At 38.5% G+C, this 493,575-nt stretch overlaps 7 protein-coding genes, 1 non-coding gene and 2 pseudogenes across 15 annotated transcripts; 4 read left to right on the forward strand and 6 right to left on the reverse strand.

Moving 5' to 3' along the window:
• Positions 1-52,173: 52,173 nt before the first annotated feature.
• LOC116755544 lies at positions 52,174-52,477 on the reverse strand (annotated as a pseudogene).
• Positions 52,478-58,235: 5,758 nt separating this feature from the next.
• Positions 58,236-372,324, forward strand: FOCAD (focadhesin). 8 transcript variants are annotated; one of them, XM_032634650.1, is made up of 44 exons: positions 58,236-58,305; positions 85,587-85,675; positions 88,369-88,443; positions 91,171-91,325; positions 116,793-116,897; positions 136,227-136,328; positions 142,311-142,515; positions 145,732-145,938; positions 153,792-153,879; positions 157,234-157,436; positions 166,780-167,037; positions 203,723-203,827; positions 204,226-204,327; positions 204,836-204,966; positions 206,833-206,959; positions 249,945-250,079; positions 253,569-253,619; positions 254,866-254,949; positions 262,572-262,704; positions 265,913-266,098; positions 271,595-271,716; positions 284,895-284,987; positions 291,099-291,187; positions 294,369-294,413; positions 299,214-299,322; positions 302,224-302,340; positions 304,858-305,096; positions 308,347-308,436; positions 314,427-314,574; positions 316,590-316,709; positions 318,245-318,367; positions 324,577-324,654; positions 325,332-325,403; positions 326,702-326,804; positions 328,670-328,750; positions 351,046-351,174; positions 353,338-353,453; positions 355,994-356,254; positions 357,449-357,538; positions 360,832-361,009; positions 362,567-362,664; positions 364,150-364,401; positions 366,425-366,500; positions 368,871-372,324. In XM_032634650.1, exons 2-44 carry the CDS (start codon positions 85,619-85,621, stop codon positions 368,942-368,944), a joined length of 5,412 nt encoding a protein of 1,803 aa, XP_032490541.1. In that variant the 5' UTR covers positions 58,236-58,305; positions 85,587-85,618; the 3' UTR covers positions 368,945-372,324. The 8 variants fall into 8 exon arrangements, 7 of the variants coding, with proteins under 7 accessions (XP_032490541.1, XP_032490544.1, XP_032490547.1 ...); XM_032634652.1 differs by lacking the exon at positions 58,236-58,305 and adding an exon at positions 58,474-58,656; XM_032634653.1 differs by lacking the exon at positions 364,150-364,401 and having other exon boundaries at positions 58,243-58,305.
• LOC116756187 lies at positions 165,105-165,233 on the forward strand. The gene has a single exon (XR_004350560.1). It is a non-coding gene; the product is annotated as a small nucleolar RNA SNORA30/SNORA37 family (small nucleolar RNA).
• A 13,471-nt stretch (positions 372,325-385,795) lies between the features above and the next one.
• HACD4 (3-hydroxyacyl-CoA dehydratase 4) lies at positions 385,796-408,685 on the reverse strand. The gene is made up of 7 exons (XM_032636297.1): positions 408,338-408,685; positions 406,842-406,945; positions 404,463-404,590; positions 395,089-395,201; positions 390,791-390,897; positions 387,927-388,052; positions 385,796-387,022 (listed from the first exon to the last, which is right to left on the reverse strand). Exons 1-7 carry the CDS (start codon positions 408,373-408,375, stop codon positions 386,940-386,942), a joined length of 699 nt encoding a protein of 232 aa, XP_032492188.1. The 5' UTR covers positions 408,376-408,685; the 3' UTR covers positions 385,796-386,939.
• A 7,282-nt stretch (positions 408,686-415,967) lies between these two features.
• LOC116755011 (heterogeneous nuclear ribonucleoprotein U-like protein 2) lies at positions 415,968-419,700 on the forward strand. Its single transcript, XM_032633884.1, is given in 5 exon segments — positions 415,968-415,977; positions 418,111-418,350; positions 418,353-419,279; positions 419,499-419,570; positions 419,573-419,700. Coding segments are annotated over 5 exon segments (1,377 nt in total).
• A 28,022-nt stretch (positions 419,701-447,722) lies between these two features.
• Positions 447,723-448,280, reverse strand: IFNB1 (interferon beta 1). The gene has a single exon (XM_032635981.1). The coding sequence runs from the start codon at positions 448,278-448,280 to the stop codon at positions 447,723-447,725; it is 558 nt and encodes a 185-aa protein (XP_032491872.1).
• Positions 448,281-462,861: 14,581 nt separating this feature from the next.
• On the reverse strand, positions 462,862-464,036 carry LOC116755466 (interferon alpha-1-like). Its single transcript, XM_032634981.1, has one exon. It carries the CDS (start codon positions 463,483-463,485, stop codon positions 462,916-462,918), a length of 570 nt encoding a protein of 189 aa, XP_032490872.1. The 5' UTR covers positions 463,486-464,036; the 3' UTR covers positions 462,862-462,915.
• Positions 464,037-468,157: 4,121 nt separating this feature from the next.
• Positions 468,158-468,695, reverse strand: LOC116755468 (interferon omega-1-like). Its single transcript, XM_032634983.1, has one exon. It carries the CDS (start codon positions 468,668-468,670, stop codon positions 468,158-468,160), a length of 513 nt encoding a protein of 170 aa, XP_032490874.1. The 5' UTR covers positions 468,671-468,695.
• Positions 468,696-478,625: 9,930 nt separating this feature from the next.
• On the reverse strand, positions 478,626-480,662 carry LOC116755464 (interferon omega-1-like). Its single transcript, XM_032634980.1, has one exon. It carries the CDS (start codon positions 479,307-479,309, stop codon positions 478,626-478,628), a length of 684 nt encoding a protein of 227 aa, XP_032490871.1. The 5' UTR covers positions 479,310-480,662.
• Positions 480,663-482,849: 2,187 nt separating this feature from the next.
• On the forward strand, positions 482,850-486,307 carry LOC116755465 (annotated as a pseudogene).
• Positions 486,308-493,575: the final 7,268 nt, after the last annotated feature.

Genomic DNA, 493,575 nt, shown 5'->3' on the forward strand with positions numbered 1-493,575 from the left:
TCGTATTCCTGCCAAAAGTGTTTGCATCTAACTGTGAGGAAGAAATCAGACAAATCCAGGTCATGTGAGACACTTTACAAGGTAACTAGCCTGGATTCTTCAAAAATCAGTATCATAACTGACTTCTTGCCTTAAAAAAAAAAAGTGAGGAAATATTCCAGACTAAAGGCAACTAAAGAAACGTGACAACTAAATACAATACTTAATAGTTAACTAGATTCTAGATCCCAAAACTAACACAAACAATAAAACAGACAGGATTCCTGGAACAATTGGGGAAATTTGAATATGTGCTATATATATGGTATCAAGGTTAAATTAAGTGGATGTGCTAATGGCTTTGTGGTTATATACAAGACTCTCCTAGTTCTTAGGAAATACATGCTGAAGTGTTTAGGAAAGTGTGTGATGTCTGTAACTTATAACTTACTCTCAAGTAGATCGATCAAAATAATAAGTCCATAAAGTTATACATAGTTATAAATTGAGAGCAAGAGAGAATGCAAATGAATTGAGGTGATCATTGTACTACCTTTCCTGTAGATTTTTTTTTCAAAATATAAGTTTTAGGGGGAAAATGATCCTCAAGATTCAAAACTAATTTCTGAATTCACAGTTCAGTATATGGTTTTTCAATAGCATGTCTTTTTGTTTCCTAAAAAAAAAAAAAAAAAAAAGCTTAACAAGAACAAAAGTAGGGAAAATGAGGAGAGAAAATATTATAATCTAAAGGATTTTGTTTGAAAGAAAAGATAGAAGGTCAGAATTTTTTTTTGGCCCTTTGAGGCTTTATAATCTCCCCTTTCTGCTCATCACCAAATTTGTTTTTGAATTATAAAAGTGTGATGGCTTTTGGTTGACTGATATGTTTGAGGTCAGCATCTTTAGTGGTCTCAGCTTTTCTGGCAATGAAGGGCTCCAAAAGGGAGCAAGACACAGGACATGGGTCTGGCATGCCCTGCTGAATTAGTGACAATATTTTCATGTGAATGTTCTTTCAAAAGTAGATGCTGTATGTGAAAGGTTTCTCTCATGAGATTACAGCAATTTAAAGGTCATTCAATTCTACAGACCGCTTAATTGTGCTCCATTAAGCATTTCTCAAAAAGAAGTGTGTGTGTGTGCGTTTAATAGCATTCAAGGACTGCCAATATCAGCATTGCCTAACTTAGAAAGATTTTTTTTTCATGGCTTTTATCACTGACCCGGTGTTTAATGCACTGACTTTCCTTTTTTATTGCTCAAGGGCAGCTGGATGAGTAGCCTTGGCTCATTTAGAAACCATCTAATGCTTTTGTTCCCAGTTAATATTTTCTTTAAAGGTCACCTACCTCTGACACCTGTCAGGTTAGCACTTCTCAGAATCAGGAATAGGAACTTTTCTTGATCCAGAATAGGCAATGCAATGTCTAAAGACTGGCCAGCAGTTCTGAACGAATAACAGATTAAAAATTACTCTTCAGGCTCTCATTTTTAGGGCCAGGATCCTTATGGGGATTTTTTTTTGCCAACCATGTACCAGAGAGAGGAATGGGGTAAGAGTAGATAAAATAGGAACAAGGTGGAGAGCTGTGTGTTTCCGTTCGAAACTTGCGAGAGAGTGCACAAAGTCACCACTCATTCCCTAAAATGTCAGTCAGGGGCAGAGAAGGTCACTGAGAGAAATAAGTGGAGAAAAAAAAAAAAACCCTCCAAAATAAAGAACACATAAACAAGATAAATCCAAATCACTTTAAGAAAAAAATAATCCAAACTAGACCACAAAACAAAATGTATGGGAATTATAAATATAATAACCTTATTATAGAAAAATTCTTTTTACTCTAAGGGTAAAGATTTTAAAGACAGATTTTGATTTTTATTCAGTAACCCCAACGTGGTAGATATAACTGCATATAACACAGTCCATATAGTTTCTCAGTTAATTAGTTGTTATACTGTGGTTCTTACCCAAACTGTTTACTCTGTAAACAAAAGGTACCAGGGTGTCCTTCAGAGATGTCATACCTCTTAACTTTTCCTTCAGTTAAGACTTTTAATTCTCTTATACAAATCCATACTTAAAACTGTGTACTGATCCTGCCATACCCCTGATATTTGGATTAGAGAGCTAACACACTGATCTACAAGCCAAAACTTCAGTTGAGCATGAAGGCAGAGGTCATTTGCACTTGGCAGGTAAATGATGTAAAGAGAGTTTCCAGGCCACAACACAAAATATCTCAAATCACTTTGTTTTCCTTGACTCACCAACTTGGTACAAATGTTTTCACTGTCAGACACTCAAGGCTTTGATTTTTGTTGTTTTATTTTGGGAAGAATGGAAAGAAATTATGATCCCTCTAATCCTTATTAAAAGTAAAACTGGGGCTTCCCTGTTGGCGCAGTGGTTGAGAGTCCACCTGCCAATGCAGGGGACATGGGTTCGTGCCACGGTCCGGGAAGATCCCACATGCCGCGGAGCGGCTGGGCCCGTGAGCCATGGCCGCTGAGCCTGCGCGTCCGGAGCCTGTGCTCCGCAATGGGAGAGGCCACAACAGTGAGAGGTCCGCGTACCAAAAAAAAAAAAAAAAAAAAAGTAAAACTGGTTACTTTTTACAGTTACCATATAAGTGGATGACACTGCTTCTACTCCTAGATCCACCAATCTGTAAAACTGTTGATGGAATATATTAGAAAAGTGTGGCACAGAAAAGAATAACCAGTTTCCCTAACAGCTTTATTTTTTAACAGATATTTATTGTACACCTATTATATGTAAAGCACACATGGAATTAAACTTTGCAGTTTTATATAGAATTCAATTGGGAAGGCAATTTGGGTGGAGTAATGAAGGCAATTTGGGTGGAGTAATGTTGGGAAGGCAATTTGAGTGGAGTAATGTTGGTTAAAGGAGAGAGAGAAAGAGAGAAGAAAAAAGAGAAGGCACAGGAAAGAAACACTTGGAACTATGTAGAGAAATAAGAAAATCTGCTAAAAGGCAATGCTGAAAAATGTATAAGTATTTAGTTTTTGAGTTCCTCAAGATGATATATTTCCTGGACTAAATCTACTTGTTAAAAAACAAGAAACAGTATGAATAAGATATCATGGGCACAGTTGGAATTTAAAACAACTTGGGAATGGAGAAGCAAGCCATTTATCCCTACACAGGATTCTGTCTTTATGAACAAATGCCATCAAGGTTGAGGTGCACCCAACTTCATTTTTCCAGTTGGGATAAATTAAAACAACCTTGGTCTGGTTTTATTATAGCAGCAGTTTTTAACTTCACTCTCCCCACTCCACCCACAAATTTAATAAAATTGGTCATTTTCAAAACCTACTTTGTGTTTCATTGGTAGAAACCTTGAAAAATTAGGTCTGAAGGTAATTGCAGAGGCTTCATTATTTAATTTTACATGTCTGGAGTCAAGAGTTCACTGAACTCATATGAATATGCATGAAAAATGCTACAAAACAGAATTAAACCAATCTTAGCAGATTTTTTTCCTTTTAAAAGTTTTAACCTAAATATAAGTTGGCTAAACTACTCCTTAATATCAAAGATAAAATGATTTTTTTGGGCTTCCCTGAGGGCGCAGTGGTTGAGAATCCACCTGCCAATGCAGGGGACACAGGTTCGAGCCCTGGGCCAGGAAGATCCCACATGCTATGGAGCAACTAAGCCCCTGCACCACATCTACTGAGCCTGCGCTCTACAGCCTGTGAGCCACAACTACTGAAGCCCGCGTGCCTAGAGCCCATGTTCTGCAACAAGAGAAGCCACTGCAGTGAGAAGCCTGTGCACCGCAATGAAGAGTGGCCCCTCGCTGCAACCAGAGAAAGCCCGTGCGCAGCAACGAAGACCCAACACAGCCAAAAATAAAAAAGTTTATTTTAAAAAAAAAGATAAAATGATTTAACTCTTGGGTATAAGCATGCCCAGTAGGCAAAACTGGGGAGCATAAGTAATTCTAAGCCAAGCACATTTCTCAAAAAGGAAGTTCTCTGACATCAAGAAGTTGTCTCCAAGTGGCAGACTTTCCCCAAATAACAAATTTGGGACATCTTATTCTACTGTGGGAATAGAAAAAAATTTTTTTCAGAATAACTTTTCATTAAGCTAACAGTATAAAATTTATTTAAACTAGAAATAAAGATGGCCCCCAAATAACTGTTAAACCAAAGGTGAAAGCAGTATTTTTTTTTTTTTAATTTTATTTATTTATTTTTGGCTGCGTTGGGTCTTCGTTTCTGTCCGAGGGCTTTCTCTAGTTGTGGCGAGCTGGGGCCACTCTTCATCACGGTGCGCGGGCCTCTCACTATCGCAGCCTCTCTTGTTGCAGAGCACAGGCTCCAGACGCGCAGGCTCAGTAGTTGTGGCTCACGGGCCCAGTTGCTCCGTGGCATGTGGGATCTTCCCAGACCAGGGCTCGAACCCGTGTCCCCTGCATTGGCAGGCAGGTTCTCAACCACTGCGCCACCAGGGAAGCCCTAAAGCAGTATTTTTTAAGTCCCCAACTCAGTTTTCATGTTGGGATTTTTTTTTTTTTTCCTTCAGTCAACACACACAGTTTTCTAAGTACTCATTCTCTGTGAAACAGTCACGGTAAAACTAAAATTAAAATTGGGCCTTGTTTGAGCCATGTCACTTCTCATCGACTAGTCATTTAAAATCCACTTTTCAGGCTTCCCTGGTGGCGCAGTGGTTGAGAGTCCGCCTGCCGATGCAGGGGACGCGGGTTCGTGCCCCGCTCCGGGAGGATCCCACGTGCCGCGGAGCGGCTGGGCCCGTGAGCCATGGCCGCTGAGCCTGCGCGTCTGGAGCCTGTTCTCTGAGGCGGGGGAGGCCACGGCAGTGAGAGGCCCACGTACCGCAAAAAAAAAAAAAAATCCACTTTTCAGGAAAGAATATGTTTTCACAAACAATAAAACCGTGATGGGGGAATTATATACGAAGTTGGGGGGAGGCTTCCGGGAAGATGGCGGAAGAGTAAGACGCGGAGATCACCTTCCTCCCCACAGATACACCAGAAGTACATCTACACGTGGAACAACTCCTACAGAACACCTACTGAACGCTGGCAGAAGACCTCAGAACTCCCAAAAGGCAAGAAACCCCCCCACGTACCTGAGTAGGGCAAAAGAAAAAACAGAGACAAAAGAATAGGGACGGTACCTGCACCGGTGGGAGGGAGCTGCGAAGTAGGACAGGTTTCCATACACTAGGAAGCCCCTTCACGGGCGGAGACGGTGGGTGGCGGTGGGGGGAAGCTTCGGAGCCATGGAGGAGAGCGTAGCCACAGGGGTGCAGAGGGCAAACCGGTGAGATTCCCGCACAGAGGATCAGGGCCGACCGGCACTCACCAGCCCGAGAGGCTTGTCTGCTCACCCGCCGGGGCGGGCGGGGCTGGGAGTTGAGGCTTGGGCTTCGGTTGGAGCACCGGGAGAGGACTGGGGTTGGCTGCGTGAACACAGCCTGCAGGGGGTTAGTGCGCCACAGCTAGCCGGGAGGGAGTCTGGGGAAAAGTCTGGACCTGCCGAAGAGGCAAGAGACTTTTTCTTCCCTCTTTATTTCCTGATGCTCGAGCAGAGGGGATTAAGAGCGCTGCTTAAAGGAGCTCCAGAGACGGGCGCAAGCCGCGGCTAAAAGCGCGGACCCCAGAGACGGGCATGAGACGCTAAGGCTGCTGCTGCCGCCACCAAGAAGCTTGTGTGCGAGCACAGGTCACTCTCCACACCTCCCGTCTGGGAAGCCTGTGCAGCCCGCCACTGCCAGGGTCCCGGGATCCAGGGACAACTTCCCCGGGAGAACGCACTACGCGCCTCAAGCTGGCGCAACGTCACGCCGGCCTCTGCCGCCGCAGGCCCGCCCCACATTCCGTGCCCCTCCCTCCCCTCCGGCCTGAGTGAGCCAGACTCACCGAAGCAGCGGCTCCTTTAACCCCGTCCTGTCTGAGCCAAGTACAGACGCGCTCTGGCGACCTACACGCAGAGGCGGGGCCAAATCCAAAGCTGAGCCCCTGGGAGCTTTGAGAACAAAGAGAAAGGGAAATCTCTCCCAGCAGACTCAGAAGCAGAGGACTAAAGCTCAACAATCAACTTGATGTAAGCTGCATCTGTGGAATACATGAATAGACAACGAATCATCCCAAATTGAGGAGCCGTGTGGACGAAAGGCTCTTGGTGCTGCAGCCAGGAGTCAGTGCTGTGCCTCTGAGGTGGGAGAGCCAACTTAAGGACACTGGTCCACAAGACACCTCCCAGCTCCACGTAATATCAAACGGCGAAAATCTCCCAGAGACCTCCATCTCAACACCAGCACCCAGCTTCACTCAACCACCAGCAAGCTACAGTGCTGGACATCCTATGCCAAACAACTAGCAAGACAGGAACACAACCCCACCCATTAGCAGAGAGGCTGCCTAAAATCATAATAAGTCCACAGACACCCAAAAACACACAACCAGATGTGGACCTGCCCACCAGAGAGACAAGATCCAGCCTCATCCACCAGAACACAGGCAATAGTCCCCTCCACCAGGAAGCCTACACAACCCACTGAACCAATCTTAGCCACTGGGGACAGACCCCAAAAACAATGGGAACTACGAACCTGCAGCCTGCAAAAAGGAGACCCCAAACACAGTAAGATAAGCAAAATGAGAAGACAGAAAAACACACAGCAGATGAAGGAGCAAGATAAAAACCCACCAGACATAACAAATAAAGAGGAAATAGGCAGTCTACCTAAAAAAGAATTCAGAATAATGATAGTAAAGATTATCCAAAATCTTGGAAATAGAATAGACAAAATGCAAGAAACATTTAACAAGGACCTAGAAGAACCAAAGATGAAACAAACAACGATGAACAACACAATAAATGAAATTAAAAATACTCTAGATGGGGTCAATAGCAGAATAACTGAGGCAGAATAATGGATAAGTGACCTGGAAGATAAAATAGTGGAAATAACTACTGCAGAGCAGAATAAAGAAAAAAGAATGAAAAGAACTGAGGACAGTCTCAGAGACCTCTGGGACATTAAACGCACCAACATTCGAATGATAGGGGTTCCAGAAGAAGAAGAGAAAAAGAAAGGGACTGAGAAAATATTTGAAGAGCTTATAGTTGAAAACTTCCCTAATATGGGAAAGGAAATAGTTAATCAAGTCCAGGAAGCACACAGAGTACCATACAGGATAAATCCAAGGAGAAACATGCCGAGACACATATTAATCAAACTGTCAAAAATTAAATACAAAGAAAACATATTAAAAGCAGCAAGGGAAAAACAACAAATAACACACAAGGGAATCCCCATAAGGTTAACAGCTGATCTTTCAGCAGAAACTCTGCAAGCCAGAAGGGAGTGGCAGGACATAGTTAAAGTGATGGAGAAAAACCTGCTACCAAGATTACTCTACCCAGCAAGGATCTCATTCAGATTTGTTGGAGAAATTAAAACCTCTACAGACAAGCAAAAGCTAAGAGAGTTCAGCACCACCAAACCAGCTTTACAACAACTGCTAAAGTAACTTCTCTAGGCAAGAAACACAAGAGAAGGAAAAGACCTACAATAACGAACCCAAAACAATTAAGAAAGTGGGAATAGGAACATACATATCTATAATTACCTTAAATGTAAATGGACTAAATGCTCCCACCAAAAGACACAGATTGGCTGAATGGATACAAAAACAAGAACCATATATTTGCTGTCTACAAGAGACCCACTTCAAACCTAGAGACACATACAGACTGAAAGTTAGGGGATGGAAAAAGATATTTCATGCAAATGGAAGCCAAAAGAAAGCTGGAGTAGCAATTCTCATATCAGACAAAATAGACTTTAAAATAAAGAATATTAGAAGAGACAAAGAAGGACACTACATAATGATCAAGGGATCGATCCAAGAAGATATAACAATTGTAAATATTTATGCACCCAACATAGGAGCACCTCAATACATAAGGCAAATACTAACAGCCATAAAAGGGGAAATCGACAGTAACACATTCATAGTAGGGGACTTTAACACCCCACTTTCACCAATGGACAGATCATCCAAAATGAAAATAAATAAGGAAACACAAGCTTTAAATGATACATTAAACAAGATGGACTTCATGGATATTTATAGGACATTCCATCCAAAAACAACAGAATACACGTTTTTCTCAAGTGCTCATGGAACATTCTCCAGGATAGATCATATCATGGGTCACAAATCAAGCCTTGGTAAATTTAAGAAAATTGAAATTGTATCAACTATCTTTTCTGACCACAACGCTATGAGACTAGATATCAATTACAGGAAAAGATCTGTAAATACAAACACATAGAGGCTAAACAATACACTACTTAATAACGAAGTGATCACCTAAGAAATCAAAGAGGAAATAAAAAAATACCTAGAAACAAATGACAATGGAGACACAACGACCCAAAATCTATGGGATGCAGCAAAAGCAGTTCTAAGAGGGAAGTTTATAGCAATACAATCCTACCTTAAGAAACAGGGGGGGCTTCCCTGGTGGCGCAGTGGTTGAGAGTCCGCCTGCCGATGCAGGGGACGCGGGTTCGTGCCCCGGTCCGGGAAGATCCCACATGCCGCGGAGCGGCTGGGCCCGTGAGCCATGGCTGCTGAGCCTGCGCGTCCAGAGCCTGTGCTCCGCAACGGGAGAGGCCACAACAGTGAGAGGCCCGCGTACCACAAAAAAAAAAAAAAAAAAAAAAAAAAAGAAACAGGGAACATCTCAAATAAACAACCTAACCTTGCACCTAAAGCAATTAGAGAAAGAAGAACAAAAAAACCCCAAAGTTAGCAGAAGGAGAGAAATCATAAAAATCAGATCAGGAATAAATGAAAAAGAAATGAAGGAAACGATTGCAAAGATCAATAAAACTAAAAGCTGGTTCTTTGAAAAGATAAACAAAACTGATAAACCATTAGCCAGACTCATCAAGAAAAAAAGGGAGAAGACTCAAATCAATAGAATTAGAAATAAAAAAGGAGAAGTAACAACTGACACTGCAGAAATACAAAAGATCATGAGAGATTACTACAAGCAACTCTATGACAATAAAATGGACAACCTGAAAGAAATGGACAAATTCTTAGAAATGCACAACCTGCCAAGACTGAATCAGGAAGAAATAGAAAATATGAATAGACCAATCACAAGCACTGAAATTGAAACTGTGATTAAAAATCTTCCAACAAACAAAAGCCCAGGACCAGATGGCTTCACAGGCAAATTCTATCAAACATTTAGAGAAGAGCTAACACCTATCCTTCTCAAACTCTTCCAAAATATAGCAGAGGGAGGAACACTCCCTAACTCCCTAACTGATACCAAAACCAGACAAGGATGTCACAAAGAAAGAAAACTACAGGCCAATATCTCTGATGAACATAGATGCAAAAATCCTCAACAAAATACTAGCAAACAGAATCCAACAGCACATTAAAAGGATCATACACCATGATCAAGTGGGGTTTATTCCAGGAATGCAAGGATTCTTCAATATATGCAAATCAATCAACCTGATATACCATATCAACAAACTGAAGGAGAAAAACCATATGATCATCTCAATAGATGCAGAGAAAGCTTTCGACAAAATTCAACACCCATTTATGATAAAAACCCTCCAGAAAGTAGGCATAGAGGGAACTTTCCTCAACATACTAAAGGCCATATATGACAAACCCACAGCCAACATTGTCCTCAATGGTGAAAAACTGAAAGCATTTCCACTAAGGTCAGGAACAAGACAAGGTTGCCCACTCTCACCACTCTTATTCCACATAGTTTTGGAAGTTTTAGCCACAGCAATCGAGAAGAAAAGGAAATAAAAGGAATCCAAATCGGAAAAGAAGTAAAGCTGTCACTGTTTGCAGATGACATGATACTATACATAGAGAATCCTAAAGATGCTACCAGAAAACTACTAGAGCTAATCAATGAATTTGGTAAAGTAGCAGGATACAAAATTAATGCACAGAAATCTCTGGCATTCCTATACACTAATGATGAAAAATCTGAAAGTGAAATCAAGAAAACACTCCCATTTACCATTGCAACAAAAAGAATAAAATATCTAGGAATGAACCTACCTAAGAAGACAAAAGACCTATATGCAGAAAATTATAAGAGACTGATGAAAGAAATTAAAGATGATACAAGTAGATGGAGAGATATACCATGTTCTTGGATTGGAAGAATCAACATTGTGAAAATGACTCTACTACCCAAAGCAATCTACAGATTCAATGCAATCCCTATCAAACTACCACTGGCATTTTTCACAGAACTAGAACAAAAAATTTCACAATTTGTATGGAAACACAAAAGACTCCGAATAGCCAAAGCAATCTTGAGAACGAAAAATGGAGCTGGAGGAATCAGGCTCCCTGACTTCAGACTATACTACAATTCTACAGTAATCAAGACGGTATGGTACTGGCACAAAAACAGAAAGATAGATCAATGGAACAGGATAGAAAGCCCAGAGTTAAACCCATGCACATATGGTCACCTTCTCTTTGATAAAGGAGTCAGGGATGTACAGTGGAGAAAGGACAGCCTCTTTAATAAGTGGTGCTGGGAAAACTGGACAGCTACATGTAAAAGTATGAGATTAGATCACTCCCTAACACCATACACAGAAATAGACTCAAAATGGATTAAAGACCTAAATGTAAGGCCAGAAACTATCAAACTTTTAGAGGAAAACATAGGCAGAACACTCTATGACATACATCACAGCAAGATCCTTTTTGACCCACCTCCTAGAGAAATGGAAATAAAAACAAAAATAAACAAATGGGACCTAATGAAACATCAAAGCTTTTGCACAGCAAAGGAAACCATAAACAAAACCAAAAGACAACCCTCAGAATGGGAGAAAATATTTGCAAATGAAGCAACTGACAAAGGATTAATCTCCAAAATTTATAAGCAGCTCATGCAGCTCAATAACCAAAAAACAAACAACCCAATCCAAAAATGGGCAGAAGACCTAAATAGACATTTCTCCAAAGAAGATATACAGACTGCCAAGAAACACATGCAAGAATGCTCAACATCATTGATCATTAGAGAAATGCAAATCAAAACTACAATGAGATATCATTTCACACCAGTCAGAATGGCCATCATCAAAAAATCTACAAACAATAAATGCTGGAGAGGGTATGGAGAAAAGGGAACCCTCTTGCACTGTTGGTGGGAATGTAAATTGATACAACCACTGTGGAGAACAGTATGGAGGTTCCTTAAAAAACTAAAAATAGAACTACCATATGACCCAGCAATCCCACTACTGGGCATATACCCTGAGAAAACCATAATTCAAAGAGAGTCATGTACCAAAATGTTCATTGCAGCTCTATTTACAATAGCCCGGAGGTGGAAACAACCTAAGTGTCCATCATCGGATGAATGGATAAAGAAGATGTGGCACACATATACAATGGAATATTACTCAGCCATAAAAGGAAACGAAATTGAGCTATTTTTAATGAGGTGGATAGACCTAGAGTCTGTCATACAGAGTGAAGTAAGTCAGAAAGAGAAAGACAAATACCGTATGTTAACACATATATATGGAATTTAAGAAAAAAAATAATGTCATGAAGAACCTAGGAGTAAGACAGGAATAAAGACACAGACCTACTGGAGAACGGACTTGAGGATATGGGGAGGGGGAAGGGTAAGCTGTGACAAAGCGAGAGAGAGGCATGGACATGTATACACTACCAAATATAAGGTAGGTAGCTAGTGGGAAGTAGCCGCATAGCACAGGGAGATCAGCTTGGTGCTTTGTGACTGCCTGGAGGGATGGGATAGGGAGGGTGGGAGGGAGGAAGACGCAAGAGGGAAGAGATATGGGAACATATGTAAATGTATAACTGATTTACTTTATTATAAAGTAGAAACTAACACACCATTGTAAAGCAACTATACTCCAATATGTAAAAAAAAAAAAAAGAAAGAAAAAAAGAAGTGGGGGGGAAAACTAGTAATTGGAAAATTTTCCATAAAATCTGATTCGCCTGTTTCTCCTGGGAAAAAAAAATCAGAAGATCTGGCCACCCAAGGCTCACATATCTGACCGTCAACTCAGTTGACACTGAGTCCAGGCTGCCCCATTAGACTAGGTTATCCTCCTCTGGTTACCTAGAGTTCTGCCGTCTGAATTTCACCCATTTTTTCAACCAGCCTAGTCCTTGAGGCCTTTTCTGGGGTAGCGAAGATAATCTTATCCCTAGGATCACATTGTTGACATAGAACAGATGTAGTTAATCTATGGTGGGCAAGCTATGGCCAACAGGAGACCAATCAGGTTTCAAACCTTCTGAGCTTAAAAAGAAAAAAGCTTTTATATTGTTAAATAAATAAAAATGTTAAAGAATGTTTCATGACACATGAAAATTGTTTGAAATTCAAATTTCAATGTCTATAAATAAAGTTTTATTGAAACACAGTGGAGCTCTTTAGTTTATGTATTATCTATGGCTGCTTTTATGCTACAAGGGCAGAATGGAGTAGTTGTGACAGAGACCATATGGCCCACAAAGCCTTAAATATTTTCCACCAAGCCCTTTACAGAAAGTTTGCTGACCCCTGATCTGAAACTATACTGTCCAATAGAAATGTAATGTGAGCCACATATGTAATTTTTAATTTTTTAGTGGATACATTTTCAAAAGGAAAAAGAAACATGAAATTAATTTTAATAATGTATTTTATTTAACCCAAAATATTCAAAGTATTATCACTTTAATATGCAGTCAATAGAAAAATTAATGAGATATTTTACATCCTTTTTTCATACTATGTCTTTGAAGTTCGGTGTATATATACTTGCAATATATTTCGAATCGGATTAGCCACGTCTCAAGTGCTCAGAAACCACAATGGTGGTAGCAAATTGGAAGGACAGAACGGATATAGAACATAAGAATATTTTTAGGAGGTGGCAACACTTTAGCCAAGCAACTAAGTCGGTTTGTATAATAAGGAAAAGTGGAGTAGGAACAAATGCCCCTAGATTTGTGAGTGAAAGTAGTGGAATGAAGAACTGGGTACAGGGTTTAGGGAGATCAGGGCTGGGCTGCCTCGCTGAGTAGAACAGTCAGAGAAGAAAGGATTTTAAGAAGTACTGGGTATCTATGAATCCTTTTCAAGGGGTTCAAGTAAAACCTAAAGATCTTGTTATTTTATTTTAAAAAATTTTTTTTTTTTTTTTTTTTTTTTTTTGCGGTACGCGGACCTCTCACTGCTGTGGCCTCTCCCGTTGCGGAGCACAGGCTCCGGACGCGCAGGCTCAGCGGCCATGGCTCACGGGCCCAGCCGCTCTGCGGCATGTGGGATCTTCCCGGACCGGGGCACGAACCCGTGTCCCCTGCATCGGCAGGCGGACTCTCAACCACTGCACCACCAGGGAAGTCCTAAAAAAATTTTTTTAATATGAAAACTCTTACTTATTTATTTTTTATAAATTTATTTATTTATTTATGTCTGTGTCAGGTCTTTGTTGCTGCGTGCGGGCTTTCTCTAGTTGCGGTGAGCAGGGACTACTGTTTGTGGTGCGTGGGCTTCTCATTGCGGTGGCTTCTCTTGTTGCGGAGCACAGGCTGCAACACACGGGCTTAGTAGCTGTGGCACGCGGGCTCAGTAGTTGTGGCTCCTGGGCTCTAGAGCGCAGGCTCGGTAGTTGTGGCACACGGGCTTAGTTGCTCCGCAGCATGTGGGATTTTCTCGGACCAGGCCTCGAACCCGTGTCTCCTGCACTGGCAGGCGGATTTTTAACCACTGCGCCACCAGGGAAGTCCATTAACAAATATTTTAAAGGCGGGGTTTCTTAGTCAAAAGGCTGTGAGCAGCGAGAAAAAATACCTAATCCATCCATCTTTTTCATTTTGGTGGACTCTGGGAGTGAACACTTTCTATTGCCTTCTCTAGAATCTAGAGTAGATTAGCCACTCCCCTCCATTGGAGGAGGTGTGGCTATACTGACGGGTGAGGGTCTGCTGATCACTGGGTCTCTCACTTCCGGTGTTAACAGCCCCCTGACCACGCTGTCTTTTCCTTCCCTTCTGTCAGCTGCAGTGCAGGCACTCCCTTTGTGCTCACGCTACCCCTTGCACATCCTCTCTCCTGTGGTAATAGACATACAATTCTAATACAATACAGTAATTACTATAATGGGGCTTTGTTCAAAATAGCAAGAGAGTAGAAGGGAAAGAGGGTCAGGGGTTTGGAGGACATTCTTCACAATCAGCGGTCCTTCTTTATTATTCACATCACTTTACATAATACCATTTGTCATTCAACATTACTATGAAAATGTTGTTTTTGAGTATGTATTGTTACATGTGAAAATCTGACAGTAAAAAATTGATTAGTCAGAATGTTTCTACGTGTATATGCAAATGCATAGAGAAATGAGAAACTCACTGTTGTGAGTCCCTAAAATAATGGCAGAAAATACAAGCAATACATGGACACTGAGATTTTGCCCAGGGGAAAATTATGTCTTTCTTAATTTTTTAATTTAACGAACACTTATGTATGCCAGAAACTGTTATAAGCACTTTACAAATATTAACTTTTTAACCCAAATAATACTTCCATGATGTTAGGATATTATTATTACCTCCATTCTAGGCCTGAGCAATCTGAGGCCCTGAGAGGTTAAATACTTTGTGGAAGTTAGTTCACACAGCTAGTAAATAGCAAAGGCCTAGGGTGACCCACTGTCTGGTTTGCCCAGAAGTGTCCACTGACAAGTCCTGCATCTCCATGGAACTCTTCAGTCCTAGGAAAACCAGGATGAATGGTCACCCTAAAATTCAAGCCCTGGCGATCTGACCTCCAGACTCCTTGGTACTAACATGCTATGTCCCTCACAATAATGCAGGGATAACCCTAATAAGTCTGGAAACACCATGCATAGAAATGGACTGAACAAAAGCAAACCTGAAATCTGGGCTGTTATAAGATTGTCTGCTGGGAAAATCAGCTCACTTGGTCTCCCAATAAACACTCCAGAATGTGCTGAGGTTAATTTGCATCAATTGCTTGCAGCTGGAGAGCAGACATGACAATTGCCGTCTCCAGAAAATCAGGCAGAGGGAAGATTGGAAATTCCCTGTGAGAATGGAAGAGATGTCTCACTCTTCACAATGGGCACAGTAGGGAACCTGAAAAGTCTGTAAATCCAACTATAAGAGCCCTATGTTGTTTCCTGCTTTGTCTGACTGTTTCTGTAAGTTTCTGTATCCGTGGATGTTAAACAAACCTTCTGTTGTCTGTCTGTTGGCCTTTTCCCTTCAATCATCATAACAGCTTTGTTGTGGCAGCACCACACTAAAAAGGAACCCCTATCAAGGCAGGGTTCCCAGAGGACAGAGAAGATGGGTGGGTTGTCCCCTGGGCAGGTGGGGAAGGATACCCTAAAAGCTGGTGAAGGAGGCAGATAGAAGATGGGAAGCCAGAAAGAAGATAGGAAGTGTATCAGCAGGGCTTGCGTCCAAGCTGCTTCTATTACCTCCCAAATCACACCTGCACCCAGCTGGGTGGATAAATCTTTCAGAAGCCACTCCAAGAGGAGTGATCTCTTCCACTTTGGCTTTCCACGAGGAGCATCCCCATTCTGCACCTGTCTGCTCCTTCTTTGGCCAATACTAAGTACAAAAGGAGCCGACAAAGGAGGAGGATGCCTTTCTCCCCCTGGTACCTCCCTACTCCTACAAAAAAGATATGGGAAGAGGAAAGAATAATAAATGCCATTGAAAGAAACTATGGTGCTTGGTTTATTCCACCGAGATTATGTGTAAAACTGCTTGCTATGAAGAAAAGATTTTTAATTTTTTTTTGTTTTCAGTTTAATTCAGATTATATATGGAGACCAAGACAAAGAAAATGCACCCAATCTGTGAGGGGAGCTCAGGAACGGGGTCCACAAGGAGTTAATGCTTCAGATGAGACTGAAAGGTAAGAGTTTTTCCCCGTGGACAAGGGGCAGGGAAACTGGAGGAAACACTGAACAGATATTCTTCCCTCAGCCTGGAAAGACACTAGGCGGGGAGGCGGTGGGGAGGCACAGACAGGAGGGGGCACGGTGTGGCCAGCAGTCTGAGGGGAGCACAGGCGTGGGAGATGAGGAGTCAGCTCCTGAAGGGCCTTGTATGTCATGCTAAGAAGTATAAATTTTTCTGTGCTGATGGGAAGCCACTGAAATAATCCAAGCAGAGGACTAACATGATTAGATTTGCATGTTAAAAAAGATTGCAGCGGGCTTCCCTGGTGGCGCAGTGGTTGAGAGTCCACCTGCTGATGCAGGGGACACGGGTTTGTGCCCAGGTCCGGGAAGATCCCACATGCTGCGGAGCGGCTGGGCCCGTGAGCCATGGCCGCTGAGCCTGGGCGTCCCTGTGCTCTGCAATGGGAGAGGCCACAACAGTGAGAGGCCCGCGTACCACAAAAAAAAAAAAAAAAAAAAAGATCGCAGCAGGAGAATGTTTGTCACACAGAGTCCTAAGGAATGTACCACGCAAGATCATGGTTAATGGTAAACTAGTTTTTAAATGGACTAGCAATATAAAAAAAGAACTTTGAAGATCTCCTGGAAAGGGATTATAAAACTATAAAAACAATAAAAAGATTTAAACATATCAAAGAAAATAAGTCAGAAAAAATTTTAAGCCACTTGAACCAACAATGTATTTAAGGATGAAGAAGAGAAAGGTTACCCAAGGAGCAAGTTCTTGACCTCAGTACCGATCCAGGAAGGGTTAGGGAGGTTGCAGTCTCCAAGCTGTCCCCAGCGGTAGCCAATCGTGGCCAGCGGTTGGGTATTCTAAATCAATTTGAAAAAATATAAACAAAAATCACGCGGAGGGCTTCCCTGGTGGCGCGGTGGTTGAGAGTCCGCCTGCCGATGCAGGGGACACGGGTTCGTGCCCCGGTCTGGGAAGATCCCACATGCCGCGAAGGGGCTGGGCCCGTGAGCCATGGCCGCTGAGCCTGCGCGTCCGGAGCCTGTGCTCCGCAATGGGAGAGGCCACAGCAGTGAGAGGCCCGCATACTGCAAAAAAATAAAAAATAAAAAAAATAAAAAAAAAAAAAAAATCACGCGGACTGGCTAGAAGTCCTTGATCATCTCCCCAAAGCATGCTTTATCCTTTTTTAAGAGATACTTCTTTCCACATAGTAATCAGACAGCCATTTATTCATGCACAGATTTCTAATTGAGAAGGCAATATTTTGTTTTGTGATCTATTTTAAAAGGTGGAATGAGAAAATTTATTTTAATCCTTAGCATATATGTTTATTAGACTTTTTGTAGGTTATTGACTTTTAAGACGTCCATCTGTTCATTCTTTCCCAATGCTTGCATCACAGTTTATTTTCTAAAACAGATAATCTCTCCATATTTTTATTTAATAATCATTCATAGAAAAATATTTCCCAAATACCTCTTTTTTCCTTTAGGCCACAAGGAATCAATAATTGGCAAGACAGACAAACCTGGCTGCTCCCTCATGAAGATTATAGTCTAGTGGCAAAGCAAACAATTATAATGTGATATATGTAAAGAACATGACAGAAACTCACTTTGCTTACCCAATATCTATTTACCACATCTTTTCTGTTAAGAGAACCCCACTTTGGATGGGGGAAAGTAACATGCCCAGCTGTAACAGATATTTCCCCCAAATGGCCACACCAATATTTTGATCCTACATTCTCTTCCAGAACCTGCCACCCTTACATTACGATGTAGACTCTATTTCCCCTCCCCTTTAGCCTGAGCAGTCTTTTGTGTTTGCCACAATGAATAGAGAACAGCACAAGTGATGCTGTGTGACTTCCAGGCCTAAGTCATAAAAGGCAATATGGTTTCCACCTAAGTCTCTCTTGGGACCCTCACACTTGGGGCTCAGCCATTATGGTGTGGGAAGCCAAGGAGCCACATGAAAAGGTCATGTGTAGGTATTCTAACCACAGTTCCAACTGTGTGAGTCTTCTTGGCCAAAAGCCAGCAACAACTGCTGTTGTATGGATGTCAGGGAGAGTAGAAACAGGCCATTTCTGCTGAGCTTTGCCCAATTGTCATATTTGTGAGAAAAACACGTTTTTGTTTTAAGCCACTAAGTTTTGAGTTGGTTTGTTGCACAGCAGTAGATACCCAGATCACTCACTTTTAAAAGGGAAGGCTTTCCCAGCCTTCCTTGCAGATTGGAGTGACCATGTGACATAATTCTGACCAATGAGATGTAAGCAGAAGCCAGTAAACAGGGCTTCTGGGAAAGACTCAACAGAGGCATGACTTCAGGACCTGGATCCTTTGTTCTTTCTTCAGCCTACAATTCAGAGTGACAGTTAGAGCCCCTGCAGCCATTTTGTAAGAATGAGAATGAAGACCACACCCTAAGGACTCCAGAATAGAAACCTAGAAAAGGTGCTCAACATCCTTAGTCTTCAGGACGACACAGATTAAAACTACAATGAGATACCATTTCATACTTCCAAAATGGCAAACATTAAAAGGACCGACAACATCAGATTTTGGTGTGGATGTGGAGTAACTAGAACTTGCATACATTTCTAGTTAGAGTGTAAAATCTTACCAACACTTTGGAAAACTGTTTAGCAGTTTCCAACAGAGACAAAAATACACCTATTCTATGATCCAGCTATTCAACTTCTAGGTTTTTAATTAAATTTGAAACATGGAAACATATGTTTACAAAAAGAAATCTCAGGGAATGTTTATAATGGCCATAAACAGGAAATCTATAAATCTACCAACATAAGAGTTGATAAAATGGATAAACAAGTTGTATATATGCTACACTGGAAAACTGGTAAGAAAAAAGGATGAACTACTCACATATACAACAACATGGATGAATCTCAAAAAAAGAAGTCAAACATATAAGAGTGTGCTATATGATTCTACTTCCTTGACATTCAAGAACATGTAAGACTAATGGATTGTGATAGAAATCAGAACAGCAGCTGCCTCATGGAGGGATTAACTAAAAAGGCACAAAGGAACTATCTGGGGTAATGGAAAAATTCTATATCCCAATTGGGGTGTCAGTTTCCCAGGTATATACAATTGTCAAACTCATAAACTGTACACTACACTAAGATGTGTGTACTTTACTGCATGTAATTTATTTAAAAATTAGTTAACTAAAAATAAATATGAGCTTATTTATATTTAATCCTGAGAACCACTTAGAGGAGCTAGAGCTTAAATATTACTGATTTGCTGTTATAGCTAACTTAACGGTAACAATATTTAATGTTAGGAATGAAAACAGTTTGTGACCAGGTCTTCCTGACCAGTAAAATATTATCTCTAATTCACTTACCCAAAACAGTATATTCCAAATCAAAACATGTTCAACATGGATTTCCTTTCTCTTTTTTCCCAAGCTAAAATAACCATAACAAAATTTTTTAGCCAAAGCCCCATACCAGCAACTATCAGGGCTTCTTGATTAAAAAGTGATGTCTAAACAGAGATCTGAATCGCAGCAGGATTAGGCAAAAAGCAGGCAAAAGGGAGGGGGGGGAAATATATATATATATATATATATATATATATATATATATATAGAGAGAGAGAGAGTGAGAGAGAGAGATAGAGAGAGAGATAGAGAGAGAGAGAGAGAGAGAGAGAGAGAGAGAGAGAAACCGAAAAACGATCAGTGAGTTTACTGCAATACACTCGATCAGGACACAGGCTAGTCCTGATAAACCAGGAGTGTTATAGGAACCTTAAGGACTAGAACCAGGGGCTTAATGCCACCCACACCTTCCTCCCTCCCCTTTCCCGCTGGCTGTCAGCTTTATGTTTTCACACATATTTATGCTTTTGACGGCAGGAGCTATGATTTGTGCTTTTAATAATTATAGTAGGTTAGGTTCCTAGAAGGAGAATTTGGGAAAAGGACTATGGACCTTTTATAAAATTCTTGATATATGTTGCCAATTATTCCCACCCCCCCAAAAAAAAACAAACCCCAAACCAATTTCATCTCTCAATAGGAGGGTATGACTGTGCTTATTTTGAAACAACCTCATCAGCCTTAAATTTAATATATTTTAGAGTCTTTGTTTTTTTGGTAGAATAAAGTGATATGTCATTGAGTTTTATTTTGTAACTACTAACAGTGAATCATTTCACATATATATCAATCATTTATACTTCTGCATCTGAGATTTGTCTATACATTGTTGTTGCACCTTTTTCCATTGAAGTTTCAGTGTTTTCCTGATTTAAACTGCTAATCACTGTTTGTCAGATATTTTTTACTTTGTTATCTACTTCTCAGTTTTTGATGGTTTCTTTTAAATTTTTCATATAGTCAAATCTTTGATTTTGATTCCTTTGTGATTTAGCCCATTGATTTTATGCTTAGACAATTCTTTGTTCAGCTCAAGAACAAGTAAATAGTTTAAATAGTTCCCTAAATATTCTTTTAGCTTTTAAATCAGACTTTGGCAAATATTGATTATGTTTCAGGTACGTGTTTTAATATTTCTCTGTTTACCTTACATTGAACACTTTTCACATTTAACACCAGGAATTTATTTTAACATATGTTGTAAATAAATTGACGTATTTAACTTACCACAGCTTGTCAATTTATTGAATAATTTTTCTTTTGCACATTACAGTGTGATAACAACTTTGTTATTCACATCATTTTTATAAGTAATGGTATCTATTTACGGCTATTTATTCTGTTCAAAAGGTATGCTATGCACATTTATGCTAGTAGTACCCTGTTTTATGTACTGTTTTAATATACTTTAATACACTGTGGGGAAAATCCATATAATACTTTTTTTTAGCTACAACTAACAAAAATTTATTAAAGTTGCTTTAAGCAAAAGAGAGAGTATCCACGGACCAAACAACTGTGCCCAGAGGCAAAGATCACTTTGAACAGGAGAGACAATTACAGAGGCATCCCTATTGAATTCTTTAAGTCAGGGAGGGCACCCAGTAGGTGTTCACTGTTCCCTTCATCAATTGTCTTTTTTCAAAATTTCTTGGCTCTTCTCTATTTTTTCTAGCTAATCAACTTTAAAATCACCATTTCAAGCTCCAAAAGATATCCTATTTGGATTTTGATTGGAGTTGCATTAAACCTATAAATTAATTTGAGAAGAACTGACATCTTTATAATAGTCATTGTTATCCAGGAATGTGGTAGGACTTCCCATTTATTCAAGTCTTCTTTTATGTTCTTCAGTAAAATTTTGCAGTTTTATTTATATCGTTCCTGTCCATTTCTTATTATGGTTATTCTGAGGTATTTTATATCTTTCATTTTTAAACCAATTACAATCTGACTTCTACCTATTAATCTTAATTCTTTTGTTACTAAAAAATAAAAGAGGGAAGCAGTGGAAATTATTGGAAGGACATTGAGGAAGCTCATAGAATTAAGACAAGAGAATTAAGTTTCAGGAGAAGGAGACAGGGCTGACATCAGGGATGACTGGATCCATTGTATGAAACACAGATGAGTCTTTCACAGAGTCACGTTGCTCATCTCTCGGCTCTACATATCTCTGTATTTTGACTTCATTCTAATATTTTTATTATCCAAAAGAAAAAAGGGTGTTTTCCTCACTAGTTCCAGATAGTAAGATCCCAGGCAAAGGTTCAGATTGGCCCAGTAGGTCAGATGCTTACTATTGAACCTATGCCTACCTCTTACAGCCAGGGAGGGGAGATGCTGTGATCGGCACAGTCCAGGTCATGTGCCTGTCCCTGGGGATAGGCAAGCAGATCTATTGCCAGATGAGGGCAGAAAAGGCTTGCTGGGCACACAACAGACACTACATCCAGTGACATCGGTCCTGCCAAATTCACCTGTGATGGTCTTGTTGCTAATTCCAATGGATACTTTCCAATCTTTATAATTACTTTTCTCTCTGAAGACTTTGATGCTGACAGCCTCTTGAGGGTTCTCAACTCCCTGCGTTTCAAGAACACATTTTTCTTATGGTTTTCCTTTTCACTCTTGCTCTTCCTTTTCATTCTCTTTAGACTTTTCTTCTTCCAACTACCCTTCTAATTGCTTTCACCCAGGCTTTCATCCTTGGTTTATTTCTATTCTCTTTCTAGAGCACGTTTTTTCTGGATTATCTCATCTAATCCTACGTTTTTTATTATCACCTGTTGATTTCCAAATCCGTTCCTCCAGGCCAGAACTCACTTTACATCTCCAGACTCAGCTCTAGAGATAAGAAACTCAATGCGGTAATTATAAGGAAGAATGGTAGGTTAAACTGTTGGCTACATGAGACAGTGAACATAAAGTGTGAATACTCTAGAAAATATCAACTGTGTTCCTTAAGAGAATTTAATTTTTAATCTCTTTCATCCTTGACCTATTTATTGTGTTTCCAAAGTAAAACATTTTCCTGCTCTTTATACTTCATTTATAAGAATAAAATAGAGGACAGAACCTGGCATAATAATTAGAAAAAGTGCTGGAATGGATGTCTGTAGACTTGTGTTCTAAATCTTGCTTTGCAACTGAGTCTCTATGTTCCTAAGAATCGTAATTCAGGATTATGGCGGGGAACTGGTGAGATAAATAATGCATATGAAAACATTTTATAATCCACAAACAACTATATACCTGAAACGTGTTATTACTGTCTTGCCTTGCCCTAGCTATGTCATAGCCTTAATATGAAAATGAATTTTGTTCATTATCAATTTGGACAAAACAGGGTATCATCTCTCTCTAAGAGGTCCTTAATGATGTCATTAAGGGAAGTGCAACACACTCTTTAAAATTTAGTGGTTTAGGGCTTCCCTGGTGGCGCAGTGGTTAAGAATGCCTGACAATGCAGGGGACACGGGTTCAAGTCCTGGTCTGGGAAGATCCCACATGCCGCAGAGCAACTAAGCCTGTGTGCCACAACTACTGAGCCTATGTGCCACAACTACGGAAGCCCGCACGCCTAGAACCCATGCTCCACAGAGAAGCCACCGCAGTGAGAAACCCACACACCACAACAAAGAGTAGCCCCCACTTGCTGCAACTAGAGAAAGCCCGTGCGCAGCAATGAAGACCCAATGCAGCCAAAAATAAATTAATTAAATAAATAATTTTTAAAAAATTTAGTGGTTTAAAATAATGACTGTGGGTTTGCTAGAGGATTTTTGTTTTCTGGTCACGACTGGGCTCATTCATGCAGCAGCATTCAGAGAGTCAGCTGGGATAATTGGACCTCTCTTTCCACGAGGTCTTTGCTCCTCAAGGAGACTCAACCATGCTTCCTCACCTGCTAGAGGCAGTGTTCCAGGCGAGCCCCAATGTGACGTGTCTGACAAACCTCTGTTTGCGTCACATTTGCTGGTGTCCTGTCCCATTCACCAGATCAGCTAGCTAACCAAGCCCAGGCAGTATGGGAAGGAGTAAACAAGGGCATGGATGCCATGAGGCAGATTAGTTGGGGCCATTAGTGTAACAATCTACCACAGTAAGGAAATATATTTAATAATCTGAATGAAATGAATAACTTCATAGGAAACTATAATTTACAAATCTAAGCCCAGAAAAGATTCAAAAAATCCATACAGACAAATTACCATGAAAAAAATTTTGAGAAAATTATCAGTTATTCGAGCCCCTTGCAAATCACAAGGCTGAGATGGTTTTACAAGGGAAATCTACCAAATTCTTGAGGAAAAGACATCTCTATTGCTATACAAAACGTTGCAGAACATAGAAAAACAAAATTTTTATGAAGAGAGGATTATATCAATACCACAGTATAACAAAGGTAGAAAAAAATTACATACCGACCATATTTAATCTCTCCCTCTCTCTCTTTAAATATATATATACATATTTATGTATATATGTATAAATATATATATTCCAGCAGCTCATTAGAAGAATACTACATCATTATGAAGAGGAGTTAATTCCAGGAATGCAAGAATGCAATTAACAATTGGAAAATTGTTACTATACTGATTATATTAATAGATCAAAACATAAAAATCATAGCATCTCTATCTCTATACAGAGGTATTTATAAAATGTAACATAAATTCTTTCTTTAAAAAAACTCCCATTTAGATGGTAATAGATGGACAATCCCTTAACTTGATGAAATTTACCTATTTCAACCCAAAAGCTGGAATCATTAATGGGAAGCATCTGAAGATGTCCCATTAAAATCGGGAGCTAGATGAAAATATCTACTGTCACTGATATTCAGCATTTCTGGAGATGGTAGCCATCACAGCTAGAAAGGAGATAGAATTGAGAAGTATAAAAAATGGAAAGGGAGGGGCTTCCCTGGTGGCGCAGTGGTTGAGAGTCCGCCTGCCGATGCAGGGGACACAGGTTCGTGCCCCGATCCGGGAAGATCCCACGTGCCGTGGAGCGGCTGGGCCCGTGAGCCATGGCCGCTGAGCCTGCGCGTCCGGAGCCTGTGCTCCCCAACGGGAGAGGCCACAGCAGTGAGAGGCCCGCGTACCGCAAAAAAAAAAAAAAAAAAAATGGAAAGGGAGGAGGCAAAATGATAATTACTCATCAGTGTTGCTGTTGCATTCCTGAAATACTTGAGGCAATTGAAAAACTACTCTAGATGATAAGGCAATTCACTAAGTTGGCTGAGCATGAAATTAACATGCAGAAATGAACAGCAAGTTTATTAACATATCAGCTAGCTATTTAAAAGATATAATGGACAAAAAGACTATTTACAAAAACCACAAAAAATATAAAAAATCTTAGAAAAAACTTAACAACAAATGTGCAAAATCTATTTGAAAAAAAACTTTAAACTGCAACTGAAGCCCCCCTAAAACCTTGTACATATGCAAAGACTTACCATGTTCTTTAATAGGAAGACTCTCTGTCAGGCAGAGGTCAATTCAATAAAAAGACAAAGAGGATTTTATGTTAGCCAATCTGATTCAAAAGTTTATTTTTAAAAGAAACAAGCAACAATATCTAAGAAAATGTAGGAGAAGTATAGAATGTGGGATAACCTCACTCTTTTATATATTTAAAAGAAATAATGGATCAAATGAGAAATAGAATTTAGTAAATTATAAAAGCAGCATTTCCAATCAATGGGAAAGATGATTTATGTAATAAACGGTGTGCAGTCTACTAATAGACATCTAGAAAAAAATAAAGAAAAATAAATTTGGATCTGTACCTCATAACTTACATTAAAACAAATCCCAGTTGGATCAAATATTTACATGTAAAAAATGAAACTGTAAGGGAACTAGAAGAAATCATTGAAGACTTATTTTTTTTAAAAATTTGGGGGGTGGGAAAGCTATTTCTATATACATCACAAAACTCAGAAGCCATAAAAGAGAAGATTAATAAACAACTACATAAAAATAAAAATGAAGTTCTGCAAGACAATAAACAAAAAAATTAAAAGACAAATGACAAACTGGGGAAAGTATTTGCTACTCATACCACAGGTAGGTGTTAATTTTTCTAATATAGAGAGAGCTTTTATGAATCAATAAAAAGACCAATAGACTGTTCTTATAAAAGAAAATACAAGTGACCCATTAGCATATAAAAAGATGCTTAATCTTATTTACAGAAACAGAAATACAAATTAAAACAAACTGGAATATCACTTCTAAATTATCATATTAGCAAAGATCTAATGGTTAGATTGGATTTTTTTTTGTGTGGCACGCGGGCCTCTCACTGTTGTGGCCTCTCTCGTTGCGGAGCACAGGCTCCGGACGCGCAGGCTCAACGGCCATGGCTCATGGGCCCAGCTGCTCCATGGCATGTGGGATCTTCCCGGACCGGGGCACGAACCCGTGTCCCCTGCATCGGCAGGTGGGCTCTCAACCACTGTGCCACCAGGGAAGCCCTAGATTGGAATTTTTGCTCTCATACGTTGCTGGTTGAATATAAATTGGCAATTTAGCACTATCTCACAGAATTAACAATGCAATGCAACAGGTCTTCTTCTGGAATTTATCCCAGACTTTATTCTCTCATGTATGAAGTGATATATGAAGTAGATTACTCATTACAGCATTATTTGTAATACCAAAAGATTTCATCAGGAGAGGGTTACATGATGATACATCCCTATATTGGAATATAGCAGCTGTGAAGATGCTCTTTACGTGATATGAATGAGCTCCACAATCTAATATTGTTCAAAAAAAGCAAGTTATAGAGTATATAGTATGCTCTCTTATATGTAAAAATGGGAGAAAAAATAAATGTAAATTAGCTTTACATGTATGAATTATCTCCAGAAAGATACACAAAAGCTCTTTGTATTACATGCCTCTACAAAAGGAAACAGCATAGCTGGAGTACAGAGGTAGAGAAGCATGGGGTGCCTGTATGCATGTGGGAATCGAGTTACTGAGGGGCTGCTCCATGAAGGTCTCCTACTGGGTCTGCAGTCCCTGGCACACATCCCTGGAGCAAGCACCACCTGACCGCCTTCTCCTGGAGGGAGGGACCGGGACTTTGGACAGCATCACATGGCAGAGGAGGAAGTCATTGCTCAGTGACACTAGCCTGAGAGATGAGGGAAGGGAGGTGCCTCCAAAGATGACTGTGATCATCTCTGATTTATGTCAATTTAGAAAAATAAAGAAATTCTCCTGTACCTGAGAAATGTCTTCTATTGAATGGACAAGGCAAGACCCAGTTTCTCCCAGGAGGCAAGGTGTGCTAAGACCAGGCCTACTTACTCCTTCACCTTCACCCTGCCTGGAGTGCTGAAAAGTGAAGTCCTTCACTCTTCCTATGCTGAATGTCTTCTTCTCTTTTCCCAGGTCCTGGGCAAGAGTTTATGTTTTGTGACCACTTCCTTTGTCTATAGGCCCACTAATATGGAGCAAAAAGGATATGCTCCTAGTTCTATCTTTACACTAAAAATGTAATGAAATTCCATCAGACCAACACAATAACATAATAAATCACTTGCTAATATATGGATTTGGAAATTTCAGAAAATTCTCAGCATAAGGTTTGAAGGATAAACAGAAGTTTACCAGTGACAAAGATGGGAGTAGGATGACGGTCTAGTCAAAAGGAATAAGTGACACAGAGGCAGCAAACAGATTGGATGCTTGGGGAACTATGCACAATTTGGCATTCCTGGACTATAAAGTGACAGAGAAGTAGCAAGGGATGAAATTGGAGAGCTGAAAGGGCCAGATTATAAGTGCATTAGCATGTTATAACGACTAAATGCACTGTTAATTGTATTTGATTGATGTAGGGGCTACACTGTGTCCCTCAAAATTAATATATTGAAGGCCTTACCCCCAGTACCTCAGAATGTGACTGTATTTGAAGTTAGGGCCTTTAAAGAGGTGATTAAGTTATAGGGAGAGGAACTTCAGACACACAGAAAGATAGCAGGGATGTGCGTGCATAGGGGAAAGACCATGTTAGGACACAGGGAGAAGGCAGCTGTCTTCAAATCAAGAGAGGCCTCAGAAGAAACCAGACCTGCCAGCACCTGGATCCTAGACTTCTAGCCTCGAGAACCATGAGAAAATAAATTTGTGTTGTTTAAGACACCCAATCTACAGTATTTTGTTACAGCAGCCTTAGCAAACTAATACAGTGATGAAGAGCCATTGAAGGATTTTATGCAAGGAAGCAGTCATTTTGATGGCAGTGTGGAAAAAGAATTGGAAAGCAGTGAGATGGAGTTGGGGAGGTCACTTAGGCTACTGCATCTGTCTAGGCAAGGGTTGGTAAGGATTTGACCAAGGAAGTGACAATGGGAATGGTGAAATAAGATTTGAGAGCTATTTCAGAGGTAAAAATAAATGGAGATGGAACTAAGATGTTGACAAGTCTTTTGTTTGAATGGTGTGTTGAATAATATGCCATCAAATAAAGTTAAGGAATATAGGAAGAAAATTAGGGGTTTTTTTGTTTTGTTATTTTACTTTTTTAACATTTTTATTGGAGTATAATTGCTTTACAATGGTGTGTTAGTTTCTACTGTATAACAAAGTGAATTAGCTATACGTATACATATATCCCCATATCTCCTCCCTCTTGCATCTCCCTCCCTCCTACCCTCTCTATCCCACCCCTCTAGGTGGTCACAAAGCACTGAGCTGATCTCCCTGTGCTATGCGGCTGCTTCCCACTAGCTATCTATTTTGGTAGTATATATAACTCCATGCCACTCTCTCACTTCGTCCCAGCTTACCCTTCCCCCTCCCCATATCCTCAAGTCCATTCTCTAGTAGGTCTGTGTCTTTATTCCTGTCTTGCCCCTAGGTTCTTCATGACCTTATGTCTCTTTTTGAATTATGGTTTTCTCAGGGTATATGCCCAATAGTGGGATTACTGGGACATGTGGCAGTTCTATTTTTAGTTTTTTAAGGAACCTCCATATTGCTCTCCATAGTGGCTGTATCAATTTACATTCCCACCAACAGTGCAGGAGGGTTCCCTTTTTAACCACACCCTTTCCAGCATTTATTGTTTGTAGATTTTTTGATGATGGCCGTTCTGACTGGTGTGGGGTGTTACCTCATTGTAGTTTTTTGTTTTGTTTTGTTTTTTTTCACCGTTGTGGCCTCTCCCATTGCGGAGCACAGGCTCTGGACGCACAGGCTCAGCAGCCATGGCTCACGGGCCTAGCCGCTCCGCGGCACGTGGGATCCTCCCGGACCTGGGCGCGAACCCGTGTCCCCTGCATCAGCAGGTGGACTCTCAACCACTGCGCCACCAGGGAAGCCCCTCATTGTAGTTTTGATTTGCATTTCTCTAATGATTAGTGATGTTGAGCATCCTTTCATGTGTTTCTTGGCAATCCGTATATCTCCTTTGGAGAAATGTCTATTTCAGTCTTCTGCTCATTTTTCAATTGGGTTGTTTGTTTTTCTGATATTGAGCTCCGTGAGCTGCTTGTATATTTTGGAGATTAATCCTTTGTTAGTTGCTTCATTTGCAAGTATTTTCTCCCATTCTGAGGGTTGTCTTTAAATATTGTTTATGGTTTCCTTTGCTGTGCAAAAGCTTTTAAGTTTCATTAGGTCCCATTTATTTATTTTTCTTTTTATTTCCATTTCTCTAGGAGGTGGGTCAAAAAGGATCTTGCTGCGATTTATGTCATAGAGTGTTCTGCCTATGTTTTTCTCTAAGAGTTTTATAGTGTCTGGCTTTACCTTTAGGTCTTTAATCCATTTTGAGTTTATTTTTGTATATGGTGTTAGGGAGTGTTCTAACTTCATTCTTTTACATTCAGCTGTCCATTTTTTCCAGCACCACTTATTGAAGAGGCTGTCTTTTCTCCGTTGTATATTTTTTCTTCCTTTATCAAAGATAAGTTGACCATATGTGTGTTGGTTTATCTCTGGGGTTTCTATCCTGTTCCATTGTTTTGTATTTCTGCTTTTGTGCCAGTACCATACTGCCTTGATTACTGTAGCTTTGGAGTATAGTCTGAAATCAGGGAGTCTGATTTCTCAAGCTCCGTTATTCTTTCTCAAGATTGCTTTGACTATTCAGGGTCTTTTGTATTTACATACAAATTGTGAATTTTTTGGTTCTAGTTCTGTGAAAAATGCCATTGGTGGTTTGATAGGGATTGCATGGAATCTGTAGATTGCTTGGGTAGTATAGTCATTTTCATAATGTTGATTCTTCCAATCCAAGAATATGGTCTATCTCTCCATCTGTTTGTATCATCTTTAATTTCTTTCATCAGTTTCTAATATTTTTCTGCCTATGGGTCTTTTGTCTCCTTAGGTAGGTTTATTCCTAGGTATTTTGTTCTTTTTGTTGCAATGGTTAATGAGAGTGTTTCCTTAATTTCTCTTTCAGATTTTTCATCATTAGTGTATAGGAATGCAAGAGATTTCTGTGCATTAATTTTGTATCCTGCAACTTTACCAAATTCCTTGATTAGCTCTAGTAGTTTTCTGGTAGCATCTTTAGGATTTTCTATGTATAGTATCATGTCATCTGCAAACAATGACAGTTTTACTTCTTCTTTTCCTATTTGGATTCCTTTTATTTCTTTCTCTTCTCTGATTGCTGTGGCTAAAACTTCCAAAACTATGTTGAATAATAGTGGCAAGAGTGGACAACGTTGTCTTGTTTCTGATCTTAGAGGAAATGATTTCAGTTTTTCACCATTGAGAACGATGTTGGCTATGGGTTTATCATATATGGCCTTTATTATGTTGAGGAAGGTTCCCTCTATGCCTACTCTCTGGAGAGCTTTTATCATAAATGGGTGTTGAATTTTGTCAAAAGGTTCTTCTACGTCTGTTGAGATTATTATATGGTTTTTACCCTTCAATTTCTTAATAGGGTGTATCACATTGATTGGTTTGCATATATTGAAGAATCCTTGCATTCCTGGGATAAACCCCACTTGATCATGGTGTATGATCCTTTTAATGTGCTGTTGGATTCTGTTTGCTAGTATTTGGTTGAGGATTTTTGCATCTATGTTCATCAGTGATATTGGCCTATAGTTTTCTTTTTTTGTGACATCTTTGTCTGGTTTTGGTATCAGGGTGATGGTGACCTCGTGGAATGAGTTTGGGAGTGTTGGCATGTCTTAGACAAGTGGTAATAAGAGTGCAACTGGGGAGCCAGATGATGGCAACTGGAAGTTGACAGAGTTAGGCTTGATGTTCTTGGTCTTCTCTGAGAAGTAGGGAAGCAAAGCTATCCAATAACTGTAATGCAGAGGAGAAGGGGGTGAGAGGCAACCAAAGCCCTATAAAGAACACTCTGAAGGGTAGTTTTAGCTCCTGAGCTCCTGGCCAGGTGGACTGGGGGCTTTGTCAGGCCAGCATTAGTGTTCAACTTTTCCTTCTGCTCAATTTGGCTTCCTCCCCGGACCTTTGACAGATGTTTATCCCTTATAAATATCTTGCCACCTGAACTTCTCAGAGTCAGCTCCTGGAGATCTTTTTTATAAATTTATTTATTTATGGCTGCGTTGGGTCTTCATTGCTGCGGGCTTTCTCTAGTTGCGGCGAGTGGGGGCTACTCGTCTCATTGGGTGGCTTCTCTTGTTGCGGAGCACAGGCTCTAGGCACGCAGGTCAGTAGTTGTGGCTTGCGGGCTCTAGAGCACAGGCTCGGTTTTTGTGGCTCATAGGCTCAGCTGCTCCACGGCATGTGGGATCTTCCCGGACCAGGGCTCGAACCCATCCGTGTCCCCTGCATTGGCAGACGGATTCTTAACCACTGAGCCACCAGGGAAGTCCCCTGGAGATCTTAATGACAGAAGCACATGTACTTGGAAACACTCTAAAGATTTGATTTTCAATGGACATTATACTTGATAGCATTTTTTTTTCTAGTTTTACTTTACAGTTGACCCTTGAACAACACAGGTTTGGACTGCATGGATCTACTTATATGAGGATTTTTTCCAACAAATTTGTACTAGAGTACTACACAGTCCATGGTTGGTTGAATTGAAGGATGTGAAACTGTGGATACAGAGGGTTGACTGTAAAGTTATACACGGATTTTTCAACTGAGCAGAGGGTTGGTGCTCCTAACCTCTGCATTGTTCAAGAGTCAACTGTACGTTAGTTTTGGATAGTATAAGGATCACCACAGTAAGCCAGTTAACCTATGTCTTCATACAGTTACAATTTTTTTTCTTGTAATGAGGACTTTTAAGGTCTACTTTCTTAACAACTTTCAAATATGCAATACAGTATTAGTACCTCTAGTCACCATGCTGTCAACATAAATGTTTTTTTTAACGTAGAAAACTAAAGGATAAACCTTTATTTAAATCAATTCAGTGACTTCAAAGAAAATAAGTTTTCCCTATGAAACTATGTGAATAGCATCAGATAACTAGTATCTTGGTTGTTAGTCTGCTCAGGCTGCTACAACACAAAAACGCGGACTAGGTGGCTTAAAAAACACACATTGACCTCTCACAGTTCTGGAGGCTAGAAGTCCAAAACCAGGGCACCAGCACAGCTGGGTTCCACCGAGAATCCTCTGCCTGGTTTACAGATGGCCATGTTTTTGCTGTGTCCTCACAGGTCAGAAGATACAGAGGAAGAAAGCTTTCTAGTGTCTCTTCTTGTAAGGACACTAATCCCGCTGATGAGGGCTCCATCCCCATGACCTAATCACCCCCAAAGGCCACACGTCCTAATACCGTCATACTGAAGGCCAGGACCTCAACACATGGACCTTGGAGGGACACAAACAGTCAGTCTATAATAACCACCCATCGTAAGTAGATTGTAAGTAGATAGAACAACCCTATATATTTTTGTATTACCCGCTTTTCTTGTCTCTTTATTTTTTTGTCAGTCATTTTTTTTAACATCTTTATTGGAATATAATTGCTTTACAGTGTTGTGTTAGTTTCTGCTGTATAACAAAGTGAATTGGCTGTATGTTTACATATATCCTCATATCCCCTCCCTCTTATGTCTCCCAATAACCTTTTAAAAGTAACAATGCTAATAGCAGCACTTATCATGTATCTGTTCTTAGCAAACAGAATAACTATGTAACAGAAATGGAGTGTTTCTTGTTTGGTTTTTTATGTGCTTTTTCTTTTTAAATTCTGACAAAATCAAGGAAGGAACAATGGCAGATTACACATGAAAGTAAATTAAAAGGAATTCTTTTACTTAATGAAATATTCTACCAACAGTCTACCTTACCTATCACATGCACATGTGGGCATGTGCACATACACATACAGAGACACACAGACACACCACACACACACTAAGTTGACCTCTAGGTTTGAAATATCTCATCATCATCTGCCCTTAATCATTTAATAAACATTTATTAAATGCCATGTATCAGAAACTATTCTAAGAAAGTTTCTGTTTCCGAAGGACTCACAATTTAGTTGGTGCTTGAATAATGTTATCAGAACGCTTTTAAAATTTTGGTTTGAGAAGACCAATATGTAATCTCAAACTTGAGGCTGCTTTAGGTATCAGCATTTTCTGAAAAACTTTCCCTTTCAATTTTCTGTATTTTCCATTTTCCTAAAACACATTTTAAGCTAAAAATTATCTCAAATATCCTTGCAAAATATACTTTGTATGGAATTTTCCCCTAACTTTCATACTAGAAAATAAACATATAGGGATTATATATCTTTCTAATTTTCATTAATGTCATAAAGTAAACCAGTAATGGATGATGTTTTTTTAAAAAAAATTTTCTAGTCTGGGGACTTCCCTGGTGGTCCACTGGTTAAGAGTCTGCCTTCCAATGCAGGGGATGCAGGTTCAATCCCTGATTGAGGAAATAAGATCCCACATGCCGAGGGGCAACTAAACCCATGCACCACAACTATAGAGCCCATGTGCTCTGGAGCCCACGTGCCACAACTAGAGAGTCCACACACAGCAACTACTGAGCCTGTGCGTTCTGGAGCCCGTGTGCTCCACAACTAGAGAGAAGCCTGTGCACTGTAATGAAAGATCCCGCATGCTGCAACTAAGACCCGATACAGCCAAAACTAATAAATGAATAAATACTTAATAAGTAAATAATAAACAAAATTAAAAATTTCCTAGTTACCTAATTTGTGTTGTTATTTTGTCTTAATGAGATCAGATGAGACAGTAAATTTCAAAGTACTTTTGAAACAGTGAAGTAAAAATATTATTATTGCTGTTTCTATTATTATTAATTAATAATGAAATAAGATATTAAACCTTGTTTTTCCCTTCAAGATTCTGCAGAAATTGTAATTTAAATACTGCATAAGTATATTTTTTTGTAAAAGTTTTTTAGGCTTTAAATAAAAAGAATTTATAATATTAAATTCATATCTATTTGTTGTATGATATTGACAGAGTGATTTGACATCTAGTATGACCATAGAGATATATCATTTATTAAAGGAGGTTAAGGGTAATATATTTCAATTAGAACTAATTCTCTTTCAAGATACAGAAGATCAGGCCTCAATTAATAAAAACAGCTATTCTTTTTGAGTGCATGTTATGTATTAAACATTTGAGTGTTCCAAAGACAGGTAAGACTTCCTCTGTCTTTCTGAAGAGTTTATAATATATTCAAGAATAATAAGAGCAATAAGCAAGCAGTAAGAGACAAATCCCATAAATAAGAGATTGTCTTGTACAAAACTTCAAATGCCAGGGTGACACCTTAATTCTGGTGATGGATTCAAGAGTATATACATATGCCATAGCTTATTAAATTGTATACTTTAAATATACACAGTTTGTTGTATGTCAAGTCTACCTCAATAAAGCTTTTTTTTTTTTTTTTAATTTATTTTTGGCTGTGTTGGGTCTTCGTTGCTGTGCATGGGCTTTCTCTAGTTGTGAAGAGCGGGGCTACTCTTTGTTGCAGTGCACGGGCTTCTCATTGCAGTGGCTTCTCTTGTTGTAGAGCACAGGCTCTAGGTACGCCGGCTTCAGTGGTTGCAGCATGCGGGCTCAGTAGCTGCGGCTCACAGGCTCTAGAGCGCAGGCTCAGTAGTTGTGGCGCACAGGCTTACTTGCTCCGCGGCATGTGGGATCTTCCCGGACCAGGGATCGAACCCATGTCCCCTGCATTGGCAGGTGGATTCTTAACCACTGCACCACCAGGGAAGTCCCCAATAAAGCTATTTTTTAAAATACCAAGGTAAGAAGATTTTAAATATTATGCATAATAAAAACTAGTTTTTAAAGCAGAGAAATGATAAAATTGGCATTCTGCTTTATGAAGAATAAACTGATGACAGTTAGTTGACCGAATTAAAAAAGAAAAGTGATAAAAACCTAAACGTACCTTGGTATAAGTATTCTGCTAGATTAGGTAAGTATTTTGATTGTGAAATGTTTAATAGACCTAAAGTTACTGGCTTAAAGTACTGTTAAAGAAAAACTTTGCTTGAAGTTTTATTAAGACTAAGAATGATTCCCAAGAGGTCCAAGGGCCTGGGATAATTGCATAGTTTACCTCCCAGTCTTATAGAAGACTATGATAATGATGATAGAGTATGATAGTGAAAACTATAAGCACCTCCTAACTTCCACATTTTTATCTGTGAGGTTATGATTAATATTGGATTGACTTACATTGGCTCAAGTCAGTAAAGCCCAATTCTGTATCTTTTTCTATACAGAATCAAGTCTAAGTCATCTCTTTATCTAATTAGAGAATTAAGGGTGGTTGTACAGTCCAGTCACTTCCTCGTAATTGTGGTCTGTGTTATGTCAGGAGAAGATTAAGCATGTATGTGTTTATGCTACGTATATACAATTAATTTATTCTATAAATATGCAAGTGAAAGGAAGAAAATGAGTAAGTATGTTGGCAAAAATTGTGAAAACAGAAGCCTAACCAGGAGAAAGGAATACAAAGTTGTTCTTGAAGGAAAGAAATCTCTCTGTATGTTTGCTTTTCCCAGGTTTTAATCTCTCATTATCTAGAATATAATTGAAAAATAATATTTAAAAATAGAATATATTTCCCAATAAGATGAAATACTTTCACCCAAATTCTCACTTGGTTATAAAGAATTTCCCTATATTTAAATTTTTATAAAGGTTCTCATATTACATACATAATTTCTCAATCATGTTATTTGAATTACAAAGTTATGTTCTTTGAAGAACCATTGGCTTGAAGTGACCTCAAAAAATGTCAGTTTTGGTTGCCTAAATAAGTCAAGTAATGGAATAAGCTTAAAAAAGAAAGAAAGAAAGAAAGAAAGCAGACCAAAAACATAACCAGATTTACCATAGTCATTTTTCCTGGTTTGGGAGAGAATGACTTCAACCTGAAAGCATTTTTTGTCATTTAAAACAGACTTTTTGGTGAGATCCCCTTAAAAAGAAATACAGGTTTCCAATTAAATTTGCTGGAACAAAGACATGAATTTCTCTCTGCTGCTTCCAGAAAACATTAATGAAAATGGCAGTCAGTGGTTAAATGGTATGAGACCACACAAGGACAAAGACAGGAGAGGCGATGACAACAGATTGTAAATATCGATAACATTTTGAAAACTGGAAAATTGGTGAATAGTATTTGACTTAACAGAACTGAGAAAGCTGACACTTAAGTGGGAAAGCCAAAAAGAAAAAAGGAAGTAAACCATTCCAAAGATAGAAAACTCCAACATTATTTAGGAGGCAGTGGTACATTGGAAGAAACAAATAAAAACAAACAAAAATAACTCTGAGAAAGCAGAGACAATTCAGGGAGAATGATAAAACAAAAACAATTATGGAAAAAGAAACCTTTCAGAGAGATAAAGTATTGCATTCATAAAGCACTAACAGGGTATTATAAAAATATTTAGAGAATAAATAGACTCTTAAAAAGTGAAAATACAAAAGCAGAAATTTCAATGTCTGTATGTTGCCAGGAAGGCTGAACAAATAAAGAGGTTGAACAAAGGGATGGAAAATAGGAGAGAAAAAAATATTTAATTAAAGGGAAATTCACATAACATACACTTACAATTTTCAAGTGTACGATTCAGTGGTTTTAGTGAACTCATGATGTTGTACAATCCTTTCCCTCTAGTTTCCAAAATTGTTCATCACCCCAGAAGAACACACTGTAAAATAAGTTTTAAATGAACGAAACTAGCTAGAAGGTCCGACATCTGACTAACAGAAAAAGAAAACAGAGAAAATGGTGGGAAAGAATTATCAAAGAAATAATTCAAGACAAATTTCCAGAGCTGATGGATTTGCATTTCCTGATTGAAAGGACACACTGTGCCTTTTTCATGCTATGCCCAATGAAGTGTGAGAAAAGACTAACACTAAGATACATCCAAATAAAATATTAGAATATCAGGGATAAAGTGAAAAATCCTAAAACTTTCAAAGACAAAACACAAGTTACATGAAAATAACTGGGTATCACAATAACTTCAGATTTTGCAATAGCACCCTGGAAGATAATGGAGCAATGCATTTAAAACTGTAGGTAAAATTATTTCCACCTAGAATTCTATACCTAGCTAAATTATCAATCAACATCAGGGAAAATGTGATATTTCAAAATGCAAGATTTCAAAACCTTTATCTCCTTTCCTTTCTTAGAAAGCTAGTGAGAATGTACACTGAGAAAGAAGATGTGGGGGGCAGGAGAAAAGGAGATCTACCAGAGGAAAGAAGTGAGGAGTGTTTTGATGATGGTGAGGATGATGATGATGATGATGATGATGACAGGAGGTCCCAAGATGACACAAAAAGACAAAGAGATTCAGGAGGGATTTTTCCCCATAGGAAATGAAACATATATTGCAACAGATTAACTAAAGTGTTTAGACATATTGAACAAAGATTTACAGTTTTCCTTGAAAGTTTGAGGGTGAAGTAGTAACAGGTACATAGAAGACAAAGCAAATGGAAACAAATGAGGCAATGATTAATGCCAGGAAAGAAAAACAAAAATACCGTACAATAATGAAAATGTTATTATAGCAAACAAGGTGGCTCATTTGTTAATCGTAATATAAGCATAATAAAGTAAACACTGAATATTGATTTAACTCCAAATTGTGATACTACATTATAAAGATGGAGAAAGAGAGGGACAGAGAGAGAGAGAAGCTGGCAGAGGGAGACCTATATAAGAGAGATTAAACCCTCATCTTTCAAAGTAGGAAGTCAGTAGATATTATCTAAAACTGTTTTGGAAAAATCAAGAAATTCTAGAATAACCCACTTAGAAATATTAAGGTAAATACTAAGAGAAAAAAGAAAAACAAAAAAAAAACCCCTAACAGACTTGAAAGCAGTGGCCACTAGAAATTTGGAATCAGGGATGAAGAGTATAGATCAGAAAACTGCTGGGTTTTGTTCTTGTTGTTAAAAATCCTATAATACTCTCTGATTGTTTAAATTAGTTACCCGTTCTATTAAGTAGTTATTTGGTGAATATCATGAATATTACATATGGTATGAATAAAAGTAACTGCCTTAACCTTCCTTACATAGATATTTATGACTTAGAATAAAATGTCCAATTATAGCTCACATACAGATTCAATACTTAGTCTTAAGCAACTTAGATGGAAGTGAAAATGGTGTGCTAGAAAATTATGATGATTTTAAATGTGGCTCTCTTGGTGACAAAAATACTGATGATGGAGATGCCTGTGAAGAATTTGAATCAAATTGTTTAATGAATATATATGAGTAGGAAAACATCCTAAAATAATATTAGATAACATGTTATTATAAATATGTATACATGTATGTGTAAATAAATTATTAAATGATTTTTACTATGTTTTCAAAGTTTCTAAAATATTATATATTCTGGTAGGGCAAAAAAAACTAACACCTCACTATTTTTGTATCTTCTCATTAGGAAAATAAGGGATTGATTTAATTTCGAGGTCCCTTTATATTTAGGAAAATTTGGTATTTGCTTCCTGAATTGTTCTCTGAAGCTACTAGTAATTACATGTGAATCAAATTAAGAATCTACCACTAACTAGTTTTTCTATCTTTGTCCATCCTATATAGTCACTGAAAACATGATTGTGTGAAATATGTGTGTTGTGTTATGTCTCATACTGTCATCTTAATTAATTAAAAATTAAATCTTCCATACCACTCAAAATATTCTGGTAAGTAATCTTAGTCTATACACTTTAGGAAAAGCTAAAAATCATTCACTCATTCAAGATTGAAATTATCTGGTATAATTTTCATTGACAGGCTCTTAAAGTTAAAGGAAAGTCTACAGATTTATTAACCCAGGAGGAATGGACGAAATGTATGCTATATAATTTTATAATTGAGAATTTAAACTGTAAAAGAAAAACTATCCAATAAATGTCTCATCTCTTGTGTTTTAACCCTATCCAAAATTAATCCCACGCTTTTGGCCACATCTCTGACAATGGAGTCTTTCATTCTAATTCTGTGATGTTAGCTTGGGGTCTAGGAACATCCCTGAGAAGACAAAAAGGAGGAATCACCAAGGAAACCACTATAGAAATTCCAATTATCTTTTAGGTGCTTTACAACTGATAGCTGAATACCTTTTGCACATGGTCACTCTTGTGATAGGGATGCTTCAGGGTTCATCTGTGGCAAGATTGTGTGTGGAAAACCTTGGACTTCTAAAGAATAAAGAAATCAAAAACCCCTCCAAAACAAAAACAAAACATCAAACCAAAATAAAAACCAGACTATGCATCTTCCTAACAGAGAAGGGATACTTCCTTCACTGTATTTATCAAAGAGATCATTCTGATGTAGCTAACAGCAGTGGAGCCAAATTGTTCATTTTTTTTCAGTTGTTTATAGATGCCACTAGAAAAGGTTTCAGTGCGTTTAGACAGGGAAGAGGGCGTGCACCTTTTTCACCTGTTACTCTTCCTGGGAGAGCCAAGTCTCTCTAATAATTTCTAAGGGAAATATTTAATTGCATAGCTTCCTGTAAATAAATGCATTTTCTTATTTAATATGGTAGTGAAGAAATCCATTTCTTAAAAATAAATTTATTTATGGCTGTGTTGGGTCTTTGTTGCTGTGTGTGGGCTTTCTCTAGTTGTGGTGAGTGGGGGCAACTCTTCATTGCGGTGTGTGGGCTTCTCACTGTGGTGGCTTCTCTTGTTGCGGAGCACGGGCTCTAGGCACGTGGGCTTCAGTTGTTGTGGCACGCAGGCTCAGTAGTTTGGCTCACGGGCTCTAGAGCACAGGCTCAATAGTTGTGGCGCACGGGCTTAGTTGCTCAGCAGCATGTGGGATCTTCCTGGCCCAGGGCTTGAACCCGTGTCCCCTGCGTTGGCAGGCAGATTCTTAACCACTGCGCCACCAGGGAAGTCCCAAGAAATCCATTTTTATCTTCATCTCTTTTTAGTATTTTTTAGAATGAGGTATTAAATGGTAATAACAAAGTTCTCTTTGTTTTCCTTTCTTTGAGAGTTTGTTACTGAATACTTACAACATTTCATCATAAAGGGGAAAATAACCCAAGAATTATCTGATCTTTAATGACTTCATTTTAACAAATGATACAAAAAGAGAAGCAAGATGAAGGACATTCTCTTAACCTATTCAGATGGAAATGTCAATCAAGAGGAAACATTCTATAGATGTGTATTGATATAAGCAAAGTTGCATTATCGGCCAGCATTGTTATGCTGTGCAAGAAAATACGTCCAGTGCTAAGAAGCAATGGCTAACTATTGTTTTCATATTTCTATTTTTTATGTTTTGATATAAAGCAACATCTATATTAAAAAAATGGATAGGGGGAGGAAAAGGAGAGAAATTAGGGTAGGCTATAAAGGTTGTAAAACTCCTAACTGGTGTGGTTACAGGGCATGATGGCCACTGAATAGATCCATTAGTCATAATTGTTGCTGTCAGGAGCCAGTTAAATGGCTGTCTCTGAGGAGGTCACCTTCCACATATGAGCTGCCCTACACTGAGTATTAGACTTGTCAGGAGGCTGAATCCTGACTCATCTGGACAAACCTTAAAAACCTTTTTTTTTTTTTTTTTTTTTTTACTTAATAGAAATGAAATAGCAAAGCTTAAAAGCAATTTAGTGTTTCTAAACTGAACTAAAACACATAGCATACATAATGGTGATAACACTAGAAAAGCTTTATTGTCTGCTGTCCTGTTCCCAACCTGTGCTGGGTAGTCTCCGTTTGCCTCTTTAGAGCCACTCAGCTTCTCCACCAGGCTCTGGGCTGACCTCTATGGTCAGGACCTCTGACTTCCATCTGGACTCAGCCCATAGGAAGTCCTAGTGGGGACTGAAGGATGGAGGAGAGGGAATTTTTAGTTCCCTGCTCTCGGATATTTAATTCCTTGGTGTCTTCTTTCTTGGGCCTTGTGCTCCACCAAGGACCACAGCAGGGCCAGGTGAGGGTGAGGCAAGTGAGGTCTTGGGTGCAAAATTTAAGGGGACACTCACTCTCAGGGCTGTGCAAGGGCAGGGTCAGCTCCTGAGAGTAAGGGCCTCCTTAAATCTGACGACGAATTCCTTACATTTATTCTTCCTTTAATCAAGAGGATTCTGTTCCTTATAATCAAAGCAGTGCAGACCAAAATAGTAAGGCAACAGAAGTCTGAGAAGTAGCTGGAGAATACCTGGTTGTTCTAAATGAATTCTGGATTATAGGACCTAGAAACATTACATCCCAGGCAGGACAGGCTCTATAACTTGTAAGATCTAGTGAAAAAAAAAAAAGTGAAGAAAACGGAAATGTAGGGCCCTTGTTGAAAAACTCTTGAGAACTTCCAGAAAGCAATAGTAGAGCACTAAACCAAACATGGGGACTTTCTGAGTGTGAGCCCCTGTGTGACTACACGGGTCACACAGCCAGGAAGCCAGCTCTTCTGGGATATTTGCAAGTGAAATTGCTGATCTTTGACGAATTGTGGAGAATTGGAGAAGCATGAGAAAATTAAGTTAAAAGTCATTTTAAAATCTTGAAATCCCTGTGACAGCAGCATGGGTTTCTTATGCATCGTTTTGGCCCAGGGTGTTTATTAAACCCATGGTGAGAACTTAGCAGCAACAATAATAACTAATATTCACCGAGCTCTTATTATGGGCCCATAGCCTGCTACATGGTAAGTACTCCTCTTTGTTGAAGGAATGGATGGATAGGGGAAATTCAGAAACTGGCTAAGGGTTTTATATGAATGATCTCATTTAATCCTTAAGCAACCTCATGAAGTAAATATTATTATTATCCCCACTTTATAGATAAGGAAAATGACACTTGGGGAGTTAAGGCAATTTGCCCAAGGTCATATGGTTAATTAACCTCTGGGATTGGCACCTGTACTCCTCTGATTTCAAAGTCTAAACCCTTAACCACTCTGCCCATGGTAGGCACTTAGGAATAATTGATTGGTTTTTGGATTATCTTTTGCTATTAACTGGGTCATATGTCTAACAACTTTACTAACCTGACACCAGCAAATAATAATTATTATTCAAAATCTTAGAAATTCCAACTAGTAAATACTAACTGTACAAGACACTCTGATCATATACAGGACATTCTCTCCTTAGGCAGATATATTCTCAGACATTTTTTTTTTCAAAGCAGTTCCCTTTGTTTTATTTTTAAAAATTAGTTATCTATTTTCTACATATTAGTGTATATATGTCAATCTCAATTTGACATTATTTATTTATTTAAATTTATTTATTTATTTATTTATGGCTGCATTGGGTCTTTGTTGCTGCATGCAGGCTTTTCTCTAGTTGTGGAAAGCAGGGGCTACTCTTCCTTGCAGTGCACGTGCTTCTCATTGTGGTGGCTTCTCTTGCTGCGGAGCATGGGTTCTAGGTGTGTGGGCTTCAGTAGTTGTGGTGCATGGGCTTACTTGCTCCGCGGCATGTGGGATCTTCCTGGACCAGGGCTCAAACCCGTGTCCCCTGCATTGGCAGGTGGATTCTTAACCACTGCGCCACCAGGGAAGTCCCTCAGACATTTTAAAATTACCTTTCTCCTCTTCTGTCATAGGGCAAGGGGAAATTATTATATCCTGGATATAATATATGATATATTGTGTCACGGATACCTACAATCTTACAAATGTGTTAGTGACAAATTTCAAGAAGTAGAAGTCTTAAAGAAGAAAAATCCCTTAAGAATGGAATGTATACGTTAATACTGGTGAAAGCAGATCTACACTTCTCCAATCATTTTATGCAAGGTCCTGTATCCAGTACCAGTCTTGTGAAATCCCCAGGCTGTAGGAGTGTCTCCAAATCTGGGAGCAGCCCAGGACAAGCTTTCTCTCAGTGTGCACAGCAGGAGAGCAAACCTCTGAACCTGAGTGTATGGTGACTACTCGGTTCACCACCTATTGGCCATTCTTGCAAAGGAGGCACCTTTCTCTCACAAAAGTAGATTAGTGTAGCAACACGTAATAAAAATAAAAAGTAGGAGAGATTAAAAGAAAGAAAGCAGAGAGGAGAGAGAAAATATAGTATCAGACAGATGCTGGAGAGAACAGCTGTGTTCCCTACAAGGGTAAAAGGGGGCAAGAACTGCCTGCCCTGCTCCCCAGTACAGTAACTCTTCAAGGTGTGATGTGCCTCAATTGTCCTCCCTTCCCCTCAAAACTCACCTCACATACACAGACATCCGCACCATAGTTGTCACTACGAGCGCTGCACCCAGCTTCTACTGGCTCCTGTGCACTAGTAGTGCACATTTCTTCCTAACTCCATGTTCACTGACATCACTTTCGTCGTTTGAAATCAGCCACAGAGTATTTACACCGAAGAAATCAACAAGCACTACAATTTTTTCCTTAGTGTTTTAGTCTGTTTGGGCTGCTATAATAAAATATCATAGACTAGGTGGCTTTTAAACAACAGAATTTTAATTTTTCTCAGTTCTGGAAGCTGAAAGTCAGAGATCAGCATCATCGGGTTAGGGTAAGGGCCATCTCCAGGTTGCAGACTTATCGTCCTATCCTCAGATGGCAGAAGGGGGCTAGGGAGCTCTCTGGAGTTAAGTAAGTGCCTAAGCGAGGGGTTATGTCTAAATCTGGGGTGAGGTGGGATGGGGACAGGACCATAGCTAAGGAAGCAGCAACAGAACCAATTGCTACTTTTTTTATACAGCAGGTTTTTATTAGTTATCCATTTTATACATATTAGTGTATATATGTCAATCCCAATTTCCCAACCAATTGCTACTTTTGCATACATTCTCCACAAATACAAAAGCCAGGAGCAAGGGCAAATGACTTCTTCCTTGTAATGCCCTCTTTTTCTGGTTAAAGAAAATTCTTTAGAAATCTTATAGTTCTGTAAGTCTCATAGGACAGAACCGAATCACATGGCCACACCTTGCTATAATGGAGTCTGGGAAAGTATCTGGCAAAGGGGAACAAAATAGCCATAATGGGCTTGGGTTAGGGTAAGTAAAATACAGTGTGTGGGTCAAGTCTAGACCTTCACCTGTTTTTGTAGAGCCTGCAAGCTGAGAATAATTTTTACATTAAAAAAATATCAGTACAGGGACTTCCCTCGTGGTGCAGTGGTTAAGAATCTACCTGCCAATGCAGAGGACATGGGTTCGAGCCCTGGTCCGGGAAGATCCCACATGCTGAGGAGCGAGTAAATCTGTGCGCCACAACTGCTGAGCCCACGTTCCACAACTACTGAAGCCTGTGCACCTAGAGCCTGTGCTCCACAACAAGAGAAGCCACCGCAATGAGAATCACGTGCACCACAACGAAGAGTAGACCCTGCTCGTCGCAACTAGAGAAAGCCTGCGCACAGCAACGAAGACCCAACACAGCCCAAAATAAATAAATAAAATAAAATAAAAAGAAACTACTACTCTACAATGTGTTAAAAAAAAAAACAGTACAGATCCATCATGTCAAAATAAGAAAAGTAAGCTTTATATGTCATGCTTTTTTCCCTAGCTTTACTGAGATATATTGACACAAATACATTGACACATAATACATATACAAATATATCTCAAATATATTGAGATATAATTGTGTAAGTTTAAGGTTTGCAATACATTTATTTGATACATTTATATATTGCAAAATGATTACACCACAGACAGCTAATGCCTCTATCACATTAAATAATTACTATTTCTTTTTTGTGGTGAGACTATTTAAGATCTACTGTCTTAGCAACTTCCAATTATATAATATGATTAACTATAATTACCATGCTGTACTTTAGATCCCTAGAACTAATTCATCTTATAACTGGAAATCTGTACCCTGTGACCAATATCTCCCATTTCCCCCACACCCACAATCCCTGGTAACCACCATTTTACTCTCTGTTTCTATGAGTTTGGCTCTTTTAGATTCCACATATAAGTAAGATCATACAGTATTTGTCTTTCTCTGCCTGATTTCTTTCACTTAGCATAATTCCCTCAAGATTCATCCATGTTCTCAGAATTTCCTTCTTTCTCATGGCTAAATAATATTCCATTGTGTTTACATATACCACAACTTCTTTATCCATTCATCCTTTGACAGAAACTTACATTGTTTCCATATCTTGGCTATGGTAAATAATGATTCAATGAACTTGGGAATGCAGATAACTCTTCAATATCCTGTTTTCATTTTCTGTGTATATGTACCCAGAAGTGGGATTGCGGGATCATGTGGTAGTTCTATTTTTAATTTTTTGAGCAACATCCATACTATTTTCCATAGTGGCTGTACTAATTTGCATTCCCACCGACAGTGCACAAATGTTCTCCTTTTTTCCACACCCTCACCAACACTTGTTATCTCTTGTCTTTTTGATAATAGCCATTTGTTTTGCTATTAAGTTATATGAGCTCTTTACATAGTTTGAATATTAACCCCTTATCAGATACGTGATTTGCAAATACATTCTCCCATTGCATAGGTTGCCTTTTCATTTTGTTGAGTGTTTCTTTTGCTCTGCAGAAGCTTTTCAGTTTGATATAATCCCACTTGTTAATTTTTGCTTTTGTTGCTGTGTTTCTGGTGTCATATCCAAAAAATCATTGCCAAGACCACTGTTAAAGAGATTTTCCCATTTTCTTCTTGGAGTTTTACAGTTTCTGTTCTTATGTTTAAGTCTTTAATCCATTTTGAGTTATTCTTTTAAGTGGTATAAGATAGGGGTCCAATTTTATTCTTATGCATGTAGTTACCCAGGTTCCCCAGCTTCATTTATTAAAGAGAATATGTTTACCCATTAAGTTTTCTTGGTTCCCTTGTCAAATATCAGTTGACCATATATTCAAGGGTTTATTTCTAGGCACTTGATTTTGTTGCATTGGTTTATGTGTCCTTTTTTTTCTGCCAGTACCATACTCTTTTGATTACTATAGCTTTGCCATGTAGTTTGAAATCAGAAACTGATGCCTCTAGCTTTGTTCTTCTTTCTCAGGATTGCTTTGGCTATTTGGGATCTTTTGTGGTTTCATACAAATATTAGGATTTTTTTTATTTCTGTGAAAAAAGCAGTTGAAATTTTGATAGGGATTTCATTGAATAAAGATGACTTTGGCCAGTATGGACATTTTAACAATATTAATTCTTCCAATCCACGAGCATGGCATAATTTTCCATTTGTTTGTGTCTTTTTCATATTCTTTCATCAGAGTTTTGTAGTTTTCAGTACAGATCTTTCACCTTTTTGGTTAAATTTATTCCTAAATACTTTATTGTTTTTGATATTATTGTGAATGGGATTATTTTCTTTATTTCTTTTTTGGCTGTTTTGTTGTTAGTGTATAGATGCCCAACTGATTCTGTATGTTGATTTTGTATTGTGCAACTTTACTGAATTCATTGATTAGTTCTAACAATTTTTTTGGTGGTGTCATTAGGATTTTCTACATATCAGATCATATAATCTGCAGAAAAAGATAATTTTGCTGCTTCTTTTTTGAGTTGAATGCCTTTTATTTCTTTTTCTTGCCTGATTGCTCTGGCTAGGACTGCCAGTACTATGTTGAATAAGAGTGAGAGTGAGAATCCCTGGCTTGTTCCTGATTATAGAGGAAAAGCTTTTAATTTTTTGCCATTGAATATAATGTTAGCTGTGGGTTTGTCATACATTGCCTTTATTATGTTGAGGTATGTTTCTTGTATACTCGATTTGTTGAGCTTTTTTTTTTTTTTTTTGCGGTATGCGGGCCCCTCACTGTTGTGGCCTCTCCCGTTGCAGAGCACAGGCTCCCAACGCACAGGCTCAGCGGCCATGGCTCACGGACCCAGCCACTCCGTGGCATGTGGGATCTTCCCAGACCGGGTCACGAACCTGCATCCCCTGCGTCGGCAGGTGGACTCTCAACCACTGCGCCACCAGGGAAGCCCCTGTTGAGCATTTTTTATCATGAAATGTTGTTGTATTTTGTCACTTTTTTCTGCATCTATTGAGATGATCATATGATTTTTATCTTTCATTCTATTAATGTGGTGTATCACATTTATTGATTTATATATGTTGAACTATCCTTGCATCTCAAGGATAAATCCTGATTGATCGTGGTATAAAATCTTTTTATGTGCTGTTGAATTTGTTGCTAACATTTTGTTGAGAATTTTTGTATCTATATTCATTATGGATATTGGTCTGTAGTTTTCTTGTAGTGTCCTTACTTATCTGGTTTTGGTATCAGGGTAATGTTGGCCTCATAAAATGTGTTTATTAGTGTTCCCTCCTTTTATTTTATTTTTTTAGTGTTCCCTCTTTTTAAATATTTTGGAAAAGTTTGAGAAAAATTGTCATTAATTTTTCTTTAAATGTTTGCGAGAATTTACTAGTAAAACCACGTGGTCCTGGGCTTTTTTGTTTCTTGCGAGTTTTTTGATTACTGATTCAATCTCCTTACTCTTTGGTCTATTCAGACTTTCTATTTCTTCATGATTCAGTCTTGGTAGGTAGTGGGTTTCTAGGAATTTTTCCAGTTTGTTGGTGTATAATTGTTCATAGCAGTCTCTTATGATCTTTTGTATTTCTGTGGTATCAGTTGCAATATATCCTCTTTCATTTCTGATTTTATTTATTTAACTCTTTTCTTAATTTTTCTTTGTCTAGCTAAAGGTTTTTCAATTTTGTTTATCTTTAAAAAAACAGTTCTTCATTTTATTAACTTTTTCTATTATTTTTCTGGTCTCTCATTTATTTCCTTCTGCTAACATTGGGTTTAGTTTGTTCTTCTTTTTCTAGTTCCTTAAAAGTGTAAAGTTAGGTTCTTTGATATCTTTCTTTTTTCTTAACGTAGACATTTATTGCTATAAACAGCCCCCTTAGAAATGCTTTTGTAACATCCCATTAGTTTTAGTATGTTTATTTCTAGGGATCAGGGCAGGCAGTGGTGGTGACCAGAGTCAGTGCTGATTACAGAGGGCCAGCTGCAGGTATCTATGTAGTGGTGAGGACCAGTTGCAGATACATATGTAGTGATGGGGGCCAGGGCAGGCAGCAAGGGCTGGGGCCAACTATGGACTCACTGACAGCTGTGGGATGCCAGCTGTTGTTGTGTACTACCATGGCTGCTGGGTCTTGCCATGGGTGCATGGCAGTGAAGGCCAGTGATGGGGGCTGGGCCAGGGGCATGCAGATGCCTAGCTGGAGGGGCTTAGCTGCAGGTGAGAGCAGTGGTACAGGCCAGTGACAGAAGACAGGGTCTAATCTGGTCCCACAAGCACCTGCATGGGCTCTGGTCATTGATGTGCTCTTCTGTGGCTGCACAGTCTCCTCCTGGGTATATGTATTGCAGTGGAGCCCAGTGACAGGCATCAGGCCAGTGGCATGCAAGTGCACAGCTGGAAGGGCTAACCCTGAATGTACGTACAGTGGTGGGGTTCAACTCAGAGGTCTAGACTGCATTCACATAGCTGCAGAGGCCTGGGCTGAGTTAGTGCAATCCCCCGGCTCTGGTAGGGTGAGAGGTGGGGAAGGGAGCAGGGAGGGACTCAGGCGGCTGTTGTCAGTGAAGATGAGTATCTGTGGGGTGAAAGCTGATGACATCTTCAGGGCTCCTCAGGGGCTGTTTGGGCCATTGGTTTCTTCTGTGGCCAAATCTGTCAGGTTTATCTGCAAAGCTGGTCACTTTGAACTGTAATTGCTCTAGCTGTATGGCTGCTACTGGTAGCCCTTGCTTTTCTTCCTTGTTTCTAGCCATCTCTATATGTCTCATCTTTTCAGGTCTGGGTTGGGTGAATCTAAAGTGGGATGTTTGTGCAGTGTCCCAAAAGGCTGGGGAAGCTAGTTACTCACCTTACTCTTCCTTTCCTGCTGAAGGAAACTCTTTCTAGTTGGGAAGTTTCCCCTTGGCATTGAGCCATGCTGGCTTGGGGGATGGGGTGAAGCAGGCAGAGTTAAGCTGTCTTCTCTCTTTTCTTGCAGTTGTTTTCAGGTTTTTGTTCCACTGTGTTGCTGAAGTTGTTTTTTGTTTTTTGTTTTTTCTTTTTTGGTCGTGCTGTGCAGCTTGTGGGATCTTAGTTCCCCCACGAGGGATTGAACCCAGGCCCTCAGCAATAAAAGCACAGAGTCCTAACCACTGGACTGCCAGGGAGTTCCCTGTTGCTGAAGTTTCTTAGGTGGACCCCAGAGCTCTCCCAGAACTGTTTTTGTTTGTGGATAACTGTCTAACTGTTGATCTTTGTGGGAGAAGGGACGCTGAGGTCTCCTATCGCACCATTTTTTTGACATCACTCACCTTTTATGTCATGCTTTTAAAGGCACAATGGATATGGATTATTTTGCTTTCAAAATAGTTGACAAAGTATGTGTTTATTGTACAGTCACTATACCTGTGTGAAAAGATTACATTATATATTGACATTCCCAGATTCATCACAATGTTCCCAACTCACAGGAAATCAATGATCAGAAAAATATGCATATTTAAAATGCAACATATCACAGCAGAATTTCTCCACAAAAATAAAAATGAAAAAATTGCAACCATAGTAAATTTCTGAGTGAATCATGTTAGTCGAGCAAGGAAAGCCGTTTACTGATGGTGAGTTAATTAAGTCATGTTTGATTGCAGCAGCTAAAGACATATTTCTGGAGAAAATAAACTTGTTTAAGACCAGTAGCCTTTCACTGAGAACAGTTCCTTGAAGAGTTGGGGACACTGGGAGCAACATCAACAGTTAATTAAAAAACAAAGTATTAAACGATTTCCACAGGTTTTCCTTGTCTCTTGATGAGTTGACAGATGTTACTAATACCGTTCAGTACATTGTTTATTCAAGGAGTCAATGCTGAGTTTGACTGAAGAATTAGCCTCTATCAATTGTCAGCATGGAACAACTATAGATGAGAATATTTTCAAAGAAGTTGAGAAAGCTTTAATTCAGTACAATCTGAAGTGGAATCTGCTAAGATGAGTTCCAACTGATGGTGATAAAAATATGTGTGGAGCAGAGAAGGCTTACCTGAACAAATTTATAAGGCTTGTGAAATGATAGGTATTTAAAGCCTCTGGTTAATCTTTTTATTCATCAGTGGGTCATTTGCAGAAAGTTTTTCAATTTCTTGTGCTTTTGAACCAGTAGCCTCCATGTTAAACTTCATTTACTCTGGTGGACTTAACAATCATCAGTTCTGTGAACTTTTGTCAAAAATAGAAGCTGAATATTTTGCCTTGCCCTGCTATACAGCAGTTTGATGGCTAAGCAGTGGTAGTTTTAACGCAATTTTTGAACTCAGGCCTGAGACTGAATTTTTTTGAAATGAGAACTTCCCTCGATCACTTTTATTGAACACTGACTGGTTTTGAAAATTCGCTTTTGCTGCAGACTTGGTCAATTTCTCAATATAAAATTACAAGGCAGACAGTGCCCATATGCAAATGTAATGCTGTGGGAAAGTCATTTTAAGAACAACTGATGCTGCTTGAATCACAAGTAATGTCAAGCTGTTTAATATACTTCCTGTGCTGTCAAAGTTTTAAAAAGAAGCAAGATCTTCATTCCCACAAAAATTTGCAGGAGATATATTCTCTATGCTCAAACTACAGTTCCAAAAGCATTTTTGGATCTTAATGCATGTGGAAAGGAAATTTCCATATTTCAAAATCCATGTAACTTTGCAGCTGAGTATCTTCCACCTAACCTTCAATTGGAAGTGATTAATCTGCAATATAATGACATGGTAATTGGCAAATATCAAGAGAAGAACCTAATAGAATTCTGTAAATTACTTCCAAGTGATAAATATGCTCAATTAAAATCATACTCTCGGGGCTTCCCTGGTGGCGCAGTGGTTAAGAATCCGCCTGCCAATGCAGGGGACACGGGTTTGAGCCCTAGTCCGGGAAGATCCCACATGCCGCGGAGCAACTAAGCCCGTGTGCCACAACTACTGAGGCTGCGCTCTAGAGCCCGTGAGCCACAATTACTGAGCCCACGCGCCTAGACCCCGCGCTCCACAAGAGAAGCCACCACAGTGAGAAGCCCGCACACTGCAACGAAGAGTAGCCCCCGCTCACCACAACTAGAGAAAGCCTGCGAGCAGCAACAAAGACCCAACGCAGCCAAAAATAAATAAATTTATAAAAAAAAAAAAAAATCATACTCTCATAGATTGATATCAGTATTTGGCCATATCTATCTGTGTAAAAGGTGTTTTCAAAGATGAAATGCATAAAATCACATTACAGATCAGCATTAACAGATGAATAAGTGGAACTGATTTTGATGACAGGGAATTCAAACTTTGAATCCCAATTAAATGAACTATTATCTTCCAACAAAGAATTCCATTCTTCTCATTAGTAGACCTGAATTACAAATGATTGTGCTCAATTATCATTACACTTTGGATTTCATCAATAAAAGTTTTGTGGAAATTTGTTTTCTCTCTTTTTATTTAAGTTTCTATATAATATCCTCAATTTTGCCTCTTGGTTCACAAACCTAAAATATTTACTTTCTGGCTCATTACAGAAAAAATTTGCTGACCTCTGGTTTTGATCAATCCTGTTCTATCCCCTGGGGCTGGAAACACTGCTGGGTCAAATAAAAATCGGTATTGTTTTAACATGGAAATTCCATCAAAATAATGTATCTTGATATTAGCAAGGATCTGATGGTGTCATATGAGTAAGAAAAGTGATTGGTTACAGTTAATACGGATACATGGCTACATCATCCCTATTGCTCCAGCTGACACTGAGCAAGCCACCAGATATGAGGTGGCTGAGGCTATTTTAGAACAGCCAAGCTGCCAGCTGACTGCAGACACATAAGTAGACTCAGGAGGAACCAGCAAAAGCCAGCCTATATCAGAAGAATTGCCTAAGCAACCCATAGGATCCTGAAAATGAATAAATGTTTCTTTTTTTGTTTGTGTGTTTTTGTTTTTTTAGGTAGCCAGTCTTTTTATCAGCACCATTTGCTTGTGCTCATCTATTGTACCCCTTTTTAGAAGACCTATTTCTTTTGCTTTGTTAAAAAAAAACAAACCCCAATTTCTCAACACCTTAGTGTGACAAAATGTTCCAGGATTAAGTTATGTAATTGCATTGCAAAATAATAATGCATCTACCTTTCAGCAGCCTTATGCAAACCGCTATTTAATTTTACCTACTCAGATTTAACAATTCTGCAATGCACAACAACCCTTCATGTGACTTCACGGGATGCCCTGAAAAGGGCTCTTTTTTTCAATGTTGAGGTATGGCAGATCCTGTACTCTCAGCCACCAAAGCCCTAGAGTACATCCCTGGGGTTTGATCTTGTAGACTACCATGGCTGTGACTGCTTTGGGCTTGGCGTACTCTGTGCAGGTGACTGTATCCTGGATCATGTTCATCAGAAAGACTTGGAGCACCCTGCCGGTCTCCCCTTGGAAGAGGCTAGAGATGGGCCTAATGCCTCCATGCTGGGCCAGACACTGGATGGCAGGCTTCCTGATCCCCAGGTTTTTGCACAGCATTTTTCCATGGTGCTTGGCCCCTCCCTTCCCTGGGCCTTTTCCACCCTTACCATGACTAGACATGGTTGCTTTTGTAATATAAACATTTGTGATTTTAAGCCTCTAAGTTTGTTACACAGCAAAAGCTAACTGTTGTAGGTAATCAAGGTAAGATTGATTGAGAGATATCTTCTTTTTGCCCCTTCACTGTACCCCAGGAGATGGACTTATATGAACAGCATCATTGGGTTCCCTTGTGTCAGAAGATCAGAAAGAGAGAGAAGAATGAGGGAGGTCAAAGTATTAACTCCTGGGCTCTCCTCTCCCTGTTGGGTCACTGTGGACTGGCTGTGTTCCTTGACCAAAGCTCCCAATTCCTGTCAGGTAGCCCCTACGTACACAGCCTTCTCCATGTTTGGTAACTACTCCTTATTCTTGCCCCTTTAGGCTCAGAGGTGATTTTGGGGGCCTCAATGTTCCTGAGTTTCCCTTGTGATCTCTTTATTCCATGCCCACACCTTTGTTTATAGTCCCTTATTAAATGCTTCTCCATTTTCCTAATTTGATTGTGCCATCTGTTTCCTGCTGGGACCCTGACTGAGAGAGTAGGCCTTATCCAGGAGGTAATATCTCAGCAAAGCCTCGAATGATTCAATGGAATGAGTCATGAGAATATGTGGGGGGAAGCGCCAAGATCCTGCAGCAGAGAGTAGGCAGGGTTATTGGAGTGGAGTTGGCTGGGGTGAGTGTAGAAGGCAAGGTCAAAGATTAACAGGCAGTGTGTGTGTGTTGGGGATGGAGGTGCATGGTACAGGGAGACAGATCATGTATAGTTTGTTGACCTTTGTAAGGGCTTTGGCTTCTCCTCTAAAAGAAATGGGGAGCCATTGGAGCCATCTACTCACATCTAATTAAGTCTAATAAGACTACTTTCTGTTATGTGTCGACAGTGGAGCCCTGTGACTCAGGTCTGAATTTCTCCTCCCAGTTTCGTTCCTGCTGATGAATGTGTGGGCGTGTTGAGCTAGCCCAGCATGCTTGGGCCTGAGTTCAAGGCTTTGTGCCTCTCCTGATGCTGTGGGGGACATGACCTTCTCTTACAGTACAGGATTCACACTACAGTGTCTTTTTTTGTTAGCATATTCTTTTCAGTTCAGTTAATGATTTGGGAGTGGACACATTTTTCTTACTCTCTTTCTTTTTTTGTTGTTGTTAAAGTCAATAGGCCCTTCTCTACTGACTTCAAAAAGTGTACCTATCTAAAGGGTCTGGTACAATAGAGAACTAACTGCTTAACAACTTCAGGGGTAATAATACAAGGAGTTTAACAGAGAAATGCTGTCTGCTTGCTTATCTCTGCAAGACGGTGGTTTGTCCTGAATATTTAAAAGGCAAAGAGTTCATTTGCATGTATTGCATGTAGGATCTAAGCCTATCCAGAAAATAATATACAGATTTGAAGTCTGTTTTGATCCTTCAATTGAAATTTCCATCTGAGCTGGGGCTTCTGGTATTAGGTCTAGACCACCCTCTGCAGGTTACATGAATGAAGTTGATTCTTCTCTCATGGCCCCCATCCGGGTCCAGTCTCTCCCTGCTGTTTCTCAAAAATTCTCCCCAGGCTGACTCTCAGGGAATATAGACTCCACATATCTATATCAGATATGGGTGTGCCTTACTCAGTCCGGCTGATTTTTCCTAGTCTTACCCCAATCAAAATGACACTCCAGGGCTTCCCTGGTGGCGCAGTGGTTGAGAGTCTGCCTGCTGATGCAGGGGACACGGGTTCGTGCCCCGGTCCAGGAGAATCCCACATGCCGCGGAGTGGCTGGGCCCGTGAGCCATGGCCACTGAGCCTGCGCGTCCGGAGCCTGTGCTCCGCAACGGGAGACGCCACAACAGTGAAAGGCCCGCGTACCACCACCACCACCACCAACAACAAAAAAATGTCAGTCCAAACAGTAGCTGTACTCCCTCAGGCCCCATTCTTTGCTTTCAGCTCAGAAGGAAACCAAGCTACTTAGCTAATCTGATTAATTAAGCAGGCAGGAGACTTCTCTTCCTGGCTAACAACACAGCTGGCCTATCAGAACCAGTTCTAATCTTTGTTGTCTAACCTTGACCCTGATTTCTTTTTAAATTTGTTATTATTATTTTCAAACATTTCTAGCCCTGCTCATGAAATGGGCTGTTCCAATGGGTATGCAGTAGAAAGAGAACTGGACTTTGTCCCTCTGCAATCTTAATTTCCCTTGCCAGCAATGGACAGTTAAACTAAATCAGAAAAACATCAAAAAATTTTGAGAATCAACACAGGACTTTAAGGTCGTTAAAGTAAACAAAACTCCCAACAACTTAACCTACTAATTATTAGGAGAGAACATTTTTTTTTTACATTTAAAATTTTTTTAAGCATTTAGCTCTCTTTTTATTTACTTTTTTTAAAAATTAATTTTTATTGGAGTATGATTGCTTTACAATGTTGTGTTAGCCTCCAATGCACAACAAAATGAATCAATCAGCCATACACATACAGATATCCCCTGCGTTTTGGACTTCCCTTCCATTTAGGTCACCACAGTGCATTAGGTAGAGTTCCCTGTGCTATACAGTATATTCCCAAAGAGAGAACATTTTTAACAGAAAAAATCAAAGCATAACCTCACAAAGAACAGTCCTTTATACTGAATAAATTTATTTTTATGAAAACTTAATACATTGTCTTTATTTTTCATTTCAGCACTTAGTTAAAACTTTGTCATAGACTGGCAGCTTCTGACATCCTTTCTGGTTCTAAAAGTCTATACCTCTAGTCTTGTACAAATAAATTTCCAGGATGAGCTGGCTCCTTGAGGCCCTGGATTGTGTATTTCATCTTGATATCTCTCATATCTAGCACAGTGCCAGGTATAGCAATAGATTAAATAAATTAAAAGGTAGAAAAATCCTTGCTGAACTACAGTCATGTATGGAAGGAGTATATCCCAGAAGTAGGGTGAGTATATCCCAGAAGAGAGTGAGCCCTTGTGCTTCCAGCCTAGCCCAAGATCTGCAGCAAGTTGTTGTCAGTTTTAGGTTGTTGGTTTAACAGCCTAAATCCCTCAATCCTGCCCCAAATCAGAATCTAGGGGAAGTGTCAAAAGTGAAAAATCACAGACTCACCATCTTTCTTTAAATGGGCGTTTCCCCAAACACTCCTAAAACCAGACTTTCTATAACAAATGCAGTACATTTATTTATTGAGAGCCAGAGTGCCTCTTGATCAAGATGCTTTACTCCTTGTGCCTAATTTTCATTATTTATAAAATGTGTGTAATAACTGTGCCTGCTTCATAAAGTTGGATTAAATGAGTTGACATACATTGAAAGGTGCTGTTCACACAGTTAAATGTTCATTTGTAACTTTGACTAATGTATCTCAAAAAATAAGGAAATAGAAAAAGAATTTTTAGGGGCTTCCCTGGTGGCGCAGTGGTTGAGAATCTGCCTGCTAATTCAGGGGACACGGGTTCGAGCCCTGGTCTGGGAGGATCCCACATGCCACGGAGCAACTGGGCCCGTGAGCCACAACTACTGAGCCTGCACGTCTGGAGCCTGTGCTCCGCAACAAGAGAGGCCACGATAGTGAGAGGCCAGCGCACCGCGATGAAGAGTGGTCCCCGCTTGCCACAACTAGAGAAAGCCCTCGCACAGAAACGAAGACCCAACACAGCAAAAATAAATAAAATAAATTAATAAACTCCTACCCCCAACATCTTCTTAAAAGAGAAAGAATTTTTAAAAAGAATTAAAATAGTCCTAAAAGAAGTGCTGTTGTATTTGGAATTATTAGGGCTGAACAGGGGGGACTTCTCTGATGGTGAAGTGGTTAAGAATCTGCCTGCCAATGCAGGGGACACGGTTTCTATCCCTGGTCTGGGAAGATCCGACATGCCGCAGAGCAACTAAGCCCGTGCGCCACAACTACGGAGCCTGCGCTCTAGAGCCCACGAGCCACAACTACTAAAGTCCGCGCTCTAGGGGCTGCGTGTCACAACTACTGAGCCCACGTGCTGCAAGTACTGACACCCACACGCCTAGAGCCCGTGCTCCGCAACAAGAGAAGCCACTGCAATGAAAAGCCCACGCACCGCAATGAAGAGTAGCCCCCGCTCGCTGCAACTAGAGAAAGTCCACGTGCAGCCAAGACCTGACGCAGCCAAAAAAAAAAAGACTGAAGGGGAGGGCTTCCCTGGTGGCACAGTGGTTGAGAATCCACCTGCCAATGCAGGGGACATGGGTTCGAGCCCTGTTCTGGGAAGATCCCACATGCCACGGAGCAACTAAGCCTGTGCTCCACAACTGAGCCTGCACTCTAGAGCCTGCAAGCCGCAACTGCTGAGCCCGTGCACCACAACTACTGAAGTTCACGTGCCTGGAGCCCATGCTCCGCAACAAGAGAAGCCACCACAATTAGAAGGCCCTGCTCACCGCAACTAGAGAAAGCCCATGCACAGCAATGAAGACCCAGTGCAGCCAAAAATGAAATTAAAGAATAATAATAAAATAAATAAAATATTAAAAAAAAAAAAAAAGACTGAAGGGGAGTATCATCAAAGTCCATAAAATCAAGAAGGCAATTATAAACCTTATAACACTCCTCTCTCTCAAAGGGTAACAGATTGAATATATAAGTAGGTTCAAAATTAATTTAGATAAATTCTTACATAATAAATGCATAATAGATTATTGAGAGAACTGAAGATGGTCTGTGGTCTATTATTACTTTTCTGAAGTGGAGTATAGGAAACCAAATCTTTCTTACAAATGAGAAGTAGGACTTGTCAGCACATTAAAAACACTTTGGAAACTTAGAAAAAGACCAATGCCAAGGCCCCACAGCAAAGCTATTAAAACAGAATCTCTAGAAATGGGGCTCAGCTACTGGTATTTAAAAAAAAACCTCCTCAAATGCTTGTAAAGGTGCACTAGGGTTTAGAAACTGCTGGGTAAGTCAGGTTCTCTAGAGCAACTTGTCTTAACTATTTCATCTTGTACATAATTTTCACTTTTGCCATCCACAATCAGAATTCCATTTTGTCATAACCTCATCTTTTTTTCCTGCTGCCTCTTTTAGCTTCTGTTCCATGGTGCCAGGTGTCTTAGAGTCTTCTTATGAAAATGCGTGTTCATGCATGGGTGGACACTCAATAAGTATTAGACAAAAATAATAACAACAATAAAAGTAACAATTATAGGCGCCAGTTCTCCCCAGATTAAATCAACAGAAATGCCTGGGCCAGGACGACCTGCAGGACTACCCAACAGGTGGATAATGTCACTGTAGCATCAAGAACTGCAATGTTCTGTGCTGGCCAACTGAAGTAAAGACACCAAGCAGCAGCTACGAGGAGAAGAACGAAACCGCAAGTCTGCCGTCTGTATTAAAATTTCTGAATCCTAATGTTATCGGTATTACTTTTTTCCCGGGAAACAAAATCTCCAAATACCAAGAAGCTGCTTTGCACCGCCAAAAGCTGCATAGGGGCAGGCTGCCAACAGGACCATCCGGACACGCTGCAGTGGCATCTCCAGGCGGGTTCCTTTAAACTGCCTTCCCTTGGGCCAACTCCCCACTGCGGCGCAGCCCCACAGCCAGCACTTGCACGCGCCGCCCTACCTGCCCCCAGGCGGCTGCGGAGCTGCGCTTCTCCGCCCACGCTGCCTTCCAGCCGCAGTGCGCGGCCTTGGCCTTCAACGCGCGTGCGCGCGAGCGAGGGTGGGCGGGCCGAAGTTGGAGGAGGGAGGGGCAGGCCCTTGCCGTCTGCAGTCCATTGGCTGTCTCCCCGTAGTCCCCGCCCCCAGGCGTTCGAGACGGCGGGGCGGCCCACGTCAGGCAGCCGGCGTGGGGTTGAGCTTGTGGCAGAAAGAAGGTAAGCTCTGCGGGTGGCAGGCGGCCGGCTGCGGGCAGCTGCCTCCAGCACAGAGGCCGCCGGGTCGCACCCGCCGGTGGCCTGACTCAGCTTGCTGGGAGGGAGGCTGAGGCCCTGTGGGCCTGGAGCTCTGATGGGAGATGGGGCAGTGGGGCATGTGGTGGCAGGGCCGCGTCGCGGTGTGGGCGGCCAGGAAGGGGACAGGTCTTGCCGTTTGCCCTCGTCCTGTCCTGTCTGGGTTCTGAACTCCTGAAGAACTAGGCCTTCTACGTTAGAGAGCTCTCGGATGCCTGGGTGGAGCCGGCTCTGGTGCCTACGGTGGGGCTCAGCGGGATCCCGACTCGGAAACAGGTCGGCGCGATCTTTGCGTACCTTCCTGCAGCAGGTTGTAGTCGTCCCACTCTCCCCCGACCGATTCCCTACTCGAAGGCAGCACAGGGGATTCCAGCCCTGTCCTGCTCGTCCTGGGGTGACTGTCTCCTCCTCATTTCCAGTGACTCACTTAGATCCTGTCCACTTTAATGCAAAGGCTTATGGGTGAGCAGGGCCTGTTTTCAGACCTCCTGGTTCTCTGGCTCTGTACTCATTTGCAGGAATTCCCTGAAGAAACAGTATATATCTGTATCCCTCTCTATATATCACATACGTGTATGAATGTATGTTTTAAAATGTCTGCAACAGCTATACAAAGATTTGCAGAGATTTGCCGCTGTGTTGCCCCTACTCTCCATGAATTTTAATTTCAGCCATGGCATCCTGATCCCTCAGTTTAGTTTCTGAATTTGGAGCTTCTAAAATCAATGAAATCATGCTATCAAGTATCATGCAATCAATCATTCATCTGTTCAACACTTTTTTGATGTGTTCCTTCATGGTCAAGGTCTTATGCCATAAACTAAAATGGGCATTCCCTTTTTTCTTTTTCTTTTTCTTCCAGTTTATCTGCCAGTTTTATTGTCTAGATTTGATGATTCAATTTCAGGTTCTAGATTTAGACACAGAAGCTTATGATCCTGTATCATAAGCTACATACAGCTCTTCTGGGACCTCATTCAGTTTTCCTTACTTTCACCTCTGCTAAGCCTCAGACCATGATGGCCTTGAGGCATAAACCTGCTAAGTATCGCTAAAGACCCTAGGTCTCAGGCACCTATCCATAAAGTGAGGTGATGGAGTTAGAAATATTTAGTAATATTGAGATATTCAAGGACAGGATGGGCAGATTGCATGTTTACTGAACTGTGTTAACAGTTGAGAAGTGACCATTTAAAAAACCCTGGATATATTTTAAGATTATATGTTTTACTCTTCCTGAATCTGTCCATATTGACGTTTTGACTAGCAAGCAAGTGCATGTTTACAATTTTGATTCACATCCAATTCCTGCACTCAAAGCACTATGACTCATCTAAATTTTGAAATGTAATAATCAGGAGCTTTTTAATGTTACATTTAAAGATATGATATAAAAACATTGGATAAGAATGCAATTTTTGAAGCATTTTTACTTGCTTTAGTAGATTAGTGGTAACTAAAACCTCTGCCTTGGTTAGTTGCTTACTTGGTTAATATTAGGTAGTTGTCATCACCTGGCTAATGTCTTTCAGTATCATGTCTTTGTTAACATTTATTTTATCAACCTAAAATTTACTGGATTTTAATTGATTGCTGTCTCCAGTTGAGAATTGATAACCAAAAGGTAAATAAATCATTAGTTTGAGAATAAAAATGCCCATAGAGATGTAACAATAGTTTTTCACTTGTTGATTGATTGATGGTACTTACTAAGCAATTCGTTTAGCCTTCCTGCAGGTGTTAAATTTCTAGAATAGTTTTTCTGAGACATAATATTCATAGCCTTGTGATACTTTTTGACTATTGTTCACAAACCATTAGGTGAATTAAATTAAACCCCTTTATCACTATTAGGGGTTTGGAAAATTTAAGAAAGTTGAACTTTAAAAAATTTTGCTTTTGCTAGATCTTTCTTGTTCTAGAAATGGAGCAGATTAAGATGGGAAGATGAGGAGAAATGCTAGAGCTGAGGGCAAAAATCTAAGTGGAGTCTTCTGGTTTAAAATTTGGGGAGACTCATAGGATTCAGGTGTATATGAAAATATCTGTGTGAAGGAAAAAAATTAAAATTTCGGGAGAAAAGCACAATGAAAAGTGAAATTATAACTATATTTGGAAGAAATGTAAGGAAATAGTTTCAGGGTTATTTAATGGGTCTATAGCAAAACCTGATCTTAATATTTCTTGATTGATGACAATGAGCTCAGTTTATCTTAAAAAAGAAACCTGGGTGATAATTTAAACTTTGATCAGGTGGGCAATATATGTTTCTTTAGGAGATGTGAAATCTATAAGTATTATATTCTTTTAAAAGTACTACAGATCTAGAGATGAGCAATATAATACAATATGATATAGTTATATAAGTATAATATAAATCTTTGATTCACAATTAGTGATAAATTGTTTGGAGGTTGTGTGTACTATTTCCACACGATAGGAAACAAATTTGCTAAGCTAATAGGACAAGGGATGTTTGTCATTTTTCTCCCATTTCAATTATTTGAAACAGATTTTTCAAGCAATGTGGAAGATCCCATCTCTTTTCAAACAATAGATTGAACATTGTTGTTTTTATAAATTGGGTCCACCAAGTACTTCTGGCCTCATAATTTTTTAACCTGTTCCAAGCCACATTGGAAGTAATATAATTGCATTTATGATTTAAAAATTTTGTTAATTTATATTGGCTTTCATTCAGTTAGCCTGAGTTACTTTAGTTTTATGTATTTTGAAGACATTTCAAAAGCTATGACATTAAATACTGTAAAATTTTCCATTGTTCATTTCTTTAGGCCCAAGGAAGTTGAGAATTCGAACTGCATAGATAAGTTTGTTATTATTTATTTAAAGATTCATGATTTCACTTGGGACCAATGACACATTCCATTCAAGCTTTTAACCTGAAGATTTCAGTTCTTTCTGTTGTTTTAGAATATATCCTCTAATCTCTTTTTGGTCAGATACAGTGACTGCTCATTTGGCTGATCAGCATGTTGAACAAATGTTATAATTGTGAATGTTGAACTGTAGTTTTGTTATGAGGTTTTCTGGCTGCCAGGGTGTATCTTTCCCTCCTCTTTTGACAACCTTTTTCTTTGGCCTTGCTGCTCTCAGAATTTACTTTGAGTTTTACTCTGTTTAACAGTCATTGAACTGGTTGATTTATGCAATCAGACCTTCAGGTTTTAGCATATGCTGTTAGGACAAAACATGGAGGGAGTGGAGGAAACTTTTTATTAAAGTTGTTTTGAATTGCTGAAACATGTAAATAAATGGAATTTTTACAGATTCATACGTGTTAAAGATATTGTATTCATTATTTATTTTTTCACTCAGTAAAGACAGAGCATCTACTCTGGTCCCAAGTGCCTAACTTTTCTTCAGGAGTTTATAGTATTGCTTGGAAGCCACAGACAAGGCCAAAATACAATGAGATAAATATTATAATTAGATGTATGCATCGAGTATAGTGGGGAATAGAGGAAAACTGTGTGAGTGTGAGATTTTAAGACATTCAGAAGAGGCTTTCTGGAGGCATTTTCATCTGAACTGAATTTTGAGAGCAAGTAGCGATTGTTTGGTGAGGATGGTGGATAAGGCATTGTAGGCACAAGAAAGAACTAAGGCCAAATGAACAAGTTACAGACAAAACACAGACTTTAATGTGTTAAGGAGAGAATAGAGAGATGAGGTTTAATAAGTAAACAAACACCAAATAATAAAAGGCCCTGTTCCCCACCATGTTAAAGGTTTTGAACATTATCCTTCAGGCTGTGGTGGTCCATGGGGAAGAGATTTTAAGTGAAGGAAAGTTAAGATCAGTTTTATGTGGCAATGTGCAGAATGAATTGTAGTGGAGCAAGGCCCAATTGTGAAGGCAAGATATGATAGAACTCCAAATTATGCAGTGGGGCTCGAGGATAGGATGGATGCAAGGTATATTAAGATGGTGAAGTTGGTGCCCACTTGGATATGTGGGATGAGGAGAAGGTAGAGTCAAGGATGCCTACTAGGTTTATGACTTTCTAAGATAGGAATCACATGAGGATTATCACATGTATGGGAGAATAAGATCGGTCTTGAACATGCCTTTAGGTCACACAATTGGTGCTATTCAGTGGGCAGTTGGCCACGTTCGTCTGGGGATGAGGAAAGGGATTGTAGGTAATGTAGAGATTAAAATGTTATTGACATATAAGTGGTAGTGAAAACAGTGTTGAGAGTGGATGTGATACCTAAGATGGAGTTTGTGGAATAAGAAAGAATAAAACAGAAGAGGAACTCTGGGAAGCACCACCATATAAGGAAGATGATCCAATGAAAAAGACTGAGAAAGACAGTGGAGCTCTAGAAGACAAGGAGGGAGAGAATTTGAGAAGGCGAGAATGGTCAGCTGTCAAATACCATCAGGAATGGGAGAAAGAGCTGACTAGAGATTTTGGGAAAGTTTACCAGTTAGGCAAGGAGCATTCATTTGTAGTGACACTAGTTCATATAATTGTGTGACTTTCTATAGCAAAATTCAGTAGAACTAGAGATTATGAATAGTTGGAATGATCCAGTATTTGGATTTTATAATGTACCTATGGTAGGAATGCAAGGGAATTCAAGGTCTTGACAAGATGGTGGTTGAAGTGATGGAATGTGAGGTTTAGACTGGATAGAGGTGATGACCAGGCCAGGAGCAGGCTGAAAGATTGAGAGAAAATAATTGGTTCAAGGGATTAGAAGTCAGAATGAAGTAAATATACACGTGTAGGTAGGTATAAGGGAGATAGCTGTTAGGATAGAAGTACTCTGTAGTCTGAGTAGAATATTGGAGTTTTAGATTTTTAGAGTGCTGATGGAGTGTAGGGTTTGGCCATGGATGTAGATGGATGAAATGGAGGTTACATGAAGGTGTTCAAGAACAATGAGACTGGTGTGTTGGATGAATCACTCACCTAGACATTGACCCCAGATGATCGTGTACCCAGGGTGGAGAGAGATACTATGAGATAGACCATGGTTTCTTAGGTTTTAGACTGCCAGTGGTAGTGATCAGTATACATGAGAGATGAAGATACCTGGATATGCACCCTCAGAGGTGTGGGGTAGATGGTATGGAAATATTCTTCTGAGCCTTGGAGCTTGGAAGGATGATTAGCCTTCACTGAAGTGGCCAGCAAAGAAGAAAAGTCTAGTTTTTGTAGGCCTAAGAGGTAGGGGAAGCATCTAATGAAGAGGCTGAGCATCTCATAACAAAACTCATTGACCATGGTATCCGAGTCCAAAAGGTTGGGACTGTTTAGTGTTTAGTGAGAAGGAAGGCAGGTTAGAAAAAAGATTTGGGTGTGAGGGTGACAGTTTTTCTGAAGCGCATGGCTGGCTTTGAAGTTAAAAATAGTAGTTTGGATTTCAAGTTTTGGTGAAGCCTCCTGTTATCAACTTTATCCATCAAATAATTACAGTTTTAGTAGTAGGATAGCAGGTATAGGACTAGTTCCAAATTTAAAAATAACATATATCTCCAATGAATATTTATGTTACGAGAAAGGAGAGGGTTTTTGCTTTTTGCACCTCTTTTTGACCTTTGGACTTACAAAATTTTTTGGCAAATACAGTTGACCCTTGAACAACATGGGTTTGAACTGAGAGGATCCACTTATACTTGGATTTTTTTCAATAAATATGTGCTACAGTACTACACGATCCATGGTTGGTTGGATCCATGCATGTGGAACCGTGGGTAGGGAGGGCTGACCGTAAAGCCATATGTGAGTTTTCCACTCCAGGGAGGGTCAGCGCCCCTCAGCGCCACATTGTTCAAGAATCAGCTGTACTTCTCATCACATGTGACAACTCCTGTCTATTAGGATGCCTGGAAGGTTATGTTGAGCATTTTTAGGTTGGTTCTGGTCTCGGAGGTGTGAAAAATGCTTTGATAACTGATGACAGTTGCCATGGATGTGGGAGGTGGGTGTACCTGATTTCCGTCTGATTTCTCTCCATTATTTTAGGACTGAGATTCTTGTGGAGTAGTCTCTGTGTTTCTAAGTCTCTCTTCCTCGCTCATGCACGAAGATTCCTTTCACCTACTCCAGGATTTGGCTCCAGGGTCTCTCCTGCAAGATCACATTTTCCCTCATTACTGGATTATTCCCTTCAGTATCTAAACATGCTGTTATTTCTCCTACCTTAAAATAATTACTCTTCCTTGACTCCATTTCCTCCTTATGCCACCACACAACTTCCCTTTATGGCAAAACTTATGTGTCCAATTACTTCCTCCCATTTGTTATTAAACTCACTTTCATCAGACTTTCTCCCTTCCTACTCTAAAAAAAAAATTGCTTTCCTCAAAGTCACTAATGACTTTCATTTTGCTAAGTCCAAAGATCTGTTTTTAATCCTCATCTTTTACTTGACAGATCATTTTCCCAACTTTATTGACACATAACTTTGTGTAAGTTTAAGGTACAGCATGTTGATTTGATACATTTAGAAGTTGCAAAATGATTTCCACCTTAGTATGAGCCACCACCTGTATCCTGTCACATAGTTACCATTTCCTATCAGCAGTTTTTCCTCCTACCCCTCTGCTCCTTTTCAATTCCTTTACTGGTTCTTATCTCTCTGATCTCTCAACATTGAAGAGCTCCTGGGCTCAGTCCTCATGGTCCTAAATACTAGCTTTAAATACTAATAATACCCTATTAGCCCCCAAATATATATATATATATTTTTAAAAATATATATATTTATATATATACATTTGCCTGGACCTCTTCCTTTGAACTCTAGACTCTGTGTATCCAGATGCCTACTCAGCATTTCTTTTTGGATGACTAATAGAAATCTCAAATTCAGCTCCTGATTTTCTTCCTATACCTGCTTCATCTGTGGTCTTTCCCATCTCAATTCATGGAAACTTGACCTTTTCCCTGACTTGGGTGAAAATCTTGGGTGTCATCCCTGACTCATCTCTCACAAGCCACCTGTAAACTATTAGGAAAGCCTATTGGCTGTCCCTTGAAAATATGTCTAGAATCTGAGTACTTCTTACTACCCACTGCTCTCACTCTAGTCTAAGCCTCCATTGTCTATGTCCTTGATGTTGTGACAGCCTCTGTATCAGTTATCTATTACCACTCACCGTTGGAATTTAGTGGCTTAAAGCAACAATCATTTATTAGTTTATGGTTCTGGGGCTGGCAATTTGGATTAGGCTTGGGGAGGTCGGGGTGGGGGGAGTTCTTTTGCTGGTGGGCTCACTCATGTAGCAAATGGGGACTGGTGGGTTTGGAGGCTTCAGCTGGGATGCTTATCTCTGCTGCACCAGGACCAGTAAGCTGTCCCATGCTTCTTAACACGGTGCTCTAATAGAGCCAAGAGAGCGAGAGGGAGCTGTATGGCCTTTTGAGATGTAGACTAAGAATTCCCACAACTTCACTTCTCCCACTGTTGTTCATAGTTACAAAGACAGCCCAAATCCAAGGGGATGTTGAAATAGACTACTTATGAGAGGAGCAGCAGAGGTACTTTGTAAGGAAATGTGCATACAGGAACAGGGAAGAATCTGGGGCCATTTTTTTGCAATCTGCCATAGTCTCCTAACTGATCTATTCTCTCTTTGTCTCCTACCATATTGTCAGCAGAGTAGCCAAAGTGATTATTTTTAAAACATAAGATTTCTTCTCTCTTCCAAAACCCTCTGATGGCTTCCCATTGCCACCCAAAGTAAAAAGCAAAGTCTTTACTGTGGCCTGTGAGGCTTGCCACCATCTGACCCCTTTGTTGCTTCTCTAGGTTCATTTCCAACTACTCTCCACTCACTCACTAACTCTGCTCAGTTAGCCTCTTTGCTCTTCCTCAAACATCTGATGCATGCTCTCACCATGGCTTTTTTAAAAAATAGATCTTTATTAGAGTATAATTGCTTCACAATAGTGTGTTAGTTTCTGTTGCACAACAAAGTGAATCAGCTATACATATACATATATCCCCATATCTCCTCCCTCTTGCATCTCCCTCCCACCCTCCCTATCCCACCCCCTAGGTCGTCACAAAGCATTGAGTTGATCTCCCTGTGCTATGCAGCAGCTTCCCACTAGCTAGCTATTTTACATTTGGTAGTGTATATATGTCCATGCCACTCTCTCACTTCACCCCAGCTTCCCCCTCCCCCCCCACGTGTCCTCAGGTCCATTCTCTACATTTGCATCTTTATTCCTGTCCTGCCACTAGGTTCATCAGTACCATTTTTTTTTTTTTAAGATTTCATATGTATGTGTTAGCATACGGTATTTGTTTTTCTCTTTCTGACTTAGTTCACTCTGTATGACAGACTCTAGGTCCATCCACCCCACTACAAAAAACTCAATTTCGTTTCATTTTATGGCTGAGTAATATTCCATTGTATATATATGCCACATCTTCTTCATCCATTCATCTGTCGATGGACACTTAGGTTGCTTCCATGTCCTGGCTATTGTATTTTTTTTGTTTTGTTTGTTTGTTTTTTGCGATACGTGGGCCTCTCACTGTTGTGGCCTCTCCCGTTACGGAGCACAGGCTCCGGACGCGCAGGCTCAGCGGCCATGGCTCATGGGCCCAGCCGCTCCGCGGCATGTGGGATCTTCCCAGACCCCGGGGCACGAACCTGTGTCCCCTGCATCGGCAGGCGGACTCTCAACCACTGCGCCACCAGGGAAGCCCCTGGCTATTGTAAATAGTGCTGCAGTGAACATTGTGGTACATGACTCTTTTTGAATTATGGTTTTCTCAGGATATATGACCAGTAGTGGGATTGCTGGGTCGTATGGTACTTCTGTTTTTAGTTTTTTAAGGAACCTCCATACGGTTCTCCATAGTGGCTGTATCAATTTACATTCCCACCAACAGTGCAGGAGGGTTCTCTTTTCACCACACCCTTTCCAGCATTTATTGTTTGTAGATGTTTTGAGGATGGCCATTCTGACCGGTGTGAGGTGATACCTCATTGTAGTTTTGATTTGCATTTCTCTAATAATTAGTGATGTTGAACATCTTTTCATGTGCCTCTTGGCCATCTGTATGTCTTCTTTGGTGAAATGTCTATTTAGGTCTTCTGCCAATTTTTTAATTGGGTTGTTTCTTTTTTTGATATTGAGCTCCATGAGCTGTGTGTATATTTTGGAGATTGTTTGTCCGTTGTTTCATTTGCAAATATTTTTTCCCATTCTGAGGGTTGTCTTTTCGTCTTGTTTATGGTTTCCTTTGATGTACAAAAGCTTTAATTTTAATTAGGTCCCATTTGTTTATTTTTGATTTTATTTTTATTACTCTAGGAGGTGGATCAAAAAAGATCTTGCAGTGGTTTATGTCAAAGAGTGTTTTTCCTATGTTTTCCTCTAAGAGTTTTATAGTGTCTGGTCTTACATTTATATCTTTAATCCATTTGGAGTTTATTTTTGTGTATGGTGTTAGGTAGTGTTCTAATTTCATCCTTTTACATGTAGCTGTCCAGTTTTCCGGCACCACTTATTGAAGAGGCTGTCTTTTCTCCACTGTATGTTCTTGCCTCCTTTGTCATAAATTAGGTGACCATATGTGTGTGGGTTTATCGCTGGGCTTTCTATCCTGTACCATTGATCTATATTTCTGTTTTTGTGCCAGTACCGTACTGTGTTGATTACTGTAGCTTTGTAGTATAGTTTGAAGTCAGGGAGCCTGATTCCTCCAGCTCCGTTCTTCTTTCTCAAGATTGCTTTGGCTATTCAGGGTCTTTTAAAAAAATTATTTATTTATTTATTTATTTATTTATTTTGGCTGCACTGGGTCTTAGTTGTAGCACATGGGCTCTTCATTGCAGCACATGAGATCTTTAGCTGTGGTATGGAGGCTCTTAGTTGCAGATGTGGACTCTTAGTTGCAGCATGCATGTGAGATCTAGTTCCCCAATGAGGGATCACACCTGTGCCCCCTGCAGTGGAAGCACAGTCTTAACCACTGGACGGCTAGGGAAGTCCCCAGTTTGAATTTTTTTAGGCAAGAATATTCTTGGAGGGTTCTGTGTATGTCTTCTTATTCCTTCACATCATAAGGACACAGTGTCTGGTTTCTCACTTTTAATGATGCTAAGATGAATCAATGGGTTCAGGTGGTATCATTCAGAGCCCTCTAATATAAAGTTCCCATCATCCTTTAACTTAATTGTTTTAGCAACAATTGAGTCACTCACAAATCAATTAGATATTAACAAAGTGACCTCATATTTTTAAAGGTTTTTTTTTTAAGAAATGAATACATTTTCATTTTCTTCACATTTCTCTTTACAGTATCAATTCACAACCAATTTTTCCCATCCCCCCTCCCTGAATCCTAAATTTGCTCACAGTCACAGTGCCTTCAGAATGTATTGAACATATAACATAAAGCTTGGAAGGAGTTATGAAATGGAATGGACAATGAAGGCTGAGTGAATAGGGAAGTAAGGATTATCTACCCACCTACATACTGATTTGCCTGTCTCCCCTCCCTCCTTTATATCTCCCTCTTTTTACTTCCTGAGATTTTCCGCTCCGTAGGATAGTTAGGGTTTAGCAGGCCACCGAGGCCTTATGGGGATTAGGAAGTGGGGCATGTGCTGACAGCAGCGTTGGTATTGGGTATGAATTGAATGCAAATCCAGGCTAGAGCTAAGCATACAAAATTTAACATTTGTTTTGTTATAGTGAAGATTAGCTTCAAATAAAATTGAGAAGAAGATGAAGCTTGTACTCTCTGCACTTAGCACCCTTTTGTCATGTAGCCTTTCCTTCCTGACATAGACAAAAGTAAATTGCACCTCATGGATTTAGGAGACTTGCACATTGCTGCACTGTTTCAAAAACAAGACTCCTTTAGTCTTCTGCATGTCAGTATGTGACTGCATCTTTCTTCCACTTGTCTGAACTGAAAACCTTGGGGTCATCCTTCACTCTTCTTACGTTCCACATCCAGTCCATTAGCAAATTCTGTCAAAATATGTGTAAACTCTGACCTCTTCCCATCTCTACTGCTGTTCTCTTTGTCCAAGGCAATATGGTTTCTTTCCTGGATTATTGCCATAATCCCCTAACTGGTCTCCTTCTTCCCATCCTTGCCCACTTATGGCCTGTTCTCCAGAGAAGCTAGAATGAACTTTTTAAAATGACTGTCAAGTATGCCATGCCCTTGTCCCAAAGCATCTAGGACTACCTGTGCCACTCAGGAACATCCAGAGCCCACAGCGTCTACAGGGGCTTCTGTCATCTGGGCCCCTGCTTCACTCTGTCACCTCTTACTGCCCAGCTTGCGCACTGGCACCAACCATACTGGTGTCCTTGGTCTTCCCTGAGTTTGCCACATGTGCTTTTACTTCAGGGTTGTTGCCCTTAGTGTTCCTTCTGTCTGGAATGCTCAGTATTTCCTCCCAGTCTGTGTCCAAATGTCACTATATCAGAAAGACTTTTCTTTATTCTTTGACAGATGCTGAAACATGTAAAGACTGCCGAAAATTTATCTATTGATGACAACAGTTTTGTTGTGTATGCATTTTTGGAATGCGTATATGTTTATGTTGCATATATGCATATATGTTGTATATGCATTTTTGGAAAGTTAAAGGATAAATTAAACTCTTTGTATTGTAATTTAAGCAATTAAAAATAACTATCCTTTATAAAGTCCAGTCATGCTAGATGAATAAGTTTTACAGATCTGCTCTACAACGTAGTGCCAATTGTTAACAGTACGGTATGTGCACGCCAAAAAACGAAAACAAAAGGACGCAAGGGAACTTTGGAAGGTGTTGCATATGTCTGTTATGTTGATTGTGGTGATGGTATCACGGGTGTTTGCACATGTCTAAACTCATCAAATTGCACACATTAAATAAGTGCATTTCTTTGTACATCAATTATACTTCAATAAATCTGTTAAAAAATACCTCTGTCGACTGAGGCCAACATCCTTGATTAAAATGAGATTGGAGGAAGTTGAACACATTGGAGGAACACTTAATTTTTTTCAGGGACAGATGGACTAATCTTCTGGCAAACAATTTAGAATCAAAGGTAATTCTGTTAGCTTAGTTGTTTGGAACTCTGCAGGACCATTATAGCATCTAATAACTCAAAGGTGTGACTTTCTCATTAAATAGCTCTTAATAAGCAGTGTAATTGGATCAAGTGAGGCTTTTTATCTTGGTGTGTGCTGTGGTGAAACTGCCTCTTTAGACAGTGATAAAAGACCGTGGTTTCAAGTGAATAAATAAGATCACAATTTTTTTTTTATTGAGACTAAAAAATTGAACTTACATTTTTATTTGAAGAGAATTAATAATTTCTATTTAATGTAAAAAAGTAATGTATGCCCGTTGTAGGGGGGCAAATTAAATGTAGCAAATATAAGGAGGAGAGGAATAGTATGTAATCAGTCATCAACTTATTAACCAGAAATGAACTTAACATTTTTACATATTCACTTTTTTCCTTAATCTTGTGTCTTTATATCTATAATTTAAACTTGGTTGTGTTCACCATTGTGTATAAAAATTTCTTACAATCTTTTTACTCTGTCATGAGCATTTCTTTATATTATTAAAACTCTTTGTAAATGTTTTTCACATTATTAAGCAAAATTTTACCTGCATATTACTTAGCTTACCTTTTAGATCAGTCAGTGAATAACTTTGCACAAAAGAAGCTTGCTTTTAAGCCTTTTGTATTCTTACACTTTTGAAATGGGAGGTGAATAGAACTTGAAGCATGTATGCCACACTTTGGAATATAGCCAAGAAGTGCCAAACACTAAGGTCAAATGATCAGTAAGTAACCTGACTGCCCACTCCCACAGAGTGGGTTAGTTTTGGACCTACCCCAGACTTTCAGCTTTATTGTGCTAAGTTCTCTGTGGAATTGAGTATGGTGGGTTGGGGCTTGGGAAGATGCTTGTGGTCCTGGGAACCATGCTGATTCTGCCTTACATCTGAGGCTTTGCTCCAGAGCTGATCTGGCCTTTGAGGACCTTTGTATCAGTTTGGAGGTAAGACAGATTGGGAGCAATTTCATAAAGAGAGTTTGAATTTGGACTGAGAGGCAGAATTAGTTTTTGAGACTGAAATGAAGCTCTGAGCACTGGCTTCATTGTGAGTTGCTGGCTCACTGCTGTTCAACTAGTCAGTCATTTACTTCCAGCATAGTGTTGAAAAGTTCCATTGAACCCTGTACATGTGAAAATTGTATGTACTGGTTTTAAAATTTGTGCAATTAAAAATAATTGTCACGAACAGCTAGGTGTTCCTCCTCCTCCCCTTCCCATTCTTCCTCTTCTTCTTCTGCCAACTGGATATTAGCATTTCATTGCAGGATCCTTTTCTTGAACATACAGCTTGGTGTCTCTGTACTAATGTGAAAGGATTTACTAATGATCGTCTGCCCAGTATAGTTGTGAAGGTTAACTAATATCTGATTATTAAGAACCCTACAAGTAAAAACAGGTGTGAATACTGCTAGTTGTGTAACGGAAAATTAGTAAATATTACTTCATTGGGTAATTATGTGTTTAAAATGCCTTTATCCTAGTGGGAAATACACAGAGGTAATACTGTGGGCTTTTAAAGGGTTGTAATACATAGCAGATTAAGAGTATAGCTATGATAAATAATAGCTGTCAACTGAAGCATTCATGTAAAACTTATGATGTATTCAAGTAACAAAGACCCATTTTCCATCTCTATTAGATTCAGCTGCAAACAGTGATGAACCAGTCTTGTGTTTACATGGGTTCTTTGACCTTTTATTTTATTTTTGTAAGAAAATGTACCAAAATGAGTAACAGTGTGATAAAATCTCACCAATTTGGATTCTGCTGATTTGGGATTTGGGCTTGGCTGAAGTTCATCTTTATGCTACCTATACAGAAGTTATTTGCTTAGTTTTAAAAAAGCTGGGAAAAAGGAGTCGGTCTAAAAAGAGCTAATTATTTTCAAACCCTAAATGTGTTGATAACTGAATCTGGTTACTGTTTTAATTTGAAAATAGAGTCATTTACAAATTTATTTATTTTTGACGTCTGGTTCTTATTAATTTATTTTGGTCTGTTTCACAAATCTTAATTAGTGAGAGAGATTTGGATATAGATTCTTCTGTATTTCTCACTTTCTGTTTTGGAAAGTTGATCTGAAAACAAAATAAACAGTAGAATTATGATTCTAACATTTTTTTTTGAGTCTATTGTGTATGAGGTACTGTGCTAAACACAGTGACTCAAAAAACATTAATTAACTGCTTATTACATGCCAGGCCCGGCAGGAGGTGAACAAGGCTCAGCTGTTTCCCCTAAGAAACTCAAACGTGCAGGAGAATAATGCAGCAGGCTTGGTCAGTGAGGAATCCTTCTTGCTTGAGATACTCCTTCAGTAGTGTGCTGTTGCTACACAGATAGAGCTAGCCCCTTCAGAATGAGACGAGAAGATCTACATCTTGAGGATTGGTGACAGTCCTCTCAGAGCTGGAAGGGGCATTAGAAATTGAGCCTAACTCTGCAGTATGGCCCCTGTACACCATATCCTCATATTCTCCTTGCATGGAGTGTGATACCAAGTCGTAGTTCAAGCTCTGTATTCTGAGGCAGCTGCAGGAACTGAGAACGTTCAGTGGCTTCCTCTTGATCTTCCTGGTTCTGAACATTTCTTCCCGAACATTCCATTGTTATTTCAAACACCTGCATGTTTTTAGAAGTAAAAGCATCCCCTGTCTTATTGAGATGTGTCTTGAGCTGTCACATGGTTGGGGCTACACGCCAGCCAAGCGTTCATTTGGCAGCCGTGTAGCCATCTGTGTCTGTGCGGTAGTGTTTGAGCAGTTATTTGGGCAATGATTGCTTTCATCTATTTCAATGAATATTTACTGATTTAAAAAAAATGGAAAATTAAATACGAAAGCCTTGATATCAATGGCAAGAAGCATGGACTTACTACAGATTGATACCAGTCGCCATGATGAAAGTGGCCAATCTTTATCCTTTGTTAGGTACCCATTGGACTTAAAGTGAATGATCAACAACGAAATACAAGTATAAAATCTCAAAACATATATAGGGGAGGGGGAGGGGTGAGATGTGACGGGGTGAGAGAGTGGCATGGACATGTATACACTACCAAACGTAAAATAGATAGCTAGTGGGAAGCAGCCGCATAGCACAAGGAGATCAGCTCGGTGCTTTGTGACCACCTAGAGAGGTGGGATAGGGAGGGTGGGAGGGAGATGCAAGAGGGAGGAGATATGGGGATATATGTCTATGTATAGCTGATTCACTTTGTTATAAAGCAGAAACTAACACACCATTGTAAATCAATTATACTTCAATAAAGATGTAAAAAAAAATAAAAAAACCACAAACATATACAGATGTGGGAGAAGTGTTGCTGGTTGATGGTGCCACAGGATGAGGGTTAAGTTTGGATTGATAATTTTTGTGTTTTGTGCTCGGCATGGAGAAGCCCTTTAATATGTAACTTTCATGCATCAGACTTGGTTACATGTTTTTAGGATTGCAATATATGCAAAGGTGCAGAGCTGTTTGCGGATGCTGATGAGCTGCTTTGGGAACTTGATCTAACACTGTATATCCAAACCTAGGTTTTTGTTTTGGTTTTTAAAGATTTGCTTGATTCCCTGGGATGCAGAAAGATATAATAGATAAAAACAATGTGTTGGATTTAGACCAGGAATCATAATACCTAACATCTAAAAAGTGTTTTGTTATGTGCCTGGTTCTGAGTGAATTGCTTTAATGGATTATTTTAATTTTTCAGGAACTCTGTGTCAACTATACTTTATAGAAGAGTGGTTAAGCATGTGAACTTTTTTTTTTTTTTTTTTTTACGGTACGCGGGCCTCTCACTGTTGTGGCCTCTCCCGTTGCGGAGCACAGGCTCCGGATGTGCAGGCTCAGCGGCCATGGCTCACTGGCCTAGCTGCTCCGCGGCATGTGGGATCTTCCCGGACCGGGGCACGAACCCATGTCCCCTGCATCGGCAGGCAGACTCTTAACCACGGAGCCACCAGGGAAGCCCAAGCATGTGAACTTTGACTCACATTCATAGGCTGCACCGTTCACATCCATGCTCTGCTTCTTACATAATTAGGCAGTTAATTTTGACCTCTCTTTGCCTCACATGGTTTTTCATATGAAAATGAGGATAATAATAATTCTCACGTCATGGGGTTTTGAATATTGGGTAAGAGAACACATGTAAAGAGCTTCAACTATGCCTGCCTGGCACATGGTAAAATTCTCAATAAATCCTGGCTGTTAATACCACTGTATAACCTCAGGCAAGTTACTTCCTCTCTGAGCTCTTATTTTCTCATACTGGAAATGGCGTTAATAATACCTACCTCAGAGTTATTGTGAAGATCCAATGGGATTAGTTACTTATAGTGTTTCGTGGATGTGTGGCACAGAGGAGCTGTTTCATCCAACATGGTGTTCTGAATCTCATGTTGTGCTTTGTGTTCATTCAGTGAATCTTTATTGAGCAGGTACTTGTTATATGCTGGGGTATAGTGGTCAGAAAGAGAGTCCAGGCCCTTGCTCTCAGGAGTTTGCATTTCACCGGGAGGTGGAGAGAGAGGCAGCAGAAATACTATATGATGATCGTTTGAGATTGCGACCAAAGCTATGAGAAGGATACAATAGTGGGTCACTGTGGGTAGGGAGTGGGGAAGCACTTGGGGCTGGGGGGGTAGGGGAGGCTCAAGGGAAGATGTGAACAGTGAGAGGAGTCAGCTGTTTAAACAGCAAGGGCACAAACACTTGAGGCTGAGGGGCCTAAGATTTCCAGACCCGCACATCGAAAGAACTTGGGAGGCTCACGGAGCAAACTGGAGGTCATTGTGGCTAAAGTTCCTTGACTGAGGGACAGGTGTGAGACCAAATCATGTAGGACCTTTTGGCCTTGGTTTGGAGTTTGAATTTTATTACAAAGTGCAGTGGGATGCTGTTGAAAGGTTTTCAGCAGGTGAGTTAGAAGTCAACTATATATTTTGAATGGGAATTTCATGCATTTCCTAACCGTGGGCGCTGGTGTCTTACTTCTCTAGCTGGTGACTTACATACAGGATCCCATCGTAGTCTTTGATTAGAGATGCTCTACTTATTCCTAAAACTTAAATTCTTTTCCATCATTCGCTTCCCTTGACTGTCCTACATGGTATCAAGGGAGGGAGGAAACACACATTTTTAGTGTATATACCTACTGTGTCAAGATCCTCTTGGCTTTCAGGCTTACTTCATATTGTTATTTACGCCACCTTGTGAGGCAAGTGGCCCCAGATTTAACCAGTGAGGAAACAGGCTCCAGATAGTAAGTGATTAACCTAAATTTTAATGCCTAGTGGTGGAGTCAGGTTTTGCAGCCAGTCTGTTTTGCCTACTCCCTGACCCTCCAGCCCCATGCATTTTTCTCCGTGTCAGGTTGCTCTGTCATCATGGTGATAGGGGTATGTAAGACTAAGCATAATCAAATTAAAGACGTTTTCTCATCTTCACTATGGATAGTTGTAGGGTTTGCAAAAGAATATATGACATTGCTTCACAGTGCCCTTTTCATCTTATTCATTTGATCGTTTTTAGAGTGGTTCTTCTAACCGTGTGGTGATGATGTTATTTTTGTGATTGTGCCCATTCAGGCCTGGAATATAGAGATATTTTCCACCTTGGGCCACATTGAGTTAGTTAACAGCAGGGAAATTTACTATCTTCCTATAAAATTCCTTGGCGCATCTGATCTTCAGCTTTCATTAGTACTAAGAGTGTAAGTTAAAATAATTCTATTCCATTCGATATGATTTTAATAATTTAGTTTTCATTGAAAAATAAGAAATGAGTTTGGCCAGTTTGCAGCAATCAAAAAAAATGTTGCCATTTAACTTGTCATCAGTCTACATAATTCTTTTTGAGAGTGAGAGTTTTTATTTTGGTATAAAATTTCCCAGGAGTCTAAAGTAGGAAAATAATAATGGTTATATTTCTCCTTGAAAATGAAGGAAGATTTTTAAATGGTCTAAAGTTAATTGAATCTATCTAGTTAAATTACATTGACCCCTTTTCAATATTACTCTTTCCATAAAGCATTGGTAAAATGGCTAACAAAGTAGTCTTAACATTTCTAAAATTTTTCTAGTTTGTTGCTCACTTAATGACATCTGTTAATGATGGATTTCTATGCTTATAGTGATTTGGGTTTTAGAAAGTCATATCCTCTATTTCTAAAGAATGTGTATTTGAATAAAGATTTTCATAATTTTGGTAACTTTATTCAAATTACAAAAACACATATTCTTGTGAAAAAATTATAAACTAGGAACAAGCAAAATTAAAATTCACCCATAATTTATGTTTTCCAGGCTTTTCTATGTACATATGTACCCAGACTACCTGGATTTGAATTTCAGTTTATTGTATGACCTTGGGAAAGTTATCTGTCTTTTCTGTGCCTCAGTTTCTTCTTCTGTAAAATGAGTGCCTATTTCGTAGGGTGTTGTGAGGATTAAATGTTAATAAATGTGAAGTGCTGAGACTATCGCCTGGCCCCTAGGTGAGAATCACACGTGGGTTTTTTTTTTAACTTTATAATGGAAAATTTCAAACATATATAAACATAGAATAGTATTATGAACTCCAATGTACCCATCTATTATGAACATTTAGATGTTCTTATTTTACTTATCATTTCCTCTTTTTTTTTTTTTTTCTCCTGGAGGGACACTGGTATACTTCAGTTTGTGCCATATTAATATTTGCTAAGAAGTAAATTATTTTAGAGAACGAGTGCGCAAAATTTGAGTCATTTTTTAGGGGAAGAAATACAAATCAAATACCTATAAAACACATTGTGTGGTGTTTTACTAAATTTTAGTTAACTGAATGGCATTACAAGTAATGTGAATATGGAGATTTTAGCTATTCAGATTAGACATTTATTGCTCAGTAAGGTCTTCAAAATGATTGGGCATCAGTTTTATTATAAATATACAGTAAAGATTATTTTGTATCAACATAAAATACTTATTTAAAAATGTACTGAGCAATTTGAGAAATTATTCTTTTGGTGGAGCAAAAATATTTAAAAATTATAACATTAGAAAAAATCTCATAAAGGAGCTAATTAGAGGACTTCTTTGAAGACTTAGATTGGATACTGTAAAAATTCTAGAGATAAATCAGTCTTTAGATTTTAAAAATCACTATTTTTCATCTGCATTCCCTTGTATATTTAACATATAAATACATACACATAAAAGACACTTTAGAAAAGGTAATCTAAGAATAATTGAAGAAAATATTGTAACAAATCAGACATTATTGAAGTTGGTGGTTTTGTTTCTTACTTTCATGCTTGGTTCTCCTGGACAGTAATAAGCTCGAACTTGGTATTTCCTGCCTTTGATCTTATTTTAGACTCCCATTTCAAAATCTATGAGTAAGTAACATGTGATGTAACTGAGAAGAAACTAAATTGTAAAGGCAAGAATATGATAGCAATTTGATGTATTTTAGTAAATTGCAACCAGTGAGATAATCAGAACTTACAGTCACCTAAATTTGCTCAGCACTTGAATTACAGATCTTAAAATTCCTGGGACATGATGCAGGAATGTGGAGTGTGCTGGTCATGCCTCATGTTACCGATAGTCCAGGGAAACACTGGATTGGGAGTCAAGAAACCTCCCTTGTCATGTGAATTGCTAGGGTGAGTACCTTTTTGTTGAGTTGCTTAACCCCTCTGACATTGTTTCTCCAGTGACAAAAGTACAGAAGGGAGATGCTCTCAGGTCCAATATATTATTAAGGAAGTACTAGCTGCTGCAACCAACAGACCTCAAAATGCAGTGGTTCAAACAAAGTAGAAGGTTTTTTTTTTTGGAGTTTCAGGTTTGCAGTTCTGCTCTAAGCTATCATTTAGGGCTCCTTCCATCTTGTTTCTCCAGCTGTGTCCTAGAGAGGCATTGTCTTCATGCACATGGTTGAATCTGAGTTGTTGCCAAGACCTGGTTTCTGTTGGGAATAGAGTGGAGGAAGCAGGTTGTAGCCTGGAATTGGCACATCATGTCTGCTCAGATTCCACTGGGGAGAACTTGATCACATACACAGTCTCTGTGGCCATACTTGAGGCTACTAAATGTAATACAGCTGGTCAGGCTACAGTTTTATTAATATAGAAGAAAAGCACAGATAGTGAAGGATAGTTAGCGGTCTCTGCCACGTCTATGCCGTTCCTGCTTTCTCTGATTGACCAAGTGGTTCTGTCATACCAGTAGGTTGACCTCTACCTCATCTTGATTTTGAAATTAGTGGCGAAAATACAAGTATTTCCTACTCTCAGCTTAATTTAATGATGACTTAGTGAATATAATGATTAAAAATCTATTTTCTTACACTCACTCTTTAGTATTAAAAACTTTCCATTGCAATTTTCCCATGACATTTCCATTTTTATGAATCATGTCGTAAGGAGGACTCCAATTGTCCTGTTAATTTGAGAGTGCAGGAGCCAGTTGGATTTTGAAGCTTTTGAAGCAAGAGCGGAGGTTAAGCTTGAGTTTCTAGCAGGTTTCGGGATATAATGAAGGGTGATGAAACAGATTCCAGCTGCCAGATACTAGAGAGGCTGTGGGACTCTTAGGAACTGAGAAGAGGTAGGTGAGAAGCTAAGTAGGTAGGAGAACAAGGAAGATATAAATATTGGGTGATTGAAAAGTCTTTTTCTTTTTTTCTTTGAGGGGCAGAGTGAAGCAACTAGAAGAGTCTGGAATATACCCCTGAGCCACAGTCTTGATAAACTTATAAGATCAGGTCAAATTTATTGATGGTGCACATCAGCTTTTCTATAAGCCATCAAAAAAAGTAATAAATTGTCAAAATATGTGTTAAAAATCCTCAGTCTGATGGTTCCATAGCTTAACTTGTGGGTGGAGAAGCTAAGTAAATGCATAACTGATAATTGGAAGAGTTGATAAAGTGTTAGAAAGAAAAAAAGTCCTAGTTGTGTCTCTGAAACAGAGTCCTTTTAATGTGAAGGAAGTTTACTTTTTATCAGTCTGATGATGACTTTGCTTTTGTAGACTAGCTTCCAGAATGTACTCTCTGTAGCCCTGACTCCCACCTACATTGCTGCCCTGAGTCCTTCCTATATAGAAATTTGGTAGTCATGAGTGTTCAAAGTCAAGTCTTTCTCTGTGACCATTGGACAGCGGCCCCCGCAAACTACCCTGCATAATCCCTCTGCTAGATTCCCATAGCACTTGTGAATATAATTACAGTTGACCTTAGAACAACATAGGCTTGAACTGCACGGGTCCACTTATACATGGATTTTTTTCAATAAATACTTTATTACAATACTACATGATCAGTGGTAGGTTGAATCAGTGGATGAGAAACCATGGCGGTGGAAGGCTGATCATAACGTTGTGTGCAGATTTTCTATTGTGCGGGGGTCGGCATTAGATAGATTTTTAACCCCTGTGTTGTTTGAGGGTCTACTATAGAGAGATTCTTCTCTTGTTTTTCAGATTGTATCCTTCATTTGACGTTTGACACTAAATACTTTTGTGTGATCTATGGCTGTATATTTTTGTATCCTAGGGAAACTATTGAGAAAATTGAAAACCTAAGGTGCTTTATCTGCTGCTCCTTTATTGCTTCTAGAGTGCAATTGATTTATTTTTGGGGAAGTGTTCTTGTGCGGCTGAAACACCTTGGCAGATAAGATGATAATTGCTTAAGTTAAACGAATATTTTGATTCACTTGGAACTTAAAGACCTCATTGAAAATTCTCTTTCTGATTTAGATTCAGACAGACAAAAAAGGCACTATGACAGGTTGGAGATAAATCTTTTAAAATCAAATACTCCTTTTTTGTAACGTGGTTTATGGAGCATATTGTGACTAAGAATGTCAGGGTAAGAAGTAATATATAAATTGTTTTCTTAAATGTATAAAATGCCCAAGGGACGTTGAGATTAAAAATAGAGTAGGACACATGCTACACTGCCAATGCTAAAGCAAAATATGTACTCTTTTTGAAATTGCCTAAGAGAATATGATGTTTTGATACCTTGAAAGGCGAAGTGGTTGTGATTAACCTTGAAATATGTCTCCAGCAGGTGAAAGACACCTGCAGTTGGTAGCACAAGGATAGCAAATCAAGGATGATATCAAATCATATTGCAGCTGTGGTAGTGGTTTTGAGAATGCCTAAGGAAAGATAGTTACTATAGATTTTAAAACTTACTTATTCTCTAAAGTGTTGTACCAAAATTAGGACTGTCTTTTGTAAGCTGAGGTATTTGTCATCTATACTTAGACAATTTGGGTAAAAACAGTGCTCTTTTACTCCATTGGCCCACCTCCTGGAGACAAAGTCCTCTTTCCGGATGGCTCAGCTTCTTCACTGCCATAATAAGCTATTAGCCTAACCAGCTGTTTGTCTGGTCCCCAGAGCATTTTGGAATGCCATCGTTCAGGCCTGAATCAGAGTATAACCCCACATTTCTTCTATTTAACTCTCCCACTCTTGACATTTGCGTAAGTATATTCTGTGGTAAGTTGATAACCCTCTGCTTCTCTGGATACTCTAAAGTTGACTTTCTATTGAGTTAGGTTAGATCATCAGAAAACTCTGTACTTGGACCCCATTAGCTGAGAGTTTTTTTTCCTGAATTACATGCTATGTTATAACCATGGCTTTCTCCAGGGTTTGTTTAAAAAAGAAGTAACATAAAATTCCGTTTTGCTTATGTTATTGAGATTATTGTTTATTATATCACTCTGTATCCCATATAGAAAGCCTAATGTGAGAAATTTCCTTCAGAGTTTAGGGGCATGAAAAAGTTTGTTTTCTATGATAAAGAGAACTTTTTCATCTTTTAGATAATAAGACATGTATAATTTATCTTATTTATGTATTTACCTGTGCTTGGATGCACAGGGGCAGATTTGAATATCAACTGTAGCAATTTTTGTCAACAAATTTTAGAAATTAATTAAATAGTCATTATGTAAACCAGGAGTCAGTAAACTACAGCCCACCTGCCTCCTGTTTTTGTAAATAGTGTTTTATTGGAGCACAACCCTGGTCATTTGTTTATGTATTGTCTGTGGCCGCTTTCCTGCTACAGTGGCAAATCTGAGTAGTTGCTATCTGACCCTTTACAGAAAAATATGAACAATCCTAATGTAAATAGTCACATAGTAGTATGGGTCAGACCAAATGCAATAGCACTGAAGAAATATAAAGCAAGGCGATTGCTCTAAGATGTGGCTGCTTGGGAAAGGCTTAACAGAGAAGATACGCTATGAAGTGAATTTCATCTTTAAATAGTAGGAACAGACAGAGGACATTTTATATAGGAGACAACAGCATAAATAAAATCCCTTAGGAATGAGCAGATTTTTGAGCACATGGGACTATTCTGAAAATGGTTTTAACCAGATTGGAATTAGACAACAGTGAAAATGAAGTCGAATGTGTGAGACTGCTGTTGGAGACTTAAAACCTGGGAATCAGAATTTGCATTTAATCTGACAGGCTATTGAAAACCCACTATGAATTCTTTACAGGGAAATGATATGATGGAAATAGCATTTTAGGACAGTTACTCTGACAGCAGCGTATGGGATGAACTCAAGCATGGAGAACCCCAAGATTCAGCAGTTACTGAAGGAAGCCTAGCATGAGGAACGAAGATGATGAGTGGAGAAATGGAGAGGAAAGGTAGACTCTGAGATGCTGGAAAGAACAAAGCTGACTTTGTGACTGACTGGATTTAGAGAATGTTGGTGAAGAAAATTGTGAGAGGAGAATTGAGAGAAGATGCGCTGAAATGGAAACAGTTTTTGTGAGAGAAAATATGTGTTTTGTTTTTAACCTCTCCAATTTCTGGTGTTTTAGAGCCTCATGAGAGAGAGTAGGGAAGCGTTTGGAGATAGGGATGAGATGAAGGCTCCAGGAGAGTTTTCATGAAAGAAGCACAAGGCAAAAGGCTCGGGAGCACCTTCAGGAAGATGGTGCTTGAGAAGCAGAGTGGACAGAGGCATTGGAGGAGCCAGTAGAGCAGTGTTTGCCAAGGTGTATCCCAGGGAAGGCTGGTTATGTACACTGTTAACAGGTATTTTTAGAAAAAGGTGGGCCATGACCAGATAAATTCGGGAAACTCTGGGTTAAGCAAAGTTAATCAAACTTCTTGCTTTAGAACCTCTCAGATTCTTTAATAATACACGCCATTATTTGTATCACCAACTAAGATCTGTCTCTCAATTATAAATTCATTTATCCAACTTTCTCCCTGACATTGCCACTTGGATATTCATTAAGCATCTAAAACTTACCTATCCAGTGGAATTCCTGGTCTTCCCTCACAAAACTTATTTCCCTGTCTCAGTTGATGGCAACTCCATCTTTTCCTTTTAGTAAAAAAATGCCATGGTAAGTAATATATACATGGTTTTGTTTAATGTGTAAAATGCCCAAAGGAATTAAAATTAAGAATAAAGTTGCTCAGATCAAAAACCTTGACGTCATCGTTGACCCTTTCTTTCTCCTATACTCTCATCTGATCCATTAGCAACCACATTGGCTCTGCCTTTGAAGATATCCAGAATCTGACCTCTCTTCACCTCAGTGATTCTATTAAAATCTTACCACTTTTTTTTTTTTTTTTCCTGTAGTAGTTAACAGTTTCACTCAGGATAAATACATCTGTCCGTCCAGTGGCCTATAAGGCCCTCTGTGGTCTGGCTTCTCACTGACTCTGATTTACCATTCTCTTCCTCCTTCACTCTGTCCCGGACTCATCTTTTTCCTCTTTCTGGGATGGGTCTTAAGCAGGTTATTAGCTTAGGGCTTTTGCACTCACTGTTTCCTGTGCCTGTGACACTCTTTTCCCAGATTTGTGTGGCTAACTTCCAAATGTCACCCTCTAAGGTGACCACCATATTTAAATAGGAAGTGTGTCCATCCCTCACTTCTCATCCCCCCTCCTTTACTCTGTTGGCTTTACTTTTTAAAAACATTTTTTTCTTCCAGTTTTATTGAGGTACAGTTGACATTTAGCACTGTATAAGTTTAAGGCATAGTGATTCGACTTATATACATAATCAAATGATGACCACAGTAAGTTTAGTGAACACCCATTGTTTCATATGGATACAAAATTAAAGAAGTGGAAGAGAAATATGTTTTCCTTGTGATGAGAAGTCTTAGAATTTACTCCCTTAACATTCATATATAACATCCAGCAGTGATCATTACCTTTATCATGTTGTACACTATGACCCCGGTACTTACTTATCTTATAACTGGAAGTTTGTACGTTTTGACTGCCTTCATCCAGTCGCGTCCCCCCGCCTCTGGTTCCAGTTGCAAAATAAATGAGTCACAGGTATGAAATGTATAGTGTGGGGAATATGTCAATAATTATGTAATACATTTGTATGGTGATGGTAACTAGACTTATCGTGATGATCATTTTGAAATGTTTAGAAATATCAAATCATTATGTTGTATAACAGGAACTAATGTAGCTTGTAGGTCAATTGTACTTCAAAAACAAACTCATAGAGCTTCCCTGGTGGTACAGTGGTTGAGAGTCTGCCTGCCGATGCAGGGGACACGGGTTCGTGCCCCGGTCCGGGAGGATCCCACATGCCGCGGAGCGACTGGGCGCATGAGCCATGGCCGCTGAGCCTGCGCGTCCGGAGCCTGTGCTCCGCAACGGGAGAGGCCACATCAATGAGAGGTCCCGCGTACCGCAAAAAAAACCAAAAACCAACTCATAGAAAAAGAGATCAGATTTATTTTTTTCCATTGTATCACCTTCTAACATATTTCATGTATTATTTGGTTTTTTGTTTACTCTTTGAATCTTCAAGATGGCAATATATGTCCCTACAAAATTCTTTTTTCCTCTCGAGGAGATCTCTATCTTGGGTTTCCCAGGCACACACTTTGGGAAATCCTGTTGTGATGTCTTATGGAACAAAAGAGAAGAACATTTCAAGAAAGGTGAGATTAATACAACGGGGAAGTTGAAGAAATTTTGACCTGCTTAAAAGCTAAGGAGTAAATTAGACAGGGGACGTGGATGGCAGTCTTCGAACATGTTGTTTCAGTGCTGTGAAATGTCCAATTCAAGGGACTTTACCGTAGCAAAGTTTAGATGTTGAGGAAGAAAGGTAGTATAAATTATTTATTCAGGGAGTTGGGCTTTGGAAGAAAGGGAGGAGAATAGTGAGAAAGAGCTGCAGGTTCAACACAAGAAGCTTCCATTTTTGAGATCAGGAAAGCTTGGTTTTGTTGCCTGTTATTTTTATAAGGTGACTTAGAGAACAGTACTGACAAGCTTTTTTTTTAAGTTATACTGTAATAAATAGGTGGCCTAAAGCATCCTATTTTTTGGAGTGGTGTAATTTGCTGGGTTCAGTGCTGCATGGGAATTGGATAAATTGGGATCCTTGGGAAATCTTATTAGTTCTGTGTCTCCACTTTGCCACCTGCCCTTCTCCATGATTTTGTTGTTGTTGTTGTATTTGAGAGCCCAGTAGGAGTCAGAGAGGTGTGATGTAAATATTAAAAGTTGGTGCTAATTGCTTGCTTGTTCCTCTTTTAGAAGACACAGGATCTGTTTTGATGTGTGAGTTTCTAGGTCATTTCTATACTTCCTGAAAAAGCTCACCAATGCTTCACACTTGTCACTAACAGTTGGATTCATGATTAAACGGAAGCTTGTGCCAGAGTGAGGCATAATTTAAACAATTTTGTGAAAGTTTGATTCTTTCTCCCTCAGAAGTTTTGATCCACAGAAGAATTAATTTCTATTTCAAACGTGTGGTTAAACTTTTAAAATCCTCTTATTTAGGCTTGAACTTTTGGATTTTTTTGTTTGTTTCTGTGGAGTGAATTCATCTGTTTCAGGATTTGCTCTAATGGGAAAAACTAAGAGCTGTTGGGCATTTTTAGTTTATTTATCAGTCATGGCATTTGAGGGCTGAAGTGGTTAACAGGGAGGGGTATGCCAAGGGATTGCTCTGCAGAGCCCTGTGCTTTATGCCCATTGTTGTCTTTGGAATGAATTACTTTCGTGTTATTTGACAAATAGTTGGTTTGAACTCCGTTTCCGGACTAACAAATATTCTTTTGTTTTGGTTACAGAATCTGCTTACTTACATGTGAGAGAAGTAAAAATGTCAGATGATATCAGGAAAAGGTTTGAATTTCCAAATTCTCTTATCCAGTCACAGGTAATTTTATTTGTTTGTTTATGCTTCATGGTAACAAACAAACATTTTTGGTGGATTGTTAATTGAATTTTATATTTTTAACATTAAATATTTTTATTCTTCTATGTACTGAAATATATATTAATAAACAACTTTTATATCAGTTAATTTGAAAATTTGTGTATGACATAGGAAAGTAAATATTGAAATTGACCAATCTCTGCTTTCATTTATGTCATACTTTGCTTCTTAGAGATAAAAACATTGATTAACCCTTGAATATATATTTTTTGGTCTGTAATTAATTATTGGGAACAGAATTAAATGGTTATACGTCTACAGAGTATGAGAGATTAATATTGAAAAAGGTATAGTCTACCGCAGTACAACATTAAGAATAAAGATATTTATAATGACATTCAATAGGTAAAATACCCTGGATTAAAAAATTGGATCTACATGCTAACTCAGGTAGAAGATTGTGTTAATTTATTTTAGAAGAGCTTTTCAGTAATTAGGGTTAAAACAACTGATTTTCTGGTTAGCCTTCAGCTAACTAGAAGCATCCCTGTTAATCAAGGTACCATAATAGCTACCATTTTTTCTTGTGAGAGTAAAGCTAAGGGGCCAGCAGAAGCCTGCCTGAAGACTTACCAACGTACAGCGTCTTGGATACTTTCAACAGTTACCTTCGGAGATGCCTGCTGTGGGAATTGACTTAGCTGGGTAGTGGGGAACCCTTCCATGAGGAGTAGAACACTCCTTATGCAAGATTCCCTTCTACCTGACTGGGTTGGAGTCATATCCTGTGCAGCACAGGTGCTTACCATGAAGAAGAAGATGAATGCTTGGAGGATGCTGTCCACAGTTTTTATTTTTCTGTACCTGGAGTCCCTTTAATAGCATAGATAAATCAAGAAATGCCTATTTGTGTTGCTGTTACAATTAAGTGAAAAGTGTATTGTCTAGTGTACGATATCTAAACTATTCTGTTACGGAAAACTTAAGTAGCAGTATAGGCTGATTTATACTTGGATTTTGTATTTTAAAATCAATTTAGGCTATATTCTCTGCTTTGTTAGAGAGATAAATTGGAAGGTAAATTAGAAAAATTGAATTTGGTGGGCAATGGGGGGATGTTTTATCATTAAGCTTTTTTCTTTTAGTCCTTTTTCTAAATATGAACAGTAGGTTTTTTTTGTCCTTGTTGTGTTTCATATTGGTTTCATTAGGTTCTTGCAACTGTGCCCTGTCCTCTGAATACTTCTTATTGTTCTTTTGTAACCACTGCTCAGTGTTAGCACCATATTTCATTGATTCGTGCACATTTTTTCACATTTTAACATCTGTGAAATTGGGTTGTACCTAGTAATTGATGGCAGCGGTCATTATACAGTTGGTATTGCCTGCACATTTATGAAGTTGGCCATGATTTTCTAAAAGAGTCTGAACGAGCTCTTTCATTAATATAAAATAAGAAATTTAAATTATAAGAAGCATTGTATAACACAGATTAGTTGGCAGACTTTTTTTCTTTCTTGATGGTACATAAAATAATGGTGCATCTTGCAGTTGATGGCCAGTTACATTCAATGAAATATGGTATATTTTGTAAACAGGAACTGAAACTATTCACTGGTCCTCAATTCTTTGTTACTATCCCTTTAACAAAGAGGTAAGAGACAGTTCATTGATCTAAACTTAAAATTCATGTGAATGTGTGACTTGTATTGTAAAACTTAGACTGTCAAGCATTGAGGTCTGAATTCAATTCCAATGTGTGAAATACAAAAAGAAACGAAGGAGTAGGTGCTTTGTTTTTATTTGAGCTTTTCGGGAGACTTTGCAACACTGACAGGTATTCATAGTCTTTTCAGACATTGGTCTCAAGGGCAGGCTGAACAGTTGTTGCCGAAGCAAAGTTTCTCCCAACCCATACATAGCATGGCTGTCATTGTTGCTAGCCTGTGGCTCTAAGACAGCAGTGCTGTGTGGTGCTGAAAAACTAGGAGAGTGGAGTTGAAGTGATGGGAAATAATGACATTTACGTATTTATGGAATCAGCTCTCCTATAAGAATCTTAGTTTTAATTACTGGCTTTTTGACCAAAGAAGATATGGAAAAATTTTAGAGATTTATGAGGCTGAAAGCTTATTAAGGGGCTGAAACCTATGAGAAACCAACAAAAAAATTAAATCATAGAGCATAGAGGAAGGAGAATGGTCATGGTGAGGGGAGGACCTATTGGTTCAAATCTGTGTGGGCCATAATCATGAAGATGGGGATGACGATCTTCATTAAGGGCGTGATGAAAAATGATGCGTTTCATTTACCTGCAAAGATGATTTTAAGAATTGTGGAGTTTCTCACTTTTCTCATGGTTTAATGGATTAAGCAATCTCAAATTATCTTCTAATACTAAGTGACAGCAATTTAAACTGAAATTCCAGCAATTTTCTCAACATCTATGAACAATAGTTTGCTTATTGGGATAAAATGTAGGATAAAATGCTTACCTTGAGGGTTGTTAATGAAGATAAGAAATTATGTATGTGGAGTGCCAATACAACAGTGCCTTCTACAAAGCACACACTCTGTGAATGGGAGTGATTGGCATACCATGTCAACTAGTACTGCTATTAGTTACCTTCAAATTCACTATTGAGCGAGAACTTCCAAGGGAATGTATTCATTAATTTTGTTTGTTTTTTTAGGCTGCAGGTCATCTTATTGCTGCAGTTCTAAAGGAAAATGTTTTTTCAGAAAAGATCCACCAGTCCACAAACCAGGTCTGTCTTTAACTTTGTGCTTTAGTTCTATTCAGATATTGCTGCTAGCTGGACTGCATAAGCACTTCTTTTGTTTTCCTCACAGTTCAGGTCACTATAGAAATGATTTTGCCATTTTTTGTTTGTTTGCCATGATTTTCTTTTTTTTAAAAAATTAATCAGTTTATTTATAGCTGTGTTGGGTCTTCGTTTCTGTGCGAGGGCTTTCTCTAGTTGTGGCAAGCGGGGGCCACTCTTCATCGCGGTGCGCGGGCCTCTCACTATCGCGGCCTCTCGTTGCGGAGCACAGGCTCCAGACACGCAGGCTCAGTAATTGTGACTCACTGGCCCAGTTGCTCCGCGGCATGTGGGATCCTCCCAGACCAGGGCTCGAACCCATGTCCCCTGCACTGGCAGGCAGATTCTCAACCACTGCGCCACCAGGGGAGCCCGCCATGATTTTCTTTTAAACTTTAAAATTTGTAACAACACTCCAGGAATGAGATATGGAAGGGGTGAAGGGGATTATTCTTATGACTATTAATGAAAAATAACATGGGTGGAAGGAGGGTAGGCCTGCTTTAGAGAAGGCTGATAGAGTTACTGCTGAGGGAATCTTTTTGTTTAATGGAGAAAGTGAACATAGTGGCTCTGTTTGGGTGTAGGAGATTTCTCATGCTTTAGGTATAGCCCCAAATATGCGTTCTAAGTCGGAAAGGTCATCCCCTGACAGGAAGAGCTGGAGGAAAAATTCTGTGCCATTCATAGAGCAGTTGAATGCTATTAGTTGAAGCAATGCCAGCTTACTGACATATTTACCACTTGGGTTTTGGTTGACCAGTGTTGTGTATTTTGACATGCTGATTGGAAGCTCTGCTTAAGTAGGTCCTCTAAGGTCACTCTGTGGAGAATATAGGTGATGGAAATAAGATTTTTTTTTTTCATAACAGAAATAAATTGATTTCCTTTCTCTCACATTCCTTTTTATTAGCTGCTCCAAGTTACATCTCTTCACAGCTTCTGCTGACATGTTGGAGTCAATGTAGGGGCATACTTCACTAATTGGCATTTATCTGGTGTTTGTATGTAGTCATATAAATTAGGTTTTCTGAGAATTCTGATCTTAATCCTGCCGATAATCTTATCTACTCTGAGAAGATCTAGTGTTTTTACTTAAACTGTCAGGATTTACTGAATGTCAAATCCCTGTAACTAAATCTTTCCTCTTCTAATAAATGAATGCTTACTTCCATGAGGGCACAGTATTACCTGAGGCAACAGTTTTTTAATTCATTTATTTTATTATTCTGGCTTAGTAGTGGAGTGATGACATTTAGAATGCTTTGGTATTGTCCATACAGGTGAATAAAATTTCCTTCTGAATAAAAAAAATGGAGTATAAATATTTCTTCCCTTCAGTGACTGTTAATTGTATTGTTATGTTAGTGGGATTCTAAGACTGAAGAGGCTCTCAGAGCCAGCTACTGTGGGAAAGTTAGCACAATTTAATGTTGATTTTCATTCTTTTAGTTTATTCTATGGGAGCTGGGGAATCTTAATTTTTTTTTCTCCAGATTGTATGTTTCCCTAATAAATTATGTCAGGAGGAAGGAAAAATAGCTTCATTGTGTGTTCTTTAAAAAAAAAAAAAAAAAAAAAGCAAAAAAAAAAATCCCCAAAACAACATGTAAAATCTAAATGGACTTAACCCACAATACATTCAAATAGAGGTTTATCATTAGTAGTGAACCTTTATTTTTGAGGGGAGGCTCATGAGTTCCTGAGAAAGTTATGAAAGCTAGAACTTCTGTTTTTATAGGATTTTTCAAAATAAAGAACTTATATTTATCTGTGTGTCCTTCCGGTGCTTTCCTGTCAAAAGTGACAGGTTCACAGTGTGAGGGGGAGAAGTCACAGTCTTCCTTGGACAAAACACTTTTTCTAGGCTTTTGTTTGTAGTCATGGAACCAGCAGCTTGCTCGTAGCCTGTCCTACTTCTGTCTCCTTCCTCTGGGTCCACATTCAGCTTCAATCACTTGGGGCAGGGACATTGTGGGGGACAGTGGGGTGGCATGTGGGTGATAGAGGTTGGTGGGAGGAGAGCAGGAACATTTTCTGAAAATGTTACTGCCATTTAGGACTTGAAGCATAGGTATGATTTGGAGTCCAACTTAGACTAACTGATATGCTGGTATTGTTCATGTCTGGTTAAATGGCTTAGTTAGAGCACAGTGCTGGAGCCAAGTCATAGTTTCGATCTCCTAGTAGTTGTGTTGCTTGGACTCAGGTCATACTTCTGCAGCCAGCCTCATTTTGCAGCAAAGGCACCAGATGAGAGAGAGTTGCTATATCAGAGCATAGCCATTACCTCTCTTGGAAAACCGACTTTAGTGTATTCTACAAATGGTGTGACATGGTTTTTGTAGAGGAAAGTTAGCCCACTGTGAACGAATTACACTTTTTTTTTTTTTGTGGTACACGGGCCTCTCACTGCTGTGGCCTCTCCCGTTGCGGAGCACAGGTTCCAGACGCGCAGGCTCAGTGGCCATGGCTCATGGGCCCAGCCGCTCCGTGGCATGTGGGATCTTCCCGGACCGGGGCATGAACCTGTGTCCCCTGCATCGACAGGCGGACTCTCAACCACTGCACCACCAGGGAAGCCCCGAATTACACTTTAATGAATGGCTGGGGGTGTATATGCATTTGCTGCTCATCAGATGTGTGTTTTAATCACTTGTTTGATTTCAGACTCCTGCTTTGAACTTGCTGTGGGAGAAGTGTTGCAGTGATAATGTCGTGGTTCGAACAGCCTGCTGTGAGGGTCTGGTAGCCCTTGTCGCTCAGGATCTTGCGGAGTTCAGCTATGTTCTCAATGGGATTCTCAACCTGATTCCATCGACCAGGTGCTCTTTCCTTCATGTTTGATCAGTTAATGATTTAAAGTTTTAGAAAAAAATTCATTCATTTGCCATTAAGGGTCACCATTCATCCTACTTGCCAGTTGTTTTTATTTCCCTAAAAATGTCATGCAGTTGAAATTTCATATGTGGTGAGAACATGCTAATTTAAGCTCTAAAAGTTTGGGGATTTGTGGTCATTTGCTGTACTTAAGTTTTGGGGTTCTGCTTATTTTGTCATTGCTCTTTTTAAGGAATAGCTAAGTAGTTTATAACTCACAGTTTGCAGTACAAATTCCTGACTTATTTTAAGAAAGAAGGTTGCCCATAAGCATCATTCCACAGTGGTAAAGTTTATACACTATTGGCAATACTTGGTCAGCCTTTAGCATCAGTGCATGCGTTAGAAAATAACAGCACTAATTTCTTTAAAAGCATTTTGTGGTTTAGACATGTCTTCCCCTGATTATTCCAAGTAAATAATGTTCTTTGAATTTGTTTGGAATGACCATATTTATTCCATTCACAGACTGAGGTTAATGGAATCCCAGGGGATAAAATGGGCGTTCTGAGGTAGTCAAACAAGACTGTATTTGAACCATCCCATGGAAGTGAGCATCTCTTGTAAAATACTTCCTGAAAAGGAGGTACCACTCTTTGCTTCAAGAAATGGTCTTGATCTATATGCCCTCAGTTTTGCCTGCTTTAAATCATTTAAGCTTCTGTCCTCTTCTCCCAACTCTTACCCAGGCCCCCGCCTCCTTTTCAGTGGGGTTACTTTTTCTCCTGATGTTTCTTACCTTTACTGTAGTATCATCAGAGCTGAATATTTAATCTTTTTTTCTGCCTTCTGTGGAGACGGAGTACAGCTGTAACCATCAATGTATGGACAGTGCCTTCCTAGGCTTGAGGTCTATTAGGTTAAGTAACCTCTGGCCTTTTAACCTTTCTTCACAAATCTTATTTTGTTCCCTTACATCAACTCTTTGAATCTTTTTGGAGCCTTGATTTTTTTCTTTATACTCTGCTATCTACATTTACAAGTCCAAGCCCTTTAGCGTGGTATACGTGCCCTTCCCAAACTAGTTCCCACCTTCTGTTCAACCTGCGTTTTCTGCCATGAACCCTCCTCTAAGCCGTACATACCTGTTCCCTGTTCCCGAGCCTGTGCATGCTGTACCTCTGCATGGAATGTTCCTTCCCCTTCTCTTTCTGATATCATCTTCTTCATCCTTCAAGGCTCAGCTCAGATGTCACCTCTCCTGCCTAGACACTTCCCTCTTCTCAGCTGGGCTACTTGCTCTTTCACAATATATTTCTATTTTTAACCTGTATTTTTGTCTCTAGCACACTCTTCAGCAGTTAGTAGATGACCAAATCTTTCTGAAAAAGTAAGGTTCAAAACTTAACATTTTCTGTCTTTTTCTTTGTGTGCATGCCCACGTGCACATGCACGCACGCGCACATACTCAAACAAATGTTTTTAGAAAGATTAGTTTTAAAAGATTAGTTTTGAGGTGGCTTTTAAAAGGTTAAGTTTTTGTTTGTTTTTTTTTTTTTTTTTTGCGGTACGCGGGGCTCTCACTGCTGTGGTCCCTCCCGCTGTGGAGCACAGGCTCCGGACGCCAGCGGCCATGGCTCACAGGCCCAGCCGCTCCTGCGGCATGTGGGATCTTCCCGCACCGGGGCACGAACCCGGGTCCCCTGCATCAGCAGGCGGACTCTCAACCACTGCGCCACCAGGGAAGCCCAGTTTTTGTTTTTTTAAAAATGTTTTTATTTATTTATTTTTTGGCCGCGTTGGGTCTTCGTTGCACTGCGCGGGCTTCTCATTGCACTGTGTGGGCTTCTTATTGCGGTGGCTTCTCCTGTTGCAGAGCACGGGCTGTAGGCGTGTGGGCTTCAGTAGTTGTGGCATGTGGGCTCAATAGCTGTGGCTCGCAGGCTCTAGAGCACGGTCTCAGTAGTTGTGGCGCACGGGCTTACTTGCTCCATGGCATGTGGGATCTTCCCAGACCAGGGCTCAAACCCGTGTCCCCTGCATTGACAGGTGGATTCTTAACCATTGTACCACCAGGGAAGTCCTAAAAGGTTAAGTTTTAATGTGTCTCTCTTTTTGTAACTTATTGGTTGCCCTTAAGCAAGCCACCTAGATTTTGCCTCACCCTTTTTTTTAAATGCAGGTGTAGTATTAGTTCCTCCCTAAATATTTTCAAATGCCTTAAAATTCACAAACATAGAACCTCCTTGCATTGTCTAGTTGTACTGTTTATATCCAAAAGTAAGAGTACCAGCAGCTAAAGGGGCCAGGGGCCAGCTAATGTCTCTGACTAAGGGATAATTAGAGCAAGTTAGGTTATACCTTTAATTCCAGAATGTCTTATTAGAAAATTATGCTGGTGTGGGATATCCTTCACACATCAGTATAAGTCCATCATCACTATTGTAAACCAAAAAGCATAAGCTTTGCTGAGAGTGGCAAAGCATGTCATCTGTATATGTGAAAATTTGTCAGTAATATTAGATTTTTTAAAATTAAAAAATACATTTTTTGAATTAGCAACATGTTCACGTGGTAAAAAATTCAAAAGGGCGTAGGAGGCAAATCCTCTGTCTTTCCTCTGTATCTCAGTTTTTCTCCTCAGATAAAACTCTTAACAGGTCTTGTTATCCTTCTAAAGATGCTGTATGTACATGTAACTGAAAATTTATATGTACATGTTTTTTCTTAAAAAAAATTAGTAGCCTACTATACATAGTATTCCTTATTTTGCATTTTTCAATGAAACAGATATATCTTGGACATCATTCCTTACCATACATAAAATGCTTTCTGTTTTTTTCTGACTGTATAATATTCCATTGTATGAATATGCCGTAATTTACCAATTTCTTATTGTTTTCAATTATTTGCAATTATAGGCAGTGCTTCAATGAGTAACCTTACACATATAGGTTACCATTAGTTTTCAAGGGTCTTTGGAAATATGGCCAAGATATAGAAGAAAGCCTTGAATTTTATGGTAAGCAAATATAGGAATTTTAACAATTGAAGGATCCTGAAAAAACTTTTTTTAAAGTTTCTTAGAGTATTCCTGTTGTCTAAATTGTTAGCCACAGGAGATGTAGACAGAGTAGGTTCTGAAGCTAACCAATTTAACTTTTGCGTCAGTTTGATTGTGAAATGTGTTATATAAGTGCTAGGTTTTCTTTATTGTTGTCAGTAAAGGTAAGGATAATTTCTGAAGAATTCTCTTTGTTTTATTTCAAGTAGTAGAGCTTTGTGGTTTGTAGTGATTACAAAGACTATACTTTGCATTGTTTATGCCTTAACAAAAGCAAAATGAGAATCAAATTTAAGAAATTAAATTTAATTTAATTAAAAACAGGGATGCAAACAGGCTCCTCCTCCAAATGCTCCTGAGGGAATCTTCTGAGACAGAAAACCATCTTTTATCTTTGGGATCTAAAAACAAAAATGAGTTTGTCATTTCCCTGTGGTTCTTGGCTGAGACATTTTGGATCTTCAGTTTCCAGTGTTTAAATTTCTTCTTGTCTGTGGCTTTCTCTTCTTAAAATAGAGATTTATGGCAGTCTAGAGGCACCTTGGGAACAGAGCCACACAACGATTGCTCAGCTTTGATGCAGAAGAATGAGCCTAAAACTGTATTTTTTCATTTTGCCTACCTAGTATCCTAACATTCTTCAGAGGGAGAGAGAAAGAGGGAGAGGGAGAGGAAGGGAGGGAGAGAGGGAGATGGAGAGAGAGGGAGGGAGAGAGGAAGAGAGAAAGAGGGAAAGAGGAGAGAGAAATGGCATCCTTCTGTGGAATAGATACTTAGAAGATGTAGCTTCCAGAGCTTTCTCAGCATTGCAGTAAATGTTGAAAGCTGCAAGGGAAGATGGAGGAAAAGTCAGTGAGGTTCTCTCTCCTAGCCTTATAACCTGCTCCTTGGATCTTTGCAGGTCTAGTATGTAAATTCCCTTGGAACATGTATGAAAAGCTGCCTCCTCTTAACCACCCCCCACCCCCAATCCAACCCACAATTTGAGAAACATTGGTCTAGAGCCTGCTACATTGTATAGTCTAACTTTGAATAAGACTTGATGTTGGTAAAGCTTTGGTTGTCTAAACTTCAGGGAGTGGCTGGGAAAGTATCTGGCTCTGTTTGAGAGACTGTTCCCTTCAAAGGAATAGTTGGATGTCCAGAGTGTTCTCGGTTCAAAGCTGAGGCAACATGAAACAATTGTAAACTAGTTTTTATAGCTTCTGTAAACAAAGAAGTGGATTTAAGAGGTTGAAAATGTTCTTTTAATCAGTAAGGAAATTTGAAAAAAAAATTATTCCCTAGGGAGGGTGAAGGAAAGAAGGAGGCTACAGAGAAAACACCGTTAGGAAATTATTATCACCAGTTAAATGTAAATTTTGAAATTAAATAAAATTAGGGTGAATGATATACATAGTAGCATGTCCTTTTCTTATCCTTTAAGGAACTGCTTGTTTTCAGTTTAGATTGTTTTTGTTTTTACATTGAGTTTATCCTATAATAAAGATTCCCAAAGCAAGGAATTTCCTCATTTTTCTTTCCTTAGATCCCCGCCCCCTCCCTTAACTGCACTAGCTTCTAGAAAGCTCGTGCAGCCATTGTTACAGTTGCTTAGTAACGGGATTGTGAATAAAAACAGTACTCTCCTGTGGAACCAGGTATTTAGTTTTCGATACTGAGATGTCATGACAGCCTGTAATTTCAGTTCAGCTGCTTCCCCGACCCGCCACCCCTTCTTTCAAAAAATGTGTTTGGTAGGACGGTTATGCTCTAGATAAACTAGCGCTTCATTTGTGTTCCTTTTGTGCTTTCAAACAGGGAATGGACCTGCAATTTATGTATTTGGGGGGAAAAAATGTATTAGGGTGTGAGAGATTAAAGTCTATTTTCTGAGATTCCTAAAGGCTACTTTTTAATAAATCTCAAATAGGATATTAATAAATGCCCATAATGGGTCCCGGCTAAAGCTGCTGGATCCAGTGAGTCTTTGATCATGGATTGATGAGGGTCCAGTTAGATTTAAAATGACTTTGAGAACTATTTGCAGTTAAGATTTAGGGTAATTTCATGAGAAAATTCTTCTCTCTCAGGGTCTTTTCTTTTGTCGATGACCCTGTTCTTTGGAACACTTAATTGCTTTGTTATCATGTAGGAAACGGTTAGCAACAAGGAGACGCTGTATTCATACCTTGTATTATTGAGGCTTTTTTGTACTATTTAGCTTCTTTCTCTTTATTTCATTTGGTAGGAGAAGAAGAACCAAAGAAGGATGCCTTTATGAGGTTTCTCCAAGATTTGAGGAAGACAGTCTTAGTTAGCATGCTTTCATTTGCAGCCAAGGAGTCAGAGAATTTTTCATGAATTTGAGATGGTTTCAGGGTTTATATCTACATTGGTATCATTGCTCATTTAATTTTAACTCTTATCTGACAATGACAGAATTCTTGGACCATGTCTGTCTCCTCATCTTGTCTTTTAAGTATTCCGTAAGCCTTTTAGCTTGTTTTCAGATGTTCTCTTTTCCTTTTTTCGAATTCTTTTTCTTTCTCTAAAATTACAGAATCTCTCTCAACTTGTAGCTCATAACCAGAAAAGTAATTCTAGCCACTTTTCTCATCTAGGACATTCTGCCCTATTTCTTTTTAAGTTAACTGATCTGGTTGAAGGCTTTGTTTGTCACAAAATATTCCATTGTAAGAGTCGTGTATTTATGCTAAGGTGTTTTTAGGTGATTTAAGAAAAGTGACTACTGAAATGCATGTTACTTTTATAATGGAAAAGTGCTTCAGAAGAAATCAGGCTGTTTTCTGGTACTTAGAACTTTCCCAAGCAAAAAGTCAATAGCATTATATCTTTTAGATTTTTTTGAAAGAAACATTATTTTTTGTCATTTATGGGTTAACCATGGGTTCCACAGAACTGTTTTTTTATTTCCTCCCTTTCTTCCTGGCTCCGTCTCTCTTTTCTCATATAATTTTATTATAAATTTAGGAAATGACTTGATCATTAATCTAGTGTTTAACATTCTCTTATTTGCTGGTGACTTACTGTACTTAAAACTGACCACTTACCCTTTCTAGTTAAAAAGAGACTTGGCTACATTTGTACCATTTGCTCCCATGATACCCAGGATGCCCTCTTTTGGGATGTTTGTATAATTCTCTTCAATGCAAACTTTTGTTATTCTCATCCCTGGTCAAAAAATTAGTATGGGGGGCTTCCCTGGTGGCTCAGTGGTTGAGAGTCCGCCTGCCGATGCAGGGGACATGGGTTCGTGCCCCGGTCCGGGAAGATCCCACATGCCGCGGAGCGGCTGGGCCCGTGAGCCATGGCCACTGAGCCTGCGCGTCCGGAGCCTGTGCTCCGCAACTGGAGAGGCCACAACAGTGAGAGGCCCGCGTACTGCAAAAAAAAAAAAGAAAAATTAGTATGGGTACTTCCTTGCATCTCATATTTAGAATATTTCGAAACTAAAGAACCAAGCATTAATTGTAGTCTTTTCAAAAGGAGACCGAGCATACGTGAGCAGTATTTAATGCTGTAATCAAAAAAAAACCCCAAAGGAAACCTGAGATATGGTATTCATATGCACAGTAGTAATTGTGCTGTATTTACCTAATGAAGAGCAATTTTTCTGGGTGGTTTTAATTAGTATAGTTTGTACAGCTTGACCAAAAAGTTTTTTCTTTTCTTTTTCTCTGGAGTGTTCAGCATCATTATTGACCCACACTCGTTATGATGAGATCTGGGTTTGGCTCTTATGCCAGTGAAAATTGAGCTTCCATTTTTAAAAATTAATTAGTTTATTTTTTTGTGGTACGCGGGCCTCTCACTGTTGTGGCCTCCCCGTTGTGGAGCACAGGCTCCAGACGCGCAGGCTCAGCGGCCATGGCTCACGGGCCTAGCCGCTCCGCGGCATGTGGGATCTTCCCGGACCAGAGAACGAACCCGTGTCCCCTGCATCGGCAGGCGGACTCTCAACCACTGCGCCACCAGGGAAGCCCTTTTTAAAACATTTTTATTGAAATACAGTTGATTTACAATGTTGTGTTAGTTTCAGGTGTACAGCAAAGTGATTCAGTTTATATATATACACATATATATATTCTTTTTTAATATTCTCTTCCATTATAGGTTATTACAAGATATTGAGTATAGTTCCCTGTGTTATACAGTAGGCCCTTATGGGTTAGCTGTTTTATATATAGTAGTGTGTATATGTTAATCCCAAGCTCCTCATTTATCCCTCCCCCCTCCTTTGGTAACCATAAGTTTGTTTTCTATGTCTGTGAGTCAATTTCTGTTTTGTAAATAAGTTCATTTGTATCTTTTCTTTAGATTCCACATATAAGCAATATCATATGATATTTGTCTTTCTCTGTCTGGATTACTTCACTTAGTATGATAATCTCCAGGTCCATCCATGTTGCTGCAAGTGGCATTATTTCATTCTTTTTTAATGGCTGAGTAATATTCCATTGTATATATGTACGACATCTTCTTTATCCATTCATCTGTCGATAGACACTTACGTTGCTTCCATGTCTTGGCTATTGTAAATAGTGCTGATATGAACGTTGGTGTGCATGTGTCTTTTCGAATTAAGTTTTTCTCCAGATAAATGCCCAGGAGCGGGATTTCAGGATCATATGGTAGCTCTATTTTTAGTTTTTTAAGGAACCTCCATACTGTTCTCCATAGTGGCTGTATCAGTTTACATTCCGACCTTTTCTTTTTGCATTGTTTCTTGTCACTGCGCTTGTAGCTCAGGTCTGAAGTTTCCTTTGCTCCCTCTTAGAGGGTTCTTGAGTCAGTTCAGTTTGTTTTGGCAGCTACCCAAGAAAGGACTTGTTCCAGCAGGTCTTTACTAAAGGACTTTGGGCAGAAGGTTCTTGAGTGTGACAGGACTCTGTGGGCTACGAGTTACAGAAACCCACTTGAACTCGTTTGAGTATAAAAGGGTGATTTTAACTTTTTTGCTAAATGGGTGTCCCACAGGACTTAAGAACAGGGATGTACCTGGGCCTCAGAAACAAACTGGATACAGGCTGTGTGTCTCTTCTCTCTTGCAGCAAACTGACTTCTCTGCTTCCTAGTCTACAGGGCACACCACCTGCTCCTGGGTTAACATCTCTTATCTGTAAGAGATAGCCAGACTGAGGTTTGAATTTCTTGGCCACAATTACAGATTTCGAAGGACCAGCACGTGTGAGATGTTCACTCTTGGACCAGTCAGTTCTGCTAGGGGTTGTGTATTAGTTTTCTAGGGCTGCTGTAACAAATGACTACAAACTTAAAGCAACAGAAGTTTATTATTCCACAATTCTGAAGGCCAGAAGCCCAAAACCACGGTGTCAGCAGGATTGGTTCCTTCTGGAGGCTGGGAGAGTCAGTTCCATGCCTCTTTCCTAGCTTCTGGTGGCTGCTGGCAACCCTTGATGTTCTTTGGCTTGTGTCTGCGTAATTGAAATCTCCGCCTCTGTCTTTTCATGACCTTCTTCTCTGTGTTTCAAATCTCTTCTGTCCTTTGTCTGATAAGGATACCAGTCATTGGATTTAAGACCCACCCAGGATGATCTCATCTTAAGATCCTTAGTTATATCTTTAAAGACCTTATTTCCAACTAAAGTCACATGCACAGGAACCAGGGATTAGGACTTAGATGTACTTATTTTTTGCAGGGTGGGTGGTGGTGGTGGTGGTGGGTGGTGGGGGGAATGACAATTTAACCCTCTACAGGCTGGGTCTTCATTGTGTGAATATTCGTATGCTGGGATCCTTTCTATAGTAACCATATGAATGGACAAGGAGTGGTAATTCTCAAAACAGAGAGGAGACTGGGACATTATTACTGAAGATTGAACTTGGGGTAAAGCCATGACTCTAGAAATAGGTATCTCTCAGCCTCTCAGCTCAGCTGTAGCTTTGAAACATAATTGTACTTAAGTACAGGTGATGATATTCTATCTGTGTTACTCTGACTGGGATCGAGGGAGGAGTGGGCACTTCCCTAGAGGTCCAGTGGTTAAGATCTGCGCTTCTACTGCAGGGGGCACAGATTTGATCCCTGGTAGGGGAACTAAGATCCCGAATGTCATGCCGCACAGCCAAAAAAAAAAAGAAAGATTAAAATGGGATAGAGGGAGGAGAGATTGAGTGGATGGAGAGTCATTGTCAAAGATAACATGATTGTTTTATTGTGACGGCAAGATGCCACCATGTTTTCCATCATCATCATCATCATCATCATCACCATCCTCTGGAATATTTTTTTGAAAGCATTTATTATCCCTCCAAACAGCAATAATGGTAGCAGCAACCACTGCCTCGGTTGCCAAGGGAAGGGAGGTAAAGGAAGGAAACTAGCTTGGAGTGTGATACAAAAAAATAGCCAAGAAAATTTTGGAAAAAAATAGGTGTTACAAAGAGGAACTCTTTGATTTTTAAAAATTTAAAAGAAAATTTCAGAAGTAAGTAGAATGGTGTTATGAACCCTCATGTTCCTATCACTCAGCCTAACAACCTTTAGCTCATGGCCAGTCCTGTTCATCCATAATCTCATCCGCTTCCATTCTACCATATTCTTTTGGAGCAAATCCCGGACATTGTATAATTTCTTCTGTAGCTATTAAGTATATATCTCTTTTTAAAAAACATAACAGTAATGTGATTATTACACCTGGATATATGTGTGTGCGTTTTGTGTGTGTGTGTAGTTTTTAAATGTCCAGTCAGTATTTAGATTTCTAATAATTTTTTTTTTTTTTTTTTCTGCGGTACGCGGGCCTCTCACTGTTGTGGCCTCTCCCCCTGCGGAGCACAGGCTCCGGATATGCAGGCTCAGCGGCCATGACTCATGGGCCCAGCCGCTCCGCGGCATGTGGGATCTTCCCAGACCGGGGCACGAACCCATGTCCCCTGCATCGGCAGGCGGACTCTCAGCCACTGCGCCACCAGGGAAGCCCGCTAATAATATTCTTTAAACAATTTGTTTGAATAACCATCCAAATAAGAATTAGTTGTTAATTCTTTAATATCTCTTTTAACCTATAGGATCTCCCCTTCACATATATCCATATTTCTCTGTCTCCCTCTCTCTTTCTTACAATTTATTGAAGAAACTTGGTTGTTTGCAGTGATTCCCACAGTGTGGATTTTGCTGGCTGCTTCTCCATGGTGTGCTTTAACTTATTTCTCTGCATTTCCTGTAAATTTTGCTCTAGGAATTTGATGAGATTTAAGTTCAGTTTTTGTCGTTGTTGCAGGGGAGTGTCGGGGGGGAAGACTTCTTCATAGGGGGCAATGTGTTCTTCCATGGGGAGGGACATAATGATGTTAGCAGTTGATGCTTAATGGCTAGATCCATTAATTCATTAGGAGATTCAAAATAGTGACATTTTAATTCTACAATTTTTTTCTTCACTTATTACTTGAAATATTGCTATAAAGAGAACCATCCCTATATCTACTGTTTGGTTAACCAGTAGTACAGTTTGTATAGGAAGGGCAGGATATATACTTGATTTTTTTCTTTATTTTCTAAACTTCAAAACAATCAGTTTTTTTGTTTTTTACACCTTCTTCAGTATTGAACAATTAGATTTTATTTTATAAAGAATTATAGGGGCTTCCCTGGTGGCGCAGTGGTTGAGAGTCCGCCTGCCAATGCAGGGGCCTATGGGTTCGTGCCTCGGTCCGGGAGGATCCCACATGCCGCGGAGCGGCTGGGCCCGTGAGCCATGGCCTCTGGGCCTGCGCGTCCGGAGTCTGTGCTCCGCGTCGGGAGAGGCCACGGCAGTGAGAGGCCCGCATACCGCAAATAAAAATAAAATAAAGTGAAAAAAAAAAAAAAAAAAAAAAAAGAATTATAATGAGCTCATGGATTTAAACATAATTGATATATTTCTATCTTCTTCCTTCTTTTTAAAAAATCATATTTTGAGACTTTATTATCTTTTCACTATTTTGAGTTTATTTTAGACCCACTCTTTTAGAAGCAGCTTGAGAGAGAGAGAGAGAGAGAGAAGGGGGGGGGAAGAAATTTTAGTAGCTTCAAAAGTCGTATTGCTATTTAATGATGTTCATATATAACAAATGAATTAAGAGGGAAGGGAGTGAAAAACAATAGCATCTTCCAAAGGGGTCTTCTTGCAGCTGCTCTGATCTTAAGTCACAGGAACCATCTAATATTCATAAGATTCTCTTAGGTGTTAATTGGTAGTGTGGTGAACTTAGCTGCATGGTGGGCAATATTCAACATAGTAGTTAAATCTCTTTTTACCATACTGAATATTTCTTTTATTTTACTTATTCTGTAAGGAGTCTTAAGTTGGTTTTATGAACCACATTTTTTTTTTTTTTTTTTTTGCGGTACGCGGGCCTCTCACTGTTGTGGCCTCTCCCGTTGCGGAGCACAGGCTCTGGACGCGCAGGCTCAGCAGCCATGGCTCACAGACCCAGCCGCTCTGTGGCATGTGGGATCCTCCTGGACCGGGACACGAACCCGCATCCCCTGCATCGGCAGGCGGACTCTCAACCACTCTGCCACCAGGGAAGCCCTTAAGTTGGTTTTAATGTTGTTTCTACGTGGCTTAAGATGTATTAAAAAGAAAAAACAACACCCAACAGAAAACACTTGCCTCCCTTCCTCCAACAGGATTATTTCATTGCTTGATAATGTAAAGGGTATTTTGTTAACTTTATCTTCCCAGTCTTTACAATTCCCTCATTTGCTAAATGTACAATCTCAGAGAGGACTATAAGCACAACTAGTAATATCATTCATATTAGCTTATTTAGTAATAAACTAAATAACAAACTTTGTAATAATAAATATATGATACTGTAATTTCAGTGTGCATATGTAAAATCACATAATTATAGAACTAGAAATTACCTTCAAAGGTCACCGCTGTATCTAAGCAAGACAGTACCTTAGCTGTCTTCCATCCATCCATCTATCCATCTACTAATTAAATACTTATTGAATATCTCCTGTATACCTCTACTAGGTGCTGTGAGATCACGGTGAGGAAAGCAGACATAGTCATTGCACTCATGATGCTTTTCATTTAAAGAGAGAGATTGCCATAATCACATAGTCACACAATTATATATTAAACTACATTCAAACAAGAACACTGTGCTGAGAGTGCCTTTAATGTGGGAGTTGGACCTTGTCATGGAGGACAGGGAAGGCTTCGCTGATGAAGTGACACTTGACATGAGACTGAGGAATGAATAAAACTTTTCTAGGCAAATAGGAGAGGGTAGAATTTTCCAGTTACAGGAAGTAGCATGTGCCAGGTCCCTGTGGTGGGAGGGAAGATGATTAGTTAGGAAGGCCTGAAAAATTTCAAGAGCAAGAGGAGAGTGGTTTGAGATGAAGCTGGGAAGAGAAGTAGGGGTCAGACAATTCAGCCATCAGACATTCATGATGGCTGATCTACAGGATTTGGGTCTTTATCCGGAGTGCAGAGGAAATCTACTGAAGTGTTTTTATATGGTGATTATCAGTGGTTTCAAAAAGACCACTCTGGCTTCAGTGTGCACATAACATTAAAAGTGCTGGGTTTTGGATAGACAAATAGAGTGGTACAGGGAGATGATTTTAGGTGGCTGTTACTGTAGTTCAGGTGAGGGATGATAGTTGCTTCCTAGAGATGAAGGGAAATAGATGGATTTGTGAGATATTTAGGGAGTGAAGCATTTGAGGTGGATTGAATATGAGGATCACTGAAAGGGATATATCAAAGGTGACTCCTTGATTTCTGGCTTCTCTACCAGGTAGATAGGAAACATTAGAAGACCAGGTATGTGGGAAGAACATGAGTTTGGTTTTGGACATGTTGAATTTGAGGCACAATTGAGATACTGAAAAGGGACTATCCAGTAGACAGTTGGATATGCCTTTTTTTGGTAATGACATCTCTCGAACATATTACACTATGAACGAGTTAGTCATAATATCTAATCAGATCTCCTCCGCCTTGATTAAAAGTCTTCACTTTGATTTGTTAAATAACTTTCTGGGTACCTGTGTACCTCAAACACAGCCAGCCTGCTTGTCTAAGGGCTAATTCCACATCCTGAAAATGTTCTCAGAAGTCTACTTCCTCGAGTTAACATGTTTTTGTGTCTGTGCTAAACTGTGACTGAAGGCAGGTTCTAAATAAAAGACACGGTGGTTATTTCATTATTTACTTAAATTTCTGCTCATACTGTATATCTAGGAGATCAGGTTTAATCTTCTTTTTGTGTTCAGTGGTCCTTCCTCACCTTGAGATTATAAATCTTTTTTCCTCCTTTTTTTCACTAATAAAAAAATAAAAGTAGTGCATACATTTTTGAAAACTCGAACAATGGCACTTGCAGGTAGTGAAAGTAGTAAGTGGTAAAATTTCTCCTTTTTACCATTTTCTCTTTCTTTTCTTCTTTTTAAAAAATTCACTTTCCTGTTGGGCCCTGGTGGAAACTAGGAAGTGACAGTCTGGAAAGGCTCAGGGAGAGTAGAGTGGCTCAGAGATTTCTCCAAATATTGGCCTTGGTTTCCTCTGGAGTATAGGCAAAACTAGGGTGATCTGAAATCAGATCCAGGCACGTGGAATCAGGGACCAGCTAATTCCAGTGAAATTGGAGCCCCATATCTAGATGTATAAAAAAGTATTTATAAGCCTATACATTCCATGTGTTTTAAAATTGGATATCTTATTCATATGTATATTGTTCTAAAACATGCTTTTTTTCCACTTAATATGTGTTGGACATCTTTTCATAGATCTGTTTGCATCTTTATTAATAGCTGCAGACTATTCTATAATATGATTGTGTCATATTTTAAATATTTATTGGCAAACGTAGTTTTCTTCTTCCATTTCTTTACGATAACAAATGCCTTGTAAGATCTTCTTTTGGGCATATGTAAGGGTATTTCTATATGATACGTTCTTACAAATGCAATTTATGGGAAAAAGACTGTTCATTTAAAATTTTTATGGACACTGCTAAATTGCCCTCCATAAAGTCTGAATGAATGTATGCTCAACCTGAAAATGCTTATTCCCCATTCACTCATTAACACTGGATATTATGAATCATCCTCTTCTGTGATCTGCATATCTATATTCTCTGCTCATTTTTCTATCATATGATCTGCCTTATTTTGTTGCTGTTTTTTATTTTATATATATTAACCCTTTGTCATATGTGTTATAAATATTTCATCTCAGGTTATCTCTTATCTTAATTTTATGTTTTCTTTCCCCTGAAAACCCTCCCCACTAAATTTGCTAAAGTGATCTGGAATTTTTATGACAGATTGTCTTTTTTTTCTCTCTTTTTTGTACTTTTCCCCTCCAAAACCTCTCTTAACAATTGCTTTAAACTTTACAGTGACATTTGAAAAATGTTAAAGACTTGATTGTAAATTCTTCTGGTATTCATTCTGAACAAGTTCTTTGTAGGCTATACCTTTCTACCACTTCATTTCTTTCTTATGCTTTATCTTAAAAAAATAATAACTTTATTGAGATATAATTCACATATTTAAACTATTCTTTTAAAGTGTGCAATTCAGTGGTTGTTGGTATATTTACAAAGTTGTGCAATCATCCCGCATTATCTTTTAACTGGAGAATCCTCTTGAAGAAAATTTTTCAGAATACTATGTCTGAAAAATATTTCTTTTGTCTTCTTACATTATTCTTAGTCTTTTTGGGGAGGGGGGTTAGATTTATTAAGTTATATAAACCTTTCTCTCATAATTCCATATACATTGCTTCATTTAGTGTTGCAGATGAGAATTCTGATGCCAAATTAGAAATGATGTCAGTCTAATATTCTTTATTTTATAGATTTTATTTTATAACTTAAAGTTCATAGGATTTTCTCTTTACCTATGGATTTGGGAAATGTCAGAAATTTTTTCAGTCATCTTGCCTAGCACTTGGTAGCCCTTTCAGTTTGAAGACTTAGGTCTAGTGAATTTTTCTTCTATCCTTTCTTTGGTTTTTGCTTCTCTAAAGGTTATGTTTTCTTCTATTTTATAATTTTGATTTTTAGCACTATTCAAACTCTTGTAACCTCTTTCTGCAATTATACAGATTTCATATAAAAATTTTTAATTTTGTAAGAGCAGATCTCGGATTCAGAGTAACAATGGCTTGAAAACAATAAATAGAGGGTTTTGTGAAGAAAGATGGAAAATACTAGGATTTAGGCATTTAGGACTTAACTGTAGTTAGTTTTAGGAACATTCTAGGTTTTAGCATTCATGAACTCTGAAACTTCTGTCTGCATAACCTTACAAAGGGAAAAGCATCGTAATCTTTATCGTACAGTTACCATATTAGATTATCACAATATATTGAAAAAATAACCAGGTACTTTACTGACATAGTATTATTTATTCTTTAAAACAACACAGAGGTGGGCTTATTATTATGATTCTCTTGTACAGGTGAGGATGTTGAGGCTTCTGGACATTAAGTGGCTTGCCCAACATTCCCTAGCTAATTAGAATTAAAGCAGGGATTTAAATACAAATCTGAAACCATCCCTCTCAGCCCACTTGAAATATTTAAATAATTTAAGAAATTATTCTAAAATAATTGAATTTAGGCAATGTGTTACTATTTGAATGGATCTACACATGATTTGATTAACACCATCATCTTTCAAAAATTATAATCTATTCATGTTACACTCTTGCTTAAAATATAGTATGGACCCAATTATCCACACAGTAAAGTCTGGATCCACCAATAAAACAAGATGTAACTTAAAGGTTAAAAAACTGGAGTTAGTTTACCAGCCTCAGTGGTTCTGGGAACTCCCTGGAATTAAATGCACATAGGATGTATGTGCTTTTCTCTGGGATTCTAGTGCTTTCATAAAGGGGTAGGTGACCCAAATTGGTTAAAAATCATAAGTCTGTTATCTGTCTTCTGTAAAACTCTAGTCATATGACAAATCAATCATTAGATAAGGAAAACCAATATAGTTTTACATGCAAAAAGGGATTTTAATGAAACCATATTTATTGGAAGAAATTCAGTCAGAAATTCCATCAAAATTGATCATCTAAAATGAGTACTCTTTAAACTAATCATTAGGTCCAGAGAGTGGCCTTATGAGGTTACTAGGTGATCAACCTAGTAAGTGGTTGACCAACCTCATAAGTGGCCTTATGAGGTTACTAGGTGAGGCTTTTTCCATTTCAACCATACATAAATGGAGTCATTTTAGCTTAAATCAGACTTTAAAGCTGATTACCAGTTGTGTAAACATTGCAAACAAGAAGACAAGGAGACTTCTGAACACGTAGTGACCCTCTCACCAAGGTAAACCAGGGCAGACTCCTCTGATAGGTCTCAGTCGGATACTGGAATATGGAACTGCTCACTGATTCAGTGATGATTAGAATTTATCTACTAAATATAGCTACAGACCTCAGATTTCATGGTCTTGTATAAAAATCTAGGCACAGACCTGGGTCAGAGCCATAGGGTTTTGTGTCATCCTGAAGACTAACTTTCAAAAAGCAAGACAGCAGCACTGAGGCCTGTGACTGAGGTCAGACATTCACACCCAGGAATAGGTTCTTGATAAATTGGTGATAGAGCAGTTACAGTTTCCATGCTGAAGGCTCTCCAGATCTCTGTAAAGGAAAGTGTACAGGGTTGTGAAGAGCTGGGGCATATACTGGAAGGTAGCATTCCTTAAAGTCTGGGATCCTTAGCTACAGAATGGTTCTCATTCTGTAAAAGTGAATGGTGTGAAGAATTGCAATGAAGGAATTTATTCTAAAAGATTGGCTGCTGAGGTATCTTCTTCCTAAGCTTTAGAGGAGGAGGATTCTAGAAGCTCAGGGTGTCAACAGAGAAGGTTCTCAGAAGAATCTGAGCAGTCTCGAAGGAAGAAAATAAGACAGTACCTTGGTTCCCAAGGAGATATCATGCCATCAGACATTCCTAAGACAACAGCACGTCACTCCAATTTTCTAAAAAATTTACTTTTTAATTTCTATTGAGTCACAGTGGAATTAACTAGCCATATATATATATATATATATATATATTTTTTTTTTTTTTTTTTTTTTTTTTTTGCGGTACGCGGGCCTCTCACTGTTGTGGCCTCTCCTGTTGCGGAGCACAGGCTCTGGACGCGCAGGGTCAGCGGCCATGGCTCACGGGCCTAGCTGCTCCGTGGCATGTGGGATCTTCCTGGACCGGGGCACGAACCCGTGTCCCCTGCATCGGCAGGCGGACTCTCAACCACTGCGCCACCAGGGAAGCCCAACTAGCCATATTTTTGATGAAGGCAAAGTAGAATTGACACAATACCAATGTAGAGTATGTGAGAAAAGCTGAACCTCAGTTTGATGTCCAGCAGAGAACACACACAGGAAAGAGAATCTTAGGGAACAGGCTTCATGCAGTGTTGAGGCCTCTGTCTTCACCAGAGGATCCATAGAGGAGAGAAGCCATACACATGTGATATCTGTCACAAAACACTCATTCATTAATCTGCACTTCATGGTCATAAGAGGATCCATGTGAGAAAGAAAACATACTGTTGTATAGATTGTGGGAGATGCTTCAACTGCAAGAGAAACCTCACTGCTCACCAAAGAATCCACTTAGGAAAAAAACCATGAGTGTCTCCAGTAGTGCTGTGAAATAGAAATATATTGTACTATGAGCCACAACTGTGAGCCACATTTATAATTCAAAATTTTCTAGTAGCTGTATTAAAAAGTAAAAAGAAATGGTCGATATTAACTTTAATAATACATTTTATGTAACCCCACATTTCAAATATATTATTTCAATATATAATCAGTATAAAAAATTACACGATATTTTAGTCTTTTTTGTACTTCTAAGTCTTTTAAATTCAGCATGTATTTTACACAACAGCACATCCCAATGTGGATTAGCCACGTTACAAGTGCTCAGTAGCCACATGTGGCCATTGGCTACTGTATGGGACAGTGCGACCAAACCTTTCATAAGTTGTAAAATTTTAAATGCCGTAAAAGAGTACACTAAATAACATCTTACGTAATTGCCCCAAAAGATATCAATTAATTAAGTCCAAGTCTTGTCTTGGCTGGAGATAAAGTTAAAAGTGATTTCTTTTTTGATTTTTTTGAATTTTATTTTATTCATTTTTTCAAACAGCAGGTTCTTATTAGTTATCCATTTTATGCATATCAGTGTATACATGTCAGTCCCAATCTCCCAATTCATCACCACCACCACCACCACCACCCCCCCGCCACTTTACCCCCTTGGTGTCCATATGTTTGTTCTCTGCATCTGTGTCTCAATTTCTGCCCTACAAACCAGTTCACCTGTACCATTTTTCTAGGTTCCACATATATGTGTTAATATACGATATTCGTTTTTCTCTTTCTGACTTACTTCACTCCGTATGACAGTCTCTAGATCCATCCATGTCTCTACAAATGACTCAATTTCATTCCTTTTTATGGCTGAGTAATATTCCATTGTATATATATGTACCACATCTTCTTTATCCATTCGTCTGTCGATGGGCATTTAGGTTGCTTCCATGAGCTGGCTATTGTAAATAGAGCTGCAATGAACATGGTGGTACATGACTCTTTTTGAATTATGGTTTTCTCAGGGTATATGCCCAGTAGTGGAATTGCTGGGTCATATGGTAATTCTGTTTTTAGTTTTTTAAGGAACCTCCATATTGTTCTCCATAGTGGCTGTATCAATTTACATTCCCACCAACAGTGCAAGAGGGTTCCCTTTTCTCTACACCCTCTCCAGCATTTGTTGTATGTAGATTTTCCGATGATGCCCATTCTAACTGGTGTTAGGTGATACCTCATTGTAGTTTTGATTTGCATTTCTCTGATAATTAGTGGTGTTGAACAGCTTTTCATGTGCTTCTTGGCCATCTGTATGTCTTCTTTGGAGAAATGTCTATTTAGGTCTTCTGCCCATTTTTGGATTGGGTTGTTTATTTTTTTAATATTGAGCTGCATGAGCTGTTTATATATTTTGGAGATTAATCTTTTGTCTGTTGATTCGTTTGCAAATATTTTCTTCCATTTTGAGCGTTGTCGTTTCGTTTTGATTGTAGTTTCCTTTGCTTTGCAAAAGCTTTTAAATTTCATTAGGTTCCATTTGTTTATTTTTGTTTTTATTTCCATTGTTCTAGGAGGTGGATAAAAAAAGATCTTGCTGTGATTTATGTCAAGGAGTTTTCTTCCTATGTTTTCCTCTAAGAGGTTTATAGTGTCCGGTCTTACATTTAGGTCTCTAATCCATTTTGAGTTTATTTTTGTGTATGGTGTTAGGGAGTGTTCTAATTTCATTCTTTTACATGTAGCTGTCCAGTTTTCCCAGCACCACTTATTGAAGAGACTGTCTTTTCTCCATTGTATATCCTTGCCTCCTTTGTCATAGATTAGCTGATCATAGGTGTGTGGGTTTATCTCTGGGCTTTCTATCCTGTTCCATTGATCTATATTTATGTTTTTGCGCCAGTACCACATTGTCTTGATGACTGTAGCTTTGTAGGATAGTCTGAAGTCAGGGAGTCTGATTCCTCCAGCTCCATTTTTTTCCCTCAAGACTGCTTTGGCTATTCGGGGTCTTTTGTGTCTCCATAAAAATTTTAAGATTTTTTTGTTCTAGTTCCGTAAAAAATGCCATTGGTAATTTGATAGGGATTGCATTGAATCTGTAGATTGCTTTGGGTAGTATAGTCATTTTCACAATATTAATTCTTCCAATCCAAGAACGTGGTATATCTCTCCATCTGTTTGTATCATATTTAATTTCTTTCGGCCATGTCTTACAGTTTTCTGCATACAGGTCTTTTGTCTCCCTAGGTAGGTTTATTCCTAGGTATTTTTTTTTTTTTTTTTTGCGCTACGCAGGCCTCTCACTGCTGCTGCGGCCTCTCCCGTTGCGGAGCACAGGCTCCGGACGCGCAGGCCCAGCGGCCATGGCTCATGGGCCCAGCTGCTCCACGGCATGTGGGATCCTCCCGGACCGGGCCACGAACCCATGTCCCCTGCAACGGCAGGCGGACGCTCAACCACTGCGCCACCAGGGAAGCTCCAATTCCTAGGTATGTTATTCTTTGTGTTGCAAGGGTAAATGGGAGTGTTTCCTTAATTTCTCTTTAATATTTTTCATCATCAGTGATAGGAATGCCAGAGATTTCTGTGCATTAATTTTGTATCCTGCAACTGTACCAAATTCATTGATTAGCTCTAGTAGTTTTCTGTTGGCATCTTTAGGATTCTCTATGTATAGTATCATGTCATCTGCAAACAGTTACAGTTTTACTTCTTCTTTTCCAATTTGTATTCCTTTAATTTCTTTTTCTTTTCTAATTGCTGTGGCTAAGGCTTCCAAAACTATGTTGAATAATAGTGGAGAGACTGGACATCCTTGTCTCGTTCCTGATCTTAGAGGAAATGTTTTCAGTTTTTCACCATTGAGAATGATGTTTGTTGTGGGTTTGTCATATATGGCCTTTATTATGTTGAGGTAGGTACCCTCTATGCCCACTTTCTGGAGGGTTTTTATCATAAATGGGTGTTGAATTTTGTCAAAAGCTTTTTCTGCATCTATTGAGATGATCATATGGTTTTTATTCTTCAGTGTGTTAATATGGTGAATCACATTGATTGATTTGCATATATTGAAGAATCCTTGCATCCCTGGGATAAATCCCACTTGATCATTGTGTATGATCCTTTTAATGTGTTGTTAGATTCTGTTTGCTAATCTTTTGTTGAGGATTTTTGCATCTATGTTCATTAGTGATATTGGTCTGTAATTTTCTTTTTTTGTAGCATCTTTGTCTGGTTTTGGTATCAGGGTGATGGTGGCCTCATAGAATGAGTTTGGGAGTGTTCCTTCCTCTGCAATTTTTTGGAAGAGTTTGAGAAGGATGAGTGTTAGCTCTTCTCTAAATGTTTGATAGAACTCACCTGTGAAGCCATCTGGTCCTGGACTTTTGTTTGTTGGAAGAGTTTTAATAGTAGTTTCAATTTCATTCCTTGTGAGTGGTCTGTTCATATTTTCTATTTCTTCCTGGTTCAGTTTTGGAAGGTTATACCTTTCTAAGAGTTTGTCCATTTCTTCAGATTATCCATTTTATTGGCATAGAGTTGCTTGTAGTAGTCTCTTAGCATGCTTTGTATTTCTGCGGTGTCTGTTGTAACTTCTCCTTTTTCATTTGTAATTTTATTGATTTGAGTCCTCTCCCTCTTTTTCTTGATGGGTCTGGCTAATGGTTTATCAATTTTGTTTATCTTCTCAAAGAACCAGCTTTTAGTTTTAGTGATTTTTGCTATTGTCTTCTTTGTTTCTACTTCATTTATTTCCGTTCAGTTCTTTATGATTTCTTTCCTTCTACTAACTTTGGGTTTTGTTTGTTCTTCTTTCTCTAGTTCCTTTAGGTGTAAGGTAGGTTGTTTATTTGAGATGTTTTTTGTTTCTTGAGGTAGGATTGTATTGCTATAAACTTCCTTTTTAGAACTGCTTTTGCTGCATCCCATAGGTTTTGGATTGTCGTGTTTTCATTGTCATCTGTCTCTAGGTATTTTTTGATTTCCTCTTTGATTTCTTCAGTGATCCCTTGGTTGTTTAGTAATGTATTGTTTGGCCTCCATGTGTTTGTGTTTTTTTACGTTTTTTTCCCTGTAATTGATTTCTAATCTCATAGCGTTGAGGTCAGAAAAGATGCTTGATATGATTTCAATTTTTAAAAATTTACTGAGGCTTGATTTGTGACCCAAGATGTGATCTATCTTGGAGAATATTCCGTGTGCACTTGAGAAGAAAGTGTAATCTGCTGTTTTGGATGGAATGTCCTATAAATATCAGTTAAATCCATCTGGTCTTTTGTGTCATTTAAAGCTTGTGTTTCCTTATTAATTTTCTGTGTGGATGATCTGTCCATTGGTGTAAGTGAGGTATTAAAATCCCCCACTATTATTGTGTTACTGTTGATTTCCTCTTTTATAGCTGTTAGTAGTTGCCTTATGTATTGAGGTGCTCCTATGTTGGGTGCATATATATTTATAATTGTTACATCTTCTTCTTGGATTGATCCCTGATCATTATGTAGTGTCCTTCCTTGTCTCTTGTAACATTCTTTATTTTAAAGTCTATTTTATCTGATATGAGTATTGCTACTCCAGCTTTCATTTGATTTCCATTTACATGGAATATCTTTTTCCATCCCCTCACTTTCAGTCTGCATGTGTCCCTAGGTCTGAAGTGGGTCTGTTGTAGACAGCATATATATGGGTCCTGTTTTTTGTATGTGTTCAACGAGCCTGTGTCTTTTGGTTGGAGCATTTAATCCATTCACGTTTAAGGTAATTATCGATATGTATGTTCCTATTACCATTTTCTTAATTGTTTTGGGTTTGTTTTTGTAGGTCCTTTTCTTGTCTTGTGTTTCCCACTTAGAGAAGTTCCTTTAGCATTTGTTGTAGATCTGGTTTGGTAGTGCTGAGTTCTCTTAGCTTTTGCTTGTCTGTAAAGCTTTTGATTTCTCAGTAGAAACTGAATGAGATCCTTGCCGGGTAGAGTAATCTTGGTTGTAGGTTCTTCACTTTCATCACTTTAAATATGTCATGCCACTTCCTTCTGGCCTGTAGAGTTTCTGCTGAGAAATCAGCTGTTAACCTTATGGGAGTTCCCTTGTATGTTATTTGTCGTTTTTCCCTTTCTGCTTTCAATAATTTTTTTTTGTCTTTAATTTTTGCCAATTTGATTACTGTGTGTCTCTTCATGTTTCTCCTTGGGTTTATCCTGTTTGGAACTCTCTGCGCTTCCAGCACTTGGGTGGCTATTTCCTTTCCCATGTTAGGGAAGTTTTCGACTATAATCTCTTCACATATTTTCTCGGGTCCTTTCTCTCTCTCTTCTCCTTCTGGGACCCCTATAATGCAAATGTTGTTGCATTTAATGTTGTCCCAGAGGTCTCTTAGGCTGTCTTCATTTCTTTTCATTCTTTTTTCTTTATTCTGTTCCACAGCAGTGAATTCCACCATTCTGTCTTCCAGGTCACTTATCTGTTCTTCTGCCTCAGTTATTCTGCTATTGATTCCTTCTAGTGTATTTTTCATTTCAGTTATTGTACTGTTCATCTCTGTTTGTTTGTTGTTTAATTCTTCTAGGTCTTCGTTAAACATTTCTTGCATCTTCTCGACCTTTGCCTCCATTCTTTTTCTGAGGTCCAGGATCATCTTCACTATCATTATTCTGAATTCTTCTTCTGGAAGATTGCCTATATCCAGTTCATTTAGTTGTTTTTCTGGGGTTTTATCTTGTTCCTTCATCTGGTACATAGCCCTCTGCCTTTTCATCTTGTCTGTCTTTCTGTGAATGTGGTTTTTGTTCCACAGGCTGCAGGGTTGTAATTCTTCTTGCTTTTGCTGTCTGCCCTCTGGTGGATGAGGCTATGTAAGAGGCTTGTGCAAGTTTCCTAGTTGCAGGGTCTGGTAGTGGGTAGAGCTGGCTGTTGCTCTGGTGGGCAGAGCTCAGTAAAACTTTAATCTCCTTGTCTGCTGATGGGTGGGGCTGGGTTCCCTCCCTGTTGATTGTTTGGCCTGAGGCGACCCAACACTGGAGCCTACCTGGGCTCTTTGGTGGGGCTAATGGCCGACTCTGGGAGGGCTTAAGCCAAGGAGTACTTCCCAGAACTTCTGCTGCCTGTGTCCTTGTCCTCATGGTGACACACAGCCAACCCCTGCCTCTGCAGAAGACCCTCCAACACTAGCAGGTAGGTCTGGTTCAGTCTCCCCTGGGGTCACTGCTCCTTCCCCTGGGTCCCGATGCACACACTAATTTGTGTGTGCCCTCCAAGAGTGTAGTCTCTGTTTCCCCCAGTCCTGTTGAAGTCCTGCAATCAAATCCCACTAGGCTTCAAAGTCTGATTCTCTAGAAATTCCTTCTCCCGTTTCCAGACCCTCAGGTTGGGAAGCCTGACGTGGGACTCAGAACGTTCACTCCAGTGGGTGGACTTCTGTGGTATTAGTGTTGTCAGGTTTGTGAGTCACCCACTCAGCAGTTACGGGATTCGATTTTATTGTGATTGCACCCCTCCTACCGTCTCATTTTGTCTTGTCCTTTGTCTTTGGATGTGGGGTATCTTTTTTGGTGAGTTCCAGTGTCTTCCTGTCGATGATTGTTTAAAGTGATTTCTAGATAGCAATGACACAATACACGTTAAGCTCTTAGGAGAGTACTTAGCTTACAATAGATGATCTGTAAATATGAACACCCATGATTTTAAAAATATTACTTTTTAAAAATTTAACAGGTAATCTTTATTTCTAAGATTTCTTTTTTGTTCCCGAGGAGCATCTTATTTAAAAAGGGCAGGGTAATTTGTGACAACATGGATGAACCTGAAGGGTATCGTGCTAAGTGAAATAACCCAGGCAGAGAAAGATAAATACTGGATGGTACCACTTATATGTGGAATCTAATAAAAGAAGTTGAACAGATATTGTTGCCGGGGGCTGGGTGGGAGAAATGGGGAGAGGTTGGTCAAAAGATACAAACTTCCAGTTATAAGATGAATAAGTTCTGAGGATCTAATGTACCACATTGTAACTGTAGTCAACAATACTGTATTGTGTACTTGAAATTTGCTAAGAGTATTTATTGTTTTTACCAAAAAAAAGAAAAAGTAACTATGTGAAGTGATGTGTTAATTAACTTGATTATGGCAGCCATTTTACAATGTACATGTAAATCATGTTGTACACATTATATTACAATTGTATTTGTCAGTTTTACCTCAGTAATGCTGGAGTAAAATCCTGTTTCACAATTTAAAATAATTAATAACAGGCAAAAAAATAAAAAAGGGCAGGCCTTCTTTTTGATTTATTATCCTGCTGCCTCTTACAGAGGATGAGAAAACTTAAATTTCTGTTCCCCACTTCCATTAACTTTGTTTTAATGGGGGTTATTTTCTCTGATTGGTCCCCTGGCCCACTTTTTTGAGTGGCTGTTCCATTTCATATGTCTGGTTATTATTCATGGTCTGCTAATATTTATAAATGAAGGACTTGATTATTCAGTGCGGGTAACTGATGTGGTCACTGCCTGCAGTTATGTGGGTTAGTGTTTCCTTTTTCCTGATTGATTTTCCCCCAAGTGCATGTATGGAGGTGATTGATGGGTTAGTGGTTTGATTCTTTGGCTCCACTGCTCCTCCTTTCAATGTGTTGAATGGGAGCTTGTAGGCCTATTCTTGGCTGTGCTATGCAGTAAGCTGGGTGTGTGTGGCTGGCTCCTGTTCAGTGTGGGTGGCAAGTGTTCAACTATTTAAAAGTGGTAGGATTACGTACCTGATTGGAATATTCACTTTATGACATTTGACATGTTGTTGTATTTCTTTACAGGGATACACATGGCTTGATAAAAGCCATTATGAAATTATTACAAATGCAAGCTCTTAAGGAAGGACATGGTGGAGAGAAGAATATTCAGGATATATATAATATTAGGTATGCCTTTTCTCCTTTCTTTTGAAATATTTTTTGGTGAATTGTTAAATAAGTTATGAATTGAGACATGCTAATCCATTAAGAATTAGTATATTTAACTCAGCAAGGACTGTGAGTCTTGCTCTCTCGGAAGTTAGTATTTCAAAGAGACAGGATTGAGATAGAGTTGACTACTATATGCTGAGTATCACCAACGTGGCTTTCAGGGTTGTTTCCTTGAAATTGGAATCTTTTATCCAAAATTCAGGTTGTTTGTTTTGCTCTGGGATATAGAACCATCTTCCCAATACTATGAAAAGTGAAGAGTTCATTGGACAGATGTACTAAGAGCAGGAGGGGCTTAGTTTAGGCAGGAGGGTAAACTTCCTCACTATAAAAAGTAATAGGAGGACTATTCAAGGGTTATTACCCAGGGCAAGATCAGTACTTAGGAGCATTGATTTGCCTTTTTTTTTTTGTCATCTTCAGAATGTAACATGGTAGAATTATTTTAAAAGAAAATATACACGGCAACAGTTATGTTGAAATATATTGGATTTTATGGGAGAGTTTGGATAAGGGAAAGCGTCATGCTTACTTTTGAAGGTGACCTTAACCATTGCCTTGAAGGTCCTAGAAAGTCATTTTTTAAGAGAGGAGCTCCTTAGTGAGCAGGGGATCCCAGAAGATGCCATGTAACCAGTGTATATTGTCCTGAAAACTCTGTTCAGTGATGCATCTAGAATATGCGTTTCAAAAGAATGAGACCATGAGACCATAAACAAGGGTGCTGGTTCTGGGGGAAAATGACTTACATAGGCTATGGCAATCCAACAGGGAAAGTAAATCATATCTGTGAACTGTCATTGGCTTGAGCATACAAGACCTGCAGTTTTGAGCATTTGAAACCACAGCTATCAGAAGCTGTGCGTGCCTCTCCAAAGTATAATCATACGTGGTACCTATTACTTACATATATTTATAGTACTTTCCTTTTGATAATAAGTAAACAGTGTCTCATATATTACAGTGATCTTTCCTGATTTTTTTAATGTCTTTATTGGAGTATAATTTTCCTGATATTTTAGTGCTATTTATCATCTTTATTTTTATGAGCACATTATCGAGAGTTTCTTAAGTCACTTTTTAAAAACAAGGTCAGATTTGCATTTTATATATTTTTTCTTAATTAAAAAGTTTTTATTTATTTATTTGGCTGTGCCGGGTCTTAGTTGTGGCACACGGGATCTAGTTCCCTGACCGGGATCGAACCCGGGCCCCCTGCATTGGGAGCATGGAGTCTTAACCACTGGACCACCAGGGAAGTCCCTGTTAACATGTTTTTTGAATGTTTTCAAAAACACAGAAAAGATGGAAGAATGTAGGACAATGGATTAGTTAATTCATTGTTAACTTATTCGTTAACTTGGTTTATTTTAAATTGGGGAAGCAAAAGGAAAATTATTTATTTGAAAATACTATGGAAACTTTGGGTGTGCAGGAGAAAGTTTTCAAAATTGATAAATTTGCTTTTCATTTTAAAATATGCATTACCTTAACCAGAAATGAACCTGAGGAGTAGATGAGCAGAACTTAATGTTTCTAGATGAGTCGTATAAGCATGTGTGTTCTCTCTCTTTTTTTTTTTTTTTGGCAGTACGCGGGCCTCTCACTGTTGTGGCCTCTCCCGTTGCGGAGCACAGGCTCCTGACGCGCAGGCTCAGCAGCCATGGCTCATGGACCCAGCCGCTCCGTGGCATGTGGGATCTTCCCGGACCAGGGCACGAACCCGTGTCCCCTGCATCGGCAGGCGGACTCTCAACCACTGCGCCACCTGGGAAGCCCTGTTCTCTTTTTTTGAAAGAAGTTCAACCTCTTGGGCCAGAGTTCCAGAATGGGAAATAATTCCACTTCATTGTTGTTCAGTTGGAGTTATTTACCTATTTTAAAATAGGAAAGCTATTGAAGTTTTACATTTTTATATAACAGTTTTATTGAGAATAATTCATATACCATACAGTTGACTCATCTAAGGTATAATTCAGTGGTTTTTAGTATATTCACAGTCATGTAACCATTGCAATAACCAATTTTAGGATATTTTCATCATTCCCTCAAATTCCTCAGTGATTAGCAGTAGCTCTATTTTTTCCTCCACCCAGTTGGGTATTTTTAATTCAATGGTTTTCAACACTGGCTGCTCAGAACCACCTGGGTATGCCTAAAAACAAACAAAAATAGGAACAATGAAATACCCTAGACCAACTGAATCAGATTCTCTGCCATGAGGCCTAAGCTTTTGTCATTCCAAAAAGGTCCCAGGCAATTCTGATTGACAGTGAGTATAAGATGGTGTGTTAGCGGCTGTCTACTATGCATTCTGATCACCTGAGACCTTGTTGAATGGCAGATTCTCTTTCCTTAGGTCTAAGGTGGACTCAGGATTCTTGTCTAACAAGCTCCCAGGTGATGCTGATGCTGACACTGACGGTGATGCTGCTGTTTCCCCACCTGCTGTAAGTAGCAGAGCTATGAGCAGCATTAGCAGTTCCTGGGAGCTTGTTAGGAATGCAGAATCTTGGACTCCATCTCAGATTATCTGAATTAGAGCCCACATTTTAGTAAGATTTTCCAGGTAGTTCACAGGCACCTTTAAGTTTAAGAAGCACTAGTTTTGATGATGGTAGAAGGAAATTTTCCATCACACAGAAGAATCAGAGTTAGTGTCATTTTCATACTGATTGTCCTCACATTTAGCAAGCACATTTAGCAAGTGCTAAACTTTCAGTTACCTATAATGTTTCACCTGTTTTCCTATTTATAATTAGTTTTCTCCAGTAGTTGGTTCTTTTAACTGCAGTCTTGTTTTCAGAAGACAATAGATGCAAGGTGTGGATAGGGAGCCTAGTTTGAGGAGCTGAAATCATACTGGATATATAAGGTTTGTCTGTAGAGTGGTGGCACATTAAGAGGACCAGAATCAATCACCTGAGTTGGCATAATCCAGTAATGTTTATGGAGGGCCCTTATGTGAATGGCTGTTTGGCACTATAAATCAGTAGAGTGTAATCGAGTGTATAAGAGTCTTAAGTTCCTCCAGGGGGGATTGTGGGCAGAAGCACAGGAGAGGTGAGCCTGGAGAGCAGATTTCCCTCAAGAGAGCTATGATTGCCTGAGTCAAGCATAAAATTGTCATGCTGTTTTAGAATCTTCTTTGCCACATGTTGGTTAGCAATATCATCCAGCCTTGGAGAGGAAGGCTGATGAGCTCGGTATGAAAGCATAAAAAGGATATGAGAAGCTTAGAACTCCACTGAAAGGTGTTCCCTGGTTATGCCGTAGGATTGATTTAAAATGGAAGTAGGATGACAAATAATTATAAGCTTTCTGGGCATGAAACTCATCTGTGTTTTTATGGTATTAAGGACTCTGCTACCATACAGTTGGATTTTAAGTGTTTCTCACTTCTTTTTGTCCTGATAGCTGACTAATTTGAATTATAGTAAAACAGAATATGTGGTCATCTTATTTTTTATTAAAATTTTTTAAAAAATTGAGGTAACAGCGGTTTATATTACTATTTCATGTGTACATTATATTTTGACCTATATACACTACAGCATGTTCACCACGAAAAGTTTAGTTTCCATCTGTCACCGTATAGTTGATCCCATTTATCTGTTTCTCCCTCCCCCTACTTCCTTTCCCCTCTGGTAATCACTAATCTGTTCTCGGTATCTGTTTGTTTGCTTTTGTGTGGTTTATTTTGTTTGTTTATTTATTTTTAATATTCCACATGTGAGTGAAATCATATGGTATCTGTCTTTCTCCGTTGGACTCATTTCACTTAGCATACTACCCTCAATGTCCATCCAGGGGTTGCAAATGGCAAGATTTCATCTTTTTTTTATGGCCAAGTAGTATTTAATTGCACATATGTACCACATCTTCTTTATCCATACATCCATCAATGGGTAACTTAGGTTGCTTCCATATCTTGGCTGTTGTAAATAATGCTGTGATGAACATTGTGGTGCATATATCTTTTTGAATTAGTGTTTTCATATTCTTCTGATAAATACCCAGAAGAAGACATTTGCAAATCATATATCCAATAAGGGGTTAATATCTAAAATATGTAAAGAACTTGTACAACTCAACAGCAAAAAACAAAATAACCTGATTAAAAAATGGGCAGAGGATCTGGGTAGACATTTTTCCAAAGGAGACCTACAGATGGCCAACAGGCACAGGAAATGATGTTCAACATCACTGTATTTATTAGGGAAATGCAAATCAAAACCACAGTGAGATATCACATCATGCCCGTTTGAATGGCTATTATTAAAAAGGCAAGAAATAAGTGTTGGAGAGGATATGGAGAAAAGGGAACCTTTATATATTGTTGGTGGGAAGGTAAATTGGTGCAGCCACTATGGAAAACAGTTTGGAGATTCCTCAAAAAATTAAGAATAGAACTGCCACATGATCCAGCTGTTTCTTTTCTGGGTATTTATGTTGTCATTTTAAATGGGTCTGCCCTGAATTGCTTAAGTCGTTCCAGTTAGGGAGTGAAGAGAGAGGGAGCTGTGAGGACCCAGAATGTTAGCCAGTGGCTTCCCTTGGTTCCTGTGACTTTCCTGAAGGAGCTTTAGAGTGGGTCTTCTCTTTGTTGAACCCAGAGCTCAGTGGCTCTCAAACTTCCTGTGCCTAAGAACTGCCTGGGGAGCTTGTTATGAGTACAGCTTCTCAAGCCCACTTGCCAGAGATTCTCATTCATTCAGTAGGTTTTGCAATGAGACTCAGGAATACAGCGGCTGGGTGATGGATATAGGTCATTTGTGGATCATGCTTGAGCAATATTGCTTGAGCCTCTGGGAACTTAGTGGTACCATATATGAACTTAGTAGTACTTAGCTGCAGGGAGCCCCTTGGGGTAGACTGGGAGGGGTCTTGAGCGGTTAATTGTGTCTCCTGGCCTCTGTTCCTATTAGGAAGGCAAAAGGTTTGTTTGCTCCTAACTTAGGCACTGAGGCACCAAGTTCATCTTATTGCGTCTACCATGGACATTAGAGAGTCCAAGAGCAGAACCAAACAGCAATTCTAATGGAAAAGCAATCCAGTGAGAGCAAGCCAAGTGTGGATGCAAGTGAGATTTAAACCTCACTGCTCTCTGTTCAATGAGTAATTCCATGACCCCAACAAGTTAGTGTTCTGCATGGTCAGACAGTAGACGCTGGTAGGAACAGGAGGGGAAGAGAGCCCTCAGCACCTTTCTACAAACCAAGGATGGTATTTAGTGTTTACAGTGCATAAGGAGCTCTTGCTCAGAGTTTTTCATATATGTGTCTGGAACATGCACTTTAACAAGAGATTTGGATACAGAAGTGATCTACCCACCATGCTTTGAGATACATCAGATTAGAGTGTGTGTAGCCAATAAAGTTCATTTTGTGTCACTGGACCCTTCTATAGTTCAGTGGCTTAAACAAGATTAAATGGGGATATTTAAATGGAGTTTCAATTCCCAGTGCCTTTTAGGATGGGGATAAACTGGAAGAACAGTGAAGCACATTTGACCGCTGTGATTAAACGAAGAGCATATGTCAAGTGTAAAACTCTAGGCCCAGGAGTCTCAATTCTGGTTGCACCGTTAGAGCCCACTGAGGAACTTTTAAATGTATTAGTTCCCTGGGCTCTCCCTAGAATGAGTAGGGGTCAGCCTCAAGCATTGGTAATTTTTCAAAGCTTCCTAGATGGTTTCCAGTGTGCTGGTTCAACTGAGAACTACTGGCCAATTGTTGCAGTGAGGCAGTGGGGCTTCATTGTTGCCAGACCTTCAGATCTTTCAATATTAATAACATTTTATATGAAATATCCTCACTAATAAATGTTGGAAAGCAATTCCAAGTTTTGAAAATACGGGTTAGGCAGACCGAACACGTTTGCTCACAGGATGCAATCCAAGGGCAACAGTTTGTGACCTCTGGTTTAGGCATTTAACTGTTTTCAAAAACTTTAAAAGCCCCTTTTTACCTGTGAACAATTTTTTTAAACATTTTTATTGGAGTATAATTGCTTTACAATGGTGTGTTAGTTTCTGCTTTATAACAAACTGAATCAGCTATACATATACGTATATCCCCATATCTCCTCCCTCTTGCATCTCCCTCCCATCCTCTCTATCCCACCCCTCTAGGTGGTCACAAAGCACCAAGCTGATCTCCCTGTGCTATGAGGCTGCTTCGCACTAGCTATTTATTTTACATTTGGTAGTGTATATAAGTCCACGCCACTCTCTCACTTCGTCCCAGCTTACCGTTTCCCCTCCCCATGTCCTCAAGTCCGTTCTCTATGTCTGCGTCTTTATTCCTGTCCTGCCCCTAGGTTCTTCAGAACCTTTTTTTTTAGATTCCATATATATGTGTTAGCACACAGTATTTGTTTTTCTCTTTCTGACTTACTTCACTCTGTATGACAGACTCTAGGTCCATTCACCTCACTACAAATAACTCAATTTTGTTTCTTTTTATGGCTGAGTAATATTCCATTGTATATACGTGCCACATCTTTATCCATTCATCTGTCAGTGGACACTTAGGTTGCTTCCATGTCCTGGCTATTGTAGATAGAGCTGCAATGAACACTGTGGTATATGACTCTTTGAATTATGGTTTTCTCAGGGTATATGTCCAGTAGTGGGATTGCTGGGTCGTATGGTAGTTCTATTTTTCATTTTTTAAGGAACCTCCATACTGCTCCATAGTGGCTGTATCAATTTACATTCCCACCCTGTGAACAATTTTTATACTAATCAGTTAAAAAAAAAAAGCGACTAGTAAGATATCCTTTACTTCAGGCTTATTTTTCCCCTGCCCTTTTTGTTTGGTCTGAATTTTCTTTTGGTTAGTTTGAAGGGGAGCTCCTTGTTCATGAACCTCTTTTTTTTTTTTTTTTTTTTGTGGTATGCGGGCTTCTCACTGTTGTGGCCTCTCCATTTGCGGAGCGCAGGCTCTGGACGCACAGGCTCCGGACGCACAGGCTCAGCGGCCATGGCTCACGGGCCCAGCCGCTCTGCGGCATGTGGGATCCTCCCAGACCGGGACACGAACCCGTGTCCCCTGTATCAGCAGGCGGACTGTCAACCACTGCGCCACCAGGGAAGCCCCTGAACTCCACTTTTTAATAACACACTATGTTTAAGTTATTTCAACCTTCTCTAACATTGACCATATGGGAAGTGCAGCAGAGAACCAACATTTGCCTGGTATTTTGGTTGCAAACAAGAATGATGAAACTAAATTTTTATGATTCATAAATTATTAGAGGTTCATTTTCTCTGTAATATGCCATTTTTTCCCTTAAAATTTTATCATGTACTTTTGCTTTTAAGTTTTCCTCTGCGTATTCATATTATGGCAATCTTTTTAAGATCTCTCTTGCCTCAGCTGAAGTGAGGAAATAGCTGTGAATTCATGAGCAGTAACTGCTTGTTCCAGAATTTGTGCATCATTCTGATGTGCCAGACAGTGGCTGACATGTACAAATATCAAATGTTGAGAATCTTATTTGTGGAAAGGGTTGGTCTGATCAACATCAAGCTGTACTTTCTGAAATAAGGGAATATTAAATGTTTTTGGCAGATGGTGTGCTCTGAAATGGGTGATAAGGCCAATAGTGATGGACGGTGATACCCTAAGTAGATGAAAATTATGTACTCTATGTGTATTTGTGCATCTCTTTGTGCAGTGTTATGAGTTCATTTAGATGGAGAGTTAGTTTTAAGAACTTAAAGATGTGTGTCCAAAAGACTGAGGTACTTTGTGATTCATACCGTTTTTTTCTCACTTATCTCTTAAGGCAAATACATTCATTCCTTAGGGTCATCAAACAGAAACAAGAGAAAATCCCAAGATAAATACTGACACAAAGTGCACTAAGACCAGTTTATAGTTGTGGATGTCAAAATGTAGCTCCAGTTTTAATTTTGATAACTAGCTTCTTCTCAGCATTAAGCCCTTTTTGCATTTTCTCTTATACCCATTTTGGTGTGTGAGATGGAGTCACCCATGCGAAGAGTGCAGGAAGAGCATTTCTAGATCTAGGGAAAAGCATGTGCCTAGCTGCTGCTGTGTGAGAGAGCCTGGTGCTCCAGGAGATCTAACAGGAGGCTGGGTGCCTGGAGCTTAGTGTTCAAGGGAGGGAGAGGCCAAGACAGAGGCCCAGGGGCGGTGGGCATGGCTTAGAAGATGCAAGACCATGGCAAAGGCTTTGGGCTTTCTTTAAAGAGTAGTGGGGGGACTTCCCTGGTGGCGCAGTGGTTGAGAACCTGCCTGCCAATGCAGGGGACACAGGTTCGATCCCTGGTCTGGGAAGATTCCACATGCCTTGGAGCCCCTAAGCCTGTGCGCCACAGCTACTGAGCCTGTGCGCCACAACTACTGAAGCCCGCGTGCCTATAGCCCATGCTCTGCAACAAGAGAAGCCACTGCAATGAGAAGCCTGTGCACCGCAATGAAGAGTAGTCCCTGCTCGACGCAGCTAGGGAAAACCTGCGCGCAGCAACGAAGACCCCACGCAGCCAAAAATAAATAAATAAATTTATTTAAAAAAAAGAGTAGTGGGAAGTCATTGAAGGTTTTATTTTTAAACTTATTCTGAAAGAATTTTAAAGTTCCAGAAAAGGTGCAAAAATAGTACAAAAAGTTTCCATATGCCATTTACCCAGATTCATCAATTTTTTTACCCTTTGCCACATTTGCGTTATCCTATCCGTCTCTCTATATAATTAAAAAAATATTTGAGAGTAGATTACCTATATTCAGTAGGGTATGCTTTCTAAGAGCAAGGATATTCTCATATATAACCGGAGTACAGTTATCAAATCAAGAAAATTTAACATTGATATAATACTTTTATCTATGGTCCATATTCCAGTTTTGCCATTTGTTTGAATAATGTCCTTTCATACCGTTATCCTTTTTATTTTTAGTGTATGGACTCTAGTTTAGGATCATATATTACATTTAATTGTCATATCTGTTTAGTCTTTTAAAATTTGGAACTATTTGGAAGATTTCTTATCCTTTATCTTTTATAACATTGACATTTTTGAGTACTATAAAAGTGATGCTATATCTTTCTCAGGATATCATATCTGGAGACACTGATGTCCATCTTGCCACTCACTGGTGATTTTAATTTTGATTACTCCATCAAGGTGATGTCTGGTTTCTCTACTGTATAGTTATCATCTTCTTGTAACTAATAAGCAGTCTATGGGGAAGATGCTACGAGACCATGAAAATATCCTGTTCCTTGTTAAACTCACAGCTGCCCCACCCCCATTAATTTTCACTGTGATAATTTCAAAATGGTGATTTCCCAACTCTTCCACTCCCTTCAGATTTACTAGTGGCAGTCGAGATATAGATATGCTTTAGATGTGGACATAGTAGGAATCCCTGGGAATTCACTTAATCTATAGATTCTGAAGCCCCACCTCTATAGATTCTGATTTAGAAAGCTTGGGTGGGAGCCAGTGTGGGTACGTAGAATCCATGTATTTTTAAAAAGTCTCAAGAGATTCTGATGTGGAAATAGGTTTGGAAATCACTGGACAAATGGTTAAAACACTCAACAATGTTATATTATTTCATAGTGACATTAGACAAAGACAGTTAACTTTCTTTCCTCCTACATCTGCATCTTTAAAATGGGCACAATTAAGATATCAACCGTGGATATTGAGGTAATAAATGAGATTCTGATTTGGACTTATTTTCTTTGTAAGGGAAATCCAAGTTATTATGATTATTTATATTGGCAGTATGCTTCACATGATACATATGAATTTTTATAAAATCGAAAGAGGTTAATTAACTTTAAAATAGTATATGACTGAGTTAAGTTTGGAATATTTTTAATGCCTTTTTGATTGAGATATAATTTGTATACCATAAAATTCACCCTTTTAAAATGTACAAGTCAGTGGTTTTTATTATACTCACAAAGTTGTTCAACTATACCACTATCTAATTCCAGAACATTTTTATCACCCCCAAAAGAAGCCCCATACCTATTAGCAGTCTTTCTCTAATACCTCCTACTATAGATATAAAACACTGCTTACTTTTCTATCTCTGGATTTGCCTCTTCTAGACATTTCATATAAATAAAATCATACAATATGTGGCCTTTTATGTCTGGCTTCTTCCACATAGCATAATGTTTTTAAGGTTCATCTACACTGTAGCATGATTTAGTACTTCATTCCTTTTATGGCTGAATAATATTTCACTGCATGGATATATCACATTTTATTATTCTGTAATATTTTTGTATACTTACCAAGTCCAATGAATTTTCAGTGTTATTCCCTTTTACATTTATTTCTGGAGGTAAGCTACTTTTCCTAAGTTCCTGAAAATAAACCTCCTATTCTATAATTAAGAGTAGTTGTTATTGTTTCTCATTTCTATGCAAATTTCCTTATCGCATTTATTGTTTCTTAACGAGGTTGCTTAGAATCCCGTAACACTTGAAAAAAAAATCAAGTGTCTTTTTGATTTTTTTGACCATCAGCTATTGTCGTATGTTTCTGTTGTCAAAATAAGCATTTTGCTTTTTGGGGAGCTGATTATTTCAACAGTTGAATATATGATCTAAAGGGATCTCCTGAGGTGTAGATGTTTGGTTTTATTTAGCATAAAGGAAGCATGACACCATTATTAAATTTTCTGTACTTTACAGTCAAGCTGCCATAGGGTTTGGAACCATTAGAATGCATTCATAATGTTTTATTTTGCTGAAGTTACAAAAACTTCAGTAGTTGGGGAGCCACCATTTCTAGGCACATAATATGTCACTTTTTTGGGGAAACAGAAGCGTACTTTATAGTTTTTTTTGGAAGCAGGAGTTTAACAAGGCTGAATTGCAATAATTACCTTAGGTATACTTAGCTTAATTTACTAGCACTTACCCTTTTTTGGAGGGGAGGTCAGGACCTTCTTTGAGAATCTCATAAAAGTTTTGTACCTTCCCCTAGAAAATGTACACATGTACATGTACTCAAAATTTTGCATATAATTTCAGAGGGCTTGTGAATTCTTGCATTAATGGATAAATGAAATTTTTTACAGAAATTAGGAAAAAGAAGGTGGGAAAGAAAGGGGTATCAGTGTCAGATCTGTCCCTGAGAAAGCTCAGTAGAGTTGAGGATAAGAAAGAAGCTAGGGCAGTAATCGGGAAAGTATAGCCAATAATACGTTCCAAGGGCCATCTGTCTTTTTTATTTTTCGGCATGTGGGACCTTAGTTCCCCAACCAGGGATTGAACCCTAGCCCCCAGAAGTAGAAGTGCAGAGTCTTAACCACTGGACTGCCAGGGAAGTCCCCCATCTATGTTTTTGCAGTTTGATTCTTTCTGTGGCACTGCATGTTTTGCTTGTTTTCATTTCCTCTTTTCTCTCCTCTTTCCCACCCAGGGAAGTCTTTGTTCACAGTTTATGGTTCCAATCACCTGGAGTTTACACTTGGGATTTAAAATCAGACCTAAATAATAATCTATACATATTATACAATCTTCCAGTTAGCAATTGCCACTAGAAAATATTTTATAAGTTCTTCTAAGTGTGCATGCTTAATTTGAAAATTGATATGGTAATTTGCTGATAAATGTCTTGAAGAGCATAAAATGTTGTAATTTTTGCCTTAGCCTATTTATCTTATCTCTAGTTTCCCGCCGCCCCCGCCCCCCCAATCAAGGATGTAACTTAGTAATAGACGTCTTGGACCCCTCCATATCTGTGTGTTTCCCCCCAGCCATCACCTTGTACCTAAAATAGTTCCAGACTTCTGACATTGGCAGACACCTTTGCATTAAAACCCTGCCTCTCAAAATAGGGATCCTGGGAAAGGTTCATTGTGAGGGCAGAACCATTGTGATATGAAGTCTCTTTTCAAAGACATCTTATCTTTTCCCTATCTGCGTTATAGACCTAAAGAAAAAAGAAAATTAGTCAAAAATGTCAAAATTGAAATAATTTTTGCTCCAAGTCATCTTTTTCTGGAAAGGATGAAATGCATTGTCTTAAGACTCTATAGGATAGGTAATGATTCACAATTATTGTTTAATTTTTCTTTTTTATAGTAATATTCATTGTGGAATCTTAACAATTTTTATTATGCTTTTTTTTTTTTTTTTTTTTTTTTGGCTGAGTTCGGTCTTCGTTGCTGCGCACAGGCTTTCTCCAATTGTGGTGAGCGAGGGCCACTCCTCGCTGCAATGAGCGGGCCTCTCACTGCGGTGGCCTCTCCTGTTGTGGAGCACAGGCTCTAGGGGCGCAGGCTTCAGCAGCTGCAGTGCACAGGCCCAGTAGTTGTGGCTCATGGGCTCTAGAGCGCAGGCTCAGTAGTTGTGGCGCATGGGCTTAGTTGCTCCGAGGCATGTGGGATTTTCCCGGACCAGGGATCGAACCCTTGTCCCCTGCATTGGCAGGTGGATTCTTAACCACTGAGCCACCAGGGGAGTCCCTATTATGCATTTTTAATCTTAAAGTCTGCAGAGCTTTTTTTTTTTTTTTAATCCCACTTTGGCTTCTAACCAGCTCTTTCAAATCAAAATTCAGAGCAGGTAGAGAAATGCTTTTAAAATGCATATTTGATGTAGTAAGTGCTATGCTATGCTTCTGAAAGCGCCAGGGTCACAGCTGCATACATGAAAATGCATGGTGACTGTAGGCATTGTTTCCTCACACAGAAAAGGCAATCTGTGTCTATTGCTGAATTTAAGATGTAAATCAAATCATAGCTTTCCTACATTCAGAGATGTAGCAGAAAGGTTGAGGTGACCCAAAGGTTACAAGTAACTTTTGCTTTTTGCCTACTACAAGACTAATTTTTTTTTTTTGCTCCCTCTTTTCTATTAAGATTGATGTATTTATACTTGGAAAGGTGAATCTAGTTACATACCTTATTTTATTGTTGTCTCTGCGCTAGTCTAGTGGAACCACAAATTTATCATTTACTCCCTCCCCCACTCCATTCTGCTAAGATGCATTTACTGCTCTGTGTTGTTGACAATGTTATTAAAGGGCAGGGAGCCCTGAAGTATTAGGTACCAACTCTGCATGCTTCCTCTGTGCTTTTTTCCTCCGAACAATGTGGACTTTGAAACAATGTACTTAGAGGGGTTGGGATGTTGGTTTTTCATGATCCATTCAAAGAGTTTAAAAAGGTGCTTTGGGGAAAGTGTGTGTTTGTTACATTTATTTTAGATGTGCATTTGGCACTGAAAGGGAAACATAAGAGTAAGAAGATAGACACCCAGCTTTCAAGCTGCTTATGCTCTAGTTTAAGATAAAAATTTACCTGCATGATAATCATAATAGTACCCCATTTATGGAATAGTCTGTGTGCTAGTTACTGTATTAAATGCTTTACTTAAAATGGCAGTTAAAACATTTACAAATCATGAAATGGGAAAGTGCCAAAGAACACACAACAAATTGGCTCATCTATGGCAGAAAAATAACAACAACAACAGCAACAATAATAATAACCACACAGTGAAGGAGAAATTACAGGCACTAGAGGCCAATGAAGGGTGACCTGATTGTCTGGTTTGTGTTGATTTCAATTTTAGAAACAATGTTATTCTCTTTTAAGAAGAAAACAGAATCTACTGGATGTCTCAAGAGTTAGGAAATCTTGATTTAAAATTTTCTGTGGGCTTATTCTGGATATAGCACTGCATTTCTCTCTGAAGTAAAAAATATAAGATGCTTTATTTCTTTGAGATAAAAATAGGAGACCTCTGTTTTGAGGCCCTAGATTTTATTAGACGTTGGCCTTAAAGCCGTTTAAGCTTGGCATAGAATTATTAATAGTTGAGAGCCATCTTTATTGGTTTCTGCCTTTACAGGATTTGGTTCCACCTCTGGTCCCGAGCAGGACCAAGATTAGGGCTTTAATGGGTGACCTGGGTTCTATAACTTTAGCACTGGAAGGTACTTAGTCTGATTTCCTCATTTTACAGATGAAGAAACTTTGCCCAAGAGAGGTTATTCTCTTGCTTGAGATTACACAGTTTGTTGCAGAGACAGAATGTGAATTTGGAACTCTTGACTCTTTTAGTTCAGTGTTTTTCCTCCACTATTTCACATCACCTCTCCACTTCTAGTCTTTCTTCTGAGACATGGTTGTGGCAGCATAACAGTAAATGCTTTGGATGATGCTATGTAGGCCCTGCTTATATAAATAATAATAATGATTTCATTGTCCCACATTTGTGTTTGTTTTTCATAATTGTAGAGCTTATTGCCTGTCACTGTTTGCTTTACAAGTGATCAGGTTGATTGTATGTTCAACCCATCTATCACTTTGAATAAAGTGTTTTAGGCAACTCACTCTTTATGCCTTGAATACCAGGTTTGGATATAATTGACATTTTAAGGCATAACCCAGGTTTTGTTTTGGTGTTCTTTTGTACCACGTTATTTCTTTTTTTGATCAACAGTCCTTCTAATGAAGAGCAAAATTTACTTTAAATTGTGGATTCTTCCATTTACCTTGACCTTTCTCAGTTGGAGGTACTTGAAAGAAGTGAGGTACTTGAAAGAAGTGGCTAACAAGCATTGAGTGAGAAGAAAGAAAAGAAAAATCTTGAATAATCCATTAATTTAAGAATCAATCCTTGAATAGTTCAGGAGTGAACTATACTTAGCCTTATGACTTTTTTTTTAACATCTTTATTGGAGTATAATTGCTTTCCTTATGACATTTTAAATGCTCTAGTTATAATATTTTAAATGGAAAATAACTCTATTTTCTATCATACCAAATTAGCATGCATAATATTTAATGCCGTTTGTTTATTTTGGAACATGCTTCTATGTTTTGCAAAGGAATAATTTTACATTTGTTTTCCATTTTAAGTCTTCTAGTTTCTACTCTACCGTTACTCTTGTGCATCTAATGTTAATATTTGATGATTATATTTCCATAAGAATCTTCAAATTTTGAGCATGATCGATTGATTGCTTTTGATTCAGTATAAAGAAGGATGAAGGTGGGATAATAGTCTTTTTGAATAACTCAGGGCTAGTACCGTGTTTTTGTGAGTTTTGTGCCTCATAGTGCTTGCCGTTTTACCTAGTGCAGTGGTTCTTAACCAGGGACAACTGTGGCCCCAGGGGACACTTGGTAATGTCTGGAGACATTTTCGATTGTCGTGTGCCTAGGTTGAATGCTATTAGCGTCTAGTGGGTAGAGGTCAGGAATGCTCTTAAACATCCTATAGTGCATTGAACAATGCCAACAACAAAGAATTATCTGATTCCAAATGTCGATAGTGCCGAGATTGAGAACCCCTCATGTATGGCAGTTGCACGATAAAGTATATTGAATTAAAAACTGTGTCCATTCTATAAAGCATAAGGCTTTACATATTATTTTATATGTGCATTCACATACCAGTTTGATGATTCACAAGGGAGAATTTAGCTCTTTGCTTCAAATTCATTCTTTGCTCAAAGTATTAAAACAAAATTTTGGCAATTATAATTGATTTTAAGTTAGTTGTACTCAGTTGAAATAGTATAATATTGGTAATCAATGTTAATCAGTAGTAATATTCAACGTTTTTAATTTGGACTTCCTTTCTCCCTCGAGGTTTTTAACTTCTTGGAATCAATATTGTATATTATTCCTACAGTATTTCCACTTGGATCTGACATAATCAATTCTCTGGAAAAGTTAATTATCCAGATGTCTAAGTCAGTAATTAATCTGGATAAATTCTTATTTTATATTCTTCTTAATCTCATCTTTAGAGTTTTAAGTCTGAGATACTAAAAAGAATTTGCTGAACCCCAGTGCTAGCAAAGCAGGCCTTCAACTTCATGCAACAAAGCAGAGTGGGTCCCACAATTCCAGTGAGGTAGAAGCTAAATTATAACAGAGTTGTTTGCCATATATGCATCATTCCCAATCCTACTTTAAAATTACTATCTCTTACCTCTGTTGATGTGATTTAATCTGGACAAGACTGTTTTTGAAAGGAGATCGATTCTTAACAGTTTTTAAACAGGAGATAGATTCTTGACAGTTTTTGGGGGTGGGAATTGAGGGGTGGGAGGAGTTAGGGGGTGACTTATAAGGGAAGAGTATTGCAAAGCACTAAAGTGCTTTATGAACACACAAAAACTATGTGGCAACTTGTTGGATTTTCCTCTTAAATAGTCATGAATGCCACCATTAGCTGGAGGATTAATAGATGGTCATATCTGATGCTCCTCATTTCAATATGGTGCTTGTCAGAAGGAAAACCCATAGCTAAAATAATTGCAGTTGCTATTCTTTCCTTTTTATTCATGTTTACTTGAACATGACCTACTGAATTCATAATCTAAGAAGTTTGGCTGATGTGACATACCTGAGAGGCTTTAAGGATTTGTAACATTTGTGTCTTCATATCTGTAGCAACTAGAGCAGAAGCAAATTCTAGATAGGTTTAACTGCCAAAGAGTTTGGAATTTGGAAATGTGATTTTGATAGGATCTTTGAATTTTGGCATAAAAAGTTGCTTGGAGCGATCCCTTAGCAGTGGCAGTAATCTGATCAGTCAGAAATAGCCTGTGCTTTAACAAACAGGAGGCTGCCAGCATGTGAAGTTAGTGTCTAATAGATTAGGTGAGGTTGAGGAGAAAGTAGAGAGATGGTGTTATAATAACCAGAAACTTTGTAGTAGTGTCAGAGAGGTGTTTAACATGAGGGTTTCAGTGTGATGGATATGCCATACTTTTCTGTTTAAGAGAGAGATAAATCAGAAAACTTCCCAACTCCTAACCTCCCTCTTCTGTGGTTTTTCACTTGTACCGGTTTTCAACCTGGCAACACATTGGAATTGCTGGAAGAGTTTTTAAAAATTACTAATGCATGGGCTCCACTCCTAGCAACCCCAGTATAATTGAAGCCTGGGCATTGGTATTTTAAAAAGAGCTCCACAGCTAAATCAAACATGCAGCCAGGGTTGAGCACCACTGCTTTATAGCAGTGCATCAGAATTGTCTGGAGAGCTATTTGTTAGGTCTGGCTGAGGCCTGAGAATTTATTTTCATTTCTAACAAGTTCCCAGGTGATGCTGATATTGCTGGTAAGGCGATCCCATTTTGAGAACCACCAAGAAGGCTGTTGTAAAAAATCATTTGGGTGTAACTGATCTTTTTCTTTTTTTAAACATTGCTAGTGCTATATTATTGGGTTAAAAATTGAGATTAAAGAGGGCTTCCCTGGTGGTGCAGTGGTTGAGCGTCCGCCTGCTGATGCAGGGGACACGGGTTCGTGCCCCGGTCCGGGAAGATCCCACATGCTGCAGAGCGGCTGGGTCTGTGAGCCATGGCCGCTGAGCCTGCGTGTCCGGACCCTGTGCTCTGCAACGGGAGAGGCCACAACAGTGAGAGGCCTGCATACCGAAAAAAAAAAAAAAAAAAAAAAAAAAATTAAGATTAAAGAAAAGTATTATGCATATGATTCTTTTTATGTAAAAAAGATAGATGCATCTATATGCTTTGAATTTTTTTCAAATAACATTTTTAATTTTTAAAAAAGTTTGAAAAATAATAGATACACGTATATGTATAACTGAATCACTTTGCTGTACACCTGAATTAACACAACATTGATAATCGACTACAAAATAAAATTAAAAGTTAAAAAAAATAAAAGAAGAATGAAATAATGCCATTTGCAGCAACATGGGTGGACCTAGAGATGATCATGTAAGTGAAGTAAGTCAGACAGAGAAAGACAAATACTCTATGACATCACTTATATGTGGAATCTAAAAAAACAGTACAGGGACTTCCCATCGGTCCAGTGGTTAAGACTTCGCCTTCCAAAGCAAGAGGTGTGGGTTTGATCCCTGGTTGGGGAGCTAGGATCCCACATGCCTCACAGCCAAAAATCCAAATCATAAAGCAGAAGCAAAACTGTAAAAAATTCAATAAAGACTTTAAAAATAGTCCACATCAAAAAACATCTTAGGGCTTCCCTGGTGGTGCAGTGGTTGAGAGTCCCCCTGCTGATGCAGGGGACACGGGTTCGTGCCCCAGTCCGGGAAGATCCCACATGCCGCGGAGCGGCTGGGCCCGTGAGCTATGGGCGCTGAGCCTGCGCGTCTGGAGCCTGTGCTCCGCAACGGGAGAGGCCACAACAGTGAGAGGCTCGCGTACCGCAAAAAAAAAAAAAAAAAAAAAAAAATCTTAAAAAAAGTAGTACAAATGAACTTATTTACAAAACAGAAACAGACTCACAGACATAGAAAACAAACTTACGGTTATCAAAGGGGGAGGGAGAGGGGAGAGATAAATTGGGAGTATGGGATTAATAGATGCACACTACTATATATAAAATAGGTAAACAACAAGGATTTACTGTATAGCACAGGAAACTATATTCAATTTCTTGTAATAACCTAAAATGGAAAAAAATCGAAAAAAGAATATAGATATATACATATGTATATATGTATAACCGAATCAGTTTGCTGTACACCTGAAACTAGCAATAAAAAAAGCCACATCAAAACTTTGTTTAGTACTTCATAGTTTAAAAAGCTAATGAATTTACAATTTCTAGTAGACTTTTTGAACTATTTAAAATAATTTGTTTGTGCTTTTTTCCTTTTTTTTTAAACCCCATTATATGAGGATCCTCCACATTTCAGATCTTTTATTTTATATAGTCTTTTAGGTACCTTAATCGATGTAGCCCAGATAAAAGATTTGTCCTTGTTCAACAGAAATTTCAAGAATTTATAATTTGCAGAGTTTATTTGATATGGAAGAAATATTTTCTTTTTTCTCACCTTAAGTATACTGGGGAAACACAGAACCATATACTGAGAAAAATGGGGGTAAGTGGGAACAGAGACGGAGAGATAGCGCTTATAGGTTGGGGCAGTGTTAGAGGAAATGGAACCTTCCAGGTTTGGAAAGAGATCAGCAAGAGGAGGAGGTGGCCAGTGATTTCCAAGAATGCAGGAATCAAGGGGATGGATATGAAAGAGCTACTGGATTGAGAAGGTTGGTCAAAGTCATAGAGCTATTAAATAGCAGAGTCTGCTGTCAAATTTGGGTCTCTAAGACCCGGGTTTATTCTCTTTTCTGGAAAAGAATTAGATATAGGAAAAACATAGTTCTAATGAGCCAACTCTGCAACAAATGCAGCAAATGATATTTTTGTGACAATTTTGAATCTAGATGGTAGTGGCTTTTTTGTAGCTATATTTGGATATTAAGAAGGTGTAGTCCTGAAATGACAGCTTCCAATGTGACTTTCTGTTTTTCAGAAACCATCCTCAGCCTTTGATCACTGTGCTTGAACACAGACCTGATTGCTGGCCAGTACTTTTGCAACAGCTGACAACTTTTTTCCAGCAATGCCCTGAAAGGTAATGTAAAATAAAATAAATGAGGGAGATGTATAGTATATGCTAATTTTAGAGTTTTTCTTTTAAGCTGCTTTGATTGTAATGTTTTCTCCTGAAGTAAGGAAATGTCTTAGAGCAGGATATAGTTTTCTATTTTCTTTTTAAGAGTAAGAGAAAAAAATCCTACCAGATTTACTGATTGTTGAAATATTGACTCTGAGAAAAGCTATTATTAAATAAACTAAGCATTGGTTAGTTGGGAAAGTTGATTGGAAATATTTGGTAAACTACTACATGGTACATATGGAAGACAGGTTCTTCCCTCTGGAAATTGATTAGTGAGTTAATCTCTCCATTAGAAACCAGTGCCAGTTGGGATTAAGCAGTCCTGCCAAATGGGACCAGATAGCTGCCATATGTGCAGTTAGTTTAGCTTCACCAAGGCCTTCTGCCTTCTGATGCTCCTCAAAGCTTTCTCACGTCCTTGTTACTATGGCACTGGCTCAGGCGGTCATCTCTTACTGTGGCTATTGCCACCTATTCCTAACTGGCATCTCTGCCTCCGATCTCGTCCTGTTCAAGGCCATTCTCTAAGCATCCATCAGGGTGACGCATCAAGAGAGCAGATCTTATTGCATCACGCCCTTTCTTAAGTCACTGCAGCTGTGATTTTCAAACTGCACTTGCAATGTATAGGCTAAGCATGGAAACACCCTCACACCCCTTCAGCTCTTTTTCTTATAGACTGTTTTTTTACGTGTTGATATCTTATGGAAGCTTTCTATTGGAAAACAATAGTTTGGTCTCTGAAATAGTTGGAAAATCCCTGGGCTACGGGACGAAATCTATTATGTCATGCTAGGCTCTGTGTATGATCTGTTTCACCAATTTTATTTTCTCCTATCTTTATCTCATAATTTATGAATTATGTATTTCAGCAATACACCGACTTGCTTTGGTTCCACACAGGAAACAGTGCTGTTTTCTCGCCTCTGTGCTTTTTCTGACTAATACCCTAGCCCTTTCTTGATTAATTTCTGTATTTTAAATCTCTGTTTAGGGACTTGCCTGGTGGTCCAGAGGTTAAGACTCCACGCTTCCACTGCAAGGGGCACGGGTTTGATTCCTGGTCGGGGAATTAAGATCCCACATGCTGTGTGGTGTGGCCAAAAAACTAAAAAAAAAAAAATCAAGAAAATCTCTGTTTAGGTATTGTCTCTCCTAGGAAGTGTGTACTTACCACAGGCTGAATTAGGTGTCTCTTTTACATGCTCCCTTAGTAACTTCAGTTGTGATTTCTAACATCATTATACTTACTGTATGGTCTTATAATTATTCTCCTCCATTAACTGTGAAACTTTCTTACTTTCTTGAGGGCAGGGACTGTGTCTCAATATTCTTCATATTAATAATGCCTGGCACATTTTTGGGTGCTTTATAAATGTTGAATTTATATATGTATACACATGAGGCCCACAGATTGGTGGGGCCTAGGCAGTGGGTTGTAGAGTGCCTCCTAAAATATTATATCACTGCATACTTAGTATGTCACACAAGGTCATGATGGGATGGTACCATTGTCCCATGTAATCCAGTGCCTGAGTTTACCACACTAGCCACGTTCATGTGTTCTTGCTCTTGAAGGTCTTAGAGTGTCCTATACATACAATGTATTAGAACATTATTTCTGAGTCTATAACTTCAGTTTTAAATGGAATTTCCAGGCAGGATATACTGCTACAGGAAGCTTTAAAGAGATATAGGGAAACTTGTAATCATTTGCCAGTGATAAAAGTCCATGTAACAATTGAATGAATACCTTAAAATAAACATTATTATCATCCTCTCTTCCCTCACCTAGGACTGCATTTTCGAAGGTAAGATATTAATATTTACTAAAAAAGTCTTTGTTCATCCATGTCAGAAAGCAAAAATAACAAATTTATAAACATTTGTTTAATGAAGTTTCTCTTGTTAAATAGATTGGGATACTTTCTAAAAGATGTTGCTGGGCTTCCCTGGTGGCACAGTGGTTGGGAGTCCGCCTGCCGATGCAGGGGACACGGGTTCGTGCCCCGGTCTGGGAGGATCCCACGTGCTGCAGAGCGGCTGGGCCCGTGCGCCATGGCCGCTGAGCCTGCGCATCCGGAGCCTGTGCTCCGCAGCAAAAAAATCATGTTGCTGCTGATGTGCCATATTTGTTGTTAGCTTGTTTTTAGGGTAATCCTTACAAATATCTCTCTTTTCCAATGGTTTAGTTAGTCAGCAAATAATTAACTTACTTTTTGGTTGTTTCATTTCAAAGGATTATTATATTGTAATTTGAAAGTAGTTCTTCTAATGATATATGTCCAGATAGTCATAAGGAGAAGAGATTATTAATTGAGTTTGGTTTACTTATGGATAAGCTTTCATTGACTTATTCCTTTCATTTGAATTCTGGAGTGTTAGAGTATACTATCTAGAGCTTTATAGAAGTTTCAAATTATTTTATATTTATTTGCAAAGAATAATTACAGTTGTCTCATTTCTACTTTTGCACTATGAGACTGTTCTTTGCAGGATGAAATTGATCACTGTGCTTGCACTTTCAGCAGATTGTTAGTTTCTTGAGATTTAATTTTAGAGTAAGTTAACTTAGTAGTTTTTACATTGTCATTTAGAAGGTAATGAAGGAAGTTTGGTAATTTAATAAGAATATAAATAGTGATTCACAACTATAGGAAGGAGGCAAAATGTGACAATAGCTTGTATTCTAGCTCCTTCTGTGTTAGGAATTGTTGATTAGAGTAGCTGGGTTCACTTTTTTTTTTTTTTTGAAAAGTCTACATGCTGTATAATTTCATTTATATAACATTCTGGAAAATGTAAAACTGTAGAGTGACAAACAGATTAGTACTTTCCAGGGGTTTGTTGGGGGGAGGGAGGTAGGGTTAAAAAGGTGAAGTATAGAGGATTTTTAAGGCAGTAAAAGTATTTCATATGACATTGTAATGGTGGATACATGACACTACACATTTATCAATACCCATAGAATTTTACAGCACAAAAAGTGAACTTTAATGTATGCAAATATATGTGTGTGTGTGTGTGTGTGTGTGTGTGTGTGTGTGTATGTGTATGTATGTATATATATATATCCCAGAAATGGAATGAAAGATCCCAGGAATGAAAAAAGGAATGAGCTATCAAGTCACACAAAGAATATAGCTGTATTACAAACTGTATTACAAATGTGGGAAGAAACCTCGCTGGAGGTGGTAGAGTAGAAGGGTGCTAGCCTAAATATATGGGTTCACTTTTAATAGAATGTATCAACAGATGTCTTGAAATAGCAGTGTATCTTCGTGCTACATTTTTGGGGGCATGATTCTCCAGTTAAATTCTGCACTGATTTGTAGAAGGCCTGTGGTGTTAAGACTTCACCATTATAGAACCGAGAATTGGGTAAATTGACAATGATGTCAAGGTCTTTAGGACTGGATACTTCAAGATTATCTAGTCTAACACATAGTTTTTCAGATGAGGGAACTAAGGAGAGCAACATTAAATGACTTGTTCAAGGTCACATGGCTAGTGGCAGAGTTGGTCCCAAAGGCTCAGTGTTTTGATTTTCATTACAAGTCTTTTCCCACTGCTTCTCCATCCTTGGTGAACATATATGAAAGCCTTGTGTGTAGATACATGCACAATTGGTTGCATTTTTAAACATTCTTAATCACTTTGGGATTTCAGGTTATCTGTTTTATTATTTCCCTTTTCTCCTTAAGCCCTGTTAATTGCATACCCCACTGCAGTGATAGTAGATCATCAGATACCACATAGGAAATGCAAAATCTAAAATCAGGACAGATTAAGCCACAGAGATTTTTAAAAAGTATATTGTTCTAGGAAAGCTCAACATTATGCTCCTGATGTCAAATATTAACAGCAACTTGGAAATATATTTCTTTGTATGAACCTTGCATTTCACCTTCAGCATTTCAAAGTAGGAGAAAACTGATAAGCTATTCATGGATGTTTTTGACACCTGGCTGGTATTTATTCTTTGGGGAGTACATTATTAGCGAGAGATGGAGGAACAATGTTTCTTAAATCTCTTTTCGGCTCCATATTCTAACCCATACATACATTGTCTACTTGCTTAATCTATGAAACTTTTTTTAGTTTCCTAAAGCGGGTAGTGTGATGAAGCCATATGTTTCATAATTATGAACTCACAAGTCTTTTTGTTTTTTATGGATTGTGTGTTTGTGCTCATGAAAAAAAAAAAATCCCTCCAGATTGTGAGCATGGATTTCATCAGAGCATGGATTTCATCTGTTTTTGTTTCTTGCTTGGTTTCTAGCACATAGAAGAGTGAATGGTATACTGTAGGAACTCAGAAATTTTGTCAAGCAAATAAATGAATAGATTAAATCAATTTGGTAACTTTTTAATTTTTATTAATGTTAATGGTGTTTTGAAATCACATTGCTATGGGATGTATAGTATTATAAAATTATGTTGTCAGGCATAACCCAAATGCCATTTCCTCCAATAAGTATTGCACTTTATACCTTTCTTTTAACAGTTTTCACTTTCTATTCTCTAGTCCAGAAACAGAGCTGATTGTCCCTGTTAGACTATATGCTTCTTAAGGATAGATAATGCCTGGTTCATCTTTATATCTTATCTAGTAATAACTTGTGTATAATCAATATGAAAAATATTAAAATTGTGATACTTAATCGATGCATGCTAATTGTAAATCCACTCTATAACTTAGTGTAAATGAATCGATTCATTTAATGATTGAGCATCTCTTTGAGGGCCTAGTGTGTACAGTTATTTGGGATACAGCATTAAACAGAAATCCATGGTTCATGCCCTCATTGGCTTATAGTCTGTCAGGGGATGGAGATATTAAATAAATAATGACAATAAAGTCATTATCCTGTGCAAGCACATAATGGGGATCTGACCAAGGCTAGGTATCAGGGAAGGCCCTCAGGAAGTCATTTTAAAGGGAGAACTGAAAGATGAGAGAAATTAGGGAGAAAGGGGAGAGTATTATAGGTAGATGGAACAGCAGGTGAGAAGAAAGCCCAGATGGCTTGATTAGAGATCTGAAAGAAGTTTAGTGTAGTTCAGTGGAGAGTGGAGAAAAGCAAGAAATGAGACTGGAAAGAGGCCAAATTATGAAGGGTTTGTGAATTGGGCTAAGTCCTTTATCTTAAGCATAAGTTTTTTCAAGCTGATTAATGATATGATCAAATTTTTATATCTGAAAGGTCATCCTGGCATGTTAGTGTCTTTGGACTTGGAGTTATTGGGATGTATTGTAATCTAAATAGATCCGAAACATATGTAAAGTCTTCCTCCTCTGAGTGGGAAGAACTTAAGAGGAGGGACTTGACAAATTACCCCTCTCTGCCTCAGTTTCTGTATCTGCATAATGGGATAATAATATTTTTATTTCATAGGGTTGTGGTGAGGATTGACTGAGTTTAAAGGCATAAAGTGCAGTAACTTGCACACTCTGAGTGCTAACAAGTTGACAAGTAAATGTTAACTGTTATCATCATCTTCTTGGGATGTCTGTATGTCTTTGTTTTACATAGGACCTTACCTGTCGAGTTTTTCCAAAAATGCATGCATACTCCTGGAAAAATGGATCCTAATCTACAATTCTAGAAAGGTTCTCAGATGATTCTGATGTTCACCAAAGACTGGTCCTGGAGATGTAGATGCTATTCTAGTGTGCAAGTAGAGGCCGTCTTAGTCCTGGGCATCAGGCTTGTGGGCTCCAGGTGTTGAGTCATTCTCCCCAGTGTACAAAGAACTGTTTGGCATGGGTTTAGGTGGGTCATGGTGGAATAGAAGAGTCATGAAAAAAAGATACACTCAATGGTATCATAGTTTATGATATGTCATGAGCTCTAAGTTGATGTTTGACACTTACTTGCTTGGTACTCTGTTTAACTCAGTTACTGGCTTATGCATTCCATGGCTTACTTGCAGGTCAGAAGTTTCATGTATCCAAATAATGGCACCGTTTCTATGGTATCTGTATTGTGAACCATCCCAGTTACAAGAATATGCTAAACTCCGACTAGCTCTGCTCAAAGTCTTACTTCACCCTCGGCTTCTTTATGACAAAGAACAACCATCAATATTGGAACAACAGATGCTACAACTGTGTTGCGACATGGTTCCATGTTTGCAGGTAAGGCCTTTCCTCCTCCTTCACTAATATAGCACCAGCATTAGTAAGTGGTGATTGTTATTTTTGTACCTAAAATAGAGCCCATGTGATCTGGCAAACAGCTCTAGAAATGCTTGCAGGGTTTTGGAGATGATAACAAATCTAGATTTCACTTTAATATATACAATGTTAACTAAATTCACAGAAATATAAATCAACATAGTCCATTTTAGGAATAGTAGGAATGAAATTATAAGAAAGACTTCTCAGGGAAAATAATTTTGCATTAAGTTTTTCCTTGTGCTGGAGACTGAGAGGGTTATAAGGAAAAAAAAATGTCCTTTTTGTGTAAGTTTGGAAAAAAGGCATCTCTCTGGGCAGATGCAGCCCTAGGGACGCAGGGCTTGACCAGCTGAGTGCTGGCTAGATTCCAGTTTTCACAAGTCCCCTTACAGTATATGTGGTGACCCTGATGGATCCTGCTCTTGGGAAGACCACAGTCTAGTAAGAGAGCTAAAACAAGTATATATATTTGTATAATTCAGAGTAGATGGATGAAGTATTTTATCCATACAGAGGTATGGATAAAATGCTTAGGGAATTCAGGGGAGAGGTAGATTTGAGCTAATGTCTCTATAACTACAGATTTAAAAAAAATTCCAGTTGCCAGCTTGTTGTGATTTGGGTGTAGTGATTCATTTATCCCATCCCACCATCTAGATTTGTTGTTTGCCTAGAATCTGAACACCATGCTGCTTAGCTGATGGAGGGAATCTGTGATTATTTTTCAAGGTGATCACTTGAGGTCACAGATGACCTGTTTTAAGTTTGTGTTAGCAAGGAGTCACTAGAGTGACTCTTTTATGGCTCATAAATAGGCTTTCCTATAATCAAGGCAGAGAAAAGTTAATTCAAGTGAATTCTCCTGTGGCTTTTCCAAAGCTTTTGTTTTGTGTGGGCAACAAAGCAATGTATAGGCGGATGTTTTGAACTAGTGTACAGTTTTTCCATACGATGCTTGCATTACCCTGTTCTGTGCTCTTTGGTAGGTGTTTGCCTTCATCGTCATCAACCTATACTGACAAGCCTAAATACTTCTATAAGTGTGTTCTGTGCAATATTTCTGGAAATCTGTGGCTTGTTAATATAGTCAAGATAGGTGAGGAAAAAAGAGATCCGTCATTTGGAACTAATGGGACTAGTGACATAAATACATTTAATAACTTAACAAATCAGCTTTATTGGAATGAAGAATTTGAGAGTTGGGAGGGGTCTTAGTGGCAATGTCATCCATTTTCCCACGGGTTATAGGCACTTCTTTTCCTCTCCGAGAGACAACCATCCCACGACTAATTAAATATTTTAGTGATAGGAAGCATGCTATTTTGCAAGGCAACCATTTATTATTTTTTTTTTTAGCAAGTACTTCTAAATTGACCTGCATTTTCCTAAGATTACCCATCAGTCCCCCTTCTTCTCAGAACAAAGCAAAATAAGCTTTTTAAAAAGCCCATCTGCATCCTATCTTGTGTTGTTTCTCTCTTCCTTCCTTTTCTTCCCTTTCATCCTTTACTCCCTCCCCTCCCTCCTTTCTTTTCTTCATCAGTTTCTTTACTTCTCCACATGAAATGGTTTTGACTTTTCACTGTTATTTGCAAGGAATTCTCTAGTTTATTGGTGTTGAGGATGTGTCACTATGAAATGTTCTTCTTAGAGCTGAATACGGTAGTATAGATGTGGTCTGATCCATACTGAGCATTTCAATACCATCATGTTAATTAAAAATTTTTTTCCTGAGAAGTAGCTGTCAACCCTATTGACCCATAGGTCAATGAGATGATGGTCAGTGAAACTCCTGTTTCTTTTTCTTCTCACTCCAATTGTTCTTCCATTTTGTATTTATGGAATTGTCTTTTTTTGGATTTAACCTGCTTTGAACTTCACTGTTGACTTTGGTTCCAGTAGTTCTTTTTAATTGTGACTTTTGTCATCTCACATATTATTCATTGCACATGTTCTATTTCTACATAAAGAGAAACCATTACTTACAAAGTATTCTTGTTAAGAATTTTGGTAATGTTAAAGATTAGAGAGCCTTTAATGCTAAGTTGCTGAGGTTGTCTTTCAAAAAATTTTTTTATTACGGAAAATTTCAAGTATGTACAAAAAAATGCACTCAAGGAAATATATTGTCAAATAAACATGGGGCTTTACTTTGTTGTAAATTCCTTTCTTGAAAAAAAAAATTCCTTTCTTGGTGGCCTTTTGCCTTTGCCATTGTATATTTGCAAAAGAATGAAATAATTTAGCTACTGAACTGTTCACATTTATTTTTTTATAACTTAAGTATTCTCTGCTGTCTCCTCCCCTTGATCTTTTAATAGTTCTTTTTCTTCTTGTTTGTTCGGAATTAACTTCTCTCTCTGTGTATAACTTATAGTCATTTTGGGTTATTATGGTGGTAACGACTGGTGAAAGGTACAGCTGGTTAACTGTAGGCTTTCCTCTTGATGAATTTAACAGACACAAGGCTCCTGATTGAAGCAGATGGTTCATTGTTTGTAATCTCTGGGAAATGCCAGTGTGTCTGTGAGCAGGACCATATCCTTAATACTAACTCCAGAATTTTGATCAGAACAGCTGGGTTTGAATTGAATTGGGATTTTCAAGAGCACCCAAGTCCTTCCTATCTAATACATTAGCCAGCTGAGAAGACACTACCATTTGAATGTCGTCTTTCACTGCATCTGCCAAGTGTGGAAATGATGCTCTCAGTTAAGGTTGTCTGAGCAAATTTCGTTCAGATGAAGGGCTTAGCAGTGCATTAGAATAACATGCCAACCCTTTCCTTCCAGGTAGCTATGTTGAAATTATAGAAAGGAGAGTCCATTTGGAGAACTCAGAACCAACTTTAATTAATTTCCTTCAACATGTTGGTATTGTCATGTAATTTGTCTTTAAAAGTCTGCACTCAGAGTAGTTAGAAAAATAAATGAAAAGGATTTGTGCCAGCCAGCAGTAACAAAAACAGTAGCAAATTGTGTTTTGGTTAGTGACAAAAGGAGAAAGCAGAGTTGTATGGTTTAACTCTCTCTGAGTTACATAAATTTCTTTATCCCTTTTAAGTCTTTATAGGTTTAGAGGAAAAAAATTTTATTGGTAAAGCTTCTTATATAAGCTAAAATTATCCTTTGGTTTGTGTATTATTTTAATATCACAAGATTGTTTCTCAAACAGATGAGAGATTTGATACAGACAACAGAAGTGATGCTGTTTATCGAAGAAGTATATTTAAGCCTTTTGCGTCATCCTGTTTTCTGGAAAATTCAGCTTATCCAGATGACCCTTCAGCTGCTGTGTGTCTGTGAAGTCAGCTTAAACATAACTGGGGAATGCTCATCTTTAATTCACCTTTTAGAGCACAGTGTTGAACTTCTGAAGGAGGTAAGGATAGTAAGAAGTTTTAATGTCAGTTATCACTTAAGTAAGTCTTTTAGTAGCAGGGTGGGTGTGCTCTCTTTCTTGCATATTAAAGGTGTTTTGATCTAATACTATTAGATCTTACTAGTAATGCATCAATAGTACTACTATCATTCATTATAAAAATGAGTCATTAAATACTCTTTGGAGCATCAGTTAAGGGTCTGCCACTGTGGTATTTTTTTCATTTATTCATGTAGAAGACAAGTATTGAACACTTATGTGCCACACCCTATAGAAGAATTCAGTTGACCCTTGAACAACTTAGGAATTAGGGGTGCCAATCCTCCACTCAGCGGAAAATACACATATAACTTTACAGTTGGCTCTCCCTATCTGGAGTTCTGCATCTGTTGATTCAACCAACCGCTGATTGTGTAGTACTGTAGTACATATCTGTCGACAAAAATCCATGTACAAGTGGACCTGTGCAGTTCAAACCCATGTGTTATTCAAGGGCCACTTGTACTTAGATGAAAAGGCCATTCTGTGACCTCAAGGAGCTTACAAACATGCAAATAAATAATAGTAGTACAATAAGGTAAATTGCTTGTATGGGGGTATATTTAAAGTACAATGGGAGCACAATTTAAGGGAGGTAGGGCATGAGTTCAGATTTGAGGAAGTCTGAGTAGGAGTTTGCTTGGTACAAACCAGAGGCTGGGAAGGCATTCCAGCTGCTGGAGCAGCATGTGCCCCGGCACAGAAACATGAGCGAGTAGGCAGGCATGGCTTGTTCAGAAAAAAAGTGTTGAGTGTTGCCAAAGGATTAAGGTGTAAGAGATAAGGCTGGGCCTATCATGAAGGGTCTTCTATACCACACAAATGAGCTTACATCTTATCTTCTAGGCAGTGGCATGCTATGGAAGACCTTTCAGCAAAGAGGTGCCCTCATATTTTTGTGTGTGGAAGATCATTCTGGCGGGAGAGTGGAGGAGGGTTTAGAGCAGAGCGACACTAATAGGGCAGGAAGTGAGGAGGGATGTCTTAGATTGCTAGGGCTGCCTTAACAAAATATCAGAGACTGAGTGGCTTAAACAACAGAAATTTATTTCTCACAATTCTGAAGACTAGGAAGTCCAAGATGAGGGTGCTGGCCAATTTGATTCCTAGTAAGGGCTCTTGCTCTTCCTGGCTTGAAAAAGGCTGCTCTCTCACTGTGTCATCACAAAGCAGAGAGAGAGCAAGGATGAGGTCTCTATTGTTTCTTCTTATAAGAACACTAATCCTTTTGTTTTAAGGCCGCACCCTTATGATCTCATTTAACTAATTACTTCCTTACCCCAAGTACAGTCAGTTGGCACTAAGGGCTTCAACGTATATATTTTGGTAGGGAGGGATCTCAGTCCATGGCAGGGGCTAATTAGGGAAATTAGAGCAGGAAAAGAGAAATATAGGACATTAAATCATTAGGGCTTTGTGCTTGATTACATGGTCAAGGAGAAGGTCCTTGGTAGAGTCTCAGCTTTCTATTTTGGGCAACTGGATGGTGCCGTTCACTTGAGAAATGGTAGCCGATGCTGAAGGGAAGATGGTAAATTTAGTTTTAGATATGCTTGGTTTGAGGTATGCATGGGTCATAGATGGATATATGGTTTTAGAATTCAGGATAGAAGCCTAGGCTAAAGGTATAGACTTGTAAATAGATTTCTACTTTGGGGTGGAAGTTTTAACCGTGGACTTCATGACAGGGCTTGGGATACAATTCCAGGGGCTGTAAATATTTGGAGTGTACTGATAAAGAGAAGTCTGAGAAAGTACAGCTAGAAGGATTGTATAACAAGCAGAAGAGACAGATGACCATTCCCCCTTTTGAGATACTCTGTCCCATGTCATCTGTCTCAGACATGAAAATCAAGGGAAGGAATATCTCAAAAAGGGGAATGGTCAACAGTGTCCTGGGGAGAGGATTTAAGTATGGGATAGAAAGTCCCCTTAGGATCCAGCAAGTAGAAATTTATTGTTCATGTTAAAGGAAGCAGGTTCAGCAGAGTGTTGGTGATAGGAACCAGATTGGAATAAGGGAGTGAATGGTAACTGAGGAAACAGAGAAAGTGAGTGTAGATTTTGGTAAGAGGTGGGAGCCGAGGAAGGCTCAAGTAATCTTTTGTCAGTTTTGTGACTAGCATGGTTTCATGGATGCTGGGACTTTATATATAATATTATATAATGATATATTTGTGTTATATTAATATTGTATATATTATCTAGTATAATAGTAATATATATAGTAATATTGAAAATATAATATACATATTATCTATTAGATATAATAGTAATATATAGTAACATGTAATATATGGTAATATATGTTATAAATTATATAATTAATATAATAAAATAATAATGTCATTCCTATTCAGATGTTTATTTATATCAATTATATATAGTTATACCTATTAGATATAGCTCTAATAGATAATATATTGATATATATTATTATACTAATAATACAAAAATATATAGAAAATATGGATATATAATATTTATAGATAAATAATATATAGAAAATATTAGTTAAATTACTTGGAATTGCCTGTCTTAACCATAAATGTAATGTACTTAACAGGTAAGTCCCATAATGTTCCTTTGTGTTTGTGTAGATTTATGTGAGTAGTAGACAGTTTTTTACGGCAAACACTTTGCTATAGCAGTTAGGTGAAACAGACGAGATCTGTGACGTTTATATTCCAGTCAAATTGTTCAGACTAGAGTGCATAAAAATCACTAGGCAGATTTAATTAAAAATGCAGGACTTCCCTGGTGGCGCAGTGGTTTAGAATCCTCCTGCCAGTGCAGGGAACACTGGTTTGAGTCCTGGTCCGGGAAGATCCCATATGCCGCGGAGTAATTAAGCCCGTGCACCATAACTACTGAGGCCCGCGTGGCTAGAGCCCGTGCTCTGCAACAAGAGAAACCACTGCAATGAGAAGTCTGCTCACTGCAATGAAGAGTAGGCCCTGCTTGCTGCAACTAGAAAGTCCGTGCGCAGCAATGAAGACCCAACAAAACCTAAATAGATAAATAAAATTGATTCTAAAAAAAAAAGCCTACTCCTAGAAGTATTGAATTAGCAGGGCTGTGTGGGGCCCAAGCATCTGCATTTTAAACTAGTACCCTCAAATAATTTTCATAATTTTTATTTATTTTTTTGCATGGACGGCAAACATCCTTGTAAGCATCAAACAGAGCAAGAAACAGAACTTTTCTGGCCACCCCAGAAATTTTCCAGGAGCCCGGTCCTAATCACAACCTCCTTTCTGCCCGGACTATCCTGACTTCTATAGTAGTGGCTTCTTTACGTTTCTCTATAGTTTTACTGCCTATGTGTGTATCTGTTCATATCATAATACAGTTTTGGTGTGCGCATGTGTGATCTATCTTTTAGGTATCTTTTACACTAAAGATGGTCTCCTTCCATTCCTTTCCCTACTTCTTTTCTTACTGGCAGTTTGTTTACATATGGAAAAACCTGGCTTATGTGAGCTATGGAGTTTTGTACATCTTGAAATCTGCTGATTGAACCTTGTGGCTCACTTGGACATATTTCCCAGTTAATAGGTAGTTGGCTATAGAGGCTTGATCAGGTTCAGGTTTTTGTTCTGTTTTGTTTTTCATTTCTAAGACTACAGGGAATGGTGTGTTCTTTCATCAAGAAGCACATAATATATGTTGCTCTTCTTTTTATGATGTTGGTTGCTGTTATGCTCAGTGCGTAGCTCCATTAATTCATTAGGCGTTAAAGAAATGATGTTCTAATTCTATCTATTCTTCTTCATTTATTAGCTGGAATACTTCTATTAAAAAAGTATTTGGTTCTATCTTCTATTTCGTTATCCAGTGGTAGAGTTTATATAGAAAAGTTAGGATAAATGCTTGACTCTTTCCCTTTACTTACTAATTTCTAAAAGTATTGTGAACTTATAGATTTAAACATATTTGATGCAATTCAATTTCTTACAGATAATATCCGCATTAAAATTCAAATTGTCCTGTTTTTGGCCAGTAGGAATCTTTTTAAATTGGCTCTTGAGTCCAACTTTAAAAATATTATTTATTTTTATTTTTGGCTGTGTTGGGTCTTTGTCGCTGTGTGAAGGCTTTCTCTAGTTGTGGTGAGCGGGGGCTGCTCTTCGTTGCGGTGTGAGGCCTTCTCATTGCGGTGGCTTCTCTTGCTGGGGAGCACGGGCTCTAGGCGCGTAGACTTCAATAGTTGCGGTGCGCCGGCTCTAGAGCTCAGGCTCAGTAGTTGTGGCGCATGAGCTTAGTTCCTCTGCAGCATGTGAGATCTTCCTGGACCAGGGATTGAACCCATGCCCCCTGCATTGGCAGGCGGATTCTTAACCACTGCACCACCAGGGAAGTCCCAAAAATATTATTGATTTTAATGTAGAATTACAGAATACTTTTATTTTGAGCAATGAAATGGTATCTGTGGGAGAAGTTCATATTTATATTGTGTCTTCCTTCTGCCCAATATTTTAACAATTTTAGAAGTAAAAAATATGTAGAACAGTTAAAATACTTGTGTTATGAAATTTCCTGTCCCCCAACTCTGTCCCAGAGTTTCTGAGTTGTAATAAAAAAGCCTAGGAAAATTAATTTGCAAACATATATCCTTTAGGTCTATATACCCTTTAATTTGAAACAAAATGAAGTAGAATAAATCAATCTTATTTAGAGGCTATACCTGTATTCCTGTATCACTGAGTTTATCAGCTAGATATTCAATTCAAATATTACATTAACTTTTCTTTTCCCCTTTGTTCTTTTTCTACTTTTATATTGGATTTATTTCGTTGTACACTGAAAATGGATGTATTTCTTAGGCTACTTTAGTGTCAGTGTATTTGGTCTTAGTTGAAATATTTTTAGCCTTATTTAAAGGATAACTTAAGGTGCTTTCCATTTCAAGCAAAATATATGTACTATTTTTTCTGTAAATTTATTTATTTATTTACTTTTTATTTTTTGGCTACATTAGGTCTTTGTTGCTGCATGTGGGCTTTCACTAGTTGCAGTGAGCGGGGGCTACACTTCGTTGCAGTGCACTGGCTTCTCATCGCAGTGGCTTCTCTTGTTGCAGAGCATGGGCTCTAGGCGTGCGGGCTTCAGTAGTCGTGGCATGTGGGCTCAATAGTTGTGGCGCACAGGTTTAGTTGCTCCACAGCATGTGGGATCTTTCCGGATCAGGGATGGAACCCGTGTCCCTTGCACTGGCAGGTGGATTCTTAACCACTGTGCCACCAGGGAAGTCCCGAAAAATATGTACTCTTAACAGAAAATGATACTGATTGTAAGGAGACTAGGTAGCTCTCAAAGTGAAGAGCGCTATACATCCCAGCTTTAGTAAGGCTGGGGACCCCTGTTCCCTAACACATTGCTATCAGATGATTCAATCACACCCACCTTCCTTCACTGTGTATCTCAGTTTACGTTGTCGGATTCCTAGGAAAAATGATCTGATTGGCCCAGCTTGGATCAGTCAACTCTGAGCAGAGGACAGTGTAGGTAGAAAAACCATGACATGCAATTGTGTGAGCTGGGCTGCCATCTTTGTTGTGTCTGCTTCACATACCTCTGATGTACCTCTGATGTAGTGTGGACTCCAAGGGCTTGCTGTCATTAAGACTCCTGTGACATCTGTGGTCCAGTATAAAGGCATTTCTTTACTTCTTCAGATAGGCTCTAAGTTAGCCTTGGTTCCCCCAGAAATAGACCTTAAGTTTCCCTAAAGGCAAAAGCAGAGCCTGGGTTTCCACAAATGCAAAGGCTTATGCAATAGGAGTTCATTTGCAGGTGTGATCTCAGGAAGCAGGTGGGAGAGAGACACAAAGAGTGAAATATGAGAGAGACAATGCATGTATTATCAAGTTGGCCACTGCTATAAGCAATCAGTTGCTCGATATCACAGAATGTGCTGAGAAGTATTATGGAATATGTCTCAGAACCTGCCAGAAGGATCCAGAATAAAGGGGGAAGCATTTGTCCCTGGGCTTCTATTGCCAATTTGTCAAGCCTATGGGGCTTTAACTTCCCTGTACTTCTGGATCTCTCAGTGGCCTGGGACAGGAAGCAAGAGTCACTACAGCAATAGCTGTAGTATTTGAAGTAGCACACGAGATGTCCAACACAGGCTTTTATTAAAAGAGCTCATTAAATGATACCATTCTCAGGTGTTCATTAAAAATCAGTCAATCACACAAAAAACTTGTAACCTCTCAGAATTGTAAGCAATTTAAGATCATCTAGTTTAATCATTTACCATTACTTTTCCTTATTTTTGGTGTCTTGATCCTTAGTTCTTTTCCTTTCACCCTCTGTTCTGGACAGGCCAGTCTCACTCTTCCTGGAGGATGTCATTTTCATTTATGCCTTCATACCTTTAAGTTGCATTCCTTTAAAATGCTTCTAGTGCATTTCAGAACCCTGAGAAGCTACTTTGTGGCCCTTCCAGTGATAGCCTGTGTGAAAAAGGCTTTCCAGTGATAGCATTAGTACAAGTAATACTTTGATTTGTCTCTGATCCTCTTGGTAGCTAGTAAATTTGAAATGTAAATGACCTTGCTCAGTTTTGCTTATTTGGTTGTTTTTTTTTTTTTTTAAAATGAGCGTGCAGAGTTTAAATGCAATTGAGCAAAATGGGAAAGAATGGTGTGATGGTGTATACTGGAAATATATTGGTTTCAAAGTGCATTTGTTGTCCTCAAATAGATAACTGTTGCTTCATTATTCTCAACTATATTTCAAAACAGTGAACACATATAGGCCCCAAGACACAAATTGGAATATATTCCATTAAAAAAATCCATACATTTTCTTCTTTTGCTAGTTGTTAAAAGTCCATAAACGAGCACATTAGAAGATTTTGCAGTTTAATTTCACTTTCAGATGGTATAACTAAGATGTAGATATGCATTTATTAATTTGTCCCAGAGTTGATAGCATTTCCAAAATTGTAACTTCTGTGTGTCAGACTAAGTTATTTTCTCTCTAGTGTTTAACACGAGTCTACCTCACATTTTCTTTTTTTAATTTTTGGTTTTTTAAAAAATTTTTATTTTTTGCCGGTCCTCATGATTCATAGGTATTTCTGCTCTGCAGGCACTTCTGTAAATTTCAGAATGAAATAATTTTAGCAAAGTGTGCTGGGCTTTTCTTCTTTAGTTCCGTAATATGTTATAATTTTCTTTATTTAGAAACTTCAAGTACTATCTTATGTCACTTGCATTTTATTTATAAGAACTTAATGTACATATCCTTTTTTTCTTTTTCATTTCATTTTACTTGGTAAAATTAATGACTTTAAGTTTCTATCATTATTACTTTGCTATATTTAAATATACTTAATAAATTACTGTAATTTAAAAATAATCTCTGCTTCTCTGGTACTGTTTCTTTTATTATAATAACAAGATTTATTAAAATTTGTTAAGTATAATTTATTATGTAAGTTGTACAGATGAATCATGTCTGTATTAGGTAAGCAGACAATTGAGCTACTTTCCAGAAATGAAATATTCTTAAGTATTTCAGGTAGTGTTCAGTGGTTTGCAAAGATTGACTGTTTTGAAGACTACAGGTTTTTCCTCTGAATTAATTTGGTTTATAGTTTATTGCTTTTTGGCCAGATATAACATTTTGAATTTATATGTGACTGCTGTGGCCTTCAACAGTTCTTCCTTTAATACAGCAGGCTTACTGTAAATAATTTTGTATGATAGGTTTATAATATTTCATGTTAAATTTACTCTTCCTGAATACATGTTATAAAGCCTTGGCTCTGGAAACTTCTTCAACTCTTTACTTTTTTTTAGGATTTTCCTGTTGAACCAGTCATAATTGGAATAGCTTTACTACTACTACAGACTCCGGCAAGTCAGCAGAAGCCAATCTTAAGTCTAGGTAAATAAAAATACACTCACAAGAGTAAAATGTAAGTAAAACACAAGTATTGGCAGGAGTCACTTGAACTACATTTCTTGCTGTGCTGTAGAAAAAAAGTCCTGTATACTTTGAGTGTCCATTCTGGAATTTTTCTGTTTAGTCATTATCAAATAGAACTTGCTTTTTCTTATCCAAAAGGGTGTTTTGTGCAAGGTTCCATATACCATAATTTACCGAGTATCTCAGCTGTTCGTTAGGAGATTATGATCTAAATCATATAGCAGTGACATTGGTAAATATTTTGAAGGGCATGCCAGCTTATTCACACTTGTATAGCAAACAGAATCAATAGCATAAAACCCTTGAAGGAAAATAAGTGTTTAGCATTTGCATTTGTTTTGAAAACTCTATATACATGTACTATTCAAAACTGGTGCCACATTGAACGAGACTTAATGTATGATTATTCTATTAACCTGCATAGAACAAATGAAAGATAACATTCTTCTGACTATCCAGTACTGACTTAAAGAAAAGTGAGGAATGGGGCTAAAGGGAGGCAAAAGAAGTTCTGTTTACGAATAATGTGGTAAAGAATCAAGGTGCCAGGTCTGGCAGATTGGCAAACAAGTCACATTTTTCAAATGCGGCTTTTACATTAATGTTGCCTTTGCCTTGCTTTAGTTGGGCCACCATAATCCATGTAGTAATGTAGGATCTTGTCTAAATTATGATGTATATGTTATGATGCCATGATATATTGATACACTGCCACTTTCATTTTTAAAAGGTGCTTGAGGTAGATACCGATTGTGTAGCTCATTCTTCTGGGCATTTTAATTCATCATGATTTTGAGGGTGAATTGCTCTTCCATTTACAGTCTGTCTTGGAAATGGCTTTAGCACATGGAGGGGACCCTTGGCTGTTTTAAGGCTTTGATTCCTACCCTGCTTTTGCTTATTGGCCCTATGCTCTTTGTACCCTCCTCCCTAGGCCCTTTCTGAACTGCTTTTGCCTTTTTTTCCCTTACAGCAGTACGCTTGACATCCTCCTATAGGTATAATTTTCCAGTCCAGTTACTTCTGACAGCCATAGTTTTGTTATTATTATTATTTTTTTTTGCGGTACGTGGGCCTCACTGTGGTGGCTTCTCCCGTTGTGGAGCACAGGCTCCGGACGCTCAGGCTCAGCGACCATGGCTCACGGACCCAGCCGCTCCGTGGCATGTGGGATCCTCCCGGACCGGGGCACGAACCCGTGTCCCCTGCATTGGCAGGCGGACTCGCAACCACTGCGCCACCAGGGAAGCCCATAGTTCACCATTTTTAAGTGTACAATAACGTGCTTTTTAAAGTAAATTTAGAGTTGTGCAATCAGCACCACAGTCTAGTTTTAGAACATTTGCATCAACCCCCCTCCTCCAAATTTCTTGTGCCCATTTACAGTTAATCCTCATTCCCACCCTCAGCCCCCCAAAACACTAATGTGCTTTCTGTCTCTAAATATGTCTCTTCTGGATATTTCATTTAAATGGATTTTGTTTTTTGACCAAAAAAAAAAAAAAAAATCAAAGCCACAGAGAAACCACATTCCTAATTCTGAAGCTATAGTCCTTTATTGTGGCTCATGTATGATAGGCTGATACAGGATCAAACACTCCAATACTTTTATTATTTGTTGGGTAGAAGACTTTTTCTTTTGTGAACCAGTGTCTCTGATTTGAAGTTACTTTAGATAGATTGAATAAACCATATTGAAAACTATTGAGCCAGTATGTCATGTTGAAAAGTAATGAAAAACTATTGTTTAGTAGATTGGGAAAGAGTGTTCAAAGAAATACAATAACCAAGAGAATATTTGTTATTTCAAATTTAAAAAATGCACAGCACTGATACAATGTTATGCTTCTTAATTATTAACACTGGCCTTGATTGTAAATAGCAATTTATAAAAATGCCTGGAAGATCCATAGTAAAGAATATAGAAATGTTTGTATTATATGAATTTCATGTTTTGTTAAAGATAATGGATTTTCATAATAACTGACAATTATGGATTAAGACTAACATTTAGGCAAAAAATGTAAATTAGTTGTGTCAGAGCAGCAGGGGTTTGTATTTCATGCCATGTTCAGGTTTGACTTCCAAGAGATTTAAAATATAATATTGGACTTCCCTGGTGGTCCAGTGGTTAAGACTTCATGCTTCTACTGCAGGGAGTGCAGTTTCCACCCCTGGTCAGGGAACTAAGATCCCGTATGCTGCATGGCACTGGCAAAAAATAAAAATCAAAATTTTTTAAATTTTTAAAAATTTTTAAAATTTTTAAAAAGTTTTTGAATTTAATTTTTTTTTGAATTTGAATTTTTTTAGTGTAGTGGGGAAGTTAGTTGATTACTTTAATAATCTCGCTCTGCAGCCTACAAATAACATCTTTCAGTAAATCAGCGTTCATTCAATAACTGAAAAGAAAGTATATTTATTCTTTAATTCATTCTGTTTGTAGTCTAGGGGAGACTATACATGTAAGTAAGTGATTGTACATGTGTGTATGTTTCTGATGTGTAAGTTGAGTTTCCATGTTAAAAACAATACTATAATAATGCGCTGGATTGTTATGCTGGTTATGGACTTTGAGACTTTGCTGATTTGCTTCTTAGCAGTTACAGCTGAAGGACAGCCCTGCTTCACCTTGTTTACTTCTGCATCTCTTGATACAATTCTCAGCTGGGTTTGTAAGAGGAGCACACATGTTGATCTTGTTATCCATAGATCAGGAACTCTGCGGTCTCTTGGTTCTGTGGAGGGCAGAGGATCTGACAGGACATAAAGGCAAAAGTTGAATTTTAAAGGAATTCACATTGACCTAAAAAAGAGTTGATTTTACTTTTTGACATATGATATGCATTATCTCTAAAAGTATCATCAAGTTTTCAGTTATATACATTAACAGCTTATTTTAGCTAAGAGTTAATTGTTTCATTCTTTTTATTTCTAAAAGGATAAGGTTTATCATCTTAGTTATGTGTCTGACCCAGTTGTAAAGGGGCAAGAAAACTTTTTGCATATTACTCTTAAACAAAATAGCATTTTATTTGACTGTAGTATTAATTTTTTTTTTTTTTTTTTTGCGGTATGCGGGCCTCTCACTGTTGTGGCCTCTCCCGTTGTGGAGCACAGGCTCCAGACGCGCAGGCTCAGCCGCCATGGCTCACGGGCCCAAACGCTCCGCGTCCTGTGGGATCCTCCCGGACCGGAGCACGAACCGGTGTCCCCTGCATTGGCAGGCGGACTCTCAACCACTGCGCCACCAGGGAAGCCCTGACTGTAGTGTTAATGTTAAAAACTGTAAATTGTTGTTTTGATAACTAGCTCTGAAGCTTCTCTCTTCTGCTGAGGGTCAGAAAATCCCAAAGTCCTCCTTGCTGCTAGTGATGCCAGTTCTGCAGATATTAGCTTCTACTGCCTTGAAAGACTGTATATCCCCAGACGAAGAAGGACCATCGAGGCAGCAGTTGGCTCTAAACCTTTTAGAAATGGTACAGCAGGAGCGCTACAGAGACGACCACCAAAAGGTAATGAGTTCGTCCTTGTTTCTCTTACATAAAGGTTAATTGGTAATGTGGGGTTTAAGTCACTGCCGATAATCTCACCTCCTAATGATGTATCTGTCTGGGTTTAAATTCTGTCATTGAACTTTACCGTTCTGTCAGGCACTGGTGTAGATGTTAGTATATTCTTCTGGACTGTGAGGGGGCGGTAGTCGGCTGTGAAATAAGTTTTGGAAATGCTGTGTAATCTTTGTTGCTTGTTGAGTTGCCAGTGTACATTAGTAGTTAAAGGTCCTGAGGAGTCCTGCAGAAAAGGAGCTAGTTCTATTTAACCTAGTGCTTCTCCAACATTTCTGAGCATGGAGCCCTTTTTTGTCATCACTGTCAGTGCGGCGTATTGCTAGACCTGCCACAATCCATGGTGGAGAATCTCAATTGCCTGGAAGTTCTGGGATCTGTAAGAACTAAGAGGCTTTTGATGCCTCCTGTATGTGGCCCTACTCTGCTGTCACACTCCATTCCTATCCCTGCCTGAGGGCTTCTTACCCCACTCTGCTTTGTCAGTCTCACTGCTCCTGTTAGAATAATGTAGAAGTATTGTCAGTGTCTGGTTAGTGGCTGGGTTCTAGGCCTATATTCCTCAGACTTTTTCTTTTTTTGGTACTTGAGTTTTGCCTTCGGTAAAATGTAGTATTATTCCCAGCTATGACTTTTATGGGGATTGAATGAGGATTAAAGAAGGTAAAACTGGTGAAGCATCTTAAGTCGCCAGAGAGAGAGGCATTACATGAATGCAAGCTAGTGCCTCAGTTGTTCTGTCTGCAAAAGCAGAGATTCCTCTAATAATGTATGATTAAATGTTCTGGCAGCAAAAATCCTGCCATTGTTAGGGATTGCTGGTCCTGTTCCTTGTTTGATCATACAGCAGAAAGTAGCCTACAGGCAAATTGAATGTATGCTACAGTTTCCTCAATCCTAATTGTTTGACTAAAACTTTAAAACTTGAAATAGGTAATTGATTTGCATTAAGAGAAGGAAGTTCTTGCATCTGCTCTGACAGGACTACGCACTGTGGCCAAAAGTTTCTAATAGCCTTTTATCTTCCCTCTTGGTTTGCCCGTAGAGAACAATACTTGGATTCTGAATGGGGGTAGGGACAGGGCACTATGTCTGAGAGTTCTGTTCCTTTAAATCATGAGTGATACGTACTGAGGATCACCCTAAATCGAATGTGTAAGTACTCAGCTTACTATTTGTTCAGGTGTGAGTGAATCTTATTCATCAGCACTAATAGCTGGATTTTTCTCTTTAGCAGCTGGTGAAGAGGGAGGAGGAAGGAATGCTATTAGGGTATAAATGCCTCCTGATGCTAGTATGCTGCTTTCTTGAGCCTTTGAGTGGATGTATGATCACCCTTTAAAATAATTTAAGCCACAGTTTACTGTTGGCTTTTCTTCTGCAACCGTCCAGACTCTAGATTCCAAACATACCTGTAAATTTAACTTGCCCCAAACCCCCCGAGTCTCTTCCTGAATCTTTGCTTTTGCACAGGATGATCTTTAATCTCCTTTGCCTGATCTACTCATTCTTCAAGACCCAGCCAAGTGTTCTCAGCCTCCCTGAGTCAGAATTCATTACTGTCTTTCCTTTGCATCCAAGTACTTTTAGCATTACTCAGTTGTGTTGTGTCTTAATTTAGGGGGTACGTATTTGTACATTCGACTATGCTGTGAGCTCACTGAGGGAAGGAATCTTGGCCCTTTTCACACTTTGTCTTTATTTTCTAAGCATGTTAATATTTAAATTGCAACAATTGTTGAACTTTTGGTATTTCTTCCACCCTAGGTGTTTCTGCATTATCTTTTTCAGCTGATTATAGATGGGAAAATTAAAAATACGTTACCAGTTGTTAAACTGAGTACTCTATCTTCCACATAGTTAAAGAAATAGCTAACACCCTAGCTTATTTGTCTTTGCATCCTCCACACTTGACCTGTTGTTGGCCGCATAGTAGATGTTCAAGAAATTTCTGTTCAGTGAGGAATGTGTGCTTCTGATACGAATACAAAAGATCATTTTACTGTCTTGATTTATTACAGAAAGACTTTGTTTTAAAATCACAGATTTTTGTTGTTTATATTTTTATTATTTATTTTTAAATTGGTGACTCCGACTTAAGAGTGTTTGGTTTAGAAATAAAGCGTTTCTTCAGAAGTACAGTTTTTCTGATAAATGAAACCAAGGGTAAATATACTGTACCATGTAGTTCTCTATTACCTATCCATTTCTGAAATGTTGATAACCATGAAATAAAACATATTTTAACTTGTCCCAATTTCTAAGAATTAAAAAAGATATCAAACCAGCCATTCATCTCTTTAAAATAAAAGATTAACATAATCTAATAAGCTTTTATTTATGGTGTATGAAAAACAGGATCCCTTTGTAGCTTAAATGTGATATTTAAAACCACCTATTTGTGTTCTCCTAGGTGAAAAAATCAAACACTGGTTGTAAACTCTAAAGTCCTTAAAATCTTGCTGCCCCCTACCCCAAAGAATGTTGCGGGGAGGTTGGAGAAAGCACCAGTGTATGAGTCAGGGTCTAGTTAGGAGAGAGAAACCACACTGATAATTTGAACAAAGAAAAACTTAATACGAAAAATCGTTAACTAGTAAAAGGTGTTTAATTATTGAAAGCTGTAAATGAGGCTCTAAGGAATATCTCAATAACCAATGTAGGGAGCAGTTACTACTTCTAGGGCTGAGGGACAGTACGCAAGTATGGAACTAAATGGATCTCCCCGCTCAAGGCTGATATCACAGCTTGTTGGAAAGATTGTAGTTATGGCCTGCTAGCTGGTGAAGTGTGCTGGGAGTGCCACAGGCCAGAGCTGGGACACAGGAAGCCAACTGCTGTGGTCTCTTGCGTGCTCCTGGGAGCCATGGTTGGGTGAAATAAAGTGGGAAAGAGACTTAAAAGCTAAATTCCTGCAATTATATAGTAGGGCAAGGTTCAGCTCTGGAGAAATGTTTTAGTCAACAGAAAGATTTAGAGACAGTGTGACTGAGCTAGGATTTGTCATACATTTATTCATTGGTACTTTTTGATAATGTACTTTATTCAAACTTAAATAAAGTACTGTGAACTTTATTACCTTGGAATAAAGCAGTGCCTAGTAGGTTTCATTCACAGTTGCTTTGAAGTAGTATATAGTAAGCAGAAAGCATTTTGAATATTTGTCTCTTTAAAAAAATCAAAATTTGTAATAGATTGTTGTCCTATTTATAGCTAAAGTTAACATTTATTGAGCACATGCTCTGTGTAAGAAGTTATATGGGTCAACTCATTTCTCACAGTAACTTTGAAATAGTTTTGTTTTGCCATTTCCAGCTGTGTGGCCTTGGACTAATGGTTGAAGCTCTCCGGCCCTTGGCCAGATGGGCAACAAAGCCCCTGCTTCATGGTGCTGTTTATTAAGCATGTCTTACGTTCAGGCTCCATTTTAAGTGCTTTGCCATATATTAAGTCATTTGATTTTATCTCAAACTCTTTGAGGTAGCTAATATTATTGGTCTAATTTTATCCAAGAATTAACTGAGGCGTAGAGAAGATAGGTAACTTGCCAAGGGTAATGCAGTGGGAGGCTGGTTATTTAAAAAATTTTTTTTCTGTACGCAGGCCTCTCACTGCTGTGGCCTCTCCCGTCGTGGAGCACAGGCTCCGGACGCGCAGGCCCAGTGGCCATAGCTCACGGGCCCAGCTGCTCCGCGGCACTTGGGATCTTCCCAGACCCGGGGCACGAACCCGCGTCCCCCGCATCGGCAGGCAGACTCTCAACCACTGCGCCACCAGGGAAGCCCTGGTTATTTTTAAAAATAGATTTATTGAGATAAAATTCTCGTGCATACACTTTACTCATTTAAAGTACACAACTCAATGGCTTTTAGTATATTTGCAGAGTTGTGTACACAACAACACAATCAATTTTAGAACCCTTGTATTACTCCAAAAAGAAACTACTCCCAAATAATATTCCATTGTATGGAGATACCACGTTTTAGTTTTTCATTCATCTGTTGAACATTTGGGTTATTTTAATTTTTTGGCTATTGTGAATAATGCTGTTATGAACACTCCTATACAAGGTTTTGTGTGGACGTAGGTTTTCATTTTTCTTGGGTAGATACCTAGGAGTGGAATTGCTAGGCCATATGGTAACTCCATGTTTGATCATTTGAGGAGCTGCCAGACTTTTCCAAAGCAACTGCACCGTTTTACATTACCACTAGCAGTGTATGAAGGTGCCAGTTTCTCTACATCCTTGCCAACACTTGTTATTGCCTGTCTTTTTTATTATAACCATGCTAGTGGGTGTGAAGTGCTATTTTGTTGTGGTTTTGATTTGCATTTCCTTGATGATAATCTTATAATACTCATTTTACAAGTGAAGAAATTGAAATTAGGGAGGTTAATTAACTTCCCCTCATTAAACAGGTAGTGGATGGTAGGATTGAGATTCAGATTTTGTCTGTTCGACAAATAGAGTTTAGATTTGCCTATACTCTATTGCCTCCACTTTGTTTTTTTGAGTTTTTTTTTTAGCTGAACAGTGATTTATCATCTTTGTGCTGAACTTGGGAGTTAATAACAGCATTTCGGATTTACAGGGAAACAGTAAATCAATAGTAAGTTGAAGTAAACTGGTTTCGTAAAAGCTTTTGGTTGGAAGTTAAAAGGAATTAGATCTTGTGCTTCTATCATTGTCTTTTTTTAACTTTTTATTTTATATTGGAGTATAGTCGATTAACAATGTTGTGATAGTTTCAGGTGTACAGCAAAGTGATTCAGTTATACATAAACATATATCTATTATTTTTTCAAATTCTTTTCCCTTTTAGGTTATTACATAATATTGAGCAGAGTTTCTTGTGCTATACAAGTAGGTCCTTGTTGGTTATCCATTTTAAATATAGCAGGTGTACATGTCAATCCCAAACTCCCTAACTATCCCTTCCCTTCACCTTTCCCTGCTAGTAACCATAAATTCGTTCTCTAAGTCTGTGAGTCTGTTTCTGTTTTGTATAAGTTCATTTGTATCATTTCTTTTTAGATTCCACACGTAAGCAATATCATACGATATTTCTCTTTCTCTGCCTGAATTACTTCACTCAGTTTGACAATCTCTAGGTCTGTCCATGTTACTGCAAATGGCATTATTTCATTCTTTATAATGGCTGAGTAATATTCCACTGTATATATGTGTCACATCTTAATCCATTTCTCTGTTGATGGACATTTAGGTTGCATCCATGTCTTGGCTACTGTAAGCAGTGGTGCGATGAACATTGGGTTGCATGGATCCCTTCGGACCATGTTTTTCTCTGGATATGTGCCCAGGAGTGGGATTGAAGTGTCATATGGTAGCGCTATTTTTAGTTTTTTTTTTGTTTTGTTTCGGTTTTTTTTTTTGTGGTACGCGGGCCTCTCACTGTTGTGGCCTCTCCCTTTGCGGAGCACAGACTCCGGACGCACAGGCTCAGTGGCCATGGCTTACGGGCCCAGCCGCTCCGCAACACGTGGGATCTTCCCGGACCGGGGCATGAACCCGTGTCCCCTGCATCGGCAGGTGGACTCTCAACCACTGTGCCACCAGGGAAGCCCTATTTTTAGTTTTTTAAGGAAGCTCCATACTGCTCTCCATAGTGGCTGCACCAATTTACCTTCCCACCAACAGTGTAGGGGAGGGTCCCCTTCTCTCCACAACCTCTCCAATGAAATACCACCTCACGCCAGTCAAAATGGTTATCATTGTCTTCTTAATAACATGGATACCGGGGATGGTGTTCATTGTCTTCTGGTGATAATTAACCACTACCAAGCCTCTCAACTCTTGACTAGATTCTTCATAGAGGTGTAGAGTTGAAGGACTCTCTTTAAGGCTTTATCTTTTCTAGTCTTCTGCTTCTGGTCTGGTGAGTGATAAATTCCTTCTAGCAAAAACTGGTCCTACTTTTAAGTGTCTCTGGGTTTGTTTCCACACTCCCTCTCCACATCAAATCCTGGCCCCATTTTTGTTAAGCCTGTTTTAGTCAACATTATAGATAACTGTTGTTCTTTTAAGTTAATGAAAATCTATATTGTTCACCTGCATTCACGATTTCTTTGTCAGTCCTCTTTAGACAAAGAAGTACTAGCAGATGTCTTATTGTTAATATTTAGTGTACCTGAAAATTTTTATTAGTTTTTAAAAACATATTTATTGGAGTATAATTGCTTTACAATGATGTGTTAGTTTCTGCTTTATAATAAAGTGAATCAGTTATACATATGTCCCCATATCTCTTCCCTCTTGCATCTCCCTCCCTCCCTATCCCACCCCTCTAGGTGGTCACAAAGCACCGAGCTGATCTCCCTGTGCTATGCGGCTGCTTCCCACTAGCTATTTTAAGTTTAGTAGTGTATATATGTCCATGCCACTCTCTCACTTTGTCACAGCTTATCCTTCCCCACCCCGTATCCTCAAGTCCATTCTCTAGTAGGTCTGCATCTGTATTCCCATCTTGCCCCTAGGTTCTTCATGACCTTTTTTTGTAGATTCCATATATATGTGTTAGCATATTGGTATTTGTTTTTCTCTTTCTGACTTACTTCACTCTGTATGAATGACTCTAGGTCCATCCACCTCACTACAAATACCTCAGTTTCGTTCCTTTTTATGGCTGAGTAATATTCCATTGTATATATGTGTCACATCTTCTTTATCCATTCATCTGTTGATGGACACTTAGCTTGCTTCCATATCCTGGCTATTGTAAATAGAGCTGCAATGAACATTTTGGTACATGACTCTTTTTGAATTTTGGTTTTCTCAGGGTATATGCCCAGTAGTGGGATTGCTGGGTCGTATGGTAGTTCTATTTCTAGTTTTTTAAGGAATGTCCATACTGTTCCATAGTGGCTGTATCAATTTACATTCCCACCAACAGTGCAAGAGGGTTCCCTTTTCTCCACATCCGCTCCAGCATTTATTGTTTGTAGATTTTTTGATGATGGCCATTCTGACTGGTGTGAGATGGTATCTCATTGTAGTTTTGATTTGCATTTCTCTAATGATTAATGATATTGAGCATTCTTTCATGTGTCTGTTGGCAGTCTGTATATCTTCTTTGGAGAAATGTCTATTTAGGTCTTCTGCCCAATTTTGGATTGGGTTGTTTGTTTTTTGATATTGAGCTGCATGAGCTGCTTGTAAATTTTGGAGATTAATCCTTTGTCAGTTGCTTCATTTGCAAATATTTTCTCCCTGTTGTGGCCTCTCCTGTTGTGGAGCACAGGCTCCAGACGCGCAGGCTCATCTGCCATGGCTCACGGGACTAGCCGCTCCGCGGCATGTGGGATCTTCCCAGACCAGGGCACGAACCCGCATCCCCTGCATCGGCAGGCTGACTCTCAACCACTGCACCACCAGGGAAGCCCCCTGAGGGTGGTCTTTTCATAGTAGTTTTTTAAAAAGTAAAGGTTCGCAACTATTTCACGTCTGAAGATGATTTGCAACCATTTAATATTCAGTTAAATGTTATTTTTCTGTGTTTTCTTCTCTCTTATTTTTTTATTGAGATATAATTCACCTGACATGAGCCTCTCTTTTATTTTTAAACACCTACTTTCTCCTCTAAAACACAGGGCCTATCAGCACTTTCACAGGTCCTCCCCCAGGCGGTGGGGCTAGGATTTGGTAGCTGGTGCTGAGAGAAAACCCTTGGTGGCACCTTTGCCCTGGGACTGTGCCAGTGGCAGCTGTCACTCAATGGGACAGAGAGGCTGTTCTGTGGTCTCTTATTTAACATTGTGCCTTTCTCCTCTCCTCATTGTTCTACCTTAGGAAAACAAGCAAACAAAAAACAGAGCCTAAACCTGGACTAATACTTTAAGCAAAGTAGGATTACTTTTCTGTTTCACTGTGTTTACTCTGTAATGTTGCTGCTTTTGACTCGAGTTATGGTTCATGGTGATTTCCAATTATTTTCTCTTATACTCATATCCAGCAATTTTATTTTTCTCTCCTAAAGATGACAAGGATAATATTTTTCTTTCCTCTGCAACTTTAGGCACTGTGCTAGTGCTTTGTGGATGCTATCTCATTATCAACTTCAATAATTTTGGCAGGAAGGCAGGCATTAGTTCCTTAGTAAAAGAAGCCAGCCACAAAAAACCACATATTGTGTGGCTCCTACTATCTGAAATGGTCAGAATAGAAACAGAAAGTAGATTAATGGTTGCCCGGGCCTGGGGGCCAGAAGGAATAAAGAGGGACTGTTAATGGGCACGGGGTTTCCTTTTGAGGTAGCGAAAAATGTTCTAAAGTTAGCTGGTGATGATGGTTACACAATTCTATGAATTACTAAAATTCACTGAGTTATAAACTTTAAAAGGCTGGATTTTATGATGTGAATTATATCTCAATAAAGTTGTTATTAAAAAGTTTTATAAGGCTTAACTTCTCATCCTTTCAACTGTTATTCTTATCCATGTAAGTCAGTCTCCAATAACAGGATAGTTATAATCTAGAAATTTCTAATTTGTCTCATTGTACTCTAAATGAATTGAATTATTTTTTGAGCAGGCAATATCTAATTCCTCATTAATGTCTGTGGCTTCTCCCGGGCCATTCGGACACACAGCTCACATTGGCAGAGTTCTATCCAGTCTCTGACCCTGACTGCACCACTTGACTTCCATGAGGAGTCATTCCTCAGATTGACTTAAGTGTAACATCTTCTTCGGGTATCATTTCAATTTAGAGCTGTCAGGCTATTTCTTCTTGCAGGAGTTATTCACAGTTATTAATGAATTTCCAGGCTCCAGCTGAACCAACTCTGTTCCTGTCAACAGACTGACTGTTACAAAAATGAATTGTCCTTAGTCCAAGTCTGCCATCTGCCCCGAATTGCCTCTTACTGGGCCCTGGAGCTGGGCAAATACAGTGTTTTTTTCTATCTTCCCTCTCACTGGTGAATACTTCGTAAGTGGTAATGGCTTTTCCCAAACTCTGTTGCTTCTGGGTTTTGTATATTGACTCTTTTTTTTTTTTCTGCCTTAAATTGGAGCGAATGGTAAACATGAGGAAAATTGGTAATAAATTATTCTAGAGTTCCACCTGACAGCTATTTTCTTTTTGTGTAATCCCATTAGCTTAAATACGTGCAGAGAGGTTTTGGGCAGGAATGGAAAATTTTGTATTCATTTTGTTGGAAGGATTGATTTCTTACAATGAAATATAAAAAATAAATGAATGTCAGAAATGTATTCCTGACGGATAGATTTATCTCATTTATTCATGCCTTTTTTTGTGTTTACTTTTCAGCTCTCCTACAAGCTTGTGTTCCCTATAACCAGCATGTATGGTTCAATATTTACAGCCTGGAGGATCCTTGAAGTAATGAGAGAAGAGTCTGCGATAAGTGACTGGTTAGCTTCCGTAGAGTCATTGCTCCCTATTACCACAGCGATCCCTGCGCATGTTTTTCTTCTGCTGGCTTACCTCCTTGTTGAAGATAAAGGACGACATCTTCGTCAGATACTGAAGGTCACTACAGAATTTGCCCAAGCTGATTCCTCTCAGGTAATGGAGCAGTAATGGGGGTAAAGCTTAATATTGGAATTGTAGATTATTCTTTCATTGTGGATAATTTTTATCAGAGTTTTAGAGTACAGGTTGCTTTTTTTTTTGCTATCTTTATTTTCCAATTTTTTTCTTTTTTCTCCTTACTCTGAGTTGATGTCTACTTCATGATGCACATGCTTCTTTAATGAAAGACACTTCGAAAGAGAATCTACACATGTTGCTAATCTGTTATTTTTGTTATTGATGGATTTGCTAATTTGTAATGCTTTCATTAACTCTTGCACCCTATTCCAAGATGCATATCCCTTAGTTCTCATATCAATCTTTTAAGGTGGAAAAATTAGTTAATTCAGAATAAATGGGCCTGTATAATAGGAATTAATCTCTTTTTAACTTCTTGCAATTTGATCGTATTTTTATTCAGTCATTTAATAAACAAAAAAAAAGTGGGTCATTGTTTTATATGGTACTGATTAACATGCTGATCAGTACCGTATAAAACAACATGTTAAAGATATGTTGTTTAATAAACATATTAAACTTACTAAAGATAAATAATCATTTTTCCTATCTGCACAGTTCTTGGAGTATAATAATAAGATAACCATCAGACATTATTAATAAAACTCCCCCCGCCCCGCCTTTTAAACTAACCATATATTTAGCATAGATATCTGTAATTCTTTTTCTATTGGATAGAATCTCTAGAATGCATTTCCTGTTAAGGGAAGGATTTCCTAACCAAGTAGGTATGGCATTTTTATTATCTTCTCTATCTTAGTGTCTGTGCTTGTGTTCTTTATGAAGCATGGTGAAGAAAAAGTCCATCTCTTTATGGAGTGTTCCTATAGGAGAAAAATTTGGTGAAGGTGGGATAAATATGTTTTCCTAGATAATGAAGTTAATGTATTTGCAATTCCTTTTTGTCCCCAACTTGTCACGCTCATTCCGTTTTGTCAGGTAAACAACTGCTATCTCACAAGTTTTCCCTCTGACTAGATTTCTCTGTCTGATTCTGCAAGTGGATCCGTAATGTATTCAGAGTACCTTTGTCTCACATAACGTGAAGCACTTCAGCTTGCTTCCTACTTTATTTCTTCCTTCAGCTTCTGTAACAATCCTAATTCTACCAAATGCTTTTTATCACTGTTGACACCTTGTAGGATTATCTCTTTAGAATAGTTAATGCACAGGTAATGCCTGGAGATTATCTGAGGAAGTCATACTGTAGGTTACCTGACCTATGTTTGCCACTGGTGTAGAACATGTGTTATACCAATGTATGTATTGATACTTAGGAAATGCATTTAGTCTTTGAAATTCTAGGGTGATCCAGGATCCTTGTAAACACTTTTCATGTGTGCCATGAAATGGAAAAAGTTGGGAAGCACTGGGGTGACCATCCCGGTTCATTTATTTATTCAATAAATGTTTATTAAGAAGCAGTGCTATAAATTAAAGTCAATATGTTACACTTCTGTTGATAATTTCTAGGAAGTTTTTAAAGAAGTGAGTAAAAACACCCCATGTAATTTTGCTTGTTAAGGTGAATGGTAGGGTAAAATGTTGAAATGTAGTTACCCAAACTCATGCAGAAGCAAAGGCAATATAATTAATAAGAACTTACAAGTGGAGTTATTTAAGTCTTTTGAAAAGGATAAAAGAAGACTAGAAGTAGGAGGTAGTGTTCTTCACTTTTCCTTATGAAGTGACCATATCATATCATTTCTCTGGCTTTTAGCTACAAGGTAAAGCAGCCTGAAGAAGAGGAATGAATATTGTGAAAAAGCAATTCTCTAATTGTAACTGCTTGGTGTAGATTCAATTAGATGAGTTAGGGTTGAGATCTATTATTGGAGGAGTGTTTTCTGTTTCTTTCATTGAGTTGACATGACTGCATGAAATGTATTGTTTCATGTGTGTTTGTCCTTTCTTACCTTATAAAAAGGTATATTATGTTTAAGCAATCATTGGCTCAAATTCATGGGGGAGTCAATACTAAAGAAAAGTCTTAGACTACTAATAAGCAGATACTAAGTAAATTGGTATGTAAGAATAGGAATTTAGAAGCTGTCTTCTAACTCTGTTTTGGTGGTCACTTAACCTCTTATATAGAGTTCACTGGCCTGCAGTATTGTGTTTGTGTGACACCATAATTTATTGTAAGAATTCTACTCTAAGACCTTGTGAGAGAAAATATTTGAAAAGTTTGAAAGAGATGTGCCATATTTGAATTGTGTTTAGTGTGATTATGATTATTCATTCTAAGGTATTAATAGAAATTATTTTTGATAGTACTTATTCATAGTAATGCAAGTTATCAATATCAACTAACACTTTTAGTGTTAATAATGATAAGAAAATATACTTCTTTAAAAATGTAATTATTCTTCTTACTTATCAGGTACTTTGATGGATCCCCTTCCCCAGTGAGTTTTCATCCTTAGTCCCTCACCGTGTTCCCCTGTGGCATGCGTTTTGTGTTGGGTTTAATACATGGGCCATGGAAGTCTAATGAAGCTAGATAGTCTGAAGGGAACTTGGCCTTGTGAGTACCATTTTAGAGTTAACTGGATAGATGATGGTGTTAAAATAACTAGATAGTTACTCAAGGCCACAGCAATAAATTGACACTTGAAAAAAATAGTAAGGAAATTTTTTTTTCCATATCTAGAAATGCTGTCAGCAGTTACTGATAATCCATATAGTCTTCTTATCCAGACATCATGAGACTTAATTTGCAGAAGATACAAGCTCAGGTCAGGCAGCTCTCAGTAAAAATTAAGTGCCTTTTCTTTCTTGGAAGGAATGTCTTAGAGTGTTCTGGGGAGAGATCCAAGAATGAGCATCCTGTGTGAATTCCCATGGAAGTCGTGAAAGTTTTTAAACACATTGATTTAGTTTAGAGAGAGATTTTCGTATCATAGTCTGTGCTTATAATATATGGGAACGCCATCTAATTCCTAAATTAGTGTTTTTTTCTGGAAATTGCAGATGATGGATTCATGTGCTTTTTGGTTATGTTTATATAACAGTTCCTGCCTTTCTGATACTGTGAGTAATGTTTTTTTCCCCACAGTTTGATGTAAATCATTCATGCTGCCTTCAGAGATGCCTGAATGATGGTTGAAGCACATGGCTTCATGGCTCATAAACAGTAATGTCCTGTTGGGCTTATTGTTTCTTCTTCAGAGAGCTATTTCCTAACTGTGATTTGTCCAGATCTGGTCACATCTAGTTTGAAATCAGTGGTAGTGAATATAAACATAGGCTCTAATCAAGGGATATTGTGAACCCCAGGCTTAAATAAGGACATTTTCTAAATTTTAATTGAATGGTTTTTTAAAGGGCAATATCAAATCATATTTTGAACCCTTATTAAATGATTGACTAATCTATGAAACATGATTGTGGACAGTTTGGAAATGTCTGAGACTGATACAACCTCCTTAAGAAGAGGTTAATAACCCTTAATCAACACATGTTGATTGACTTCCTATCTCCCCTTTCAGGTGAGCCCAGCACAGCGACAGCTCACTAATTAAGAACCATGTCTGGCTCTGTGACCTGCACTGTGTGCCTCTATAGAAACTTAACTGGTGATAGCACCAGTTCTGTACCACTTTCCTCAACCCATTCCATATACCTGATTGTATCTTGCTTCTAAGACTCTCAGCCAGAAACCTTACTTTTTCTTCCTCTCTTCCTAACTCTCATTTCCCTTTTGGAGTTTATGTTTAGTTCTTTGCCAACTCTGACCTTGGTTTCCAGTAATATCCCACCCATGTTCCTTCTGGCAGCCTCAGGTAAACTTTTCTCTGTGTCTACGTGGGACTCCCCTGCCTTCCCCCCAGTTCCCGACATTATTACTCTGGCCCCTGGCCCCTTGAGAAGAAAGGGATACTATTCACCTCTTAAAACCTTCTCTAATATCTATTGGCTTAGCTATATTATATTAGCTATATCATTGGCTAATTATTACATAATATTTAATATATTAAATATATAATTGTTATAATAACCACTTACTATATTAGTTATATTATTAACTATAGCTTCCCTCTAGCTATCGGAATTGACATTTCTCCATCTGAAGTATTATATCCTAGAGAATAATAGAGGTGTTGGAGGAGGAGGCTACTTTTCACATAGATAGTGATTCTGCAGAAGACTATAGGTTATTAAATGCTTAATAGTATGTCATATAAATAGATGTAGAGAGAACACCTGACAACAGATTATATTCTCTTTTGGAAATCCAGGCTGCTTGTTAGTGGTTTTAAAACCTAAGAAAATATGTTTTCTTTCTGTTTCTACCTATATTGTTAAGAGTTTACGGCAAGATTAAATACTTAGGCATCTGAATTGAACATTAACCACGAAGATGAGTAATTTTTAGATAGGCTGAGATGGTTTAAAGTAAAATCTTACAATAGCTTAGTATTTCACCTTCAGTGGAAGAACTCTAACTGCTACATGTAAGGCATAACAGTTCCTTTTTGACTAGTTTATAAAATGGAATATGCCAAAGAGGAAAAGTTTATAAACTTTGACTTTAGAGAACCACAAGTTCCTTCCTTAAAATCTACTCTCACCGAGGAGCTTATCAAATTAAGTTTTGTGAAACCCAATGCCTCTTTCAAATCCTTGGTACTTGCTTGCTTTTCTCTTGTTTGGAATAGAGCTGTGTTTTTTTGTTTGTCTTATTTTGTTTTTGCTTGCATTTACAACTCTGAGGACTTTTACTTCCCTTTTACCTTTTGGTTGTTAAGTCTCACTAAAGGTCTTACTTAATGGGAACAATTGCAGTCTTTGATAATTTTATCTTATCCTTTGTAATGTTTTCAGGGCTTTTTTTTTTTTTTTTTTCCCCATTTGTGAAGGTGTACACATGTTTGAGCCATTTAAATCACTTATGGAGATAGGTTCATGGCCCATGACTTGCTGGTCTTTTAAAAGTCATATATTATCAAATAGTAAAAAGTTGACTTTCAGGGCAGAATCCTGTGATAGTTCTACTCTAGGTCATAAGCCATATTTTAACATGGAAAATGAATAGGAAATGTGTGAAATTTAATGGTCTGTAAGTTACTGCTGTGAGAAAAGGAGAAAATATATTCTATAAAGGAACTTGCACAAAGAGTCCTTGGACACTTTGCACTCTGTTCTATTGTCACCGAGTTCTATGAATTGCTACCCCCTGAAGTCAGTCGGCTTCCTGTGTTCTTCGTACCGGCAAAAAGAAGCCAGAATGTACAGTACTTTTAATAAAGAGCTTTACAGATAAGAAATGCTGTACTACTATTCCCTTGCAGCCATAGCATTGATTATGCCTGGAGCAAAATTGGGACGAGCCTGTCAGCATGAAACAATTAGACAAAGAGGAACACGGACAAAAATACAGGGTCAAGTATCTATTCCATCCTGTGGCAATATGTTTATTTCTTCTTTATAAACCCAACATAGATATCTATAGAATAAAATGGTTTTAACTTGCATTTGAACCTTTTTATATTTTTTTCAGTTTTTTGCATGAAGCCTTGAGTTTATACTCAGGGAAGCAGTCCTGTGTCAATTTTTTACCTTTCTTGACTTCCTGAGGGCTAATATTGGGCTGAGTTTCTTCTGAGAAGTCAACAGAGTATAAATTGCTTAAAAAGTTCAACCCTAGATCACTGTGATACTCACTAGCTTACTCATATAATGAAACAGAAGCCATTTGTCTTGTTGTGTCACTGAACACTGAGTAACAGAAAGGATGGGGGTGGGTTTGGTGAGGATGGGGCCTAGAAGTGCATTTAGAACAGCGGAGTCTGTTTGCTCCCAGTTGAATATCAGTTAGCAGTAGCTTTGTCTTCAGATTAAAACCTGCTTGAAATGGGCTTCTGGTGTTGCTGAAGGACTCAGAGGGGAACAAATTTTGTGGTAACTTTGAATTTTGTAAAAGGCATGAGGAATTCTTCTCAAGGGGAAAAACACAAAGTCCACCATTGCCAGAATAAAATTTTTCTTATTTGGTCAGAGGACAGGGAAGGAAAAAGGGGTGTTCGTCCCCTGCCTACTTGTATCGTGGCCAGACACCCCAAAGTGGAGCTGTCAGTGGACATCCCTTACCATTTATTCTTCAGCCCTTCCATAGTCAATCCTTCAATTCAGAGGGGAGTCTTAATTAAGGAAACATTTCTTTACATCTACAGAAGCAACCCACGTCAGCTCTCTCCAATGAGTTTTGCCTTAATTCATCAAGAAAATGGATACTCAAGGCTCATCAGACTTTTAAGAAAATTTAACAGCATGACTAACCAGAGCATCTCTTTTCAGAAGAAGAACTTGGGGCGCAGAGGATAATATAAAAACAATCCAGTACCTATGAGACGTTGGCAAGATATTGTATGTTTTTGTATTGTATATAAGATACTGCTGTGATGAAGAAGAAATTCAAGAGCAAGAGATTTTAGAAATTAAAAACTTGGTTGCCACAGTACGTAAATAGAGGCTGGATTAGTGATTTATAGACTAGCCAACTAAATATTTCAGAATATAGAAAAAATATGAAAACTGAACAAGTTACGACATTGAAGGTCAATCTTGGAGTTCTAACATCTTTCTGTAGGAATTTCAATTGGAGAAAACTGAAGAGAAAAGGAGAAAAACTTAAAATATGATAGAAAATTATTTCCTAAGCTCAAAAAAGACACAAAGATATAGATTGTTAGGACCCCCTGAAAGCCACGTAGCACAAGTGAGAATAGGTCAATACCTATATCCATGCCCAGAACGTCAAGAATAAAGAGAACATCAAAAGAGATTTTAGAGAAGAGTTGGAAAAGATGAAGTCATTTAAAATTGGATTGACCTTAGATTTTTTATAGCAGCCCACTGGGTACTGGAATACATTGGTATATTGTCTTCCAATTTCTTGAGGAAAGTCACTTTGAACCTGGAATATTCCTTTCCATCATTCTACATTTTACAAGTGATGGTAATAAAGGCTTTTTCTGATGGACAATAATTCAAGAACATTTCTTGGTTACTGATTTTATGGGGGGAAAAGCCCCTCAAGAATGTGTTCTAGCAAAACTGAAAATGAATCCAAGAAAGTACAGAGAAGAGATGTTAAAAGGTGATCAAAATATCCAGTAAATATTACTTTAAATTAACCATAATTGTTTGTGTAAACTATGAAAAATAACTACCTGGAACAAAGTCCAAGCTTTAAAACATGGGAAGTGGTCGGAGTAGGTAGTGGGAATGTGGTGGTGCGAAGAGTGAGAACATGCTAAGTAAGGGTGGAATTTTGTTTTTAAACTGAGTATTTTTTGATGTTAGTAGAAAAATAAGTTTAAATATGTATTTAAACCTTTATTAGTAACTAAAGGTGATTTATAACTTCCAAATAATATAACAAAAGGAAAACAATTTTTTAAAAAACCTAAAAATGATGGCAAATATTAACATAAAATAAGATGGTAGGAATAATTCCAAATATTCCAGTTACCATAATTACTGTGAATGAATTAAATTCCCTTATCAAAAAAAAAGGCTCATAATACTATCCAAAGCGATCTACAGATGTAATGCAATTTCTATCAAAATACCCATGACAGGGCTTCCCTGGTGGCACAGTGGTTGAGAGTCCGCCTGCCGATGCAGGGGACATGGGTTCGTGCTCTGGTCCAGGAAGATCCCACGTGCTGTGGAGCGGCTGGGCCTGTGAGTCATGGCCGCTGAGCCTGCACGTCCGGAGCCTGTGCTCCGCAACGGGAGAGGCCACAACAGTGAGAGGCCTGCGTATCGCAAAAAAAAACCCCAAAAAACAAAAAAAAACAAAAACAAAATATCCATGACATTTTTTACAGAACTAGACCAAATTACCCTAAAATTTATATGGAACCACAAAAGACCCAGAATTGCCAAAGCAATCCTGAAGAAAAAGAACAAAGCTGGAGGCATAACCCTTCCAGATTTCAGACTATACTATAAAGCTACAGTAATCAAAACAACATGATACTGGCACAGAAACATCCATAGAAAACAAACAAAGCAGAAATATAGATCAATGGAACAGAATAGAAAGCCCAGAAGTAGACCCACACACCTATGGTCAATTAATCAACAACAAAGAAGGCAGGAATATACAATGGAGAAAAGACAGTCTCTTCAAAAAGTGGTGTTGGGAAAGCTGGACAGCTACTTGTAATTCCATGAAATTAGAACACTCCCTCACACGAGATACAAAAATACATTCAAAATAGTTTATAAAGACCTAAATATAAGACGCGACACCATAAAACTCCTAGGAGAAAACATAGGCAAAACATCTTCTGACATAAATCATAGCAATATTTTCTTAGATCAGTCTCCTAAGGCAAAAGAAATAAAAGCAAAAATAAATGAGTGGGACCTAATCAAATTTAAAAGCTTTTGAACAGCAAATGAAACCATCAACAAAATGAAAAAGCCTACAGAATGGGAGAAAAAAATTGCAAATGATGTGACCAATAAGGAGTTAATATCCAAAATATATAAGCAGCACAGACAACTCAATATTGAAAAAAACCAAACAACCCAGTCAGGAAATGGGCAGAAGACCTAAATAGACATTTCTCCAAAGGAGACATACAGATGGCCAACAGGCACATGAAAAGATGCTCAGCATCACGTAATTATTAGAAATGAAAATCAAAACCTCAAGGAGGTATCACCTCACACCTGTCAGAATGGTTATTATTAAAAAGTCTACAAATAACAAATGATGGAGAGGGTGTGGAGAAAAGGGAACCCTCTTGCACAGTTGGTGGAAATGTAAATTGATGAAGCCACTATGGAAAACAGTATGGAGGTTCCTTAAGAAAATAAAAATAGAGCTACCATATGATCCAGCAATCCCACTCCTGGTTATATATTTGTAAAAGATGAAAACTAATTTGAAAATATACGTGCACCCCAGTGTTCATAGCAGCACTATTTATGATGGCCAAGACATGGAAGCAACCCATGTGCTTATCAACAGACGGTTTGCTTAAGAAGGTGAGGTATATATACAGAATGGACTATTACTAAGCCATAATAAAGAATGAAATATTGCCATTCACAGCAACACGGATGGACCTAGAGAATATTATATTTAGTGAAGTAAGTCAGAGGAAAACAAATACTATATGATATCACTTATATTTGGAATCTAAAGAAAAAAAACAAATGGAATCTATATACAAAACAGAAACAGATTCACAGCTATAGAAAATAAACTTATGGTTACCAAATGGGAGAGCAGGGGGAGGGATAAATTAGGAGTATGGGATTAACAAACTACTATACATAAAATAGATAAGTAACAAGGATTTACTGTATAGCACAGGGAACTGTATATCTTGTAATAACCTATACTGGAAAATAATCTGAAAAATACATATGTATAACTGAGTTACTCTGCTCTACACCTGAAACTAACACAATATTGTAAATCAACTATACTTCAGTTAAAAAAATAAAGGCTCATATTATTAAAAAAACACAATTCTATACTTTTTCTAAGAGACAAACCTTGAAACAAGTGACAGTTGAAAATGAAAGAGTGAAAATGAAAAGCTAGGTAGATCATTAAGAAAGCATAAGATGTGGTAATATTATCATCCAAGATAGATGATATAGAATCCAAGGTAAAAAGCCTTACACAAGATGAAGAGGAGTATTTTATACTGACAAATGGTAGAATCTCAAGTCCAATTTTATTTAGAAGCAGTTCCATTGAAATTAGGAAAAGTATGTTTGATGTCAATTTTACTATTTTTCTGGAGGTTCTGGCCATTGTTAATTCATGAAAAAGAAATAAAAGTTATATACGTGTAATAAAATAAAAACCCAGAGCTCCTAATACTTACAGACAATTAGAAAATACTAGAGAATTTACTGAAAACTTTTGCTTTTAGATTAGATAAGAGAGTTCAATATGGTGGCCAGATATCAGATCAGTGTACAAAACCGATTGATTTTCTTTACAAAAACAATAAATTAGAACATATTGGCAGTATATGGGAGAGAGATAATTTGTAAATAGCATAAGAACTGTACCTTGAAATACTAGAAATGTTATAAAAACTGTTTGATGTAATTTATAAAATGTTACTAAAACATATAATGACTTCTAGTACAATACTTTAAATGTAGAATTCATGTTATAAATATTTACTATTGATTGATTTGAGGTTCAATGATCTTATGATTATAAGACATTTAGTTTTGGTTTTTTGCATTAATCACCTTTGTTACACGGATTCTGATTCATTACCTTAACTTCACTGCAGAAAGATATTCACTTAACCAGTTGCACGTATAGTGCCGCCAAGTCCAAAAGTGGAGTGTTTATCATGTTTGCCAGCTTGATCACATTCTGAGCTCTGTTGAGTAAGTCAGTTACAGGCCTTTTGATAACCTGATGCTTTGGAATGAATTGTTTCTTTTATTATCCTTAATTTCTAGGGCTAAATAGGTGTAAATATAGTCTACTCATTTAGAAGCTGAACCATCTTCTTGAACAAAGTAACAGTTAATAAAAATAGCCAACATTTACATATGCTTATTATATACCAGTCACTATTCTAATCACTTGATTTGCATATATGAGCTAACTCATTGAATACTCACAGCTCTTTGAGGTTGGGTACCATTATTATTTAGGAACAGAGGCACAGATGTTGATTAACTTCTCCAGATTCACACAGCCATTCAGTAATTGGCGAAGTCAGAATTTGAACTCAGCACATATCCAGACTCTGTGCTCTTACCAACATGCTATACTACCTCTCTACAACTTTTAGTTAAACCATTTCTTAAAAATTTTTTGAAAGAGTAAACAAGGTTCACTAGCTTTACGTTTGTTAGATTAGCCTAGTCAGTTGTAGAGATAATTAGATGTTAAGAAAGAAACCTCAACATGTGTTTGAAATCTGGCCAGATCTTCAATCTTGTGTGATTATTTTTTCCTCTTCTATGCTAGCTTCCATTGGCTCTTCTATACATAGGCAAATCACATTTAGCCAGATATTTCTACCTAAATAGAACACGTACAGAGTCATGACTCATGTAAGCACGTGTCAAAAAGAGATTGAGATGTTCCAAGTGAATCAACATCAACAAGAATGCTTGCAGTTGGGATTATTGCTTAATGGTCAAAAATTATTCTTTTATACTTTTTTGTTTGTAGTGATCATAACTGAGAAATTCTGAAACCTAATTAAAGACAAGAATTTTTTTTAGTGAACAAAAAAGTAGGTTGTTGTATTCCCTTTATTTTGAAAAAGAACATTTACAAAATGTTGAGAAAATCACACGTTGGTTGTTAGGTTTGAAATATTTAAAAGGTTTGACAAGATGTACTGTTCATTTAAGAGCTTGAAAGGGCATTGAAGAATCAGTTATTTAGTAAACAGTCAGGGAGAACATCTTTGGGGCACACATTTTAATTAGAACTTGGGATTCAAAGATAGTTATTGGCAAATTCACAGTGCATAGGGAAGATGGGCAATATACAATTAGAATGCCCTGTGATAAGTGGTATGATGCAGGGAAGCATACGGTTTGGTATGAGCCCAGAAAACGGTGGCTAAGTCATAATAGGAGGTCTGCCTGGAGTAGGTGATTCATCAGCTATTGCTGGACAAATACAAGTTAAACAAACATCTTTGAAATTAACTGGAAGAGTCTTATTGCCTGTTTCTATTACATATGAAGCACTACTTTTTATATATGACATTTATATGATCCTTTTTGAGTGCCACTGTTGGGCAAACAGTGGAGTACATACATTTTTGGAGGTACTAGAGTAGTTTTTTACTTTGTGTACCATAGGCTCATTAGCAGTACTTTTATATTTCATTTTCTTGTTGGGAAGTAAAAGAAAGCCACTGACATTTTGTCACAATTATAGCTACTCTCTGATGGCTGTAATCGAGATGACAGGCCATGATTTGGTGGATTTAGTGGGAAAGGTTTACTCCAGAATTCTTAAAGTTGGACAACTATGTGAGCTCCCTCACCAGAAGTCTTGAGACTTATGCTCTTCCTTTGTCTTTTCAGCCCATTGGAGTTCTACCCTACCAGTGACAGTTTTGAGCTTTTCATGATAGATAATACAATGGACACTTTGACAAGTTTTTAGAATAGTTGATATAATGAAATATGGCATTCTGAAGTCAGTTTACTTCAAATGGGTTAGACATGGTTACAAATTCAGTGGAGCCAGACAAGTAGTTAAGAAGTGGGATGATTTCTATATGTAGGTTTCTGGTGAATTGATTGGACTTTTGGAGACCTTGTGTCTTGTCATGCTTGCTTATTAACATTTTTGTGGTAGCGGATCGCATCTGTATTTAAGACAATTTGTATATTTCTTTTCTATAAAGAAAACAAGCATATAAATACATGTAACCTGAATTTATCATATCACAAATAGCATTAAAGACAAATAAGGACAAATTAGCATTCTGAAATGTCCTATAGTTATCTTCAAAGAAAATTTTCGTTGGGTTACAATTAGATTTGGAATTTATAAAAGGAATTCCTCAAGGTAAACTGTGTCTCACTTGTTTTTGCCTCCTAGTAACCTTGCCCACTTGCTGGGCTTTGATACTTGTTTTGTTGCCTGATTGAATTACTACATAAATATATTAGATGTATGTGCCCACCATCCTAGAACCAATAAACTATTTTCCAATGTTGTCATGTGTTATCTAAACTAATTGATGGAACAGTGTGGATTCCAGGGACAGGGTTAAGGTTGGGTTAGATTATATTAAAATCTTATTAAATGAAATCCTATTAATTTAGGATTCAGGGTGATTTTATATAAGCTGAGTTCAAACGTAAGCTGATGTTGATGCTGTTGTTTTTAGGCAGTTTGAGTTTGTTCATTTGCATTAGTACAATGAATGTGCCAATTTAAAAATGATCAAATTATCTATTCATTAAGACATATCAGCAGGGACTGGTACTTGGCAACACTTGGCTAATTAGTTTGTTACAGTATATATGTGACAGTAATCGAATTTTATTTCTTTAACATTTTTCTCTAATCCAGTCTTGTCTACCTTCATTGTTTCTAGTAGTCTGAGTTATTAGTGATAATTATACTGGTGGCATTTTACGGTACTTACGTGTATTTAGTTGTCAAATTGTATTCAAGTTTTAATGATGCAATTTGATCTGCATTAAGTGGATTTATCATGGAATTAGCATTTAGCTTGAAATATTGTAGATACCTTGTTTTTATTAGGTCCCATTTTATTTATCAAGCATTTTCAAGCCATTGATTTAGTCATTCAACATATATATATATTATATACCTTCTATATGGCAAGTTCTGGTACACTAAGGTGAAAGGACATGGTCTTTGTTTCCAGGAATCATAGATCCTAGTCTTTTTCCAGAGGCATTAAAAATTACTTTTCAGTACAAGGTGGTAATTGCCATTGTGGAGATATATAAGTGTCTCTGGAACATACAGGAAGAGGCCCACAAGTTTCCCTGATGCAGGGTAAAGGAAAGGCGTTCTAGCAGGATAGGGAGCATATGCAAAGACACAAATCTGTGGCAGGTCACAGTGGGGTAACGAGACAGCAAGTAGTACTGTATTAAACCGGAATATGTAGGGTGAGGGGAATTGATCCTGGAGTGGATACTGAGCAATTATTTGGAAGGAAGATCCTAAAGAGTCTTGCAGTCAGGAGATAGGAATTTATCTAAAGTATTGGGGTAATGAGACATAGAGGAGATAAAGTTATATAACAGGATGTCAGAAGTTTTGGTGGGGACCTTAAGATACCAAAATGAGTTTTGAGACAGAACACCCAATAAAACCTGTAGAGTAGTAGGATTAAACCTCGATGTCTGAGTACTATTGCAGTTTTTAACCCGTTACTCACATCCAAAGGTCTAGAAGTTAGGAAATGAAAAGTTAGGTGAAGCAAAGAGGGAGGATTCTTGGAGAAAGTTGCTGGAGTGCTGAGTCCTACAAGCGCCAGCCCCTTATCTCAAGCCTAGTGACAGAGATCACAACAGAACCCCACATACCCTCATCCAGCTTGATGTGAATCCCTTGCAGTTGGGGTGGGCAGGCATGTGCCATGGGTTGATGACTTCCCCAAAAATCTAACAGAGAGTGATGCACTGGCTAGCTATTGTGATAGTGGAAACAAAGAGAGAGCCACGTAGGGATTGACTTGTGTGTCTAGAATTTGTCAAAGCAAAAGATATATTAGTGTTTCCTCTGGTTAAAATGTGGGCAGCAGGAGCAAGAGAACTAGAGTGGAATTGTCTCAGCTCATTTTAGAGGTTTGCTTAAGGAGTATACAGGCCTCTGCTGAAAGAAGCAGGATTCCTAGAGGGTGTTGACCAATCAAACCAGAAGAGAGCATCTCGCCTGCATCAAAAGTCTAAACAGAACTTAATCTGACAGGTTTGGGCTGCTTGCAGTGGAGCAGTAGGAGAATCCCTTCGGGGCAGGAGAGCTGTAAAGACACTCCTAGCCCTGTAGCAAAGGAGTGCCGATACTCTTCCTCAGAGGGGCCTGCCCAGATTCAGAGATGGAAGGGGGAAGCGAAGCCTATGGTAGTAAGGTGAAGGGAACCCCTGAGAATTCCTGCAGCTGTCACTACAGCCCTTTGCTGCAGAGATTCTGGGCTTAACTTTCCTAATCTCATCAGCAAGGCAGTAAGAAATGTGTAGACATTCTTAGGTTTAGGCTTCTGTGGGCATTGAACGATGCTGAACCACTCATGATAGCAGAGATTGCCAGATGGTTGGTTTTCATTTAACACCTTTTCCTTTGGTTTCTGTTTTTAAATCTTTCATGCTTTGCTGAGGTTTACAGTGGAAGTCTCAAAATTCACTTTGTCTAAAGATTTTCTCGGTAATATCATATTGTCTTTATAATTAATGGTGCGTTGTTGAAATGTTGCAAAGCATAAAAGTAATTGCAATAACCGGTTATGCCCGTTCTGTCCCTTTTTATGTTTTTTGTCCTTTGAGACATTAGTGGAATTTCATTTAACCCACATAGAAACTAGAAGCGAGGAGCATTATACACATTTCTGTTGCCTGGTGAATTCTTGGTACCTGACTTAAAGTGCTCAGGGAGCATTTGATGAGTTCTTAGTTATTTTTTGAAACCAGGGTGGGTTCAGGCAATGGTCTGCAAAATTGCTGAAGGAAGTCAGGAATCTTTTTTAAAAAACAACAGAAAAATGAAGAATCACGCATGCATATATTAGGTCATCTTGAATCAAATCCTAGCTGAAGCTGTAATGATACATGCTGTTCATGAAAGACTATTACAGTCTTTCTCATTGGATGAATTGTCTTGTTGTGCAAAAACTGTTATTACACTGTGTGTGAAACCAACCATGCTGCAGGGGAAAAAATTAAATCGCCTGACTCAGAGGTCACTTGTGAATAGTAACACAAGATCTATTACCGTTATTAGAGACTCTGGAGGACATTCACCCTTTTATGGTCTTTCAACTGCTGGAATGAAATATTTTAGTGGTAAACGACACCCTTCTGGGAAATCCTCCTAAAGATTCTTTTTTTTTTTTTTTTTTTTTTTTTTTGCTTTTTGTATGTTTTAAAAAAAGGGGGAGAGGTCTCAGGGAAAAAAATCACATTGTTCCTTTCAGATCACTTTCAAAATTTACTTATTTTGATTTGGTGTGATGACAGTTGCTTTTAAATGTTCCTCATTACACCGTTCTTAATCTAAGTCTATTAGTCCTATACTTTATCTTTCGTAACATGTCATGCACATTCTGTAATCTTTTCCATAGGGAAATTCATGACAGCATGCAAGCTCAGAGACCAGGATGTATGTGGTTCATGTCAAAATCTGGATTAAGCACTTTAAAGTACATGAAATGAAAAGTCTATCTGCTTATTATGTTTATCTTCTTTTAAGGGTCTTTGAATGTATATAAGACAGATTATGTGAGTATATATTGTAGCTCTGCATGGCAACCATGCTGAGCGGTAATTTTAGGAAACACTTTAAGAAGTGAATGAATAGCTATTGATCTGAGGTGAAGCTTTATAACATAGTTATTAATTTGGGAACCAGAGTACCTTTCCAATAGATTACATTCATTATAAACTGTCAATCCATTTGTTATTATTTATTACCACTCTGGAGCCTTCTGCTTTTTTGCTATATGGTTGAGATTAGTTTTTGTGGGGATTAGAAAGAAATAAGACTAGCTATCAATAGCTTTGAAAATAATTTGCATAGATTTTTTGTTAATTTTGAAGTCAAATAACTGACTTTTTCTCTTCCCGTTATCGGATTCCAGCATCTGTTTTTCTTCTTCTGAAGCTTCCTTACTTTATTGCCCCAAAGATATGGAACTGTTAGAGTGATGTGAATAGGCATATAAATTCTGTTGGATTTCTCAGTGCCTGCTTTTGTTACAGGTATTTTGATGGGTTCATTAAAACATATCTGTTGAAATGGGGGTTGGTAAGAAGGAATAGAAGGAAGAGACTACATTGTCAGTAAGAATAATACATAGATATATGAGCTTCACTTGAAAATAAGAATAATTTTGTAAAATTGTAGATAGAAACGCTTTGTCAGGTTGCTAATGAGAGGCTTGACCTAGCTGCTGCTGCTGCAGCATCTTTGGGGATGATGAGAGATGCAAAATGCACTGTTGCTAGGCAACTCTCTTGGCTGCCTTTGGAGCAGGTTCATATGTGCTAAGAGCTAATGAATCCTCATGTCTGCTCTTTGAAACTGTTCAAAAGCCCGTGAAGACATACCCAGACATTTAGCATTTACAAGTACCTGAACCATTCTTGCCATGCCATTTAACCATTAAAAACTAACTTGACGATTTAGTGTGTATTGAATATTACTTATTTTTTCAAGGTAGATCAAGATTTAAGCCCTAATAAATATGTTTTCAAAAAGGAGCTCAGTAAGGATGAATTAATTTTGATTGATGTTAATTAAATTATTCTATATGAAGGCTTATTTTAAATATGAATGATTTTTCCCCCCAAAAGTGATAAGTTGTTGGACTTGGCCTTTTGTAAGCCTCAGAGAAAGTTTTTAATTACACTGTCTTCATGCCTTGCTCAGCCCAAGGCCATTATTTCTGAAGATGATAAGAATCTGGAGTTTTTATCAATATTTGTAAGATCCCATCCAATCTCTAATAATACCTACCTCTCAGAGGTGTTGTAAGAATTACAAGGTCCTGTGCATGAAAAAACTTTGTAAAGTGCCATATAAATGCTGTTTTTTTTTTTACAGTGAATTTCAAGGAATTGTCTGAATTCACAAGAATTTTATGTTACTAGATAATTAACTATTATTCAGGCTTATTAATATTTTGGTGTAGGATATGGGATAATTGTGAGATTTCTAGCCTATAACTTTATATTTTGATTACATTAACCTGTGATTTCTCTTAATGTCATAGCACCTAGTATAATACCATGTGATAGAAGGCACTCAATAAATATTTATTACTTAAAGTTTTATGAACCTCCTATATAGAATATCTAAATTGAATTGTTTTTTGTAATATTGCAAAATATACTGGAGATTTGTTATAATTCTGCCTATACCTGTGTTCTCTCAGCTTTAAAATGAGAATAATAGAAGAATCCACCTCATTAAATTCCTCAGGTGGATTAAATGAGATAATCCGAAGTATAATACCTGGTTTATAATCAGTGCTCAATAAAAGTTATATATTACTAAAATTGTAGTTTATTTTTATAGCTTCTTTTATTTATTTCACAATTATTTATCTGCCACCTCATGTTCTAGGAGCAGTGCTATGCTATTTTGCAAGATAGACATGCTCCTTGCCCATCTGAGGCTTATTGTCATCCTTTATCCCCAGTACCTGAAAAGAGAGACATAAACTGTTTTCAGTGTGCCTGTGTGCGCACGTGTGTATGTGTTTTGTGTTTTTTTTTGCGGTACGCGGGCCTCTCCCTGTTGTGGCCTGTCCCGTTGCGGAGCACAGGCTCCGGATGCGAACGCTCAGCAGCCATGGCTCACGGGCCCAGCTGCTGTGTGGCATGTGGGATCTTCCCGGACCAGGGCGTGAACCCTTGTCCCCTGCATCGGCAGGCGGACTCTCAACCACTGCACCACCAGGGAAGCCCACGTGTGTATGTGTTTTAAACTACATTTAGATGCATAAAGGGGATAGAGAATAGTGCTGTTCAATAGGAATATAATATGAGCCACATATATAGGTTAAAATTTTCTTGTAGCCGTATTTTTTAAACAGTGAAAATAAATAGGTAAAATTAATTAAAAAATATGTTTGTTTACCTCAATATATCCAAAACTACATTATTTCAATATGTAATTGACATAAAATTATTAATGAAATATTTTATACATATATATTTTTGGGACAAAACTTTCCATATCTGGTGTGTATTTTACCCTACAGCACATCTCAGTTCAGACTCACCACCTTTAAGGGCTGATTAGCCACATGTGGTTAGTGGCTACTGTGTTGAATAGTACACAGGTAGGTACAGTTTAAAAAAAAAAAAAATCCCAATTCTCATTTATTTGATATACATGTACCAAGTATTTAGAAATACTCTTCTCATTGGCTTTACTTGGCTAAAATAGCCTCACAGTCTCTGCAGTGAAATAGAAACCTAAAATGGTTAAGAACAATATTTCTTTTTTTTTAAATTGATCATAAAAAGTCTTTATTTACTAGGTTTACAAAGATCATAATTAGATGGTGCATTGATAAAAGGAAAGAACAGGTGGAGAGTATTAAAGAAAGCAGTTGAAAGGATATTTCATTGTACTCATTATAAAGTTATGGTATAATTAGAACAAATTCTTAAAATGGGGTTTTCAGGGTGGTACTAAGAGGGCGATGGACTGTCAGGCAGATGTTTTTTGAGTGGAAGTAGTCAGTCTCAATACTTTACAGTTTGTTAACTTTTTCTTCCTCCTTTAGTCAATCTTGAGTTGAATTCAGCTCATGTTCATGAGTATTTGCTGTACGTGTGGTCTTGGGCAAATTCAAAGAAGAATAGGAGCAGGGTTGCTACCTGTGAGGTGTTCACAGACTAGTGTGGGCAGCACTCTTGAGAATGAATAACTGTTACCCAAAGTATACTGAAATAAAGGTGTTTACAAAGCTAGAGCGACAAACAATACTTAGGGTATTCTTTGCCCAGAAAGTGGCAAACAATTACTCTTTTATCCTTAAACATTTTTCATGGTTGTAAAACATTATTTTTTGTGGTTAGTGCATGAATAGTTGAACCATCAGTTTAAAAAAGGAGAGACACACACAAGGTTCAGCAGGCAAGAAGGGCTAGATTTGCCTTGAAAACTAAGCTGAGCAAGAAGGCAGGGGAGAAGCATGATCAGACTTTGTTCCCTGACATGAACCATCTTCTTTGGGCAGGATACCTGCAGTCTGTCTCATTCCTTCAGTGAGCCTTTGCTGAGTCCTAATGCTGCCTTGTTTACTTCCTACTCTCCTGCCTACTAGTCCTATAGCTTCTCGTCATTTAATAGCCAGTTCAGTCCCATCACATGCTGAAATACTGCTGAAAATAACTTCAGTAAAACAACATTACTATATTGATTACATTTATTAATATAAATAAATAAAATAATATTTTACTAAAGTAATATTCTTGTAATATGTGATTGTAGTATGTATCCAAACAATATAGTAGTATGTACAAGTACTCGTAGACAAATATATTTGTCTTAATGCACCTTCTCCCCTCTGAACCCCAAATATATATACACACATATGTACACAAAGCCATTATGTTATACTAAATATATGCTCCTTTGCAGTTTGTGTTTTTCTCTCATTAATACGTTATAGCCATCTTTCCATGTTACAGGTGTAATTTATGTTTTTTTTTTTTTTTTTTTTTTGCGGTATGTGGGCCTCTCACTGTTGTGGCCTCTCCTGTTGCGAAGCACAGGCTCCAGACGCACAGGCTCAGCGGCCATGGCTCACGGGCCCAGCCGCTCCGCGGCATGTAGGATCTTCCCGGACCGGGGCACGAACCCGTGTCCCCTGCATCAGCAGGTGGACTCTCAACCACTGCGCCACCAGGGAAGCCCTAATTTATGGTTTTTGAAGGATGCTGGTGTACTATGGTGTATCAACAGTTTAATGTACGTAACTGTTTCCATATTGATAGATATTTAAGGTGTCTGTGTTTCTTTTTGTTACTGTTGTTGCCATTACAGATAATGTGGTAGCAGACAACTGAGGAATTCTTGGGCACGTCAACCTTTTATGATAGCATTGTTCAATAGAACTTTCTGCAATGGTGGAAATGTTCTGTAATCTGTTTTCCAAAATGGTAGCTGCTAACCACGTGTGACTTTTGAGCCCTTGAAATTTGGCTAATGTGACTGAAGAACTGGAGTTTTAATTTTATTTAATTTTCATTAATTTAATTTCAAATGTAAATAGCCGTATGAGGGTGGTGGCTACTGTGTTGGGCAGCCCAGTCCTAGAATCACTCCCTTCCTCTGAAAAATGAAAAGCAGTCATTATTATACTATTTAGTATTTGCAGTTATCAAAGGTTGAATTGTTTTCTTGTTCTTATATCTTAATTTCTATCTATAGAAATTATTTTCTATGCTTTTAACCTTCAAAGTTGAGTTTGGGGGGCTTCCCTGGTGGCGCAGTGGTTGGGGGTCCGCCTGCCGATGCAGGGGACGCGGGTTCGTGCCCCGGTCCGGGAGGATCCCATGTGCCGTGGGGCGGCGGGGCCAGTGGGCCCTGGCTGCTGGGCCTGCGCATCCGGAGCCTGTGCTCCACAGTGGGAGGGGCCGCGGCGGTGAGGGGACCGCGTACCACAGAGAAAAAAAAAAAAAAAAAAAGTTGAGTTTGGCTTTTTCAGTCAATAATGGTGGAGATTTTAATTATGAGTTCCTTGACTAGACTGTAAACTACTTGAGAACAGGGACTGTCTTCTCAGTTGTGTCGTAAAGCCTAACACAGAACCCAGTGTGCAATTGTTCCTCAAATATTTTTGATTGTTAGGTGTATAACTCATAGGAGAGTTTACTGTTACTATTGATTGAGAAATATTCTAGAAGCTGTTCTTTTAAAAAATCCTGCATAACATTTTGCTTTCTTACTTGCTAGTTACTTTTAAAGCAGAGTATGAGATACTGGGTCAGGGGTCTCCAAGACTATGCCCAGGTTTGTTGATTTGCTTTAAGGACTCACAGGACCCAGTATTTAGTTGCAACCACAACTATGATTTATTACAGCTAAAGAGTAAAAGCAAAATCAGCAAGGGCAAAGGTTCATTGGGTGAAGTCCAGAAGAAACTGGGCACAAGTTTCCAAAAGTCCTCTCCCAGTGGAGTCACACAAAATGCACTTAATTCCGCCAGCATGGAATCGTGACAGCACATGTGGAGTGTTGTCTAGTATGGAAGCACATTAGAGATCTGTGCCCAAGGGTTTTATTGGGGGCTGGTCAGTTTAGGCACAGTGTTGTATACTGTGTTTGTACAGAGAGTTTAGGCATATTCCTATCAGTAAAGAATGGTAGGAACCCTCCCAAAATCCATTTTCTGAGACTCTACCCAAAGGCTAACTTTGCAAGCAGGCTTTTAAAGGATGCCATTCTCAAGCCTGCTATGTTAACTCGTTTCTGCACAAATATTTACTTAAATCTTGATTAATTTGGGCTGTGTTTTATATTTTTAAGTAGTAGGTCCTGACACTTTCTTCTCATATTCTCCTTTTTGATATTTGAGTATATCAAATATATATATACCTGAGTAGATGGGTCCTGAGATACTGGGTCAGGGGTCTACTCAGTAGGTGGTTATCATTCTCTTATTGAGCACCTCTGGTTACAGAAAACTTAGTGCCCCCTGAGGCATCCCATTCAATTCTCTAAAAATTTCTCTTAAAACTTCTTTTCCATATTAAACCCAAATATGCCCTTCAGTTTGGGCCTTGGGATTACGTGAAACAAACCTAGTTTGTCCTTTATATGTTACCCTTTAAATATTCACAGGTAACTTGTCTGTCTTCAATTCTTCTGTAGTACAGGAACACAGAGTTTTCTGTTTCTCTTTGCCCTTTTTTCTTTGTGGTTATAACAACAAATTCTATTTACAGTATGTTTTTCTTCCTGGCATATGTTTTGCACATTGTATTGGTGTTTTATAATATGGAGGTTTTTATTGTGTTTTGCTTTTTTTTAGCTGATTTACTCTGACATGATATTGTATGTATATTGGGGGGAATCTTGTCTCCTAAATTTTATTGAATTTCTGATTTTTTAAAAAAATACATTTATGTAATGAGACTCCTAGATTAGAAGATTTTTAATGTTTTATTATGAAAAATTTCAAACATATTCAAAAGTGGATAGATAGTATAATAAACCTGATGAATCCATCCCTTAGCCTCAACGGTTATCATTCCATAGCTGGCCTGTATCTCTTGTACTCTCCACTCTCCAGTCCCCAACTCAGAACTGTTATTTTGAAGCAAATCCCAGATTAGAGCTAAACTTCTTAAATGAAGTTTGAAATTTTTCTGTTTAGAAACATTGTATCACCTTTTACTCCCGCATAATTGTGTGAGAATATCTGTTTCACTGTATGTTTACATTGTTTTAGAACTTTAAACTTTAGTATGTGAGAAAATTATCTTGTTATAATTTTCAGTTTTAAAAATTAGTAGTGAGATTTAAAGTTTTTATTCGCTCCTTTTCTTTTTCTCTTTGAGTTTTAGATATATATGCTGTGTCCGTTTTGGAGGGGGAAATCTTTATGTATCTTAAGAATTTTTGCATTCTTTATTTCAAGTATCAAATCACTGGTTGAAAATCTTGTGTGTGTGTGTGTGTGTGTGTGTGTGTGTGTGTGTGTTTTTTCATAGCTGACTGTTAGTGAGTGGTTTACTGTGTGGCAGAGATTGGGTTAGTTTGGGTGTAGAATTCTGCATTGGGACCCATTTTTATTCAAAATCTATTTTGTTTCCTTCCACTGCTTCTATAGGTTGCAGTGTTGCTGTGGAGAAATCCAAAGTTATTCTGATTCCTGAAATCCTGAGTATATGTTTATGTGAACCTAATTTTTGTTTTTATTTTTCCTCTCTGGAAGCTTTCAGAATCTTCTCTTTGCCCCATACTCTGTAATTTCAATGCTGATGTGTATTAGTGTGAATCTTTTTTCCTCTGTTGTACTGGATAACTGGTGGCTCTTTTAATCTGGAAATCCAGGTCCTTGAATTCTGGGGAATTTTCTTTGTTATTTTGTCATTAATTTCTTTCCCTCTACTGACCTTGATCTTTCTTTCTATAACTTCTCTTGCTTGGACCTTGAATTCTGTACTGGTCTTATATTTTTCTTGTCTTTTGTTCCCCTATTTTCTTCTCTCTACATTTTTACTCCACTTTTGAGGAGAATTTCCTTAACTTTATCTTTCAACTGTTGTTGAATTTTTTTGTTGTGCTAATATGTGTTTGAATTCAGTAGCTCTTTTTGTTTTCTAAATGTTCTTGAATTGTAGCCATCTTTACTTTCATTGTTTTAATGCATAGTGAGCTATTTTCTTTCTAGAGGGCATGTAAATATTCACTGAACATTTCTTCTAGATTCTTTAATCTATTTCTCTTTGATATTTAATTCCTGAATCCATTTGGAATTTTTTTCTTACGTGGTAACGTGTTAGGATTTCTCCTCCCCATTAATAATCAGTTTTTCTAAAAACCATTCATGGATTAATCATCATCGTCTTTTTTTTTTCTTTCAGTTTGTACTGTCTGCTTCTATCATGGGTGTCACTGTCGGTGTTTTCTTACTAACATTCATCTCTCTAGTCTAATATTATTCCTTGATGCAGAAGATTATGCAGGATAGGAGTTTACTAAATCTGTTTTTTGTCATTCCTTAACAATACACTGTCTACTCCAAGCAATTGAATGTCTTCTTATTCATTGTTGCAAGACATTTATATCAATCCTTTTTTATGTTTCTGGCTTTTTTCATTAATTTTACTTCATTCTGGGTGTGAATCTTTTTGTTTAATGTAGCTTTCTAGTCAGGTCATTTGTTTACCATTATTCATGTAAACCCTATTTAATGTTAAGGCTTTCATTTGAGACTGAATTGGGACCTTATAAATACAATTCATGGTATAAAATATCTACCACTTATTTATACCTCAAAGGTTTTTTGTCACTGAAGAAGGAAAGTGAGGATTTGGAGTCATACTTTATGTTCAGCCAATTTGTATTGACCATTAAATCTTTTTTTCCCTCAAATGTAGTATGAATTGGCTCATGTTTACCATTGTCAGTCTTGCATAGTTTTTCATATTCCAGTAAATTGATCTGACTGTCATAGCTTTGGGATCCTTGAGCAATGTACTGTTTTAATACATTCAAAGCATTGACTCTCTAGTTTTATTACATAGTTGCTTATCTCACTGAGCTGTATTTAATTATATCTCACTGTTGGAGGGCATTCAGACTCCTCCTTTCAACTCTCTGACTTAAGACTTATTGTCAGTGACATATGCAGTAGTAGAAATCGACTGTACCGAATTGAAAGGAAAAATACACACATTATACTTTACTTAACAGGATATTGGCTTTTCACTTTTGTTCTACCAGTCAGACTACCAAAGATTTAGATCTTACCATGAAAGAAATGTAAAACCGACTTTTTTTAGGAAGGAAATTTTATACTTTCAGGAATTCAGTCATTATAGTTATCATTTATAGCAAGTTGTTAAAATGTTAGCAATTGAAAGAAGTTGTGGTTATACTCCTTTTTCCCACTGGTGATTACATACTAATAGTGTGACTATTACTTTATAATTTAAGTTTTCTTATACCATGTTCTAAATATATAAATTGCCAGACTCTGAGAGATAATTAAATTCAGAAGACTAAGGAGGCTAACCTAGAAGTTAAGTTTAGGTTGAGAAAGGTCATGATTATTTTCTTCCAGGTATTTCAGACTCCTCAAGTGATATGATACTTGACTTTATCCATTCTAGTTTGTCGTAGATCCTCTTTTTTTCCATACTTTGAGCTCCTGTGTTGCTGAACTTATTTTTCTATGTACTGGGAAATTCTTACCTCAGATTCTGAAGATGTCCTGGTAACATTTTGATATCCTGGTAACACTTACCTAACAGGTAAATTTTTCTGATTCAAAGTTAATTTGGTCAGAGTACTATCTTTAAGTACTTTTCTTTGCAAGTGGTAGGCTTTTAATAATTGGGTACCGAATGAAATAACTGCAACACTATTATAAGATCCATCTTGCAAATAGAATTTGAGCAGATAAAGGAATTAGGAGTGGTTTATGCATTCTAAAAGCACTTACGGTATGCTGGAACCTGAGATTCAAAGGTGAGGAAGATGCCATCCCTACTTTTGGTAAGGCAAAGTGGCAAGTACCTGGGCTCTTCAGAGTTAAATTGCTTTGCTCTAGTGCTGCCTCCAGTACATACTAGCTCTGTTACCTTGAGCACATTATTTGGCCTTTACAAGCTTCAGTTGTGTCATTTCAAACACGATAATCATGATTTCTATAAAGTGCTAAGGAGAGCATTTACAGTCGCTGTTCAATAGATGTTAGCTGTTACTGTTGGAGGAGTCATTATGGATCAGATGCTCAGGCTGAACTGGAATAAGGCTAGAGTGAATATCAGAAAGAAGATTGCCCAGTGGGAGCAATCTTCTAGATACCTATCTTCCCTTGACCTTATCTGACTCTCAGAGGTTAAACTTCAAGACCCTAGACCACTTATTTAATTATAATGCTGTGATATAAATATAATATGAACCACAGAAGGAAAAAATTATACTGTGTTTATATTACTGTAATGTTGCTGTGTTTCTGCAGATTCCTTACAAGTAAAGGAAGCAATTAGTTTTTCAGCACATCCCTCAATGGACTGCTTTTCACTGTATTACTTAAATAATAAGTAGATACCAAAGTAGACATGTCAAATAATTGAAGAAGGTCGAATTAACTAATGTTAAAAAAATCATAGTACATTATGCCCCTTTTTTGTAGAATAAATAATTTTTTAAAATTTCTGTCAATGTTAAAATTATTAAAGAATGTATTTATGCTTTTTTTTATATGTACCATCCTAGCATATTCACTCTTTGTTTTATAAAATTTCATGTTTTTCTGAATCATGGTGTAGTACACCTGAAACTAACACAGTATTATAAATCAAATATACTTCAATAAAAAATTTTTTTTAGATTCATGTTTTATCTTTTCATTTCTAACTTAACACATACTGTTATCTTACCACTGTTTTATAAATGGCAAATACACTTGTGTACATAGATTACTTCCATTTTTTCACAGGAGAGAGTCTTGTGCAAAGATGGTTCAGCACTTATCCAAGGATATGTATAAAATATGATCTAAGAATGTGCTTTTGTAGTTCAGGTCTAGTTTTGTAAAACATAAGTCTAAAAAGTTAAAACCAGATATTGCTTTGGATTTTTGCCTCTTACTTCCATAAGATGATCATGCCTTGAATTATTTTCTTCAACTGGTATCTTAATTTTTAATACTAATTTATAGCTATATCTCTTATATAGTATTAAAGTATGAGTCTCTCATGCTTTTAAAAAAGAGGGTAGTTATAAACATTTATTATATCTCTCATCTGAAAACTAAAATGAATAATAACAAATAATTATTTGTATTTCTCAATTTATAAGTGGATAGCCTACTCATGATTTTCATTATAGAACTCTCTGAAAGATTATGCTACTTTCTGTGTAGCCTCATACAGTGTTGCCAACATGGATATTTTTCGTGGAACCCAGAGTTAAATTTTTCTACTCTGTTCTTTATATGATTGACTCCAGGTAGGTACTGGTTTTTGTCTCTCCTGCTTACTTTTTCTGTATGTTTTGTCTGATTATAGGGAGAAGACTTACATAATAGCTCTTTATCCTATTATGTACAGCCTGAAATCTTCTATCATTTTCATTTCCGCCAGGATAGAATAGAGGGATGAACTGAGACGTTGACTTCCATCCTCATTCTGCCACCAACTAACTGTGTGATTCCTCTGTGCCTCACTTCCATCATCTGTAATATAAAGTCATTTACCTAAATGAACTCGACAAGACTCTTCTGACTCTTAAAAAACAATCTCATGGTTCTTTTTAAAATTGTGGTGTAAAACACGTAACATGAAATATACCTTCTTATCAAAATGTTAGGTATACTGTATACAATTTTTCATCTTGCAAGACTGAATATCTGTACCTGTTGAACAGCAAGTCCCCATTTCCCCCTTCCCCCAGCCCCTGACAACCACCATTCTACTTTCTTTTTTTTAAGACTGACTACTTTAGATAGTTATACAAGTAGAACCATGTGATATTTGTCCTTCTGTGACTGGCTTGTTTCACATAGCATAATGTCCTCAAGATTTATCCATACTGTAGTATATGACAGGATTTCTTTTTTTAAGGCTGAGTAATATTCCATTGTGTGTGTATACCACATTTTATTTATCCATCCATCCACTGATGGATATTTAGGTTATTTCCATCTCTTAGCTATTGTGAATAATGCTGCAGTGAACATGGGGGTGCTAATATCTCTTTGAGATCCTGATTTCAATTCCTTTGAAATATTTCAGTTATTTGAAACATTTTAAAATACTCATGTGTATTTTATTATAAAAAATAACAGTGCCAAGTTAAACAAGTCAAACAATTCAAGTTTGTTTATATTCCATAAAATATTATAGAAAATTGTGTTTCAATAAAAAGACTCTTGTTTCAGAACAGGCAGCTAATAGCAACTGAGCAGTTAATGTTTTTTTGTGAATAAATTTTAAAAGAGACTACTGCCTGTCCTGAATTTCCAGAAGTGGGATTGCTGGATCATATGTTAGTTTTATTTTTAATTTTTTGAGGAACCTCCGTACGGTTTTTCATAGTGACTGCACCATTTTACATTCTGCCAACAGTGTACAAGGATTCCAGTCTTTCTCCATCCTTGCCAACACCTGTTATTTTCTAGTTTACTGGTAATGGCCATTCTAACAGGTATGAGGTGATATCTCACTGTGGTTTTGATTTGCATTTCCCTGATGATTAGTGATATTAAGCATCTTTTCATATACCTGTGGCCATTTGTATTTCTTCTTTGGAAAATGTCTATTCAAGTCCTTTGCTCATTTTTTAAAATCAGGTTATTTGTTTGTTTATATTTTTGTTGTTGAATTGTAGGGTTTCCTGATATGTCTTGGGTATTAACCCCTTATCAGATATATGGTTTGCAAATTTTTTTATTATTCCATATGTTGCCTTTTTTTACTATGTTTTCTTGGCTGTACAGAAGCTTTTCAGTTTGAAGTAGGCCCACTTGTCTGTTTTTGCTTTTGTTGCTTGTGCATTTGGTGTCATATACAAGAAATCAACGCCAGGAGCAAAGTTAGGAAGTTTTTACCCTATGTTTTCTTCTAGGAGTTTTATAGTTTCAGGTCTTATGTTTAAGTCTTTAATTCATTTTGAGTTGATTATTGTGTATGGTGTAAGATAAGGGTCCAATATCCTTCTTTTGCATGGAGATATCCAGTTTTCCCTGGATTTTTTGCAGAGACTATCCTCTCCCCATTGTATATCCTTGGCTCCTTGTCATAAATTAATTGATCGTATATACATAGGTTTATTTCTGGGCCCTCTGTTCTATTCCATTGGTTTATATGTTTGTCCTTGTGCCAGTGTCATACTGTTTTGATTACTGTAACTTTGTAATATGTTTTGAGGTTATTCAGAGTCCTTTGTGGTTCCATATGAATTTTATGATTGTTTTTCTATTGTGCAAAAATAAAATTCCATTGGGATTTTGACAGGGATTACATTGAATTTGTAGACTTTTATGGGTAGTATGGACATTTTAACAATATTAGGTTTTCAGATCTATGAACGCAAGATGTCTTTCCATTTATTTGTGTTGTCTTTAATTTCTTTAAGCAATGTTTTGTAGTTTTCAATATTCAAGTCTTTAACCTTGTAGTTAAGTTTATTCCTAAGTATTTTATTCTTTTTGAGCTATTGTAAATGCGATTGTTTCCTTAATTTTCTTTTTGGATTGTTCATTGTTAGTGTATAGAAACACAACTGATTTTTTTTTTTTTTTTGCGGTACGTGGGCCTCTCACTGTTGTGGCCTCTCCCGTTGCGGAGCACAGGCTCCGGACATGCAGGCCCAGCGGCCATGGCTCACGGGCCCAGCCGCTCCGCGGCATGTGAGATCCTCCTGGACTGGGGCACGAACCTGCGTCCCCTGCATTGGCAGGTGGACTCCCAACCACTGCGCCACCAGGAAGCCCCACAACTGATTTTTAATGTTTGTTTTGTATCCTGCAACTCTCCTGAATTCATTTATTAGTTTTAATTAACTTTTTGGTGTGTGGAATCACTAGAGTTTTCTACATACAAGATCATGTTATCACAGAGATAATTTTACTTCCTCCTTTCTTTTTTTTTCCTTTTTGGCTGCGTTGGGTCTCAGTTGCAGCACACAGGATCTTTGTTGCAGCATGCAGTATCCTCCACTGTGGTGTGCAAGCTCTTTATTGTGGCACACAGGCTTCTCTCTAGTTGCGGTGTGCAGGTTTTCTCTCTCCAGTTGTGGTGTGTGGGCTCCAGAGCACATGGGCTCTGTAGTTGCAGCATGTGGGCTCTCTAGTTGAAGCATGTGGGCTCAGTAGTTGTGGCACATGGGCTTAGTTGCCCTGTGACATGTGGGATCTTAGTTCCGCAACCAGGGATCGAACCCGTGTCCCCGGCATTGGAAGGCGTATTCTTTACCACTGGACCACCAGGGAAGTCCCTACTTTTTCCTTTCTGATTTGGATGACTTTCATTTTTTTTTCTCACCTAGTTGTTCTGCCTAGAACTTCTGGTACTATGTTGAATAGAAATGGCAAGAGTGGGCACCCTTGCCTTGTTCCTGATCTTAGAGGAAAAGTTTTTCGTTTTTATTTTTCAGTATGATATTAGCTGTGGGCTTTTCATAGTCATAGAGCCTTTATTATTTTGAGGTAATTTTCTTCCGTTCCTAGTTTAGTAAATGTTCTTGTCATGAAAGTGTGCTGAGTTTTGTCAAACACTTTTTCTGTGACTATTGAGATGATCATGTGATTTTATCTTTCATTCTATTAATGTAGTTTATAACATTGATTGATTTTCATGTTGAACCATCCTTGCACTCCAGGGATAAATCCCACTTAGTCATGATTTATGATCCTTTCAATGTGTTGTTGAATTCTGTTTGCTAGTATTTTGTTGAGTCTTTTTGCATCTGTTCATTAGGGATGTTTGCCTGTAGTTTTCTTTTCTTGTAATGTCTTTGTCTGGTTTTAGTATGAGAATAATGCTGGTCTCATATAATGAGTCCAGAAGTGTTCCCACCTCTTCGATTTTTAGGGACGAGTTTAAGAAGGATTGGTGTTAATTCTCCTTTAAATGTTTGGTAGAATTCACATGTGAAGTTATCTGGTCCTGGGCTTTTCTATGTTGGGAGGTTTTTGATTGCTGACTCAATCTCCTTCTTTATAATTGGTCTGTTCAGATTTTCTATTTCTTCATGATTCAGTCTTCGTGAGAAGTGTATTTCTAGGAATTTAGGCTTTTCTTCTAGGTTATCCCATTTATTGTGGTATAATTGTACATGGTTGTCTCAAAATCCATTGTATTTTTTTGGTATCAGTTATGTCTCTTCTTTCATTTCTGATTTTGAGTCTTCTCTCTTTTTTTCTTAGTCTAGCTAAAGGGTTGTCAATTTTGTTGATGTTCTAAAATACTAACTTTTAATTTTGTTGATTTTTTTCTGTTATTTACTTCATTTATTTCTACTTTAATTTCCATTATTTCCTTCCCTCTGCTAACTTTGAACTTAGTTTATTCTTCTTTTTCTAGTCCCTTGAGGTATAAGATTAGAGTATTTATTTGAGATACTTTTTCTTTCTTTTTTAAAATTGAAATATAGTTGATTTACACTATTACACTAATCTCAGGTGTGTAACATAATGATTCAAAATTTTTATAGATTATACTCCATTTATAGTAATTATAAAATATTGGCTAGATTCCCTGTGCTGTACAACATATCCTTGTAGTTTATTTATTTATTTATTTATTATTTTTTTTTGCGGTATGCGGGCCTCTCACTGTTGTGGCCTCTCCTGTTGCAGAGCACAGGCTCCGGACGCACAGGCTCAGCGGCCATGGCTCATGGGCCCAGACGCTCCGTGGCATGTGGGATCTTCCCGGACTGGGGCACGAACCCATGTCCCCTGCATCTGCAGGTGGACTCTCAACCATTGTGCCACAAGGGAAGCCCTAGTTTATTTATTTTATACATAGTAGTTTGTATAAACTTAATCCCCTATCCTTATATTGCCCCTCCTCTCTTCCCTCTTCCCACCAGTAATGACTAGTTTGTTCTCTATATCTGTTAATCTGTTTCCTTTTTGTTATATTTACTAGTTTGTTTTATTTTTTAGATTTTTACATGTAAGTGATAGCATACAGTATTTGTCTTTCTCTGTCTGACTTATTTCATTAAGCATAGACCATCCAGGTCCATCCATTTTGTTGCAAATGGAAAAATTTTATTCTTTATTTATGGCTGAGTAGTATTCCATTGTGTGTATGTATATATGTGTGTGTGTCTATGTCACATGTTTTTTATCCATTCATCTGTTGATGAACAGTGTGTTATTTAGTTTCGATGTATTTGTGAATTTTCCTGTGTTCTTACTAATATTTATTTCTAGATTCACTCCACTGTGGTAAGAAAAGATAGTATGATTTCAGTCTTCTTAAATTTGTTATTTTGTGACCTAACATGTGGATCTTTCCTGGAGAATGTTGTGTATGCACTTGAGAAGAATTTGTATTTTCTTGCTGTTGGATGGAATGTTCTGTATATGTCTGTTAGTTTCATTCAGTCCATAGTGTTGTTCATGTCCTCTGTTTTATTATTGATCTTCTGTCTGGATGTTCTATTTATTATTGAAAGTGGAGTAATGAAATCTACTATTATATGTGTTGGTATCTATTTCTCCGTTCAGTTCTGTCAATATTTGCTTTGTATATTTGAGCATACTTATATTGCTCTGATGTTGGGTGCATATATATGTATAATTGTTTAACTTCCTGGTGAATTGACTCTTTTATCATTATATAATGTTCGTCTTTGTTTCTTGTGACAGTTTTTGACTTAGTCTATTTTGCATGGTATAAGTTATGCTATCCTTGCTTTCTTTTAGAGGTTACTATTTGCATAGAGTATCTTTTTTTGTCATTTTATTTTTAGCCTACGTGTGTCCTGAAATATAAAGTAAATCTCTTGTAGACAGCATTTAGTTGTATCTTGTCTTTTAACTTTTAGCCACTCTGTCTTTTGATTGGGGAGTTTAATCCATTTACATTTAAAGTAATTATAAATCAGGAAGGACGTAATATTGCCATTTTGTTAACTGGTTTTTGTCTGAATTATAGCTGTTGTGTCCCTCTTTTCCTCTCTTTCCGTCTTTGTGTTTTGTTGATTTTTTTGTAGTGAAATACTTTGATTCCTTACTCATTATCTTTTATGTATCTTCTATAGGTATTTTCTTTGTGGTTACCATGGCACTTAACTGAAACCACCTTACATTTATAATAGCCTATTTTAAGCTCATAATAACTTAACTTTAATTGCATGTAAAAGTTCTACTTTTTCAACCCCCCCACACACTTTATGGTATTGATGTCACAACTTACATCTTTTTATGTTGTGTATCTATTAACATATCTTTATAGTTAGCTATTTATATTTATGTCTTTATCTCCTATTCTAGTATTAAAAGTGACATATTACAGTATTCTATATTTTTCTATACATTTACCTTTATCACTGAGCTTTATACTTTTATATATTTTTATGTTGCAGTCTAATGTTCTTTCCTTTCAACTTGAAGGACTTCCTTTAGCATTTCTTGTAAGGGAGGCCTAGTGAATGAACTCCCTCAGCTTTTGTTTATCTAGAAAAGTATTTCTCCTACATTTTTGAAAGAAAGTTTTGCTAGATATAGTATTCTTAGTTGGCTGGGTTTTTTTGTTTGATTGTTTGCACTTTGAATATATCATTCTGCATGCCCATCTGGCCTACAAGATATCTGCTGAGAAACCTGCTGATAGTCTTATGGGAGGGGTTTCCTTAATGATTCCATCATTTGAAATCAAATTTTTAAAATCAAGGACTTGAATTCTGAAGGAGGGAGAGAAAACATTGAGTTTTATGAAACTAGGAGGTCTTGAGACAGTGAATTATAGGGCACTTGCCGGCTTATTTTAAATTTAAGGTAAAGGCAGAGTATTCATTCTCTGCTTTTTTTGCTTCCAGAGAATAGAAGACTCAAGAACAGAGGAATCAAGAGCCCATAATGACATCTCAAGTAAATCAATAAATACACATATGTCTTTTCATTTGGAAAACAACAGCTCAGACTTTATGCAAAAAATGTTTTCCACACATATATATCTATATCTATGTTTTCCTAATGAAATAACACCTATTTTCTTTTTCCATTGATTTGAGAATTTAATATGAACTAGAATAGCCTCAAGATCTAAGATTATTTCCTGTAAAAATTTCCCACTTTGTTTTTTAATTTCTGAACTTACCAGAGAAAACTAAACACCCTTACATACTTCTTTAGGTCTGAGGATCATGAAGGAGGTGTACTCTTTAGCATAAGTAGAATACTTTATTTCTTTCCTGACAATATAATTTAAACATTTGTTAAAAGCCATATAATTAAATTCACTATTTTGTAAAATGCCACTATATGTACTGATTGCCCTTCTCAGAACTAAGAATCTGTCAAACTGTCTTGGTAGAGATCTTCCCAGAAGGAGTAATTCATTGAGGCCTGTGCAGTGCAATCTAAGATAACCTTTTTTAATTAAAATGGGGAATTAAAAAGCCAATTCAAAAATTTGTTTCCTTTTGTTTGCTCAAGGTGAGGGTGCTGGAACTTCTGTTCCAATAGAGCCCCAGCAGTTGTTAAAAACATCATAAATTCTGCCTGTGTGTTGTGTGTCTGTGGCCATTCCATGTGTAGCTCCAAATGCTGCTGTGGTATGTGATGGTCAGGCCCATTAATGAGTCATTGTTTAACTGTCACTTTTTTGTTGGCAGGGTTAAGAGGATTTTTTTTTTCCTTCTTGAGATTGAATTAAAATAGATGGCTTCTAAGCTTAGAAGGAACAAGTTTTCTAAGACTACAGCAGATAGAGGAAATTTATCAATTTCTGGGTAACAAACTTGTCAAATGCACTATAAGGAAAATAAATTTTTTTTGGCATTACATTTTGTGCCATCAAGTAGAGATCCTTGCTCATAATAGGTGTTCACTTAATGATTTTAAAATGTAGTTTTATATATTTATTAAAAATATAAAAATAAAATATACATATAAATATATTTTATATATATTTATAATATATAATTCACATGCTATTTAATTAATTCATTCAAAGTGTACAAAGTGACTTTTAGTATATTCACAGAATTGTGCAACCATAATGACAGATAATTTAAGAACATTTTCATCACCACCAAAAGAAACATTGTACCCATTAGCAATCACTCCCCATTTTCTCCTATACCTCCCTGATCCTAAGCAATTGCTTTCTGTCTCTGTAGATTTGCCTATTCTGGACATTTCATATAAATGGATCATATAATATGTGGTCTTTTGTGACTGGCTTCTTTTACTTCACTCGATGTTTTCATGGTTCATCCATGTTGATTACTTTTTCATGGCAGAATAATATTCTATCATATGGACATGCTGTATTTTATTTATCCCTTCATCAGTTGATGGATATTTGGGTTGTTTCCACTATTTGGCTATTATTAATTATACCTCTGTGAACATTCACATGTAAGTTTTCATGTGGATGTATGTTTTAATTTCTCTTGGGTATGTACTTAGGAGTACAGTTACTAGATCATATGGTAATTCTGTTTAACCAGTTGAGAAACTGTCAGACTGTTTTCCAAAGGGGCTGCACCATTTCACTTTCCCACTGGCAGTGTATGAAGGTCCCAATTTCTCCACATCCTTGCTAACACTTAATGTGGTTTCAAGCCATCCTATTGGGTATGAAGTCATGCATCATTTGATTTTGATTTGCATTTATGTCATGGCTAATGCTGATTGAGTATCTTTTCATTTTTTTTTGGCCATTTGTTTATCTTCTTTGGAGAAGTATCTCTTTAGATCCTTTGCTCTTTTAAAATTGAGTCATTTGTCCTTTATTATGGAGTTGTACGAATTCTTCATATATTCTGGATGTAAGTTCCTCATTAGATATATGATTTGCAAATATTTTATTCCATTCTGTGGGTTGTTCTTTTCATTTTCTTTATAGCGTCTTTTGAAGGACAAATATTTTTAATTTGATGAAATGTTTTGTTTTCTTTTGTTGCTCATACTTTTGGTGTCATATCTAAGAAGGCTTTGCCTAACTCAAGGTCACAAAGATTTACTCCTATATTTTCTTTAAGAGCTTTACAGTTTTTGCTCCTACATTCAGGTCTGAAATCTATTTTGAGTTAATTTTTACATGTGTTGTGAGGAAGGGGTCCAAATTAATTATTTTGCATATGGAAATACAGTTGTCAAAAATCAAAAACCATTTTTCAAAGAGACTCTTCTTTCTGCATTGTATTTTCTTGGCCTTTCTGTCTAAAATCAATTGACTTAAATGTAACGATTTATTTCTAGACTCTGAGTTCTATTTCATTGATCTATATTTATATCCTCACATTAGTACCACACTATTTTGACTGCTGTAACTTTGTAATAAATTTTGAATTTGGGAAGGTTGAATCTTCAAATTTTGCTCCTTTTGAAGATTGTTTTGGCTCTTCAGGATCACTTGTTTTCAAATGAATTTTAGAATCAATTTCTGAATTTTGGCAAAGAGGCTACCTGGGATTTTGATAGGGATTGCATTGAATATGTAGATGTATTTGGGAAATAGTACCATTTTAACAATATTAAGTCTTTTGATCCACAAATGATTTTGCTCTTCTTATTTTATTGTGTCATGCATAGGGATTGAAGTATGAACGTGGAGGGAAATTTTTGTCCATTAACCCCCCTATATTACAATTGGTTTTAATTATTTTACATTGGAATAACCATTGAATATTTCACTCTGCTACTCATTAGAACTGTAAGCTTCTTTAGCGCAGGATATATATTAATTATTTTTGTATTGCTGAGAGTTTATGTCATAGTTGTTTAAGAAAAGCATTTTTTTAACACCAAAAAACCCCTGTAATATGTATATGTGTATAAAGGGATAGAACAAGGGCTCACAATGTATATGTGTATAAAGGGATAGAACAAGGGCTCACAGGAACAAGGGCTCTAAAAGAGATAGAATATTAGCAGTACTATGAAATTACCATTAATAACAAATGGCTAACTGACATTTTTTTAGGCTTTTAATTCATATATATTCATAGCATTCATTTGGAGAAAAATGAAATATTATTGCTTTATCGATTGATTTCTTTTAAAAGGCATAATTTATGCGTTCCTTAAATTCATTTTAGGTGCCAAATCTGATTCCAGTTTTGATGTTCAAATTAGGAAGACCACTGGAACCTGTGTTATACAATGATATCTTGTATACTTTGCCTACACTTGGTGTTCACAAGGTTTGTATATTAAGCGACTTACTTTGGGGCAAAAAGAAAGTGAGACATGAATTTTGTTTGTTGTCATGTGAAATTTTGACCCTTTAATTTTGCCTTGATCACTGCTTCCCTTGTTGGGCCAAACATTTTTGTTACAATATTTAAGAATTAATTTTTAAAAATCATTTTTTCATCAAGTTTTCCCATTGGTTGTTGTCTGAGATTGGGTCTTTATGCCCCCAGAATTGCTAACTAGCTCCTCCCAAAGCTATCTCCAACCTCTGAGGAGATGGGTAATACTGTAGTAAGCTTCCGTTTCAGTCTTTATTTTATAATAAGAGGTTTTTAAGTTCCTTTGGTAACCTTGGGGTTATCCACATTTGCATTTATGAAACCAAAGTTTCTTCAATGTTTGCTAGGTGTGCATAGGACAAATTCTACGAGTAATTCAACTTCTTGGAACCACTCCGCAACTAAAAGCTGTCACTTTGCGCTTGTTGACTTCTTTATGGGAAAAACAGGTAAGCTCAGATATACACTTGTATGAATAGTAAGCATGTCCCTTTCACTGAAGAAAGGTAATTTTGTCATTATGCATGACACTTCTTTGATATAGTAATATTAGTGAGTGACATCAATGATTGCACTGAGAAATTTTGATTTAGTGTACTTTTGATCTATAATGTGGTCAGTTGTGATTGACTCTCAGAGAGAAATTGAGAATAGAAAATAATCTTATTTCCTTAATTCTGAAATTTATTTTTCCATTTGTGTGGAAAAAGTGATAGAAATATAAGTGATTAGAGCCTTTGTAATTAGAGTGAGATTTTGCCACTTTTTTCTTGTTTTATGAAATGAACAGTACATGGATCTGTAAGAAAATCCCCAGCAATCATAACAGCATTCTTTTTTTTCTGATTAGATGAAACACATTATAATTTGCAATGCAGATGTAAGATTTAGAGGTGAAAATGCTGCATAAACGGAGACAATTATTATTCAACTGAAGTTGTGAAATTGCCTTTTTAGGATCGTGTCTATCCTGAACTGCAGCGTTTCATGGCCATGTCCGATGTGCCCTCTCTGTCTGTGGGCAAGGAGGTCCAATGGGAGAAACTGATAGCTAAAGCAGCATCGATCAGAGATATATGTAAGCAAAGGTAAGACATGCTTGACCTTTGGGAATGTATATCATGATATATTATTTTGCATTTAATTTTTTTATTGCAAGCAAGAAGCGAGGAAAGATAGGCAGAGGATGTTTGAGTAAGAATAAATGAATATTAAAGTCAAAATGTCTGAATGTAAAATTTAGTAACATCAGACAATAGCTTTGAGTAGCAGGCATGTCTTTTCAGGTCTAGACTTATATCTAGGTTTAGAGGCTATTTATATATCCTTTTCTGTGTAATAATTTAATGTTGTAATAGAACATATGATGTTACATTTTCTATTTTTCTATATATAAATTCTTGAAACCTAAGCAGTGGATTATCAGTCAAACTTTCTTTCTTATATTCTCCCTATGTTATGCTGATTTTTATAAGATGTTTTAATAGAGAAGGCCTTATTTGTAACTCATTGAATGGAATTAATTATTAGGAATTATTACAAGGAGGGAAATGACCTTGAATTCCTGTGTATGCTTTAGGGTTTAGGAAGACATGAAGATGTTAGGGAGATGACTCTGCTATTCTAGGTTATGGGTTAATAACTAGGCAGGAGGTGACAAGACTGAAATGACACTAAGCAAAGCTCCACCTTGCCAGATTTCTATTTTCTTGAATTAGGGTAAGGCCAAAATCTTAGAGAGGAAATAGATTTGATACATTTGAAATGAGTTATAATCCTGCAGTTTCATATATTGATTGAGCCACTGCACTGTAGAATCCTTGGAGCATCATTCTACTTTTGTCAATGATGACACTGTGAATGGTACTTCCTGAAGCTGTGCAATGAATGGGTTGGCCCAGATGCTGATAATGTGGATGATTTCCGTTTCAAGTAAAATCTTGGATCAGACTGTATTTAAGCCTCAGCAGTTCTGCCTCTTTTCTAAGCTTCAGCCTTTTGGCAACACAAAAAACATCTTAGTCTAAAAGTTACACATGTGTTAACCCAAGACTTAAGAGTTTAGACTCTCTTGAGGTATTGGCATGGAAAAAATTCAGAGATGATAGCCGACATTTTAATTTTACATACTTAAAGATGAGGCTCAGGAGACGTTAAACATCAGATGATCAGATCAGAGTCTGTTGAAAACTTATTCAGTGAACCTTTCAGTTACCATCTCGAGATCCATCAAATTTTTCCAGTTTTGTTAAATGATTTCCATTTGGCAGACAGTGAAGCAATAGAATTCAGTCAGGCAATTTTTTTCAATTGATATTTTGTTAAATAGAGAGAAGTATTATATCGCTGAGGGGTTACAACGAATGCAGACCTGAGCATTTCTTTATGAAGTTAAAAGCATTCTGGGGGTAGCACAATATATGTGGGATAGAGGAAGGAGAGGAGGATGAGTGAGTGAATCCAGCACAGTACCTGGCATGAAGTAAGTGCTCAGTCAGTTATAATTCATATTATTATGATTTTATCATCATTATCGTCGTTATTGTGATAGGCATACCCGCCTTAGTTTGTAATACTGCTATGACCAATCATCTTCTGATCTCAAATCCCTGGGTTTACTGATGATCTCAATAAGGTAAGTCAGTTCTTTTCAGTATTATAGACGAGTTTTTGTCGATTCAGGCAATAGGTTTTGTGATTCAGGGAGAATAAAATTTGTTAAGGAGTGTCTTCTTTTTTGGGTAATAATACCAAAAATGAGCCTGAAGTTACAGCAGAAATGATGAAGATGCAAATCTTTGAACAAAAGCATATGGTATTATCAGTTGAGGGTCAACGTTTGATAGGCACAAGAGTAAAGAAAAGCATTAATGTTTTTGTTCAGGCAAAAGACCTTGGAGTAGTAATATAGTTCTTTGGCTTTAATCTTGTGTCTAAACTGTCATTTTTTGTAGGCCATATCAGCATGGTGCAGATATGTTGGCAGCTATTTCCCAGATGTTGAATGAATGCACCAAGCCTGACCAGGCTACTCCAGCAGCCTTGGTGTTACAAGGTCTTCATGCACTCTGCCAGGCTGAGGTGGGCTTTTTTGAGTTGTTTTGTATAATATGGAAGAAAATAAGTTACAAGGCATTGTAGTTACAAGGATGTAGGAGATTTTTGTTCAGAAGAGTGAAATAAGACAGTCTACTTTACAAATTCTTTGTAGAGGGAAGTCTTGAAACATGTAGACATTTTCTAGAGGCTAAAGAAAACCAGACTTTAGATTCTTCCTCGTTGTTATTTATTTTTGTTAATATAGAAGGAGAAGTATGCTTATAGGAGAACTCTTGAGTATATTTGCTTCTCGGTTTCGTGATTTGAGAGCCTTAAAAGCAGAAGAGGTAAGGAAATCGGCATGGGCCAGTGGCAGTTTTATAGCCAGCAAAAACTTTTGTTGGCTTGAAGATTGGCAAAGGGTCTTTTCTTTCCTAATGATCAGAGTAGGTAGGATGGACTGATATTAGAACTGAGTCTCTAAATCATCTTCTGAACTTCAGACTGCTCCCCAAACTGTAGCACAGCAGAAGAAATCTTTAATCTTTTGGAGAAATGTGGTAATTACATCAAAGATCATTCATCGACCTAACAAAAGTTTTTTATGTAAAAAAAATGTTTTATGCAGCCTTGTAAGCTGCTTTATTATTGTTTTTTAATGGAAATATATTTGATTTATAATATCATATGAGTTTCAGGTGTACAACATATTAATTCAATACTTTTATAGATTATACTCCCTTTAAGTTATTAAAAAATAATGGCTATATTTCCCTGTGCTGTATAATATATCCTTGTTGCTTATTTATTTTATGCATAGTATTTTGTGTCTCTTAATACCATAGCCCTACCTCCCCCCTCCTCCTTTCCTTCTCCCCACTGGTAACCACTACTTTGTTCTCTGTATCTGTGAGTCTGTTTCTGTTTCGTTATATACAGTCATTTGTTTCATCTTCTAGATTCCACATATAAGTGATAACAGAGTATTTATCTTTCTGTGTCTGACTTATTTTACTAGGCATAATATTCTCTAGGTTCATACACATTGTTGCAAATTGCAGAATTTCATTCCTTTTTATGGCTGAGTAATATTCCATTATGTATATTTGGAACACACACACACACACACACACACACATCTTCTTTATCTATTCATCTGTTAATTTAGAGGAAATTATTTCAGCTTTTCATCATTTCACCATTGAGTGTGATGTTAGCTGTGGGTTTATAATAACTGGTCTTTATTATGAGCAGATATGTTCCTTTTACACAAACTTTGATGGAATTTTCTATCATGAATGGATATTGAATTTTGTCACATGCTTTTTCTGTGTCTATAGAGATGATCATGTGATTTTTTAAAAAAAATTGGGGTATAGTCGCTTTAAAATGTTGTGTTAGTTTCTGCTGTACAATAAAGTGAATCAACTATATGTATACATATATTCTCTCCCTCTTGGGCCTCCCCCAACCCCATCCCACCCATCTAGGTCACCACGGAGAACCGAGCTGAGCTCCCAGTGCTATACAGCAGGTTCCCACTAGCTGTCTATTTTACACATGGTAGTGTATATATGTCAATCCCAATCTCCCAATTCATCCCACCATCCATTCCTGTGTCCACATGTCTGATCTCTACTGCTGCATCTCTATTCCTGCCCTACAAAATGGTTCATCTGTATCATTTTTCTAGGTTCCACATATATGCATTAATATACGATATTTGTTTTTCTCTTTCTGATTTACATCACTCTGTATGACAGACTCTAGGTCCATCCACATCTCTACAAATGACCCATTTTCGTTCCTTTTTATATCTCAGTAATATTCCATTGTATATATGTACCACATCTTCTTTGTCCATTCATCTGTTGATGGACATTTATGTTGCTTCCATGTCCTGGCTATTGTAAATAGTGCTGCGATGAACATTGGGGTACATGTTTCTTTTTGAATTATGATTTTCTCAGGGTATATGCCCAGTAGTGGGATTGCTGGGTCATATGGTAGTTCTATTTTTTGTTTTTTAAGGAACCTCCGTACTGTTCTACATAATGGCTGTATCAATTTACATTCCCACCAACAGTGCAAGAGGGGTTGCCTTTTGTCCACACCCTCATTGTTTGTAGATTTTTGATGATGGCCATTCTGAACAGTGTGAGGTGATACCTCATTGTAGTTTCAGTTTCCATTTCTCTAATAATTAGTGATATTGAGCATCTTTTCATGTGCCTCTTGGCCATCTGTATGTCTTCTTTGGAGAAATGTCTATTTAGGTCTTTCACCCATTTTTCGATTGGGTTGTTTGTTTTTTTGATGTTGAGCTGCATGAGCTGTTTGTGTATTTTGGAGATTAATCCCTCGTCAGTTGCTTTGTTTGCAAATATTTTCTGCCATTCTGAGGGTTGTCTTTTCATCTCATTTATGGTTTTCTTTGCTGTGCAAAAGCTTTTAAGTTCCATTAGGTCCCGTTTGTTTATTTTTGTTTTTCTTTTCATTACTCTAGGAGGTGGGTCAAAAAAGATCTTGTTGCGATTTATGTCAAAGAGTGTTTTTCCTATGTTTTCCTCTAAGAGTTTTATAGTGTCTGCTCTTACATTTAGGTCTTTAATCCATTTGATTTTATTTTTGTGTATGGTGTTAGGGAGTGTTCTAATTTTATTCTTTTACATGTAGCTGTCCAGTTTTTCCAGCACCACTTATTGAAAATACTGTCTTTTCTTCATTGTATATTCTTGCCTCCTTTGTCACAGATTAGGTGACCATAGGCGCGTGGGTTTATATCTAGGCTTTCTATCCTGCACCATTGATCTATGCTTCTGTTTTTGTGCCAGTACCATACTATTTTGATTACTGTAGCTTTGTAGTGTAGTCTGAAGTCAGGGAGCTTGCTTCCTCCAGCTCCGTTTTTGTTTCTCAAGATTGCTTTGGCTATTCGGGGTCTTTTGTGTTTCCATACAAATTGTAAAATTTTTTGTTCTAATTCTATGAAAAATGCCATTAATAATTTGATAGGGATTGCATTGAATCTGCAGATTACTTTTGATAGTACAGTCATTTTCACAATATTGATTCTTCTAATCCAAAAACATGGTATATCTCTCCATCTGTTTGTGTCATCTTTGATTTCTTTAATCAGTGTTTTATATATAAATTTGGATTTTTGTTTTTTGTTTTATTTGGTTTTTTTTTTTTTTTTTTGCCGTACGCGGGCCTCTCACTGTTGTGGCCTCTCCCGTTGCGGAGCAAAGGCTCTGGATATGCAGGCTCAGTGGCCATGGCTCACGGGCTCAGCCGCTCTGTGGCATGTGGGATCTTCCCGGACTGGAGCATTAACCTGTGTCCCCTGCATCGGCAGGCGGACTCCCAACCACTGCGCCACCAGGGATGCCCTATAAATTTGGATTTTTAAAATTTCTTTTTCTTCTCTGATTGCCGTGGCCAGGACTGCCAAAACTATGTTGAATAATAGTGGTGAGAGTAGACATCCTTGTCTTGTTCCTGATCTTAGAGGAAATTCTTTCATTTTTTCACCATTCACAATGATGTTTGCTGTGGTTTTGTTGTGTATGGCCTTTATTATGTTCAGGTGGTTTCCCTCTATGCCCACTATCTGGAGAGTGTATATCATAAATGCGTGCTGAATTTTGTCCAAAGCTTTTTCTGAATCTACTGAGATGATCATATGGTTTTTATTCTTTAATTTGTTAATATGGTGTATCACATTGATTGATTTGCATATATTGAAGAATCCTTGCATCTCTGGGATACATCCCACTCGATCATGGTGTACAATCCTTTAAATGTATTGTTGGATTCTGTTTGCTGGTATTTTGTTGAGGATTTTTGTGTCTATGTTCATCAGTGATATTGTTCTGTAATTTTCTATTTTTGTGATGTCTTTGTCTGGTTTTGGTATCAGAGTGATAGTTGCCTCGTAGAATGAGTTTGGGAGTGTTCTTTCTTCTGCAATTTTTTGGAAGAGTTTGAGAAGAATAGGTGTTAGATCTTCTCTAAATGTTTGATAGAATTCGCCTGTGAAGCCATCTGGTCCTGGACTTTTGTTTGTTGGAAGATTTTTAATCACGATTTCAATTTTATTACTTGTGACTGGTTTATTTATGGTTTCTGTTTCTTCCTGGTTCAGTCTTGGAAGATTGTACCTTTCCAGGAATTTGCCTATTTCTTCCAAGTTGTCCATTTTATTGGCATATAGTTGCTAGTAGTCGTCTGTTATGATCCTTTGTATTTCCGCGGTGTCAGTTGTAATTTCTCCTTTTTCATGTCTAATTTTATTGATTTGTGTCCTCTCCCTTTTTTTTTCTTGATTGGTCTGGTTAAAGGTTTATCAATTTTGTTTATCTTCTCAAAGAACCAGCTTTTAGTTTCATTGATTTTTGCTATTGTTTTCTTTGTTTCTATTTCATTTATTTCTGCTTTGATTTTTATGATTTCTTTCCTCCTACCAATTTTGGGTTTTGTTTGTTCTTCTTTGTCTTCTTGATTTAGGTGTAAGGTAAGATTGTTTATTTTAGAATTTTCTTGTTTCTTGAGGTAGGATTGTATTGCTATAAACTTCTCTCTTAGTACTGCTTTTGTTGCATCCCGTAGGTTTTGGGTCGTCATGTTTTCATTGTCCTTTGTTTCTATGAATTATTTTATTTCCTCTTTGATTTCTTCAGTGATCTCTTAGTTATTTAGTAGTGTATTGTTTAGCCTCAGTGTGTCTGTATTTTTTTACAGTTTTTTTTCCTGGAATTGATTTTTAATCTCATAGTGTTGGTCGGAAAAGATACTTGAAACGATTTCAATTTTCTTAAATTTACTGAGGCTTGATTTGTGACCCAGGATGTGATCTGTTCTGGAGAATGTTCCGTGTGCACTTAAGTAGGAAGTGTATTCCACCACTTTCCGGTGGAATGTCCTGTAAGTATCAATTAAGTCTATTTGGTCTGTTGTGTCATTTATAGCTTGTGTTTCCTTATTAATTTTCTGTCTGGATGATCTGTCCATTGGTGGTAGTGGGGTGTTAAAGTCCTCCACTATTACTGTGTTCATGTCAATTTCTCCTTTTATGGCTGTTAGCATTTGCCTTATCTATTGAGGCGGTCCTATGTTGGGTGCATAAATATTTATAATTGTTATATCTTTTTCTTGGATTGATCCCTTGATCATTATGTAGTGTCCTTGCTTGTCTCTCGTAACATTCTTTATTTTAAAGTCTATTTTATCTGATACGAGTATTGCTATTCCAGCTTTCTTTTGATTTCCGTTTGCATGGAATATCTTTTTCCATTCCCTCACTTTCAGTCTGTATGTGTCCCTGGTTCTGAAGTTGGTCTCTTGTAGGCAACATATGTACGGGTCTTGTTTTTGTATCCATTCAGCCAGTCTGTGTCTTTTGGTTGGAGCATTTCATCCATTTACATTTAAAGTTATTATCAATATGTATGTTCCTATTACCATTTTCTTAATTGATTTAGATTTGTTTTTGTGGGTCTTTTTCTTGTGTTTCCTATATAGAGAAGTTCCTTTAGCAATTGTTGTAAAGCTGGTTTGGTGGTGCTGAATTTTCTTAGCTTTTGCTTGTCTGTAAAGCTTTTGGTTTCTCTGTCGAATCTGAATGAGATCCTTGCTGGGTAGAATAATCTTGGTTGTAGTTTTTTCCCTTTCATCACTTTGAATATATCTTGCCACTCCCTTTTGGCTTGCAGAGTTTCTGCTGAAAAACCTGCTGATGACCTTATGGGGATTCCTTTGTATGTTATTTGTTGCTTTTCCCATGCTGCTTTTAATATTTTTTCTTTCAATTAAATTTTGGTAGTTTGATTATTATGTGTCCTGGTGTGTTTCTTCTTGGGTTTATCTTGTATGAGACTCTCTGTGCTTCCTGGACTTGTGTGGCTTTTTCCTTTCCCATGTTAGGGAAGTTTTTGAATGTAATATCTTCAAATGTTTTCTGAGTCTCTTTCTCTTTCTCTTCTTGTTCTGGGACCCCTATAATTCGAATGTTGGTGCATTCAGTGTTGTCCCAGAGGTCTCTGAGGCTGTCCTCATTTCTTTTCATTCTTTTTTCTTCTCTTTGGCAGTTATTTGCACCATATCTTCCAGCTCACTTATTCGTTCTTCTGCCTCAGTTTTTCTGTTATTGATTCCTTCTAGTGTATTTTTCATTTCAGTTATTGTGTTGTTCATCACAGTTTGCTTGTTCTTTAGTTCTTCTAGGTCCTTGTTAAACATTTTTTGTATTTTCTCAATCTGTGCCTCCATTCTATTTCCAAGATTCTGTATCATCATCTACTATGGTTACTCTGAATTCTTTTTCAGGTAGGTTCCCTGTTTCCTCTTCATTTATTTGGTCTTGTGGGATTTATCTTGCTCCTTTGTCTGTACTATATTTTTTTGTTATCCCATTTTTTTTGATGGGTGCGGCTGTGTTCCTGTCTGGCTGGTTGTTTGCTGTTAGGCTTCCAGCACTGGAGTTTGCAGGCAGTTGGGTGGAGCCAGGTCTTTGTGTCAAGATGAGGACCTCTGAGAAAGCTCACACCGATTAATATTCCCTTGGGCCTGTAGTTCTCCATCATTCCAGTGGCTCAGACTCGGTGCTCCCACCACTGGAGCTCCGGCCCGATGTCTGGCCTGAGAACCAAGACCCTGCAAGCCGTGTGGTGCAGCAAAAAAAGAAAAAAAGAAATGTAACAAACCAAAAGGAGCAGAACAATAAGAAAGAATAAAAAATAAAAGTTAGAAAAATAAAAATATATTAGAAAAATAAAAATGAAACAACAATGCAAAACAGAACCTCAGCAGAAAAAAAAAAAGGCTGGTAGAAGCCTTGGGCGGTTGGGGCTTAATGTCAGGACCGGCCTGGCTGGAAGATGCCTTTGGGAGGCGGGGCTTAGGCTCAGGACTCATGCAGCCAGAGGAAGCCCCAGAGGGTGGAGGTTCAGGCCCAGGATTCCAGCATTCTTGCTGGGGCCCAAGCGGGCAGGGGACATGCTGGCTGTGTTCCCTTCCTATCCCCCGAAGGTCTCTCCTGATCCCCACTGATCCCCTCACTGGGAGTGGGCCCCTGAAGCATGGGAATCCCTCCTATCCCACAGCTGCCCCTCAGGGGCTGGTCCCATCCCACCTCCACTTTTCCTCCCCACTTTCCCTCCCATGTCCTCAGGACCCGCCCAGCTGGAGGGGCCCTGGAGGGCAGAGGTTCAAGCCTGGGACCCCAGCAGGCTTGCTGGGGCCTGAGCAAGTTGGGGAGATGCTGGCTGCATTCCCATCTGATCCCCCAATCCCCAAAGGTCTCTCTCCATCCCTGCTGATCCCATTGCGCTGAGTGGGCCCCTCTGACTGTAGGAACCCCTCTCCTCCCCCAGCCACCCCTCAGGCATGCTGGTCCCATCCCACCTCCACTTTTCCTCCCCCGCCTTCTTCCCTCCCACACGCTACCTGGTTGCACAGGCATTCCTCCCATCCCCTTAGGTGTCTGAGGTCCCCCACCAGCACCTGGTAGATGCCCTAGTTTTGAGGATACGCGAACTCTGCATCCTCCTACCCCATCATTTTGACTCTGCCCCCGGTCACATGATTTTTATCCTTCTCTTTGTTAATGTTGTGTTCCACATTGATTTGCGAATATTGAATTATTCTTGCATCCCTGAAATAAATCCCACTTGATCATGGTGTATGATCCTTTTTATGTATCAGTGGATTCAGTTTGCTAATATTTTTTGAGGATTTTTGTATCTATGTTCATCAAAGATATTGGCCTGAAATTTTTTTGTTGGGGATGTCTTTTTCTGGTTTTGGTATTAGTGTAATGGTGGCCTCATAGAATGAATCTGTGAGTGTTCCATCCTCTTCAGTTTTTTGGAATAGTTTGAGAAGGATAGGTATTAACTCTTCTTTATATGTTTGGTAGAATTCCCTTGTGAAGCTGTCTGATGCTGGACTTTGCTGGGAATTTTTTTTTTTTTAATTATAAATTCAATTTCATTACTAGTGACCAGTCTGTTCAGATTGTTTCTTTCTGATTCAGCCTTAGCAGCTTGCATGTTTCTAGAAATTTGTTCATTTCTTCTAGGTTGTTCAATTTGTTGACATATAACTATTTGTAGTATTCTCTTATGATTTTTTGTATCTCTGTGGTATCGGTTGTTATTTCTCCTCTTCAATTCTTATTTTGTTTATTTTTTTTCCTCTCTCATTTCTTCTTGATGTGCCTGGCTAAAGTTTATCAGTTTTGCTCATCTTTTCAAAAAACCAGCCCTTGGTTTTATTGATCTTTTTTTTGTTTTTAGGTCTCTATTTTATTTATTTCCTCTTTGATCTTTATTATTTCCTTCCTTCTGGTGACTTTGGGCTTTGTTTGTTCTTCTTTTTCTAATTCCTTTAGGTGGTATGTTAAGTTGTTTATTTGAGATTTTTCTTGGTTTTTTGAGGAGGGCCTGTGTCACTATAAACTTCCCTCTTAGAAGTGCTTTTGCTGCATCCCATAGATTTTGGAAAATTGTGTTTCCATATTCAGTTGTCTCAAGGTATTTTCTGATTTCCTCTTTGATTTCTTCATTGACCGTTGGCTTTTTAGTAGCATGTTGTTTAGTCTCCAGGTGTTTGTTATTTTCCCAGTTTTCTTTCTGTAATTTCTAGTTTCATACCACTGCGATTGGAAAAAATGCTTGATATAATTTATATCCTCTTGAATTGGTTATGACTTGTTTTGTGGCCAGCATTTGATCTCTTCTGGAAAATGTTCCATGTGCGCTTGAAAAGAATGCATATTCTGCTGCTTTGGGATGGAATGTCCTGTAGATATCTATTAAACCATCTGGTTTATTGTGTCATTTAAGACTATGGTTGCCTTATTGATTTTCTGTCTAGGTGATGTGTCCATTGATGTAAGTGGAATGTGAAAGTTCCCTAGTATTATTGTTTTTTGTCAGTTTCTCCCTTTATGTCTGTTAATATTTGCTTTGTATATTTAGGTCCTACTGTATGAGTGCATATATGTTAACAAGTGTAATATCCTCTTCTTGTGTTGATCCCTTTATCATTATATAATGCTCTTCTTTGTCTTTTGTTATAGACTTTGTTTTAAAAGTCTATCTTGTCTGAAATGAGTATTGCTACCCCCACTTTCTTGTCATTTCTGATTACATGAAATATCTTTTTCTATCCCCTTACTTTCACTCTGTGTGTGTCGCTCTGAAGTGAGTCTGTTGTAAGCCGTGTATAGACAGGTTTTGATTTTTTATTCAAACAGCCACTATGTCTTTTGATTGGAGCATTTAGTCCACTGACATTTAAAGTAATTACTGACAGGTATATACTTATTGCCATTTTACTACTTGTTTTCCAGTTGTTTTTGTAGTTCTTCTCTGTTCGTTTCTTCTTCTGTTTGTTTCTTCCCTTATGGTTTGATGATTTTCCTTAGTAGTATGCTTGTGTTTCTTTCTAGGTTTTTGGTATCTATTGTAGATTTTTGATTTGTGGTTCATGTTGACCTATAACCATATCTACTTATTTTTAACTGGTAGTCATTTAATTTTAAACATATTCTAAAAGATACACCTGTTTTTACTCCCCTCCCCTACATTTTGTGTTTTTGATGTCCTATTTTACATCTTCATTTTTTTTATTGTAGTTATAATTGCTTTTACAATTTTTTGTCTTTTAATCTTCATGCTAGTTTATTTAAGTGGTTGATCCTCAGTCTTTACTATATATTTGCCTTTCATAGTGGGATTTTTCCTTTCTTATACATTTTTACTTCTTATTGTAGCTTTTTCTTTAACACTTAGAAAAGACCTTTTAACATTTCTTTAGGGTAGCTTTAGTATTGATGAATTTTTTTAGTTTTTGCTTGTCTGAGAAGTTTGTTTTTATTTCAGCTTTAATTCTGAATGATAATCTTGCTGGGTAGAGTATCCTAGGTTGCAGGTTTTTCCCTTTAAGCACTTTGAATATATCATGCTGCTCCCTCTGGCCTGCAAAGTTTCTGCAGAGTAATCATCTGATAGCCTTATGGGGGTTCCCTTGTATATGACTCTTTGTTTTTCTCTTGCTGCCTTTAAAATTCTCTTTTTGCAGACTTCCCTAGCAGTCCAGTGGTTAAGACTCTGAGCTTCCACTGCGGGGACATGGGTTTGATTCCTGGTCTGGGAACTAAGATCCCGCTTAACACTTGGCATGGCCAAAAAAAAAATTCTCTTTATTTTCTACTTTTGCCATTTTAGTTATGATATATCTTGGTGTGTGTGTCTCTTTGGGTTCATGTTGTTTGGATTCTCTCTGTGCTTCCTGTATCTGGATATCTGTTTCCTTGTTCAGGTTTGGGACTTTTCCAGCCATAATTGCATCAAAAACATTTTCAACCCCCTTTCTCTCCCCTCTCCTTCTGAAACCATGATAATGCCAATGTTGGTATGCTTCATGTTTTTCCAGAAATCTCTTAAACTGTTCTCATTTTTTAACGTTTATTTTTCTTTTTGCTGTTCTGATTGGGTAATATCCATTATTCTATCTTCCACATCATTTATGTTCTTCTGTATCACATAGTCTGCTATTCAGTGAGTTCTTCATTTCAGTTACTGTATTCTTCAGTTCTGATTGGTTCTTTTTGTATATTTTCTAGTTCCTTGTTAAAATTCTCACTGTGTTCATCTATTCTTTTCCCTAATTTAGTTAGCATTCTTATTACTAATACTTTGAATTCTTTATCTTGTAAAGTGTTTATTTCTATTTCATTATTTATTTCCCCAGGGCTTTTGTCTTGCTCTTTCAATCAAGACTAGTTCCTCTGTCTTCTTACTTTGCTTAACTTTCCCTGTCTCTGTGAAATTAGATGAAACAGTTACCTATTGCAGTCTTGAAGAGGTGTCCTTATGTGGGAGTGTCTCTCTACAGCCTGTGTGTGCCCAGTGCCTTTGGTGGGAGAGCTGGATTTGATGTGAACAAAAGCCATGCGTTTCCTCAGGGTATGCTGACAATTATCATCTTGCAGGAAGTAGGGCTGGAGATGGAGGAACCAGGGCCAGAGCCAAGTGTGAGGCGTGGCTTCCCCTCTGCTCATTGGCCATTAGCACCCTATCGGGAGCAGGGTCGGGTCCAAAGTTGATGGAGTGGAAGCCCTGAGGTTTGGGTCCAAGCTGTCTCTGTTCCCTTAAATGTGTTTGTCTCCCACTCCCAACACTGTACCCTTGCCCCAGAGAGGAGGAGTGCTGGAGGAAGAGGGGCCCATGCCAGCATGTGATGGGCTGGCCACAGAGGTCCAGGCTGCCTCTAATGTGCCCCCTGTGCAGGCACCAATAATGACAGCCCCAGCTGTGTCTGAGTCTCTGCTGTCCCTCACAGCCAGTTACTACCCCCAGCCTCTGCCACCCCAGCCCTGTTGAGAAGCTGTGCTGCAGGGTAAGCAGGGCTCCCTTTAGCACTGGGCATGTGTCAGGGTGTGGGTGCAGCAGTCTGGCTTCCATCAGAGATCAAGACTACCCCTGATACAGTGCCTGTGTAAATGCCAGCAATGGCTGCCCACACTGTGCTCAGATGTTGCCCTAGTTCCAAGTTTCCTCTGCATCTCAGTACTAAGATATGAGCTCTCTCCCTGGTGATGGCAGCCCTTTCTCTAGTGTGGTAGAGTAAGCGGGACTGGAGCATTTGCTTGGCTCAGGCTGAGGCGTATGCTAGGCTAATTGCAGAAAACCGGGCAGCCACTGGAACCATCCTCAATCTGTCCTCGCCACCCTGCCTCAGGAGCAAGCCAGTCCTTGCATGTTCTTCACAGCCCTCCTGTTAGTTCCAACAGCTCTACAACCAGCCAAGGGGGCTTGTCTTCCCTGTGTCCGACACCAGGACTGGGGCACCCAATCTATGGCTTGCACTGCCTGCTCCCCAGCAGGGGTCTCCTCCTATGTAATCTCCCTTTTCCTCTGAGTCCCCTCCCAGGGGGCACAGGTCCCTTCTCTTCCCTACCAGATTCTGTGTGGATCTTTCTTATATCCTTGGTTGTATAGGAATCTTTCTGCTAGTTTCCAGTTAGTTTTCAGTGAGAATTATTTCACGTGTTGATGTATTTTTTATGTGTTCACGGGGGGAGGTGAGTTCCATGTCCTTCTACTCTGCCATCTTGATTGATTCTTTCTAACCAATTTTTTTTGATGCAGTAAACATACCTATACAATTATTGTTCTTTAGTGAATGAAATTAAGTAGAATTCTCTTAGCTTTTGGTAATTATGGTTGATATGATAATGAATATATATAATCATACAAGCAATGACTCTATTTAGTGTATATATGATCATGTCCTTGTGCTAAGTAAGCACTTTTCATTTCTGTTCCTCAACAACTCTTCAATATAGGGATTATAACATTTATAGATAAGGAAAATAGACCGCAGAAGGAGGTTAGATAACTGCTCAGTGTCTTGGTTTGAGAATAATGTTCTTTTGGCTAAACATTTATTTAGCAGACAGTAAACATCATTACTGTTTAGGAAGTGATGTGTACTAAGGATAGTCTTTCAGACTGTGTACCCTGTAGTTGGCAAAGCTATTAGGGTTTCATGGTAGAGTCCTATTACAGCAGGGAAATAGTTCACATAATCAAGGACTTTTGTTTTTTACTGCTACAGTCAGTCATCTGGAAATGGAAAGTATCACTTTAATAATTATATTACTTTCATAATAAATAATTCTACCATTTGGGAGTATTTCCTTTTTATTATTTTTTTCAAACAGAAATCTACTTGTTTCTGAAATTAAGTTTTTCTTCCTAAGAAATTAAGTTTTTCTTCCTAATTACCACTAAGAAGTGGTCGTTTTGTCTGTGATTCCATTATGTTCTCCACCCATCCTTTGCTATTCTAAGGCTCTGCTATCTATAGATGCTTATTAACTCATAAGAAGTGATTTTTCTCATTTCACTTCTGTAAGATATCATCATTAACTGTAGTTAGTACTGGAGATATAAAAAATTGTTGCCTGATGTGGTAGAAAGCATCTTTGTTTTTAGGCAGACATACCATGTACCTCCTATATACCAGTTATTAGCTGTGTGTCCTCTGACTAATTTACTTAACCTCTTTGAGCCTTATTTCCTCAAATGAGGATAAAATGGGATTACAAACAAAAGAGACCTAGCATAATGTCTACCCACGTAGGGTTCTTTAAATATCAGACTTGTTCCTGAAAAATTGGTTATAGTCAATGCCCTCAAGGAGGGTCTAAGTAGTCTTTTTAATCTCTCCTCTAAAACTCACATAATATATGATAGTGACTTAGTTACTTAGTTTCTTTTTCCAGATGGTATCCTAACCCTTCACTGCTAAAGCTTTGGTACTTTTTTCTATATTTAAAGGAGACCACTTGGGATTGTTGCATATGTAGCCCCAAATCCATTCCCTCGATCCAAACCACTACTCAGAAAGATAATTCTGAACCCCACTATCAGACTATCTTATAGTCTGAATCCATTCAGGAGGCTATAACAATAACATAATCTGAGTGTCTTATTAACATCAATTATTTATTTCTCACAGTTCTGGAGGCTGGGAAGTCCATGATCAAGACGCTGGTCCTTTCACTGTCTGGTGAGGGCCTACTTGCTGGTTCATAGCCAGCTGTCTTCCTTATAGACAACTGTCTTCTCACTGTAATTTCACATAGCCAGAGGGCCAAGGTAGCTCTCTGTAGTCTGCTTATAATCCCTGGCATGAAGGCTCTACCCTCATGACCTAATCTCCTTCTGAAGACCCTATCTCCTAATACCACCACCTTGGGGATTAGGATTTCAACATATGAATTTAGGGGGGTGGGTACAAACATTCATTCTATAGCAACTACCTTCTTATGTTCCATTGTCCTCTAGAGGAATTGAGGCATCATGTCTAAGTATTTTATTTAATAAAGCCTGTGTCTTAATTGGTACCCCAATACTCCTTTCCTTTGCTTGGTTAAAGGCATTTCTCTTTCTTATTGTGTTTCTCTCTTCCCACCCCCTCTCTCTTTTAATGTTATAAAATCCAAATCCCTTATAATATTTTTATCAAAATTCACTTTTAAGAAACTTAACTGAAATATTGCAAATGAGATAAGAATTTAATACATTGTCCTTCTAACAAATAGATACTAGCCTCTTTAAATCCTTTTTGTAATAAGATGGGCATTCATAAGTCAAAAACCAATACCAGTAATCAGTTAACTTCCTTTTATTACAAAGAATACTTATTCCTTTATCCCTTCTTTTTCATCTCTGTTTCGTGTCTAGGGGATGAACCCACTATTTTATTGTTGCTTACTAGTCGTGAGTAAGTGTTATTTACCATGTTTTCATTATAGATATTACAAATGTCTGGAGTTGTGGAATTTGTTGAAACTGACTGCATCACGGTTAATTTTGGTTATAAAAATATTCCTTTTTTATGTTTGGTAATGAATAACTTTATGTTCATCTAAATAAGTAGAAATAATCTAGTCCCCCTTGATGGACCTTGCTTAAGCCTTTCCAAGCTTTTTGTGTGTGTATTCATTATTTGTGGAGCTGCTACTCTTGTGTCCTGTGATGTGTGTTTAAGTTGTAAAATATACTCAATTTGGTGGCCCTTGCCAGTCCACATTTAGTAATTTTGGTCTAATCTTTTGGTTTTTTGCCAGCATGCTATCTACGGAAGCCAGCCTGCCTTCTATGAAGCTATTTATTCTGTCTTCTAATTGGTATCATGTGTGAAGCACTGATGGCTGCCAAGAGTTTCAAGAATGAAAATATTCAGCATAGTTATAAGTCTTCTTCCCAGAAACATTTGGAAGAGATTTCTCTATTTCTCTGTAGATCCTTGACTATCAAATATAATTAAGAATATAGAAAGACAGCCTAAAACAGTGAAATTTTAAAAATGAAAAAGAATAAGAGTAAATTGAATAACCCTATGTTTAAGAAAATATTTACCTCAGTTGGAAAACCATCCAAAATTAGCTTTTACTGGGCTTTCCCATCCTTGCCTTTGTATAAGGAGTTGAGCTCTTTTTCCTAAGGTTGACAATGGACTCTTCAGTTTTGAAAGTCATCATCATGAAATTCATTGTCCTTGGTAGGGTCAGATTAAACCTACAATTACTACTGCTTAATCGTTAATCATGGTCTCCAGTGAGAGATTGAAAGGATGGATTCCATCTGAATGAAGACAATATATTGTCTTTTGTATCTGGCTTCTTTCACTTAACATATTTATAAGGTTCATTGGTGTTATAGCATGTATCAATACTTCATTTCTTTTTATGGTCAAATAATATTTAATATGACTATCTTAATTTTATTTATCCATTCATCAGTTGATGGACATTTGGATTTTTGCTGCTTTCTGGTTATTATGAATAATCCTGCTATGAATATTTGTATACAGGCTATTGCACGGACATATGTTTTCATTTTTGAGGGATATACACCAGGAATAAAATTGCTGGATTATATGGTTAGTCTGTGTTTAACTGTTTAAGGAACTTTCAGAACTGTTTTCCAAAGTGGCTGTGCCATTTTAGATTCACACCAGCAGTGAGTGAAGGTTCTAATTTCTCCCCATCCTCAGCAACACTTATCTGCTTTTTTTTCTAACTGTAGCCTTCCTAGTGAGTCTGAAGTGGTATTTCATGTGGCTTTGATTTGCATTTCCCTGATGACTAGGGATATTGAGCATCTTTTCCTGTGTTTATTGGCCACTTGTGTATCTTTTTGGAGCAATTTCTATTCAGATCCTTTGCATATTCTCTTCTCCATTGCTTTTAACTTCTCTGGTCAGCCAAGTTACATTTCATTCCTATAGGAATGATTAGTAAAACAATTTTGTCTTCTTGCTTCTCAGTAAAGGATACTTGGGAAATCGTGAACTCTTTTATGGGCCTTTTACTACAAAGAGAGCTTATCAAGCCATATGAAATATCAGAGAAAGACACGTTTTACTTAGCTATTTTGTCCACATATGACATTTTCTTTGTTTTTATGTGAAATTAGCAGAGTGCTTTCAGCTGGAAAACTATTAGCGATATTTTAATAATAGTAGTAGTAAGCATCTATTGATTCATTGAGTGCTTTCTATATAGTAAGCACTATATACTACAATTGTTATATTTATTATATGATTTAATCTTACTGAAAAAAAGCTCAGTATGTGATAAGGTATTGTTTTCTTCTGGGAGGCTGACAGAGGTTAAATAATTGCCCAAAGTCATCCAGCTAAAATGTGGTAGGGCCAGGATTCAAACACAGGTGTGCCTGAATTCAAAGACTATGTGTTAATTACTATTTTTTTAAACACAGCTTTATTGAGATATAATTCATATACTATCACTCTGTGTTTTTGGTAGTCATGTTTGTGTTCAGTTGACCTTGTCATGCTGTGATATTAAATGGATAAATCTTTTTGTGAGCATTAAATTTATGCTCTTTCCCTCGTACTTGTCTGTTTCCTTTGCAATATGTTAATGCATAAGATTTTAAATTATTTAGGCTTTGCATAGAGATCCTAATGAAAAAGATATTTGAGCCAAAATAGATTAATTTTTAGTGTTTTATGGGTTATTGTTATATTTTATAGCTGTATTGAAATGCTTCTGTCCTACTTTTAAAGACATTAGGTTTTTATAGCATCACATTTACTTCAGATAATGAAAAAAAAGTATCCCATATCAACGTCTCACAAAACCATTTTGATTTTTCCATTTTCCTTCCCATTGTATTTTCTTTACACATATATATTTTACACTTTCCATCTTCTCAATTTACTTTACATTTTACTAGAAAGATTTTTGGTGTGGCTACAGGTTTTAATGGCTTAATTATTTTCCATTGAGTGAAAGTATCATATGTAATCAAATAATTCATTTTAGATTGGATTTTAAACTTGCTTCCCATTTTTCTCTCTTTATAATTAGTCTAAGAACTAATTACATATGTAAAGTTTTTCCTTTCTTTTGGATTATTTTCTTGCCCTAAATATTTTAGAGTTTTATGGATTTTTTATGATCTTATTAAATAGTTAGCCTACTTTTTAAGTAGCTTTCCATGTTTACTCGAGCATGCAAGAGAAAGGTGTAATGTAGCAATTTGTACCCAAGTTTCTGGCAGTATTATTTGTTACTAGAGAGAACGATTCAGTTATATCATCACTTCATTGAGTCTAGGGCAGCCTTTATTCTTGTTATGATCATTCTGCTTGTTACCAGGAGCCCTGGGTCCCTTTTACCCAAAGATTACAAGGAAAGAAAAGGTCTAAAATGAATATTCTTTCCTCACAGTGAATTTGTCCCATGTAGGCTTCACTTTGGGGCTTTGGAGAACTATTAATTAAAGAGGGGTGGAAGTGGTTTAATCCATTATAGACTTTCAGGTATAAGTTGTAAAAAGTTAAATATATATTTTTACTAATTTTATTCTTAAATCATTGATGTATTGTTATTACAAGTGCTTTTAAAAGACATTTTTGAAATTCATCTTGTTGACTAGAGATCATATTTAAATCCATACTTTTTATTTTACACTTCTAAGAAAATGCTGTCATTGTTTTGCTTTGTGGGTTTATGGGTTATAAGTGTAAAAGGGATCTTGTTTATCTCATAATTTCATAAAGTTTGTTGCCTGTTCCAGAAGATGTTCAAATAGAAGGGTTGGCAGCCTTTCAGCAGTGTTCTGCCAAGTTGTCGTTTATTCATTCTCTGATGAGTAGACGTGGCGAGGAGAGCTAGGGAAAAGGAGATGGCGCAGCTTCCCCGCAAGCCTGTGTCCACTGCAGCGCACGTGTTGGGCAAGAATTCCCTAGGCAGGACACCAAAAGCATCACCTTTAAAATAAAAATACTGAAAACTGAAGCCAGGTTGTGCAAGGCTCTCTGGATATAAAGATTTATGAGACATTTTCAGCCTTCTAGGAGCTCACAGCCTAAGTAGGGGAGAAGATTGTGTTAAATACACTAAATGTATTGATATTTGAAATTCAGAAATAGTGCAGAGGAGAGATACAACATCAAAGGAATACTTCTCTAAATTTTAAGCAGCAACATCAGGTGGCAGAGGGAAAGAATGTTTAGGACTAGAAGAAAGAGGCTCTACAGATCACTAGTATCTTTGGTTTTTCTTTCTTTTTATGAAAACAGTTGTATTGAGATACAATACACATGCTATCCAACTCACCCATTTATAGCATAAAATTCAGTCAGTTTTTGAATATTCTGAGTTGTGCATCCATCATCACAATCACTTTTAGAACATTTTTATTACCCCAAAAAGAAACTTCACACTTTCCATACCCCATGCCCCCCCCACCTCCAGCCATAGGGAGCCACTAATCTATTTTCTGTCTGTATAGATTTGTCTATTCTGGACATTTCATGTAAACGAAGTCATGCAATATGTGGCCTTTTGTGACTGGCTTTTTAAAAAATATTTAATTTTTTTGGCTGTGTCGGGTCTTAGTTGCGGCACGCAGGATCTTTTGTTGTGGCGCGCGGTCTCTTCATTGCAGCGTGCGGGCTTCCCTCTAGTTGTGGTTGTGGGTTTTCTCTCTTTAGTTGTGGCGCGGGCTCCAGGGCACACAGGCTCTGTAGTTTGTGGCATGTGGGCTCTCTAGTTTAGGTGTGCGAGCTTCTTAGTTGTGGTGCTCTGGCTTAGTTGCCCCGTGGCATGTGGGATCTTAGTTCCCTGACCAGGGGTTGAAACCATGTCCCCTGCATTGGAAAGTGGATTCTTTACCACTGGACCATGAGGGAAGTCTCTGTGACTGGCTTTCTACTTAGCATAATGTTTTCAAGATTCATCCATGTTGTAGCATGTATCAATATTTCATTCCTTTTTATAGGTAAGTAATATTGCACTGTATGGCTATACCACATTTTATTTATCCATTCATCAGTTGATGGACATTTGGGTTGTTTCCACTTTTTGGCTATTATGAATAATGCTGCTATGAACATTCATGTTCAAGTTCTTATGTGAACATATATTTCATTTTTCTTGGGTATATATCTAAGAGTGAAATTGCTGGATCATATCACTCTATGTTTAAACATTTTAGTAGCTGCCAACCTATTTTCCAAAGCAGCTGTACTGTTTTATGTCCCACCAGCATATATCTTTTCTTCTGCTCTCCCCAAATAATGCATATACTCCTAGGTAGGCACTGCCACTGAAGTATGATTAGCTGTTACCTTCATTCTTACTAGAATTACATAATGTGGATAGTCACTGAAGAATAAGAATACCATAGAATGTGTTCTGTCATTTAGGAAGCTAGCTGGGAAAGAGGAAACAGGAGCTGCCTTAACCAACTTTTTCTTTCTGTCTCTGGGGCATTGTTGCCTTGCCACTTGAAATGATTTTGTCATCTGTCATTGGTAGATTGCCTTTCCTTGTCTTAATAGTTATCATCTTTGACCAGTAATCAGTAACAATTCTGAATGGTTTAATGTTTACCATAGTAGGGATGTTTGTCTTTATAAAAACCACTAACATTTATATAAATCAAAGTTTGAAAACTTATGGCCTATATTCTTTGATTATCATAGGATTAATACTTTATATTAATTCTAATATTAATTAAAAATAAAAATACAGGTATCTACCCTCTCTTGATAAGAGAGGAAGATCTTACAGAACCTGGGCTGCTTTTCCACGCGGGATGGAGGCCTTGGTACTAAGTAACATTTAACAGCCTCCTTCAGAGGAGTGTGTGCTCTAATTTGTAGCACTTTCCTTGGCTTTTAGATTTACGTTATCTGCCTGGCCCAGGTAGTCCTTGCAAGTGCATCCCTTATTTTAATGTTACAAATAACTTTTTTTTTTTTTTTGCGGTACGCGGGCCTCTCACTGTTGTGGCCTCTCCCGTTGCGGAGCACAGGCTCTGGATGCACAGGCTCAGCGGCCATGGCTCATGGGCCCAGCCGCTCCGCGGCATGTGGGATCTTCCCGGACCGGGGCACGAACCCGTGTCCCCTGCATCGGCAGGCAGACTCTCAACCACTGCGCCACCAGGGAAACCCACAAATAACTTTATATAAGTAATCTCAGTTTGTCTGTGCAACAACTCTCCCTTCTTCTTTCCAAACCACTCTTCCAAAAGGACGTCATATGATTGGCTAGTAAACATGGAAAAATGTCAACATTGTTGGTCATTGGGAAACATATATACCAATGAAATCACTAATCTTAAAAAGAGTGACAATACCAACCACTGCAGAAAGTAGGAGGTAATTTGATACCTCATACGTTACTGTCAGGGATATAAAACGATACAACCACTATGGGAGGGTATTTGGCAGTTTCTTAAAAAGATGAACATAAACCTACCTTATGATCCAACATTTCCACTTCTAGATACTTACCTGAGTTAAATGAAAACATGTCCACAAAAGGACTTGTACAAGAGTGTTCATTTCAGCTTTATTGATTATAGCATATTTGGAAACAACCCAAATGGGTATTGTATTTGTACAGCGGAATGCTATTCAGCGTTAAAAAGGAACAGACCACTGCCACTTGCAGCAAGATGGCTGATCCCAAAAGCATGCTTGGTGAAAGAAGCCAGTCACAAGAAGTCTATACATCTAATTTTTATGAAATTCAAGATTAGGCAGAATTTATCTGTGAGGGTAGAAATCAGCATAGCAGTTGACTTGGGGTGGGGAGAAGGGTAGACTAGAAAGGGACATGAGGAAATTTTCTGGATTGTGGTCTGTATCTGCACTGTCTAATATAAGAGCTGTTAGCCACAGAGACTAGTAAGCACTTGAACTGTGGCCAATTCAAATTATGATGTGCTGCCAGTGTAAAATATACAACAGATCGAAGCCTTAGTATGAAATAATATATAAAATATCTCATTGATAATAGTTTTGAATCAGTTACATAAAATAATATTTTGGATAGATTGGGTTAAATAAAATATATTCAAATTAATTTCGTCTGTTTCCCTTTACTTTTCTTAGTGTGGTTACTAGAAAATTTTCAGTTGTATATGTGGCTCACATTATATTTTTCTTTTTTAAAAAATTTATTTATTTTATTTTTGGCTGTGTTGGGTTTTTGTTGCTGTGTGTGGGCTTTCTCTAGTTGCAGTGAGAGGGGTCTACTCTTCGTTGCAGTGTGCGGGCTTCTCATTGCGGCGGCTTCTCTTGTTGCAGAGCATGGGCTCTAGGTGCTCGGGCTTCAGTAATTGTGGCACGTGGGCTCAGTAGTTGTGGCTCATGGGCTTAGTTGCTCCGCGGCATGTGGGATCTTCCTGGACCAGGGATCGAACCTGTGTCCCCTGCACTGGCAAGTGGATTCTTAACCACTGCACCACCAGGGAAGTCCCTGTGGCTCACATTATATTTCCATGGTCTGCATCTTGATGGGCATGGTGGTTACAACAGTGTATACATTATCAGGATTCATTGAACTGTTATATTTTAATAAAACAAAACTATAAAAGCTGCATTTTTCATGCTAGTGAATATGTTTGGCATTTGGTATCCATTATATTCTATATTGTACTTCATAATAATCTTGTAATATAGGTGCTATTGCTCATGAGTCTGGGAGGTCAAAGTAACATCCAAATTAACATAAATATGTGATAACATGGAGATTCGAATACTCTTTGGTTTAACTATACTTCTTGTGCTTTTCCACTCTATCATGTTGCTTTTCCACTTGTGATAAAAGTGTGAGTGTACTTTGGGGACAGTTTAAATTTTGCTTCTTCAGCCATTGATTTCTAAACCTGTGCTCTGGGTGGTGGTGAATGAGTCATAATATTTCGGAAAGATAATTCTTTAACTGCATAGGAATCTAATAACATTGCTTCTGATGTTTCAAGGAGGAAAGTGACCTCCAGGCTAAACAAATTGCCCACAGTTGGAAGAGAAACAGCTTTTGGTGTGTGCAGAAATGAAAATCAATACATTGTACTGAAAAAGAGGGCTCATTCACTTTTAAGATTTTTCTCTCTTAAATCCTGAGATGGGAATGTGAGGCAGTGCTAGCCCTCTGTTTTCTTAATCAGCTGTGAGTCTGTTGTAGCAAAAATTAATAGGCGTTGCGGGATCATGAAGAAAAGCTCTTTCATCTTGCCCAGCTCCAAGAGGGTGTTATATTTTCAAAGCGGAGTATTGTACAATTGAGCAATAGATAAGGAGGGGAGGGGCCTTTCCTGGGGATTCTTGACCGCTGGAAGAGTTCACTTCAGGCCATTTGTCACAGCAGTTATTTTTCCGGAAATACCTTGTGCCAAGGTTATGTTTTGGCTATTCTATCCTCTTTTATTGATTTATTTTCTGAAATCATGGGGGAAGGTAGTTCTCCCTGCCCTCTCCCATCATCCCAACTCTTTGTCTAGCTGCTCCTTCAGTGCGTCATGGGGTGGGAATGATTTTCAGTGGGACTCATGTTTTCAGTGGGATTGTGTTTGGAAGGTTTAGGGAGTTAGTGTCATATAAAAATGGCCAGTATAAATCCTGTATTTTGTTTAAGGATTTTTCAGTGTGATAAATATAATTTAATATGGAAATGTGATCCATTGTTCCTCAGTAGGTTTTCTCAGCTACGTACAGTAAGGGTTCTGTAGCCTACTGTGGATTCAGTATTTATTACTTTCTGGAACCTCTTTTGTTGTTTTTATGTTTCGTTTGTGGGGACATTTGAAGGTGGATTGCCTGTTCGACCTTGCAGAGGAGTTGATTAAGTTTCGTTTGCTATGCATTAGAGAAGGAATTTGCTGGTCTTTTTGAACTGAGCTCTACATTATTTGTAGTTGGGGCATGTTTTTTGATGCCTTCAGTTCTTCCTGGGCATGAAAACGCTTTTTGTACATTTGTTGAATCTATTTCCATGCTGAGCTTTTTATGTACTACACAATGACTCTTTGCAGTTGAAAGTTGTAGTTTGGCTTTATTTTTAACTTTAAAAGGACAGCAGGAACTTGCCTTTTATTAAACATTTGTGGACATTATAACATTTACTTTGTCATGCTGTGAGTAGATTTTTAAATATGGTTTTTCATTTTCAAAATAAAATTTTAACTGACTGTGGTAAGGTTTGTATAATGGAATGCTATTCAGCACACGTGTGAAATGTGTGGGAAAATAAAAATATTGGCTTTTTCTCTTTAAGTAGAAAAGATTTAAGTCAAGTATTATTTAATTGGTTGTTTTAATTTCTTTTTACAGACAGTATTTGTAGAGTATGACAAGTTGAGCACTAATCAAAAGAGAAAATTTTAAATTTGAGGTCTCGAAATTTTACAATTTTCTGTTTTTGCTTTTATGATTCAGTCCTCTCTCTGCTGTCTGCCCTTTGCCATACCCAGATTTGCTATGATCTTTTAGATACTTCACTCTGAACATTTTACATTCTCAACTTTTGAAGTTATGACATTTAAGAGCTCCTTCTCCCCGCCTGTTCATTATTTTAATCCCATTTCCTGTTTATTTTGTGTTTAAAGAATTTTTGTATGAAAAGTTTTCCCTCTTGAATTGGAATCCTGGTCTCTGAGGATTATTAACTGATGTGAGTAGTCTGTGACCAAACAGGAACGCTGTTCAGGGTATCCAGCCGTGAGTTTCCGGCTCTCAGTCACAAACGCAGGGCATTCTTTAAAAGATCAAACAAGTTGGACACTAGGAGAGTTTTAATGATGCCAGTTAACATCAGAAGAGCTGGGCTCAGTGGTTGCAGATTGTGCTCATCTGAATAAATGCCACTGAGCTAGAAATAATGACGTGACTAAAATCATGCTAATTGTGTGCCATTCTGCCATTCCAGTGAATCAAATATTGGTTTAAGCTTATACAAGGGGTGGGTTTTTCTTTGGGGGGGGTAAATGGGGACATGGGGTGTAGAGAGGGAATCGTTGAAGGAGGGTTGTAGATTAAATGACATTACATGTTTGAAAGGCTCTATGGATTTTGAGAAGTGATTGAAAGCATTATTTTGGTACCTTCCAAGAAATTTGCATATACCCTTAAGTGACCTAGAATTTTTGAAAAACTTATTCATCATATACCCATAAATGAACCTAGAATTAAACTTTTATTTAAAATGGCATTGTTATCTGTGGAGCTTAAACTCATCTCCATGCTATATAAATGTGTTGATCTTACCCTCTCATTGCCCAAGATAAAATATCGCTAAGAGACTCATTTCCAGAAATACTAATGTTGCCAGATTAGTCTTCACTTTGATTAGATGACTAAAATCATGTGTTAGTGAAAGGTGTAGGAAGTATTGGGAATTAAGACAGTAAGCTTTTGGTAAATCTTTGCATAGGTACAGAATTACTCGGAATGCCTCTTTAACATGCATAAAAATCTAGAAGTAGTATTTAAAGGAGATAAGGTATACATTTTGTTTTAAGGTTCTTTAGTTTTAAGTTGGAGAGACTTTTCGGAGTTGACAGAAGAGGATTTGTTCAAGTCTGTGGACTGTACTATTAATTGGCTGTCTTTCTAATGGCTTCTTTTATGTTTTCAGTATATATCACTTATCTTTTGTGATTTAGATGACTTCATACCATATAGGACCTGTTGTCTGGTTTTTGAGCTTTATTAAAAGCTGGGCTTAGATCTTCTCATAGTAGTATGATGGAACCTGTTGCTCTAAGTTCTAATTCAACAGTAATGAGTAAGATGTTCTCAGAGGTACCATTCTTTTGGCTTCAGAGCCATGGCACACTGCCTCTACTTATGTAAGTGGTCATTTGAACAATTAACTTGCTTAAACAATTGACAGGGTCATATGACTTTGATCTGAAATTTTCGAAAACAGGTCAAACAAAAGAAAGTCATTGACTTTGTTTCATCATGTTACACTTACAGCTTCAGTTAGAGTGTATTTCCTTCTCTTTCACTTGTTTGCCTCAGCTACTCTGTCTAAGTTATGGACTTCATAGAAAAATGAATGGCAGTGATTTCTAGTGTATAGAGTAAGGTCTTCAAAAGTTTGTGGATAACTTGAGCTATGAAATCAGAATCTCTAGAGATGAAGCCTAGGCTCTCTAGTTTTTAATGAGTTCCCCAGTGACTTTGATATCCAGTGAAGTTTGGGAGCATTGTCAAGAGCAAGCAGTCTCTAAGGTGTTTTGTGTATAAGCCCAGCCATGAGGTATGGGAAGAAGATATTAGAATATTTCTTATTTATCTTTTATCTCAAAAAAGAGTAAAATTAGACTCAAATAATATTTAATATATGGATTGATGGTTTCTTTACTTGCACTTCCATCAGATGGTCATGTATCTCCTAGAGTAGCCAGGTATCCTAAAGGAAGAGTGGGAGTTCCACAGTGAAGACTGGCTGTACCATCATCTCTCCTTTGTTAGAATATGGCAATCCATTACAGTTTATGCATATGAGTTAAATGAATTTATAGGATATATACATACATACACACATATATATATATAGTTGTGTCATTTTATAGATATTTACATACATATGTGTATGTATATGTATGTGTGTGTATATATATATATATACGTATATATATGTATATGGGGTTGTATCATTTTATTAGACACGCTGATTCCAGATACGGATTGTTGAGAAGTTTATCGGAAGCACTGTTAACCTTGACTTTATGGAATTTCTTCATTCCTTTACGTATGCCTGAGGACAGCTATACACAAATTATTTGCCTTTTATTTTTTGAGCCATGTAATAGCTATATTTTTCTGACAACAGTGTCTTTTTAAGAAAGTTACAGCATTATTGAGATATAATTCACATAACATAAAGTTCACTCTTTTAAAGTGTACAGTTCAATGATTTTTAGTATATTCATAAAGCTGTTCATCAACCACCACTATCAAAGCATTTTAATTAATTAATTAATTTTATTTTTGGCTGCGTTGGGTCTTTGTTGCTGTGCACGGGCTTTCTCTAGTTGCGATGAGCGGGGGCCACTCTTCATTGCGGTGCATGGACTTCTCACTGAAGTGGCTTCTCTTGTTGCAAAGCACGGGCTCTAGGTGTGCAGGCTCAGTAGTTGTGGCTCACAGGCTCTAGCACAGGCTCAGTAGTTGTGGCACACGGGCTTAGTTGCTCTGCAGCATGTGGGATTTTCCCAGGGCTTGAACCCGTGTCCCCTGCATTGGCAGGCGGATTGTCAACCACTGCGCCACCAGGGAAGCCCCTGTCAAAGCATTTTAAAATCATTCCTGTGGTAAGCTGAATAATGCCCCCCAAAGATATCCAGGTCCTAATCTCTGGGACCTATGAATGTCATCCTATATCATAAAGGGGACTTTGCATGTGTGATTAAGTTAAGGACCTTGAGATGGGTAGATTATCCTGGATTATCTGAGTGGTATCCCAAATGTAATCACAAGTGTCCCTGTAAGAAGAAGACAGAGAGATTTGACTACAGAGAAGAGAAGGTGTGATGTGACAACTGAAACAGAAGAAAAGGTGATATGATGATGTGAGGGAGGAATCATGAACCAAGGAATGCAGGCAGCTTCTAGAAACGGCGAGGGAACAGATTCTTCTCCAGAGCCTCTAGAGGTAACCTTGAATTTTACCCTCATAAGACTCACCTGAACTCTGGCCTCCAGAACTGTAAGAGAATGAGTTTTTGTTGTGATAAGCCACTAACTTTGTGGTAATTTGTTACAGCAGCCATAGGAAACGAATACAACCCTCAAAGAAACCCCAAGCCCATTAGTAGTCACTTTCAATTCCCATCTTCCTACAGTCCTCGGCAACTATTTTCTGTCTCTATGGATTTGCCTATTCTGGACAATTCGTGTCAGTGGAATCATATAGTATATGCCGTTTTGTGTCTGGCTTCTTTTACCTAGCATATTTTCGAGTTTCATTAGAACTTCATTCCTTTTTATGGCTCTATAATATTACATTGAATGGCTGTAGCAAATTTTGTTAATCCATTCGTCAGTTGATGGACATTTGGGTTGTTTCTACTTTTTAGTTATTATGAATAATGCTGCCATGAACATTTGTGTACAAGTTTTTACGTGGACTTATGCTTTCAGTTCTCTTGATATGTATCTAGGAATAGAATTTCTGGGTTTTATGATAACTGTTTTTAACTTTTCAAGGAGCTGCCGAACTGTTTTTCCAAGTGGTTGCACCATTTTACATTCTTGCCAGCAATATGCTAGCATTCACATTTGCCACATCATTATCAACATTTGTTATTGTCTGTCTTATTATAGCCATCCTATTGGGTATGAGGTGGTATCTCATTGTGGTTTTGATTTGCAGTTTCCTAATGACTTATAGTGTTGAGCATCTTTTCACGTGGTTATTGGCAGATTATATCATTTACAATATCTTATACTGAGGTTGAGTGTGTCCCTAAAAGACATTGGTATTACGTAGAGGTTTCAACGGTTTTGAACTTAAACATGCTTTATTTTTTTTAGTAAGAACAGTTGTTTTAGATTTTCCTACTTTGCATAATATTTTCATTCCTGTAGTTCATGTGTATAAAATAAATATATATATATGCTGGTGTGCTGAATTTTTTTTTTTTTACCAGTAGAGATGTACAAATGATCATGCTTATAGGTCACTGGTCTAGAGGATGCTCCAGTGGAACTTATGTTAAGATGTCTTACAAAGGTGCTGCAACAAGCCATCATTATGAAGAGATCTACTAAAGACAACTCTTTTTCTCAGATTTTGTTTTGTTATATGATATGAAAATGCTTTGAAGGAGTAGGGACCTGACTCTAAAAGAAACTAGGATATATCATTCACTGAGGGGAATTGCCTTTAATGAGTAGTTTAGGAACAAATATCATTATGTAACAACCACAAAAACAGGGAGAACAGCTATTCCATTTATTGAGTACCTCTTGCTGTCAAGGCACCTACACTAAGTGTATGACATACATTATTTAATTATTACAACATCTCTATGAGTTTGGTGGTCTTGTCCTTATTTTATACGTGAATAAGCTAAGACCCACAAAGTACAAGTAATTTTCCCAAGGGCATGGAGCTAAGAAGAGGCAGAGCTGGGATTTAAAAACAAGGCTAATCCCTTGCCTTTTATTCTGTATCATATGATGTAATTAATTTGTCACTGCTTTTCCCATCCCCCACTTCCTTGCCCATTTCTACCCCGAAAGGGAGGGAAAAGCGGTAGCCTAATGCCACTTGATAAATAAAAGGAGCTGAAGAAGAACAGCTTAGACATATAGAGAGCAAGAGAGTTTGCATTTAACCACAGAAAACTAAAGAACTGCTTAGGATTGGCTAGGGTTTAGAGTCAGCAGTTGCAGAACAGTATTAAAGAGGGGCCTGATTCTAAGTTACAAGTGGAAGATGTCCTTGCGCCAGGCAACACAACCTGCTTTCTGAGCCAAACCTATGGAGGAAAGGATAAACTGACAGTTTTTATTTATATTTATTTATTCAACTAAAGTTGTGTGTCTGCTGTGCACAAGGCACCATTAGATGCTAGAGATACAATGATGTAAAGGAGAGACATAGTTCTTACCCCCAGGAAACTTTCATTCTAAGTTGGGGGCCCAGAGCAGATGATACTTTACCATTTGTGCTACAGCTACTTATTTGCAGTTGTGATAAATCCTACAAAGCAGGAGTATAAGTTCTGTTAGAAAAGTTAGTGAATTTAAGGTAATCTAAGAATGCTAGTAAAATTATTATTATTAGGGGGACATTTCCTAGTTAAGTTAATAATGAAGTTTATTGAGTGATTTGTTTCTCTTTTGTGAAATTTTCTCACCCATTAGGTTTGTGTCCTTCCCTCTTTGCCCCACAGCATCCCTCTGTATTTAAGCATAACTTACTATAAATGTTTGTTTCCTTGTTTATGTTTCTGTGAGCTACTTCGGGGTGTAATAAGCTCTTTTTATTCATCTCTAGTCCTAGTTCTTTTTTTTTTTTTTTTTTTTTTTTGGCGGTACGCGGGCCTCTCACTGTTGTGGCCTCTCCCATTGCGGAGCACAGGCTCCGGAAGCGCAGGCTCAATGGCCATGGCTCATGGGCCCAGCCCGCTCTGCGGCATGTGGGATCTTCCCGGACCAGGACACGAACCCGTGTCCCCTGCATCGGCAGGCAGACTCTCAACCACTGCGCCACCAGGGAAGCCCATCTAGTCCTAGTTCTTAACAGCTTGTTTATGAGACCTCTTGCATTGCCCAGGAAAGTTATAATTTCATATTTTCTATCCCAGTGTCTCAATGAATTTTTACTTTTAGAATATGCATATTGAGTTTTTACAGTATTTTTTCTTGCACAGCTCGTTTGTTGTTCAAAATTAGAAGAGAAGGATAAGCAAAATTTGAAACAAAAAAATTGCACATAATGTCACTATCCAGACATGACTCTAAACAATTTGCTATATATAATTTCATACCTTTTTCTATATGTACATGTATATCTATGGATTTTTTAAAAATGAGATTGTATTGAGCATACTGTTTAGTATAACCTGATTTTTTTCATCTTAATATATTGTGTACATCTTTTCCTGGCATATGTACACACGTATTTTTTATGCCTACATAGTATTTCATTGTACATTGCATTCTTCATACTTTTACCAATCTTCTATTGATGGATATTTTGTTTTCAATTTTTTTTATCCTGAGAGCTGTCCTTAGCACTCACCTCTAGTTATTTCTTAGAATAAATTTTTAGAAATGAAATTGCTAGCCCAAGGGTATATAATTACCATCTGTAAAGATTTCTTCCTGTTGGACTTCTCCCTGCATTATATGGTAGTGCTGCTTTACCTATACTTTTTTCTACATAGGATATGAATTATTCATATGTCTTGATATTTGTTTTAAAAAACATGGTTAATTGTTATAACTTAATTTTTCATTCTTTCACTTACGTACTAAATGTGAGCCCTGGCTGTGGGTTTGTCATGGATAGCCTTTATTATGTTGAGGTAGGTTCCCTCTATGCCCACTTTCTGGAGAGTTTTTATTATAAATAAGTGTTGAAGTTTGTCAAAAGCTTTTTCTGCATCTGTTGAGATGATCATATGGTTTTTCTCCTTCAATTTGTTAATATGGTTTATCACATTGATTGATTTGCGTATACTGAAGAATCCTTGCATCCCTGGGATAAATCCCACTTGCTCATTGTGTATGATCCTTTTAACGTGCTGTTGGATTCTGTTTGCTAGTATTTTGTTGAGGATTTTTGCCTCTATATTCATCAGTGATATTGGTCTGTAATTCTCTTTTTTTGTAGTATCTTTGTCTGGTTTTGGTAACAGGGTGATGGTGGCCTCGTAGAATGCGTTTGGCAGTGTTCCTTCCTCTGCAATTTTTTGGAAGAGTTTGAGAAGGATAGGTGTTAGCTCTTCTCTAAATGTTTGATAGAATTCACCTGTGAAGCCATCTGGTGCTGGACTTCTGTTTGTTGGAAGATTTTTTTTTAATAATTCTTTTTTAAAACATCTTTATTAGAGTATAATTGCTTTACAATGGTGTGTATAGTTTCTGCTTTATAACAAAGTGAATATACATATGTCCCCATATCTCTTCCCTCTTGCATCTACATCCCTCCCACCCTCCCTATCCCTCCCCTACAGGTGGTCACAAAGCACCGAGCTGATCTCCCTGTGCTATGCGGTTGCTTCCCACTAGCTATCTATTTTACGTTTAGTAGTGTATATACGTCCATGCCACTCTCTCACTTTGTCACAGCTTACCCTTCCCCCTCCCCGTATCCTCACGTCTGTCCTCTAGTAGGTCTGCATCTTTATTCCTGTCTTGTCCCTAGGTTCTTCTGACCATTTTTTCTTCTTTTTTTAGATTCCATATATATGTGTTAGCCTATGGTATTTGTTTTTCTCTTTCTGATTTACTTCACTCTGTATGACAGTCTCTAGGTCCATCCACCTCACTACAAATAACTCAGTTTCGTTCCTTTTTATGGCTGAGTAATATTCCATTGTATATATGTGCCACATCTTCTTTATCCATTCATCTGTTGAGAGACACTTAGGTTGCTTCCATGTCCTGGCTATTGTAAATAGAGCTGCAATGAACATTTTGGTACATGACTCTTTGAATTACGGTTTTCTCAGGGTATATGCCCAGTAGTGGGATTGCTGGGTCGTATGGTACTTCTGTTTTTAGTTTTTTAAGGAACCTCCATACTGTTCTCCATAGTGGCTGTACCAATTCACATTCCCACCAACAGTGCAAGAGGATTCCCTTTTCTCCACACCCTCTCTGGCATTTATTGTTTGTAGATTTTTTGATGATGGCCATTCTGACCGGCGTGAGATGATATCTCATTGTAGTTTTGATTTGCATTTCTCTAATGATTAGTGAGGTTGAGCATTCTTTCATGTGTTTGTTGGCAATCTGTATATCTTCTTTGGAGAAATGTCTATTTAGGTCTTCTGTGCGTTTTTGGATTGGGTTGTTTGTGTTTTTGATATTGAGCTGCATGAATTGCTTGTAATTTTGGAGATTAATTCTTTGTCAGTTCCTTCATTTGCAAAAATTTTCTCCCATTCTGAGAGTTGTCTTTTGGTTTTGTTTATGGTTTCCTTTGCTGTGCAAAAGCTTTGAAGTTTCATTAGGTCCCATTTGTTTATTTTTATTTCCATTTCTCTAGGAGGTGGGTCAAAAGGATCTTGCTGTGATTTATGTCATAGAGTGTTCTGCCAATGTTTTCCTCTAAGAGTCTGATGGTGTCTGGCCTTATATTTAGGTCTTTAATCCATTTTGAGTTTATTTTTGTGTATGATGTTAGGGAGTGTTCTAATTTCATTCTTTTACATGTAGCTGTCCAGTTTTCCCAGCACCACTTATTGAAGAGGCTGTCTTTTCTCCGCTGTATATTCTTGCCTCCTTTATCAAAGATAAGGTGACCTTATGTGCGTGGGTTTATCTCTGAGCTTTCTATCCTGTTCCATTGATCTATATTTCTGTTTTTGTGCCAGTACCATACTGTCTTCATTATTGTAGCTTTGTAGTAATAGTCTGAAGTCAGGGATTTTGATTCCTCCAGCTCCGTTTTTCATTCTCAAGATTGCTTTGGCTATTTGGGGTCTTTTGTGTTTCCACACAAATTGTGAAATATTTTGTTCTCGTTCTGTGAAAAATGCCATTGGTAGTTTGATAGGGATTGCATTGAATCTGTACATTGCTTTGGGAAGTATAATCATTTTCACAATGTTGATTCTTCCAATCCAAGAGCATGGTATATCTCTCCATCTATTTGTATAGAAATGCAAGAGATTTCTGTGCATTAATTTTGTATCCTGCTACTTTACCAAATTCATTGATTAGCTCTAGTAGTATTCTGGTAGCATTTTTAGGATTCTCTGTGTATAGTATCATGTCATCTGCAAACAGTGACAGCTTTACTTCTTCTTTTCCAATTTGGATGTCTTTTATTACTTATTCTTCTCTGATTGCTGTGGCTAAAACTTCTAAAACTATGTTGAATAATAGTGGTGAGAGTGGGCAACCTTGTCTTGTTCCTGATCTTAGTGGAAATGATTTCAGTTTTTCACTGTTGAGGACAATGTTGGCTGTGGGTTTCTCATATATGGCCTTTATTATGTTGAGAAAAGTTCCCTCTATGCCTACTTTCTGGATGGTTTTTATCATAAATGGGTGTTGAATTTTGTTGAAAGCTTTCTCTGCATCTATTGAGATGATCATATGGTTTTTCTCCTTCAATTCGTTATTATGGTGTATCACATTGATTGATTTGCATATATTGAAGAATCCTTCCATCCCTGGGATAAATCCCACTTGATAATTGTGTATGATCCTTTTAATGTGTTGTTGGATTCTGTTTGCTAGTATTTTGTTGAGGATCTTTGCATTTAAGTTCATCAGTGATATTGGCCTGTAGTTTTCTTTCTTTGTGACATCTTTGTCTGGTTTTGGTATCAGAGTGATAGTGGCCTTGTAGAATGAGTTTGGGAGTGTTCCTCCCTCTGCTATATTTTGGAAGAGTTTGAGAAGGATAGGTGTTAGCTCTTCTCTAAATGTTTGATAGAATTCGCCTGTGAAGGCATCTGGTCCTGGGCTTTTGTTTGTTGGAAGATTTTTAATCACAGTTTCAATTTCATTCCTTGTGATTGGTCTGTTCATATTTTCTATTTCTTCCTGGTTCAGTTTTGGAAGGTTATACCTTTCTTAGAATTTGTCCATTTCCTCCATATTGTCCATTTTATTGGCATACAGTTGCTTATAGTAGTCTCTTATGATGCTTGGTATTTCTGAAGATTCCGTTGTAACTTCTCCTTTTTCATTTCTAATTTTATTGATTTCAGTCCTCTCCCTCTTTTTCTTGATGAGTCTGGCTAATGGTTTATCCATTTTGTTTTTCTTCTCAAGGAACCACTTTTAGTTTTATTGATCTTTGCTATTGTTTTCTTTGTTTCTAGTTCATTTATTTCTGCTCTGATCTTTATGATTTCTTTCCTTCTACTAAATTTGGGTTTTGTTTGTTCTTCTTTCTCTAGTTCCTTTAGGTGTAAGGTTAGATTGTTTGAGATTTTTCCTGTTTCTTGATGTAGGCTTGTATTGCTATAAACGTCCCTCTTAGAACTGCTTTTGCTGCATCATATAGGTTTTGGATTTTCGTTGTCAAAATGAAACACGTCGTGTTTTGGTTGTCATTTGTCTCTAGGTGTTTTTTGATTTCCTCTTTGATTTGTTCAGTGATCTCTTGTTTATTAAGTAACGTATTGTTTAGCCTCTATGTGTTTGTGTTTTTTACATTTTTTTCCCTGTAATTGATTTCTAATCTCATAGTGTGTGGTCAGGAAAGATGCTTGTTATGATTTTAATTTTCTTAAATTTACTGAGGCTTGATTTGTGACCTAAGATGTGATCTATCCTGGAGAATGTTCCATGTGCACTTGAGAAGAAAGTGTAATCTGCTGTTTTGGATGGAATGTCCTATAAATATCAGTTAAATCCATCTGGTCTTTTGTGTCATTTAAAGCTTGTGTTTCCTTATTAATTTTCTGTTTGGATGATCTGTCCATTGGTGTAAGTGAGGTGTTAAAGTACACCACTATTTTTGTGTTACTGCTGATTTCCTCTTTTATAGCTGTTAGCAGTTGCCTTATGTATTGAGGTGCTCCTATGTTGGGTGCATATGTGTATTTATAATTGTTATATCTTCTTCTTGGGCTGATCCCTTGATCATTATGTAGTGTCCTCCTTGTCTCTTGTAACATTCTTTATTTTAAAGTCTATTTTATCTGATATGAGTATTGCTACTCCAGCTTTCTTTTGATTTCCATTTGCATGGAATATCTTTTTCCATCCCCTCACCTTCAGTCTGTATGTGTCCCTAGGTCTGAAGTGGGTCTCCAGTAGATAGCATATATATGGGTCTTGTTTTTGTATCCATTCAGGGAGTCGTTGTCTTTTGGTTGTAGCATTTAATCCATTCACATTTAAGATAATTATTGATATGTATGTTCCTGTGACCATTTTCTTAACTGCTATGTGTTTGTTTTTGTAGGTCCTTTTCTTGTCTTGTGTTTCCCACTTAGAGAAGTTTCTTTAGTATTTTTTGTAGAGCTGGTTTGGTGGTGCTGCCTTCTCTTAGCTTTTGCTTGTCTGTAAAACTTTTGATTTCTCCGTCATATCTGAATGATATCCTTGCCAGGTAGAGTAATCTTAGTTGTAGGTTCTTCCTTTTCATCGCTTTAAATATATCATGCCACTCGCTTCTGGCTTGTAGAGTTTCTGCTGAGAAATCAGCTGTTAAGCTTATGGGAGTTCCCTTGTATGTTATTTGTCATTTTTCCCTTGTTGCTTTCAATAATGTTTCTTTGTCTTTAATTTTTGCCAGTTTGATTACTGTGTGTCTTGGCATGTTTCTCCTTGGGTTATCCTGTATGGGACTCTCTTGGCTTCCTGGACTTGGGTTGGTATTTCCTTTCCCATGTTAGGGAAGTTTTCAACTCTAATCTCTTCAAATATTTTCTCGGGTCCTTTCTCTCTCTCTTCTCCTACTGGGACCCCTGCAATGTGAATTGTTGGTGCATTTAATGTTTTCTCAGAGGTTTCCTAGGCTGTCTTCATTTCTTTCATTCTGTTTTCTATATTCTGTTCCGTGGCAGTGCATTCCACCATTCTGTCTCCCGGGTCACTTATCCATTCTTCTGCCTCAGTTATTCTGCTATTGATTCCTTCTAGTGTATTTTTCATTTCAGTTATTGTATTCATCTCTGTTTGTTTGTTCTTTAGTTCTTCTAGGTGTTTGTTCTTTAATTCTTCTAGGTCTTTGTTAAACATTTCTTGCATCTTCTCAATCTTTGCCTCCATTCCTCCTGGCATGTGTTTATGGATCGTGTAGTCATCACCAGCCGTATATTTAGTTGATTTGGCAGGAGTAGTTGTTAATTCCTGGCTTATGCTCTGTTCGAGGAGAAGCAATAGTCATTTTGAGCAATACGGTTGTGTAAAAAATTCTGTGGAATTATATTAGGTTTGCCATGTATGGTTGAAGATTTTGGGCTCCATTTTGTAAAATAGGAACAGCTATGGTAAACTTCCAAGTTTTCATATAAAACAATATTAATTTAGGTGGGTGGGCAGAAGAAACATTAATGCCAATTTTTACCAAAGTATGAGCACCTTGCCTAATGTCATTTTAAAAATACAGTAATTTTAGTTGCCATATGAAAGTAAATCTTTATGTAATCTATAGGGCAGTGGAAGAATCAATTAAAATTAATTTTAATTATAGAAAAATGATTAAGGCTTAAATTCATAAAATGCATATATATTTTCCTTAACATATGACTCAAATATTGTATGTACATAGTAGAAAAGTCAGAAGTTTTGACTGAGGAAAAAAAGATTAAGAATCATCTCTAAACCAGAGTATATGTATAACAAAGAAAGAGATCATACTATAGATATTGTTTTGTAACATGTTTTTATTCAGCTAGCAGTTTATCATGGACACCAAGTCATGTGATAATCTACTTCTGACAGCTCATTGAATGAGCATGTGGCTGTCCTGTATTTAATGAATTTCCTATTGTGGGATACTTAAATTGTTTTCTGTTTTGATTTTCACTTTTCATCTGATGCACCATACTGTGATAAATTTTTTTTTTATTGAAATATAGTTGACATACAAAATTATGTTTGTTTCAGGTGTACAACATAGTGATTCAGCATTTAACTACATCATGAAATGATCAAGACCATAAGTCTAGTAACCGTCTGTCCCTATGCAGAGTTGTTACAATATTGACGATATTTCTTGGTGTGTAATACGTCCCTGTGACTTATTTATTTTCTCACTGAAAATTTGTATCTCTTAATTACCTTCACCTGTTTCGCCCCCCCAAACCACCCATTTGTTCTATCTATGAGTCTGTTTTCATCTTGTTTTGTTTGTTTTTTGGTTGTTAGATGCCAAATGTAAGTGAAATCATATAGTATTTGTCTTTCTCTGCTTGACTTACTTCACTTAGCATAATATTCTCTAGGTTCATCCACATTGCTGCAAATGGCAGTATTTCATTCTTTTTTATGGCTGAGTAGTATTCCATTGTATAAATATACCACATCTTCTTAATCCAGTCATCTTTTGATGGGCACTTGGGTTGCTTCCATGTGTTGGCTATTGTAAATAGTGCTGCTATCAACATTGTGGTGCATGCATCTTTTTGAAATAGTGTTTTAATTTTTTTTGGCTATATACCTAGGAGTAGAATTCCTAGGTCATATTGTAGCTCTATTTTTAGTTTTTTAAGGAACCTCCATACAGTTTTCCGTAGTGGCTGCACCAATTTGCATTCCCACCAGCACCGTACCAGGGCTCCCTTTTCCCCACATCCTCTCCAACATTTGTTATTTGTAGACTTTTTGATGATGGCCATTCTGACAGGTGTGAGATGATACCTCATTGTGGTTTTGATTTGCATTTCTCTAATAATTACTGATGTTGAGCACATTTTCATGTGCCTATTAGCCATCTATCTGTATGTCTTCTTTGGATAAAAGTCTATTTAAGTCTTCTGCCCATTTTTTATGTTGTTTGTTTTTTAGTTGTATGAGCTGTTTGTATATTTTGGAAATTAAGACCTTGTTGGTTGCATCATTAGCAAGTATTTTCTCCCAGTCCATAGGTTGTCTTTTTGTTATAGCGATGGTTTCCTTGGCTGTGCAGAAGCTTTGCGTTTAATTTTGTATCTGCTGAACAACTTTTCAGCAGTTTTTTTTGGTGGGTGGGTGGGTTTAAGCTATTTTGATTGAATTTCTGTTATTTTTCTTTTTTTACCTTGGAGTCTAAATTCCATTTATCTGAACAGGGGAAGGAACTGGCCTTTTAAAAAAAAAAATCCGTCTGGTTATTTGGGGGAATAAAGCACTAATTTTCTTGTCAAAGGATATTTCTGACACATTCTTACTGTGAGTTTGCTAGTTCATGCCAGGAGAGTGTCCAACATGAAATAGATAATTAATTCAGACAGAATCTAGCAAAAATGAAAACTGAACGTCCCTGCAGGGAGCTCTTTTGTCATTCTTTCTGTTCCTGCAGAGAAATCAATGGAGTTTACATTGGAAGATATTGTTCCCTTTAGGGGGAGGTGTCTCAGGGAAGCTGCAACTTCTGACATGGCGGAATAAAAGAGAAACCTAAAATCCCAGGCCGCTGAGTAGTGATTCCCTTGGGTGGCTTGATAATCTAGATCTATCTGTTTAGTCAATGCCTTTCTGTTTTTACTTGTAGCACTTATACAGTTCCAAGCCTCTTCTATTCAGATGTTAGAATTATAAGTCTGTACTACAAACTACCAAACAGTTTTTCTGTCATGCCTCCTTTAGAAATGGCAAGTATGAGAGTAGCTTTACCACATCAAGTACACATATTTTTGATTCATTAAGCCACAATTTGGGATTTAGATATGTGCCTTTACATTATTTGCCATCAACAGTACAGAAGTTGAGCAACTCTGATCATCAGAATTACTGTCCTTTAGATTATAAGGGACTTGAAAAAAGGCAACTCAATATTTATTCTTTTTTTTTTTACAACACTGCTTTGATAATACACTAGTCTCAGACATTAAAAGACTGAAATTGCTTAAATAAACCTGTGCTAGTATTTTTTTATACCTATAACCTTTAACCCCATATTATTAGGATAAGAAAGAATGTTATTTTTCCCATTGTTTCTGCTCCATTGATTATAGCTCCTTAAACTCCCTCTTATCCCATGTTATTGTATTTTGGTAACAGAAGCATCCTGTTTTATGAATTGTGTGTGCTGAATTAGCTTAAGAGGGCTTCACTGAATGGTGATGACTTGAGTCCTCTAATTGTGAAGGCAGTTTCTTTTACCTTCATTATGAAAAGGGCAAATAAAGCGGTTTTCATAGCCTAAATGTTTTTAAAAAGCTTTCCCTCTGTTGGAGTAAAGCATCAGGACAAAAGGAGTAGGCTCTTCTTGGGAATTTCTAGAAATACCTTTTGGAGGTAAAATTAGAAGATAGCTATCTGTTCCTCTGCGAAGAAACAAATTCATTCTTACAGCTCAAGAACTGAAGCAAAGACTCTGATTCTTTTGCGATTCATTATCCTTTCCATTGGCAAGCTTCTCTTACACTGTATAAAGCACATTTGCATACAATTGCCTCAGTATTGCCTTTACTGTTAACCTTGTGCTATACATAGAGCAGGTGTTTGTAATATTATTTCCGTTTTGCAGCTGCGGGCACAAATTGAAGGAGATTAATGACTTTGCCATAGTCCCACAGCTACCACATGGGAGAACCTGGGGTTTCAGACTCTAGTCGTGTGCTCTTTACAGTATATCACGTTACATCGGATCTTCGTAATCTGTGCTGTTTAGTGTCGCTAGGGTTCTTGTGGAAGAATAACATGGAAAAAGTATCATTCTCCCCAAGAAACAAAAATGGCAACAAAATATACATAACGTAAGCATTCAGAATGGAATGAATTCTCCAAAATCTCATAGACAAACTAAGCACGATGTTCTGAGTCATTAGTCGGTGAATATTCATATGCTATATATGCATAATACCTAGGTATTGTTCCTTCTATTTTGTTTGTTTTTGCTTGATTTGCCCTTACTGTTGAATTGTGGGCTTAGTATTGTAGGCTGATAGTTTTCCTTGTATTTTGTTTGTTTTTGCTTGTTTTGCCCCTACTGTTGAATTGTGGATTTAGTATTGTAGGCTGATAGTGTTGTAGGCTGATAGTTGCTGTGGATTTAGTATCATAGGATTTAGTATTGTAGGCTGATACTGTTGAATTGTGGATTTAGTATTGTAGGCTGATAGTTTCCTGTGGATTTAGTATTGTAGGCTGTTAGCACTTTTAAGATCTTATTGCACTGTCTTTTGGTCTTGTTAATTTTGAAAAGTTTTTTGTTACTCTAAATTGCTCCTTTGTAGATAGCCTGTATTTTCTCCCGTTTATCTCTGAAGATTGTCTCTTTGCCTTTGGTTTTAAACAGTCATATTATAATGTATAGACATATAAACTTATTTTTAGTGTGGCTTATTTGATTTTAGTTTTCTGTGCAAATCATTTGGGTTATGTATTATGGGAGTGCTTTTTGAGAGTGGTCCAGGTGCCCCCAGCTCACTGCCATTTTTTGTTAATTTCTCAGCTCATTGGTTTCTAGTCCAACCATTACACTAGGGTGCAGCCCTTCAAGGGTGCTGGTTTTATGTGGGGGTCTCAGTTCTGACTCCCTTCCATCTATACAATAAAGGCAGTATCTCCTCTTACCATGTGGACATTTAAACTCAAGCTATTAGGTTATGGAAACTGACAGCTTCCTTTCAATACCACAATGCAGGTATTTCCCTCTTTGTTTCCGGCACTGGATAATTAACCCCACCCCCATTTTTCCTTTTCGGCTCAGCTATATATAAAAGAATTTTCTTCTTTATCAGTCATTTCAAGTATGGCCCATCATGTTGTTGGAGCCAGAAGTCTGTCTATTTTTTGAAAACAGACAAGTCATTGGGTAATAAACAGTAGAGCCGAAACAAGCCAGTAAAGACCAGGAACATGAGCTTGACTAATCTGATATAATATGACAGATTGCACAGGTCAACAGGCTGGTGGATCAGATCCACAGGGTTCTAGGAGATGGACATAGCAAGATAGTAATCGGTTGAATCCAAAGTCCTCAGGCATGGAAGATCTCTAAGATCTAGTCAAGAATAGCCAGGGTTGGGAAGGTCAAAGGAAGCAGGCTTCTTTATTAGAGGCTTCCCTGCTCCCAATTATGTATAGGCAAGCCTGGATTTACGTATATTCCCTGCAGGTATACCTTGCTTACATTTAAGGCACAATTCATGGCTGGGATTCTGGAATATCTTCTCATATTCCACATGTAGAGTACCATTTCAGGCACTAGTTTTCAAACGTTCTAGGAGGGAGACTTTTAAATCCATGGACAGGGCGAGCCCTTTTTGTACTCCCATAATTGGTGGCCAGAGATCTTTTTTGTTGACGTGCAAAGTGCATCAGAACATGTATGAGACCATACTTCCTCCTGGTATTTTGATTTACGGAAATGTTTGAATGACAAAGCTGTTGTTAGCAGACCTTTCATCTGAGTTACAGTCCTTTTTCCGTCGTGCCTGCAGGATATTTCTTTCTAGATGTCTTTCCATCCGCTCCAGTTAAACATATCCATCCCCCATCTCCTGCAAAGGTGCTCCTTCTTCAGGTTTCCCCTCCACTTAATTGTGTTGCTTTGTATTCACCCAGGTCTCTAGGCCCAAATCATCTCACTTCATTCTCCAAGTCCTTTTAATTCTTTTATTCTCTATCTCAGATTTACCATTCCTCAGGCTCCAGTACCATCAGTAGTTGATAACTACTGATAATCTGATATAGTTATTACTGTGCTAGGTGAGCAGGGTGGGGGGGGTGAGAACTGTAAGATGTGGTCATTGTCTTTGCAGAACTTAATATCTAGTTGAGAAGACAATTTATATTTACAAAAATAGTGAACAATACCAGGCAGTATGGAATTAAATGTTAAGTTGGGTAGTACAGAGTTTTAGGTGCTAGAAGTTAGAGGAAAGGAAGGGATAAAATGAAGGCCTGAATTGTAAGAGAAAAGTTAATTTTAGAATTGAGATTTGAACTGTCTTGAAACAACGTAGGTTGGAATTAGATAGGAATTTAAAGTGAGGAGAAAGCGTGGATAATTAGAGAGTATATTGAGCATACAAATTTTGGGAAACTTTTGAGGTTCTTTATGTTAGGGACTACTGACAAATAGGAATTAGAGAGGTTCACGACTGCTTTGAGTTTGGCTATAAGACTACCAGAAGAATCTTTCAAAAATAGTATTTGAATTTTGTTTATTCCCCAACTCAGAAATCTCTGGAGGCTTCCTTTTCCTTTTGATTCTGATCCAGACTGCTTTGGTATTCTAGGTACTCTTTGATCCATCAGTCTTGCTTCACCAGGACTCGTGCTTTTTATGTCTACAGCTTGCTTTATTTGTGTTTGACTTATGCTTTCCATTTCCTTGTGGGATGTCTGCCTGATTTCTTTCCATTCCTTCTCCAAGTCCCATCTCTAGACTTTTTGCCTCCTGATACTGTAATGACTCCCACCCACTGAAATAGCTTTCCTCCCTGGGTTCCTCCTGAAACTGTTTTCTGTTGAAAATAGTTCAAAATCTAATCATGCACCTTTTGTTTCCCAATGATTTAGAATTACAGACATTTCTCTTCCTTTTTGATACGGTGGTAAATTCTTTGAAGGGTTAGATTATGTTTTGTATTTTATTGTTCCTCTTAGTGCTGTATACTACTCTGGGTATATACTCGATGTTGAATTGATAGCTTTTAAAGAATTCGTTTCTTTTTTATTTCAAATACTGATGATTTGTAATATTAGAGCTACTTTGTATAAATGTACCTACTGTCATGCCTGACAGTACTGCCCTTAGTGAATGCTAGTGGAATCCAAATTTGTAGTGGATCTCAAGTCAAAGAACATTTTTCTGCTGTTTCATGGAAGGTGGAAAATAAGAGCAAAAGCACTGAATCCAAGTTTTCTGAGATACTCTTCCTGCTGTCTTCTTTGAGTCTCTCCTTAATCTGTGTCTTTAAGTATATATTATTCATTTATCTTTGACATCTTTTCACTTGTCAACTCATGTAGTGTTTCCTAAATAATTTATGTTTGTAGATGAAGATAAATTGTGTGTGTTAATTGAAGCTTAAGGGAAAGATTGTAGTGGTTTAGAAAGATTAATCCTTGTTAAACTCTATCTGATTGATCTGTGTTGCCACTCTTCCTGCCTGAGTTTTAAAATTTTAATCAAATATCTGTAAGTGAAGAAATCATCCATTGTAGCTGGAATTGAACTTAAGAAGATATTTGAATATCCTTAAAAACAGATCTTGAAATGGCTTAAGAATACTTGGTTTAAGGGAATTGGGTCAAGCTAACAATAACATTTTTGTTAGTTTTATTTTAGCATTTAACAGCCTCTTAAAAATCTGAAATGACTTTTTAAACAAAGTTTTAAGTTATTATTTTAAATAATAAAATTATTCACCTACCTCATTTAGAAGTTTGTAAGATGATTTGAGAGTGTTTGATTTATGTATGCTAACATCCCAATTTTCTGAGTGGTGATACAGTTTTCAGCAAGACTAGAAAACTATGAGAACTGTGAATACCTGGATTTAGAAATGTTCTAGCATTATCTCACCCTTCTTGGTTTCAGAGAATGGCTATTCAACAATGTTTGTAGCTAACCTGGAGTGAATTTTGTGTGTATTTGTGCGTGAGGGAGAGCGACAAAGCTTTGCTTCTTTGGTTAACCAAAATAAAGTAAAAAAGCAGTAGTGTGAGGCAGGCTGGATCTTCTTCAACAGCAGTTTATATTAGTTTAAATAATTTCTTTTGAGGGGTGATGATTTATCAGATCTTAACTGCTAGGAGTGTTCTTGTTCTTAAGTTTCCTTATAATGAAAGACAGTACTCTTTACTAACGGCGTCATATGAGCTGGGATTTTGTTAGGCATTGACTTTTGTATTTACTTCACAGGTGGTTTGTATTCGCTCCACTTGGAATGCTCTCTCCCCAAAGCTGAGTTGTGACATGAGACCTCTCATTTTGAAGACCCTCAGTGAACTGTTTTCTCTGGTTCCTTCCTTAACAGTCAATACAACTGAATATGAGGTATGCATTCAGAGCTCAATAAATTGTCTGTTTCTACATTGGGAAGACATGTGCTTTATCATAACTTTTGGGAAAAAATATTCGTATCTTTTGTTTGCCAAAAATCATTTAGCACTTTTTGTTCTGTGAACATGTTAATATCTTTATGGACTCCTAGGAGTAGGAGGATATCCACCCTTATCAGTCCTCTGTCTTTGAGATTTATTTACATGAAGGATGCCAAGTTTTTATTATGAAAGTATAGTCAAGATTTTTTAAAGCCCATATGTTAAAATAGTGTTTCTTAAAATAATAGAATTCACGAGGCCAACAGTTTAAATGCATTTTGTTGGTGTTTTAAATTCTAAAAAGTGTTACAAAGGCTTTAGTAAGGCAGGGCAGACTTCTGAGTAGTATAGACATAGTGTCATTTGTGGGTTTTTTCTAGCTTAGGCGTAGAGATTTGATTTTTTACGTGTTAGTTTATTAGTTTACATTTTCTATATATAGCTTTGCTTTTCATGTATACTCTTCAATGAAGACGATTGTAAAATCAACCTGTCCTAGGAGAGGAAAATAATTTTATGAACTAGGCAATGTTTGTCATTGTAATGAATTGAAACACTTGGTGGAAGATGTTTTGCTGTAAGATTCACGTACTTCTGTTTAACATTTTCTCTGTTATCTCTTCTTTGAATGAAATGAGAGGGTGGCAGATTCATTTATATCTCCACTTTTGTAGCCATATCCCCTTTCAAGCTCACCTTTTTATTGACTTTCCCTTCAAAGAGCCTCAATTGATTTCCACTTGAAGTCTTGGTGAACCTTTAGTTTGATTTAGTGCTTCACAGACTTTGATAAACTGGCCCTCTGTAAGATTCCAAGAATAGTCCCTTACTTGTTTTAGATCACATGAGAAGACAGAATTGTAGGATAATACTTCTAATCATTCTAAACGCTACACAGTGAAAAGAATCAAATTTGTCCTTACCAAGGACACAATACCTAGCATGGTACATAATGTATATTCAGAACCTAGTTGTTGAATGCATGAATGAACCAATACAGGATATTGTGAGTTTATTCTCACATTTGGGCTTTTCTTTTGGGGTATTAAAAAAAGAATCAGTTCGAGACTCCTAGAGTATATAGTTCACCAACAGTCTTTTTTATGGCCACTGTTCATGGGTACATACCCTAAGTTGTCAGAAAATCTGCCAGGCTACTGATAAGGAGCCCATACTAAAACACAAAATAAGGGCTTTGTATGCAGTGATACGTATATTTATTTTCTGTCTTCAAGGGCTGAACTCATATACCTTTGTATTGCTTGTACTTTCAGTTTTTCTTACATTGAATTTATGAAGTGGCTTGTGTGTTTTTTTATGTTTGCTTACATTGGGTAAGCTGTCTTTTGGATGATTTTTTTTTTTCCTTCAAATTTTACATTCCTTTTCAGTGACATTTTATTTTGGTTTATCTTCATGCTTTTAATAACATTAGGATTCCTCTTATTCAGATAGATGGCTTGGGGACCATTTCATCCATCAGTTTCCTCCTAGTAGGGAGATTTCTTCAGTGATCAGAGCCCACCTGGCAGCAGAAGTAAAGAAACGTAGGGAAGACCCCTCTCCCGTCTGTCGCTCTGTCTCTCCCTTCCTCCCCGCCTCCCCCACTTTCTCCCTCCCTCCCTTCCTTTCTCCCTCCCTCTGCCTGTCTCTTCCTGTGTGTGTTTAAATAATTTTCTATTAAGTGCTTACAGTTTGTTTGTATGTAAGACCGAGTTGAATATAGTTTTCCCAAAACATTTCTTAGGTCATTGCTATCCCTAGTCACCTCAAATGCCTTGTGTTTACCAAAAGTGAAGTCCAGTTTCTTTATATGGAGCCAATAAGGTCTCTTAGAATTGGCCTCATTCTGCTTTTCCACCTCCTGCACTCCAGGAAAACCAAACCATTGTAGATTCCTTCTCCGCTTCCAAATTTTTCCATTGCTTTTCCTTTGTTCATGTTGTTCTCTCTGTCTAGTATTACTTTCTTTTTCACCTCTAATTTTAAAGTCTATTTTAGGAAATAAAGAATTGGTTTAAGTTATCTCATCCTTTGAGAATTTTTCTTCAACAGGAGTCTATTGCTCCCAAAGTTCTTTATCTATACTGTCTTAAGAACATTTATTTCTATTTTATACTACAGGTATATGTATACATATATTTTCTCCATTAACATATAAGCTTGTTGAAAATAGAGTCCATGTTTCAATTTGTATATTTTCTGAATTGCTTTGCAAGTGCTTGATCATTCATTCATTGACTCAGAATATATTTGTTAGAAATGTGCTAGGCCTTAGAGATACTAATAAACAATAATAGACACTATTTTAAGTAGTTATTATATTCCCCAGTGCTCTTCCAGTTACTTTATATCAATTAGTTCTAATATCTGATAGGAAGTTATTATTTTTCATTTTATAACAAAAGAATCTGAGGTTTTAAGAGGTCTATCAATTCATTAAACAAATATTTATTGAGTATCTGCTACATGCAAGACAAGTAACCGAACCAACACTGTAGTTTCTAAGTGAAAGCTGTTTTCTAAACCCAGGACTTTCTAGCTCCAAGGCTATATTTTTCCATTATACCATGTTGTCAGTCCCTGCCTTCTGAAAGCTCAAAAGTTGGTAAAGGATATAGACATAAGCAATAATAATTATAATAACATTTGATGAGCACAGTTACTCAAAGGGCTACGAGAGTGTGGTGGTGGAAGTGACAAGCATTCTTAGGAGAAATCTAAGGAAACCTTACTTAGTCGGTGCTATTAGACTAGAATCATGAAGAATTAATAAAATGTTGCTTTTCATTGACGTTTTTAAGAGAATATGCAAACACAAGGAGGTATAGAAGAACCTCATACGATTTAGCAGGGCAAGAAGTTAGATGTGGCTGAAATTAAGAAGACATTGAGTGTTGGAAGATAAATGGCTTTTTATGCTCAATTATTTATTAAGTATTTGTCATTTGAGGAACTGGGCTTTATATTCTTTATGTACTGGCCTTTGAAATGAGAAAGACAGCCACCGCTTTAAGGAGTGTACAAGCTAGTAGTGAGTTGACCACATATACAGATAATCACATTAGATGCTAAATTGTGCCATGTGCCATATGACCGCCTAGAGAAGGGAGAGCTCTCTTCTGGGTAGGGGGTTAGGAATAGAGGCATGAAAAAGGAGAGTGACATTTGTACTAAGACTTGAGAGATCAGTAAGAAATGGTTAGGTTTCTAAATTCAATAATCTTAAAATCTCACCTTGTTTAACATATCCATATGTTTAGATGATGAGTCTGTTTCTGAGTATTTTCATTTTATGAATGATGGATAAGTACAGATTAAGTCAGTTACTAGTGGTATAATTTTTAAAGTGATTTAATTTCCACATTTGCTACTTTAGATTGTTTGCTCTCAATTTTATCTTTGTCTTAAAATTTTATTCTGTTGTTTGTTGATTTTTCAGAATTTTAAAGTTCAAGTCCTCAGCTTCCTCTGGAACCACACTCAAAACAAGGTACTGTCACAAGGGCGTCAGTGAAACAGAACCAAACTGGGGAAAGAACTGTGAAATAAGACTCTTAGGATAAAAATATAACTCCCTTGAAATGATGCCTTCTTGCTTTTAAAAGAATTGTGACTATTAATAAATTTAGGTTTTAAAAGTTATTCTTAATTTATGCCAGTTAATACATTTTCACCATAAAATGCACTTGTTACTTTGTGACACTGACAGATATGAAGAAGGACTGTTGCCATTGCCTCTCCTTTTAAAGGTCCTTCCTCTTTCCTGCTTTGCCCCTCCCCCACCGATAAGCACATCAAACAAAAAGTCCACTCCATTTTTTGTTTGTTTTTGGTTTTTAAAAAATTTTTATTGGAGTATAGCTGATTTACAATGTTGTGTTAGTTTCAGGTGTACAGCAAAGTGAATCAGTTATACATATACATATATCCACTCTTTTTTAGATTCTTTTCCCATATAGGCCCTTACGGAGTACTGAGTAGAGTTCCCTGTGCTGTACAGTAGGTCCTTATTAGTTATCTATTTTATATACAGTAGCATGTATACTCTCCATTTTTCAAATGTCATTTCCAATCAAGGAGTATAGAGCAGAGGGTGTTGGTGATGTTCCACCTGGTTCATGAGCGAAAAAGCTTAGATTCCAGAAGACCAGCTCTCCCAGGGAGTAGCCAGAGACTCAGAGTCCACTTCCAGGCCTATCAAACTCTATACCGTCGTACTCCTTCCGCTAAACCATACCACCTCATGGGGACTTGAGCAATTAGGAGTTATTTTATGTTTAATGTCCCAGCTAGGATAGAAATGTGGTTTTTCTGATGCCTCTGTCCAGTGCTGTTTTCTCTCTATTTTTATTTTATTTTATTTATTTTTTTTTTCTTTGCCGGTACGCGGGCCTCTCACTGTTGTGGCCTCTCCCGTTGTGGAGCACAGGCTCCGGACGCGCAGGCTCAGTGGCCATGGCTCACGGGCCCAGCCGCTCCACAGCATGTGGGATCTTCCTGGACCGGGGCGTGAACCCGTGTCCCCTGCATCGGCAGGCGGACTCTCAACCACTGCGCCACCAGGGAAGCCCTCTCTCTATTTTTAATTGGGACGTACTAAGCAAGGCTTGAATACCATTTCCAAAGCACTGACTATAGAACTTTGAGGTTGGTCAGGGAAGATTTTCTTTCTGCCTCCAGAGTTGATGTTTAATATATGTTGTTTCTTTTGTTTATCTTACTTTTACTCTATCTAGGACCCAGTTGTAGCAAATGCTGCATATAAATCTCTGTCACACTTCAGTGCCAGAGAGCACACCATTCTTCATCTGCCTGAAAAGGTAGGTTTATCTGCTTTCTTACCGGTACCTCTTTACTGCTACGTTTTATAACTTTACTTATATCCCCTGCTTAGGGAATTCTTACCTGTAACTCTAGATGTGTTGTCCATAAAAGATAAGAATTTATATTTATAATTTGTTTAATCTGTAGTAGACTATAGAGGTCTTAGACTTCACAGATAATGAACTGAAGCAGATGGAAGGTGAAAATGAAATCTCTATAAGGTGACTGCATTGCCCTGTGCCCAGGGCAAGGTCTATGTCACTATAGGAACCACCTTACCCAGTTAGTGCGCCGTCTTGAACTTCACATCCAAGCACGGCCTGCTCAGAGTAAGGTTTTCTACCACCTGAGCAGCCAGAGATCTTTATTTGTGATACAGAACTGAAGTGCCGTCGTAAAAAAATCTGCTATTTATTTGTTTACTTTGAAATGATATATAGGTTAGTCCCAGAGAACTGGATGAAGAAAGTATCACTCTCTTTTAAGGGTTAACACACTGTGAGATATTATCTTAGTTTTTAGACTAGACTAAAAACATACAACCTTTTCTACTACCTACCTAGTATAACCAGCTTTAAATTATCAGGTTATATTAAGGAATTAAGTGTAGGATTTCTTTCTTTTTAAAAAATATTTACTTATTTATTTATTTATTTAATGGCTGCATTGAGTCTTTATTGCTGTGCACAGGCTTTCTCTAGTTGTGGCGAGCGCGGGCTACTCTTCGTTACAGTGCACGGGGCTTCTCATCGTGGCGGTTTCTCTTGTGGCGGAGCACAGGCTCTAGGCACGAGGGCTCAGTAGTTGTGGCTCGCGGGCTATAGAGTGCAGGCTCAGTAGTTGTGGCGCATGGCCTTAGTTGCTCCACAGCACATGGGATCTTCCTGCACCAGGGCTCGAACCCGTGTCCTCTGCATTGGCAGGCAGATACTTAACCACTGCACCACCAGGGAAGTCCCTAAGTGTATGATTTCACATTTAGTGTTACTGCTAATTCAAAGGCATACAAATGGTTATTTAATGCCTTTAGAGTGTAAGGAAGACGTTGTTTTAGAAGAAGTTATGCGTAACATTACCCAGAATCTGTCCTTGAGGTGAAGTGGCAAGTTTTATTGTGAATTTCTTGGGATCCTCAGGCATTAAAATGAGTTGACTTTTTCTTCTGGGTTGAGCTTATGCAGAGACTAGATGCCAGTAGTAACCAGGCAAACTTCTGTTCATTGAATTGAATTGGAGGGACTGAAGATAGGCTCTTGTAAAACCAAATCCTAAGTGAGGCAGGATTTCCCGTGTCACTGAGAACTCGAAGACAGATCGGCCAGCTTGTTGTGCAGTTATCACAAACAGGAAGCCTTAACAAAAGATGTCCTATGACTCGTAAAATTTAAAAAGATGGGATTTCAGACTACACCATGGTGACTAGCAATACCCATAGCTTTTGAAAAAAAGAGAGAGAAAGGTAAAGAAAAAGGAAAAAATTACATGTAAATTTGGTATGTAAACTCCTACCAATAGATTACCTACACTATCTGGAAAGATATACTTTTTCTTATTTTATATATATACATACATATATATTTTTTGGCTGCACTGGGTCTTAGTTGAGGCACGTGGGATCTTCACTGCCACGTGCGGGATCTTTGTAGCAGCACATGGGTTCTTAGTTGTGACATGCATGCAGGATCTAGTTCCCTGACCAGGGATCGAACCCTGACCCCCTGCACTGGGAGTGCAGAGTCTTAACCACTGGACCACCAGGGAAGTCCCTATATTATTTTAAATAAGCAATTGGTAATTTAGATCACAACATAATGATTACCTTTATTTTTAGCTATTATTACTGAAACATTCCAGCTGGAATGATAGCTTTTATTAAATAACTCCCATATACTCTTGACTGTTTAGTCTCTACCTCTTTAAATAATGTTATATTTCTATTTTATCCTACTTGAGGGTTATGTTTAGTTTCTGGTTGTGTTTGTTAGAGTTATTACTCAGCTAAGTGCTGTACGCAGTCAAATATTAGATACTTTCTTAATCTAACTCTTCTATATCCTCTGATCCCTAAACAACCATAAATAGCTCTTTATACCTTCCAACATAAAGGGTAGTGATGTACTATATATGCTTGGGTTTTCACCAGCAGAGCGTGAAGAGCTGTAAAAGAAATCTCTAAGACTGATCTTAGCCATGCTTTTCAACCTTTTTTCTGCCCTAACCCCCTTCTAGGATGTGATTCCCTCTCATATGTAACAGAGGTTCACTACCGTGGATATTCTTAACTGAGATTAAGATGAGAGGACATATGGTTTAAAAGAGTCCACCCCACTTCAACCCCCAGTTTCTGATATAGAGGACCTTCCTCCGCATGGAGAATCATTACTTCCAAGACCACACCATGCATTGTTCTTCTTCTTTTTATTAATTACTGATTTTCAGTTTGGCTGTTTGAATATCTAAGAACTAAAAGTCCAGAAAATGGTCAGTATGTTCATATTCCAAACAAGTCCCTGAAGCCTAAGGGTGCAACCCCAGATCCCACCTCTGTTTTGTAGATAGTGGCAGTGATGTGAAACTGTGGCTCACTTTCTACAAAAGCATACTTTCAACTGTTTCAAAAGTCTCTGCCAGGTAAGGACTTCTCTAGTGTAAAATCTAAGATTCCTCCTTGTTGTCAGAGTTTACTCACTCTGCACCAAGGGCAGTTTGGTTTACTCACAAAACTGAAGGCTACTTGTATACCTTTCCAGTGAAAGGTGTATAGGTTCTCTTTTTCTACTTGTGGAAACTTGTGAAATAATCTTTTAACAGAACATACAGTGAATTTCAAGTAGAAATTTTTTTTGAAAAAGAGAATTTTTTTAAAAGATACTATCCACATGGTTACTTTTGTGGATTATAATTCAACTACTTTTGTAAGTACACCTTTAAATTTATCAAAGAAAGATTTCTTGTTCATTGCTGCATCAACTTAAACTGTGAAACTTGTTGAAAGAAAGCTAACAGGCTGGTAAAACAGAAGGCATTAAAGGAGTGACAGACATCAGAAGGAATATTTAGGGTTAAACGAAACAGTACCACCTAAGGTAAGATGGAAAATATCAATGGAGAGTAGAGCTGAATGAGATATCATGTGAGCCAGGGATTTGAATAGCAGATTCATTAACTCATCTTTCTTGTCACTGGTTTGTTATTAGGAAGTTTTGTGGGATCGTTGATGATAGACACTTAACACTTGCATTGGTTTAGTGATTATTTATTGGACGTATACTAAGTGCTAGGCTGTCTTATGAGCTGGGAATGTTGAATGAAACCATGTGTGAGGTGAACGTGATAACCACTACACTACGGAAATAAGGCCGGTGAATGAATCCATGTGTTTGTTGGTTTGTAAAAATATTATTGTTAATCACTTGAAACATGCAAGTCTAAAGTTGGTCAAAAAATTTCGGGGGGGGCTTCTTTGAGGACCTGTTGATTTCAGTGTTAAAAAATAGACATGAATGATTTTTCCCTTTTAGTTTGTATTTCTTTGTCTTTTTAGCTATTTATCCTTCTCCTTTGCCTTCTTTAGTGCCCCCTGACACCCCCAAAATGAAACAAAACAGAAAAACAAACCAAAAAAAACTATAAAGAATGGTTTTTCTGGTAAAACAGTCAGTAATTGATAAACATTTAGGTTGACTCTTCTCTCTGACTTGGGTTCTTTAAAAAATGCTTGGCTGCTTAAAAATTAAACTTTTTATTATAGAGCTCTTAAGATAGTGTTGTTGATTTCTGGAGTTAATTTGAGAAGGGAGTAATGTAAAAGAACTTATTATGCACCCTGGGTTGGTATTAATGTGGTGTAACCTGTTCCGCTTTGATTTAAGTGAATGTTATTGATTTCATCAGAAGCTGTTTCTCTTCTTAAATGAATTTATGCAGATACTTAACGAGTTCCAAATAAATCCTCTGTTTATGCACAAACTCCTGGATTTTCTTAGGTTGCACACACAGAAACGTGGTTGAAAGGTTATCTGGCTCAGAAAATGTAGTAAGTAAGGCATTTTGTAGGATAAGCTTTCCAATATTCAACTTAAAGCAGATTTTAAAAGTAATTTATCATTTTATATTTGGCTCTCCCTTTAAGTTTCTTCAACAAAGCTTAGCTATAATTGGAAGCGTGTAGTTGGTGTGCGTATGTGCATGTGTGTGTACTCTAAATAGACAGTTTTTTCCTGGATGTTTGAGTAGCTAATGTAATATAGTTAGCAACATTTTATAATTTTAACAAGTATTTTTTCATATGACTTCCCTTGATTTTCCTTAGTTGTACTCATGTTGATCTTATTCACTTGTTGCATACAAACAAAGGGAAAAGACTGGGACTAGCATAGGGAAGCTGGAACAAATACTTCTTTAAGAGATGAACAGAGGAGTAGGGAAATGCCATGAAACCAAAGTCTAACAATAAGTGCTACTTAGTTCAGGAGAATCAGCTCACCTTTGAAGAAACAAAATTGAAGGTGTAATCATACCATTATAAGTAGGCAGAGTATATCATCTATACTTAAATTACAGTACATTGGGGCTTCCCTGGCAGCGCAGTGGTTAAAAATCTGCCTGCCCACGCAGGGACATGGGTTCTAGCCCTGGTCCTGGAAGATCCCATATGCCGTGGAGCAACTTAAGCCCCTGCGCCACAACTACTGAGCCTGCGCTCTAGAGCCCGTGAGCCACAACTACTGAAGCCCACGTGCCTAGAGCCCGTGCTCTGCAGCAAGAGAAACCATGGCAATGAGAAGTCCACGCACTACAACGAAGAGTAGCCCCCGCTCACTGCAACTAGAGAAAGCCCATGAGCAGCAACGAAGACCCAACGCAGCCAAAAATAAATAAATAAAATAAAATAAAGTAAATTACAGTACATCTCTAATGTCTTTGTTAACATATATGTGTATGTAAGATGCAGACATATGTTGTTTATCGCACAGCAGATAAATTAATATAGGGGTGCAGTTATGTGAATGCAAAATTAGACAACTTAAGATGGATGAACGGATCTTTCTTTTTAAAATCCCCAATCTAGTAGGTCTTCTTTAGTGGCTGTCGGAAATATTGATGGCCTGCGTGCTGTGACTCATTGAGCAGTTAAACTGGATAGGCTAAAATGTGTGCAAAAAAGATCAGATTCCTTTTATACTACATAATTCTGGAATTGGGAGCATTGGTCACTTGGCCTAGTTCATCCACCAGCTGAGGTCCCTCTGAAGGTGGTGGCAGCTTCTGCCTCTATTTCCTATGCTTCCGCTTGTGCTGCTGCCTCTTCTGCTGCCCCTCCTCCAACCCACACTCTCCCTTCCCCTTTCCTCTCTTTCCTATCGCCTCCCTTCCTCCCTTCCTCCTTCCTTTCTTTTAAAATAACTTTACTGAGATATAATCCGCATTCCATACAATTCACCCATTTAGAGCATGCAATTCAAGTGGTTTTAGTGTATTCAGAGAACTGTGCAACTAATCACAGAGCTGCCACAATCTAATTTTAGATCATCTTATTAGCAATCAATCCCCATTACCCCTTTCTTTCCCCCCAGCACTAAGCAACCTTTAATCTACTTTCTGTCTCTGTAAATTTACCTGTCCTGAACCTTTCCTATAATGAAATCATATAGCATGTGTTCTTTTGTGACTGGCTTCCTTCACTTAGCATAATGTTTCCAAAGTTCATTCACGTGGAACACATATCTGCACTTCATACCTTTTTATGATTGAATAATAGTCCATCGTGTAGGTGTGCCGTATTTTGTTTATATGCTCATGGACATTTGAGTCGCTTCCATTTTTGCTGTTACAACTAATGTATTCACATTCGTCTGCAAGTTTTGTGTGATCATTTGTTTTCACTTCTCTTGGTCATATACCTGGGAGTGGAATTGCTGGGCCATACAGTAACTCTGCATTTCGCTTTTTGAGAAACTGCCAAACCGTTTTCCAAAGGGGCTGCACCGTTTTACCTTCCCACGAACAGTGTGTGAGTGTTCTGATTTCTCCACATCCTCACCATCCCTGCGAGTTTTCATATTAGCTTAAGTGTTTACCGCTGGCTTCCACCTCCCCGAGTCTCCTATCACTTGTGAATGTGACATGTAGCAGAGCTTATTCATGTAGCTTCCAGCTGTAAGCATTGTTGTCTGTTTCCCCCCATATGCTGTTCAAATATTATTTTCAATTTGTACTATGATGTGTAAAAAGTCAGGAAGCAAGGTAAACAGACCCAGAACCAACTCCTTTTTTTGAAACTTTTTAGGCAACTAGGACTAGTTAAAATCTCTAAGATACCTCTTGATGATACCAAATGTGGCAAATTCCAAGTATATACACAGACCAGAGACACTCCGAAAGCCCTGCTTGTCAGAACCAAAAGGTTTGCAAAGGTGCCAGGGTTCCCCTGGTGTGCGCTGATATCAACAAATGCAGGCATGCCCTCTGCGGAGCATGCATCATTGTTATCTCTGTAATTATGGCTGGCTCAGCCCTCTGAGAATTAGATCCTCAAGACTGAATCAGAATTAAATCTTGTCTTGGAAAGTGCTTGGTGGTCAGGTTGCTTTCACTCCTTCACTACTGAAAAGAACGCTAGTTATGATTGAAAGTCTTCATCGGAGTTGAGGTTATTATACGTGAGAAGCATTTTATCTCTGTTTGCTTTTATCCCCCTGCAAGAATCCTAACTCAGTGCAGTTCCTAAACGGAGCAGTGCTTTGGGGACCTATGAAAAAGGCAGTCTGCAGGAATTGTTAATTATTTCTAAAAATAACTCCGGGAGACAGGCTAATGGTAATGACTGGGTTCTGGCACTTTACGGTTATAGCAACCACATTTATATATTTTGATTTCCTCCCCTAATGCTTAATTATCTCCATGTGGGCATTATCATGGTGTGTCATTGAAAGTATTAAAAATTTAATTAATTGCTTGACAGTTATAGCTTGTGGAAACTACAATAGTGGTAATCTTTTTACATTTTTAATTTTTGGTTCAAATAAACCTAACTAATCACAGAGTAACCACAAAATCTTCAAATGGCAAACTAGACACTATAAAGTATAGCTACCAACTGCAGATTTTAGTGTTTTTATATTCCATAGCAACAAACTGCTAAGTCTAAAAAAAAAAAGTCAGCCACAGCATTCTGTGTCTTCCTGATCTCTACTATGTATATTCTACTAGAAGATTTTAAGCTTTGTCATAGAAATATGGCTGAAATCACAAATTTTTAAAACATGTATTCAGACAAGGCAAATATTTAATTATAAACCACAGAAGTTCAATATATTGAATGTGTGTTTGCATTTTATTGTCAGATGGTATAAAATTTTATTAGTTTTCTATAGTAATCATTGCTTAGGCTGGTTTATGGTGATTTTCTTACTATATTACCATTAGTTCTTTACATGGATCTGGGAGTGTTTCTAATAAGATGATTAGGTTTACCATTTAGTTAATCTGAAAATGAATAGATTTTAAAAATTAATTTTCATGGTCTTTTGACATTGTAGAGCAATGAGTCTAACTTAATTTTTTAAAGGAAAAGATTTTACATAATATTTTAGTATCGCCTTCTCTATCATTTCAGGTAAGACCAGAAATCCAAATTCCTGATGACCTCGATGAAGATGAGGAGGGTGACGAAAAGGACGTGGATCTTTCCATTCCTGGTTCTTGCTATCTCAAACTGTTGTCACTCACTGCTCCTTCCGTTTTACCAGGTGACTCCTATTTTGTGTCAGGGAAGCTAGCATTTTTTTAGTGATTTTAACTGTCTGATTAATTGTGCTCTTTTGTGATGAACACATATTATAGCTTACTTTAATCTTAAATACTTATTTTCTATGTGTCTTATAGGGACTGCTTGAGGTAGTATGGTGTTCAAAAACACACTGAAAAATGTTAGACTCAAGTAAAAATAAACTGGAGAACTAGTTTAAACAACCATTTTCACTGAAAAATTTAAATTCATCTCAAAAGTTAAATTTATTCTACAAATTTTCAGTGAGACTTTAAGTCACTGATTCAAATGGTTCTTTAGCTTATTTATATAAGATAACTGAAAAGATCATTAGAATCTTCAGAAATTTCCTGGGTAGTTTCATCATTAGAAATATATTCTTACTAAAGAAAGGGTGGTACCAGTATTTGAGAGCTATACATTAATGCTTTTAAAAAATAGATTAACTTGTATGGTCGTTCAGCAATTTTTTTTTCCAGCTTTGATATAAAGCGTACAGGACCTTGACATTTTAAAAAATTATTCTAATTATACCTAGTTGTTCTAATTCAATAGTAGCCAACATTTTCCCAAGCATGCATCTATTACCTTATTCTGTCCCAAATCTACCCTGAATGTTCATGGATGTAAAAATTTAATTTCTCAAAATTAAGTTCAATAAACACAAGAAATGTCATCTTTATCTTCTCAGTCATAATCTCAGTAGCCTGTAATGTTAGAAGTTTTTATCCTTGGTTTCATCCCACATGGAGATTCCTGAGGAATTCAGCCAAGTATATAGTAGTATTTCTTGCTAGACAAAGCTCCTGTCCCAAATTCCTGCCTCCTTTCATTAGAGAAAACTGAACGGTACAACTTAGACAGAGTCCACCTTTTCTTTTCTCCTGATGTCCAGAACAAGCCTTAAGGACTTCTTCCCTTTTTCTTTCTCCTGATCATCCCCACTTCCTACCTGAAGGCTCTTCAGAGTCTAGGACCTCCCCTGTGGTTAATAGTAAGCCCAAGGAAGAAAAAAGCCATCAGTTATCCAAAGTTCCTTCTGTATCCCAGAATAACCTTAGAGTTCAAAGTCCTCTTGGGTTTTTGCATTCATGGTATTTTACTTTCATTTAAACTACTCTCAGGGCTGGAATTATTTGATAATCCTTAATTCTCTGAAGAGCTTGACAAGTAGACAAATTTTCATTCCTGGGTTAGTCTTCGTGTAGATGTGTACTTATCTCTTGACATGTATCAGCTTTTACCAGAATAGGGTGTCTTCTGAGAAAGCATGAAATTCTTTCCTCACAAATGCATGATTCTTAGGTCCATTCTGAAAAGTCTATACTCCTCCCAAGCTTGAAGCAGTCGTACATGTGCATGTACATACAGGAATTGAAATGTATGACCTGAAGTTGGATATTACTCACACTTTTCATTTAGATGATGCGTTGATCAGGGTCTTCGCAGGAAATTCAGAGAGAGTAATTGAGAGTTTAATAAAGGGACTGCTTAAAGGTGTGTTGTCAAGGTTAAAGGAAATTCACTAGCAATGGTGAATCATCTAAGAATGGTTAATGTCCCTCAGCCTGAAGAGGTAAGGGAAGGGAGCAGTTAGGAGAAGAAGAGAGAGCTTCTGGGTCATAAGAAGCTCCTAAGGGGAGCAAGGCCCTTCAAAAGAGGGATGCAGACCACCTGGGGCAGTCCTGCAGGAGGGTGTCTGGGGATTACATGCTCTCACCTCTGTTTGCACCCTGTGATCGCCTGCCAGTGTCTCCCATTGGATGAAGCCAACTAAAAGCCAGAGGACAAGGGAGTCTGATGATGCAGTTGTGAAAGGTTATTCTTCCGGGGCACAGAGTAGGGTTGAGAGTGTGGATCTGGAGGGGTGAATAGAAAACATACTACATAGGTGTTCTCTGGGCTTTGAATGGAGAAGCTTTGTTGCACCTAGGAAAGTTCTATATAGGAATGACAGAACTGGGTACATAATACATGTTCCAGTGAGTACTTCTGCCTTTAATTTAATCGTGGTCATTTAAAGGAGACTTTTAGACCTATTCAGAATGAAATTCTAGTTTAGGTAGACAGACTCTTGCTTTTTGTTCCTATAATAAGAGGCACCTGTGGTAGTTTCCTTTTTTGTTTTCCATATGATTTGTTTAGCTTTAATTTTTGTTGTTTTTATTTCTGCATTGGGCAACCTCTAGTGGTCCTTAGGAAAATAACACTTGAATATAAACCTATAGTGCTAATCAGGTATTTTGTTTGGATACCCTATTGTCTTCTGATCCCACATTACTGCATTACCTTATAATAAGTGAAGATGTCAAGCAATAAAGAGCTTGGGCTTAATTAGAAGGAACACAAACAAAGAAATAATGAATTAATTTTTTAAAATAAGTGTACTGATATTACTGCCGAATGGTGGATAGTCATAAAGGGCCTCTCTGAAAATATCTAAATGACAGGAAGGTGCCAGTCACGTGGACATTGGGGATTAGTGTGTTCCAGGTGGAAGAAATGGCAAGTGCAGTGGCCTTGACTTAGATATGAACTTTGTGTTATTGAGGAATGGACAAAAAGGGCTTGTGGAAGTGTGTCTTTAACACAACTAGGAAGGAAGGTGGGTGGTAGAGATGAGGTCACAGGGAGAGTCAGGGGCTAGGTCATAGAAGGCCTTGATCATTGTCAGACGTCTTGACGTTATTCTATGTACAGTGAAGAAGCATTGAAAGATGTTAGGGAAGGAAATGACATAAAACTCTAGCTTCTTTCTGGGTAGAGGATGGTTTAGAGGAGTGGTCATGAGGAGAAGAAACCAAGAACTAGTTTTTAAATTTATCCAGATGAGGAAGAGAGAAGATAATGACTGCGCAAGTAGCAGTGAAAATGGAGAGAAACTGATGGATTTGACATATATTTTTAAAGGTAGATCTAAAACTACTTGCTACATATAAGGAGTGTGAGAAAGAGAGGAATTAAGAATGACTAAGTTTTTAAGCTTGAGTTACTGGGTGCCATATTCTGGTTTGGGGAAGACTACAAAAGGGCTGGGAATCAAGAATTGTTTTTTTACTTTGTGAAATTTGACATGAAATATAGCTAAGTTGTTGTTGTTGGTGTGTGTGTGTATGAGTGAAGAATGAATGTTTCTCTTCTAGCATACTATATTCACTCTACTTTTGGTCTCCTTTTATTTCTTTCAGCTTTGGAGGAATTTTTTACATCACTTGTGAAGCAAGAAATGGTGAATATGCCCCGTGGGGTGTATCACTCTGCATTAAAAGGAGGTGCCCGCTTAGATCAAGGAAAGACTGTAGCAGGAATCCCCAATTTTATGTTGAAAATGTATGAAACAAACAAGCAACCGGGTTTGAAACCTGGCCTTGCGGGTAAGCACAATACATAGTATCACGGTACAGGATTTTAATGTGATGATTTAAGTTTCTCTTCCAAGTAGGGTGTAATAGGGCATGGAAAGGCATTGCTGCTACTGCTAAGGTCTAGACACAGCTGGATAAATTACAAAAATGAATCACATTTTAAAGCCATCAGAGAACTGTAGAAACAAAGACATAGATAAAACAAAGAATAGACTGAAGTTATGGAATGGAGAGAACATTTTAGATTGTTCCCTATGGACCTGTCCCACGCCCCAGCCCCTACCCCATGGGAGATATTCACTGATTCTGGTTGTGGGCTGGGATTGGGTATTGGCCCAGGAAGAGGCCTGTTGGAGGATAGAGAAACCAGTAAAGCTTTTAGTGGTTTCATGGGACTAGGCTGACGTGATGATTAATTTTATGTGTCATCTTCATTGGTCTAAGTGATGCTCAGATAACTGGTAAGTATTATTTCTGAGTGTGTTTCCAGAAGAGGTTAGCGTTTGGATCAGTAGACTGAGTAAAGAAGATCACCCTGAGCAGTGTGGGTGGGCAACATCCAATCCATTGAAGACCTGAATAGAACAAAAAGGTAGAGGAAGGGTGAATTTGCTCTCTTTGCTTGAGCGGGGAGATCCATCTTCTCCTGCCTTTGGACATTGGTGCTCCTGGTTCTTGGGCTTTCTGACTCAGACTGAATTGCACCACAGGCTTTCCTGGTTCTCCAGTTTGCAGACAGCAGATCATGGGACTTCTCAGCCTCAAAAATCTTGGGAGTCAATTCCCATAATAAATCTCCTCTTGCTTATTTACATATCTGTACCTATATATATCCTGTTGGTTTTGTTTCTCTCAAGATTCTAATACAGGTGACAAACTGGAGATTTTCCTCATAAGCAATTTAGTGACTTTTGAGTTTGCGCTGAAAGTTAAAGAACTAGGCTGATGCTTCTGAGAGGCAGTGAAATCTCCAGTCTTGTGTTGCTTAGGAAACAAAGACTGGCTAGGAGAATGGGCCTGAAAACAAAGCACGCAAGTAGTGAATTGATACTGAGATCTACAGCTCTTTTCACCTGGATGCACTTACTAATGTTGGCCTCAGATAGAGGCTGAAATTCAGGCTTGACCTTAACAAGAGGCTGGTGCAGGAGGCAGAGAAGCCAACAGAGATCATGACATTTATGTGGTAACCTGAGTGACAAGACTGGGGACTTGAGACCCTTCAAACACACAACCTGTTTCTCCCTTAAGATATTTGTCAAATTTTGCAGCTTTGTGGGAAGTTAAAAGCTAAGCTGAAAACTTCTGAGGACAGATACAAATCTCTGAATCTCCCATAATCTTTCTGTATTGAAGAGTCAAAGACCGATTAGACTGTCAGTTGAAAATCTTGAGGAGGTATGCCTTAGGAACAGGGTTGAAACAGAGGTAGACTGAGATTTACCAAAGCTATAGTCAAGCCTAACTCAGTTAAATCCCTCATTCACCTGAGATGATCTGTTCTTCACTCTGTCTGCCTAACAGAGGAGAAAATCCTCTGATTAAAAAAATAATAATATCATTTAGACTTTCTGTGATTCTTTCATACACTGTCCAGTGAAAAAGTGCTAGACATATGAAAAAGGAAGAAGCTAGAAATGAAGGGAATATTTCATGGAGATAAAGAAGTCAGTCCATTAGAAAAGTATCACAATTCTAATCAATGTGCCAAAATAACAGAGTTTCAAACTATATGACAAAAATGAGCAGAACTGGGCTTCCCTGGTGGCGCAGTGGTTGAGAGTCCGCCTGCTGATGCAGGGGACACGGGTTCGTGCCCCGGTCCGGGAAGATCCCACTGAGCCTGCGCGTCCAGATGTGCTCCACAATGGGAGAGGCCACAACAGTGAGAGGCCCGCGAACTGCCCCCCCCCAAAATTAGCAGAACTAACTAAATAGCCAAATCCACAATAATAGCGGAAAACTCTTAAACAGCTTTTTCAATGGTATGATGAACAAGCAGACAAAAAAATCAGGTTCACAAAATATATGAATAATACTATGAATAAACTTTACTTAAGTGACATATGGAACATTGTATCTTATAGTGATAGAATTTGCATGCTCTTTAACTGTACATTGGAAACTTATCAAAATGGTCATATAGCAGACCATACGTTTCAACAAATTTCAAAATATTGAAGTCATTGAGTCTGTCCTCTGATAACAATGTGATTAAGCTAAACTAAATAACAAAAAGATAACTAGAATTTATCCACTCGCCTGGAAATTGAACAGTACACTTATAAATCTTCCATGGATCAAAGAAAAAAATCAAAATGGAAATCAGAAAATATTTTGAACTGAATGATAATGAAAATATGCCAAATTACAACTTGTGGGATGCAGCTAAAATAGTGTTAATAGGTGATAAAAACTCTTCAGAAAGTGGGCATAGAGGGAACCTACCTGAACATAATAAAGGACATATACAGCAAACCCACAGCAAACATCATTCTCAATGGTGAAAAACTGAAAACATTTCCTCTAAGATTAGGAATACAACAAGGATGTCCACTCTTGTCACTATTGTTCAACATAGTTTTGGAAGTCTTAGCCACGGCAATCAGAGAAGAAAAAGAAATAACAGGAATACAAATTGGAAAAGAAGTAGTAAAACTGTTACTGTTTGCAGATGACATGTACTGTACACAGATAATCCTAAGGATGCCACCAGAAAACTACTAGAACTAATCAATGAATTCAGTAAAGTTGCAGGATACAAAATTAATGAACAGAAATCTCTAGCATTCCTACACACTAACAACGAAAGATTAGAAAGAGAAATTAAGGAAACAATCCCATTCACCATTACAACAAAAAGAATAAAATATGTAGGAATAAACCTACTGAAGGAGGTAAAAAACCTGTACTCAGAAAACTATAAGACACTGATGAAAGAAATCAAAGATGACACAAACAAATGGAGAAATATACCATGTTCTTGGATTGGAAGAATCAATATTGTGAAAATGACTATACTACCGAAAGCAATCTACAGATTCAACGCAATCCCTATCAAATTACTAATGGCATTTTTTACAGAACTAGAACAAAAAATCTTAAAATTTGTATGGAGACACAAAAGACCCCGAAAAGCCAAAGCAATCTTGAGGGAAAAAAATGGAACTGGAGGGGGCTTCCCTGGTGGTGCAGTGGTTGAGAGTCTGCCTGCTGATGCAGGGGACGCAGGTTCGTGCCCTGGTCCGGGAAGATCCCACATGCTGCGGAGCAGCTAGGCCCGTGAGCCATGGCCGCTGAGCCTGCACGTCCAGAGCCTGTGCTCCGCAACGGGAGAGGCCACAACAGTGAGAGGCCCACGTACCGCAAAAATAAATAAATAAAAAAACCTTAAAAATAGAATTACCGTATGACCCAGCAATCCCACTACTGGGCATACACCCAGAGAAAACCATAATTCAAAAAGATACATACACCCCAATGTTCATTGCAGCACTGTTTACAATAGCCAGGTCATGGAAGCAACCTAAATGTCCATCGACAGACGAATGGATAAAGAAGATGTGGTACGTATATACAACGGAATATTACTCAGCCATAAAAAGGAACGAAATTGGGTCATTTGTATAGACATGGATGGACCTAGAGACTGTCATACAGAGTGAAGTAAGAAAGAGAAAAACAAATATCATATATTAACGCATATATGTGGAATCTAGAAAAAATGGCACAGATGGACCAGTTTGCAAGGCAGAAATAGAGACAGAAGTAGAGAACAAACATGGACACCAAGGAGAGAAAGCGAGGGTTGGGGGTGGTGGTGGTGGGAAAAAAAAATATTTTGAAGTCTTATAATTTCCATTTCATTAAAAATTATCTGCTTTACCTGTAAGAAACAACAACAACAACAGTGTTAGTAGGAAATTTGTACCCTGAATGCATATACTGAAAAAAGAAGAAAGGAAAACAATTATAGTTTAAGCTTCTATTTCAAGAAACTTGGAGAAGAACAGCAAATTAAACTTAAAGAAATGATAAAGGAAGGAATAATAAAGATAGGATTAAAAATCAGTGCAATAGGAAACACAGGAAATAAAGAAAATAAGCAAAGCCAAAGGTTATTCTTTGAAAAGTTTAATGAGGACTTCCCTGGTGGTGAAGTGGTTAAGAATCTGCCTGTCAGTGCAGGGGACACAGGTTCCATCCCTGCTCTGGGAAGACCCCACACGCCACGGAGCAACTAAGCCCGTGCACCACAACTACTGAGCATGCGCTCTAGAGCCTGCGAGCCATGACTACTGAGCCTGTGCGCCACAAGTACTGAAGCCCACGGGCCCTAGAGTCCACGTGCCACAACTACTGAGCCCACGTGCTGCAGGTACTGAAGCCTCTGCTCCTAGAGTCCTTACTCCACAATAAGAGAAGCCACTGAAATGAGAAGCCTGTGCACCACGACGAAGAGTAGCCCCTGCTCACCACAACTAGAGAAAGCCCACGCACAGCAACAAAGACCCAACACAGCCAAAAATAAATAAAAATTAAAAATAAATAAAAAACGCTGCTAGTTAAAAAAAAAAGTTTAAGAAAATTGATAAAGCTGTTGTAAGGCTGGACAAAAAAATAGAGAAATATAGATCACCTGTATCAGGAACAACAAAGGAGACATCACTTCAGGCCCTACAGCATTCAAAACATTAAAGAATATTTTGAAGAACTTTTAGCCAATGAATTTCACAGTTTAGATGAGATGTAGAAATTCGTCAAAATATAAAACTTTGCAAAACTGACAGAAGGAGAAATTGACTATATGAATAGTTTGATATGTATTAAAGAAATTGAATCTGTAGCAACCTTCCCACAAAGAAAACCTAGGTGCAGATGGCTTCCTTGGTGAAGTCCTCAAAAAACTTAAGGGAGAAATAACAGTGGTCTTTATAAACTTCAACCGAGAAAAAAAAAAAAGAAGAGAACACTCTTGATTGAGATCAGCATAATCTTGACACCAAGTAGAAGAAGAGAATAGTAAAGGCCAGTCTCTTCCACGAGCATAGTTGCAAAAATTCCCCCAAAGTATGTTAGAAAAGGGAGGAAAAAAGGGAGACTGAATGTATGTGAGTGCGGGTATGAAGGAAAACTAGTCCACTTATGGGTAGAAACTAAAGGAACCCATATTATTCAGGAGTTCACAAAGACTGACATGCACAAGCATTTCTCTTTCATTGAAATTTGTTTTTAAAGAAAAGCTTAATAGAATTTCTAGAAGTAACAGTTCACAAAATTTAAAATAAGACATGATTTGAAATTTTCTCTTTTATTTACAAATGAATAAGGCTTGTCAGTAAGTGATCATTTCAATAGCTCTTTTTTTATTCACAGTTAAAAATCATAATTAGTTTAGCATATTCTTTTAATTTCTAAATCTCTCTATACAGATTGATTGAATATGGATTACTGAGACCCTAATTAATGAGTTTTTCCATAAGCAATGTTTTTATTTTTTTTAAGGTGGTATGCTATTTTGTTATGATATTTCAATGTATCAGAGTAAAGATGGCAAACCATTGAATAGACTGATGGCCAATAGAGGGCGAAGTTTCAAGCAGACTTCACTTGCTCTAGTGCATGAGGTAGGTGCCTTCCCATGCTCTGTAACACGTTCTTCTTGCTTATATATGTTTTGGGGTTTCCCTCCTTCACTTTATGCCCATGAGATTTAGTGTGTGTTTGGGAATTATTTTTCTCTTTATCATAATTAATTTAAGTGGCTTTTAAAGACAACCAGAATAGTTGAGCCAACTGAATACTAAAATATTTTGAGGTATTTCTCAAAGAAACTGGCATGCTTCCCCACTGTTCAGCCTATTAAGGAGTAGTATCTTGGAATTTGGTTTATTTCATCAGTATTTAACTTCCATATTTCAGAATAAATACCAATTTATTATTTAAAGAAATAATTTTGCCTGTTTCTTAATTGTGATCCTTTGAAAGTATGTAGAGCACCAGTGTTTATATTTTGTGAATATTGGGAATTAACAGTAAATAATAGAGTTTAGGGGAAAAAAAAGCCTATAGTTTTAGTGTTTATTTAATTTTTCTTTTAGACCACCCTTTTAAAATAAAGTTACGTTATTTTCTGCTAGAAATCTGATCGTTGCAGATGGTAGCAATACGAGAGGGAAGAGGGAAGTTGTAAAGCACTTGGGAAATTTGTTTTTTTGTTGTTTTTTAAAATTTTATGACAGTTACTCATTCAGTGATATATAAATTAAAATGTATGAATGAATAACAAAACAAAATATCATGGCAAAGAGGTTTATTTTACATAATTTAAACATAAGTTATATACAAATTATACATGAAAATATATAAATTGTAAAAAATTTTAAAGGATATGAGGTAAAAATAGTGCTTCTACAGTATGTTTGTATTAAATCTTATTTTGAGACATAATTTATAAATCTTGGCATCACTGATTTGATTTGATCATATTCTGTGTCATACCAATTGCCACCAATTAGCATAGCCAGGTTTTTTGTTTATTTGTTTTTTGGCCTTGCACGTGCATGGCATGAGGGATCTTCGTTCCCTGACCAGGGATTGAACCTGTGCCTGCTACAGTGGAAGTGTAGAGTCTTAACCACTGGACTGCCGGGGAAGTCCCAGCATAGCCAGATTTTATAGACCCACCTCTATCCTAGCCACCCATATTAGTTTTATATATTTAGTTAGAATTGAAATTATGTAAATATTTGGTTCAGAACCTTTTTTGTCTAATACAGTGTCTTTATTTAACCAAGGAGGGAAGAAAGATCTGGGGAGAGCACTGTTTCTCTGGGAAGAAGAGAGGTTTAATTTCATAAAAGAGGAAAAAGCATAGGTAATTTCTAGATTTGTTCTCCCTAGCATATTATTTGTTGGTATGGAGAAGAGAGAGATTTGGTACCTTTTTGGGTTTTAAAGCTGTGGACTTAACATGGGTAACCAAATTGTTAAGTATTAATGGAAGCCTAATTTTAAAAGTACCATCAGAAAAGAAACAAAAAAAGTGTTAATGTGGAGGTAGCAGAAGACACCTAATAAGTTCAGAAAATGGAATCAGAACTTATGAGGTGTACCTTAGATGTGAACAGAGAAAATATTTGGGTTATGATACTTGTTGCTTGTATTTTAGAATGCTTAGAAAGTTTCAAGAGATGAGAAAAGATCATAATTTTAGGAGTCAATTGGAAGACACATTAGACAGAATTCAGCCAAATCTATGGTAGGATTTTGTTTGGATTCATTTTCTGCTCACTATAATCCATTTTTTAAAAAAAGAGATAGAAAATGAGCCATGCAGTTTCTCAGACTGTCTGACAACAAATAATAAGAATTTTAAGAGCTAGTTAATAAGTATAACAATTGCAATAATAATAGCTAATAACCAGCTCAGATGCTTCAAAATTTGCCATGCATATATTAATTCATTTAATCTCTATATTCACACTATGAGGTTGGTACTGTTAATGTGCATGACACAGGTAAGTAGAGGAGCCTGGAAATTGAACCCAGGAAGTATGATTACCCAGTTCTTGAACTACCTTGTACCATCCCAGGGCAATCAGAGAACAATTTTAAAATACCTTTGGTTTTTTCCAGGATGACTCTAGTATTTCCTAACTCTCCTCCTTTCTTCTAGTGTTTCTTTTGTTGCAGTCCCTTTGGTATTTTTCCAGCTGAAGTTTCTTCAGACTTTGCTTTGGTTCCCATCACTGCTCTGTTCTGAGTCTTTTTGTTTTTAAAAAGGCTGTCGTCATTATTTCAATCTGTGTATTAATTTACCCATTGATGGACCTTTGGGTTGTTTCTACTTTTCCCAGATTACGACTAAAGCGGCTATAAACATTATCATACAGGTGTATGTGTGGACATCTGTTTTCATTTCTTTTGAGTAAATAACTACCTAAGAATGGGATTGCTAGGTCTTTTGGTGAGTGAATATAAGAAACTACCCGACTGTTTTTCTAGTGACTGTCCCATTCTGAGTGCCCACTGGCAATGTAAGGGAGTTCTGGTTGCTCTGCCTTCCTTGCCAGTGCTCAATATGGTCAGCTTTTTAAATTTAGCAGTTCTCATAGTGGTTAGTGGTTTCCCTTTTGTGGTTTTTAATTCGTGTTTTTTTTTTTAATGACTGCTGATGTTGAACATCTTTTCATATATTTATTCACCATTCATAGTTTTTCTTCCATAGAGTGTTCAGTTCTTTTGCCCATTTTTAATCCAGGTTTTTTGTTTTCAAATGAGAGTTCTTTATATATTCTGGATATAAGTTTTTTTAATTAGGAATGTGTTTTGCACATGTGTTTACCTACTCTGTAACTTGTCTTTTCATTTGTCTTTTGAAGAGAAGATCTTTAGTTTTGAAGAATTTCTCAAGTTTTTTTATGGTTCTTGCTTTTTGTCCTAACCCAAGTCTCAAAGTTTTTCTGCTTTTTTTTCCCCCGTGTTCTCTTTTTTTTTAATTAAAAAAAAATGAGGTATAATTTATGTACCGTAAAATTCACTCATTTAATGTGTGCAAGTCAGTGGTTTTAGTATATGCACAGAGCTGCATAGCCATCACCACAATCAATTTTAGAATATTTTCATCATAATGTAAAGAAACTCTGTACCCATTAGCAGTCACTCTCCATTTTCCTCACATCCCAGCCTTCAGCAACCATGAATCCACTTTCTTTCTGTGTAGTTTTGCCAGTTTTAGACATATAAATGGGATCATGCAATATGTGGGTTTTTTGGTATGGGTTTTTTTACTTAGTATAATGTTTTCAAGATTTATATGTACTATAGTATGTATCAGTAGTTCATTCCTTTTTACAACTGAATAATATTCCATTGTATGAATATATCATATATAGTTTATCCATTAATCACTTGATGGATTGCCTGAGTTTTCTTGTAGAAGAAGCTTTATGGTTTAAGATTTACATTTTAGCCTATGATTATTTGAGTTAATTTTTCATAAGGTATGAGTTATACTTGTTGAGTATACCATCCTTTCTTCATCTAGGCACCTTTGTCAAAAAATCATTTGTCGGGCTTCCCTGGTGGCGCAGTGGTTGAGAGCCCACCTGCCGATGCAGGGGACACGGGTTCGTGCCCGGGTCCAGGAAGATCCTACATGCCGCGGAGCGGCTAGGCCCGTGAGCCATGGCCGCTGAGCCTGCGCGTCAGGAGCCTGTGCTCCGCAATGGGAGAAGCCACCACAGTGAGAGGCCCGCGTACCACAAAAAAAAAAAAAAAAAAAAAATCATTTGTCCATATATGTATGGGTCTATTTCTGTACTTAATTTTGTTTCATTGTTCTAAGTGTGTAGACTTTCATCAAAACCACACAGTTTCACTACTGTTGCTTTATAATAAGTCTTGAAATCAAGTAATATGAATCTTCCAACTTTGGTTTAAATTCGGCTGTCTTAAGCCCTTTGCTTTTCCACATAAATTTTATTTATTTATTTATGGCTGTGTTGGGTCTTCATTGCTGTGCATGGGCTTTCCTTAGTTGCGGCAATCGGGGGCTACTCTTCGTTGCGGTGTGTGGGCTTCTCATTGCAGTGGCTTCTCTTGTTGCAGAGCATGGGCTCTAGGCACATGGGCTTCAGTGGTTGTGGCACACAGGCTCAGTAGTTGTGGCACACGGGCTTCAGTAGTTGTGGTGTGCGCGCTTTAGAGCTCAGGCTCAGTAGTTGTGGTGCATGGGCTTAGTTGTTCCACGGCATGTGGGATCTTCCTGGACCAGGGCTCGAACACGTGTCCCCTGCATTGGCAGGCGGATTCTTAACCACTGTGCCACCAGGGAAGCCCTCCACATAAATTTCAAATCAGCTTTGAGAAGCTACCAAAAAACCCTGCTGTAATTTTGGTAGAAATGCAAATTGAATTTGTAGATCAATTTGGGAGAGAATTGACATCTTAATAATATTAAGTTTTCAACCCATGCACAAGGTATATTTCTCTATTATCTTAGATCATGTTTTATTGTTTTCTTACTACAAATCTTGCACATATTTTGTTAAATTTTATAAGTATTGCATATCCCTAAGTATTTTTATGCTAGTGCGATTAGACTGTTTTTTGGTTTGTCTTAATTTCCAACTGCTTATTGCTAGAATATAAACATGTTATTGATACTTTTTTATGGCCTTACTAAACCCACTTATATTTTCTTGTAGCTTTTTTGTAGATTCTTTTTGTTTTTCATTGTAATGTTGCCTATGAATATAGATTGTCATACTGTTTTTCTCTTGGATCTGTATGCCTTTGATTTCTTTTTCTTGCCTGATTGCACTGTGTAGGACCCTTTGGTGTGGTTGAATAGCAGTGGTGAGAGAAGAAATTTTTATCTTGTTAACAGTCTTGGGGGAAAGCATTCAGTGTCTTAATATTAAATATGATGTTATATTTAGTTTATTTTAGTGTAGAGATTTTGTAGATATCCTGTATTAGGTTGATGAAGTTTCCTTTTATTCCTAAATTGCTAAGGGTGTTTATTACAAATAGATGTTTAATTTTGTCAAATATTTTTTCCCTACATTTATTGAAATGATTGTATACTTTTTTGGCTTGTTGATATGAATTATTTTATTATTATTATTTTTTTTTTTTTGCGGTATGCGGGCCTCTCACTGTTGTGGCCCCTCCCGTTGCGGAGCACAGGCTCCAGACGCGCAGGTTCAGTGGCCATGGCTCACGGGCCCAGCCGCTCCACGGCATGTGGGATCTTCCCGGACCAGGGCACGAACCCGTGTCCCCTGCATCGGCAGGCGGACTCTCAACCACTGCACCACCAGGGAAGCCTCATATGATGAATTATTTTGATTGATTTTCTAATGTGAACCAAATCTGCATTCCTAGGATAAACTCCACTTGATTATAATGAAGTATCCTATTTATTTATTGCTGAATTTGATTTGCTAATAATATTTTGTTAAGGATTTTTGCATCTTTGCACCTATGAAGGTTATGGTTCTGTAGTTTCCTTGTAATACCTTTGCCTGATGTGTTATCAGGATAATGCTATCCTAATAAATAATTTTTCCTAAAATGAACAGTAGAATTTTCTAGTGAAAATTCTGGGCTTGGAGTTTTCTTTAGGAATGTTTATAACTATGAATTCAATTTATTTAATACATGAAGCTATTTATCTATCCATCTATCCCTACTGATCCTGAAGTGGGGATTTGGGTGGCACAGCATACATGACAATTAGCGTGTCTCTCTCCTTTTTTAAAGTGTAAATTTTATAAAATCAGGGAGTTTGTTTTGGTCATGTGTTGTGCCAGTGCTTAGTATTCCTGGCTCTGCGGCATGTGGGATCTTCCCGGACCGGGGCATGAACCCCTGTCCCCTGCATCGGCAGGCGGACTCTCAACCACTGCGCCACCAGGGAAGCCGTTCTGCCCTGATTTATAACTATTTCTCATCCTGAGACTAACTTGGCTCCTGTTGATGAAGAAGCTGAAGGTGAATGACAGTTTCTTTCCCTGAAAGTTGCTGACTGTCTTGTCATCCTTTGGCATTTCTAACTCTGACATGATACTCTCACCTAAATTGGATGATACTGATTTGTCCGTGGATGAGAATGGCAGCCTTGCTTCATTATTTCCTCCATCTTTGGACACATGCAAATTTTCCTGATCCTGCTGCTACCCAACCATATTTATGCCTCAACATTAGGTAATGAGCTCTTTTTCATTTTTGTGTCAGAGAAGCCTTTATATAAAGCTTATTGGCAGCACTACTCTGAATGAAGTCTTTTTTCTTCTTTCTTTCTTTTGAAATTGATCACCATTTGATTTGTTTTGCCTTATAAATTAATTTATTTCTTCTGCCTTCTTTACATTTTTTCCCTAGATGCCCAAAAGTACATGTGATATAACCCATCATTTGCCCTTTTCTTTCAGTTCCTTCTTTATTTAAAAACATATTTCTTATGAAAAACATGGAGTATGTTAACATTCATGCAATATGAAACAATTAGATGAAAATTTTGAATAATAATTGTGAGAAGTGGTATCTGTGCTTATTACACATTCCCCTTAGAAAACACTGTGAAAAGTATTGTTTGCTGTATTTTAGAAACTCCATAATTACCATGTGATGTGAGTTGTTATGGTAACAGGGTTTTCCCCCTTCCTATTAAATAACAGAGTAAATGGTTGCTTGAGATGTGACTGAATTGTCAGCTTTCAAGCTAATGTTATCCTCATGGGAAGGGGGAGTGGGGGGAGAGGGGAAGAGAGAGATAGACTAAGCTGGAGAGAGAATGAGGGGGGGACGGAAGGAGGGTGGAAGGAGAAAGAGAGTTTTAAATGTCCAGAAAGCACCTACAAAGTGATGAGTGTCATTTTACTTTAAAAATGTGTCCTCTATAAGCCCTCCCTTCTTGTCTTCCAGTCACTATTTGTCAGGGGACAGGAATAGTAGAAAATTTATACTGTGCAAACAAGATTACTATTGACAGACAACTGAAGCCTATGATTTCTTATTTATAAACAGTGGGACATTGAGTGGCTTTGGGGGTCTCTAACACTAAGTACAAATGGTTTTTCTTCTGGGAATGTGGGAGGAGTCTGTGTATGTCACAGACCAAATGTAGTGGCTCAGTATTGGTGTGTCTGGGTAGCAACTGAAGTTAAATACTTTTATTCTTTTGATAATAATATATACATCTGGTTAACATGAATATGCCTTACTTTGTGAGATTGAGGTTTTAAAATCAATAACAAACACTTTACCTGTTGATTTTTATGTGCTGCTCTACCTTATCCCATTCTAGTTTTACAGTCAAACAGCCTCACCAAAGCTTGTCTTACTTGATTTAAATTATTTATTGAAGTGCTGTTAAAATGGGTATTTTCTTATAAAGGAATAATTGTATTTGTTAAGATCACTCAAGAGGTAGAAAACATTACCAAATTTCTGGGGAATATATTCTGAACAGTAAATTATCTAATTAGGTAGCCATGTAGTTCCTTCAAGAAAAACATGCATCAATGAGGAAACAACATCTCCTTTTTCATTCTGTCTTTTGACATTCCTGCTACATTTATGAATTGTGTTTCTAAGCAGGATATTTCTGTTGAACGAGTATTTCACATATATGTCATTAGAACTTGTATGATACAAATTAAAAAGTTTTGTTAGGAAATTTCAAAATACAAAGTTTATAATACCCGCTTTAAAATATCGCCTTGTCAGTCACTGTGTTTTTAATCTGGAATGAAACATTTCCCAGCCAGAACATTTTGGATATGTTCTGTAAAATTTCAAATAACTGTATTCTCAACAACTTGTGTTTGTGTTTAGCCGTGCCTACTAAAAATGTTTTCTAACATTGTGTTTTTACACATCATAACTTTCTGTGATTTCTTGATTACTTGTTTATGACAGTGTGGTTTTCACATGACAAGATTTTGCCTTAAAGCGAACACTGTACGTTTAATTGGTTAAACTCAGCAGGAATTTAAGTGAACACTTAAGTGCGAGATACTGTTGTGGTTTTCATGGGAGGGATTCCGGGATGAATAGGATATGATTTCTGCCCTTGGGATTGTATGAGATTAAGGTCCATGAACAAATAGTCTAAGATGGAATCTGTTGAGTATAATGGGAGAGGCATATAGTGTATTTCCAAGCATAGGGATGGGAGAAATTATTTCAGAAAGTAGAGGTGAGAGGAAGACTGGGCATTAAAAGCAACAGAAGCAGTCAGTGAATGCAAAGGTCTTGTAGAATATAGGACAGGCTTGGGAATTGGTTTATAACCCAAATCAACCAGAATACAGGTTAAATGAAAAAGAGGAGCAGAAAATCAAGTGGGGAAATTGGATGAGGATCTTAACCAGCAGGGCAGCAGAGTTCTCACATAACAACAAATTCTTTCTTTTTTTTTTTCTTTTTTTTGCCGCTATGAGTGGCATGTGGGATCTTAGTTCTCTGACCAGGGATCGAACCTGCCAGGGAGGTCCCTACAATAAATTATTTCTTAATTTGATTCTAAGATACTTTGGACACAGCACAGAAGAATTTGGACTTTATTCTTTAATGAACCATCAAAGGTTTTTGAAAAGAAGTTCTGAGTTAATGTAATAGTAGCAACACCATTCAGGATGTATTAGAAGGAGGAAAGATTTTAGGCTGTTAAGAGATCAGTTAGGTGGCCTCAGTAATCAAGGCAGGAATTAGGACTCCCCCAGTGAGGAAGTAGGGACAAACATAGTAAACATTTTAGAGGTAGAGATGACAGTTGAGTTGGGGGCAAGGGAGAAGTCCAGGATAAATCAGAAATTTCAAACCTGGTGATTGTAATATTGATGGGGTAATATTGATAGGAAAAGGAAAAATAAGAGAAAGAGTGGATTTTGAATGATGATGACAAAGAAGGATACAGAGGGTATTAGATGGTGGGAGGTGAATGTTTGAGAAGTGTATGTTCTAAAAGTAGCCATTTTCAAACTATGTATTTTAAATTTTATTTTACTGAGTTATATGCGTACAGTAGGTTTGTCCCCTTTTAGTGTATAGTTCTATGAATTTTGAGACATGAACACATTTGTCTAATCAGTACCACAGTTACGATGAGAATAGTTCTATCACCCGAAAATCCCCCCATGCTCCTTTGTAGTCAGCTCCTCCCCCGCTCCCCCATCTCCTGACAACCACTGATCTCTTTTATGTCCCTCTAGTTAAAACTGTGTTTTAAAAAGTACTAGGGACCACCACAAAGTAGACTCAGATGATCAAGAGGGCTGAACGCCAAGCCCTCAGCCTTCACCCTTACTTCATTTACACAAATTTTGCTTCTCTGTTTTATATATTGGCATTTTACTTAATATTTGGGGTGGGCTGGAAAAATTACACAGCTAAATACTCGAAAACTTTTATTCTACAGTGTTACTGCTACCACTCGAGCCACCATTGTCTCTTACCTGGATTTTTGCTGGAGCCTCTGAGTAGATTTCTCTGCTTTGACCTTTGCCCGCTACAGTCTGTTCTCAACAGAGCAGTCAGCATGATCCTTTTACGATGTAGATTAGATTGTGTCATTTTTCTCAAAACCTTATAATGGCTCCCCCTTTAGTAAGAGTAAAGGCAAGTCCTGAGAAGTGACCTAGGAGGCCCTGCTTTCTCCTGTTAATTCTCCAGCCTTCTCTTTTTACACTCTCCTCTTTGCTTACTCTATCTGTGCTAGTTACCCTGGCCTCCCTTTTGTTCCTAAAACAGGTCAGCCATGTGCTCACTTTAGGGATCTTTGCCTTACCTTGTGGGTTTTTTTTTAATTGAGGTAAAATTCACATAACATCAAACTAACCATTTTAAAGCTTAAAGTGTACAATCTACAATCCAGTGGTATTTAGTACATTCCCAGTGTGCAACCTTCACCTCTGTCTAGTTCTGAAACATTTTCATCACCCTTAGATGAGACCGTGTATGCATTAAACATTCCCTCCCACTTCTTCCTCTCCCTACCTCCTCCCCACCCCTGGAAACCACTAATTTGCTTTCTCTCTCTATGGATTTACCTATTCTGGACATTTAATATAAATGGAATCATATAACCTGTGACCTTTCGTGTCTGGCTTCTTTGACTTTCACGTAGTGTTTTCAAGGTGCATCCACATTGTAGCATGCATTAGTACTTCATTCCTTTTTATGGGCAAATAATATTCCATTGTGGATTTATCATATTTTGTTTTTCCATTTATTCATTCATGAACATTTGGGTTATTTCTGCCTGGCGACTACTGTGAAAGTGCTGCTTGAGCATTCATGTACAGTATTTGTTTAAATATGTCATTTCACTTCTGTTTGGTATATACCTAGGAGTGGAATTGCTAGGTCATTTGGTAATTCTATGTTTAACTTTTTGAGGAACAACCAAACTGTTTTCCACAGCAGCTGAACCATTTTACGTTCCCACCAGTTCTTCATCTTCAAGTTTTCACTCAGGCTTCATCTTCTCAACGAGATACCCTGACCACCCTATTTAGTCCTGTGACCTGCTCCTGTCCCCACTCTTGCCTTATTATCCTTCTTTTCCCCCTTTACCCTACTTGCGTATTTCCCTAATGTAGTCTCTCTTTTAGGCATGTGCAGTAATGTTTCGTTATACTTAGTACTACCTCTTAGACATAGAAACTCTTACTCTTTCCTAAGTCATAGAAGCTGCTCACCTTAGCAGTCCATTAGACACCTGTTATTCACTGCAAGGGTATACATAGTTAGCCTTAGAAAAACTGTATTTCATGTGTTAATTAAAACTCGGTGCACAGTGGTTGAGAACCCTGCTTTATCATCTGTTGAATAACAGGGTTGGAACTTCATGATTGGAATTAGTTTGTTGCTTGGGCTTCCTTCAAAGCCATCTCGCCAGTATAGCAAATTATACATGATTTTCATACTTCAGTAATGCAAATTATATTTTTCAGCCTAGCAACATTAACCTCTATGGGGTGACTGAACACATCCTAAAATGTGTTTTTGTTAAACATGGTCAAGGAAGTCTTTTCTGCCTGTAACACAACTGGAGAGTAAGGACGTGACTATGTTTAAGCTGTTTCTCTAAGTCTCTCTTCTGTAAGGGAAAGAGCGAGAAAGTGCATTTTTAAAGAGATTTAGTCACAGCTAACTCCACAGAACACTAAGACTAGGTGTAATCTCATAAAACCTGGGGAGTTCGGGCAGGTGTCTAGGCTCAAGCATGACTGCTTCCCTGCACCCACCTTCAGATGTGGTCTGAACAGCAGCAAGAGGGTTAGCTTTAACCTTCGGTTTATAGCCTCCTTGTAAGTAGGTTTCCTGGCATGACAGTCTTTGTTCTTAGAAGCTCAGCATTTGATTTGCTCATGTTCCTTTACATTTTTTCATATTACTTTCTTTTTTTAACTCAAGTTTAAGAAGCCAATTGAGATCACTGTCTTTCCAAGAACATCCAGTGCTCTTATTGCCAATTTGCTGAGACTGTGGATATTCTCAGTTGTGCAATGATGTCCATGGATTATGTAGCAGCAAAATTTTAAAATATTTTGAGGTTCTGAAGTAAGAGATAAAAGTTTTGGTTGTGGTGTTTGTATCCGTTCTGTGAAATCCAGGTCTCAAAATGGAACTTAAAGATAATTAATGTATTTTTTGAAAAGGGTAGGAAAAAGCTAAAGGGAAGTCCCCACATTTTGGAAACAGAGCAAGGTCAAGGACTAATTAATGCCGCCACAGCTTCCTGGATAACAAGAGAAGAAGCAGGAATTGGTAGGCCCCTTCCTTCAAGGAGTTTTGTTAACATGTTGACAAGGCTTCCCCTACCCTACTCAATAGAGTGAGTACTTGATCAGAAAAGCAAGAAATCTGACTTTATAATTTTTTTTTAGGTTCATTTCGTGATCTGCCGTTCCCTCTCTGCCTGTTCAAGGCTGGTTTTGCAGCTTTTCCCTTTTTCTCAATTCCAGGAATAAGTTTCACTTTGTATTTATAGTTGTCATAGTTGTGAAAGGGGCACATGTTGGAATGGCAAAAGACCTTATCTTTTTCATACAGTTTGAGTATCTAATTTTTAAAAAAGAAGCAGTGGGATGAGGAGTGCTAGATTGCAGACAGACTGATCTCTTTGTTCCCATAGGTGCTTCATAATTTTGCCTTATAATCTATTTGTGTACATTTCTGACTCTCCCTGCACATTTCTGAACTCTGTGCAGTTACTGATCGATTTATAATCCTCACATCCTTCCAGAGTCCCTTGCGTATAGTAGGCCCACACTAAGATTGGGATTAGAGAAAATACCAGAAGCCATGGGAACCAACTGTGTTCAGAGAGGCTGTTCTCTTCCCCATCACAAAGCACTTGAGAAAATTAATTCCTATAATACAGTAAAATCTCTTTAAACACTGTAGTTATCATGATTCTGGGGTAATTATGTAGAAATTTGTCCTTTTTGTGTTGTTGTTTTTTGTCTGTAAGACACAGACTAAAGTTTCTGTTGTTTGAGTTTAGATGAGATGAGTTACAGGAAACATGAAATGTGATGCACTGTGACTATTTTTTCTTGAGTGATCTTTCTTTAACAGAAGCAGACCTGGGAAGATTTGTCGCAAGATAGCAGTATAGTAATAGGTAGAAACAGAAATGACTATGAAAACCAGATGTTTTGTCTGGGCCTGTCTTCAGAAACAGGATTTCAGTGTTGGCATATATCATTTTTCTCTTGTTTACCCACACTGATTAAAGGGCATTTATCTAGTGGTGTGCTCAATTGCTGTGTGCGGGACTCATTTGCATGCTCTTAACATCCTGGTTTCTACACAACATGATATTTCTGATGGCAATTTAAGTTTATTACTTCAGAAATTGTCATATTGGAAGTCCAAGATGTGAGCGATATTTATTTTTATTTAAAATTACTAGGGGGATTTTGTTAGACAATACCTAGTTTCCTGACATTGGCAAGAGGCTTTACAGAGTTTCCCCCTGATTTTCGAGGACATATTTGTATTACACATACATCTTAACTTGTTATTATTGTAGGATTTTATTTGCTTTAATTTAGAAAATTCCAGGCTTACTGTATTTTGTCCTTACAGGACTCTAAGCTCCTCTCCTTTGAAAATATCCGAAAGATCTTATTTGTGGTTCTGATCCTAGACTGATTTGGTTTGTTTTAGAATCCAGACCATAGAAAATGAAGGGAAAGAGAGAATTGATGATACAGTTTTCATTTTATTCTGTTTTAATACTGTGCAGCCTAACTTATGTCCTGGTACGTTTTTCCCACAGGTTCACATCCAGCTTTCCGAGTGGCACCGTGCAATTTTTCTCCCACAGGCCTGGCTCGCATATATGACTCGTGCTTATCATGCCATTTTACAGGTAATGAAACCACGGGGTGACTTGCTCTAGGGCGTGTCTCTTAAGGTTTACTACAAATACGTATTTAGTGTAAGAGCACTTAGAAAAATAGCACTGTCAAAAAGGCAACGGTTATTTTTGCTCATAAAAGAATGTGAGGCATGCATATATAACTGCACTTAAATTTTAAGTGTGATGCCCGCCCCCCGCCAGATGTGTGTTCCATCCAGAGCTGCCTCTTGAGCGCTCCTCTCCGAAGTCCTGCTGCTCTGTGAACGCCTCTCATTGTCCCAGATATCCGTGGTGGCTGTCCCACAGCACCTCAATTTGAGTGTGTCCCAAACTGAGCTCATCGTTTCATCCTGTACCTGCGCCCTCTCGAGCTGGACTTGCTTTTACATCTCCAGCTTCGTCTCTTAACCCTTCCCCTGAATTTTCGGCCTTGCTCAATTTCTTTGTTTTCCCAAACTCAGCATGTCTTCCCTACCTCTTGGCTTTTACCTACACTGTTCCTTCTGTTGCAGGCACTGCCGTTCCCTCTCTGCCTATTCAAGGCTGGTTTTGCAGCTTTTCCCTTTTTCTCAATTCCAGGAATAAGTTTCACTTTGTATTTATAGTTGTCATAGTCGTGAAAGGGGCACATGTTGGAATGGCAAATTTCTACTTGTTTTTTTTACATGGTTTTATCTGTGTGCCTTCCCTCTCTGTGTGCCTCCTTAGAACCCATGCTTCCCTTTTCAAAGCCCTTATCACCCTAGTTATATGTCTGGGGCCTCCCTCCAGTTGGCTCTGTTCCTTAAAGCCAGAAGCTGTGTTTTCCTCTCTGTTGCGTGTCTAGAACCTGACATGTGTCTAAAACATAGTTAGTGCTCACTAAATAAATGAATTACGCTCAATTTGACTTCTTTTATTCCAGTAATATTATAAGTTATAGCTTGTGAGTTTTTAAAATTAGAAATAATTTTTAATCAGTTTGGGAATATATGAACATTTAATTGCATAAGGAAAAAACTACTAACTCAATCCTTTTTCCTAGCTTAAAATTCTCTGTTAAGGATGATAGAAAAAATCTAAATTACTTAAGTAATTTATGGCCCCAAATAAGATTTTCATGAAGGCTTAGGAAATGAGGTGTTATGGTTAAAGGTAACAGCTGTCCTAAAGGATAGAGGTGGGGCTGGAGGAATGACTAAGCATCTCAGCATTGATGTTCTCAAATTAAAACCTTGCTACAACATATTCGTTCTAGAATTTATCTTCAGAGATTCTGGTTCACTGGAACTGAATAGGAGATCCGGAATCTCCATGTTTACCAAGCTGCCAGGTGCTTTTAATTCAGTCTATCAACCCTACTCTGAACAACAGTGTTTTAGATGGTTCCCCAAACTAAACTGGAATCTGCATTTTAAAGACATTCCCTTGGAACCATTGTACCCTTTTGCTTGGCCTACACACTTTTTTATCCTCAGCAGCATCTGGCCACTTTGTTTTGAGTAGATGCATAAGTGAATGAATGAATTACCCCTACACACCCTTAACCAATTATAGTTTTTATTCAAGAAGAGTGAGATTGCTTATCAGAGTATGCACTTTTTCGCACACTCATTTTTCCCTTTGTAAGTTTGCAGTGTTTTCCTTCACCAAACATTTATGGAACTTACTTTACTGGCCAGGTCCTGTGCCGGGTGTGTGGGATAGAAAGAGGAATAAAGCACTCCTTCCTCTCAGTGAGCTCCCAGTCCAGTGCAGGAGACTAACGTGTCCACTAGCAATGCCAGTACAAATCTTTGATGCTTTAATAGAGGATGTACTCCAGTATAGGCACCTGGAGCTGGCAAGAACAACTCCTCCTGCAGCATGTACTGAGAATTTTATTTAGCTCTTAGCATAAAGAAGGCGAAATTGAGTAGGATTATGGTATAACATGCAGATGACAAGCAACTTATTAAAAAAAAAAGCCCTCGGTGGTTTCTTTTTTATAACAAGAGCTACCATTTATTAAATAACTAGTGTCTGTCCAACGTTTCATGTATAGTATTTCAGTTCATCTTTACAGAAGCTCTTTGAAGTGGATGTTGGTAGCCTCATGTAGAATGGGATTATAGATGGGGAAGCAGGGTTAGCTAGGGAAGCAAAGCAAACTGCACAAAATCTAACAGTCAGTAAATGAGAGAACTGGAACTTAACCTGGATTTGTCTGATTCCAGAGCCTCAGCCTTGGCCACTGCATCATGCATTTTCCCTAACACCGTCATTAGTTGTTATAAATAATGCAAATTGGTTTAATATTTTAGAGGACAGATCAATTTATGAAAAGCCAGCTGAGTATTTTTAGTAACACAGGTCAATTATTCTGCTTTTCTACTGTTGTAGGTGATAGTGTGTATCTTTATTTATTTATCACTTAAAATCTCTTTCCTTTGGGTTTCTAATAAGCCTAGTTCCATTGAGAATTGGGGATTAAGAGGTGAAACTCAAAGTAGGGACTATAATAAAATTTTCAGTATTATTTGAAAAGTACAGCAGTGCTTTCTAGGCTATCACTATTATTTGAAAGTATGCTGATGCATTTTAACTGTTCAACAAGTCTTTTAAAATGAGCCCACACACTTAAACAGAATTTGTGGGATCTTAGAAGAATTAGAGGAACTGCCAAACTCCTCATCTATATCAAGAATTTCCATCCTGGAGGATAACTCTTTGTTCAGTACAGGAGGTATAGTTACTTCCATCTGGTGTTAGACATATTTCGTAGCATTAGACTAGAGAATCATTTAGAGGAGCCATGTTTTATTCAATAAGCCTGGGAGATACGCTAAAAGGTGCATTCTACATTATTTCCCAGAGGTTGACTATAATGTGAATGTTTGCAATTTGAACGCTTCTAGTGGTTTTTGCTTAGGCGTCAGCTTCCAGCCTTATCTAATTTTTCCACAAGAACGTCGGATTTTGAATTGTAAGCATATCAAAGTGGTTGACATGGGGAGGTATTTGGATTTCTTCCCATGAAGTTGAAAAATGCAGATACGAGTTGATAGACAGTTCCAAGTCCATTTTGGTAAAGTGCCCTCTACAGGTCGGCTTTACCTTGCTGCCCTTGTGGGATGCTGAGGAGGTTAAGGTCTCCAGCCTTTGGTTAAAGGGCCCTTAGGGACTCTGAATATGACCTCCGACAGGACAGAGGAGTTAAAACAGGTAGACTGCAGATACTTGTTTCCTGAGTTGGTCAGCTGGCTGCACAATAATCTGAAATCAAAACCGGTCAGGAATTGTGATCCCTAGCAGATTACTCTTTGACCATTTGTAAAGGTTGTTTGTTTGTTTGTCTTTAATGTGCAGGTTTAGAGTTAGGTAAAATTTGCTCACTGTAACCAGCAAGCTTGTGGTTACCTAGGCTGAAGATTTTTTTTTACAAAGGAAGAAGAATAGATAAATTAATAATTGGTATCTACAGGCAATCCAAAAAACTCAGTTCAGGACTTCCCTGGTGGCACAGTGGTTAGGAATCCGCCCGCCAATGCAGGGCACACGGTTTGAGCCCTGGCCCGGGAAGATCCCGCATGCCGCGGGGCAACTAAGCCCGTGTGCCACAACTACTCAGCCTGCTCTCTAGAGCCTGTGAGCACAATTACTGAAGCCTGCATGCCTAGAGCCCTTGGTCTGCAGCAAGAGAAGCCACTGCAATGAGAAGCCCACTCACTGCAACAAAGAGTAGCCCCTGCTCGCCACAACTAGAGAAAGCCTGTGCGCAGCAACGAAGACCCAACACAGCCAAAGATAAATAAATAAATAGCTATTTAAAAAAAAATCTCATTCCAACCTTTTCTCTCCCAGTGAGTGTCCCCACCCTACCCCCTTTCTTAACCACAGCTGTTAACCAGAAGCAGAGGTAACTGAGTTAAATGCCATTGGATCTCTGTTATCAGTAGGTGAAGAATTGGATGCAAAGTAGATCTGAATAAATAGCCTAACAGGGACTGGGTAGAAGGAATTTAGAGACCTTTCAGAAGAGGAGATTGAGAAGAACCGGGACTCTGAGAAAGAAAAAATGAGAAATTTACTTAGTCACTATAGAATAGTTGTACTGGTTTATGACTACAGGAGAGATCAGAAAAGTAGGCCTTCTGAAGAGGCTGCACATATACTGGCCTTTTTGTGTTTTGCTTATTTCTGAACAGATTTTTAACCTTTTAATTTCTTATTTGTCTTTTTTTTGGAAAGCATTATGGAAAGTAAATGTTTTAGGAGGAAAGAGGTATGATTTAAGAAGCATAACAAACAGAGAAGGCAATAAACATGATTTTCTATTTTGCCTACCCTCTTGGGAGGCTGCTATCAATATTAAATATTAATATCAGTATCTTGCCAGTTTGATCACCTCTGATACCTTGCTCCAAGAGACAGAGGGAGAATGAAAGGGTCAGGATTCTATCATTGGAAACACGGAGATGGGGATGAACATGATTGAAGTAAATAGAAACTATGAAGGATGTGAACAGAATGCCCATCAGATCTCAGAGTGCCTGAACTGGTGAGCCCCAGGGCACTGTGTGCTGGAGGTTGTGCAAAATACAGGGACTCCTTAGATGGATAAAACCATCCTTATACTCTTCAGTGAGCTTACAGGCTAGCAACTGAGAGTATATGAGAGAAATACAAGGGCATGCAACTTTATAGTCTGGATATTACATTTTGGGGAACCTTTTTGAGAGTGTACAGATTAAAAATATGAATTATTTCAAGAAGGATTTAGATATATTCGTGAGAGAATAGATTATAAGAAGATAATAAGGAGAGTTTGTTTTTGACAGCAAACCTGGTAATGGTAGCAGTTATTTGGTACCAGTCACTGCACTAAATAGACACTTTTCCACATTATTTTATGTGATGCTCTAATACCATGAGTTAGGTGTTTGCTATAGTTTACAAATGGAAATTGAAGCTTAGAGAGGTGAAGTAACTTGCCCAAACTTACACAGCAAGTAAGTGGAAATGACATTAGGTCAGGACATCCTGATTCCAGAGCCCACATCCTTAACCTAAAGCTATATTGCTTCCCTCTCTAGAATATATAGAGAGTTTAATTTTTCTTCTGTAGAGCACACCTTAGATCTCTAAAATCAATTAGAAAAAGGCAACCAATAGAAAAATGGACAGAATAGGAAACCCAAATAGTCATTAAACATCTGGAAAGATGCTCAATCTCAGTAAACAGTAAAATGAAAATTAAAACCATAATGGGCCCCATTTTACACCTCCCCAAATGGTAAAAATTTAAAAGCCTGGTAATTTCAAATGCTGGTGAGGATGTGAAGCAGCCATAACTCTTATTTACCGCTAGTGAGAATGTGAGCCGCACGACCACTTCTGAAAATGGTTTGGTATTACTCAGTAATGCAATATGCAATCTGAGTTCTTGTTCAGTTCAGGGTATATCAATAAACCAGAATTTCAATTACATTTAAATAATGTAGTTGGTGATGGAGTAGAGGGGAAAGCATCTGGTCAAAATAATCCTGAGTATAAAAAAATAGAACAGATAATAAATATTTGAAGGCATTGCCCTTAAAGGGATGATGATATTAGCTATATTTTTATTGCATGGTACAGGTTGAGAATTATATCTATAAGTTTAGTCAAGAAATAGAAATATAATGTGCATCTGTTTGAGAATAACTTTTGTTATACATTACCTAAATCTTAAGTGTTATATACTTCCTACTCATTTCTACCATTCTGTTAGAATACTGGTACCCAGACCCCAATCTTGGTATCATGTCAGTTGAAATTGTCAGCTGCCGACACAGGCAGATTTTTACAATATAGGGAATTTGTTGATTGGGACCTATGGACTTCAAATCTGCTTTTAATAGATATCCCCAAATGAAGTGCTCTGCACTAAATTTGCCAAACATACAACTTCTCCGGGATATACTTATTTGGTGAATGTGGAAATCCCTGAGCAGTGATATAATTCTCTCTCCTCACACATCCTCTGTCAAAATCTGATATCTTATCAGGAACACCTAAGGCCAATTGGGAAAGGATTGTTACCTAAGTGTTTTCCAAAGAAATTTTAAGATAATTTTGGCCATAGAGTTTGCATGCTGATTGATGCTGTGCTTTTTGCAGGGGAGGATGGGAGAGCTGGAGTTGCAGTTAAAACATGGAAAAGAAGGACCGGAGGAGGTGCAATACAAAAAAAGCACAGCCTGGCTCTGGTAAGGGGATGGCTTTCTGTGCTCATTATTTGTTATGGGAAATGAACTGTGAGGGAGAAGGTGACCACTTTAAAGGCTTTAATGTTGGAATTTTAACCTCTGTATGAGCCTGAAGGGCAAAGGGCTGAAGATGTGATAGGTGTATTTTCTATTTCCTCCCCAGATCAAAGGAGGAGCACTTTATTCATGGTTTTTAAATATTTTTATTGTTTTCTAAAGCAGTGTGGAAATGGTTTCTTTTTCCCTTTTTCCCTATAATTGATTGTTTTATATGCTTTTGAATGAAAATTGCGTTTTTCCCACTCACTTAGTCAAGGAATACCCTTCCACTCCCCTGCTCCTCCCTCTCCAAGACATCTTCATTATTAGGAGCAATTTTACCATGTCAAGTCTTTAATTTCTTTGGCAGATGTCCCCCAGTGAATTCCCACTATATTATCTAGAAATGTGTAAGTGCTGGCACATTAAAAGCAATTTAAATTGTTACATGGGTTGTGATGAATACCTTGTCAGATTAATGTTGCAGCAGCCTAAATCTAAGTAAAGTGCCCAGAATCTAAATAGCTTTTCCTGTAGCCACAGGTTTCTTTAATATAAAAATCTGTTCAAAGGTTACTTGGTTTCAGTTTTTTATTTACTAACAATTGGCATATGTAGAAAAGCAGAAGCTGTGTGTGTGTGCCCGTGCGCACACGTACACATGTACGGTTAACTAATTCGATTCTAAGTTACATTTCCTAGATTCATTTAAAAAATAGCAATGCAGTTTAAAACGTTATGACATTGGATTTAAGATTAGAGATTAAGAATTTGGATTTCGCTTCCTATTTTCCTTTACACATAGTTTTAATTTCATCTTCTGAAAATGATAATTTGGGGAGTGGTCTGTTAGCAATACTCTTCCAAATATACATGGTGACATATGGAATGGAGGATGTGAGAGAGAGATAGAAGTCAAGGATAACTCCAAGATTTTGACTGTGAATAACTAAAAGTATGGAGTTCCCATTTACTAAGATGGGGAAAACTATAGAAAAGCAGGTCTGTCTAGGGTAGAAATCAGGTTTGAGACTTGCTAAGCCTGAGATACCTAATTAGATCTGTACTTTGGAGATATCAAGTAGGTTGTTGACTATGAGTCTAGAGGTCAGGGGTAAGGTCAGGGCTGGTTATATAAATTTGGGAATCATCATCATATTGACTGCATTTAAAATCACAATGCTGGATGAGATCATCTGGGGAATGAGTAAAGATAGAGAAAAGGTCAGAGGAGTGAGCCCTGGAGCACTTCAACATTTAGAAATGGGGGACATGATGAGGGAGCCAGTAAAGCAGATGGAAGATTAGTGTTGTAGGAAGAAAACCAAGAGAGAATGGAATCGTAAAAGCCACCTTAAAAGCTGAAGGAAGAAAGTGTTTCAAGAAAGGAGCAACCGATTGTGTCAGATGCTGCTCTGAGACTACAAAAGATGGAGACTGAGAACTGAGCATTAGATTGGGCCTCTTGAAAGTCACTGGTGACCATGAAGGAGCTGTTTTGTAGGAACAAAAGCCAAATTATAGAAGGGTCTAGAGAGTGGAAAGAGATAAACTGGAGTCATAAGTATAAGCTACGCTTCTAAATGAGTTCTGATGTGTGAGAAGCAGTGGAATGGGGCAGTAGCTGGAGGGCTTCTTTTTTTAAGATGGTAGATATTATAGTGTGTTCACAAGCTAAGGGGAGTAATACAAGTGGAGAAGGAAAAATTGGTGATGCAGCAGAGAGAAGGGAGAGTAGGTAAGAGGAGGGAACTAATGGAGGGAGTGGCTCTACCTAGAAGTACAGGCAAGTCATCATCTGTCAATATTTCACGTTGACCAGTAAAAGAATACACTGAATGCACTATACTCCATTTAGGAAGACCAAGATTGGACAATACGTTTTAGAGAAATTTACTGTCAAATGGTTTTATAAAGTACAAGTTTAAGGAGCAGTTTGCAACTATCTGAAAAACTTGGTTCTTAAGAATGACTCATTCTCAAAGAGTGCTGAATAGCTAAGAATTTATTATATTTCAAATGCAAATACAGTTATATTTGCAAAACTTTTATGATAGTTATAAAAACTTTGAATTTATGAAACTCAAAATGTACAGTGAACATGTTATGATATCATCTTTGGAATATAAATTTGGCAGTCAATGATTGTTTTTCACTTTATCTCAAGACTCTTATATGAAAAAAACTGTGAATATTTTAATTGAACATACCTTCCTTTAAATCCACAAATGTAAGTATTTTCTTTTAGTTCAATTTTATAACCAACATTTTTTTTTATTGAGGTATGATTGATGTATAACATTATATCAGTTTCACGTATACCATAGCAAACATTTTAAATTTTATTTTCCATACATACATAGTGAAAATTCTATTATCTACAATTTGAAAGCAGTAAATTGCTGTTTTGGTGAGCTCTTGTGCAGAAAAGAGAGAATGTTTTAGTCAGTTCAGGTTGCTATAACAAAAATACCATAGACCAGATGGCTTAAACAACAGAATTTATTTCCTACAGTTATGGAGGCTGGGAAACCCTTGATCAAGGTGACAGCAGACCTGGTTCTGGTGCGGGCCTGCTTCCTAAGTTTGCAGATGGCTGCCTTCTCCTTGTAGCTTCACATGGCAGAGAGCAGAGAGAAAGCAAGCTCTCTGGTCTCTCTTCTCTCTTCTTTTAAGGACACTAATCACATTCATGAGGGCCCCACCCTCATGACCTCCCAAAGGCCCCACCCACCTCCAAATACCATACATTGAGAGTTAAGATTTCAACGTGTGAATTTGGGGCAGCAGGACACAAACATTCAGTCCATCACAGAGAATAATATAAAGGACACTTGTATACCCAGCACTCAGTTTAAGAGATGACACCATGAAAACACTGTCTATACATTAGTTGCATTCACCTCCTTCCCTGCCTCTACTAAGTAACCTAAGGACTAGGAAGATGAAACTGTCTTGGAAATGAAGCCCTTATTACAGTTCTTTCACATTACACTAAAATTCACCTTACACTAAAATTCTACATGGAAGTTTTAAGATCTGGAGTCATTGCCAGAGGTTCTTATTAATTGATGAATATGCAAAAAGATTGGTTTCTTGCTCTACTATAAACTCTCATACCTATTTTCCGTCTGTATCACAGGGTTCGAGACATGTTGACTGATGAGGTCACCAAAGCAGCTGCAAAGTAAGATCCATTTATTCTCTTACCAGGAATTTTCTATAAATAGTTTTCTTCCTCACAGGTACGAACAGTTTCTCCTTTTCTGGCATTTCATTACTTTAAGGATTTAAAGGACTTTTCAGTTATTTTTTAAAAAGTCAGTTGTTATCCTTTCTCATATTCAGTTAATTCTTACTACATGTCTTTCTGTGAAAATACGGAGGAACCAGTGCAGGCACATAACTTTACATCAGAGTAGTGCCCATGCTGTACACCTAACAAAATGCCCTGTGCTTTGGCTTAGATTTAAAGGATTGTGATTTAGTACAGGGGAGAAAAAAATCTTTGCTAATGTGAATTATGTCTATTTTACAAACAGATGATTAAATCTCAACTGTGAACCGGTAAATAATTTAAGGTAGTACCTCCTTTTTTTCTCCTGGTGTTATTGGGCCCAGGTTAGCTAAAAATTGAATTTTTTAATACTAAAAACTAATGTGAAAACCCAGTAAAAAAGCAATTTCCATCATATCCTTATGGTTGTTTTAACAAAAATAACTTGAGTGTTGCTACCTTGAGGCTTTTTATTTATCTTAAGCCAACTCTTACTAAGAAAATTATACCATAGTGAACTTGCTTGAACAGTCTCTTCAGGTCCCTTGGTTAGCAAGCTGCCTAATTGTTCCTGGTAGTAAGTTACATGTCAGTTACATACACTTCTCCTTTTCACTATTAGCCTTAGCTTGCTGCTGTTTGACTTCCTTCCTTCTTATTCACCAAATAATATAGATATCTTTGACCCAGAGAATTTCATACGTATTGAAAGTCTATATTATCTAGAAATATTTAACTACAGTTTATTTTTCTCATGTCCTAGAACCTTCTGTAGCTACATAGATTTTGCCTAAAAAACAAAACCCAAAAAACACCATCTACCTTAGAATTCGCTTTCCACCAGCAATTTCTTAAGCAGGTACTTTGCTCTAAAACCTGATCTCAATACCTGATCACTACTCAGCCTCATGTCTTCTGAATATAGTGGTAATCCTCCCCTACACTCAATTCCGTGGGAGGCAATGGGAAATATCTGTTGACAAAATGAAAACTAAAGTACAGAGAGGCATTGATAGGGACTCCTTTGTGTCTGTTTACCTAGTTTGGTGAACTGCAGACACAGTGGGAGAGCACTCAGCTGCTTATTGGAGGGGAGGAGGTGCTGGGATGGGGGGCTGCCTTTGGCCTTTACCTTTCATAGTTTGTTCTATTATGTAGTCTACTCAGTTCCTGTTAAAAACAGTGCTCTGACACTTGCAACAAAAGCTCAAATGCTGAAGAAACTAGCAGCTTTCTATTAAAACAAACTGTAATTTTGCCTCTCCAGTAGTTTTGGCAGATTCCATTCTAAAATTTTAGTTCACCAAGACTTTAATCTTAGATTTGCAAAGCATCATTTCATGATTAATACCCAAAAAGAGTGTGTTCACATTCTCAGTGGTATGGAGTAAAAATAATTTATGTTCTCATGGTGTTACCTTTTCATCAAAAATTTCCCAGTATTTTATAGACCTTATCTTATTAAAGCAATCCTGACAATACTAGGCATGACAGCAAGTGAGCAGGAGATAGTTAAGGTCCAGAGGCTGAGAGATTAATGATAGAGTGGAAGAAAAAAATCAGTCTGCTGCCTTCTCTTTACTTTTTCCCACTGACTTGCTCCAATCATGTGAGGACCGCATCACCATCTCCTGCCAGCTTAGCCTTCTATTCCTTGGACCATGGCTGCCACAGGCTACTTTGGGCCAATGTAGGGCTTATTTTGTTCTGAGGCATAAATTAAATGTAGGAAGTAAAACACTAGTCACAACATTAGACTGATTTGCTCATTTGAGAGCATTTTTAAAAGCATCAGGGATAGGACTAAGGGAGAATCAGAACACAGATAAAACCTGATGATTGATGTAAATTTATTTTCATTGTTAATAATTAAATAGATTTGAACCTGAAGATAAAAATCCCCAAAGGCTTGGGTCACTTTACTAATATGTAATGTAATACTTTGTCCCTAAGAAAGCATCATGGTAGCTCATCCTTCCTTGAGCTTTTTAATTAGGTTAATGGCATCTGTTTGTTTCAAAGGACAATTTAATTAAAATGTCAGTGGTGTTGCCTAGATAAATACTGCACTGATGCTGACATGTTATTATGCAAATTAATCACTGCTGCTTGACTGGTAGGGGATAGTTATGTAATCAACAAGGTGAAGAGTTTTTGCTGAACCTATTCTAGAGTTTCACCTGGCCAGTTCCTCCTTGAATTTGTCTCACTGTGTATGTATGGAGTGTCTTCTCTCCATAACTTACTGCAAGGCAAGTGGGGAATGAAGAGATGTTCAAGAGCTAGTCACCGGTGGGAGGGAGACGCAAGAAGGAGGAGCTATGGGGATACATGTATATGTATAGCTGATTCACTTTGTTATAAAGCAGAAACTAGCACACCATTGTAAAGCAATTATACTCCAATAAAGATGTTAAAAAAAAAAAAGAGAGAGCTAGTCACCACCGTACCTTTATGAAATGTGTAACTTGGCCTAAGCATGCATTGTGACTGTGAGCTAGTTTTTCCTATTCAAAGATTAATGTCCAAATATGCATTTAGTCTGCATCCAAAGGTCTAATTACCAGTGACTTTAAATACATTTTACCCCATTTTACAAGAACAATACATGCTCAGGAATGTCAAGACCAGAGAAACTTTTGAAATACAGTGATTTGGGGTACTGTTTTAAAACTGAGGCTAAATTTTCTTTCAGAATTTCAGGGTTAAAAAGACACTTTTTATGTCATCTTGACTAATATTCTTGTTTTAAAAGATGTTGATACCCAATTTCTGGTGACCATCTAAGAATTTCTCCAGGGTGATAAATTCACTGAGAATTTAAAACTTTTTAAAATCTTACTTCAGGGATTCGTGACCATTTTGTAGCAGAACAGGCTTCAAGGTATTCTCAGTTAAAGGAAAGGGAGAATATTAAAATAAAGGATTTTTTTTTTGCGGTACGCAGGCCTCTCTCTGTTGTGGCCTCTCCCGTTGCGGAGCACAGGCTCCGGACGCGCAGGCTCAGCGGCCTTGGCTCATGGGCCCAGCCGCTCTGCAGCATGTGGGATCCTCCCGGACTGGGGCACGAACCCGTGTCCCCTGCATCAGCAGGCGGACCCTCAACCACTGCGCCACCAAAAAAACGATAAATAAATAAAGGGTTTAATTTTGATTTTGTTAAATGATTTTCTGGCTAGGGCACCCGGGCATGCCCACATCTTGCCTTGCTTCCTGGGATTTTAATGTTAGCTATAGGAGTTCCCAGTAATCCTCACTGCAAAACTGCTTCAACCTCAAGGCTTCCTTTCTGTTTTCTCCCCCTGCCCCATCCCTCAGTGTAAATGTTGTTGTCTTATCAATGTATGATAGGCCTCATGGAGGAATGATCTAAGAAGAGATGAACAAAATGATCAAGAGTGCAGAGCAAGGCTTCACTGAGCTTAATCACCCGAGAGTAGGAGAGAGAAGGAAGGAAGGAATGGATGGATTGATAGAACTTGATAATGGCGAGTCCTGAGTTCCATTCTTACCAAATGGAAACAAAAATGCAAGAACACAGGTGTATACTAACCTTTTGATACTCACTAACTCACATGTTCAGTCATGACTGTGGCCTAGGGCTGGAGACACTAGGCTTGCATGGGGAGCAGGGCTGGAAATCTTCCTCATCCCGCCCATCTGCTCTATTCCTGTACCAGGGTAAGCAAGGGAGTAGTTCTTGGATGTACACACTGATTAAAGTTCAGGTCTCAAGTCCAGGTCTGGGGAAGGATTCTCTGCATTTCTGGGAACCCACAATCATAGAACTCCCTGAGAACTGAACTATCCGATGGTAAGGGTGCTGTGTTGTCTGAGTTCTGTTATGATGAAGTCCACAAGCCAAGAGCATCTCATCAGTGTCCCACTGGGGATTTTATTCTATAGGCTTACTTTGGAATTATGGAATAATACTAAATGTACATTTTCCAGTGGTAAGTGTATTTAAAAGATTGTTTTCTTGATACCAAATTCATAAGTCAAACTTAAGATTTTATTGCCAATATTAGAAAACTACCATTTGAGTGATATAAAAAGACAACTCTCTATGCAAATAGCCTAAAAGCAAGCTTTTTTGGCATTATCTAGGGTTTCTGAATTATGTTACAGACTGACTTTAAGGTTGCTGGCTTTGGCATATTAAGAGAAAGAAGGGAAAAATGATAATGACGGAGGAAAGCCGCCAGCGTGTCGAGTTGCTGTTAAAGTATGCCATCTGAAGTGGTTCACTAGAAGCTGATTCCACACACCAGTGCTTTAGAAAAGCCAGGGGCCAGTTGCATTCTGCTGGGCTTATTCACACAACTGTCCTTCGCCGTGTTTCCAAAACAAATCAGTACATTTTTATATTGGCCAAAGATGACACCGAAGAAGATGGCTTGGGAAATGTAAGGTCTAAAGATGAAATAAAAATTTTAGGAAGAAGAAGCTTAGATGTATGAGCTTATTAGATTTTTTAGGTTACCCAAAGCATAATGACCATACATTTATAAGAAGAATTAAAAATCAGCACTATTGTCAGAAGGAGGAAAGAAGCTGCTGGCATCAGGGAACCAACATACCTGTGTTTACAAGGCTCTGTGAAGGGATGGAAGTGCTTTTGACCTCATCTGCCCTCCCTATAATAGCACCTTCTCTTCTCCCAGTTAATGCCCCCAAATCCTCTCTTGGAATTTTTTTCTTTTTAAACAGAGACAGCCCAGTGGTCAAAGGCAACGCGCTGTTAGCCTTAAGCAGCCTTGCTGTCGTCGTTTCCAAACATGAAGCCAGCCTCTCCTCAGACTCTGAGGGTGTCCTGGAGGTGAGTTAAGGGTGATTAGAACCAGTTGACCTTTGGTTGTGTAACATGTGATAAGTGAGACTTCTCCTAAAGCCTGGCCCTGAATTTAGGAGGTTACAGTCATTGGCTGTGCTACCCTATGCATCTTTATACCGTAAGCTTAAGTGTCCTCTAAAACACTTTTCTTTGCTGCTTTTCTGTTTTGCTTTCTCCATCACGGTTAAGTGGTCATTTCCATTTGAAGGTACCAATTTTATGCAACAGGGCTTGTCTTTTTGTGATTACATCATGGTAACCAATCTTAGGAGGTTAACTAGGCTTACTGAAAGTGAACAATGATGTCAAAAAAATGATAAATAAGCAGTGTTTACTGACTGAAAAAAATTGCATTTTGCATTTTAATTGTAGATGTCAGTGACAAAGTGCCTATTCATTTTTTGCAAGGCATTTATTTCTTAATTAAACATGTGGCAAGCTGGCCAATGTTCGTTTCCAATGTACTTTTTCAGATAATTCATATCTGTCAAAATAAAAAGGCATGGATTTATTCTTCTTTTAAGCCCCATTTTCTGGTAGCTATCATTATCTGGAGACAGTATAGTCAAGTGGTTAAAAAACACAGGCTTTGGAGTAGGAGAGTCCTAGATTTAAATCCTAATACTTGCATTTACTAGCTCTCTGGCTTACTGTTGGTAACCTCACCTTTCAGAGCCTATTTCCCCATCTGTAAAATGGGGATAACAATACTTACCAGATAGGGTTATTGTTAGGATTAAATGAAGTAATATATGAAAGGCACAGTGGCTGGTAAATAGTAATAGTAACTATTATCATCAGCATCATCACTTCTTGCTGCAAAAAATTGGGCTTTATTCAATGCTATTCAGCCTATCTCTGTCCCCACAGAGTGCCCGATGGACCATTTGTATTCTTTTTTCATGGGAGGGCTTTTTGGTGGGTTCTTTTTGGGCAAGAAGCCAACTCTAATTTAAATTAAAAAGGAACTAGAAGAATAAGGAATCTGGAATCCCATGGAATTGAAGGCAAAGTTTAAAAACTGAGTTGGGAGAAGAACAGGAGGCAAGTTGGGGAGTCCACACACAGGTACTGATGAACCATTTCAGCAGACCACCCCTACTAGGATGGATCGGCTATAGTCATTTACTGTCTTTGAGTCACTCACTTAAGATTCGGAATCCCGTGGGTCCCATGCCTACACCTTCAGCAGGGTAGGATGAGTAGCTTGATTGAGCATTTAATCAAGCTTTAAATCATGGAGGAGGGAATTCCCCAAAGGGTGCTCTTACCCTTACCCTAATGCTGTGTGGCAAAAGCTACAAATGTGTATTACATGTGGGGAAGGGAAGGAGGCCAAGGAGTTATTGCATGAAGGATAAAAATGTAGTTAGTTACCATATGAAAATTTACCTTTAAGCCCAGAATCTTATTTTAATAATGAGAAAGATGAAAATTTTTTAGAGTGGAAATGTTTCATGTCTTTGAAAGAGCCGTGGAATACTTTAGCAGAGGCAACATGCTAGGTAGACCTACACTCTAAAAAGTAAACATGCTTTCCTAGGAACCCTTCGTTTTGGTGTTATGTCAGACTACCAGTTGTAAAGGTCATTTGCCCCAGTAACAACTGGAGGTCTAGCTCAGAGTTTGAGCTCCAGGGCCTTCTATTCTTCATTCCCACAACCTTTGTCCTGTGTTGTGGCACATAGTACACAAAACATTGAGAAGCCTCACAAGCCAAAGATGGGGCTTTGCTTTTATTCTTGATAACCTTGCCGTTGGCTGTTACTCAATATAAACTCAAGATGTCATTATTTGATTAAAGTTGAAGTTTTCAAACTTCATTCAAATCTGCATTTGACCAACAACTAAAGATCTTAAGAAGAAAGTCTTTTCTGATTCAAGGAATTAATTCCAAGGTTTCTTAACACCGCATCGACCTTTATAGTTTGCACAGTGTGAGTTAATGAATGTTTTTTGACATCCATGATCATGAATGATTTTTTTTTTCTTTATTTTTTTTGGCTATGTCAGGTCTTAGTTGTGGGGCATGAGCTCTTCATTGTGGCGTGTGGGTTTTTTCTCTCTCTAGTTGTGTCGCGTGGGCTCCAGAGCATGTAGGCTCTGTAGTTTGCGGCACGTGGGCCCTCTCGTTGAGGCGTGCGAGCTCAGTAGTTGTCACGCACGCAGACTTAGTTGCCCCGCTGCATGTGGGATCTTAGTTCCCCGACCAGGGATCGAACCCGTGTCCCCTGCATTGGAAGGTGGATTCTTTACCGTTGGACCACCGGGGAAGTCCCTCATGAATGATTTTTTTTTTTTTTAAAACCAAGTTCTCTTTTTACTGAGCTGGGTTTTGTTGTTGTCATTGTTTTGTTTTTTGCATTCTCTTTCCTCTTCTTTTCCAAACGGAAGATCATTTATGTTTTCTTACTTACTTGGCTAGGCAAATGTGATGATTCTTCAGTGATAAGTATAGTGATAGTAAGCAGAAATGCTAGAGATGGTAAAAACGTTTTGTCAGCTGCTTTATTGAAATGACAAGTCAGAAATGAGAAAGTTTGAGTTGGTTTCTCTGCATGTCTCTCCCTTTAACCACCATGTTACCCTCACTGAACACGGGAGAGCTCTAAGGAGCTCCCAGATCTGTTCTGTTTTGCAGCCCTCATCCTCTCACATCTGCTAAGTCTTGTATGAAAGGTAAGTCTTATTCACATTGGGGCACAGGTGAGGATGTGTATTTGTCAAATACCTATCTACTTCATGCAGTCCTGGCAGGTGAAGTTTAGTTTTTAATAACAGCACTTCATTCTTTCATACAGAAGGAGGTTGTACCCTGGTTCTAGAAATAAAGTTTAGGTTTTTTCTTTTTTCCCATTATCATTTCATGTTTCCCTTCATCTGCAGGTTCAACCTAATTTCCTTTCAATGGAAGTGTGGGTTTCCATGGTGTTTGATACTCTTCTGGTCATTGTCGATAGCCATTACCAGCCCAGAGGACAACTTTTCTCCTGGTTTTATTATGTAAGTTCGAGAAATAAAAAATGGTTAGAAAACTCAGCGTTGATTCTTATATCAATTGTTCATGTGAAATCCATAATATAGTGTAAGTCTTAGCCTTAGCTATACATTAGATATAAGTCTCCACCTTGGCTGTACATTAGAGTCACCTGGGGAACTTTAAATATATATACACATATTGAAAAAAGAAATACTGATGTATAGGCCTCACCTCTGATGTAATTGCTTGGGAATGGGTCCTGGGTATCAGCATTTTGGAAGCTTTCTAAGTTATTCTGATGTGTAATCAGAGTCAAGCGCTACAGTTGTAGTAAAATAAACATTGGCTGAAGACGGAGGACCGTGAGTTTCTGGTCTTAGTGCTTTTCATTGCAGAGTATGTGACCAGGGGAAGTTCAGTTAATCTGTCTGGACCACTGTATCCTTGTTTATAAAATGAGGTGATTGAGCAATATTAACTACAGTGATTGTAGTCCCAGCTTCACCTCTTATTAGTTTTGTGACTGTTGACCTGACACTTAACCTATCATCTTATTTTCCCTTCCTGTAAAATGAAGGTAAAAATGAATGCTTTGCCAACTTCGTAGAAGATTGTGAGGATCAAATTATATAATCTACAGAAAAATGTTTTGAAAATGTGAAATGCTCTATACATACAAAGTAATATTGTTGATCATAAAAAAGCACCTGTTACTTAGTCATTCTCTTTCTTCATGCTTATATGCTAAGATCTGAAGCAAATTGAAAACACACTTTGTTGGTTTAGGTTTCATTTTCCCTTTATTGGCTGTAGTGCATGCTTTATTTCTGTATCTGCATGGAATTATTTTGGTTCTGCCTTATCACTATCCATTGCTTAGGGAATTATAGGGATCATGGGACAATCAGCTGAGTGGCAGAGGATTACAGTTGATTTGAATTAAAATATAGCACAAGTCCTGAACTGTTGCTAAGATCATGATTTTAGCCTGAAACTTCATTGCCTTAGGTCTTCCTTGTACAACATTTTGTGTGCCTCTGTCCTCCTGCCCTTAGGAGGACCTGGTATGTATCCATCTGGGGCTTAGGGTCTGGAACTAGGTTTTTTTTTTTTACTACACTTGAGGACAAAAAATGACTTACTAGATAACCTAGAATTAAATTGGAAGGTAGATTTTGCTCAAAGAAGTACCTTGTTTACGATGATTTGTTTTCTGTCAGAAGTTATCTTATTTCTTTAATGATGGATGAAAACCTTGTTAACTTATATGGAGGTCTTTGCAGTAGCTGTCTGGTTCAGATATTCAGCAGGACGGGATATTGTATTAGACTTCTAATAGCGCTGCTTAGTTCTTGCAATCCAATAAGAATAATGTCTTTACTAGCCAGCTCGGGGTCACCTCTTACCTTTGTGATTCTTACATTATTATACTTTTTCAAAGCCCTGTTTCAAAAGCTACTTTCTTTATTTCCCTTGTCTTAGCAGCTGGGTCATTTTGAGTAGTATCGTCATTGTAATAGTGCTATATTAACTTAAAGAATCCCTTAGTTCATGTTGCTTTTTATCCTTAAAGTACTAAAGCTTAGAGAGCAAACGAGTATAGAATTAAAAACACTTTTTAATGTGTTTTGACTGCGAGGGACAACACGGCCTTTATGGTGTGTCTGAAAATTTGAAGTGGGTGATACTGAGGAATGATAAACGGTCTTTCTTCCCCACTTGAGACACATTTATAAATTATATAATGTCTGGTGGAGCTCTCTAACACAGGACTCTCTTGGAAACTGTTCACATTCAGCTGCCCTGTCATTTTATTAGGGTTGTTATTCATTTCTTTTCCCATAATTACATATAGGAAAGGAGCATATAGAGCTCTCCGTTTCATTTTGAATAGCTGGTTATTGCTTTGTAACCAGAGGCTTTTAGGATTTCAACTTCCTTTTTAATTAAAAGGAATTAACCCCCTGTAGGAAATAATCCATCTACTGGGAAGCGTTCCCACCAAAAATTTTGGGAGATCTGCCAATAGATCCCTGTGCCAAACTTACACTTATCCCTCTGTAACTAAACTTGAACTGCCCTCACCCTAACCCCTTTTCTTTTCTCTCCCAGAAAACTCCTGGCTTTCTGGAGTGGCATTTATGATGTGGCTTGGTGGTTTCTGCAAGCTTGGATAGCTTCACTTGGGGTTTCTCATTATATACACATGTAGGCTTTGCAAACACTGATATTGTTTCAGGCTTTATAGTGAGGGAATTCACACCCTTTAAAAGGAGACACTTATAACTTGGTTTTTCAAATTTAAAAGGGTATTATTAGTCAACCGATTGCTTAGTAGCAAATTGTTTTACTAAGAGTAAGAAGGTAACCCGTAGGTAAACACAGAAATAGATTTATTTTAAAAAAATTTATTTTTTGGGTGGCAAGGGTGGATTTAGGAGAAGCTTGTACTGTTGTATAGCGCTTTTGTGATAGGTGTGCGTCCTTCATGTTTTAAACAAAAGGCCAACCCCCTGTTTTCTTTCTTTGGCATGTCCTAGAAATCCTATTCTGGTGAAAACACAGCTAGTGCCATTGCACGTTCTGCGGCCGCCACGGCTTTGTCTCTCCTTGTGCCAGTTTTCATTATCTCTTGCAAAGAGAAGGTTGAGGAAATCCTGAACATGCTGACTGCCAGGTTACCTGGGAAACCAAGTGCTGATGAGTCTCAAGCCGTGCAAATCCACATGGGCCTCGCTTTGGGGATGTTTCTCTCTCGCTTGTGTGAGGAGAAACTCAGGTACAGTTTATTAAAATATTCCTGTTTTTCCTCTTTGTGACTTACGTGGAGGATTTGTCCCTCTCTCTCCCCCCATCCCCGACTCTCTCTCTCTCTCTCTCTCTCTCTCTCTCTCTCTCTCACACACACACACACACACACACACAGACACACATTATATCTGAGCAATTTGTGGTGCTCAACTTTTTGAGATGTGCACCTTGATCCTTTATTCTCCTTTAGGAATGAATTTGTCTCTCTAAAATACCATCACATAGACATTAATGCATTTTAAGGGTTCCTCTTTTTAAAGTGATTGATTACTTGAAAATCATTTCATGCTTAGATGAAAGCCATGTGTAGTAGACATGAGGAAAGTAATCATATGGTGCTATAAATTTTAAAAAGCTTCTTTTTTTCCCCTCAGGTTTATAAGGGTGAAAGTAATTACTTATTCTTTGTTGATATCACTATAAAATGGGAGGAAAAGATCGGGGTACCCCTGTGCCTGAGGGTGCGGGAATCACTGAATCACCTGAGAACTGCATGTACCCAGTGTTAAATATTGCTTTTATCCTGCGCCCTGGCTACATTTTCGTAATCCTTAAAGAGTCTTAATCTCTGCATATTATACTCTGTGCTTTATTCAGTTTGATTGCTCATTTTTAGACTGCTAGCTTTACTCTTGAATGGAGCTAATAGAATATCAAAGACCCAGGTGGAAAATTCCACTAAGTTTTCTGGTGCACGAATCTACTTTAGTTTTGTTGCTCATTATATTTATTCTTTATTTTATTACCGATCTTAGAATTTTATATATCCAGATTGATAGTACTGTGGTACAACATGAGTATTTGGGGATCATGAATATTTAGATGTCACTGGTTTGGTATTTCAGCCCCATTTTCCTGCACTGGAAATAGTAGGGATTGTGGGGAGAGGCATTCTGTTCTGATGTTTGCTGTCCTTAAGCTTCCCTAGTTGGCAGAAATTGTCTGTCCAAAAGCAAGAAATGGTGTTGATGTGGGTAAATTGGGTGATATTATGCTATATTTAGATCTCTGTTTGAAACCAGTGGTTAAGTTTACATTTGTAATTTACATAGTTTTGTGCAAACATCCATATGTGAAACCTTTATGAGAACTGCTATTGATCTAGGGAAATACTGTATTTCAGATGATCATTTTCAGCCCTTGGAAACATCTGTTGGATGATTTGGGAAGATTGGCTTAGTCTTTGTGATCATAAATGAAACAGTTCCAGAATATTCATTTTGTTCTATTCACCAGTATTAGTATACACAGGCCTGGTTCTGGACGTGAACAAAAGGCTGCCCTTCGCATGTGAATTGACTGTTACATGTCTTGTGTGTGGGACAGAACACAAAGTATTTTTATAGACTTAAAACGTGAAAGTGATTTTTTTCCCCCTTTGCTTCTATGCTACAAATGGCGGTCTCTTCACCATCTGTGTTCATGTTCTTTCTTCAGTATCTTTTCAAGCTACTTGTTTTACAACTAAAAATGAGCCATGGCAGTTTAATTCCAGGCAACTCATTTCATTCTATCCTGGCTCTGGCTCCCTTCTTCCTTAGTTTAGGAGGAGATGCTGCTGGTTTTAGGGCTTGACAAGCTTACATTTGTGGTTAATTTAATTATGCTACCTGGAGAAACCTATGGTGATTCCCCTAAAGCATCCTTTCTGGTTCCTAGATTGCCTTCCACCCCTATCTACCCTACTTGACTTTGCACCTGCAGGAAACCCTGGGGAAGGACACCAGGAAGCTCTTCCTGAGGCGGACTGCCCACAGAATAACTGCAGATTTTAACTTTGCCATAATGATCCTGTATTTGATAGCATTCTCCTTCTGCCTGGTGTGTTAGTACTGCAGCCATTAATATAATTATTCATGGTTCCCACCTTCCTAATTTCATAGAGCAGAGGAATCTGAAATATTTGCCTTTTAGTACTAATAAATATTTTACTAGATAATGACAGTCTCACCAGATAATGACATTTTTGGAGAAAATTTCTATTTTTCTAAGATTAAAGTAAGTGTTTTGAGGGCTACTAACTCAGAATAATCAATGACATCAAATAAGTAGCCCAAAGTGGCCCCTTAGGAGAATAGGATCAGGACAATATCTTGGTATCAAGAATGAAAAATCACTTTGTAGAAAAGAATTTTGACGTTCAATCCATCTTTCTTTTTATTTTATTTTTTTTGCTGAGGCTTATGAAAAATCTCCTGAATTTAAATTCCAGTCTAGAATTTATTCAGAAAAGTATATTATTCCAAAGCTTGCTTCTGTCATAACTCCCAGAGGATACTAGTAGGATCTCTTTAGCATTTGTTTAGGATATTTAAGTACATTTTACTCCAGAGAACAACTATAATAGGACTTATTTAGTTAAAGCTATTAAAATTGTGTGTACCTGTGTGCATGTTTTCTCATTGCAAAATGTACTCCTTCACCTCAGGCAAAACCACTATAGTCTTGGTTGGAGAAGATATTATTTAAAGTGCGCTCTGGCTGGCTGGCATTCCTGGGGCTGCATTCCACTCAGCATGGTCTGAGGCAGCAGCAGGAGAGCTGACATGTAGGGACCCCTTGATAATAAAGTGTCAGTGATGAAGCCCACAACTCTGCCTGAAAAGACAGACGTAGACCTACCTTTTAAGTTTTATTTTACTCTAAAAGTCATAGTTCTCACCAAGACAATTACAAAAACCACATCAGTTACTGTATAAAGGCAGAAAAATATAGGGCTGGGTTTTACCCCCGTTTAAAAAAAAAAAAATAGAACTGAAAACCTCCATATTTGAGACATGAAATCAGAAGTTATAGTCTTTGCAAGAAAGATTTGGAATGATTATTGATAATATCAGCTTAATGGATTAGTAAATATTCTGAAGAAAATCACCTTAGCATTCCTAGAAATAATTTTTTGGAATTCTGAGCTTTGTTCTTATTTTTCAGTGATTTTAAAATTTGAATGAGCTGAGAAAATGCAAAAGTAGCAGTTTTAGGGTTTATTGGTTTGCAAGTGATTATAATGTACAGAAACCCAATTATTGAATAAATTCTGACTCAGTTTCTCTGTCTACAAAATATATGTGAATCATCAATATTGTTATTTGCCACTTTTATATATTTTTTAAAGAAATGCATTTTCAATAAAATATTGAGAGCAAAATATTACATAGTAAATATTTTGGACAGTTGAATGATTTTAAATAATTCATTTTTCCCTCTTGGTCTTTACCCAGTGATATATCTGGCCAACAGATGAACCTTCTTCTGATGAAGTCTTTGGATGCCCTGGAAAATTGCTGCTTTGACACTAGTCTTGAATACAAGTATGTTGATTCCATTCCCTCTCTGATACTCAGAGATTGGTTCTTCCTTTGCCATAAATTTTACATTCTATGGTGAAATATTTGTAGGACCCGGTCTTGAATTCCTTTGTGTAGAGATTTCAGTAATAATAAAAAAATCTGTAATTAAAGCTCACTTGTTCTGAAGCCCATGTTTCAGAAATAGGCAGTTTGTTTCCATACAAAGCAACAAATCTCATTTTGTGGCTGTCATTAAGTTACCCATACCTTAGATTCTGTCTTGTACTTTACCATATGAGGCATCTATCTGGGGACTTGTATGTATGACAACCTTTTTAAAATCTGTTGAAAATATTCTTTCAATTTGATTTGACTAAGAGAGTCTTTGACTCATGATTTGGATTTCCCTATGAAATCTAATGTCAGAGGAATCAAAATAGAAACAAGCAGAGGATACACCAGAGGTTCCCCACCTCCTCAATATTAGTAGATCCCTTCTCCCCGCAAACTTCATGCTTTTAAGATATTTTGTCTGTTAAACTAAATATCTTAAGAGTTAATTTATTTTCTCATTCCAGTCATGAAAAACAACAAAAACAAAAAGGAATAATCAGAAAATACAAAACAAAATGGTGTTACACATATTCATTTAGTGAGACATTGAATGTTTTAACTCATCCATGTGGCTTGTGTGGGAAAACATGTTGTTTTATTAGGCCTTCTGAAATATTGACACCATTGAGAACCTGGATTGTACCTTTTTGGACTTCCCTATGTTTTGGAACTTGAGGTTTGGATCTTCTGGGGTTGAAGTTACTAGGAAACTCAACAGAGTATAAGCACTAACCTCCAATTTATTAACTCATTTACTTCATGCTCTAATGGGCACTGTTCAAATATGAGTTAAATCAGTGTTTGCCAAAAAACTCAGTGTTTAAATTTCTGGTCTTTAGGAACTTATGATCTAAAGTTACATTCATGGATGTAGCCTGTTAAGTTCAGACTAACAAAAGCATAAATGGTAGAAGTACTGCAAGTATCATGTATTTCATCATGTGTAAATAAAGTCAGATCTTCACTTAGTAGGTGGTAGTTATGAGATCTTTCACATGCAGTCTAAGGTTGGATAAGAATGCTTGAAACGCACTCACTTTATCACACTTTAAAGTTGAACACGTCAGAGATGAAATGACGTGTTAAGAATGTGGTTTTGAGTATGGGCAAAGAGAGTTCGGTGGCATGATTCAAGTCTTTTAAATTTAGAAAATGATTAATGGAAGGGATAGGGTCATTTAACTGTTCAGGGGGCCGGTGAAGAGTTGAGTTTTTTGAGCCTAATTCATGTGTTGGTGGTGCTGCCTTTTACAGCCAAGCAGTAAGGTAAGTTTCTGTCCTTTCCTCTCCCCTCGCCCCCTCTTCCTTCTTTCTCCTGCCTTCCCACCAAGGTGTCCAACATATCTGTAGCTCAGGGTATTATAAAGCTGGGGAGAAAATGGTGTTTAACATGCTGCACACTTTCAGCCAGCTAGAACAATCAGGAGTGACTCTCACGTATCAGCTCCATGAGTTTGCAGGAAGGTTGTTTGAGTGAAGGGAGGGCCACGCGGATAACTGAATTATCCAAAGTATGGGCATTTATGCATTTACAACCTTCATATGTCTAAGCATATGTAACTTTAAAATTAACTTTTTATATTAACAAGGTTCTTGTTTCTTCATTCTTACCTTCTTTCTTGATTCTTACCTTCTTAATAAACATGTGTCTGGGAGAAGGAAAGGTGGGCCTCCATAGGGGATTGAGCCTGCAGATTCAAGTAGAATAGCGTCATCAGAAATTTCCTGTCCATTTAGTAAATCTTGCTTGCCTTTCAGTGCCAATTAAAAGCCCAGGTCCTTCAAGAAACCCTCCCTCTATTCTCTCCAAATTGTGTTTTTCCTAGTTAATGAAGTTTAGTATTTTGTCATTTCTAATGCTTTGTGGGTGTCCACGCTTAGGTAGGTCTCTCGTTGGTTTTGGGTTCCACTAATACTTACTGAGCAGCGCCGTATTTTGCTAGGCCTTTTCACATCCGCTTCTCATGTAATTAAGCCCTGATTACAACCCAAATATTGATACTAAAGCAGGAGTCACCATCACTTCAGTTTACAGATGAAGAACGTGAGTCTAAAATAGGAGACTGGTTCAAGGTCACGCACTAAGTGGCAGAGCCAGGAGAGAAACCTAGGTAGTCTGACTTCAAAACCAGCTTGCTTTCTCTTGCTTAGCACAGCATGGAGAACACATTTCAGTAGAAAGAAAGCAGTTTGACACTTGACAGTGTGGTGTTGATTATTTTTTCTGACATGTGGATGTTGTCTATCATTGAAAGCAGAAGAGAGATTCTAACTAGGCCCAGACCTGGTTCATAGCATAAAGTATTCGCCCATCCAGTGAGCTTGCAGGAGTCCGGGGCAGTCCTCTCTCACCTGAAATATCGGAGGCGTTACCCAAAGGTAGTTAATAGATCTGAGAGCCTGCTACCTCGAGTGATAGAATTCACCCAGAGCAAATTTACCACGCTTCCTTGGTTTAATGGATGTGTCCCTGCTGAGAGAACCGAGCACCTGGTGTGGTGTTTGGGGTCCTATCACTTACATTTTGCTGCCATCTAGTGGTATGTATTACACCATTTCAATCTTCACAGCCATAACTAGTCATGTTATCCATCAATGACCTGAGCATTGGTTAATTACTGTTGAGCTTTTACAAATATGATAACATTTGTATAGCACTTTGTAAAGGGCAAAGCACTATACAAATGTTAACTGTTATTAGAACTAATTATTAGATGGCCTAGTACTTAATCTGCAGAATAGCCTACAATAAACTAGGGAATTGAAGATTCATCTCTGGTTAATTTTAGAAAAATATATCATGTCCCAGTTGATATAGCAACACACATATCGGAATTATGAGCATAGCTTTTAAGACTCAGAATTTCCTTTGCCAGTGATATTTTAATACACTTGGATAAGAGATTCAAATAAGTAATGACATAATGGGGCATATCATCCTCTTTATCGTTTGTTAGTATTCTTATAGGAGATTTATGTTAGCAATTCCCAAACCTCAATTTTATATCTAACACAATTTATTTCATCTGTTCAGGACACCAACACTTAAGTCCTTTTTGTTTTCAGTGGACAGAAAGATGTGAAAGCTATCTCTGCCCAAGTTATTCTTGGTTTAGAGCTGGTAGAACAGTGAAGCTAGAATGAGGGAAATGTGTAGAAATGCTGAACTAAGCACCTAGAAGAATCTTTAAGACTTAGGACAAAAGATACACACATTAAAATGTAGAAGATTTGGAAGTCAGCAGGGAACATCAGGAATGAAGCTTTAGGACTACCTTCTTGGTACATGCTGGAACAAATTAGACAAAGTAGAAGGAAACAGTTCAGATGGTCAATAGATGCATACAATCTAACGTATTTTTGTTGGCACCCATACGTACTTAGTTAGACTGTATATTCGTATATCATAACAGCTAATAACCAAATGAATAGAATCGTTAGTGACTGTAAACCTTGCCCAAGAATAATTCTGCTGTGATATTTTTTAGATAAATGTAAACTAGAAACTGGGATGTCTTTTTCTAGACCTTTGTGCCCGTGTGCCTTGAGATGGTGAAAGAGGAGCTTCAGTCCAGGGGATAGAGATTTTTGTGTGCCCAGATAGCCAGAAAAGCAAGACCTGTCTATTATTTGAAGAAGATGAACCCCAGTAGTTAAGTGAGCTTTGAGAAGAATCTTTTTGCCTTATAAACCTGACACCTCTTTCTTAAATTAGTCAGGCAAAAAATAGAAATCGAGTTTTCTTGATTGAATCTTGGATGATATATTCAGTGAATTTTACCACTCATAAATTTTGCCTCCAACTGAACATGAAAATCAAGCCTTGGCTTTTTTTTGGGAGGGGGTTCCCCCCTATAGATTTTTCTCTCCACTTTAGATTCTCTTGAAACTAAAGAGAATTTGGTCAGTTCTTCAGCATTCAGTAAATGTTAGTTGAATGCCTCTCCCTGTCAAGCAGTGTTACTAGGTGCCACAAATACTGTAGTGAGGAAAAAACAGAAAAGGTACCTACCCTCATGGAGCTTGCAAGCTAGTGAAGGATGTGGTCAGTAATCAAATCAGCTCCCAGATAATCTTCATCGGAGTATATCATTAAAATTGTCTGAAGTAAATTAGTACAAGGTACTATGGGAAAATATTAAGGAGGTTCCCTGCTGGGCCAGGGCATGTATCCCTGAGGAAGTAACATTTGAAATCCTAAGCATAAATAGCAGTTACATAATTAAAGAGGGAGCAAAAGTTAAATTTTAAAGTATTAAATGATATTTGTCTAACTATATCTTTGGTCTGATTTCAGGTTTTCATATGCATCAATATAGAAAGATGGCCAAAAAAAACCTTTCCTGTAGAGTCTAAATGAAAACAAAGACTTTAAATCCATTCTAATCAGCAGCAGCCTTTCCTCTTTCAGAAATGTGATTTGTCTCAAAAGCACACAGTGTTCAGATGTTAGACGCTGATTTAACTCATTGAAATATGCATTATGCTAGTTGAGCTGGTTGTTAAGTTCATGTAAGCAGGAACAGCAGTTCTGCCTGACTTGGATTATTGCTGCAGTAGCTTCCTGACAAAGGATTTTCTAATGCCAGATTGTTGTGCAATAGAACCTAGGAAAACACATCTGAGACATGTTGCCTTCTCATAATCATTCCATCATGGCATCACACAGGGTGCCGGGAGGGGCCTGGGTTTGGCAGTTGGAACAGAAGGTTGGAAATCAAAAAACCCTGTCTTCTGTCCATGCTCTGCTGGAAACTCTCTGCATGACCTTGAGCAAATCCTGTAGCCTCTCCATCCTCTTGGGTATCTCTTATCGGATGTGGAGGCTCCGTTGGCACAGAGGTGTTAGGGGAAGTAACTAACATGTTCAAGAAACTATGTGAAGGTCTTGACGCCAGCCAAAGCGATAGATGCTATATAAGAGCAAAATGACATAACATACGGGCATTGAAATATGTTATTGGAGAAATGCCCTGGAATGTCTTCTTAAGCAGTAGATATCAGGAAGAGAGGCAAGCCAAACCAGAGTGAGGATGATTTCTGAAAAAGTCAGCATTTCCTCAACTTGAAAAACAACAATGATGATAAAAACTTTTTCAAAAGAGTAAAAAATTACCCCCAAGCCACATTTATCTTATCGCACTAACCAGAAGTTTACTGGGAGAACAATTCTTTAAATGGATATGTATTCTTTCAGGAGAACTGGGGCACAAAGCCCAAGATTCCAATTGAATTGTCACATGGGGTAACTTTTGACAAGCCTGTCATTTGTCAATTTTCTCTTCTGACCCAGTGGTACTCGGAGGGATCAGAGGGGAGAAGAGGATTAATGTCATTGTGCACAGACAAATACACAGTTTCTTTGAGACAAATTCCACTTGTTGAAGTTGACTAGGAAACATGAAGCACTTAGCAGTACCTTGTAATTATGCCTTGCATTTATGTGCCCCTCCTCCCCCCGTTATTAGTCAGATGGCCTCAGCTCATATCCTGAAATTTAGGCTTTTTTCTCCTTATGCAGTTAATCATAGTGCACTCAGCATGATTTGGTGGGGGGCAGTCAGTGGAGAGAGGACCACGGCATTTCTCTAAGTGCAGAGATAGAACTGGTTTGACTAATTTTTATGCCTCCTTCTCTTACAGAGTTTGTCAAACTATTTCATGTATTTATTTGTTTTTTCCATTGGGTACATAGCACTGGCATGGGCCACGGACACATTTTGATTGGCGGGGGTGGGGGGCATTGGTCATGGAATACACCTGTACACCAGGCAGCAGAATTAGAATCCAGCCATCTTACCTCGGGTTGTAGAGCACTGGTAACTCCCATGATAAGTGAAGAGCAATGGCGTGGATTTCTTACGATTTTCACTCCTCATCTTTTTTTGGCATCCAAGCACGGGCTGTGTACTGGGAGTTGGACTTGTCCTGTCCCTCATGAGCCACAGCAGCCGAACAGAGTCGCAAGTTCACGTGGCAGCCTCGCTTCGGAAGCTCTCCGTGTACCTGGATGACAGCGGGGGCCAGAGCAGAACCTTTCAGGAGGTAGGAGACCAACGTTCCGGTTTCCTTCCCTCTGCTGGCTTTTGTTTTCCTCTTGCTGCTTATTTTCTACTTCTCCTGTTTTGGTAACTCTGAAATTAAATCCTCCCTCAATTTCAGCTGGGCTAAGGAGAAAATCTGAGTGGCAAACAACCTACATTAGATCATAAGGTTTTCAAATAGTGCAGCTATTTAAATCAAGTTAGACTTACATGTGGCATATAAGAGCCTTTAGTGAATACAAAAACCTAACTCAGTAGCACTAGAAGGCAGTTTCTAAGAAGAGCTGCAATTTCTGGAGGAAGGTTAAATGGAGATTTTTTTTTTTTTTTTTTTTTTTTTTTTTTGCGGTCTGCGGGCCTCTCACTGTTGTGGCCTCTCCCGTTGCGGAGCACAGGCTCCGGACGCGCAGGCTCAGTGGCCATGGCTCACGGGCCTAGCCGCTCCGCGGCATGTGGGATCTTCCCAGACCGGGGCACGAACCCGTGTCCCCTGCATCGGCAGGCGGACTCTCAACCACTGCGCCACCAGGGAAGCCCAAATGGAGATTTTTTAGAATTAACCTCCATCCAAGTATAACTTTAAGAAATGGCCAGGAGTAAGCTTAAGAAACTGTGGATCGAAAAGGCATTTGATTTTTTTTTAATGTCAGTAAGCATGAAAAATTATTGAGGAAATTCCCTTCACCACACTTAATGAAAAGATTTTTCTGTGATGGTGTAAAAATATGCAGAATTGGGATCCTGGGCTCTGGTCTGTGTGTTGACTGGGTCGAGCAGGACATCTAAGGCCTGTGTGTCTGTGAGCCCAGGTGAAGCCGCGCCGCTGCAGGGCTCTTCTCTCTGGGAGGAGCCTGGGCCGACCTCTTGGCCTCACTAGATTCTCCGTCTCATTAGAGCAGATCCTATTTTCCCTCAGCCTGCCCACGAGCTATTGATGAGCACATAATGGCTGCTGTGTTTCCCTGCTCAGCTCCTCTGCTTTCAGCAATAGGACTTGTTGAATCAGTGAATTTCTTTGGGGCACAGAGGGTTGCAGTTTTGTTCTAAGACATGCACCACATTTCCATTTTTAAAGCAGTGCAGAGCACAATTGGAAAGTACATGTTTTTTCTAAGCCGAAGGAGAAAATGTTACAACCACGGAGCAATTTGATTAATAAATGAAAGCAAGGTTTTTATAATTGATGCATCTGTCTGCCTTGATGGTTTGATTTAGAAGAACGCGAGCAAGCAATTTCGGTTGTTCCTCCCCTCTGATTTTTATTATCCAATTTCTACCTTAGAAACTGCCTCTTTTTTTAATGCTGTTATCAATCAGTGTGAGGAGTTGAACATTTCTACTTTGTCTTAACAGCATCTTTGTGAGGAAGGGATTCATCATGAAAATGCAAGGTAGCAGGGAGGGATGAATAACCTTGATTTGGACAAATGGAAGCTCAAATAGTTGGAGTGACTTGCTTGAAGTTGCTTAGCCAGTCAGTGGTCAATTTGGGATATACACTCAAGTATTGTTTCTACTCCCAACATTTAAAAAAAATTTATAATTTGTTCATTTATTCATCTATTTATTTATTCATTTGCTTATTAAAATCACACAAGTGCTCTGAAGTGAGTAGAAACACGTGAGTGCTTTGAATTTCCTCTCCAGTTTGGCCTTGGATCAGAGCACATGGCCATTAGTAGTATCCACTGGTGATGAAAATCTACTTCTGCTGTTGAGGGAACGTTTTGATTTAGCGTCTAAAGACCCAGGTGTGAATCTCGCCTCTGTCACTTGCTAGCTATGTGTAATTGAGCCTCGAAGATTTTATCCAGAAAGTAGCCCTAATGACCCCCATCTCATAATATTGTTATGAACTATAAGGTAGGCAGCAGAACAGTGCCACGTCTATAGTGGGTATACTCGAATCCAATCCTTATGCCAGGGATAAGTTTGACAAAATATTCGTTTCAACTAAACCGTGTTCTTTTATTTCCCCTCATGAAAACACGTGTTTCTCTTGTCTTTTCTTTTCAGGTCCTTGCCTATACCCTCAGCTGTGTATGTACATCCGCATTCAGTACCGGAATTATTGAGGCTTTGGAGGCTGAAGATATTATGAATAAGCTTCGACTGTTAGTGGAGAACAACCAGCAGGTTGGAATTTCTGGTTATTTCTCAGTGGGTCTCAGGCTGCTGCTAAGTCTTAATTCTAATTTACTCTGAATTAGACTATAATGTGGTATGTTTTGTGCCTGGAACTGAGGAACTTCTAACTCTTGTCTTGTCCACAGCTATAGCCAGTATCCACAGACATCTTTTTCTCTCTTTATCCCCTATAGACATTTTTTCTTTTTTGGTCTGAGTACGGAAGTCTTTACTGTCTCTCCAGCTATTGCTCTGTATTTATAAAATCTTAAAACACGTGGCTAGGGAATATAAGAGTTATGTAAGGCTAGAAACAAAAATTCGTAACGATAGGAATACATAGAGTAATCTGATAAAGTAAAGCCTCAGCAAGTTCAAGGCAGAGAAACTCTGCTCGTGACTAAATATATAAGAAAATTTAGATTCCTGCAATTTAAATGAAATACCCTTAAAATATTCCCTCTGAAATATTAGTCAGCCTTCAAAAGGAAGAAAATTCTGACATACACTATGACGTGGATAACCTCAAGGGCATTATGTTAAGTGAAATAGGCCCGTCACAAAAAGACAAACACTGTATGATTCTGTTTATATGAGGTATTTAGAGCAGTCAAAAGCATAGAGACAGAAAGTGGAATGGTGGTTGCCAGGGGCTGAGGGAGGGGGAATGGGGAATTATTGTTTAATGGGTACAGAATTTCAGTTTTGCAAGATGAAAAGAGTTCTAAAGATGGATGGGAGTGATGGTTGCACAGCATTATGAATGTACTTCATACCACTGAACTGTACACTTAAAAATGGTTAAGATGGTAAATTTTATGTTATGTGTATTTTACCATAATTTAAAAAAATTGAAACAAAAATGTTCCCTCTGATCACACAGGCTCTAGAATTTCCCTGTTTGTATTTTGTTTGCTCAGTTCTTTGTTTTTTAGATTTCTCCAAAGCCTTAATATTGGCCATAGTGGGTTACTGCAGGATTCGGTCCAGGTTTTAAGCCTGTGCTGTTTTGTATTATTATTATTTTATGGTTGTATGCCTGCTCACTTACAGTCAGAATAGATTTTGCATTGTGAATCAACTATACTTCAATAAAAAATAAAATTAAATTAATGTAAAATTAGAAAAAAAAGAATAGATTTTGCAAACACCAAAATATAGAAGTTTGCATATGCTGTGCTCATTATAGAATATTTTCTCCTCTTGTTTGGGGGTTGACTGGGCTTGGGTGATTTACCTTGGTGTTTTCACCCTAACCTCCTCTTAGAATTTGGATTGTTTGACCCAAGTCAATCAGTAGTGCAGTATTCTTTTCCTAAAATAAACCACTTACTGAAGCCAAATTCCATACAATTAGACTGCAGTTTTTGTTGCAGACTGGTGTAGATTTTAAAAATCTGCAAATCTCTGATTTTCAGATGGAAACAGAATGTGTCTATAGGAAACGGAGCCCTTAAATGTGCTTGTTTTGCTGTATATGAACGTTCCTGGTCTGTGCCATTCTTCTTTTTTTCTTACCTCTTCTTTTAATTTATTTTTAACAGACTTCAGGTTTTGCCCTGGCATTAGGAAACATAGTTCATGGTTTGTCTGTGTGTGGACATGGAAAAGCTGAAGACTTGGGCAACAAACTGCTCCCTGCCTGGATCAGAATTGTTCTAACAGAGGTAGAAGGACCTCCTGCATGTTATTTTATAGTTTTATAAAGGAAAAAGAGCTACTTTATTGGACCATTTATAGGTGCTGCCAAGATATATAGCTTAACCATAAAAAAATAGGCAATTTCAAATGGAAGAGACACATGTACTTTTTTTTCTTTTTTAATTGAATTTTATTATTTTTTTTTTATACAGCAGGTTCTTATTAGTTATCTATTTTATACATATTAGTGTATACATGTCCATCACAATCTCCCAATTCATCCCACCTCCACCACTACCACCTGCTTCCCCCCTTGGTGTCCATACATTTGTCCTCTACATGTGTGTCTCTATTTCTGTCCTGCAAACTAGTTCATCTGTACCATTTTTCTATATTCTGCATATATGCATTAATATACAATATTTGTTTTTCTCTTTCTGACTTATTTCACTCTGTTTGACAGTCTCTAGGTCCATCCACATCACTACAAATAACACAATTTTGTTCCATTTCATGGGTTCAGTAATATTCCATTGTATATCTGTACCACATCTTCTTTATCTGTTCGTCTGTCGATGGGCATTTAGGTTGCTTCCATGACCTGGCTATTGTAAATAGTGCTGCAGTGAACATTGGGGTGCATGTGTCTTTTTGAATTATGGTTTTCCCTAGGTATATGCCCAGTAGTGGAATTGCTGAGTCATATGGTAATTCTGTTTTTAGTTTTTTAAGGAACCTCCATATTGTTCTCCATAGTGGCTGTATCAATTTACATTCCCACCAACAGTGCAAGAGGGTTCCTTTTTCTCCACACCCTCCCCAGCATTTGTTGTTTATAGATTTTCTGATGATTCCCATTCTAACTGGTGTGAGGTGATACCTCATTGTAGTTTTGATTTACATTTCTCTAATAATTAGAGATGTTGAGCAGCTTTTCATGTGCTTCTTGGCAATCTGTATATCTTCTTCGGAGAAATGTCCATTTAGATCTTCTGCGCATTTTTTGATTGGGTTGTTTGTTTTTTTAATAGTGAGCTGCATGAGCTGTTTATATATTTAGGAGATTAATACTTTGTATGTTGATTCGTTTGCAAATATTTTCTCCCATTCTGAGGGTTGTCTTTTCGTCTTATTTATAGATTCCTTTGCTGGACAAAAGCTTTTAAGTTTCGTTAGGTCCCATTTGCTTATTTTTGTTTTTATTTCCATTACTCTAGGAGGTGGGTCAAAAAAGATCTTGCTGTGATTTATGTCAAAGAGTGTTCTTCCTATGTTTTCCTCTGAGAGGTTTATAGTGTTCAGTCTTACATTTAGGTCCTTAATCCATTTTGAGTTTATTTCTATATATGGTGTTAGGGAATGTTCTAATTTCATTCTTTTACATGTACCTGTCCAGTTTTGCCAGCATCACTTACTGAAGAGACTGTCTTTTCTCCATTGTATATCCTTGCCTCCTTTGTCATAGATTAGTTGACCATAGGTGTGTGAGTTTATATCTGGTCTTTCTATCCTGTTCCATTGATCTGTATTTCTGTTTTTGTGCCTGTGGCGTATTGTCTTGATTACTGTAGCTTTGTAGTATAGTCTGAGGACACAGAGTCTGATTCCTCCAGCTCCGTTTTTTCCCCTCAAGATTGCTTTGGCTATTCGGGGTCTTTTGTGCCTCCATACAGATTTTAAGATTTTTTGTTCTAGTTCTGTAAAAATTGCCGTTGGTAATTTGATAGGAATTGCACTGAATCTGTAGATTGCTGTGGGTAATATAGTCATTTTTGCAATATTGATTCTTACAATCCAAGAACATGGTATAGCTCTCCATCTGTTTGTGTCATCTTTGATTTCTTTCATCAGTGTCTTATAGTTTTCTGAGTACAGGTCTTTTACCTCCTTAGGTCGGTTTATTCCTAGGTATTTTATTCTTTTTGTTGCAATGGTGAATGGGATTGTTTCCTTAATTTCTCTTTCTGATCTTTCATTGTTAGTGTATAGGAATGCAAGAGATTTCTGTGTATTAATTTTGTATCCTGCAACTTTACCAAATTCATTGATTAGCTCTAGTTTTTTGATGGCATCTTTAGGATTATCTGTGTATAGTATTGTGACATCTGAAAAGAGTGACAGTTTTACTTCTTTTCCAATTTGTATTCCTTTTATTTCTTTTTCTTCTCTGATTGCCGTGGCTAGGACTTGCAAAACATAAAAATATATGGTTTTTATTCTTCCATTTGTTAATATGGTGTATCACATTGATTGATTTGCGTATATTGAAGAATCCTTTCATCCTTGGGATAAATCCCACTTGATCATGACGTATGATCCTTTTAATGTGCTGCTGGATTCTGTTTAATGTGCTGCTGGATTCTGTTTGCTAGTACTTTGTTGAGGATTTTTGCATCTATATTCATCAGTGATATTGGTCTGTAATTTTCTTTTTTTGTAGTGTCTTTGCCTGGTTTTGGTAACAGGGTGATGGTGGCCTCGTAGAATGAGTTTAGTAGTGTTCCTTCCTCTGCAATTTTTTGTAAGCGTTTGAGAAGGATGGGTGTTAGCTCTTCTCTAAATGTTTGATAGAATTCACCTGTGAAGTCATCTGGTCCTGGACTTCTGTTTGTTGGAAGATTTTTAATCACAGTTTCAATTTCATTCCTTGTGATTGGTCTGTTCATATTTTCTATTTCTTCCTGCTTCAGTCTTGGCAGGTTATACCTTTCTTAGAATTTGTCCATTTCTTCCAGGTTGTCCATTTTATTGGCATAGAGTTGCTTGTAGTAGTCTCTTATGGTGCTTGGTATTTCCGCAGTGTCCATTGTAACTTCTCCTTTTTCATTTCTGATTTTATTGATTTGAGTCCTCTCCCTCTTTTTCTTGATGGGTCTGGCTAAAGGTTTATCAATTTTGTTTATCTTCTCAAATAACCAGCTTTTAGTTTTATTGATCTTTGCTATTGTTTCCTTCATTTGTTTTTCAGTTATTTCTGATCTAATCTTCGTGATTTCTTTCCTCTACTAACTTTGGGTTTTGATTGTTCCTCTTTCTCTAGTTCCCTTAAGTGTAAGTTTAGACTGTTTGTTTGAGATGTTTCTTGTCTCTTGGGGTAGAATTGTATAGCTATAAATGTCCCTCTTAGAACTGCTTTTGCTGCATCCCATAGGTTTTGGATTGTCGTGTTTTTGTTGTTATTTGTCTCTAGGTATTTTTGATTTCCTCTTTGATTTCTTCAATGATCTCTTGGTTATTTTGTAACGTATTGTTTAGCCTCCATGTGTTTGTGTGTTTTATGTTTTTTTCCCTGTAATTTGTTTCTAATCTCAGCGTTTTGGTTGGAAAAGATGCTTGATATGATTTCAATTTTCTTAAATTTACTGAGGCTTGATTTGTGACCCAAGATGTGATCTCTCCTGGGGAGTGTTCTGTGTGCACTTGAGAAGAAAGTGTAATCTGCTGTTTTCAGATGGAATGTCCTATAAATATCGATTAAATCTATCTGGTCTATTGTGACATTTAAAGCTTGTGTTTCCTTATTAATTTTCTGTCTGGGTGATCTGTCCATTGGTGTAAGTGAGGTGTTAAAGTCCCCCTCTATTATTCTGTTACTGTCAATTTCTCCTTTTATGGCTGTTAGCATTTGCCTTATCTTTTGAGGTGGTCCTATGTTGGGTGCATATATATTTATAATTGTTATATCTTTTTCTTGGATCGATCCCTTGATCAGTATGTAGTGTCCTTCCTTGTCTCTTGTAACAGTCTTTATTTTAAAGTCATTTTATCTGATATAAGTATTGCCACTCCAGCTCTCTTTTGATTTCCATTTGCATGGAATATCTTTTTCCATCCCCTCACTTTCAGTCTGTATGTGTCCCTAGGTCTGAAGTGGGTCGCTTGTAGACAGTATATATACGGGTTGTGCTTTTGTGTCCATTCAGCAAGGCTGTGTCTTTTGGTTGGAGCATTTAATCCATTCACATTTAAGGTAATTTTCGATATGTATGTTCCTATTACCATTTTCTTAATTGTTTAGGGTCTGTCTTTGTAGGTCCTTTTTTCTCTTGTGTTTCCCAAGAAACACTGCTTAGAGAAGTTAGAGAAGTTCCCTTAGCATTTGTTGTAGAGCTGGTTTGGTGGTGCTGAATTCTCTTAGCTTTTGTTTGTCTGTAAAGCTTTTGATTTCTCTGTCGAATCTGAATGAGATCCTTGCTGGGTATAGTAATCTTGGTTGTAGTTTCTTCCCTTTCATCACTTTAAATATATCATGCCACTCCCTTCTGGCTTGTAGAGTTTCTGCTGAGAAATCAGCTGTTTACCTCATGGGGGTTCCCTTGTACGTTATTTGTCGTTTTTCCCTTGTCACTTTTAATAATTTTTCTTTTTCTTTAATTTTTGTCCATTTGATTACTATGTGTCTCGGCATGTTTCTCCTTGGGTTTATCCTGCCTGGGATTCTCTGTGCTTTCTGGACTTGGGTGTCTATTTCCTTTCCCATGTTAGGGAAGTTTTTGACTATAATCTCTTCAGATATTTTCTCGAGTTCTTTCTCTCTCTCTTCTCCTTCTGGGACCCCTGTAATGCAAATGTTGGTGCATTTAATGTTGGCCCAGATGTCTCTTAGGCTTTCTTCATTTTTTCATTCTTTCTTCTTTATTCTGTTCTGCAGCAGTGAATTCCAGCAATCTGTCTTCCAGGTCACTTATCCGTTCTTCTTATTCTGCTATTGATTTATAGTTATTCTGCTCTTGATTCCTTCTAGTGTATTTTTCATTTCAGTTATTGTACTGTTCATCTCTGTTTGCTTGTTCTTTAATTCTTCTAGGTGTTTGTTCTTTAATTCTCCTAGGTCTTTGTTAAACATTTCTTGCATGTTCTCGATTTTTGCCTCCATTCTTTTTCCGAGGTCCTGGATCATCTTCACTATCATTATTCTGAACTCTTTTTCTGGAAGGTTACCATTCTCCCCTTCATTTAGTTGTTTTTCTGGGGTTTTATCTTGTTCCTTCATCTGGTACATAGTCCTCTGCCTTTTTATTTTGTCTATCATTCTGTGAATGTGGTTTTCGTTCCACAGGCTGCAGGATTGTAGTTCTTCTTGCTTCTGCTGTCTGCCCTCTGGTGGATGAGGCTTTCTAAGAGGCTTGTGCAAGCTTCCTGATGGGAGGGACTGGTGGTGGGTAGAGCTGGGTGTTGCTCTGGTGGCAGAGCTGAGTAAAACTTTAATCTGCTTGTCTGCTGTTGGGTGGGGCTGAGTTCCCTCCCTGTTGGTTGTTTGGCCTGAGGTTACCCAGCGCTGGAGGCTACAAGCTCTTTGGTGGGGCTAATGGTGGACTCTGAAAGGGCTCACGCCAAGGAGTACTTCCCAGAACTTCTGCTGCCAGTGTCCTTGTCCCCATGGTGAGCCACAGCCACCCCCCGCCTCTGCAGGAGACTCTCCAACACTAGCTGTTAGGTTTGGTTCAGTCTCCTATGGGGTCACTGCTCCTTCCCCTGGGTCCTGATGTGCACACTACTTTGTGTGTGCCCTCCAAGAGTGGAGTCTCTGTTTCCCCCAGTCCTGTCGAAGTCCTGCAATGAAATCCCACTAGCCTTCCTCCTCCCGTTGCCAGACCAGGTTGGGAAGCCTAATGTGGGGCTCAGAAACTTCACTCCAGTGGGTGGACTGCTGTGTTATAATTGTTCTCCAGTTTGTGAGTCATCCACCCAGCAGTCACAGGATCTGATTTTATTGTGATTGCACCCCTCCTACCATCTCATTGCAGCTTCTCCTTTGTCTTTGGATGTGGGGTATCTCTTTTTGGTGAGTTCCAATATCTTCCTGTCAATGATTGTTCAGCAGTTAGTTATTATTTTGGTGTTCTCACAAGAGGGAGTGAGCGCACTTCCTTCTACTCCGCCATCTTGAACCAGTCTCCCCCAAGACACATGTATTTTTAATGCCTTATAAATGATACATCCTGTTAACCATTATAGTTTTGTTTTTTAACTGGCTATTTTGTCTGTGTGTTAATTTTAAAACAACACTGTGGTTTTGAAAAATAAAAAACGACAAGAAACCACCTAGAATCTAACAACTTTAACCTGTTACTTTATTCAAGTCTGCTGCCGTTCTCAGTTCAGTGACACAGGTTATGTTGACCCTACAAATTTAGTAACATTTTGGCCAGTTGTTTTTCTTTGATATAATTTTTATCCACTTCAAACGCAAGGACTGTTTCCCTCTTGACATATTCTGATGCTTTGTTTTCAGGGCACCTCCACAATGCTGTGTTTGGCAGCTCTTCATGGCATGGTGGCCTTGGTAGGCTCTGAAGGGGATGTAATGCAGGTAAAAAAAAAGGGGGGGGAAGGTGGGGGAAGAAACCTAAATGTGTACATAGTCACAGCAAGAAAAGAATACCCAATATCTCAGTATGCTAAGGAAAGAACAATATATGATCACGGTATTGTTTACACTGGGCTTTCTAATGCCTTTATATATGGAAAAATTGCTCTTGGTCAGGAATTCTTTCTATAGAGGTATGTTCCTTATTTTATTTGGTTTGTAGGAATTAAACCTAGTCAACTTATATACTTTCTGCAAAATTCTCTGAATGAGAAAAGTGATTGGATCCTAAGAAATTTAAAAAGCCATTCATAAGAAACTCTGTTTTGCATCTGTGATGTTTAAGTTTATATCTATGTAATTATGCTTTCACTTTAAAATGTTTTGTGTAGTGGACATATGTATATGTAAATTTACAAGTAATTCTAAGGTGTTCCTTTGTTCATACAGTAACGGTTTATTACGTGACTGCTACATGCCACACTGAACTGGTGCTAGGAAATCAGTGATTTCATAAAGCATGGGCACTGCCTTCAAGGAGCTCACAGCTTTTGTTTTTGAAATATAAGGATATAATGATAAATTATTTCACAGCTTAGATGATGATAACTCATACACTGGGAATATCATTATTTACTTCTGGGGGGATGCGGGATGGGTATTTCTCCTTTTTCTTTCAGCTGAAGTCAGAAGCCATCCAGTCCTCTCATTTTCAAGGCAGACTTAATGAAGTCATTAGAACTTTAACTCAGGTGAGAAGGGGAATTTCAGACCCTTGAGTGGGAAAACAGATATTCCCCTTTGTGGCCTTTTTTCTTTTTCATGATATAAACTGTTTTACTTAGACAATGGGAAAATCTCTGGTTATTCATGGTGAGTTCAAGGGTCATTGGAGAATGGTTTACGGCCCTGCATAATTTGCTGATCAATACACACCACCTCTGGAAAAAAAGAAAGCTGGCATTTTTGAGTTAAGTTGGCACTGGTTTCTCTTAAAAATTAAAACCTGACCTTGCAAAGAATGTCAGGCCCTCCAGACAAGGAAAAGTGGAAGACAGTCAAAGGGTAGGGCATATATCTAAGCAGAATGGTCAAGAGGCACTAGTTCAGATGTCACTGGTAAAAGTATTTGGGTAAATTATGGTCAGCATTCTCCTTGTCTAAAGAATAAACATGTCCATCTGCTGAGAAATGATTTTATATTTTCAGATTTTTATTTTTAAAAAATCATGATGTTCTTTGAATAAACTTAAAAGTACAGGATGAAAGAAGCTGAAAAAATATCAATGATGTTCCTCCCAACCTGAAGCAGCTGCTACTAATATTTGGTCATATTTCTTTTTAAGCATTCTTATTTTCTCTGCATAGTTGTATTCTTACCATATGTAGAACTTTGTATCCTAGGCTTTTCACTTAGCGTACTTGTTTTCATTCTTGCCAAATATAGCTGGTTATAATACTCACCACATAAAGAAGTTTTAGGAATTCATGGTTTTAAAAGCAAACAAATTTCTGAACAGAAGAAACTCTCTTTTGCATGTATGAATATGAATATTCTCCAAAAAAAATCTACTGAAACATAAGTTGCTGTAACTTGGGGAAAAATCTATAAATGAAAACTATTATTTTAAAAATCTTATTATGAATGATAAAACAGTAATAGAGCATTATGCAAAGAAGAGAACAAAATAATATCTCCTTCTACTTTTAAAGGTACTTTAGTTTTAAGCAACTATCGCCTCTTTTTACTTTTTGGATTTTCTTTTCTCATTTTTTGAAAATTCCTTTAGACCAGTCTGAGTCAGTGAAAACTGAGACAACCACTGGTACGTTCCATCATGACTGATAGATTCATTCATTCATTCAGCAACACTTGTTGATCACCTCTATGTCCCACGTTTAGTATACTAGACAGTTGAAAGTACATCTTGTATCTCATTACCAGCCAAGCCACCACCTCATAAAAGATTAGTGACCTCCTGTGAGTGGCCTTGTATCGAATAGAATTTGGATCTTGCCCCATCATTGAACTGTTACATTTCATTTATAGGTCATCAGTGTGTCTGGGGTGATTGGTCTTCAGTCAAATGCAATCTGGCTTCTAGGACATCTTCATCTGTCTACTCTGTCCTCAAATCAAAGTAGAACCTCGGGTAAGACTGGAGTCATAGAACACTGGAGCTGGAAGGAGGGATTGCTGACGTGGGGCAATGTGCTTTGTTAAGAGAGTTAATTTTCACAGCTACCCTAGCACAGTAATATCAGTGGTGGATATTACTGTCCCTCTTTTACATCAGAGGAAAATGGACTGTGGAGAGGTCTCCTGACTTGCCCAGGGTCACATAGCAGTAAATGGTAAACATGCGATTTGAACTAAGATCTGTCAGCCGCCAAAGCCCATGCTCTTTTCACTCTTTCTCTCTGCCTTCCTTGGAGATCGGTTTAGACATTGAGTCTAACTCCATATTTTACAAATGGAGAACCCGAGGCTCAGAAAGATTACATGACTTAGGTATAAGCTTAATGAGAAATTCAGAAACTAGGAATCAGACCCTTGAAGCTTGGAACAGAGTTCTTTTTATTTTACTAGATGTAATCATAGTTTGTATAATATTCATATTTCATTAAAAAACTCTTCATATATGACTGGAATTCTTCTGGCCCCTGGTTTTGAGAAAATAATTGGGTAAGTACTTTTAAAGATGTATATCTCCTTGGCCTTGTAAAATCCTAGGTCTTAATGTAACAAGGCTTTTTCTATTTCCAGCTTTTTAATAAAAGCAATAAAAATATTTGCAGTTCCCACATGCTTAACTTATGTGTGTACTTGGAGATCTTCCGGGGAAGGCATCACTGTTATGCACTGGGACCTATAGCTACCTTGCTCTTTATAGAATTATGACCACTGGCTCTCTTGGACTCATGCCAGGGAGGTTTAGATACCAAAGATTCCTCATTAAAACCTAGTTTCACATATCCCCTGACAGGTAGTCTACAGACAGCATTACCATGGGCTACTATAATTACTGTCTCCCTCATTTTCAGTCACTCCTCAGCTATAGAAATAGGACATGGTTTCACAGCCTTCCCAATATAATGAACTTTAGACAAGTAGAAGCTGTCATATTAAAACTGGAAAAGGAAAAAAAAAGTAGTCATATTAGAAACCCTTGGTATTGCTAGTTTTGAAGGGCAGTGCTCTCACAAGGTCCTGGTAAAATAGCATGTGTATGTCAGGCTTTTGCTTTTTCACATAGGCTTTTAATTGTTATACTGTGGAGTACACGGTCTGGCCCACATATACTGAAGGCAGGTCGTAGTGAATCATCTTACACCCAGGTTCTTTGGAGCAACATGATTGTGTGTCTGGAAAAGTTGAGCCATCTATCCCAGTAAAAAACATTTCATGAAACAATTATGTGGAACTGGGAGGAAAAGAATCTGGGAAATTCCCGGGACTCAACAAGCATAAATGTCACTCCTTCATTGTTCCAGGTCAGCAGGCACATCTGGTTATTTGCACGTGTTGATCACATAGAGGTCCCTGCCTTATGAAGTAAGAGACTAGCTGATATCAGTGCTGATTGATGTATTTCCATAGTTCATATATCTGACTCAGGGTTCCCTGAAATAGCCCAGAGAATGGTGGTCTCATCCTAGAAGCCCAGTAGACTCCTTGCTGACACAGAGGAAGTCACTGGATTGCAGCTCATTGATGTGCCAAAGTGGAAAAGGGTTTTTTTAAACCACTTCAGTACAATTTTTGTCCTCTGTGGTTTTTCAGCCTCCTCTAGATTTACCACCGTTTTAGATTTGCTTGCATAGCCTAAGTGATGACTTCAAGGCCAGTCACTTAACCTAATAGAATTAGTTGCAACCACAGAGTATTGTTCTGAGATTAATGGCATAAACACTTCTGCTTTGTCTCTAGGTTGATATGGCAGCATGACATCATTATCCTTCCTTCATTAGTCCCACCAGGTTCATTGGTTAATTTGATCATTTTCTGTCTCCACAGTTCCTACGGACTATAGCTATTTGCCTGAAAGCAGTTTTATTAGAGCATCCATTGGCTTCTTCATTACAGGAGGAAAAAAAGGCAAGTGAGCATATTTCTTGAACTCTATCATACTGTCTACATGTCAAGTTTGTGCGCCCTCAGCTTGCTTCTGTAGAATTAAACAATACAAATCTGAAGGGGTGAATAATTTCTCCTGCCAGATCATCTTTGCAGTAGAGATGACTAGGAGACCAACTACACTAAGTGGTACATAAACATACACACTGTGTGTACTGTTGGAACTACCATATGTGATCTTGGGGGACATGTGAATATCTTAATCTTCCTTTTGGCCATTTCAAAAGTATAAGCGCACATTACTTTTCTTGTCAATTTCAAGTGAGTGTGACCTAAAAAGAGAAAACACACATGGGTGCTGTTTGTATTCCAGGACCAGACTTGGAGGTAAGTCTTCTCCCTGAACCTTGTGTGATCACTTTGTGTTGTTGGAATCACTGGCTCTAGTTCTTAATTTTAGTTTCTGTTCTTTTTCTCTGCACCAGTTGTCCCTTTGTGATTCTTTTTTGCTGCCACACACAACCTAAAGACAGAGATTGAGTGCCTTTTGTTTATAACTGGAGTCAAAATAATGCCACATAAATTATTAAATAAATGCTCTTTAATGATACACACCTACCATTTCGTGCTATGAGGAAAAAATGGATCCGAAATGAGCATGTCATGGCTCAGGAACCAGTTTTATGTAATATTCTTTCACTGATGTGTGCTAGTTTCATTCTTCGTTGGGTTGGCTGTGTCAGTCTGGGCAAAATCAGTGCCTGTATTACAACAAGACCATCCCAGTTTTAGGGGAAAAAAAGTTTTTAAACCAATTAAAATGAAGACATCTGGAGACATCTGAAGTCATTGATTAATGAAGGTCATGGAAGGATAAAATCTCACCATTGGAAGGGACATTAAAAGTCATGTCCGTTGTCTAAGTTTCCACTGGGTACAGAAATCCCTGGAGCTTCCAGATTGTAAACTACTTTCATGGGTTGGACATTGAATTCCCTTAGTTTCTGCAGTTCTAGAAATTGTGCATAATATTATCCTCAGGTCGCGACTTAGCATAATTTGCTTTTACATATCCTCAGTAAAAATTGGTATAAGGTTATGTCATGGTTGTACAAGATATGTTTATATATGAATATGTCATATATGTAATGTGGAGTTAATTGTTTATATTGCCATAAATTAAGTGTTTTTAAAGTACAGAGATGTCTCCATTAGGAGGAAATTGAATTCTTACTAAAGGAACATCTAAAATTTCCATGCCTAGAATAATTCTAGGAACATATATTTTTGCTGTATTTTTTGTTAGTTTGCTCACTGATATCTTATAAAATTTTTAAATGATGATAGCGTGAGATATTTCCATGAAATATAAAACTCTTAAGACCAAATGAAAGACATACTCTTTTTCTTTTCTAGTGACTAAAATGTCATTTGGCTCCCTAGATTCATATTTCTTAACAGAAATGAATTTTCCCTGAATCTTGTGGAAAATTTTGTTAAATGTAATATTTTTATGATTATGCAGTCATGGTACAACAGGAAGTATTCTGTTCTAAAACTGAAAAATCAGGTGAAATTGACATCAGAAACATTATGTAAAATCTTACTATTAAAGCTATTTTAAGACAAATAAATGAAATATTAAAAAAATGCCATATTACCAGTCACATTTTTGGCATTCTCAGGTTGTGGGAGAGGGCTGCCTTCTTGTCAGGTTTACTGACTAGATTCAGAGGAAAATCCATTCAGCCTTACCCATTACTAATGATGACCCCAGAGGAGTGGAGGCCGTGGGAGGCTGACCTCCGCCTCGGAAGCCCATTTACAAAAACAAAACCAGACCCTGCTCTATGGGTCTAAATGGGATGGCCAAATACGGAGGTGTGCATGCAAACAAGTGTTTTCTTCTTCAGTATGCCCAGCTCATTTGAATTTTAATAACTCCCTTCTGAAGCAGCTTTTGAGTTTAAATGTCTGGGTGTCACTCATCAGAGCCCAGTGGCGCTGCTGATAGGAAGGATGACAACTTTGGTGAGCTCTTTAGAGGAAGAAATGGCTTGAGAGGATAAAAATCATGCTTGGCATAGGCAGAAGAGAGAAAACTTTAGGGATAGCATGGCTTCGTTGCCTCTGTATGCCATTTAGTAACTCACAAGAGGAAGAAAAATGTGATGTTATCCCTGATTCACACATATGCCAGGTTGAGATTGGATGTCATGATCTCAGTTTTAGCCAATCAGATTTGAGATAGTGAATATATTAATCTGCTTCAAATGTTTAGGGCTTTTCTCATTCTAGATACTCACTTTAGTACTCATACAACAGAACATACCATATGTTCATAGCATCTATTCCTTCATACAGGCCTACATTTTAAAACCATGCCAAACAGATAAAATTCCTTCCAATTTTAAGACTGCAGTTAATAGTTTTGAATATAACTGTTTTTTTGCTATACCCTATAACATTTTCTCTTCTTCCCTAATAGCCCCACCTTCTAGCAGATATAATATTCCTTAACCCTTGTCATCATCATAATCTATTCTATGGACATTTCTTGGCTGTGCTATGCTTAAAGTTTGCTTATAATCTAATTCCGCCTATCATGGAATTATTTTTTATCTTAAGGGCCTCTAAATTTTGACTCTGATTTTTGCTTCTTTTCTGTACATTTATTCTTTTTCCTGATTTCTGATCTTTGTTTTTTCTCAACCTCATGGCATATTCAGATTTCATCAAGATTGTACCTACTTTTTAAACAAAACACTTAAAATGTATTAAAAGTACTTAATAAAAATAATCATTTATTTTTGGTGATAACATTTAGGTATTTCTACCTAATCATTTAGGATTATTTTTCTTATCATTCTCTTGCAGGGGAATGTGACTTTCTAAGCTTTAATTTTTCTATTAGGCTTTAAAGTTTACAATAAGAAGTATTAATTCACAGAAAGTATATTTAAATCCTTGTAAGAAAGTCAGTATGAATGGCATTTCCTTCTCGATATGGATTCATTGGTCAGCGATTTGAGTGTATAACTGTTGGGCTTGTACATATACTATCGATAGGTAGATTCTCAGTTGATCATTTTTGGATTACTAGCATGAGATATAATTGTTGATGAGTCTAGCCAAGAGAGCAGAATATAGAATAAATGATATGAGAAAGCTGTCCTATTTTTCTGATGAAATTATGGAGTTGGTTACCAAAAGTATGTTATTTTAAAGTATTTTAGTTTGGTAATAGTTTACCTATACAATTCTTTTTAAAAAGTTATTAGAAATGAATACATGTGTATAACACTAAGTTCAAAAATGGTATGAAGAAAAAGAAAGAATCCTCTTAATCTCACCACCTAGAGATAGCCTCAGTAGATATTCCAGTGTATGTCCTCTAGATGTGTGTGTGTTATATTATATTGAATCATAAAATGTATATTACTGTCTTTTTAAAAAATTTAACAAGTTTCCATGTAAATGGACATAATCACCCCTCATCCCCTGAAAAGAAGGATTGAGGAAGCATGAAAAGAATCCTTGCATCACTTTCTAGACAGGTTTTAATATGATATGTTTGGGGAGTATTTAATTTCTATTTTTTGTTGTAAACATCATAAAAATATTTGAAAGGAAAAAAGTCACCAATTATCCCATGACTTTCTAACAGCTATTATCATTTAAAAATTTTACTTTTTAATTTGTTCCTGTTATGCACACACAATGTTTACATATTTACCAGTATACATAAACTTTGTATTTTTTAACTTAATATTATATTGTAAACATTTCCGTTTTCCATATATCTCCATAATTATCATTAAAAATGATTATCATTAATAATGATAATGACTGACTGTAGAATGTTCTGTTAAGTCGATGAATCATAACTAACCCATTTCCCTATAGATCATTTAAAATGTTTCCATTATAGAGAACATCCTTGTGCATATAGCTTTCCTTAGGATAAACTGTCAGCAATTTATTAGTGGCCAAGAGTCTGAGGATTTGATGACTACAGAGATGGCATGGCCTCACTGTTCTTCAAAAGGACTGTAGCAGATTTCAGTACCTTGGCCCTGTCTGAGTATCATAGTACAGCAGCATATCATAGAGGTTAAAAGCATGGGAGGCAGACTGCCTGGGTTCATACCCCACTTATACTGCCTGCTGGCTATGTCACTTCAGGCAAGCTACTTAAGTCTGTAATCCTCAATTGCTTCTGTAAAGTGGAGAAAATAATTGAATCTTCTTTCTAGAGTTTTTTGTAAGGATTATGAGTTTATGAGCCATCCTCAGGCTGACGAGCTCGTTGTGAAGACAGAATATAAAACATGGACCTTCAGTCACAGTGAATGCAGCTCTGGGTGCCGGGATAGTCAAAGGTGTTGGCAAGGAGAGGAAAGGAAGGCACACTGGCACAACTTCCAATCAGGCAAGAACAGCAATGGAAGTGAAGGCACTTGAGGAAGCTCAGGTTGGGAATTCTCTGTGTCTTTCTGCCTGTGTCCTTTTTTGCATCCCTGCATCCCGGGTGGTGACACTCTGGTGTCTGCCACAGGCAGGGGAAACCTTCAGTTCAGGAGGCAAGAAGTCAGAAGTCAAGGCGTTGGTAGGGTGGGTTCTTTCTGGGGGCTCTGAACGAGAATCTGTTCCACACTTTTCTCACAGCTTCACTTTATGTAACAGTGCTTAGGAAACAAAGAATAAACCCTTTCTAGTTATCATATTACAAAGCAAACCATCAGATAGATAAAACAAATGACTACAATAAAAGCCAAGCAGGTATAAAATGATACTTTAAGACTACTTGAATTTGCATTCACTGTCAGAAGGAATGAACATTTTTGTATGTATTTACTATTTGAGATGTTGTTTCTTTTTTTTTTATTAAATGTTAGATGTGCTTTAAATTTTATTTTACTTTTTATTTTTATTTTTTTTTTTTTGCGGTACACGGGCCTCTCACTGCTGTGGCCTCTCCCGTTGCGAAGCACAGGCTCCGGACGCGCAGGCTCAGCAGCCGTGGCTCACGGGCCCAGCCGCTCCGCGGCATGTGGGATCTTCCCGGACCAGGGCACGAACCCATGTCCCCTGCATCGGCAGGCGGACTCTCAACCACTGCGCCACCAGAGAAGCCCTACTTTTTATTTTAAAATAATTTAAAACTTACCAAAAAGTGAAAACAGCCAGATCATTTCTATATTCCTTTCACCCAGAGACCCTCTTCAAGTTTCCATGACAGCCCAAAAGCCAACAAGAATTTAATCCAGAATGTCACACTTGTCATCTCTTTGGTCCCCTTCAGTCTGGAACATTGCCTCGGTTGTTCTGTCTTTCATGACTTTAACATGTTTTAGGATTAGAAGCCAGTTGTTTTACAGAGCACTTTTCTGTTTGGGTTTGCCTGGTGTTCCTCACATGAGAGGTCAGTCACCTTTGGCAAGAATGTTACAGCCATGGAGGCCTGCTCTGCTCACTGCATCCCTTCGGGTGGTACACGATGTCTGTCTTCCTCCACCAAAGTGATGCTAACTTTGATCACTTGGATAAGGTGATCTCTTCCAGGTGTCTCCTCATTAAAGTTCCTCCTTTCCTTTTATCGTCAAGAAATAGTTTATGTGGAGATATTTTGAGACTTTATGAATATCCCATTTTCATCCTACTTTCACCCATTAGTTTGGGTACCCATTAATGTTTTCTTGACTGAGTTATTACTCTGATGATTGCCAATAGGTGATTCTTAAAATTCCATTATCCCATTTACACTTTTTGGTAGGCTTTCTTCTGAAAGGAAAAGCTGCCTCCTTCCCTCCCTCCCTCTTCCATCCTTCCTTCTTTCCTTGCTTCCTTTCTTTTTCTTTCTTCCTTTCTTTCTTTCTTTCAATATGGACTGCTGAACTCCTATTATTCAATTATTTATTATTCAGCTATTCATTATTTTGATCCTCAAATTGTTCCAGACTAGATCAGTAAGAGCCTCTTTAAGTTGACTCTTGTGTCCTTTTGAGATAACCTTATCATTCTTTGAGTACCTCCTTTTCTTTGTGGCACACAAAGATGTTCTAGGTTCATCTTGTGTTATCCTCAGCCTTGTAATAGCCAGGTAACTCAAGTTTCTTCTCGTGGAGAAAGATATTTAGAAGCCAAGATCTTGGGTACAAATTACTGCGTTGCTACTTGTGCTAATCACTGCTCCTAGGCCCTTTCAGTGGACAGTTAGGAAATTCTCTCTTTCTCTCCTTTCCCTCTCTCCCTCTCCTCTTTCTCTCTCACATATTGTCTATATTTATTCTTATATCTAGCTATATATATTGAAAAACTTGAGTTCACATCAATATCTCCAATTCAACATCACAGGCTTCCTTCTGCATTTCCTTCTTCTCATTTGTAACTTTCTTCTCTGACTTTAAGAAACCTGACTCCCGTTATTCTCAAAGTATTTGCCACAGTCCTGCTAAAGCTGCCTTCCTCTCTCCCAGGTCCTGATTTCCACTGAGCAGCCACCCTGCTTGGCAGCCTTCCTGGTGCTAAGGGGCTCAGGGATGTTTTTGTTTCTGATAACACTGGATGATATTGAAGTACTTGGTCCTAAGAAAGAACATCCTACCAACTTAGTATCTGACTGACATATTGGAATCATCAACTGTTTTCAACAGCTGTCTTGATTATAGAGTGGTTTCTGGCAAGGGGCTAAGCATCTGTTAATCTCTCAAAATATGTCATGCTGTCATTATGTCTACCTGTGTTTTCTAAGGACTTTGTCTAGAAAAATTCGACTCATCCTTTCCATCTTGTTTTAAACATCCTTTCGTCAGTGGAGGATAAGACAGGATTCCCTGATGTTCCCAGATTAGTGTAGATTTCTTATGTGATACTTTGTTTTTCATAGTACTTTACATATGTGAAATTATTTGCTTAATTATTTGTGATTCTTTGTTTAAAGTCTGTCTTTCCCATTAGACTGTAATTTCCTCAAGGGCAGGAAGAACATGTGGGTTTTATCCTAAATGCTTAGTACAGAGTACTTGGCATGTATTAGTTTTCAAGTATTTGTTGATCTACCACTTTAAACATATATATAATATATATATATATGTGTGTGTGTAATCATATAATATATATATTATATATGTGTATATACATATATTGCTTCTAAACAACGCTAATGATGGAGAAGGTAAAGACATATCCACACCATACAAGCGACATGCTGGTGATGGGGAACAGACACACCAGTGGCTGTTAGCCTACTTGTTACAAGACTTTTCCTATAGGAGTTACACATGTGCATTGTGGCATTGAGATCTGATCCTTTTTGTAGCCAGAGTATGTGTGATAATGGGTCCTGTTGTAATGCATTATGTTCGGATATGCCATTTATATCAGGGTTCTTTGAGGCTGTCAACTGGATGAGGGATTTAAAGCAACTTTGTACCGGATTTTAAGACATCTGGATCCTTTTAACAAGTACTGTTAGGTCTTCTCAGTTCCAAATCCATTGTCTATAAAGCATTCCAGTATTTCTTTTTGTCTAAGGCACTTGGGTGAAAGATAGAGCACTGTAATAAGGGAACTGATCATTCCCATAGCCTAGATTTGGATTCTTGTGTCCAATGCTTAAAGATCTCTGAGGAGGGAACCATGTGAGTCTGTTCTCCCATTTTGGGACTCCCTCTCTCTCCATACCTCCCTGCAAATGCTTAGAACTACCAGGTATTTTCTCCATTCCTAACAGCTGCTATAATTTCTTTCATTCCAGTTAGTTTCAGAATTAGTTCCCTGCAAATATAGTGGAAAATTTTGTGTGATTCTAGCTATGCTAGTCCATACTGATTCTCTGCTTTTTTAAAAAGTGGGAAATGTATTGCATTATAGCACTTACTTGATTTTCGCCCCTGTGCTCCATTTTACAAGTTCTCCTTGTTTCTGACACTTGCTTGTATATTAATTAGGTCAGTTCTAAAGAGTATGGAAGCAACATGTAAAGTGTTTAGATAGTAAAGTGCAGTTACTGGTGAAAGTTCTGTTGTCCTGTCAAGAGAGAGCTTGTTGTCTAAGCAATAAAAGATCTAGAAAATGGCCATATTTTATGTTGGGTCCTGGTATTAGAGGACAGGTTGAATGTCTTTCCTGATTCTCTAGATCCTCTGGAAACTGCAAGTTTTCTGTAGTGAATTCTATAGAAGGACCTGGAATATAATTTTATATAGTTTTAAAAACACTTGATCTGAGAAAAAAATTTAACAGAAATCTGCTTATGAATTAAAGATTTACAATATAGAATTGGATTTATGTCCTTAATAGGAGTGAAGAGTAATTCTTTTTTTTTTTTTTAGAATAATAAGCTTTTCCTACCTGGTAATGGCATTTCTAGAATATAGAACATTCTTTTTATAAATTTATTTATTTATTTATTTTTGGCTGTGTTGGGTCTTCATTGCAGTGTGAGGGCTTCTCATTGCAGTGGCTTCTCTTGTTGTGGAGCCCGAGCTCTAGGCACACAGGCTTCAGTAGTTGTGGCTCGTGGGCTCTAGAGCGCAGGCTCAGTAGTTGTGGTGCACAGGCTTAGTTGCTCCGTTGCATGTGGGATCGTCCCGGACCAGGGTTCGAACCCGTGTCCCCTGCATTGGCAGGCGGATTCTTAACCACTGTACCACCAGGGAAGCCCAGTGAAGAGTAATTCTATGTCCAGATATTTACTATACTATCTGCCAGTTCATTAGGCTATTTCTATGAATCGTGAGCCAAAAGGCCCCCCAAGAGCAGCTTAAATTTTGTTGTCGTTGTTTTGTGAAATCAAAGACTCCAATTTGCAGCCAACTTTGTGTGTGGACAGCTGCCACATGTGGATAATCAGTATAGAGTTATGTGAATACCCAACCAGTTAATTCCTATCATAGCATTTTTATTTTTATCACACCTGATTTTTCCTTGTCTGTTTGTCCTGTCACTAGAGTACAAGCTCCTTGAGCATGGTGACCTCTTCTGCCTGTTCAACACTGTCTCCACTGTCTGGTAGCTAATAGATACTCAGTTGAATAAATGAATGTGTTTAAGAATATATTTACTTTTTTGGTCAGAGATTCTTCTACTTGTAATAGCAATGGTTAACTCCCTGATAATATTTCCTATAATCCTAGTACTACATCACAAGGTGGAATAGAAATAAAGCTTCAGTTACTGGTAACACAGCATAGAAGAGTGGCAGGTGTGTTGAGCTTTTAACATTTTCAAAAAGCAAAAAAGTGTTGGTTGGAGGATAGAGAAACAGCACTGGAAGGCACACAACTAGTTTTATTATACTTTCCCAAGTTGGCAGAGGCAAAGGTACAGAGGTAGGTTTGTTGGTGGCTACCTAAGAAAATATGCTGATTCTTGAGATAGCTGTAGAAACACCAGAGAAAGGCCTGCATTAGAAGTATGGGTTTACTAGTCATCAACGCATAAGTAGTCTGTGAAATTATGAGTAAATGAGTTTAGGCAGTGATAGCAATTATGTTAGGGTGCTTTTTATTACAGAAAACAATGACTCGCTTCAAGTGACTCAGTATTTACTGCAAGGATTCACAGGTTTCCCAGAAATCTAAGGACAGAAACTATTCTCAACCCTCAGAGTATCAGGAGCAGAAAGATACCAGGCATCAAGACTTTATCTTGCTTTCTGTCTACCGGCCCAGGGCTGCACTGTATCGATCTCTTCCATGGATTCTGCTTTTCTCATCAAAGACTGCTTCATCCCTTTCTCTTCTTCTCGTGCTTGTGTGTGTGAGTGTGTGTGTGTGTCTGTGTGTGTGTGGTAAAATACACATAACATAAAATTTATCATTTTAACCATTTTAAAGTGTACAATTCAGTGGCGTTTAGTACATTCACAATATTAGGCCACTGTCTAGTTCCAGAACATTTTCATCACCCCAAAAGGAAACCTTGTATTCCGTGAGCAGTTGCTTCCATTCCCCCATTTCCCCCAGCCCCTAACAGCCAAAATCTGCTTTCTGTCTCTGTGGATTTGCCTATTCTGCATATTTCATTTAAATGGCATCATATGCCATATGGCCTTTTGTGATGGGCTTCTTTCGCTTAGCATAATGTTGTCAGCGTTCATCCATGTTGTGGCAAGTATCAATATTTAGTTCCTTTTTTATGACTGAATAAGATTCCAGTGCACGGATATGCATTTTATTTATCCATTCGTCAGTTCATGGGCATTTGGGTTGTTTCTACCTTTTGGCCATTATGAGTGGTGCTGCTATGGAGATTTGTGTACAAGTTTTTGTTTGAATACCAGTTTTCAATTCTTTTGGGTATGTATCTAGGGGTGGAATTGCTCGGTCATATAGTAATTCCATATAATTTTTTGAGGAAGTGCCAAACGGTTTTTCCACAGTGGCTGCACCATTTTATATTCCCACTAGCAATGTATGAGGGTTCCAATTCCTCCACATCCTTGCCAACATTTGTTCCTTCTCCATTATTATTATTATCATTATTATTATCATCCTATTGAATGTGAAGTGATCACTTGGTTTTGATTTGTGTTTCCCTAATGACTAATGAGGTTAAGCATCTTCAACTACTTGTTGGTATATCTTCTTCGGAGAATTATCTGTTCAAGTCCTTTGATCATTTTAAAAATTAGATTGTCTTTTTGTTGTCGAACTGTAAGAATTATTTGTGTATTATAGATACTGGACCCTTATCATATATACAATTTGCAAATGTTTTATTGCATTCTCTAGGTTGTCTTATCAATTTGTTGATAATATCCTTGGACAGACAAGTTTTTAACACTGACAAAGTCCAATTCATCTTTTTTCCTTTTGTTGCTCATATTTTTGGTCATACCTAAGAATACATTGCCAAATCAAAGGTCATGAAGACTTACCTCTATGTTTTCTTCTAAGAGTTTTACAGTTTAATTATTATATTGTCATTGACCCATTTTAAGTTAAGTTTTGTATGTGGTGTTAGGTAGGGATCCAGCTTCATTATTTACACCTGGATACCTAGTTGTCCCAGCACCATTTGTTGAAGAGACCCTTCTTTCTCCTATTGAGTGGTCTTAGGACCCTTGTCAAAAATCAATTGGCCATAAATGTTTGGGTTTATTTCTGGCCTCCCAATTCTATTCCATTTGTTATATGTCTATCCTTATATTTGCCAGTACCACACTGTTTTGATTATTGTAGCTCTGTAGTAAGTTTTGAAATTGGTATGTGTGAGTCCTTTAAATTTTCCTTTTTCAAGATTGTTTTGACTATTTGGGCCCCCTTGCAATTTCATATAAATTTGAGATTCAACTTTTCCATTTCTGCAAAAATGTTTGTTGAAATTTTGATAGATATTGTGTTGAATCTGTAGATAGCTTTGAGTAGTATCATCTTAACAATATTAAATATTCCAATCCATGAGCTCAAGATGTCTTTCCATTTATTTAGATTTTCTTTTACTTCCTTCAGCAATGTTTTGTACTTTCAGTGTGTGTGTCTTTTACCTTGGTTAAATTTATTTCCCGATATTTTATTCTTTTGGGTACTATTGCATGTGGAATTGTTTCTTAATTTCCTTTTCAGATTATTCATTGCTGGGATATAGAAACACAACTAATTTTTGCTTGTTGATCTTATACCCTGTAACTTTACTAACTTCTCTTTTTCTGTGTATAGGATCATGTCATCTGTAAACAGAGATAGCTTTACTTTTTCCTTTCCAATCTGGATGTCTTTTATTTCTTTTTCTTGCCTAATGGCTCTGGCTAGAACATCCAATACAAAGTGGTGACAGTGAGCATCCTTGTCTTGTTCCTGATTGTAGAGGAAAAGATTACAGTCTTGCACCATTGAATATGATTTTCACTGTGGGTTTTTTCACAAATGTGCTTTATCATATTAAGATAATTCCATTCTATTCCTAATTTTCTGAGTATTTTTTTGTCATGAAAGAATGTTGGATTTTATCAAAAGCTCTCTGTGTCAGTTGAGATGATCATATGTTTTTCCTCCCTTCATTATGTTAATGTGGTATATATTGCATTGATTGATTTTCTTATGTTGTATAAAACTTTTATTCCTGGGATAAATCCTGCGTGGTCATCATGTATAGTCCTTTTAATATGCCCTTGGATTCAGTTTACTAGTGTTTTGTTGAGAATTTACACATCTATATACGAAACAAGGAGTGGTTTGTAGTTTTCTTTTATTGTGTTGTCTTCATCTAGCTTTGGTATCAGGCTAATGCTGGTCCCATAGAATGAGCTAAGAAGTATTCCCTCCTCTTCTGTTTTTTGGAAGAAACTGAGAAGGATTGGTGTTAGTTCTTCTTTAAGTGTTTGGTAGAATTCACCAGGAAAACCGTCTGGTTCTGAACTTTTCTTTGTTGGGAGGTCTTTGATTACTGATTCAGTCTCTTTACTTGTTATAGGTCTGTTCATATTTTCTATTTGTTCCTGAGTCGGTTTTGGTAATTTGTGTGTTTTTAGGAATTTGTCCATTTCATCTAGATTATACAGTTTGTTACATACAACTTTTTCATAGTTTTCTCTTATAATCCTTTTTATTTCTGTAAGGTTGATAGAAATGTCATCACTTTCATTTCTAATCTTAGTTACTTGCATCTTCCTTCCCAATCAGTATATCTGTTATTTAATTTTCTTGTCTTATTGTGTAAGCTAGGTCTTCCAATATAATATTGAAATGCTATGGTGAGAAGAAACATCCTTGCCTTGTTCCTAATCCTAGTTTTTCATCAATAAGTATGATATTAGCTGTTTTTTACAACAGATATGCTTTATCTAGTTGATGAAGTTTATTTTTTTTATAGATATGCTTTATCCAGTTGAGGAAGTTCCCCTCTATTTCTAGTTTACTGAGAGTTTTTATCATGAATGGGTGCTGGATTTTGTTAAATGCTTTTTCTGCATTTATTGATATATATTCATATGATTTTTCTTCTTTAGTCTACTGATGTGATAGATTACATTAATTGATTTTCAAATGTTGAACCAGCCTTGCATACCTGGGATAAGTTCTACTTGGTTGTGGTGTATAAATTCTTTTTATACATTGTTGGATTTAATTTGCTAATATTTTCTTAAAGATTTTTGCATCTATGTTCATAAGAAATATCTGTAGTTTTCTTATGTCTTAGTCTGGTTTTGCTATTAGGGTAATGCCATCCTCATGGAATGAGTTAGGTAGTATTCCCTCTGCTTTTATCTTCTGAAAGAGATTAAAGAGAATTGGTATAATTTCTTCTTTAAATGTTTGGTAGAGTTCACCAGTGAACCCATCTGGGCCTGTTGCTTTCTCTTTTGGAAGGTTATTAATTATTGATTCAGTTTTTAAATAGATGTAGTTCTGTTCAGATTGTCTGTATCTTCTTGTATGAATTTTGGCAGATTGTGTCTTTCAAAGAATTGGTTCATTTCATCTAGGTTATCAAATTTGTGGGCATAGATCTGTCCACACAGAGCCTCCAGCATTGCATCAATTGTAGTTCAGATTTTCTTACCCTAGCACTGTTCCTGCAGCATCCACTCATGAGTCTGTGCTCTGATAAGCCATGACTCCCTGTATTCATCTGTCTGTCTCTCTAGTCTTGGAGGCAGCAGTTTGCCCTGTGTTCTTCCCTTTCTTAAGGATCCAAGAAGAGTTGTTGATTCTTCAGTCTGTTCGGCTTTTTACTTTTATACCAGAGTGGTAACTTCCAAGCTCCTTACATGCAGAACTGGAAACCAAAAGTCTCTCCTTTTTTTAAAACTGTTTTTAAATTATAAAAAACATATAACATAAAATTTACCATCATAACCATTTTTAAGTATACATTTATATAGTGTTAAGTATATTCACATCATTGTTAAACTAATCTCCAGAACTTTTTCATCTTGCAAAACTGAAACTTTGTACCCACTAAGCAATAATACCTACCCTTTTCCCCTTCCCTGACCCATGGTAACCACGATTCTACTTTCTATATCTATTAATTTGACTATTTTAGATGCCAGGTATAAGTGGAATCATATAGTATTTGTCTTTTTGTGACTGATTTATCTCACTTAGCAGTGTCCTCAAGGTTGAGGACATGTAGCATATAACAGGATTTCTTTTCTTTTTAAAGTTGAATACTGTTCCATTCTGTGTATATATCACATTTTGTTTATCCATTTTTCCATCAATGGACATTTGGGTTGCTCTTGACTATTGTGAATAGTACTGCTACAGAGGAGCTGAACCACGATGGCAGAGTAGAAGGACGTGCTCTCACTCCCTCTTGTGAGAACACCAGAATCACAACTAGCTGCTGGACAATCATTGACAGGAAGACACTGGAACTCACCAGAAAAGATACCCCACATCCAAAGACAAAGGAGAAGCCACAATGAGACAGTAGGAGGGGCGCAATCACAGCAAAATCAAATCCCATAACTAATGGGTGGGTGACTTACAGACTGGCGAACACTTATACCACAGAAATCCACCCACTGGAGTGAAGGTTATGAGCCCCACGTCAGGCTTCCCCACATGGGTGTCCGGCAACGGGAGGAGGAATTCCTAGAGAATCAGGCTTTGAAGTCTAGTGGGATTTGTTTGCAGGACTTCAACAGGACTGGGGGAAACAGAGACTCCACTCTTGGAGGGCACACACAAACTAGTGTGCGCATTGGGAACCAGGCGAAGGAGCAGTGAACCCAGAGGAGACTGAACCAGACCTCCCTGCGAGTGTTGGAGGTCTCCTGCAGAGGCGGGGTGGAGGTGGGGGCTGTGGCTCACTGCGGGGACAAGAACAGTGGCAGCAGAAGTTCTGGGAAGTCCCTGTCATCTAGATTATCCAGTTTGTCACTCCTTGGTGTGAACCCTCCCAGAGTCTGCCATTAGTTCCACCAAAGAGCCCAGGTAGGCCCCAGTGTTGGGTTGCCTCAGGCCAAACAACCAACAGGGAGGGAACCCAGCCCCGCCCATCAGCAGTCAAGTGGATTAAAGTTTTACCGAGCTGTGCCCACCAGAGCAACACCCAGCTCAACCCACCACCAGTCTCTCCCATCAGGAAACCTACACAAGCCTCTTAGATAGCCTCATCCACCAGAGGGCAGACAGCAGAAGCAAGAAGAACTACAATCCTGCAGCCTGTGGAACAAAAACCACATTCACAGAAAGATAGACAAGATGAAAAGGCAGAGGGCTATGTACCAGATGAAGGAACAAGATAAAACCCCAGAAAAACAACTAAATGAAGTGGAGATAGGCAACCTTCCAGAAAAAGAATTCAGAATAATGATAGTGAAGATGATCCAGGACCCCGGAAAAACAATGGAGGCAAAGATCAAGAAGATGCAAGAAATGTTTAACAAAGACCTAGAAAAATTAAAGAACAAGCAAACAGAGATAAACAATACAATAACGGAAATGAAAACTACACTAGAAGGAATCAATAGAGTAACTGAGGCAGAAGAATGGATGAGTGACCTGGAAGGCAGAATGGTAGAATTCACTGCTGCAGAACAGAATAAAGAAAAAAGAATGAAAAGAAACGAAGACAGCCTAAGAGACCTCAGGGACAACATTAAATGCAACAACATTCACGTTATAGGGGTCCCAGAAGGAGAAGAGAGAGAGAAAGGACCCGAGAAAATATTTGAAGAAATTATAGTCGAAAACTTCCCTAACATGGGAAAGGAGATAGCCACCGAAGTCCAGGAAGCCCAGAGAGTCCCATACAGGATAAACCCAAGGAGAAACATGCCGAGATACATAGTAATCAAATTGGCAAAAATTAAAGACAAAGAAAAATTATTGAAAGCAGCAAGGGAAAAACAACAAATAGCATACAAGGGAACTCCCGTAAGATCAACAGCTGATTTCTCAGCAGAAACTCTACAAGCCAGAAGGGAGTGGCATGATATACTTAAAGTGATGAAAGGGAAGAACCTACAACCAAGATTACTCTACCCTGCAAAGATCTCATTCAGATTCGATGGAGAAATCAAACGTTTTACAGACAAGCAAAAGCTAAGAGAATTCAGCACCACCAAACCAGCTCTACAACAAATGCTAAAGGAACTTCTCTAAGTGGAAAACAGAAGAGAAAAAAAGGACCTACAAAAACAAACCCAAAACAATTAAGAAAATGGTCATAGGAACATGCATATCGATAATTACCTTAAACGTGAACGGATTAAATGCTCCAACCAAAAGACACAGGCTTGCTGAATGGATACAAAAACAAGACTCATATATATGCTGTCTACAAGAGACCCACTTCAGACCTAGGGACACATACAGACTGAAAGTGAGGGGATGGAAAAAGATATTCCATGCAAATGGAAATCAAAAGAAAGCTGGAGTAGCAATACTCATTTCAGATAAAATAGACTTTAAAGTAAAGAATGTTACAGGAGGCAAGGAAAGACACTACATAATGATCAAGGAATCAATCCAAGAAGAAGATATAACAATTATAAATATATATGCACCCAACATAGGACCACCTCAATACATAATGCAACTGCTAACAACTGTAAAAGAGGAAATCGACAGTAACACAATAATAGTGGGGTACTTTAACACCTCACTTACACCAATGGACACATCATCCAAAATGAAAATAAATAAGGAAACAGAAGCTTTAAATGACACAATAGATGATGGATTTAATTGATATTTATAGGCCATTCCATCCAAAACAGCAGATTACAGTTTCTTCTCAAGTTTGCATGGAACATTCTCCAGGATAGATCACATCTTGGGTCACAAATCAAGCCTCAGTAAATTTAAGAAAATAGAAATCATATCAAACATCTTTTCTGACCACAATGCTATGAGATTAGAAATGAATTACAGGGGAAAAGTAAAAAACACAAACACGTGGACGCTAAACACTTTGTTACTAAATAACCAAGAGATCACTGAAGAAATCAAGAGGAAATAAAAAAATACCGAGAGACAAATGACAGTGAACACATGACAATCCAAAACCTGTGGGATGCAGCAAAAGCAGTTCTAAGAGGAAAGTTTATAGCTATAAAAGCCTATCTCAAGAAACAAGAAAATTCTCAAATAAATAATCTAACCTTACACCTAAAGGAACTAGAGAAAGAAGAACAAACAAAACCCGAAGTTAGCAGAAGGAAAGAAATCATAAAAATCAGATCAGAAATAAATAGAAATAAAGAAAACAATAGCAAAGAACAATAAAACTAAAAGCTGGTTCTTTGAGAAGATAAACAAAATTGATAAACCATTAGCCAGACTCATCAAGAAAAAGAGGGAGAGGACTCAAATCAATAAAATTACAAATGAAAAAGGAGAAGTTACAACAGACACTGCAGAAATACAAAGCATCCTAAGAGACTACTACAAGCAACTCTATGCCAATAAAATGGACAACCTGGAAGAAATGGACAAATTCTAAGAAAGGTATAACCTGCCAAGACTGAACCAGGAAGAAATCGAAAATATGAACAGAACAATTACAGGTAATGAAATTGAAACTGTGATTAAAAATCTTCCAACAAACAAAAGTCCAGGACCCGATGGCTTCACAGGTGAATTCTATCAAACATTTAGAGAAGAGCTAACACCCTTCCTTCTCAAACTCTTCCCAAAAATTGCAGAGGAAGGAACACTCCCAAACTCATTCTGTGAGGCCACCATCACCCTGATACCAAAATCAAACAAAGATACTACAAAAAAAGAAAATTACAGACCAATATCACTGATGAATATAGATGCAAAAATACTCAACAAAATACTAGGAAACACAATGCAGCAGCACATTAAAAGGATCATACACCATGATCAAGTGGGATTTATCCCAGGGATGCAAGGATTCTTCAATATATGCAAATCAATCAATGTGATACACCATATTAACAAATGGAAGAATAAAAACCATATGATCATCTCAATAGATGCAGAAAAAGCTTTTGACAAAATTCAAAACCCATTTATGATAAAAACTCTCCAGAAAGTGGGCATAGAGGGAACCTACCTCAACATAATAAGGGCCATATATGACAAACGCACAGCAAACATCATTCTTAATGGTGAAAAACTGAAAGCATTTCCTCTAAGATCAGGAACAAGACAAGGGTGTCCACTCTCACTGCTATAATTCAACATAGTTTTGGAAGTCCTAGCCTTGGCAATCAGAGAAGAAAAAGAAATAAAAGGAACACAGATTGGAAAAGAAGAAGTAAAACTGTCACTGTTTGCAGATGACATGATACTATACATAGAGAATCCTAAAGATGCCACCAGAAAACTACTAGAGCTAATCAGTGAATTTGGTAAAGTTGCAGGATAAAAAATTAATGCACAGAAATCTCTGGCGTTCTATACACTAATGATGAAAAATCTGAAAGAGAAATTAAGGAAACACTCCCATTTACCACTGCAACAAAAAGAATAAAATACCTAGGAATAATCCTACCTAGGGAGACAAAAGACCCGTATGCAGAAAACTATGACACTGATGAAAGAAATTAAAGATGGTACCAACAGATGGAGAGATATACCATGTTCTTGGATGGGAAGAGTCAATATTGTGAAAACAACTATACTACCCAAAGCGATCTACAGATTCAATGCAATCCCTATCAAATTACCAATGGCATTTTTTACGGAACTATAACAAAAAATCTTAAAATTTTCATGGAGACACAAAAGACCCCGAATAGTCAAAGCAGTCTTGAGGGAAAAAAACGGAGCTGGAGGAATCAGACTCCCTGACTTCAGACTATACTACAAAGCTACAGTAATCAAGACAATATGGTACTGGCACAGAAACAGAAACATGGATTAATGGAACAGGATAGAAAGCCCAGAGGTAAACCCACGTACCTATGGTCAACTAATCTATGATAAAGGAGGCAAGGATATACAATGGAGAAAAGACAGTCTCTTCAATAAGTGGTGCTGGGAAAACTGGACAGCTACATGTAAAAGAATGAAATTAGAACACTCCCTAACACCATACACAAAATAAACTCAAAATAGATTCGAGACCTAAATGTAAGACCGGACACTATAAAACTCTTAGAGGAAAACATAGGAAGAACACTCTTTGACATAAATCACAGCAAGATCTTTTTTGTTTCACCTCCTAGAGTAATGGAAATAAAAACAAAAATAAACAAATGGGACCTAATGGAACTTAAAAGCTTTTGTACAGCAAAGGAAACCGTAAACAAGACCAAAAGACAACCCTCAGAATGGGAGAAAATATTTGCAAACAAATCAACGGACAAAGGATTAATCTCCAAAATATATAAACAGCTCATGCTGCTCAATATTAAAAGAACAAACAACCCAGTCCAAAAAAGAGCAGAAGACCTAAATAGCCATTTCTCCAAAGAAGACATACAGATGGCCAAGAAGCACATGAAAAGCTGCTCAACATCTCTCATTATTAGAGAAATGCAAATCAAAACTACAATGAGGTATCACCTCACACCAGTTAGAATGGGCTTCATCAGAAAATCTACAAACAACAAATGCTGGAGAGGGTGTGGAGAAAAGGGAACCCTCTTACACCGTTGGTGGGAATGGAATCTGATAACAGCCACTATAGAGAACAGTATGGAGGTTCCTTAAAAAACTAAAAATAGAATTACCATATGGCCCAGGAATCCCACTACTGGGCATATACCCAGAGAAAACCATAATTCAAAAAGACACATGCACCCCAATGTTCACTGCAGCACTGTTTACAATAGCCAGGTCATGGAAGCAACCTAAATGCCCATCGACAGATGAATGGATAAAGAAGTTGTGGTACATACATACAATGGAATATTACTCAGCCATAAAAAGGAACAAAAGTGGGTCATTTGTTGAGACATGGATGGATCTAGAGACTGTCATACGGAGTAAAGTAAGTCAGAAAGAGAAAAACAAATATCATATATTAACGCATATATGTGGAACTTAGAAAAATGGTACAGATGAACCAGTTTGCAGGGCAGAAATTGAAACACAGATGTAGAGAACAAATATATGGACACCAAGGGGGGAAAGTGGTTGGGGGGTGGGGGGATGAATTAGGCGATTGGGATTGACATGTATACACTGATGTGTATTAAACTGATGACTAATAATAACCTGCTGTATAAAAAAAAAAAGGTACTAATAGGGAAGGACTCTAAGACACATCAATAAGTGAGAAAAATAAGGTGTAGTAGAACAGAGAGTTATAATATGCTTTATTTGCCTAAAAAATAAGAATGATTTTTCTGCTTTTTGAACTATGTGAATAAATTATTATATAATTTTGAAAACGAAACAAAAAAAATAAACTGTTTTACTGTCAAAAAATAAAATAGTACTGCTACAAACTTGGGCATGCAAATATCTCATCAAAACTCTACTTTCAGTTCTTTTGGAAGTGGGATTGCTAGGTCATAAGGTAGGCCTATTTTTAATTTTTTTGAGGACCCATCATACTGTTTTCCATAACAGTTCTATTTTATAATCCCACCAGAAGTTCACAAGGGTTCCAATTTCTCTACATCCTCACCAACACATTTTTTTTAAAAAATAGTAGCCATCCTAATGGCCATGAGGTGATATCTTATTGTGGTTTTGATTTGCATTTCTCTGATGATTAGTAATGTTGAACATCTTTTCATATCTTTGTTGCCATTTGTGTACCATCTTTGGGAAAATGTCTTCAAACTCTTTGCCCATTTTTATATGTTTCTCCTTTTCCCTTTCCCTGTGCTTCTCCTTTCTTGACTGTTTGACCTTTTATTGACTCTGCTTCTGGTTCTGCTTCTCCCTGTTTTTCAACTTCTACTAATTGTTCTACTTTTCTTGCTGACTCTGCATGTGCTTCTCCGTTTTCCTATGCTCCTCCTTTTTGTAGCTGTTTTTCCTTTTGCTGACTCTGACCTCCCTCTGCTTCTCCCTTTTTCAGAGTCTGCTGATTCTGTTACTTTTTCTGCCTCTGCTTCTCCTTTCTGTGGCTGTTTTTCCTTTTGCAGACCCTGCCCCCGCTCCTCCTTCCCCACTTTTCAGGGTCTGCAGATTCTGCTGCTTTTTCTGCCTCTGCTTCTCCTCTTCCTGTGCTTCTCCTTTCTACAGCTGTTTTTCCTTTTGCTGACTCTCCACTTACTTCTCCTTCCCTGTTTTCAGCATCTGCTGATACTTCTACTTTTCTACTGCTTTTTCTGACTCTGCTTCTCCTTTCTCCTGTGCTTTTCCTTTTTCCATGCTTCTTATTTCTGCAGCTCTTTTTTCTTTTGCTGACTCTGCCCCTACTTCTGCTTCTGCACTTTTCAGGGTCTCCAGGTCAGCTGCTTTTTCTGCTTCTGCTTCTCCTTTTTTCCTGTGCTTCTCCTTTTTCCTGTGCTTCTCCTTCTCCCGTGCTTTTCCTTTCTGCAGCTGTTTTTTCCTTTTGCTGACTCTGCCCCCATCTCTGCTTTCCCCTGTTTCAGTGTCTGCTGCTGCTGCTTTATCTGCTGATTCCACCCCTGCTTTTCCTTTTCCTGCTGATGCTTTTCCTTTTGCTGATTCTGCTTCTCTTTCTGCTAATGCTGATTTCCCTTCTGCTGCTTATGTTGATCCTGCTGCTGCAGTTACTTCTCCTTCTTGGTCTGCTACTTTTTCATACATCATTTCTGACCTCCTTGTAACTTCACTTCTATATGGCCCTCAATGGCTACTCCAACCCTGGCTTCACCTTATGGCTGCACTTAGAACTGCTAGAGTGTCTCATTTTTTTCAATTTCAAATTACCTCCCACCTGAAAAATAAAAAATAAAAAGAAAAGAACATGGTGCTATGTCACAGATAACTGGTTAACCTATGGATTAGCTGTTATATCCGGTGCTCACCTGTGGAGCAGTCAGCCATGGTACAGGCTGAGGAGAAGAAGAAGCAGGGATCACATGGGACAGAATGTACCATTTAGAGCCACAGAGACTGAAGGTAAACAATTCTCCTGAGAAGGAGATGGACCTGAGTGGTAGTGATTGTCTCCTTTTCTAGAAGTGGAGTAAGGAGTGAGTGAGCAATAAGGCAATAATGTAGAGTAAGTTACTCTTTGTAGGAAGCTCGATGAAAAGACATAAGAGAACATGGAAGAGAGTTAAGTAGCAATGTGGAATACTCCTATCCAGGCAAGAGGGAAAGACTGGAGACAAATAAGAGAGAGAAGAACAGAGGGAGCAAAGTTTCTAGCAAGTGAGAATTGAAAGGTTGAACACAATTGAAGCTGTGATACCAAATCCTTTGAAACTAGTAGAAAGGAGGGAAAGTTGGCATGTTCCAGTTTCATGATGCTGTTGAAGTATTTTATTATTTTTTTCCTTTCTGTTGTAGGTCCTGAATCTGTGCCTCCTTCCCTTCTCAAAGTTGTGATGAAACCCATAGCAACTGTTGGAGAAAGCTACCAGTATCCTCCTGTGAACTGGGCTGCACTCCTCTCTCCACTTATGAGGCTAAACTTTGGTAAATATCATGTTTTTAGGTCTTCAGACTCTGCTTTTAGGATGTGACCTGAATAGAAAATTGTGTGTCACAATTGGTAGTGACTGGATGGATGTCTGGGTACTTGAGGTTTGTCTTCTTGGATGGGACAGCTGGGTTACTTTCATTGAGTCACTTTCTAAATAGCTGAGGGGGAGGGGAAGGAGGTTTGAAGACACAGACCAGATACACTCATCAAAACAATACTCGACTGAGATGGTGCATGTCGCTGGGCGTGTGGTGCAGGTCCCAGAAAGCCTGGTTTGATGGTTATCAGGCTGCATTTTCAGAACTCCAGGTTTCAAGGAAATGCCCTATGGGATGCTGTATTAGTTTGCTATTACTGCTGTAACAAATTACCACAGACTTAGTGGCTTGAAACAACACAAATTTATTATCTTATAGTTCTGTAGGTCAGAAGTCCAACATGGTTTTCACTGGGCTAAGATGAAGATATCAGCAGAACAGCATTCCTTCCTAGTTGCCCAGGGGAGTGATGTGGCCTGAATGTTTGTGTTCCCTGAAAATTCATATGTTGAGAACCTAAACCTCAATGTGATGGTATTAGAGGGTGGGGCCTTTGAGGGTGATTAGGTAATGAGGGTGGAGCCCTCATGAATGGGATTAGTGCCCTTATAAAAGAGGCCCCACAGAGCTCCCCAGTCCCTTCCACAATGTGAGGACACAGCAAGAAATCAGCAGTCTGCAACCTAGAAAAGGGCTTTCACCAGAACCCAACCATGTTGGCACCCTGGTCTTGGACTTCCAGCCATTGGAACTGTGAGAAATAAATTCCTGTTGTTTATAAACTACCCAGTCTGTAGTGTTTTGTTATAACAGTCCAAACAGACTAAGACAGGGAGAATCCATTCCCCTTCCTTTTCCAGCTTCTAGAGGATGCCCATACTCCTTGGCTTGTGGCCCCCTTTCTCCATCTTCAAAGCAAACAACAGAGGGCTGAAGACCTCTCATGCTGTCATCTTTCTGGTTCTCTGAAGACAGGAAAGGTTTTCCATATTTAAGGATTCATGTGATTAATGGGTCTATTTCAGTAATCGAGGATAATCTCCTTATCTCAAGGTCTTTAACCTTAATCACATCTGCAAAGTTCCTCTGCCATACAAGAGAACATATTCACAAGTTCCAGGGATTAGATATAGGCATCTTTGGGGGCCATTATTCTGTTTACCACAGGTACTTTGTGGTGAGAGGCAAAGGGAATGCACATCTCAGTTTGTCCACAGCAACCTCTAGTATGGAGTTAGAGTATTAGCATAGGCAAATTTAGATGCATGTATTTGCCCCCCCACCTCCAAAAAAAAAAAAAGAGGGAGAACAACTTTAACAGTGCTATAAATTGTATATGTGTGTGTATTTGCCATGAGTGCTCTTTTACAGTAGGTGCTTACTTACATATGATATACAAAAAGATTTGTATACTATACTTTATGTACAGTTTAAGGGATAATCAAAGATTATTTTGACTGAACACAATTTTCATTTGAATGCTTTCATTTGAACCTAATCCTATATAAGATATGATCTCACCATACTATGCTTCCAGATCTCACCATACTATGTTTCCAGAAAAATATGTTCCCCTGCCCCTCCCCTGCTTTTGTGTGCTATATTGAAGATGTTGGTGTTTTAGTAAAAATCCTTAGTAAAAAGAAGAAAAGGTCTGGTTGGGAAGATGCATCTGCCGACTGGGATCAGGCTTAAAAAGACTGGGTCACTAGAGAACGTGGATACATCTCTAAGTCCTTCCAGATTTGTCTATGTGCTAAATGTAAGATGGAGAGGAGAGAAAAACAGAAACGAGATTTTTAGCTAGAATTTTCTCAAATTTTTAATAGTATTTGAGTGTTTAGGTTTGTCTAGACATCACAAGAGAACTCTCCTGAGCTATTTCAAGATCCTTGCCAGTTCCAAAACTCAAGCCTCTGATACAGTGGGTACATTCTTTTGTTTCGTAACTAAAAACGTCTCTTGAAATACCTTATGGTTTGCTGAAGTTCCATTACCTTTAGACATCACACACAAGTTCTTTTACATTTAGATGTCTGATTTGAGACATTGAAGACTGAATATGAGTTAAGAGAAGCAGCTACATTAGAGATATTTTTTTCCTTTCTTCTCTTTCAGGTGAAGAGATTCAGCAACTGTGTCTTGAAATTATGGTGACCCAGGCTCAGTCATCCCAGAATGTCGCTGCACTGTTGGGAATATGGGTGATGCCACCACTGATCCATGGTCTGAGTGTATGTAGTAATTAAGGATGTTGAGCAACAGGAGGATATGGTTCTTTTGGGGGAGATCAACATTCATTTGTGTTGAGCTCTCAAAGTCAAGAGTGGACAAATGGGATTTCACAGTGAGGACTTGACAATAGCTGGACAGCAAATTGGAAAATTGTGGGACACAGAACTCTGCCATAGCCATCACCATTCATGCTTTCAGCTACCATGTACAAGAAAAAGGGACAGTGATGATCAGAGATATTAAAATTCCTTTCTCAAGACCATACAGGTAGAAAGTTGTACAGTTATTGGAACCTGAGTTTGTTTATATGATGTGCAGTCGTTTCAGCAGGTATTAAAAGAAAGGCAAATCCACACACACTGGATAAATGATCCCTCCCTTTCACAGAAAGGCAGCAATTAAGGCGAGCCTTGGAAGGCTTGGTAGGATTTCATTAGGCATCAAGTTAGAGACACAAGGGAATGTAAGTGGGAAGGTGTATGTGGAGAGAGTAGAACGTCTCTGCCAATGGTGTTCAGCTTGAGTAAAGTGCTGAGGGAGAAGTGATCTAGCCTGGTATTTATGATAGAGGGGGCCAGCACCTTCCAGGGCACCTTCCTACTTTCTAAGGGTAGGTAGGAAGAATAAGGTGAGATTATTTAAAGATGTATAATTTTGGGTACATTTCAAGGTAGGACCCCCCAAAAAAACCACATTCCATGATTCCTTAGAGGTTTACCAATTAATTATAAGCTAAATGATCTCCTCTTCGTTATTCTTCTATTTTAGGAAGCTTTAATTCTTTGAGGATAGTGCAAAACCCTCTTATTATTTCCTCAGTCTTTTGGCTTTAGTCTCTACTCTGTACGTCTTTTTTTTTTTAAGCTTTCCTACATCTCCTGATTCTTTTTAATTGAAGGTCAGTGTTACTGAGGTCTGCGTCCTTTCCATCAGCTGTTATTACCTGTCTGCTCCAAACAGCTCCCATTTAGCTACCACTTAATGAGCACTGGTTATGTACCTGCTACTGGTAAGCACTCAATGAGTACTTTCAGAAATCAGATTTGATCTCTCTTCAACCCTGACAGGCCAATTTTTTTTTTTTTACAGCTCTCTTGAGTTATAATTTATATTCCATAAAATATGGCTATTTTAAGTGTATCATTTGATGAGTCTTAGTACATTTATATATTTTCATCCATCACCAATAATATTTCCATCACTCCAAAAAGTTCCATCGTGCCTACTTACAGTTAATCCCCACTCCCAATCTCAGACTCAGGCTACTACTGTTCTTTTTGTCTCTATAATTTTGCCTTCTTTAAAGAACTTTCATATAAATTTAAATTTCATATAAACTTTAGAAATTCTTTAGAATGGAATTGTACAGTATTATATCTTTTGTGTCTGGTTTATTTCACTTTTGAGAAGTAGATTTTATTCCCATTTTATAGGTTGATGAACTGAAGCAAATAGAGGTTAAGCAAAGTTTACATAGCAAATAAATGGAAGAGTCTGGCTGACTCAAAAGCCTGTGTCTTGAACACTGTTCTGTTAATGCTTCCTTCCTTTTGAATCATCTATAATTCTAACAGCCTGTTTTTTTGATCTCAGACATTTTTCTAGGTTTTAGTTATCCTTCCATTTCTCTTTTAGATCTGTCCTATTTCTTTTTTTTTGCATTTGTCCTTGATTGGGAACCTTTCTTATTATCTTTGTTAATTAACAAATTAAGTTTGTAAATTCATTTTTTAAATTATGTACCTGCTCATTTAAAAAATGATCTGAAATGGCATGTTTTTTAACATGAAATCTTCTGTAACTCATGAAGCTACATTGATCTTTTTTTGAAATATACTGGTTTTTGTCAGATTTTATTTTTTAAAGCACTTCTTTTAGACTTGCTGCTCCTTTAGTATCATACTTAATGTTTCTAAGAATTTTTGAAGCCTGCTTTCTCAAAGTCTGTGGCTCACAGCTATCATTAACTATGCCCCTTCTTAGCACTCCTGAACTCTTAAGATGCTATGGTCAGTTCCACACGCTTGGCTGGTTCTTCTTTGCTCAGAGATGGCCCCAGAATGCCAGTTCCCCTCATTATTTCTTTATTCTTCCTCAGAAGAAGAAATGAATAATAATAGATATTCTGTTTAGTTGATTTCCAGCAGTTGAGCCTTCATCTTCAGGAGCTTTTCTTGCCAGAGAATGTGACCTTTTAAGACTGAATAGCAACTGTCATGTTCTTTTAGAAGTAGCATTTTATTCCCCTTGCTGAAGAGATCCAAGGTTTAAGCTGAGTAGTTCACAGATGGATTGGCAGATACCGTATATCCACACGAGTCACCCTGGATCAGAAGTCACCGCAGCCGCTAAAATTACATGCATCGGTGGTCCATTAGACCATGAAGCTGTGGGGAAATGAGGGTCTAGGAAACAACCTGAACTTTTTATGTTTCACCTGAACCTTTTATCTTTCAAACACAGTGATGACCTAGAGGTTTTGAGCATTACAAACCCAGACTTGCCTGTTTACATCTGACCTCTTCTGTTTTGCTTTTAGCTGAATATCAAGAAATACCTCCTGCTATCTGTGCCTTCGTGGATAAAACACGTCTCTGATGAACAGATCGTGGGTTTTGTTGAAAGCTTGATGGTGACAGTTTTTAAAGCAGCTTCCCCACTCTCCAAACCTGAGTTATGCCCGAGTGCCTTACAGGGTCTGAGCCAGGCCATGAAACAGCCCAGCCCTGCCTACCATCTCTGGAGCCTGCTCAGCAAAGCTACTGGGAAAATTTTTGACCTTCTGCCAAATAAGATTCGGGTGAGGAACAAAAATATTTACATTCCTGACAATTTATGTTTGGGATTTTTTAAAGCCTTTTGGCAAAGCAGGGAGGTATATGTTTTAAGAATGTGGTGGGAAGGCTAGCAAGAAATAACCACATTCTTCACTAAGAATGTTTGCTTCCAAGATCTAAATTGAGGTTGAATATTTAGAACCAAAGTTTTGAGCACGCTCAGAAGCAGGTTAACCAGTGCGGCACCAGGAAGTTTGCTCTTAGGCCTTTTAGCAAATGCCCGTAGAAGATGAGCACGTTCAGAAATCCTTACACTTGGACTTCCCTGGTGGCACAGTGGTTAAGAATCCACCTGCCAGTGTAGGGAACATGGGTTCGAACCCTGGTCCAGGAAGCTCCCACATGCCATGGAGCAACTAAGCCCTTATGCCACAACCACTGAGCCTGCACTCTGGAGCCCATGAGCCACAACTACTGAAGCCCACACGCCTAGAGCCCGTGCTCCGCAGCAAGAGAAGCCACTGCAACGAAGAGTAGCCCCTGCTCGCTGCAACTAGAGAAAGCCCTGGCACAGCAAGAAAGACCCAACGGAGGCATAAATAAATAAATTTTAAAAATAAAAAAAAAGAAACCCTTATACTTTACACCTGGGGAGTCCTTGGGCGTATTGTCTGACCCACTATTTACATCAAGTGACTTAATACTAGCCTTGCCTCTCCCCCAACAGACTTCTGAAATGTAGTTGTACAAAGAAGTTAAAAATCCATTCAGAATGATGGGTTCTGATAAGAAGAAAATAGTACAGTCAAACAAAATACACGCAATAACAAGAAAGATGTTTTTTATTTATTTATTTATTTTATTTTATTTTTGTGGTACGTGAGCCTCTCACTGTTGTGGCCTCTCCTGTTGCGGAGCACAGGCTCCAGACGCGCAGGCTCAGCAGCCATGGCTCACGGGCCCTCTTCCCGGACCGGGGCACGAACCCGTGTCCCCTGCATCGGCAGGCAGACTCTCAACCACTGCATCACGAGGGAAGCCCGAAAGGTGTTTTTTAAATGATAAAAATTGGTCACAAGTTTTGGCTTGGTTAAAATTAAAATCTCATCAGCTGCTGTTCGTGGAGATAAGCAAATCTAATGATTTTGTCAGAACATTGAGAATATACGTGTTATTTTACACTGTATTTTGAGATGCTTTGGATTTTTCTTTACCAGAGAAATGATCTAGAGCTGTATATCAGTGCAGCAAAATGCCTCTCGGAAATGACAGACGATGAAGCCAATCGGGTTGCCCAGATTACTGAGGTAATAACATATCTATGTGTTTTTTTATTATTGAGGTGGAAATTACAATTGAGATGATTATAGTATCCTTTTGGCTGAAGCTAGCTTTGCTTCATATTTGTTTGTTACTGGCTAATTTCAGGAAACCATCTTTTTCACTGTGGGGTCTCATGTCCAGCCTAGTATGATTGGATATGTAGTAGTATATAAATGGATAGATGAATGAATAACTTTTTAACCTAATTAATCCCACTTTGTCAAGAACATTTTAGTGTTACTGATGAGCAAAAATAAGTACAGGACATCTTCAATACAAAATCCACAAGAATGGAAATATTCTGACCAAAGACCTTTCTGGGGCATGGTAGGCACATTTATTTTTCTTCACCTGATACTTATCCTTTTGAAATCAAGAAAGGTGGCTGATTGAAAAACAAACACTATTATCACTGACAAGTACCTCTCAGACCCATACCGAATCAAAGGATGAATAAGCGAAAAGCAGCATAAGAGTAAAGTTGCCAGATTTACAATATAATACAAGATACCTTGTTAAATTTGAATTGCAGATAAAAAATGAATAATTTTTTAAAGTACATCCCAATGGGACCTACTTATTCAAATGGCATCCCTGCATACCAGGTAATACCAAAGGTCTAGAGGACTGGGAGCCCTCACATCATGGGTGGTCATCTTATCATTTATTTCACTATATGGCAGATTGGCCTGTTAAGTTGAATTCTTGAATCCTCTGCATTGTATAGCTGTGATGCTCAAACTGTGGCCAACGGACCCACAACATCAGCCTTGCAAGTGATGAGAAATGAAAATTCTGGAGTCTCACTCCAGACCTACTCGATCAGAAACCCTGGAGGGAGGCCTAGTGGTGTGTGTTTTAACAGTCCCTCCCGGTGATTGTGGTTCATCCTAAGGTTTGAGAAGCACTGTTAGAATATTTGGAATATCGGCCTTTTGGAGATGTTTGTTTTAGGCAAGGATAAGCGGTATAAGGAAATGCTTGAGAGAGTGGACTCTGGAGCCTCACTGCCCTGGTATGAAAGCCAGTCTCTCATTTACTAGCAACGTGACATTGGTGAAGTGTCATAACCTCTCTCTGCCTTGGTTTCCTGATCTATAAAAAGGAGATAATAGCGCCTATTAGGGTTGTTTTGAGAGTTAAATGGCTTAATCCATGTTAAGTTGTTGGGCAAGTGCCTGACCCAAGGCAAGTACTCAGTAATAACTTATTATCATAATTATTACGTTCATGTAATTTATTACAACTTGTTATATTCATGTTACATTGTTCGAAGTAATTAATATAATGTACTTTGGGGTACCTAGAGCTAAAAGTTGCTGTTATTCACTTGGGTTTCTAAAGTGCCATTCAGAAGATTGTCACCAGAACATTCTAAATCCTGTTCTGGTGTCCCCAAAAGAGTTAATGTGTTCCGCTGAGCCCTTGTTTTCTATTCATTTCTAGAAAGAACACAGGTAAGAAGGTACAGGTGAAGAGCTCAGACTCCGTGGGTTTCAGCTCTTACTCTCTGTGGCAGTAAGCAAGTTGCCTAACTTCTGTGCTTCAGTCTCCTCATCTGTAAAGGAGGGATGATAATAGTAATCTATTGCTCAGTGTTAGAATTAAATGCGTAATTCAGTGGTCCTCAAACTTTTTGGTCTCGTGACTACGTTAGTGTCTTAAAAACTATTGAGGACTCCAAAGAGCTTTTATTTATGTGGATTATATCTGTCAATATTTACCATGTTAGAAATTAAAACTAGAAATATTTAAAAATATTTACTTAAAAGTAATAATAAACCCATTGCATCTTAACATATGTAAGAAAAAACTATTTTCCAAAAAACAAATTAGTGAGAAAGTGGCATTGCTTTACATTTTTGTAAGTCTCTATTGTCTGGCTTAATAGAAGACAGCTGGATTCTCACAGCTGCTGCTTCATTCAATCTGTTGTGATGTTGTTTGGGTGAAGTATGTGAAGAAAATCCAGCCTCACACAGATACGTAGGTGGAATGGGGAAGAGTGTGTTAACAGTCTTTTCTGATAGTTGGGGATGTCTTTCTTTGATACTGTACCAAAGCTCAGCAAGTGTTGGTTTCTTATAGGTTAGTTGAAATGTGGAATCTGAAACCGTATCAGTGAACTTCACATACTCTGTTACATTAAAATCCATTGGTCCATTGCACTCTGGGTCTTTTACCAATGCATGATTTTGTAAGATATTATTGCAAGATCTGTAAGATATATTGGTCATTTGGAAAATACTGAGTCACTAAATTTTGAAAATCTTCCAAATGTTGGTACATTTCATTATAAAATATCAAAACATCACATTTGTCAGTATCACCAGCAACTTCATCAGAAAAGTCTTTTACGTATCTGCTACTAAAGTCATAGTTGCAGATACAGATTTTCCAAAAATCGAATTTTCACTTAAAAGCTCACATTTTATCATTGGCAATAAATACTGTCAAGTATTTTCCTTGAAGTGACAGTCTTGCTTCCTTCACTTTTAAAAAATAATCAAATACTCAGTTTTCATAACCGTAGTTTGTCCATCAGTTATTCTTTTCAACTAAATGGCGTTCCATGGGTAGAGTGGCTATTTCAGCTCACAACTCACTGTCACAACTTTCTCCTTGAGATGACCATCACACTTGGGGATGCAGCACAAGTCTTTTATGCATACTTCCCATTTGGTCATACAGAATATTACAAAGATGTACTCAAGGGCAGAGGTTTAACAAAACTAGTAATTTTTATTGTTTAAAGGATATTTTAAATGAAACTAGCTTTTTAAAAAATTGCAAGTGTCAATGAAAAATACAATGAACATTACTACAGTTTGGGGTCTTATTATGAATATAGTTTGACCTCACAGACCCTCTAAAAGGGTCTTGGGGTGCCCCATAGGTCTGTGTACCACCCTTTGTGAAGTGCCAAATTAACACAGGTTAAGTGCTTAGAACGGTGCCTGGCACATAATAAGTACTGTATTTGTTAGTTATCATTATTATTATTTGTGTATCTTTACTAAATATCCTCACCAATTAACCCCTGAAATCATTTATGGTTTTTATGAGAAAACAGGAGGTGACATTACAACCATATGTCTGTAGGTACATTTTAATATAGCACGCAGGCAGGTAGGTCACACAGTGCAGGAAACGAACAGTTTTAGCATTTGGAATGGTAATCAACTTCAAACTCACCCTTTCTCTTTTGCCCTTGCCCCGAGGTCCTATAACAATTTCAGTTAATTTAATAGTAACTGAACAATTTGCTTTTTTGCAGAACAGCCTAGAAAAGGCTGCCTTTGTCAGACTATACTTGGTCTCTCAAGGACGATTCCCCTTGATGGGCTTGACTGATGTGCTCAGTGTTGCTATTCGGCACCATGAAAAAGACACACTGGCCTGGATGATACTGCACAGCTTATACCAGGCACGGATTGTGAGCCACACCAACACCGGTAAGGCCAGCTGGAGGCGAACATCAGGAACAGAAAGATGTACCTACCATCTTTTAGGTTGTAACTGTTTCCTCAGCTTAACTAGTTTAGTGCTTCTTGACACAGGCGAGGCCTTGTTACCCCAAATGAGTAGCACCTTGGATAGAAACCAGCAATTACAGCTCACAGCACCAACTCTTTGGAGGTGGGAATGAATTCTACTGGTGACTTTTATCTTGTCTTTGGCCCTCCAGGCCCTCAGAGACATAAACAAGTTTATCAGGTTGATTCTGCCTGCTTCCTTTCTCAAGCAGATGGATGCTGATTGATTCTCCCTGATGTTTTCATGAAAACGGCTTTTGGGTGGTCATTTTACAAAGAGAAAAAGAAAGCAGCAACAACAAATTAGTTATTCTACAGAAGAACTTCTCAGGAGTGAGAAGAATAAAATCTGGACACCCTTACTACATCCTCAAGCCAGAAGCTGCAGGCATGAAGCTCTGCTAATGAATGGTGCAACTTTTAGACCATTTTAGACTTTGTACTTTAATAATCATCTAAAGAGGGAGCTCCCTCATTTCTCCTCCATGCCTTTGGTCATATGCTTGTAATTTCTCAAGTCTACATTCAGGCCCTGAAGGCATCTGGCTTCAGCAGATCAAACGTGGCTGGGAAGCCCTTGTGACCCATCATCCCCATCTGTTGTATCTTGAAGGCTTTGAGAGAAAACTGACAAATACGATTGTAATACTCTTTACAAGACTATGTAGGAAATTTTGATTCATCCTCCTCTTTGGCAACTGAGAGAGTTGTCTCATGTCCACAGTAGCGCCAGCCCAGTGAAAAGTGAACCTGTGATGAGAAATGAGATTTTTTACTCTAACTCGAAAGTGTATTTATCAGGCAGAAAACTAGCAGGTACTCCCTATTAAACATGAAGATACATGAAGGAAACAAATGTGATATTTGCCTTTGGTCCTAACTAGCTGGCGTTCAAATTTAGTTACCATTTTCCTCTCATGCACTAAATTTTAAGATGTTTCCAAGTAGTCTCTGCTGTGCTGAAAATCCTCATTTTTTTAAAGGAAAAATTAATATTTATGTTGATGTTTGTTCTCCAGTTAGCCTGTAGTAGCTGGGTTTTGGTTTTTGTTTGTTTTTAATGTCTTTAGGATAGGTATTCTCTATGATTTTTGCATAAATTGGGAATATTTAAGCAAGGGAGGACTATAAAAACAACTAGTTATCAAGGATTTAACACTACTAACTAGTTGGCGTGCCCAGTTTCTCCTAGTGTGTTTCATGTTGAGCAACTCCAACAAATGCATTTTACCATTTTATCAGATTTGAAGAATAAATTAGCTTTTAAAAATAAAGACCAAAATATGGTCATCTGATGTGAATAGTATCAAAAACTCTCTCATGGGTGAACACAAGTCTCAGGTACCATAAAAGGACTTGAAACTGTCGCACAGAGTCCTCGGCGGGTGTTCTGCTTTAGTTATGACGGTAATCGCTGATCAGTTGTACATTGCAAAGGAAAACTGTGGTCTGGTAAGAAATATCCTTTTGTTCCAGGTGTGTTGAAGAGAATGGAGTGGCTCTTGGAACTGATGGGTTATATCAGAAATGTTGCTTACCAGTCAGCATCTGTTCAGAACGTGGCTCTTAATGAGGTAAAATGTAGAGAAGTCATTTGTGGCTTCCTTAAAATATAGAGGATATTTACTCTCCCAAAAGAGGAACATGTTGCTGCTTGAAACTTTCTTTCCTTCCTTCCTTTTATTTTTGGGAAACAAGGATGACAATTATCTGACGTCACAAGGAAACAGATGTTCTTACCAGGCTTTAGGAGATGCCCATGGCTGCCCTTTGAAAAATATTTTCAACAGAACACGTTCCTTGACAGGCAGTACACAAAAGATTCTAGCTGGAGGGGGAAACTGGGATCCTGTGTACTTGGGCTGGACCCCACAAAGAATGGGGTACAGGGCTCTGGCCTCCGCACTGGCCCAGAGCACGGCTTCAAACATCTGGTTTGGAGGGGTTCCTGAAGTGTATGCAAGTAATCTGTGTTTGTGCCAATACTTAACATGCATATATTGGAGGGAAATTTTCACCCCACCTGCAAAATGACCTATGACCCAAAAAAGGTTAACCACCACTAGTACTGGGTGAGTAAAACAAAAAAAGATTAAAAAATGAAGGACAGTACTTTCCTACTCTCCTCATTTTCTTGACTCAGCTGCCCAATGTGCATTTTTTTTTAGTATTTTTTCCATAGCTATGTTTCATGGGTCTCCTGTTTGCTGTGTGAGCAAAATATGCATAACCTGGGATGTTGTTTGATATTCTGCCCAGCTCTTCTGCAGAGTTCTGTGTCTTTTTGAAATTTTCATTAGTGAGATTAGGCATTTTAAGAGATTGAGGGGTACTTAAAAATTTTTTTTGAGTTAGCATAATCTTTCCTCTTTTATTCTGATTTCCAGTTTGTGTTAACCTTCTCTGCTTTCTTACAAAATCTTTTGAAACTTAGAAAATACAGATAAACAGAAAGAATAATTTAAATCACAGTAGTACAGTAACTCAGAGGTAGCCCTTGTTACCACCATTTCTACAAGTGTCTAGATTAGACTATAAAATCTAAATGCATGGATTCTTAACAGATTTTTTTTAATGCATGTGGAGAGTCATTTGTTGTTTCTGTTTAAATACAGAATACACTATACATATTTTTGAAAATCAGTTTTGGCCACATAATAATAAACCTAAATATCCCTGTCTGTATCTCTCTTAATTAATTTTTAAATCTCTTTGAAAATACCAAAACAGAGGAATGTTTGGATCTCAGTATGATTAGGTGTTAAATAAATTATGTTTCTCTTGAAATGTTAGAACGCTAATAATGAAACTATTGGGCCTTCTGTCCTCACAAAAGAGGATCCTTCAAACTTTCTGAAACCCCAAAATGTCTCTTCATTAAGCATGGAAATAGTTTGCTATTCGGTCCAGTCTCTCTTCTGGGGTAGGGGTGGGGCAGGCAGAAGGTTTGAGTGAAGGGGAAGATAACATCGCCTCATGATGGGGGCTGTGTATGTGAACATGTGTTACTTTGCACTGTTAAAGCATGTGACCTGACCTTGTTCCTATTTCTACTGTAGGCTTTGGATTTCTTGTTGCTGATATTTGCAGCAGCAGTGGTTGCATGGGCAGACCACGCTGCCCCTCTGCTCCTTGGCCTCAGTGCCAGTTGGTTGCCATGGCATCAAGAAAATGGTCCAGCTGGGCCAGCATCAAGGTTCCTTGGCAGGAGTCCCTTGCACAGGGTCACTGTGCAGGAGGCTGTCACTCTCCTTCCCAGTAGCATGCCTCTTTTGCTGCAGAAAGAGCCATGGAAGGAACAGACCCAGAAGGTGAGGTTGGCAGCTACCTGCTTGTCAGGGCAGGCGGCCATTTTCTCTTCAGCAGTTTCTGCTGTAGAATTGAGGTGGGAGTTAAGTGAAACCTGAGTCACACTACAGGCTTTCCTAGTCAGCCTTGAATCTCAGCCAGATGCAAAGCCTCAGCGATTGAGGCTAGCCCAGGCTCAGGGTAACTGCTGACTAAAAACAACAGTGATAACAGCAACAACTTGCTTACAGTTAGGGATGAAGTGGAAAGAAAAGCTTATACTTGCCTTCATTTATTGAAGACACATGTGTTCTTGATCCTGGGGATAAAAGGATGAATAAGTCTCTGAGAGCTCAGAATTTCAGAGTGAGGACAGACAGGAAAGCAAGTTCAAGGTTGCAGTATGGTATGATAAGGATACAGTGGTGATGAGCAAGGGAGGGGGGTGATCAACAATGTCTGGGGAGGGGTCCAGGAAATCCTCCAGGGAGATGCGAATCTGGAGTATCCATCTTTTACCATATTTAAGGTTCCCCACAGCTCATTCCATGCAATAGGTGTGTTCCAGGTGCTTCTGGCCTGTGCGATACCGTGGGGAGATTTGTAAAGGCCTAATGTCATCACCTTTGCCCTCAGGAAAACCCAAAATATAGGAAGTACCTTTTGGTTTTTAATACTGAGTTTCCCCAGGCTACTAGCTGTCGTGAAGAGCATATGAAAATACGGTACATCCTTTCTCATTATGTGGCTCTGACCTGTCTTGAATTGTTGACTGAAAGATTTTTGAATCCCATTTAATCAAAACTGGATTTTTACAAGGTTGAAAGCTTAAAGCCAACTTTGTGTGGCTTAATCTTAAAATCTGAACATTAATCTTTAAAAATATTTCTGAGCTGTGGACCCACAGTTTAGCCATGAACTTCACTGAGCATCTCAATTAAAATGCCTTTGTTTTCTTAAACCTGATAAGCATTAGTATTATTATCCCAAATTTTGTGTTTTCTTTTTCATTTTAAATGAAAATAAATTTAAATGTGGTATCCTATCCCCTTATTTCTGGCCTGGGATACCCTGTTCATTTTGGACTACAGTATAGACATCCTGCATCTATTATGTATTTGTAGTACCTGATTTATTTACTTACCAGTAGGATATGATAAAACAAAATTGAGGAAAAGAAAATAAAAAAAGTTTTAATTAAAGTAGGGAATTAGGAATATTTTCTTTTTTTAGTCCAAAGTTAAAAATCCTAGTACCTACAACTAGTGTATGTGTTTTTCAGTGAGTCGAGATTGGCAACATTCAGTCAATGAAATTATCCGCTATCTAATTCAAAAACAATTTTGGCTGCACCTGGGAGATCAGTCAAACTCATGAGTACTATGAGTTTCTACCTCATCTGCAGGATTTATTTGCAGCTAATATGCTTGGGTCTACCTAGTAAATTGTTTTATGCCTTTTCTCTTGCATTTCAACTTTGCTTCATATCCATTTGGGCACAAATTGTTCTTAGCCACAGAAACATATTTTACATCTGATGTGTTTCCCCATTTACCACCCCACCTAGGAGCCTAGGCCTGATACACACGGAACCAGGTGGCAGGCAGCATGATGTGAAGGAGGAGTGTGAGGCTTTGAAGCCAGGTGCACATGGGTTCAGATCTTGACTGTGCCATTCATTGGGAGTGGACTTGGGCAAGGTTCTTAGCCTCTCTGGGGCCTCTCAGAGTGATGAGACGGAATGTTCATGGCACACAGGAGGCCCTCTGGGCCCATGCCTAACCCACTCTTAAAAGCTACAGCAAGTCCCAGGGTAATCAGCAAAGGAAGGAGGTTTGACTTTGCTGGGTCATTTAACTAGATGAGAGCCATTTCCAACTTTCCCATCTCTTATGCCTGGTCCTGTCTCCGCTCCACTCTCCCAGCCAAGGCAGGTATTGTCCAGGGACTACTGCCCAGATACTCATATGTGCAGGCCCAAGGGTTTGAATGATGTCTTACTGATAGATTGTTTTCACTGATAACCATTCTTCATTTTCACTCTAGTTCATCGACTGGCTATTCAGCATCATGGAAAGCCCTAAAGAAGGCCTCTCAGCAAAGTCCAGGGATCTTTTAAAAGGTATCACTTCCGTGCTTTATGCCCATCCAGTGTTGTCTGTGCTGCAGAACAGCATCCTAGCGTATGTCGGCTCCTGAAAGGGCTTGTCTTGGTTCAGTTTAGAGAAGTAATATGAAGCTGTCACCAGTGTGGCATTCTTGAATTAGAAAGTGGTTAAAAAAGTTGCATTGCCTTTAGATTTGTTATTTAAATGGTTTTTAAATGTTTTATTATAAAATATGACTTAAAATTTAGAAAATTCAGAAAAGTAAAAATAAGCAAAGAAGAATCCAGAATCCCACTGCCCAATGACAATTTTGATTGTTTTTCCTAAGTTTTTGCTCCCTCTGTGTATGAGTATTAACGTTTTTATAATCATAGCCAATTGAAAAATGTATATACACACTTTGAATACTGCCTTTTGTACTTTAAAATTATTTTAAAAGCATTTTTTTTTTGCGATACGCGGGCCTCTCACTGTTGTGGCCTCTCCCGTTGCGGAGCACAGGCTCCGGATGCGCAGGCTCAGCAGCCATGGCTCACGGGCCCAGCCGCTCCGCGGCATGTGGGATCTTCCCGGACCAGGGCACGAACCCGTCCCTGCATCGGCAGGCGGACTCTCAACCACTGCGCCACCAGGGAAGCCCTTAAAAGCATTTTAACCCATTCTTACACTGGCTTCATAAGTATTTTTAATGGCTGCATAGTATTTTGCCAAGGGAATTGGACATTTCCTATGCTTCCAGGCATTTAGATGATTTTCATGTTTTTATACATCTCTATTGACTGTTAAACTATGACTATGGGATCCACAAATATAGATGATCTTTCTGTGAAAATTATGTAGATGTTTTTACTCAAATCTGAAAAGTCTTCTGGGCATTGGCTCTGTGGTCCAAGACAGCTTGTACTGTCATCCACATCTTGAGACTTGGGGGTCTGGATCCTACCAGTGGCTGCTGTTGATGCCCCTGACATGCTGTAAGCTACTGCACTGAAAAGTCTCACCTTGGGAAAGTTGCCTGCTGGCCTACTCTTGTGATAATTGACCATATTTTGCTTTAAGTATGGTATAATCTATTGATTGCCTAACAAGCGAGAATTATCTAATGTGTTGGTTCTTGTCCTTCTCCCTACCTCCAAAGTAGGTGGGAGGGCCTGTGTAGGATGGTGATTCTGATCAACCACAGAACTTCACTGAGGATCAGGGCAGTGGTCTGACATATTTTCACTTGACCATTCCCTAGAGACTTGCTGCTAGGATTTCCTCCATTTATTTTCCTTGAGGAGTTTGGACTAATTTTTAATGGCCATGGGTCTATAATTCCATTGGTTATTCCCAACATATACTGTCTTAGGTCATGAAGATACTAATTGATACCGATGAGGAAAATAGTTATTTGGGTCAAAGAAGTACATGTTCACTTGATCGTGTATTCAAGGACTTACTAGAGTCACACACAATTATTATGTAGCTCTGGCTTACCCTCATTCCCTCACACTATTATATATTTTTAAAATCTCAATATATTTACATTAGTATTCTAAAATAAGATATGTAATAATTTACTTAGAGGGGTTACATGTAACTTCCCTACTTTAAATCGATCTCTGAGGGACCCATGACAGCTAAGGTGTGTGTTCAAATATAGTTTAGTACAGTCATACTTGCTCCATTGAGCCCATTTTTTTAAAAAAATAATTTATTTTTGGCTGCATTGGGTCTTCGTTGCTGCGCGCGGGTTTTCTCTACTTGCAGCGAGCGGGGGCTACTCTTCGTTGAGCTGTGCGGGCTTCTCACTGCGGTGGCTTTTCTTGTTGCGGAAGCACGGGAGCTCTAGGTGCACGGGCTCAGGAGTTGTGGTGCAAGGGCTTAGTTGCTCCGCGGCATGTGGAATCTTCCCGGACCAGGGCTTGAAGCCGTGTCCCCTGCTTTGGCAGGGGGATTCTTAACCACTTCGCCACCAGGGAAGCCCTGTTTACCTTTCAATTAAACTTTTTTAGTGGAAAAGTGATATTCGTGTAGAAAAGTGCACAAGTAGATTTTTACAAAGGGAACATACCTATGTAATCAGCACCCAGATGAAGAAAAAGAGCATTGTCAGCATCCCAGAAGTCAGTTTTTGTCTTAATTATGCAGAATTTCCCACTAACTGGTTTCAAAGTAACTTAAAAAAAAAAAAAACCTTTCCTCAACCTTTATTAATCATTTTCTTCCATTACAATTCTAAGGCTTAATAGGAATTCTTAAAGACTAGGTAAGTGAGAAAAAGCCACGCTGAAGATTAGGTAAGTGAGAACAAGCCAAGTTGACACCTTTTTGATCTAAATGACTTTTTCAAATGCAACTCCACCAAATGCAACAGTGCACTTTATTTTTTGTCCCCTTAGCCACCCTGCTGTCCTTGAGAGTTCTCCCAGAGTTTACGAAGAAAGCTGTATGGACCAGAGCGTATGGTTGGTAAACAGTTTTGCAGTAGCCAGCAGCATTCTCAGCTGGATGAGGAAAACCATACAGACAGAAGGAATTTTTCAGAACTCGTGTCTGGGCTTACTGAGACGATGCAGAGAGCTGAAGGTCATGAAAGGGTGGCCACACAACCGACAGCTTGAACCGTGCACGCCAGGACAGGGGCCACTGCTTCAGTACCCAGGCCATTTGAGACTGAAACAAGAACTTGGATTTTCTTTTATTTGGCTAGAGTTCAATGTAAAGATTTTTTGTGAAAATCTAATTATATCATCTCCTCCCCACTAAATTCTAGTAAAATAATCCTGTGAATTTTGTGCATGTGACTTTTAAGGCATGGGGAAGGTTTTGCTAGCAAAACCAAACTGTAGCGGTGACAGTGGAATCTGATCTGTTTCCCAGGAAGTCTCCAGAGGATATTCATTGACTCAGTAAGTTAGACATGTTTTCTTATTCTTATTGCTAAAACACTCTCTTGGAACTGCTATACGCATTTAAATAATAAGCATAGTGTTAAACATTGCTAAATCAGACTTGTAAGTGGTGGCTATAATTTTTTTATGCTTGAGTCTCTTGAATGCAAGTGAAAGTTACCCAATTCAAAATAAGGAGGGGAAGGTGTCTTTGCTCATAGGTATGGTGGAAGCAACATGGGGTGGACTCTGATTCAGCTTGAGTCATGTTGAGTCCTTGGGTGGGGTGGGGAGGGTTCTACGTGACCAGGCCGGGGTCATATGTCTGTCCACCTGAACTGGGTTCCCCCAGAAGAAAGGTGATAGGATGCTAGGCAAGCAAAAAATGGCAAATATCTCCTCCAAACATCGATCTTTTTTTTATAAGTACAAACCTCTGTCTTAATCAGGGTGACTGGTGGCCTAATGCCAAGTAAATGAAGGAATGTGACAGCATCCTCAAGGGTTGCATTTTACTCAGGGGCTTAGAATCAGCCAGGAATTTAATTTGCTCTGATTGCTAATTATTGTTCCTTCATGCAGCCATTAATCAGGGCTGTCCTTAGCCAATCATACAAACATACTGATGTATACGTATATGGGATTACTGGGGAGAAAATGTGTGCCACTGGAATAATATACCTTCGTGCTTATCATGCCACAGCAGTGTCATGGAGCTTTTAGTATTCCTGTGTGGCATGTACAATACCTTCTTGTCACCAAGCATACCTACCACTTAAGTTAAAAACAGCTCTACTAATTTTATTTTCCAAATATGTGGATTTATGATTCCAGGTTCCAAATATTTGTGGTTCACTGTGTAATTCACACTGTTTCCAGGTCACAGCTCTTTTGCTGAACTCCGTAGGGTGTTGAGATGCTTACAGAAAAGGAGGAAAGGAAGGCGAGCTCTCAGGTAGTACTTAACTACATCACCAAGTATTTCATCTCTATTACTTCTTTAGAGGCTGAGCTGGAGGGAAATGAGTTTGGAGGAAGCAGAAGTGTAGAAAATTTACGTGAGAAGCCAGCTTCTGTCTCCTTCCCACCCACCGTGGCTTTCTCATACTACCTGCCAATGAGATGTTGACATTCTTCTAACACTTACTACACTAGTTGTCAGACTATATAAGTGACTAGAGTTTCACTTGTATTATCTTATTTAACCCTTGCAACAATACTGTGAAGAGGCATTATTTTCTATTTTTAAATGAAGAAAACACATCTAATAAGTGGCAGAGCTACTACACCTGGAACCAAGGTCCTAGAACCCCAGGTCCAATGCTCTTCCTACTGCATCAGGCTCATCAGCACCCACTTTCAGATGAAAACTCCTACCAAGTATTAAGCCTCATTCATGCTTAATATAGATTGCTGGAATCAGATAAAAGAAACACCCCTGCCTCATATTAATAAGCCTCTGGAATCGGGAAGTTGGGAGTTACAATGTAAAGGAGCAGGTCTTCATGGGTTGAAGGACATTACATTCCCAGGCCAACTAGCAGATGTGAATGGCAGTAAAGAATAGGGAAGAGGAAATGGGCACTGAAGAACTACTCTCACATTTCCCCCCAAATCAGTGGGCAGACTTGCTGACGCTCAAGGAGAGGGATAAAGAATCAGCCCAGCCTTCCAGACCCAGACTGCCTTTTTCAGTTTGGCCCAGTTTCTTCTCAGTCAGACTTTGTCATTGCTCCTGCCTTGACAAGAAAACAGAATAGTACAAAAGGGAGGAAATAAGATCTACCTGTATCCTCTCTTCCCTAGCTCCCTCTTTTTGTTTTCAGCAGTCTTGTGTTTAAGCGTCATAGGATTTTCCTATTCATAGGATTTTCCTATTCATTCCTATTCATTTGGACTCCATAAAGAGTCCAAAATGTCAAAATCTAAATTTGAAGCTGTAAAGGTTCTAAACTCTAATTATTCTAAGATGCAGGTCACTGGCATAATAAGACCCTTTCTCCTGGTTACCTGAGCTCCAGTAAGAATTAAGATATTCCCTTGGGATATTTCAGTTTGTTCTCCAGAAACCAGAAGTCTATGCTTTTTTGAGACCAGACGTTCCAAACTATATACAAAAGGAAAAGTTTCCTTATAAGTCATCTTCTGTTAGTTTTTGAAATCACAAGTTGCCAAGACAAATAGCATGCTAGGGTATACTAACAAATCAATGTGTGGGATTAAGGCTATGTTGTGTGTCTCAGATGTGTCCAAACACTGTGACTCTTCACTTGAAGAGTGTACATTTGGAACAGATGTTGAGATCCATGCAAGTGCCTAAAATCTTTGTGCTTTATTTGTAATGTAATGGCTCCATGGTAACCAAGAGGTGGTTAATCACCCTTTTTTTTTGAAGTTAATTGGCACAAGTTAACTTCTCCAAAATGATTTTAACCAAAGATGATATTATAATAATATAAGGAGTAAAACTTTAAGGACATTAAAACATCTTAGTCACTTTGAAAGTAAGCAGTAGTTTTAGATTTTTGGTAAACATTTTAGCAAATTGCTGTTTTAGAAGAGAAAGCTGACCATGTGGTTAAGAGGATGGGGCCTTCATTAAGGCCAGAGTTGTAAGCTGGGTCTTTAGGTCTCTGACCTCAACCAGCCTATTCAGAGCTGCAGGCATTTCAAATGGAACCAGAGGACAGAATGTGGCTGGGACAGTTCACATCCTTCACCACTCTTATGGAAAGATACCTCACAGCATCATCGTCACGTATAAATGTATATCATCACTGCTCTGGTGCTGGATATATGCTTTTATATTTTCTGGAAGGAAACACTTTATTCTAATCCTAGTAACTTTAAAGTCTCATTTATTTAATGTATGACACATAAAATATTTATGAAGTTGTGAAATAATGTCCAGCCAAACTATTAGAAATAGAACTGAATAAAAATGACATTGATGACTCCCTGACTTTGGTTTTATTTTTTGTATGAAAGAAATAACCTACCTAACAAAGTAGTTGTGAGAGTTTAAAGAATAAAGAAATATGCTGTATAAATTCTAAAATGTAAAAGAAATGCTTTCACTTTTGTATGTTTTACTAACAATAAATAGTAGCTATAATGCTTGAAACAGGCCTGACAACATGTATGTCAGGACTTGGGAAGATAATGGAAATTTCTTAAGTAAAAAATTATTATCTACATTCTAGAAGCAAGTAGCACATTAAGGAAAGATATTTATGTAAGTTTTTAAAAAATAACTTATATATGTGTCTTCTGAACATGAAGCACCCTTTGAGATAAATCCAAAATAACTGAAACATCACCTAGTTAATCTGATATATTTCTTAAAGTATAGTTTTTTTTTCTGGATGTAGTAGTAGTAATCCATAAAGTCAGAGTTGCACAACAACTCTGAGTGTCTACTATGTACCACCATACAAGGTTCTGGGGTACAAAGTAAACAAGACATGACATTCTTGCCCTTGTGGAGCTTACCTTCAGAAAATATAAATCAGTAAACCATCATGTAATAAAGAAAAGCATTCCTACTTCTGTATGGCCCTTTATAATTTACAGAGGTTTACTTTACCATATTTCATTTGCTCTTCACAACAGCCTTGGGCATTTAAGTAAACTGGGACTCAGAGAGTCATTCAGTTAGGAAATACTGGGGCTGGAGTTGAAATCAAAGCCAGCATTCTTGAGAGGACTGCACAGGATGGGGGAGTAGAAAGGCCCTGAGCTCTCCTCCTCTCACAGGCACACCAAAATTACAACTATGTGCAGAACACCCATTGATGAAAAAGACCAGAACCTACCAAAAAAGATCTTTTACAACTAAATATATCAAGAAGGAACCATAATGAGATGAGTAGGGGTAGCAGAATTGTGATATAGCCAAATCTCATAACCCCAGGTGGATGATCCACAAACAGGAGAATAATAACAATTGCAGAGTTTCTCCCAAAGGAGTGAGCTCCCTAGCCCAGGAGTCCTGCACCGGGAAGACAAGCCCCCAGAGCATTTGGCTTCGAAGGTCAGCAGGGCTTACTTTCAGGAGTCCCAGAGGGCTGAGGGAAATAAAGACTTCACCCTTTAGGGGCTCACACAAAATCTGACACCCTCCTCGACCCACGGCGGAGGCAGTAATTTGAGAGGAGCCTGGGTCAGACCTACCTACTGATCTTGGAGAGCCTTGCAGAAAGGCAGTAGGCAACTGCAGCTCACCCTGGGGACATAGACACTGTAGGAAGCCATTTGTGGGAACTCCTTCTACCATGGTGACACTGGTGCTGGCAGGCACCACTGTGGAATCCTCCCTCCAGCTTATTAGCCCCAGGACCCACCCCACCCTTGCCCAACAGTCTGTACACACCAGTGCTGAGACACCTCAGGCCAAGTAACTAACGAAAACATGATGGTCCAAAACCTGTTGGATGCATCAAAAGTAGTTCTAACAAGGAAGTCTATAAAAATACAATCCTACCTCAGGAAACAAGAAAAATCTCAAACAATCTTACCTTACACCTAAAGTAACTAAAGAAAGGACAAACAAAACCCAAACTTAGTAGAAGTAAAGAAATCATAGAGATCAGAGTAGAAATAAATGAATGAGAGATGAAGAAAACAATGGAAAAGATCAATGAAAATAAAAGCTGGTTCTTTGAGATGATAAACAAAATTGAAAAACCTTTAGCCAGACTCATCAAGAAAAAAAGGGAGAGGACACAAATCAATAAAATTAGAAATGAAAAAGAAGTAAAAACTGACACCACAGAAATATAAAGGATCATAAGATACTCCTACAAACAACTATATGCCAATAAAATGGACAACCTTGGGCTTCCCAGGTGGCGCAATGGTTGAGAGTCTGCCTGCCAATGCAGGGTACACAGGTTCATGCCCTGGTCTGGGAAGATGGCACATGCCACGGAGCAGCTAGGCCCGTGAGCCATGGCCGCTGAGCCTGCGCATCCGGAGCCTGTGCTCCACAACGGGAGAGGCCACAACAGTGAGAGGCCAGCATATCGCAAAAAAAAAAAAAAGAACAACCTAGAAGAAATGGACAAATTCTTAGAAAGATACAACATTCCAAGACTGAACCAGAAAGAAGTAGAAAATATGAACAGACCAATCACAAGCACTGAAATTGAATCTGTGATTGAAAATCTTCCAAAAAAAACAAAAGCCCAGGACCAGGTGGCTTCACAGGCGAATTCTATCAAACATTTAGAGAAGAGCTAACACCTATCCTTCTCAAACTCTTCCAAAATATAGCAGACGGAGGAACACTCCCAAACTCATTCTACGAGGCCACCATCACCCTGATATCAGAACCAGACAAGGATGTCACAAAGAAAGAAAACTACAGGCCAATATCACTGATGAACATAGATGCAAAAATCCTCAACAAAATACTAGCAAACAGAATCCAACAGCACATTAAAAGGATCATACACCATGATCCAGTGGGGTTTATTCCAGGAATGCAAGGATTCTTCAATATATACAAATCAATCAATGTGATACACCACATTAACAAACTGAAGAATAAACAACATATGATCATCTCAACAGATGCAGAAAAACTTCTGACAAAATTCAACACCCATTTATGATAAAAACTCTCCAGAAACTGGGGATAGAGGGAACCTACCTCAACATAATAAAGGCCATATATGACAAACCCACAGCAAACATCATTCTCAATGGTGAAAAACAAAAAGCATTTCCTCTAAGATCAGGAACAAGACAAGGGTGTCCACTCTTGCCACTATTATTCAACATAGTATTGGACATCCTAGCCATGGTACTCAGAGGAGAAAAAGAAATAAAAGGAATACAAATTGGAAAAGAAGAAGTAAATCTGTCACTGTTTGCAGATGATATAATACTAAACACAGAAAATCCTACAGATGCCAGCAGAAAATTACTACAGCTAATCAGTGAATTTGGTAAAGTTGCTGGATACAAAATTAATGTACAGAAATCTCTTGCATTCCTATACACTAACAATAAAGGATCAGAAAGAGAAATTAAGGAAACAATCCTATTTCCCATTGCAACAAACACAATAAAATACCTAGCAATAAACCTACCTAAGGAGGCAAAAGACCTGTATGCAGAAAACTTTAAGATACTGATGAAAGAAATCAAAGACGACACAGACAGATGGAGAGATATACCATGTTCTTGGATTGGAAGAATCAACATTGTGAAAATGACTATACTACCAAAGCAATCTACAGACTCAATGCAATCCCTATCAAATTACCAATGGCATATTTCACAGAACTGGAACAAAAAAATTTTTAATTTGTATGGAAACACAAAAGACCCCGAATAGCCAAACAATCTTTTTTTTTTTTTTTTTTTTGTTTTGCAGTACACGGGCCTCTCACTGTTGTGGCCTCTCACGTTGCAGACCACAGGCTCCGGACGCGCAGGCTCAGCGGCCATGGCTCACGGGCCCAGGTGCTCAGCGGCACATCGGACCTTCCCGGACTGGGGCACAAACCCGCGTCCCCTGCATCGGCAAGTGGACTCAACCACTGCGCCAGCAGGTAAGCCCCCAAACAATCTTGAGAACGAAAAACAGAGCTGGAGGAATCGGGCTCCCTGACTTCAGACTATACTACAAATCTACAGTAATCAAGAGAGTATGGTACTGGCACAAAAATAGAAATATAGATCAATGGAACAAGACAGAAAGCCCAGGAAGATGGTGGAAGAGTAACACGCGGAGATCACCTTCCTCCCCACAGATACATCAGAAATACATCTACACGTGGAACAACTCCTACGGAACACCTACTGAACGCTGGCAGAAGACCTCAGACCTCCCAAAAGTCAAAAAACTCCCCACGTACCTGGATGGGGAAAAAAAAAAAAGAATAAACAGACAAAAGGGATGGGACCTGCACCAGTAGGAGGGAGCTGTGAAGGAGGAAAGGTTTCCACACACTAGGAGCCCCATCGCAGGCGGAGACTGCGGGTGGTGGAGGGGGGAAGCTTTGGAGCCGCAGAGGAGAGCACAGCAACAGGGGTGCGGAGGGCAAAGCGGAGAAATTCCCGTACAGAGGAACGGAGCCGACCGGCACGCACTAGCCCAAGAGGCTTGTCCGCTCACCCGCTAGGGTGGGCGGGGCTGGGAGCTGAGGCTCGGGCTTCGGTAGGAGAGCAGGGAGAGGACTGGTGGCATGAACACAGCCTGAAGGGGTTAGTGCACCACACCTAGCCGGGAGGGAGGGAGTCCGGGGAAAAGTCTGGACCTGCTGAAGAGGCAAGAGACTTTTTCTTCCCTCTTTCATTGCCTGGTGTGTGAGGAGAGGGGATTAAGAGCGCTGCTTAAAGGAGCTCCAGAGATGGGCACGAGCTGCAGCTAATGGCGCGGACCCACTTCAGACCTAGAGACACATACAGACTGAAAGTGAGGGGATGGAAAAAGACATTCCATGCAAATGGAAACCAAAAGAAAGCTGGAGTAGCAATTCTCATATCAGACAAAATAGACCTCAAAATAAAGATTATTACAAGAGACAAAGAAGGACACTACATAATGATCAAGGGATCGATCAAAGAAGAAGATATAACAATGGTAAATATTTATGCACCCAATATAGGAGCACCTCAATACATAAGGCAAATACTAACAGCCATAAAAGGGGAAATCGACAGTAACACATTCATAGTAGTGGACTTTAACACCCCACTTTCACCAATGGACAGATCATCCAAAATGAAAATAAATAAGGAAATACAAGCTTTAAATGATGCATTAAACAAAATGGACTTAATTGATATATAATTATAGGACATTCCATCCAAAAACAACAGAATACACATTTTTCTCAAGTGCTCATGGAACATTCTCCAGGACAGATCATATCTTGGGTCACAAATCAAGCCTTGGTAAATTTAAGAAAATTGAAATTGTATCAAGTATCTTTTCTGACCACAACACCAGGAGACTAGATATCAATTACAGGAAAAGATCTGTAAAAAACACAAACACATGGAGGCTAAACAATACACTACTTAATAACGAAGTGATCACTGAAGAAATCAAAGAGGAAATTAAAAAATACCTAGAAACAAATGACAATGGAGACACGACGACCCAAAACCTATGGGATGCCGCAAAAGCAGTTCTAAGAGGGAAGTTTATAGCAATACAATCCTACCTTAAGAAACAGGAAACATTTCGAATAAACAACCTAACCTTGCACCTAAAGCAATCAGAGAAAGAAGAACAAAAAAACCCCAAAGTTAGCAGAAGGAAAGAAATCATAAAGATCAGATCAGAAATAAATGAAAAAGAAATGAAGGAAACGATAGCAAAGATCAATAAGACTAAAAGCTGGTTCTTTTGAGAAGATAAACAAAATTGATAAACCATTATCCAGACTCATCAAGAAAAAAAGGGAAAAGACTCAAATCAATAGAATTAGAAATGCAAAAGGAGGAGTAACAACTGACACTGCAGAAATACAAAAGATCATGAGAGATTACTACAAGTAACTCTATGACAATAAAATGGGCAACCTGGAAGAAATGGACAAATTCTTAGAAATGCACAACCTGCCAAGACTGAATCAGGAAGAAATAGAAAATATGAATAGACCAATCACAAGCACTGAAATTGAAACTGTGATTAAAAATCGTCCAACAAACAAAAGCCCAGGACCAGGTGGCTTCACAGGCCAATTCTATCAAACATTTAGAGAAGAGCTAACACCTACCTTTCTCTAACTCTTCCAAAATATAGCAGAGGGAGGAACACTCCCAAACTCATTCTATGAGGCCACCATCACACTGATACCAAAACCAGACAAGGATGTCACAAACAAAGAAAACTACAGGCTAATATCACTGATGAACATAGATGAAAATCCTCAACAAAATACTAGCAAACAGAATCCAACAGCACATTAAAAGGATCATACACCATGATCCAGTGGGGTTTATTCCAGGATTCTTCAATATATGCAAATCAATGTGATAAACCATATTAACAAATTGAAGGAGAAAAACCATATGATCATCTCAATAGATGCAGAGAAAGCTTTCGACAAAATTCAACACCCATTTATGATAAAAACCCTGCAGAAAGTAGGCATAGAGGGAACTTTCCTCAACATAATAAAGGCCATATATGACAGATCCACAGCCAACATCATCCTCACTGGTGAAAAACTGAAAACATTTCCACTAAGATCAGGAACAAGACAAGGTTGTCCACTCTCACCACTTTTATTCAACATAGTTTTGGAAGTTTTAGCCACAGCAATCAGAGAAGAAAAGGAAATAAAAGGAATCCAAATCGGAAAAGAAGATGTAAAGCTGTCACTGTTTGCAGATGACATGATACTATACATAGAGAATCCTAAAGATGCTACCAGAGAACTACTAGAGCTAATCAATGAATTTGGTAAAGTTACACAATACAAAATTAATGCACAGAAATATCTTGCATTCCTATACACTAATGATGAAAACTCTGAAAGTGAAATCAAGAAAACACTCCCATTTACCATTGCAACAAAAAGAATAAAATATCTAGGAATAAACCTACCTAAGGAGACAAAAGACCTGTATGCAGAAAATTATAAGACACTGATGAAAGAAATTAAATATGATACAAATAGATGGGGAGATATACCATGTTCTTGGATTGGAAGAATTAACACTGTATAAATCACTCTACTACCCAAAGCAATCTTACAGATTCAATGCAATCCCTATCAAACTACCACTGACATTTTTCACAGAACTAGAACAAAAAATTTCACAATTTGTATGGAAACACAAAAGACCCAGAATAGCCAAAGCTATCTTGAGAACGAAAAACGGAGCTGGAGGAATCAGGCTCCCTGACTTCAGACTATACTACAAAGCTACAGTAGTCAAGACAGTATGGTGCTGGCACAAAAACAGAAAGATAGATCAATGGAACAAGATAGAAAGCCCACATGTAAACCCACGCACATATGGTCACCTTATCTTTGATAAAGGAGGCAGGAATGTACAGTGGAGAAAGGACAGCCTCTTCAATAAGTGGAGCTGGGAAAACTGGACAGGTACATGTAAAACTATGAGATTAGATCACTCCCTAACACCATACACAAAAATAAGCTCAAAATGGATTAAAGACCTAAATGTAAGGCCAGAAACTATCAAACTCTTAGAGGAAAACATAGGCAGAACACTCTGTGACATACATCACAGCAAGATTCTTTTTGACCCACCTCCTAGAGAAATGGAAATAAAAACAAAAATAAACAAATGGGACCTAATGAAACTTCAAAGCTTTTGCACAGCAAAGGAAACCATAAACAGGACCAAAAGGCAACCCTCAGAATGGGAGAAAATATTTATAAATGAAGCAACTCACAAAGGATTAATTTCCAAAATTTATAAGCAGCTCATGCAGCTCAATAACAAAAAAAGAAACAACCCAATCCAAACATGGGCAGAAGACCTAAATAGACATTTCTCCAAAGAAGATATATAGAGTGCCAAGAAACACATGAAAGAATGCTCAACATCATTAATCATTAGAGAAATGCAAATCAAAACTACAATGAGGTATCATCTCACACCAGTCAGAATGGCCATCATCAAAAAATCTACAAACAATAAATGCTGGAGAGAGTGTGGAGAAAAGGGAACACTCCTGCACTGCTGGCGGGAATGTGAATTGGTACAGGCACTATAGAGAACAGTATGGAGGTTCCTTAAAAAACTACAAATAGAACTACCATATGACTCAGCAATCCCACTACTGGGCATATACCCTGATAAAACCATAATTCAAAAAGAGTCATGTACCAAAATGTTCATTGCAGCTCTATTTACAATAGCCCGGAGATGGAAACAACCTAAGTGTCCATCATCGGATGAATGGATAAAGAAGATGTGGCACACATATACAATGGAATATTACTCAGCCATAAAAGGAAACGAAATTGAGGTATTTGTAATGAGGTGGATAGACCTAGAGTCTGTCATACAGAGTGAAGTCAGTCAGAAAGAGAAAGACAAATACCGTATGCTAACACATATATATGGAATTTAAGAAAAAAAAATGTCATGAAGAACCTAGTGGTAAGACAGGAATAAAGACACAGACCTACTGGAGCACAGACTTGAGGACATGGGGAGGAGGAAGGGTGAGCTGTGACAAAGCGAGAGAGAGGCATGGACATATATACACTACCAAACGTAAGGTAGATAGCTAGTAGGAAGCAGCCGCATAGCACAGAGATATCAGCTCCGTGCTTTGTGACCGCCTGGAGGGGTGGGATAGGGAGGGTGGCAAGGAGGGAGACACAAGAGGGAAGAGATATGGGAACATATGTATGTGTATAACTGATTCACTTTGTTATAAAGCAGAAACTAACTCACCATTGTAAAGCAATTATACCCCAATAAAGGTGTATAAAAAAAACCAAACAACTAGCAAACAGAATCCAACAGCACATTAAAAGGATCATACACCATGATCCAGTGGGGTTTATTCCAGGAATGCAAGGATTCTTCAATATATGCAAATCAATTGACCTGATACACCATATTAACAAACTGAAGGAGAAAAACCATATGATCATCTCAATAGATGCAGAGAAAGCTTTCGACAAAATTCAACACCCATTTATGATAAAAACCCTGCAGAAAGTAGGCATAGAGGGAACTTTCCTCAACATAATAAAGGCCATATATTACAAACCCACAGCCAACATCATCCTCAATGGTGAAAAACTGAAAACATTTCCACTAAGGTCAGGAACAAGACAAGGTTGTCCACTCACACCACTCTTATTCAACATAGTTTTGGATGTTTTAGCCACAGCAATCAGAGAAGAAAAGGAAATAAAAGGAATCCAAATCGGAAGAGAAGAAGTAAAGCTGCAACTGTTTGCAGATGACATGATACTATACATAGAGAATCCAAAAGATGCTACCAGAAAACTACTAGAGCTAATCAATGAATTTGGTAAAGTAGCAGGATACAGAATTAATGCACAGAAATATCTTGCATTCCTATACACTAATGATGAAAACTCTGAAAGTGAAATCAAGAAAACACTCCCATTTAACTGCTGCAACAAAAAGAATAAAATACCTAGCAATAAACCTACCTAAGGAGGCAAAAGACCTGTATGCAGAAAACTTTAAGATACTGATGAAAGAAATGAAAGACGACACAAACAGATGGAAAGATATACCATGTTCTTGGATTGGAAGAATCAACATTGTGAAAATGACTATACTACCAAAGCAATCTACAGATTCAATGCAATCCTTATCAAATTACCAATGGCATATTTCACAGAACTGGAACAAAAAATTTTTTAATTTGTATGGAAACACAAAAGACCCCGAATAGCCAAATAATCTTTTTTTTTTTCTTCAGTATGCGGGCTTCTCACCATTGTGGCCTCTCCTGTTGTGGAGCACAGGCTCCGGCCCTGCAGGCTCAGCGGCCATGGCTCATGGGCCCAGCTGCTCAGCGGCACGTGGGACCTTCCCGGACTGGGGCACCATCCCGCGTCCCCTGCATCGGCAGGTGGACTCTCAACCACTGCGCCACCAGGGAAGCCCCCAAACAATCTTGAGAACAAAAAACAGAGCTGGAGGAATCAGGCTCCCTGACTTCAGACTATACTACAAATCTACAGTACTCAAGAGTATGGTACTGGCACAAAAATAGAAATATAGATCAATGGAACAAGATAGAAAGCCCAGGAAGATGGAGGAAGAGTAACACGCAGAGATCACCTCCCTCCCCACAGATACATCAGAAATACATCTACACATGGAACAACTCCTACGGAACAGCTACTGAATGCTGGCAGAAGACCTCAGACCTCCCAAAAGGCAAGAATCTCCCCACGTACCTGGGTAGGGCCAAAAAAAAAAAAGAATAAACAGAGAAAATAATAGGGACAGGACCTGCACCAGTGGGAGGGAGCTGTGAAGGAGGAATTCCACACTCTAGGAGCCCCTTCACGGGCAGAGACTGCGGGTGGTGGAGGAGGGAAGCTTTGGAGCCGCAGAGGAGAGCACAGCAACAGGGATGCGGAAGGCAAAGTGTAGAGATTCCCACACAGAGGATCGGAGCCGACCAGCACTCACTAGCCCGAGAGGCTTGTCTGATCACCTTCTGGGGCGGGCAGGGCTGGGAGCTGAGGCTCGGGCTTTGGCCGCAGTGCAGGGAGAGGACTGGCGGCATGAACACAGCCTGAAGGGGTTAGTGCACCACGCATATCCGGGAGGGAGTCCAGGGAAAAGTCTGGACCTGCCGGAGAGGCAAGAGACGTTTTCTTCCCTCTTCTGGGAAGAAACTACCACTGGCATTTTTCACAGAACTAGAACAAAAAATTTCACAATTTGTATGGAAACACAAAAGACCCAGAATAGCCAAAGCAATCTTTAGAATGAAAAACGGAGCTGGTAGAATCGGGTTCCCTGACTTCAGACTATACTACAAAGCTACAGTAATCAAGATAGTATGGTACTGGCACAAAAACAGAAAGATAGATCAATGGAACAGGAATAGAAAGCCCAGAGATAAACCCACGCACATATGGTCACCTTATCTTTGATAAAGGAGGCAGGAATGTACAGTGGAAAAAGGACAGCCTCTTCAATAAGTGGTGCTGGGAAAACTGGACAGGTAGGTGTAAAAGTATGAGATTAGATCACTCCCTAACACCATACACAAAAATAAGCTCAAAATGGATTAAAGACCTAAATGTAAGGCCAGAAACTATCAAACTCTTAGAGGAAAACACAGGCAGAACACTCTATGACATACATCACAGCAAGATTCTTTTTGACTCACCTCCTAGAGAAATGGAAATAAAAACAAAAATAAACAAATGGGACCTAATGAAACTTCAAAGCTTTTGCACAGCAAAGGAAACCATAAACAAGACCAAAGGACAACCCTCAGAATGGGAGAAAACATTTGCAAATGAAGCAACTGACAAAGGATTAATTTCCAAAATGTATAAGTATGCTCAACATCATTAATCATTAATGCTCAACATCATTAATCATTAGAGAAATGCAAATCAAAACTACAATGAGATATCATCTTACACCAGTCAGAATGGCCATCATCAAAAACTCTAGAAACAATAAATGCTGGAGAGGGTGTGGAGAAAAGGGAACACTCTTGCACTGCTGGTGGGAATGTGAATTGGTACAGCCACTATGGAGAACAGTATGGAGGTTCCTTAAAAAACTACAAATAGAACTACCATATGACCCAGCAATCCCACTACTGGACATATACCCTGAGAAAACCATAATTCAAGAAGAGTCATGTACCAAAATGTTCATTGCAGCTCTATTTACAATAGCCCAGAGATGGAAACAACCTAAGTGTCCATCATGGGATGAATGGATAAAGAAGATGTGGCACATATATACAATGGAATATTACTCAGCCATAAAAGGAAACAAAATTGAGCTATTTGTAATGAGGTGGTTGGACCTAGAGTCTGTCATACAGAGTGAATTAAGTCAGAAAGAGAAAGACAAATACCATATGCTAACACATATATATGGAATTTAAGAAGAAAAAAATAATGTCATGAAGAACACAGGGGTAAGACAGGAATAAAGACAGAGACCTACTAGAGAATGAACTTAAGGATATGGGGAGGGGGAAGGGTAACCTGTGACAAAGCAGGAGAGAGGCATGGACATACATACACTACCAAACGTAAAATAGATAGCTAGTGGAAAGCAGCCGCATAGCACAGGGAGATCAGCTCGGTGCTTTGTGACCACCTAGAGGGGTGGGATACAGAGGGTGGGAGGGAGGGAGACGCAAGAGGGCAGAGATATGGGAACATATGTATATGTATAACTGATTCACTTTGTTATAAAGCAGAAACTAACACACCATTGTAAAGCAATTATACTCCAATAAAGATGTAAAAAAAAAAATTCATGGTACTGGCACAAAAAAGACACATAGATCAATGATGGACAGAACAGAGAGCCCAGATATAAACACATGCAGTTATGGTCAATTAATCTATTACAAAGGAGGCAAGAATATACAGTGGAGAAAAGACACTCTTTAATAAGTGGTGCTGGAGAAAATGGACAGCTACATGTAAAACAATGAGATTAGAACATTTCCTCACACCATTACAAAAATAAGCTCAAAATGGATTAAAGACCTAAACGTAAGACTGGAAACCATAAAACTCCTAGAAGAAAACATAGGTGGAACACTCTTTGACATAAATCATAGCAATATTTTTTGCTTTCTCCTAAAGCAAAGAAAACAAAAGCAAAAATAAACAAATGGGACCTAATTAAACTTAAAGGCTTTTGCACAGGAAAGGAAACCATCAACAAAATGAAAAGACAACCTACTCAATGGGAGGAAATATTTGCAAATGATGTGACTGACAAGGGGTCAATATCCAAAATATATAAACAGCTCATACAACTCAACATCCCAAAAAGCAATCCAATCAAAAAATTGGCAGAACTTGAATAGAGGTTTTTCTAAGAAGACATACAGATGACTAACAGGCACATGAAAAGATGCTCAACAGCACTACTTATTAGAGAAATGCAAATCAAAACCACAATGAGACATCACCTCACACCAGTCAGAATGGTCATCATCAAAAAGTCTACAAATAACAAATGTTGGCGAGGATGTGGAGAAAAGGGAACCCCTCGAACACTATTGGTAGGAATGCAAATTGGTGCAGCCACTATAGAAAAGAGTATGGAGGTTCCTTAGAAAAATTAAAAATAGAACTACCACATGACCCAGCAATTCCACTCTTGTGTATACATCCAGAAAAAACGAAAACACTAAATCGAAAAAGTACATGCACCCCAATGTTCATAGCAGGCAGCACTATTTACAATAGCCAAGACATGGAAGCAACCCAAATGCCCACCAACAGATGATTAAGAAGATGCACTATACATATAAAATGGACTATTACTTAACCATAAAAGAATGAAATTCTACCACTTACAGCAACGTGTATGGACCTGGAGAATATTATACTTACTGAAGTAAGTCAGACAGAGAAAGACAAACACTATGATATCACTTACATGTGGAATCTAACAAATAATACAAATGAATGTATATGCAAAACAGAAATAGACTCACAGGCATAGGAAACAAACTTGTGGTTACCAAAGAGGAGAGGCATGGAAGAAGGGACAAATTAAGGGTATGGGGTTAACAGATACAAACTACTATATATAAAATAGTTAAGCAACAAGGATATACTCTATAGCACAGGGAATTATACCCATTATCTTATAACAACCTATAATGGCGTATAATCTTCAAAAATACTGAATCACTATGCTGTACACTTGAACTAACATAATATTGTAAGTCAACTATACTTCAATAAAAACAAAAGCAAAATAAAATGTACAGCTTCTTAAAAGGATAATTTTAATACTTATTTTAAAGTTCCAAATATATTAACTTTATAAAGATATCAACTATCTTTATTAATACTCAATTGTTTCTTTTCATGTTTTATTTAGTGGAAATAAGATTACCCATCTTTTACAATTACATTTCCATTACCTGGTTCTTATTGTCACAAAATATTTAGTACCCTTTTTATATACTTACTGGATAATGAGATTCTATAATTCTCTCAAGAAAAGTGAATGATATACTGAAGGTACAGAAATTATTCTATTAGTCAATTATTCACATATATTTTAGAACTCCAAAGGAAGGAGCATTTTTCAAAAGTAGAAGTGATGATTTATATATGATTTATAGCAATTAGCAATAATAATTCAGTAATAATCTGAAGCATCACTGGTTCTCAATTTTCTTGCCTTATTTGAATTATTTACTATATTTTTGTACCTTTTATCTCCTTTAAGGTATGTATATGGCTTGATTAGATTTTTTTAAAAAGGAATATGGGGCATTATTTGTGAAAACGAACGTCTATTCTGTTTTCCTCAGGGCTCTCTTTTAAACCATCAAAGTCCAAATAACTTGTGTAGTATTAACAAATACTCTTTCAGGGTTTGGAAAAATGTTTAAATTTCTAAGTGTGTCTAATGTTTAAGGTGGGTCTGGGGAGAGGGACATCTGTCTATAAAATAGGTTATTCTAGAAAAATACAGAACATATTACACATCACTCCCCTCCCACAGATCAGCTGCTACTTGGGAACTCAGAAGTGAAAAGAAATATATGTAAATACATGTAATTTAGGTTAACAACTTTGGTTTCTTAGCTTAACAGAATCTACTCCAGTTAGAATCCTATTTCTCATTAACCTTACAGGAAAATAATCAGGCTTCACGCAATATAAACTTAACTTGTGTAAAATTCACAGCTTTGGTGAAACAGGTCATGAAGAGTATTCATACTAAGAACAACATGTGAGAAACACAGACTGCTGTATATGTCAAGAGTTTTGGGGAGGAGAGCAATTATTGCATGTCATGGATTTTTATGAAATACTAGGTATTTTTTTCCACCTGTGTTTACTGCAGCTGAATCCACAGCCTCTCCTTTCTTATGTCACATCAGAGTGCCATGCTTCACATTTTCTTCTTTTTAATGGGAAAGACTCTGAGGATGTCTCTTCTTTCTGAGTAAAGATGACTATAGGTAAAATACATACCTGATGTGGAGAAAGAAATGGCAAAAATTAAGACTGATTAACCATCTCTGTGGAAAGAACCATGGTTTTGAAATACAGAGTGCTGCCTGGAGTCCAGGGAGAAGGCACTTGCAAAGGAAACTCAAAGAAGGAATACTTAAAAGAGTGTCCAGATTTTCTGCAGAAGGAGAAGTAAAGCAAACTCCTCCACCTTACTGTTCTGTTTATTGCAAGGAAGGAACTTTTCTTTAGCTCTCTCCATTTCCCCTAAAATTTTACATTTGTCTTCTCTTTTATGTGTTGTTCTTACATACCTGATAGTTGTTATCTTCTAGAGGTAATAATTACCTTAAGGACTTGTGAAGGACTTGTGAAGGTTAGAGCTGGAGAAACTAAAATTTAACAACAGAAGTCTGTTTCCCAATTTTCTGGACAAATTAATTAATTGATTAGATTTTCTCAACTGTAAGTTTTTGTCCTATATATTTTTCTTGAGCCTTTAGCACCTACTCCCACTTGCCTGCTAGGAAATGCTAGCACATAAGGGCAAACAAACAGGAAACAAAACAGATATAAATGGGAAATCCAGAAATAGCCAAGTTCACTTAGTTTGACATCTAGATTTTCTTTGTAGATGCTTGTGTTTGTGAAAACTTTTATATTTCATACACAAAGCAGTTACATTTTCTGCTAGTAAAACTGTTTTTGTTCATACACTGCAAACAGTGATATATTTGATCTCATGATGACCTGCAAAAAGCATTATAACTTCTAAATATTTTACTAACAAGGTCTAGTTCGTCATGTCAGCCTTCTTTTTCCATCTCTCCCATGTTTACAGACCTTTCTACTAAGGTAGATGGCAGCACAAACCAAAAAGCACAGAAAGAATGCAAAAACAAAACAAAACAGAAAAGCCACTTACCTATAAAGAGCATCATGAGATACATTTTCAGCACATATGGGAAATAGATGGATAAGTCAAAGGGCAGCTTTGTGGAGTAAGTGCCAAATGATTCAAAATAAGGCAGTGACTGATAGATGGCAAATGCTGTTTAAAGAAAAAAAGAATCATGAAGGTTTCCCTCCTTAACTTGCTACAGAGATGTGTATATATGTATGCATAGTTGAAGGATATTCTGAATTTGATAATGACCATTTTGTGATAATTGCTGAATCCTTCTGCCAAAGCTATAGTTTGATATAGAAATCCGCTGATCAGATTGGCAAGGCCATTATAGCAGTGTGATTTGTTGAATTTTGTCCATTTTTTACTTTATTATGCCTACACAAAAATAGTTTACAGTGTTTCTTTTTTTACTGAGGTATAGTTGATGTACAATATAAGCTTCCAGTGTACAACAGAGTGATTCACAATTTTTAAAGGCTATACTCCATTTATAGTTAATATAAAATATCGGCTATATTCCCTGTGCTGTATAATATATCCTTGCAGCTTATTTATTTTATACACAGTAGTTCGTACCAAAAATTTTATCTCAAAATACCTGTCCTCTTAGCCACAAGTAGGGGTTACAGACGAATGAACATGGAAAATGCTTCATATATTCTCCTCTTGGAGTTTCATAACACGCATTGGTATAGCAGAGATTCTATCAAGTTCTGCAATAAAGAAACTGGTTTCACCCATTTCCTCAGCTTAACTGGTCTTGGAATAGCTCTTTCTTCCTCCCCATCCCAGCAGTACTTAATAAAAATTCTGAGGATTCATGTGAGAAATGCTGGCCTAAATTATTTTGAGGGAGAAGGCTCATGTCAAATAAAAAGAGATGGACATTCTATGAAATTGTGTCCCATGTATAGACTTTGTATAACATTTCATGGAATAAAATGATAATGTACTATGGTTATATAAGATGTTCTCATCAGGGTAAGCTGAGCGAAGGTACATGGAAACAATGCACTGTTTTTGCAACTTATTGTGAGTCTAAAATTATTATTTTTTAATTTCTTTTTTTTAAAAAGACAGAGGAAAACTCAGGCACCCACAGCTGTTAGAACCAGACAGTGGATTCGGCACAGAGTCTGCAACTGACACTAAAGCATGCCATCTAAGATTTCCATGGGCAGCACCTAAGTCTCTGGCATTTTATTAGTATAGTTGATTTGATTATGAACTTGGTTTTTGTCTTATATTATCAGATGGGAAACTATAGTTATTAAAAGATATTAGAATTATCAAAAGTCAAGCAGGTTTTCTTAACTACATGTTTTTATACTTTGGGACATTTGAAATATATAGAAATATATAAAGATAAAATTACTACGCTCTACCACCCAGAATTAATCATTATTGATATTTTGTTATATGTGCTTTCAAAATTTTTCTGGATAGACTTTGTTTTTTAATTGCAAGAATAAGTTTATGAAACTAATTTTAATAAAAGAATATGCATTTTATGGCAACTATATATAAACATGGCTTTCCTAAGAAAGGAGAATGCTTACAATTATGGAATAAAAAGTTTCCTATATATTTATTCATCCCTATTTTTAGGAAAATATTAGTCATATTTGTACTTTATTCCTTTATATATTCTTTATAGTATTTTTCATATTATCTAACAAATGAATGTACTTAATAAATAAATGTTTCAATGAGTGATGGATTTTGTTCTCAAATAAATGGCCAATCCATTTTTTAGTTTTCAAGAAGATTATTCCCTAGATTCTTTTGGCATAGTCTATTTGGAAACAAAACAGATTTTTAAATTATGTCTAACGTGATTTACTATAATATAAGCTCCTTTTCTCTGCTCACTGGTAGATAGACAACGTGTGGTTATATCATATATACTTTATAATTATTGCCAACATCACCATCATTTTATGTTAAATATTTCTGTATGTTTTCCCTTAGTTACTTAACATGTGCTCTCTTAATTTCTTTATGCCTTCGGTTTTCAAAAACTTTTATCATGTCTGTTTCAGAGTTCCCTACCAGTCTGCTAAATCCATTACAGAGGGAAGCATATATTCCCCAAATATCCTCAAGCTCTTTGCAAATTGATGCTTTTAATTATTTGATTTTAAGCTTTAGCTTTACATTTAGGCTAAGTAATTAGCCTACTTCACATTGTATTTAATAATTCATTGTTTATTGAGCATGTATATTGGGTGCATAAGACAAAGGAAGAAAGAAACAAAGACAACCCCAGATCCCCATGGAGCTTAGAGGCTAGACAAGGAAATAGACATTAATCAAAGAATCACACAAATGTCTAATTACAACTAAGATAGGTCTTACAAAAGAGATTCATTGGGGGAATTAATGTTGATGAGGAAATTGAGAAACGCTTCCCTGAGAAACCAATGACTCATCTAAAGGTAGAGTTAACTGTCACTGGCAGAGAGTAGGCAGCATGGTAGACGGTAAGTGGGAAGGCTAGTCCAGCCAAGGGGGAACTGAATTTCTATGCATTACAAATAATCACTGAGTCACTAAATGTTAAATCCCCTTTGGATGAGTAAACAGACTTAGAGAGGTTAAATGATTTACCCAAACTCAGCAAGTTAATGAAGTTAAAGGCCCTCAGATGTCCTCATTCCTCATCCAATATTTTGTCTATTGTGCAGAGCTGCTTCCCCCTTAAATTGACATTTTAATGTTTTGCTTCTTTGCATCAAGGGAAGTATGCCAGGAAAGATAACACCTAGTCAGCTGAACAGTAGCAAAAATAGTAACTTAATCATTAAAAAGTTTTGTGAATCATCATAATAGGATTGCTTTTGCCAGTAAGCAATACAGAAAAGTCACTCTTTTCTTACCTTCAGCGAGAACACACAAAGGATAAATTGGCATCCATAGTGTTTGACTGAGCCATGTCAAGACAGCATAGGATATTCCAATGACTGATAACATGCTGTAAGTGTACCTGAAAGGAGACAAGTTTGCTCATAAACATCATTTGCTGCTGATGTCTGGGAAATAGGAGAATACCTTACTGTGTAATTGAATACACAGATAAAACTGGAGAGTATGCAAATTTCTTACTTTATTTCCTATAATGTAAGCAGAAGAGGTAAATAATGGAGAGAGAGGAACCGTGTCAGTCTGGCTTGTCTTATGGGGTGGATCACGGATAATTATAGAGGGAAGAGAGAAAAATGTAAATCTTATCCCCCAGCAAATTACAGTTACAAGTTTCCTCAAATAGTGACTTCAATTTCACTCAGAAGCCAAGCCCATTTTATGCACAGGCTAAGTTTTTAAGACAGACAGACTTGTAAATATCTAGGTAATGAATTTTAAAAATAAAAAAAATATGTGCCATCTTGTGTGAATAATTAAAGAACTGGCCTTAGGAGCTTGTTTTGGGTATAGGAGTTGGTTTTAAACCTGCCTTTATGATGTAATAGATGAAGTAGTCAAAATCTTCTCATTTCTCAAGCCTAAGCATACATCAGCATCACTCAGAGGGCTTGCTAAAGCACAAATTGTTAGGCCCTATCTCCAGAGTGTCTGATTCAGTGGACCTGAGAATCTGTATTACAAACAAGTTCCAGGTGACGCTGATGCCACTGGTCCAGGGACCATACTTAGAACTACTGGAATAGGCAATGCATACATATGGCAAAACAAAATTCAAAACCTTGAAAACATGAATGCAGAAAAGTAAATCTTTCTCTCATTCCAGGACCCTAATTCCACTCCTCAGAGGCAATGACCAATGCCAATTTCTCATATATTCTTTCCAAAATATTTTTGCATATACTTACCTATGTGTATATATACTATATATAATATACATCAGCAGTGCAAGCACTCACAAACATAGCATGTTATCAAACTTTTTGTTCTTTACCAATATAAGGGAAAAATGGTATCTCACTGCTTTGATTTTTTTCTATTACAAGAGTAGGTAAGAATCTTTTCATATGTTTAAAAATCACTTATGATGAAGTCCAATGTATCTCTTTTTGTTGTTGCTTGTGTTTTTGGTATTAAATCTAAAAATCCATTGTCAAACCCAAGATCAAAAACATTTACCCCTATGTTTTCTTCTAAGAGTTTTATAGTTCTATCTTTTCCATTTAGATTTTCGAACCATTGAGTTAATTTTTGTATGGTGCAAAGTAAAGGACCAAATTCATTCCTTTGCATGTGGATATCTAGCTGTCCCAGCACCGTTTGACCAAAAGACTATTTTTCCCCATTGAACGACCTTGGCATCCTGTCGAAAATCAATTGACCATAAATTTGAGAGTTCATCTCTGGACTGTCAATTCTATTCCACAATATATCCTTATGTCCGTTATCACACTCTTGATGTGTGCAACTTTGGTTGCTTTGTAGTAAGTTCTGAAATTGGGAAGTGTGAATCTTCCAACTATGTTCTTTTTTGAGATTGTTTTGGCTACTCTGGGTTCCTTGGGTTTCCATATGAGTTTTAGGATCGGCTTCTCAACTCCTGCAAAGAAGCCAGCTGGGATTCTGATAGGGATTGCACTGAATCTGTAGATCAACTTGAGGAGTGTTCCATCTTAAAAACATTGTCTTCAACCCATAAACACAGAATATCTTTCCACTTATTTAGATTTTCTTTAATTTCTCTGCACAGTATTTTGTAGTTTTTAGTGTACAAGTTCTGCCCATCTTTTGTTAAATTTATGTCTAAGTACTTTATTTTTTGATGTTTTGTTTTCTTAATTTTATTTTAGGATAGGCCATTGCAAATGTGTAGAATACAATTAATTTTTGTACAGCTGACCCTTGAACAACATAGGTTTGAACTAAGTGGGTCCACTTACATGCAGATTTTTTTCAACAGTAAATACTACAGTACTACACTATCTGGGGTTGGCTGAATCCAGATGCAGAACCTAAGATACAGAGGAACCCTGTATACAAGGGGCCAACTATAAGTTATATGTGGATTTTCAACTCCGCGGAGGGTCAGCACCCCAACCCTTATGTTGTTCAAGGGTCAACTGTATATTAATTTTGTATTCTACAACTTTGCCGAACTAGCTTATTCTAATACTTTTTAGTGAATTCCTTATGATTTTTTATATACAAGATGTCACCTGCCAGTAGAGATAATTTTACTCCTTCCTTTCCAATGTGGATGCTTTTACATCATTTTCTTGCCTAACTGCCGTGCCTAGAACTTCCAGTACAATGTTGAATAGAAGAGGCAAGAGTAAACATTGTTGTCTTATTCCTATCTTTGGAAGAAAGATCAGTCTTTCATCATTAACCATTATGTTACTGTGGAGTTTTCACAGATGCTTTTATCAGGTTGAGGAAGTTGCTTTTCAAAAAGTCATTCTATGGTAAATTGGGAAGATAATTCTGCCCACATTTTACAGAGAAAAAAAATGAGCTTTAAAAAGGTTCAGTACTTAGGAATTTCACTCCTAAGTTAAGAGAAATGAAAACATATGTGCACACAAAAGCTTGTACATGGATGTTCACAGCAGCATTCCTGACCAAAAAGTAGAAACAACCCAAATGTCCATCAACTGATAAATGAATAAATAAAAATTGGTATATCAATATAATGGAATATTATTCAGCCATAAAAAGAAATAAAATACTGATACCTGTTAAAACATGGACGAACCTTGAAAACGTTATGCTAAGTGAAAGAACCCAGTCATAAAAGGCGCATATTATATGATTCCATTTATATGAAATGTCCAGAATAGGTAAATCCATACAGACAGTATGGTAGTGGTTGCCAGGGCTGGAAGGAAAAGGGAATTGGGTGCAACTGCTAATGGATTTGGGGCTTCTTTTGGGGGTGATGAAAATGTTCTCAAATTAGATAGTGGTGATGTCTTTACACATGTCTTTGAATACACTAAAATCGACAAATTTTATAGTTTAAAAGGGTAAATATTAAGGTCCATGAATTATCACATTGCTGTTATTTTTAAGGTTGTGTGATTTGCCCAAGATCACATAGCAGTGGAGGTGAGGTTCATACTGAGATCTTCCACTTCTATGTCCAAAATTCTTTCCATCACATCACGATACCACTCTCAATGCCAAAACCACTTTGTTCTCTAATGGGTCTACTGAGCTTATCTGAGACTGAATCGACACTGAAAGAGTTGGGCATACCAGAGAATGAAACATCAGAAGGCCACAGTCCCAAATGAGGCTCCATGTCTCATAAACAAAAAGTCATGGGCTACAAAACTCCCTGAAGTTTGCCCCAAGTCCACAAATCTTTCAGTTAAAAGTAAGAAATAACTAAGTTATATATAACAAAGAATTACAGTCACTTTAATTCAACAAAATATTTCATTACATTCATTCTACTTAGAATATCTTAACTCAGCCAAGTTATTGACAATATAATAAAGAATTTATATAACCTCAGCTAAAATGCTAGGTTCTTTTGTTACCCATCCACATCCAGATCTTTCAAGCAGGAGGGATAGTTCTCATTTGTGAGAGCTTGAAGTAGCAGTTAGAAGCCTCTCCAAAGTGAGCCACTGAGTAAAGGGTTGAGCAATTTTACACCATTGCTGGTAGAGATAACACACAAAGTTTTAGAATTAGAAGGAAACATAACACCATCTGGAGCAAGGGTTCTTAACCTGAGGTCCAAGGATTCCCAGTGAGTCCATGAAAGAACTTCAGTTATTTGAACCTGCTGGAATTGTATACAAATATGTTTGTGAAGGTGTGTTTTTTCCCCAGAGAGATAAGGCCCTGTATTTATGATATTCTTGAATTCCAAGAAACCAACTTTTTTAATTGTGACTATGATAGAATAAAAGTCTTGCTTTGCTTATTAAAGTAACACATACCAGAGCAATTGCAAAGAACGCCTTTCATTAACAACAGCTGCGAGGTTTATTCCAAATTGGTGTATGCCAAGTCTTCTGCTGGGAACCTGATGCAATGATTTGCTCTTGATACCATGGTAGGTTTCCATTATCTTTGATATGCCCATTATGGAAAGAACTAAAAATACATTTCCATCAAGATAAAATAATATGAAAAGGGGTTATGTATTTCTCTCTCATTCAGAGTAACCAAATGTAAGCAGCTATTACTGGCTTCACTGTAGAAAGCAATTTGGCTTTAAGAGATTATTTTGCCTCCTTACCTAACCATATCCAATACATTCCAAAAGATGAATAAAACACACACCACATATTTCTCTTGGACTTCCTCTTGACTGGTGATCACCACAAAGAGGATGATTATTCTCTCAGTGAGCTAACAAAGAAAGAGAAAAGTCAAGAATTAGGATCATCTGTTAAGCGGGTAGGTAATTTTCTAATTTTAAAAACCAGAGTTCCTCTTAAAAGTATGCTTTAAGGGCTTCCCTGGTGGCGCAGTGGTTGAGCGTCCGCCTGCTGATGCAAGGGACACAGGTTCGTGCCCCGGTCCAGGAAGATCCCACATGCCGCGGAGCGGCTAGGCCCGTGAACCATGGCCGCTGAGCCTGCGCGTCCAGAGCCTGTGCTCCGCAACGGGAGAGGCCACAACAGTGAGAGGCCCGCGTACCAAAAAAAAAAAAAAAAAAGTATGCTTTAACTATAAATATATATACTACACAGTTAACATGATCTCTGACGGAGCAGGGTTACAGACGAATTTCATTTCCTCTTTTTTGTTTTTCTGCATTCTCCAAATTATATGTAATGAATAAAAAGATAACATATTTCATCGGAATCAGGGCATGTCCCTTCTTGTGATACATGCACACATGGTTTTTACTCACTTTGACAAGCTTTTATTGAGTGTCCACTATGTATCAGATGCTAAGACTACATATATAATGAAAGCATGGTCCTTGCTACACAGGGTAGCAATGGTAGGAGAATGTGGGGCAGTAACTGTAACACAGTGTGAATAATGCTGTCATTTAAAGGGCTATATATGGGAGCACAGGGGAGGGAGATACCTGTCTGAGAAAAAGATGCAGAAAAGATTTATGGAGGCAGGCAACATTTCAGTTGGATCTTGAGGAATGGACAGGGGTTTGTCAGGTAGACTGGATAGGAGAATGGGCATCCTAGGCCAAGGGAGCAGCCTGAGCAAAGAGGCATAGGTGTGAAAACACACGGTGTGCTGGGGAGTAAGGAGAACCCCTGGGGGCTAGAGAGGATGTGCACAGAAGGGAATCCTAGGAGATAAAATTGAAAATGTGTTGGGGGCTGGGATGTGAAGAGTTTTGAATGACAGGCTGAGAAATTTCCATTTCATCCAACAGGGAAGCCCCTGTAGTTTTGGGGGTTTGGGGGAGTTTGCTTTGTTTTTAGTTTTTTTTGGTGGGGGTGGGTGGGAGGTGGGAGAAAGGGAGAAAGGGGATGCGAAATAATATAATCCTAACCCACATAAGCTAGTGGAAAATGAAAAGAATTCAACAAATTCATATTTTTCCAAGTCAGTAAGCATCTATAAATCATTAAGAATGCACACATTTATGGCTCAGCTCGTTACTGACCTCAAAATATACATTCCTCTTTCCAATCTAAATATAATGTGCCTTCTTATGCCATATTAATATACTTTGTACACTGCGTTTTTTGTTTTTAATAGAACATTTTACTTTCCTCACAATGGTCGAAGGAAAATATCCATGAGATTGAGGGAGCATATTAGTGATAAAGGAAAGATGAGGGCTGCTTTGTATTTTTCAATAGCTGTCTATATTTAAAGCGGATCAAGGACTAAAGACTGGGATAATCTATGACTTAGAATCATAGGTTGTTAGTCCTGGAAAATCACCTAGTGCAGAGAAATCCAGGATTTGCCAACGTTGGGCCACATGATCAGAAATCCACATGTAGAAGCTGTATCAGCGTGTTTATAACCACATTGGTGAGTCAAGAGGGCCCTTGCTTGGCTAAGGAAATTAGATATGATTCAAACCTTAGTCAATCAATGGAAGCTACCTACATGGCTGTTTTTCTTTTGTCAGTCTTTCTTTACAATGCCCTAGTTTCTTGATTTAACCATATTTATATAACGAATTAGATTTAACTGCAATGATAATTACCGAATGATCCAAGCTTGCTGCTATGACACCCGGCAGCCTTCAGATACAAGATCTTAGCAACAAACAAGTATTTAGGCACTGCCTAATCCTACATTTGATCAGTGCCTGCTAATTAGGAAAATTATCTAATTTTTGACAAAAATCTCAGGAGATACACACATGAATGCATATACACATATTTCTAATTACATGGCTGACTACTGAAAGAGAGAACATAAGCTACCTTTTGATAAGATGGCTCTCTAAGGGCCCTGCTAGATACTTGCCCAACCCCACCTTTTTACAAATAAGGAAACTGGGAACCAGAGAAATTAAGTGACTTGCCCATACTAGTGGCAGACCTGGAAACATATATATCCCAAGTCTCCTGGTTTCCAGAGTTGCAGGCATTCCGATTTCAGGCTGCCCCTCAACTAATGAGTAGGGAGGGAAAACTCTCCTAAAAGAGAGAGACTGGAGCTGCACGAAGAAACTCACTCTGTTTAAAATCATCACGTGAGGGACTGTGGCATGTTAGTGATGGTAACCTGACTGCAGAGAAATGAGCAATCAGCATGCCCCCCAAAACACAACCACATACATACAGGAAGGTATGTGAAGGTCCTCCTCCCATACGATGTCAGTCTAATTAATAAATTATCTGATGGTTATTTAAATCTAACTTGACCATTCAATGGTAATACAATGGGAGAATTTAGGGGGCAATATCCTTAAATTGGTAAAAAGCCAATATTTATTAGTTACTTTGGGCCACGTTCCAAACACACACCATCTCATTTAATCTCCATAACGACCCTAATAAGTGCTATTGTTATTATCTGCCTTTTACAAAGGACACTGCATTTTACAAAGTGAAAGTGACTTGCCTATAGATACGGAATCAAAGTCTAGACAATGTCATTCTAAATTCCTTGTTCTGAAACACTAAGACATTTTCGCCTTTGTTATTTTATAGGCTACACTCTCGCATAATGTCTATGTTATAGTCTATTCTAAAAAAAAAAAAAAAGCCTCTCCTGAAAAGTTAAACCTTAAAACAAGAATTTACTTGATTTTCTAAATCAACACCAAAATAATTTTGAAGAATAGACTTTTAAAATTTATTACTTTTCTTTACATATAATAGTTTGACCAGTTATTTAGAGCTTTACACTTGGGAAAATTTAGCACTTTGTCATTTTAAACAAATCCTATGAGAACATGACAATTACTAATGAATGGTCTTGTAATGTTTAGTGCAACTCAAACAGGCAGAATAAAAGCACAGTAAAAACACTGTAACTTAGGCCAAATTAAACATAGTGTTAGGGCTTCCCTGGTGGCGCAGCGGTTGAGAGTCCGCCTGCCGATGCAGGGGACACGGGTTCGTGCCCCGGTCCGGGAAGATCCCACATGCCGCGGGGCGGCTGGGCCCGTGAGCCATGGCCGCTGAGCCTGCGCATCCGGCACCTGTGCTCCGCAACGGGAGAGGCCACAACAGTGAGAGGCCCGCGTACCGAAAAAAAAAAAAAAAAAAAAAACATAGTGTTAATGTGGTTAACTCAAAAATTTGGTAACTACAAAATAAAAATATTTTTCATTTTTATGTTCTATTTGGGAATCCTGAACTCCAGATTAAGCAATGACTAAAACTGTTACTTTATAAATGGCATCTAGCAAATTAGTTATAAACTATTGAAGGAGTAAAAAATCATACTTCAACTATAGAGAGAATTTCTACAATCTTAAAAATAAATTAGTTTTAGCCTCAAAGACTATTATATTACTAAAAGGATATCCCAAACTATTTTAAGTCCTGTAAACTTTTGTTGAGAAGTTCAGAAACATACCCTTAAATGTTCAAATCACCAAATTCTTCTGTAAGACAAAAGCATCTAAATACTATTTATATATTTTTACTTATTCATAAATCAATAGATATTTATTGAGTGCACTATTCTGAATCCCGAGGGGTATAACACCATGAACAAGACCAAGTCCCAACCCTCATGGTATTTATGTCCTAGTTTGTGAGATAGACACTGTAAACAAATGTAGCATAATAGTTGAGCATTCAGGAAAACTAGCCCAAATCCATATTTTTGCTCCACCATTTACAATTTATGTGAACGTGGATAAGTTATTTAACTTTTGTGTTAAGTAATTATACTGGAGATAAAAATAAGCATAATTTAATGTAGTGATTAGTATATTTACAGGAAAATACATTTTTCTATATAATCAAGACTATCAGTGAATAAAAAAGTTAATCTCAGCATCTTTAAAATTATACTGTGAATATAGATTTATAACTATCACACTAAAGAACTCCACTGATCAAATGCAAAAAATACCAGAAAAATCGAAAATCTTACGTACAGGGTGAATTGTACATAATAATTCATTATGTACAGAGTGAATAATTCATTCTCAGGAAGCATCAAAGTTTTGGGAATCTCATAGCACAACACTATCCGCAGTACAGTTTTATCTCTAACAACTCAAAACTGGAGAGAAAATCTATATGACTTTATGGAAAAAAAAATTAAATCTAGCAATGCAAAGAAACACCTGTGTCACGGATTAAAAGAAATTAGGGTGAAACTTTGCTGTTTTCCTAAAAGGGTTTATTTTAAGACACTCTCCTTGAGTATATCCTTCATAATTGTTCTTATGAATCTGGAACTGTGAAATCTTTGGAATGATTTTTGACAAGCAGTCCCCTGCTTGTCCTTATCAGAAATAGGACGTGATATCAGTAAAAATAAAAATTGTTCTGGCAATTTGGGCTCACAAATGGAAGTCTGTAGGCACGATAATTTGGGGGTAATAACTCCCAGTGTTTTGATTTATAGATTTAAAAAATTGTGTAAAATGAAGACATGTGCAGCGATGTTTATTGGGATGCAAAGGTAAGGAGGCAGAATTTAGCCGTTATAATTCAGTTATGTATGAAGTCTTTGCATTTCTCAAAAGGTAAAGGAGTAAAGTGGATAACTCTGAGGGTTTCCTAAAGGCACATCAGCCTAATGTCATAATACAAAGGTTAGTTTTGTGGATATTTTCCCCTCTCCCTGAGTTGAAACATCCTAAAGCTATATCAATAAAAACCTCTTTCTCCGGCTTCTGCACAAGCGAAGTCAGAAGAAAGCCCTTCAAAATCAATATTTCAGGGTTGGTGGTACTTCTGCTCCATAAAAGCAAGTTGTTTTGATTAAATATACTAAAATAGTTTCCCAATTCAACTTTTTTTTAAAAATCAAGCTAATAAAATACGCAAGCTCATTTGGGAGCAAGGCGTTAGAGAGGAGAGATGCCGAGTTTTCACTTATCACTTTTAATTATAGTTATATTCTACTTTTGGACCTTTTTTACTTTCCCATTTTATAAAATTAAAACTACCAAAAGTTTACTTTATTTCCTGATATAATTTTAACTGGCATGTAATTGTTTCCAAAAATGGATGTATATAAACAACTATTTGTTATTGTTTTGCCCTTTTCCTCTAAATTGTACCTTTAAAAAATACATAAACTATACATCTCTGTGTTAACTTATTATAGTCTTATTGTCAATGGGTTCCCCCCACTTTCTTTTACCAATTATAATATTAGAAAATCAAGTGGCTCTTCCCTGTCAAAATAAAGATGTGTATAAAACATTTACAAATGTACAGAAGAAAACACAGCAAACAAACATACCCTCCTAAACACACACCACCGTCATTTGATACATGTGATTCTAATTGCTCAACTAGCTAAGAGTTCCTACCGCTTTTGGGAATTACTTATCTTGATATTTTGGAAGACCAGTTCCCAAAAAGAGAATTCCGTTGTGACTTAGCAATCTCACAAAGCTAATGTCAAAATAACACCACAAATGAGTGGACATGTTTTTCAACCTACTTGAAAGCAGCTAGACACCATGCATTTTTCCAGATACTATATGCAATCAGCTATGATTACTGTATGAGTAGCTTAGCCACATTCTTAACTAGTTTCTTCACTTAAAAGTGGGGAAACAGGAAAACCAAGAATAATTACACAACTTTAGACTTTTGTTTGGTTATTTTAAAGTTAGGGGCCTCAGAGTCATCTCATAATGAGGGAATTCTTCTAATTATCTGCAGAACTCTAATAAAAGAAGGGGGCAGAAAATGAAACTTTGGACCCGATGCTGTGTTCTTGAAGCTTTTTACAATACTATGTCCATTCTGAAAACCATAGAAAAGATAGTAAATGAATAAAAGAAACAGAGGACAGGTAAAATCTCAAAGAGATAAAAAGAGGAAGCCAAACATCACAACAAAAATTAACAATAATCAGCCCAGAATGAGAATGGTAACTGTCTTCGCTACTATGATGACCCCTGATTGCTCCTGACAACAGAAACTTAAAAATCATTTGAGCCCTATCAACAGTAGACTTTGCCACCTCACCTTTAAATAAAAAGTGTCAGTATATACTTGCCATTATTTTTTAATTACCAAACCAGGATATATTCTGATTACAGTGATCATACTTCCATAAGCCACTACAGTTTCAATTAATAGTGATTAAAATCACACTTAAATATTCTGGAATTTCTAGGACTGCAAGAAATCAGATTTCTAAGTTGTATAATACTTTCTATTTTTGGATAAGTCTACATACTTTTGGAAAGCATAAAATATATGCATATTTTCTAGACATATTCAAGATGCTCTTCTTTCTTACAAATTTAAATGTCCTGTTTCTCACTTGCATTTCCTTCTTTGGAAATAACTAAAATAACACTGCTCTTAACTTTGAAACTGCTGTTTTACCATAAAATTAATATTATCCAATTTAGCCTAATAAAGTACAAAATCCAAAAAAGTATGCCAAAAGAAAACATGACTTAGATTCAGATAAATTTGATCATACTCCAAGCAAAATAATTCCATATGACAGAATACAACTTTCATTTAACCTGGGTTGTTACTTCTGTTCTCTAAAATTAGCATTAGACGATGCTATATGCATCTTAGTTGTTAACAAATAATAAATACCAATAAATCTTTTCCTAAATAATATGCTTCTTCTGGGACATATGTGTACCCCTTTTTATTTTGTAAGGAAATACATTTAAGGCATTTCCATCTAGGTTTTGGCTAGCTGACTACTCTGTTACTAGTTTGTACTCTAAATATTGCCCCAATTTTTATTTTACATTTGATATGTCAACACTGAAAATGTCTTCATCCTAATGAATACTATTTCTCTACTTTTACTGAATAAACAAAAATCTCCCATGAACTTGCAATGCTGAGTTCTTGATAGGCTCCTCAAGTTTATACTCCGATTTCCATCTTTTCAACTTTTATGGTATTTTAAGCAAATTTTAATACAAGGATCTATGCCACTCCTTCAATCAACAAAATTTAAGGTGTATGTTTCTGTTATAAGCACTTTGCTAGGTGCTGGCAATACAATCAGATTCTGATATTTCAAATATTTTTACAATGCAAATTGGTCACATTTTGTTATCCATCTTTCCAATTTATTTTGCAAACAGTTAATATTATACTCGTGTAAATACCTTTTCTGTAAATTTTAAACATATGCTCATATAGTCACTTAACCTTTATCTCTCCTTACGGAAAATACCACTTTTTGTTTTTCTTGCCTTAATTCAGCAATGATTTAGTATACTAAATATCTACCAGTGACTTTCCCACCTTCCTTCAACCTGCCTTTAAAAGGAACAATGGTCTTCTAGGGCTAGATACAAATGATACCTAAAATAACAGCAATAGCAACCAGGTATTGTATTCTTTTTTTTTTCTTTTTTAACATCTTTATTGGAGTATAATTGCTTTACAATGGTGCGTTAGTTTCTGCTTTATAACAAATAAATCAGTTATACATATACTTATGTCCCCACATCTCTTCCCTCTTGTGTCTCCCTCTCCCCTACCCTCCCTATCTCACCCCTCTAGGTGGTCACAAAGCACCAGCTGATCTCCCTGTGCTATGCGGCTGCTTCCCACTAGCTATCGATTTTACGTTTGGTAGTGCATATATGTCCGTGCCACTCTTTCACTTTGTCCCAGCTTACCCTTCCCCCTCCCCATAACCTCAAGTCCATAAAGTCTACGTCTTTATTCCCATCTTGCCCCTAGGTTCTTCATTACCTTTTTTTTTTTTTTAGATTCCATATATATGTGTTAGCATACAGTATTTGTTTTTCTCTCTCTGACTTACTTCACACTGTACGACAGACTCTAGGTCTATCCACCTCACTACAAACAACTCAATTTCGTTTCTTTTTGTGGCTGAGTAATATTCCATTGTATATATGTGCCACATCTTCTTTATCCATTCATCTGTTGATGGACACTTAGGTTGCTTCCATGTCCTGGCTATTGTAAATAGAGCTGCGATGAACATTTTGGTACATGACTCTTTTTGAATTATGGTATTCTCAGGGTATATGCCCAGTAGGGGGATTGCTGGGTCATACGGTACCTCTATTTTTAGTTTTTTAAGGAACCTCTATACTGTTCTCCATGGTGGCTGTACCAATTTACATTCCCACCAACAGTGCAAGAGGGTTCCCTTTTCTCCACACCCTTTCCAGCATCTATTGTTTGTAGATTTTTTTTATTTATTTGTTTGTAGATTTTTTGATGATGGCCATTCTGACTAGTGTGAGGTGATACCTCATTGTAGTTTTGATTTGCATTTCTCTAATGATTAATGATGTTGAGCATTCTTTCATGTGTTTGTTGGCAATCTGTATATCTCCTTTGGAGAAATGTTTATTTAGGTCTTCTACCCATTTTTGGATTGGCTTGTTATTTTAATATTGAACTGCATGAGCTGCTTGTAAATTTTGGAGATTAATCCTTTGTCAGTTGCTTCTTTTGCAACTATTTTCTCCCATTCTAAGGGTTGTCTTTTCATCTTGTTTATGGTTTCCTTTGCTGTGCAAAAGCTTTTAAGTTTCATTAGGTCCCATGTGTTTATTTTTATTTCCATTTCTGTAAGAGGTGGGTCAAAAAGGATCTTGCTGTGATCTACGTCACAGAGTGTTCTGCCTATGTTTTCCTCTAAGAGTTTGATAGTTTCTGGCCTTACATTTATGTCTTTAATCCATTTTGAGTTTATCTTTGTGTATGGTGTTAGGGAGTGTTCTAATTTCATTCTTTTACATGTAACTGTCCAGTTTTCCCAGGACCACTTATTGAAGAGACTGTCTTTTCTCCACTGTATATTCTTGCCTCCTTTATCAAAGATAAGGTGACCATATGTGCATGTGTTTATCTCTGGGCTTTCTATCCTGTTCCATTGATCTATATTTCTGTTTTTTAAGTGTGCAGTGTTTTAGGATGAGGTAATTCTCCTTGTTAGTGATGTGGGTTGCAAATTAGCAAAGGTTGGCTTTTTCACTGCCATAAAGTCAACAGAGGCTATAAATAGAACAAAGTATGCGACAAATTCTATAATACAAATAATGCGATTAAAACCTACCTGCAGAAACTTAGGCAGAAGATGGTCTGATTCAATGCCAACATATATGTGCAGCAACTCCAAGAGGGAAATAGATTGGCAAAGTCGCATGACAAGTCCAATTGCATAAAAAGTGTCAACCATTGAATCTGTGTCCAGTGAATTAAAAAGACAGACATGGTAAGTAAAACACAGATCACAACCCAAATCTATAAAGCACTTTGAAATACAGTAGAGACTCCTTACTTCCTTTTTCTTACTACATGTGAGAAATTTCCTAAATAGATTACTAAATTACAAAGACTATGTACAAAGAAAGCACTCTATATCATTGTACATTTTAATTGCTCCTCTTCCAGAAAGGATTTAAAACTTGAAAAAGAAGGCTCCATGGCCAAAGCTAAAGCATTTATTCCCCATTTATGAGATTCTAAAGCAATCCCAGCATAAAAGTAAACAGATAGACTCTAGACTACACCAGTGAAAACAGGCTGGAAGTGAGTTTATTAAAGAAGCTGTGGTGCCCACACACAGAGATGAGAAAATACTATTTCAGAGAAGCTTTATGGAAATGAGATTAATGATGCCATGATATCAAATAACATCTTATGTGTATCTAGCATTTATGGCTCATACATATGTAGTTAGTGCTTTCTGAATTTCTGTGAGTTTTAAACACTGGAACTTGGGCCCACTGCAGAGGGCCCAAAACAAATACTGCATTTGGAGAGAGCTGAAATGGGAGGCAAACAAATGTTCGTCTAAATAGGATAAATGTGTTGGTTTAAATTTTAAATTGAAATTCTGCCATGTTAAGAATCTTCTAGGGAAGTCTTTGTTGTTTTCACTCCCTAGTGATCATTCACATGATAATAATTTATCAACCACAAAGGGTGTCTCTTCTCAGCAGCTCTATGAGATAGACATTATTATCATCCCCATTTCACAGATGATTCCTGAGGCATAGACAGTCCATGCTCTTATCCATGGCCCTGCACTTGCTGTAAGAGAATTATCAGTCACGCGGCTCCTTGAAGGAAGAAAGTAGCAGACGTTACTAGTCCAGGTGCTCGAGTGCTGTTGAGCTACTTAATTTATACATTGATTCAGGAACTGTACTGAACCCCACATAGTCCTTTTCAGCCTGCCTTCCATATGAATGGGTTGTGTTTCTTTAATAATATGTAGCTTTTATAATTATAATGGCAGGATAACAATTAAGAAATAAGTACACTGCTGACTAAGGCACTTTTCCTACTGGAAAGGCCAGGCAGCATAAGAAGGAGTTCATGCCTTGTTACTCATGTTGTGAATGACCTATAATATGCCCTCAAAGCCACAGCTAACTTCCAAGGTCTAGAAGTTATGTTTTTTCCTAAAAATATAAGGGAAGTTTTCCTAAACCCTGTGTTTTCCTCTGCTTGAGGACTCCCAACACTCATAGTTGAAATTCAAGCCTCAGGCTGTATCTTTGGAGGTTCTTAACAAAGTCAAGAATTTATCTGTAGATTTGCAGTAATGAAAAAGCAACATTTATGGTGCCACAGAAGTAGATTAATTTTCTGAGGATACATAAGTCTGAATTAATGAGCACAGCATGACTTTTCCCAGATATATCCTAGATGTTTGTTTTTAGCTGAAACCAGCAGTTGCTCAAATTGTCAAGTCATGCAACAGTTGTAAACTGTGATGACACTTACCCGTGTGGGGATGGAACGTGAAAAGAATGTTATTTTGACAGTCAGAATGTTAAATGACAGTGATTCATTTCTTGGAAAACTGAAATGCATTTAAAATCTTTACTTTTTAGGAAAGTGGAGGAAACTTATGACTTAAACCATTAATGCTAACTCCCATATAGGTGATGAGTCATCTACAAAGTGTGTCATTTTATTATGGACACACTGCCCTTTAAAGGGATCAACTAGAAGCCTGGGGAATATAAAGTTTGTCTTTCATTTGTTAGTAGTTTCCAGTTATCTGAAACCTGGGGAATAAAAAACAGAAGAATTGGTTAATTCCTGATTTCTCTGCAAAAAATGTTTTACTGGAATTTACGGATTTCCACAACACACACCAAATCTGCTAAGGTTTGGTGCAGAACCAAAAAGGAAGAGTGAAATGGCACCACCCCAATGCCATGTCTATGTTTTCAGGGCAAATGCCTACTCAGGGGGAAGCCACATACCTTTCCCTCATCTTACCTCCCCCCCTCCTCCAAAATGGTTTTGGTTTTTGCAGTAAGAACAAAGTATGCTTACTGAAAAATATGGTCACTACACTTTAGAGAAGTGAAGGCTATTAGGTGCAGTTCATAGAAGTTAAAAAAATTATTATAACCAGGACTAGGTGAAAACGAGGATTGAAAGCTAAAAATCCAAAACTGTTTTGGGCTTTTACCTTTTCCAAATGAAAAGAATCTGACTGTCATATTTGTGAATATCCATGAGTGGCCACAGAACTGGATTAAGTAGTAGATGAAAAGATAGGCATTCTTCCTATACCTACAATAAGTACAGGAAAATACTTCATTTAAACATATTAAACACTTCCTTTATAATCACCCTTTCAGCATTATACTCATCTTTTCACTAACTTACTGGCCAATCTGAGCAAGCAAGAGACAACTATTCCATATCAGAGTCTTTTACTTGGTTACCCCTCTAAACCCCATCAGATTTTGAAAGCACACACTATCTGTTAAAGTAACCATCCTGAGTTTGTTTAAAGACAAATATGGTTCTATTTCAAAATCCACTTTCATCTTTGATAAACCTCTAACCTTGCTGCTCCCCAAGGAATAAAAGTAAGCATTGCAAAGTAGGCTTTGAATATTTTTGAAAAGAAAATATGGATGGAGAGGGGCTGATGTGGTCGATATGTGTCCCTGCTAAGTGCAGAACTTGAACTTGATAACTAGTTTATAGTTAACAAGAGGGGAGTAGCAATGGTGGCATTCCCAGGTGGTGGATAATTCAATCATGGGACACACCTGACTTCTGAATGCTTTATGTGATTGGGGACAGTGTCTCACCACTGCCTATTATATTTTGCAAGAGCAGATAGCTTCCTTCACCAGACACACAGAGAAAGCAGTTTAGTCACTTGGGCCAGATATGGGAAGTCAAGTTGGCTTTTAAAATAGGTTGCTGGGGAGATGACTAAGAGAAGACTGACAGATAAACGTTTGAGGGAGTTAGAGAAAGCACCGTTTGAAGCGTTGCCTCTGGTTTCGGAAAAGCGGTGGGAGTGGCCCTGCCCAGGGTAGACAAGATTTTTCTCCTAGTTGGAGATGTGAAACCTCTGGGAAATAAGGCAAATACGTTGGGAAGCAGATACAGTGTAGCTTGATGATTTTACTTGGGCACCCCTACAGATGACTCAAGTACTACTAAATGAGTGGGGAAGAGGAATTCCTCCCTCAAACCTACAGCAGAATCACATGGTGTGTGGGTTAAACTTACACATCCCAGGCTCTACCCTCGTACCACTGGATCAGTTTTTCTGGAACTGGGCCCTGAAATCTACACGTGTGATTGGTGTTTCTGCAGCAAGTAGAGAAAGTCAAGGGAAGGGCTCCAGGTCGGCGGAGGGGGAAGAAAGAAAAAGACGGCAAGAGAGAGCACAAAAGGAAGGGTGGACACGCAGCCTGTCCTTCCATTTCCTCAGCTATAAAATGGGGGAAATAAGTTACTCTTAGGGTTGTCGAGACAACTGAATTAGCTAATACCTGTCCAGAGCCTCACGGAGTGTGGGGCCTAAGTTTGCTCGGGCGCTGGCCGGTGCTCCCCCAGCTCATCAGTATCGGCACCACCCACCGCCCCGTTCCCCACCCTCACCCCCGGCGGCCCCTCCTCCCGTAGCCCCTCCTCTCCCTGCTCTGCCGAGCGTCCTACCTGGGCTGCAGCCAGGCGGGCAGCTCCACGGGTCCCATGGGCCGCCGTCTCCAGGCCCTCCACGCCGACCGTGAAGGAACACCCGCCAGGAGCGCTGGAGGGGAGGCCGGACGGCCGGGCGCGGAAGGGCGGGGCCTCTCCTCACGCAGCAATTTACCAAAAAAAAAAAAAAAAAAGTTCCTGAAGTTCCTGCGGCGGCGGGAGCCAGCTGCACCACCACTGGCACGCCGAGGCGCGGCAGGTGCCCGAGGCTGGGCCGGCCTGGCGGGGGCCCTAACACACCCCAGTCCCAAGTTAAGGTGCACCAGGCTCCTTACCCGGCTTCCTAATCTTTGTGTTGAGACTCCGTTGCCGCCTCGTAGAAATTAACGGACCCTAACCCCTGACCCCGGAAGCGCGCAGTCAAGCCATCCCAAAGCCTGCTGGGATGCGTGAGCCCCAGGTGCCGCCTCTCATTACCCTCACCTGTGAGAGCGGTTAGGCTAGGACGATTGTGAGCAGGCCTTCCCTGACACTTTTTCAGCCAAGAGGCCTGATTCCTCAGTATCAGACATCCTTGCCCTCTCATTTCTCCTGGGTCCTCACTGATGCTTGCAAATCCTTTTATTCACGTTGTGTTCATCTCCCTATCCTTTGCCCAGCCCTCAGAAACCTCCTGATCACTCAGGCCTATGGCATCACTCTCTCCTTCATGCTCTGGTGACCCACTTGCTACTTTGCTGATAAGATCCAGACCATCTTCCAGCTTCTCTGCTTTCTAAGGGAAATATCCCCAAATAAATTTAAAACAAAACAAACAAAAAGCCAAGAAAGCACTTGCAAGTAAGCAAGACCATATACCCGATTTGGGGAGTTGGAAGGTGGTATCCCCATTTTAGCTAAAGGGAGCTGAACCTTTAAAAAATATGTTAAGGCGCTTGCCGCAGGTCACATGACTGATAAATGGCAGTATTAGAACCTCAAGGTTTTTTGTTTTTGTTTTTCCATTAGGCTAGCTATAGTTTCCTTCCTCCTAGTCCATTCTGACCTCGTACCTCATCTCTCCATTTCTCTGCACCTTCCCTCACCCCCTGCCCTGGGTCAGAAGTTCATCCCTCTCCTGCATTCACCAGTCCCTTCTCAAAGTCATTCCATCAGTTATTACCCACACCTTCTTGCATCTCCATCCTGTCCTTTCCACTGGTTTTCACCACAGTTTAGGAACATCTTCAAATCTCTCCCACCCTAGAATTACACATTTTATTCTTTCTGCTTCTCTCTGGACGTAGTTTTCTCTCTCCTTTTTCTCATAACTCCCTGCCCACTCTCATAATCAGACGCTTCCTTATTTCTTACCATCTTCCTGGTCCATAACACCTTACTATTTAACTTTCCTTCCCAACACTCTCCAGAAACTGTTCCCTCAGGGAGGCTGCCTTGATTTCTTCCCTGAGTCCCCATTCTGCACCCACTGTGTAGATGACCCCACACAGTTCTTGCTCTTGGGGAGAATTTGATGTAAAGAGGAAACTGATTTACAAGCAAACACTGGTGGCTAAGCAGTCATCAATGTCATCAGTGCCCAGGCCAAGCAGCGAGAGAGGAATAAGGTCCTGGATGGACTGGAGTGGGGCGAGAGGAGAAGGCAGAAAGCGACCCTTTATCATAAAACACAGACCCTGCATCTACATCCTCCCCCCTCCTCCCCTTCCACAAGTCTACTGCATTTACCACCTTCACCTCTCTTCCCTGTGCCTCTGCAACTGTGAATGTTAGACTTTTCTCGCCTTCTGTCCTTTCTCTCTCTCTAGACGCCTCCTCTTCTCCAGCTCTATTTCCTCTCAGGTCTGCCCTGGGCCATCTTTTCCCTTTGCCTCCATGTTATTCATCAGCACAGACATCTCCCCACACGGCTTTATCTCCACGCAGATAATGGCTAACTCTATTATCTTCAGCCTCTCTTGTTTTTTTTTAATGAACACTAGTTCTGGCCTTTCAGCAGCTTCTGGATATTTCTGCATGAAAATCCCATTGTAACTTCCAATTGAATCTATTTAAAATAAGCATACTGTTTTTCCTCCCATATCATTATCTAATTTCCTACAGGGAGACCACGGTTTTCCTAGTCATTCGGGTTTAAAATTTAGGAGTCATCATTAAGTCTCCCCATCCAATCTAATTCTATTGATAGAATTATTCTGTTGAGATCACTAGCATTCTACTTCTGTTCCTTATACCCAGAACCCGGGTAAAGGAGACCCAAAAAGAGCTCCTTTTTACTTGCCAAAGAACAAACTACAAACAAACAAAAAACCTTTCAAATTAAGAAGTTAGGGAATTCTACCTTGTTTTCCAAGGAATCAGTGCAGAGGGAGCTTATGAGAAAACATTTTGAGTAGGAAGTGCATTTCTCCCTTTTCGTTGGCAGGGCCTTAGGGCAGGTCCTCTTCAGGTCCTGCCAGCATTACCAAGGCAGACTTCACCAGCCTCCCTGCCTCCTGTCTCTCCTCCTTCTACCCAGACTACCATACATTAGTTGAAGCCTGCTGGAAGTATTTCTTAAAACACAGTCCTGATCCAGCCATTTTTTTCTGGTCGAAATTCTTTGTGGTTCTCTGCTGCCTGTTACAGTCATATCTCATCTTGCCTCTAAGCCGGTCATACACTGACATCTCATACCACCCTATCCCCCACCAATTACAGCAACTCACCATTTCATGACCACACCAGGCATTTTCTGATCATCATGTGTACCTATGTGAAACTTTTCTCCTCCTTTGAATTTCTCTTCTACTTCTTCCCCTTCATCCCAATATTTACCTGTCAAAGTTCTACTCATTCTTTAAAGCCCTTCCCAGAGCTTCTTCTGGGAGCTGCACTGGTCTAATGGATGTCTATGATGGCACTTACCTTAAGATATTTTTACTGGGGTTCCTGCCTACTCAACTAAATTGTGAATTCCCAGAGGGCTCTACCTCTTACTTACAGTAAGAATTTGACATACTTTAACTTCTATGAACAAAGTCTCTTTTGCCAAAACTACATGATTCTTGGGAGGATTGAATAGGAAAATGTATAGATGAAAATGTGTAAAAGTACCTAGTACGTTGCTTGGCATGATAGGTATCCAAAAATGTCAATTGTCTACTTGTACAGGAGAAGTCAGAGGTCGGGATAGTTCAAGTAACTCAAAGTTAACATGTTCTTGCTTTTAGAAGGAACTTTAACACTATTTGAATATGTCAGTGTTGTTTTCCTTGGGAAAATGTTTAAATTTGTTTTCATCCCTATGAGCACCATTTGGGAAACTAAAGCCTTGAAATTCATTTCATGGCAGTAGCAGATTAGCTCAAGAATTTTTTAAACCATACATAAAATGTAATAAGCTACACTATTTAACAATGATCTTCAGAGAAATTAAATCCAGTGGTTGAATATCCTGAGTTTGGACATTTAACCATCCATCTATCCATCACCCTGTTCCTGCATTTTTTTCCCTCCCATTCCTTGGCAATCCCATTTTTGAATGTCAATACTTCATGTGATATTCACTGAGAGCAGAGATGCTGGAAAAGTGCCCCATTGCCCCCTTCTTCTTCCATTACCTACAAAGGGCACTATAAGGATACAGTTATACTCTGATAACTTTCAATTCTAGATTTCCTTTTTATTTCAACCACCTGGAATTTTCAGGGATCACACTCCCAATCCCAATCCCATAGCACAATTTGGAAATTTCACAAGCTGCTAGATCCATACATAACCCTAGAGATTATGTTGTCCAATCTTCTTGTTTCAAAGGCACCAAAACTCTAGTTAAAGCTAGGCTTAGATCTCTTTCCACAGCATTGTGCAAAATTTCAGCTGTATTTGCCCAGTTATCTTATCTCACTTGGGCATTAATCATAAATAGTCATCTATTGTAATCTTTGCCTGGACACGCTCTCAGCCTCTATTACCACTCTTTTTCAGCTGATCCAAAGCATTGTTTTTACTTCTCTGCTAGAACTTTAACTATTCATCCTTTAAATGTCTTCCGCCTTTGCGACTCCATTTAAATGGCCATCCTTAGAGTTTGTAATGATTTCTTATCTGCTATTAGAAATCATCTTTACCGCATAGATAACTTTTAAGACCATTGTAGAGATGGTTAATTGTTTTATATTGCTGGTATAAAAGTCTTATTCCATATGGCTGGAGATTGCATGAGTGATATCTATCAGATTACCTGTGAGATAGGGTGAATCTGGTCTTGTGCTGGATCCCAGCCCCCAAGAAGGAGCATCCTCTCAGACTAGTCTGAGGGGCAAGAGTGGCACTGAATAGACGACAAGTAGAATTCAGTCAAGCAAGAACAGAAAAAACTGCTTTACTGGTGCCCAAATCAGAGAATAGCCGGGTAAGGGAGCCACCAGGAGACAGAAATTTAGAACAAAATTTGGACTGATCTTGATTAATCCTAACTGATGATTTTGTTAGCTCCGGCTTGCCTTTACAGGGCTGGGTGATCTCCTTCCACATTTCCAAAAGTCCAGATATGAGCCTTAATTTTTTAAAAATTATAAATCCTTTCTCTATAAAAGCAATAATCAGTTTAAAAAAATAGAATTATAATTTCATTCACAATAGTAACAAAACTAAAGATACCTAGAAATAAAGAAGAAACATACAGATTCTTTAAGAAGGAAGTTATAAAATCTTATTGTCGAATATTAAAAAATGAAACAAATGGAAACATGCTCTTGAATGGAGTCCTTAATGTCCTCCAAATTTAAATTTTCTCCAATTAATCTATGAATGGAAGGAAATTGCAATTAGAATCATAAGAAAAATTTTTTACTGAATAAAGTAATCTTAAAGTCCATACAGAGAAAGAAATTTCTAAGACTAGCCAAAAAATTAATTAAAAGAGGAATAGTGAGGAGGATATGCATTACTAGGCAATAAAGTACAAGACATTGTATTGATATAGGAACAAACAAACTGAACAATAGAAGACAATCAAGATCCCAGGAATGGATTTCAACATATATAGGAATTTAATGTTTGACAAACTGAAATTTCAATTCCGTGAGAAAAGGCTCACTTAGTTAATAAATGGCTGGTACACCTGTTTAATCCATCTGGAGGAAAATGTTGGAATGCTATCACACACCACATACAAAAGTAAATTCCCAGTGGATTAAAGAATTAAGTGTATAGAAAAAGTCAGTAAAAACAACTTATAAAATTTAGATGATTATTTGGACACCCTGGGTGTTAGGAAGAGCTGTTCACCAAAACAGGATTATAGAAAAATGTTTTTGTATGGCAAAAGATATCAAAACAGTGCCAAAAGATTAAAATTATATTTGTATTACTGGGGTGAACCTAACACTTAGTCATGATATATCATCCTTTTTATATGCTAGTGGATTTGTCTGCTAATATTTTGTTAAGCTTGAAGTCTGCTTTGATATTAATATAGTTACTCCAGATTTCTTATGATATGTGTCTGCATGGTGCATCTTTTTCCATCCTTTTACTTTTAGCCTATCTTTTTCTTTATATATGAAGTGTAAAAAATAAAAAATTTAAAAATTAAAAAAAATAAAGTATATCTTTTGTAGACAGTATATCATTGGGTCTTACTTTTATATCCAGTCTATAATCTCTGCCTTTTAATGAAAGTATTTAGTTTACACTTAATGCAGTTATTGCTGTGGTTGGGTTAATATCTCCCATCTTGCTATTTGTTTTCTAATTGCTTTTTCAATCTTTTTTCCTCCTTGCCTGGCATTTTTGGAATTATCAAGTACTTTGGGGAATTTCATTTCATGTCCTATAGTGGCTTTTCAGCCATAGTTTTGTTTGATATTTTAGTGGTTGCTCTAGGAATTATCATATACATCCTTAACTTATTATAATCTACATTGAGTTAATATTATACCACATCACATATATTATAAAAAAATTAAAGCAGAATTCTTCCATTTTTCCTTTCCATTAGTTCTGCTATTTCTGTATTCTGCCATATATTTTACTACTACATATACTATAAATCCCACAATAAATTTTCATTTTTTAGAAAGTTAATTGTCTTTTAAATAAATTTTAAATAAGGAGGAAAGACCTTTACCTTTACTACATATTTACCATTTTTTGCAATTCTTCATTCCCTCACATAGATTCCTATTTTCTATCTATCATTTCTCTTTATGCTTAAGAACTTCTTTTAGTATTTCTTCTAATACAGGGCTTACAGCAATGAATTATCTGTTTCTGTCTCTATTTCACCTTATTTTGAATGATATTTTTACTCTCTATAAAATTCTATGTTTCCACATTTCCTCCTTTTAATTTCTTTTACTGTTAGTATTTTTTGCTCTAATACAATTAAATTGCATCTAATTTTTGTGGACCTTGTGACCCAGGGCATGTGTGATATAAGAAGAACTTGAGCCTAAACATGTATATATATTTTTATTACTTCATTTCTTAGGTATAAAATAATTTCAGACTGTCTTGCCATTGTGGTGCCCTTGGTGTAAAGATCTGTTCATATTTAACAGACACTAAGGTGTGTATGAAGAAAGGTTTGGGAGTTTTATTCTAATTCTGATGAGGTGTAGAGCTCAAAGCAAATTATTTACTCACGTGAAGCCATTTTGCTTCATTTGTAAAATGAAGTAAATAAACTGACTTATGTTTATAAGAACTGTGACCAAAATAAGACCAGATAATGATATTCGTAATTATAATAATTACAATGATAGCTAAATACATCGAGGGCTGACTATTGCTAGTGTCTATTCTAAACACCTTATGTGATTTAACTGATTTGCTCCTCCAGCAAAGCTACGATGATGTAATATTAATTATTTCCATTTTACAGATGAGAAAACTAGAATACAGATAATTTTAGTAAATTATCCAGGATTTTAACACTGCCAGTAAGCAGTGAAGCTAAGATTTGAACTCAGGTGATTGAAAACTGCCTTTACACACATAACTGGTTTTCAAATGCTGAATTTAAAATTTTGCTTCAAAATCTTGGGAGGCAGAATTTACTAAACAAACAGTACATTGGCTGGTCTTTACACGAATCTAAAATCTGTCCTGGGTTCCAGAGGAGATGTTTTCCCCTCCAACTTAATTTAATTACATCTGAAGCTATTTTGACATCCATCCATCACCATCATATTTATCCAGACAGCTGTCACATTAAAGCAGTTGAATCTATCACCCTCAACTCATGGCAACTAATAGACCCTCCCTCTCCCTTGACTGTGCCTTTTGCTCCGGCTGTTGCCTTATCTGCCTCCTTCTATTTGCAGCCAAGCTGGCATGCTTTTCAGACCCTTTCTGCCTGGGTTTTCTCCTTCACTTGACATTGTTAACCACTTCCTGTGGCCACTGCTGTCCTCTACTTCTGTCCTGTCTCTTTCTCCCTCTTTGGATCTTCGTTTCACGCTTTACATCTATGATAACCTATATAGTGATTGTTTGTATGTCTGCCTCCCCATCACACTTTGAGCTTTCTGAACATGGGAATCCATGCCTTCGCTGCCCACCACCCCCACCCCACCATCTCAACCTGGCAGGACACCAAGTGAGGAGTAGCTACTCAGGAAATGGTGTTTAATGTTATTTGAAACAGCTACCATTGAGAATGTTGGCAGGTAATCCCATAACGACTCCTTGGGGATGGTAAAGAATCCTATTCCAGGAAAATCAAGGGAAGTTTTTCTCCACGTCCGGGAGATTGTGCATGTTTAAAGACCCAGGGGAAGAATGCTATGGAGCACAAGTGTTTAAACTTATTTAAGAAATGGAGACAGGAAACTCCCTGGAGCAGCATTGTAGGAAGGACTCCAGGGAATGCACAGGAGAGGGAAGCAACCTCACATTCTCAGCTCTACTCTTCCTGAACTAAAGTTCCCTCTATCTCAGAGAACAAATGTGATAAAAAATTTCCTTGAACGTCAGAAACATTTTAATAGGAACATTATTAGCTCTTTAAAAAACATACTGTGTTGAAGATCTTTGGTGATTAGGCTTTAACATTTTTGGCTTTGGAGATTTGAGAGCTACATCAAAATGGGATTATTTCACCTTCAAGATGTGTGTGACCTCAGTAAGGTGCAAACCTGAATTGGACCCACCTGCTGGGAGGCTAGAGTGCAGATAGAGCTGTGTGAGTTTAGCTCCCAAGGTGCATCAGCCTCAAAGGGGGCTTACCGTATTGTATGGCCCTGCCATTTGTGTGTAGCTGGGAACAGATATACGATACTGGTGTTTGAGTTTTGCTGAAGGTCTTAAGGATACAGTCCTCACAAATGTCACAGTATATTTTATTTTTTTTTTTAATTTATTTATTTTATTTATTTATTTTTGGCTGTGTTGGGTCTTCGTTGCTGCGTGTGGGCTTTCTCTAGTTGCAGTGAGCAGGGGCTACTCTTTGTTGAGGTGTGTGGGCTTCTTATTGTGGTGGCTTCTCTTGTTGTACAGCATGGCCTCTAGGTGCACGGGCTTCAGTAGTTGCAGCACACAGGCTCAGTAGTTGTGGCTCACGGGCTCTAGAGCACAGGCTCAGTAGTTGTGGTGCACGGACTTAGTTGCTCCACAGCATGTGGGATCTTCCCAGACCAGGGAGAGTATATTTTAAAAGAAGATAATGTTGATGGGTAATGAACTGAACAGAAAAATCTTTAAAATGATAACTAAACTATAATGATGTATTGTCAAAATTTGTTAAATATCTTTTTTAAAATCATAGTAATATAAAATGGATAACCAACAAGGACCTCCTATATAGCACAGGGAACTAGATATTGATAAGATTACTCAATTTCTTATAGTAATATGTAAGGGAAAAGAATCTGAAAAGAATAGATATATACATGTATAACTGAATCACTTTGCTGTACACCTGAAATTAACACAACATTGTAAATCAACTATACTTCAACGAACACAAAACAAAACAATAAAACAAACAAAAACTCATAGAAATACAAAGATCAAGTTGCAGTTAGTACTCAAGAGAACTTTTTGGTAAGGAACTCATCCCTTGAAGCTCTAGTTTCCTCATCTGTAAAGTTCTAACTTCACAGCACTGAGGTGGGAATAAATTAGATTTTGTTTGGTGTGTATTTGTGCATATAAACATAAACACTTAGCCCAGTGCCTGGCCCAATATTATAGATGAAATTCAACAAATTATTTATTAAAATATATACTTTACAAGTATGATACACCCACTTTGGTGACAAAATATTTCTGCGGCTAATCAATAGGAATTGACATGTTAACTCTTTCCTCATCTAACAGGTATTATCTTATCCTGACAGAAGTTATGGTGAGATAAACATCATCCTTCTTAAAATAAACTGGTCACTTGTTTTTTAAATGTTTTAGTTGATTAGGTTTTGTTATGCTTTTAAAAATCTAAGTGGCAAATAATGCAAAAATAGTTTCTTAAATTGGCTTGAAATGTAATTTTTAATAGGATATTTCAGGTTCACATTGTATTTAATTTTTCACCAAGCATTTTTATATACTGTATATAAATCCATATGTGGAATATATTCTCTACTAAATTCACTGGCAAATAAACAAAAGCTTTCTGAGCCTTTAAAAAGTGCCAAGAGAGGGCTTCCCTGGTGGCGCAGTGGTTGAGAGTCCGCCTGCCGATGCAGGGGACACAGGTTCGTGCCCCTGTCCGGGAAGATCTCACATGCCGCTAAGCGGCTGGGCCCGTGAGCCATGGCCGCTGAGCTTGCTCGTCTGGAGCCTGTGCTCCGCAACGGGAGAGGGAAAAAAAAAAGTGCCGAGAGAGGCCACACAGCCGCCGCTGGAGGCGGCAGCCGTGGAGGCCGCGGCTGAGCCCTATGCTTCCGAGAAACTGGCGGGGGAGGCCACAGCCGAGTCAGGTCGGGTGACCGGTGGCAAAGAGCAGGGCACCGGCAAAGGGGAGGAAGATGAGCCAGAGGATCAGAGTGGAGACGAGACGCCGGGATCCGAGGCGCCGGGTGACAAGGCTGCAGAGGAACAGGTTCAAAGTCTCCACCACCCCCGGAAGAAGAGGCAAAAGGTGAGGAAGAGGATCAGATTCTTGTGAACCTGGACACGTATACCTCGGATCTCCATTTTCAGGTGAGCAAAGACCGCTATGGAGGGCAGCCACTTTTCTCAGAGAAGTTCCACACCCTTTGGTCTGGGGCAAGAAGTACTTATGGAGTGACAAAGGGGAAAGTCTGCTTTGAGGCCAAGATAACCCAGAATCTCCCAATGAAAGAAGGCTGCACAGAGGTTTCTCTCCTTCGAGTTGGATGGTCTGTTGATTTTTCCCATCCAGAGCTTGGTGAGGATGGATTCTCTTATGGTTTCAGTGGACGAGGACTCGAGGCAGAGAATGGGCAGTTTGAGGAATTTGGCCAGACTTTTGGGGAGAATGATGTCATTGGCTGCTTTGCCAATTTTGAGGTTGAAGAAGTAGAACTTTCCTTTTCCAAGAATGGAGAAGACCTTGGTGTGGCATTCTGTATCAACAAGGAATCCGTGGCTGACCGGGCCCTTCTACCCCATGTCCTCTGCAAAAATTGTGTTGTAGAATTATATTTTGTTCAGAAGGAGGAACCTTTCTTCCCACCGCCAGAAGAGTTTGTGTTCATCCATGCCGTGCCTGTGGAGGAGCACGTGCTCACTGCAGTCCCTCCCAAGACCATAGAGGAGTGTGAGGTGATTCTGATGGTGGGACTGCCTGGATCTGGAAAGACCCAGTGGACACTGAAATATGCAAAAGAAAACCCTGGGAAAAGATACAATGTCCTGGATGCTGAGACTGTGCTCAATCAAATAAGGACGAAGGGGCTTGAGGAGCCACAGATGGACCCCAAAAGCTGAGACCTTTTAGTTCAGCAAGCTTCCCAGTGCCCTAGTAAGCTGGTCCAGATTGCTTCCCGGATAAAGAGGAACTTCATTCTTTTTTTTTTTTTTCCCGGTACGCAGGCCTCTCACTGTTGTGGCCTCTCCCGTTGTGGAACACAGGCTCCGGATGCGCAGGCTCAGCGGCCATGGCTCATGGCCCCAGCCGCTCCGCGGCATGTGGGATCTTCCCGGACTGGAGCACGAACCCGCGTCCCCTGCAACAGCAGGCAGACTCTCAACCACTGCGCCACCAGGGAAGCCCAGAACTTCCTTCTTGATCAGTGTAACGTGTACAACTCTGGCCAATGGCGGAAGCTATTGCTGTTCAAGACTTTCTCTCAGAAAGTGTGGTGGTCGTCCCTAATGAGGAGGACTGGAAGAAGAGGCTGGAGCTGAGGAAGGAAGTGGAGGGAGATGATGTGCCTGAGTCTGTAATGCTGGAGATGAAAGGTTGGCTAAACTCTACAAGTTAGGGGTCCTGTCCTTGGTCCATGCACGTCTCACTAGAGCCTCTTAGCACCTGGAGGATTTTCCACATGTAAAGTGTAAATCTGTGGAATAAATTAATGGGTGTGATCACTTGAAGATTAATGAATGAGCAGAGTGAATGGTTAAAAAAGTGCCAAGAGATGTTTCTGAGGACACATACAGCTTTTTTTTTTTTCTTTGCGGTACGCGGGCCTCTCACCCTTGTGGCCTCTCCTGTTGCGGAGCACAGGCTCCAGACGCGCAGGCTCAGCGGCCATGGCTCATGGGCCCAGCCACTCCGCGGCATGTGGGATCTTCCCGGACCGGGGCACGAACCCGTGTCCCCTGCATCGGCAGGCGGACTCTCAACCACTGTGCCACCAGGGAAGCCCACACATACAGCTTTTGATGTATACACAGGAGAGATGTGAACTCTTAATTTAGCAACAGAACTTTTGAAAGGTGGAAGCGCTAAGAGATCACAAAACCAAATGGCTACTCCCAGAGGTACCATTTCTGAGGAGTGAACTTTTCTGAGACGCTCTTTTTCTCTTCACTCAACAGGGTCAGTAAGATGCATCGGCTCTCTTAGCGTAGTGAGAGAGATGAACAAAGAGATATCTGATTGTGGGAATAGGGGAGACCACAGACTGTGGGAGAAGTTCACAATTGAAGGGAGGCCACCACTGGCCATGAGATGATCTGAGTCAGTGTGTGGTCACTGAGGCGTGAGAACCAAGGTGACTGTATTCCTTTCCAAGGGCCGTAACAAAGTACCACAGACTAGGTGACTTAAAACAACAAAAATATTTTGTCTCACAGTTCTGGGGGCTAGAAATCCAGAATCGAAGTGTTGGCAGGACCATGTTCTATCTGAAGACTGTAGAGAAGTCTCCTTCCTTGCCCCTTTCTAACTTCTGGTGGCTGCTGGCAATCCTTGCCTTGTAGGTACATCGCTCCACTCTCTGCATCCACCTTCACATGGCCTGCTTCTCTGTGTGTCTGTGTCCAAATCCCTGAATAAACTGTGATATTGATAATGTGGCCCCAAGCCTCACATAGACTTGAAGACAACACTGAATGAATACACATCAGTGATGCATTATTTATCATTGCTGGGCTTAGGTGGAGAGCAGGAAGTCTAAGAAGGGGGAGAACTTTCTGTACCTGTCAGTGTGTCAGGTCTGGTAGGAGTGCATCTCAGGAATTCCTGCCCCACCTTTCTCCCTTTCCCTCACTTCTCCTTATCTGCCATCATCTTTATCCCAATGCTTTCCTTGGTTCTCCTTCTCCTGTGAAATCACGTGTAATGTCCAGAATAGATGGAAGGCATGCTCAGGATTGGGATGATGGCTAGGGTGAAAGGTGTGTTCCTGTCCCAGCTTAAGTTTAGGACTTATTGAGAACAGAAATTGCCAATTTTGTCATCATGGTCACCATCTTCTTTTATCAGCTGATAGCCCTACTATCAGCTTCCTTCTGCATTGTGAGGTTATCGTAAAGATCATTTAAGATAACTATTTTCTCTGTCAAATGAAGCAGTTGGAAGATTACCCTTTGAAGAAAGTTATAAAAATTCTAAATTTGGGGAAACCTTCAAGATGGTGGAGGAGTAAGACGTGGAGATCACCTTCCTCCCCACAAATACATCAGAAATACATCTACATGTGGAACAACTCCTACAGAACACCTATTCCTAAAGAACTCTGGCAGAAGACCTCAGACTTCCCAAAAGGCAAGAAACTCCCCACGTACCTGGGTAGGGCAAAAGAAAAAGCAGAGGCAAAACAATAGGGACAGGACCTGCACCTCTGGGAGGGAGCTGTGAAGGAGGAAAGGTTTCCACAAACTAGGAAGCCCCTTCACTGGCGGACACAGGGAGTGGCGGAGAGGGGAAGCTTCGGAGCCACAGAGGAGAGCACAGCAACAGGGGTGCAGAGGGCAAAGTGGAGAGATTCCCGCACAGAGGAGCCGTGCCGACCAGCACTGACCAGCCCGAGAGACTTGTCGGCTCACCCGCCGGGTCGGGCGGGGGCTGGGAGTTGAGGCTCGGGCTTCGGTCGGATCCCAGGGAGAGGACTGGGGTTGGCTGCGTCAACACAGGCTGAAGGGGCTAGTGTGCCACAGCTAGCCGGGACGGAGTCCGGGAAAAAGTATGGACCTGCCGAAGAGGCAAGAGACCATTGTTTTGGGGTGCCCGAGGAGAGGGGATTCAGAGCACCGCCTAAATGAGCTCCAGAGACGGGCGCGAGCCACGGCTATCAGCACAGACCCCAGAGACGGGCATGAGACGCTAAGGCTGCTGCTGCAGCCACCAAGAAGCCTGTGTGCAAGCACAGGTCACTATCCACACCTCCCCTCCCGGGAGCCTGTGCAGCCCGCCACTGCCAGGGTCCCGTGATCCAGGGACAACTTCCCTGGGCGGAACGCATGGCATGCCTCAGGCTGGCGCAAAGTCATGCCGGCCTCTGCCTCTGCAGGCTCACCCTGCATTCCGTACCCCTCCCTCCCCCTGGCCTGAGTGAGCCAGAACCCCCGAATCAGCTGCTCCTTTAAACCCGTCCTGTCTGGGTAAAGAACAGACTCCCTCAGGTGACCTACACTCAGAGGCGGGGCCAAATCCAAAGCTGAACCGCGGGAGCTGTGCGAACAAAGAAGAGAAAGGGAAATTTCTCCCAGCAGCCTCAGGAGCAGTGGATTAAGTCCCCACAATCAACTTGATGTACCCTGAATCTGTGGAATACCTGAATAGACAACAAATCATTCCAAAATCGAGGCAGTGGGCTTTGTGTGATTTTGTCTATATAGCTTTTCTTTTACCATTTGTCTTAGGGTTCTGTCTGTCCTTTTTTTTTTTTTCTTAGTATAGTTTTTAGCACTTCTTATCATTGGTAGATTTGTCTTTTGCTTTGGCTGCTCTCTTCTTTCTTTATTTCTTTTCTTTTCTTTTTACTTTTTATTTTTAATACTTTAAAAAAAATTTTAATAACTTTCTTTCTTTCTTTCTTTTTTTCTCTCTTTTCTTTTGAGCCATGTAGCTGACAGGGTCTTGGTGCTCTGGCCGGGTGTCAGGCCTGTGCCTCTGAGGTGGGAGAGCCGAGTTCAGGACATTGGTCCACCAGAGACCTCCCAGCTCCACATAATATCAAACAGTGAAAGCTCTCCCAGAGATCTCAGTCTCAGTGCTAAGACCCAGCTCCTCTCAACGACCAGCAAGCCACAGTGCTGTACACCCTATGCCAAACAACTAAAAAGACAGGAACACAGCCCACCAATCAGCAGAGAGGCTGCCTAAAATCATAATAAGGCCACAGACACCAAAAACACACTGCCAGACGTGGTCCTGCCCACCAGAAAGACAAGATCAGTCTCATCCACCATAAAACGAGCACCAGTCCCCTCCACCAGGAAGCCTACACAACCCACTGAACCAACCTTAGCCACTGGGGGCAGTCACCAAAAACAATGGGAACTATGAACATGCAGGCTGTGAAAAAGACACCCCAAACACAGTAAGATAAGCAAAATGAGAAGACAGAGAAACACACAGCAGATGAAGGAGCAAGGTAAAAACCCACCAGACTAAACAAATGAAGAGGAAATAGGTAGTCTACCTGAAAAAGAATTCAGAGTAATGATAGTAAAGATGATACAAAATCTTGGAAATAGAATGGAGAAAATGCAAGAAACGTTTAACAAGGACCTAGAAGAACAAAAGAGCAAACAAACAATGATGAACAACACAATAAATGAAATTTAAAAGTTTCTAGAAAGAATAAGTAGCAGAATAACTGAGGCAGAAGAACAGATAAGTGACCTGGAAGATAAAATAATGGAAATAACTAACATAGAGCCAAATAAAGAAAAAAGAATGAAAAGAATTGAGGACAGTCTCAGAGACCTCTGGGACAACACTAAACACACCAACATTCGAATTACACGGGTCCCAGAAGAAGAAGAGAAACAGAAAGGGATGAGAAAATATTTGAAGAGATTATAGTTGAAAACTTCCCTGATATGGGAAAGAAAACACTCAGGCAAGTCCAGGAACCACAGAGAGTCCCATACAGGATAAATCCAAGGAGAAACACACCAAGACACATATTAATCAAACCATCAAAAATTAAAAACAAAGAAAATATATTAAAAGCAGCAAGGGAAAAACAACAAATAACATACAAGGGAATCCCCGTAAGGTTAACAGCCTATCTTTCAGCAGAAAATTGGCAAGCCAGAAGGGAGTGGCAGGACATATTTAAAGTGGTGAAAGGGAAAAACCTACAACAAAGATTACTCTATCCAGCAGGGATCTCATTCAGATTTGATGGAGAAATTAAAACCTTTACAGACAAGCAAAAGCTAAGAGAATTTAGCACCACCAAACCAGCTTTACAACAAATGCTAAAGGAACTTCTCTAGGCAGGAAACACAAGAGAAGGAAAAGACCTACAATAACAAACCAAAAATGATTAAGAAAATGGTAATAGTAACACACATATCGATAACTACCTTAAATGTAAATGGATTAAATGCTCCAACCAAAATACATAGAGTGGCTGAATGGATACAAAAACAAGACCCATATATATGCTGTCTACAAGAGACCCACTTCAGACCTAAGGACACATACAGGCTGAAAGTGAGGGGATGGAAAAAGATATACCATGCAAATGGAAATCAAAAGAAAGCTGGAGTAGCAATTCTCATATCAGACAAAATAGACTTTAAAATAAGGACTATTACAAGAGACAAAGAAGAACACTACATAATGATCAAGGGATCAATCCAAGAAGAAGATATAACAACTGGAAATATTTATGCACCCAACATAGGAGCACCTCAATACATAAGGCAAATACTAACAGCCATAAAAGGGGAAATCGACAGTAACACAATCATAGTAGGGGAGTTTTACACCTCACTTTCACCAACGGACAGATCATCCAAAATGAAAATAAATAGGGAAACACAAGCTTTAAATGATACATTAAACAAGATGGACTTAATTGATATTTATAGGACATTCCATCCAAAAACAACAGAATACACATTTTTCTCAAGTGCTCATGGAACATTCTCCAGGACAGATCATATCTTGGGTCACAAATCAAGCCTTGGTAAATTTAAGAAAATTAAAATTGTATTAAGTATCATTTCCGACCACAACACTATGAGACTAGATATCAATTACAGGAAAAAAATCTGGAAAAACTACAAACACATGGAGGCTAAACAATACACTACTAAACAACCAAGAGATCACTGAAGAAATCAAAAAATACATACAAACAGATGACAATGAAAACACGATGACCCAAAACATATGGGATGCAGCAAAAGCAGTTCTAAAGGGAAGTTTATAGCAATACAATCCTACCTCAGGAAACAAGAAACAGCTCAAATAAACAACCTAACCTTACACCTAAAACAATTAGAGAAAGAAGAACAAACAAAACCCAAAGTTAGTAGAAAGAAAGAAATCATAAAGATCAGATCAGAAATAAATGAAAAAGAAATGAAGGAAACAATAGCAAAGATCAATAAAACTAAAAGCTGGTTCTTTGAGAAGATAAACAAAATTGATAAACCATTAGCCAGAGTCACCAAGAAAAAAAGGGAGAAGATTCAAATCAATAGAATTAGAAATGAAAAAGGAGAAGTAACAACTGACACTGCAGAAATAGAAAGGATCATGAGAGATTACTACAAGCAACTCTATGTCAATAAAATGGACAACCAGGAAGAAATGGGCAAATTCTTAGAAAAGCACAAACTTCCGAGACTGAACCAGGAAGAACTAGAAAATATAAACAGACCAATCACAAGCACTGAAATTGAAAATGTGATTAAAAATCTTCCTACAAGCAAAAGCTCAAGACCAGATAGCTTCACAGGCGAAGTCTATCAAACATTTAGAGAAGAGTTAACACCTATCCTTCTCAAAGTCTTCCAAAATATAGCAGAGGGAGGAACACTCCCAAACTCATTCTATGAGGTCACCTTCACACTGATACCAAACAAAGATGTCACAAAGAAAGAAAACTACAGGCCAATATCACTGAGCAACATAGATGCAAAAATCCTCAACAAAATACTAGCAAACAGAATCCAGCAGCAAATTAAAAGGATCATACACCATGATCAAGTGGGGTTTATCCCAGAAATGCAAGGATTCTTCAATATATGCAAATCAATCAATGTGATACACCATATTAACAAATTGAAGAATAAAAAGCATATGATCATCTCAGTAAGGGCAGAAAAAGCTTTCAACAAAATTCAACACCCATTTATGATAAAAACCCTCCAGAAAGTAGGCATAGAGGGAACTTACCTCAACATAATAAAGGCCATAGATGACAAACCCACAGCCAACGTCATCCTCAATGGTGAAAACCCGAAACCATTTCCTCTAAGATCAGGAACAAGACAAGGATGTCCGCTCTCACCACTATTATTCAGCATAGTCTTGGAAGTCCTAACCATGGGAAACAGAGAAGAAAAAGAAATAAAAGGAATCCAAATCAGAAAAGAAGAGGTAAAACAGTTACTGTTTGCAGATGACATGATACTATACATAGAGAATCCTAAAGATGCCACCAGAAAACTACTAGAGCTAATCAATGAATTTGGTAAAGTAGCAGGATACAAAATTAATGCACAGAAATCTCTTGCTTTCCTATACACTAATGATGAAAAATCTGAAAGAGAAATTAAGGAAACACTCCCATTTACCACTGCAATAAAAAGAATAAAATACCTAGGAATAAGCCTACCTAAGGCAACAAAAGACCTGTATGCAGAAAACTATAAGAAACTGATGAAAGAAATTAAGGATGATACAAACAGTTGGAGAGATATACCATATTCTTGGATTGGAAGAATCAACATTGTGAAAATGACTATACTACCCAAAGCAGTCTACAGATTCAGTGCAATCCCTATCAAACTACCAATGGCATTTTTCACAGAACTAGAACAAAAAATTTCACAATATGTATGGATACACAAAAGACCCTGAATAGCCAAAGCACTCGTGAGAAAGAAAAACGGAGCTGGAGGAATCAGACCCCTTGACTTCAGACTATACTACAAAGCTACAGTAATCAAGGCAGTATGGTACTGGCACAAAAACAGAAATATAGATCAATGGAACAGGATAGAAAGTCCAGATATAAACCCATGCACATATGGTCACCTTATTTTTGATAAAGGAGGCAAGAATATACCATGGAGAAAAGACAGCCTCTTCAGTAAGTGCTGCTGGGAAAACTGGACAGCTACATGTAAAAGAATGAAATTAGAACCCCCCATAACACCGTACACAAAGATAAACTCAAAATGGATTAAAAACCTAAATTTAAGGCTAGACACTATAAAACTCTTAGAGGAAAACACAGGCAGAACACTCTATGACATAAATCACAGCAAGATCCTTTTTGACCCACCTCCTAGAGAAATGGAAATAAAAACAGAAATAAACAAATGGGACCTAATGAAACTTAAATGCTTTTGCACAGCAGCGGAAACTGTAAACAAGACGAAAAGACAACCCTTAGAATGAGAGAAAATATTTGCAAATGAAGCAACTGACAAAGGATTAATCTCCAAAATTTACAAGCAGATCATGCAGCTCAATATCAAAAAAACAAACAACCCAATCAAAAAAATGGGCAGAAGACCTAAATAGACATTTCTCCAAAGGAGATATACAGATTGCCAACAAACACATGAAAGCATGTTCAGCATCACTAATCATTAGAGAAATGCAAATCAAAACCACAATGAGGTATCGCCTGTCACCAGTCAGAATAGCCATCATCAAAAAATCTAGAAACAATAAATGCTGGAGAGGGTGTGGAGAAAAGGGAACCCTCTTGCACTGTTGGTGGGAATGTAAATTAATACAGCCACTATGGAGAACAGTATGGAGGTTACTTTAAAAAGCTGAAAATAGAACTACCATACATCCCAGCAATCCCCCTACTGGGCATATACCCTGAGAAAACCACAATTCAAAAAGAGTCATGTACCACAAAGTTCATTGCAGCTCTATTTCCAATAGCCAGGAAATGGAAGCAACCTAGGTGTCCATCAACAGATGAACGGATTAAGAAAATGTGACACATATATACAATGGAATATTATTCAGCCATAAAAAGAAATGAAATTGAGTTATTTGTAGTGAGGTGAATGGACCTAGAGTCTGTCATACAGAGTGATGTCAGAAAGAGAAAAACAGATACCGTGTACTAACACATCTATATAGAATCTAAAAAAAAAAAATGGTTCTGAAGAATCTATGGGTAGGACAGGAATAAAGACGCAGACGTAGAGAATGCACTTGAGGACATGGGGAGGGGGAAGGGTAAGCTGGGACAAAGTGAGAGAGTGGCATTGTCATATATACACTACCAAACGTAAAATAGATAGCTAGTGGGAAGCAGCTGCATAGCGCAGAGAGATCAGCTTGGTGCTTTGTGACCACCTAGAGGGGTGGGATAGGGAAGGTGGGAGGGAGATGTAAGAGGGAGGAGCTATGGGGATATATGTATATGTATAGCTGATTCACTTTGTTATAAAGCAGAAATTAACACACCATTGTAAAGCAATTATACTCCAATAAAGATGTTAAAAAAAAAAGAATACTAAATTTGGGAGACATTGATTATAAAAGTGAACTAAAAGATAGTAGGCATTTAATTTTAAAGTAAAATTTTATACATAAATCAAGTATAATATTTATATTTCAAGGATAAGTAAATAATTTATTTTAGTAAAAATTCATTAATAAACTAATATTTGCAAATGATCAAAATAATCTTAATCCAGAAAACTGACTGAAAATATTACCCTAATTCATAAAAAAAAAATTGCTCAGAAATATTACACTGATTTGAGGAGACATCTAAAATGATACTGGTAATCAACTCCAAATTAGTTATGTAAGTGACGTATTTCTTGATCCTGAAATCTTCTTGTAAGCTGCTCAATGAACAGAGAATGCCTTTGGATTTCTACAAGAATAACTTGCCAGGCACAGTTGTTATACTTTTGGGCTTGCAAGTAGTTGTGGATACATCAGAAGTAATTCTTTATTCCAAGTCTGATATCCTCCCCTTTGTGAGAATCATTGGCCCTCCTGCCTGGTTTTCTGCTCCAGACACACTCCTGCCTTCTCCATTTGCTGATAAAGTCCACTTCGGAGTCTCTCTAAACTGCTTTCATTTCAAGATTGGAAGACATTCAGGTTGAAAGTGTTGAAGATCTGCTACAGCATTTCTTTGATGGTAGTGAAAGCACTTTCCTTTGGAAACTGGTCAATTTTTGAAACCTGGAAGAATCCAAAGTTGCTCCTGTCCTTTAGACATCTCAGCGGAAATTTTCCTCCTAGGTTTTCTAAATGTTGTAAAATCTTCCAGTTGCTCCTCCTTCAAAAGTGACAGTCCAGAGAGCAGTCAGTAGGGGATAGAAGTAGCACCAAGGACAAATATGGCAAGCTCCACCTGGTCATTGTGGGCCCCTTTACTGTGTACTCCTTCCTCGGAGAGAGCTAGGCTGTGGATCACTTTTGATTGCATAGATTCAACATCTCTGAATTTGTATATCTGTGGGAACTTTTGTTTTGCATGACATTTCAGGGTCCCCGTACTTTCCGATTTTTGTTTACTATTTTTCAATAATATACAAAACTCTGTAGCATCATTGGACAGTGATACACATGCTCTATTTTAGAATCATGATAAATATAAACTATCTGCTATGAAAGACCAACAATCAGTTAAGTGAAAACAAAACAATGTCTTTGCCTTAGTTTAATTATTCTGTGCATAACCTATTGTGGCTTTCCTTCCTCGAGTTAACGTTGCTTGTGCTCGTTCCAATCAAGATGACTGTCTCTGGGTGAAATGCTTGTTTAGATACAGTATTTGGTATGGTTTTCAAGACTTCGTTTTAGCTAACTGTGCTTTATCACAAACTTGCACTTCGAAGATCTTCTAAGATGATTATGTACATTGAGATTTTGTTTAGTTTTTTCCTAGCAAAATCAGAATTGTGGAATGTGTGAAATTTGTCTTTGTTCTCCTATCTCCCCGTTTAGCTGTGCTCACGTCATTTCTACTCACAGTATTCCTCTTTTCCTCCCTCAGCAGTAAAGCAGAATGATGGAGAGTGCCAGTGCTGAAGCCAGGCTACCTTGGTTTGGATCAGATGTGCCCCCTACAAACTTAAGCAGCTAATTAACTGCCTGGGCCTCAGGTCTTTGCTTACTCACAGGGCTTAGGAGAGTGGCCAGCAACTGTCGGTATTCAGTAAAACTTAGCTGCTTGTGATTATTAAACTCTATGATACCGGCCTGCTCTCCACTGGTTGCCATGATTCCTTCCGTGCTGTGAACTAATGAAGACTCAAGATGCTAACAGTCCCCACTCTTCCTTCTAATTTTATTGAAGATTAACCGTGTGTAGGGCTCTGTTTTACTAGGGATACAGACACAACAAAGAAAAGGAGCTAGGACCCCTGCCTTCAAGATGCTCACATCTTGACCAAGAAGTGGGCAAGGACCTCTAGTAACGTGATAAGAGCCATTAAATATAATATAGTGTGAAGAGTTATCTAGAAGGACTGAGTCATCCCTCTGGGAATGGGGAAGGTAGTGAAGAGCCAGGGACATCCTCAGAGAGTAGATGGTCTTGCAGGAGGTGAGTTGGAGAACGCTGTCCAGGTGGAGAGAACATTCTTGTCAAAGGCATGGAATGGTCTACATTGGAAAGGCATGGAGAGGCCCACAGGTTAAAGTGAGGGTGAACTGTGCTCAGTGACTGGATATAAGAGCAGATATAATTACTTAAAGGCGGAAAACCCTTCTGGTGAATGACTAGTGAAACCAGTCGAGATATAGTTTTGAAATTCTTCTTTGAGACATTATGCTTTGAATTTATTTAACTGGGACAGATTATAGTGTGAAAACACTGTGAACACCAACAATTGATGAATGAGTAACATTACTAGGAGTGAGTCATAAAGGGACAGTGGGGTGGGGCAGGACTAATGTTTATGGAGAACCAATTATGTGCAGGTCCTGTGCTAAATGGTGCACTACTGTGTGTAAGGCAGACCAGAATGTTTTTAAGGAGAAAGCCAATTATAATGGGAACAATTAAAGGGAGTAGAATAGGGCTTCCCTGGTGGCGCGGTGGTTGAGAGTCCGCCTGCCAATGCAGGGGACACGGGTTCGTGCCCCGGTCCGAGAAGATCCCACAGGCCGCGGGGCGGCTAGGCCCATGAGCCATGGCCGCTGAGCCTGCGCGTCTGGAGCCTGTGCTCCACAACGGGAGAGGCCACAACAGTGAGAGGCCCGCGTAGGGAGAAAAAAAAAAAAGGGAGTAGAATAAAAAAACTATTGTATATATTTGCTTAGTATTTTCATATACATAATCTTATTACAGACTCAACTTGGGGTAATTATATGATCGTCATTTTATGGGTAAGAAAAGCAAATCTCAGAAAGATTAAATGTACCAAGGATCACTAACTAGTGGAGGCAATGTTATTGGGTGACGGAGATGCAAGATTAGGGGGACTGTGCTCTAAACTGGAGATGACAAAAAAATTTCATGCCAGATCGACTGGTCTTAGTCTTCTGGAGTTGGAAGGATCCTGAGGCTTCATTTGGGCTGAATGGTGAGAATACTGTAATCAGCTAGCAATGGCTGCCATGAGATGGGGGGAAGGTGAGTTGCCATCCCTTGTAAATTTTATGATACCTTAGGTATGTGTCTTATTTGCTTGAGCATGAGTGAAGCAGGATTTAAGTCTGGGGTGGATGAAGGGAGATTAAACAAGAAAGGTGACCACAAGCTATAAAGGAGGCTGGAAAAATGATATAGTGATTTCTCTAAGTTAATACTGTTTTTATAACCTGACATTGTAAATATATTTTTGAAACAAAAACACCACTTTTTTCTTCTTCCTTCCTTCCTTCCTTTCTAGACATGGACAGATAAAATAATTTGTAAGGCTGAAAATTCAGGGGTAGTGATTTGCAATCAAACATCTAATTGTGGTCTTGGGGACATACGAAGGTTCATCTTTAGGGAAGAGGAACCCAAGTGAGTGAGATGGCCATATCTTTCAAGTGGTTGTGAGAGACCACAAATGTAAACAGAAAACCTTTACCTCAAATATAAAATGACATCAGGATCCTAAACTAAGCAGTCCTAACTGCAGGGCAAGTCAGCACCTGCTTCACTATGAATGAAAGGGGAACTTCCATCTCTTTGTATTTTTACTGTCTACCCTCCACATTAATGTGATACGTGTGCCTGCCTTTGCTTAGCTAGCAGTGGAAAACCACTTCCCCTCTCTGTGGCCTTGAAAATGACGACCACATGTTGTTCCAGTCTTTTCTCTCAGTTTTATTTTTCAGGTCTTAACTCATGATTGCCTTCTGGGTTTCCGTGATGGTAAGGGAATGTTTTCAATTGAAACAAGAGTTCCTGCCAAAACGAAAGAACATGAAAACATGATTCTTCATCACATATTTGGTAAATCCCCTGCTCTCCATTTGAAAATCAGAATTTGGGGGTTAAATTGCAAGAGCACTTTCAAGTACTGCTTTTTAAAAAAACTGTCTATGTAAAATCACAGGCAATCTTTGTATGAGCGTGAGTATTAAGACTGTTTAAATGCAATTTATTGAGGAAGACTTTTGAGTGGAACCATTTCTTTCTCCATTAAAGATTGTACTGAAATAAACACTGTAATTAAATCATCGTTAAACTACTATTATGAAATGAGCTGATTTCATTAGAGCGTTCTAAGTTGTGGTTGCTGGTACACATTTTAAAACAAATTCTTTTTACTAATGATAAGAAAAGATGACTCTCAAGTTCTTACGTGTTAAGAATTCCTTTGATGGTACCAGGAAATTCTAATCTTAGAATAACTTCTTTTTTCCATCAATTCCTTCATTCCTGCTTATCATCAACATGAAAGTCGGCTTGTATTTAACATAATGGAGACATGTGTGCTAATGAAAACTTTAGCTTTCCTCTTTTCAGTCTTATGTATTTTCTTTTTACTAAGGCTTAATCTGTGTTTGAGTAGAGATGAGTAGCCGATGTAGCCAATGGCAACAATAGCTAACATTTGTCTGGCACTTCCTATGTATGAGGAATTGTGCTAGGGATTTACATATAATATCTCATAACTTAGATCTTAGAGATAAATCATTTCATTAGCCCATTTTTAGTTTTTTTTTAATTGAAGCATAGTTGATTTACAATGTTGTATTAATTTCTGGTGTACAGCAAAGTGATGCAGCTATACACATTTATATACATATTCCTTTTCATATTCTTTTCCATTATGGTTTATTACAGGATATTGAATATAGTTCCCTGTGCTATTCAGTAGGACCTTGTTGTTTATCTATCTTATATATAGTAGCTTGTATCTGCTAATCCCAAACTCCTAATTTATCCCTCTCTCTGCTTTCCCCTTTGGTAACCACAAGTTTGTTTTCTATGTCTGTGAGTCTGTTTCTGTTTCATAAAGAAGTTCATTTGTCTCATATTTTAGACTCCACATATAAGTGATATATCATCAGCCCATTTTTAAATTGATGAAGCTGAACCTCAGAGAGATTAAGAAATTTGTCCAAAGTCACATAATTTATGTGCTGACATAAATATAAGGATTCTTATATAGATATCCTTATATTTATTTTAATCCAGACCTTTTGCTTTAAACCTATTAAAAAACAGCACGAAAAGTACTTTACATTCAATTATAATTTTTAAGAGAGGTGGAAACCAGATAAAATGGGAAATCTTTGAGTGATAGAACTAAAATTCATAGGCTCAAGCCGCTTCTGTTTGCTTTACCAGATAGGGAACCTAGTCATGGCTGTCAAGAAGGACTCATCTCCATTCTCTGCACTTCAGCCACTCTCTCATAGCTCTGTGACTACGGTTATTATCTTGCCTTCTAGCTGTCTTCTCCAATGAGACTGAGCTCCCCAAGGGCAGGCACAGTGTCTTGAATGTCTTGCATATGACAAGCTGTCCAATTCACATGTGTAGAATGAATAGTGAATAAAGAAATGTGCAGGGAGTTGAGGATGTTCATTGTCCCTCACAGGAATGTGTACTAAATACAGTCCCCATCTCCCTGTAAGAAATGAAGAATTACTAAATAACACATTGTCTGAGCCTATTAAAGTTTTGCATATCTTTGAACCTTGCCTCTGCTACTTATTAACCACTTGACTTAGAGTAAACTATTGAAGGTTTTAGTACTCAGATCTCTAATCTGCTCTATGGCGAGCCTATTTTTTTGGAATTAAAATGCTGTATTGAGAAAGATGTGATATATGCAGAGGGTATTAAAACTAGACGGTTAGTTATTTTGGCCAGGAGGGAAATAATATTACAACTAGTTAAGGATCATTGTTTTGGAGCACCTGCAAACCTTGTTACTGCATGATCAGACCTGGGGAAAAATCTACGAAAATATATTTTCTCCTCTTTTGGTCAGTTAATGGTGGGCAAGGTCACTGATAGGCCATCCTCTATTGGAGGCAAAATGTGTTTCACACACAACCGGGTAGTTTACCACTTAGTATCACAGCCAGGTGCATTTGGACAATGGGTTCCACTGGGACAATGTTCTCCAAGTTGATCAATGACAGCAGTTTATTAAGATCAACAAATCAGAGTTGCAAATTGTTCTCCCACTGCTTCCCTCCACTACTATTTTCTCTGAGTTATTACCATTTATCACTTTCAGCAAATCAAAAGGAAAAAAAAAGGAAGAAGAAAAAATAAGGAGAGTTTTTAGACTTGTTGATGAAAAATGTGTTACCGATGAGTGAGATGATGTCTCCTTGGAAGTTATCACAGCTTAATAGTCCATCACACTTGCTCAGAACCTTCAAAAGTCTTTTTGGTACTGTCTCAGTGTCTCTCAATCACTCACCTGTGGGCTGACTGTGTTTTTCTATTCCCAAGTGATGATCAGAGAGGGAAGGAAGATAGAAGAGAGAAGACAGGTTCATTAGGAACTGGTAACAGCTCTCTGACAAGACATCTAAAAATAGAATGCTGTCCCTGTCCTCTTTTTCATTGTAGTGTTTATTTGCTTGAGCTACCAGGGAATGGGAAGTGAGAGTCAGCCTAAAAGTCCAGTGTGGGGCACCAAACCTAAAGTGATTTCCGGTGGGAGGCTGGGTTCAGGCAGCAATGTCTGTGAAACTGTATGATGAAAGACAGAAACTTTATTGCACATGGAGTCAGAATATGACGTGTTCAGTCCATTATTTTCTTTCTAAAAATACATTTGAGATAGCCATGGCTTCATGCTAAGTTCTGTCTTTTTGGCCATCAACCATGCTGTTGTTTTTACTGACATAGAAGAGAGTAACTGCGCTATCTGGGATTTTGTGCAAATTTTATGAAATTCTACTTTGGCATAAAGATTGCAGTGCTTTGTAATAAAGACTCCCATATTTTAGCAAGGGAAGACAGATGGTAATTGTCTGTAAAGAGAAAAAAAAACACCTTCCATACTTAAGCTCTTACTTGTGCCCAAAAAGTCCTACACAGATAGCAACGCAGAATGAAATTGTCCACAACCGCCCCTTCACACGTGCCTCCCCAAGACAACTGACCCTGGGGTGAAACCAAGGGTTTAGGGTGAAGCAATTTAAAAATGGAACCTTCTTTGTTGATCATCATAGAAAACATTATAATGAAGCCCAGAGAGGCTGAGCACGCTTGGCTTAATAAGTCCAATGTTATTAGGCCCTAAGAAGTAAGAGCAAAGTTAAGTAAATAGAAAGAAAATGAATCTCTCATGCAGACCACATTTATCATTTCAGGGGTAGGGTGTACAGTAGAAAATTAATCCATGGGATTCAACTGTGTTGGATTTTAGGAGAGCTCAAGTTGCAGCCCAGGGGAAGAAGCTAATATTGAATATTATCTCCCTCCCCGAGTGTGGCCCCCCTTCCTCAACAGATGCTGAGATCCACACAGAGGCCAATTGGTCTGAGGCCCATTCCCCAAATATATTCTTGTCCTTTAAACTATAAAGTTTACAGCAAATATGATGGAAGGGATGATTTTAACAGACTATGAAGATCTTTATGGCATTTTTAGTTGACTGGTTTTCATCTTGGCTTCATAGCAGTATTTCAAGGAAAGTTGAAGCTGTCTGTGCCCCTGTTTACTGCAGCTGGGGGAAGCTGAGGTGGGAGAGGGGACCCTCTTTCATGGCAAAACCTGACAGAAAAGTTGATAAACTTCCACCCCACACAATGAAGTACCTAGGGGAGAAGACAAGGAGATATTTCATCTTCCCCTGTATGATATTATGAAATATGTCCCTCCCCAGCTGAAGTCTGAACCCCCAATACCTGAGAATGTGAACTTATTTGGAAATAGGGTTGTTGCAGATATAATTAGCTAAGTTGGAATGAAGTCATTTACTGGAATAAGGTGGGGCCCCTAATCCAATAAGATTAATTGTCCTTATAAAAAGTGAAAATTTGGATACAGACATGCACACAGATCTCTCAGCATGTAGAGATGAAGACCGAGATCAGGGTGATGCAGCAGAAGCCCAGGAATGCCAAAGATTCCTACAAACCACGAGAAGTTAGGAGAGAGGCACAGGGCAGATTCTCTTTCACAGCCCTCAGAAGGAACAGACCCTGCCAACACCTTGATTTCCAACCTCTAGCCTCCAGACTGAGAAAGTAAATTTCTGTTGTTCTAAGCCACCCAATTTGTGGTACTTTGTACAGCAGCTTTAGCAAACGAATACAACCTGCCACCAAAGTCTGAATTTCTCCAGAGTTAAGAGATAGTCATCTGCAGGTGAGAGAGGGGACATTGAATAGAACTGTCACAGCCTAGCTGGATGAGCCAGAGAGCAGGGTACATGCCCTACCCCATTAGTTGAAAGCTTGGCAATACCTGCCACTGAATGGGAAAGGCTTCTCGGTGCTCCTGGGAAAGGCTTCTCGGTGCTCCTACAAAAAGCAGTTGAAATGTAATCAGACAGGAACTATACTCTGTCTTGTATAGAAATAGATTTATACCTTGCATGTATATAGAGGATGTTAATCTCTTCAGATGACTTCTTGTGCCCAATCTGTCATCCATAGTCCCTGCTTTAGAGACCACTCATTAGCTTTATGGTGAGCTGAAAAGAGGTTCTAGGGTTATAGGGGTGTTTTATTAATAACACCAACTGTTGTTTCTCAGTCTGATTAAGAATTATAATTTCATTCATTTCAAAAATTAATCCCTATGATGATGAAGTTGTGAATATGAAGAGAAAAGAGCATATTAAGGCTGAGAGGATTATGCAGAACTGAATTCCCATCATATGTGTCTATAAACTGACCCCTTCTCAGTCTTAGTTCAGGCCAACATCCCCTCGTGCTCAGACCCTCAGTAGCCTCTTGACCTCCATCCCCAACCTGCTCTAATCCACCCCTTCCAGCTGTGACAGAGTCTCCTGTCTTAAAGAGATCTGACCAGGCCACTCCTCTCCTTAAACACCCGACTCCCCAGGCCCTCAGCATCTATCCCAACTTAAATTCCAACTTCATTTCCTTCTCACTCTTACCCAATACCTGTTACACTGTCCTTCATGACATACCCTGAACAGGCCACATGTTTTCATGACTCTTCTTTTGTTCAGATGGCTCTTTTCTGAAATGTTCTCTCTCCCATTCTTTTCATTTTTAAATGCTACAATCTCTTCAAATCCAAGTTCAAATACTTTCTATGTGAAGGCTGCTCAAACCATCAGACAGACAAATCTGGGCTTCTATAGGAAACTGTTCATTATGTTAAAATGACATTTATCATCATGCTATCATTTTTAGTCATAGACTTATCTGTTTCTTTCCTTGAAAATGAGCTTCTTGAGGATAACATTTGTACCGTGTTTGTCTATGTAAGCCCAGTGCTTAGCAGTGTCTGGTGTGGTGAGGCTGTAGGAGAGTTCATAAATCACTGACCTTGGTTAGTGTGTAAACAGCAGCTCACACAGGAAGAACAAGGAAAAAAACCAGTCAGATAAGTACCTCTCCTCACGTCTAAGGATGGGCAGACCTACCTGCAGACCTTCACAAAAGTTAGCGTGAAGGAATGTGTACATGGGTTACTTTCAAAGGCAGGAGAGGTCAGTGAGGGAGTGGGTGGGTTTCTAGTTTATTTTCCAGTTCCCTATAACCCTATTTCAAGGCTCATATAACAAACACTTTAGAAGTTCACCTGGCTTCAGGCATGACTGAAGCCATATATTCAAGAATGTGTCTTCATCTATCTTTCCCTTCTGCTGTCCTTTCTGGCTTTATTCCTCAGCATTTCTTCCAGTGTAGGACATGTCAGGCTCACCAGAGAAGAGCACCATCTAAAGGTGTGCAGAACATAAGCTGTGCAGCCGGACGTGGCAGTCCTGGTTCCAAGCTTACACTGAACCAGGCACCTGCTACCAGAGACAGAGACTCCTTTTTCCTCAGCGTTCCAGCCAGAGTTCTTCTTGTCACTCTCATGGCCTCTGCTTGTGTCACTCAGCTCCTCCTGACCAGTCACTGTGGCCATGGAGATACCAGTGCTCTCAGTGGCTCAGCTTGGGTCAGAGGCCCATTCGCAGAGTTGGGCATGGCCCCAATCCCACAGCTGTCAGTGGTGGTCCTAGATGCTAAGCAGACCACAACAGATGTCCAGTGTAACATATAAACAGCTGAGCACAGTTCAGGCCCATCACAGGAGATGAATAAAGACTGACTCTTCTTCCTATTCACCCTTTCCTACAATCTGTTTTACCCATCTTTTTTCTTGACATTTCAAAGATTTGCAAAACAATTGGTCTTGTTTCTTAAATAACCTTGCAGAGGCCACTTATAGAATGTTGAAGTTAGAATTTTAGAAGTGTCTTATTTACACTTTGTAATCAGAGATGCTGAATATCCTCTTCCAATATCTGTCAATATGACATTGGTAAAAATGACATTCATTTTTATCCCAAAGGACTTGCTTTTTGTATGAGATTTTGGGAAGGGCGCTCCTTAAGCTCGCTTAATTTTATGTAAGGAATTTCTACAATTTTTACTCACGTTTAATTAAGTTAAACATTGGGCATCTTCCACAGGCAAGGCCCTGTGCTAAACCAAGTCATACATTCTGGACATTAATTTCTCAAGAGTTTGAGGTATGATTATCTCCAGTTTGCATAACTTGCCCAAGATCATACAGCTAGAACGTGTCAGAACCCTCATTAGCTCTCAGGTTTATAAAACTCCATGTCCTGTGCTTTTACCACTACAGAAAACTTTTTTTTTTTTTTTTTTTTTGTAATATTTGGACTTTTAAATTCACAGCTTTCCACTTGTTGCATTTCTGGATTAGTAAGTCATCTCCTGCTTTGAAAACTATTTGTTTTACCTCTGGGTTTTCATAAAAAAGAAAAGGAGCCAAGAAATTAAAAAGTGAAAGGAAAGAGAAATTTGTTGGGTATTTCCATTAAACAACACAGGCCAAAGAGGGAAGAGATATGGGAACATATGTATATGTATAACTGATTCACTTTGTTATAAAGCAGAAACTAACACACCCTTGTAAAGAAATTATACTCCAATAAAGATGTTAAAACAAACAAACAAACAAAAAAACACAGGCCATTTTTTGTTCTTAAACATTCCTGTGAGATAACAAAAGCAGCTGGTGTAAGACTTGAAATGGAAACTGCATACAGAGCTTTCCTGCTGGTACAAGGATAAAAACATAGTGGTCGAGAGAAGGAAATGCAGCCTTGCCAGGGAAAACTATGACTCATGGTTCAAACAATTGCCTCCTAAAACCTGAAGAGAAAATAGTCTCTGTAGAGTCTGGCGAGGGAGCAGATGGGAATTTCCTACTAACCTCCATAGAGCAAGGGAGAGAAAGTTCTTTTATGAAAGGGTGGGGATGGAAGGGACACAAACTTCTTGAGGGAAGAGAGCAGCCCCTTCTGCAGAAGGTCCTCATAGGCATTTGGAGCAAAGCCAGGAGCTAGAGCCACTTGGCCATAGAGCTCCTCGTGCTCTCTTTAAACCACAAGATCAGTGCTATGTTGTTGGATAAAAATAACAGTTTGGTCGGTAGTAGATGATTACAGGTAGTTGAGAGTATGGTGTCGGGTTCCAAATATGTCTCTGTACTTACCAACTGTGGACTTGGGCAAGTTACTTAAGCTTACTGAGCCTTGGTTTTCTTATGTGTAGAAAGAATACAGTAATACTTTCCTCCTAGGGAGGAATCCTCTCAGAAGGATTAAATAAGATGGTATATATTTATAACACATTTAGCAGAGTCCCTTGCAGAATGTACATCCTTAAGAAATGTAGCTATTATTGTTGTGTTTGCATTATGCTTTTATAGCAGATGTTTGCATCTTAAAGAGACTACTTAAATATAGTTACCTTGATGATTCCTCAAAAATTAAATATGGAATTACCATTGATACAGCAATTCCACTTCTGGTTAAACTCATGTCTTTATGTAAATTACCCCCATGCCACTTTGCTCTTGAGGTCTAAAAGGTAACTAATGCAACAAATTCAGGTTACCATGCTCAATTAGAGATTTAGAAAAAAATACAAATACCTGGGAGTCATACAGGTATTTGTACACCCAAGTTCAAAGCAGTACTAATCAAAATAACCAAAAGGTGGAAGCAACTCAGATGTCCATCAATGGAGGAATAGATAAGCAAAATGTGGTATATACATACAATGGAATATTGTTCATCCATAAAAAGGAAGGAAATTTTGACACATGCTACAACATGGCTGAAACTTGAAGACAGTATACTAAGTGAAATAAGTCAGTCACAAATGAATAAATACTGTATGAGTCCACTTATATGAGGTACCTAGAGTAGTCAAATTCATAGAGACAGAAAATAGAATGGTGAAAAAAAAAGAAAGTAGAATGGTGATTACCAGGGGTAGGGGTAGGGGGAAATGGGGAACTAGTGTCTAATGGGTACAGAGTTTCAGTTGGAGAATATAAAAAAGCTCTGGAGTTGAATGGTGGTGATGGTCGCACAACTATGTGAATGTACTTACTGCTACAAAAATGTACAGTTAGAAATGGTTAAAATGATAAATTTTATACTATTTATAAAGTGCTCTGGGCTTTTTTTCAGAGTTTTAGCATGAGAGGATATTGACCAACTTCTTGGGCAACCTTTTAAAGTATGAAAGACTATTGCAGTGTGACATAAAAGCCTCTTACAATCTAACTGCTGACAACGTTGAACTTAGACTATAAGATAATTTTTCCTTTCTGAGGGCCTATTGATTTAATCTTATCTTGGACTCTTATTAAGAGATCTTAAGCCATCAAACAAAGTATGCTGATTCTGACAAAGGGACACACGATGCCTTGGCTCCATTTTACTTTGTATTTGTTTTCTTATATATTTTTAAGAACTTTAATGAAGCGTAACTGACATCCAATAAACTGCATATTTAAAGTGAACACTTTGATTGGTTTTGACATATATGTACACTACTGAAACCATCGACAACAACACAGAGAACATATCCATGCCCCCCCAAAAGTTTCCTCATGTCCCTTTGTAGTTTCTCCTTCCATCTCGTTCCTCACTCCCACCAGCCCCATCCTCAGGTAACCATTGATCTGCTTTCTGTCATTATAAACTAGTTTTCCCTTCTAGAATTTTGTATGAATGGGACAATGCAGAATGTACTCCTTTTTTCGGTCTGTCTTATCATACTCAGCATAATTTCGAGATTTATCCATGCCATTGTATTTATCAAGGATTCATCCCTTTTTATTGCTAAATAGTATTCATTATCTGGATATACTACAATCATTTTATAATCATTCATTTGTGATGGGCATTTGAGTTGCTTCTAATTTGGGGATATTACGAGTAAAGCTCCTACAAACATTCATATACAAGTCTATGCATAGAAACATGCTTTCCTTTCTCTTTGGTAAATAACCGAGTGGAATGGCTGGGTCATATGGTAGGTGTATGTTTACCTTTTTTAGAAACTGCAGAATGATTTTCCAAAGAGACTGTACAGTGTTTTATTTCCACCAGCAGTGTATGAGAGTTTCAGTTGCTCTACATCTTTACCAATTATTGATAGGGTCAGTCTTTAGCCATTCTGGTAAGTATGCAGTGGTGTCTCATTGCGGCTTTAATTTGCATTTCCTTAATGCCTAATGATGTTGATCATCTTTTCCTGTTCTATTAGTCATCTGTGTATCTTCTTTGGTGAAATGTATTCAAGTCTTTTACTGGGTTGTTTTACCATTTTTGAGTTTTTAGAGTTTTTATGCACAGATGTTAAGTCCTTTATCATATATGTGACTTACAAATATATTCTCCCAGTCTGTAACAGGTCTTTTAATTTTCTTAAGAAGGTCTTTTGAAGGGAACTCCATTTTTTTCTTATTCCTAGGCTAATTGTTGGGGGATATAATTTAAATAATGCATTTTGAGTTTCCTAAGAACACCCTACACAGAAAATTATATTGAAACAGAATGCCAACTGAGGCCAAAAATTTTGAAACAGAATGCCAACTGAGGCCAAATTTACTGATTTGGTGATAATTGTTTGATGGGAACAAGTGTTTGGAGTACTATCCAACAAGTCAATTAACAAATTAAGTAATTAACGTGGTCCTGCTAAATTAAGAGTACACTTCTGTGCTGGCAATTCTAGTCCAATCTCAGAGTTTGATTGTTTTAAACTAACTATTCTAAGAGATTTTAGACAATTAAACTGATATTTATAAAGCAACAATTAACACTGAGAAAAAAAAAGGATACATTCATAAAACAATTTCTTTTTCAGGCTCAGTAAGCACTGGTATGACAGATTTAGAGAAAATGTTTGCAATTAGCAAGACCTGGTTCTGGGTGCCCTTCACCTTCCGACTCCACTACCAGCTGTTGACTCTCTGTCTCATAACTAGACTAGTCGACACAGAAGTCCGTATCAGTGAGGGCCTTGCCTTCTCTGCTGGACAGACCTCAAGTGTGTCACATACAGAACTGGACCAGGATGGCTGCTGGACATTCCTCAGGAAGGATAGTGGCTATGGTAGGTCCTCATGTAATCAAATGGGCTCCTGTGTAATTAAAAACCATTTCATATTCATTATCTGATCTAAACCACACACATACACACAAGCACACACAAAAAAACCTATGAAGAAGGCTTGCATGTTTCCATGTACTGATTTACTATTCATCTGTCCCTTTGGTACAGTATTCATTCAAATGTATCACCCACTTTTATTGGGTTATTTTCTTATTGTTGAGTTTTGAGAGTATTTTTAAATATATTCTAGACACAAGTCCTTTATCAGATATGTGATTTGTAAATAGTTTCTCCCAGACTGTGGCATGTTCTTTTCATTTTCTTCAGAGCATTTTATAAAGAAGGTCCTGCATCAGATATATCTCAGGGCCTAAAAGTGCCTAATGACACCCAAAATTCCTAAATACCAGCTTTGTTAAGTACGAAAAATACCATACAAATGTACACTGATATTACCCTGTATCTACATGTCCATATGGTTAGGCAATATTTACATAATATTTATGTTAACCAAGATGTTCACCAGGCCCTTCGAACTGCTTAAGAGTAGATAAAACTGCTCCACCCCCTAATCCATGTCCTCTCCACGATTTCCTTGGGAGGTAGATGGGTGGAGGTGGGAAGTGGCTCTGTTGTCATGGCTCTGCCTGCTATCCCCACTGATTTGGTTCACGTATGGACATCTAGCCACCGTCTGCTTGTTTCCCCATACCATTTCAACCCTGGACACTATGATTTCTACAAACACGGGGACTTTGTGTGGGTAGCCACCTCTACTGAAGGTTTGAAGAAGATGGAGGACAGGATTTCATCACATTAGTGCACATAATTTCAAGTTGCCTGTGAGACATCCTTGTTCTTAAAAGTCCTTTGTTTGCCCTCATCAGAAATTTTTCACTGCTGCCTTATTCCAGGGAGCATCACAGCTCCAAGACCATCGGCTGTGTTTCTCTCTCTTTCCTCCTTAAAAACAGACACACAAAAACATGCTATTGATGTTGTGCTGTCTTTTGTGTTGCCATGTCCACAACCTCAAGATCTCACCTTGTATCTCAAGGGGCCCATTCGGTATTTTCCTAAACAAGTGCTTCCCTAGGGAGGTATTCTGGTGCCAGCTAAAATAATCACTTCACTCCTCATATGTAGCTATCTATGAAGATATGCTGCCTTATATGTGGCATAGTTGTTTAACATATGCAAATACTCAAACATGAGGTTTTAGGTTAACCTCTGTCATTCTTATTAGAATTAATATTAATTGTCATTTATCCTCTACTATGATGAACATACTTTTGATATTCTGGATGGACCAGAATGCTCAGCAGTGGCACAGTTATTCACAATTCTGCAGAAGAAGCCTCTCCTCTGTCCTCTAGTCCCCTGGACATACACACAGAAGGCCTTTCCAGGGCTGCCCCAGCCTCTCACTTTATTGGCCAATTTAGCTGTTTGGCCCGGGTGAACTTCTTTTTTAATTTTTAAATTTTTTTACTTTTTATTTTTAAAAAAATCTTTATTGGAGTATAATTGCTTTACAATGGTGTGTTAGTTTCTGCTGTATAACAAAGTGAATCAGCTATACATATACATATATCCCCATATCCCTTCCCTCTTGCTTCTCCCTCCCACCCTCCCTATCCCACCCCTCTACGTGGTCACAAAGCACTGAGCTGATGTCCCTGTGCAATGCAGCTGCTTCCCACTAGCTATTTTACATTTGGTAGTGTATATATGTCCATGCTACTCTCTCACTTCGTCCCAGGTTACCCTTCCCCCTCCCAGTGTCCTCACGTCCATTCTCTATGTCTGTGTCTTTATTCCTGTCCTGCCCCTAGGTTCATTAGAATATATATTTTTTTAGATTCCATATATATGTGTTAGCTTACAGTATTTGTTTGTCTCCTTCTGACTTACTTCACTTTATATGACAGACTCTAGGTCCATTCACCTTACTACAAATAACTCATTTTCCTTTCTTTTTATGGCTGAGTAATATTCCATTGTATATATGTGCCACATCTTCTTTATCCATTTATCTGTCGATGGACACTTAGGTTGCTTCCATGTCCTGGCTATTGTAAATAGAGCTGCCAAGAACATTGTGGTACATGACTCTTTGAATTATGGTGTTCTCAGGGTATATGCCCAGTAGGGGGATTGCTGGGATGTATGGTAGTTCTATTTTCAGCTTTTTAAAGTAACCTCCATACTGTTCTCCATAGTGGCTGTATCAATTTACATTCCCACCAACAGTGCAAGAGGGTTCCCTTTTCTCCACACCCTCTCCAGCATTTATTGTTTCTAGATTTTTTGATGATGGCTATTCTGACTGGTGAGAGGTCATACCTCATTGTGGTTTTGATTTGCATTTCTCTAATGATTAGTGGTGTTGAGCATTCTTTCATGTGTTTGTTGGCAATCTGTATATCTTTGGAGAAATGTCTATTTAGGTCTTCAGCCCATTTTTGGATTGGGTTGTTTGTTTTTTTGATACTGAGCTGCATGGGCTGCTTGTATATTTTGGAGGTTAATCCTTTGTCAATTGCTTCATTTGCAAATACTTTCTCCCATTCTGAGGGTTGTCTTTTGGTCTTGTTTATGGTTTCCTTTGCTATGCAAAAGCTTTTAAGTTTCATTAGGTCCCATTTGTTTATTTTTGTTTTTATTTCCCTTTCTCTAGGAGGTGGGTCAAAAGGATCTTGCTGTGATTTATGTCATAGAGTGTTCTGCCTATGTTTTTTCCTCTAAGAGTTTTGTAGTGTCTGGCCTCACATTTAGGTCTTTACTTCACTTTGAGTTTATTTTTGTGTATGGTGTTAGGGAGTGTTCTAATTTCATTCTTTTACATGTAGCTGTCCAGTTTTCCCAGCACCACTTATTGAAGAGGGTATCTTTTCTCCATTGTATATTCTTGCCTCCTTTATCAAAGATAAGGTGGGTTTATCTATGAGTTTTCTATCCTGTTGATAAGATAGAAAACCCAAATATATCCATTGATCTATATTTCTGTTTTTGTGTCAGTACTGTACTGTCTTGATTACTGTAACTTTGTAGTATAGTCTGAAGTCAGGGAGCCTGATTCCTCCAGCTCCATTTTTCTTTCTCAAGATTGCTTTGGCTATTTGGGGTCTTTTGTGTTTCCATACAAATTGTGAAATTTTTTGTTCTAGTTCTGTGAAAAACGCCATTGGTAGTTTGATAGGGATCGCACTGAATCTGTAAATTGCTTTGAGTAGTATAGTCATTTTCACAATGGGGACCGGGCAAACTTCTTTAGCATCCTCTTGGCTGCTCTAGGCATGCCTTTCACTCTGCATTTTGATGTACGGATCTTGTTTTTGACTCCTAGGCAAAAGGAAGCACGGCTGTGGAAGGGCTTTTGGCAGAACTGGGGTGTGGAGTCTCAGACTGTGGGGAGTTGGGGGGAGAGGGAAAGTTATCATTTTACGGGACCTTGCCTGGCTTGGGAGGACAGCAACAGCAGCAGACCCACCAGGATGGCACTTCTCTGTCCCACAGCTGGTGTTTTACCCAACTTGAGTCACAAGGGGGAGCCCCGAGTTCATTGTCTGCACGATAGTGTCTGCTCTAAAACTTTTGACTAAATTTCTTCTCAAAGCTGAATCCCTTAAAGGGAACACAGACTTCTGTGCTGCTCTAGGAGAAAGCTCGTAGATACAAATAATGTTGTATATGATTCTTACCTTTGTAATTCTTTTTTAACCTCCACTCACTAGCTATATGAGCGGAGACAGTTACTAAACCCCTTGGAGACTTAGTTTTCTGTAAAAATCAATAACAGAATTATGCCTACCTGAGGGGTGCTTTTTTTTTTTTTTGCGGTTCGCGGGCCTATTAACCGTTGAGGCTTCTTTCGCTAGCGCACAGGCTCTGGACACTCACCCATCCGCTTCGGGGCACGAACCCATGTCCCCTGCATTGGCAGGCAGACTCCCAACCACTGCGCCACCAGGGAAGCCTCCTGGGACAGGGGTGCTTTTGAAGAGGACTAAATCCAGTTACATAGGTAGGAGCTCAGTTCAGTGCCTGGATGGTAGCTGCTAATGACAGAAACAATCAAAAATTCAGATTCCCAAAGGGTTCACTACAAAGACAGAAACCCAGCCATGCTGGCCAGGTTCCAAAGAGCTCCTAGGGAAACTTTATTTCCTCAGGGTAAGCCCTGGAATAAGTGAGTGCCCCCTGTCTCCCACCCGAATTTCCCTTTCTCCCATGCTCCCTGGTTTTTCACTTGGCCTAAAATAACTTAATCTGCTGCACCTGTCTTGGATTTGACTTTAGAGAGTATGTAGCTTCAGAGATGCAGAGCAGCAGAAAAAACAGATAGGATAGTCCTGAAATTCTGTGTGAACAGGGAAGGGGGAACCAGGAGCAGACTCACTTTTCTGAAAAAAAAAATGGGAAGAAACCCTAGCCAGACATCAGGGGTATCAGGCAGAGTTCTTTCTCCCTCTGGTGTCTGTACCCTGGAAGTCGACAGAGACCCCAGCTCTCCTAAGACACCTATACATCTTGGCTGTACCGTGAAGAGTAAAATAAAGGGACTGCTACTTAACAGTGTCACAGAAGTGCCTGGGACTTCTCACTCTTAGGCTTGGCCAGAGGAGGGGGATGGGTACATAAATCAAATTGAAATGAAAACTGCCATGTTGACTTTTGTTTCATAAAAAGTTTATTTCCCATGGTAAAAGTTTAAATAAATAAATAATGTATAAATTAATTTAAAAAAAGCTTAAAGTCTTTAACTGTCCTTTCAAATCCAGTGCATTGCCTGTCAGTTATTTAAAGAACCTCCGCTGGTTGAAGAGCCTGACATCATTGGCAGCATTGTCCGTTCCCAGAGCCACAGGGGGGAGATCTTCAATTATGGAGGTAATCTGTAAGGCGGTTAAGGAAGGAAAAGTTCCTGAGGATTTCCACTCGCACTACTGTCCAGGCACAGTTGCTGTACTCCTTGGACTTCAGGTACTGCACGATCTGCAAGTAGTATTTCTTCAGGTGAAGAATGGTCACTACCCTGGTGAAGTTTTCCTTCTCCATTATTTCCTCCAGGATTTTCTCCAGACGATCCATCTGCCCATAGACTTCCACAAGGAGGTTCTCAGTGATGGTCTTAGTCCAGCCGGTGCTAGAGAAATTTCTTCTGAGAATACCAAAGATCTGCTGGAGCATCTCATAGGTGACCAATACGGCGTCTTCCTTCCGGAACTGCTGTGGTTGCTTAATCTCCTCAGGGACCTTGAAGTCCATCCTGTCCTCGAGGCAATGTTGAGGCATTCCAGGTAACTGCTGCAGGAGTTTCTGACACGCCAAATTGCTGCTCCTTTGTTGGAATTGAAGCAATCTGTAGCTCGTGGAAAGAGCTGTGGTGGAGAAGCACAACAGGAGAGCAATTTGGAGGATGCACCTGTGGGTCATGATGAAAACAGGAACAGCGTTATCGCGTCTACTACTAGATGCTGAAGCCAAGTCTTCAAGAGTTTGCAGTGTGAATGTCCTTTCTCCATGAGTGTGGTCTACTTATACAGGATGCCCCTCCACTCTTTCTGTTGGAGAGGAATTTCCCACTTTCAGTTCTCCCTTTCAGTTTTCCTATGTCATTTAACTTATTAGTTGTCTCTAAAATTCTTTTTCTTTAAGCTCCTTGTTATTTTCTTTTATCTATATTAGGGGGGAAAATATATACAAACAGTGAGGATTTCTAATGTTTTGTAAAGTTTCAGTGAATTGCCAAACGCTAAAGAAAAAAATAAGCCAAATCATTTTGAACTTGACTATTACAAGGTTCTTTAATTTGGAAAGGATAGTTTTCTTTTTCTTTTTGCATATTTTGAGATTTGGGAGGTGGTCTTTGTTTGTAAGAGAGTTTTCTTTTTCCTAAGAACTAGATTTAATTCCCAATACACTATTACAAATCAATAAATACATGCAGTTTATTATTTTTAAAAAGACACCTATTTTTCTTCTAACTAAAATAGAATGATGTCAAACTAAGTTGATCTGAATTCTTTTTGTAGGGCCTTAACCATAAGCAACGAGACATCACATAACTTTTTCATCCTTAATTTATTGCTTTATCTGGTAATCTCAGCTATCCAGAATATAACTGAAAACTAGAAAGTAAGTAATATCTCTAAGCAGGCAAAATGAATGTTACATGGGCCATGCATAAAAGTCCATGGTTCCTCTTTAGGGGGCCTTTGTGACCATTATTGAGGGCCAATGTATTTTTTGTACATACTTCTAACAATCTAAGTGTCTGATTTTCCATTTGCATGCAAATATATACCTCATATTAAAAGGAGGTCCAGAAGGAAAATGGAGGAAAACAATCAAGTAATCAGGGGATTTTACTATTGAGACAAGTTGTTCTAGCTCAATATTTCTGAGACCATTTTTGAATTCGAGTTTAGTAACTGATTTTGATAAGAGAGGACTCAGTAAAAAGAATCAAATTGTGATTTTTTTGTCCTGCTTATATAGACAGGTAGATGTAGGGTACATTTTTAAAGATTTCAAAACAAAAATAAGTTCTAATAATTATGATATTTAAAGTAATAACTTTCAGTTTTCAGGAAACCTTGCATTATCTTTCAGCCTGAATTTACTAAATCCACACTGTGGGCAGCTGTAGCATGAGCTGCTGCAGATTGTAATCCTCACTCTCATGGATCATACAGTTAAGCAGGGGACAAGAACATTTATCAAAGAAATACACAAAACTAAAAATGCAATGGTAACAAATGTTACAGAGGAGAGGTAAGTGATATTGTGGGTACCTATGATATAAGGGGACCTATGATATAAGGACATAATGTAGTAGAAGAAATCAGAGAAGACTGCCCTGAGGTAATGACACTGGAGCTAAAATCAGAAGGAAGATCAGATGGGACTGCATATGCAAAGGCCCTGTGGTGGGAGGATGCATGGTAAGGTAAAGGGCTAGACTGAAGACCACTGTGATTTTCAAGTCAGAGATGGTCAGAGAATGTTTGTACCTGGATTTTTCCCCATGATAATAAGATAGCTAGGAGAACAAAAAAATAAACTCAAAATGGATTAAAGACCTAAATGTAAGGCCAGACACTATAAAACTCTTAGAGGAAAACATAGGCAGAACACTCTATGACATAAATCACAGCAAGATCCTTTTTGATCCACCTCCTAGAGAAATGGAAATAAAAACAAAAATAAACAAATGGGACCTAATGAAACTTAAAAGCTTTTGCACAGCAAAGGAAACCATAAACAAGACCAAAAGACAACCCTCAGAATGGGAGAAAATATTTGCAAATGAAGCACTGACAAATGATTAATCTCCAAAATTTACAAGCAGCTCATGCAGCTCACTATCAAAAAAACCAAACAACCCAATCCAAAAATGGGCAGAAGACCTAAATAGACATTTCTCCAAAGAAGATATACAGATTGCCAACAAACACATGAAAGAATATTCAACATCACTAATTATTAGAGAAATGCAAATCAAAACCACAATGAGGGGCTTCCCTGGTGGCCCAGTGGTTGAGAGTCCGCCTGCTGATGCAGGGGACACGGGTTCGTGCCCCGGTCCGGGAAGATCCCACATGCCGCGGAGCGGCTGGGCCCGTGAGCCATGGCCACTGAGCCTGCGCGTCCGGAGCCTGTGCTCCACAATGGGAGAGGCCACAACAGTGAGAAGCCCGCATACTGCAAAAAAACAACAACAACAACAACAACACAATGAGGTATCACCTCACACCAGTCAGAATGGCCATCATCAAAAAATCTACAAACAATAAATGTTGGAGAGGGTGTGGAGAAAAGGGAACCCTCTTGCACTGTTGGTGGGAATGTAAATTGATACAGCCACGATGGAGAACAGTATGGAGGTTACTTTAAAAAGCTGAAAATAGAACTACCATACATCCCAGCAATCCCCCTACTGGGCATATACCCTGAGAACACCATAATTCAAAGAGTCATGTACCACAATGTTCACTGCAGCACTATTTACAATAGCCAGGACATGGAAGCAACCTTAGTGTCCATCGACAGATGGATGGATAAAGATGTGGCACATATATACAATGGAATATTAGCCATAAAAATAAACAAAATTGAGTTATTTGTAGTGAGGTGGATGGACCTAGAGTCCGTCATACAGAGTGAAGTAAGTCAGAAAAAGAAAAACAAATACCGTATACTAACACATATATACATATATATGGAATCTAAAAAAAAAAAAAAGGTTCTGAAGAATCTAGGGGCAGGACAGGAATAAAGACGCAGACGTAGAGAATGGACTTGAGGACACTGAGAGGAGGAAGGGACGAAGTGAGAGGGTGGTATGGACTTATATATACTACTAAATGTTAAATAGATTGCTAGTGGGAAGCAGCCGCATAGCACAGGGAGATCAGCTCAGTGCTTTGTGACCACCTAGTTGGGTGGGAGAGGGAGGGTGGGAGGGAGACGCAAGAGGGAGGAGATATGGGGATATATGTGTATGTAGAGCTGATTCACTTTGTTATAAAGCAGAAACTAACACACCATTGTAAAGCAATTATACTCCAATAAAGATGTTTAAAAAACAAAAGATAGCTGGGAGACAGGATTATTAAGCATTTTCAAAATTTTGTGCACTTTGTTTGAAAGAATTTAATTAAGGTTACTTAATTTTTAGCCTTTCTTTTGTTTTATTCACGTCTAAATTTTTTTCTATAATGACCATATGTTACTTGTGCCATTAGAAAACAAAAAGCACCTAGTTATATTGAAAAGCAGGACACAAAACTGTACATACTATGTAACTATGTAGAAGTATGTAGAGAAAAAAAATAAAAGGAAATATACCAATATTTTAATAGTGATTATGTTTGATTTGTGAAACTAAAGGATGTTTTTTTTTTGCGTGGTTTTTCAATTTTCCACAGTGAATGTATTCTTTCATTATTGATTAATCTACAGTAAAGAAACAATAAACCCAGCATTTCTGGTTACTCTGCATCTTATGTGGGTTTCATTCTCTCTGGCCTTTTAATCTTTGCATGCCATCTCTGAACAGAATGTCAGCCACCTCATGAGTTCTGCACAATGGATTTTGGAGAAAGCAAAATCATCTCTCAGCTGTTCCACTTTTTTTTTTTTGGCTGTGTTGGGTCTTCGTTGCTGTGAGCGGGCTTTCTCTAGTTGCAGTGAACAGGGGCTACTCTTCATTGTGGTGCACAGGCTTCTCATTGTCGTGGCTTCTCTTGTTGCGGAGCACAGGCTCTAGGTGTGCAGGCTTCAGTAGTTGTGGCATGTGGGCTCAGTAGTTGTGGCTTGCGGGCTGTAGAGCTCAGGCTCAGTAGTTGTGGCGCACCGGCTTAGTTGCTCCATGGCATGTGGGATATTCCCGGGCCAGGGCTCAAACCCGTGTCCCCTGCACTGGCAGGCGGATTCTTAACCATTGTACCACCAGGGAAGCCCCTCAGCTGTTCCACTTTAAAATGCCCAGTTGTGTCAGTCATTGAATAATTCCTCAAGGTTTCTTCTTTTTTAAAAGGATACTTGGATTAGCCTGGAATCATCCATGGCTCACACACAAAGGCCAATGCAAGGAGTCACAGAGGTCAGTCAACCTAGAAGTGGTCCACTGCACTCAGGGAAGGGAGGTTGTCTGAGAAGTCTGGTCACTGGGGCCTGCCCCTCCAGGTTGACTTGCAAATTCATGTAGAGCTGACCTCCCCAGGTGTGACAGAGGGCCTGCTCATCCTGCCCACATCCAACGGCTTCTGATCCTCCCTGCTAAGAGAGGTCATACCCTAATGGAATAAAAATAATAGCAGTGGCATTAGTAGCAGTAGTATTAGTTACCATATACTGAACACTTACTATGTGCCATTCTCTGAATAATCCTCATAGTAAACCTTTGAGATGGGTTATTGTCATCCCCATTTTAAAAGGGCAAGACTGAGGCTCAGAGAGGCTAAGTAACATGCCCAAGATACACACAGCTAATAAGATGGGCGGATTGCGGTCAAAGCTGTGCTCTTTCCTTATGCCACAGTTAGAATATGAAGTAGACCAAGGCCAGTGCCTTCATATAGATACATGGTACAAACCGTGGTGGCAACGCTAACTCTCAAAGGAAAAAGGAATTATAGCTGATGGAGAGGATAAGGAGGCAAGCAGTACAACTTAAGAAATGGTGTGAGCTTCCCTGGTGGTGCAGTGGTTGAGAGTCCGCCTGCCGATGCAGGGGACACGGGTTCGTGCCCCGGTGTGGGAGGATCCCACATGCCGCGGAGCGGCTGGGCCCGTGAGCCATGGCCACTGAGCCTGCGCGTCCGGAGCCTGTTGCTCCGCAACGGGAGAGGCCACAACAGTGAGAGGCCCGCGTACCGCAAAAAAAAAAAAAAAAAAAAAAGAAATGGTGGCCATGGTGCAGGCAATATGGTGGAGATCACTCTAGATCAGCGCTGCCCAGAAGAAATATAATGCGAGCCATATATGCTATTTATTTATTTATTTATTTTTAGCTGCGTTGGGTCTTTGTTGCTGCGTGCGGGTTTTCTCTAGTTGTGGCGAGCGGGGGCTACTCTTCATTGTGGTACGCGGGCTTCTCATTGCGGTGGCTTCTCTTGTTGCGGAGCATGGGCTCTAGGCACACGGGCTTCAGTAGTTGTGGCATGTGGGTTCAGTAGTTGTGGCACGTGGGCTCTAGAGCTCAGGCTCCGTAGTTGTGGTGCACGGGCTTAGTTGCTCCGTGGCATGTGGGATCTTCCCGGACCAGGGCTCAAACCCATGTCTCCTACATTGGCAGGCGATTCTTCACCACTGTGCCACCAGGGAAGCCCCCATACATGCAATTTAAAATTTTCTAGTAGCCACATCAAAAGAGTAAAAACAAACAAGTGAAGATAATTTTAACTGTATATTTTATTTATCACCATATATCCAAATATTTTCATTTCAACATGTACCAATATAAAATTATTAATGAGATAGTTACATTCTTCTTTTTCACACTGCCTTCAAAATACTTTTACAGTCATAGTACAGCTCAGTTGGGACTAGTCAAGTGCTCAGTTGGCCACATGTGGTTGATGGCTACCATGGTGGACAGCACAGCTGAAGACAGAGGGAGCAGCACGAACAGAGCCAGGAGAATGGACGAGTTTGCAGGGAGCACATAGAAGGAGCTTCAAATTGTGGACAAGCTCTGTGCTAAGGGTCAAGGGGATTGAGGGTGGAAAAATCAGCTCGAGATGTATTGTGGAGGCTCTTGAATACCAGAATGCGGCATTTGTACTTAATTCAAGAGGTCTTCGGGCGTAGAGGGCACTATGTTTTGCTCTGGGCAGAAGAATAGGCAGAAATGTTGGAGGTGAACTGAAGCAGGGAAAAGTCCCACCCAGGGGCTCTCATGGCTGTAGAGGCTGAAAATAAAGATGATAGCTAAGGAACTGGAAGAAGGGGGTGGATACAGAATTATAAAAAAAGAATTCTTTTTTCTGGTTTCTTCCCTTTGTCATCTTTCCAATTTCTGCTGTTGTGTTCATGAGGTGCTTCCTAATACTTCTCTTCCAATTGCCTTTATGAAGCTTCTCCTGAGGATCGGGTGATACTCACTGCAGAAGTCCACTTATGAATGGGTTAAAATCTGTTCCTTTGGAAGACACCATCTTTCTGTTTGTGTTTGTTTCATTTCCCCTAATTTATTTGAGTTTTATCAAAATAATCAGGAAAATTCACATAGCCTTATCTCTGTCAGGGAGATCTATTTTTGTATACCTGCATTGCAAGAATGAATGCCCTGGCCCTTTTCTTTCATCTTGTCCTCTGTTGTTGGAAGCCATTTTTCACTTCCTCCCTCTGTGGAGACTTTTCTTTGTGCATTCTCTCCTACCAGCTTTCTGCGGTCCAGAGAACTACTTCCAGTCCCTGTATCAGTTTCTTCCGGTTAATGAGGTTTTTCAGAGAGGCAGAGTGACATTTAGAAAGTAAAACTTGAATGATGTTTCTAGCCATTTGAAATCTTTTGAATTTGGAACTGCTTTGCTATAAACCACAGAGACAGAAAAACCTCAGAGACAGAAAGAGTTTCCTTCTCTTTTTTGATACGATTATCTATGGAGGAAAACTATGTCTCTAGAAATCAAAATTACAGTTGTCTTCTCTCTTCCTCATCTCTTCAAATACTTTTTCAACAAAAACGGCCCTATAAAAGATGATAAATTAGACAAGATGAAGAGTTAGCAAGAAGTTCGTGAGCAGTGGCAAAACAGAAATTGAGGCAAAAAACAATCTTTCAGGGATATCTTGGAAGGGGCAACAACGTGTATATTAAGAGAGTGTTTTGATACATAAGGGGAGAATTCCCCATTCCTCCTTCTGAAAAAGAAAAAGTTTACATAATATACATAGAAAGTCATGCACAAATGTCAAGTATACAATCAACAAATCATAAAATATAAACTTCTGCACACCTTTGAAACCACAAACTAAGTGAAGACATAAACACTACCAACAGACATAAACCCTACCTGGCCCTTTTCCCCTCCCCCATCACATTCCAGTGCCCCTCTCTCCTCCCCCATCATTAAGCTCCTCTCCCAGCATCACTACTGCCTTTTAACAGCCTAGATTCTGCCTGTTTTTGAACTTTGTATGAACGACTTCTTTCACTCAATAGTATGTCTGCGAGATTCATCTATGTTTTTGTGTGCAGTTATAGTCCATTAATTTGCAGGAATGTGTCATATCCATGTAGAAATGCCACAGTGTTTTATCTTTTCCACTACTGATAAACATTTGGAATTTTTTCCTCCTGATTTTGTCATTATAATTGATTTTGCTATGAAAAACCTTGTTTGTATCTTTTGGTGCACATTTGTACAGCCTTCTGTTGGCTATATGCCTAGGATGAAGTAAATGGGTCATAGAATATTCATATGTTCAGATTTAGCAGTTAATTACAAACATATTTTCCAAATGTTTGTACCAATGTATATTCTCACTATCAATGTATGGGATGTCAGTTGCATTATACTCTTGCCAACACTTGGTATTGCCAGTCTGCTTAATTTTGGCCTTTCTAGTTATGCATAGTGATATCACGTTACAGTTTTTTTTTTTTTTTTTTTTTTTGCGGTACGCGGACCTCTCACTGTCGTGGCCTCTGCCGTTGCGGAGCACAGGCTCCGGACGCGCAGGCTCAGCGGCCATGGCTCACGGGCCCAGCTGCTCCGCGGCATGTGGGATCTTCCTGGACCGGGGCACGAACTCGCGTCCCCTGCATCGGCAGGTGGACTCTCAACCACTGCGCCACCAGGGAAGCCCACGTTACAGTTTTAATTCGTATTCCCTGATTATTAACAAGGTTCAGCACATTTTCATATGCTTATTGATCATTTGGCTATTTTCTTCGTGAGGGGCCTAGTCAAATCTCTTGCTGACTGTCTCAGATATTTTTTTCATTATCTACAGATGATGTAATTGTGTACATACAAACTACAAAAGAGTACATAAACTATTAGAATTAAAAAATGAATTTAGCAATGTCATTGAAAATCAGATCAATATTAAAAATCAATCACCTCTTTTTATACTAGCAATAAAAAATTGGAAAATGACATTTAAAAATGATACCGATACCATTGATGGGACTTTACTGGTGGCACAGTGGTTAAGAATCCGCCTACCAATGCAGGGGACACGGGTTTGAGCCCTGGTCTGGGAAGATCCCACATGCCATGGAGCAACTAAGCCCGTGCACCACAACTACTGAGCCCATGTGCCACAACTACTGAAGCCCGCGCGCCTAGAGCCCGTGATCCGCAAAAAGAGAAGCCACCGCAATGAGAAGCCCACGCACTGCAACGAAGAGTAGCCCTGCTCGCCACAACTAGAGAAAGCCCGCATACAGCAACGAAGACCCAATGCAGCCAAAAATAAATATTAAAAAATAAAATAAAAATGATACCATTGACAATAACATAAAATGTCTACTACTGAGAAACTGTCATAGTCAGGAGGAGCCTAAGGAGACATAGTAATTAAAGGTAATGTGGCATATTCTAAATGACATCCCAGAACAGAAAAGGAACATTAGGTAAACACTAAGGAGATCTGAATAAAGTGTGGACTTTAATTATTTAAAAAACTAGCATTGACAGGGCAACTTATCTTCACCTTGGGCCTCTAAGTACAAGTTTATAGATGAATTTTTGATTCAAATAAGATGGCCAGAAACCAATGAAAAATATAACTTTTTTTTCTCTTACACTGTGGTTGTGTTTTTTTTTTCACCTTGACCATCAATGAGGATTAAGCAACTTCTCCAACTTATTCTTTTTGTAAGTGAGCAACGGACATGTAAGCACGTGATGAGGCGGTGAGCATCAGTGAGAAGGGAAATCAGAGTCTGCAATAAGAGACTGCCAAGGCCAGCCTCTTCCTGAAAGACACACATTCATTTAGTGAACAAATATTTATTTAGCAAACATTTCTTAACCACTTCATAAAGAATAAAAAAGCAAATATTACCATTTCATTGGACTATTTTAAAAATGTCTCTCAGTAAAGTTTTGCTGCTGGCTTGATTATATATCTTGCACAATATTTCTGAGGTTTATTTCAACATATTTATGCTTTATTATTGTTGCAAGTATGAATGAAATGATTTTTTCATTACATTTTCTAATTTTTAATGGACTAATGTTTCATTACATTTTCATACACACACACACACACACACACACACGAAAATAACTAATTTTGGTTTTCTATCCAGCCAACTTTGCAAACACTATGTCTAAATGTTTTTGGTCGCTTTTTCAAATTTTTAGATAAACAAATACATTGCCTGCAAGTAAAAAAATTAAAGGACTGAAAATCTCAAGTGTGATGACCATATGGAGCAACTGCTGTTTGGTGTGTAAATTTGTACAACTACTTAAAAAACATTATCTAGCAAAGCTGAAAATATGCATGGCCTATGACCCAGTAAGTCGACTCTTAGCACTTACCCTGGAAAAAAATCATGTAAATATGCATCAGGATATAAGTAAAGAATATTCATAGCAGCATTATTCATAATAGTCCCAAACTAGAAACAGCCCAAATATCCCTTAAAATTGTATGGATAAATATGTTGTTATCTGTGCTTATAATAGGGTTGTTAATAACAATGAAAAGTAAGAACCACAACTGTATGCACAAGCAGGGATAAATCTCACAAACACAGTGGTGAGTGAAAGAAACTCAACTCCAAAGCATACATATTCCATTTATATAAAATTTAAAAATAGGCAAAAGTAGACTATATTTTAGGGTAAAATTATAAAGAAAAGTGAGGAAGTGATTACCATAAAATTCAGGATAGTGGTCACCTGCAATGAGCAGGGTAGGAGTTACGTCCATGAAGGGGTGCACAGGATTGTGATCGGTGGTGAGGCTTCCAGAATGTTGCAAAACCTGACTGTTTTTATTGGTTGGTAGTTACATGAGTATTTGCTTTAATTATTCTAAAATTTGTGCTACTGTTCTGTGCACTTTTGTGTATGATTGTTATACTTAATAATAAGAGAGGTTAGTAAACAACAATCAAAACTGTGCATGTATACTTACTCTTATCTAAATCATTTAGCTGATAATCCTGAACAATAGCAACCACAAGAGTATAATGTTTTCCCATACTTCTCACTTGTCTAAATTATAATGAAAATAAGCAGAAATGGACAATAAGAAGAAAATGAACAGAAATTCAAACTCACTCTGGGCAGTAAGTATCCTTTAAATCTGGTATGATAAATGTATATGAGTGGCTCTCAAAGTGTGGTCTGAGGACCCCAGGGGTTCCCAGATACTCTTTCTGGGGTCTTCAAGATCATCCATTTTCCAACTGCATGTCTGTGTGAGACTGGATTTCCTTCAAAGACTTGAATCAGAGCGAGGCATCACAACAGATTGAATGCAGTGCAGATACGAGAACCCAGCTGCCTTCTATTAAGCCAGGCATTCAAGAGATTTGCAAAACTTTAAGACTTTTTTGTTAATTTTTTTTTATTTTGGAAACTGTAGTTATTTTTCATAAAAGTATGTTTTTATGTTAAGATATAATGGGTTTTTGTTATTTTTAAAAGAATAAATATTTAAAGCATTCTCAGTTTTAATTTCTAACATGGTAAATACCAATGAATATAACCTGCATAAATACAATCTCTTTGAGGTCTCAATAATTTTCAGAGTATCAGTGGGTCTTGAGACCAAAACATTTGCAAACTGCTGACGTTGACAATATTTACAAGTACCTATTTGGGTGGTTAACTAAAGATGAGTATTATGGGTTTACAATAACATTCATCTTTTTCTTTATTGGTTGTTGTATTCAAATCACAGGATAACAAATGTGACACTTTTTCCTGACCTTGGGTAGCAACCGTGGTGTGAAATTACATTTGGAGTAGTAAAGTCCATTAAAAAAGGCTGAGGCTGGGAGGTAATGAGGACACAGGAGAGGAGGAAGAGCTTGGTTCCAAAACAATACTCTCCACACCCATCAGTGGTAATCTCACAAAGAGTCCTAATTTCACCGGAGAAATTTTGCTCCGCGGCCTAGAGGGTTCCTGTGAAACATAGGGACCACGATGGAGAAGTCCGTATCCAGCCTGAGGGAAGAGTCTGTCTTCCCAGTCTTCCACCTGCGGCCTTGCTGTCACCCTCACTCAGCACCCAAGGCTGATTCTGCCCAGGCTGGGGCTTCCCTGTATCCACAGCCAACAGCTGGTGACACACAGACCTCCACCTTCAGGCCTCCAACCTGGTGTGAAGAAGTTGAATATGCAGGTAAGATCTAAGTGCCACTGGTTTCAGCCTCTTCTCTCTTCCCCTTTCTCACACGCCTTTGACTAGACTCATTCCACAGTTTTTGTCCTGGTCACTTCAGCATGCAGCTGGGACTAGGCCACTTGGCTCGGTGCACTGCCTAGTTCTAGCAAACTCCCCCAGCACGTGCAGAACCAGAGGACCCTACACTCTGCACCCCCCGTCACCCTCAGAATGCTCCCATCAAAAGGTTGATGGCCCAGGAACATGCAGGAGCTGCCCATCCCGTGTCTCTCCCTGCTTGCTGCCAGGACCCCGCTGCTGCTGGACACTCCAGATTGGCCCTCTCTGAACATGCCCCCATCTGCATCAAGCCTGGATTTACTTTTCCCTTCAAATACCAGGCCATTCTCTGAGCTGGACTTACTTAATTCTTACAATCACTCTCAGGGGTGGATTGAGCCAGGCCAGCCTAAGGTTGAGAAGAGAATTAAATGGGCAACACATTTCCGGCAGCTGCTGAACAAGCATCAGCTGCCTTCCCTCTGCTAACACGTGGGCACGTCTTACTGTATGTGTTTCGTGTGAGTTTCCTGTCTCTGAAGCAGTTTCTGAATCTTCTTTAAAGTGAAAGAGCGAAAGCAAAACCCTCTACATAGTTCAAACTTACAAGTAACTTTAGCTTTCTTTCATCTTCAGAGATTGTGTAATGAACCGGGGAATGCAAAAATAGCAACGAACTTGAGGCAACAAGTGAAGGAAACTAAATGCAAGTTGCCAAACTGGATTTGGAGATTGAGGTTGGGATTCCCCTCTGGCCTAGCTTCTTGGCTGAGTTGAGTGCACAGAGCAGAGGATTCCTCCGACTGCCTGCAAGATGCCTGTGTCATTCTGGTGGAAACTTCTAGCTCCTAACCTCAAGGGATAAGCAAGAAACCAGTGGAGGAAGGGGCGTCCTTGTAGACAGCTGGCGTGTGAGCCAAGTATGAATACTTCTGTCTGGAACTCTGGGATATTTGTTGCAACGCACTTGGCCCAGTCATCCCAGTGAATGGCTATTTCTCCTCTCCCTTGTCCAGTGGTTGACCTGGCACTAAAATGCCTCCTGAACAGCTCTCTTGGAACTGCCTCATCTTCCTGACCACAGACCCAGAACATCAGGAACTAATCTTCTAACCAGGTTCAAATAGAAGAGCTAATAAGTAAGGAGCACTTAGTAACTGCCTGGTACCATTCTGAGCACCTTATATAAATTAAAGCAATTAATCCTCACCACAGTTTTATGAAGTGCTTTTATGATGATCTCAGTTTAACAGCTAAGGAAACTGGACCCAGTTCTCCCTCCCTCTGGTATGAAACTTAACAATAGCATCCTGGCCTCCAAGTTTCAGCAGGAGCATTCAAGTCCTGGTGTAACTTTCCCATCTCTCATTTCAAGATCCCTGGTAGGGAGGAAAACCTGGTCTTGTTCCTAGCCCTTATTTCTTTTTTCTTTCTTTCTTTTTTTTTTTTTTTTTGCGGTACGCGGACATCTCACTGCTGTGGCCTCTCTCGTTGCGGAGCACAGGCTCTGGACGCGCAGGCTCAGCAGCCATGGCTCACGGGCCCAGCCGCTCCGCGGCACGTGGGATCCTCCCGGACCAGGACACGAACCCATGTCCCCTGCATCGGCAGGCAGACTCCCAACCACTGCACCGCCAGGGAAGCCCTATTTCTTATTTTTAAAAAATGTCCAATTTTGTCAACCCTTTGATTTAGCTCTTGCTTCCAAATGGCCTGCACAGTGTCTCTGGCCCTTTTCTCATTGTCCAGTTCTTTAAGTGTCTTTCTATATCCATCTATCAGTCCTAAAGTACCCACTCTTTGATAATGTCTCTCCATTTTACAATGTGGCTCCAGGCCTATGCGTTTGCCTTGCAAATACACTGCTTCCATTAGAACACTTATCATTCTGTTGTGTAACTGATAGCTAATTCTTGTCTCCTCCAGCAGATTAGACTTTTAAGTCTGAATTTCGTATGCCCAGTCATTAGCTCAATGCCCAGCCCATGGTAGGAATATAAGTATTGTTGATTGAATAAATGCTATGCTAGGAATATGTGGTTTGATGAGCTTCTGACTATCAAATTGCAAGGGGTTGTCTCAGCACTGTTTGCTAAGGGTTCATTTCATAAGTTCTCCTGACAAGAATTCAAGCACCTGATATATTCCTGAGTACATTGTTAGGCAATGTAAACAAAGGGAGAAAAATAAAAATCAAAATAGAATACAGATTGGGATTGACATATATACACTATTACGTATAAAATAGATAACTAATAAGAACCTGCTGTATAAAAAATAAATAAAATAAAATTCAAAAAAGAAATAGAATACAATTTGTTTTGATAAAGCTTATATACTGTTTTAGACAAGTTTAGCTCCAGTGCATGAGGATCTTCTTAGACTCTTTTCAGCATGGTGTGCTGTCCAAAAGAAATAGAAATTCATTATCAAAAGTCTTTAAAGAGCAATATAGGTCCTCACTGAAGTGTCTTGAAGAGAGAGCAAAATGGGAAATTATGTCATAAAACTATTCAGTAAAACATGTTTAGTTCCTATTTTAATAGGACATGGAAAAGATGGAAAGTTAATCAATTCACTTTACAAGGCTATTATAATCTGGTTAACAAAATCAGAGGAGAAAATCAAAGGACATTCATTATGGTCACCACTATATCCTAAGGGCAACATAAAACCTGGCTTAGACGATGTTTATATTTACTTCTAACTAGAGTATCATAATGACTCTAACTAGTGTATCATATCATTTACATAATGATGTAAATGAATTGCACCATTCTTCAATCAGATTGCACATTCAGGCTCGGTGTTTCTTTTTTAAGAATAAACAAATATAAAAATTTTTCTATGGTGAAAATTTATTTAATGCAAAAAGTAAATAGACTAAATACAAAGAAAGGGTTTTTTCTCTTAACCACAATTTAAAGGTGCACATAATATTATACAAACAAAAAATAAGTTAAAACTTTATAAATAGTTAAATAAATAAATTTTTAAATAGATAAATAAATCATCTGTAAGGAACTACTGCCTGCAGAGTTGAACATGATGTTGCTTAATATTCCTGAAAACATTTGACAGATTGATTCAATTCAGGGCATGAGGAGAGCAGAAATGAGAGTCTTTGACATGGCAGCACAGGTGGAAGTGTGGTCTCGTTAGGCAGTGAGAATCATTTCCGTGTTGAACCAGGTGTGTGTCATTCCTTCCTCCTGAGTCTTTCTTGCAAGTTTGTTGATGAAGAGAAGGATCTCATGACTTCTGCTCTGACAATCTCCCAGGCACAAGGGCTGTACTTCTTCTCTTGCAGATAGACAGTGATTCTGTGGAAGTATTTCCTCACAGCCAGGATGGAGTCCTCCTTCAGCAGGGGAGTCCCTTCCAGCCCCGCCTCCTGCATCAGACAGGCTTGCAGGTCAGTGAGCTGCTGATAAAGTGCAGTGCAGAACTTGTCCAGGAGGGTCTCATCCCAAGCAGCAGCCGAGCCCTCTGTGCTGAAGAGTTGGAAGGTCTGCTGGATCATCTCATGGACGACAGCGATGGCTTGAGCCTTCTGGAACTGGTTTCCTTCAAACGCGTCCTGGGGGAATCCAAAGTCATTTCTGTCCTTCAGGCAGGAGAAGGGGGAGATTCTCCTCATTTGTTGCAGGAGCATCAGGGCCCTCCTGTTAGCCAGGCTGTGGGTCTGAGGCAGGTCGCAGCCCAGAGAGCAGTTGGAGTTGCAGCTGAGTAGCACCAGGGCCAGGAGTAAAGACAAGTTTGGGGCCATTGGGGACCCTGCAGATGCTGCTGGCCTGGCTGAGGTGGGGGGACTCTGTGAACCCTGCTCTCTAGGTTCTCTGAAGACCTTCCTTCAGGCCTGGGTCTTAAATGGGAATGAATTGGTTTCCATTTTCTGAATGTTCCCTCTTACTTTCTACTTCTGTTTTTGCTTTTCATTTTGCACTCTCCAGATAGGTTAGGGCAGTGTTTCTCAACCACTGTTTTTCATTCTTGCCTCCCCTTCTCCTGCCCACAGAACCTTTCTAGATATTTCTTTTCCATATGGCCCCCCTATGAAATTTTGATACACAGATATACTGTGGGCATCGATATGTACTCCATGCATATCTCTACTTTATAAATAGAAAAAGAAAGTGAAAAGGTTTTTCTTTTTATTCGATGCACGGGTGAGTATGACAAAAAAAATTAGGCTAAAAATTAGCTGTAAAAGCTACTGCAATTAACTTAACATTTTGGTTAAGTGTGCAGAATGACTTTTAATGTAATACATTTACTTAATAAATAGGAATGTATCAAATTACATATTCAATAAAAATTTATACAGATACTTCATAAAAATACCAATGTACAGGTGTATTTTAAAAATCTACCAAAACTGCTAAAACCATTGAAAATTTAAATGATTTGCTTAACATTTATTTTTAAGTAATTATTAGTTTTGATTCATATCATAAAATGATTTCTAACTTCACTAGCTGCTAGATATTCCTCTAGATATTGTCAACAACTTTTTCTCTTTAGGACTAGATGTAATTATTGATCTCCTAGATAACTTTTTTAGAATTAAATAATAAAATACAACCTATTTGTGCTTAATTCCCGATGCCCACATCACACTGAGGCTCAAACATAAGCAAAATCCACAAGACAGACAAGAACAGCTCATAAGTAAGCAATGACCACCTCTCACATTATGACTTTGAGTTCAAGCATATGATGGAGGGAAAGTCCTCTGATGAAACATCAAGCCACCATAGCTTGTAGCACTGATCCTGCATATTGTGTATCTTCCATGCACTCAATGTCAATGCCTCTCATCTCATACACAAGAAAACCCAAAGAGAAAAATGAATACAAAGGAATGAGATTTTGCTGGATAGGGTTGAGCTTTGGAGTGCCACCCACCATTGTAGTAGCTAAGATTTGTTCACACCCCTAAGAACTAATGTTTGCACCCGTGCGAGCAATCTACTCCCAGATGATTTAGGAATCATCATCGATTTGAATCTTTCTCTGTATTTTTGCATTGAATTTCAGATTCCCCAAAGGACTGTCAGAGGTTCCAATCCAAGCCTATTCTTTTCAAACAAAAGAAAACCATCTTTGTAATTAATTGAGAACTGGATAAATATTGATTGGTATCATGGAAAGAATTAACTTTCAACTCTGATCATGAATTCTTTTATTTTGCAGTGGATGATCTGTGGCCTCAGCCCTCTGTAATTCCGATCTTTCAATAAATAATAGGTATGTGACTATCTTTGGCAAAAAAGCTCTGTAGCAACTGGACTCTGTCGTATTCTCTGTGCTATCCTCAGCACCAGGCCCAGTGTAAGCACGCAACAGGTACTTTTAACTAAAGCAGTTTCTCAGATGTTCTCCTCCCACTGGAAGGCGGTTACGAATGACCAAGCTATTTTCCTTTATCACGGTCGTATTTGCTGGGATTATAATAGACAGTGGCTAGTATTCCCACTCTACTCCTACTGGTATCAGTCATGCCTACTGAGTTTGTTGCTAAAACCACTAGGATTCTCTTTCCTTCAAGGTGCATATGGCTCTGGGGATTCAAGTTGTAAGAGCAGCACAATTTTCAGCCTTTGCCCAGCACTCTATTAAACTCAGGAGGATGGCCTCGTCGCTAATTTGTCCTCTACTAGGTCATGACAGAAAATAACCAGCTTGGTGTCACATACAGAGCCATGTATCTGAACTCAAACTCTCCCTGATTCACACAGGTCACAGCAACCAGACAATTAACCAGGTTACTCTTTGGTGGATCTTTACGGATGTGGCAATGACTACCTATATACTGAGATTCTCTGGAGACTCCTCACAAAGACTGATGAATGATATTTTCATCCTGTGTCTTCATTCCCTTTCAAGGGACGATGGGGTTCATTTCAGTTTGATTTCCAAATTTTGACACATAATAATTAAAGCATTACTGCAGGTTGAAAATCAAGAGTTTGGATTCTGAGTCCTCGGTCTGCTCTTTTGGCCTGATAAATGGCTCCTTCTTCTTTATTTACATGAATATATTCTCTCTTCTGGTTGCCAAGACATGTAGCCTTCAATGCCCTTTCTGGTCTGAATGTTTCCGTCCCCACAAAATTCGTATTTGGAAGTCCTATCCCCCAAAGTGATGGTATCAGGTGGCGGGCCATTTGGGACTTGATTAGGGTGTGGAGTCGGAGGCCTCACGAATGGAATTAGTGCCCTTATCAAAGAGGTCAGAGATAAATGCCTCCCTCTCCTTCTGTATGATGAAACAAGGAGAACTCTGCAGTGTGAGACCTGAAGCAGGCTCTCACCAGAACTGGACCACGTGGACACCCAGATCTTGGATTTCCAGACTCTAGAACTGTGAGCAATACATTTCTGCTCTTTACAAACTACCAAGTCTATGCTCTTTTGTTGAAGAAGCCTAAATAGTAAGACATGACCTGACCTATTGTGTCCTCAGAATACCTCGCAGAGGTCTGTAAAATACCTAAAGTGAGAGGCATCATCTTACCCAAGCCCGGTTCCTAGACAGCTAGTCCAGTCCCTGTCATTTCAGGAGCTCAATACATACTCACGAAGGGACCAGTGATGATAGTAATAGCAGAAGGAAGAATACCAACATATATTAGTTAGATATGATATGAGAGGACGATAATCTACAGAGACTTTGGAAATTCTTCATGGTTCTACAAGGGAAGTGATAATGGAATATTGTGTGAGATTTTTTTTAAAGATCATTTGCAGAAATATTTTCTTCTTCAAGTTTGCATTTTCAATACTTAGAAGATCAGGATGAGAATCATGGGCCTGGACGCAAATGGAAGAGTTGCTCTCCATTTTGTCTTCAGTCATCCTCAAGTACTTGCAAGAAGCTGCCTGATCATACTTTTCTCGTCTCCCTCAGGCAATAAGGAAACAACTTGTGTCTACATTTGTGGATATTTTACTCATAGCCTATGCCTTTGGGCATCAATTTGAATGCTTCTTTCCAACAGTCTATGATGCTGTGAACTCTGAGTGACATCCGTGTCATCTTCCCCAAGCTGAACTTGTGGAATAAGAATTTGGGTCTGATTGTGGGTTTCTTTGTTTTTTATAATTTTCTTTATTTCAGCAAATGAACAATAAAAATATATGAAATCATAATACCACTGTGTCTGAAAATAAATATCCAAACTTGACTGTCTTCTTTCTTTTAAGGCAGAACTACAGGATGAGATTTTTTTAACTTTTTATTTCATACTGGAGTATATTTGATTAACAATTCTGTGCTAGCCTCAGGTGTACAACAAAGTGATTCAGCCACACACATTCATGCATCCATTCTTTCTCAAACTCCCCTCCCATCTAGGTTGCCACATAATATTGAGCAGAGTTCCCTGTGCTACACAGTAGGTCCCTGTTGGCCATCCATCCCAAATATAGCAGTGTGTACATGTCAATCCCAAACTCCCCAACTATCCCTCCCCCACCCTTCCTCCCTGGTAACCATAAGTTTCTTCTGTTAGTCTGTGGGTCCTTTTCTGTATTGTATATAACTTCATTTGTATCATTTTTTTAAGATTTCACATATAAATGATATTTCTCTTTCACTGTGGGTCAGATTGTTTTTTAATGAAGTGTGTGAAAGCAAGAACATTAGTTGTTCCCCTCCACCCCACCCAGAACTTCATTAGGACAAATAGTGTAAAGATGAAAAGTGGTCTTATGCACTGAACTTGTCTCCTCGTCTATTAATAATCCAATAACTTGCCAACTTCTTTGCAGTGAGATTTCCACGAGGATAAATCCAGGCCATGTAATGTGAGCAGAAGTGTTCTTGCCCTGTATAGTCCTGGCCCTTGAAAATGTCCCATGTGATGCACCAGACTTTTTCCCTTTACCACTGAGTGGAATAGACTCAAATACTGCAGAAAAATTTGCAGTCACCTGTTGATGATGGACAAATCCACAAAACAGGGGGTACCCATGTCCCCAGATCACTCTTTGGTGAGCAACTTAGAACATCCATCTGATCAGGAATGCCTGCCTTGTGTTCTTATACCAGGGAAAGGTAAGATTCTATTATGATCAAATTCCTGACAGCATTCTGTTTACCCGTTACAGCAGTCAGCCTTAACTTAACTGACAAATATCTTTAACACCACACTATCCAAAAAACCTTGCTATACTTCATGTGTTGAAAATAGCAAATACCTGTGCCAAAACTTAAAGTGATCTTTTAAATTACGTTATAAAATTATTTATACAAGAAAAGAGAGTGTGTTCTGTCAAAACCTTTTTTAAAATCATGATTTTCATTTCAGACATTTTTCAGCCTGTGAGGAAACACAAGTCGAGATTGCTTTGGACTTGAACACTAATGTAATTGAATGAGAAGTGTCACGAGTATAAAAAATATTCTGTATTTGTTGACATTTCTTTGAGGATTCTTACATAAGGGAAAGGCACCTTTTAATTTCCACTCTGACAACCTCCCAGGCACAGGAGCTGTATTCCTTTGCCTTCAGATAGACACGGATTCCATGGAAATACTCCCGGGCAGCACGTCCCAAATCTCGACAATCCAGATTGTCTTTTTTCATCTGCTCCAGTCGGTGCAGCCTCAGATGAAGGCTAGAGAGAAGTTTATCGAGGAGGGTGTTGCTCCAGGCAACACGGCTGTCCTCCGTGGTGAAGAGGTTGAAGATCTGCTGGAGCATCAGATGGTGGTGACAGGTGCCTTGAGTCACCTGGATTGGGGTGATATTCTCTCTTTTCCAAGGAAATTTGAAGTCGGTTCTGTCCTTTAGGCACCACTGAGAGGGGATCCTTTGCATCTGTTCCAAATGTTGGAAGACGTCCTTGTTTTCCTGGCTATGGCTTCTAGGCAAGTTCCAGCCAAGAGAGTAAGCAGGGATAGAGCAGAGCATCACTCCTGCCACTAGCAAATAGATCTGGGCCATTAAGAATGAGTGATTCACTAGACGGCCGCCAGGAGACGCGTGGGCACCGCCAAACAATTAGTGCGAAGCTTCCTTCCCTGGAACTGAGGACAGCGTCCTTCCCTAGACGGCCGGTAGAGGGCTCAGGGTTTGTTTGGGAAACGCCGACTATTAAGTTTGCCGTCTGCAGTTGTCTCCTGCAGCTCGAGAGACAGGGCGAAAAGTAGTCCCTGAGGCTGCTTTAATAATCAGCATAGTGCGCGAAACACCTTCGTTTTCTCGGTGCTGAGTGTTGAAGAGGAAGCCTTGTCGCGGCCTCGCCAGAGACATTTTTGTCTGGCTGGGAACAAGAACCTTGCATTTTCAGGCTTCCCCTGAGTTTTGCGCTTTATTTTCTCACAGAAACTTGAGCGAGGCAATTTTGGGGGAAAGAAGCCGTTATCCGAGCGGTCTGAGGTGGGGAATCAGAGCGATTCCTAGCCTCAGAGAAAGGGGAGCCGATTTTTCAGATTCGGGCTCGTTTCTGGCGCGAGACAGCGAAGGCCCAGAGAAAGGGGAACGCGGCGACGGCGATGGGACGACAGGACGGTGTTGGGGACGCCCTGAGGGGTGAGTCGGGGCGCGGCCACCACCGGGGCCGAGGACGCGGGAGCTGAGCGCCCCTGTAGATTCTCTGGGACTTCATGGTGTTTTTCAAGGATACAGCGTTAAAGTGAGGGAGAAAGTATTGAATATCTGAAAAGTAGGAATGTTAAAAAACTCACAGCCTTTTATTTTTTACATTTTAAAATTAATTTTATATTTAACTTAATTCATATCATATTTAAATTAAATATTTTAAATGTTTCATATTTTTATAAATTTATGTTAAAATATATTCAATATTAAGCATAGATTATTAAAATGTATCTTCATATTAAAATATAGCATTTTATTAAACTTTCTTTAAACTATATTGTCTTTATACTAAAGTAAGTATTTAATATAATTAATTATTTGTTTATTGATCTTAGGCTGGGTTCAGTCTTCATTGCGGTGCACAGGCTTCTCATTGTGGTGGCTTCTCTTGTTGAGGAGCACAGGCTCAGTAGTAGCAGCACATGGACTTAGTTGCCCCACAGCATGTGGGATCTTCCTAGACCAGGGCTCGCACCCGTGTCCCCTGAGTCGGCAGGCGGATTCTTAACCACTGCGCCACCAGGGAAGCCCCAAGTATTTAATATAGTTTTACTTTTCTATCTTTAATGGGAGGCAACTCATTAATATTTTCAAGATTACTTTTTCACTTGTTTTTAATTGAGGGAATTACCATATTTGACAATTTCTAATGACCCCGTGATAGTCTTAACTGATTTTTAACTCATGTTCCTGAAATGTCTTTGCCAGGACCTCACCTTGACTATAAGGTTAGAAAGAAGAGTTGGTGTGTACAAGCAGATTTCATTTACGTCATGAAGGCTTTGTAAGACTGTCAGGGCCATGCAAATGGAGGTCAACTTCATTTCTTTACTTAAAAGTTTTATATTTTGTTCCTCGTGCATATTTTGGTATTAATTTTCATTATAAATATTGCATGTAAACATCCTTTATCTTGATGACTTAGATTTGGTGCCTTCTTACCATTCGTGCTTTAGAGAAGTACTAGCTTAACATTGCCCTAATGCTAACCCGGGAAATAGCTTTTGAATTAGAGTATTGTGCTGTTCCATGGCTGAAAATCTAGGAATGCTTTAATTCTCATCATCTCTCCCCCATATATATATTTCTTACCATTTTCCTGGTCTCTACAACATTATTTTAATGTCTTTTTTTAAAGGAAGAAAAAACCCTTTTGACTGCCTTCATCTGATTTTCTCAACTCACACCCCCTTGGCTATGGTAACCACAAATCTGATCTTTTTCTCTGAGGTTATGTGTTTGTTTTTAAGGTATAATTTAATCTGTGTCTTAAAAATTAACACCACAGGTGGTGTGAAACAAAATAAGGTGAGGAAAAGGACTATTTATCTCATTCATACTAGTCACAGAGTAGCCTTTTTTTTTTTTTTCTTGTGTGGAGGAGGTCAAAACACTTTCTTAGATGCTGCAAAGAGCTTCAGCTGCCGTAGGATTTCTCTCCTTAATGTACGGGGCACTGCTCTAAGGGTGGAGACTAGGTCTCTACTCCTTCGCAGGCCTACAGGCAATCCCTCTCCTAGAGTTTGCATTTGGGGGCCTCAACATGCAGACCCCTGAGTGTTAAGGAACCTGTAGTCAGAGCTTCTCTTTGCTGGGCTGAGGGTGGACTATACAGGTTACCATTTGTTATATTAATACAAAGGGCTGCTATCATTCACTCTGTTCAAATTCTCAGCCTGTACTTTGCAAACTTTATTTTATTTGATCTAGGCAATGTCTTGTGTGACCACAACTAAAGGTGTCTCCATTTTTTAGAAGAGGAAATGAAAGTCTGATGTCATTTAAATTGAGGAGCCCCAGATTTTTGTCAGAGTGGAGCCTTCTGCTGCTCCCAGGCCCTCCTCTTCATCAGCTCTGAGCACTGGCCCTCAGCTGCACTGAGCACGTGGTGCTTCCCTCATCCTAATCCTGCCTCTAAAGTCTGTCCTCCCTGCTCCCTGGAGGGCGGTCACCACCCCTGCCTCACTTTCCTGGAATCCACATTGCCAAGCGCATTGTCACATATATATGCGGTCAAAACATTTCTGGTGACAGAATGAAGAGAACTGCATGGATTCACCCTTGCTGTTCATTTTTATGTCACCATTATCTGTAAACTGTCAGAAACTGTGAGCTATGGTCCTGTAAAGAAATGTGGAAGAATTTAAATCTAATGTATGAGTCCCTTTAGAGGAGAATGCAGAGAGGTGAGGCTAGTTGTATTTTGGTGCAATTTAAGAAGTGGCAAAATAGAGTACAGGGTCAAACCTCTAAGTATTCGTATTAGAACTGAAAAAGAGATATATTGAGACTCAGGTTTTTATTTCAACCTTGGGTCTCATTTAGATGAATACATCCTATTGGACTGATACTCTTTCATGTTCCAGGAGTGTGTTTAATGTCCAGTGTAATAAAAGATTTGAAGTTGTGACATTCCATGTTGCCCATAAATGGCTTATTTAAGAATCTCATTTGCAGGCAGGTACTCAGAGCAGCTGGATACAGGCTCCCACAGCCAGACACCTGCATCACCAGGCTCACCGGGGCCTGCCACCCTCCTCACTGAGGACACCCAGGATGATGTTCTCCAGCTCTGTGTGCACCCTTAGCTGTCACCTGGCCCAGAACCACAGCCTGCCAAAGCAGGAGACCCTCACAGTCCTGCCCCTCACAGGGAGAATCTTCTTTGTTTTCCTGCCTGAAGGACAAGAAGGTTTTCAGGTTCCATCAGCACCAGCTGGCTGACAGCCAGTTCCAAAACGCTCAGGCCGCCTCATTCTCCATGAGACGATACAGCACTTCTCCATCGTCTTCAGCACAAACAGCTGAAATTCCTCAGTGGGCTTGATCAACAGTGGGCAGATCTGGAGGCTGGTTTGGTGCAGGAGATGGAGAGGAAAAGACCCTGCTGGGCAATGAGGACTCCAGCCTGACTTTGAAGAACTTCCAAAGGACCAGGCTCGATCTGAAAAGAAAGTCCACAGCCGCTGTGCCCAGGACAATATGAGAGTGGAAGTTAAGGCGTGAAAATCAGAGTGTGCTTTCCCTGTATGTTCAACCTCAGAGAACCCAGGAGTGGGAAAAGGAGACCTGGACCCAATCTTCTACAATGGAGTCTTCTCTGCTTAGAGGTGGCCTCTAGCGCGTCAATATTCACTCAGTTCAATGACTTTTCTTCTGATTCACTTGTAAATGCATCGAGTCATCTCAGCACATTGTTTTTCAACCGTAAGTGGAAACAATACTTTTGAATGGGGAGAAAATTTATTTTTAATTTGTAATAATTAGAATGTATTTCTCTATGATGATTTTTATATTTTCCACATTTATTCTTCATATTATGATATGGTCAGCTTTGTGTCTTGTTTTCCTTTGCTTTGGGGGTGCAAAAGGTATATTTTAAGTGTTAGGTTTAATTCATACTCTTCAAGAAAATCAGAGTGTCCTTAAACCTTTAATCTGCCTAAAATCCAAAAGGAACGTAAATCGTTTTATTCATTTCATTGGTTCTTAAAATATTTTGAAGTATCTCTGCTTTCAGGATTTTACTTGTGTTTTTTAATATATTGGTAGATAAGACAAAGATATTACTTTCTTAATGGAGCACTCTGTCAGAGAAGACAGGCCTTAAAGAGTAAAAAATTAGCTTGAAACCCTTTCTAGGTTATGAAGGAGATGCACAAGGCATTATAACAGGTTATAGCAGCTGGAGCTATTCTCTTTTACTTGTTCTTTCTTGGAGAAAGCATGTCTAATGGTTGCTGATTCTGTTTCAATCAACTGTGAAATATATTATAGAGTCATGGAATTTAAACTTCAACAAAGAAGTGTGACTATCCCTTTTATTGTTGGCACTGTGGTGGGTGCCAGGTGCAATGAAAATAGTAGACACATTGCCCGCTGTCACAGAGCTTGCAGTCTGGTGGGGATATGGGTAACTAGGTGTTCAACGAAAGGAATGCTAATGCTGTGACAGGGAAAGTACAGGTTCTTGGGAGTATGTGGGCTTGCATGGATCAGGGAAAGCTTCTGCAAGAGCAGTTGGTAAGCTGGCATCCCAGGGGCCTGCAGGCGTTTGCCAGGTAATTGCATGATGGTCAAGTTTGGCCATGTATGGAGATCATCTAGGGTAGCAGGTAAATATGAGGGTTTGGAGCTAATGACATTTGTTTGGAGATGTGACCCTGGGTAGAGACATGCATATGGAAGTCAACAGTCATAGAGAGGACGTTTGGAAGTATTTGGGAGGTTGAGACTATATGTGCAGAGAGGATGAAGTGCGGGACTAGCATAGATCTTTGAGGAACACCAATTCCCTAAGATGAGAGTGTGGAGTCAACAAAGGAAGGAGAGAAGGAGGGGCAGAAAAGCAGAGGATGGTGGTGACACGGAGACCAGATGAGCGTCAGACTTTCAAATGGCGGGTATAATAACAAGTATCTGATGCTTCGGACATGTCAGCCAAGGCTGCTTCACGTTGATCTCTAACCTCAGTAAGATGTAGCTTATTGGCAATATCTTATGACCTAGTAAGTATCTTAAGAAATTAATCTCAATTTTCAAGATATTTTTTTCCTCTCATTTGTTTTAAGCAAGGGTCTTAGAAGACCCTTAAGGCTTCATAGATTAAGCATTCAGCTTTGTATATATAATCAGTGGTTTTCATTGGAGAGTTTTATTCACTACTTCAAAATGTCATTTTATATGGATAAGTTGCATAAAAATTTGTAATCTGCATCAAAATGCTTTTAATTTCAGCATGGTGTAAATTTAAACTTAATATATTACTTTCTACTTAATATTGGTAAATATCTTCTGTGCCAATGCACTGACTGCATTATGTTTTGATGCCCACTAGAGATCCATAGGTATTTGTAATCTAGTGTTTGGTACATCTGTGGAATATTGCATTTGCTAGTAGAATTTAAAAATGTGTTTGTATGCTTTGCACAATACTTACAAAGATGATCCTATTTGAATTCACAGAGGTAGAATTTTTGCATAACAAAATTGTGAGGTCAGTAAGGCACAAATATGGCATTATATCAATATCTTTTGGGGACTTCCCTGGCGGTCCAGTGGTTAAGACTTCTCCTTCCAATGCAGGGGGTGTGAATTCGATGCCTCGTTGGGGAGCTAAGATCCCACATGCCTCAGGGCCAAAAAACCAAAACATAAAAAAAAACAGAAGCAATATTGTAACAAATTCAATAAAGACTTTAAAACTGGTCCACATCAAAAATATCTTAAAACAATATGTATCTTTTGAGTGGACATGAAATAATGGCTTTTACTCCCTTGTGCATACCTGTCACAATAACAACTATCATTGCTATGTTTAATATGTCCCTGGTGCTTAAAATAATCTGCTCACTTAAGATAACTTTATGACTTGTTATGTTCTCATGATATAGAGCATATAACATGCGATGGTATGTTGAATGGACTATAGTAGTCTCATTATCCCTATTCTAAAGCTGAGAAAACTGTACTATAGGAAAAAGAAAACAATTGCCCGAAATCATGCATGAAGCCGAAGGAAGACTAAGGAGATGCCGAGCTAACAAATTTACTGGTCGCCTGAGAAGACAAGAGTAACCCACAAGAGAAGATGCAGCAAGACTGTCATTTTCAAACAGTTTTACTGACACAACTATGTTAAGCTTATTACACTTATCACTTTTATTAACAACTCTGAGGACCAATGATGTCCCTAACAGTGTGCAGGTTACTGGGTGGGAATAAGAAGTGTAGCTGGAGAGTGAGCTGAGTGCTACGGTACCTGATGTAGATGGAGATCTCTTTCCTAAGCCTGATAAGACTATGCTGTTCCACTCCCAGCTTTGCTAAGACCCTATACCGCTCTGCCTCCCCTTTGGGCTCCTCTTGTCCCTGCTTGCTCAACCACAAACATGGCCAGGAGTTCTGCATCCCTGCTGCTCCAGAGCCTGTCCCATGAGAAAGGAAAGGCGAAAGTCCTCAGCTGTACACTTTCATTAAGGCTAAATTGAGAACTGGGGAGCTGAGCTGCTTTGCCCAGCCTTCATCAGGACGCAAGAAGGCCTTGGAGTTAGATGCAAGTTACTCTCCATCAAAATATTTGGGGTCCTCTGTTTTGTTCCATTTCCTTCTGAACTTGAGACCTCAGGAATGCCAAATTCCAGTGCTGTTTTGGGGAATATGTGAAGTTTCTTGTCTCTGTTCCTAGAGGCTAATTGGGACATTTGGGAATCTATGTGCCTGTGTAACTCCAAACATTCCAACCCAAGGCTGTTTACAGATCAGTATCATGATGGAGAAGGGGAAGGACTGGGAAGTCCAGTTCCTGAGACTCGTTCTTTAATGGATTTTCTCAATTTTTAAAGCCCCTCAGCATTTGTCAAGTTCCTATGCTTTTGTATTTGCTTTGTGAAGGGCTGTATTCATCATGACACAAATGAAGGCGGCTGAGATGGTAGAGGGTGTGCAAGGCCACTGTCAGACTCCCTCCCTAACCTTCCTCTGCCTCAAACACTCAAAGTCAGCTCTCAATCAGAACTGGAGAACCCCTTCTTTCCTCTAAACCCAGTTCCTGGACTACTGCTTCCTTCCCCCAAATGCAGCAGAGACTAAAGAAAACACTCTTTTTTAGAAGAAACAATTTACTTGTGAAGAATGAACTCTGCTGTTTTTGAGAGAGACCATTTTGTTTTCAGAAGATGCCTTACCCCAAGGCTTCCTTCCATATTCTGTTCCCAATGGGACTCCCTAGTGTCAACCTCTTGCTGGACTAGGACCCTGGAATTCCACAGGGCCAGCTAGCAAGAGGGATGCCTGAGATGACAGAAGATATGAATCACCTTTCTGAAGAGAGGGTGGGGCTGGTGTCACATGAGTGCCTTTCAGGTGAGCTCTGCAAACCAAAAATAGGAGCCTGGGTGTGTCTAGCGAGAGTGGAAGCAAAGAGAGAGTGGAACATGCTGAGTAGACTGTTCTACTGGGAAGAGATTCTTTCAAGATTAATGCCCAGGAACTAGAATTCGAGGTCAGAGGTTCATTGACATTAATAGTAGGGTCCATGTGTGTAGAGCGGTGTCATTTCAAAGCTTTTTCACACGCATTGCCCCAGGCAATCATCACAACAATCCTGGGACTCTCCCAGACACAGACTATGAAACTTAGGGAGGTTAGGTTGTCTGAGTCATTACCCAAACTTTTGCTACCAAAACAGTCATTGTTCCACCACGTCTCACACTGTCACTTGATGGGTAAGTGCCATGGCCCAGCTTTCACATGGACGAGCAGAGCATGGGTTAGAAGTGTCCCAGGTCCTGACTTCTTTGCTTTCTAGCTCTGAGTCTCTCCTCTGGGGGGCCATTATTTTCTGAGAGTACAGGCTCTAGGAGGTGACATTGCCAGCAATTATAGACCTGGGACTGTATGGAGAAGAGAACTAAGATCAAACCCGGGAGAGCCCAGGATTAGAGAGCAGAACCTTACCTTTCATAGCTCCTGCTTTTTTCTTCCTGATTCTGTGTTGCTGCTGAAAGCCCCAAAAGTGAAAGAGTTCAGAAGCTATTTTGTGCCTTTCTCATACTAAAGAAGCAACAAATATTATTAATGAAAAATGTTTGTGACTTTTTACATTATTTGAGGTCTCTGTTATTTCCATATTATTCATTTTTAAAGGAGATCCAAGTATTTTCTACTGATTCTTATTTGTCAAAGAATTTTTACTAATTCCCAGAAAATCTTTCAGAAGTATAATACACAAGGACTTCCCTGCTGGTAGAGTGGTTAAGAATCAGCCTGCCAATGCAGGGGACACGAGTTCAAGCCGTGGTCCGGGAAGATCCCACATGCCGCGGAGCAACTAAGCCTGTGTGCCACAACTACTGAAGCCTGCGTGCCTAGAGTCCATGCTTCGTGACGAGAGAAGCCACCGCAATGAGAAGCCTGCGCACGGCAAGGAAGAGTAGCCCCCAGTCGCCGCAACGAAGACCCAAAGCAGCCAAAAATAAAATGTAAATAAACAAATGAATTTATTTTTTAAAAAAGAAGTATAATACACAGAAATTGCAAGTATCTTCAACATACAGCACAGGGAAATTTCACACACTGAATACACTGTGAAACTAGCACCCAAGTTAAACGTAATAGATTTTGCCCAGGACCTAGCATGTTTCTTATTTTGTCTTCCAGTTGCTACCTCAGAGCAGCTCTTCTTCTCCTCCCCGAATGTAGCCACTCTGTGACTCTAACAGTCCTGATTATTTTAGACAGACACACTTTTGAGCCTCTTGTGTATATTTACTCATTGAATCCTGAGAATAATCCTATGAAAAATTACTACTATTGTCCCCATATTAAAGATGAGGAAACTAGTGAGCTTAGTGTTTGTGTTATTTGTCAAGGTCACAATGCTATTAATAGCAGAGCTGGGATCCAGTGTCATGAACCCTGGTTCCTTCTCAGAGGTTTTGAAAGTCCTAGAACTCTCCTTTCCCTTGTGCTCTCTTCCTATGACTTTCACTCTAACAGAAACCTTGAAGCTGGAAACCTGCACAGAACCAGAGCAGCTGTGTGGCTGGTCAGTGAGTTGTAGGGTCTGAAGGTATGTATAAGGGGTGAATGGTTCAGTAAAGCAGGACCAGGGAGAAGGTGGGAGGAAGGTGCCAGGATTGGCCAGTCAACAGCATATGTCACCAGCTTCCCTCGAGCACATGACTCCTTCCCACAGGTATTTGCACCGACCACTCTTTCCTGGTGGTATAAATCAGTTACACCTCTGACATCAGGACTAACCATTCTCCATAATTTCCAGGACTTCCCTCAATTCCGTGGAATTCCACCTTTTGACAAGCATTTCCTGAAATGAAAGTGGTAGGACTGTTCCAAAGGACAAAATGGACAAATACTAGTCTGAAATAAATTTACATAGAAAAAAAATAAGAATGTAGGTTTCAGAACTTAAAACACTCAAGAAGTTTTCTCTCATAAGAATTTAATAAATAAAAAACCATGCAAATTTAATGAAATGGAAAGGTGAATATTTTCTAAATTTTAATACAATGTAAGTATAAATATATTTATATGAAAATATAGAAATAAAATACATAAATAAATAAACAGAATAAATAAATAACAGGGTAGTCATTGCTTAGGGACTGATGCCCCTGAAGCTGAATAATTTTAACATATACTTGCTTATTACTACTGACAAAGTATTTGCTGAATTCATACAATAAATTCTGTGATTAAAATTGAAATAAGAGCCTTCTGAAATGACTAAAGACATGTGTGCAAGGGTGATAGGGCATCTTAGTCAATGAGAACCATTTCAAGGTGACCCCAGGTCTCCATCCATAATTCTTATCCTTTCTTGCAAGTTGGTCGATGAAGACAAGGATCTCATGATTTCCACTCTGACAATTTCCCAGGCACAGTCACTGTATTTCTTCTCTTTCAGGTAGAGGTGGATTCCCTGGAAGTACCTCTTCACGGCCAGTGTAGGGCCTGTCACTCCCAGGGCAGTTTCTTCATCTCCCATCGCCTGCACCAAGCAGGCGTCCAGGTCCTCCAGCTGCTGATGGAGTCCAGTGCGGAGTTTGTCCAGGAGGGAGGTGTCCCAGGCGGCAGGGGAGCGCTCTGTGTGGAAGAGGCGGAAGGTCTGCTGGAGCATCTCGTGGAGGACAGAGGTGGCCTGGGCCTTCGGGAGCTGGCTGTCATCCATCATGTCCTGGGGGAAACCGAAGTCTTTTCTGTCCTTCAGACAGAAACGAGGGGAGATTCTCCGCATCTGGCCCAGAAGCATGAAGTTCTTCTTGCTAATCCACACGTGGTTCTGGGACAGGTCGCAGCCCAGAGATCCACCAGGGCCATAGCTGAACATCACCAGGGCGGTCAGTAGAGAGAGCACAAAGGCCATGGGGCAAATGAGGCTGCTGCTGGCCTGGCTGAGACGGGCGTCTGGGGGAGCCTTGAGGGTAGGTTCTCTGATGACATTCTTTCTAAGCAAGGCCATTAAATAGGGAACACAGTAATTTTCATTTTCTAAACATTTCTATACACTTTTACTTCCTTTTTTTGATTTTCACATATCTTCTCAGTATGGTCTATGAAGATGTCATCATTGTAAACTATTAATTTTGTAAGAAGTTTAATTTTCCCAGTAATTTCAGATGTGCCCATCCAAATGGATATTTATGAATCAAATGAGAAAGGTTTTCGTCTTAAAGTCAGAAGAGATGAAGGTTTGTAAATACGCACATTCTATATCTCTTTCATGCATAAATGTTGGTCTTCTCTGTTCCAGGAACAAATTTTTTGCCCTGATCTTAGGTTCCATTTTTACCTCTTACTTTACATAGGAAGGCAGGCTCTCTCAGCCCTATGGTTTCTGTATTTGCTTAGGGATTTACCAGATCACTCTGGCATAAGCTCTTTGAAACAAAAGATGGGTTTTGTTTAGTGTTTGATTTAGAGAAGAGGCTGATTATTATGAGTCCATGAGCTTCTCCCATGTTTCCTTTCCTTCTAGAACATGTTGCTTCATGTCCATGTGGTCATGCTTCAGGGGACCACGAGGTGAGGACTATTATAGATATTGTCCTTTCTTTCCACCATTTTCTTACTGGAGACCTATAGTCTTCAACAGGCTGGGCCAATACCCCCACCAGGAATCCTGGTTCTTTTCAGGAGAACATGGGTGTGGAGATCCTAATTCCAAGACAGTTGTATTTCCCCAGCAGCACCTCAGTCACAAGGGAGAGATCACATCTAGTCACACCCTGTCCTCTAGAGTGACAGAGTCCCCTTCCTAACCTGGACTCCCACCCTGAGGGCAGGCTCACATATCCCGAGGACTTTACGATCTCCTATCTGTGGAGGGGCTTGTTTATTTGTTGGGAAAATAATTCATCTTCCAGGACCCTCAGCCTTGCCCCTGGAGTGTTTGTGTGAAGGACCCTAGTCCTCAGTGGTGACCTCCTCCCCTCCTGACCAATGTCTCAGGTATCAGAAGTGTCAGCAGCCCTCAGATGCTGAGAGCAAAAGTGTGTTTTCTCTAAGGTGGTGGAGGAGTTACCCAATTCTAATTATTTTATCCTCAGTAGACACATAATTTTTATTTTGCCAAATACAAATTTTATTATTCAACTCTTTTCCTAAAACTAGTCAACACCTGTTACGCTCAAAGTTTCTGAGCTGGGGCCAGAGAATTCAGCGATGGTGTTGTCTCTCATTAAAGCTTATGTCACAGAAACCAGTGAGGTTCAGTTGTTCATTCAGTCAGTTGATGCCAGTGGGCTTCTCCCTTCCTCTATCTCTGTCTCCCTCTGAGAATGCAGGGCAGCGAGGCCCAGGATTAGGTCAGAGAGAATGCCTTCTTTCCTTTACTTGTGTGTAATGTTTCATTTAAAGTTTTTGTAACTTATATTCACTTAGTGACTTATTGGACCAGATTTGTCTCGCTGCTCCTGCATTAGTTCTAATTCATGATGAGGTAAGAACAATAAAGGGAGGTAACGAAAGGCAAAGGGGCTCCGGTCTCTATCATTTACAAACTTAAAATTTTTTGTTTATCACTGCAACTGTCCTAGAAAGTAAAATTCGACAGCTGTCTTGTGGGCATAAAGAAAACAAATGTGAGTCTGAAAGTCATGAATATGAAAGAAGGGAAGTGATTTCCCCCTGACACAATGCCAGATTCTAAGTTAGCTAACTTCAGTGCAGCACAGTTGTGGACGAGGCTACGTCAGAGGAGAAGGATGAGGCCAAAGTGAAAAACAGAAAGAGAGGAACATGGTTGCTTCTGCCAGAAGCTCAGAAAAGACCAAGTCCTGGGTCAGTTGACGGCCTTCAGCTTCGCAAGACCAGCTTCCTCATGTTTCTTTCGTTTAATCCATGAATGATCAGTTTTGAGGAGAGAAGGAAGAAGTCACACCCACCAGCTCACAAGTGACTGGCAACCAGAACCCCAGTTGCTAGAACACTAACCCTGTCTGGGAGGATCAGCAAGATCAGTCTTGCTGAGCATCTGTCTAGGTGATAAATCCATTCAGGCAATGAGAAGGGTACTTTAAGAAAACTAGAATTAAAGGAAGGGAATTAGACGATTCCAAAAGATCCTGATCTTATCTGGTTAATAATAATCGTGATATTAAAAAGTAAGAACTGAATTTTATTGCTTGCTACTAATGGACTAGCCACTGTGTAAATTCTTTAAAATTTAGGGACTTCCCTGGCAGTCCAGTAGTTAAGACACCGAGTTTCCACTTCTGGGGGCACAGGTTCGATCCCTGGTCTGGGAACTAAGATCTCGCATGCCCTGTGGCGCAGCCAAAAAATAGAAAAAAAAATTAACTCAACACTCTCAATAACCCTATTGGATCAAACTCACTTATACAACTGGAGAGAAATATATATCTGGACGAATGAACTGTTCCAAATGTACCAAAGATACAAGGGCAAACCTTAGGGTGCTTACAATGATTTGTCTGAAAGCACCCATTAAAGAAAGTGAAGGCTGCACGTGAACACGATATTTAGGAACCAACAAAATAAGCAGACAGAGGACAGTGAGATGACAAAGGACCCTTATTCCACTTAAGATGCCAAAGGGTTACTGTCTATGGTTTTGTAGGGCTACATGGGGTGTGGTCTGAGTCCACTGAACTGACTTTAAGTTCTAATCAAAATAGACAAAATCACTATTAAGTAGTTAGAAGGGAATAGATTTTTCTGCCTATTGAAAAAAAAAACAAAAGGAAGTTTCCTACTGGCCTAGTGGTTACGATCCGGCACTCTCACTGCCGTGGCCCCGATTCAATCCCCGGTGAGGGAACTGAGATCACACAAGCCACGCAACGCCAAGTCTAAGACTTCGTGAGTGATTTCTTCAATGAAATATAGTAAAATAACTTTATTAACCCTAGAAGAGCTGACCCCTGGAATCTATGTATTTTTAACACTTGAGTTTTCTTGTGAGTTTAAGAAAAAAAAAAAGCACCTAACAATTTCTAGCCATGTGAGCTCTGACGTTTCTCCTTCAGGATGACAACTAAAAAGTCACTCACCATCTGGTTCTACAAGAATAAAGTCATTAGCCACAGCAGTCCCTTACCCCAACACGCCCTGACAGGAGATCAGGAATGGGGCACTCTCTGCTCTGGGAAAACTGACAGGTCAATTTTCCCAGAGCAGAGAGTGCCCCATTCCTGATCTCCTGTCAGGGCGTGTTGGGGTAAGGGACTGCTGTGGCTAATGACTTTATTCTTGTAGAACCAGATGGTGAGTGACTTTTTAGTTGTCATCCTGAAGGAGAAACGTCAGAGCTCACATGGCTAGAAATTGTTAGGTGCTTTTTTTTCTTTTCTTAAACTCACAATAAAACTCAAGCGTTAAAAATACATAGATTCCAGGGGTCAGCTCTTCTAGGGTTAATAAAGTTATTTTACTATATTTCATTGAAGAAATCACTCACGAAGTCTTAGACTTGGCGTTGCGTGGCTTGTGTGATCTCAGTTCCCTCACCGGGGATTGAATCGGGACCACGGCAGTGAGAGTGCCGGATCGTAACCACTAGGCCAGTAGGAAACTTCCTTTTGTTTTTTTTTTCAATAGGCAGAAAAATCTATTCCCTTCTAACTACTTAATAGTGATTTTGTCTATTTTGATTAGAACTTAAAGTCAGTTCAGTGGACTCAGACCACACCCCATGTAGCCCTACAAAACCATAGACAGTAACCCTTTGGCATCTTAAGTGGAATAAGGGTCCTTTGTCATCTCACTGTCCTCTGTCTGCTTATTTCATTGGTTCCTAAATATCATGTTCACGTGCAGCCTTCACTTTCTTTAATGGGTGCTTTCAGACAAATCATTGTAAGCACCCTAAGGTTTGCCCTTGTATCTTTGGTACATTTGGAACAGTTCATTTGTCCAGATTTATATTTCTCTCCAGTTGTATAAGTGAGTTTGATCCAATAGGGTTATTGAGAGTGTTGAGTTAATTTTTTTTTCTATTCTTTGGCTGCGCCACAGGGCATGCGAGATCTTAGTTCCCCGACCAGGGATCGAACCTGTGCCCCCAGAAGTGGAAACTCGGTGTCTTAACTACTGGACTGCCAGGGAAGTCCCTAAATTTTAAAGAATTTACACAGTGGCTAGTCCATTAGTAGCAAGCAATAAAATTCAGTTCTTACTTTTTAATATCACGATTATTATTAACCAGATAAGATCAGGATCTTTTGGAATCGTCTAATTCCCTTCCTTTAATTCTAGTTTTCTTAAAGTACCCTTCTCATTGCCTGAATGGATTTATCACCTAGACAGATGCTCAGCAAGACTGATCTTGCTGATCCTCCCAGACAGGGTTAGTGTTCTAGCAACTGGGGTTCTGGTTGCCAGTCACTTGTGAGCTGGTGGGTGTGACTTCTTCCTGCTCTCCTCAAAACTGATCATTCATGGATTAAATGAAAGAAACATGAGGAAGCTGGTCTTGCGAAGCTGAAGGCCGTCAACTGACCCAGGACTTGGTCTTTTCTGAGCTTCTGGCAGAAGCAACCATGTTCCTCTCTTTCTGTTTTTCACTTTGGCCTCATCCTTCTCCTCTGACGTAGCCTCGTCCCCAACTGTGCTGCACTGAAGTTAGCTAACTTAGAATCTGGCATTGTGTCAGGGGGAAATCACTTCCCTTCTTTCACATTCATGACATTCAGACTCACATTTGTTTTCTTTATGCCCACAAGACAGCTGTCGACTTTTACTTTCTAGGACAGTTGCAGTGATAAACAAAAAATTTTAAGTTTGTAAATGATAGAGTCTGGAGCCACTCCAGTTACCTCCCTTTATTGTTCTTACCTCATCATGAATTAGAACTAATGCAGGAGCAGCGAGACAAATCTGGTCCAATAAGTCACTAAGTGAATATAAGTTACAAAAACTTTAAATGAAACATTACACACAAGTAAAGGAAAGAAGGCGATTTCTCTCTGACCTAATCCTGGGCCTCGCTGCCCTGCATTCTCAGAGGGAGACAGAGGCAGAGGAAGGGAGAAGCCCACTGGCATCAACTGACTGAATGAACAACTGAACCTCACTGGTTTCTGTGACATAAGCTTTAATGAGAGACAACACCATCGCTGAATTCTCTGGCCCCAGCTCAGAAACTTTGAGCGTAACAGGTGTTGACTAGTTTTAGGAAAAGAGTTGAATAATAAAATTTGTATTTGGCAAAATAAAAATTATGTGTCTACTGAGGATAAAATAATTAGAATTGGGTAACTCCTCCACCACCTTAGAGAAAACACACTTTTGCTCTCAGCATCTGAGGGCTGCTGACACTTCTGATACCTGAGACATTGGTCAGGAGGGGAGGAGGTCACCACTGAGGACTAGGGTCCTTCACACAAACACTCCAGGGGCAAGGCTGAGGGTCCTGGAAGATGAATTATTTTCCCAACAAATAAACAAGCCCCTCCACAGATAGGAGATCGTAAAGTCCTCGGGATATGTGAGCCTGCCCTCAGGGTGGGAGTCCAGGTTAGGAAGGGGACTCTGTCACTCTAGAGGACAGGGTGTGACTAGATGTGATCTCTCCCTTGTGACTGAGGTGCTGCTGGGGAAATACAACTGTCTTGGAATTAGGATCTCCACACCCATGTTCTCCTGAAAAGAACCAGGATTCCGGTGGGGGTATTGGCCCAGCCTGTTGAAGACTATAGGTCTCCAGTAAGAAAATGGTGGAAAGAAAGGACAATATCTATAATAGTCCTCACCTCGTGGTCCCCTGAAGCATGACCACATGGACATGAAGCAACATGTTCTAGAAGGAAAGGAAACATGGGAGAAGCTCATGGACTCATAATAATCAGCCTCTTCTCTAAATCAAACACTAAACAAAACCCATCTTTTGTTTCAAAGAGCTTATGCCAGAGTGATCTGGTAAATCCCTAAGCAAATACAGAAACCATAGGGCTGAGAGAGCCTGCCTTCCTATGTAAAGTAAGAGGTAAAAATGGAACCTAAGATCAGGGCAAAAAATTTGTTCCTGGAACAGAGAAGACCAACATTTATGCATGAAAGAGATATAGAATGTGCGTATTTACAAACCTTCATCTCTTCTGACTTTAAGACGAAAACCTTTCTCATTTGATTCATAAATATCCATTTGGATGGGCACATCTGAAATTACTGGGAAAATTAAACTTCTTACAAAATTAATAGTTTACAATGATGACATCTTCATAGACCATACTGAGAAGATATGTGAAAATCAAAAAAAGGAAGTAAAAGTGTATAGAAATGTTTAGAAAATGAAAATTACTGTGTTCCCTATTTAATGGCCTTGCTTAGAAAGAATGTCATCAGAGAACCTACCCTCAAGGCTCCCCCAGACGCCCGTCTCAGCCAGGCCAGCAGCAGCCTCATTTGCCCCATGGCCTTTGTGCTCTCTCTACTGACCGCCCTGGTGATGTTCAGCTATGGCCCTGGTGGATCTCTGGGCTGCGACCTGTCCCAGAACCACGTGTGGATTAGCAAGAAGAACTTCATGCTTCTGGGCCAGATGCGGAGAATCTCCCTCGTTTCTGTCTGAAGGACAGAAAAGACTTCGGTTTCCCCCAGGACATGATGGATGACAGCCAGCTCCCGAAGGCCCAGGCCACCTCTGTCCTCCACGAGATGCTCCAGCAGACCTTCCGCCTCTTCCACACAGAGCGCTCCCCTGCCGCCTGGGACACCTCCCTCCTGGACAAACTCCGCACTGGACTCCATCAGCAGCTGGAGGACCTGGACGCCTGCTTGGTGCAGGCGATGGGAGATGAAGAAACTGCCCTGGGAGTGACAGGCCCTACACTGGCCGTGAAGAGGTACTTCCAGGGAATCCACCTCTACCTGAAAGAGAAGAAATACAGTGACTGTGCCTGGGAAATTGTCAGAGTGGAAATCATGAGATCCTTGTCTTCATCGACCAACTTGCAAGAAAGGATAAGAATTATGGATGGAGACCTGGGGTCACCTTGAAATGGTTCTCATTGACTAAGATGCCCTATCACCCTTGCACACATGTCTTTAGTCATTTCAGAAGGCTCTTATTTCAATTTTAATCACAGAATTTATTGTATGAATTCAGCAAATACTTTGTCAGTAGTAATAAGCAAGTATATGTTAAAATTATTCAGCTTCAGGGCATCAGTCCCTAAGCAATGACTACCCTGTTATTTATTTATTCTGTTTATTTATTTATGTATTTTATTTCTATATTTTCATATAAATATATTTATACTTACATTGTATTAAAATTTAGAAAATATTCACCTTTCCATTTCATTAAATTTGCATGGTTTTTTATTTATTAAATTCTTATGAGAGAAAACTTCTTGAGTGTTTTAAGTTCTGAAACCTACATTCTTATTTTTTTTCTATGTAAATTTATTTCAGACTAGTATTTGTCCATTTTGTCCTTTGGAACAGTCCTACCACTTTCATTTCAGGAAATGCTTGTCAAAAGGTGGAATTCCACGGAATTGAGGGAAGTCCTGGAAATTATGGAGAATGGTTAGTCCTGATGTCAGAGGTGTAACTGATTTATACCACCAGGAAAGAGTGGTCGGTGCAAATACCTGTGGGAAGGAGTCATGTGCTCGAGGGAAGCTGGTGACATATGCTGTTGACTGGCCAATCCTGGCACCTTCCTCCCACCTTCTCCTGGTCCTGCTTTACTGAACCATTCACCCCTTATACATACCTTCAGACCCTACAACTCACTGACCAGCCACACAGCTGCTCTGGTTCTGTGCAGGTTTCCAGCTTCAAGGTTTCTGTTAGAGTGAAAGTCATAGGAAGAGAGCACAAGGGAAAGGAGAGTTCTAGGACTTTCAAAACCTCTGAGAAGGAACCAGGGTTCATGACACTGGATCCCAGCTCTGCTATTAATAGCATTGTGACCTTGACAAATAACACAAACACTAAGCTCACTAGTTTCCTCATCTTTAATATGGGGACAATAGTAGTAATTTTCATAGGATTATTCTCAGGATTCAATGAGTAAATATACACAAGAGGCACAAAAGTGTGTCTGTCTAAAATAATCAGGACTGTTAGAGTCACAGAGTGGCTACATTCGGGGAGGAGAAGAAGAGCTGCTCTGAGGTAGCAACTGGAAGACAAAATAAGAAACATGCTAGGTCCTGGGCAAAATCTATTACGTTTAACTTGGGTGCTAGTTTCACAGTGTATTCAGTGTGTGAAATTTCCCTGTGCTGTATGTTGAAGATACTTGCAATTTCTGTGTATTATACTTCTTTTTTAAAAATAAATTCATTTGTTTATTTACATTTTATTTTTGGCTGCTTTGGGTCTTCGTTGCGGCGACTGGGGGCTACTCTTCCTTGCCGTGCGCAGGCTTCTCATTGCGGTGGCTTCTCTCGTCACGAAGCATGGACTCTAGGCACGCAGGCTTCAGTAGTTGTGGCACACAGGCTTAGTTGCTCCGCGGCATGTGGGATCTTCCCGGACCACGGCTTGAACTCGTGTCCCCTGCATTGGCAGGCTGATTCTTAACCACTCTACCAGCAGGGAAGTCCTTGTGTATTATACTTCTGAAAGATTTTCTGGGAATTAGTAAAAATTCTTTGACAAATAAGAATCAGTAGAAAATACTTGGATCTCCTTTAAAAATGAATAATATGGAAATAACAGAGACCTCAAATAATGTAAAAAGTCACAAACATTTTTCATTAATAATATTTGTTGCTTCTTTAGTATGAGAAAGGCACAAAATAGCTTCTGAACTCTTTCACTTTTGGGGCTTTCAGCAGCAACACAGAATCAGGAAGAAAAAAGCAGGAGCTATGAAAGGTAAGGTTCTGCTCTCTAATCCTGGGCTCTCCCGGGTTTGATCTTAGTTCTCTTCTCCATACAGTCCCAGGTCTATAATTGCTGGCAATGTCACCTCCTAGAGCCTGTACTCTCAGAAAATAATGGCCCCCCAGAGGAGAGACTCAGAGCTAGAAAGCAAAGAAGTCAGGACCTGGGACACTTCTAACCCATGCTCTGCTCGTCCATGTGAAAGCTGGGCCATGGCACTTACCCATCAAGTGACAGTGTGAGACGTGGTGGAACAATGACTGTTTTGGTAGCAAAAGTTTGGGTAATGACTCAGACAACCTAACCTCCCTAAGTTTCATAGTCTGTGTCTGGGAGAGTCCCAGGATTGTTGTGATGATTGCCTGGGGCAATGCGTGTGAAAAAGCTTTGAAATGACACCGCTCTACACACATGGACCCTACTATTAATGTCAATGAACCTCTGACCTCGAATTCTAGTTCCTGGGCATTAATCTTGAAAGAATCTCTTCCCAGTAGAACAGTCTACTCAGCATGTTCCACTCTCTCTTTGCTTCCACTCTCGCTAGACACACCCAGGCTCCTATTTTTGGTTTGCAGAGCTCACCTGAAAGGCACTCATGTGACACCAGCCCCACCCTCTCTTCAGAAAGGTGATTCATATCTTCTGTCATCTCAGGCATCCCTCTTGCTAGCTGGCCCTGTGGAATTCCAGGGTCCTAGTCCAGCAAGAGGTTGACACTAGGGAGTCCCATTGGGAACAGAATATGGAAGGAAGCCTTGGGGTAAGGCATCTTCTGAAAACAAAATGGTCTCTCTCAAAAACAGCAGAGTTCATTCTTCACAAGTAAATTGTTTCTTCTAAAAAAGAGTGTTTTCTTTAGTCTCTGCTGCATTTGGGGGAAGGAAGCAGTAGTCCAGGAACTGGGTTTAGAGGAAAGAAGGGTTCTCCAGTTCTGATTGAGAGCTGACTTTGAGTGTTTGAGGCAGAGGAAGGTTAGGGAGGGAGTCTGACAGTGGCCTTGCACACCCTCTACCATCTCAGCCGCCTTCATTTGTGTCATGATGAATACAGCCCTTCACAAAGCAAATACAAAAGCATAGGAACTTGACAAATGCTGAGGGGCTTTAAAAATTGAGAAAATCCATTAAAGAACGAGTCTCAGGAACTGGACTTCCCAGTCCTTCCCCTTCTCCATCATGATAACTGATCTGTAAACAGCCTTGGGTTGGAATGTTTGGAGTTACACAGGCACATAGATTCCCAAAATGTCCCAATTAGCCTCTAGGAACAGAGACAAGAAAACTTCACATATTCCCCAAACAGCACTGGATATTTGGCATTCCTGAGGTCTCAAGTTCAGAAGGAAATGGAACAAAACAGAGGACCCACAAATATTTTGATGGAGAGTAACTTGCATCTAACTCCAAGGCCTTCTTGCGTCTGATGAAGGCTGGGCAAAGCAGCTCAGCTCCCCCAGTTCTCAATTTAGCCTTAATGAAAGTGTACAGCTGAGGACTTTCGCCTTTCCTTTCTCATGGGACAGGCTCTGGAGCAGCAGGGATGCAGAACTCCTGGCCATGTTTGTGGTTGAGCAAGCAGGGACAAGAGGAGCCCAAAGGGGAGGCAGAGCGGTATAGGGTCTTAGCAAAGCTGGGAGTGGAACAGCATAGTCTTATCAGGCTTAGGAAAGAGATCTCCATCTACATCAGGTACCGTAGCACTCAGCTCACTCTCCAGCTACACTTCTTATTCCCACCCAGTAACCTGCACACTGTTAGGGACATCATTGGTCCTCAGAGTTGTTAATAAAAGTGATAAGTGTAATAAGCTTAACATAGTTGTGTCAGTAAAACTGTTTGAAAATGACAGTCTTGCTGCATCTTCTCTTGTGGGTTACTCTTGTCTTCTCAGGCGACCAGTAAATTTGTTAGCTCGGCATCTCCTTAGTCTTCCTTCGGCTTCATGCATGATTTCGGGCAATTGTTTTCTTTTTCCTATAGTACAGTTTTCTCAGCTTTAGAATAGGGATAATGAGACTACTATAGTCCATTCAACATACCATCGCATGTTATATGCTCTATATCATGAGAACATAACAAGTCATAAAGTTATCTTAAGTGAGCAGATTATTTTAAGCACCAGGGACATATTAAACATAGCAATGATAGTTGTTATTGTGACAGGTATGCACAAGGGAGTAAAAGCCATTATTTCATGTCCACTCAAAAGATACATATTGTTTTAAGATATTTTTGATGTGGACCAGTTTTAAAGTCTTTATTGAATTTGTTACAATATTGCTTCTGTTTTTTTTTATGTTTTGGTTTTTTGGCCCTGAGGCATGTGGGATCTTAGCTCCCCAACGAGGCATCGAATTCACACCCCCTGCATTGGAAGGAGAAGTCTTAACCACTGGACCGCCAGGGAAGTCCCCAAAAGATATTGATATAATGCCATATTTGTGCCTTACTGACCTCACAATTTTGTTATGCAAAAATTCTACCTCTGTGAATTCAAATAGGATCATCTTTGTAAGTATTGTGCAAAGCATACAAACACATTTTTAAATTCTACTAGCAAATGCAATATTCCACAGATGTACCAAACACTAGATTACAAATACCTATGGATCTCTAGTGGGCATCAAAACATAATGCAGTCAGTGCATTGGCACAGAAGATATTTACCAATATTAAGTAGAAAGTAATATATTAAGTTTAAATTTACACCATGCTGAAATTAAAAGCATTTTGATGCAGATTACAAATTTTTATGCAACTTATCCATATAAAATGACATTTTGAAGTAGTGAATAAAACTCTCCAATGAAAACCACTGATTATATATACAAAGCTGAATGCTTAATCTATGAAGCCTTAAGGGTCTTCTAAGACCCTTGCTTAAAACAAATGAGAGGAAAAAATATCTTGAAAATTGAGATTAATTTCTTAAGATACTTACTAGGTCATAAGATATTGCCAATAAGCTACATCTTACTGAGGTTAGAGATCAACGTGAAGCAGCCTTGGCTGACATGTCCGAAGCATCAGATACTTGTTATTATACCCGCCATTTGAAAGTCTGACGCTCATCTGGTCTCCGTGTCACCACCATCCTCTGCTTTTCTGCCCCTCCTTCTCTCCTTCCTTTGTTGACTCCACACTCTCATCTTAGGGAATTGGTGTTCCTCAAAGATCTATGCTAGTCCCGCACTTCATCCTCTCTGCACATATAGTCTCAACCTCCCAAATACTTCCAAACGTCCTCTCTATGACTGTTGACTTCCATATGCATGTCTCTACCCAGGGTCACATCTCCAAACAAATGTCATTAGCTCCAAACCCTCATATTTACCTGCTACCCTAGATGATCTCCATACATGGCCAAACTTGACCATCATGCAATTACCTGGCAAACGCCTGCAGGCCCCTGGGATGCCAGCTTACCAACTGCTCTTGCAGAAGCTTTCCCTGATCCATGCAAGCCCACATACTCCCAAGAACCTGTACTTTCCCTGTCACAGCATTAGCATTCCTTTCGTTGAACACCTAGTTACCCATATCCCCACCAGACTGCAAGCTCTGTGACAGCGGGCAATGTGTCTACTATTTTCATTGCACCTGGCACCCACCACAGTGCCAACAATAAAAGGGATAGTCACACTTCTTTGTTGAAGTTTAAATTCCATGACTCTATAATATATTTCACAGTTGATTGAAACAGAATCAGCAACCATTAGACATGCTTTCTCCAAGAAAGAACAAGTAAAAGAGAATAGCTCCAGCTGCTATAACCTGTTATAATGCCTTGTGCATCTCCTTCATAACCTAGAAAGGGTTTCAAGCTAATTTTTTACTCTTTAAGGCCTGTCTTCTCTGACAGAGTGCTCCATTAAGAAAGTAATATCTTTGTCTTATCTACCAATATATTAAAAAACACAAGTAAAATCCTGAAAGCAGAGATACTTCAAATATTTTAAGAACCAATGAAATGAATAAAACGATTTACGTTCCTTTTGGATTTTAGGCAGATTAAAGGTTTAAGGACACTCTGATTTTCTTGAAGAGTATGAATTAAACCTAACACTTAAAATATACCTTTTGCACCCCCAAAGCAAAGGAAAACAAGACACAAAGCTGACCATATCATAATATGAAGAATAAATGTGGAAAATATAAAAATCATCATAGAGAAATACATTCTAATTATTACAAATTAAAAATAAATTTTCTCCCCATTCAAAAGTATTGTTTCCACTTACGGTTGAAAAACAATGTGCTGAGATGACTCGATGCATTTACAAGTGAATCAGAAGAAAAGTCATTGAACTGAGTGAATATTGACGCGCTAGAGGCCACCTCTAAGCAGAGAAGACTCCATTGTAGAAGATTGGTCCAGGTCTCCTTTTCCCACTCCTGGGTTCTCTGAGGTTGAAATACAGGGAAAGCACACTCTGATTTTCACGCCTTAACTTCCACTCTCATATTGTCCTGGGCACAGCGGCTGTGGACTTTCTTTTCAGATCGAGCCTGGTCCTTTGGAAGTTCTTCAAAGTCAGGCTGGAGTCCTCATTGCCCAGCAGGGTCTTTTCCTCTCCATCTCCTGCACCAAACCAGCCTCCAGATCTGCCCACTGTTGATCAAGCCCACTGAGGAATTTCAGCTGTTTGTGCTGAAGACGATGGAGAAGTGCTGTATCGTCTCATGGAGAATGAGGCGGCCTGAGCGTTTTGGAACTGGCTGTCAGCCAGCTGGTGCTGATGGAACCTGAAAACCTTCTTGTCCTTCAGGCAGGAAAACAAAGAAGATTCTCCCTGTGAGGGGCAGGACTGTGAGGGTCTCCTGCTTTGGCAGGCTGTGGTTCTGGGCCAGGTGACAGCTAAGGGTGCACACAGAGCTGGAGAACATCATCCTGGGTGTCCTCAGTGAGGAGGGTGGCAGGCCCCGGTGAGCCTGGTGATGCAGGTGTCTGGCTGTGGGAGCCTGTATCCAGCTGCTCTGAGTACCTGCCTGCAAATGAGATTCTTAAATAAGCCATTTGGGCAACATGGAATGTCACAACTTCAATTCTTTTATTACACTGGACATTAAACACACTCCTGGAACATGAAAGAGTATCAGTCCAATAGGATGTATTCATCTAATGAGACCCAAGGTTGAAATAAAAACCTGAGTCTCAATATATCTCTTTTTCAGTTCTAATACGAATACTTAGAGGTTTGACCCTGTACTCTATTTTGCCACTTCTTAAATTGCACCAAAATACAACTAGCCTCACCTCTCTGCATTCTCCTCTAAAGGGACTCATACATTAGATTTAAATTCTTCCACATTTCTTTACAGGACCATAGCTCACAGTTTCTGACAGTTTACAGATAATGGTGACATAAAAATGAACAGCAAGGGTGAATCCATGCAGTTCTCTTCATTCTGTCACCAGAA

The sequence above is a fragment of the Phocoena sinus genome, chromosome 6, assembly GCF_008692025.1.
Source record: "Phocoena sinus isolate mPhoSin1 chromosome 6, mPhoSin1.pri, whole genome shotgun sequence".
In the NCBI taxonomy this organism is placed as follows: domain Eukaryota; kingdom Metazoa; phylum Chordata; class Mammalia; order Artiodactyla; family Phocoenidae; genus Phocoena; species Phocoena sinus.

Coding starts and splice junctions, on each gene's coding strand:
- LOC116755464 (XM_032634980.1), bottom strand. CDS start 479,309: ATGGCCTTGCTTAGAAAGAATGTCATCAGAGAACCTACCCTCAAGGCT.
- LOC116755468 (XM_032634983.1), bottom strand. CDS start 468,670: ATGGCCCAGATCTATTTGCTAGTGGCAGGAGTGATGCTCTGCTCTATC.
- IFNB1 (XM_032635981.1), bottom strand. CDS start 448,280: ATGACCCACAGGTGCATCCTCCAAATTGCTCTCCTGTTGTGCTTCTCC.
- HACD4 (XM_032636297.1), bottom strand. CDS start 408,375: ATGGGACCCGTGGAGCTGCCCGCCTGGCTGCAGCCCAG. Junction 404,591..406,841: donor ATTCTTTTCATTTGGAAAAG/GTAAAAGCCCAA, acceptor CACTGGACACAG/ATTCAATGGTTGACACTTTT. Junction 388,053..390,790: donor TTTGTGTGTTCTCGCTGAAG/GTAAGAAAAGAG, acceptor TTCTTTAAACAG/CATTTGCCATCTATCAGTCA.
- LOC116755466 (XM_032634981.1), bottom strand. CDS start 463,485: ATGGCCCCAAACTTGTCTTTACTCCTGGCCCTGGTGCTACTCAGCTGC.
- FOCAD (XM_032634650.1), top strand. CDS start 85,619: ATGTCAGATGATATCAGGAAAAGGTTTGAATTTCCAAATTCTCTTATC. Junction 85,676..88,368: donor ATTCTCTTATCCAGTCACAG/GTAATTTTATTT, acceptor TTGTTTTTTTAG/GCTGCAGGTCATCTTATTGC. Junction 204,967..206,832: donor AGAGATATATGTAAGCAAAG/GTAAGACATGCT, acceptor CATTTTTTGTAG/GCCATATCAGCATGGTGCAG.